Raw genomic sequence first — 576,716 nt, 5'->3', positions numbered from 1 at the left:
ATGGGGTATTGTGTGTAGATTGATGAGGGGGGAAAAAACAGTTGAATCCATTTTGGAATAAGTCTGGAAAATGTGGAAAAAGTCAAGGGGTCTGAATACTTTCCGAATGCTCTCTAAATAGGTAATTAGCCAGCTAAATAACTGGGTAGGTATCCAACGTCATACGTTTTTGGACCTAGATGTGTTTACTGACAGGAAAAACTATTTTTGGTAATGTCAGCTAACAGGATAGCCTCTTCGCTCCGGGAGCTAGCTAGCTGTCAACATTCAAACGCCGTTATCTAACCTAGTTAGCTGTCTAGCTAATGTAGCTAACTAGGTGGCTAGCTAGTATCTACTGTATGTTCGACGTCTAACGTTGTTAGACACAGACAGAAGGATGCATAGAATGATCTGCAGAAAAATGCACAAAATGAAACTTTTAACTAAGGTCCCCTTTGGTCTGTTTTATCTAACATTAGTTAACAAGATAATGCTAACAACGTCACTGCCCAGTGACAGTTTCAACAAACAAAGCAACAACGTTTACCACAAATAATTCCAACCTAACATAGTTAGCTTTTTCCGTTTGGACATTCAACACTGGTACAATAATCCAATCTCTTACGACAATGTCCCGAAGCAAAAGTTCTCACGGTCCTCTTCTATGGTATTATGGCGGTCCCCAAATAAACATTAGAGGTGCATGCCACAACCTACTGTACTGGAGCGTGTAGATAATCACAGCATACAGACTAAATAAAGAAAGAAACAAACCCTCCTACCTAATCCTGAACTAAGTAAATAAAAAAGAGCCTTACTAACTACTAACAAACCCTCCCCAAAATCACCCCCCATCCCTGACCAACCTCAATAACCATACACATCAATATTTTCCTCTTTTCCACATCCTGGTACTTACAACACATCAATACATTCTTCAGTGTTTCATCAACCATACACTTGCTTGCCAACCAGATGTAATGACGAGTTAAATGTACAATGTACTAGGCACAACCGAGCAAACACCACTTCTTCCTTCCTTATCTGACCTTAGAATCTTTCTTTGGAGGGCATATAAATGCCGGCCCTTGGGCTCTCTGTCCCACCTCTTTTGCCACACATCTATCATAATGGCGCTAATCTTAAATTTGGCCTCACCTAACTTGACTGTTTATCAGGGTTCCCCAACTAGCGTTGACACGTGGGTGGTTTTATTTGCCCCCCCCAAGTTTTCTGAGCAAAGACATAAAATACACATAAGACTGTAAAGGCATATGTGATCGTTTCCCAATGTAATCAAGATTCTAAATTATGCTTTTGTGAAATACTGTTTGTTTGGGCTCCTTGCGGTCAATTTGCAATGAATAAATTATTTATAATTATAAACCGGGTTGTTTGGATCATGGATGCTGATTGGCCAAGCATGGTTTGTATTGGCCGTCACAGGCACACTATGCCTGATTACAGTTCCATCTGAATTATCAGTGAGCCTTCATAAGAATATTATCATATTCATGTTGCTGTCCAAATCATCTCCTGTATTTATCTCATCTCCCACATTATTTCCCCTTGCTTCTAGCCTAGCATTTGGTCTGGTACAGCATCGGTTAATATACGCCTGTCCGACCTCTGAAAATGTTTCACTTTAGAATTTCGATCTCTCTACCATACATAGAGAGTGAACAGTGCCCAGACGAGATGTCATTATCATGGATATATATATATATATATATTATATATATAAGCAAGTGGAGGAAACTTGAAAATTAAAGGGGAAGACGTTACGTGGGAGGTGGTGGACGGAGATGCAGAGAGGGAATCTCTGAAAAAGATAATTGAAGATTATATACTGCTCAAAAAAATAAAGGGAACACTTAAATAACACATCCTAGATCTGAATGAATGAAATAATCTTATTAAATACTTTTTTCTTTACATAGTTGAATGTGCTGACAACAAAATCAAACAAAAATAATCAATGGAAATCCAATTTATCAACCCATGGAGGTCTGGATTTGGAGTCACACTCAAAATTAAAGTGGAAAACCACACTACAGGCTGATCCAACTTTGATGTAATGTACTTAAAACAAGTGAAAATGAGGCTCAGTAGTGTGTGTGGCCTCCACGTGCCTGTATGACCTCCCTACAACGCCTGGGCATGCTCCTGATGAGGTGGCGGATGGATTATTTTTATTTTTATTTTTTATTTTTATATATTATATATTTTATATATTATTTTTACAGTTGGTCAAGTGTCTGTATCTTAAACTGTTAAAGAGCTGTACCATTTTGAAAACCAACCACTTTACGATGCCATTGACAGTCATGTTGTTTAATAAGATTTGAAATATTTATAATGCACAGTAATAACGTTTGGAGGCAGGACTTGTGCTATTAATTCAGAAAACTCCGTTTTAAAACCTCTTGAGGACCCCTTCGAGATAAAATCCCGTTAACGGGATTGGTTGGACAACAACCAGTGAGATAGCACGGCACGAAAGTATTATACGGCATTTTAAATATAATCTTCTCGTTAATCCAACCACATTGTCCGATTTCAAAAAGGCTTTACGGTGAAAGCAAAACATTAGATTATTTTAGGATAACACCTTAGCAAGAAAAAAAAACAGCCATTTTCCAAGCACGGATAGCTGTCACAAAACCAGATATACAGCTAAAACTAAGCACTAACCTTTGACAATCTTCACCAGATGACACTCCTAGGACATCATGTTAGACAATACATGCATTTTTTGTTCGATCAAGTTCATATTTATATCCAAAAACCCCATTTTACATTGGCGCGTTACGTTCAGAAAATGTTTTCTCCCCATAACATCCGGTGAATGGGCACATCAATTTACAAAAATACTCATCATAAACATTGACAAAATTTATAACAATTATTTAAAGAATTATAGATAATCTACTCCTTTATGCAACCGCTTTGTCAGATTTCAAAATAACTTTACGGAGAAAGCACATGGTTCAATATTCTGAGTACAGAACTTAGCCTTCAACGCTAAGCTATACAGTTAGCCTACAACCACGGCTTTGACAAATCTCTAAAATATGTTCAAAATATTTTCTTACCTTTGCTGATCTTCGGCGGAATGCACTCGGAAGGACTCCCACTTCCACAAGAAATGTTCATTTGTTCTGCAAAGTCCATCATTTATGTCCAAATACCTCCGTTTTGTTGGCCCATCCAGAACACTATTACAATGCCATGAGGCGTGGGCGCAAATCCATAGACGAAAAGTTCAAAAGTTCCATTACCGTTTGTAGAAACATGTCAAACGATGTTTACAATCAATCTTTAGGGTATTTTTTTACGTAAAATTGCGCTAATTTTCCAACCGGTATTCATCCCAGAAGAAAAAGAACGAACAGCGAGCACACGAGACACCTGTCCTCAGACTGGCCACTGATTGACTGAGCCACAATTTTCTGCCCGGTAACAGGAGATGGATGAAACCAGTTTCTAAATATTGTTGACAGCCAAGCCTTAGGAAGTGCAACGTAAACCCTATGTCACTGTAGTTTTTCAAGGGATTCAAAAGAAGAACTACATTTCTCATTTCTTCCACTTCCTGGTTCAATTTTTCTCGGGTTTTTGCCTGCTATATGAGTTCTGTTATATTCACAGACACCGTTCAAACAGTTTTAGAAACTTCAGAGTGTTTTCTATCCAAATCTACTAATAATATGCATATTCTATTTTCTGGGCCAGAGTAGTAAGCTGTTTAAATTGGGTACGTTTTTCATCCAGCCGTGAAAATACTGCCCCCTAGCCCTAAAAGGTTTTAAACCAATTCTTGAGTTTAAATTAATATAAACAGAAAATAATAATAACAACACATCATGTTCAAGGCACAAAGCAACACAATACAAAAAACTGTTCGATAACAACATTAACCTGTTGGGGCTAGGGGGCAGTATTTTCACGGCTGGATAAAAAAACGTACCCGATTTAATCTGGTTACTAATCCTACCCAGTAACTAGAATATGCATATACTTATTATATATGGATAGAAAACACCCTAAAGTTTCTAAAACTGTTTGAATGGTGTCTGTGAGTATAACAGAACTCATTTGGCAGGCAAAACCCTGAGACATTTTCTGACAGGAAGTGGATACCTGATGTGTTGAATTACCTTTAAGCCTATGCCATTGAAACACACAGGGGTTGATTAATGTTTTGGCACTTCCTATTGCTTCCACTAGATGTCACCAGCCTTTACAAAGTGTTTTGAGTCTTTTACTGTGAGATCTGACCGAACAAGAGCCATGGAACGGTGATGGCCGATTAGACTCTGGCGCGCGAGTTCATGTTGGGTACCCTCGTTCCAATACGTTATAAAAGAGAATGCATTCGTCCACCTTGAATATTATTCATGTTCTGGTTAAAAAAGGCACTAATGATTTATGCTATACAACGTTTGACATGTTTGAACGAACGTAAATATATTTTTTCCCCTCGTTCATGACGAGAAGTCCGGCTGGCTTAGATCATGTGCTAACAACACGGAGCTTTTTGGATATAAATGATGAGCTTTTTTGAACAAAACTACATTCGTTATGGACCTGGGATTCCTGGAAGTGACATCTGATGAAGAGAATCAAAGGTAATGGATTATTTACATAGTATTTTCGATTTTAGATCTCTCCAACATGGCCGTTTGTCTGTATAGCAAAGCATATTTTTCTGGGCGCAGTGCTCAGATTATTGCAAAGTGTGATTTCCCAGTAAGGTTATTTTTAAATCTGGCAAGTTGATTGCGTTCAAGAGATGTAAATCTATAATTCTTTAAATGACAATATAGTATTTTACCAATGTTTTCTAATTTTAATTATTTAATTTGTGGTGCTGACTTGACTGCCGGTTATTGGAGGGAAACGATTTCCTCAACATCAATGCCATAGTAAAACGCTGTTTTTGGATATAAATATGAACTTGATAGAACTAAAAATGCATGCATTGTCTAACATAATGTCCTAGGAGTGTCATCTGATGGAGATTGTAAAAGGTTAGTGCATCATTTTAGCTGGTTTTATGGTTTTGGTGACGCCTGTCTTTGAATTGACAAAACATTACACACAGCTATTGTCAATGTACTCTCCTAACATAATCTAACTTTATGCTTTCGCCGTAAAACCTTTTTGAAATCGGACAACGTGGTTAGATTAAGGAGATGTTTATCTTTCAAAGGGTGTAAGATAGTTGTATGTTTGAAAAATTTGAATTTTGACATTTATTTGGTTTCAAATTTGCCGCTCTTGAAATGCACCTGCTGTTGATAGGGTGCACCACGGGTGGCACGCTAGCGTCCCACATAGCCCCAAGAAGTTAAAAGGTAGTGACACGTCTATTAATAAAAAAAACTATCTTTAAGTGTTGCTTTGTTTAAGTGACTATACTACCGATCCTTGACTTTGGCGATGTCATTTACAAAATAGCCTCCAACACTTTACTCAGCAAACTGGATGCAGTCTATCACAGTGCAATCCGTTTTGTCACCAAAGCCCCATATACAGTGAGGGAAAAAAGTATTTGATCCCTGCTGATTTTGTACATTTGCCCACTGACAAAGAAATGATCAGTCTATAATTTTAATGGTAGGTTTATCTGAACAGTGAGAGACAGAATAACAACAAAAGAATCCAGAAAAACACATGTAAAAAATGTTATAAATTGATTTGCATTTTAATGAGGGAAATAAGTATTTGACCCCCTCTCAATCAGAAAGATTTCTGGCTCCCAGGTGTCTTTTATACAGGTAACCAGCTGAGATTAGGAGCACACTCATAACCTGTTGGGGCTAAGGGGCGGTATTTTCACGGCCGGATAAAAAAATGTACCCGATTTAAACTGGTTACTACTCTTGCCCAGAAACGAGAATATGCATATAATTAGTATATTTGGATAGAAAACACTCTAAAGTTTCTAAAACTGTTTGAATGGTGTCTGTGAGTATAACAGAACTCATATGGCAGGCCAAAACCTGAGAAGATTCCATACAGGATGTTCCCTGTCTGACAATTTGTTGTCTTTCTGTTGCATCTCTATCGAAAATACAGCATCTGTGCAGTAACATGACACTTTCTAAGGCTTCCATTGGCTCTCTAAAGCCGCCAGAAAGTGGAATGGGGTGTCTGCTGTCTCTGGGCAAAGTACAGCAGCAGAGTTTGTAAGTGGTCAGCCTGGGGACAGTGAGACTGAGATGCGCGTTCACGAGACTTCTCCATTTTTTTCTTTCAGCCTTTGAATGAATACAACGTTGCCCGGTTGGAATATCAGCGCTATTTTACGAGAAAAATAGCATAAAAATTGATTTTAAACAGCGTTTGACATGCTTGTAAGTACAGTAATGGAATATTTTGACATTTTTTGTCACGAAATGCACTCCCGCGTTACCCTTCGGATAGTGACCTGAACGCACGAACAAAATGGAGGTATTTGGATATAACTATGGATTATTTGGAACCAAAACGACATTTGTTGTTGAAGTAGAAGTCCTGGGAGTGCATTCTGACGAAGAACAGCAAAGGTAATCAAATTTTTCTAATAGTAATTCTGAGTTTAGTGAGCCCCAAACTTGGTGGGTGTCAAAATAGCTAGCCTGTGATGGCCGAGCTATGTTCTCAGAATATTGCAAAATGTGCTTTTGCCGAAAAGCTATTTTCAAATCTAACATAGCGTTTGCATAAAGGAGTTCTGTATCTATAATTCTTAAAATAATTGTTATGTATTTTGTGAACGTTTATCATGAGTAATTTAGTAAATTCACCGGAAGTTTTCGGTGGGTATGCTAGTTCTGAACATCACATGCTAATGTAAAAAGCTGGTTTTTGATATAAATATGAACTTGATTGAACAATACATGCATGTATTGTATAACATAATGTCCTAGGCGTGTCATCTGATAAAGATCATCAAAGGTTAGTGCTGCATTTAGCTGTGGTTTTGTTTTCTGTGACATTATATGCTAGCTTGAAAAATGGGTGTCTGATTATTTCTGGCTGGGTACTCTGCTGACATAATCTAATGTTTTGCTTTCGCTGTAAAGCCTTTTTGAAATCGGACAGTGTGGTTAGATAAAGGAGAGTCTTGTCTTTAACCTGTTAGGGCTAGGGGGCAGTATTGACACGGCCGGATAAAAAACGTACCCGATTTAATCTGGTTACTACTCCTGCCCAGTAACTAGAATATGCATATAATTATTGGCTTTGGATAGAAAACACCCTAAAGTTTCTAAAACTGTTTGAATGGTGTCTGTGAGTATAACAGAACTCATATGGCAGGCAAAAACCTGAGAAGATTCCAAACAGGAAGCGCCCTCTCTGACAAGTTGTTGTTCATCTTGGCTCTTTTTATTGAAGACTGAGGATCTTTGCTATAACGTGACACTTCCTACGGCTCCCATAGGCTCTCAGAACCCGGGAAAAAGCTGAATGATATCGAGGCAGCCTCTGGCTGAAACACATTATCGCGTTTGGATAGTGGCTGGTCAGAGTAAAATGTGATCGATACATGTGGATGATCTTGTTTCTGTAGTGTTTGTAAACACCCTGGTAGGTTGATTAATATCCTTATTTTAATAGGCTAATTGCATATTTTTATCCTGAGTCGCATGTGAGGTAAATATAATATGGATACAGTGCCTTCAGTATTCATACTCTTGATTTATTCCACATTTTGTTGTGTTATAGCCTGAATTCAAAAAAGATTAAATTATTATTTTTCTCACCCATCTACACACAGTCATTACCAAATGATCCAATCATTCCTGACTCCATTGTATTTTATATGCATCTTATAACAAGCCTATGTAATAACAAACGCACATGCACACACACAAACACACAAACACACACCTTCTGGCCCTATAATGGAAAATCCAATAAATCATGTTCCATGTAAACACAAGCCAAGCACTTTATCTCACTGCCCTTTACTTTTCACAGGAGTCCAGCTTCGCTGCCTGACACCACCTGGAGAACATCATGAATCCGTACATCTTGAATATTTCCACAGCAATACGGCTGTGCAGCAAAGCATTGTGTCAGGCGAATGGCCACTGCGTAAGAAAGCACTGGAACAGAGACTAGTATTTACACCTCGACCCATACACTTTCCAGATCAAGAGATACAGAACAGGCAAACTAGAAGTGAAGGGTAAAATGTCCCAATATGAGATTGACTGGTTTGCTGACAGATGTGACTGTTTGTGCTACTTTAAGGAACCATTACTCTGAACTCCATCCCCAACTTTGTCCAAAGCAGTGGAACACCCAAATACTTCCAACCGCTTCTCATTCTGGCTTCTATTGGGTTCAGTATGCAAGGTATTTCACAGGAGGCTGGTGAGGGGAGGATGGCTAATAATGGCTGGAATGGAGTGAGTGGATTAGTATCAAACATATGGAAACCATGTGTTTGATACCATTTCATTAATTCCGTTCCAGCCATTACTATAAGACTTTCCTCCCCAATTAAGGTGCCACCAGCAACCTGTGATGTACATGTATTGTGGACAAAAGGAGGTGCTATGATGTTGTAACGGCTGTCGTAATGAGGGGACCAAGATGCAGCGTGGCACGTGTTCATGATCTTTTATTTGAATCAAACAAACACTCGAACAAAAATAACAAAGGGAAAACAAAAGCACACAGTTCTGTCAGGTACAGAAAACTAAACAGAAAACAACTACCCACAAACACAGGTGGGAAAAGGCTGCCTCAGTATGATTCCTAATCAGAGACAACGATAAACAGCTGCCTCTGATTAGGAACCATACTCCGCCCAAAACAAATAAATACAAAACATAGAATGCCCACCCCACCCCACACCCTGACCTAACAAAATAGAGAAATAAACCGTCTCTCTCAGGTCAGGGCGTGACAGATGTGCTGTCACTTGGATTTTCCAGGGCTTCTTCGGTTTATGTTTGGGTTGCTACTCTTGGTATGTGTCAATATTTTGGAATATACCAAAGGGCTATGTAAATGATATGAACACACTGTACTTCAAGCTGGTGAAAATGCAAAAACATAAATGAAACTGCAGTGAATATATTTGATGGTGATGTAAAAGTACAGGTGATGTTGAAAGACCATTTCAAAATGAAGAAAAGAGCACAACAAGTGTGAATGGATATATGGACTAATAACTTAAGGTTACTTGCATATGCCCGGTTATCGGATAATATGATTGAGATGTATCACTATAGGGATTCGCTTGATGGATCTTCTACAAAGAGTCCAATCACACAATGTTTGTCGGAGACCGACAGGTTCGAGTGGCGAATAAGGTGAGCTCCTTCCTCATTATAAGGCGCCACTCGCCCGCCCTCTGGTCATTATCAAGCATGGCTCTATTCCTTGCGCTCTTACGAGCAGGGAAATGCGGTGATACATGTCACTCATATTATCAGAGAACAGAGGTTACACAAGTAATCTTAAGTTCTCTTTCAAATACTTGTTTCGATGTATCACTATGGGGATATGGCCAACTCCTGTATCGTATACATGCTCCCCGAAGCCAGGGTAGTCCCAACAGCATCACCCCTCAGAGGCCCCGACACAGAGGACAGTATGCACCAACCAAGGTTCAGTGGCGTCTAGTCGCTAAAACCTCAAACGTATGAGGGATGGCCCAACATGCCACATTGCAAATCTCTTTTGTATTTTGGTATTTTATTAGGATCCCCATTACCTGTTGTGAAAGCAGCAGCTGCTCTTCCTGGGGTCCACACAAAACATGAAACATGGCATAATACAGAACATTAATAGACAAAAACAGCTCAAGGACAGAACTACATCAATTTAAAAATGGCACACGTAGCCTACATATTAATACATACACACACATTTTCTAGGTCAAATAGGGGAATAGGGGAGAGGCATGCCGTGAGGTGTTGCTTTATCTGTTTTTTGAAACCAGCTTTGTTGTTCATTTGAGCAATATGTGATGGAAGGGAGTTCCATGCAATAATGGCTCTATATAATACTTCTACGCTTTCATGAATTTGTTATGGATTTGGTGACTGAAAAGACCCCTGGTGGTATATCTAGTGGGGTAAGTGTGTAAGTCAGAGCTGTGTGTAAGTTGACTATTCAAACAATTTGGAATTTTCAACACTGTCATGCCCTGACCTGAGAGAGCCTTTTTATGTCTCTATTTAGGTTTGGTCAGGGTGTGATTTGGGTGGGCATTCTATGTCTGTATTTCTATGTTGGCGATTGCTTTGTTTCGGGCCGGGTATGGCTCCCAATCAGGAACAGCTGTACATCGTTGTTGCTGATTGGGAGTCATACTTAGGCAGCATGTTTTTTCTTTGTGTTTTGTGGGTAGATGTTTTCTGTTTACTGTGTTAGGATACCTGACAGGACTGTTTGGCTGTCGTCTGTGGTTCTTTGTGAAGTGCCTTTTTCAATCTAAAATAAAAGATTAACAAATTCCACGCTGCACCTTGGTCTACTACTTCAGACAGCCGTTACAAACACATTGTTTCTTATAAAAAGATGAAGGGATGCAGTCAGTCTCTCCTTAGCTCTTAGCCAAGAGAGACTGGCATGCATAGTATTTATATTAGCCGTTTGATTACAATGAAGAGCAAGACATACCGCACTGTTCTGGGCCAGCTGAAACTTAACTAGGTATGGTCTTTCCTTGCAGCACTCGACCACACGACTGGACAATAATCAAGATAAGGCAAAAGTAGTGCCTGCAGGGCTTTTTGGAATGCGGCGTCATAAAAGCAGAGCAACTCTTTATTACGGGCAGACCTCTCCCCATCTTTACAACCATGACAGTTTACAATCTAAGGAATCACCAAGTAATTTAGTCTCCTCAACTTGTTCAACAACCACACCATTCATTACCAGATTCAGGTCTAGAACCTAGGGAATGATTTGTACCAAATACAATGCTCTTAGTTTTTAGAGATGTTCAGGACCAGTTTATTACTGGCCACCCATTACAAAACAGACTGCAACTCTTTGTTAAGGGTTTCAATGACTTCATTAGCTGTGGTTGTTGATGCATATATGGTTGAATCATCAAAATACATGGACACACATGCTTTGTTTAATGCCAGTGGCAGGTCATTGGTAAAAATAAAAAAGAGAAGCGGGCCTAGAGAGCTGCCCTACTGTACACCACACTTTACATGTTTGACATTAGAGAAGCTTCATTAAAGAAAACCCTCTGAGTTCTATTAGATGAATAGCTCTGAAACGGATGAAAAGGTTGAAAAGCCATAACACAAGTTCTCAACAACCTGTTACAGTCAATAATGTCAAAGGCTGAACTGAAATCTAAGAGTACAGTTCCCACAATCTTCTTATTATCAATTTACCTTTCAACCAGTCATCAGACATTTGTGTCAATGCAGTGCATGTTGAGTGCCCTTCTCTAGAAGCATGCTGAAAGTCTGTTGTCAATTTGTTTACATGGAAATAGCATTGTATTTGGTCAAACATAATTTTTTCCAACTGTTTGCTAAGAGCTGGCATCAAGCTGATTAATTGAAGATATGACAGGAGTCATCTACTATCCTCATTAGCTTTCCATCTAAGTTGTCAATGCCAGGGGGTTTGTCGTTAATTGATTGTTAATAATAATTTCACTTCTCCCATACTAACTTTACAAAATTCAAATTTTTAATGCTTTTCTTTCATAATTTTTTTTTTGTATGCATGAGTATGATGGCTCACTGTTGGCACTTTGACAATTAAGTAATCATGAAAATAATTGGCAACATCAAATGGTTTTGTGATGAATAAGCCATCTGATTTGATGAAAGATGGAGTTGAATGTCTTTCTGCCCATAATATCATTTAAAGTACTCTTTTTTTAACAGCATTCTTTATATTATTGATATCCATGAAGCCTTAACAGTTCTAACCGTTTCATTTTTGTCAATAATTAATAATGTGTCACGTCCTGACCAGCAGAGGGAGTAAGTGTATAAGTTTTGGTCAGGGCGTGGCAGAGGGAGTTATGTTTTGGTATGTGTGTCTATGTTCAGTCTAGGTTGGGTTGTTCTATGTAGAGTTAATTGGGGTGGACTCCCAATTGAAGGCAGGTGTGTTGTGTTGCCTTTGATTGGGAGTCCTATATTAGTAGGGTGTGTTTGTTTGTGTGTTTGTGGGTAATTGTTTGTGAGCACTGCGTTTATTGAGCCTGCTACACTGTCTAGTCGTGAGTACTGTTTATTGTTTTGTTTTTGTTCTGTGGATGCTTTACGTATTTTCATTAAAAGAATGAGTATCTACATTCCCGCTGCATGTTGGTCCTCCCTTCAACACCACAACGAAATCTGTGACATAATGAAAGAAAGCAATTTCATAAATTAATTGTCACGCCTACTCCCGCTCCCTCTCTCCAGCGTTCGACTTCACCGGTCTACTAACCACCGGCCTTGGCAACCATTATTGCGCACACCTGCTCCCCATCATTACGCACACCTGGACTTCATCATCAGCTTGATTGCCTTCCCTTTATTTAACCCTCAGTAGCCTTAGTCATCGGACAGTATTGGTTTGTTTTCAGGTTCAGTACACATCGCCTGTTTTGTTCATTTGCCTTCCGTCATTGTTATTAAACTCTCCTTCTGCAGCTACTTCCTGACTCCCTGCGTAAATGTGACAGAATACTGCCTCGCATTATGGAAACAGCAGAGGACAAAAACCAACTTCCAGAAGGTCAAGGAACAGGGTCATCTATTCCACCAACACCAAGACTAGCTGGCACAACTGGGTACGGCCATGGAGAAGGTCCTCCGCGTTCTCCACCGCCTCGACACCACCAGCGAGGTTCTCCATACCCCTATCAGAGGGCCTCCTACCACAGTGAGCCAATCCCCCAGCCTACCCAGCTGTCCGTCCAGGTCAGCGAATCCCTACTGTCCCTTCCGGAGAAGAATGACGGTACTCCATCAAAATGCTGTCGCTTCCTACTCCAGTGCTCCCTCTATTTCGCCCATCAGAGGAGCGAGAAGTCCAAGGTTACCACGGTCATTTCCCTGCTGACCGGGCAGGCACTGGAGTGGGCTATGGCCATCTGGGAGAGAGGAGCGGAGGAGCTCGGTTCCTATGAGAGGTTCATGGCTCTGTTCAGGGCGGTCTTCGACCATCCTCCAGAGGGCAGAGAAGGAGGTGAGCGACTTCTCCAGCAGGGTGCCCAGACGGCTCACCCTTTGGACCAACCTCCAGTGGATAGAATGAGCTGGTGATCTGCACTCTTTTCTGGAGTGGACTGCGCAAAGAGGTCCAGACGGAGTTGGCGAGTTGGGATGACAACCTATCCTTGGATGCACTCATCGCAATGGCCATCCGTTTGGATAACCTTCTTTGGAAGCGCCGGTGCCCACCTCGCCACTCGCCTCCCTCCTTTGGCTGTCCTGAGGCAGAGCCTGAACCCATGGAGGTAGGGGCCACACACCTCTCCCATGCAGAGCGGCATTGCCGGAGACTGCTGGGGCTCTGTCCCTAATGTGGCCTAGAGGGGCACCAGCTTCAGAGGTGTCTGGTGCGTCCCTACCCGGAGTCCACTAGGGCAGAGGGTGGCCTTATGTTCTTCCGTCTCCCAGGGTAGGCGTGAGATTTCCATCATCATCGTTTTCCGCTAAACTCTTTCTGGTTCAGATTTCATTGGCTGGCTGTCCCTCAAGTGTTGTCTCTACAGCTCTAGTGGACTCCAGTGCTGCAGGGAATTTTATCCACCAGGCCATCGTCTCATCCCTGAACATAACTCTATACCCACTCTCCTCTCCATTTCCAGTCCAAGCCCTGGATAAGCGACTATTGGGATCCGGCACAATTACACACATCACAGCACCACTCACGCTCACAATGGGACCCATGCATCAGGAAAGCCTTCTCTTCCTCATCATGACCGCACCCGTACACAAAGTAATTCTCGGCCTCCCGTGGCTCCAACGTCATATACCCACCATCTCCTGGTTGAGGATGAGAATCACCTCCTGGGGACCAGGATACCGGAAGACCTGCTTTCTCGTACCCTGTGGTTCCATGCCAGTTGAGAGTCCTGTATGTACCCTCCAGCCCATCAATCGGTCCTCCCGTATCGTTGTCCCCACGTTTTGGGACGTAGATGTGGACATCCGCCAGTCTCTTGAGAGGGAACCCGCTCCTGCTACCTGCCCTGCAGAACACATCTACATCCCCACGGGGGTAAGAGATTGGCTGTTGACCTGGGCACACGTATCCCTCACCGCTGGACAACCCGGTATCACCCGCGCTATCCAATCCCACTCCGGTAAGTACTGGTGGCCCACCTTGGCGCAGGACGTCACCCGCTATGTCAACTCCTGCTCCATATGTGGCCACACCATCTCCCCGGCACACTCCATCAGGAAAACGACTTCCCCTTCCCTTGCCTCAGCGGCTTTGGTCCCATCTGTCCATAGACTTTGTTACTGATCTCACCCATCTGATGGTTTTACCACTCTTATGGTTCTCCAAATCCTACCATTTTATCCCTCTGTCTGGTCTCCCTATCACTCTCCAGGTCACTGAGGCACTGTTCCAGCAGGCTTTTGAGCATTATGGCCTTCCGGAGTACATAGTCTCTGACCGTGGCCCCCAATTCCCGTTGCGGGTATGGAGAGCCCCCATGGAGAATCTGGGGGCCACGGCCAGCCTCACACCTGGTATCAGCCACAGTCCAATGGGCAGGTGCAGAGGACCAACTAGGAACTGCAGAGGTTCCTAAAGAGTCACTGCCAGGATCAACAGGGGGAGTGGGCACGGTTCCTTCCCTGGACGAAGTATGCCCAGAACTCACTTTGTCATTCCTCCACTGGGCTGACTCCTTTCCAGTACGTACTGGGATATCAGCAGTCCCTGGCTCTGTGGACTCCGAGCCAGACCAAGGCCCCTGCAGTGGACGAGTGGTTCTGGCGGGCAGAGGTGTGGAACGCCGGCCATGTGAGGTTCCAGTTCGCCATCCGCCGTAATTGTCTATGTAGATACTCCCAATCGCCTGACTGTGTTGCTAGACCCACTTCCACACACTTGCTGAATGTCAAGGGAGCTAGTGCTAGCCCGACGGGGACAGCGAGGTATTCTTAGGCTGTGCCTTTTGAAAGGCAAAGCTGAGAAAGCTCCTGTGGGATGACAGAATACTTATGTGAAAATAAGCGTCCTGTAGGTCAACTGAAGTGAACCTGCCACCTTGACAAATAGAGCGAGACAGCATGTTGAGCGTAGATAGCTGTTGAGTACCCCGTAGGTCAGAATGGGGCGCATCCCCTCCCCATTTTGGGAATCAGGATGTACAGGGAGTAGAAGCCGGATTGGCTGTCTACTGCTGGTATAGCTCTGATCGCTTCCTTTCTCAATAGAGAGGAGATTTCCTGCTCTAGTATGCAAGCTGAGTCACCACTTACTATTGAAGCTTTCCCATTGAAAACGGGTGGCTTCAAACTGCAGTCTGTATCCCTTTGTAACTGTGGACAAGACCCAGGGATGGTCTGCGTATGTGTGTCAGTTCTCTGCTCTTGTGGCTAGTCATCCACATGTTGGATGACTCTCGCTCACCAGTGATTCCGAAGTGCCTTCTGGTGGCGTTTAAGGTGAGTCACCAATTGTTATTAAACTGCTATACAGTTTACATACACTTATGTTGGAGTCATTAAAAGTCATTTTTCAACCACTCCACACATTTCTTGTTAACAAACTATAGTTTTGGCAAGTCGGTTAGGACATCTACTTTGTGCATGACACACGTCATTTTTCCAACTGTTTTTTACAGACAGATTATTTCACTTATAATTCACTCTATCACAATTCCAGTGGGTCAGAAGATTACATACACTAAGCTTTAAAACAGCTTGGAAAATTCCAGAAAATGATGTTATGGCTTTAGAAGCTTTTGATAAATGATGTCAATTAGCCTAAGTCAATTGAAGGTGTACCTGTGGATGTATTTCATGGCTTACCTTCAAACTCAGTGCCTCTTTGCTTGGCATGGGAAAAAAATTGTGCCTCAGAAAAGAAATTGTAGACCTCCACAAGTCTGGTTCATCCTTGGGAGCAATTTCCAAACACTTGAAGGTACCACGTTCATCTGTACAAACAATAGTACGCAAGTATAAACACCATGGGACCACGCAGCCATCATACCGCTCAGGAATGAGACACATTCTGTCTGCTAGAGATGAATGTACTTTGTTGCAAAAAGTGCAAATCAATCCCAGAACAACAGCAAAGGATCTTGTGATGATGCTGGAGGAAACAGGTACACAAGTATCTAAATCCACAGTAAAACGAGCCCTATATCGACATAACCTGAAAGGCCACTCAGCAAAGAAGAAGCCACCAAATAACCGCCAAATAAAAGCCAGACTACGGTTTGCAACTGCACATGGGGAAAAAGATCATAGTTTTTGGAGAAATGTCCTCTGGTCTGATGAAACAAAAATAGAACTGTTTGGCCATAATGACCATCGTTATGTTTAGAGGAAAAAGGGGGAGGCTTGCCAGCCGAAGAACACTATCCCAACCGTGAAGCAGCATCATGTTGTGGGGGTGCTTTGCTGCAGGAGGGACTGGTGCACTTCAAAATATAGATGGCATCATGAGGTAGGAATATTATGTGGATATATTGAAGCAACATCTCAAGACATCAGTCAGTAAGTTAAAGCTTGGTCGCAAATGGGTCTTCCAAACGGACAGTGGCAAAATGGCTTAAGGACAACAAAGTCAAGGTATTGGAGTGGCCATTACAAAGCCCTGACCTCAATCCTATAGAACATGTGTGGGCAGAACTGAAAAAGCGTGTGCGAGCAAGGAGGCCTACAAACCTTACTCAGTTACGCTAGCTCTATCAGGAGGAATGGGCCAAAATTCACCCAACTTATTGTGGGAAGCTTGTTGAAGGCTACCCAAAACATTTGACCCAAGTTATACAATTTAAAGGTAATGCTACCAAATATTAATTGAGTGTATGTAAACTTCTGACCCAGTGGGAATGTGATGAAAGAAATAAAAGCTGAAATAAATCCTTCTCGCTTGTATTACTCTGACATTTCACATTCTTAAAATAAAGTGGTGATCCTAACTGACCTAAAACAGGGAATCCATCAAATTTTCTCACAGTAAAGTGCAACCTGTGTGTTTGCTTGTTTACGTCTCTGTCTCCTAACTTTTTTCCTTTTAACTCTGCTCCTGTTCTCCAGGAGCTAGGGTTTCTGCCCAACACCCAGTCGTGGATCCATCTGATGTCCTCCATTACCAACCACCCTCCAACTTTTCATTACATCATCCACAGCTACTGTTGTTTTCATGTTGTCATTATCTGTTAAGAAAGTTTTCTTGTTCTGTCATACTGGGCACATAATATGTGAGATACACAGATTAACTAAAAACACTAGCACTGCAAACACTCAGGACAAAGAGAGCAGCAGTGCCTGGACTTTGTAGTCTCACCTCTTCAACTCCACCTTCTGAGACTGGCTTTATGTTGGGAACAAGTGACAGGCAAAATTCCACACACCAGAATTCAGTATTTTGGAATATATTTGCCATGTGAGTGCACCAAAAACTCTGTGAAAATAAATGTTTGACACAACTCTACCAAAAACTATCAACGTTTATGTATTACAGTCTTAAATATTGCCAGGTTTGTTTTCACAGCTGTTTCACAAGGTGTTCATTATTGTAAGTTGTAAGGTATCCTTTGATGGTATTTATTTATTCCACATTATTCATTGTTGTATCCTAGGACCTACAATAGATACATATATATTCAACCATGAGGGTGCACTAATGAGCTATGCGAGATAGAAAAAAGAAATCATAATGGAAGACTACTGAAAATATATTATTTCAGTGTAGATAAGGGAAAGGCAGTTTAAAATAAAAACATGATAGCCAGACAAGACAGTGTATGAATCAAATGGATTTGCATATGAATGGAGTGGAAATTAGCTGACTTTGTGATCAGCAGGGTAAGTACTTTAATGTGTCAAGCAGATTACACGTTTTCTTTGCCATTTCCGAAATGTAGCAGTGTTAACAAGGTACCAAAAAGTAGTTTTAATTTTATTAGCTAAACAAAAGTTAAATTGTCGCGGATATCAGCCTTGTTTGCATAGCGATGATGAAAAGAACGTAATTTAGGCTGTAATCCTCTCCAAAATTCTAATCATTAGGTCATCACACCGTTGAAATAGCAATGGACGCTAATAGTTTATCGAATCCAATTGTGACGTAGAGGGGGACACTACTTGGCCGGGCGACATTATTTGGCATGACAGGCCCCCCAATCAAATCTAGAAACAGCCATGTGATCACTGCATGGTGGGAGAAGCTGTAGAGATGGGCTCATTGTAATTGCTGAAATGGAATAAATAGAACATAGTCAAAAATATGGTTTCCATATGTTTGATGTCCTCGATACCGTTCCATAGATTCCATTCCAGCCATTATAATGAGCCCGTCCTCCTATAGCTCCTCCCACCAGCCTCTTCTGGTGGGACTGATTTGGTTATTAGGAACAAAGCAACTTAATGCTAGATGAACTAAATACGAGTGTTAAGCTAGCAATGCTAGACTGTGGTTAGCTAGCTAGCATTCGCCGTGAGGGCTAGTAGCTAGCATAGCCTAAGCTAGCATGGGCCGGTACCTGGTAAAACCTTGCAGGACTCGTTCGAGAACTGCCTGAGCATGTTTGTTTTCCATGTGGAGCGGGGCCCATAATAACACTGAGATAAAAGTGTTGCTGAACCCCGCCCTGTGAAACTGGGTCCTGGACTTACTGACGGGCCGCCCCCGGGTGGTGAAGATGTGTTCCTTGGCGTAGACATCAATGACAAACTGAAATGGACCACCCACACAGACAGTGTGGTGAAGAAGGCGCAACAGAGTAACTTCAACTTCAGGAGGCTTAAGAAATTTGTCTCGTCACCTAAAACCTTCACAAACTTTTACAGATGCAATATTGAAAGCATCCTGTCGGGCTATATCACCGCCTGGTACGGCAACTGCAACGCCCGCAACCGCAAGGCTCTCCAGAGGGTGGTGCGGTCTGCCCAATGCATTACTGGGGGCAAACTGCCCGCTCTCCAGGACACCTACAGCACCCGATGTCACAGGAAGGCCAAAAAGCTCATCAAGGACATCAACCACCTGAGCCACTGCCTGTTCACCCCGCTATAATCCAGAAGGCAAGGTCAGTACAGGTGCATCAAAGCTGGGACCGAGAGACTGAAAAAAAGCTTCTATTTCAAGGCCATCAGACTGTTAAACAGCCATCACTAGCACATTAGAGGCTGCTGCCTATAGGCATAGACTAGATATCACTGGCTACTTTAATGGAATGGAACACTAGTCACTTTAACAATGTTTACATATCTGGTATTTCTCATCTCATATGGATATACTGTATTCTATACTATTCTATCGTATCTTAGTCACAATGTTTACATATCTGGCATTACTCAACTCATATGTATATACTGTTTTCTATACTATTCTACTGTATCTTAGTCCGTTGTGCTCTGACATCGCTCGTCCATATGTAAAACTCAGCAAAAAAAGAAACGTCCTCTCACTGTCAACTGATTTTATTTTCAGCAAATTTAACATGTGTAAATATTTGAATGAACATAACACGATTCAACAACTGAGGGCTTGCAGGCCTGTTGTAAGGCAGGTCCTCACCAGACATCACCAGCAACAATGTCGCCTATGGGCACAAACCCACCGTCGCTGGACCAGACAGGACTAGCAAAAAGTGCTCTTCACTGACAAGTCACGGTTTTGTCTCACCAGGGGTGATGGTCGGATTCACGTTTATCGTCGAAGGAATGAGCGTTACACCGAGGCCTGTACTCTAGAGTGGGATCGATTTGGAGGTGGAGGGTCCGTCATGGTCTGGGGCGGTGTGTCACAGCATCATCGGACTGAGCTTGTTGTCATTGCAGGCAATCTCAACACTGTGTGTTACAGAGAAGACATCCTCCTCCCTCATGTGGTACCCTTCCTGCAGGCTCATCCTGACATGACCCTCCAGCATGACAATGCCACCAGCCATACTGCCTGTTCTGTGCGTGATTTCAATCCCATTTCAATCCCGGATCTCAATCCCATTGAGCACGTCTGGGACCTGTTGGATCTAAGGGTGAGGGCTGGGGTCATTCCCCCCAGAAATGCCTGGGAACTTGCAGGTGTCTTGGTGGAAGAGTGGGGTGACATCTCACAGCAAGAACTGGCAAATCTGGTGCAGTCCATGAGGAGGAGATGCACTGCAGTACTTAATGCAGCTGGTGGCCACACCAGAAACGGACTAACTTTTGATTTTGACCCCCCCTTGTTCAGGGAGACATTATTCCATTTCTGTTAGTCACATGTCTATGGAACCTGTTCAGTTTATGTCTCAGTTATTCAATTTTGTTGTGTTCATACAACTATTTGCACATGTTAAAACCTCTTACATCTAGACGTTCCGCTAGCGGAACACCTGCTCCAATATCCAATGATGGGCGTGGCGCGAAATACAAACTCCTCTAAAATCCGAAAACTTCCATTTTTCAAACATATGACTATTTTACAGCATTTTAAAGACAAGACTCTCATTAATCTAACCACACTGTCCGATTTCAAAAAGGCTTTACAACGAAAGCAAAACATTAGATTATGTCAGCAGAGTTCCCAGCCAGAAATAATCAGACACCCATTTTTCAAGCTAGCATATAATGTCACAAAAAACAAAACCACAGCTAAATGCAGCACTAACCTTTGATGATCTTTATCAGATGACAACCCTAGGACATTATGTTATACAATGCATGCATGTTTTGTTCAATCAAGTTCATATTTATATCAAAAAACAGCTTTTTTACATTAGCATGTGACGTTCAGAACTAGCATACCCCCGCAAACATCCGGTGAATTTACTAAATTACTCACGATAAACGTTCACAAAAAACATAATTATTTTAAGAATTATAGATACAGAACTCCTCTATGCACTCGATATGTCCGATTTTAAAATAGCTTTTCGGTGATTTTAAACAGCGGTTGACATGCTTCGAAGTACGGTAATGGAATATTTCGATTTTTTTTGTCACGAATTGCGCCATGCGCACGACCCTGATTTACCATTTCGGATAGTGTCTGGGACGCACGAACAAAACGCCGCTATTCGGATATAACGATGGATTATTTTGGACCAAACCAACATTTGTTATTGAAGTAGCAGTCCTGGGAGTGCATTCTGACGAAGACAACAAAAGGTAATCAAACTTTTATAATAGTAAATCTGATATTGGTGAGTGCTAAACTTGCCGGGTGTCTAAATAGCTAGCCCGTGATGGCTGGGCTATGTACTTAGAATATTGCAAAATGTGCTTTCACCAAAAAGCTATTTTAAAATCGGACATATCGAGTGCATAGAGGAGTTCTGTATCTATAATTCTTAAAATAATTGTTATGCTTTTTGTGAATGTTTATCGTGATTAATTTAGTAAATTGTTAGCAAATTCCTCCGGAAGTTTGCGGGGGGTATGCTAGTTCTGAACGTCACATGCTAATGTAAAAAGCTGTTTTTTTATATAAATATGAACTTGATTGAACAAAACATGCATGTATTGTATAACATAATGTCCTAGGTGTGTCATCTGATGAAGATCATCAAAGGTTAGTGCTGCATTTAGCTGTCTTCTGGGTTTTTGTGACATTATATGCTAGCTTGAAAAATGGGTGTCTGATTATTTCTGGCTTGGTACTCTGCTGACATAATCTAATGTTTTGCTTTCGCTGTAAAGCCTTTTTGAAATCGGACAGTGTGGTTAGATAAAGGAGAGTCTTGTCTTTAAAATGCTGTGAAATAGTCATATGTTTGAAAAGTTTTTGTATTTTTGAGGAATTTGTCATTCGCGCCACGCCTATCATTGGATATTGGAGCAGGTGTTCCGCTAGCGGAACGTCTAGATGTAAGAGGTTAAGTTAGGTTTTGAGAGTTTTCAAAAAAAGTAATATATATACACATTTTGTGGGACACGCTGTATACAAAAAGTGAGATATTATTTGGTTACAACATTGAAGAAGATGTTGGTGAAGAACCATTTTTAAGAGTCTACAGGAGGGTGCACCAGGCTATGCAATGAAAAGTTGACAGGCAAGTCTTTTATTTTTATTGGAAGGCTAGCTAACTAGTCAACTATCTAGTAAACACTTAAGATACAAGTTTGGTGTCCTTTTGTATGAACAAAATGAAACAGATAGATCTTGTAATTGAACAAAATAGTAAGGTGGCCAATAACTGGGGACAGTATTTATTTTCTTATTTTTTACCTTTATTTAACTAGGCAAGTCAGTTAACAACAAATTCTTATTTACAATGACGGCCTAGGAACAGTGGGTTAACTGCCTTGTTCAGGGGCAGAACGACGACGCTCTAACCGCTAGGCTACCTGCCGCCCGTATGCCGATAATACAGGACGTATTATTTTTGCGAAACCGCTTATCAAAAAGCTGATAGTAGTAGTATTTCCACTGAAATGTCAAACGTGGTAATTGCTGACCTTTTTTACGACACCAATAATCACAAAACATTGATGGCTAGATCACAAATAGCACTGTTGAATGTAATATATTTCTTAAACGGTGTTGAATATGCTGATAATACGGGGTGCTATGCTAGGTTTTTTAGCCCATACATTTTGTTGTAATGTTTGAGTCTCTCAAATATCACATGCATACACATTAGACATGGCAAAATGTATAGAATTGCAAGAAAATTTGCTTTAAAATGCCAAAATGTTCTCTGCACCCCATGGCAAAATGTGCAGAATTGAAGGAAATAAGCTTTAAACCTGCAAAATTGTCTCTCCAACAAGAGTGTTGTGAACAGTTTGTGTCATGAACAGTGCTTGTGCCCATAGAAATAGGCATGGCGCACGCAGGATGTTCCTCAATGCTGGAAGAGTGGCCTGAGTGAAAACATTTGGGGAACCCTGAATTAAGAGAAAGGAATGCACTGGGGAATACAATAGTTTGAAATAATGTAGTCTCAGAACCGCACCTTAAAGCTACTGTACTCAGCAGTGGTTATTATTTTTCATGAGTGTGAGAATGTTAAATAATTCTACTGATTTATCTATTTTGTATCTGAAGAGTTCGAGACGGTGCTCGATAGGATTTAGGCATGCTGATTTGGGGATATTGAATCCCTTTGGAATCCCTTTGAATTAATGTTTTGCATATGATTATGGTGGAAATGATAAGACAGCGAATATGTAAGGTGTCCCTGGTGTGTGTCCGTCTGCGTGTGTGCAATTTCAAATCAAATCAAAGCTTATTTGTCATGTGCGCCAAATACAACAGGTGTAGACCTTACAGTGAATTGCTTACTTACAGGCTCTAACTAATAGTGCAAAAAATATATTAGGTGAACAATAGGTAAGTAAAGAAATAAAAACAACAGTAAAAAGACAGTGAAAAACAGTAGCGAGGCTATATACAGTAGCGAGGCTACAAACAGACACTGGTTAGTCAGGCTGATTGAGGTCTTTGTCTATTTGTCTATTTAAGCACTGTGTGTAGGGGTGGGGCTTGGGGTTGCATACTTGTCTTTTTGTCAACTTATGTATGTTTGTGTGTGGGGGGGGGGGGGGGGGGGGTTCTCTGTAGCAAAATGTAAAGTAGCACACATGCCTGCTGGCTTTGCCTTACTGCATGAAACTTATCTTTGATTTCTCTATGACTGTCAGATCCAAGAGAAGACTGCTTCAAAAACAGAGAGCTGGGGCCATGAAGTTCCAACCCAGGGTGGGATACACAGAGAAACAAGAAAGAATCATAAAGTCTCTTTAATCCACTGCAGCAAACCTCTCTCTCCTAAAACTAGCCATCTACTGAGAGACAGAGCATTGATAACACTCTGCTTAAAAATCTATTGTCATTCATATGATTTCCCTGTTGAAATAAAGGTAAATAAATTCTCATTTAATCTCCTTCAAAAACAAAACTTCTTATGGACATATTGGAGTATCATCATGTTAATCCTGACAACTATAATCCACATTGTTTCCCTCTAGAAAGCTTTATCTGGGAACCACAAATGAAGTTGTCTTATACAAGCCAGTTTTGCCATGTTTTCTTCAAAAGGTCAAGGATAGGTTTGAAGTTGCTCACATCTCACTACTTCCTGAATGTAATGTAAGAGAAGTAGAGCAAGCATAGGCCCCTTCCCAGCAATAGGATTCAGCTTACTGTATGGCTACATCCTTCCAGAGGGTTCACATACTAAGGCATCCAGAAAATACATCTGTATAGGTGTCTATGAAACGTGTGTCTATGTTCGTGTGTCTATCAGGGAGTGTTGGGAGGGGGAAGTTGGAGGGACTTTTTTCTATCATCCTCTGGATCTAGGTATTATAGCAGAAGGGGATCAAGGGACTCAGTGACATACATCCTTAACCCCCCACTTTACTGCTCTGTCCATCTGCTGGGGAGCCTCTGTGGTTCTAAAGCTCTCTCACTCACTTACGAACGCATACACACATGCACGTACAAAACCAAATTAATTTACAGCTGGAAAGTGTCTTCAACAAACACAACCACAAGTGAATGTTGATAGATCTCTGCCTGTTCAGTGAAAGCTCACATGCCAGAATTCCTTTTTTACACAAGGCTAATTGTGTACTGTGTGTTTAATGACAAAGTGATAACAATAGTAAGTTATAGCTGAATCTGATCCTTAATCGTATCGTTATAAATCCTAATATGATGATTTTTTTATGACCCGATTAAGAATCATATTATGATTTGTCATATCCTTTGTATAAACTGTTGTTTGCAAGATAAGGGTTTCATGTGCTTAGGCTTGGTGCCACTTATTAGTTAGCCATTTGTGTTAATAAAGTTGCCTGTCATTATACCTCCCCATGGCCCAAATCTGTAACTGAGTGACTACATTTAATTCAACTAAATTAAAATAAACTGATTTCAACTGATCTGAATTGAGTTGTAGAGTCAAAGTGACTTAACATGAAGTGAACTGATTGTCTACTGACCCACTTTAGCGTCATGAATCACTTTCATGCAATAATAGTTCTGTCACTGTGACAGAGAATGAATATGCTCATTAAATATCTGCAAATGCCTTCACTTTTAGCTTTGATGCAAACACAAGCATTCACTAGCCTTATTGGTTTAGACGACTTGGTTACCTAACCTACATGACCAAAAGTATGTGGACACCTGTTCGTCGAAACATCTCATTCCAAAATCATTTACATTACTATGGAGTTGGTCCCCCCTTTGCTGTTATAACAGCCTCCACTCTTCTGGGAAGGCTTTCCACTAGATGTTGGAACATTGCTGCGGGGACTTGCTTCCATTCAGCCTCAAGAGCATTAGTGAGGCTTAACACTGATGTTGGGTGATTAGGCCTGGCTTGCAGTCTGCGTTCCAATTCCTCCCAAAGGTGTTCGATGGGGTTGAGGTCAGGGCTCTGTGGAGGCCAGTCAAGTTCTTCAACACCGATTTCGACAAACCATTTCTGTATGGACCTCACTTTGTGCATGGGGGCATTGTCATGCTGAAACAGGAAAGGGCCTTTCCCAAACTATTGCTACAAAATTGGAAGCACAGAATTGTCTAGAATGTCATGAAAAACAGCCCCAGACCATTATTCCTCCTTCACCAAACTTTACAGTTGGTACTATGCATTGGGGCAGGTAGCATTCTCCTGGCATCTGCCAAACACAGATTTGTCCGTCGGACTGCCAGATGGTGAAGCGTGATTCATCACTCCAGAGAACGCGTTTCCACTACTAGTGTGTCATGCCGGATGCTGGAGTGAGTAGTCGTGCTGTTCTTCGCTCCGCCGGTAATATTACATTTCATTACATTACAACGGAACGATTTGAATAGTGTAATGTTGCTAGCTACATAGTTGTCTTTGCTGGCTTTGTATCAAGGATAAAGGTGTAGCTAACAAGGTTAGCTAGCCAGCTGTATTCGTTCGCAGCGACGCCGTTTCCCAAACAAAGTCAACACCACAGCCATTGCTAGCTAGCCAACTTTACCAACTAGCAGTACTATAGAAACTAAATACATTACAACGGAACAATTTGATTAGTGTGATGTTAGCTAGCTACATAGTTGTCTTTGTATCAAAGATAAAGGTGTAGTACAGAGTAACTATCGAGGTTAGCTAGCCAGCTACATTTTCAAACAAAGTCAACAACGCAGCCACTGCTAGCTAGCCAACTCTACCAGCTAGCAGTACTGTAGCATTTTAGTCAATAAGATTTTTGCAACGTAAGCTTAACTTTCTGAATATTTGAGATGTGTATCCCACTTGTGTAGCTAGCAGGACTGACTTTGTGTTAGCTAGCCAAAGTTTAATTACTTCTGCGTTATGAAAGGAACTAGACACGGACACGAATGATCCATTCGTAGTTTGTTGTAACCAAGTATTGGTGCTAACCGTGTGTTATTGGATGCTAGCATGCTAGTTAGCTACGGCGTCATAGGATACGGTGCACTGGGTGGGTTTCACGGAAGAATACTGTACCAAGTTATCTAGCTGAATAAACTAAGTTTGAGCCTATTCCTGGAAACATTGAACCACTGTAGTTTACATCAATTATAATTTCTAAAGTGGAAGTTGGAAAAGTTATATTTGAGTGTTTCAGTGAATGGTTAGTGAGGGAGGCCCTGCTCTCTCGCTTCCCCAGCTGTTTAGTTAAACTCTCTAGGGTAGGGGGCAGTATTTTCACATCCGGAAAAAAACTTACCCGATTTAATCTGGTTATTACTCCTGCCCAGAAACTAGAATATGCATATCATTGTTTGATTTGGATAGAAAACACCCTAAAGTTTCTAAAACTGTTTGAATGGTGTCTGTGAGTATAACAGAACTCATATGGCAGGCCAAAACCTGAGAAGATTCTATACAGCAGTGCCCTCTCTGACCATTTCTTGGCCTTCTATAGCATCTTTATCGAAAACAGAGGATCACTGCTGTAACATGACATTTTCTAAGGCTCCCATAGGCTCTCAGAAGGGGCCAGAACGGGGAATAATGACTCTGCAGTCCCTGGCTGAAAAACAGTAGCGCATTTGTAAAGTGGTCGATCTGAGAACAATGAAACGGGGGCGCACATGCACTTGAAGAGTCCATTTTCTTCTTTGAGTCTTTGAACGAAAACAACGTCTCCCGGTCGGAATATTATCGCTATTTTACGAGAAAAATCGCATAAAAATTGATTATAAACAGCATTTGACATGCTTCGAAGTACGGTAATGGAATATTTAGACATTTTTCGCATAGGGACCTGAACGCACGGACAAAACAGAGGATATTTGAACATAATGGATTATTTTGAACCAAAACAACATTTGTGGTTTAAGTAGAAGTCCTGGGAGTGCATTCTGACGAAGAACAGCAAAGGTAATCCAATTTTTCTTTTAGTAATTCTGAGTTTAGTGAATGCCAAACTTTGTGGGTGTCAAATTAGCTAGCCCGTGAACGTCACATGCTAATGTAAAAAGCTGGTTTTTGATATAAATATGAACTTGATTGAACAAAACATGCATGTATTGTATAACATAATGCCCTAGGAGTGTCATCTGATGAAGATCATCAAAGGTTAGTGCTGCATTTAGCTGTGGTTTTGGTTTTTGTGACATTATATGCTAGCTTGAAAAATGGGTGTGTGATTATTTCTGGCTGGGTACTCTCCTGACATAATGTAATGTTTTGCATTCGTTGTAAAGCCTTTTTGAAATCGGACAATGTGGTTAGATTAACGAGAGTCTTGTCTTTAAAATGGTGTAAAATAGTCATATGTTTGAGAAATTGAAGTCATAGCATTTTTAACCTGTTGGGGATAGGGGGCAGTATTGACACGGCTGGATAAAAAACGTACCCGATTTAATCTGGTTCCTACTCCTGCCCAGTAACTAGAATATGCATATAATTATTGGCATTGGATAGAAAACACCATAAAGTTTCTAAAACTGTTTGAATGGTGTCTGTGAGTATAACAGAACTCCTATGGGAGGCCAAAACCTGAGAAGATTTCAAGCAGGAGGTGGAATGTCTGAGAAGTAGTGTTTCATCTTGGCTCTTTTTATTGAAGACTCAGGATCTGTGCAATAACGTGACACTTCCTACGTCTTCCATAGGGTCTCAGAGCCCGCGAAAACGTTGAACGATATCGAGGCAGGCTCTGGCTGAAACACTTTATCGCTTTTGGCAAGTGGCCACTCAGAGTACTATGGGCTTAGGCGCGTGCCCGCTTCGACCGAATGCTTTGTTTTCCTTTGTCTGTTTATCTAAACGCAGATTCCCGGTCGGAATATTATCGCTTTTTTATGAGAAAAATGGCATAAAAATTGATTTTAAACAGCGGTTGACATGCTTCGAAGTACGGTAATGGAATATTTAGATTTTTTTTGTCACGAATTGTGCCATGCGCGCGACCCTGATTTACCATTTCAGATAGTGTCTGGGACGCACGAACAAAACGCCGCTATTCGGATATAACGATGGATTATTTTGGACCAAACCAACATTTTTTATTGAAGTAGCAGTCCTGGGAGTGCATTCTGACGAAGACAACAAAAGGTAATCAAACTTTTATAATAGTAAATCTGATATTGGTGAGTGCTAAACTTGCCGGGTGTCTAAATAGCTAGCCCGTGATGCCTGGGCTATGTACTTAGAATATTGCAAAATGTGCTTTCAACAAAAAGCTATTTTAAAATCGGACATATCGAGTGCATAGAGGAGTTCTGTATCTATAATTCTTAAAATAATTGTTATGCTTTTTGTGAACGTTTATCGTGAGTAATTTAGTAAATTGTTAGCGAATTCCCCGGAAGATTGCGGGGGGGTATGCTAGTTCTGAACGTCACATGCTAATGTAAAAAGCTGGTTTTTGATATAAATATGAACTTGATTGAACAAAACATGCATGTATTGTATAACATAATGTCCTAGGGTTGTCATCTGATGAAGATCATCAAAGGTTAGTGCTGCATTTAGCTGTCTTCTGGGTTTTTGTGACATTATATGCTAGCTTGAAAAATGGGTGTCTGATTATTTCTGGCTTGGTACTCTGCTGACATAATCTAATGTTTTGCTTTCGTTGTAAAGCCTTTTTGAAATCGGACAGTGTGGTTAGATTAACGAGAGTCTTGTCTTTAAATAGCTGTAAAATAGTCATATGTTTGAGAAATTGAAGTAATAGCATTTCAAAGGTTTTGAAAATCGCGCCACAGGATTCAACTGGCTGTTACGTAGGTGGGACGAATTCGTCCCGCCTTGCCCAGAGAGGTGAACATCCTTATCATTTATCGCCCTCCAGGTTCCCTTGGAGAGTTAATCAATGAGCTTGATGCCTTGATAAGTTCCTTTCCTGAGGATGGCTCACCCCTCACAGTTCTGGGTGACTTTAACCTCCCTACGTCTACCTTTGACTCATTTCTCTCTGCCTCCTTCTTTCCACTCCTCTCCTCTTTTGACCTCACCCTCTCACCATCCCCCCCCCCCCTACTCACAAGGCAGGCAATACGCTTGACCTCATCTTTACTAGATGCTGTTCTTCTACTAATCTCACTGCAACTCCCCTCCAAGTCTCCGACCACTACCTTGTATCCTTTTCCCTCTCGCTCTCCTCCAACACTTCTCACTCTGCCCCTACTCAGATGGTATTGCGCCGTCGCAACCTTCACTCTCTCTCTCCTGCTACTCTCTCCTCTTCCATCCTATCATTTCTTCCCTCTGGTTGGAGAAGGATTGAGCAATCTCCTGATTCTGCATCCTCAACCCTCCTCTCCTCCCTTTCTGCATCCTTTGACTCTCTATGTCCCCTATCCTCCTGGCCAACTTGGTCCTCCCCTGCGAGCTCACAGAACAGGGCTCCGGGCAGCCGAGCGGAAATGGAGGAAAACTAGCCTCCCTGCGGACCTGGCATCTTTTCACTCCCTCCTCTCTACAGTTTCTTCCTCTGTTTCTGCTGCTAAAGTGACTTTCTACCACTCTAAATTCCAAGCATCTGCCTCTAACCATAGGAAGCTCTTTGCCGCCTTATCCTCCCTCCTGAATCCTCCTCCCCCTCCCCCCTCCTCCCTCTCTGCGGATGACTTCGTCAACCATTTTGAAAAGAAGGTTGACGACATCCGATCCTCGTTTGTTAAGCCAAACGACACCGCTGGTCCTGCTCACATTGCCCTACCCTATGCTTTGACCTCTTTCTCCCCTCTCTCTCCAGATGAAATCTTGCGACTTGTGATGGCCAGCCGCCCAACAACCTGCCCGCTTGACCCTATCCCCTCCTCTCTTCTCCAGACCATTTCCGGAGACCTTCTCCCTTACCTCACCTTGCTCATCAACTCATCCTTGACCGCAGGCTACGTCCCTTCCGTCTTCACCCTTCTCAAAAAACCTACACTCGATCCCTCCGATGTCAACAACTACAGACCAGTGTCCCTTCTTTCTTTTCTCTCCAAAACTCTTGAGCGTGCCGTCCTTGGCCAGCTCTCTTGCTATCTCTCTCAGAACGACCTTTTTGATCCAAATCAGTCAGGTTTCAAGACTGGTCATTCAACTGAGTCTGCTCTTCTCTGTGTCACGGAGGCTCTCCGCACTGCTAAAGCTAACTCTCTCTCCTCTGCTCTCATCCTTCTAGACCTATCTGCTGCCTTTGATACTGTGAGCCATCAGATCCTCCTCTCCACCCTCTCCGAGTTGGGCATCTCCGGCGCGGCTCACTCTTGGATTGCGTCCTACCTGACAGGTCGCTCCTACCAGGTGGCGTGGCGAGAATCCATCTCCGCACCACTTGCTCTCACCACTGGTGTCCCCCATGGCTCAGTTCTAGGCCCTCTCCTATTCTCACTATACACCAAGTCACTTGGCTCTGTCATATCCTCACATGGTCTCTCCTATCATTGCTACGCAGACAACACACAATTCATCTTCTCCTTTCCCTCTTCTGATAACCAGGTGGCGAATCGCATCTCTGCATGTCTGGCAGACATATCAGTGTGGATGACGGATCACCACCTCAAGCCGAACCTCGGCAAGACGGAGCTGCTCTTCCACCCGGGGAAGGATTGCCCGTTCCATGATCTCGCCATCACGGTTGACAACTCCATTGTGTCCTCCTCCCAGATTGCTAAGAGCCTTGGCGTGACCCTGGACGACACCCTGTCGTTCTCCGCTAACATCAAGGCGGTGACCCGATCCTGTAGGTTCATGCTCTACAACAATCGCAGAGTACTACCCTGCCTTACACAGGAAGCGGCGCAGGTCCTAATCCAGGCACTTGTCATCTCCCATTTGGATTACTGCAACTCGCTGTTGGCTGGGCTCCCTGCCTGTGCCATTAAACCCCTACAACTCATCCAGAACGCCGCAGCCCGTCTGGTGTTCAACCTTCCCAAGTTCTCTCACGTCACCCCGCTCCTCCGCACACTCCACTGGCTTCCAGTCGAAGCTCGCATCTGCTACAAGACCATGGTGCTTGCCTACGGAGCTGTGAGGGGAACGGCACCTCCGTACCTTCAGGCTCTGATCAGTCCCTACACCCAAACAAGGGCACTGCATTCATCCACCTCTGGCCTGCTGGCCCCCCTACCTCTGCGGAAGCACAGTTCCCGCTCAGCCCAATCAAAACTGTTCGCTGCTCTGGCACCCCAATGGAGGAACAAGCTCCCTCATGACGCCAGGACAGCGGAGTCAATCACCACCTTCCGGAGACACCTGAAACCCCACCTCTTTAAGGAATACCTGGGATAGGATAAAGTAATCCTTCTACCCCCCCCCCCCCCCCCCCCCCCGCGAAAAAAAAACTAAAAAAAAGATATAGATGTACTATTGTAAAGTGGTTGTTCCACTGAATATCATAAGGTGAATGCACCAATTTGTAAGTCGCTCTGGATAAGAGCGTCTGCTAAATGACGTAAATGTAACCTCTTGAAGCGTTCGTCCCGCAGGCGGGATCAACATCCAGCGAAAAATCATATAGCCATATTCATAACCGAACCATAACAAAAACATTTTTTTTTTTCTTTTTCAAACATAGGACTATTTTATACCGTTTTATAGATACACCTCTCCGGAATTGAACCACGTTGTCCGATTTCAAAAAGGCTTTACAGCAAAAGCAAAACATTAGATTATGTTAGAGGAGTGTATCGTCAAAGTAGCCACATAGCCATTTTCCGACCAACCACATGCGTCACAAATAACCAAAACACAGCTAAATGCAGCACTAACCTTTGACAATCTTCATCAGATGACACTCCTAGGACATCATGTTACACAATACATGCATTCTTTTGTTTGATAAAGTTCATATTTATATATAAAAACAGCATTTTACATCGGCGCGTGACGTTGAGAAACTATTTTCCCTCAAATGCATCCGGTGAATCAGCGCTACACTTTACTAAATTACTATTCGAAAACATTTTTAAAATGTAATATTGTCATTCAAAGAATTACAGATTAGCATCTTGTGAATGCACCCGCATTGCCAGATTTAAAAATAACTTTACTGGGAAATCACACTTTGCAATAAAAGGGGATGCTAATGCTCAGAAAAATAGGCTAGGCGACAGGTTGGCGCCATATTGGAACAATCTAATATCAAATCTACTCTTGTATACTATTGTAAATATTCCCTTACCTTTGATTATCTTCATCAGATGGCACTTCCAGGATTCCCAGGTCCACAACAAATGTAGTTTTGTTCGAAAAAGTTAAGAATTTATTTCCCAATATCTTCTTCCTGTTAGCGCGTTCCGAAGACTAATCATAATGTACGAGGCGCGCTGGACTTGTCGTCACGAATGTGCAAAAAAAAAATATTTAAGTTCGTTCAAACATGTCAAACGTTGTATAACATAAATCTTTAGGGATAACTCTCAGAAGACCACACTATAGATATGTTAGCTACACTCATTGTCACGTCCTGACCAGTAAAGGGGTTATTTGTTATTATAGTTTGGTCAGGACGTGGCAGGGGGTATTTGTTTTATATGGTTCGGGTGTGTGTGTATGTAGAGGGGTGTTTGATTTATGTATTCCGGGGTTTTGGTCATTGTTCTATGTTTGTATATTTCTATGTCTGTTCTAGGGTGTTTAGATCTGTGTTTAGGTAATTGGGATTGGGGCCTTCAATTGGAGCCAGCTGTCTATCGTTGCCTCTGATTGAAGGTCCTATAATTAGGGATGTGTTTGTCATGGGAATTGTGGGAGGTTGTTCTTTGTACTGCTGTGTGAGCCTACAAGACTGTTTGCCGGCTGGTCATTGTTTTCGTGTTTTCTTTTGTAAAATAAACATGAGCACCCGCTGCGCCTTGGTCCAATTACTACGACGGCCATTACACTCATTTGTTTTTTTTTGTCAGACAAACAACATGAAGTCTTGAAGGCCTAAGCAAAACATATTTCACTTGCCTAAGTATCAACAGGGATGGGCAAAACAGCAACACTATTCTCAGTAACGGTTACAGAAACGTTTTACTTGCTTTGACTGTGATATGTGGTTTTTAGTTGAATGCACAGACTGTAATTCACTCTTGATAAGAGTGCCTGCTAAACGACCAAAATGAACTGCAAAGCACACAGATCAGTTGAAAATAAACATACCAAAATGAACTGCAAAGCACACTGGGTATTGACCTTATTTAGGGGCAAGATCATTAGAATAATACACAGAATGCTTTTGCTTTTGATAATTTTTTGTGCCTTCGGGAAAGTATTCAGACCCCTTGACATTTTCCACATTTTGTTACGTTACAGCCTTATTATAAAATGGATCACATTATTTTTTCCCCTCAGTAATCTACACACAATACCCCATAATGACAAAACAGGTTTTTAGACATTTTGGACATAATAACGACTTGGTCTTTCACCAAATAGGGCTATCTTCTGTATACCACCCCTACTTTGTCACAACAAGACTGATTGTCTCAAACGGATTAAGAAGGAAAGAAATTCTACAAATTAACTTTTAACAAAGCACACCTGTGAATTGAAATGCATTCCAGGTGACTAGGTCATGAAGCTGGTTTAGAGAATGCCAAGAGTGTGCAAAGCTGTCAAGGCAAAGGGTGGCTATTTGATTTGTCTAACACTTTTTTGGTTACTACATGATTCCATATGTGTTATTTCATAGTTTTGATGTCTTCACTATTATCCTACAATGTAGAAAATAGTACAAATAAAGAAAAACCCTTGAATGAGTAGGTGTGTCCAAACTTTTGAAGGGTACTGTATATTTAGATAATTTAGCAGACACTCGTATCACACCATAGTGCCATCAGTACTCTGATACCATTGCAGGTTGAAAGGGGACCACAAAATTGTGAACCGCAATAAAAAATGGTATACAAAAGTATTTAGTATTTTGAAAATACAAATAACAGCTCTCGAAAGTATCTTGTTACAAAATAAATTGGAGTGTAGTTCAGCCCAGTGTAATATAAATTACAAAATATTCTCAAATACAGTTGAAGTCAGAAGTTTAAATACACCTTAGCCAAATACATTTAAACTTCGTTTTTCACAATTCCTGACATTTAATCCTAGCAAAAATTCCCTATCTTAGGTCAGTTAGGATCACCACTTTATTTTAAGAATGTGAAAAGTCAGAATAATTGTAGAGAGAATGATTTATTTCAGCTTTTATTTCTTTTATCACATTTCCAGTGGGTCAGAAGATTACATACACTCAATTAGTATTTGGTAGAATTGCCTTTAAATTGTTTAACTTGGGTCAAACGTTACGGGAAGGCTTCCACAAGCTTCCCACAATAAGTTGGGTGAATTGTGGCCTATTCCTCCTGACAGAGCTGGTGTAACTGAGTCAGGTTTGTAGGCCTCCTTGCTCACACTCACTTTTTTCAGTTCTGCCCACACATTTTCTACACTCATTGAGGTCAGGGCTTTGTGATGGCCACTCCAATACCTTGGCTTTGTTGTCCTTAAAACGTCTTCAGGCTAGGGTCTATTTTTCTCCACTTCCTGTCTGAATGATGTGCCCAAAGTAAACTACCTGTTACTCAGGCCCAGAAGCCAGGATATGCATATAATTGTTACCATTGGGTAGAAATGTTAAAATAATGTATGAGACTATAACACAATTTGTATGGTAGCCGAAAAACCAAAGAAAAATCAACCGGAATGTATTTTCTTTTTTGAGAGCCAATGCTCTTTCAATGGAAGCTATGGGTCCTATGCAATTCCAGCTCCCAGATTGCAACTCATATGGCTTCCACTAGATGTCAACAGTCTTTGTTCAAGGTTTCAGGCTTGTTTCTTCCCAAACAATGAAGAATTTTGAGTTTTGGTACAGGGAGTCAAGAGTTGGAAATCAGTCTGTGCGTTTGCAAATTTAGCTTTTCTATTGATATTCTTTCCGTATGAAAAATTATTGTTTAATTACATTTTAGGGTACCTAAGGATTAAATAAAAAGTATTTTGAATTGTTTTAACAAAGTTAAGCGGTAGCTTTTTGGATTCCTTTCTCTGCATGTTGAACAAGTGGATTACTCAAATCGATGGCGCCAACTAAACTGACTTTTTGGGATATAAAGAAGGATTTTATGTAACAAAACGACAATGCATGTTGTAGCTGGGACCCTTGGGATTGCAAATCAGAGGAAGATTTTCCAAAAGTAAGGGAACATTTATTCGCCATTTGTGACTTTACGAAGCCTGTGCTGGTTGAAAAATATGTGGGGCGCCGTCCTCAAACAATCGCATGGCATGCTTTCACTGTAAACCCTACTGTAAATCGGACAATGCAGTTAGATTAACAATAATTAAAGCTTTTAACCAATATAAGACAGTTGTATGTACCTAGATGTTTAATATCCATAATTTTTATGATTATTTATTTGAATTGCGCGCACTCCAATTTCACCGGAAGTTGTTGACAGGTGTCCCGCTGACGGGATGCCTAGCCCTAAGCCATTTTGCCACAACTTTGGAAGTATGCTTGGGGTCATTGTCCATTTGGAAGACCCATTTGCGACCACGCTTTAACTTCCTGACTGACGTCTTAAGATGTTGCTTCAATATATCCACATAATTTCCCTCCTCATGTTGCCATCTATTTTGTGAAGTGCACCAGTCCCTCCTGCAGCAAAGCACCCCTACAACATGATGCTGCCACCCCCGTGCTTCAGGGTTGGGATGGTGTTCTTCGGCTTGCAAGCCTCCCCCTTTTCCTCCAAACATAACAATGGTCATTATGGCCAAACAGTTCTATTTTTGTTTCATCAGACCAGAGGACATTTCTCCAAAAAGTACGATCTTTGTCCCCATGTGCAGTTGCAAACCTTAGTCTGGCTTTTTCATGGCGGTTTTGGAGCAGTGGCTTCTTCCTTGTTGAGCGGCCTTTCAGGTTACAGTGGGGGAAAAAAGTATTTGATCCCCTGCTGATTTTGTACGTTTGCCCACTTACAAAGAAATGATCAGTCTATAATTTTAATGATAGGTTTATTTGAACGGTGAGAGACAGAATAACAACAAAAAAAAAAACAGAAAAACACGTCAAAAATGTTATAAAATGATTTGCATTTTAATGAGGGAAATAAGTATTTGACCCCTCTGCAAAACATGACTTAGTACTTGGTGGCAAAACCCTTGTTGGCAATCACAGAGGTCAGACGTTTCTTGTAGTTGGCCACCAGGTTTGCACACATCTCAGGAGGGATTTTGTCCCGCTGCTCTTTGCGGATCCTCTCCAAGTCATTAAGGTTTCGAGGCTGACGTTTGGCAACTCGAACCTTCAGCTCCCTTCACAGATTGTCTATGGGATTAACCTCTAGTGGACCCCTTCCCGCTCTGATCCCGCTAACGGGATTTATTGACAAGATACCATGGCGGGAAATTCAAAACTGCAAGAATCTAATAATTTCAATTTCTCAAACAATCAATTATTTTTCACCATTTGAAAGATAAACATCTCCTAAATCCAACCACATTGTCCGATTTCAAAGAGGCTTTACGGCGAAAGCATAAAGTTAGGTTATGTTAGGAGAGTACATTGAAAATAGCTGTGTGTAATGTTTTGTCAATTCAAAGACAGGCGTCACCAAAAGCAGAAAACCAGCTAAAATTATGCACTAACCTTTGACAATCTTCATCAGATGACACTCCTAGGACATTATGTTATACAATACATGCATTTTTTGTTCAATGCATGGAGTAGTCTTGTGGACGCGCATCTCAGTGTCACTGTCCCCAGGCTGACCACTCACAAATTCTGCTGCTGTTCTTTGCCCAGAGACAGCAGACACCCCATTCCACTTTCTGGCGCCTTCTGAGAGCCAATGGAAGCCTTAGAAAATGTCACGTTACAGCAGAGATGCTGTATTTTTGATAGAGATGCCCTAGAAGGAGAACAAATTGTCAGACAGGGCACATCCTGTATGGAATATTCTCAGGTTTTGGCCTGCCATATGAGTTCTGTTAAACTCAGAGACACCATTCAAACAGTTTTAGAAACTTTAGAGTGTTTTCTATCCAACTCTACTAATTATATGCATATTCTAGTTTCTGGGCAGGAGTAGTAACCAGATTAAATCGGGTACGTTTTTTATCCGGCCGTGAAAATACTGTCCCTTATCCCAAAGAAGTTAAAAGTGTGCTCCTAATCTAAGCTCGTTATCTGTATAAAAGACACCTGGGAGCCAGAAATCTTTCTGATTGAGAGGGGGTCAAATACTTATTTCCCTCATTAAAATGCAAATCAATTTATAACATTTTTGACATGCGTTTTTCTGGATATTTTTGTTGTTGTTCCGTCTCTCACTGTTCAAATAAACCTACCATTAAAATTATAAACTGATCCTTTCTTTATCAGTGGGCAAACGTACAAAATCAGCAGGGGATCAAATACTTTTTTCCCCCACTGTATGTCGATACAGGACTCGTTTTACTGTGGATATAGATACTTTTGTTCCTGTTTCCTCCAGCATCTTCACAAGGTCCTTTGCTGTTGTTCTGGGATTGATTTGCACTTTTCGCACAAAAGTACGTTCATCTCTAGGAGACAGAACGCGTCTCCTTCCTGAGCGGTATGGCAGCTGTGTGGTCCCATGGTGTTTATACTTGTTTACTATTGTTTTTACAGATGAACGTGGTACCTTCAGGTGTTTGGAAATTGCTCCTAAGGATGAACCAGACTTGCGGAGGTCTACAATATATATTTTTTAAGTCCTGGTTGATTTCTTTTGATTTTCCCATGATGTCAAGCAAAGAGGCACTGAGTTTGAAGGTAGGTCTTGAAATACATCCACAGGTACACCTCCAATTGACTCAAATGATGTCAATTAGCATCAGAAGCTTCTAAAGCAATGACATAATTTTCTGGAATTTTCCAAGCTGTTTAAAGGCACAGTCAACTTAGTGTATGTAAACTTCTGACCCACTGGAATTGTGATATAGTGAATTATAAGTGAAATAATCTGTCTGTAAACAATTGTTGGAAAAATTACTTGTGTCATGCACAAAGTAGATGTCCTAACCGACTTGCCAAAACTATAGTTTGTTAACAAGAAATTTGTGGAGTGGTTGAAAAACGAGTTTTAATGACTCCAACCTAAGTGTATGTAAACTTCCGACTTCAACTGTACATTTAGTTCATTTAGCAGATGCTCTTATCAGACTTTTAATACTAATGTAGGGTGAAAGGGGGCAACAGAATTTTGAACCGCTATAAAGAAATGGTATAGGAATGTATTTTGAGTTAAGTTCAGCACAATACATATTTAAAATATATTAAACAGAAATACTGCCCAACTCTGGCCACGATGAGGTTCATTTTGAGAAGTCAACTAACTTCTTGTAAGCTACCTATGTAAACTCAGCAATAAAAGAAACGTCCTCTCACTGTCATCTGAGTTTATTTTCAGCAAACTTAACATGTGTAAATATTTGTATGAGCATAACAAGATTCAACAACTGAGACATAAATTGAACAAGTTCCACAGACATGTGACTAACAGAAATGGAATAATGTGTCCCTGAACAAAGAAATACTGCCCATCTCTGAGCATCAACATTAGTAAAGCTAGCTATTTATCTTAACATTTCAGTGGTTATAGCTTTTCAAGGCCCAACGTTTCATAAAGACAATGAAAATATTTCTGCCCCTAGAGCAAATCTGCCCTGGGAACAGTAAAACTGCAATCATCCAACCTGTTCATCGCCTTGTACATGAGGAAATTATAAACTGTGTGGTAAATTAAATCACCACACAGTTTTCAAGTCAAGCCCAGAGTTTTCTCAAATATCATGTAGCTACACACGTGACTATTGCTATAAGTGTTTGGATACAGGCAGTGCGCTGGGTGCCATGGTGATTTTCCATTAATCACAGCTGCATGTGGAGATGGGTAATTTCACAAGGTCACTGCAGGTTACCAGAGGCCTCTATGACACAGTAGCCTGCCAATATAATAAAGGGGCCATATGGAGGATGATTATACTAGACTGTAGAAAAACATGATGCTGTCCAGAATGGCTGAGATAAAAGCCTTATGTTCATTGATCTCAGTACACATAGTGCAAGTAGGTAGGCTATAGCAGTTATAACTTGATATTTCATAATGTACAATGATGTCATATTGCTTTAAATTAAAGCTTTTAATTCCTGAATTAACAAAGTTGATTGGTGATTGACCTGTAGATTGTGTGCATTGCACCTGTGGTATGGAATTGTGGAGAATTGATAGACCAAGAATGTTTCCGTAAACACCGGTAAATTCTCACACGTGTGCACTGTGAAGATACTTTTTTCCTCAATGGGCATTGCTGTTTCCCCCCTTTTATTCAAGTTTCCAACATTTGTAACTTTCAAAATACAGAAATCATCCTGTATGATGCATTTTGCATCATATGATACAAAATGTATCATACGGGAATATTTCTGTATTTTGAAAGTTACAAATGTTGGAAACTTGATTGATGACAAACAAAAAATGTTGGGACTATCTCAACAATGGTCTAATGAAACAAATACCAAAAGATAGCTTTTTGGGTGGAGTTTTCTTTTAAGGCTACTGACATCATCAGAACTAGTGAGATGTGAATCGATCGTCAAAGAAATAATCTGATGCTACTATGGTAATTGAAAGACTGTGGGTTTTAGTTCTCAGAAAATCTGTTTTAGACATTTGTGTTTGGGAACAATGAATAAGTCAAGTTTTATGCCAGTGCTTTGATGTGCCTCAAGATACTGTCACGTTGGTAACAATGATTCGGGAGACAGGCGCAGGAATGCGTAATCATTTAAAAAAATTATACCCCAAATTACGGCGTGCCGTGTAAGGGCACGGGGACGAAGACCAAACAAACACGTAACAAAAACACAGGGTTTTTGGGATCCGTGACAGATACATAGGATACATTGGTTTGGAACTATTCATTACATGAATATTTTGACAAAATTATACTTGAATAAAGCCTTCTTGAAATCCCCCCTGAAAATGACACAATTGCATACATACTTTTGGTAACATTACTTTAACAGTGCCTTCTGAAATCAAGCGCATAGGTCTGCAAGAGCGGTGCTGCTTTATAGCTGAAGCAGCACACACACACACACACACACCAGCACACACTAACCTCAAGATTCTCCATTCACTCATTGAGAGATGGTCTAAATTAGCAGCTGGCACTGGAGCCAGGTGTACAGCTAAAGTTGGTTAAACACACATAAAGAAAAACAGACGCCCCATGGATCCCTGGGGTTGCATCACATGGTAGAAGCTGCTAAACCAATGTGGCTGGAAGCCAACTGTTACTGTGCTACAAGCTGCGTACCTTCTAATTAACAAAGATGAAAGGTACAGGACAACTGCTGCCATTGTGGACTTCCCCTGGGAAAAGACAGGAGGAGACTCCAGGCAGGGTCGTGTATGTGTGTGTGTGTGTGTCTCTGTAACGTAATGCTACCTACCTATCTGAATGTATGACTGAATTACTAACATGACTGCTAGGCAGCACCATGATTAAATGCTAAAAATAGGTCAGAAATACGTCTTCTCTCTGACCTGATACTAAGTATTATTGCTAAACAACAGAATAATTAGGAGCTGTCATGCATGAGACAGAGTTGGCTTGGGGCTTTGGAAATGCTAGCTCGTTAGCAAGGAGGAGAGGAGGGGCCTTGCATGATCACTTCATTAATAATCAAACAGCACGTAGGCCAAGCACAGGAACATAAGCAATGTCTCAAAAGCCATTTTCTATTCCTGGTAAGTGCTGGGTTAGCCTTCATCAGCCATTTGGTTACTGGCCAGAGAGGGAGAAGAAGGGAGGGCTGCATTCTGTACCTCCATGCTTTAGCTTATGTAAGGAGGGACAGAATCTGAAACAACTTAAAGTAGACAGTGACTGATTGATGATAGTTCCCCATCAGAGTAAATCTAGATATCATACACAAGGAGTGACAGTGTCTGAAAAATTCTATATAATCTGAAGCATGATTTCATTATGTTGTGACTTTTCGTAATGAAAACAAGACCAAAGGCTGAAGAGGCCAAATAAGTTCTGTATGAAGGTTGATGTTTTTCTCATATTGGCCAGTTGCAGAAGTTGTTTTCACCTATTGTATTGTATTTTTCACATGCTTAAGTACAGCGAAATGCTAAACTTTCAAGCCTTAACGAACAGTGCTGTATTCAATATAAAAAAGTATAACTAATAAGAAAATAAGAAATAAGAGAGAAAGCTATATACAGTGTAAATGTACAATGTGCAGAGATAAGGGAGCATTTGAGGTAGATATGTACATGTAAGGAGGGATTAGGAGAAAGTGACTGGTAGCAGGATAAATATTAATAATAATAATTATAATAATAAACAGTATGGCAGCAGCATAAGTGGTGGGTGGGTGGGTGTGCATGGTGGAGGGTGTGCATGTAAGTGTAAGTGTGTGGGTGTTTGTGTGTCTGCAATAGTGTCATGTAAACAGCGTTGAAAAGTGACTGGTAACAGGAATATATAGTAAATACTTGGTAATATACTAATGGTAATATATACATGGAAACAGGAGTAATAGTGACCAGTAGCAGGATAAATAGATAGACACTAATGGTAATGGCAATCAATAATTAATGAACAGCAGAGGAGTGGTACTAATAAATCTAATCAATAATCATTTTAGCGGCAGCATTGGTGTGAGGGAGAGCAGTAGTTGTTAGCCATTTTACAGTCTTATGGCCAGGGGATAGAAGCTGTTTAGGAGTCTGTTGGTATGAGCCTTGATGCACCTGTACTGCCTGCCGGACAGGAGCATGGAGAACAATCCATGTCTCGGGTGGCTGGAGTCTTTGGCAATTTTTCGGCATGTACTGCCTGGATGGCTGGGAGCTCACCCCCAGTGATGTGCTGGGCCCGTCTGCACCACCCTCTGTAGGGCCTTCCTCACGTTGCTGTGTGCTGTGGCCCCTTGGATCCATGGGGACAAAGCCTTTAATAGAGCCTGATTCATTGTAACACTGCTTAGGTGAACTGACACATTAAGAAGGTGCCCTACTGCTATTTGTTTCACAGTAGAGATTTATTCCTTGCTACACTTTTCACTTTGGATTCTCCTCAGCAAACAGCTAACCAAACAGACTAACATGATATGGGATGGTGTTGGTAAGATTACTGACATCCTCTTCTGACTCTTCTGTACCACAGTCAGCTGAGGCTAGAGAAGCATTCTCAAGGATTCACACTTTGTGCTAACGCTGTGCCGTCTGGTTTGTGTCAGTGCCCGAATCATGTCGAGTCAAATTGTGTCTCAGGTCACCAGAGTGCCGCTCCAAGTGCACTCACTCTTTGTGATTCCAACATTAAATGGACAAGTACGTTGCTTTATTTAAAGTGCAATGTTGTTTCACTAAAGCAGTTCTGTGCTAGGCCTCACACCTGGGGCCAGTTTGGCATATGCCTGGTCGTAAATCTACGCTCGAAAGAATGCGCTAACAAAAACAATAACAGTGGAGTGAATCTGATCAATTAAGTTGGATTGTCTTAAATTTGTCTTAAACTGCATTTCACCAGGGGGAAGGAAGAGTGGTTGGGAAAAAAGGTTCATTTGAATGTTCTGCTTGATAGCCACAGTCACAGCACTTCAATTGCTGCTGTAAATGGTATGTAATTGCTGTGACTGATTGATTCAAGGCACAATGTGCTATGCAGAAGACTTATGGAACTTCATGGTTAGATTCACTTCCTCTGTGTTTGGGCACACCAAAAAAGCTAACAGAGGACAACCGTCGGCCAGCACTGGCCGAATTCACAACTATTCCCTTCATCTCTTAAGAGGGGACTCCAAATCTCTTTGCAAAGCTCCTTTAAAGGCTCAAACCAGTCTTGTCAGGATTGATGGTCTGAGTGCAAAAACCCTCCTGTTCATGGATTTTGTTTTTGCTGAATTCAAGATACAAGCCAAAATTCTTTGTTGTTGATTCAAATCATCCTTCTTGTTGATTCAAATCATCCTTCTTGCACTACTATGGATGAATCATAATTGTTTTGGTAAATTTACAGCAGTGCTATCGGAGTGTATATCACAAAGGACGAAGCAGACCCTTAGTGCTTTAATGGATGTCTAGCATCAATACCAAACTGTCAATGCCAGGTGTGAGCACTAATATGTGCTTAACACTACTATGACTACAAATCAGGGTCAGAGGTCAGTAATAATGATGTTGAGGAGAGTGAATGGGACAAAACGAGAGCCCCAATGGCAGAGAAGGCAGTGGAAGAGATCTGAACATCCTACAGAACACCAATTATCACCATAATTAAGCCTTTGACGAAAGTTCAAGCAAACATCAACAAAGATTTTTCGTGAAGAGAAAATGAATCTATCATTTGGCAGCTCACATAGCTATGCCATTTTAGATTCTCATTCCAGTAGAGGAGGTGAAGGGGGGACAACTCATTGTACCCTAAAGGAGGGAAGGGGGGGTGGATTCTCAGCGCGCAAAATAATAATTTATGCATTCAAGCGTTCAATCACAGGCGGTGACCTAGAAATGAAGAAACAATCCAACAAAGAGCTGAGGCGAGACAATAAAGCCCTTATCCTCCCAGGAGGGCCATCCGCTCCATCAGATGGATCCGATTATACAACAACAGGGCTGAGCCGAGCCGACAGCCCCGTCTGTGCCCGCACTCACAGGGCACTGCCCACAGGATGGTGTGACATGACATGTCAGCCATACTGTACTATGCTGTGTATTCCTCCAAGGGCCTTTGGGATGTACATGCAAACACACATTAGAGTAGACTTTTGAGGAACATCCAACTGGTCATGCGGACAGAGTGCTAGTGTTAGAGCTCATAGTAGATGTCTGTGTGCACATATATAGGGGGATTTGACAGAGACCGGGGGACAGCCCTACTGATCATGGACACATTGTAACATTGGTGGATGAGCATGTTGACACAGCAGCCATAATCCAGATATAGAACTGTTTATGTATATGAGAGAGCACCATGATCCATATACAGGTGAATACAAAGTACACATCACATTTAAAAACACAGACTATATCCATGTGGACCATCCATGTTGCCCTGAAGTGTCAGGTCATCTCAGAAACAATGAGAGTTTACAAGTATTAAATATGCATAAGGCACTCCCCTTACAACAGCATGGCTGTTCACTTGTACAGTTCAATTATAAATCCTAAAATGTGTGGATTTGGACACATATGACAATCTTCTGACTGGGAAGACTTAATGAAAATGCATGAGAGTCTTCGAACAATGCCAAATGCACATTTCATCAATGAAATACCACATAGTGAGAAGCTCATCTAAACATAATGTTATGTGAGAATGTGTTTAAACGATTGGCAGACAAGTCAAGAACATAAAAAAAAAGTAGAAGCTGTATTTCTGCATGTTTACATCCACAGTTACTGTTTTCTAATTTCACACTGTAGTTTGCATGTGGCAGTATATTATCCCAAATGAGGTTTTGGTTGCCATTGCACCCTGGGTCCTTGCCAAACATGAGGGATACTGATCACATCTCTCTTTGGGCTTGTACAGAATGTCCTGCCCATCCCATGTAACCTTGAAAGGAGTTAGGCTAAGGTCACTGAGCAACTTGTTAAGTGGTAATGCATCAATGTACCATCTAGCTATTGTTTCCAAATGAATAGAGGAACCTCTCATTGCAACTAGGGAGCAGGGATGTCCAACCCTGCCTCTCACAGGTTTTCATGGAGAAGAATTACTGCGATTATACTGGCCATTTGGCAAATTGTAAATCCTTCTTGTTTTTGATCATCATTGTGAAAAGAATGAAAAGTGTGGAAGGATTTTTTTTAGGTACGCTCAGTTGAAGATGTACACACACTATGGTAACTCTGTGGATCCAACGCCCGACCGACAGATGCCCATCATTTTAGCATCAAAATCACATCCAGCTGCCATGTGCCATTTACATTCCGGAACTCCAATTTGAGCAGCAGCAGCTGAAAAATGAGCTCCTACAAATATTGAAATTTACATGGTTTTTAGAGTGAAGTACATCGGAAAAAAGCAAAAGAAAACTGCAAGACTGAATAGGAGAAAAAACAAGCAACAAACAAAGAAGATAGGCTTTTGGAAAAAAACTATTTTTCATAAATATGTAGTTATCTTAGCTAGCTGAATTGTTTACCAGTTGCTAAGCAGTTGCTAGGGACTCTTTTGGAAGAAGCTAGCTAGCTAACGAAGAACAACAAAGAATATCTAGTTAACAGAAGAAAAGAAAGAGAAAATCAGGACAGAAGAAAAAGGATATCAAAGTGAAACAGTTCTCTAAAGACACAAGAGACAATAATACAAGAAACAACACTTCTGTAGCTTGTCAACTATGTGTCTGTCTATCCCTGTTCTCTCCTCTCTGCACAGGCCATACAAACGCTTCACACCACGTGGCCGCTGCCACTCTAACCTGGTGGTCCCAGCGCGCACGACCCACGTGGAGTTCCAGGTCTCCGGCAGCCTCTGGAACTGCCGGCCTGCAGCCAACAAGGCTGAGTTCATCTCAGCCTATGCTACCCTCCAGTCCCTAGACTTCCTGGCGCTGACGGAAACATGGATTACCACAGATAACACTGCTACTCCTACTGCTCTCTCTTCGTCTGCCCACGTGTTCTCGCATACCCCTAGAGCATCGAGCCAACGGGGTGGTGGCACTGGAATCCTCATCTCTCCCAAGTGGACATTCTCTCTTTCTCCCCTGACCCATCTGTCTATCTCCTCATTTGAATTCCATGCTGTCACAGTTACCAGCCCTTTCAAGCTTAACATCCTTATCATTTATCGCCCTCCAGGTTCCCTTGGAGAGTTCATCAATGAGCTTGACGCCTTGATAAGTTCCTTTCCTGAGGATGGCTCACCTCTCACAGTTCTGGGTGACTTTAACCTCCCCACGTCTACCTTTGACTCATTCCTCTCTGCCTCCTTCTTTCCACTCCTCTCCTCTTTTGACCTCACCCTCTCACCTTCCCCCCTACTCACAAGGCAGGCAATACGCTTGACCTCATTTTTACTAGATGCTGTTCTTCCACTAATCTCATTGCAACTCCCTTCCAAATCTCCGACCACTACCTTGTATCCTTTTCCCTCTCGCTCTCATCCAACACTTCTCACTCTGTCCCTACTCGGATGGTATTGCGCCGTCCCAACCTTCGCTCTCTCTCTCCCGCTACTCTCTCCTCTTCCATCCTATCATCTCTTCCCTCTGCTCAAACCTTCTCCAACCTATCTCCTGATTCTGCCTCCTCAACCCTCCTCTCCTCCCTTTCTGCATCCTTTGATTTTCTCTGTCCCCTATCCTCCAGGCCGGCTCGGTCCTCCCCTCTTGCTCCGTGGCTCGACGACTCACTACGAGCTCACAGAACAGGGCTCCGGGCAGCCGAGCGGAAATGGAGGAAAACTCGCCTCCCTGCGGACCTGGCATCCTTTCACTCCCTCCTCTCTACATTCTCCTCTTCTGTCTCTGCTGCTAAAGCCACTTTCTACCACTCTAAATTCCAAGCATCTGCCTCTAACCCTAGGAAGCTCTTTGCTACCTTCTCCTCCCTCCTGAATGCTCCTCCCCCCCCCCCTCCTCCCTCTCTGCAGATGACTTCGTCAACCATTTTGAAAAGAAGGTTGACGATATCCGATCCTCGTTTGCTAAGTCAAACGACATCGCTGGTCCTGCTCACACTGCCCTACCCTGTGCTTTGACCTCTTTCTCCCCTCTCTCTCCAGATGAAATCTCGCGTCTTGTGACGGCCGGCCGCCCAACAACCTGCCCACTTGACCCTATCCCCTCCTCTCTTCTCCAGACCATTTCCGGAGACCTTCTCCCCTTCCTCACCTCGCTCATCAACTCATCCTTGACCGCTGGCTACGTCCCTTCCGTCTTCAAGAGAGCGAGAGTTGCACCCCTTCTGAAAAAACCTACACTCGATCCCTCCGATGTCAACAACTACAGACCAGTATCCCTTCTTTCTTTTCTCTCCAAAACTCTTGAACGTGCCGTCCTTGGCCAGCTCTCCTGCTATCTCTCTCAGAATGACCTTCTTGATCCTAATCAGTCAGGTTTCAAGACTGGGCATTCAACTGAGACTGCTCTTCTCTGTGTCACGGAGGCTCTCCGCACTGCTAAAGCTAACTCTCTCTCCTCTGCTCTCATCCTTCTAGACCTTTCTGCTGCCTTTGATACTGTGAACCATCAGATCCTCCTCTCCACCCTCTCCGAGTTGGGCATCTCCGGCGCGGCCCACGCTTGGATTGCGTCCTACCTGACAGGTCGCTCCTACCAGGTGGCGTGGCGAGAATCTGTCTCCGCACCATGCGCTCTCACCACTGGTGTCCCCCAGGGCTCTGTTCTAGGCCCTCTCCTATTCTCGCTATACACCAAGTCACTTGGCTCTGTCATATCCTCACATGGTCTCTCCTATCATTGCTATGCAGACGACACACAATTAATCTTCTCCTTTCCCCCTTCTGATAACCAGGCGGCGAATCGCATCTCTGCATGTCTGTCAGACATATCAGTGTGGATGACGGATCACCAGCTCAAGCTGAACCTCGGCAAGACGGAGCTGCTCTTCCTCCCGGGGAAGGACTGCCCGTTCCATGATCTCGCCATCACGGTTGACAACTCCCTTGTCCCCTCCTCCCAGAGTGCTAAGAACCTTGGCGTGATCCTGGACAACACCCTGTCGTTCTCCACTAACATCAAGGCGGTGGCCCGATCCTGTAGGTTCATGCTCTACAACATTCGCAGAGTACGACCCTGCCTCACACAGGAAGCGGCGCAGGTCCTAATCCAGGCACTTGTCATCTCCCGTCTGGATTACTGCAACTCGCTGTTGGCTGGGCTCCCTGCCTGTGCCATTAAACCCCTACAACTCATCCAGAACGCCGCAGCCCGTCTGGTGTTCAACCTTCCCAAGTTCTCTCACGTCACCCCGCTCCTCCGCTCTCTCCACTGGCTTCCAGTTGAAGCTCGCATCCGCTACAAGACCATGGTGATTGCCTACGGAGCTGTGAAGGGAACGGCACCTCCATACCTTCAGGCTCTGATCAGGCCCTACACCCAAACAAGGGCACTGCGTTCATCCACCTCTGGCCTGCTGACCCCCCTACCTCTGAGGAAGCACAGTTCCCGCTCAGCCCAGTCAAAACTGTTCGCTGCTCTGGCACCCCAATGGTGGAACATGCTCGCTCACGACGCCAGGACAGCGGAGTCAATCACCACCTTCCGGAGACACCTGAAACCCCACCTCTTTAAGGAATACCTAGGATAGGATAAAGTAATCCTTCTAACACCCCCCCCCCCCCCCCTTAAAAGATTTAGATTCACTATTGTAAAGTGGTTGTTCCACTGGATATCATAAGGTGAATGCACCAATTTGTAAGTCGCTCTGGTTAAGAGCGTCTGCTAAATGACTTAAATGTAAATGTAAATGTTCAGTTATAATAAATGCCTCAGGGAAAATGCAGAATCAAACAAATTTGTTTTGCCTGTAGATTTAAATAAATCATCCCATTACATGGGCACATAACATAAAGAAGTGAATCTCTATAAACTACATTCCTTACCAACATCAATGCACTGCACGGACACAATGACCCCACTCTAAGACTGAAAACGGGAGGGTGAAAGCTCTAGGGAGCATTTTCTTTTCAGCTTTTGATCCGATTTTGCTTCTCTGACGGCTGGACTCAGGAGTCATGCCGTTCTATTGAAAACACCAGTTCTATCTGCAGCTCACCTTTAGCCAAGACGAACAATACCACCAAAAAGCAAAATGTTGAGCAATGATGGCTAATTTCTGGCAATGTGTTGCCCTGTACAAAAACAAAGAAAGAAAGTTACACACTCTCCATATACTCCCAACAATTTAACGGGAAAACCTAAACAATGTTTCAGCAATGCAGTGCCTTCTTCAGGGTTGTCTTAACCTGTAAAATGGGTTGTTGTTCAATGCCTCCTCAGCTACCGTGAACTATGTGCAGCCAGTCACTATGCATATTACCATCAAGAACAGAGGGAGTGATTGAAAATGAAAGACCGTCTCAGATGCACTGTGGGATGACCGTTTTGTGAGGAGAATAAGGTTTTATGTTATGTTACATAACAAGACCAGATCTGACAGCCAAATGATTTGGGGCCATCATGACTCTACACATGGTGGATGAATTATATGCATTGAGTATACCAAACATTAGGAACACCTTCCTAATATTGCGTTGCACCCCCAGGTGTTCTTAATGTTTTGTATACTCAGTGTATTTAACTCATCCACCATTTTTTTGCACTGTATATGGAAGTGATAGCTACCTTATTGTAGGCTGTTTTGATACTGTAGTATTGCAAGCAGGCAATATCTTGCTAATGTATTACAAATCAGTATTACAAAAAGACCAGGGAGTAACACTGTAAAACATGTATAATCCTGTTAGAGACAATCCAGTTTAGCCTAAAATATTATTTTGTCCATCTATGCCATTCCTATCAGCGCAGATGTTTCTTGACCATAATTTTTTAAAAGCTTGACATTCAAGTCGAGCATGTTCCAGAAATGTTCAATCTTCACATGATCCAAGGACACTGTTTTCGAAGGAAACATTTTTCCACTGCCTCAGAAACTGGATAAATATACAAGGAAGGCTGAATTGAACTAGACAGAAACATTCTGGTTAGCAGTTAGCGAGGCTTATGTCTGAAATAAGCTCAAGGGAGCCAACAACCGACCATAACAGACCATCTTCATGTTAATGCATGTGTCACACCATACCCTAGTTAAGTCCAATCCCGTGAACCCTTCTCTCCATCCATCCTACCATCTGACCTGACTCCCTGCCACTCGGCCGACCATGAAGTCACAGAGACATCTGAGAAGCAGATTCCTGAGGTTGCCTTGGTGACGGGTAGGGAACAAGGCCTGCTGTGTTTACTCTGGGGAGTGGATAGTGATGATGACACGGTGGCCAGATGAGCAGCTCCCCCTCTATGACAGCTAACTGGCCATTATCAGGAAACCACTCTCCTCTGGAGAATATAATCACATATGTTTAGTTCCCAAGACAAACGATAAAGTAATGGTTAGCAGTTTTGATAGGGTATATTAATCCCTAAATAGTAAATGGGTTGTTAGTTCCTTATATGAAGATATGGAATAATTTACATTTTGTCAAAGAAACATTCAGTCAAACTCTTTTTATATTTATTTATTAAAGTGAGATATAAAAAAAACACCACTCCAGTAAGTTTACTGACTGACTGAAGTTTATCGCACCGTTTTTTGCTATCAAATACAGACTGAATAATATACTTACATAGCAAGGGAGCTAGGAATAACTTTGAACTGATTCACAAGAATCACCATTTTCAGCAAAACACAATACACTACAACCAGCCATTTCAATATATTGCTTTCCATTTGAGACACTCTGGAAGCAGAAAGAGACAACAAAATAAAAAAAACAACAAACAAAATAAAGATGGTACATTTCAGTGCAAATTCAAAAAGAGAAAATACTGGTGAGTTAATAAATTCAAAATGTTTAATTGAACTATTCACATTCCTTTCCGTATGGTGTCTGTAAACAAATGGACAATTTATCATACAGTTTAAGTCGGAAGTTTACATACACCTTAGCCAACTATATTTAAACTCAGTTTTTCACAATTCCTGACATGTAATCCAAGTAAAAATTCCCTGTTTTAGGTAAGTTAGGATCACCACTTTATTTTAAGAATGTGAAATGTCAGAATAATAGTAGAGAGAATGATTTATTTCAGCTTTTATTTCTTTCATCACATTCCCACTGGGTCAGAAGTTTACATACACTCAATAAGTATTTGGTAGCATTGCCTGTAAATTGTTTAACTTGGGTCAAACATTTCGGGTAGCCTTACACAAGTTTCCCACAATAAGTTGGGTGAATTCTGGCCCATTCCTCCTGACAGAGCTGGTGTAACTGACTCAGGTTTGTAGGCCTCCTTGCTCGCACATGCTTTTTCAGTTCTGCCCACAAAGTTTCTTTAGGCTTGAGGTCAGGGCTTTATGATGGCCACTCCAATACCTTGACTTTGTTGTCCTTTTTTTGCTGTCCATTTTGCCACAACTTTGGAAGTATGCTTGGGGTCATTGCCAATTTGGAAGACCCATTTGCGACCAAGCTTTAACTTCCTGACTGATGTCTTGAGATGTTGCTTCAATATATCCACGTAATTTCCCTACCTCATGATGCCATCTATTTTGTGAAGTGCACCAGTCCCCCCTGCAGCAAAGCATCCCCACAACATGATGCTGCCACCCCCGTGCTTCACGGTTGGGATGGTGTTCTTCGGCTTGCAAGCCTGCCCCTTTTTCCTCCAAACATAACAATGGTCATTATGGTCAAACAGTTCTATTTTTGTTTCATCAGACCAGAGGACATTTCTCCAAAAAGTATGATCGTTGTCCCCATGTGCAGTTGCAAACCGTAGTCTGGCTTTTTCATGGCGGTTTTTGAGCAGTGGCTTCTTCCTTACTGAGCGGCCTTTCAGGTTATGATGATATAGGACTCGTTTTACTGTGGATATAGATACTTTTGTACCCGTTTCCTCCAGCATCTTCACAAGGTCCTTTGCTGTTGTTCTGGGATTGATTTTCACTTTTCACACCAAAGTATGTTCATCTCTAGGAGACAGAACGCGTCTCCTTCCTGAGCGGTATGACGGCTGCGTGGTCCCATGGTGTTTATACTTGCGTACTATTGTTTGTAGAAGATGAACGTGGTACCTTCAGGCTTTTGGAAATTGCTCCAAGGATGAATTTGGGGTCTACAAATTCTTTTTATCTGAGGTCTTGGCTGATTTCTTTTGATTTTCCCATGATGTCAAGCAAAGAGGCACTGAGTTTGAAGGTAGGCCTTGAAATACATCCACAGGTACACCTCCAATTGACTCAAATGGTGTCAATTAGTCTATCAGAAGCTTCTGAAGCCATCATATATTTTTCAGGAATTTTCCAAGCTGTTAAAAAAGGCACAGTCAATTTAGTGTATGTAAACTTCTGACCCACTGGAATTGTTTACATAGAAATTATTTCACTTATAATTCACTATGTAAACAATTGTTGGAAAAATTACTTGTGTCATGCACAAAGTAGATGTCCTAACCGACTTGCCAAAACTATAGTTTGTTAACAAGAAATTTGTGGAGTGGTTGAAAAACAAGATTTAATGACTCCAACCTAAGTGTATGTAAACTTCCGACTTCAACTGTATATACACACAACTTGAGTAAACCGAGACATATGTTCACCAGAGTTTACGTCAATTAAATTCAAAATCAATTCAGGAAATTAAGTGAACATTTAGATTAGGGCGTGTCCTCTAAACTCCTAAATTGTTGGGAATAAAACATTTACTAATCCTAACTGTAAGGGTCTCCCAGACTCAGCCTATCCCCAGACTAGCAAGCATTCTCAATGGAGTAAATTTAATCCGAGTGCAGGAAACCAGCCCAATAGGTTTACAGTCCGATCTCTTTACTTCTTCACAGGGAAGTTGTAACACCTGATGGAGGTCATGACCTTTTGACCCTTCTTAGCAGTGGGTCGCCGCAGTGGTGTAGGAGGAGGATGCCTCCCTGTGGATGGTGCTGAAGGGCGACAGCTCCAGGTCGGTGGTGGTGCACTCGTGCTCGTTCTCCTCGCTGGTGGTGGCGGTGGTGGAAGATCTGGGCGGGCCACACTCGTCACAGCAGCAGCAGCAGCAGTCCAGGAAGGCCCGGCTGAAGGGCTGGCACAGGCAGAACAGCAGGACAGGTGTCACTGCCGACTTACAGAACATCAGCAGCTGGCTGACCAGATGGAGAATGTCCAGGGTCCGTCTGGGAATTCCCGCCGCCATGTAGACAGTGACGATGTTGCAGATGTTCTCAGGGATGATGCAGAAGCCATAGAGGATGGCCAAAGCCACAACCGTGCAGTTCATCTGGCTCTCCTGATGGATCTGTTTCTTGTTGCCACGCACACAGGCCCGCTCGGCCTGCCGGATCTTACAGGCGGTCACCAGGGAGCTGCCGATGGTGAACAGCGTGGGCAGGCAGAAGTAGCAGCCAAAGTACCACCAGAGGCGAGCACCATCATATGTCAGGCCCAGCACATAGAGCGTGTCCGGGAGCTCGGTGGAGATACGAACCACGCAGCGCTGGCAGGGCGTCACATCCGGAGGCTCGCCATCTTCAGTGACCAGCTGGCGGATCAGGAGCTCTGGCAGGGCCAATAGGAGAGCCCCGATCCAGATAACGGCCAGCTTGGCGGCCGTGGAGGCACAGTTCTCAATCATCTCATAGTACATCTGGACGTTGTTGGCAGCGCGGAAGCGGTCGATGCACAAGGCGCACAGGGTAAAGGTGGTAACCCCTAGGGAGGCGACCTGGAAGGACAAAGAGAAGGGAGGAGAAGGTAAGATACTATCCAGTTAATGTTTTATTACTGCACATTAACAATACAGTGAGAGTTATTTTGTTTTTGATTGAGAAACAAGTAGAGAAAATGTATCCAGTCTCCAGATACTTCTCCTTATTGTATAGCATCTTGGGAAGTCTGGATAAAATACCAAGGCCCCAGAGCCATGTTGCTCTCTGAAAAGACCAAAAGAATGTGTCCACTGTAAACAATCCATGTTTTAAAGACCGCTTGGAGCAATTTTCAAATGACAATGGTACAGCACAGAATACTAGACGTCAACAGGTTTAGAGAGAGGGAGAGACATCTTCCGTAAAGAGGTTCTGTTTTGACAGCTCTCTTACTGGAGAACTCAAATGTCCACACTTGTTTTAATAAAAGACAAACAGATTTTTCCGTCCTTCATCACACACTAGATCCTCATTTCCCATACTGAGATGTTTGAAAGTAGCCATGCGTAATGTGTTATGAGTGATATTGTTTTAAAGAGTGGGGAGACTACAGTTGGATACCAAAGGGTAAACTTTAGACTTACATTTATTTTTAGAGCAACAGCTTATAATATAGATGACTTTGTAACGTGATAAAGAAGGAGCACAGTATACCGTGCTGTGTGCAAGGGAGACCAATTGTAGTCCTCGATGGTTACAGTATGCAGTTCTCATTTCTTAGCCTAATCGAGTTATGGACTTGGCAAGAGAGCCAGCTCATATTCATGATTAAATAACATGAAAACAAACTGCAGACCATGAGGCATGGAGATTAATATCTCAATGCAATATCTCTATCCCTACACCCAGATATTCACTATGCTCCAATTTTTTGCTATCACAATACAGCCACAAAAATGTTGCAAATGTGGTTGCTTTTCACCCATATCTTACACGCTAATACACATAGAACTCAGAGACAGCAGATATGCAGTTTACATTGAGTGTTAAGTTCAGTGTTGTCTTCTAGACTGTGTAGTAGTGCTATGTTCTTTTGTTGCTAGGCTTGATCATTGTGACTACCTCCTTATGGGCCTTGGCAGAGGAAGGTGTAAACACAGGAGCCAGTGCCTGAGCCAGAGAAGCCATGAGTACTGTCAGACGTACAGGGGCAGGCTTTGATCTGTCTGGTCCTTATGGCCCCAGAGAGTGAGAGAGAGATCTGTTGCACTTCACAAACAGCACCATTTGTATGTAGCCCTTTATACTCCTACCCGTATACGGGTTGAAAATGGAAGATTTGGGCATTGATAAGCGTTTAAATTGGAACGCAGTGGCTGTACAGCAACATGCTATAAATGATGTCAGCAATTCACAGCGCTGTATGGGTTTTGACTGACAGCTGTTCTTAACTTTGAGCACCCCTTCGCGACAAGAAGTTGACCCCATCCCTCCCTCTAATTGGTCAACTTTTGCAAGAAAAAAAATGGTTGTCTGGGTGAGGGAAATGCTGTAAATTAAGAGGATTCTATGTATTTTGAAATCTGAGACGTTGAGGATTATAATAAACACCGCTTTGATGTCATACAAGCAAGCCAGACACCCTAAATTCAAATGTGCACTTCACATTTCCATGTCATATCATGTCATGTCACGTCAATGTTTATGATCACTATGTTAAATGTACAGTTACAAGATGACATGGCGTCATACCCTGGATTGTACTGAACAAAATGAGCCTTTGTTTGAATCAGGAGTATTTTGGTAAGATTTGTCAAATGGATGGCGGGGGAGAGCTTTGTATGCATCTCTGTGTGTTGGGTAAAGGTGGTCTAGAGTTCTTTTTTTATCTGGTTGCACTTGTGACATGTTGGTAAAAATTAGGTAAAACTGATTTAAGTTCGCCCGCATTAAAGTCCCCGACCACTAGGAGCGTCGATTCTGGGTGAGCATTTTCTTGTTTGCTTATGGCCTTATAGAGTTGGTTGAGTGCGGTCTTGGTGCCAGCATCGCTCTGTGGTGGTAAATAGACGGCTACAAATAATATAGATAATGTGGTCTACAGTTTATCATAAGGTACTCTACCTCAGGCGAGCAATACCTCGAGACTTCTTTAATATTAGACACCGCGCACCAGCTGTTAGTGGCGGGCAGGCCTTGTGTAACTAACCTCTGTCACCTTTGTGTCCATAATGACACATTTTCATGTGACAGAGTACTTCAGTTGCCACAGGAACTATTAAAATTAATGTCCCCACTGTTTCTGTAATTACGCTCCATTAAATGCTTGATTACCGAGTCACTTAACATAACGACGATGCCGCTGCCGCTATGCATTTAATGTTCTTACCATGGAGGTAGGCGACTCAAAGAGACTTAAAGTGCTAGGTCTGGGACTGTGGTTTTAAAATGGCCTACAGGGCAGCAGGTAGCCTAGTGTTTAAGACCATTGGGCCAGTAACCGAAAGGTTGCTGGTTTGAATACCTGAGCCGACTAGGTGAAAAATCTGTCTGTGCCCTTTGGTAAGGCACTCAATTGCTCTGCATTAGAGTGTATGTCAAATGTAAATGTTGGACTTACAAACCCTGTCACTAAGCAGCTTACAGACATATTTTGATTGTTTGGGTCTTTGTGTGGTGGTTTATCTGTCTTGTAGGGAAAATTGCACCTAGCCTATCAAGGACAAGGTGGGTCCGTCAATGTGTTGATTATACTCATTCAATCTCTTCACATCTGCGTTTATTCCAATCAAAGCTACTTTCACCAAGAAAGTGCATAGTTGTTGAGGTGCATAGTTTTAACGCTGTGACTTTAATCACAGTGTATTTTGCAAACTGTATAAGGTGTTCCAAGTTCTTGGAATGCATAAAATCTAGGGCAGGGATCATCAACTAGATTCAGCCACAGGCTGATTTTTTTCTTGAGCGGATGGTCGAGGGGCCAGAACATAATTATAAATAATTTATAGACTGCAAATTGACTGCAAGAAGCCCAAACATATATCATGTTTGAATAAAACATAATAATTTTAAACCTTGCTTACATTTGTATACCACATTTGTATACCATCTCTATATGTGTGAGAATACTTGGGAACATATTTCTTAAATTAAAATCACTTGGAGCTGATTTCCTGGTGTTTTTACAGTCTTTAATGTCCCAATTATTTTTTTATATAAAAATGTTTTGCTCAGAAAGCTTGGGGGGGGGGTAGTTGGTAACAAGTGTGCTAATACTAATACAGACCCTTAAGTTACCTATGCTATGGCCACAATATATAGACACTTTACTGTGTGTTTAGATTTGTGTAACTCTGTAAAACATGTTATTTTAGAGGCTCTGCACAATGTCTATGTGATCCCTCAACACCTAATTTGACCATAGTACATTTTACAAGATGGCTGACAAAAGAGCTGCCTTACTGCTGAAATAGACATGGTAAACTGATGCAATATTAGGTGTGGGTCTGTGCAGTAATTACTGAGGCCCACTGTCTCATTGTCTAGACTAGAGAGAAAGTAGGACTGTAACCCTATCTCTGACCATACAGGGGCATTTACTCCTGTATCTGGCCAGTGACAGGTCACCTAAGAGTTTGAAATAACAGGTTGAGGTGACATTGGAGAACAAGTAATCTAAACCTGGTACACTGCACACCAACCTGGTCTCAGAGCATTTTGTATTGTTCTGTACGTACATCTGTGACACTCCATTTGGTATGATATGTTACGTTTGGTATATGGTATGTATTAATTTGTGGATGTCCATCATCCATTTTCATGATATGTTACGAATTACAATTGATATATGTTATGAATTTGCAAAATGTACAATATGTTAAGAATTTACAAAACATATTATATGCTAAGAATTCTAATTTGTTGTGGCTAATGTTAGCTAGCTGGCTAACGTTAGCTAGGCTAGGGGTTAGGGTTAAGAGTTAGGTTAAGCTAAAATAGTTTTTTTGTCATTTAGTAGACGCTCTAATGCAGAGCGACTTACATGAGCAATTAGCGTTAAGTGCCTTGCTCAAGGGCTCTTTGGCAGGTGATTCACCTAGTCGGCTCATGGATTCAAACCAGCAACCTTTCAGTTACTGCCCCAACGCTCTTAACCGCTAGGCTACCTGTGTTAACCTGTTATGGCTAGGGGGCAGTATTTTCACAGCCGGATAAAAAACGTACCCGATTTAATCTGATTATTACTCCTGCCCAGAAACTAGAATATGCATATAATTATTAGCTTTGGATAGAAAACACTCCAAAGTTTCTAAAACTGTTTGAATGGTGTCTGTGAGTATAACAGAACTCATTTGGCAGGCCAAAACCTGAGAAGATTTCATGCAGGAAGTGGCCTGTCTGACAAGGTGTCGTTCTTCTTACCTCTGTTTATTGAAGACTGAGGATCTCTGCTATAACGTGACACTTCCTACGGCTCCAATAGGCTCTCAGAAGGCGGCAAAAAGCTGAATCGTGGCTTTGCAGGCTCTGGTTGAAAAAAAGTAGCGCGTTTGGGTAGTGGCTGGTTACAGTACTGTGAGACTCAGGCGCGTGCCCGCGTCGACCGAATGCTTTGTTTTCTTTCCTCTGTTTACCTAAACGCAGATTCCCGGTCGGAATATTATCGCTTTTTTACGTGAAAAATTGCATAAAAATGGATTTTAAACAGCGGTTGACATGCTTCGAAGTACGGTAATGGAATATTTAGAAATCTTTTGTCACGAATTGCGCCATGCTCGTGACCCTTATTTACACTTGGGATAGTGTCTTGAACGCACGAACAAAACGCCGCTATTTGGATATAACGATGGATTATTTTGGACCAAACCAACATTTGTTATTGAAGTAGCAGTCCTGGGAGTGCATTCTGACGAAGACAACAAAGGTAATCAAACTTTTGTAATAGTAAATCGGAGTTTGGTCAGGGCTAAACTTGGTCGGTGTCTAAATGGCTAGCCGTGATGGCTGGGCTATCTAGTGAGAATATTGCAAAATGTGCTTTCACCGAAAAGCTATTTTAAAATCGGAAATATCGAGTGCATAGAGGAGTTCTGTATCTATAATTCTTAAAATAATTGTTATGTTTTTTGTGAACGTTTATCGTGAGTAATTTAGTAAATTCACCGGATGTTTGCGGGGGTATGCTAGTTCTGAACGTCACATGCTAATGTGAAAAAGCTGGTTTTTGATATAAATATTAACTTGATTGAACAAAACATGCATGCATTGTATAACATAATATCCTAGGGTTGTCATCTGATGAAGATCAAAGGTTAGTGCTGCATTTAGCTGTGGTTTTGTTTTTTGTGACATTATATGCTAGCTTGAAAAATGGGTGTCTGATTATTTCTGGCTGGGTACTCTGCTGACATAATCTAATGTTTTGCTTTCGCTCTAAAGCCTTTTTGAAATCGGACAGTGTGGTTAGATTAACGAGAGTCTTGTCTTTAAAATGCTGTAAAATAGTCATATGTTTGAAAAATGGAAGTTTTGGGATTTTAGAGGAGTTTGTATTTCGCGCCATGCCCATCATTGGATATTGGAGCAGGTGTTCCGCTAGCGGAACGTCTAGATGTAAGAGGTTAAGTGTTAAGGTTAGGGGAAGGGTTAGCTTACATTCTAGTTGCAAAGTAGCTAAAAATGTGTAAGTGGTTAAAAGTTTCTTATTAGTTAAAATGCTAAAGTTGTCCATGGTAAGATTTGAGCACGCAACCTTTGGGTTGCTAGACATTCGCGTTATATGCCCGACCAACCACCCTCCTTTATTTTTTGCCTTAAGTAACCTTCTGTTTTATGTAACCATAACAAACGTAACATATCCTACTAAATTCAGTGGCCCAGATTTACTATGCTACGTCTAGTTTATGAGACCAGGCTGTGCACATAATTGAGCACAGATCATTGCATGTCACATGAAGTACCTACCATGCAGAATAGAATGTAGATATGACAAGTGACAGGGAAGAGAGTTATTGACAGCAGACCCCACTTCAACACCCAATCATAACACACTCGAGTAACACAATAGCTAGTGGGAATTACCTCAATATAGGGGATGATTTTACAGGAGAACTCCCCCAACAACCAGTTCTTGGTTAGTTCATGGAATATCACCAGCGGCAGGCAGAAAAAGATGACAACAAAATCCCAAAGGGCAAGATTGGCAAGAAGAGAATTTGAAATACTTCTCATGTAATAGTTGTGGCACACAATGCACATGATTGCCATATTCCCAATTATTCCAACAGTGAAAATGATGACTGAAATTATCATGATGGCATATGATTCTGCTGTTATGGGGTAAAAGTTAGTTTTTACATATTTTCTCTTTGTTTGAGGATTGAGAGGAATCAGTGTGGTATAGTCCTGGAGGTCTGGCAAAGTGAACTGTTCATAATCACTGGCATCAAATGGCAAGTCTGTTGACTGGTTCTGGGCCATAGGTTTAGGCAGCGGTTTCCACATGGCCAACGGTACATCCAAAGACGCATCTGACAGCATGGTTGGCTCACTTATTTTGTTCTCTTTTTTACTGCCATCCTTCACATTTCTTCTCCGACGGCTTACAGTCCCTCTTTTGTGTCTGCAGATCCGTTTGTGCTCGTTACTGTGGTGTCCTCCTCGCGTGTGTCTCATGGATGGGTTTAAATGACCATATACAAAATCCCGCGTTTCCATGGTTGCATGCTTCTCGGTGTCCAACTTTTCTACCTTGAGGCTCTCTGACTTTCCATCCTCGAGTAACGTAACATAATCGGTTCCATTTGATGAATAGCTTTTGCGCACTATTGCTCTTTCATTCATAACTCTTTTCATATTAACAGTCCCATTCATGTTATCCACCCATGTCCTAACCACATCCCAAGACGATGCACTTGAGGTATGCACCCTTTTACTGTCCATTTCGTTGACAACTCTGCCATACGCCGAGTGCCAGCTCTGCCTACTATTGGTTTTGTTTACGTTCGCGTTAGTGACGGCATACTCATGTCTAGGAGTAACATTTGTCTTTGTCTTCTCCCGGTGTATGCGAGTGAAAACAACCTCGCTACAAAGTGAAAAGCACAGTAATCTCAATAGTAGTACTAGCATTGTGTATCTTAAAACACGCGACAATAGGGGCTTGTATTCCAAATTGATGTATCCATTGATGTTTAGGCTACCAAATCGGAGACGACAGAACCAACGCCAAACCTCAATTCACAAGTTTGAAACATTGTTCTTTGACAGCGTCATTCAATAGTTGTCAAACCCTCGTCCAATTAGATAAAGTGCACTAGGCAATTGTCAGGTGCTGCTCAGAATTCAACGTGGTCTCAGAGCATTTCGTATTATTGCAGAATTGCGCCAAAGGGAAGTTCAGCAACGTTTCTTTCCTAACCCTGTGAAGGAAGTATCCTTGAATCTCGGCACTGCCTCTCTGAAGATTGTAAAAGATTTAAGTGGCCAGAAGATCGCATTTCCAAATCATACCCCGTCTAAAGTCTGCAGTTTCCTGGTGAGGTAGCATGTCCGAATAGCACCCTGGGTACTGGTACCCTCAGGTCCGAGGCGCCGAGTCCGAGATGGAGTGCGTTATTGTCGGGGACGTGCCAAGCTCAGACTGGAGCTGCACACCGCTTGTGATATGAACATCGCGGAGAGAACTGATAAGAGAAGGGCTCCCCTGGAGGCCTCCCATATCTGTCACATTACTAAATCAGTCAGCATCACCACCTCAGACAAGTACAAACATATAATACATTTTTCTTTTTTTGGAGGTTGATCTCCGTTGCTAACCTGAGAGGACTCACAAATGAAAATAATTTGCCAATGACATGATGTCATGTTATATCACTGTACACATCAAGGGATAGGGCCTGGAGATGACAGGCCTCAGAATCATTGACTTTAAAAGGCATTTCACGGTTGCGAGTATTGGGGCGCTCGGTTAATGAATGCACTCATTGTCTCTTTTTTTGTTGTTGAACTAAACAGGTGCCCCTGGTATCAGCGATTTAAAAAATACCCGCGTACTATTCGACACTTCTATATTCATGTGGATGATACCATGATTGTGGATAATTATGAATTAATCATAAATATTGATGAATGAGAGAGTTACAGAGGCATAAATATCACACCCCCAAAAATGCTAGCCTCGCCTCTTATTGGTAATGGTGAGAGGTAGGGTCAGCATGTTTTGGGGGTATGATCTTTGTGGCTCTGTAACTTCTCTCTCGTCATTATTTACAATGAATTCAGGATTATTCGTAATCATGGAAGCATCCACATGAATCTAGATTTGTTCAGAAACATATTCTATTTTTATTTACAATAAAAGTGACTCCATGATGACACAATGCATTATTTACCATTGATTTCTATTGGGCACAAAATAATCTGACACACAACCAAAACAAACTGCAAATGCATTCAACAAGTTTGTCGAGTCACAAGCTTGATGTAGTCATTGCTTGAAAGGAATATGGGACCAAATACTAAACCTTTGACTACTTTAATACAAATACTTTTGGTTCCCTAAAATGGAGGAACTATGTACAAAAAGTGCTGTAATTTCTAAACGGTTCACTGACATGGGTGAAAATATTAAAAGCAACAAAAAATGTGTCACTGTCCAAATACTTTTGGACCTCACTGTATATAATTAAGCAATTACCATCCCGTCATTTATAAGGCCATGCATAAAAATGATGGGCAGGCCATTATTTTGGCTATACCCCCACGGGATGACAATGCCCTCATCCACAGGGCACGAGTGGTCACTGAATGGTTTGATGAGAGTTTTCCACCACCATCAATAAAACACCAAATTATGGAATTTCTCATGGAAGAATGGTGTCACATCCCTCCAATAGAGTTCCAGACACTTGTAGAATGCATGCCATGGTGCATTGAAGCTGTTCTGGCTCGTGGTGGCCTGAAGCCCTATTTACACAGTTTATGTTGGTGTTACCTTTATTTTGGCATCTATCCATCTATCTATCTATACTGAACAAAAATATAAACACACAACATGCAACAATTTCAAAGATTTTACTTAGTTACAGTTCATATAAGGTAATCAGTCAATAATTAAAAAAAAATTGGGCACTTATCTATGGATTTCACATGACTGGGAATACAAATATGCATCTGTTTATCACAGATACATAAAAAAGGTAAAACGGTAGGGGGGTGGATCAGAAAACCAGTCAGTATCTGGTGTGACCACCATTTGCCTCATGCAGTGTGGCACATATCCTTCGCATAGAGTTGATCAGGCTGTTGATTGTGTATTCACACCCCTGAGTCAATACTTTGTAGAAGCACCTTTGGCAGTGAATACAGCTGTGAGTAAATCTAGGTAAGAGCTTTTCACACCTGGATTGTGCAATATTTGCCCATTATTCTATAAAAAAATATTCAAGCTGTCAAATTGGTTGTTGATCATTGATAGACAAACACTTTCAGGTCTTGCCATAGATTTTCAAGTAGATTTAAGTCGAAACTGTAACTCAGCAACTCAGGAACATATGGGCTAGGTGGGACGCTAGCGTGCCACCCGTGGTGCACTCCATCAACAGCAGGTGCATTTCAAGAGCGGCAAATTTGAATCCAAATAAATGTCAAAATTCCAATTTTTCAAACATACAACTATTTTACACCCTTTGAAAGATAAACATCTCCTTAATCTAACCACGTTTTACGATTTCAAAAAGGTTTTACGGCGAAAGCATAAATTTAGAGTAATTTAGGACAGTACATTTACAATAGTTGTGTGTAATGTTTTGTCAATTCAAAGACAGGGTCACCAAAACCATAAAACCAGCTAAAATGATGCACTAACCTTTTACAATCTCCATCAGATGACACTCCTAGGACATTATGTTAGACAATGCATTCATTTTTAGTTCTATCAAGTTCATATTTATATCCAAAAACAGCGTTTTACTATGGCATTGATGTTGAGGAAATCGTTTCCCTCCAATAACCGGCAGTCAAGTCAGCGTCACAAATTAAATAATTAAAATTAGAAAACATTGGTAAAATATTATATTGTCATTTAAAGAATTATAGATTTACATCTCTTGAACGCAATCAACTTGCCAGATTTAAAAATAACCTTACTGGGAAATCACACTTTGCAATAATCTGAGCACTGCGCCCAGAAAAATACGCGTTGCGATACAGACTAGACGTCATGTTGGGGAGATCTAAAATCGAAAATACTATGTAAATAATCCATTACCTTTGATTCTCTTCATCAGATGTCACTTCCAGGTATCACAGGTCCATAACGAATGTAGTTTTGTTCAAAAAAGCTCATCATTTATGTCCAAAAATCTCCGTCTTGTTAGCACATGATCTAAGCCAGCCGGACTTCTCGTCATGAACGAGGGGAAAAAATATATTTACGTTCGTTCAAACATGTCAAACGTTGTATAGCATAAATCATTAGGGCCTTTTTTAACCAGAACATGAATAATATTCAAGGTGGACGAATGCATACTCTTTTATAACGTATTGGAACGAGGGTACCCAACATGAACTCGCGCGCCAGGTGTCTAATGGGCCATCATCGTTCCATGGCTCTTGTTCGGTCAGATCTCCCTCCAGAAGACTCAAAACACTTTGTAAAGGCTGGTGACATCTAGTGGAAGCAATAGGAAGTGCCAAAATATTCCTCAGCCCCTGTGTTTTTCAATGGGATAGGTTTAAAGGTAATACAACACATCAGGTATCCACTTCGTGTCAGAAAATGTCTCAGGGTTTTGCCTGCCAAATGAGTTCTGTTATACTCACAGACACCATTCAAACAGTTTTAGAAAATTTAGGGTGTTTTCTATCCATATGTAATAAGTATATGCATATTCTAGTTACTGGGTAGGAGTGGTAACCAGATTAAATCGGGTATGTTTTTTTATCCAGCCGTGTCAATACTGCCCCCTAGCCCTAACAGGCTAACTGACTTCTCCAGTGTAGATTTGTCCTTGTGTTTTAGGGTATTGTCATGCTGAAAAGTAAATTCATCTCCCAATGTCTTGTGGAGAGCAGACTGAACAACGTTTTACTCTATGATTTTGTCTGTGCTTAGCTAAATTCCATTTATTTTTTATCCTGAAAAACTCCCCAGTCCTTAAGGATTCCGACCATACCAATAACATGATGTAGCCACCACTATGCTTGAAAATATGGAGAGTGGTACTCAGTAATGTGTTGTATTGGATTTGCCCCAAACATAACACTTTGTATTCAGGACAAAAAGTTAATTGCTTTGCCACGTTTTTTGCAGTATTACATTTTGCAAACTGGATGCATGTTTTGGAATATTTGTTATTCTGTACAGACTTCCTTCTTTTAACAGTCAATTAGGTTAGTATTGTGGAGTAACTACAACGTTGTTGATCCATCCTCAGTTTACTCCTATCACAGCCATATATATACTGTACATACTGAGTATTGAGTATAAAAAACATTAAGGACACTGTACAACACTGTACATGTCACGCCCTGATCTGTTTAACCTGTCATTGTGCTTGTCTCCACCCCCCTCCAGGTGTCGCCCATCTTCCCCACTTATCCCCTGGGTATTTATACCTGTGTTTTCTGTCTGCCTGTGCCAGTTTGTCTTGTTTGTTCCAAGTCTACCAGCGGTTTGTGTCTCAGCTCCTGCTTTTTCCAGTGTCTCTTTTCTCGCCCTTCTGGTTTTGACCCCTGCCAATCCTGACTCCGAGCCCGCCTGCCTGACCACTCTGGCTGACCCTGACCCTGCCTGATGTCCTGTACCTTTGTCCCTACTCTGGATTACCGACCTCTGCCTGACCTGACCCTGCCTGCCATCCTGTACCTTTGCCCCACTTCTCTGGATTATCGACCCCTGCCTGCCTTGACCTGTCGTTTGACCTCCCCTGTTGTTACAATAAACATTGCTACTTCTACAAGTCTGCACTTGGGTCTTACTGGAAACCTGATAGAAGGTTACACCTTCTCCTTGAAAGGTTACCCTCTGGGTGGACAACATCCACTGGCAATTAAGAATAGCCTTCTATGGAGCCTCACGAAACACATGTTGGCATAAGTGAAAGACTAATTTCTCTCCGTATCCCCCTAGCCAAGATACGTTATGCTACTCTAATCAGTGCATACACACCAACGTTACCATCTGAAAATGAGGCAAAGGACTGCTTCTACCAGTCACTAGATGAGGCCCTTCACCGCATCGCCAGGAATGACAAGATCTTTCTGCTGGGTGACTTCAACGCTAGGGTGGGACAGAACAACAGGATAAGGAGTGGAGTGTGTGTTGGCCAGTTCGATGAGAACGGCATGAGACTGCTAACTCTGTGTCGAGCACTATCTCATTGTCACTAACACCTTGTTCCAGCAGACTATTTCATAGTGAGACATGCTGACACTAATGGCGTCCTGCTGACACATGCCATGAGGGGTGCAGAATGCTGGACAGAACACTGTATGATACTGGCTAAACTCCCGATGGGAATATGTTCCCCCCAACGCCTGCAGAAGTCAAGTAAGAGGCCTCTGCACCGTATCTGGCTTGAGAAAGCTGCAGTAAGGGACGAGTTCCGTCGCTCTCTCGCTGGAAGGCTGAGGGAGACTGAGCCTTTTCTGAGTGCAGAGGACCCCGTGGACCAGAAGTGGGTGTCTATTAGCTCAGTGCTCTATCAGGCAGCGGCCCACTCAATTGGCTATAGAGGTAGGAAACATCAGGACTGGTTCGATGAGAACACTGACACCATCACAGCCTTACTGGACAATATACACAAAGCGCACAGGGCTACTCTCAACAGCCCCACATCTGCTACCCCTCACAAGCAATGGCGTGCATCGAGCAAGGAAGTGCAATCAACCTTGCGTGCTCTGCAGAACGAATGGTGGACAAATAAGGCACAGGAAATCCACACTTATGCCGACAAAAATGACATGCACAATTTCTACAACTCAACTAAAGCTATCTATGGCCTTAGAAGTCGCTCCATCACCCCCATGAAAACAACTGATGGTCTGACTCTTTTGAAGGACCAAAACCAGATCCTGATGAGGTGGGCTGACCACTTTGAAGCACTACTCAATCAGCATTCTCCTACAGACTACTCCATCCTGGCAGAACTACCTGTCCGTCCACCCATTCAAGACCTCACCCTTTCGCCAACCTTCCAAGAGGTGTTATCAGCTATTCGTTCCCTCAAGAACAGCAAGACTCCTGCTGCTGACAGCATCCCGGCAGAGCTACTTAAGAAGGGAGGTTACTTCTGCACAAGAACACTCCACCAGTACATCACTGAGGTTTGGACCGGGAGATCGTCCCCCAACAGTGGTGGGATCCAAACATTGTCACCATCTATAAGAATAAGGGTGACAAGTCCATCTGCGGCAACAGCCAGGGATATCCCTTCTGGCTGTTGCCGGCAAGGTCCTGGCCAAGGTGATGCTACACAGGCTGGTGAACAACATCACAGAGGAAATGCTGCCAGAGTCACAATGCGGCTTCAGAAAGAACAGGAATACGATCGACATGATATTTACGGCACGGCAACTCCAGGAGAAGTGCCGTGAACAACATCAGCACCTTTTCGTGGCCTTTGTCGTCCTCTCCAAGGCCTTCGACACTGAACAGGGAACTACTATGGGGCTTTCTACAAAAATGTGGCTATCCAGACAAATTTGTCAACATCCTTTGCCAGTTCCATGATGGGATGATGGCTCGGGTGGCCATAGGGGGGCAGGAGTCAGTGCCCTTTGGAGTAAGCATCGGTGTGAGGCAGGGGAACAGAACAGAAAACTGGAAAATAACAAAAATAATTGAGGAACAGAATCAAAGCCAGGAACGAAAGTGATCTACAGTGGGGGAAAAAAGTATTTGATCCCCCGCTGATTTTGTACGTTTGCCCACTTACAAAGAAATGATCAGTATATCATTTTAATAGTAGGTTTATTTGAACAGTGAGAGACAGAATAACAACAAAAAAATCCAGAAAAACGCATGTCAAAAATGATTTACATTTTAATGAGGGAAATAAGTATTTGACCCCTCTGCAAAACATGACTTAGTACTTGGTGGCAAAACCCTTGTTGGCAATCACAGAGGTCAGACGTTTCTTGTAAAACAAAATCAGCAGGGGATCAAATACTTTTCCCCCCCCACTGTATAATGTTCCGGAACAGAACCATTATTTTAAAAGCATGCGAGCCGGTAAATAACGTTGTTTTATGTGACGGAGAAGTCCATCACTGGCCGCAGGCAGCATTTGGTAAACTAACACACCCACCCACACACACACACTCATCTCACCCTCCCTGCTCCGTTAGCAATGTGGATTCACACACAAGTTAATTTAGCAACTTTCATTCATACATTACACATTATTCTTACCTCCCGTCAGCAACAGTTTGGTATGGAATAAGGAATACACAGACAAGCTTTCATGTTTAATTTAAGTGACATTTATTGTACTTATCAATGTTATGAATGAGCGCTCTGTTTGTTTGTTTCTGTTCCTCTCTCTCTGTCTCTGTAGCTTCTGTGTATGCTGGAATTAGGACCCGAGCTGCGACAATCTGGCAGGCTTTGTAGTGCCTGTCCCGAATGGTGCGTTCATGTGAATGGGCGTATTGGAAGACACCATGTCAGTAGTGATGGGATTCTGTAAATGTGTTATACTGTGTTATATTATATTATGATAAACCAATTGCAAAGGTTCAATGAATATAATTCATGATATGTTTAGCTGAGTGGAAAATGGCTTTGATGTTGGTAATTTCCAAATTAATTAAAGAGTTTGGTATGTTCTGATTGCAGGGGCTTCCCCTACAAAAAGAGCCTCACTTTCGGTTCGGGGGGTGGGGGGCGTTTTGATTGAGCTGTTGATGAGGCAGCACTGTTTTAGCTGTCCCGTAATGTATACTTTTGGTGGCAGTATTGTTATTCTTCCAGAAGAACTTTAAATAAACACCCTTGCACAGAAGTACTTTTGCGGCACCGCCATCGTTTTATTTGATAGAGGTTTTATTTTTCAGTTTAGCCTTCTGGCCTACTCTAGGCAACCAGCCCCTCCCCTTATGAAGCATAGTCTACTAGCCTACTACTGATGCTACAAGTGTGATTCAGAAATTAGGGAGAATTAGAATGATTAGTGTTATGTTAGCTAGCTAGCTACAAAGTTGCTTTGTATCATGACAAGATGTAGTACTGAAACTATCGAGGTTACCTAGCCAGCTACACGTTCATAGTCAACAACGCAGCCACTGCTAGCTAGCCTACTCCACCAGCCAGCAGTACTGTATCATTTTAGTCAATAAGATTTTTGCAACGAAAGCTTAACTTCCTGAACATTCGAGACGTGTAGTCCACTTGTCATTCCAATCTCCTTTGCATTAGCGTAGCCTCTTCTGTAGCTTGTCTACTATGTGTCTGTCTATCCCTGTTCTCTCTCCTCTGCACAGGCCATACAAACGCTCCACACCGCGTGGCCGCTGCCACTCTAACCTGGTGGTCCCAGCGCGCACAACCCACGTGGAGTTCCAGGTCTCCGGCAGCCTCTGGAACTGCCGGTCTGCGGCCAACAAGGCTGAGTTCATCTCAGCCTATGCTACCCTCCAGTCCCTAGACTTCCTGGCGCTGACGGAAACATGGATTACCACAGATAACACTGCTACTCCTACTGCTCTCTCCTCGTCTGACTACGTGTTCTCGCATACCCCTAGAGCATCGAGCCAGCGGGGTGGTGGCACTGGAATCCTCATCTCTCCCAAGTGGACATTCTCTCTTTCTCCCCTGACCCATCTGTCTATCTCCTCATTTGAATTCCATGCTGTCACAGTTACCAGCCCTTTCAAGCTTAACATCCTTATCATTTATCGCCCTCCAGGTTCCCTTGGAGAGTTCATCAATGAGCTTGACGCCTTGATAAGTTCCTTTCCTGAGGATGGCTCACCTCTCACAGTTCTGGGTGACTTTAACCTCCCCACGTCTACCTTCGACTCATTCCTCTCTGCCTCCTTCTTTCCACTCCTCTCCTCTTTTGACCTCACCCTCTCACCTTCCCCCCCTACTCACAAGGCAGGCAATACGCTTGACCTCATCTTTACTAGATGCTGTTCTTCCACTAATCTCATTGCAACTCCCCTCCAAGTCTCCGACCACTACCTTGTATCCTTTTCCCTCTCGCTCTCATCCAACACTTCTCACTCTGCCCCTACTCGGATGGTATTGCGCCGTCCCAACCTTCGCTCTCTCTCTCCCGCTACTCTCTCCTCTTCCATCCTATCATCTCTTCCCTCTGCTCAAACCTTCTCCAACCTATCTCCTGATTCTGCCTCCTCAACCCTCCTCTCCTCCCTCTCTGCATCCTTTGATTTCCTCTGTCCCCTATCCTCCAGGCCGGCTCGGTCCTCCCCTCCTGCTCCGTGGCTCGACGACTCACTGCGAGCTCACAGAACAGGGCTCCGGGCAGCCGAGCGGAAATGGAGGAAAACTCGCCTCCCTGCGGACCTGGCATCCTTTCACTCCCTCCTCTCTACATTTTCCTCTTCTGTCTCTGCTGCTAAAGCCACTTTCTACCACTCTAAACTCCAAGCATCTGCCTCTAACCCTAGGAAGCTCTTTGCTACCTTCTCCTCCCTCCTGAATCCTCCTCCCCCTCCCCCCCCCCCCTCCTCCCTCTCTGCGGATGACTTCGTCAACCATTTTGAAAAGAAGGTTGACGACATCCGATCCTCGTTTGCTAAGTCAAACGACACTGCTGGTCCTGCTCACACTGCCCTACCCTGTGCTTTGACCTCTTTCTCCCCTCTCTCTCCAGATGAAATCTCGCGTCTTGTGACGGCCGGCCGCCCAACAACCTGCCCACTTGACCCTATCCCCTCCTCTCTTCTCCAGACTATTTCCGGAGACCTTCTCCCCTACCTCACCTCGCTCATCAACTCATCCTTGACCGCTGGCTACGTCCCTTCCGTCTTCAAGAGAGCGAGAGTTGCACCCCTTCTGAAAAAACCTACACTCGATCCCTCCGATGTCAACAACTACAGACCAGTATCCCTTCTTTCCTTTCTCTCCAAAACTCTTGAACGTGCCGTCCTTGGCCAGCTCTCTTGCTATCTCTCTCAGAATGACCTTCTTGATCCTAATCAGTCAGGTTTCAAGACTGGGCATTCAACTGAGACTGCTCTTCTCTGTGTCACGGAGGCTCTCCGCACTGCTAAAGCTAACTCTCTCTCCTCTGCTCTCATCCTTCTAGACCTATCTGCTGCCTTTGATACCGTGAACCATCAGATCCTCCTCTCCACCCTCTCCGAGCTGGGCATCTCCAGCGCCGCCCACGCTTGGATTGCGTCCTACCTGACAGGTCGCTCCTACCAGGTGGCGTGGCGAGAATCTGTCTCCGCACCACGTGCTCTCACCACTGGTGTCCCCCAGGGCTCTGTTCTTGGCCCACTCCTATTCTCGCTATACACCAAGTCACTTGCCTCTGTCATATCCTCACATGGTCTCTCATATCATTGCTATGCAGATGACACACAATTAATCTTCTCCTTTCCCCCTTCTGACAACCAGGTGGCGAATCGCATCTCTGCATGTCTGGCAGACATATCAGTGTGGATGACGGATCACCACCTCAAGCTGAACCTCGGCAAGACGGAGCTGCTCTTCCTCCCGGGGAAGGACTGCCCGTTCCATGATCTCGCCATCACGGTTGACAACTCCCTTGTGTCCTCCTCCCAGAGTGCTAAGAGCCTTGGCGTGACCCTGGACAACACCCTGTCGTTCTCCACCAACATCAAGGCGGTGACCCGATCCTGTAGGTTCATGCTCTACAACATTCGCAGAGTACGACCCTGCCTCACACAGGAAGCGGCGCAGGTCCTAATCCAGGCACTTGTCATCTCCCGTCTGGATTATTGCAACTCGCTATTGGCTGGGCTCCCTGCCTGTGCCATTAAACCCCTACAACTCATCCAGAACGCCGCAGCCCGTCTGGTGTTCAACCTTCCCAAGTTCTCTCACGTCACCCCGCTCCTCCGCTCTCTCCACTGGCTTCCAGTCGAAGCTCCCATCCGCTACAAGACCATGGTGCTTGCCTACGGAGCTGTGAGGGGAACGGCACCTCCGTACCTTCAGGCTCTGATCAGGCCCTACACCCAAACAAGGGCACTCCGTTCATCCACCTCTGGCCTGCTCGCCTCCCTACCTCTGAGGAAGCACAGTTCCCGCTCAGCCCAGTCAAAACTGTTCGCTGCTCTGGCACCCCAATGGTGGAACAAGCTCCCTCACGACGCCAGGACAGCGGAGTCAATCACCACCTTCCGGAGACACCTGAAACCCCACCTCTTCAAGGAATACCTGGGATAGGATAAAGTAATCCTTCTAACCCCCCCCTTAAAGATTTAGATGCACTATTGTAAAGTGGTTGTTCCACTGGATATTATAAGGTGAATGCACCAATTTGTATGTCGCTCTGGATAAGAGCGTCTGCTAAATGACTTAAATGTAAATGTAATTAAAGAACAATGGATTAACTTTTTCAATGCTAGTTAAGGATACTATAGTTACTATAGTATCTTAGTTGCTATAGTATCCATAACTAGCATTGAAAAAGTTAATCCGTTGTTCTTTAATAAAAAATCCATCCCCTTCATTTCTGAATCACGCTTGTAACATTTCACATTGGATTTATTAACTTTTATTTGAATTCTGGTGCCGCTCTGCACACATGAGCTTGTTAGCTAGCTAATTAGTTTTGGTACAACGTTAAATCTACTCTCTGAAGTTCAAAGACATTCAAATTTCCTTCATAGAAGCTAGTCCTCCGTAGGTATAATTCTGTGGACCTAATTCAGATAATGCATGTCATAACAAGAAGGTGCCCAGTGCTTCAAAGCAAGCCTCCTCCCTCCACCCTCTCTCGCTCTATCCCCACCTGCAACATTTCAGTTGTATCTCGCACCCTATACTTGCATGTAAACAACTATAACTTTTGCCCGCTCCATAGCAAGCTGCTCTATCCATAGTGGTTAGTGAAGTAATTTAATGTCAAGCTAAATTAAGCAAAAAAACGGTGCAGAACTTTATTTTTCTGGTTGGAACAGTAAAAAAAATAATAGTTCTGTTCAGAACGAAACGATTCAAAAATTATTTCTTTTCCAACCCCTGATTTGCATATTTCCAATATGGACCGCATACGCTGAAGTGGGCGTGTGCCAGCGGCGGCTTGCTAATAAGGGCATTAGGGGCGGCGCCCCACTTTAAGTGCTCATAAAAGTGCTGGAAATGTGTACATTTTCCAGTTTAAAAAATATATTGTTCAAAACGAGCTGTTCAATTACTCACTACTCTGCCCCTCAGTGACAGCCAGCTCTGCCTCCGTGGGCGCATAGGTCATGTGAATATTGCTTCAACTGTTTTGCCAGCTATTTTCTATAAAGGAGAACTGACAAAATGAAATCGCAGGATTTCATAGCATAAAATAATAACAACACAAAGTAAATGGACCGTCCTGTGGTGCTCATATGTGCGTTCGTTCAGTCAGAACTTCTGGGTCTGCTCTAGTCTCCTCCTCCGAATGAGTCTCTTGCACCAGACGTGAGACTAGATGTGCTCCATCAGGTACAGATGTTGCTAAACCAAAAAGCTAATTGTAATTAACTTGTAAATAAATAATCATAACAGTCATGGGAGCCTGGGACCTGACAAACCGGACAACTACATCCAATAAGAGTCGAAGGACAGAGAGATACACTAGCTCGAACCTTCTCATCCTGGATCTTGAAGGACAAAAAGCATGTCCAATTTTATTGTTTCCCTCTGATGTTTATAAGGTTCAACTGTCGGTCACAGGGTGACATGTTGTGTGGACTAAAACAGCATAAAACAGGCTTATCACAAAGCATGATCAAATGTTTTAGCCAACTACAGAAACATTGAGAAGTTGTTAGGTTTATTTTTTTGTAAAATTATCCAGCTAGCTATCCACCTTCGATTAGCAGCTAGCTAGCTATAGGAAGCAGGTAGCTTGGTAGCCAGTTCATCTTTCTAAACTAATATCTGACCAACTCAGAAATATGAAGTTATTTCAGAATGAAAATTAACTGGCTAGTGCATCATGCTTTGTCACATTACGTTAGCTAGCTTTCCTGGTACACTAGTTTTTTCGTGAGCTGGCTGCTTGTTTTAAATAGTATAATGCAGCAGTGGTCATTTGTTTTTTGACATTCAAAAGTGAATGCAGTTGTTAAAAATGCAAATATCGCACTACAGTTGAAGTCGGAAGTTTACATACACCTTAGCCAAATATATTTAAACTCAGTTTTTCACAATTCCTGACATTTAATCCAAGTAAAAAGTCCCTGTTTTTGGTCAGTTAGGATCACCACTTTATTTTAAGAATGTGAAATGTCAGAATAATAGTAGAGAGAATGATTTCTTTCAGCTTTAATTTCTTTCATCACATTCCCAGTGGGTCAGAAGTTTACATACACTCAATTAGTATTTTTTAGCATTGCCTTTACATTGTTTAACTTGGGTCAAACGTTTTGGGTAGCCTTCCACAACCTTCCCACAATAAGTTGGGTGAATTTTGGTCCATTCCTCCTGACAGAGCTGGTGTAACTGAGTCAGGTTTGTAGGCCTCCTTGCTCGCACATGCTTTTTCAGTTCTGCCCACAAATTTTCTATAGGATTGAGGTCAGGGCTTTGTGATGGCCACTCCAATACCTTGACTTTGTTGTCCTTAAGCCATTTTGCCACAAATTTGGAAGTATGCTTGGGGTCATTGTCCATTTGGAAGACCCATTTGCGACCAAGCTTAAACATCCTGACTGATGTCTTGAGATGTTGCTTCAATATATCCACATAATTTCCCTACCTCATGATGCCATCTATTTTGTGAAGTGCACCAGTCCCTCCTGCAGCAAAGCATCCCCACAACATGATGCTGCCACCCCGTGCTTCATGGTTGGGATGGTGTTCTTCGGCTTGCAAGTGTCCCCCTTTTTCCTCCAAACATAACAATGGTCATTATGGCCAAACAGTTCTATTTTTGTTTCATCAGACCAGAGGACATTTCTCCAAAAAGCACGATCTTTGTCCCCATGTGCATTTGCAAACCATAGTCTTTTTTATGGTGGTTTTGGAGCAGTGGCTTCTTCCTTGCTGAGCAGCCTTTCAGGTTATATCGGAATGGTTTAACGGGGATATAGATAATTTTGTCCCCGTTTCCTCCTGCATCTTCACAAGGTCCTTTGTTGTTGTTCTGGGATTGATTTGCACTTTTCGCACCATAGTACGTTCATCTCTAGGAGACAGAAAGCGTCTCCTTCCTGAGCGGTATGACGGCTGCGTCATGTTGTTTATACTTGCGTACTATTGTTTTTACAGATGAACGTGGTACCTTCAGGCGTTTGGAAATTGCTCCCAATGATGAACCAGACTTGTGGAGGTCTACAAATTATTTTTTTCTGAGGTCTTGGCAGATTTCTTTTGATTTTTCCATGATGTCAAGCAAAGAGGCACTGAGTTTGAAGGTAGGCCTTGAAATACATCCACAGGTACACCTCCAATTGACTCAAATTATGTCAATTAGCCTATCAGAAGCATTTTCTGGACTTTTCCAAGCTGTTTCAAGGCACAGTGAACTTATTGTATGTAAACTTCTGACCCATTGGAATTGTGATACAGTGAATTATAAGTGAAATAATCCGTCTGTAAACAATTGTTGGAAAAATTACTTGCGTCATGCACAAAGTAGATGTCCTAACCGACTTGCCAAAACTATAGTTTGTTAACAAGACATTTTTGGAGTGGTTAAAAACGAGTTTTAATTACTTCAACCTAAGTGTAGTAAACTTCTGACTTGAACTGTATATATCGCCTCAAAGAAACTACCGGTAGTTTGAAAACTTGGCATCATATTTCTGTCATGCTGCTTTGTTGACAACTCCAACCAAGACATGTACTCAGCAAATCAATGGCCAACGCTAGCATGTGCAATAGCTTATTTTGTGAATAAAGGAAAAACCTGCACTCACAGAATTATTCTTTAAGTTCACAGTTTTTTTTGCGGAGGTCAGAACACACTGCATTTTTACCAAAACATGTTCTGACTTCTTTTGCTCAAAAAATTCTTTAAAACTTGAAGAATATTTTAGTTAGTGGCGGATTTTCTTTTAGTCAGGTATATGCCTTTTGAACCCAGAACCCAAATACTTTTTGTTACTACAAACATTTGAGCTGAGCACACCACTTTCTCTTTCTACAAGAACAAAATTCGCCCTCCTTATGAACAATGCCATTTTTAGAAAATTTTAGAAATGGTCAAGTTTACAAAACTGCACTCTCTTCGTAACAACATTTTGTTTTGGGAAGAGAAAACTGTATTGAGATTAAAGGCTTTACAGATGAGAAAATTATCAGAATGTCAGCCAACTTTCATCGTGCTCCATCTTCTGCCACTTCCCGCCACTGGACTTCCTCTCATCATCATATTTTGTGGCAAGAACAAGTTCTAAATGGATGCTTCAGGTTTATACCGCATGTGAGAGATGTGGCACCTTCTATCTGTGGCGCCACTGTCCACCCCACCCCACCGCCATTGTTATTGTTTCACTTTTGTTGACAAAGCGGAGGTGAGGAGTATTGCATTACATAACCCTGATTCTGCTAGTGGCTTGCGGGTATCAAGAATGATGCGGTGACCAAAGATTTTCAGGCTGAATTGATGGAGAATCCATTTCTAAGCTGAGAAGTGATGCGATAGCATCGATTGTTTTTTGTTCACAACTAAATGGAATATTCTCAATTAGAGGTAACCTAAAGTTAGCTAGCTTGCTAGGCTTGTTGGACCAGCTGGGTAAATTAGCTTGCTAGCTAAAGTTACAGTCCTGTATTGAACTCTTTAAGGCATCAGCTAAATCATATACTGTAGCTATCTTTTGGTATACTGTACACACTGTCAATCGATTTCGCTAATGCCATTGTTGTATTCACTGCTAGACCTTCAGCAGAGTGAACATGTATGTTTATTTGTTCTATCTTTGACTGACATTAGCTAACATAAGCTGGCTAATGTTACTCTTATTTGGCATCTCAATTCAGTAGCCATCCTTTCCAGCCTTGTCTGGAAAACACTCCACTTCACAAAAATAGAATTGTCGATAAAGCTAACTTATTCTGTTTGTGTGTTGGTAGCAATGATGAATGTGTGTGTATACATTGTCTATGGTTGGTTAAATGGTTCTCAGCCAGTCTCAGCTGGCTAGCAATCTTGCTGCCAATTCAGTGATACTATTTAGTGAACAGCAAGCTGACAATATTGAAATGACCATGTTAGGTATGCTTGCCAAGCCAGTCTAATAGATACCAATACAATTAGTGAGGTGGTTACTTTGTGTATTGTTCTGTATTCTGTTGGCGGTGATACATAATCTGATTCCACCAACATGCGCTTTCAACCCCTAGCTTTGCATAAGGTGAAGGTAAATTGGCCAACATTTTTACAAGCTGACGGCTAAGACAACAACACTTACTGTAAGCATGGTAAAAACATAAATTGGGTAGTGTTTGTATTGGTTGTGATTATGTTATGGAGATATAGGTGGTTAGAGGAGCCTGAGGACCACAGATTACCTTTCAGACCGTGTAATCAATTTATCCTACCCCTCTTCTCTTTTTACCTTTTCTTTTTGAAAAACTCAGCTTATCTGGAGTCATTCCGCAGTGCCCTGCTGAAAAATACCCCAAAGCGATGTATGGCTTCGGGACAAGTCTCTGAATGTCCATCTCTGCAGCACTCCACCAATCAGGCCTTTATTGTCATGTGGCCAGATGTAAGCCGCTCCTCAGTAAAAGGCACATGACAGCCCGCTTGGAGTTTGCCAAAACGCACCTAAAGGACTCTCAGACCATGAGAAACAAGATTCTGTGGTCTGATGAAACCAAGATTTAATTCTTTGTCCTGAATGCCAAGCCTCACGCCTGGAAGAAACCTGGCACCATCCCTACGGTGAAGCATGGTGGTGGCAGCATCATGCTGTGGGGATGTTTTTCAGCAGCAGGGATTGGGAGACTAGTCAGGATTGAGGGAAAGATGAACGGTGAAAAGTAGAGAGATCCTTGATGAAATCCTGCTCCAGAATGCTCAGGACCTTAGACAGGGGCAAAGGTTCACCTTCCAACAGGACAACAATCCTATGCACACAGCTAAGACAACTCAGGAGTGGCTTCGGGACAAGTCTCTGAATGTCCTTGAGTGGCCAAGCCAGAGCCTGAACTTGATCCCGATCAAACATCTCTGGAGAGACCTGAAAATAATCTGTGCAGCAAAGCTCCCCGTCCAACCTGACAGAGCTTGAGAGGATCTGCAGAGAAGAATGGGAGAAACTCCCCAAATACAGGTGTGCCAAGCTTGTAGCGTCATACCCAAGAAGACTCCAGGCTGGTATCGCTGGCAAAGGTACTTCAACAAAGTACTGAGTAAAGGGTCTGAATACTTATGCAAATGTGTTATTTCATTTTTTTAAATATATTTGCAAACATTTCTAAAAACCTGTTTTTGCTTTGCCATTATGGGGTACTGTGTGTAGTTTGATGAAAACTTTTTTTCTTTAAACCATTTTAGAATAAGGCTGTAAGATAACAACAATGTGGAAAAAGGGAAGGAGTCTGAATACTTTCCGAATGCACTGTACAACCCACAAGGGGTCCACATGGCCATTGCATTCCAAACACATTTCACTGATACACCACATGATGGAGCCCTAGTGATACATGTGGAATGTAGAACAGTGGGAAGATAGTGATGGGTCATTCATGTTCCCAGGGAGCTATAACCATTTCAGCCACATTGCCTTGGCCATAAACCTATCATAAAAATAAAAGAAATTACACACAGACTAACTACATTGAGATTGATATGAATGTGCTTTTAGAACCCATTTCAGGTGCCAGTGAAGTGGAAGACGAGGAAGAACAAGGCTTTTTGACCACTGTGAGCGGTATTGACCTGTTGAAAACACTGAACCATCCGCTCAAACAAAATATTGGGTAGAAAAATCTCCCATACCTACAAGGTACCAAACTGTACCATGTGAATTTATGTGTGTACCTGTGAAGTGTACCTTTGACATTGTTGTACCCCAGGGTAAAACATTGTATCTTAACCATGCTCTTATTTTTTTGTGTTAATACAGTACATGTTCCAAGCAATCAGTATGTACCTATTGGCACTGCAGAAACCTCAGTGCACTCACAACCAAATGTTAAAATCCCCAAATGTATACTCTACATCAAGTGTCCTTGAGCACTGCTAGTTTTACATTTTATCAAAAGTGCAGATATACATTCTTGCCAGTTAGTGTGTGGCCATATATATTTTATGCTCACAGATCTGGTGGTGTAGCTGCACTGTAGCAGGCTATTTCAGGTTGCTAGTGACCAAGAGGTTATAAGTTAAAGTTTCATTTAAGGCTGTGCCAATTGTGTTCACAGTACAAAATTATACAAGATTTGACAAGTAATTTAAATCAGAATACAGTAGCATTCTTTCATTTTATAGAATAAATACCTTCAAGCTGTTGTATATATTTACTTCTTTTTGTCAATAAATATATAACCAATCTCCAATATGTCCATAGACCTTATAGCTCAGCAGGAACTTCAGGTAACTAGCAACCAAGAGGTTGTCAGTTCATAATCCCAAGTGAGGTTGAGTTCCAAGTAATCAGCATACAGCAGCATACTGACCATTAACACCCTAATTTATCTGTAAAAATACAGTAACTTGCTGTAGATTTTCCGTATTTTCACCTCAACTAGACAGAAATCTCCAGGGGTCTATGACACAGCGTTCTGAGAACGTCCTAAAAACATTCTTAGGGAAGTCTCTGGAATAAACCGAGAACTAGACAAAACCTGCAGCGGACCATGACTGTTTCATGGTTTCACGTGTTGAAACTTTGCATCCCCATGTTGTCACATTTATTTTCCACTAATTTCACAAGATCATGTTCTCACATGTGCTCAAATGTTGTCACGTGGAGTTTTATGGTATCAGCTACTTCACGTTGTCACGTTAATTCACATGTTGTCACATGTTATCACGTTAACTTCACATTAATTCACATGAGAGCCCACGAGATCATGTGTTCACCTGTGAAATTCATGTGTTTTTTCCATAAGGGTGCCCTTCCAGTCTCCAAAGTGCCCTTTCGGTGGTGGTATAATTTCACAAAAATTATATATATTTTTTACACATGTTTTGTCATTGTTGTTCTGAACCCACTGCCCACAAGTCGTAGTTCAATTCTCATCTATGATTTGGAATCAAAAAGTTGTGCATCTTGATTGTTGGCCAATGACCAGTCATCAGACTTGGCGCACAAAGGCGAGTGTGCATATCCAGATTAGTGAACAGTTTTGCCTGGCAAAAACAGAGTAGGCCTACATTTATCATCCATATAAAATACAGTTTAGCAATCTACTACTGACAATTTTTTTTCAGAACAATAGGTTATACAAATGTTGGGTGAAAAACAACCCATTGTTTTCTTTGAGTTGGGTTGTTGATGCTGTGTTATTGGGCTATAATCCACCAGGTCAGATCAGAAGACTGGAGGTGTGGCTTAGTAAAGGTGCAGCGTTCAGATATTTATTTTGGGCCCCCGTGAGAATAAATATAATTCCAGTTAATCTGTGCTGTTGTATTGTCAACAGAAGTTAAGGTAGAGCACTAACACTTTTGTAGCTTTAATAAGGCTTACACTAGATTACGAGTTCCTTAAGTGCATATGCATATCCCAATGTTAGTATAGTTACCATTCCTGTAAATGTTATGTTTGTACAGTATAAATAATATTTTTGCACATTACATATTTTAATATACAGTTAACAGTTTTATTTAAATATCATAACAAAGTGTTAACTAGTGATGTTACATTTGATACCGGAGCTCCGATGCATGTGTCAAAATCGCTAAGCAGTTTACTTCGAAGCAGTGTGCTTGTATCACTTTATCAGAAGTACGTGATCAATGACGTCCGAAGTTTTGTTTTGTCTAACAACCACCTGATTGGTTTGGCACTGGTTTCGTTAGAAGACAAAAAGGCAACCCTGCGCACGTGCTACAGTGTGGCGACGTCTTCTATAAAGTTTGGTTGATCTAAATTCTATTAACCAGCCGCTGCCACTAATGTACAGCCTGTTGATCAAGACCTTGCGTAGTTAAAACTGTTGGGGCTACAGGTTAGCAATGAACCCCGAGTCGGGATTGCTAACAAGGCTGGAAATTCAAAACATCAAAAATCTAATCATTTCAATTTCTCAAACAATCAACTATTTTACACAATTTAAAAGATAAACATCTCCTTAATCTAACCACATTGTTCGATTTTCAAAGAGGCTTTACGGCAAAAGCATAAAGTTAGATTATGTTAGGACAGTACATAGCCACAAAAGTACAAACATCCATTTTCAATTCAAGGTCAGGCGTCACAAAAAGCAGAAACCAGCTAGAATTATGTACTAACCTTTGTCAATCTCCATCAGATGACACTCCTAGGACATTATGTTATACAATACATGCATTTTTTGTTCCATCAAGTTCATATTTATATCCAAAAACAGCATTTTACAGTAGCGTTTAATTCAGATTTTTTTCTTCTCTGAAATGCTTCCGGTGAACATAACAAAATTACTATTCGAAAACATTGGTAAATTATAATATTGTCATTCAAAGAATAATATATTATCATCTCGTAATTGCTACCGAATGGCCAGATCTCAAAATAACTTTACTGGGAAATCACATTTTGCAATAAACGGGGTGTTATGCTAAGAACACTAAGCTATGCTATACAGTTAGCATCATCTAAAATCGATAATAACATTGTAAATATCCCCTTACCTTTGATTATCTCCATCAGAAGGCAGGCATCCCAGGTCCGGAAGGCATCCCAGGTCCGGAACAAATGTGGTTTCTTTTGACAAAGTTCATAATTTATGTCCAAATAACACCAAGTACTTAGCGTTCATTATGCTCCCACAAAACGTGGTGGGGGGAGTGTAAAATCACGCCGAAAAGCTAAAAAAACCTAGTAAATAATCTATTTATGTTCGTTCAAACATGTCAAATGTTGTTTAGTATTAATCTTTTGGTCCATTTTTAACGTTAAACATCAGTAATATTTTCACACAACCTATCCTATGTCTAGATAAACAATGATGACAAACTCACGCTTCTCACATTTATGTGCAGGCGCAAAAAAATGAAGTGATGACATGTCAACTTCCTTGGATTCTAATTTGCTCTCTGTTTATCATAGACGCATCAAACAACTTTATAAAGATCGTTGACATCTAGTGGAAGCCGTAGGTGTTGCGAAATGAATCCTTTCTCACTATGGTATCTATAAAACAATGACACTAAATAGTACAGTCACAAAATTCACATTTTTTTTGGATCTATTTTTCACAGGTTTTTGCCTGCAATATGAGTTTTGTTATACTTACAGACACCATTCAAACTGTTTTAGAAAATTCAGAGTGTTTTCTATCCGAATGTGTTAATAATATGCATATCCTAGCTTCTGAGTTGGTGTAGGAGGCAGTTAAAAATGGGCACATATTTTTTTCAAAATGTCTCAATACTGCCCCCGAGCCCCAACAGGTTTTAACCTATTTTCGACAATTGGCTGGAAATGCTCAATGCTTCAGGAAGCTTCATACTGCCTTCAATGTTATGGGATGAAGATGTAATATATTCTGGCGAGTTATTACGATATTTGTGAGGAAGCACAGGGCTACTCCGCTGGCAACGAGAGCACTCTACAGACAGGCTGCCCTCCAAAGTGAAGGTGGGTGCAGACAAAACATGCTTTCTGATCCTGCAACCTCCACTACAAGTAGGCCGTATGATTTTGCTTGCTCTGAACATGATAGGCCTATATCCCTAGTTAATATTGACTGCTAACGTGAATGACTTTTAGCTCCAAATGCAGATGTAAAACGTAGTTTATGTCTGTAGCCTATCTTGCCTTTTGAAAATACGTCACCGTTTATGGCTGTAATGACAGGCTACTTTTGCGCAGCGATTGTGCATGCATGTGCGCATTTGCGTGGGTCGCAAGTTTGGTACAACTCCTTTTTGGGGGTCGTGGGTCAAAAAATTAAGAAGCTTTGGATCCATGATAGTGGCAATACATGGAGTTGGGTATTGAATGCCTTACCCATGCTACTCCCTGGTGGACAGAGTCTGTCCATGGTTTCCTGGACTCTGTCCTGTGCCTTCTGGTTGGCTGCTGCATCTTCAGCTGATACGTGGTTGGCTGCTGTGTCTTCAGCTGATACGTGGAATAAGAATTCCTGCCTTAGGGTTAATGGAGTTAGCAGTTTGACAACAGGAGGACACAACACTTAGAGCCACCAGTCCCACGCAGATCTGTAGGTTCCTCTCCCTTACTGCATCTCTCCAGAGTAAGGGTTCCAGTGAGCCGGTCCCATCCTGCAGCTCCAGCTTCATCAGTAGGCCATACTGCAGCAGCTGCACCCCCAGAGTTGGGTGAGGGAAGAGAGCCGAGAGGAGAGCCATAACACTAAAACTACATGATTTAAGAGAGAGACATGTAACTTTACAACATGAGATGCTGCTGAATAAGGGGGAGAGCCATAACATAAAACTGAGGATTGGTGGAGTGAAGAGACACAGCAGATGGAGCATTAAAAGAGTGAGTGCAAAAGGAGAGGAGACATAACATCAGAACAACTGAGGGTTCAAGAAAGGGGCAGGAGCCTAATAACCACAAATGACAGGGTGAGAGAGAAGATGATACAGTACAAGGAAAACCTCACTAGCTGCGGCAGGGAGAAGGGCAATAATAGCCACTGCATTTAAAAGCAAAGAGAGATGAAGGTAGTCCCAACATGATCAAAACGGATACTACAACCGTAACATTAACATCTTGAGAAATCACAGACCGATACAACAGAGCAATGAAATAGAAAACACAGCAAAGCCAGAATATCAACATGAAGAGAAAGCACAGTCAGAACACAAACAGCAACAACATAAACAAAAGCCCAGGTCACAGAGGTCACAGTGAGAGATTTGTCTCGGTCTATAGTAGCTCATGTTCTGCAAAGGCCAGGTGTTAATGCCACTCAAGCGCTTAAACCGTTAATTTCATTACTAACTACACTGCTAATGAAGCTGATTCATCTGACTGATGTCATTAAATGAAACCCTGTGTCTATGAAGTCCAGGGTCATATTCAGTAAGCACAAAACGTTTAAATGTTTCAACTAATCAAGGGCTTGGTAAATAGTTGATGATCTGAATCAGGTATGTTAGTGCTGGACTAGAGGATTGTGCACTCCCTGGGGGTCCCAATTGATTGAGAGAGACAACAAAAAAATGTCATCTCCTTGGAGAAATAATGTGCAAGTATGTATATAAAGAAGCATGGGTAATAGATTACATAAAAATTGGAGCCATGTAGCTTATACAGTCATGTGAATGTTGTGTCTTAAGTGTTTGTGTTTGGTTGTCAGCAGTGGTGGAAAAAGTTCCCAATTATCATACATGAGTACAAGTAAAGATACCTTAACAGAAAAGGACTCAAGTAAAAGTGAAAGTCACCCAGTAAAATACTAGTTGATTTAAAGTCTAAACGTTTTTGGTTTAAATATACTTAAGTATCAAAAGTAAATGTAATTGCCAAAATATCCTTAATGTATCGAAACTAAAAGTAAAAGTATAAATCATTTCACATTCCTTATATTAAGCAAACCAGACGGCACGATATTCTTGTTTTTTATTTATTTACGGATAGCCAGAAACACACTCCAACACCCAGACATAATTTACAAACTAAGCATTTCTGTTTAGGGTGTCCGCCAGATCAGAGGTAGTAGGGATGACCAGGGATGTTCTCTTGATACTGTAAGTGCGTGGAGTGGACCATTTTCCTGTCCTGCTAAGCATTCAAAATATAACGAGAACTTTTGGGTGTCAGGTAAAATGTATGGAGAAAAAGTACATTATTTTCTTTAGGGATGTAGTGAAGTAAAAGTTGTCAAAAATATCAATAGTAATGTAAAGTAAAGTACAGATACCACAAAAACGACTTAAGTAGTACTTATTTGTATTTTTAATAAAGTACTTTACACCACTGATTTAAAGTCAGAGTAGATTTAATTTCTTCCCAGTATGGGACCTCCTGTGTGCACACGCTTAAACATATAATTATATATACAATAGAATCCCTATTAATTCAATAGGATCTTTTTTTTATTTTACCTTTATTTAACTAGGCAAGTCAGTTAAGAACAAATTCTTATTTTCAAATACAGCCTAGGAACAATGGGTTAACTGCCTTGTTCAGAGGGAGAACGACAGATTTTTACCTTGTCAGCTCTGGGATTTGATCTAGCAACCTTTCGGTTACTAGTCCAAAGCTCTAACCACTAGGATACCTGCCGCCCGAAAATTTCTGTGGGCCTAGTAGTAAAGACTTTGAAAATGTATTACCTTTTATTAGTGCATAGACTCAACCAAACAGGATGTTTTCATCTGATTGTCAAACAATCACTTCAAAAGGCTCCTTTACTAGACTACCCACACATGCTCATTCACTCGCAACATATTTACAGCCTCCAAACAGTAGTGAATGGAAAGATACATCCACTACACAACACACCACAAAGCGTCTCAGTGTCAGCCATTCATCTCTGCCTTGGCAAAATTTCTGTCTTCTCATCGAACCACATCACATTTTGGAGCGTATACCATACTGCTCGTTTTCAAGTCCATTCGCTCATTTTTCATGTCTCTGACATGTGGTAACCTAATGATAAATAATGGTGTAATAGCCTACAGTTTTCTTGACATTTTGTTTTAATTATTGTGATAGGGTCATGTTTTACCGGTATGGCTTACCCACACTATTTATTTTGCCGGGATGCCGGAACGGACCATACGGCCTTACTTTCACCCGTGCCTCAAGTCGAAAAAACTGTTTGTAAATCCTTTAGGTTTGACAAACTGTCATTTTCTGTCATTTTCAGTCTTGCATCCAACATCAGTTGACTGAAGAATATTTAATGAATTCCAAAATAAAATGTCTCAAGACATCGCACTATTTTACATTAGTGTCTTGAGATATGTCTTGAAGACACATAAAATGTCTTGAGTGTCTTGAGAGAAAGTCTCAATTGCATGTCTCAAGACATCTCAAGACATCGCAAACCCTCATGACTGAAAGCAATATTAACAGACAAAAAAAATTTGATATTGTGCAAGTGAAAAATATTTGGTATATTTACCAAGACTCCACACCTCCAATATGGACAAATCATTAATGTCAGAATGTGAGATTGTCTCCAAGATCCTGAAACAATGAAAGCAATCAAATAAAAGATTTGGCATGTCAAGCGATAGTTTCCTATTATTTAGGCCTTTTCATGTTACCACAGGCACAAAGTCATAAACCCAACCTATTTCTAAAATGCATCTTATAAAAATGTGATTTTAAACCTATCCCTAACCCTAACCTTAATCATATTGCTAACCATATGCCTAACCTTAAATTACGACCATAAAGCAATTTTTTGATTCCGTTAACTTTTTTCAACTTAGCTAACTTTGACTTTGTGGCTGTGGTAACTAGTGGAAATGGCAGACAGCCCCCTCTTACTTTTTGAGGTCCTGTATATCTGGGCAGTAGTCATGCAGCGGGTGCAATCCCCCACCGTATGAGGTGCCCCCATCCGACTGGCCAGAGTCGTTGCCAGGTAACCGACTGGTCCCAGGAACTTCATGTAGGTTGTATATCCGAAGTTCTGTTCCGGGCTAACAGGATAGAGAGGGGTCAAAGACGTATTCGAAAACATGTCTCACTCCAACTCCTCTCATCTACTGATGTATGTCGAATGCTTTGGTTCAAAATAACATCTGTACATTGGACATGGATGGGCTGAGGCTTGAATAAGATATGAAATGTTTTCCTTTTTGCAATGCCTGATTGTTAAAAATAAAATGCAGTTGCAGCCTTTGCATCAGACAGAAATCAGCACCAGACATCTGTGACAGGGACCATTGCTCCCATGGTGGTCATTTAATTATTTCACTGATGCTGAATAACAAGTAACAGGATGCAACAACTTAACTTCACACTTCCAGCCAGAAGAGGGCGATATGGTACCTAATCTTTCCTGTAATGTAAACAACTATAGCTCATCGAGGGTAAACCAATCAGCTAAACTGAATGTTTTTTAACAGATGAGCTTTACTGTCACGACCAGCTTCAGGGTGACAGAAACCTAACTTCACCTCTCATGCTTCGTTTGTGAGATCACATGAGTACATGGTAGTTGGGTAGTAGTAGGGCACTGTTTAACACTACTGCTGATCAGGGGCTTTGTTCAGCTTCCAGCCACAACATGGGCTAGTATCTTGTACCTATCTAGTACCCCTGGCCATGTTTAAATATGTCACTCAAATATCTTTCATATGTTGTTCTTGTTCTTTTAGTAAAGTGACAAAGCAAGCATTCCAAGTAACATTTATGGATTTGTGTGAAACTATGGATTGTATTCTTCACAAGGAGAAAAAAGCTAACCCAGCAGGCATGGGTAAGCAGCAGAGGGAATGGTCCAATTCATTATTTATCGTGAACTTCACCGTCTACAGCCCAAAGACATTCCTTAATGTGCAGACAGAGGTAAGCAAGGTTTGCCTGATGATCTCCCAAAACCTTAGTTTCTTGTGCAACACTCAGAACACAAGGGGGGGTAGGGGGGTGTCAGTTCTGAGGATTCCAACAGTCAGGGCTGTCTTGAGCACAGGGTGTCGATTATGTGGCACAGGGGGTGACAAAGAGACAGGAATAACACATCCATCTGTACCAAGACTGTCTTAAAGCAGGGGTGTAAAACCTTCAGCCCTCAAAGGACACCAATATGTCAGCACATTAAAAACATTTCACAGAAACATTATCAGAATATCATAAGATTCCTAAAATGAAAAGTGATCAGCAACTCCTCTTACAAAGATTGGGGCAATGTTTAGTAAGACACCGGCACTACATTTATTTGAGAGGCACAACAGTTCTGTGAGTTGGCCAGAGTTTTGTTTGTGTTTAAATGCCAACGATTGAAACAGGTGTTGGAGCTGGTCAGTAAATTATTAATGTTCTGAGACTGGTGAGGGAACACAAGATATCCTCAGTGAAACGGTAGAGAAACGGTGGTGATGCTGCATGGCTCTGGTTCAAAGCCAGCCAAGCCCAGCACTGCTGCTAACCCCAAAGCTGTTCCTGCCTTGCTACGGTTATTAAATCTGCCATCCTCTTCCCAAAGTGGCCAGGTGTGCTTGTAATGAGAACACATACCCGAGTGGTGCAGCAGTCTATGACTGCATCTCAGTGCTAGAGGCGTCACAACAGACCCTGGTTTGATTCCAGGCTGTATCACAACCGGACGTGATTGGGAGTCCCACAGGGCGGCGCACAATTGGCCCGGCGTTGTTAGGGTTTGGCCGGGCTAGGCCGTCATTGTAAATAAGAATTTGTTCTTAAAATAACTGACTTGCCTAGTTAAATAAAGGTTAAAAAAATAAATAATACTGAGCCAAAGATGGGGGCTCTCTTTTGGACAGTGTCAGCCCTGGTTCGTTATGTATATTTGTTGAAGATTTAGGGTGACGTTTTCTATCCGCTTAAAAGTCATCGTCAAAAAATACATGTTCAAGTGGGTCTGTGTGACCAAACATCATGAGCCCACCGACTAACATTTGAGATGCTGCTGCATTGTCTCATTCTCTGAGTGATGCAAGGATTGCTCAGTAATATATTCTCCAAATTCGGAAGATTGCTTTGGGGGTAAAAGACCAATCCATTCTTTATAATAGAAGGAAATAAGCTTGGAAGAAAGCAGGCTATTGCATTACCCGGTCTGCAGGATTCAGTGTTGTGGGTGGGGAGTAAGGAGACTCAAAAGGAGAGGGTCAAAAAGTAGCAGAATAAGTGTGGCTAACTGAGATGAAGCACCTCGATTAAAGTACAATATTTGGGCTTTTGGCAAACATTTGTTAATACTTTTCTAGATGGTGAACAAAGTCAGTGCAGGTGTTCCATAAGCTACAGGCAAACGAGGAAACAAAACAACACTTTTTTAAATAAGAGCCTCTATAGTAATAAAGGTGGTTTCAGACCACGCTCATGTGACAAGTGACCTTTGTTTTTGTAAAAAATGTATTTTGTTTATATTGATAGAAGGGTACAAAGAAAACAAGAGTCACATTAACCCACCCTCCCCCCGCCCACACTCAGTCATGAAATTAACCAAACAAAAGAGAAAAGAGCAGGATGCTCATGGGACCGCACATGTGTTCAGACAGCACAGGTGCTCTTTCACTCGCTCATATTTCTTTCTCTCTCTCTTTATGAATAATTGAGTATATCTAGCCATAAGGCCACAGTGGTACCACATGGAAGTTGGTCCCCACCATCAGCAGACAGAAAGTTCTCTCTCTGATCAACATACACATTTATGGGTAAAAATGAAGTATTTTACTATAATAGAATAGCTTGAGGAGTTTACCACATCAGTCACCTGCTTCATTAATAAGTGCATCAATGATGTCATCCCAACAGTAACCGTCCTCACATATCTCAACCAGAAGACATGGATTACAGGCAATATCTGCACTGAGCTAAAGGCAATAGCTGCCGCTTTCAAGGAGCGGGACACTAATCCGATGAACCATCAAACAGACAAAGCGTCAATACAGGACTAGGATTGAAACCTACTACACCAGCTCTGACGATTGTCACATGTGAAAGTGCTTGCAAACTATCACGGATTGCAAAGAAAAATCCATACACGAGCTGCCCAGTGACGTGAGCCTATGAGAAGAGCTAAATGCCTTCTATGCTCACTTTGAGGCAAGCAAGACTGAACCATGTATGAGAGCACCAGCTGTTCTGGATGACTGTGATCTCGCTCTCCATAGGTGATGTGAATAAGACCAACTTCTTCGGGATTGGTGTCCCATCCATGGGATGGTTAAGCTAACATAGGCTAATGCGATTAGCATGTGGTTGTAAGTAACAACATTTCCCAGGACATAGACATATCTGATATTGGCAGAAAGCTACAATTCTTGTTAATCTAACTGCACTGTCCAATTTACGGTAGCTATTACAGTGAAGTAATACCATTCTTTTGTTTGAGGAGAGTGCACAATTTTGAACATGAAAAGTTATTAATAAACAAAGTAGGCACATTTGGGCAGTCTTGATACAACATTTTGAACAGAAATACAATGGTTCATTGGATCAGTCTAAAACTTTGCACATACACTAGTCTCCTACGTTCCTTTCACATTTCCACAAATTTCAAAGTGTTTCCTTTCAAATTGTACCAAGAATATGCATATCCTTGCTTCAGGGCCTGAGCTACAGGCAGTTAGATTTGGGTATGTCATTTTAGGCGAAAAATTGAAAAAAAGTGGCAGATCTTTGAGGTTTTAAACAGGTTAACATTCGCAAGGCTGCAGGATTACCAGGACGTGTGCTCAGAGCATGCGCTAACCAGCTGGCACGTGTCTTCACTGACATTTTTAACCTACTTGCATGTTTCAAGCAGACCACCATAGTCCCTGTGCCCAAGAATGCCAAGGTAACCCGCCTAAATGGCTGTCGCCCCGTACCACTCACATCTATAGCCATGAAATGCTGGTCATGGCTCACATTAACACCCTCATTCCAAATACCCTGGACCCAATCCAATTCACATACCTCCCCAACAGATCCACAGATGATACAATCTCTATTGCACTCCACACTGCCTTTTCCATCTGGACATTTACATTTTAGTCATTGAGTGGACACTCTTATCCAGAGCAACTAAGGTTAAGTGACTTGCCAACGGGCACGTCGGCAGATTTCTTACCTAGTTGGCTCGTGGATTCAAACCAGCGACCTTTCAGTTACTGGCCCAACGCTCTTAACCTGTTAGGGCTAGGGGGCAGCATTTGCACGTCTGGATAAAAAAATGTACCCGATTTAATCTGGTTACTAATCCTACCCAGTAACTAGAATATGCATATACTTATTATATATGGATAGAAAACACTCTAAAGTTTCTAAAACTGTTTGAATGGTGTCTGTGAGTATAACAGAACTCATTTGGCAGGCAAAACCCTGAGACATTTTCTGACAGGAAGTGGATACCTGATGTGTTGTATTACCTTTAAACCTATCCCATTGAAAAACACAGGGGTTTAGGAATATTTTGGCACTTCCTATTGCTTCCACTAGATGTCACCAGCCTTTACAAAGTGTTTTGAGTCTTCTGGAGGGAGATCTGACCGAACAAGAGCCATGGAACGATGATGGCCCATTAGACACCTGGCGCGCGAGTTCATGTTGGGTACCCTCGTTCCAATACGTTATAAAAGAGTATGCATTCGTCCACCTTGAATATTATTCATGTTCTGGTTAAAAAAGGCCCTAATGATTTATGCTATACAACGTTTGACATGTTTGAACGAACGTAAATATATTTTTCCCCTCGTTCATGACGAGAAGTCCGGCTGGCTTAGATCATGTGCTAACAAGACGGAGATTTTTGGACATAAATGATGAGCTTTTTTGAACAAAACTACATTCGTTATGGACCTGTGATACCTGGAAGTGACATCTGATGAAGAGAATCAAAGGTAATGGATTATTTACATAGTATTTTTGATTTTAGATCTCCCCAACATGACGTCTAGTCTGTATCGCAACGCGTATTTTTCTGGGCGCAGTGCTCAGATTATTGCAAAGTGTGATTTCCCAGTAAGGTTATTTTTAAATCTGGCAAGTTGATTGCGTTCAAGAGATGTAAATCTATAATTCTTTAAATGACAATATAATATTTTACCAATGTTTTCTAATTTTAATTATTTAATTTGTGACGCTGACTTGACTGCCGGTTATTGGAGGGAAACGATTTCCTCAACATCAATGCCATAGTAAAACGCTGTTTTTGGATATAAATATGAACTTGATAGAACTAAAAATGCATGCATTGTCTAACATAATGTCCTAGGAGTGTCATCTGATGGAGATTGTAAAAGGTTAGTGCATCATTTTAGCTGGTTTTATGGTTTTGGTGACCCTGTCTTTGGCTTGACAAAACATTACACACAACTCTTGTAAATGTACTGTCCTAACATACTCTAAATTTATGCTTTCGCCGTAAAACCTTTTTGAAATCGTAAAACGTGGTTAGATTAAGGAGATGTTTATCTTTCAAAGGGTGTAAAATAGTTGTATGTTTGAAAAATTTGAATTTTGACATTTATTTGGATTCAAATTTGCCGCTCTTGAAATGCACCTGCTGTTGATGGAGTGCACCACGGGTGGCACGCTAGCGTCCCACCTAGCCCATAGAGGTTAAACGCTAAGCTACCTCCAGGCTAACTGCTGAACAACAGGAACACCTACCTGAGAATGCTGTTCGTTGACTACAGCTCAGCGTTCAACACCATAGTGCCCTCCAAGCTCATCACTAAGCTAAGGACCCTGGGACTGAACACCTCCCTCTGCAACTGGATCCTGGACTTCCTGACAGGTGCTGAGGGTAGGCAACAACAGATCCACAATGCTGACCCTCAACACGAGTTCCCCTCAGGGGTGGGTGCTTAGTCCCCACTTGTACTCCCTGTTCACCCAAGACTGTGTGGCTGCACACGACTCCTACACCATCAAGTTAGCTGATGACACAACGGTGGTAGGCCTGATCACCAACAACGAGAAGACAACGTATAGGGAGGAAGTCAGCAACCTGGCAATGTGGTTCCAGGACAACAACCTGTCCCTCAACATCAGCAAGACAAAAGAGCTGATCGTGGATAACAGGAAAGAGAGGGCCGAGCACAATCCCATTCACAACGACAGGGCTGTAGTGGAGTGGGTCGATAACTTAAAGTTCCTCGCTGTCCACATCACTAAGGACCTATCATGGCCCGAGCACACCAACATAGTTGTGAATAGGGCACGACAACGCCTCTTCCCCCTCAGGAGGCTGAAAAGATTTGGCATGTGTCCTCAGATCCTCAAAAAGTTATTCAGCTGCACCATTGAGAGCATCTTGACTGGCTGCATCACCAATTGGCAACTGCTTGGCATCCGACCGTAAGGTGCTACAGGGGGTAGTGCGTACGGCCCAGTACATCAATGGGGCTGAGATCCCTGCCATCTAGGACCTCTATACCAGGCGGTGTCAGAGGAAGGCCCTGAAAATTAGCAAAGACTACCCCCCCCCCCCCCCCCCCCCCGTTTTTACTGGGGACAAACAATTCAGTCCCATTCAAAATCCTATTTTCCCTAATCCTAAACCTAACCATAACCCTAACCCGTACCCTAAACTTTACCTGAAAACCTAACCTCATGTAAGGGCTGTCTTCAGGAATGAACCAAGGTGCAGCGGAGTTAGTGTTCATCATCATTTAATAAAGAGCGAACACTATACAATTTACAAAACAAGAAACAACCGACAGCCAAACAGTACTGACAGCATAACACACTGAACAGAAACAATTACCCACAACCCCAAGGAAAAACACACACTACTATATAGGACTCCCAATCAAAGGCAACTCAACACACCTGCCTTCAATTGGGAGTCCAACCCCAATTAACTAACACATAACACAAAACTTCTGCCACGTCCTGACCAAAACTAATACAATTACGCCCTCTGCTGGTCAGGACATGACAGTACCCCCCCTCAAGGTGCAGACCCCGGAATGCACCTTAACCTGTTGGGGCTAGGGGGCAGTATTTTCACGGCTGGATAAAAAAACGTACCCGATTTAATCTGGTTACTAATCCTAGCAGTAACTAGAATATGCATATACTTATTATATATGGATAGAAAACACCCTAAAGTTTCTAAAACTGTTTGAATGGTGTCTGTGAGTATAACAGAACTCATTTGGCAGGCAAAACCCTGAGACATTTTCTGACAGGAAGTGGATACCTGATGTGTTGAATGACCTTTAAGCCTATGCCATTGAAACACACAGGGGTTGATTAATGTTTTGGCACTTCCTATTGCTTCCACTAGATGTCACCAGCCTTTACAAAGTGTTTTGAGTCTTTTACTGTGAGATCTGACCGAACAAGAGCCATGGAACGGTGATGGCCGATTAGACTCTGGCGCGCGAGTTCATGTTGGGTACCCTCGTTCCAATACGTTATAAAAGAGAATGCATTCGTCCACCTTGAATATTATTCATGTTCTGGTTAAAAAAGGCACTAATGATTTATGCTATACAACGTTTGACATGTTTGAACGAACGTAAATATATTTTTTCCCCTCGTTCATGACGAGAAGTCCGGCTGGCTTAGATCATGTGCTAACAACACGGAACTTTTTGGATATAAATGATGAGCTTTTTTGAACAAAACTACATTCGTTATGGACCTGGGATTCCTGGAAGTGACATCTGATGAAGAGAATCAAAGGTAATGGATTATTTACATAGTATTTTCGATTTTAGATCTCTCCAACATGGCAGTTTGTCTGTATAGCAAAGCATATTTTTCTGGGCGCAGTGCTCAGATTATTGCAAAGTGTGATTTCCCAGTAAGGTTATTTTTAAATCTGGCAAGTTGATTGCGTTCAAGAGATGTAAATCTATAATTCTTTAAATGACAATATAATATTTTACCAATGTTTTCTAATTTTAATTATTTAATTTGTGGTGCTGACTTGACTGCCGGTTATTGGAGGGAAACGATTTCCTCAACATCAATGCCATAGTAAAACGCTGTTTTTGGATATAAATATGAACTTGATAGAACTAAAAATGCATGCATTGTCTAACATAATGTCCTAGGAGTGTCATCTGATGGAGATTGTAAAAGGTTAGTGCATCATTTTAGCTGGTTTTATGGTTTGGTGACGCCTGTATTTGAATTGACAAAACATTACACACAGCTATTGTCAATGTACTCTCCTAACATAATCTAACTTTATGCTTTCGCCGTAAAACCTTTTTGAAATCGGACAACGTGGTTAGATTAAGGAGATGTTTATCTTTCAAAGGGTGTAAGATAGTTGTATGTTTGAAAAATTTGAATTTTGACATTTATTTGGTTTCAAATTTGCCGCTCTTGAAATGCACCTGCTGTTGATAGGGTGCACCACGGGTGGCACGCTAGCGTCCCACATATCCCCAAGAAGTTAATAAAAGAAAACACAAAAATCCCCAATACCCCAACAAAACCAATAAACAATACCCCCTAAACAATAAGGGAGGGAAGGGAGGGTGGCTGCCGTCAACGATGGCACTGTGCTACACCCTCCCTCCCCCAACCCACCTATGCAGGAGGTGGCTCAGGTGCGGGATGTGAACCTCGCTCCACCTTCGGCATCGTCCACTTGGGTGGCGCCGATAGCTGCGCCGGGCAGACGGGCCACTCGAGCTGACCCTGGCAGATGGGCCACTCGAGCAGATCCGGACAGGCGGGCCACTCGGGCTGGGCCGGAGGACAGGCGGGCTCACTCGGGCTGGGCCGGAGGACAGGCGGGCTCACTCGGGCTGGGCCGGAGGACAGGCGGGCTCACTCGGGCTGGGCCGGAGGACAGGCGGGCTCACTCGGGCTGGGCCGGAGGACAGGCGGGCTCACTCGGGCTGGGCCGGAGGACAGGCGGTCTCACTCGGGCTGGGCCGGAGGACAGGCGGGCTCACTCGGGCTGGGCCGGAGGACAGGCGGGCTCACTCGGGCTGGGCCGGAGGACAGGCGGGCTCACTCTGGCGACTCATGACTGGCGGGCGGCTCTGGCGACTCATGACTGGCGGGCGGCTCTGGCGACTCATGACTGGCGGGCGGCTCTGGCGACTCCTGACTGGCGGGCGGCTCTGGCGACTCCTGACTGGCGGGCGGCTCTGGCGACTCCTGACTGGCGGGCGGCTCTGGCGACTCCTGACTGGCGGGCGGCTCTGGCGACTCCTGACTGGCGGGCGGCTCTGGCGACTCTTGACTGGCGAGGCTGGGCTGATGCACTAGACGCCTGATGCGTGGGGCTGGTACTGGACGTGCTAGCCTGGAGACACGCATCTCCATGCTAGTGCGTATAGCGGGAACCACCGGACCGTAGAGGCGCACTGGCGGTCTTGAGCGCAGGGTTGGCATCACCCCTTCAGGCTCGATGCTCACTTCGCCCTGGCACATGCGGGGCGCTGGTACAGGGCGGACTGGGCTGTGCGTGCGTATTGTCGCGATGCGTGCGCACCTCAGCGAAACATGGCGCCCTCCACCTCATACGCTCCTCCATGTAATCACGGGTAGCTGGCTTACGGCTCTTCCTTGGCCTAGCCAAACTACCCGTGTGCCCCCCCCAAAATAATTATTGGGGGTGCCTCTCGGGCTTCCTACCCAGCCGTGTTCCCTCATACCGCTGCCGTTACTCTTCTGAGTGCCACTACCTGTTCCAATGGGAGGCGATCCCTTCCGACCAGGATCTCCTCCCAAGTGTAGGAACCCTTGCCGTCCAGGATGTCCTCCCATGTCCAGTCCATCACGCTGTTCCCCTGTGGCTCCTTCCTCCTCCACTGCTTGGTCCTTTTGTTGTGGGTAATTCTGTAAGGGCTGTCTTCAGGAATGAATCAAGGTGCAGCGGAGTTAGTGTTCATCATCATTTAATAAAGAGCGAACACTATACAATTTACAAAACAACCGACAGCCAAACAGTACTGACAGCATAACACACTGAACAGAAACAATTACTCACAACCCCAAGGAAAAACACACACTACTATATAGGACTCCCAATCAAAGGCAACTCAACACACCTGCCTTCAATTGGGAGTCCAACCCCAATTAACTAACACATACCACAAAACTTCTGCCACGTCCTGACCAAAACTAATACAATTACGCCCTCTGCTGGTCAGGACGTGACACCTCAACCCTAAACCTAACCGTAACCTTTAAACTAACCCTAGCTTCAAACCCTAAACCTAATTCTAACCCTAACACTAATTCTAACCTTAACTCTAAACCCCATAGAAATAGCATTTGACCTTGTGGGGACGCCATTTTTTTGTTTGTTTACTGTTCTTGTAGGGACTTCTGGTGCCCAAAACTATAGTTAAACACATCCACACCCACACAGACATGAATATTGACTTCACACACTCACACAGACACTCTTTCACACTCTTCACATACGCTGCTGCTACTCTGTTTTTTATTGATCCTGATTGCTTAGTCAGTTTTATCCCTACCTACATGTACATATTTGACCAACCGGCTCAATTCTTATGTAGCAACATTTTAAATTGTGTTTTTTACATTGGATAAAAGTAGAGACGCAGAGCTAGAAAATGGTATATCATACACTACAGTTGAGTAACAATGGGAAAGTAATTCTGCTTTGAAAGTTGATCAACTTGTAACCCCACTTTTGAGAAAATGGTCCTTGAATATTTTGTCCCACAAACTGGAGAGCACTTCTTAGTCTACACCCATTCAGCATAGTTCACACCCTCTTAAGCCTTAGCCCCACCCATCTCTTTAAGTATTCACATGCATGACATAAGCAGCCTGGTGGTCCAAAATAGCATAACTAGTGTGTTTTACCGCCAATAAACCCATCCGTTTAAAAATTAATTTAGTATATGTCAATCTAGCAAATCAGGCAATGAAAAGTAACTTTCTAAACAATGTTTTGGTTAGTTTCTAGCTTGTTAGCTAGCTAGCTAACGTTAAGTTAGCTGGCTATACAGTTCAAATAAAGGACACATCATAGAGCTGACAACGTCTTAACTGTATCTAATTTGTATTAATTATTGTAGAAAAATAAACTCACAACATGATCATTATTTACAAGTTACTGGCAAGCTAATTACAGAAAACAGCTTATGGTTATGAGTGTGACAAAAGAGAAGCAGGGCATTCTACCGAAGAATTTTAGAACTTGGACACTGTCTTGTTGGCCTAGCGTTATATACTAATTTGACTTTGGTGCAGGTCATGTTGTTCTTCACATTACCGTCTCTGGTAAATACACATATCAAATCAAATCAAAGTTTCTTTGTCACATGCACAGGATACAGAAGGTGTAAATTGTACAGTGAGAAGTTACCTTGCATAGTGGAGTTTTTTGTTTAGACATGTAGCTAGCTAGCTACTAAATAATTAACCATAATCCCAATTTAGAATGTTACTACCCTACATGAATCTGCAGGTAGCTAACCAACTATAGTAGATTCAATGTTAGTTAGCTAGCTAACATTAGGCTATAACTAGCAATGCAAATGGCTCTGAGATATGACTAATATTACTACACAGATCATACATGTAATGTTAGCTAGCAAGCCAGCCAGCTAAGATTAGCTAGCTAGCTAGCTAGCTAACAGTATGCTTTAACTTGCAATGAAAACAACTTTCTGACAAAATTAGAACCGTATAATATCTGAAAATGTAGCTAGCTAGTCTCTCTTACTCGTATACATGGATGAACACTTCTCCCTCTCTGTCATGGATGCCATGGTTGCCCTTAGTGTGAAGATGTAATCTGGAGACAGGTCTTTTATACAACAGCCTTCTGTGTGTTTTCTTTTCGACTTCCTCTGCATATTTGCAAACAAACGCCAGAATTTTCTCCATCTCCTTAGCTATCATACTTTGCTTCCACCGGGCATTCTACTGATGTCAAAACTCTGTCCTCCAGAAAGTGGAGAGCAACACTTATGCAGTTATTGGTGATATTCTTCAAAAAAAGCCACTTTAGAAAGGATTACATACACATACTGAGCAGCCCTTTGTTATAGACAGAAGCGTGCTTCATGGCAGATCAATCCGAACTCATCTCTCTGCATGTCCAGCCTAGCTAGCGGGAAGGTTCCCTCTTTTTCCATGGCTAAACCAACTAGGCTTGTACTTTAACAATTGTATTCGTATTTACATATGGTATACACGTTTTTTAATTAAGGCACATGAAAGTTAACATGTTCCAGAAGGCATTTCTTCCAAAAGCCAATGTTTGTTTAAATGCCTCTCCTGTAAAGTAGTGGCATGCGACATACTCTTAGTTTCCTGAAACGAATCACATTATCTCAAGTACCTCGTACCCCTCCACTTTGACTCGGTACTGGTGCTCCTTGTATATAGCCTCGTAACTTTTTTTTGTGTTACTCTTTCCTTATTTTTATTTAGCAAATGTTTATTACTTTTAACTCTGCATTATTGGGAAAGGGTTCATAAGTAAGGATTTCACAGTAAAGTTTACACCTGTTGTATTCGGTGCATGTGACATAAAATGTGATTTGAATCTCGGTGCTTCAATGACACTGTGACCTTTCCTAGTCCAGACACCAGGGTTCACTTCCTATGAAGCGCTGGGCAAAAAAACAAGATTAAAAAAACAATGGAAATCATGAAGGTGGTAAAAAGCTTGTACTTTGGGAGCTCCCGAGTGGCGCAGCCGTCTAATGCACTGCATCTCAGTGCTAGAGGCGTCACTACAGACTCTGGTTCGAATCCAGGCCGTGACTGGGAGTCCCATAGGGCAGCTCACAATCGGCCCAGCGTTGTCCGGGTTTGGCCGGGCTAGGCCGTCATTGTAAATAAGAATTTGTTCTTAACTGACTTGCCTAGTGAGATAAAGGATAAATAAATTGTCTGCCCTGAAAGACACAGTATACTGTACATCCTTTACAAATGGAGTATCTAAACGAACACATCGACCCACTTAAAGTATCAATTATAATTTTTTCCCCCTTTAAAGAACTCTCAAAAAATAGTATTGGGATAAAAATTACTAAACTCACAGAAGGCAAGCATGGCAGATCATGGTGTTTTCGGAGGGAGACAGCAGAGAAATGAAGCAGAAGTGTGAACGTTATTCTTTCTCAGTAAGCTCGCGCCATGCACAATTGCTTTTTAAAGCATGAGGAGAAATGGTGTTTGACACTAATGTACTTTTAGAGCGCACTCGCCCACAGCGTTAATCTCATTTTCTTCATCATACACTGTGTTTAATCAAAATGAAGCAAGGACAAGGGCGGAACTGCATCCAGTTAGTGCAGGGTCATAGCTGTAAATACTCATCATGGGTTCGCCTCTGTATGTGCATGCGTGTGTGCCTAAACATGGAAAGTCACTAGCTATTAATGGAAAAATCCACTCAAAAAATATATATTTAGAATGTTTTCATTAGTCCACTATTTTCAAGATATAGGAATTTCAAGAAGCAAAATGTCACTTGCCACATCATCATGATGATGTGGCAAGTGATACTTTGTTTCTTGAAAGTCCAACATCTTGAAAACTTGAATGCTGACATGCAAAGCATATTGGGTAAAAAATATATGTTTCCTTTATGGAACTGTGCATATTTTTTTTTAACTAAAAACAACTGAACATAATCAAGACCTTTACATTAACTTTCTGAAGTTTATTTAGAATAAATTGAATCCAGAAGTAGTTTTCGCTCAGTGGAAAAAGCATGTAGAAATTACTAAAACAATAACTAGGATATTCTATCTAGGTTTTGCATGTGGCAAGTGGAGGAATTGGACCAAGACAGTTGCAGTTTCAGCAGAAAGGGAAATTGGGAGATTGAGAACAGAGCACTAGTACAGTGTTTGGATAAACATCTGTGTGAGTTTTTGCTGAGAAAGAGAGACAGGGACAAGAGGAGATGACAAAAAAAATTGAGATTAATGGAAAAAGGGGGATTCAGGAGAAAACAAAAGAAAAGACAAAGTGATAGATGGAAAGGGACAGAAGGAATGGTAGAGATGAAGAGAGACAGAAATAACAGATGCAAAATTATGGGACGAGTGCCCCTGGTGCTGTGAGATAGAGAAAAAAAGTTAGGCGGAAAGAGAGGAACACAAAATCCTGGATAATACTTTCTGGTCTAAAGAGGTTAAAAAGATACAGCATGAACTTGAAGAGCCCTCACTGTATCATGACTTTGTGGTCAATGTCATTGGGGCAAGGTCACACAGAAAAAAGTGGTCACAATCCTACTCTAAAAACAGCCATACAAGTATTCAGACCCCTTGATTTTTTCCTAATTTTGTAACATTACACACTTATTCTAAAATGGATTCAATTGTTTTATTCCCCCTCATCAAATCTACACACAATACTCCACAATGACAAAGCAAAAACAGGTTTTTAGACATTTTCCAAATGTATAAAATATTCAGTTCTGTCCAGAGATGTTCGATCCTGATTAGTCTAACAGTCCCTGCCACTGTAGGGATGGTGCCAGGTTTCCTCCAGACGTGACGCTTGGCATTCAGGCTAGTCCTTTAGGTGCCTTTTGGCAAACTCCAAGCGGGCTGTCATGTGCCTTTTACTGAGGAGTGGCTTCGGCCTGGCCACTCTTCCATAACGGCCTGATTGGTGAAGTGCTGCAGAGATGGTTGTCCTTCTGGAAGGTTCCATAGACGAACTCTGGAGCTCTGTCAGAGTGACCATCGGGTTCTTGGTCACCTCTCTAACCAAGGCCCTTCTCCCCGATTGCTCAGTTTAGCCGGGTAGCCAGCTAAAGGAAGTGGTTCCAAACTTCTTCCATTTAAGAACGATGGAGGCCACTGTGTTCTTGGAGACCTTCAATGCTGCAGAAATGTTTTGGCACCCTTCCCCAGATCTGTGCCTCGACACAATCCTGTCTCGGAGCTCTACATACAATTCCATTGACCTCATGGCTTGATTTTTGCTTTGACATGCACTGTCAACTATGGGACCATATACAGACAGGTGTGTGCCTTTCCAAATCATGTCCAATCTATTGAATTTACCACAAGAGATAGCACTATTTGATAAAAGACCAAGTCCATATTCTGGCAAGAACAGCTCAAATAAGCAAAGAGAAACAACAGTCCATCATTACTTTAAGACATGAAGGTCAGTCAATCCGGAATATTTCAAAAACGTTGAAAGTTTCTTCAAGTGCTGTTGCAAAAAACATAAAGCGCTATGATGAAACTGGCTCTCATGAGGACAGCTACAGGAATGGAAGACCCAGGATTACCTCTGCTGCAGAGGATAAGTTCATCAGAGTTACCAGCCTAAGAAATTGCAGCCCAAATTCTCCACAGAGTTCAGGTAACAGACACATCTCAACATCAACTGTTCAGAGGAGACTGTGTGAATCAGGCCTTCATGGTCGAATTGCTGCAAAGAACCACTGCTAAAGGACACCAATAATAAGAAGAGACTTGTTTGGGCCAAGAAACACGAACAATGGACATTAGACTGGTGGGAATTTTTGGTTCCAACCTCCGTGTCTCTGTGAGATGCGGTGTGGGTCAACAGATGATCTACGCATGTGAATTTCCCACTGTAAAGCATGGAGGGAGGTGTTATGTTGTGGGCGTGCTTTGCTGGTGACACTGTCTGTGATTTATTTAGAATTCAAGGCACACTTAACCAGCATAGCTACCACAGCATTCTGCAGCTCTACGCCATCCCATCTGGTTTGGGCTTAGTGGAATATAATTTGTTTTTCAACAGGACAATGACCCAACACACCTCCAGGCTGAGTAAGGGCTATTTTACCAAGAAGGAGAGTGATGGAGTGATGCATCAGATGACCTGGCCTCCACAATCCCCCGACCTCAACCAAATTGAGATGGTTTGGGATAAGTCGGACCGCAGAGTGAAGGAAAAGCAGCCAACAAGTGCTCAGCATATGTGGGAACTCCTTCAAGACTGTTGGAAAAGCATTCCAGGTGAAGCTGGTTGAGAGAATGCCAAGTGTGTGCAAAGCTTACATCAAGGCAAAGGGTGGCTATTTGGAAAATATAAAATATATTTTAATTTGTTTAACACTTTTTTTGTTACTATATCATTCCATGTGTGTTATTTCATAGTGTTGATGTTTTCACTATTGTTCTACAATGTAGAAAACAGTACAAATTAAGAAAAACCCTTGAAAGAGTAGGTGTTCTAAAACCTTTGACCGATTGTGTACGTAAATGTGATAGTTACATTTTTATTTTTAACATTTGCAAAAATGTCTAAAAACCTGTATCAAGTATTGTGTGTAGATTGATGAGGAAGAAAAACAATGTAATCCATTTTAGAATAAGGCTGAAATGTAACAAAATGTGGACAAAGTCAAGGGGTCTGAATACTTTCTGAATGCACTACTAAGTATAGCATTACGATTTGGCCCTGACTATAAAAAAAGATATGCCAGTTACCGCATGACGTCCCATCATTGATTTGAAGTGATGTGACAACTGTGAGGAAGGAGTGAGGAAACAAAACATTAGGAACACCTGCTCTTTCCATCACATAGACCGGCTATTCCCAAAATGGGGTATGCATCGGGGGTACGCCAAATAAAAATGGGATTCAAACAGTCCATTTAAATTTTACACATTAGGGTGAGGGTTTTTTTCTTGCCTGAGTAGCCTCGTTTCACTGCCAATAACAATACAGGCAGGAGATGTTTTGAAACAATTACGGCTTTGCATACAAGCCAGTGAATTCTATGCGTTACAGTTGGATGAGTCAACAGACGTGGTAGGCCTGGCACAGCTCCTGGTATATGTCCGTTACGTTTAAGGGGGGGGGGGGGGGGGGGGTCTGCAAAACACTGGAAACCAGGACAACAGGAGAGGATATTTTTTAACTACTGGACAGCTTTGTGACATCAAATGGACTTTGGTGGTCAAGATGTGTTGGTATCTGTATTGATGGCGCTAAAGCCATGACAGGGAGACATAGCAGTTGCTCCCGACGCCACTTGGGTACACTAAAGAAGTCACCATGCCTGACAGCTTGAAAGACATTTTGGACACTACAGTGAAAATGGTTAACTTCATGTATTTTCTGCATTATGCAATGATATGGGCAGCAACCATGAAACACCTTTACAACATACAGAAGTGTGCTGGTTCTCAATGGGTAAAGTATTGACACGTTTTTTTTAATTGAGAGACTAGCTTAAAATTTCTTTAATGACCATAATTTTCACTTGTCTGACCACTTGCATGATGATGAGTTTCTCACACGACTGGCCTATCAGGGTGATGTTTTTTCCTCGCCTGAATGATCTGAATCTAGGATTACAGGAACTCTCCGCAATTATATTCAATGTGCGAGACAAAATTGAGGCTATGGTTAAGAAGTTGGAGCTCTTCTCTGTCTGCATTAACAAGGACAACACACAGGTCTTTCCATCATCGTATGATTTTTTGTGTGCAAATGAACTCAAGCTTACGGACAATGTCAAATGTGATATAGTGAAGCACCTGAGTGAGCTGGGTGCGCAATTACGCAGGTACTTTCCCGAAAACGACGACACAAACAACTGGATTCGTTATCCCTTCTTTCATTCTTTGCCTCCAGTCCACTTACCGATATCTGAACAAGAGAGCCTCATCGAAATTGCAACAAGCGGTTCTGTGAAAATTGAATTTAATCAGAAGCCACTGCCAGATTTCTGGATAGGGCTGTGCTCACAGCATCCTGCCTTGGCAAATCGTGCTGTTAAGACACTGATGCCCTTGCAACCACGTACCTACAGTTGAAGTCGGAAGTTTACATACACCTTAGCCAAATACATTTAAACTAAGTTTTTCACAATTCCTGACATTTAATCCCTGTAAAAAAATCCCTGTTTTAGGTCAGTTAGGATCACCACTTTATTTTAAGAATGTGAAATGTCAGAATAATAGTAGAGAGAATTATTTATTTCAGCTTTTATTTATTTTATCACATTCCCAGTGGGTCAGAAGTTTACATATACTCAATTAGCATTTGGTGCATTGCCTTTAAATTGTTTAACTTGGGTCAAACATTTCAGGTAGCCTTCCACAAGCTTCCCACAGTAAGTTGGGTGAATTTTGGCCCATTCCTCCTGACAGAGCTGGTGTAACTGAGTCAAGTTTGTAGGCCTCCTTGCTCGCACATGCTTTTTCAGTTCTGCCCACAAATTTTCTATAGGATTGAGGTAAGGGCTTTGTGATGACCACTCCAATACCTTGACTTTGTTGTCTTTAAGCCTTGAGAGAATTGAGACATGGATTGTATGTGTGCCATTCAGAGGGTGAATGGGCAAGACAAAATATTAAAGTGCCTTTGAATCGGGTACGCTAGCATGTGCACCGGTTTCAGTGTGTCAAAAACTCCATCGCTGCTGGGTTTTTCACACGCAACAGGTTCCCGTGTGTATCAAGAATGGTCCACCACCCATGAGAACATCCAGCCAACTAGACACAACTGTGGGAGGTATTCGAGTCAACATGGGCCAACATCCCTGTGGAACACTTTCGACAACTTTTAGAGGGCATGCCCCAACGAATTGAGGCTGTTCTGAGGGCAAAAGGGGGTGCAACTCAATATTAGGAAGATGTTCCTGAAGTATTATTACTCTAAAATTGAAGAACATAACAAAGGAGTTCATATTGCAAGATGAGAAAAAAATGGGAGGACAAGTTGAGAGAAATACAAAGACAGTAGGAAAAGAAGAGAAAGGAAGATATAAAGAAATGGGAAAAACAGGTTGAAGAGATAAAGAGAGAGGAGGAAAATGAAAAAAAAAAAAACCCACAGCTGGGGTGTTGAATGACCTGAATAGTGATGAAGAATGGTCAGACCCTGTCTACAGTGAGAGTGAGGAAATCAGGGAAAGATAAAACGGGATACCTAGTCAGTTGCACAAATGAATGCATTCAACCGAAATGTGTCTTCCACATTTAATCAAAGCCCTCTGAATAAGATAAGATAGTGATGATGGTGCAAGTATCAAAACAAAACAAAAAGTAAAGGAGGAAAATGGTTCCAAGCAGAGGAAAAATTGGGTGAAGGAATGCACAGATAGTGTATATGACATGAATAAGAAAATTAACCAAAGGGATGACGAGAAGAGGGGAATTAAGAAAAAAGCTGACTGGGAGACGGATGAGAATGGTGAAGAACAGAAAGACCCAAGTGAAAGTATATGTAAATATACTAAGAATTCAAATCATATATTTCAAATACGAGATGTATTTTCTACTATATCTTAACACGGGTGGCACGCTAGCGTCCCACCTAGCCCCAAGAGGTTAAGTATACTATCAATATAATATCATCACACTTCAATACACTTATTAAAACTGTAATTTAAATTAATAGTTTAAGTCTTTTTTCAATTTTAATTTAAATTAATAGTTTAATACTCTTTTTTTTCAATTTTCACCTAAAATGACATACCCAAATCTAACTGCCTGTAACTCAGTACCTGAAGCAAGGATATGCAAAGTTTCAGACTGATCCAGTGAAGCATTGCAATACTGCACAATATTTTCAATCAAGTTTGCCCAAATGTGCTGAATTGGTCAATTGATACATTTGAGTGCATTTATTTTTATTTAACTAGGCAGTCAGTCAAGAACAAATTCTTATTTACATTGATGGCCTACCCCGGCCAAACCCGGACGGCGATGGGCCAATTGTGTGCCGCCCTATCGGACTCCCTATCACAGCCAGATGTGATACAGCCTGGATTTAAACCACGGACTGCAGTGATGCCTCTTGCACTGAGATGCAGTGCCTTAGACTTCTGGGTCACTCGAGAGGCCAAGTTTTTGGAGGAATGTCGTACATGATTACATAATTAGCTTCCCTACAGAAAAAACACTAACCTTCACACATCTAGATGGCCTAGCGGGGTGGGGGTGAGGCCAGAGACAGCAGGGGTTCAAACTGTAGAACCCAGTTCCTACATTTTAATATAAAAATTCATTCTATCAAACAAAACTATGCTACATTTTATCTCTGGGACCATCATGATGACAAATCAGAGCAAGATTACTGAATGTACAGTCGTCGCCAAAAGTTTTGAGAATGACACAAAAATAAATTTTCACAAAGTCTGCTGCCTCAGTTTGTATGATGGCAATTTGCATATACTCCAGAATGTTATGAAGAGTGATCAGATGAATTGCAATTAATTGCAAAGTCCCTCTTTGCCATGCAAATGAACTGAATCGCCAAAAAAACATTTCCACTGCATTTCAGCCCTGCCACAAAAGGACCAGCTGACATCATGTCAGTGATTCTCTCGTTAACACAGGTGTGAGTGTTGACGAGGACAAGGCTGGAGATCACTCTGTCATGCTGATTGAGTTTGAATAACAGACTGGAAACTTCAAAAGGAGGGTGGTGCTTGGAATCATTGTTCTTCCTCTGTCAACCATGGTTACCTGCAAGGAAACACGTGCCGCCATCATTGCTTTACACAAAAAGGGCTTCAGAGGCAAAGATATTGCTGCCATTAAGATTGCACCTAAATCAACCATTTATCGGATCATCAAGAACTTCATGGAGAGCGGTTCAATCGTTGTGAAGAAGGCTTCAGGGTGCCCAAGAAAGTTCAGCAAGTGCCAGGACCGTCTCCTAAAGTGGATTCAGCTGCGGGATCGGGCACCACCAGTACAGAGCTTGCTCAGGAATGGCAGCAGGCAGGTGTGAGTGCATCTGCACGCACAGTGAGGCGAAGACTTTTGGAGGATGCCCTGGTGTCAAGAAGGGCAGCAAACAAGCCACTTCTCTCCAGGAAAAACATCAGGGACAAACTGATATTTTGCAAAAGGTACATGGATTGGACTGCTGAGGACTGTGGTAGAGTCATTTTCTCTGATGAATCCCCTTTCCGATTGTTTGGGGCATGCGGAAAAAAGCTTGTCCGGAGAAGACAAGGTGAGTGCTACCATCAGTCCTGTGTCATGCCAACAGTAAAGCATCCTGAGACCATTCATGTGTGGGGTTGCTTCTCAGCCACGGGAGTGGGCTCACTCACAATTTTGCCTAAGAACACAGCCATGAATAAAGAATGGTACCAACACATCCTCTGAGAGCAACTTCTACCAACCATCCAGGTTGGGAGAACTTCTCCCAACCAACCAACAGTTTGGTGATGAACAATGCCTTTTCCAGCATGATGGAGCACCTTTCCATAAGGCAAAAGTGATAACTAAGTGGCTCGGGGAACAAAACATCGATATTTTGGGTCCATGGCCAGGAAACTCCCCAGACCTTAATCCCATTGAGAACTTGTGGTCAATCCTCAAGAGGCGGGTGGACAAACAAAAACCCACAAATTCTGACAAACTCCAAGCATTGATTATGCAAGAATAGGCTGCCATCAGTCAGGATGTGGCCCAGAAGTTAATTGACAGCATGCCAAGGCGGATTGCAGAGGTCTTGAAAAAGAAGGGTCAACACTGCAAATATTGACTCTTTGCATCAAAGTCATGTAATTGTCAATAAAAGCCTTTGACACTTATGAAATGCTTGTAATTATACTTCAGTATTCCATACTAACATCTGACAAAAATATCTAAAGACACTGAAGCAGCAAACTTTGTGGAAATTAATGTTTGTGTCATTCTCAAAACTTTTGGCCACTACTGTAAGAACATTATTTACCTTCAGAGGTGAATGTATCAAACCAGTTGCCCTGATAAAAGTTTTTTGTTGTTGTGCACTCTCATCAAACAATAGCATGGTATTTTGTCACTGTAATTGCTACTGTAAATTGGACAGTGCAGTTAGATTAATAAGGATTTCACTTTTTATGGATAGCGGGCAGTATTTTCACGGCCGGATAAAAAACGTACCCGATTTAATCTGATTATTACTCCTGCCCAGAAACTAGAATATGCATCTAATTATTAGCTTTGGATAGAAAACACCCTAAAGTTTCTAAAACTGTTTGAATGGTGTCTGTGAGTATAACAGAACTCATTTGTCAGGCCAAAACCTGAGAAGATTCCAAACAGGAAGCGCCCTCTCTGACCATTTCTTGGCCTTCTTGATCATCTCTATCCAAAACAGGGGATCTCTGCTGTAACGTGACATTTTGTAACGCTCCCATAGAATGATGACTCTGCAGGCCTTGGCTATTTTATGACTATTTTACACCATTTTAAAGACAAGACTCTCGTTAATCTAACCACACTGTCCGATTTCAAAAAGGCTTTACAATGAAAGCAAAACATTAGATTATGTCAGCAGAGTACCCAGCCAGAAATAATCAGACACCCATTTTTCAAGCTAGCATATAATGTCACATAAACCCAAACCACAGCTAAATGCAACACTAACCTTTGATGATCTTCATCAGATGACAACCCTAGGACATTATGTTATACAATACATGCATGTTTTGTTCAATCAAGTTCATATTTATATCAAAAACCAGCTTTTTACATTAGCATGTGACGTTCAGAACTAGCATACCCCCCGCAAACTTCCGGTGAATTTACTAAATTACTCACGATAAACGTTCACAAAAAACATAACAATTATTTTAAGAATTATAGATACAGAACTCCTCTATGCACTCGATATGTCCGATTTTAAAATAGCTTTTCGGTGAAAGCACATTTTGCAATATTGTTAGTAGATAGCCCGGCATCACAGGGCTAGCTATTTAGACACCCACCAAGTTTAGCACTCACCAAAATCAGATTTACTATAAGAAAAATGTTATTCAATAACAAATGTTGGTTTGGTTCAAAATAATCCATAGTTATGTTCAAATATCCTCTGTTTTGTTCGTGCGTTCAAGACACTATCCGAATGGTAAAGAAGGGTGACGCGCACGACGCATTTCGTGACAAAAAAATTCTAAATATTCCATTACCGTACTTCGAAGCATGTCAACCGCTGTTTAAAATCAATTTTTATGCAATTTTTCTCATAAAAAAGCGATAATATTCCGACCGGGAATCTGTGTTTAGGTTCAAAGACGATAGAAAATAAAAACATGGGGTTGAGTCGTTCACGCGCCTCAGCCCATTGTCCTCTGATAGAGCACTTGCCAAAAACGCTAATGTGTTTCAGCCTGGGGCTGGAATTACATCATTCAGCTTTTTCCCGCCTTCTGAGAGCCTATGGGAGCCGTAGGAAGTGTCAGGTTACAGCAAAGATCCTCAGTCTTCAATAAACAGAGTCAAGAAGTTCAAGGAATGGTCAGAGAGGGCACTTCCTGTAAGGAATCTTCAGGTTTTTGCCTGCCATATGAGTTCTGTTATACTCACAGACACCATTCAAACAGTTTTAGAAACTTTAGGGTGTTTTCTATCCAAAGCCAATAATTATATGCATATTCTAGTTTCTGGGTAGTAGTAATAACCAGATTAAATCAGGTACGTTTTTTATCCGGCCGTGTAAATACTGCCCCCTACCCCCAACAGGTTAAGTTTTCTGCCCATATAAGACATGTCTATGTCCTGGAAAATATGCTGTTACTTACAACATCATTCTTGTCACATTTGCACAAATTAGCAACAACTGTCCCGGTATAGGGACACCGATCCCGTAGATCCTTAATAAGAGATTAACCTGTTGGGGCTCGGGGGCAGTATTGAGACATTTTGAAAAAAATATGTGCCCATTTTTAACTGCCTCCTACACCAACTCAGAAGCTAGGATATGCATATTATTAACACATTCGGATAGAAAACACTCTGAATTTTCTAAAACAGTTTGAATGGTGTCTAAGTATAACAAAACTCATATTGCAGGCAAAAACCTGTGAAAAATAGATTTAAAAAAATTTGAATTTTGTGACTGTACTATTTAGTGTCATTGTTTTATAGATACCATAGTGAGAAAGGATTCATTTCGCAACACCTACGGCTTCCACTAGATGTCAACGATCTTTATAAAGTTGTTTGAAGCGTCTATGATAAACAGAGAGCAAATTAGAATCCAAGGAAGTTGACATGTCATCACTTCATTTTTTTGCGCCTGCGCATAAATCTGAAAAACGTGAGTTTTGTCTTCATTGTTTATCTCGACATAGGATAGGTTGTGTGAAAATATTACTGATGTTTAACGTTAAAAATGGACCAAAAGATTAATGCTAAACAACATTTGACATGTTTGAACGAACATAAATAGATTATTTACTAGGTTTTTTTAGCTTTTCGGCGTGATTTTACAGTCCCCCACCATGTTTTGTGGGAGCATAATGAACGCTAAGTACTTGGTGTTATTTGGACATAAATTATGAACTTTGTCAAAAGAAACCACATTTGTTCCGGACCTGGGATGCCTTCCGGACCTGGGATGCCTGTCTTCTGATGGAGATAATCAAAGGTAAGGGGATATTTACAATGTTATTACCGATTTTAGATGATGCTAACTGTATAGCATAGCCTGTTGTTCTTAGCATAGCACCCCGTTTATTGCAAAATGTGATTTCCCAGTAAAGTTATTTTGAGATCTGGCCATTCGGTAGCAATTACGAGATGATAATATATTATTCTTTGAATGACAATATTATAATTTACCAATGTTTTCGAATAGTAATTTTGTTATGTTCACCGGAAGCATTTCAGAGAAGAAAAAAATCTGAATTTCACGCTACTGTAAAATGCTGTTTTTGGATATAAATATGAACTTGATGGAACAAAAAATGCATGTATTGTATAACATAATGTCCTAGGAGTGTCATCTGATGGAGATTGACAAAAGTTAGTGCATAATTCAAGCTGGTTTCTGCTTTTGGTGACGCCTGACCTTGAATTGAAAATGGATGTTTGTACTTTTGTGGCTATGTACTGTCCTAACATAATCTAACTTTATGCTTTTGCCGTAAAGCCTCTTTGAAAATCGAACAATGTGGTTAGATTAAGGAGATGTTTATCATTTAAATTGTGTAAAATAGTTGATTGTTTGAGAAATTGAAATTATTAGATTTTTTATGTTTTGAATTTCCAGCCTTGTTAGCAATCCCGGCTCGGGGTTCATTGCTAACCTGTAGCCCCAATTAAATAGATTTTTATTTGGATTTCATGTAATGGACATACACAAAATAGTTCAAATTGGTGAAGTGAAATAAAAATAAACTTGTTTCAAAAACTTCTAAAAATAAAAAACTGAAATGTTGTGCATGCATATGTATTCACCCCCTTTGCTATGAAGCCCCTAAATAAGATCTGATGCAACCAATTACCTTCAGAAGTCCACCTGTGTGCAATCTAAGTGTCACATGATCTGTCACATGATCTCAGTATATATATGCCTGTTCTGAAAGGCCCCAGAGTCTGCAAAATCACTAAGCAAGGGGCACCACCAAGCAAGTGGGACTATGAAGACCAAGGACCTCTCCAAACAGGTCAGGGACAAAGTTGTGGAGAAGTACAGATCAGGGTTGGGTTATAAAAAGATATCAGAAACTTTGAAAATCCATTATTACAAAATGGAAAGAATATGGCACCACAACAAACCTGTCAAGAGAGGGCCGCCCACCAAAACTCATGGACCAGGCAAGGAGGGCATTAATCAGAGAGACCAAAGATAACCGCGAAGGAGCTGCAAAGCTCCACAGTGGAGATTGGAGTATCTGTCCATATGACCATTTTAAGCAGTACACTCCCCAGACCAATGTAGAAAATAGTAAAAATAAAGAAAAACCATTGAATGAGTAGGTGTGTCCAAACTTTTGACTAGTACTGTATATATCTGTATATATTTATTTTTATACTTTGACAATACAGAGTATTTTGAGTTTGACAACAAATGACAATTGAATAAATTTTAACACAGTAAAATGTGAAGAAATCCAAGGGGTAAGAATAATTTATCAAGGCACTGTATATTTATCTTAAATTACAGATTGTAATGCAACGAATTAGGAAAAATGCCAGGGGGTGAATACTTTTGCAAGGCACTGTACATGCACACAGACATACTTTCTGTATTTGATGCAAGGAGAATAACCACTGCTGAGCGCATTGCGCATCCAAACCGCAAGACATGCTGAGACACTGAAAACACCACAAAAGAGTCTCTTTTAGAATGTTTAATTTACAATGGCAAGATATGACAGGAAAGTGATGAGACTTTAAAGGCAAGTTCAATAAAAAAAATGTAAAAAAGGAATGATGCACCCATATACTCTGCGTACTTGTACTAGGGCTGGGCGATATATCCAATTAATTTGATTAATTTGAATGAATGTTTAAGCACCATGCTCCAAATACTTTATTACAATAATCCATTTTTTTTAGATTCAATTAAAGATTGGATATGAACCAGGGTCTTGGAATGTTACTGAGTAAGGGAAAGTCAATCACATGGTTGCGGTCACTGATGGAGAACTGTGGATTTGTGAGGAATGGGGGCCCAGGTCAGGTCACATTAAGGGAGCGGGAACAGTTTTTTACCTGCACTTTACTTCCTGCCTAGCAATAAAGATGTAATGTTGAGAGAGGAGGAGGAGACTTCACCCAAATTGGAGTATATATACTTGTGCTGGTGGAAAAATGTCTTTGTCTGTTTAGCTGTCTGACCCATTGGGTGAATAAACTTGGTTTGAGCTTTTCATTGTTGTCCGCCAGTTTTTACCCTGTTATTTAGAACCTAACAACACCTAAACCCATTGAGACATTATTTTACTCTAATACAGGAGAACCTAACCTTTCTAACGATACTCTTTTAATGTCTCAACTCCCAAAATGTAGAACAGACCCTACAAAAACGGGAGTATCAATGGACATGATTGTGGAAAATGTATGCTCAGTTTATCGTGTGCGGCACTTTGGTACCACAAACCACTAGCAGCATTTTAGCCATAGACTGTTATGTGCTAGCGGTCTAGTTTGTGTTTAATAAATGTGCAATGAGCATAAAAATACACATTTATATAAGGAATTGGCAACACATTCTCATTCTGATAAATGAGCATTTTCTTATCCAGATAGGCCACTTGATTTCAACTTCTAAACAAAGTAAAAAGGCTATGTTGTTCAAACAATTGCAGATGGACAGGAGGGTGTATTAATAACAGTTCAACTGTTCTACCTTGTTAGCAAGCAAATAGATCCAAGTTTGCTAGACATTAAATATAAATATTATCTGGCTACTCACTAACATGTGTGCTTGAGAGATTGTTTATGATACCTGTGTTTTCTATAATGCCTGCTACCAGAAGTTGGTCATTAATAGTGGATGTGCGTTCTGCATGGTTCTGGTAAAAAAAAAAAATTGAATGACATTTTCATAGACAGACTTGAATGCCAGATCAGTGATTATTGCAAGTGGGTCTTATGGTTATGGAAGGCTTGTATTTAGCGTACGTATAACTTCACAAGCCCTGAATTCATTTGATTATTCCTTAGATTATTCCTGACTGTTTTGAAATGCAGTATATTGACCGTTAATTGTGCAACAAAGCTTATATAGAGAACTTTTAAAAAATCTAGATATACAGTATATCGTGAATCGCCTATAAATTTGAAAGAAATCAAGATATTACTTTTAGGCCATATCGCCCAGCCCTAACTTGTGCTTGTCAAAATGTCCAGTTTGCACAGTTTGAGAAAAGCAGAATATTGTTTTCCTTTGTGACAGAGGTGTTTTGTCTCATCATCATTATGAATAACAGCACAGTTATAAAATAGCACAATGTAAAACTGATTATTCTTAATCAAGAGAGCACTGAATGTAGCTACACATGGCACCACATTACTCATTGTATTCATGTAGGGGCTGTTGATGGTGTTAACCCTAATGTGTCCTACAGGCCAGATAACAACCTGGTTTAACTTTTAAGAATCCTTTCAGAGTGGGTTAACAAATTATACATTTACACAACGATATGCTAATAGTGCTTATGTCCACTGATAAGGATGATCGCTAAGGCAGAGGATCAAAGCTTTGCTGCTTCTGTGAAGCAGAAAGCCAGAATTATAAATTCGAAGGAAGGGTGGAGAATGAAAATAAGTAAATATTACCTACTATTATGTCAGCGGCGAAATGAGGGGTACAAAGTATAACAGATTTGCCTGAGGCGCAGCACAGAACTCAAGTGTTTGAAGGAGAACACAGTGAGCTATTAGAAGACGAGAGAGAGGGAAGAGGGGAGAGAGAGCGAGCTATGTCAAACTGCATTGTTGCCTCGTTCCCTCTCTCTGAGTAATCTCACAGCCATGTAGCCTACCGTCACTGACTGATAGGCCTATATTTCAAAGCAAAACCATTTTGTCAATAAGTCATATTACTGAAGCGGAAAAGGAAAACTGATGTGTAATTCCATCTCACATTTTGGAGCAACAGTGTGTCTGTGACCTCTCACCTTCAACTGTTGAGCAACCTCCACGTGGTTGTTGTAGACTAAGATGTTGGCTGTGAGGTTTTCCCTGTCCTTGGACAATGTGGGACTTCCTTCAAGAATGTTGGGCTCAACAAACATATCCAGTACAGGGTGAGTGCATGTTGTTCCACCCCAAACCTGGAGAAATGTTCTTTAACTTACTAGCACAGACAGACGGACAGACGGAAAGACGGAAAGACAGACAACAAGATGGAAAGACAAAACTAAAGGAAGGCAAGACACAGCAACCACAAAGAAGTCAACAACTCAAGTTGTCAACAGCAATACAAATCTCCATGTGTAAAAGTAGAAAGAATGAGAGAGAGAGGGCTGTACTGCCCTTCCTGTTCAACTGGGTCCTGGACTTGCTGACGGGACCCCAGGTGGTGAAGGTAGGCAACAACACCACCGCCATGCTGGTCCTTAATACGGGGGTCCCAGAAGGGTGCGTGCTCAGCCACCTCCCGTACTCCCTGTTCACCGATGACAGTGTGACCAACTCAATCATCAAGTTTGCTGACAACACAGCAGTGTCACAACGTGGCCCTTTGGGGTGTATATGATGCCCCCCCCCCCCCTCTCACTCTCCCACCACAAGTTTTTTGACTTTACGACAGGTCATACATTCCTGGCAGAGACTCTCTCCCCATGGTCATGCATAAAGAGAGGGGAAATAAACCTATGGAACAAAGAGCTTTTTTTGTTCAACTCCTATTCCCCAAATTGGAGGATTAAACAATATTTCTATTTTTGAGAATGTGGGAATGGTCCGTGGGTATTTAAAGAACAATCCTGTCAAAGTTGTTTTATTTTGTGACATCAGGAGGACGGTAGCACAGAATAACGGTTGCTTTGGAAGTGTACATTTCTCAGTTTTCTACCTGAATGTTGCGTAAAATATATGATTGAATATGAAAGATGTAATGTCATGTTGGCCTTCTAAACGAGATAAATCAAATCAAATTTATTTATATAGCCCTTCGTACATCAGCTGATATCTCAAAGTGCTGTACAGAAACACAGCCTAAAACCCCCAACAGCAAGCAATGCATGTGAAAGAAGCACGGTGGCTAGGAAAACTCCCTAGGAAAAACTCCCTAGAAAGGCCAAAAACCTAGGGAGGAACCAGGCTATGAGGGGTGGCCAGTCCTCATCTGGCTGTGCAGGGTGGATATTATAACAGAACATGGTCAAGATGTTAAAATGTTCATAAATGACCAGCATGGTCAAATAATAATAATCATAGTAGTTGTCGAGGGTGCAACAAGCACGTCCGGTGAACAGGTCAGGGTTCCATAGCCGCAGGCAGAACAGTTGAAACTGGAGCAGCAGCACGGCCAGGTGGACTGGGGACAGCAAGGAGTCATCATACCAGGTAGTCCTGAGGCATGGTCCTAGGGCTCAGGTCCTCCGAGAGAAAGACAGAAAGAGAGAAAGAGAGAGCATATTTCAATTCACACAGGACACCGGATAAGACAAGAGAAATACTCCAGATGTAACAGACTGACCCTAGCCCCCCGACACATAAACTACTGCAGCATAAATACTGGAGGCTGAGACAGGAGGGATCAGAAGACACTGTGGCCCCATCCGATGATACCCCCGGACAGGGCCAAACAGGCAGGATATAACCCCACCCACTTTGCCAAAGCACAGCCCCCACACCACTAGAGGGATGTCTCCAACCACCAACTTACCGTCCTAAGACAAGGCCGAGTATAGCCCACAACGATCTCCACCATGGCACAACCCAAGGGGGGGGCGCCAACCCAGACAGGAAGACCACGTCAGTGACTCAACCCACTCAAGTGACCCACCCCTCCCATGGACGGCATGGAAGAACACCAGTAAGCCAGTGACTCAGCCCCTGTAATAGGGTTAGAGGCAGAGAATCCCAGTGGAAAGAGGGGAACCGGCAAGGCAGAGACAGCAAGGGCGGTTCGTTGCTCCAGCCTTTCCGTTCACCTTCACACTCCTGGGCCAGACTATACTTAATCATAGGACCTACTGAAGAGATAAGTCTTCAGTAAAGACTTAAAGGTTGAGACTGAGTCTGCGTCTCTCACATTGGTAGGCAGACCATTCGATAAAAATGGAGCTCTATAGGAGAAAGCCCTACCTCCAGCCGTTTGCTTAGAAATTCTAGGGACAATTAGAAGGCCTGCGTCTTGTGACCGTAGCGTACGTGTAGGTATGTACGGCAGGACCAAATCGGAAAGATAGGTAGGAGCAAGCCCATGTAATGCTTTGTAGGTTAGCAGTAAAACCTTGAAATCAGCCCTTGCCTTAACAGGAAGCCAGTGTAGGGAGGCTAGCACTGGAGTAATATGATCACATGTTTTGGTTCTAGTCAGGATTCTAGCAGCCGTATTTAGCCGTATTTAGTTTGTTTAGTGCTTTATCCGGGTAGCCGGAAAGTATAGCATTGCAGTAGTCTAGAAGTAACAAAAGCATGGATTAATTTTTCTGCGTAATTTTTGGACAGAAAGTTTCTGATTTTTGCAATGTTACATAGATGGAAAAAAGCTGTCCTTGAAACAGTCTTGATATGTTCTTCAAAAGAGAGATCAGGGTCCAGAGTAATGCCGAGGTCCTTCACAGTTTTATTTGAGACGACTGTACAACCATCCAGATTAATTGTCAGATTCAACAGAAGATCTCTTTGTTTCTTGGGACCTAGATCAAGCATCTCTGTTTTGTCTGAGTTTAACCTGTTAGGGCTAGGGGGCAGCATTTGCACGTCTGGATAAAAAAAATGTACCCGATTTAATCTGGTTACTAATCCTACCCAGTAACTAGAATATGCATATACTTATTATATATGAATAGAAAACACTCTAAAGTTTCTAAAACTGTTTGAATGGTGTCTGTGAGTATAACAGAACTCATTTGGCAGGCAAAACCCTGAGACATTTTCTGACAGGAAGTGGATACCTGATGTGTTGTATTGACTTTAAACCTATCCCATTGAAAAACACAGGGGCTGAGGAATATTTTGGCACTTCCTATTGCTTCCACTAGATGTCACCAGCCTTTACAAAGTGTTTTGAGTCTTCTGGAGGGAGATCTGACCGAACAAGAGCCATGGAACGATGATGTCCCATTAGACACCTGGCGCGCGAGTTCATGTTGGGTACCCTCGTTCCAATACGTTATAAAAGAGTATGCATTCATCCACCTTGAATATTATTCATGTTCTGGTTAAAAAAGGCCCTAATGATTTATGCTATACAACGTTTGACATGTTTGAACGAACGTAAATATATTTTTTCCCCTCGTTCATGACGAGAAGTCCGGCTGGCTTAGATCATGTGCTAACAAGACGGAGATTTTTGGACATAAATGATGAGCTTTTTTGAACAAAACTACATTCGTTATGGACCTGTGATACCTGGAAGTGACATCTGATGAAGAGAATCAAAGGTAATGGATTATTTACATAGTATTTTCGATTTTAGATCTCCCCAACATGACGTCTAGTCTGTATCGCAACGCGTATTTTTCTGGGCGCAGTGCTCAGATTATTGCAAAGTGTGATTTCCCAGTAAGGTTATTTTTAAATCTGGCAAGTTGATTGCGTTCAAGAGATGTAAATCTATAATTCTTTAAATGACAATATAATATTTTACCAATGTTTTCTAATTTTAATTATTTAATTTGTGACGCTGACTTGACTGCCGGTTATTGGAGGGAAACGATTTCCTCAACATCAATGCCATAGTAAAACGCTGTTTTTGGATATAAATATGAACTTGATAGAACTAAAAATGCATGCATTGTCTAACATAATGTCCTAGGAGTGTCATCTGATGGAGATTGTAAAAGGTTAGTGCATAATTTTAGCTGGTTTTATGGTTTTGGTGACCCTGTCTTTGAATCGACAAAACATTACACACAACTCTTGTAAATGTACTGTCCTAACATACTCTAAATTTATGCTTTCGCCGTAAAATCTTTTTGAAATCGTAAAACGTGGTTAGATTAAGGAGATGTTTATCTTTCAAAGGGTGTAAAATAGTTGTATGTTTGAAAAATTTGAATTTTGACATTTATTTGGATTCAAATTTGCCGCTCTTGAAATGCACCTGCTGTTGATGGAGTGCACCACGGGTGGCACGCTAGCGTCCCACCTAGCCCATAGAGGTTAAAAGTAGAAAGTTTGCAGCCATCCACTTCTTTATGTCTGAAACACAGGCTTCTAGCGAGGGCAATTTTGGGGCTTCACCATGTTTCATTGAAATGTACAGCTGTGTGTCGTCCGCATAGCAGTGAAATTTAACATTATGTTTTCGAATGACATCCCCAAGAGGTAAAATATATAGTGAAAACAATAGTGGTCCTAAAACGGAACCTTGAGGAACACCGAAATGTACAATTGATTTGTCAGAGGACAAACCATTCACAGAGACAAACTGATATCTTTCCGACAGATAAGATCTAAACCAGGCCAGAACTTGTCCATGTAGACCAATTTGGGTTTCCAATCTCTCCAAAAGAATGTGGTGATCGATGGTATCAAAAGCAGCACTAAGATCTAGGAGCACGAGGACAGATGCAGAGCCTCGGTCTGACGTCATTAAAAGGTAATTTACCACCTTCACAAGTGCAGTCTCAGTGCTATGATGGGGTCTAAAACCAGACTGAAGCGTTTCGTATACATTGTTTGTCTTCAGGAAGGCAGTGAGTTGCTGTGCAACAGCTTTTTCAAAAATTTTGAGAGGAATGGATCTAACATTAAGTAACCCAATTTTGAGATGTGAGGTATCACAATCTCTTTCAATAATGGCAGGAATGGAGGAGGTCTTTATACTAGTGAGATTGCCAAAGCGAACACTGCCATTTTTAATTTTGCCCAACCTAGATCGAGGCACAGACACGGTCTCAATGGGGAAAGCTGAGCTGACTACGCTGACTGTGCTAGTGGCAGACTCCACTAAGCTGGCAGGCTGGCTAACAGCCTGCTGCCTGGCCTGCACCCTATTTCATTGTGGAGCTAGAGGAGTTAGAGCCCTGTCTATGTTCGTAGATAAGATGAGAGCACCCCTCCAGCTAGGATGGAGTCCGTCACTCCTCAACAGGCCAGGCTTGGTCCTGTTTGTGGGTGAGTCCCAGAAAGAGGGCCAATTATCTACAAATTCTATCTTTTGGGAGGGGCAGAACACAGTTTTCAACCAGCGATTGAGTTGTGAGACTCTGCTGTAGAGCTCATCACTCCCCCTAACTGGGAGGGGGCCAGAGACAATTAATCGATGTCGACAGATCTTTCTAGCTGATTTACACGCTGAAGCTATGTTGCGCTTGGTGACCTCTGACTGTTTCATCCTAACATCGTTGGTGCCGACGTGGATAACAATATCTCTATACTCTCTACACTCGCCAGTTTTAGCTTTAGCCAGCACCGTCTTTAGATTAGCCTTAATGTCGGTAGCTCTGCCCCCTGGTAAACAGTGTATGATCGCTGGATGATTAGTTTTAAGTCTAATACTGCGGGTAATGGAGTCGCCAATGACTAGGGTTTTCAATTTGTCAGAGCTAATGGTGGGAGCCGTCGGCGTCTCAGACCCCACAACGGGAGGAGTAGAGACCAGAGAAGTCTCGGCCTCTGACTCCGACTCGCTTAATGGGGAGAACCGGTTGAAAGTTTCTGTCGGCTGAATAAGCGACACCGGTTGAGCATTCCTACAGCGTTTCCCTCCAGAAGCCATGAGAAAGTTGTCCGGCTGCGGGGACCGTGCGAGGGGGTTTATACTAACGTTACTATCTGTACTTACTGGTGGCACAGACGCTGTTTCATCCTTTCCTACACTGAGATACTTGTTTAGTTATAAAGTTTTAACTAGTCAGTGGCCACACCCCGTGAGCCCAGACATTACATCAGCCATCATAGAACCACGCTTTGTCCGCAGGGTATAAAACCCACTTCCTACAAAATATACATTAAGTCAGAGAACACCGGGACAGAGTCCCCACGTTGGAATGGCTACAATTCTATAGGCCACGGAGACCATACAGCTGTAGTTTTGGCTACACGGCTGGAAATGGTTAAAATCTAAGACTATCGATCCACTACAGAAGGAGCAAATTCTAGACGGCACGAATTACTTGTCTGCAGCTAGAAATTACGTAAACCTAGAACGAGAATACCGACAACCGCCGAAGCACCTATTCTATGACAAATTTCTGAATGGTACTCTGAAGTGTCCATTCTAACCACCTACAACCATGAAAGACATTGTGACTTCTAGGAAAGTTAACCAGAGACTGCGATGAACTCTACAGGATGCTCAAGTGTTTTCAACGGAGAGACAACAACGACATACAACCGTAAATATGTACAGTGCAATTTCTTTCAGAATGAGTGGCCGTTCATTTGCAAAGTATTAGCATGTCCATGAGTACAATTATCAACTGTGTGTGTAATCCATTTTGTCTTCCCGCTCTTTATCTGCCCCACCTCTTTCCTTTGTGTACCAAGCCATCTTATTGGCTTAGCCCGCTAGGACATTTTCTATCATTGTTAGTAACCAATATCTACTGTTTGTTTGTGATGTATTTATGTGATTATTTAGTTAGTTAGTAAACAAATAATTAAGCCAATTTGTATATTGCTGATTCATTATGGAATCTAGGGTTTGTGCAGATAACCAAGAATTTTACGACATTTGCAATGAGACTAACAAAGGTAACAATTAATAATCATTAATGGAAGACTGTAATTGGTAAGATATTAAAATATCTGAAGAGTTATATTCGGTAAATTATAACTCTGTAACTCTAAACATTTTCCCATGGTCCCCCGACTTCCTAGTTAAGTCATGTTTACATGATTAGTTTAATCACGTAATAATTAAACCTAGAGAACTGATTTAATAAAAATAAGTCTTCACATTTAATGATAGTCCAGACACGACAACAGTGGTAGGCCTGATTACCAACAACGACGAGATGGCCTACAGGGAGGAGGTGAGTGCATTGGCGGAGTGTTGCCAAGAAAATAACCTCCCCCTCAACGTCAACAAAATGAAGGAGCTGATTGTGGACTACAGGAGACAGCAGAGAGAGCACGCCCTTATCTACATCGACGGGGCCACAGTAGAGAGGGCCTTTTTTTCTCCACACATGGTGTTGTATGTTCCTTCGTAGTTTCATCTGTCCACAGAATATTTTGCCAGTAGCGCTCTGGAACATTCATGTGCACTTTTGCAAACTTCAGACGTGCAGCAATGTTTTTTTTGGATAGCAGTGGCTTCTTCCGTGGTGTCCTCCCATGAACACCATTCTTTTTTAGTGTTTTACGTATCGTAGACTCGTCAACAGAGATATTATCATGTTCCAGAGATTTCTGTAAGTCTTTAGCTGACACTCTAGGATTCTTCTTAATCACATTGAGCATTCTGTGCTGTGCTCTTGCAGTCATCTTTCCACGACGGCCACTCCTAGGGAGAGTAGCAACAGTGCTGAACATTTATAGACAATTTGTCTTACCATAGACTGATGAACATCAAGGCTTTTAGAGATACTTTTGTAACGCTTTCCAGCTTTATGCAAGTCAACAATCCTTAATCTTAGGTCTTCTGAGATCTATTTTGTTCGAGGCATGGTTCACATCAGGAAATGCTTCTTGTGAATAGCAAATTCAAATTTTGTGAGTTTTTTTATAGGGCAAGGCAGCTCTAACCAACATCTCTAATCTAGTCTCATTGATTGGACTCCAGGTTAGCTGACCCCTCACTCCAATTAGCTTTTGGAGATGTCATTAGACTAGGGGTTCACATACTTTTTCCAACCTACACTGTGAATGTTTAAATTATGTATTCAATATAGACAAGAAAAATACAATAATGTGTGTGTTATTAGTTTAAGCACACTATATTTGTCTATTGTTGTGACTTAGATGATGATCTGATCAAATTTGATGACCAATTTATGCAGAAATCCAGGTATTTCCAAAGGGTTCACATACTTTTTCTTGCCATTGGTTGATGGATGTAGACTCTAAGATCTTCCATAGGCTGATGAAGAAGTTGTGCTATAATCAGTACCACTAGTTGTGATTAGAATAGGGCTAAGGTGTGCCTTGTTATTTGTTGGGACCAGCTACAATTCAGCATTCTGTCACATGCAAGCAAATCAACGCTTTTCATTAGCTGATACGCATTTTGATCTGGAGAACCCATTTCACTTTAAATGGTTGCTTATGTTTGAAAGTATGGCCACAAAATGTTTGTGTTTACTTTATTTTTGCAGCTACCCAAAGGGGCTTGATAGGGCTTTGGGCCACCACCATCCAGAACAGCTTCAATGAACCTTGGCATAGAATCTACAAGTGTCTGGATCTCTATTGGAGGGATGCAACACCACCATAAGAAATTCCATAATTTGGTGTATTGTTGATGGTGGTGGAAAACACTGTCTCAGGCACCAATCCAGAATCTCCCATAAGGGTTCAACTGGGTTGAGATCTGGTGACTGAGATGTCCATGGCACATGGTTTACATAATTGTCATGCTCATCAAACCATTCAGTGACCACTTGTGCCCTGTGGATGGGGGCATTATCATCCTATGCGGGCATAGCAATGGTAGCCAAAATAATAACCTGCCCAGCGTTTTTATACATGACTCTAAGCATGATTGGATGTTAATGGCCTAATAAACTCAAACACACCTGTGTGGAAGCACCTGCTTTAACCTGTTGGGGATAGGGGGCATACACGGCCGGATAAAAAAACGTACCCGATTTAATCTGGTTACTACTCCTGCCCAGTAACTAGAATATGCATATAATTATTGGCTTTGGATAGAAAACACCCTAAAGTTTCTAAAAAACTGTTTGAATGGTGTCTGTGAGTATAACAGAACTCATATGGCAAGCAAAAACCTGAGAAGATTCTGAACAGGAAGTGGCCTGTCTGACAAGTTGTTGTTCATCTTGGCTCTTTTTATTGAAGACTGAGGATCTTTGCTGTAACGTGACACTTCCTACGGCTCCCATAGGCTCTCAGAACCCGGGAAAAAGCTGAATGATATCGAGGCAGCCCCAGGCTGAAACCATTATCGTGTTTGGATAGTGGCCGGTCAGAGGACTCTGAGACTCAGGCTCGTGCACGAGGGCATGAGATGTTTTTATTTTCTCTCTTTGTACGTATACACGCTTTCCCGGTCGGAATATTATAGTTTTTTTACGAAAAAATTGCATAAAAATTGATTTTAAACAGCGGCTGACATGCTTCGAAGTACGGTAATGGAATATTTAGAATTTTTTTATCACGAAATGCGCCGCGCTCGTCACCCTTATTTACCCTTTCGGATAGTGTCTTGAACGCACAAACAAAACGCCGCTATTTGGATATAACAATGGATTATTTGGGACCAAACCAACATTTGTTATTGAAGTAGAAGTCCTGGGAGTGCATTCTGACGAAGAACAGCAAAGGTAATAACATTTTTCTTATAGTAAATCTGATTTTGGTGAGTGCTAAACTTGCTGAGTGTCTAAATAGCTAGCCCTGTGATGCCGGGCTATCTACTGAGAATATTGCAAAATGTGCTTTCACCGAAAAGCTGTTTTAAAATCGGACATAGCGAGTGCATAGAGGAGTTCTGTATCTATAATTCTTAAAATAATTATGTTTTTTGTGAACGTTTATCGTGAGTATTTTAGTAAATTCACCGGCAGTGTTCGGTGGGAATGCTAGTCACATGCTAGTCACATGCTAATGTAAAAAGCTGGTTTTTGATATAAATATGAACTTCATTGAACAAAACATGCATGTATTGTATAACATAATGTCCTAGGGGTGTCATCTGGTGAAGATCATCAACCGTTAGTGCTGCATTTAGCTGTGGTTTGGGTTTATGTGACATTATATGCTAGCTTGAAAAATGGGTGTCTGATTATTTCTGGCTGGGTACTCGGCTGATATAATCTAATGTTTTGCTTTTGTTGTAAAGCCTTTTTGAAATCGGACAGTGTGGTTAGATTAACGAGAGTCTTGTCTTCAAAATGGTGTAAAATAGTCATATGTTTGAAAAATTGAAGTTTTTGCATTTTTGAGGCATTTGAATATCGCGCCACGGGATTACACTGCCTGTTGAGTAGGTGGGACGCAAGCGTCCCACCTAGCCCAGAGAGGTTAATAAATATACTGTGTATCCCTTATTTACACACGTTTCCATTATTTTGGCAGTTACCTGTACATTGGCAGTTAAACTGAGTGCAGTAACATCCCATTGAGGACACATTCCCTGAGGGAGGACACAGCTCCTACCTCATAAAGAAGATGATGGCGCCAACGGAGATGACTAGCTCTTAGAAAACTTTGCAGTATTTTGTTTTTTTTCTGTACTATTTTTTCATTATTAGCTCAAGAAATGTTTTGTGTCATTACATACAGCCGGGAAGAACTATTGGATATTAGAGTGGCGGTAACTCACCAGAACTACCAGCATTACGAGCAGGAATATGACTTCCCTGGAGTAGATCCTTTGTTCACTCTACCCAGAGCAATTTAACTTATTCCAGAGGCCGAACGAAAACATCGTCGGTGGAGGAGAGGCACTCGAGGAGGCCTGCTGGTTCGACTTAGAAGGCGCGCACAATATCCGAGTATATTACTTGACACAGGGGTCCCACAAGGGTGCATGCTCAGCCACCTCGTGTACTCCCTGTTTACCCATGACTGCGTGGCCAAGCACGCCTAAAACTCAATCATAAAGTTTGCAGACGACACAACAGTAGTAGGCTTGATTACCAACAATGATAAGACAGCCTACTGGGAGGAGGTAGGGGCTCTGGGAGTGTGGTGCCTGGAAAACAACCTCTCACTCAACGTCAACAAAACAAAGGAGATGATCGTGGACTTCAGGAAACAGCAGAGGGTGCAGCCCCCTATGTACATCTATGGGACCGAAGTGGAGAAGGTGGAAAGCTTCAAGTTCCTTGGCATACACATCACAGGCAAACTGAAATGTTCCACCCACACAGACAGTGTGGTGAAGAAGGCGCAACAGAGCCTCTTCAAACTCAGGAGGCTAAAGAAATTTGGCTTATCACCTAAAACCCTCAACTTTTTACAGATGCACAATTGAAAGCATCCTGTCGGGCTGTATCACTGCCTGGTACGGCAACTGCACAGCCCGCAACAGCAAGGCTCTCCAGTGGGTGGTGCGGTCTGCCAAACGCATTACCGGGGGCAAACTACCCACCCTCCAGGACACCTACAGCACCCGCCACTGCCTGTTCACCCCGCTATCATCCAGAAGGCGAGGTCAGTACAGGTGCATTAAAGCTGGGACCGAGAGACTGAAAAACTGCTTCTATCTCAAGGCCATCAGACTGTTAACCTGTTAGGGCTAGGGGGCAGTATTGACACGGCTGGATAAAAAACGTACCCGATTTAATCTGGTTACTACTCCTGCCCAGTAACTAGAATATGCATATAATTATTGGCTTTGGATAGAAAACACTCCAAAGTTTCTAAAACTGTTTGAATGGTGTCTGTGAGTATAACAGAACTCAAATGGCAGGTCAAAACCTGAGAAGATTCTGTACAGGAAGTACCCTGTCTGACCATTTCTTGGCCTTCTTTGTCATCTCTATCCAAAACAAAGGATCTCTGCTGTTACGTGACACTTCCTACGGCTCCAATGGGCTCTCAGAAGGCGGCAAAAAGCTGAATCGTGGCTTTGCAGGCTCTGGCTGAAAAAAAGTAGCTCGTTTGGGTAGTGGCTGGTTACAGTACTGTGAGACTCAGGCGCATGCCCGCGTCGACCGAATGCTCACAAAGACACGGCAGTTAGAACAAAACATCTCAAATTTGGAATCATCAGACTGAAGGACAGATTTCAACTGGTCTAATGTCCATTGCTCGTGTTTCTTGACCCAAGCAAGTCTCTTCTTCTTGTCATTGGTGTCCTTTAGTGGTGGTTTCTTTGCAGCAATTCAACCAAGAAGGCCTGATTCACACAGCCTCCTCTGAACAGTTCATGTTGAGATGTGTCTGTTACTTGAACTCCGTGAAGCATTTATTTGGGCTTGAACTCCGTGAAGCATTTATTTGGGCTGCATTTATTTGGGCTGCGAATCCGCGGTCGAACCTGACCTAATATTTGAACGGCAACAGTTTGTTGTGAACATATTCCGCCCAGACGAGGAACTTGCTCCAGTTGATGGCCTGAGTGGAGACAAAACAGCAGAGGAAGAGGAACTTTTTTTCACTTATTTTATAAGATACTAACACATAAAATGGTAAACTTTGCAAGTTTGATCACACAAAAATGGAGACATCGTGTTGGCGGGACAGGGCATCTGCTTTCTGATTCTTGGATCCCGGGCGATAGGCTAGTGTGATGTTGAACCTGTTAAAAAACAGAGGCCTCCGAGCCTGGCAAGCATTCAACTTCTTGGCTTCCTGAATGGCGAACAAGTTCTTATGGTCCGTCAAGATCACGAAAGGATGAGGTGCCCCCTCCAACTAGTGTCTCCACCCCTCAGGGGCCCACCTAACTGCCAAGAGCTCCCGGTTGCCTACATCATAGTTGCGTTCCGCTGGCAAGAACCGCTTGGAGAGAAAGGCACATGGGTGCAGTTTCTTGTTCCGATGTGAAAGGACCACCCCTGCTCCGGTGTCCGAGGCGTCCACCTCTATCACAAAGGTATGAGTAGGATCAGAATAAACGAGGATGGGTCCGGAGGTGAAATGTCGCTAGAGCTCCACGAATGCCGTGTCAGCCTCGGGGTTCCAGCAAAAACAGGTCTGGGACTAGCGGGTTAGGATCGTGAGAGGCGCTGCCACCGCACCAAAGTTGCATATAAAACACCTGTAAAAATGGGTAAACCCGAGGAACCTCTGGACTTGTTTGAGTGAGGCGAGAAGGGGCCAGTCGACGACAGCCTTAAGCTGTTGAGGACAGACGTTCTACTAGCGGAACCCATAGCCAACAGCCAATGGCATCGCACGGCGCAAAATACAAAACTAACTAAAATACCACAATTACATTTTCTCAAACAATCAACTATTTTACATAATTTTAAAGATAAGACTCTCGTTAATCTAACCACATTGTCCGATTTAAAAAAGGCTTTACAGCGAAAGCAAAACATTAGATTATGTTAGGAGAGTACATAGACACAAATAATCACACAGACATTTTCCAAGCAAGCATATATGTCACATAAACCCAAACCACAGCTAAATGCAACACTAACCTTTGATGATCTTCATCAGATGACAACCATAGGACATTATGTTATACAATACATGCATGTTTTGTTCAATCAAGTTCATATTTATATCAAAAAACAGCTTTTTACATTAGCATGTGATGTTCAGAACTAGCATACCCACCGAAAACTTCCAGTGAATTTACTAAATTACTCATGATAAACGTTGACAAAATACATAACAATTATTTTAAGAATTATAGATACAGAACTCCTTTATGCAATCGCTATGTCCGATTTTAAAATAGCTTTTCGGCGAAAGCACATTTTGCAATAGTATGAGTACATAGCTCGGCCATCACGGCTAGCTATTTTGACATTCGGGGTCATCTAAACTCAGAATTACTATTAGAAAAATTGGATTACCTTTGCTGTTCTTCGTCAGAATGCACTCCCAGGACTTCTACTTCAACAACAAATGTTGTTTTGGTTCCAAATAATCCATAGTTATATTCAAATAGCTCCGTTTTATTTGTGCGTTCAGGTCTCTCTCCGAAGGGTAACACGCGAGCGCATTTCGTGACAAAAGATTTCAAAATATTCCATTACCGTACATAGAAACATGTCAAATGCTGTTTAAAATCAATTTTTATGCTATTCTCGTAAAATAGCGATAATATTCCAACCGGGCAATGTTGTATTCATTCAAAGGCTGAAAGAAAAAAAATGGAGAAGTCTCGTGAATGCGCATCTCCAGTCTCACTGTCCCCAGGCTGACCACTTACAAACTCTGCTGCTGTACTTTGCCCAGAGACAGCAGACACCCCATTCCACTTTCTGGCATCTTTAGAGAGCCAATGGAAGCCTTAGAAAGTGTCACGTCACCACAGCACAGATGCTGTAAATGTAATGTTGATAGAGATGCAACAGAAGGACAACAAATTGTCAGACAGGGCACTTCCTGTATGGAATCTTCTCAGGTTTTGGCCTGCCATATGAGTTCTGTTATACTCACAGACACCATTCAAACAGTTTTAGAAACTTCAGAGTGTTTTCTATGCAAATCTACTAATTATATGCATATTCTCGTTTCTGGGCAGGAGTAGTAACCAGATTAAATCGGGTACATTTTTTATCCGGCCGTGAAAATACTGCCCCCTATCCCAAAGAAGTTAACCTCTACGGGGTACATTTGGATGCTGGTGGTAGAGATAATGTGGCCCAGGCAAGAGACTTGGGAAACATGGAACTCACATTTCTATATCTTGATGTATATTTGACTCAGCAGGAGGCGTCTCAGGACTTGGCAGACGGGCAGGATTTGTTCCGGAAGGGTCTTGGAGAAGATTAGGATGTCATCGAGGTAAACAAAGACGAACAGATTCAACATATCACTAAGAGTGTCATTGATCAATAATTGAAAAACTGCCGGTGAGTTCGATTAACCGAATGGCATGACTAAGTACTCATAGTGGCCACCAGAACGGAGATGGCCGAGACCTCCGCAGTAGAGGCAGCAGCCTTCGCACATGCGCCTGTCACGTTCCTGTGTGCTCAGACATGTGCGTCCAAGATGCATGGGCTAGTCAATGCTGCGCTCGGGGGGCTTGGGGTGCTTCGGAAACCTGGATACTGGGGTGGTGTCAAAAAGGCTCTGTCTCACACATTCTCAGATGCGGTTGTCAAGCCTGATTGCCAGTGTTGTCAGGGACTCGAGGTCATCTCCCAGTTCCTGAGCAGCCAGTTCATCCTTGATGGATGGTGAAGTCAGCCACTGGTCTAGCCCCTTGGCGGAGGTTGAACAGTCCGGTTGTCGCTCCTCGTCCGCCGACTGGGTGGTCGAAGTGTCATCGCAACTCGGGCAGTGAAGGCTAATACGGAGCTGCAGGATGGTGGCTACTAATCCCACACCACCGTTGCCCATGTCAGGGCCCTGCCCGAGAGTAAGGCCCTGATGTAGGCGATCATGGCCCGATCGGTGTGGAATGAGGACAGTATCTCAAACACCAGAGAGCACTGAGTGAGGAACCCCTTCAATTCTCCCAGGAGGCCATCATTCCGCTCGGGGGCTGTGATTTTGGGTTCCCGGTGCAGTTTCCCTGGAGGAATTACGGCGACGCTTGTAGCACTGGGCGATGAGACTTGTGCATTGGTTCGTCCTGGGTTGGGGTTGGGCCGTGGTTGGAGGGAATCGGTAAGCGCCCAGAGGGTCTCTGATATTTGGGAGAGTTGTTCTTGCTGCCGCCCCAGCAGTGCTCCTTGGTGGGTTATAACATTCTTAATCCGGTTGATCTCTGCTGGGTCCATGTTGGTGGCAGAAGCTTGCTGTGACACGAGGTTGGACCCAGGAGCAGAGAAGAGACCAGATGAGGAATCAGTGGTTTAGGATAAATGTAAATACTTTACTGAGAAACGGTAACAGAAGGATCACAGTAACACTGGGAAAACAACAAACACTAGGACGAGAGATCGTACTCAGGAGACAAACGCACACAGCAAACTAATCAAGCTTCTGCAAATGGAAAAAGACAACACACCTCTCTTAAAAGAAAAATCATAATTAGTGAAAGAAGACACCTGGGTGTCATTTGTCTCTAGGACGGTCTCTGCTGCCCAGTGGAACCATGACACACGTTGCTCCTCGAAGAGGAGTCTGTTGTGGTTGCCATGTAAACACATGAAAGTAAGCAGAGAAAATTCCTTACCACATGAACATTTTATAAGATACTTCCACATAAAATGGTAAACTTTGCAAGTTGGATCATACATAAACAGATTATAGCCTTGCAAAACATAAACAAATGCTTTTCTCAGGCCCCATTTTACCATCTTAAGATTGGGAGTCAAATATATTTGCTGGTTTGTCATTTGTATCCCAGCGTTTGCATTCAAAATTGATCTCTCATGCCGAGTTTGCCCTCCGGACACAATAAAGTACCAACTTCTCCAGTCTGGCCTACTGATTAAATTGGATGAGATGGCCTAGCAGAGTGTACATCAAAATCAAGTCAGATATCTACATGGTTGGTTGAGTGAGATCAAGATTGATTTTTCTCCACTTTACTTACTGACTTCATTGTCCCCATGGGGAAATATTCTTGCAGAGTCATGTACACATTTAAAGTGGCGTTTAAAAACAAAACAAAATTGACAATACAACTTTCATAACAGTTACATACCAATAAAAACATTTTTTTTTTAAGACTAGCCTGCTGGCCTTACTGAGTCGATAGGAACATTAGCCCGAGCTATTTAGGAGGGATACCACACCTGGCACAAATGATTGTCTAGTTCTGTTTTTCCTGCTGAGGGGTGCCCTATACCTGCGTCCAGAGGGGAGTAGTTCAAAGTCCGGGTACAGGGGGTGGCTTGGGTCTAAAATTATTTTGTAAGGTTGGCGGAGGGCCATGACCTTAAAGATCTCATCCAGGCCTGTCTGTTTGACTCCAAGTACCTTGCTTGCTGTGGTGACAATCCTTCTCAGCATATTTATCTGGCTGACAGTGGCATTGCCAAACCAACAAACAATACAAAAGGTAAAAAAATACTCTCAATGAAAGATTTGTAAACAGAGTCAGTATAGTACATTCTACATTAAAAAAAAATCCCATCTTTTTGAGAATGTACAGTCTCTGTTGGCTCTTTTTGTAGATCAGGTCTGTACATTCACTCCACTGACGCTTATTGTCCAAGAGGACACCCAGGTATTTGTATTCCTCTGCCATCTCTATATTCTGACCTCTGATAGATGTTGCAGAGGTAGGTGTTGTACACTTCCTGAAGTCTATGCACATCTCTTTGGTCTTGTTGGTATTGAGGACCAAGTGTGATTCCTCACACCTCTCTACAAAGTCATCTAGGACCGGGCCATGATGTTCCTCATCATCATGCAACAGGCTGATCAACGCAGTGTCATCAGTGAACTTAACGAGGTGTCTGTCTGTCAGGATGGGAACTAGTACAACTATTAGTGTACAAGATGTACAGGAGTGGGGACAAAACACATCCCTGAGGAGAGCCTGTGTTGGTATGTCTGACACGTGGGGACCTATTTTGACTCGCTGTGAGCGTTGGCTCAGGAAGTCCAACAGCCACAAAACCAGCACCCCATCTAAGGAGAAGTCCCGAATGAGTCTCTGTGCCAGAATGTAGGGCTGGATTGTGTTGAAGGCAGAAGAAAAGTCAAAACAGAACCCTAACATGGAATTTGGCACCCTCTAAATGTCTATAGACCATGTTAAGGAGGGTAAGAATGGCATCCTCAACTCCTCTGCTAGGCTGATAGGCAAACTGAAATGGGTCGAGTAGCTTCTGGGTGACGCTGAGAATATGACTTTTCACAAGTTTCTCAAGGCATTTAATTGCTAAGGATGTCAAGGCAACTGGGTGGTAGTCATTCAGCACAGAGGGATTAGATGCTTTAGGAATTGGTATAATTATTGAGTTTTTCCACAATACTGGCATGTGTTGCTGGTTGAGTGAGGATTGGAAAATGTCTGTAAAAACACCAGCCAATTGTTCAGCACAATGCTTTAACACATGTCCACTTATTTTGTCTGTGCCTGGATTTTTGTATGTGTTACATCCCCTGAACAACTTTAAAACATCCGACTGTTTAACAACTCTCTCAAACATTTGTAATGATGCATCCAATGCAAAACAGATATCTGTAGCTTAAACTAAAGGATTTTGATGGGGATTTTTTTGTTATGTAACTTAGATTGACGCAACGGTGCATCAATCGACTATAAAGGGTTAAATATATTACAATGATGAATGTCTTGACAGAGGACAAGGGTCATAAGTAGAGGCTAGATATGAAACATATGGTCCCTAAATACATTTATTGGCCTGAGTAGAAACAGAGGAAAACTATTTTCGGCGTGAGTAAGAGTGATTTAAATTGCCAGGCCAAAGGCCAGCTAGCCTACACGTATTCAGTGCCACAAAGATCCTGCATAACATGACAAACGCAGGGTCACATTGGAATAAACATCTTATGACATGAGATGTTGTGACAGGCACAATATGGCCTCTGAAAGCCTCCATAAAACAAACATCTTTGAGCTAATGAGGTCGCAGACTGACCTCAGTGCCGGGTGGAGATACTTTTTCTGTGTACGGATGCTCTCGGGCTTAGAGTAGATGATGGGCACACCTAGAACACAGAGATTGCACTTCAGAAAACTAGGGGTCACATTATATTAAACCCTTTATATCAAACCTTTCCCTAAGTAACAAACCATGTAGGAACCCCTCCCTGGCTAGGTACTCACATACACCCAGACATTTTCTCCAGCCAGCTGCAGGTTACAGGCATTGAGCTTGTCTTTGTGAGCAGTGGGAGACTTGCCCACAGTGAAACCAGCCCCCAGCAGCACAATCTGGGGAAACAAACAGATGCAACAGAGACAGAGAGAGGGATGTAGTGTGGTGAGAAAGTGTAAAGGAGAGATAAACGCCCCGAAAAAGACACCAAAGTGTAAAATGTCTTTAATATACCAGATGTTGTGGTAAGAAATACCAGCTTGTGAGTAATATGCTACACTTAAAATAGAGACGATAAGCCAGTTCTATTTTCTTAGGGTAGCAGATGGCCTCCAAATGATTTAACAGTGTTCTCTGACACGACGTGTACTGCAGGAAAAGGGAAGGCAGAGATAAAGTAATCATGTTACAGTGGATTACACAAACCACTGTTTGACAGAGTACTCTACAGCAGGGTTCCCCAACAAAACTTAAAAACACTAGGAAATGATCTCCAAGTGATTTTAATTTAAGAAATATGTTCCCACGCATAATCGAGAGACACGTGATCACATACAAATGTAAGCAAGGTTTAAAATGAGTATGTTTTAGTCAAACATTATATCTGTTTGGGCTTCTTGCAGTCTATAAATTATGAGTAATTATAAACTGGCTGGAGCTCTGAATGCTGATTGGCTGACAGCTGTAGTATATCAGAACCTTTACCATGGGTATTGCAAAACATGCATTTTTATGGCTCTAATTATGTTGGTTACCAGTCTATAAGGTACCTCAGGGGGTTGTGGTATATGGCCAATATACAACGGCTAAGGGCTGTATCCAGGCATTCCGCGTTGCATAATTGGCCATATCCCACACCCCCTCCGACCTTATTGCTTAATTATGTTCTGGCCCCCTGACCATCCTTTCAAGAAACAACATTGGCCAGCAGCTGAATGTAGTTGTGATCCCTGCTCTACAGCCATGATAGCAAATACATTTTCCCTCTACATCTGCTCAGACTGTGATGATTCTTATCTTCTCAGGGTTGTTCTGCCTGTTTGTATTCCACTGACACTAAAGTATACAGTGCCTTGCGAAAGTATTCGGCCCCCTTGAACTTTTCGACCTTTTGCCACATTTCAGGCTTCAAACATAAAGATATAACACTATTTTTTTGTGAAGAATCAACAACAAGTGGGACACAATTATGAAGTGGAACAAAATTTATTGGATATTTCAAACTTTTTTAACAAATTAAAAAATAAAAAATTGGCCGTGCAAAATTATTCAGCCCCTTTACTTTCAGTGCAGCAAACTCTCTCCAGAAGTTCAGTGAGGATCTCTGAATGATCCAATGTTGACCTAAATGACTAATGATGATAAATAGAATCCACCTGTGTGTAATCAAGTCTCCGTATAAATGCACCTGCTCTGTGATAGTCTCAGAGGTCCGTTTAAAGCGCAGAGAGCATCATGAAGAACAAGGAACACACCAGGCAGGTCCGAGATACTGTTGTGGAGAAGTTTAAAGCCGGATTTGGATAAAAAAAGATTCCCCAAGCTTTAAACATCCCAAGGAGCACTGTGCAAGCGATAATATTGAAATGGAAGGAGTATCAGTCCACTGCAAATCTACGAAGACCCGGCCGTCCCTCTAAACTTTCAGCTCATACAAGGAGAAGACTGATCAGAGATGCAGCCAAGAGGACCATGATCACTCTGGATGAACTGCAGAGATCTACAGCTGAGGTGGGAGACTCTGTCCATAGGACAACAATCAGTCGTATACTGCACAAATCTGGCCTTTATGGAAGAGTGGCAAGAAGAAAGCCATTTCTTAAAGATATCCATAAAAAGTGTCATTTAAAGTTTGCCACTAGCCACCTGGGAGACACACCAAACATGTGGAAGAAGGTGCTCTGGTCAGATGAAACCAAAATCAAACTTTTTGGCAACAATGCAAAACGTTATGTTTGGCGTAAAAGCAACACAGCTCATCACCCTGAACACACCATCCCCACTGTCAAACATGGTGGTGGCAGCATCATGGTTTGGGCCTGCTTTTCTTCAGCAGGGGCAGGGAAGATGGTTAAAATTGATGGGAAGATGGATGGAGCCAAGTACAGGACCATTCTGGAAGAAAACCTGATGGAGTCTGCAAAAGACCTGAGACTGGGACGGAGATTTGTCTTCCAACAAGACAATGATCCAAAACATAAAGCAAAATCTACAATGGAATGGTTCACAAATAAACATATCCAGGTGTTAGAATGGCCAAGTCAATATCCAGACCTGAATCCAATCGAGAATCTGTGGAAAGAACTGAAAACTGCTGTTCACAAACGCTCTCCATCCAACCTCACTGAGCTCGAGCTGTTTTGCAAGGAGGAATGGGCAAAAATTTCAGTCTCTCGATGTGCAAAACTGATAGAGACATACGCCAAGCGACTTACAGCTGTAATCACAGCAAAAGGTGGCGCTCAAAGTATTAACTTAAGGGGGCTGAATAATTTTGCACGCCCAATTTCAGTTTTTTTATTTGTTAAATAGTTTGAAATATCCAATAAATTTCGTTCCACTTCATGATTGTGTCCCACTTGTTGTTGATTCTTCACAAAAAATTACAGTTTTATATCTTTATGTTTAAAGCCTGAAATGTGGCAAAAGGTCGAAAAGTTCAAGGGGGCCGAATACTTTCGCAAGGCACTGTATGTAACCCTCTCACCAGGCTCGAATTTGACTCTCACGATATTACCTTAAGTAGAATATCTCAACAGCATGGGATGTTAGGTGAGAAGGACATCTCTAATAAGAATCCCTATTCTAAACTATCAAGGGTGATGACAACTAGGGTATTAACTTCAGATAGAATGATTATAGATTTTTGTTATTGTATATGGATATGCTTTCCCATTCATTAACCTGTTGGGGGTAGGGGGCAGTATTTGCACGGCCGGATAAAAAAACGTACCCGATTTAATCTGGTTATTACTACTGCCCAGAAACTAGAATATGCATATAATTATTGGCTTTGGATAGAAAACACCCTAAAGTTTCTAAAACTGTTTGAATGGTGTCTGAGTATAACAGAACTCGTATGGCAGGCAAAAACCTGAGAAGATTCCTTACAGGAAGTGACCTGTCTGACAAGTTCTTGTTCTTCTTGGCTCTGTTTATTGAAAACTGAGGATCTTTGCTGTAACGTGACACTTCCTACGGCTCCCATAGGCTCTCAGAAGGCGGGAAAAAGCTGAATGATGTAATTCCAGCCACTGGCTGAAAAACATTAGCGCTTTTGGTAAGTGCTCTATCAGAGGACAATGGGACGGAGGCGCGTGCACGAGTCGACCCCATGTTTTATTTTCTCTCTTTGAACGTAAACACGCTTTCCCGGTTGGAATATTATCGCTTTTTTACGAGAAAAATTGCATAAAAATTGATTTTAAACAGTGGTTGACATGCTTCGAAGTACGGTAATGGAATATTTAGAAATTCTTTGTCACGAAATGCGTCGTGCGTGTCACCCTTCTTTACCATTCGGATAGTGTCTTGAATGCACGAACAAAACAGAGGATATTTGAACATAACTATGGATTATTTTGAACCAAACCAACATTTGTTATTGAAGTAGAAGTCCTGGGAGTGCATTCTGACGAAGAACAGCAAAGGTAATAACATTTTTCTTATAGTAAATCTGACTTTGGTCAGAGCTAAACTTGGTGGGTGTCTAAATAGCTAGCCCTGTGATGCCGGGCTATCTACTCAGAATATTGCAAAATGTGCTTTCAACGAAAAGCTGTTTTAAAAATCGGACATAGCGAGTGCATAGAGGAGTTCTGTATCTATAATTGTTATGTTTTCTGTGAACGTTTATCGTGAGTAATTCAGTAAATTCACCAGAAGTTTGCGGGGGTATGCTAGTTCTGAACGTCACATGCTAATGTAAAGCTGTTTTTTGATATAAATATGAACTTGATTGAACAAAACATGCATGTATTGTATAACATAATGTCCTAGGGTTGTCATCTGATGAAGATCATCAAAGGTTAGTGCTGCATTTAGCTGTGGTTTGGGTTTATGTGACATTATATGCTAGCTTGAAAAATGGGTGTCTGATTATTTCTGGCTGGGTACTCTGCTGACATAATCTAATGTTTTGCTTTCGTTGTAAAGCCTTTTTCAAATCGGACAGTGTGGTTAGATTAACGAGAGTCTTGTCTTTAAAATGGTGTAAAATAGTCATATGTTTGAGAAATTGAAATAATAGCATTTCTAAGGTATTTGAATAACGCGCCACGGGATTCAACTGGCTGTTGAGTAGGTGGGACGATTTCGTCCCGCCGACCCTAGAGAGGTTAAATTAAATTGAAACCATAAATGACTCCACCAAGGCAACATACATAAGGTTCAAGATGTGTATTATTACATTTTCAATGCACCACATCAAAATAAAAATAAAATAATAAACACCAATAAGTCGTGCACAACCCATGTCCAAATTATTTCAAGCCCATTGATGCGCGTTGGAGCTCAAAAAAATTACGACACACATAAAGTCCCGAAGCACCCCACCGTTGTGGTTTCTCACTACTTGTAGATATTCCTTCAGCGAAGTATGGCAATTCCGTGCAGGTTTCCTCACAAGATCCACAGCAAGCACAGCTATCAATGCAGACAGTACTCCTTAGCAGTAACCGATATCCCATGGAAACAAGAACTCATTAATCTTCCCCAAGCTATTTTCTCTCTGTGTCGAATGATGCTAGGCTAACCTCAAGGCTGTCCAATACCTCCACGATGAGACGGTAGCTTCAGTCTTTACTAAGTCTTTCTTAACCAAATGATAACTCTCTTATAAAATAAAATCAGTATTTCCCTTCAAAACTCGGTAGGTATGGGTTTTGTCCCATTTTTATTGTCTTCTTTTATCATTCTTCTTCACCAACGGTCATAATGTATCTCCCTCCTTTTCCCAACGTCTCTCTCCCTCTCTTTTTTTCCCCAGGCCTTCCCTTAACCAGGTCAACTTTCCTATTGGACACAGCTTAACAAGCGACCTTATTTGTCAAAACTTAAAAGTAAACCAATCTATTCACTTATACATTAAATTAATATTTCTTCAAAAGAAATGCATGAACAACATTACAATTCGGGAGCAATTCAATCACCTTTTAAATCTAATACCAATTAATTATAACAAACTCAATACTTGGTTCTACCAAGGGTATTACATATAGAAAAGAGACAACAGGTCAGCCATGTCTAACACTTGTGCCTCACTCTGCTCATTCAGGTTCCTGTTTGTGCATTGGTTGTTTATGTCACGTCTATCCCCGCTCCCCCACTCCGGCACTCGACGTCGCCGGTCTACTAACACCGGTCCTGGAATCCCATCATTAAGCACACCTGGCAAACATCCTTATCCACAGCTTAGTCTCGTCAGGCACACCTGGACTTCATCACCTCCTTATTACTTCCCCTTTATATAGCACTTATTGTATCACCAATCAGGCAGTATTTTTTGTGTTCATGTTCAGACGCTGCTCTTGTATTATCTCTACGTTTGTTCATATGTAACTCACCGACTGCATCTGCTTCCTGTCTCCCTGCATCTTCATTACAGAATACTGCCTCACAAAATGGAAGCAGCAGCCAACCGAGACATCTTCCAGATGGTCCAATAACAGGAAGATCTACTTCGCCAAGACCACGACCAGCTGGGGCAACTGGAGACGGCTATGGATGAGGTCCTCCGTGTTCTTCAACATCTAGATCTTCATCAAGAGGACTCACCTCCAACGAGTCGGAGGATCCTATACCATGAGTCGACCCAGAAAGCCAGCACTTCAGCCCATTCAACAATTCGCCCAGGTCAGCGATGTCCGCTTGTCAAATATGATGGGACTCCATCTAAATGCTGTGGCTTCCTCCTCCAGTGCTCCCTCTATTTCACTCATCAGATGGGAGCCCCCCACCAACGAGAGGTCCAAGGTTGCAATGGTTATTTCCCTGCTGACCGGGCGGGCATTGGAGTGTGCTACAGCCATCTGGGAGAGAGAAGATGAGGAGCTGGGTTCCTATGACAGGTTCAAGGCTCTGTTCAGAGGAATCTTTGATCATCCACCGGAGGGCAGAGTGGGGGGTGAGAGCCTACTCCAACTACGGCAGGAATCCAGACCGCTGCGCAGTACGCCCTCACCTTCCGTACAGTGGCAGAATACAGCGGATGGAATGAGGCGGCGCTCCGTACCTTATTTAGAAGACAATTGCGCAAAGAGGTCCAGACGGAGTTGCCATGCAGAGACAACACCCTCTCGTTGGATGCCATCCATCTAGAGCCTGAACCCATGGAGGTAGGGGCCACATGCCTCCCCGCGGCTGAGCGTGGCCATCGGAGACGGCTTGGGCTCTGTCCCTTTTGTGGTCTGGAGGGGCACCAGCTTCAACGGTGTCCACTACGTCCCAACCCGGGATCCACTAGAGCAGGGGGACGGCCCTGTGATCATCCTTCTCCTGGTGTAGGCGTGAGAATTCTATCATCACTTTCCGTCAAACCCTTTTTAGTACCGATTTCACTAGCTGGCTGTCCCTCATGTGTTGTTTCTACAGTTCTAGTGGATTCCGGTGCCGCGGGGACATTTTATTGACCAGGCCCTTGCTTCCCTCCCTTAACATAACTTTATACCCGCTCTCCTCTCCGTGGCAAGCGCTGGATAATTGACCACTGGGATCTGGGACAATCACACACATCACAGAACCACTCACTATCACAGTGGGACTCCTGCACCAGGAGAGCCCTTACTCATCATCAAGGCACCCATACACAGCAGGTAGCCTAGTGGTTAGAGCGTTGGGCCAGTAACCGAAATTCGAACTCCCGAGCTGACAAGGTAAAACTTTGTCGTTCTGCCCCTGAACAAGGCAGTTAACCCACTGTTCTCTGGTAGGCTGTCATTGTAAATAAAAATGTGTTCTTAACTGACTTGCCAAGTTAAATAAAAAAATAAATACACAAAGGCTCCCATGGCTACAACCCCACCATCTCCTGGTCGAGGATAGAAATTACTGCCTAGGCACCCGGATGTCGGAAGACCTGCTTTCCCTTACTCTGTGGTTCCACGTCGGTTGAGACTCCTGTGGTTGCCCTTCAGGCGGACTTCCTGGAGGTTTACCAGATCTGTGCCACCTGTCTCTCTCCTCATTGTGTCTACCCCCTGTTGGTGGCTGAAACCAAGGCTATGGAGGAGTACACCCAGGAGGCTCTCCAACAGGGTTTCATCCACCTCCGCTGCATCGGCAGGCTTCTTCTTCGTGCCCAAGAAGGATGGTGGTCTACGTCCGTGCATCGACTACAGAGGTCTCAATTCCATCACCACCAAGTTCCTCTACCCTCTCCCGTAGGTGTCGGCTGCCATCGAACAGCTCCGCGGGGCCTGTTTTTTTTACTAAACTGGACCTGCAGAGTGCCTACAATTTGATCTGCATCCGAGAGGGGATGAATGGAAGATCGCCTTCAGCACGATGTCTGTGCACTACGAGTACTTGGTAATACGTTATGAAATAGCCAATGCTCTGTCAGTGTTCTGGGACATGCCTGGGCGTCAGGTGGTCGTGTATATCGACAACATCCTGATATACTCTGCCACCTTGAAGGATCACATCGCCCACGTCCGGGTAGTCCTGGAACGCCTCCTGGAGAACCACCTGTTCGCCAAGCCGGAGAAGTGCCAGTTCCATCAGGCCACTGTCTCCTTCATGGGATACCGGATGAAAGGAAGGTCGAGGTAGTCAGGTCATGACCAGTCCCAACCACCATAAAGGGACTACAATGGTTTTTGGGGTTTGCAAACTTCTACCGCCGCTTCATTAAGAACTTCAGGTCCATCGCCTCTCCTCTCACATATCTCCTCAAAGGTGACCCCCGTAAGTTGGTGTGGAGTCCTACAGCCGATGAAGCCTTCCGCCTACTGAAACACCCACCCTCCGCCCTGTTGCTGAAACACCCAGATCATACGCTGCCCTTCGTAGTGGAGGTGGATGCCTCAGAATAGGGCATGGGGCTGTTCTGTCACAACGCCAAGAAAATCCACAAATTGTATCTATGTGTATATTACTCAAACTGTCTCCAGCAGAGAGGTACTATGACGTTTGCGGCCGGGAGCTCCTGGCGGTGAAGTTGACACTAGCGGAGTGGAGACACTGGTTGAAGGGCGCCAAGGACCCATTTCTCATCCTCACCGACCATCGGAACCTGGAGTACATACGGACAGCAAGGCGGCTGAACCCACGGCAAGCAAAGTGGGGCACTTTTTTTTCTCCTTTCTTTTTATTTAACCTTTTTAACTAGGCAAGTCAGTTAAGAACAAATGTATATTTACAATGACGGCCTAGCAAAAGGCCTCCTGTGGGGACGGGGGCTGGGATTAAACATTCAAAATTAAATAAAAATATAGGACAAAACACAGGCAAGATGCAGTAGATGGTATAGAGTACAGTATATACATATGAGATGAGTAATATGGGGTATGTAAATATTATATAAACTGGCATTGTTTAAAGTGACTAGTGATACATTTATTACATCCAATTTTTTACTATTAAAGTGGCTAGAGATTGAGTCAGTATGTTGGCAGCAGCCACTCAATGTTAGTGATGGCCGTTTAACAGTCTGATGGCCTTGAGATAAACAGCTTCTATCAGTCTCTCGGTCCCAGCTTTGATGCACCTGTACTGACCTCGCCTTCTGGATGATAGCGGGGTGAACAAGCAGTGGTGGTTGTTGTCCTTGATGTAGTCACCTCATATAAGTAATTGTATGAGGTGACTACATCAAGCTCTAAACCCTCAGAGATAGTAATCACACCTGTGAGGAGAAGGGCATTCTTCTTACCAAACCACATGACCTTTGTTTTGGAGTTGTTCAGAACAAGGTTAAGGGCAGAGAAGGCTTGTTGTACACTAAGAAAGCTTTGTTGTAGAGCGTTTAAAACCTCTTACAGCTCCTTAAGTGTAGGGGGCAGTATTGACAATTTTGGAAAAAATGTGCCCATATTAAACTGCCTCCTACTCAAACTCAGAAGCTAGGATATGCATATTATTAGTAGATTTTTATAGAAAACACTCTGAAGTTTCTAAAACCGTTTGAATGGTGTCTGTGTGTATAACAGAACTCATATGGCAAGCAAAAACCTGAGAGAAATCCTACCAGGAAGTGGAAATCTGGATGCATGGGCTCTATTCAAGTCGTTTCCTATTGAATACACAGTGACGTAGTAATAATTGTGCACTTCCTACGGCTTCCACTAGATGTCGACAGTCTTTACAAAGTTGTTTGAAGCGTCTATGATGAACAGAGACCAAATGAGAAGGAGTGGAAGTTGTTGAGGCAGGGGGTGACATCACTTCTTGGCGCGCATTCATGAGAGTGGATCCTCCGTTCCAAAACCTTTTTCAAGACACAGGAACCGTCCGGTTAAAATATTACTGAATCTTCACGTTCTGAAGGCCCTAAACATTGATGTTTTACAACGTTTGACATGTTTGAACGAACGTAAATACAGAAGGCGGCAGAATGTTGAATGATGACTTTGCAGCCCATTGCTGAAAAACAGTAGCGCATTTGGATAGTGGTCGATCAGAGAACAATGAGACTGGGGGCGTGTGCACGAGCCGACACCATGTTTTTATTTTTTCGTCTTTGAACGAAAACAGGGTTTCCCGGTCGGAATATTATCGCTTTTTTTACGAGAAAAATCGCATAAAAATGGATTTTAAACAGTGGTTGGGTGGGTATGCTAGTTCTGAACGTCACATGCTAATGTAAAAAGCTGGTTTTTGATATAAATATGAACTTGATTGAACAAAACATGCATGTATTGTATAACATAATGTCCTAGGAGTGTCATCTGATGAAGATCATCAAAGGTTAGTGCTGCATTTAGCTGTGGTTTGGGTTTATGTGACATTATATGCTAGCTTGAAAAATGGGTGTCTGATTATTTCTGGCTGGGTACTCTGCTGACATAATCTAATGCTTTGCTTTCGTTGTAAAGCCTTTTTGAAATCGGACAGTGTGGTTAGATTAACGAGAGTCTTGTCTTTAAAATGGTGTAAAATAGTCATATGTTTGAGAAATTGAAGTAATAGCATTTCTAAGGTATTTGAATATCGCGCCACGGGATTCCACTGGCTGTTGAGTAGGTGGGATGATTTCGTCCCACATACCCTAGAGAGGGTAAGCCATGTTTCAGTCAGGCCAATCACATTAATATTATGATCAGTGATTAGTTCATTGACTATAACTGCTTTGGAAGTCAGGGATCTAACATTAAGTAGCCCAATTTTGAGATGTGAGATATCACAATCTCTTTCAATAATGACAGGAATGGAGGAGGTCTTTATTCCAGTGAGATTGCTAAAGTGAACACCGCCATGTTTAGTTTTGCCCAATCTAGATCGGGGCACAGACATTGTCTCAATGGGGATAGCTGAGCTGACTACACTGAGTGTGCTAGTGGCAGACTCCACTAAGATGGCAGGCTGGCTAACAGCCTGGCCTGCACCATATCTCATTGTGGAGCTAGGGGAGTTAGAACCCTGTCTATGTTCGTAGATAAGATGAGAGCACCACTCCAGCTAGGATGGCGTCCGTCACTCCTCAGCAGGTCAGGTTTGGTCCTGTTTGTAGGTGAATCCCAGAAATAGGGACAATTATCTACAAATTCATTCTTTTAGGAGGGGCAGAAAACAGTTTTCAACCAGCGATGGAGTTGTGAGACTGCTGTAGAGCTCATCACTCCCCCTAACTGGGAGGGGTGCAGAGACAATGTTTCCAGCTGATTTACACGCTGGAGCTATGTTGCGCTTGGTGACCTCTGCTGTTTCATCCTAACATCGTTGGTGCCGACATGGATAACAAAATCCCTATACTCTCTACACTCGCTAGTTTCAGCCTGAGCCAGCACCATCTTCAGATTAGCCTTAACATCGGTAGCCCTGCCCCCTGGTAAACAGTGTATGATTGCTGGATGATTTGTTTTAAGTGTAATACTGCAGGTAATGGAGTCGCCAATGACTAGGGTTTTCAATTTGGCAGAGCTAATGGTGGGAGTGTTCTGCGTCTCAGACCCCGTAACGGGAGGAGGAGAGATCAGAGAAGGCTCGGCCTCTGACTCCGACCCATTGCTCAACCGGCTGAATGACTGACACCGGTTGAGCATTCCTACAGCATTTCCTTCCAGAAGCCATGAGAAAATTGTTCAGCTGCAGGGACTGTGCGAGGGGATTTATACTACTGTTTGTACTTATTAGTGGCAACCATCGGCCCTATTAGCCAACGTACAATCAATCGATAATAAAATATACAATCTACGATCATGTATATCCTAAAAACGGGACATTAAAAACTGTAATATCTTATGTTTCACCGAGTCATGGCTGAACGACGTCATGAATATCATACACTTGGCACGTTTTAAGCTTTTTCAGCAGGATAGAACAGCAGCCTCTGGTAAGACAAGGGGTAGCAGTCTATGTATATTTGTGAACAACAGCTGCTGCACGAAATCTAAGGAAGTCTCGAGGTTTTGCTTGCCTGAGGTAGAGTATCTCATGATAAGCTGTAGACCACACTATTTACCAAGAGACGTATCTGTATTTTTCATACCTACCACCACACACCGATGCTGGCGCTAAGACCGCTCTCAACTAACTTTTATTTAATTTCTACCAGCAATAATAAAGTGGTCAGATGAAGCAGATGCTAAGCTACAGGACTGTTTTGCTAGCACAGACTGGAATATGTTCTGGGATTCTTCCAATGCATTGAGGAGTACACCACATCAGTCACTGGCTTCATCAATAAGTGCAACGATGACGTCATCCCCACAGTGACCGTACGTACATACCCCAACCATAAGCCACGGATTACAGGCAACATCAACACTGAGCTAAAGGGTGGAAGCTGGAAACTGATAAGAAATCTCACTATGCCCTACGACGAACCATCAAACAGGCAAAGCATCAATTCAGGACTAAGAATGAATCGTCCTACCTTACCCGCCCGCGACGCTCGTCGGATGTGGCAGGTCTTGCAAACTATAACAGACTACAAAGGGAAGCACAGCTGTGAGCTGCCCAATGACATGAGCCTACCAATCGAGCTAAATTAATTCTATGCTCGCTTTGAGGCAAGTAACGCTGAAGCATGCATGACAGCATAATCTGTTCCTGATGACTGTGTGATCACACTCTCCGTAGCTGATGTGAGTAAGACCTTAAAACAGGTCAACATTCACAAGGCCTCAGGGCCAGACGGATTACCAGGACGTGTACTCCTAGAAAGAGCTGACCAACTGGCAAGTGTCTTCATTGACATTTTCAAACTGTCCCTGACTGAGTCTGTAATACCAATATGTTTCAAGCAGACCATGATAGTCCCTGTGCAAAAGAACACTAAAGTAACCTGCCTAAATGACTACCGACCCGTAGCATTCACGTCTGTAGCCATGAAGTGCTTTGAAAGGCTGGCCATGGCTCACATCAACACCATTATTCCAGAAAGCCTAGACCCACTCCAATTTGTATACCACCCCAACAGATCCACAGATGATGAAATCTCTATGGCACTCAACACTGCCCTTTCCCATCTGGACAAAAGGAACACCTATGTGAGAATGCTATTCATTGACTACAGCTCAGCGTTCAACACCAAAACTCATCACTAAGCTATGGACCCTGGGACTAAACACCTCCCTCTGCAACTGGATCCTGGACTTCCTGACATGCCACCCCAGGTGGTAAGAGTAGGTAACAACACATCTGCCACGCTAATCCTCAACATGGGGGCCCCTCAGAGGTGCGTGCTCATTCCCGTCCTGTACTCCTTGTTCACTCATGACTGTATGGGCAGGCACGACTCCAACACCATCATCAAGTTTACCGATGACACAACAGTGGTGATCACCAACAACGACGAGACAGCCTATAGGAAGGAGGTCAGAGACCTGGCCGTGTGGTGCCAGGACAACAACCTCTCCCTCAATGTGATCAAGACAAAGGAGATGATTGTGGACTACAGGAAAAGGAGGACCGAGCAAGCCCCCATTCTCATCGACGGGGTTGCAGTGGAGCAGGTTGAGAGCTTCAAGTTCCGTGGTGACCACATCACCAGCAAACTATTATGGTCCAAACACACTAAGACAGTTGTGAAGAGGGCACAACAAAGCCTATACCCTTCAGGAGACTGAAAAGACATTGGCATGGTTCCTCAGATCCTCAAAAGTTTCGAGAGTAAGCAGTACCGGAGCGCCAAGTCTATTTCCAAAAGTCTTCTTAACAGCTTCTACCTCCAAGCCATAAGTCTCCTGAACAGCTAATCAAAGGGCTACCCACACCAATCTTTTACGCTGCTACTACTCTCTGTTTATTATCTATGCATACACACTTTAACTCTACCTACATGTACACTATCGTTAAAAAGTATGGCGTCACTTAGAAATGTCCTTGTTTTCATGAAAACATACATGAAATTAAGTGCAAAAAGAATACGAAATATAGTCAAGACGTTGACAATGTTATAAATAATGATTTTAAATTGAAATAATAATTGTGTCCTTCAAACTTTGCTTTCGTCAAAGAATCCTCCATTTGCAGCAATTACAGCATTGCAGACATTTGGCATTCTAAGTGTTAATTTGTTGAGGTAATCTGAAGAGGGTTAATTTGGATTGGCTTGATGGGCACTTCTTACATACCATACGGTCAAGCTGCTCCCACAACAGCTCAATAGGGTTGAGATCCAGTGACTGTGCTGGCCACTCCATTATAGACAGAATGCCAGCTGACTGCTTCTTCCCTAAACAGTTTTTGCATAGTTTGGAGCTGTGCTTTGGGTCATAGTCCTGTTTTAGGAGGATATTGGCTCCAATTAAGCACCGTCTACAGGGTATGGCATGGCGTTGCAAAATTGAGATATAAATAGCCTTCCTTCTTCAAGGTTCCTTTTACCCTGTACAAATCTCCCACTTTACCACCACCACAGTACCCCAAGACCATCACATTGCCTCCACCATGCTTGACAGATGGCATCAAGCACTCCTCCAGCATCTTTTCATTTTTCTGCATCTCACGAATGTTCTTCTTTGTGATCCGAACACCTTAGTGTCTAGTTTGAGAAACAGATGTCTCACAAGTCCTCACCTGGCAGCTTCATTAAATAGTACTCACAAAACACCAGTCTCAACGTGAACAGTGAAGAGGCGACTCCGAGATGCTGACCTTCTAGGCAGAGTGCCTCTGTCCACTGTCTGTGTTCATTTGCCCATCTTAATCTTTTATTTTTGTTGGCCAGTCTGTGACATGGCTTTTTCTTTGCAACTCTGCCTAGAAGGCCAGCATCCCAGAGTCGCCTCTTCACTGTTGATGTTGAGACTGGTGTTCTGCGGGTACTATTTAATGAAGCTGCCAGTTGAGGACTTGTGAGGCATCTATTTCTCAAACTAGACACTAATGTAATTGCCCTGTTGCTCAGTTGTGCACCGGAGCCTCCCACTCCTCTTTCTATTCTGGTTAGAGACAGTTTGCACTGTTCTGTGAAGGGAGTAGTACACAGCTTTGTAACAGATCTTCAGTTACTTGGCAATTTCTCGCATTGAATAGCCTTCATTTCTCAGAACAAGAATAGACTGACGAATTTCAGAAGAAAGGTCTTTGTTTCCGGCCATTTTGAGCCTGTAATCGAACCCACAAATGTTGATGCTCCAGATACTCAACTAGTCTAAAGAAAACCAGTTTTATTGCTTCTTTAACCTGTTAGGGCTAGGGGGCAGTATTGACACGGCTGGATAAAAAAAACGTACCCGATTTAATCTGGTTACTACTCCTGCCCAGTAACTAGAATATGCATATAATTATTGGCTTTGGATAGAAAACACTCCAAAGTTTCTAAAACTGTTTGAATGGTGTCTGTGTATAACAGAACTCAAATGGCAGGTCAAAACCTGAGAAGATTCTGTACAGGAAGTACCCTGTCTGACCATTTCTTGGCCTTCTTTGTCATCTCTATCCAAAACAAAGGATCCCTGCTGTTACGTGACACTTCCTACGGCTCCAATGGGCTCTCAGAAAGCGGCAAAAAGATGAATCGTGGCTTTGCAGGCTCTGGCTGAAAGAAAATAGCGCGTTTGGATAGTTGCTGGTTACAGTACTGTGAGACTGAGGCGCGTGCCCGCGTCGACCCGAATGCTTTGTTTTCTTTCCTCTGTTTACCTAAACACAGATTCCCGGTCGGAATATTATCGCTTTTTTACGAGAAAAATGGCATAAAAATGGATTTTAAACAGCGCTTGACATGCTTCGAAGTACGGTAATGGAATATTTAGAATTTTGTCACGAATTGCGCCATGCTCGTGACCCTTATTTCCACTTCGGATAGTGTCTTGGAACGCACGAACAAAACGCCGCTATTTGGATATAACGATGGATTATTTTGAACCAAACCAACATTTGTTATTGAAGTAGCAGTCCTGGGAGTGCATTCTGACGAAGAACACCAAAGGTAATCAAACTTTTGTAATAGTAAATCGGAGTTTGGTCAGGGCTAAACTTGGTCGGTGTCTAAATGGCTAGCCGTGATGGCTGGGCTATCTACTGAGAATATTACAAAATGTGCTTTCACCGAAAGCTATTTTAAAATCGGACACCTCGATTGCACAAAGGAGTTCTGTATCTATAATTCTTAAAATAATTGTTATGTTTTTTGTGAACGTTTATCATGAGTAATTTAGTAAATTCACCGGAAGTGTTCGGTGGGAATGCTAGTTCTGAACGTCACATGCTAATGTAAAAAGCTGGTTTTTGATATAAATATGAACTTGATTGAACAAAACATGCATGTATTGTATAACATAATGTCCTAGGTGTGTCATCTGATGAAGATCATCAAAGGTTAGTGCTGCATTTAGCTGTCTAATGGGTTTTTGTGACATTATATGCTAGCTTGAAAAATGGGTGTCTGATTATTTCTGGCTGGGTACTCTGCTGACATAATCTAATGTTTTGCTTTCGTTGTAAAGCCTTTTTGAAATCGGACAGTGTGGTTAGATTAACGAGAGTCTTCTCTTTAAATAGCTGTAAAATAGTCATATGTTTGAGAAATTGAAGTAATAGCATTTCTAAGGTATTTGAAAATCGCGCCACTGGATTAGACTGGCTGTTGCGTAGGTGGGACGAATTTGTCCCGCCTAGCCCAGAGAGGCTAAATTATGTTACGAGAGTACATAGCCAAAAAAATACACACATCCATTTTCAAGTCAAGGACAAGCGTCACCAAAAGCAGAAAACCAGCAAAAATTATGCACTAACCTTTGACAATCTTCATCAGATGACACTCCTAGGACATTGTTAGAACAAAAATGCATGTATTGTCTATCAAGTTCATATTTATATCCAAAAACAGCATTTTACATCGGCGCGTGTCATTGAGAAAATGTGTCTCCCCCAAAACTGCCAGTGAATTTACAAAAAAATACTCATTATAAAACGTGGTTAAAGTATTAAACTGTTATTCAAAGAATAACGGTTGCATTCTGAATGCAACCGCATTGACAGATTTCAAAATAACTTTACTGGGAAAGCATACTTTGCAATAATCTGAGTACTCTGGTCAGAAAAATACACTAGGCTATACAGCTAGCCGCTATGTTGGAATCATCTAATACCATAAATAACATTAGCAATATTCCCTTACCTTTAATAATCTTCATCAGAAGGCACTTCCAGGAATCTCAGGTCCACAACAAATGTTTTTTTTTTAATGAAGTTCATAATTTATGTCAAAATAACTCCATGCTGTTCCGTGTTGTTAGCGCTTTCGGTAGGCTACTCAAAATGGGAGGGAAAAGTCACGACGAAAAGTTTTAAAAAAATCTATTTACGTTCGTTCAAACATGTCAAACGTTGTTTAGCATCAATCTTTTGGTCCATTTTTGATGTGAAACATTAGTAATATTTCAACCCGACCTCTCCTATGTCTTGAAACAAGTTTTGAAAAATGTCTTGCCTCACATGAATGCACGTGTGCGCGCAATAATGAAGTGACGACCTCCCAGGGACGTCAACTTCCCTTCCTTCTCATCCGGTCTCTGTTCATCATAGACGCTTCAAACAACTTTATAAAGATCGTTTACATCTAGTGGAAGCCATAGGAAGTCCAAAATGAATCCTTTGTCACTGTGTGTTTTATTGGCAATGACTTGAAAATAGTACAGCCAAACAATATTCATTTCCTGCTTGTATTTTTTCCTCAGGTTTTTGTGTTTTCTATCCAAATCTACTAATAATATGCATATTCTATTTTCTGGGCCGGAGTAGTAACCTGTTTAAATTGGGTACGTTTTTCATCCGGCCGTGAAAATACTGCCCCCTAGCCCCTAGAGGATAAAGCCTTGCTATCGTTATTTTACTGCTGCTGTTTAATTATTTGTTACTTTTACTTTCTATATTTTACTTAACCTCTTACATCTAGACATTCCGCTAGCGGAACACCTGCTCCAATATCCAATGATAGGCGTGGCGCGAATTACAAAAAATTCCTCAAACATATGACTATTTTACAGCATTTTAAAGACAAGACTCTCCTTTATCTAACCACACTGTCCGATTTCAAAAAGGCTTTACAGCGAAAGCAAAACATTAGATTATGTCAGCAGAGTACCCAGCCAGAAATAAATCAGACAACCATTTTTCAAGCTAGCATATAATGTCACAAAAAACAAAACCACAGCTAAATGCAGCACTAACCTTTGATGATCTTCATCAGATGACAACCCTAGGACATTATGTTATACAATACATGCATGTTTTGTTCAATCAAGTTCATATTTATATCAAAAACCAGCTTTTTACATTAGTATGTGACGTTCAGAACTAGCATACCCCCCGCAAACCTCCGGGGAATTTACTAACAATTTACTAAATTACTCACGATAAACGTTCACAAAAAACAGAACAATTATTTTAAGAATTATAGATACAGAACTCCTTTGTGCAATCGAGGTGTCCGATTTTAAAATAGCTTTTCGGTGAAAGCACATTTTGCAATATTCTGAGTAGATAGCCCAGCCATCGCGGCTATCTATTTAGACACCCACCAAGTTTAGCCCTGACCAAACTCCGATTTACTATTAGAAAAGTTTGATTACCTTTGGTGTTCTTCGTCAGAATGCACTCCCAGGACTGCTACTTCATAACAAATGTTGGTTTGTTTCAATATAATCCATTGTTATATCCAAATAGCGGCGTTTTGTTCGTGCGTTCAAGACACTATCCGAAGTGTAAATAAGGGTCACGAGCACGACGCATTTCGTGACAAAAGAATTCTAAATATTCCATTACCGTACTTCGAAGCATGTCAACCGCTGGTTAAAATCAATTTTTATGCCATTTTTCTCGTAAAAAAGCGATAATATTCCGACCGGGAAAGCGTGTATACGTACAAAGAGAGCGAAAATAAAAGCATGGGATACCCTCGTGCACGAGCCTGAGTTTCACAGTACTGTGACCAGCCACTATCCAAACGCGCTACTTTTTTTCAGCCAGAGCCTGCAAAGCCACGATTCAGCTTTTTGCCGCCTTCTGAGAGCCCATGGGAGCCGTATGAAGTGTCACGTAACAGCAGAGATCCCCTGTATTGGATAGAGATAATCAAGAAGGGCAAGAGATCGTCAGACAGGGCACTTCCTGTAAGGAATCTTCTCAGGTTTTGGTCTGCCAAATGAGTTCTGTTATACTCACAGACACCATTCAAACAGTTTTAGAAACTTTGGAGTGTTTTCTATCCAAAGCTAATACTTATATGCATATTCTAGTTTCTGGGCAGGAGTAATAATCAGATTAAATCGGGTACGCTTTTTATCCGGCCGTGAAAATACTGCCCCCTAGCCATAACAGGTTAACACTTTTTTCTTAAAACTTCTTAAAGCATTGTTGGTTAAAGGGCTTGTAAGTAAGCATTTCACTGTAAGTTCTACACCTGTTGTATTCGGCGCATGTGACAAATAACATTTTATTTGATTTAGTTACATTTTCTATTAGTTCTGTAAAACAATGCTGATGGCATAAAACGAGTATTAGCTTGCATTGCCCCATTGTGGAGCCCTTCAGATATGTTAATTCATTGTAATATTGTTTTACTGCTATATCCTGATATTTTATTCTAATCACTAATAATTCCTCTTCATTCTGTAGTTTCAGAAAGCACACACACACACACACACAGTACTGAAGATAACTTGCCAACATCATAACTGGAACTGGACATCTGTCTTGTTGAAGATTGAGGACAGCTTTGTATGCTAGCAACATACTGTTTGGAGAGATAGTAGGGAGGACGAGGGAGTGGAGAGGATGATGAGGGAGTGGGGTGGTGAGTGAGTTAGTTAATATAATATAATAGCATAATGGAATTGTATTTGATTTGTATGTGAACTGTTTGTCCAATTACAGTGAACCTTGTTCAGTAATCATCTCACTTGTTAGCTGGCGGTGAACTATATGGCCATTGAGGACAGCAGTGTCGATCAGATGGGAAAATATCTTCTTATACCAGTTGGTGTTTTTCCGAGCACATGCCACAAAGCTGTTAATAATGTCTGCCTTATCCACTGACCCCATTTAGCGGTTATAGTCCAGCACACAGTTTGGTTTGATCTTTCTCTCTCCCATCAGGCGGTCCACCTTCCTTGTGGCTCTCTCTTCTCCTGTATCTCCAAGGCATAGCCATTGGTCTCCTCCACTGTCTCCCAACAGCTCCTCTGTTAAAAACAACTTGAAGGACTCTGCCTCAGAGGGAGATGGCAAGGGGCTTTGCACTCCAGACTGGGACTCATCAAAGCCAACAGCAAGGGCAGGAGGGGTGAAATGTCTGGCAGCCTTCCAGATACCACAGACCTCCTGTACTTCATTCACTGTTGGTCTGCCTCCATCAACACCAGCATCTTCAGAGGGATCTGGAACTTTGTCGGTGGGCAAGGGGTCCTCAGATTCCTTCAGATTCAGAGTTCTCAATGGCCACAAGGTTGGGGGGCAGCTCCTCACTGTCACATTCGGTCAGAATTTATAAAACTCTCCAGAATTTCCACATGTGCAGCTTAGCTCACTAGCTACATACATAAACAACAACACTGAAGGGCTCCAAGTGAGTGTCAGGGGTGACGAGATTGGCTGCTGGTGTAGCGATACTGATGATTTATCTCCACAGATGGTTTGTTACATAGCAGGTTAGGATAATTAACATGGCAGGTTAGGTGAATTAACATAGTTAAGTAAATGAGGTTAAGGTTATGAAAAGGATTAGCTTCAATGCTACAGTTGTCAACAACTGTTGTCCCTGATGCGACCACTAGATAGAGCTGTTGTAAGCATAGCTACTCCATCTAGCCATGGTAGAAATTTTAACAAACCATCTAAGCTGACAAATATCAATACATCACTATCAGAAATAGTTTGTGTTAATCGTTTCTTTATTGTTTTATTCACGTTTTCAACTACTGGTGACAAATCATGCATTAGGATTATTGCATAGATTGTAATGGAGAAATGATGTGTGCAAAATACTTTATTCAAGGTTGTACTGACTATGAGCTAATGTTAAGCTATTTTCTGGCAAAGTGTGGAGCCTAATTGTTGACATCCTTCAAGGCATTCTGGGTGTCATGTAAATGTCTGTCGGACCAAACATGTTAGCAAAGCGAGGTGAAGGGAGGATTCACTCGTCTTTCGAGTAAACTTCTGTAAGTGAATGATGGTAGACGATGCACCCCCTTCGCCTTCAACATGCATACTGCAAAGTCCCAACTCATCTTGTTACCTCTTCTCATCTCATCGTATTTTACTCAGTTAAATCACAGGTAAGCTTTCCCATGATGTGATGAATTATATATAGTAATTGCTATTAGTTAATTCATATTGTGCGTTCTGTCAGCGAAGAGTTAGCTAAATAAGACTGCTTGTGTTAACTCAAACTTTCCTCAGTTACCACTAGGACTAATTTAGCCTAAATTTTACGATTTGGATGATAATTATGCTCTTGAACTTCTGTGAAAGTTTGAACATTGCATCCAAAAAGGAACTGCTCATATTGAGAACATAACGTTGTAAAAACTGTTTGTGCAAAATATTTCTGTGAAAAAAACTGTGGCCAGCTCAAACATTGACTGTTGCGTCAATCGTAACTAAATGTTCTAACGAAGTGTTCTAATCCCACCAGTTTGAGCATATGCTGCAGGGACCACTGTAGAATCATCACACCCATGTGTTTGAACTCGTCAAAGTTAACCTCTATGGACTAGGCGGGACGTAATCGTCCCACCTACGTAACAGCCAGTGTAATCCAATGGCGCGATTTTCAAATACCTTAAAAATCCTATTACTTCAATTTCTCAAACATATGACTATTTTACAGCTATTTAAAGACAAGACTCTCGTTAATCTAACCACACTGTCCGATTTCAAAAAGGCTTTACAACAAAAGCAAAATATTAGATTATGTCAGCAGAGTACCCAGCCAGAAATAATCAGACACCCATTTTTCAAGCTAGCATATAATGTCACAAAAACCCAGAAGACAGCTAAATGCAGCACTAACCTTTGATGATCTTCATCAGATGACAACCCTAGGACATTATGTTATACAATACATGCATGTTTTGTTCAATCAAGTTCATATTTATATCAAAAAACAGCTTTTTACATTAGCATGTGACGTTCAGAACTAGCATACCCCCCGCAAACTTCCGGGGAATTTACTAACAATTTACTAAATTACTCACGATAAACGTTCACAAAAAGCATAACAATTATAGATACAGAACTTCTCTATGCACTCGATATGTCCGATTTTAAAATAGCTTTTTGGTGAAAAGACATTTTGCAATATTCTAAGTACATAGCCCAGCCATCACGGGCTAGCTATTTAGACAACCGGCAAGATTAGCCTTCATCAAAATCAGATTTACTATTACAAAAGTTTGATTACCTTTTGTCTTCGTCAGAATGCACTCCCAGGACTGCTACTTCAATAACAAATGTTGGTTTGGTCCAAAATAATCCATCGTTATATCCGAATAGCGGCGTTTTGTTCGTGCGTCCCAGACACTATCCGAAATGGTAAATCAGGGTCGCGCGCATGGCGCAATTCGTGACAAAATATTTCTAAATATTCCATTACCGTACTTCGAAGCATGTCAACCGCTGTTTAAAATCAATTTTTATGCAATTTATCTCGTAAAAAAGCGATAATATTCCGACCGGGAATCTCCTTTTCGGCAAACAGAGGAAAAAACACAAAGACGGGGGCGGCCACTGCACGCGCCTAAGCCCACAGTCCCTTGATCGGCCACTTGACAAAGGCGATAATGTGTTTCAGCCTGGGGCTGAAATGACGACATTCAGGTTTTTCCCGGGCTCTGAGAGCCTATTGGAGCCGTGGGAAGTGTCACGTTACCGCAGAGATCCTTTGTAATTGAATGAGATGTCAAAGAAAGACAATAAATGGTCAGACAGGCCACTTCCTGTAAAGGAATCTCTCAGGTTTTGACCTGCCATTTGAGTTCTGTTATACTCACAGACACCATTCAAACAGTTTTAGAAACTTTGGAGTGTTTTCTATCCAAAGCCAATAATTATATGCATATTCTAGTTACTGGGCAGGAGTAGTAACCAGATTAAATCGGGTACGTTTTTTATCCAGCCGTGTCAATACTGCCCCCTATCCCCAACAGGTTAAGGAGGGAGGAGAAGGTGGAAAAGTTTCCTAGGATCAGAAGTTTAGAGTGGAAACAATGTAGTGATCAGAGACCTGGAGGGGGGGTTGCAGTGAGATTAGTAGGCAAACAGCCTCTAGTAAAGACGAGGTCAAGCGTGTTGCCTGCCTTGTGAGCAGGAGAGGACTCGAAAGAGTGAGTTCAAAAGAGGCAAACGAAAGAGTTGGAAAGAAATGAATTGAAGGCAGACGTCACCAAGTACAAAGAGTGGTGAGCCATCAGGAAATTAGCTTATCAAGGTGTTTAGCTCATTGAGGAACTCTAAGAGCACCTGGTGTGTAATAGATGACAATGTTAAGCTTTAGTGGACAAGTGACAGCGACAGCATGGAATCCAAATGAGTTCATGGACAGGTGAGTGAGGGAGAAAATAGAAATTCTCCATTTAGGAGAAATTAGTAGCCCTGTGCCACCACAGCGACGACCAGATGCTCTCGGACTACGAGAGAAAATGTAGTGAAATGAGAGCATCTGGAGTAGCAATTGTCTCTGTGGTGATCCATGTCTCTATCAGGGCCAAAAAGTAAAGTGACTGAAGGGCAGCATAGGCTGAGATAAACTTGGCGTTCTTGACCGCAGATCGTCAGTTCCAAATGCTGCCAGAGACCAGGAATTCCACATGGGTTGTGCGCGCAGAATGTGGAGCATCTGTAGAACATACACGGAGAGAATTGGGTATAGAAACATAAATAGTTGCCAGAGCTACAAGATCAAAATGAGACCAGACAATAACTAGGTAAGATACTCAATTAAGAGAGTGGTACCATGTTGGAATAACACTTCAGAACAACTCGGCGTAACTATCTTAGTTTTGCGACGAGACCACCGCTGACACAGCTGCTGCTGAGAAAACAGGGGAAACTGAAGTACTAACACTAATTGCTAATTGACTTGCAGAGGTGAAGAGCACACCTCCCGGTACCAATTGCAGATTGTCTAGGAGAGGAGAAACCACTCCCCCTCCAATACAGCCACTGATTACGAAAAACAACAGGCACAAATTGCCCTGCAACTTAATCCTGGTTGATATGTCAACAATCATCTCCAGGTTATGAGCAGTCAGCAGTTCACACACCAAGTAGGCTTCTGGGAAGACAGACAGACAGACTTAAATTAGATTGCCCTAGCTAGTGAAAGACAGTACTAGGCAAGAGATTAAGACAAAAATAATTATAATTCCTGGAGATATCAGGAGTCCTCTAGCACAATGAAGTACACTTAGCACTTCCAACAATTAGCACTTCCCTATTAATTGACCACTCTGGGTTGTGGAAATGTCAGCAAAATAACTTATAAAAATGTATTAAACTACTAACAATTGTTTTGGTAATACAAAAATATTTCACACTTGCCGCCGAGAAAGAGGAGAGTATTTCAGTGTTGCTGTATGCATGTTAATCATAATGCAGAGAGAACTATAGCATGGATGAAACAAAGAAAAAAGTTGCCTTTTTTTTGACAATCCTATTAAAATCCATTCCAGCTCAACGGCTTACAGTGGGAGTGAGACAATCAAGCCAGCTGAAATCGAACACAGCCGGCTACACGCCCTCCAAAGAAACTCAACCAATGTTTTGGGCAGTCGCTAAATCATTGTATAGGCCTACATGTTTTCCAATGTAATACCTTGAATCACAGTCTTCAGGGCATAGTCATCTTCTCCCATGGATACCAACGACCTTTTGTGAACTACTCTCCCCTGGCAGAATAGCAAAAAAATACATGACTTTGGATGAGTATCAAAACATTTCATCATTGTGTGTTTTAAATGATGCCGCTATAGCCATATCCTCAAGTCCTGGAATCATAAAAATCTGTTCACAAGCCAAAAAGCACATAACTCTCAGATGGAAAATGGAGGAGGTAGAGTGAATTTGTTGTTAATTGCTTTGGCTGCTTTGCATCTTATAGAATCCTCTGCCATTAGTGTCAGGCTTAGGAGAAGACCCAGATGTAGACAGAGTCAAAGTTACAAAAGTTTATTACAAAAACAAGGGCAGGCAGAGGTCAGTAATCCAGAGCAGAGTCCGAAAGGTACAGAACAGCAGGCAGAACGGTCAAAACTGGGAAAATTAGAAAACAGGAACTAGAGAAAGACAGGAGCACAGGAAAACCGCTGGTAGGCCTGATGAAACAAAATGAACAGAGGTATAAATGCACTGGGGATAATGGGGAAGATGGGCGACACCTGGAGGGGGGTGGAGACAAGCACAAAGACAGGTGAAACAGATCAGGGTGTGACAAATAGTGTATTTGGAAGAAAGATAAGGTGTTTGAAAAAAAGCACTGGAGAAATTAAAGAGAAGGACATAAATAGACACCAGAGAGAAAGGAGAGTGAAAAAGAGAAAGCAGGCCCTGGATGATAACAGCAAGAATGCAAAAAAAAGGAGGAGCCATGGAGCTATAAGACAGGAAAGGATGATGGATGGCAGGGTTTTGACCTGGCCGAGATCGAGACACACCTTCACAGTCTTGCTAGTGCAGTCTGAGGTAGGGCTGAGGAGTGAAATGAGGATCCTCTGTAGTTGAGCGGGCACTTGGGTGCCGGGACCGGCCACGTCTTGACCACGTTGACAGGCATGAATTATGGTATATCACAAAAGCCTATGAAACAGATGGGATGCTGAAGGGGTGTTTTGGATGCAGTGCCATCTGCTGCTAGATCATTTCATGTCGGTGTTTGTTTTGTTTTTTTTTGGGGGGGGGGGGCGATTTGACTGGTGCGTCAGACTACCACAGTGCTACATTGTGTGGAATAATAAGAAACCTTGGAGGTACGTCAGTCAAACATTCAGTCAGGTTAAATTCAAAAGGTATTTTCTTCCAAATTTGGGGGTGTTAGAGTTGGAGGCTCATTGTACTCAGAACTATCAATTTTTTACATTTGAAAAAAAATGGGTTTGACTTGAAGGATAGGTAGCATAAATATAACCACATGTAGCATATCGATTTGCATTAGTATATGCATAAAAAGTCCCAATGCAAAGTTAAGTCCCTTTTCTGTTTTTTCTAGATATCACATAACACGAATCAGAATTCAGAAGAATGCCGAAGTCGTGTCAGAAAGTGTTTTTTGCGGGTGTGACGTAATAAAGTAAACCAATGTTTTGGAAATACAAAACGCCATTAACCAGTTATCAAAAATGTTAGCTATATGCAGTTGTCTTAGCCATCAAGCTAGCCAGCCAGCTAACGTTAGCTATTTAACAAAGTAGCTATTACCCTAGCCAACCACCACCGTTATGGTCGGCAAGCCAGAGCCCAACAAGTGCAGACCAGCTAGAACACAATTAACATAAGCGCAGATCAAAAGCAAAGAGAGAGTAGAGACTTACAGATTGAAAGCAAGGTCCCATCCCAAGAGTGCAGGCTGAGTTAGCCACCAAAGTGAAGGGGAGGCGGGCACTTCACTGGGCCGAGGGAGAGTCAGTAAGGGAAATCCAACAGCTATATAGTGAGAAAAATCCAAAATAGATACACTACCGTTCAAAAGTTTGGGGTCACTTAGAAATGTTCTTGTTTTTGAAAGAAAAGTAAAACATATTGTCAATTTAAAATAACATCAAATTGATCTGAAATACAGTGTAGACAATGCTGTCTACTACTCCATTCACAGAACAGCACAAACTGTCTCTAAACAGAATATAAAGAGGAGTGGGAGGCCCCGGTGCACAACTGAGCAAGAGGGCAATTACATTAGTGTCTAGTTTGAGAAACAGACGCCTCACAAGTCCTCAACTGGCAGCTTCATTAAATAATACCCGCAGAACACCAGTCTCAACGTTAACAGTGAAGAGGCGACTCTGGGATGCTGGCCTTCTAGGCAGAGTTGCAAAGAAAAAGACGTACCTCAGACTTGCCAATAAAAATAAATGATTAAGATGGGCAAAAGAACACAGACACTGGACAGAGGCACTCTACCTAGAAGGCCATCATCCCGGAATCAACCTTTTCACTGTTGACGTTGACACTGGTGTTTTGCGGGTACTCTAGAAAAGGTCCGTTTTTTATTGCTTCTTTAATCAGGACAACCATTTTCAGCTGTGCTAACATAATTGCAAAATGGTTTTCTAATGATCAATTAGCCTTTTAAAATGCTAAACTTGGATTAGCTAACACAATGTGCCATTGGAACACAGGAGTGATGGTTGCTGATAATGGGCCTCTGTACTCCTATGAAAAAAATCTGCCGTTTCCAGCTACAATAGTCTTTTACAACATTAACAATGTCTACGTTGTATTTCTGATCAATTTTATGTGATGTTAATAGACAAATAATGTGCTTTTCTTTCAAAAACAAGGACATTTCTAAGTGATCCCAAACTTTTGAATGGTAGTGTATATTCCAAATGTCAGTTAGCTAGTGCGCTAGCACTAAGCCAAGGTGGAAAAAGTTCCAAAACCTCTGTAGCCTATTTCACAGAGAACTTGCCGAAAGTTAACAAAACAAAAATTTGAACAGACAAGGTGCTACGTAATTGGAGCAAGCAGGTATAATTTTCTATTTCGTTTTGAGTCCACGGCAAGAAGACACCAGAGACTGCCATGCTAACGGATTCCCACTAGATAACACAGCCACAAAGTCTGAAGAGCATGAGGATGCTGCATGGATGCACGTACCCCATCTATTCCTTTTTTACATCACACTTCCTCGTGATTGGTGGATTATAATTCACCACCGCCAACACTTGGTGTTGACTGAAATTACATGCAAGCATGGCTAGTTGTTAACGTTTGCCAGCTTGAGCTAGCATACGAACTCGGTAGCACAGAGTAGATTCTCCATATGACGTTGAGAAATAGTTTATTGCTGGAAATATGTTAATACATATGTAATAACACTAAAACATAACTATGTTTGTAGTTATAGGTGACCAGATTGTTACTACAACTAAGTTACTAACTCTTTAATCACTCTGTGTTGTTACTTTGGTGAGTAAAAACTCAGGCTTCCTACCCTTTAACCAAGAACATCTCATCTACAATCCTTCACTGTCACAACTCTCTCTAAGTGTCATTCTCTCTCAGCTCCATGTAGAACTAAAAGAAGACTGTCTGGATCCTGGTTCTCCCCATGTGCATTGTACCCTCAGAACAGCGGGGTTAAAGACGGGTGGAGGGGCACCAGCTGTAAATATCACCCACAGCCCTGGTGCTTGCTGCCAGCCTGTACCCAGTGATGCGCTAGCCTAGACCCCGTGATGGAGAGACAGCTGCCTTACCCGTTTCTCAGTACCCAACACCCAGCCCTGCATGGCTCCTTCAAACCATGAGGCACTCATTAAGAGGCTACTTCAGCAAAATAAATTATTAATGGAGGGGTTTAAATGTCTGAATAATGTTGGAAAATTGTGAAAATATGGGCTACTATGGGTTTGTAGGTTACCACATTCCAATGTTCTGTAGTGGTTGACCAACTGAGTGGTATTGAGGACCAAATTATGCATAAGCTACAATGCATTACATCATGCTCTAATGATAGATTGTAGCAATCTCTAAGCTTTACTTTAAAAGGGATAGTTTGGGATATTGGCATGGAGGCGCTTTATCTACTTTCCCTAGAGTCAGATGAACTTGTAGATACAATTTGTATGTGTCTGCATCCAGTATGATGGAAGTTAGAGGTAGTTTCGCAAGCCAATGCTTACCAGCGTTAGCGCAATGACTGGAAGTCTGTTCCCATATACTTCCAGTCATTGCGCTAACACCAGTTAGCAATTGTACTAACGCTAGTTAGCAACTTCCTTCAAACTACATGCAGAGACATAAAAATGGTTCATCTGACTCTGGGGAAAAAGACAAAATGGTCTCATTGCCAAAATCCCGAACTGTCTCTTTAAATTGCCTTGATATTAGCCTGTAAAAGCTTGGACACACCAATAGTGTTTACCGGCCGAGAGTACTTAGCACCTCTGAAGAGAGTGCCGGCTGTAATTTGCGAACCAAGTGCAAACCGATCCACATGTAGAATTTGCTAAAACGTTAATGTTAAAACTTTTAAACGAAATTGGGATCTTGAACGTTAAGAAAGAAATGTTAATTCGTTTTTTTCCTCACAAAATTTAAACCACAGTGCAGGTATCACAAAACATTATTTTCCATTGTGAGATACAGCTTTTGATTGCCAGTAGATAGGCTTAGTGCATGGTTCTGACTGCCTGGTGGCCGACCTGTCTATACTGTGCCCCTCCCTTTTCTCTCTGTCCCTCACGAGCTCGCTATGAAAGATGTGTGTTTGTGTTCTTGGAAATACGGCAACTAATCAGTGTCCTCTGTTCCAAAAATACTGAATCTTAGGAGTCGTACTGGAATCGAATTGAGACACAGAAATGGGAGTCGACATCGGGAGTCGACGTGCAAGGAGTCGAGGAATCAATTATTTTGGAGTTGGCTCTCCACAACTACTGTTAAAACTTTTAAACGAAATTGGGTTCTTGAACGTTAAGAAAGAAATGGTAATTCGTTTTTTCCTTCATAGTATTTAAATCACAGTGCAGGTATCACAAAACATTATTTTCCATTGCGAGATACAGATTTTGATTGCCAATAGATAGGTGACACTGGGAGTTACATCATCAACGTTAATAGTTGTACAAATGGCAGAGAAAGGTAAGCAACAGCAGCAATGTCCTGTATGGCAATACTTTGAAAAGTTAAATGAAATCCAAACTTTGTGAGGTGGAATTGAGGAACAGTAATGCTAGTACAGGTGCAATGCTTAACCATCTGAAAGGGACCCAAACTGTTGCTTCATTGTGAATTCACATGAAATTCTATGCATTTTTCTTATCGTTTCAAAACATTAACAAAAATGTTACATTTGTCACATCTCTATCCTGGATATAAAAACGCCAGCTGCTTCAGTTTTATACTTTTGCAGTTGTATGAAAATGCAACCTTTGGCTGAGTAAAAACCCAATTGGAGATAAAACAGTTCAGCAGGTGTTTGCCATTGCTATTTTATCGGCTGGGGAACAGCTTGCCAGTGTGAGCGTGAGTACATGCAAGAGCCTAGTTATGCGCCGTCGGAGCCGAGGGCACTCTCTCACTGACCCAATTTGTCATTCTGCTCCTGAGTCAGACTCTGCAGACGAGTGGTGAGAGAGATGACTAACCGCCCAGTCTGACAGACCCTGCCACAGACACTTGTCTTTGGGTTGTCTCCCCTCTGGGGACAGACATGAGGGAGCAATGATGATTCGGTTTGCTCACTGCTCCTTGTGCATGACAGCACAAGGAAGGGTTTCTTATGTAGTCAATGTCCTTAGAGGGAGAGTGTCACAGAGGATACTTTAGGACATGCCATGGCTTTAATTTACAAAGCTCCACACTACTGCTGCATGATAGAAAAGCAGAGAACAAGACACTTCCTTGACACCAAATCTATTGCTACAAACATTTGAGTGTGAATGGGTACCAATCAAATCTTGACGGATTAATTCAACCAAAGGAAAATGTTTCAATACCAAAATGTATAAATCAATCTTGCAGGTTATAAGTGAAGTGGTGTGAGAAGTTAGCACTAACAGCAATCTGGAGGAGGATTCCTTCACGGGCTTGATTCTCCAAATCTTTGACAACCCAATGGTTTCTGTTTTATCCTTGAAACACATTGCATACGCTACCTCTGCCACACATGGACCCGTTCTTTGCCTCTGGCCATTTCAATATTTGAACAGTGTAGAATATAGCCTAGTAATGGCTCAGGGAAGACAATTGTACACTCTGGTAACTCTGAGAAAAAAAATACAGATACTGACCAAAACCGTTATGCCATAGACTGTATTGAAAACCGAGATAGGCTTTATATTCTCCAAGCCTTAGGCATGAATTAAAGTGTTGACTGTGAATATTTCCCTTTCCTTTTTCACTTCACATGTGCCATTCTAATTGCTCCACAAATTCCAAGTGGCACGTGTCTCTTTGCTGTCTGACTTAAATCCCCAGCTAAGCGAGTCTGGAATTCTAAGGTGACAGGCCTCACAGAGAAACTCCCATCGGGTTGTGCTTGAGATGGGCACAACTCACACAAATGCTAAACGAAGATTAAATCTTGAAGACAATTTCACAATAAAAAGGTTTAAACTGTATAATGTCCTCAAATCTAGGTCAAGGTACCTTTTTTCCATACAAAAAAAAATCTATAAAAAACGAACCACAATAATAAGAGTCTTTGTTAAAGAATCGGATGTGAGGTGTCACTCTAACACCTTTGAACAGGGATTTATGGATTAGGCCTAGGCTACACCTTTCAGAGAGACTGGTAATGAAATCAGTATGAAAGCAATGCGATAGTTTTGTTTATTCAACTGAATTAACCACACAAATATTTCAACATTTGTGCTGAATAGCCAGTTGATTTTCTGTTTGTTTCAATTGTTTCATCCACCAAGGCCTTTGCAAATCGGCTTGATGTCACGAATCTTGCCAGTGAGGGCTTAAGAATCACGACACAATGAACATGTAAATAATATGCTGTACCAAATCTCTTGCTGCAGCAGAGTGTAAATGTGGGATTGAGGGAAAGCATGGAGAAAATAAACATGTTGGACAAAGAGCACAACAGTACTCAGCGATGCCTAAGAGTCACTACGTGTCTAACACAAACTGTTGCGGATGAACAGAGCACCCTCCCTTGCTCCAAATTTCCATCTAGGTTTGAGAAAGGCTTACAGAAAGGGTCACCCCAAATCGGTCTTCAAAGGGCTTGTCCAAATGTAACAATACCCATTGCCAAGGGAAGCTTTGTGTTCCTGTAACTCTAAAGTGCATGGGGAATTATGACTCTGACAGAGGTGCTGCTGCTGTTTATGTAAGAAGTGTGCTGGGACAGTGTTCTTCCATAATGTTGTCTTCTCCATCTTTCTCTCCTTATCTGTAGTCTTCTGTTAAGGTTTCACAGCATTTGTCTCTCTGCCCTTGGTCCATAGATTGGAGATTGTTCCTCTTCTGTGCACCTACGGTGACTAAGGCTACTATCTTAGCACAAACACCTGTCTTTAAGGCCCCCATATTGGTTCCTTGGCCAATCCCTTTCAATGCACCCAAAGGAAGAATTGGTAGCAGCCAGATGAAACTGCAATGAAAAAAAAGCTTCACACCTTTGCCCGGGGGCGGGAATACCAAGGTCTTAAATTGCGTGATACACAGCATGCAGTTTGCCCTTCAAAAGGGAGGAGCACCGAACAAACTTTCACAGGCAAGAGGATGAATATGCTAACCTCACTGGTGCTGAGGTTTATATTCTCAGACTCTTTCACTGGGCACTCCAGCACGAAATTGCAGCCTCTGGAGCATATCGGAGAGGAAAATACACATGGTGAATTAATTGCCCAGTGATGCAGGAAGATTTGAACAACAAAAGGGGCAAAAAAATGTGACAAAGAAAGCGAGAGGAAAATGTAAGAACCTAATTAATTCTATGTGGGGCCACTGGACACAGTGATCATTTAATATATCATTACATTCCCCTGGACCCAAACCATTACTCTCAAAAATGTATGCTGTGATTCTAGCCACCGCTTTTCCAAAATTATCTTGGATTCTGAAAATAATGGCACTGGGAAATTTAGCCAAACAAATCTATTAAATGACTGAGTAGATTAAAGTAAACAGGGATTTTGAAAGAAAATAAGTTAAAATGACACAGAGACAATTTTAACATGTAATGCACTTCTCTTGACAAATATGGCACTACCTTAAAAACCCTTGGTGATAGGCTCAGCACATGAATAACTTCTATAATTTAAAGTGTAGCCTCACTACACTTCAGCTAACATTTACTTGGGCTACTTTGGCTTAAACCCTGTTTATGCCTGAATGAGCATAAGGTCAGAGAGACACTTTGACCTCATACTAGCTAACCTGTTCACCTGAACAAGGGCTTGATAATTAGTTTACATTTTAAAATCAGCTGTAGATTAGTTCAAATACATGGAATGGCTGGGGGACAACATTAAATAACAAATTGGGAGAGAGAGAGACAAAGAGAGACAAAGAGAGAGAGAGAGAGAGAGAGAGTGAGAGAGAGAGAGATGGTTAACATTGAGATAGGGTACAATTCTAGATCTATGATCAGAGGTCAACTATTTGTGGCAAGGGGGTTCAGAGGTGGTGAAACACAACGGGACAGTTTGAGCAGCGCAGCATCAGGTGTCAGGGCAGCATCAGGTGTTCCTCATAGCGCTCTGCAACAATCCTCCTCACTTCTGATTTGTCAGCTCTTCTTACCCTTAGGACACTATGGGTAAAAAGACAGGCGGCATCAAGCTGGTGTGTGTGTACTTACTTCACAAAACATTCATTCAAACTCAATGAGCTCTTGGCAGAATGGAGCAATGTGGGGGTTCAGAACAGCTGGCTTCCTCTCATGCACTAAGTCCCATTTTCATGGTTCATCATCTTGGGTTGATTCGAACAAGGCATCTGTACAGCCATATATCTAAAATAGTTTATGAAATCAATTGACGCATTGAGCAAATACAAATAAGACAACTAGATAAACCTACTTCAAATCCTAGCTAGCTAATAGAACATTACTTGCTATAGCCTACACAATACCACAGATTATTTTACCAGACTTTCCTTTCTTTCTGTTCCACCAAAGGTTTGCATTCTACTAGTAAAGTGAACATGTTTAGCTAATACTGTATCATTATGGAACAATGTTCTTTAAATTAAACAAATGTTTAGCGGGGACAGGCTATGCGGACACTGCTGGCCTAGAAAACAATGAAGTATGTCACGCAGCTGTGCGCCAAGTGAATCACACATGGTTGTGACAGATAAGGAAGACACTGTGTCCTTGTGTTGCATTTCATACTCTCCCCACTGAGTAGATTGTGACATCTATAAAAAATTGGTCACGTTACTAGCTACCGCCTGCGACACATTGTTACAGCTGCCCAGTGGCAAGCATCTTAGGTGTTCAGGCACCTCGTTACAACACAAGTGCACTGGTCATTTGCACCAGTTTTAGCGGTTTGCGAGTAGTTTAAGAGTGTGCACTGGAATTGTGATACAGTGCATGATAAGTGAAATAATCTGTCTGTAAACAATTGTTGGAAAAATTACTTGTGTCATGCACAAAGTAGATGTCCTAACCGACTTGCTAAAACTATAGTTTGTTAACAAGAAATTTGTGGAGTGGTTGAAAAATTAGTTCCAACCTAAGTGTATGTAAACTTCCGACTTCAACTGTACATATCGTATCGTCACCTAAGTTTTGTAATAATATTGTTAGTCCCTGGCAATTCCATCCCTATTCGTTTGTGTATAATAATTATATTTCCATGATTCCAACAGTTCACCCAGGTGTTTTGATCGAAATCACAAGTCAATTGCAATATTTTGTTAAAAATAATGCCTAGATTTGTAGTCCATATTGTGAAGTCCTACGTGCCCGTGTGGAAATTATCCCAAATGATATCAACTTTTGTTTGAAGTTTGATTGAACAGCATAAAACAATCAGAATGGAGAAAGCCCCATTGAAATCACTTAGCATTTATGTGTTGGCACCCTAGAGTCATGCACAACTCATTAAGCAAATTTTGAATTATTTTTATTCAAAACATCAAATACCATCATAAATGTGAAAAATATTGTCATAATTATTTGAAACCTTGTGAAAACCTAGAAAAATGCATTCCATCATTATCATGCTCCATTTCTGGTGCACTCAACCTAACAGAGTGGACCAAAACAAAGGCCTCATCTGTTGCCTTCCTATAGGCCTATTGGTCCATGGTATTTGTCGTCCCTTTCCGTGCAAGCTTTACTCCGGGCCCAGTGTATCTGATCTAACAAAATTCATGTGATTACACAAGGCTAAAAACAAACACAGGAGCAGAAATAAGAAAACACTTGAGGGTGTGAACACAGCACTGGTAACACAGTGATGACGCAAACCTCTAAATGAATAGACCAGACCTGATGTTGGCCTACATCTCCCATATTTCGCATGAGTGAGTGTTACTGTTTAATTGCGGAGAAGTTTTTAAACTGCATTCATTAGAAACAACAACATTATTGCAATAAACTAGTCATGTACGGTCCCTCCGGCCTTGATACTAGTAAGGAAGCTTTTGCACCAGCCTGATTCTAGTAGCCTTACCAAAGTGTTAATGAGTAGGTAGGCCTAATTAGAATGTGTTTGTGCAGGGCCAATAACAAAAACCGGCACACCCTGTAGGTATCCAGGACCAGGGCTACAGGGTTTGATCTTGAGTTGCCCTTTTAAAAGTAAAACTTAAGCATGAAAAAAGGTACTTATAATACAGGACAGAAAATCACAGCTGTTAGGACCATATAATGATTTCTGATTAACAATAGCTCTCAAGAATTTAGAACTTAAATCTTATTATGGCTACCTGCTGTCTGGGTCACAAGAATTTATCTGCTATGTAATATTCTTAATTCCTCATTTTTCTCTTTACCTCCAGATCGGATGTCCTAGCTGTGTCTGAATCTTGGCTTAGGAAGTCCACCAAAAACTCTGAAATCTTCATCCCTAACTACAACGTTTTCAGACAAGATAGAACGACCAAAGGGGGCGGTGTTGCAATCCATTGCTGAGATAGCCTGCAGAGTTCTGTCCTGCTATCCAGGTCTGTACCCAAACAATTTGAACTTCTACTTTTAAAAATCCACCTCTCCAAAAACAAGTCTCTCACCGTTGCCACCTGCTATAGACCCCCCTCGGCCCCTAGCTGTGCTCTGGACACCATATGTGAACTGATTGCCCCCCATCTATCTTCAGAGCTCGTGCTACTAGGTGACCTAAACTGGGACATGCTTAACACCCCAGCCATCCTACAATCCAAGCTTGATGCCCTCAATCTCACACAAATTATTAATGAACCCACCAGGTACAACCCCAAAGCCGCAAACACTGGCACCCTCATAGATATCATCCTAACCAACGTGCCCTCTAAATACACCTCTGCTGTTTTCAACCAAGATCTCAGCGATCACTGCCTCATTGCCTGCACCCGGAATGGGTCAGCGGTCAAACGACCTCCACTCATCACTGTCAAACGCTCCCTGAAACATTTCAACGAGCAAGCCTTTCTAATCGACCTGGCTCTGGTATCCTGGAAGGATATTAACCTCATCCCGTCATTAGAGGATGCCTGGTTATTTTTTTTAAATGCCTTCCTCACCATCTTAAATAAGCATGCCCCATTCAAGAAATTTAGAACCAGGAACAGATATAGCCTTTGGTTCTCCCAGACCTGACTGCCCTTAACCAACACAAAAATATCCTGTGGCGTTCTGCATTAGCATCGAACTGCCCCCGCGATATGAAACTTTTCAGGGAAGTTAGAAACCAATACACACAGGCAGTTAGAAACGCCAAGGCTAGCTTTTTCAAACAGAAATTTGCTTCCTGCAACTCAAACTCTAAAAAGTTCTGGGACATTGTAAAGTCCATGGAGAATAAGAACACCTCCTCCCAACTGCCCACTGCACTGAGGATAGGAAACTCTGTCAACTCCGATAAGCCCACTATAATTGAGAATTTCAATAAGCATTTTTCTACGGCTGGCCATGCTTTCCACCTAACTACCCCTACTGCATTCAACAGCACTGCACCCCCCACAGCTACTCGCCCAAGCCTCCCCATTTCTCCTTCTCCCAAATCCATTCAGCTGATGTTCTGAAAGAGCTGCAAAATCTGGACCCCTACAAATCAGCTGGGCTAGACAATCTGGACCCTTTCTTTCTAAAATTATCTGCCGAAATTATTGCAACCCCTATTACTAGCCTGTTCAACCTCTCTTTTGTGTCGTCTGAGATTCCCATAGATTGGAAAGCAGCTGCTGTCATCCCCCTCTTCAAAGGAGGTGACACTCTTGACCCAAATTGCTACAGACCTATATCCATCCTACCCTGCCTTTCTAAGGTCTTCGAAAGCCAAGTCAACAAACAGATTACCGACCATTTCGAATCCCACCGCACCCTCTCCGCTATGCAATCTAGTTTCAGAGCTGGTCATGGGTGCACCTCAGCCACGCTCAAGGTCCTAAACGACATCGGAACCGCCATCGATAAGAAACAATACTGTGCTGCCGTATTCATTGACCTGGCCAAAGCTTTTGACTCTGTTAATCACCACATCCTCATCGGCAGACTCAGTAGCCTTGGTTTCTCAAATGATTGCGTCGCCTGGTTCAACAACTACTTCTCTGATAGAGTTCAGTGTGTCAAATCGGAGGGCCTGCTGTCCTGACCTCTGGCTGTCTCTGTGGGGGTACCACAGGTTTCAATTCTTGGGCCAACTCTTTTCTCTGTATACATCAATGATGTCGCTCTTGCTGCTGGTGAATCTCTGATCCACCTCTACGCAGACGACACCATTCTGTATACTTCTGGCCCTTCTTTGGACACTGTGTTAACAACCCTCCAGACGAGCTTCAATGCCATACAACTCTCCTTCCGTGGTCTCCAACTGCTCCTAAATACAACGAAAACTAAATGCATGCTCTTCAACCGATCGCTGCCTGCACCTGCCCGCCTGTCCAGCATCACTTCTCTGGACGGTTCTGACTTAGAATTTGTGGACAACTACAAATACCTAGGTGTCTGGTTAGACTGTAAACTCTCCTTCCAGACTCACATCAATCATCTCCAATCCAAAGTTAAATCTAGAATTGGCTTCCTATTTCGCAACAAAGCATCCTTCACTCATGCTGCCAAACATACCCTCGTAAAACTGACCATCCTACCAATCCTCGACTTCGGCGATGTCATTTACAAAATAGCCTCCAATACCCTACTCAACAAGCTGGATGCAGTCTATCACAGTGCCATCCGTTTTGTCACCAAAGCCCCATATACTACCCACCACTGCGACCTGTACGCTCTCGTTGGCTGGCCTTCGCTTCATAATCGTCGCCAAACACATTGGCTCCAGGTCATCTACAAGACCCTGCTAGGTAAAGTCCCCCCTTATCTCTGCTCACTGGTCACCATAGCAGCACCCACCTGTAGCACGCGCTCCAGCAGGTATATCTCTCTGGTCACCTCTAAAGCCAACTCCTCCTTTGGTCGTCTCTCCTTCCAGTTCTCTGCTGCCAATGACTGGAACGAACTACAAAAATCTCTGAAACTGGAAACACTTATCTCCCTCACTAGCTTTAAGCACCAGCTATCAGAGCAGCTCCCAGATCACTGCACCTGTACATAGCCCATCTATAATTTAGCCCAAACTACTACCTCTTCCCCTACTGTATTTATTTATTTTGCTCCTTTGCACCATATTATTTATATTTTAACTTTGAACTTTCTTCAAATTACAAATCTACCATTCCAGTGTTTTACTTGCTTTACTTTGCCACCATGGCCTTTTTTGCCTTTACCTCCCTTATCTCACATCATTTGCTCACATTGTATATAGTCTTATTTTTTTTCTACTGTATCATTGATTGTATGTTGTTTTACTCCATGTGTAACTCTGTTTTTTTGTATATTGTCGAACTGCTTTGCTTTATCTTGGACAGGTCGCAATTGAAAATGAGAACTTTTTCTCAACTTGCCTACCTGGTTAAATAAAGGTGAAATAAAATAAAATAAATAAAAATTGCCACCCAATGGGGGCCAATTACACAGTGGAATTACAGTGCCCTTATAATGACCATTATGTGTGCTCTGGGGCCTACAGTGTAGCACTACAAACAGTGCATTCGAAAAGTATTCAGACCCCTTCACTTGTTACAGCCTTACTCTAAAATTGATTAAATAAAACATTTTCCTCATCAATCTACACACAATACCCCATAATGGCAAAGTAAAAACAGGCTTTTAGAAATGTTTGCAAATGTATAAATATTAAAAAAGGAAATATCTTATTATTATAAGTATTCTACAATATGCCTAAACCTGATTAATTGTCTAATTTACATCTTAAGTAGAAAACTACACTAAAAGTATGTGGACACCTGCTCGTCGAACATCTCATTCCAAAATCATGGGCGTTAATATGGAGTTGGTCCCCCCTTTGCTGCTATAATTGCCTCGACTCTTCTGGAGAGGCGTTCCACTATACGTTGGAACATTGCTGCGGGGGCTTGCTTCCATTAAGCCACAAGAGCATTAGTGAGGACGGGCACTGATGTTGGGCGATTAGGCCTGGCTTGCAGTCAGCATTCCAATTCATCCCAAAGGTGTTTGATGGGGTTGAAGTCAGGGCTCTGTGCAGGCCAGTCTAGTTCTTCCACACTGATCTCAACAAACCATTTCTGAATGGACCTTGCTTTGTGCACGGGGGCATTGTTATGCTGAAACTTGAAAGGGCCTTCCCCAAAATGTTGCCACAACGTTGGAAGCACAGAATCGTCTAGAATGTCATTGTAAGCATTAATCATGAAAAACAGCAGGTAGCATTCTCCTGGCCAAACCCAGATTTGTCCGTCGAACTGCAAGATGATGACGCGTGATTCATCACTCCAGAGAACGTGTTGCCACTGCTCCAGAGTCCAATGGCAGAGAGTTTTGCACCACTCCAGCAGACGCTTGGCATTGCGCGTGGTGATCTTAGGCTTGTGTGCGGCTGCTCGGCCATGGAAAGCCATTTCATGAAGCTCCCGACGAACAGTTCTTGTGCTGACGTTTACATGCAAGATAGCTAGATCTCATCACCATATTTGGTGGCGAGTGGAAATGCCAACCAGACGCTTCAGATTTATACATACAGTGAAACATCTGACTCATTGTTCTATATTGTTCTATCTGTGGGTGTACTTCAAAGCAGAATCAATGAGTTAGCCAACTAACTTTGATAAGCAACCAGAAATAACTATTGCATTTCCTGATTAAAAAGTAAAAATGTTGATATATGTTGTTGATCATTGAATAAATGTATTTATACTACTGTTAATTAAATGTTTTCATTAAAAACATTATTTTAATGAGTACATTCATTTTTGCATTCTGAAGTTTCTACCCAAGCGGACTGGTCATTATTGATTTTTCTCATATTTTGAAACAGTCGTGGAATTATGACATTAACACGGCATGGTATTTTGTGGGAGTTGTTGTTCCGCATATCAATCAATCAGTCCCCAGGATCGGAACAACCGGTTTTATAATAAATCCCATTAAGGTGGATGTTAGGTTCTGACAAACAGGGTGAAAAACTAACGGACAACTAGTCACTGCTCAAACCAAGTTTATTCACCCACTGGGTGAAACAGCTGAAAAGACAAAGCCATGTTTCCAGCAGCACAATTATTTATACCCTCCTTTAGGCAGAGTCTCCTGCTTGCACCTCTAAACACTACATCTTTGTTGCTAGGCAGGAAGTTAAGTGGTGTGTCTTATAAAACTGTTCCTTCTCCATTCATCTGACCTGACCTCGGCCCATATTCCTCAATAATCCACAGCTATCCAACCTTATCAGTGACCGCAACCAAGTGACTGCCTTTTCCCTCACTTAGTAATTTTCCAGACCCATACTTCTTATCCAACCTCCATTGACCCCAGCATATACAGTTGAAGTCGGAAGTTTACATACACCTTAGCCAAATACATTTAAACTCAGTTTTTCACAATTCCTGACATTTAATCCTAGTAAAAATTCCCTGTCTTAGGTCAGTTAGGATCACCACTTTATTTTAAGAATGTGAAATGTCAGAATAATAGTAGAGAGAATTATTTATTTCAGCTTTTATTTCTTTCATCACATTCCCAGTGGGTCAGAAGTTTACATACACTCAATTAGTATTTGGTAGCATTGTCTTTAAATTGTTTAACTTGGGTCAAACGTTTTGGGTAGCCTTCCACAAGCTTCCCACAACAATTTGGGTGAATGTTGGCTCATTCCTCCTGCCAGAGCTGGTGTAACTGAGTCAGGTTTGTAGGCCTCCTTGCTAGCACATGCTTTTTCAGTTCTGCCCACAAATTTTCAATGAGATTGAGGTCAGGGCTTTGCGATGGCCTCTCCAATACCTTGACTTTGTTGTCCTTAAGCCATTTTGCCACAACTTTGGAAGTATGCTTGAGATCATTGTCCATTTGGAAGACCCATTTGCGACCAAGCTTTAACTTCCTGACTGATGTCTTGGGATGTTGCTTCAATATATCCAGATAATTTTCCCTCCTTATGATGCCATCTATTTTGTGAAGTGACCTTCTTGATCCTAATCAGTCAGGTTTCAAGACTGGGCATTCAACTGAGTCTGCTCTTCTCTGTGTCACGGAGGCTCTCCGCACTGCTAAAGCTAACTCTCTCTCCTCTGCTCTCATCCTTCTAGACCTATCTGCTGCCTTTGATACTGTGAACCATCAGATCCTCCTCTCCACCCTCTCCGAGCTGGGCATCTCCGGCACGGCCCACGCTTGGATTGCGTCCTACCTGACAGGTCGCTCCTACCAGGTGGCGTGGCGAGAATCTGTCTCCGCACCACGTGCTCTCACCACTGGTGTCCCCCAGGGCTCTGTTCTAGGCCCTCTCCTATTCTCGCTATACACCAAGTCACTTGGCTCTGTCATATCCTCACATGGTCTCTCATATCATTGCTATGCAGATGACACACAATTAATCTTCTCCTTTCCCCCTTCTGACAACCAGGTGGCGAATCGCATCTCTGCATGTCTGGCAGACATATCAGTGTGGATGACGGATCACCACCTCAAGCTGAACCTCGGCAAGACGGAGCTGCTCTTCCTCCCGGGGAAGGACTGCCCGTTCCATGATCTCGCCATCACGGTTGACAACTCCCTTGTGTCCTCCTCCCAGAGTGCTAAGAGCCTCGGCGTGACCCTGGACAACACCCTGTCGTTCTCCACTAACATCAAGGCGGTGACCCGATCCTGTAGGTTCATGCTCTACAACATTCGCAGAGTACGACCCTGCCTCACACAGGAAGCGGCGCAGGTCCTAATCCAGGCACTTGTCATCTCCCGTCTGGATTATTGCAACTCGCTGTTGGCTGGGCTCCCTGCCTGTGCCATTAAACCCCTACAACTCATCCAGAACGCCGCAGCCCGTCTGGTGTTCAACCTTCCCAAGTTCTCTCACGTCACCCCGCTCCTCCGCTCTCTCCACTGGCTTCCAGTCGAAGCTCGCATCCGCTACAAGACCATGGTGCTTGCCTACGGAGCTGTGAGGGGAACGGCACCTCCGTACCTTCAGGCTCTGATCAGGCCCTACACCCAAACAAGGGCACTGCGTTCATCCACCTCTGGCCTGCTCGCCTCCCTACCTCTGAGGAAGCACAGTTCCCGCTCAGCCCAGTCAAAACTGTTCGCTGCTCTGGCACCCCAATGGTGGAACAAGCTCCCTCACGACGCCAGGACAGCAGAGTCAATCACCACCTTCCGGAGACACCTGAAACCCCACCTCTTTAAGGAATACCTGGGATAGGATAAAGTAATCCTTCTACCCCCCCCCCCCTTAAAAGATTTAGATGCACTATTGTAAAGTGGTTGTTCCACTGGATATTATAAGGTGAATGCACCAATTTGTAAGTCGCTCTGGATAAGAGCGTCTGCTAAATGACTTAAATGTAAATGTAAATGCACCAGTCCCTCCTGCAGCAAAGCACCACCACAACATGATGTTGCCACCCCTGTGCTTCATTGTTGGGATGGTGACCTTTGGCTTGCAAGCCTCCCCCTTTTCCTCGAAACCTAACGATGGTCATCATGGCCAAACAGTTCTATTATTGTTTCATCAGACCAGAGGACATTTCTCCAAAAAGTATGATCTTTGTCCCCTTGTGCAGTTGCAAACTGTAGTCTGGCTCTTTTATGGCGGGTTTGGAGCAGTGGCTTCTTCCTTTCTGAGCGGCCTTCAGGTTATGCCGATATAGGACTTATTTTACTGTGGATATAGATACTTTGTACCTGTTTCCTCCAGCATCTTCACAAGGTTCTTTGCTGTTGTTCTGGGATTGATTTGCACTTTTCGCACCAAAGTACATTTATCTCTAGGAGACAGAACGCGTCTCCCTCCTGAGCAGTATGACGGATGCGTGGTCCCATGGTATTTATACATGCGTACTATTGCTTGTACAGATGAACGTGGTACCTTCAGGCATTTGGAAATTGCTCCCATGGTTGAACCAGACTTGTGGAGGTCTACAATTTATTTTCTGAGGTCTTGGCTGATTTTTCTTTTGATTTTTCCCATGATGTCAAGCAAAGAGGCACTGAGTTTGAAGGTAGGCCTTGAAATACAGGTACACCTCCAATTGACTCAAATGATGTCAATTAGCCTATCAGAAGCTTCTAAAGTCATGACATAATTTTCTGGAATTTTTCAAGCTGTTTAAAGTTACAGTCAACTTAGTGTATGTAAACTTCTGACGCACCGGCATTATGATACAGTGAATTATAAGTGAAGTAATCTGTCTGTAAACAATTGTTGGAAAAGTTACTTGTCATGCACGAAGTAGATGTCCTAACCGACTTGCCAAAACTATAGTTTGTTAACAAGAAATGTGTGGAGTGGTGGAAAAACGAGTTTTAGTGAGTCCAACCTAAGAGTATGTGAACTTCTGACTTCAACTGTACATTTCTCATACATGTACCCATTAACTTCTAGTATTGCAAGTATTTGAAATTACAACCCAACAATGTAATTAAAGTTTAGAAAAGTTTAATAGTTTAAATTGTTGGGAAAGTGGTCAAAGTAGCTGATATCTGTCAAAAGCTGCATTGTTCACTGTGAATGGAATGTTGAAAGTCATGTAACTTTCAAACAATTGGGAGCTTTAGAATGTTGAAAAAAGATCCATTAAAGTGAATGAAGATAGACAAAAAAGGAGAAAAAAGCTTCAGCGTTTGTAGAGTGTTAAACAAAAACACTTTGTTTGTCATAGGCAGACAATATTAATATGAGATGAAGCTAAGCTAGAGATCTGTGAGACATTCGCAGCGATGGGGGCAGATGTTTTGATCAAGAGACCTTTAGAAAATATGCACATTTTCTCTAACACTAAATATACAAATATGTATTTTAAAGTTATAAGGAAGGTGAAATCTTAAACTTAGTCATTTTATAAACGTATTATACTATATTTTGAAAAATGTAAAGTCATTTCAAGCCTTATTCATACCGTTTTGTTGAATAGGAAATATATCATATAAAATATTTTATATTTCTATTATATTTGTACTGTGAACTCTAGTTTGTGTCCTCAAACATGACTACACCTCAGTGATTTATAACTCTTTTTTTTCAGAAAGGTGAGATTTGAACATTTCTTGAAGTATGCAGCATTGCTAGTTATTGTTTATGGTCCTCTCATGATAAATCATTACTTTTGGGGATCACATAGATTACCTTTAAGAGGTGGTACATTATACTTATACCGCTGGTATATTATACTTATGCCGCTATAAGAGACTTTGTTTATATTGACAATTTGGCAAACTATTATATTCTGTATGGCAGCAACACAGTACACTGTATCTGAAAAAACTGTGTCAGTGCAGTAGAGTAGGCCAGTCAGTGTGAGACTGACAGGCACTGGTAGAGCTCAGCTGCTGAAGTCATGCTGTGTAACCTTCCAGCCTGAGGAGCCTCTGAGCATTGGAAGTGACAGGAAAGAAGTGACTTTGCAGTCAATACCTCAACTGAGGGTCTGTTAGTGTGTTCGAGGCATTTCACCACCATTTCATGTGAAGAGTCAAAATAATGTCACTCCTTGAAATCTATCGGCCCTGAAGCACCAATAAGAACGGTCTGAAAAATCTTATGAGTCTGAAAAATGTCTGAAACCTTAACTCTTTAAAGAGTATCTTCTTGTCTTTTCCTACTAGCACTGACTTTTTGCTGATAGCTATTTTGTTGGGGGGTAATGTACTTGCTGTGATTGTGATATGTTGTTGTCTCACCTAGCTATCTTAAGTTGAATGCACCAATGTAGGATGCTCAGGGCCCGGTTTCCCGATAGCGATGGAATTTAGGCTTATGAGAGTTTTAACAATGCATACAATGGTCTAAGATGTAACATGCATATCCCAAAACACCACGCAGAAAGTATGGTCGCTAAGTGCGTATCAAGAATGGTCCACCACCCAAAGGACATCCAGCCAACTTGACAGAACTGTGGGAAGCATTGGAGTCAACATAAGCCAGCATCCCTGTGGACGGCTTGACACCTTGTAATGCCCCGACAAATTGAGGCTGTTCTGAGGGCAAAAGGTAGGTGTAGCCAATAAATAGAACTCAATTGACTGAACATGACATTTATTTCAGTATAAGCCTATACTGTATTTTTTTATGCAGTCATCTCGGTTTTAATTTTAAGCATATTTTTATCTTTCGCTTGTTCAATTGCAAAGACATTGTCATCTTTGTATTAGTAGTCAACTCTTTTCCCAAGTTATCATTGGTTAGAGGCAGATAAACATCTTGATTATATGTTTAGCAGAGATCTTATGTATAAAGTGATGCAGAAGGGCAAAAAAGCATCTAACGACGCACTTATGTTTTATGAGTGGTGTGAGGCATTTGGTAAATAATACGCGTTTTCAAGCGCAACTTTAACAATGCTCCTACAAAGGTTCTAATGATGAACTTAGCCTTAACCCTTTGACAAGTACGAACACACAGGTGTGATCATTCTACAGTGGTTCCTGCAGCGTACACTCAAACCGGTGTGATTAGAACACTTATTTAGAACATCCAGTTATTGACGCTACAGTCAGCGTTTGAGCTGGCCACACTATTTTTTTACAGAAAGAAATGGCACAAACACAGTCTTTACAATGTTACATCCTCAATGTGAGCAGTTTATTTTTGGATGCAATGCTCTGACATTCACAGTAGTAGTGACATCATAACACAATTCTCATCCAAACTGGAAAATGTAAGCTACATTAGTCGTATCACTTAATGAGGAAAGAGTGACCTAACACAAGCGGCCATATTTAGCTAACTCTTGGCTGACAGAAACCATAATATTATTTAGCTAGTAGCATTACTATTTACAATTCATCACATCATGGGTGAGCTCACCAGTGATCTAAATAATTGAGTAAAACACTTTCTAAAAATGTAAAGTAATCTGACGATGGGTAGTTTGATAAGATAAGATAAGAGGTTACAAGATGAGTTGGGTCTGTTTGCAGTATGCATGTTGAAGGGGGTGTGTCATCAACCATTATACACTTCCGGAAGTTTACTCGAAAGATGAGTGAACCATCCCTTCACCTCATTTTGTTATAACATTTTGGTCTGACAGACGTTTACGTGACATCCAGAATGCATTGTACACACATAGCTGGCAATCAGCTTAGCATAATCAGTACAATCTTCAAAAAAGTATTTTACACACATCATATGTGTCCATTACAATCTATCCAAGAATTGGAATGCGTGATTTGTCACCAGTACCTGGAAATCTGAAGAAACAGTAAATAGATTATGGTCCTGCAGGAAAATCTGCCGGGGAGGGATACTTCTGTTCTGGCTAGAGATGCGCAAATGTTTGCATACTTGATCTGGGGAAACAGTGGGGAAGTGCTTGGGCTCTCGTTGAAGAGAGAAGTTTGCCTCAAACTTAAATTGTATTCAACAGTGGAATGGGCTACTTCTATGTGAATTAATGAGGTGACAGAACACCTCAATTCACACTGTTAGAAAATAAAACTTGTGAGGAAATAATACTGGCTAGTCATTGTATCTTCTCAGTCATCCAAAAAGTGGAAAAAAATTGAATGCACTTCTATCTTATCAAACAAATATCATAACTTTATGCTTACATATGCCTATTCTAATTAGCGTCCATGTTTCTGTGATGTCATTCATATTCTATTATGCATGTGAAGCTTCTGAGCTTTAGAACCAGATTAGTGAATGTTTAATTTTGTCATAGAATAAGTCGTACTCATCCTTAAAAATGTCATACTGGAGAGAAGAGGACCAAAACGCAGCAGGTATGTGCAGGCTCATCTTGACTTTTATTAACTATCAAAAATGAACACCCAAAATAACAAAGAACTCACGAGAATGCACGAACAACCAACAGTCTGGCAAAGCATAGGCTCAACACAGAACAATTCCCCACAACCCCAAAGACAAACACACACACCTATATAGGACTTCCAATCAAAGGCAACTATACACACCTGCCTTCAATTGGAAGTCCCAATCATCAACCCAACATTTAACAAACACAAACCCCCTGCCACATTCTGACCTAGACTTAGCAATACGCCCTCTGCTGGTCAGGACGTGACAAATTTAATTGAAAAATAACAAACACTCACAAAGTCTGTGATAGAAACCGTAATTCTTGATGTGCTTTATCTCCCTCCCCCTTGGTATTAGTAGGATACTCATTACTCCGCTCTAATACGTTTTCCAGTTGTCTTGGGGCCATAGTAATTTGCAGTAAATAGTATCAAGAGAGACATCACAAGGAAGCCTTCAGTGTATTGTGTTTCTGCCTCTCATTGACCATGATGGTCAGTCAGGTACATAACGGACACAAAACATACAAGCACATGTGCCTCTCGAAGTGGAAGTGGAAGGCTCCGATTTCACCCAATGGAAAAAGAGGTGTTGAGTGTATTAAATATGACATTGTTATAAAGGTGCAGTTCTGAGAAAGAATAGGTTACTGGTACATTTAAATACAGTATAACACCAAACAATGTATAGCATGAACACAAAATTATGAGATCAGAAATCTGATTACCTTTTGCAGCAGATATGTCATTCCCTTTGCCCACTTTGAGGCCTATGGGCAAAATTGTGAAGTTACTGTTAGTTATGACAGGACGATGGTTGATATGCTTACAGTTAGAAATAACACCACACCAGACAATGGTAAAATCCGAGGGGGAGAGAGTCGGAGAATGGCACACAGGAGCTACAGTGCCAGGGAACGTACATCCATTAATTACCACAATAAGAAGAGGGTGACAGAGTACAAGTTTGCCTCCTAACAAAAATTAAACAAAGGTGATCGTAAATCCTGTGGCTGATGCCAGCATCTCCAGGGCAGGGAAGGAGAGGCACAGTGATTTACTCTTCCTGTTCAGCCTCCGGACGTCTTCCATCAACACTGTGAGAAACGGAGCCCGGCACAGGGCTGTCCCATGAAGTACCGAAAGGATGTGGTGTTATCCCACAGAGTTCTGGGGCCAACTATGATAGATACCGGAGCACACCCAACATTACTGCCCTGTCTAAGTGCCATGTGTTAATTTGACAGGGCCTGTTTTGCCCACCTTCTAAAAACTATAGCCGGTTTCTCCAACTCAAATCTGTGTCCGTATTGATTGGACAACCAGGTAGTACCTCCACATTTCAAAATCTTTTCTCCCTACTAAACATTACCCAGCGGTGACCAACCTCCCTCCTGGAGGGTAATCCGCTGTAGGATTTTGTTCCAGCCTTAATCTCACACAGCTAATGTGCTAATCAAATCAGCAGCTTCTCATCAGGGCCTTGATTAGTTGTATCAGGTGTGTTTGTGTAGGGCTGGAGCAAAGGTCTGCATACCATGGTGTTCTCTTCTACAATCACTCAAATTCAATTAAGTGTAGAGGGACCACTTTACTGAAATATAAATTAGCTGGAAACCATTTCCCCCTGAAACAATGTGGAAAGTGTTAACTGTTTATTACTACCAGTTAAATGAAATTGATCGTGTCAGAATAATTGTGATGATCAATAAAAATATTAACAATCATAATCAGGCTTTGTCTGATTTGGTTAATTAAAAGCAATTTCAATGCTGTCACTAAAATAACAAAGCCCAATCAAGATGACTGAGATTACAGATTCACATTGATTCTGAAAGATTTGCCTACGGCACGTCCTACACCAGGGTTGGCTGGCCTTCTCTAGTCACTCGTAGGCTCAGTCACTGGTATACTTTTATTTACAAAGCCATTTTGGGTTTACTACCATATTATTTGGACATTTTTATTCTTCAGAAATGAGGTAGTTACTCTCTCCGTTCACTAGACTTTATCCTGCTAGCTGTTCCCAATGTCCGAAATTAATTTGGATAAAGGGCTTTTATATACTCTGCACCATCGACTTGGAACGCTTTACAAAATAGTTTTAAACTGAAAGAATTGTCCCGATTGGTGTTTTTAAATCATTGATGAAGGATTTTGAGGCTGATTCCTTGACCTGTCAATGTTTTTAATTTGCAGTTTTATAATTTTGTTGTACTCCGATGATTTCTATGTTTTTTTTACTAGATTACTTGCAGTTTTTCATGTTGTCTGTGTAATTGTGTAATGACTTGGTGCTGCCTATCTTGTCCAGGATGCTCTTGAAAAAGAGATTTCAAATGTCAATGAGCCCTTCCTGTGTCACGGCTGTCGAAAGGAGCAGACCAAAGTGCAGCGTGGTTGTAGTTCCACATTTTATTTAATCCGTGAAACTTTGCAATACATAAATAACTGAATTTGACAAAACAACAAACTGTGACGCAGAGAGAAACAAACACTACTCAAAATATACTGCTCAAAAAAATAAAGGGAACACTTAAACAACACATCCTAGATCTGAATGAAAGAAATAATCTTATTAAATACTTTTTGCTTTACATAGTTGAATGTGCTGACAACAAAATCACACAAAAATAATCAATGGAAATCTAATTTATCAACCCATGGAGGTCTGGATTTGGAGTCACACTCAAAATTAAAGTGGAAAACCACACTACAGGCTGATCCAACTTTGATGTAATGTCCTTAAAACAAGTCAAAATGAGGCTCAATAGTGTGTGTGGCCTCCACGTGCCTGTATGACCTCCCTACAACACCTGGGCATGCTCCTGATGAGGTGGCGGATGGTCTCTTGATGGATCTCCTCCCAGACCTGGACTAAAGCATCCGCCAACTCCTGGACAGTCTGTGGTGCAACGTGTTGTTGGTGGATGGAGCGAGACATGATGTCCCAGATGTGCTCAATTCGATTCAGGTCTGGGGAACGGGTGGGCCAGTCCATAGCATCAATGCCTTCATCTTGCAGGAACTGCTGACACACTCCAGCCACATGAGGTCTAGCATTGTCTTGCATTAGGAGGAACCCAGGGCCAACCGCACCAGCATATGATCTCACAAGGGGTCTGAGGATCTCATCTCGGTACCTAATGGCAGTCAGGCTACCTCTGGCGAGCACATGGAGGGCTGTGCGGCCCCCCAAAGAAATGCCACATCACACCATGACTGACCCACCGCCAAACCGGTCATGGTGGAGGATGTTGCAGGCAGCAGAACGTTCTCCACGGCGTCTCCAGACTCTGTCACGTGCTCAGTGTGAACCTGCTTTCATCTGTGAAGAGCACAGGGCGCCAGTGGCAAATTTGCCAATCTTGGTGTTCTCTGGCAAATGCCAAACGTCCTGCATGGTGTTGGGCTGTAAGCACAACCCCCACCTGTGGACGTCGGGCCCTCATACCACCCTCCTGGAGTCTGTTTCTGAGCGTTTGAGCAAACACATGCACATTTGTGGCCTGCTGGAGGTAATTTTGCAGGGCTCTGTCAGTGCTTCTCCTGCTCCTCCTTGCACAAAGGCGGAGGTAGCGGTCCTGCTGCTGGGTTGTTGCCCTCCTACGGCCTCCTCCACGTCTCCTGATGTACTGGCCTGTCTCCTGGTAGCGCCTCCATGCTCTGGACACTATGCTGACAGACACAGCAAACCTTCTTGCCACAGCTCGCATTGATGTGCCATCCTGGATGAGCTGCACTACCTGAGCCACTTGTGTGGGTTGTAGACTCCATCTCATGCTACCACTAAATCAAATCAAATCAAATGTATTTATATAGCCCTTCGTACATCAGCTGATATCTCAAAGTGCTGTACAGAAACCCGGCCTAAAACCCCAAACAGCAAGCAATGCATGTGAAAGAAGCACGGTGGCTAGGAAAAACTCCCTAGGAAAAACTCCCTAGAAAGGCCAAAAACCTAGGAAGAAACCAAGAGAGGAACCAGGCTATGAGGGGTGGCCAGTCCTCTTCTGGCTGTGCAGGGTGGATATTATAACAGAACATGGTCAAAATGTTCATAAATGACCAGCATGGTCAAATAATAATAATCATAGTAGTTGTCGAGGGTGCAACAAGCACGTCCGGTGAACAGGTCAGGGTTCCATAGCCGCAGGCAGAACAGTTGAAACTGGAGCAGCAGCACGGCCAGGTGGACTGGGGACAGCAAGGAGTCATCATGCCAGGTAGTCCTGAGGCATGGTCCTAGGGCTCAGGTCCTCCGAGAGAAAGACAGAAAGAGAGAAAGAGAGAATTAGAGAGAGCATATTTAAATTCACACAGGACACCGGATAAGACAAGAGAAATACTCCAGATGTAACAGACTGACCCTAGCCCCCCGACACATAAACTACTGCAGCATAAATACTGGAGGCTGGGACAGGAGGGATCAGAAGACACTGTGGCCCCATCCGATGATACCCCCGGACAGGGCCAAACAGGCAGGATATAACCCCACCCACTTTGCCAAAGCACAGCCCCCACACCACTAGAGGGATGTCTCCAACCACCAACTTACCGTCCTAAGACAAGGCCGAGTATAGCCCACAACGATCTCCGCCATGGCACAACCAAAGGGGGGGGGGCGCCAACCCAGACAGGAAGACCACGTCAGTGACTCAACCCACTCAAGTGACGCACCCCTCCCATGGACGGCATGGAAGAACACCAGTAAGCCAGTGACTCAGCCCCTGAATAGGGTTAGAGGCAGAGAATCCCATTGGAAAGAGGGGAACCAGCAAGGCAGAGACAGCAAGGGCGGTTCGTTGCTCCAGCCTTTCCGTTCACCTTCACACTCCTGGGCCAGACTATACTTAATCATAGGACCTACTGAAGAGATAAGTCTTCAGTAAAGACTTAAAGGTTGAGACTGAGTCTGCGTCTCTCACATTGGTAGGCAGACCATTCCATAAAATTGGAGCTCTATAGGAGAAAGCCCTACCTCCAGCCGTTTGCTTAGAAATTCTAGGGACAATTAGGAGGCCTGCGTCTTGTGACCGTAGCGTACGTGTAGGTATGTACGGCAGGACCAAATCGGAAAGATAGGTAGGAGCAAGCCCATGTAATGCTTTGTAGGTTAGCAGTAAAACCTTGAAATCAGCCCTTGCCTTAACAGGAAGCCAGTGTAGGGAGGCTAGCACTGGAGTAATATGATCAAATGTTTTGGTTCTAGTCAGGATTCTAGCAGCCGTATTTAGCACTAACTGAAGTTTGTTTAGTGCTTTATCCGGGTAGCCGGAAAGTAGAGCATTGCAGTAGTCCAGCCTAGAAGTAACAAAAGCATGGATTCATTTTTCTGCGTCATTTTTGGACAGAAAGTTTCTGATTTTTGCAATGTTACGTAGATGGAAAAAAGCTGTCCTTGAAACAGTCTTGATATGTTCTTCAAAAGAGAGATCAGGGTCCAGAGTAACGCCGAGGTCCTTCACAGTTTTATTTGAGACGACTGTACAACCATCCAGATTAATTGTCAGATTCAACAGAAGATCTCTTTGTTTCTTGGGACCTAGAACAAGCATCTCTGTTTTGTCCGAGTTTAAAAGTAGAAAGTTTGCAGCCATCCACTTCTTTATGTCTGAAACACAGGCTTCTAGCGAGGGCAATTTTGGGGCTTCACCATGTTTCATTGAAATGTACAGCTGTGTGTCGTCCGCATAGCAGTGAAATTTAACATTATGTTTTCGAATGACATCCCCAAGAGGTAAAATATATAGTGAAAACAATAGTGGTCCTAAAACGGAACCTTGAGGAACACCGAAATTTACAATTGATTTGTCAGTGGACAAACCATTCTCAGAGACAAACTGATATCGTTCCGAGAGATAAGATCTAAACCAGGCCAGAACTTGTCCATGTAGACCAATTTGGGTTTCCAATCTCTCCAAAAGAATGTTGTGATCGATGGTATCACTAGAGTGAAAGCACCGCCAGCATTCAAAAGTGACCAAAACATCAGCCAGGAAGCATAGGAACTGAGAAGTGGTCTGTGGTCCCCACCTGCAGAACCACTCCTTTATTGGGGGTGTCTTGCTAATTGCCTATAATTTCCACCTGTTGTCTATTCCATTTGCACAACAGCATGTGAAATTTATTGTCAATCAGTGTTGCTTCCTAAGTGGACAGTTTGATTTCACAGAAGTGTGATTGACTTGGAGTTACAAGTGTTCCCTTTATTTTTTGGAGCAGTGTATAATAACCCACAAACCCCAGGAAGAAACCCCCCCCCCCTACTTAAATATGATCTCCAATGAGAGACAACGAGAACCAGCTGCCTCCAATTGGAGACAACAACATAGAAATAGAAAACTACAACTAAACATAGATATAAAAAACATTTTAAAAAAAACACAAAACACCCCCTGTCACGCCCTGACCTACACTACCATGGAAAATAACATCTTACTATGGTCAGGACGTGACTGTAACGCCCTGGCCATAGAGAGGGGTTTTTAGGTCTCTATTTTGGTTAGGCCAGGGTTTTACATGGGTGGGCGTTCTATGTTTATTTTTCTATGATGGTTTGTTTCTTTGGTTGGCCGTGTGTGGCTCTCAATCAGGAACAGCTGTAGTTCGTTGTTGCTGATTGGGAGTCATACATAGGCAGCCTGTTTTTCCTTTGGTGTTTGTGGGTGATTGTTTTGTGTTTAGTGTGTAACCGGACAGAACTGTTGCTGGTCGTTTTGTTTATTTTGTAGTGTTCATGCGATTCATTAACCTCTTGGGGCTAGGTGGGACGCTAGCGTGCCACCCGTGGTGCACTCCATCAACAGCAGGTGCATTTCAAGAGCGGCAAATTTGAATCCAAATAAATGTCAAAATTCAAATTTTTCAAAAATACAACTATGTTACACCATTTGAAAGATAAACATCTCCTTAATCTAACCACGTTTTACGATTTCAAAAAGGTTTTACGGCGAAAGCATAAATTTAGAGTATGTTAGGACAGTACATTTACAAGAGTTGTGTGTAATGTTTTGTCAAGTCAAAGACAGGGTCACCAAAACCATAAAACCAGCTAAAATGATGCACTAACCTTTTACAATCTCCATCAGATGACACTCCTAGGACATTATGTTAGACAATGCATGCATTTTTAGTTCTATCAAGTTCATATTTATATCCAAAAACAGCGTTTTACTATGGCATTGATGTTGAGGAAATCGTTTCCCTCCAATAACCGGCAGTCAAGTCAGCGTCACAAATTAAATAATTAAAATTAGAAAACATTGGTAAAATATTATATTGTCATTTAAAGAATTATAGATTTACATCTCTTGAACGCAATCAACTTGCCAGATTTAAAAATAACCTTACTGGGAAATCACACTTTGCAATAATCTGAGCACTGCGCCCAGAAAAATACGCGTTGCGATACAGACTAGACGTCATGTTGGGGAGATCTAAAATCGAAAATACTATGTAAATAATCCATTACCTTTGATTCTCTTCATCAGATGTCACTTCCAGGTATCACAGGTCCATAACGAATGTAGTTTTGTTCAAAAAAGCTCATCATTTATGTCCAAAAATCTCCGTCTCGTTAGCACATGATGTAAGCCAGCCGGACTTCTCGTCATGAACGAGGGGAAAAAATATATTTCCGTTCGTTCAAACATGTCAAACGTTGTATAGCATAAATCATTAGGGCCTTTTTTAACCAGAACATGAATAATATTCAAGGTGGACGAATGCATACTCTTTTATAACGTATTGGAACGAGGGTACCCAACATGAACTAGCGCGCCAGGTGTCTAATGGGACATCACCGTTCCATGGCTCTTGTTCGGTCAGATCTCCCTCCAGAAGACTCAAAACACTTTGTAAAGGCTGGTGACATCTAGTGGAAGCAATAGGAAGTGCCAAAATATTCCTAAACCCCTGTGTTTTTCAATGGGATAGGTTTAAAGTCAATACAACACATCAGGTATCCACTTCCTGTCAGAAAATGTCTCAGGGTTTTGCCTGCCAAATGAGTTCTGTTATACTCACAGACACCATTCAAACAGTTTTGGAAACTTTAGAGTGTTTTCTATCCATATATAATAAGTATATGCATATTCTAGTTACTGGGTAGGATTAGTAACCAGATTAAATCGGGTACATTTTTTTTATCCAGACGTGCAAATGCTGCCCCCTAGACCCAACAGGTTAAATCCTTTATGATGAACACATCCTCCGCTGCACCTTGGTCTCTTTCTGACGACGGCCGTTACAGAATCACCCACCAACAACGGAACAAGCAGCGGAGGAAGGAGCAGCACCAGGAGAGGAGCATTCAGGATTCCTGGAAGTGGGAGGAATTACTGGACGGAAAAGGACCATGGGCTCAAGCTGGGTAGTATAGCCGCCCGCAGTGGGAGATCGAGGCAGTGATAGCAGAGAGGCGCTGGTATGAGGCAAGGGAGCGCAACAGGCACGAGAGGCAGCCCCCCACAAAATGTGCCAGGATGGAATTCTGGGCCAACTCCCCGTGCTTACCAGAAGCAGCGTGGTACTGGTCAGGCACCGTGTTATGCTGTGAAGCGCACGGTGTCTCCAGTGCGCGTTCATAGCCCGGTGCGCTATAGGCCAGCCCCCCACAAGTGACATGCGAGAGTGGGCATCGAGCCAGGTCGGAGTGTTCCAGCTCAGCGAATCTGGTCTCCGGTGGGCTGTCTCGGTCCAGGCTATCCTGCACCGGCGCTGCACACTGTGTCTCCAGGGCGCTGGGAGGGCTCAGTTCGGCCTATGCCTGCGCTCCGCCCGTGCCGGGCAAAAGTGGGCATTCAGCCTGGAGTTTGGGTGGCAAGCCTACGTACCAGAACTCCAGTGCTCCCCCACAGCCCGGTTTATCCTGTGCCTCCTCCTCGGACCAGGCCTCCAGTGGGTCTCTCCAGCCTGGTCTATCCTATGCCTACTCCAAGGACCAGGCCTCCAGGGGGTCTCTCCAGCCTGGTCTATCTTGTGCCTCCTCCCAGGACCAGGCCTCCAGGGGGTCTCTCCAGCCTGGTCTATCCTGTGCCTCCTCCCAGGACCAGGCCTCCAGGGGGTCTCTCCAGCCTGGTACATCTTGTGCCTCCTCCTCGGACCAGGCCTCCTGTGGGTCTCCCCAGCCTGGTGAGTACTGTGCCTGCGCCCAGAGCCAGGCCTCCTGCATGTACATTTACATTACATTTAAGTCATTTAGCAGACGCTCTTATCCAGAGCGACTTACAAATTGGTGCATTCACCTTATGATATCCAGTGGAACAACCACTTTACAATAGTGCATCTAAATCTTTTAAGGGGGGGGGGGGTTAGAAGGATTACTTTATCCTATCCTAGGTATTCCTTAAAGAGGTGGGGTTTCAGGTGTCTCCGGAAGGTGGTGACTGACTCCGCTGTCCTGGCGTCGTGAGGGAGCTTGTTCCACCATTGGGGTGCCAGAGCAGCGAACAGTTTTGACTGGGCTGAGCGGGAACTGTGCTTCCTCAGAGGTAGGGGGGCCAGCAGGCCAGAGGTGAATGAACGCAGTGCCCTTGTTTGGGTGTAGGGCCTGATCAGAGCCTGAAGGTATGGAGGTGCCGTTCCCTTCACAGCTCCGTAGGCAATCACCATGGTCTTGTAGCGGATGCGAGCTTCAACTGGAAGCCAGTGGAGAAAGCGGAGGAGCGGGGTGACGTGAGAGAACTTGGGAAGGTTGAACACCAGACGGGCTGCGGCGTTCTGGATGAGTTGTAGGGGTTTAATGGCACAGGCAGGGAGCCCAGCCAACAGCGAGTTGCAGTAATCCAGACGGGAGATGACAAGTGCCTGGATTAGGACCTGCGCCGCTTCCTGTGTGAGGCAGGGTCGTACTCTGCGAATGTCTCCCCAGCCTGGTGAATCCTGGGCCAGAGCCGCCCGCCAGTCCGGAGGTGCAAGAGCCGCCCGCCTGTCCGGAGCCGCCAGAGCCGCCCGCCTGTCCGGAGCCACCAGAGCCGCCCGCCTGTCCGGAGCCGCCAGAGCCGCCCGCCTGTCCGGAGCCGCCAGAGCCGCCCGCCTGTCCGGAGCCACCAGGGCCGGGCGCAGCCAGGGCCCGCCCGCCAGCCGCGGGCGCAGCCAGGGTCGCCCGCCAGCCGGGCGCAGCCAGGGTCGGCCGCCAGCCGGGCGCAGCCAGAGTCGGCCGCCAGCCGGGCGCAGCCAGGGGCGCCCGCCAGTCCTCCGGCACAGCCAGGGGCGCCACCTAAGTGGGCTAAGCCGAGGGTGGAGCGGGGTCCACGGCCTGCACCAGAGCCGCCGCCGTAGGAAGGCCCACCCGGACCCTCCCCTTTAGTGTCAGGTTTTGCGGCCGGAGTCCGCACCTTTGGGGGGGGGTACTGTAACACCCTGGCAATAGAGAGGGGTTTTTAGTTCTCTATTTTGGTTAGGCCAGGGTGTTACATGGGTGGGCGTTCTATGTTAATTTTTCTATGTTGGTTTGTTTCTTTGGTTGGCCGTGTGTGGCTCTCAATCAGGAACAGCTGTAGTTTGTTGTTGCTGATTGGAAGTCATACATATGCAGCCTGTTTTTCCTTTGGGGTTTGTGGGTGATTGTTTTCTGTTTAGTGTGTAACCGGACAGAACTGTTGCTGGTCGTTTTATTTATTTTGTAGTGTTCATGCGATTCATTAAATCCTTTATGATGAACACATCCTCCGCTGCACCTCGGTCTCTTTCTGACGACGGCCGTTACAGTGACATCCTGGTTACCTAAAGGTTAAATAAAATGACTTGTAGGATGAACTCAACTATATGTAGATTAACCTCTATGGGCTACTCAACAGCCAGTTGAATCCTGTGGCGCGTTATTCAAATACCTTAGATATGATATTACTTCAATTTTTCAAAAATATGACTATTTTACACCATTTTAAAGATAAGACTCTCGTTAATCTAACCACACTGTCCGATTTCAAAAAGGCTTTACAACGAAAGCAAAACATTAGATTATGTCAGCAGAGTACCGAGCCAGAAATAATCAGACACCCATTTTTCAAGCTAGCATATAATGTCACATAAACCCAAACCACAGCTAAATGTAGCACTAACCTTTGATGATCTTCATCAGATGACAACCCTAGGACATTATGTTATACAATACATGCATGTTTTGTTCAATCAAGTTCATATTTATATAAAAAACCAGCTTTTTACATTGCATGTGACTAGCATTCCCACCGAACATTGCCGGTGAATTTACTAAATTACTCACGATAAACGTTCACAAAAAGCATAACAATTATTTTAAGAATTATAGATACAGAACTCCTCTATGCACTCGATATGTCCGATTTTAAAATAGCTTTTCGGTGAAAGCACATTTTGCAATATTCTCAGTAGATAGCCCGGCATCACAGGGCTAGCTATTTAGACACCCAGCAGGTTTAGCACTCATCAAAGTCAGATTTACTATAAGAAAAATGTTATTACCTTTGTTGTCTTCGTCAGAATGCACTCCCAGGACTTCTACTTCAATAACAAATGTTGGTTTGGTCCAAAATAATCCATCGTTATATCCAAACAGCGGCGTTTTGTTCGTGCGTTCTAGACACTATCCTAAAGGCCAAATAAGGGTGACGAGCATGGCGCAATTCGTGACAAAAGAATTCTAAATATTCCATTACCGTACTTCGAAGCATGTCAACCGCTGTTTAAAATCCATTTTTATGCCATTTTTCTCATAAAAAAGCGATAATATTCCGACCGGGAATCTGCGTTTAGATAAACAGACAAAGGAAAAGAAACCATTCGGTCGAAGCGGGCACGCACCTAAGCCCATAGTACTCTGAGTGGCCACTTGCCAAAAGCGATAAAGTGTTTCAGCCAGAGCCTGCCTCGATATCGTTCAACGTTTTCCCGGGCTCTGAGACCCTATGGAAGACGTAGGAAGTGTCACGTTATTGCACAGATCCTGAGTCTTCAATAAAAAGAGCCAAGATGAAACACTACTTCTCAGACAGGCCACTTTTAAAAGGTGTTTGAAAATAGCTACATTCTGCAACATAACACCCACCCCTACATCATCATGTACTTCATGCCCCCTAAAAAATGGGGCATGATGCCCCTGCTTTGAGCTATGCCTTCCACAGCAAATCAAAAGACCACCGTGGCCAATAAGTTGTTTGAAGTTAGAAACATGACTTCCGATTTATGAACATTTGTTTTTGATAGCAATACATTAATATCCATGTGTCCTAGCACAGTGTAGACAGATGTGATCAACATATTAATATAAATCAGGAAGAAAAGGATATTATTGGTCATGGAGGTTGATGTATGCAGATTTTCCTGATTAATGAGGAAAAAAACACTTTTCTGATGAGTAAAGGAAAGGTGAGGCACATGAACTGACCAGGGCCAAGGCCAGATGGCTGGAGAAATATGAGAACACTGGCCGTAAACCACTAAAGAGGGAATAAGTGGCATTAGTGCTATACGTCTGCGCTTGTTCCCATACCCATTCATCACTTCGCCCTCTACTCTATCCTTCTCCCCTACCTCCTCCCCCCTGAATACCACCACCATTCCACTCTACCTGTGATGGAGCTAAGTGCACCTGTTAGGCAGCCATCTGTTCAGAGTGAGACGGTGAGTACCTTGTGACGGCGATGAGAAGTGGCAAGGTGGAGAGAAGTAGTCCCCTGACCCACTCCTGACCCCACCCTTTACCACTGGTTCACCTCCCATTTTAGAAGACACAGGGGACATGTAAGGGGAAGGAGGATTACACTCGAGACCCTCCTTCCAGCCTGGTCTTATAGACTAGAAAACCAATCAGTATCTGGTGTGACAACAATTTGCCTCATGCAGCATGGCACATCTCCTCCGTGTAGAGTTGGTCTGGCTGTTGATTGTGGCCTGTGGAATGTTGTCCCACTCCTTTTCAATGGCTGTGCAAAGTTTCTGGATATTGGCGGGAACTGGAACATGCAGTCATACACGTCAATCCAGAGCATCCCAAACGTGCTCAATGAGTGACATGTATGGTGAGTATGCAGGCCATGGAAGAACTGGGACATGAGGCCGTGCATTATCATGCTGAAACATGAGGTGAGGGCGGCGGATAAATGGCAAGACACCGTGATGAGATTCTGAGGCCCACTATCTCTGTGCATTCAAATTGCAATCAATGAAATGCAATTGTGTTCATTGCCCTTAGCTTATGCCTGCCCATACCATAACCTCACCGCCACCATGGGGCATTCTGTTCACAACGTTGATAACAGCAAACCCCTTGCCCACATGACTGCATACACACTACACTGTCTGCCATCTGTCCAATACAGTTGAAACCGGGATTCATCCATGAAGAGCACACTTCTCCAGCATGCCAGTGGCCATCGAAGATAAGCATTTGTCCACTGTAGTCGGATACAACAGCGAATTGCAGTCATGTCAAGATCCTGGTGAGGACGCACACAGGTGAGCTTCCCTGAGACAATTTCTGGCAGTTTGTGCAGAAATTATTTGGTTGTGCAAACCTACAGTTTCATCAACTGTCCGGGTGGCTTGTCTCAGACGATCCAGCAGAAGAAGCCGGATGTGGAGGTCATGGGTGGGTGTAGTGGCACATAGTCTGCATTGTGAGGCCGGTTGGACGTCCCTCTAAAACGATGTTGGAAGTGGCTTATGGTAGAGAAATTAACATTCAATTCTCTGGTAAAAGCTCTGATGGACATTCTTGCAGTCAGCATACCAATTGCACACTCCCTCAAAACTGTAATTTTTAGAGTGACCTTTTATAGTCCCCAGCACAAGCTTCACCGGTGTAATGACCATGCTGTTTAATCAGCTTCTTGATATGCCATACCTCTCAGGTGGTTGGATTGTCTTGGCAAAGGAGAAATACTCAGTAACAGGGATTTCAACAAATTTGTACACAATTTGAGAGAAATAAGCGTTTTTGTGCATATGGAAAATGTCTGGGATCTGGGACCAACACTTTACATGTTGCGTTTATGTTTTTGTTCAGTGTAGTATGATACGTTGAATTTGGTATTGCTACATGAGACAGATGGTTACTTAACGCAAAAACAAAGGCAAAAAATGAAAATAGGGTGGTTGGTCGGGCTGGGTGGGCATATAACATGAACGTCTAGCAACCCAAAGGTTGTGAGTTCAAAACTCATCATGGACAATTATAGCTAATTAGCAACTTTTCAACTACTTACTACTTTTTAGCTACTTTGCAACTACTTAGCATGTTAGCTAACCCTTCCCCCCCTAACCCTTTAACCCAACTCCTAAACTTAACCCCTAAACCCTAGTGTAGCTAATGTTAGCCACCTAGCTAGAATTCATAACAAACACTATATATACAAAAGAGTGTGGACCCCTTCAAATGAGAGGATTTGGCTATTTCAGACAGTCGTTGCTGTCAAGTGTATAAAATTGAGCACAAAACCATGGTCTTACTGAAGAGCTCAGTGACTTTCAACATGGCACCGTCATAGGATGCCACCTTTTCAATAAGTCAGTTCGTCAAATTTCAGCCCTGCTAGAACCTCCCCGGTCAACTGTAACTGCTGTTATTGCAACACTCACTACCGAGTTCCAAAATGCATCTGGAAGCAACGTCAGCACAATAACTGTTCATCGGGAGCTTCATGAAATGGGTTTTCTTGGCCGAGCAGCCGCACACAAGCCTAAACTCACCATGTGCAATGCCAAGTGTCTGCTGGAGATCTCTGGAGTGATGATTCACGCTTCACCATCTGACAGTCCGACAGACCAATCTGGGTTTGGCGGAACCCAGGAGAACGCTACTTGCCCCAATGCTTAGTGCCAACTGTAAAGTTTGGTGGAGGAGGAATAATGGTCTGTTGCTGTTCAGGCTAGGCCCCTTAGTTCTAGTGAAGGGAAATCTTAATGCTACAGCATACAATGACATTCTAGACGATTTTGTGCTTCCAACGTTGTGGCAACATTTTGGGGAAGGCCCTTTCTTGTTTCAGCATGACAATGCCCCCGTGCACAAAGCGAGTTCTATGCACAAATGGTTTGTTGAGATTGGTGTGGAAGAACTTGAATGGCCTGCACAGAGCCCTGACCTCCACCCAATCAAACACCTTTAGGATGAATTGGAACCTCGACTGAAAACCAGTCCTAATTGTCCAACATTAGTGCCCAACCTCACTAATGCTCTTATGGCTGAATGGAAGCAAGTCCCTGCAGCAACGTTCCAACATCTAGTGTAAAACTTTCCCAGAAGAGTGGAGGCTGTTATAGCAGCAAAGGGAGACCAACTCCATAGTCATGCTCATGATTTTGGAATGAAATGTCCACATAATTGTGGTCATGTACAGTATCATACTTTTTTGCAAATTTGTAACATATTGTACATTTTGCTAATTCAGAACATACAGTATAATACGAATTGTAATTCATAACATATCATACGAAATGAGTGATGGACATCCGCAAATGAATACATACAATACGAATTGTAACATATCATACTAAATGGAGTGTCTTGGATTTACAAAAACAATAATGCTCTGAGACCAGGCTGCTCCTTCAAGTGAATGATCCATGTATTGTGCTAGATTATTTGTTAGATTTCCTTCTGTCACCTTTTGTCTCCTTCCAGGTATGCTAGTGGGAATTTACAGGTTGTTTCTTTTCTACAGGTTGGGAATTGAAACAGTGCTGTTGCCCTTGGGAACAAGTGTTTTGTAATGTAAAAATTATGTAGTGTGTGTGCATGTGATGTTGTTATTGGCCAACCTTGATATATATTGATATATATTTCCCCAGGCGCTCTCTTTTGATGACTTATGTAACCGTAAACGCCTTGGTTTCATGCATGTTAACATTAGAAGCCTTCTCCCTAAGTTTGTTTTATTCACTGCTTTAGCACACTCTGCCAACCCGGATGTCCTAGCCGTGTCTGAATCCTGGCTTAGGAAGTCCACCAAAAACTCTGATATCTTCATCCCTAACTACAACATTTTCACACAAGATAGAACGTCCAAAGGGGGCGGTGTTGCAATCTACTACAGAGATAGCCTGCAGAGTTCTGTCCTACTATCCAGGTCTGTACCCAAACAATTTGAACTTCTACTTTTAAAAATCCATCTCTCTAAAAACAAGTCTCTCACTGTTGCCGCCTGCTATAGACCACCCTCTGCCCCTAGCTGTGCTCTGGACACCATATGTGAACTGATTGCCCCCCATCTATCTTCAGAGCTCGTGCTGCTAGGTGACCTAAACTGGGACATGCTTAACACCCCATCTATCCTACAATCTAAGCTTGATGCCCTCAATCTCACACAAATTATCAATGAACCTACCAGGTACCACCCCAAAGCTGTAAACACGGGCACCCTCATAGATATCATCCTAACCAACTTGCCCTCTAAATACACCTCTGCTGTTTTCAACCAAGATCACTGCCTCATTGCCTGCATCCGTAATGGGTCAGCGGTCAAACGACCTCCACTCATCACTCTCAAACGCTCCCTGAAACATTTCAGCGAGCAAGCCTTTCTAATCGACCTGGCCCGGGTATCCTGGAAGGATATTGACCTCATCCCGTCAGTAAAGGAAGCCTGGTTATTTAAAAAAATGCCTTCCTCACCATCTTAAATAAGCATGCCCCATTCAATAAATTTAAAACCAGGAACAGATATAGCCCTTGGTTCTCTCCAGACCTGACTGCCCTTAACCAACACAAAAACATCCTGTGGCGTTCTGCATTAGCATCGAACAGCCCCTGTGATATGAAACCAATATACACAGGCAGTTAGAAAAGCCAAGGCTAGCTTTTTCAAGCAGAAATTTGCTTCCTGCAACTCAAACTCAAAAATGTTCTGGGACACTGTAAAGTCCATGGAGAATAAGAACACCTCCAAGCTGCCCACTGCACTGACGATAGGAAACTCTGTCACCTCCGATAAATCCACTATAATTGATAATTTCAATAAGCATTTTGCTACGGCTGGCCATGCTTTCCATCTGGCTACCCCTACCGCGGTTAACAGCACTGCACCCCGCACAGCTACTCGCCCAAGCCTTCCCCATTTCTCCTTCTCCCAAATCCAGTCAGCTGATGTTCTGAAAGAGCTGCAAAATCTGGACCCCTACAAATCAGCCGGGCCAAACAATCTGGACCCTTTCTTTCTAAAATTATCTGCCGAAATTGTTGCAACCCCTATTACTAGCCTGTTCATCTTCTCGTGTCGTCTGAGATTCCAAAAGATTGGAAAGCAGCTGCTGTCATCCCCCTCTTCAAAGGAGGGGACACTCTTGACCCAAACTGCTACAGACCTATATCTATCCTACCCTGCCTTCCTAAGGTCTTCGAAAGATAAGTCAACAAACAGATTACCAACCATTTCGAATCCCACCGCACCTTCTCCGCTATGCAATCTGGTTTCAGAGCTGGTCATGGGTGCACTTCAGCCACGCTCAAGGTCCTAAACGATATCGTAACCGCCATCGATAAGAAACAATACTGTGCTGCCGTATTCATTGACCTGGCCAAGGCTTTCGACTCTGTCAATCACCACATCCTCATCGGCAGACTCAATAGCTTTGGTTTCTCAAATGATTGCCTCGCCTGGTTCACCAACTACTTCTCTGACAGAGTTCAATGTGTCAAATCGGATGGCCTGTTGTCAGGGCCTCTGGTAGTCTCTATGGGGGTGCCACAGGCTTCAATTCTTGGGCCAACTCTTTTCTCTGTATACATCAACGATGTCGCTCTTGCTGCTGGTGAGTCTCTGATCCACCTCTACGCAGACGACACCATTCTGTATACTTCTGGCCCTTCTTTGGACACTGTGTTAACAACCCTCCAGACGAGCTTCAATGCCATACAACTCTCCTTCCGTGGCCTCCAACTGCTCTTAAATACAAGTAAAACTAAATGTATGCTCTTCAACCGATCGCTGCCCGCACCTGCCCGCCCGTCCAACATCACTACTCTGGACGGTTCTGATTTAGAATATGTGGACAACTACAAATACCTAGGTGTCTGGTTAGACTGTAAGCTCTTCTTCCAGACTCACATCAAACATCTCCAATCCAAAGTTAAATCTAGAATTGGCCTCCTATTTCGCAACAAAGCATGCTTCACTCATGCTGCCAAACATACCCTCGTAAAACTGACGATCCTACCGATCCTCGACTTCGGCGATGTCATTTACAAAATAGCCTCAAATACCCTACTCAATAAACTGGATGCAGTCTATCACAGTGCCATCTGTTTTTTTACCAAAGCCCCATATACTACCCACCACTGTGACCTGTACGCTCTCGTTGACTCGCCCTCGCTTCATACTCGTCGCCAAACCCACTGGCTCCAGGTCATCTACAAGACCCTGCTAGGTAAAGTCCCCCCTTATCTCAGCTAACTGGTCACCATAGCAGCACCCACCTGTAGCTCGTGCTCCAGCAGGTATATCTCTTTGGTCACCCCCAAAGCCAATTCCTCCTTTGGCCGTTTCTCCTTTCAGTTCTCTGCTGCCAATGACTGGAATGAACTACAAAAATCTCTGGAACTCGAAACACTTATCTCCCTCACTAGCTTTAAGCACCAGCTGTCAGAGCAGCTCACAGATCACTGCACTTGTACATAGCCCATCTATAATTTAGCCCAAACAACTACCTCTTCCCCTACTGTATTTATTTATTTTGCTCCTTTGCACCCCATTATTTCTATTTCTACTTTGCACTTTCTTCCACTACAAATCTACCATTCCAGTGTTTTACTTGCTATATTGTATTTACTTTGCCACCATGGCCTTTTTTGCCTTTACCTCCCTTATCTCACCTCATTTTCTCACATTGTATATAGACTTATTTTTCTACTGTATTATTGACTGTATGTTTATTGTTGTATGTGTCGAACTGCTTTGCTTTATTTTGGCCAGGTCGCAATTGTAAATGAGAACTTGTTCTCAACTTGCCTACCTGGTTAAATAAAGGTGAAATAAAAATAAAATAAATAAAGTAAAATATACCATCCTTAGCAATATGTTTAGTTACCAGAAGACTATACCTTTAATCAGTATGACTCTGTTTGACACGAATGTACAGTATATTACCTGTATATCTATAGCAATGTCTGTAGAGGCTTCAGTTATGCGTCTCAGGCTGCTGTCTCTACTGTATCCTCACAGGGCTGATGCTGCATTCTGTTTCCTCTCCACCAGCTTTGTGTATGAAATATACAACAAACTGTGGGAAAAAATACAATCAGCGGGAATTTGTGTGGATGTTGTCAGTCCCAGTCCGCCAGCGTATACGGAGCTTATACTCATGTGTGCCTGGGTGTTAGGAAGCAGCCTCTTTAATGGAATACTGAGTGTGGACATACTCTGACATGCAATTTGAACTATAATATATCCCTTGGTGCTGACACTTGACTGCTGATTCTTGAGAAGTACAAGGAAAGGGATCCAAAGAATGGGAATTTTGCAACAGTAAATTTGAAAAACTCAAGAGCAACTTCAAACACAGAGAATGTTTACTTTTCATATTATTTTCCTGGGCAGGAGAGAAGCAGGTAGAGAGTTAAAGAGATAAGAGGTTTTACCGGCAATCTTTTTTTTAGCTAATCAAACTTGCACGTTTAGGGGCATGGTCAGAAAATTATTATATGAAATATGGATTAAGCCTCTAAATGGCCTCTCAAAACCTCTCAATGGTTACTGCTGGACAATACATGAATATCAGCGTTTTATTTTCATATGACAGTATAGTGTCACACTTTGTTGAAAAGACAGTTCTTGCATACATTGTCTTTTTACTGTCTTGACAACCTTTAGTTCATCTTATTAAACACAATATTTACTAAAAGGCACTCAGAAGTGATGTTAGTGTCACACCCTGATCTGTTTCACCTGTCTTGTGCTTGTCTCCACCCCCCACCAGGTGATCCCATTTGTCCCCATTATCTCCTGTGTATTTATAGCTGCGTTTTCTGTTTGTCTGTTGTCAGTTTGTCTTGTCAAGCCTACCAGCGTGTTTTTCCGTATGCCTGGTTTTCCTAGTCCTCCTGGTTCTGACCATTCTGCCTGCCATTCTGTACCTATTTGACTCTGACCCGGTTTACGAACTTCTGCCTGTCCTCGACCGGTCTCTTGCCTGCCCCTTGTCTATTAATAAATATCAGGAACTCGAACCATCTGCCTCCTGTGTCTGCATCTGGGTCTCATCCTGTGTCGTTAGAGTTTTGGAAGCAGCAGGCTCACCAGCGGTCCTTAAAGGTCCCCCCTGTCAGGGGCCATGACCATAAACACTCTGCCTGCTCACTGCACTCCTCAGTGATGTAATTATGAGGGTTTTGGAGGGTCGTTAACTCTGAGCCCTGGGCAGACTCAACCAAAACCTCCAGGCAGATGACTCCAGATGAAAGGCTCTCCACGTTAACAGATGTAATTCAGACGAGGATACAGATATAACAAGATCAACAATAGGAGGACAATGACTGTTTTAAGGGACTGTTTGACTGTCCAGACTGACATATTTAACCAATGTTCCATGAATGTCCCAGCTCGGGGCTGGAGTAAAGGTTCTGCCAGGGCCACAGAGACTGTAGGCTCTGACTGAGGTTTATAGGTCCTAATTGTGCCCAGTATGTTTTGTGTGTTGCTGCAGTAATAGGTGCTTTGTGGATTGCCTGAATGGTCATCAGTTTTGTAATGGACAACTCCTGAAATGATATAGATACCAAGAGAAATTACGTTTTTTACAGAATATTGCACACGGTACAGGGCATTATCGTGGCTATGTTAAGATACAATATACTTTATTGTCCATTTATATGGAAATTAATTTTGTGAGGTCAGCATACAAATATACATACACAAATACACAAGCAGTACAGAAAAACGGGAAAGTTAGGACATTTCATTTCAATATCTTTAAAATGATCACTGGTCATTGAACTTTTAAACACACTTTTTATTCACAAAATTGCTCTTAGTTTGAAAACATTCAACTTCCTTTGCTTGTCTGCCCCAAGTAGTTGTATATTCAAAGCAATAGACAGAACTTGTTTGGGCATTTCCATCACTGCCATCATTGGCCCATTTACAGCAGCAGCGATATTTGTTTAACCTTTATGGCGTACCGTGGACATGCCACCAGGGGGAGACTCGTCGATGCCTGGTGACAGAGAGTCGGTGGATCCCTCTGCTTTACGTGACAGGTCTCAATGGGTCCCCCGGCCAGGACTAATTGGGGCTTATTGAGGCTGGTGAGTAATCAAGGGGCTGATTGCTCACCAGCTGTACGGGGCCCATAAAGCTGCCAGTAGGGCAGCACACAGAGGGGTTGTAGGTAGTGAGAGGTTGCTACCGGATAGTCGTCGTCACAGTCTGCTAGAACCAAGGGGCTCGGTGTTCTACCCCAGAGGAGACAGCCTTCCCTGGAGCCCAGAAGGCGGTAACACGGAAGAGGTCTCCAACCTTTTCTTTATTGTTTTAAATAAACATCCTTGAAACTGAGGTATCACACTTAGTTCTGTGTCTGATCGGTATAAACGTCTTGATCAAATCTCCTGGTCTGCCACAAGTGGTGGAGAATGCGAGCAAGTCTGACAACGTGATCAGTCCAGGGTTGACGTTTATGCAGTATCAGCATGGACGAGTTGAAAGCTCAGTTCGTTTGGGCCCAACAGGACATTCAGGAACAAACGCTGGAAGAACAGCGTCTACAAAATGTCCACCTGCTTGAGGAAGTCAGTAAGCTTCAAGGAGAAACGCAGACAGAATTGCATCCCAATCAGTTTTTAATCGTGCTAATGGAGGAAGATGACATCGAGACCTACCACAAGCGCTCTGGGACCTCATCAATCGGAACGCGGTTATGTTTTCCAAGAAGCCGGGCTGAACAACCCTCATTGAACACCACGTCCGCACCTGGCCCATCGTGTTGGTGCCTAAACCGGAAGGTAGTCTGTTTCTGCATTGATTTCCAGGGGGTGAATGACATCAGTTTGTTCGACGTCTACCCCATGCCAAGGGTGGATGAGCTCATCGACCGGTTGGGAAAGGCCTGGTACGTCAGTACGCTGGACCTGACCCAGGGATATTGGCCGGTACCCTTGGCAGCTTCTTCCCGGGAGAAGACGGCATTCACCAATACCGGGTCCTCCAATTCGGTCTCCATGGAGCCCTGCCCACGTTCCAGCGGCTGATAGACTGAGTCATCCAACCCCACCAACAGTACGCAGCGGCCTATTTAGATGACATCAACATCCACAGCCAAGTTTGGGAAGAGCACCTGACGCGCCTCCAGGTGGTTCTGGATGCGCTCAGGCGAGCCGAGTTGACCGCAAATCCCAAGAAATGTAAGCTGTTGTTCGAGGATGTGGAGTACCTGGGATATTTGATCAGATGGGGGAACATCAAGTCCCAGGAGCGGTAGGTCCAGGTGGTTCATGACTGGGCCGTTCCCCTCACCAAGACACAGGTGAAGTCCTTCCTGGGGCTGGCGGGATACTAAAGCCGGTTTCCCATCTGATTCGTATGACGCCCAATATCCAGGTACCGATGCTGGTGCAGACGGCTGCCTGTGACACTGGACTAGGGGCCATCCTGTCCCAGGTACACAACGGGGAGGAACACCCCCATGTACTTAAGCAGGAAGTTGATACCCTGAGAAAATAAGTACTTGATTGTCGAGAAAGAGTGTCTAGCGGTGAAGTGGGTGTAAGTATTACCTGTTGGGCACAGACTTCACCCTTGTCACAGACCATGCTCCCCTGGTCTGGATGACCAGGGGAAAGGACACAAACAATTGAGTTACCAGGTGGTTCTTGTCCTTTCAACACTTCGCTGTTTCTGTTGTGCACAGTTCAGGGCTGACGCATGGGAACGCGGATGCCCTATCGAGAAGGGAGACATGCATCGCACTCATGACCGCCCCCTCCCCGACAGGGCTGGGGTGGGGGGTGTACTGCGGACAAGCCACCAGGGGGAGACTCGTTGAGGCCTGGTGACAGATGGAGTCTACATCACGTGGCGGTAGCTCCTTCTACTGGACGTGCCAGGTCTTGATGGGTCCTCCTTCCCGGACTAACTGGGGCTGAGGTATTACACTTGGGTCTGTGTCTGATCTGTGTAAATGTCTTGATCAAACCCCTGGCTGCCACATCTTTAATTAAAATCCACTGACTGGACTGCTCTTCTCCATCTGATAGGCATTTGATGAGATGCATATTTTTAAGGTGAGGAATGAGCTTATGGAAAGATGAGACATATTCACCTGAAATGACTCTCTCTATTCAAAATTATGAAAGAGATTAATTAAGATGGGCAGTTATTAATCAATAACCATAATCTGGTCATAATCAATTATCCCAGCAGCAATGATGTTTGATTGTGATGATAACATGGAGACAGAATATTTAATCACATACAGTATACTACATCTGAATGGTGTACAGTATGTTGTACTATGTCTCAAACTATCCCCTTTTGCTTCATGTATAAATGTCTAGCATTAAAATTAGACAGCGAATCATGCATCTACATTTTTATGATATTAAAAATGGGAGCATCATTTTGCTGAAGCTATGGGGAATTTCCAGAAATGTATTATGTCAAAACTTAAAGATGGCACAATTAATATTTCAGTTAATAAAAACATTTTAATGGAAGTGGTATGCCAATTTTCAATTCAGAGCATTTGAATAATTCATGCTGTTCAATTCTGAAACAGATGACGCTTTAGAGGATGGCGTGGGGGCAGTTCTGTCTCAACAACAAGGTAATCCACAGAAATTGTATCCGTGTGCATATTATTCTAAGAAACTGTCCCCTGCAGAGAGGAATTACGATGTCGGTGATCAAGAGCTCCTGGTGGTGAAGTTGGCATTAGAGGAGTAGAGGAGACACTGTCTGGAGGGCGCCAAGGACCCATTCATCATCACTGACCATCCGGACCTGGAGTACATACGGACAGCGAGGAGGCTGAATCCGCGCCAAGCAAGGTGTGCCCTTTTCATCACAAGATTTGACCTCACGCTGACTTATCGCCCAGGTTAAAAAAACACTATAATCCCTTTCTCTCGAGTCGTAGCCCCTGTGGTCTGGGATGTAGATGTGGACATCCGCCAGGATCTGACGAGGGAGCCCGCACCCACTACCACTAACTGTCCTGAGCGCATCTACGTTCCCACGGGAATAAGGGATCGGCTGCTGACCTGGGGGCACACAGCTGTCGTTGCTGGACATCCAGGTATTTCTTGCACTACCGAAGAGAAGTATTGGTGGCCTACCTTGGCACCGTTTGTTAGTCACTATGTCATTTCCTGTTCCGTATGTGCTCAAACCAAATCCCTCCTGCACACTCCAGCAGGGAAACCCCTTTCCCGTGCCTCAGCGTCCCTGATCTCATTTATCTATTGACTTTGTCGCTGATCTTCCCTCTTCTGACAGTTTTACGACCATTTTGGTGGTTGTGGATAGATTTTTCTAAAACCTGTCGTTTTATTCCTCTCTCTGGTCTCCCTACTGCTCTCCAGGTTGCAGAGGCACTACTCCAGCAGATCTTCTGGCATTATGGCCTTCTGGAGGACATTGTCTCTGACCGTGGGCCCCAATTCACATCACGGGTATGGAGAGCCTTTATGGAGAAGTTGGGATCACTGTCAGCCTCCCTTCTGAGTATAGGCCTCAGTCCAACGGGAAGGTGGCGAGGATGAACCAGGAGCTGGGGAGGTTCCTGAGGAGTCGCTGCCAGGACCGGAAGGGAGAGTGGGCCCTGTTCCTTCCATGGGCGGAGTAAGCCCAGAATTCATTACGTCACTCCTCCACCAGGCTGACTCCCTTGCAGTGTGTTCTGGGTTTTCATCCGACTGTCTCCGTGGACCCCTGGCCAGACCGAAGCTCCTGCGGTTAATGAGTGATTCAGGCATGCAGAAGAGGTGTGGAGCGAGGCTCACGTGAGACTCCAGTGTGCCGTCCACCGTCAGAAGGAGCAGGCAGACCGCCACCGCAGTGAGACCCCCGTGTTCCATCCAGGGGATCGTGTCTGGCTCTCTACCAGGAACCTCCCACTCCACCTGCCTTGCAAGAAGCTGATCCCCTGGTTTGTAGGGCTGTTTAAGGTTCTCCGGAGGGTCAATGAGTTGACGTATAGGTTACAGCTTCCCAGTGGTATCTCACCTTCTTTTCATGCCTCCCTTCTCAGGCAGGTGGTTCCTGGTCCCCTGGCTAATGCTGTCCCCCACGACACCTCTCCGCTCCCCCTGGACGTTGAGGGAGCTCCCGCCTATGCCGTAAGATCCCTTCTGGATTCCCAACGTCGTGGGGGTTGGCTCCAGTACCTGGTTGACTGGGAGGGGTACGGCCCAGAGGAGCGGTGTTGGGTTCCGGTGGAGAACATTCTGGATCCCAACATCATCCGTGATTTCCATCTTCGCCGACCAGCCCGCTCCTCATCCTCGGGGCCGTCAATGTCCTGCGGCTGGAGCCACAATGTCGGGGGGGGGGGGGGTTGTACTGTCACATCTACACCCGCTCCTCCCATCCAGCGTTCAATGTCGCCGGTTTACTAACCACCGGTCCTGGGAACCATCATCACATACACCTGGCATTCATCATTAGGCACACCTGGACTCCATTACCTCCCCTTTATCTGGCATTCCCTCAGGTTCTTTCCCCAGGCAGTATTGTATTAATTTGTTCATGTCTAGACGTGACTCCTGCGTTATATCGTTCAATGTTTCTTGTTATCTTAAACTTACCTCTTGCTTTCACTCCCAGCGTCTATGTTACATCAGGTCACAACCAAAATGTCGCTATTTTCACAATCTGACCATTGATTTACTCCCTGCTTTATTTCCATTTTTTTCACTCCCAAGCCCATGAGGCATTTTATAAGATTGATTCTTAAATAATCTATGGGAATATATCATTAATGTACAGTACCAGTGAAATGTTTGGACACACCTACTCATTCAAGGGGTTTTCTTTATTTTTACTATTTTCTACATTGTAGAATAATAGTGAAGACATCAAAACTATGAAATGTATGGATTCATGTAGTAACCAAAAAAAGTATTAAAATCGAAATATATTTTATTTGAGATTCTTCAAATAGACACCCTTTGCCTTGACAGCTTTGCACACGCTTGGCATTACCTCAACCAGCTTCGTGAGGTAGTCACCTGGAATGCATTTCAATTAACAAGTGTGTCTTGTTAATTTGTGGACTTTCTTTCCTTAATGCGTTTGAGCCAATCCATTGTGTTGTGACAAGGTAGGGGTGGTATACAGAAGATGCCCCTATTTGGTAAAAGATTAAGTCCATATTATTGCAAGAACAGCTCAAATAAGCAAAGAGAAACAACAGGACATCATTAGTTTAAGACATGAAGGTCAGTCAAAACTTGAAAATATTCTTCAAGTGCAGTCGCAAAAACCATCAAGCGCTATGATGAAACTGGCTCTCACGAGGACTGCCACAGGAATGGAAGACCAAGAGTTACCTCTGCTGCAGAGAATAAGTTCATTAGAGTTTCTAGCCTCAGAAATTGCAGCCAAATAAATGCTTCAGAGTTACATTTACATTTACATTTAAGTCATTTAGCAGACGCTCTTATCCAGAGCGACTTACAACATGGTGCATTCACCTTATGATATCCAGTGGAACAACCACTTTACAATAGTGCATCTAAATATTTTAAGGGGGGGGGGGGGGTTAGAAGGATTACTTTATCCTATCCTAGGTATTCCTTAAAGAGGTGGGGTTTCAGGTGTCTCCGGAAGGTGGTGATTGACTCCGCTGTCCTGGCATCGTGAGGGAGCTTGTTCCACCATTGGGGTGCCAGAGCAGCGAACAGTTTTGACTGGGCTGAGCGTTTTGACTGAGTTCAAGTATCAGACACATCTCAACATCAACTGTTCAGAGAAGACTGTGAATCAGGCCTTCATGGTTGAATTTCTGCAAAGAAACAACTACTAAAGGTTACCAATATGAAGAAGAGACTAGCTTTGGTCAAGAAACATGAGAAATGTTAGACCGGTGGAAATGTGTCCTTTGGTCAGGAGTCCAAATTGGATTCAGTGTCTTTGTGAGATGCGGTGTGGGTGAACGGATGATCTCCGCATGTATATTTTCCACCGTAAAGCATGTAGGAGGAGGTCTTATGGTGTGGGGATGCTTTGCTGGTGACATTGTGATTTATTTAGAATTGAAGTCACACTTAACCAGCATGGCTACCACAGCATTCCACAGCATCCCATGTGGTTTGGGCTTAGTGGGACTATCATTTGTTTTTCAACAGGACAATGACTCAACACACCTCCAGGATGTGTACGGGCTATTTTACCAAGAAGGAGAGCGATGGAGTGCTGCTTCAGATGACCTAGCCTCCACAATCCCCTGACCTCAACCAAATTAAGATGGTTTGGGATGAGTTGGACCACGGAGTAAAGGAAAAGTAGCCAACAAGTGCTCAGCATATGTGGGAACTCCTTCAAGACTGTTGGAAAAGCATTCCAGGTGAAGCTGGTTGAAAGAATGCCAAGAGTGTGCAAAGAGTGTGCAAAGCTGTCATAGAGGTAAAGGGTGGCTATTTGAAGAATCTCAAATATAAAATATATTTAGGTTTGTTTTTTTTGGTTACTACATGATTCCATATGTGTTATTTCATAGTTTCGATGTCTTCACTATTATTCTACAATGTAGAAAATAGTAAAAATAAAGAAAAACCCTTGAATGAGTAGGTGTTTTAAAACTTTTGACCGGTAGTGTATATTGTTTGCTGCCTCCACCCATGTGGGATGCACTGTTTCAATAACTCAATATTTTGAACAAAAACGGACGACTGTAACTAAGACTTGGAATGTTAATACAGTCAAACTAGCAAGGGATAACAATTCAGTCATAACGTGGCTAATAGGCTATAGTGCACATGTCTAACACAGGGCCCGCAGGTCAAATGGGACATGCAAGTGAGTATGAGTCAACAGGTAAGTCATCTACTTTATAAAATTACTGCCTGGTGCACTTGCATCAGTGAATTAAACTTAAATTGTCCTGCTTTCGTGTGTCCCGAAAATGGCCAGTTTGTGTCTACTTTGCCATTTTTTGGTAAAAACAAATTGACTATGTCTGGCCCATGAATTTGTTGTGTTTTGTCATTGGGTTTGTTGTATCTATTGATACAGCTTGCTATTTCTTTAGCAAGCTAAAAACATGGAGCCCAATGTTAGCTAGCTCAATCAATCAAATCAATAAATGTATTTATGAAGCCCTTCTACATCAGCTGATGTCACAAAGTACTATACAGAAACCCAGCAACAACAAAAAAAACGCAAGCATTGCAGGTGTAGAAGCACGGTAGTTAGCTTCTGGTAGGATATCATGTCACTGGAGGAGTGGTTGAGTGACCGACTTTTTCCCCTCATATTGTTTTTCAGTGGCTACAGCTAGAGAAGCAGGTGTCATTTGGTTAGCTTGCAGGTAATGTCAATCGCTTTGCTAACTAGCTATGCTGAACTTGAATATTATCAACAGTTGGAATATCTTAGTTGTCTATCAAATGTATTTGGCATTGATCAAATGGGTGGGCAGGCAGGTAAGTTCCCATTCAATTGTCAAAAAGTGGGTTGGGAGAAGCATGCATTGGCAGGCAAGCTGCAGAAGGACGAGCAGGCCACTATTCCCCATCGTTTCAGTATCATTTTGACGGCCAACTAGCATAAGCTTTGAGAGGGTTTATCTCATGTTCCCTCGTTAGATTTTAGCTTATCGCACTCTGGCTAGCATTAGTTGTTGATCTTGTTGTTGATGTGCATTCTCAACTGAGGGAGAGAGAGCCTACCTTTTTCATGGTTGTTTGATCAGAAGGACTGTGAAGTTCCCAAATGTAAGAGGACTCCCATGGTATTTACATATTTGCAGAAATCCATTCAGGTGTATTCTAAAGCTCTAAAGTCGCGCTGTTGCTACTGCCTGTAAACGCACAGTCCAGTTGAAAGTGAATGATGGAAGGCCTGTGTGGCAAATGGCTTATTTGCATATGCCTATTTCAGCTCTGATTGGCTATGGAGCATTGGTCTGCTTAGACTGCTTTGATTTGGTTTTATTTACTGCAGTGTCTATTAATTGTTCAAACGCATGGCTGCTATCCCACTCTATATTGCTATAGAATTTGTCGCAAATGCCTTACTGTACATCATTTCCAAACATTCTATGAATTTATGAAAATGTGTAAATTACCATATCTAAGTGCTCGCTTGTCATAAAATGTGAAAAAAAATGCTATATTCTTCCTGGGGGTGTATAGTTGCTAAAATGCTGTCAGTTCCACTTTAAAGCTTACATGTAACAGCTGGGATAGTATCTTACTAATTTGATACCTCATAACTGGCATTATAATTAAATGGTAATGTGGTAGAGGATGAACATAGCACTTTTCTTCTAAGAGTGTATCTAGATCCTTAATATGTTCTTTGGCTGTCCCCATAGGAGAACCCTTTGAAGAACACTTTTTTGTTCCAGGTAGAACCCTATTGGATTCCATGTAAAACCCATTCTCCAGAGGGTTTTACATAGGACCCCAAAAAGTTCTACCTGGAACCAAAAAGGGTTATCCTATGGTGACAGCCGTAGGATAATGTTTCAAAGTATTTGGTCCTATGGACTGAATCCTTAGAGACACAAAAATGACCTCATAATCAGGTTTTCCTCTGAAGCAGTGGCATAGTAAAGGCATTGCCATGGTAGGCTGAAAATGTTGACTTGAGACGTTTGATTCAGCAGTTTTGACTTGTTACAGGTTGTTGCTTACTTCGACAAATGTCAGACTTGTGTACATTATACAGAAAAAGTTGTTTTATTGATTGACTAATGTTCTGTTAATTGAATTCCATGTAGAGAAGAGGCCCATGACTATTCCATTTACCCTTTATCTGTGAATGGCTTTCCCATGGTTGTGGTTTTCATATAAGCCCTTGGCTTCCAACCACACCTGCACACCGTTGAATTTTTTTATCTGTATTGTTGTCTATCACTTGTTTTCTTTGGCGCAAATAAATAAATAAAACAAAACTGTACCATTTATTGTTATTGACATTCAAGTGCCAATTTTCGTAAATAATATGACCCTGAGTGATTGGGCTGTCTTGAGCTGTTATTCTAGTGAGACAATCAGCAGCTGCCAGCTGACAATTATTCCAGCAGAGTTGCAACAATATGCATGCATTTAACCCCCAAGACGCCATCCCGGGGTTCTCAATAGCTGCAATTAGCAGCCCATTGTGATGTGATCATAAAGTCCCATCATCCATCCATGACTCTGTGGTGTACTGTATGTAGGTATCTCTTTTCAGCAACACTCTTCTAAGTCACCTTTACCTCTCTCTCTCACGCACGCACACACTAATTGTGTAGTTCTTTATTGGAAGCCACAGGGGTGCAGAATTACCATTAATTTATATTCTATACCAAGGGTGTATATTACAAAAGGGAGATGCCTGAGGAAAGCAACAGCCAAATGGGCTATTACTTGAAGAAAAAGAGACATTTTGAGGCTGTTTTGATAGTTTCTCTACATAGCTTATCATTCCATGTCCTTCTTTGAGAAATTACTTACAAAGAGACATCCAATAGACTATATATTGTATGTGTCAGAAAAAGATAATTGAGCCTAAATGGCACATTTTCTAATCAATAAGTGAACAGTGCTTGGTCTTGACATGGATAAATCCACTCATATCGTCCTGAATTACGTGTTAAGAGGCTCTGACTGAAATCTATGTAACAGGATGCCAGACATAAATAGGTGACCAAGTCTGCTGTCTTCTGCAATGTTTGGTCAAATCTGCGGCTATTCATGACCTGTCACGCTCTGACCTATGAGAGCTGTTTTTTCTCTGGTTAGGTAGGTCAGGGTGTGATATGGGTGGGCAGTCTATGTTTTTTGTTTACATTTTTACATTTACATTTTAGTCATTTAGCAGACGCTCTTATCCAGAGCGACTTACAGTAGTGAATGCATACATTTCATACAATTTCATACATTTTTTTTCTGTGCTGGCCCCCCGTGGGAATCGAACCCACAACCCTGGCGTTGCAAACACCATGCTCTACCAACTGAGCTACAGGGAAGGCTGTTTCTATGTTTTGTTCTTGTTTTTCTATTTCTAGGTTGAGTTTTGGGATGATCTCCAATTAGAGGCAGCTGGTTCGTGTTGTCTCTAATTGGAGATCATATTTAAGTTGTGGTTTGTCTATGGTGTTTTGTGGGTAGTTGTTTTCCGTTTTGTAAGTAGTACCTGACGGAACTGTTGGCTGTCGTTTTGTTGTTTTCTGTTTAAGTGTCATCGTTAAAGTAATTATGAGCACTCAACACGCTGCGCCTTGGTCCCCTTTATACGACCCGTGTTACAGAACTACCCAGGTTGGATCAAGTGGCGTGCCCGGGCAGAAATGGACACCTGGTCAAGTGAGGAGTTGATAGAAAGGAGAAACTGGACTTGGGGGCAAGTAATAGAGCGATATCGGAGCCTACCGGGGAAGAACGGGAGGTATCCCCAAACATTTTTTTGGGGGGGCACACAGGTAGTTTGGCTGGGCCAGGACTGAGACCTGAGCCAACTCCCCGTGCTTATTGTGGTGAGCATGTGCCTGCCTCTCGCGCTCTCTCTCCAGTGTGCCTCCGTAGCCCAGTACGTCCTGTGCCTGCTCCTCGCGCTCTCCCTCCAGTGCGCCTCCGTAATCCAGTACGTCCTGTGCCTGCTCCTCGCACTCTCCCTCCAGTTCGCCTCCATAGCCCAGTACGGCCGGTGTCTGCTTTGAGCACTCGGTCCTCAGTGCGTCTTCCTAGTCCGGTGAGACCTGTTTCAGCTCCACGATCTAAGCCTCCAGTGATAAGCGATGGTCTGAAGCTTATAGAGATGATCCATGGCACGAAGCCTCTAGTGATGATCCATGGCCCGGAGCCTGTAGGGATGTTCCATGGCACGAAGCCTCTAGAGGTAATCCATGGCCCGGAGCCTGTAGAAATAATCCTTGGCAAAAAGCCTGAAGGGATTATAAATGGTCCGGAGCCTGTAGGGATAAACCCTGGCACGAAGCCTGTAGGAATAATCCATGGCCCGGCACCTGTAGAGATCATCCATGGTATGAAGCCTCCTGTGATGATCCATGGCGCAGAACCTGTAGAGATCATCCGTGGCATGGAGCGGGCAGCAACGGTCACTAGTCCGGAACCAATAATGACGCTTCCCAGTCCGGAGCCTCCGGCCATGCTCCTCCGTCCAGAGCCTCCGGCGACGCTCACCAGTACGGAGGCTCCAGCGACGCTCACCAGTCCAGAGCCTCCAGCGACGCTCCTCAGTCCGGAGCCTCCAGCGACGCTCCTCAGTCCGGAGCCTCCAGCGACGCTCCTCAGTCCGGAGCCTCCAGCGACGCTCACCAGTCCGGAGCCTCCAGCGACGCTCACCAGTCCGGAGCCTCCAGCGACGCTCACCAGTCCGGAGCCTCCAGCGACGCTCACCAGTCCGGAGCCTCCAGCGACGCTCACCAGTCCGGAGCCTCCAGCGACGCTCACCAGTCCGGAGCCTCCAGCGACGCTCACCAGTCCGGAGCCTCCAGCGACGCTCCCCAGTCCGGAGCCTTCAGCCGTGGTCCGCAGCCCGGAGCCGTCAGCGGCGGTCCGCAGCCCGGAGCCATCAGCGGCGGCCTTTAGCCTAGAGTCTTTAGCGGCGGTTGGCGGTACAAAGCTTCCGGCGATGATCCACGGTCTGGTTCCTCTGGACATACAGAAGCGGGGGGATCAGTGGGCAGTGGGGGTGCTACGCCCCGAACCAGAGCCGCCGCCGAATACAGATGCCCACCCGGACCCTCCCCTATAGGTTCAGGTTTGCAGCCAGGAGTCCGCACCTTTGGGGGGTACTGTCACGCTCTGACCTATGAGAGCTGTTTTTTCTCAGGTTAGGTAGGTCAGGGTGTGATCTCGGTGGGCAGTCTGTTTTTTGTTTCTATGTTTTGTTCTTGTTTTTCTATTTCTAGGTTGAGTTTTGGGATGATCTCCAATTGGAGGAAGCTGGTTCGTGTTGCCTCTAATTGGAGATCATATTTAAGTTGGGGTTTGTCTATGGTGTTTTGTGGGTAGTTGTTTTCCGTTTTGTAAGTAGTACCTGACGGAACTGTTGGCTGTGGTTTTGTTGTTTTCTGTTTAAGTGTCATCATTAAAGTAATTATGAGCACTCTACACGCTGCGCCTTGGTTCCCTTTATACGACCCACGTTACATGACCAAGATTTAGCACCTCTGCTCAAGTGGATAGATCAGTATATAGAAAGAGGCTGCTGCAGAGGGTTGCAGCATGTCTGCATTACAAAAGGCTGGACCATGGCCAATTGTAGTTTCAAAAACACAATTGTAATCCTACGGCCAGAAGGTATTTTACAACTTTTTACAGTAAATTCCAACCCCCGGGAGTACAATATCCCCAAGCATCACATTATGAAGGACTTATCTAGTCAGGCATACACAACACTAAATTAACAGAGCTGGCATCCTGGCATCAGACATTGTTACCAATGGTGGTCCTTTACAAGTGATTCACTCTGAGACGCCTTGCTTGTTTTATTATTAATTTACCTGTATTTAATCAGGGAGTCACCATTGAGACCAGTGTATCTTTTACGAGGGAGGCCTGCATATACAATTTCATAAAGTACATAAAAAATAAAACACAATATAAAACACATAAAAACACAGTCAACTTAAATGAACACATTATTCATTACAAAAATCCTCTGTCCATTGTCTGAAATACTGTAGGGACACTAACGCATCTATTCAAAATGTATTTGAGATCATTCCAAATATGTGGAGCAAGAAAACTAACAGACACGTACAGCCCGCTGCTCATAGGCTTTTCCTTCTCCCTGTTTTTAGCCATACAACGGATAGCAACACACTGCCCTGTCTGTCTGATGCAGAGGCTCCCCTGAACAAATTGTCTTGTGATGACTATGCAGGGAATATATTAGCAGAATAACAGCCTCTGAGAGAACTTTGTGTCTTCATAGGCCAGAGTTACAGTAATCAAACCACTGTATTTTTGATTCACCGATATATTTAGTGTGTAAAGGCTAGCCAAACCATTTTTGTTATTAATAAATAATTTCCTAACCCTAAATAATATGCAAGATCAGAGTATTTTTTTATCTACCAATTGGTGCTGAAAAGGAGACGAATATCTGTGTATTTATATGGCTTTCTTTAATTTATCCCTAATATTCTGAACCGTTCTCTTCATAGAATGCTTCAGAAGGGATTCACACGCTTGACTTTTTTTCTCCAAATTGTATTGTGTTACAGCCTGAATTTAAAATGGATTAAATTGAGACTTTTGGCGACTGGCCTACACACAATACCACAATGTCAAAGTAGAATGATGTTTGTCTACATTTTTTATGAATAAAAAATGAAATGCTGAAATGTCAACCTCTTTGCTATGGCAAGCCTAAATAAGTTCAGGAGTGCTTAAAAAATCATAATAAGTTGCATGGACTTACTCTGTGTGCAATAAAAGTGTTTAACATCATTTTTCATGAATATCTCATTGCTGTACCCCTAACTTAGTGATAATTGTAAGGTCCCTCAGTCAAGCAATGAATTTCAAACACAGATTCAACCACAAAGACCAGGGAGTTATTCCAGTGCCTCGCAAAGAAGGGCACCTATTGGTAGATGGGTAAAAAAGCTAACATTGAATATCCCTTTGAGCATGGTGAAGTTATTAATTACCCTTTGGATGGTGTATCAATACACCCAATCACTACAAAGATACAGGCGTCCTTCCTAACTCAGTTGCCGGAGAGGAAGGAAAACGCTCAGGGATTTCACCACGAGGCCAATGGGGACTTTAAAACAGTTTAATGCTGTGATAGGAGAAAACTAAGGATGGATCAACAACATTGCAGTTACTCCACAATACTAACCTAATTGACAGAGTGAAAAAAGGAAACCTGTACAAAATAAAATTATTCCAATATATGCATTCTGTTTGCAACAAAGCACTAAAGTAATACTGCAACAACAAAATGGCAAAGCAATTCACTTTTTGTGCTGAATACAAAGTGTTACATTTGGGGCAAATCCAATAGAACACATTACTGGGTATGCTTGTAATCTTTAAGGACTGGGGAGTTTTTCAGAATAAAAAGATAAGGAATGGAGCTAAGGCCAGGCAAAATCCTAACGTAAGACCTAGTTGTCTGGTTGTTTGCTTTCCACCAGTCTCTGGGAGATGAATTCAGCAGGACAATAACCTAAAACACAAAGCCAAATCTACACTGGAGTTGCTTACCAAGAAGACAGTGAATGTTCCTGAGTGGCCTAGCTACAGTTTTGACTTAAATATGCTTGAAAATCTATGGCAAGACCTGAAAATTGTAGTTTAGCAATGATCAGGTGTGCAAAGCTCTTAGAGACTTAACCAGAAAGAGTCACAGCTGTAATCACAGCCAAAGGGGAGTCTAACATGTATTGACTCAGGGGTGTGAATACTTATGTAAAATAAATATTTCATTTTCAATACATTTGCAAACATTTCTAAAAACTTGTTTTCCCTTTGTCATTATAGGGTATTGTGTGTACTGTAGATGGGTGGGATTTTTAATTTTCTTTAATACATTTTGTATTCAGGCTGTAACACAACAAAATGTGGAATAAATTAACGGGTATGAATACTTTCTGAAGGCACTGTATATTCTAGTGAGTAGGTTGAGAACATTTAAATAAAAAATATGCACCAAATTTAAAGGGATGGCTTTAGATAATGGTACTGAAAACACCATTGAATGAAATCTCCACAAGATAGTCTGTTGACCAGCAAGTGGGAGAGTTTTCAGTGGTTGAATTAAATGTACTCAGGGCAACAAGGGAACCACGCCTGCAAAGCCCGTTACGCACCTACATAAGGTAAGTCTGAATACTAACAACTGAGAAGTTTGTAGGAAAGGCGTCTGGCACTGGCTTAATTTACTTGAGACATCAATAGGCCCATACTTTTTGCAAGATGGGCCCAATTCAGATGTAATAAATGTACGCTTTTCCTTTGCACTTCTCAGTAGGTGGTATTCAGACTGACCTTATGCAGGTGTATTACGTGCTTCGCAGGAGTGGTTACCATGTGCGCACTGAATACATTTAATTCAACCTCTGAAAACCCTCCCAGTTGCTGGCCAAAATATCTTCTCGTGGAGTTTTCATTCGAAAGGGTTTTTCATACATTAATCTAAAGCAATCCCTTTAAATACCAGTTGGTGCGATTATTCGCAAATGGAAGAAACACAAAAGAACTGTCAATCTCCCTCGGCCTGGGGCTCAATGCAAGATCTCACCTCGTGGAGTTGCAATGATCATGAGAATGGTGAGGAATCAGCCCAGAACTACACGGGAGGATCTTGTCAATGATCTCAAGGCAGCTGGGACCATAGTCACCAAGAAAACAATTGGTAACACACTACGCCGTGAAGGACTGAAATCCTGCAGTGCCCGCAAGGTCCCCCTGCTCAAGAAAGCACATATACATGCCCGTCTGAAGTTTGCCAATGAACATCTGAATGATTCAGAGGACAACTGGGTGAAAGTGTTGTGGTCAGATGAGACCAAAATGGAGCTCTTTGACATCAACTCAACTCACCGTGTTTGGAGGAAGAGGAATGCTGCCTATGACCCCAAGAATACCATCCCCACCGTTAAACATGGAGGTGGAAACATTATGCTGTCTCTCACTGTTCAAATAAAACTACCATTAAAATTATAGACTGATCATTTCTTTGTCAGTGGGCAAACGTACAAAATCAGCAGGGGATCAAATACTTTTTTCCCTCACTGTATATGTACAGTACCAGTCAAAAGTTTGGCCATACCTACTAATTCAAGGGTTTTTCTTTATTTGTACTGTTTTCTACATTGTAGAATAATAGTGAAGACATCAAAACTATAAAATAACAAATATGGAATCATGTGGTAACAAAAAAGTTTTCAAAGTAGCTACCTTTTGCCTTGTTGGCAGCTTTGCACACTCTTGGCATTCTCTCAACCAGCTTCATGAGGTAGTCACCTGGAATGCGTCCCTCATAACAAGGCAAAAATAAAGAAAAACCCTTGAATGAAACTTTTGACTGGTACTGTATATTAAAGTTGTGGAAAGTTTAGTATTTGGTCACATATTCCTAGCACACAATGATTACATTAAGTTTGTGACAACAAACTTGTTGGATGTATTTGCTGTTTGTTTAGATTGGGTTTCAGATGATTTTGTGCCTAATAGAAATGAATAGTAAATAATGTACTGTCATTTTGGAGTCACTTTTATTGTAAATAACAATATAATATATTTCCAAATACTTCTACATTAATGTGGATGCTGCCATGATTATGGATAATCCTGAATTAATCATGAATAACAATGAGTGAGAAAGTTAGACACAAAAATATCCTACCCCCAAGACATGCTAACCTCTCACCATTACAATAACAGAGGAGGTTAGCATTTTTTTGGGGGGGGGTATGATATTTATACCTCATTTCACTCTAAAAAAAAGGGTAGAATGTGAAGGTACATTTCTGTTTCCCAGGGTACAAACTAATTCTGTGTACCCTTAATACTCACCATAAAGATACAATGATTAATTTTTTCCTCATAAAATGAACTAACAGCTATGTCACTAGGGTGGTACCCTAAAAAACACATGTACCATACTTATCATAATCATAATCATATAGCATGCTTTATTGCAGGTACATTTCTTTCCCAATTTATATCTTTGCTTTTGCAAGTACATTGATTGATTCATTTATCTTTGTGTAGCATAAGATAACATACATTTTTGTAAATTATTCCAATCAGTCAATTAGATTTTTGCACCCAGGACTGAAATGGCAGTTCCATTTTAAATGGCTTCGGTAGTCTCCTTACAATTTTCCTGACCCTGACAGTCATTATGAATTAAAATTCCAACTCTTGGAGATCCTAACTCTGGCTGCATTCCAATAGGAATAACAAATCACTTTGCAAACCAACATAATGTGACTTAAAGGTAGGGTTGGAAAATTCTGGTACCTTTCCCAAACTTCCAAGGTTTTTTTTTTTTTAAATCTGGGAATTTAATTTGCAGGCCTGATGCAGGCCACTGTATTAAGGTAAAACTAGCCTTATGAGATATGTCATGTATTGTCATAAAGAATTTCATTTTAATGATAATATATGCCTAGAAACTCACCTGGTGAAGGCCACAGGACTGAAAATGTCTCTGTCACTAACAAATACAGTCATGAGTGGTAACTCTACAATTCATTCAAAAAGGCAAGGCACATTGAAAAACTATAGTGGAGTTGTGGCTTGGTGGGGGGGTGACTTTCAGATCATTATTTTTGGCCACCCGTGCGAGTTAGTGTTGCACCAGTTTAAGTGGTCTATGGTAGAAGTACATTTTTGACACTCATAAGGAACAAATGGCTTTGCCTCTGTGGCGGTACTATATAAAAAGGCAAAAACATGCTTTTGTACCTCTGGATTAAAGTACTATCAGAGGTATGAACTGGGGTACAATTATGTACCTATAAGTACAACTACAAAGGAGGACCTTATAGGGTACCACAGTGACAATCAGTTGTACCCCTTTAGGAGCAAATCTAAACCATTTCTGAGAGTGTAGTGACCCTCAGGAACAACCACACGGACGTGACCGAGAAAAGAAAGGAAAACTAACGATGTAATAGAGTGATGCAAAATGTAGGCTACAAATTGAAAGAAACTAACAGTCACTGCACCAAAGTGACAGTTATTATGTATGTGGGAATTACTGACGGTGGCTAACAACAGTGGCTAATATCTTACATCATAGAAAAAAAATTCTGGGCATATAATTCAAACATTCCAGAGCCCATAAAAACAACTTGGTAGTATCAGTGAGCACAGGTTTCCATAGGCTACAATCTCGGCTTGGTGCTCCAAATTTCACCCCAACAAATTCTGAAGCCATAGGCCTTTAATAAATAAAAATCTGAATAACAACATCTAGTTTCACTTCACTGTGGAAAAGAGGCCGAAACACCTGTCATGTTGACATGCTTTTCAGTTTGCTGAAATATGACTGGTTTATGCTTTTCAGTTGCTGAAATATGACTGGTTTATGCTTTTCAGTTGCTGAAATATGACTGGTTTCACGTTTGTCTCCAACGATCATAAGGTGACATTATTTTGATTTACAATTCCCTTACCCAAACAGATTACTAATTTACTTAGCTCTCATCAATTTGTAAATTATAATGCATGTAGAATGGTGTTATTTCTATTGGGGGAAAAAAGGAGATGTTGTTCCATTTGGACCCGACAGGTTGCTCAACCTTATTCATTGTTTCGTCGCGTATAAAGGTGGTGGAATAATGAAGGAATTAAGTCAAGGTCAGAATACGGCATACCTGTTGACACACCTCTGCCACACCTTCATTTCTTTGATCTCCACCCCAAATGAATAGCGGGGGTATAGCATGCTATTCTCATGCTTAAAACCTTTCACTGCAGTGGGCTAAATCAGGGTCACAGAGTGTTTCAACTACGTTGAAACAAAAGTATACACTTCACACACATGGTTATGGGCTTAAAAAAGAAGACACCTGTACCATGTCAGATATAGTTGAAATGTATTCAATTTTGATTTGGCATCCCACTATTATATACATCACAGAAGACTGAAATAACAAAACTGTTTGACAGAGACACCGGATTTGATAGGTTTGTTGAAATAATGTTGATTAATATGAAATTGTGAAAAATATTCCACCCATGATGCCTCTAGGTCATTTGACTGCAGGAAAGGGCAATGTTCAAGGTCAGAATAAACATAGAGAAAAGTGCATACAAATGGATGCTTGGGATTGGGATAACTTAAGTTAGGGAAAGCATTATTTTAAATACATTAAAGCCATATTTGGTTGAGTAGTTGAGGGAATGAAACTCCCTTTAGTAAACTGACTATGCATTTCGGACAGTGCCATAGTGCTGAAATGGTTTGAGCCCTGTAGAGACTGGCCAGCACTTGAGGACTGCGGCATGGTGCTGAAATTGGACAAAGCATTGGGTACTAGGAAAAGGTAGGAAAGGTTGAATATAGAACCCCATATTACTTCATACACTCTTGGCTCATTGACATTGCCCATTTCTACTCAGTTTAGTCTACATGCTTTGGTTTCTCTCACAGACATAATTGAGGGATATACAGGTTTCCACAATTTTGTTTGGGAGCAAACCAATCCAGGAGCTGTACCGGTTCCAGTTTGGACTGTTCTACTACAATCATGAGATACTGACCCTCATCCCAGTCCAGCTGGAAAGCAGAGAGAGTGGAACTAATGGAGATTGTTATTGCAGGGTAACTAATTTCTCTCATGGCCGAGGGCCTGTCTTGGTTGTGAAGTAATTGTACCAAATATGAAAATGTTGATACACTTGGTTCGCCAATGAAACAGCCCCAGTCTCCAGAGCGTCTAATTGAGGCGACATTATACAGAGGACCTGGGGTTTGCACCACCGTGGAAGCCAGTATGGGGGTGAGGATGGGGAGGCTGAGATACCAGATAGCCTATTTGTATATCCTAGATAAAAGTGCTAAATTCTGTAAGCCTATGTATCTTTCCCCAATTCATATAAGGGTAGGACCTTTGATTTGATTTCTGAAGACAGAAAATCCACCTCACTCCTTTATCTCAGCATTTAAAAAGTCCAAAGAGAACATCTTAGATGACAGGAGAATATAACTGATGACTTATCACAAAGATACAAGATGCAAAATGTGCAAAATACACATGACAACATGACGTATTGAGGACAAAGAATCTGATCTGAAAATTCTGAATCAACAAAGTACTTTTGATAATATGAAAGACACATCTTTCACACTATTTTGTCTAGGCTAGGTTTCCACAAGTGCATAAGGGCTAGGGGTTGGTTTGTGATTGGAAACGTAATCTAATTTATTACTACTTTGACACAACTATGCTGTCAAAGCCTTTGAAGAATTGACTTAGTAATCATCACTTTGCAGTTGCTCTTATTTTCTCAGAAGAAAAAGTTCATTTCTAAATCCATTGTTTGACATGGAATTTCAAAGACTATAGACAAATACAGTACATGTAGGCTATATATAGAAATACTTGATTGAATTCAAATTCTCCTCTCTTAACAGCTTATTCTTCTCCCTTGTTTGTTGGCAAGGTAGCAAAATAGGAAATTGCTTTCACAAAAACATTTGTGTATTGAGTATGTATCCGTCATGAAACAAACGGAAGCCACCAGAAACATTAGACCAGAGAATAAACATTCTGGTTCTTACTTCTAGTCAGTCAACTATAGGGATTTCTCACTCTTGGATGATGGGAAGCTCAGTTTCTTTTTGGATTTATTTCACTTCTTAATGCCACATGTCGACATTCTGCAAAGCCAGGCTAAGAGGTCTAATATTGACGCCATATCAGGGGATAATCTAAAACTGGGTGTATAACATGCAACAGGTCAGCAACTCACTCATCTTTTCTCCCAACGATGGCCTGACCAGCAGTGGTACCAAAGGATAGCTGTTGTGGGGTCATGTGACTATATTTGCTCATGCCAAATAACCTTTCTCTCTCTAAATAATCACAACAAAGACAATGCTTTCCTGATGAACCCACTGGCATTGAGCAAGGCACTTAACCCCTAACCTGCTCCAGGGGCGCTGCTCTGCGGCTGACGATGTGCTGCTCCCAGCCTGCCATCTTCAACAGACAGCAGATTTTAAGAATCTTCAGGAGGGAACTTCTCACAATCTTCAACTAAATCAATAAGCCCATGGTTAGTATTGTTAAGCAAATTCATTCCGCAAGAGTATTATGGATAAGGTTATCTTAATCAAGAATCACCCAACTCTGCATGATAGAATTGTCTCCCACAGGTCATTTCAGCCTATGAAGTCTTAGCCTAACTGGCTTGGCTTTCAGGCTACACTACAAAACAATGCCATTGTATCAAACAATCTCAGGAAAGCGAGCACTAAAAAAATAAAGGAAAGATACCTCAATGGATTATATTGTATTGTGAGACATTTGCTGTGTTCCAAAATGTGCACTTGTGTTCTGTGTTCTTTGAACTTATCCTCTGCGGAGAGGTAACTCTGGGTCTTCCTTTCCTGTGTCGGTCCTCATGAGAGCCAGTTTCATCATAGCGCTTGATGGTTTTTGCGACTGCACTTGAAGAGTTCTTAAAATGTTCCTGATTGACTGACCCTCATATCTTAAACTAATGCTGGACTGTAGTTTCCCTTAGATTTTTGGAGCTGTTCTTTCCATAATATGGACTTGGTATTTTACCAAATAGAGCTATCTTCTGTATATCACCCCTACCTTGTCACAACACAACTGAAACGCAATAGGAAGGAAAGAAATTCCACAAATTAACTTTTAACAAGGCATACCTGTTAATTCCAGGTGACTACGTCATGAAGCTGTTTGAGAGAATGCCAAGAGTGTGCAAAAATGTCATCAAGGCAAAGGGTGGCTAATTTGAAGAATCTCAAATTTTGATTTGTTTAACACCTTTTTGGTTATTACAGTTGAAGTCGGAAGTTTATACACTTTAGCCAAATACATTTAAACTCAGTTTTTCACAATTCCTGACATTTAATCCTAGTAAAAAGTCCCTGTCTTAGGTCAGTTAGGATCACCACTTTATTTAAAGAATGTGAAATGTCAGAATAATAGTAGAGAGTGATTTCTTTCATCATTTTCCCAGGGTCAGAAGTTTACATACACTCAATTAGTATTCGGTAGCATTGCCTTTAAATTATTTAACTTGGGTCAAACATTTCGGGTAGCCTTCCGCAAGCTTCCCACAATAAGTTGGGTCAATTTTGTCCCATTCCTCCTGACAGAGCTGGTGTAACTGAGTCAGGTTTGTAGGCCTCCTTGCTTGCACACCCTTTTTCAGTTCTGCCCACAAATCTTCGATAGGATGGGGGTCAGGGCTTTGTGATGGCCACTCCAATACCTGACTTTGTTGTCCTTAAGCCATTTTGCCAAAACTTTGGAAGTATGCTTAGGGTCATTGTCCATTTGGAAGACCCATTTGCAACCAAGCTTTAACTTCCTGACTGATGTCTTGAGATGTTGCTTCAATATATCCACATCATTTCCCCCATCTATTTTGTGAAGTGCACCAGTCCCTCCTGCAGCAAAGCACCCCCACAACATGATGCTGCCACCCCCGTGCTTCACGGCTGGGATGGATTTGCACTTTTCGCACCAAAGTATGTTAATCTCTAGGAGACAGAACGTGTCTCCTTCCTGAGCGGTATGATGGCTGCGTGGTCCCATGGTGTTTATACTTGCATACTATTGTTTGTACAGATGAATGTGGTACCTTCAGGCATTTGGAAATTGCTCCCAAGGATGAACCACACTTGTGGAGTTCTTGGCTGATTTCTTTTGATTTTCCCATGATGTCAAGCAAGGAGGCACTGAGTTTGAAGGTAGGCCTTGAAATACATCCACAGGTACACCTCCAATTGACTCAAATGATGTCAATTAGCCTATCAGAAGCTTCTAAAGCCATGACATAATTTTCTGGAATTTTCCAAGCTTTTTAAAGGCACAGTCAACTTAGTGTATGTAAACTCCTGACCCACTGGAATTGTGATACAGTGAATTATAAGTTAAATAATTTGTCTGTAAACCATTGTTGGAAAAATACTTGTGTCATGCACAAAGTAGATGTCCTAACCGACTTGCCAAAACTATAGTTTGTTAAGAAGAAATTTGTGGAGTGGTTGAAAAACGAGTTTTAATGACTCCAACCTAAGTGTATGTAAACTTCCAACTTCAACTGTACATGATTCCATATGTGTTATTTCATAGTTTTTATGTCTTCACAATTATTCTACAATGCAGAAAATAGTGAAAATAAAGAAAAACCTTTGAGTGAGTAGGTGCGTCAAAACTTTTGACTGATACTGTGAGGTAATCTTTCATACATTGTACAGAGGCTTGAGCTAAAAAATTTAATGAAAAAGCCAAATACGCTACTTTGCTTACTGTTTAAGAATGATAAATAGCCAGAATAGTGGTGTTTAATTGTGAAGCTACAATAATATTGCATTGCGTTGTGATTGCTGATGTTTTATTTCCAATGGGCAAGCTTGCATTGTGATAAAATTCATACAACTATAATACTCATGCATATTATTAAATTAAACTGATGCTCAAGATAGCTTGGTTTGAATATGCTATGATAATATTATTAATGCCTTTCTCTCTCCTTGCAGGGGATTAGATTGGTGAACTCTAGCTCCCAGATGCACAGGCCTCAAATCCAGAACTGTGGGGAGACGTCAACACTTGTCATTTTTTATAAATATTAACCCTTTTATTGGTTTTCCTGTATCTGTGCATGAATCCTTACAACACAGTCAATGCAACAACAATAACAAAATAAAAGATAATATGACCATAAAGTAAATGGCTCAGTAGAATAAACTTTTTAGCATCCCCAAGTGTGGGACAACAAGGAGATTAACATTGAAAAGTTTGTTCAGTACATGAGGGAAAATTGTGTCATGACAGCCACAGGTTTTTTTTATACACAGGACAGGAGTTCACAGGTTTTTGATCCAGCCTTTCACGAACACCTCATTAAACTAATTGTGGTCTAAATTGAAGATGATGAATAGTTGAACATAGGGTTTGTTGGTCAGGTATAAAAAACTTGCAGAGTGCAGTAACCTGGGGCAGAAATCACTGACGTCTATATTTTAGAATGAGCTTCATATGTTACAATGAGCTGACAATTCTGCATGATAGAGAATAATGTGGGGATCTACTTCTAACATAGTGATGTTTCACACTGCTGAATAAACTCCTGGGATAGGGTGATTTTTCTGGTGGACTGGAGGTTCCCAAGTTTTTTGCCTCTGTCTGGGTAATGGGGTGGGATGTGCTTCAACCTGAGGAGAACAGAGCATAAACATAAGGCCAAGGGAGGAGAAATGAACCTCATTGATCAAAAAGGAACCTCAACTACCTTTGTTAATGTGCAATGGTTTTGTATTTTTGTTTGCATATTTATAGGCTTGATCAAGTTGTCACCTATTTATTTTTAATTGATAATTTCATGATTCAAATGTGTTTCTTTACATGCAATGGTGAAACACGGGGAGAGGAAAGGGACAAGAAGAAAGTGAGCTAATGTTAGGTAAACAATCACGTCCGACGAGCTTAGCCTGGCTAGCAGGCTGATAAACAGCAGTGACTCAACATTTTAATTCAAAATTCATATGAAAAGTAATTTGAACATCTTAACATCATTTGGAGAATAAATACACCTAACACTTACCAAAATGATTCCTTATTCCTCTAGAACATTTTCTCCCAAGCGGGTACTTCAGTCTCATTATTTCTGAGGTTTTGGGAATTTTCGATGTGTCGCAAGGTGTCATGGGATAGCCTCCCTGTCACGTCCTGACCATAGAGTGCTCTTATTTTCTATGGTAGAGTAGGTCAGGGCGTGACTGGGGGGTTTATCTAGTTTATTTTTTCTATGTTGGGGTTATTGTATGATTCCCAATTAGAGGCAGCTGGTCATTGTTGTCTCTAATTGGGGATCATATTTAAGTTGTTGTTTTTCTCACCTGTGTTTGTGGGAGATTATTTTTGAGTTAGTGCATGTTGCACCGCTGTCATCGTGGTTTGCTTATTGTTTATAGTTTGTCTTGCAAAGTTTCACATTCAAATAAAAGATGTGGAACGATACTCACGCTGCGCCTTGGTCCGTTCCTCCACACATTCGTGACACTCCCTTGCGAAGGGAATGAAGAAGTTTGCTCCCATGCTTGCCATTTCGCGTTCTTATGTTTGGAATCGCATTTGAAAAATGACAGTTGACTTCCGTACTTGCTATACGCTCTACATAGAACACACGTAAGCATTTTGGAACACAGCCATGGTTGAATCTTTAATTTTTGAACATACTGTACATGTTTATTTTTCAAACAGTGAGGCTTCTTTGATCACCACTCCTCAAATTATTTAGCAACTGCAATCTGTCCCTGGGATGGGGTTTTTCTTTTATCATTGCAGACAAGCACACATGATGTAGTGTTTTTAGACACGAACAGACAAGTGTGAAGTGTTGGTCAGAATATAATAGAAATGTTCAAGAATCAGTTGAATTAATGAAATTAATCTTTACAAAACACAGTTGTGTATGATTACTTTGGAGAATGTTCACATGGTGCGTTGCACTGTCATACATCATCTTGCTGTGCTGACTTAAATACTTATTTTTAGTTTCATTCATTTGCAAATGACAGTGTTGTAGCCAACACCACATGGAGATGTCACAGTGAATACACATGGCAAGACTCACTGTGTACACTATACACTGCACATTTCTCTTAAGCAGGCCTTGGTGGCTAGTGATGTTTTATCAAACCTTTGGGGTGCATATGGCTGCTAATAGTGACGCTGTAATTTAGGGAAAGCATACTGTAATTGGTGACCCATTAATAAGAGGGAGGGGTTAGTTACTCTTTCAATAGTAGCCAAATTGAGTAAAACAGTCCAATTTGATTTTTTTAATGCAGGACAAAACACTGTGGATCATTAAATTCAGGCACAGGCCATCCAGCGCTGGTTGTCTTCGCCAGGATTCCTCTTGGGAATTACAGAGCTAATTATAGAGAGTAATGGAGAGGGAGTGTAGTGTGTGTGTAACAAACCAAGCTTCTTTTGTGGGATTGGTCAGCAGTCGGTGGCAACAGCAAGTTGTGTGTGAGAGAGAGAGATCAACACAAGTTGGTATTCCTCTACAGAGAAATACTGGGCTGATTTCAGTGTTATTCAACATAATATAATTTATTATATACATAAATTATGTAGAACAGACATGCTTCTAGAATCTAATATCATATACCGTAGAAGTCTGCTACCCAGCATTCCTACCTGCAATGTACAAAATGTTGCACCCTCCTGAACATAACCCTGGTCTGCTCTGCTACAGATATCTGCACATCTGAGTGTTCCTGCAACAGCCTCAATCTCAGGGGAGAAAAGGTCTGTGGCTCTAAGCCACAGATATTGAGATTCATGGTGTGCTGTACCCTGTGACTTAAGCATTCCTAACCCTTACCAGAGATGAATTCACACACACCCATCAATAAGGAGACCATACAATTTATAGAAAATTGAAGATCCTGCTCATTCCATACAAACTGGGAGGAGTTGTTACTCTCATCAGTTGGTTCACTCATCCTACCCTTAACCCATAAACAGCTAGGAAATACAAAACCGACTGCCCTATTGGGCTTGTCACACATGTTTAAAATTATACGCTGTCAATCCTGGTTTCCATAGCTTTGTATGAATTTGAGAGCGGTTACATATTCCCAAGCCCATCCGTCAGTTTACCAAACAAAGTGGCAAGGTCAGCTGTTGAAATGGCAGATTGTGGTCTTAACGCTTTGAAAATGTCAAGTATAACTTGCCAACAAAAGTAACAGATGCCAGTGAACTTGTGGTGACAACCTGTGGTGGAGCATAAATAAGCAAGCTGTGACTTTCTGGCAAAAGTGTCCTTCTAATTTGAGCAAAATCATCCTTAATTTTGAGACATGGCATACTTGTGAGAATGTGAGAGTTCACCCCAAACTGAGCTTTCCTTCTTTGCTTTAAACTACTGAATGTGAAATCATTGGATGTGGCATTTTTGGTTAAGATTTAAACTACAAATGAGGACAAAAATGTTCAGTAATACACACTTGAAGTCGGAAGTTTACATACACCTTAGCCAAATACATTTAAACTCAGTTTTTCACAAATCCTGACATTTAATCCTAGTAAAAATTCCCTGTCTTACGTCAGTTTGGATCCCCAATTTATTTTAAGAATGTGAAATGTCAGAATAATAGTAGAGAATTGATTTCAGCTTTTATTTATTTTAATCAAATTCCCAGTGGGTCAGAAGTTTACATACACTCAATTAGTATTTGGAATAATTTCCTTTAAATCGCTTAACTTGGGTCAAACGTTTCAGGTAGCGTTCCACAAGCTCCCCACAATAAGTTAGGTGAATTTTGTCCTATTTGTCCTGACAGAGCTGGTGTAACTGAGTCAGGTTTGTAGGCCTCCTTGCTCGCACACGCTTTTTCAGTTCTGCCCGCAAATTTCCTATAGAATTGAGGTCCGGGCTTTGTGATGGCCACTCCAACACCTTGACTTTGTTGTCCATTTGGAAGACCCATTTGCGACCAAGCTTTAACTTCGTGACTGATGTCTTGAGATGTTGCTTCAATATATCCACATCATTTTCCTCCCTCATGTTGCCATCTATTTTGTGAAGTGCCCAAGTCCCTCCTGCAGCAAAGCACCCCCACAACATGATGCTCCCATCCCCGTGCTTCACGGTTGGGTGGGTGTTCTTCGGCTTGCAAGCATCCCCCTTTTTCCTCCAAACATAACAATGGTCATTATGGCCAAACAGTTCTATTTTTGTTTCATCAGACCAGAAGACATTTCTCCCAAAAGTACGATCTTTGTCCCCATGTGCAGATGCAAACAGTAGTTTTTTTATGGCGGTTTTGGAGCTTCTTCCTTGCTGAGCGGCCTTTCAGGTTATGTCGATATAGGACTCGTTTTACTGTGGATATAGATACTTTTGTACCTGTTTCCTTCATAGTACAAATGTACTATTGTTTGTACAGATGAACGTGGTACCTTCAGGCGTTTGGAAATTGCTCCCAAGGATGAACCAGACTTGTGGAGGTCTACCATTTTTTCCTGAGGTCTTTGCTGATTTCTTTTGATTTTCCCATGATGTCAAGCAAAGAGGCACTGAGTTTGAAGGTAGGCCTTGAAATACATCTACAGGTACACCTCCAATTGACTCAAATGAGAAGCTTCTAAAGCCATGACACCATTTTCTGGAATTTTCCAAGCTGTTTAAAGGCACAGTCAACTTAGTGCATGTAAACTCCTGACCCACTGGAATTGTAATACAGTGAATTATAAGTGAAATAATCTGTCTGTAAACAATTGAAAAATTACTGGTGTCATGCACAAAGTAGATGTCCTGACTGACTTGCCAAAACTATAGTTTGTTAACAAGAAATTTGTGGAGTGGTTGAAAAACAAGTTTTAATGACTCCAACCTAAGTGTATGTAAACTTCCATCTTCAACTGTATAATCCTTTGTTGCAGTGAATATGACAGATGCTTCCATCATGGCATAAGCAATTAGGTTTTGTCCTTATGGCGTCAACTAGTGAATAATCTAATCATTCCTTCCCAGTTGTGAGACTGAGCAAGATCTGCTGAGTAGGGATTCATATTTTCTGAAAATCTTCCAAGTTTCAGAATCAGGAATAATTCATATTTAATCGGAAATATAGCAATAATCAGAAGTGCCCATTTAAAGCGTTTATAACCAAGATATGGTCACTATGCCATGGTCATACCCAAATAAGGGTGCTGCGCCACATTGTCAGCGCCACTATGTAGGCTAAAGATTTCACAGCAAATTAAACTGATATTAATTAATGATAGAGTAACTATCTTTGATTGTTAACATTTCTAAACAGGCCATTCATAAATTCAGAGTTATCATGTTCCTCAATTATTCAGTGCATTTCAGCAGTAGGACTATCTCGACAGAGAGCGCGCACAGGACACACAGAATGCACCCCAAGTAATCTATAGCATTGTCCAATCATACATTGTAATGGCAGTCAAACAAAATATAAAGTGACCAAAGTTTGCTAGATAACTTCCAACAAAATGACAGATTCTCCTATTTGGCTAAATCAAGTTGATTATAACAGATAGCAGATCAGCTCATTAATAACTGGGAGATGGAGAGAACATTTTTCAAATAACAAGGTATCTTAACAGGGACCAACTCTACTTTGAAACCATTTGTTGATTCCACATTCTCTATAAAAGCTCTCATATGGGCAGCAATACGAGACAGCACAGAGAAGCAGGCGAAATGTTATAGAGGTATTTTGACATGCAGTGTTACATTCCCCAGCTAGAAAACCACAAATGTCACTCAACCAGAAGGGTGAACGAACAGAGAGTCACTGACCAACAACCAAAATGAAACAGGTGGGGTCTTATGAGGAGTTCTGAAAGACACTCAGGTGGGTGTCCAATGAACTCTGACTAGCAACAACACCTGGAATCTAAAAGACACCCACACCATGAGCACCCACAAAATTTGCCCAAGAAGAAGTAAAAAATAAAAAAATAAAAACACACACACCAAACTTAGACAGGAAGCAAACCAAAAAGGTGGAGAACAACAAATCAGATCACAGATTGTTTTTCTAGCAATCAAAATGAGGCATGCCAACTAAAGGTGTTGACTCTCCACATCACTCAAGACAACTGGAGTACTGAGCCAGCCACGCTTAAATAGCAACTGGGCCAGCACAGGTGAAACCCCTTCCCACTAACGAGATGGCACAGGTCTAACAAATACTGACTAACAAGGTGACACCAATCGCTGCTTTCTATGTCCGCTGAAGTCCAACCCCAAAACGTAAATGGAAAAACCAAAGCCTGTAACAATAGACAGCACAGAGAAACTGGATAAATGTTATAGTGGTATTTTGACATATGCAGGAAAGACTTGCTTTGATAATGCAACCTATGGGTTAAAGAAGGAAGTTAAGAATTTTCATGCGAGACAGGAGTGAGAATTTTGGGTTTCAGTGGGATTGGGACGATAGGAAAATAGCCTAGGCTCTATATAAGGCAATATCAGGCTTCGATGTGAGTCCATAGATAAATAATACACTTGATTTAGGCTACATTGTTGTATGATAAATGTTTGTGATCAGTGATAGATGAGCAAACGAATAGATGAGCTACCACTTCCACTTATCCAGCCAGAGATCAATTAACCAAATACACAGACAGAGATTCAGTGAAACAAAATCACGTTGATTGATTATCAGACAAATCATAGGCTTTGGTCGGCAGTAGGACAGGCTATTATGTGAGTGCAATGCAAAATCTAATTATATAACATGCTTGCAAAATGTTCTGATAATGTCACGACTTCTACCGAAGTTGATGCCCCTCCTTGTTCGGGTGGTGTTCGGCGATCGACGTCACCGGCCTTCTAGCCACCATTGATCAGTTTTTCATTTTCCATTGGTTTTGTCTGGTCTCTTTACACACCTGTTTCATATCCCAGTAATTATATGTTGTGTATTTAACCCTCTGCTTCCCCTCATTTCTCTGTCGATGATTGTTTGTTTGTTATGTACGTGTTGTTTCTGTATTGGTGTGCGACGGGTTATTGGTTTACCCGGATTATTTTTCTATGTTGGTTTTGGAAATAAATACTCAATTTTTAACCACTCTGTTTTCTCCTGCGCCTGACTTCCCTGCCACCTACATACACGGACTATGACAGAATCACCGACCTATTTTTTTTAAGTCAGCAGGAGAAGATATCCCGGACAGGGAGGTGGAGGAGCGCATCCAGAAAAATGCAGAGAGACTATCACATCTATGCGCTGCTATGGATCGCGCTGTTCAGCTGATGGACCGCTTAGAGAGACGGGAGATTCAGCCAGCGCCTCCACCACCCCAACCGGGGTTGATCCAAAACGCCCCTTGTCAACCTGAACCGGGTGAAGTACTGCCAACTGCCGGGGTTTCCTGCACCAATTAGAACTTTTTCTGGCCACGGTCCACCCAGTCCCATCAGACCGTGAGAAGATTTTCGCCCTCGTCTCGTGCCTCACCGGGAGAGCCCTGGAATGGGCCAGCGCTATGGTTGAAGGAGGAGATACGGCGTTGGACCGATATGAGGAGTTCATCCGCCGTTTCCGGGCAGTCTTCGACCACCCACCCGAGGGCAGAGTGGCGGGTGAGCGCCTCTACCATCTGAGGCAGGAGACGAGGAGCACCCAGGATTTCGCATTGGAGTTCAGGACCCTGGCAGCCGGTGCAGGATGGAATCACCGGGCCCTGATAGATCATTATCGCTGCAGTCTGCGGGAGGACGTCCGTCGGGAGCTGGCCTGTAGAGACACCACCCTAACCTTCGACCAGCTGGTGGATCTGTCCATCCGGTTGGACAACTGGCTGGCTGCTCATGGACGTCCAGATCAGGGTCTGGTGGTTTCATCCTCCTGCACCCCCTCTCCTATAACCATGGAGCCAGGAGAGAGGGTGCACAGGGAAACCGGAGGGAGTTCCCGCTCGTGTACCGTCAGTGACCGCAGATGACACACTGCTGGTCGGTGCCGGGTCGGTTCTTCTGGGAATCGAGGTAACAGGCAGGGCGCTCTGGCGCCACCCCAGGTGAGTAGGCACCATTCTCATCCAGAGCCCTCTGTTGCTCATATATTTGTGTCTGTTACTTTTTCAGATTTTTCCCCTCATTCCCAGCATAAGGCACTAGTAGATTTAGGCGCGGTTGGGAACTTTATTGATCAAACGTTGGCTCATAGTTTAGGGATCCCTATTGTACCGGTGAAAGTACCTTTTCCCATTCACACCTTAGATAGTCGACCATTAGGGTCAGGGTTGATTAGGGAGGCCACGGCTCCATTGACTATGGTGACGCAGGGGGGTCACAAGGAGAAAATTCGTATTTTTCTTATCGACACTCCTGCATATCCGGTGGTGCTGGGTCTTCCCTGGTTAACTAGTCATAACCCCACTTTTTCTTGGCCACAGAGGGCTCTTACGGGGTGGTCGCGAGAGTGCTCAGGTAGGTGTGTAGGGGTTTCCGTTGGTGCTACTACGGTGGAAAGTCCAGACCAGGTCTCCACCGTGCACATTCCCCCTGAATATGCCGATTTGGCTCTCGACCTTCTGTAAAAAGAAGGCGACTCAATTACCACCTCATCGACAGGGGGATTGTGCGATAAATCTCATGGCAGACGCTACACTTCCCAAGAGTCACGTGTATCCCCTGTCGCAAGCGGAGACGGTGGCTATGGAGACATATGTTTCCGAATCCCTACGTCAGGGATACATTAGGCCCTCCATCTCACCCGTCTCCTCGAGTTTCTTTTTTGTGAAGAAGAAGGATGGGGGTCTGTGACCGTGCATTGATTATCGAGGTCTTAATAAAATTACAGTGGGGTACAGTTACCCGCTACCTCTGATCGCCCCGGTGATTGAATTAATGCACGGCGCGCGCTTCTTCACAAAACTGGATCTCAGGTGTGCGTACAACCTGGTGCGTATCCGAGATGGAGACGAGTGGAAGACATTTAGTACCACATCAGGGCATTATGAGTACCTTGTCATGCCGTATGGGTTAAAAAATGCTCCATCAGTCTTCCAATCTTTTGTCGATGAGATTTTCAGGGACCTGCACGGGCAGGGTGTAGTGGTGTATATCGATGACATTCTGATTTACTCCGCTACACGTGCCGAGCATGTGTCCCTGGTGCGCAAAGTGCTTGGTCGCCTGTTGGAGCATGACCTGTATGTCAAGGCTGAGGAATGCTTGTTCTTTAAACAGTCCGTCTCTTTCTTAGGATATCGCCTATCTACGTCAGGAGTGGAGATGGAGAGTGACCATATTACAGCCGTGCGTAATTGGCCGACTCCCACCACGGTAAAGGAAGTGCAGCGATTTTTAGGGTTTGCCAATTACTACCGGAGATTTATCCGGGGTTTTGGTCAGATAGCTGCTCCCATTACCTCACTGCTGAAGGGAGGTCCGGTGCGCTTGCAGTGGTCGGCTGGGGCGGATAGGGCGTTTAGGAAACCGAAGGCTCTGTTTACCTCGGTTCCTGTGTTGGCTCATCCGGATCCGTCTCTGCAATTCATAGTGGAGGTGGATGCATCTGAGGCTGGGATAGGAGCTGTGCTCTCTCAGCGTTCAGGTACGCCACCTAAGCTCCGCCCCTGTGCCTTCTTCTCTAAGAAGCTCAGCCCAGCGGAGCAAAACTATGATGTGGGGGACAGGGAGCTGTTGGCTATCGTCAAGGCTCTGAAGGTGTGGAGACACTGGCTTGAGGGGCTAAACACCCTTTTCTCATCTGGACTGACCACCGCAATCTGGAGTACATCCGGGAGGCGAGGAGACTGAATCCTCACCAGGCAAGGTGGGCCATGTTTTTCACCCATTTTGTGTTTACCCTCTCTTATAGACCAGGTTCCCAGAACGTCAAGGCAGACGCAGTGTCCCGGCTGTATGACACAGAGGAGCGGTCCATGGATCCCACTCCCATCAGCCCAGCCTCTTGTTTGGTGGCACCGGTAGTCTGGGAGCTGGACGCGGACATTGAGCGGGCGTCCCGTGCAGAGCCCGTTCCCCCTCAGTGTCCAGCTGGGCGTCTGTACGTTCTGTCCGCTGTCCGCGACCGATTGATCTACTGGGCTCACACGTCACCCTCCTCTGGTCATCCTGGGATTGGTCGGACAATGCGCTGTCTCAGTGGGAGGTACTGGTGGCCCACCTTAGCTAAGGACGTGAGGGTTTATGTTTCCTCCTGCTCAGTGTGCACCCAGTGCAAGGCTCCTAGACACCTACCCAGGGGTAAGTTACAACCCTTACCCGTTCCACAGCGGCCGTGGTCGCACTTGTCGGTGGATTTCATAACCGATCTTCCACCATCACAAGGTAACACCACGATCCTGGTCGTTGTGGATCGCTTTTCTAAGTCCTGTCGTCTCCTCCCTTTGCCCGGTCTCCCTACGGCCCTACAGACGGCGGAGGCTCTGTTTACACACGTCTTTCGGCACTACGGGGTGCCTGAGGATATAGTGTCTGATCGAGGGCCCCAGTTCACGTCAAGGGTTTGGAAGGCGTTCATGGAACGTCTGGGGGTCTCGGTTAGCCTTACCTCAGGTTTTCACCCCGAAAGTAACGGGCAGGTGGAGAGAGTTAATCAGGATGTGGGTAGGTTTCTGAGGTCTTATTGCCAGGATCGGCTGGGGGAGTGGGCGGTGTTTGTGCCCTGGGCAGAGATGGCTCAGAACTCGCTCCGTCACTCCTCCACTAACCTCACTCCGTTTCAGTGTGTGTTGGGTTATCAGCCGGTTCTGGCCCATTGGTATCAGAGCCAGACCGAGGCTCCTGCGGTGGACCGCTGGTTCCGGCGCGCGGAGGAGACGTGGGACGCAGCTCACGTCCGCCTTCAGTGCGCCGTATGACGTCAAAAAGCTGGTGCAGCCCGTCGCCGCAGTGAGGCCCCGGTGTTTGCACCGGGGGACAGGGTCTGGCTCTCGACCCAAAACCTGCCCCACCGCCTCCCCTGCCGGAAGCTGAGTCCGCGGTTTGTGGGGCCATTTAACCTGTTAGGGCTAGGGGGCAGTATTGACACGGCTGGATAAAAAACGTACCCGATTTAATCTGGTTACTACTCCTGCCCAGTAACTAGAATATGCATATAATTATTGGCTTTGGATAGAAAACACCCTAAAGTTTCTAAAACTGTTTGAATGGTGTCTGTGAGTATAACAGAACTCATATGGCAGGCCAAAACCTGAGAAGATTTCAAGCAGGAAGTGGCCTGTCTGAGAAGTAGTGTTTCATCTTGGCTCTTTTTATTGAAGACTCAGGATCTGTGCAATAACGTGACACTTCCTACGGCTTCCATAGGGTCTCAGAGCCCGGGAAAAAGCTGAACGATATCGAAGCAGGCTCTGGCTGAAACACTTTATCGCTTTTGGCAAGTGGCCACTCAGAGTACTATGGGCTTAGGCGCGTGCCCGCTTCGACCGAATGCTTTCTTTTCCTTTGTCTGTTTACCTAAAAGCAGATTCCCGGTCGGAATATTATCGCTTTTTTATGAGAAAAATGGCATAAAAATGGATTTTAAACAGCGGTTGACATGCTTCGAAGTACGGTAATGGAATATTTAGATTTTTTTTTGTCACGAATTGCGCCATGCTCGCCACCCTTATTTACCCTTTAGGATAGTGTCTAGAACGCACGAACAAAACGCCGCTGTTTGGATATAACGATGGATTATTTTGGACCAAACCAACATTTGTTATTGAAGTAGAAGTCCTGGGAGTGCATTCTGACGAAGACAACAAAGGTAATAACATTTTTCTTATAGTAAATCTGACTTTGATGAGTGCTAAACTTGCTGGGTGTCTAAATAGCTAGCCCTGTGATGCCGGGCTATCTACTGAGAATATTGCAAAATGTGCTTTCACCGAAAAGCTATTTTAAAATCGGACATATCGAGTGCATAGAGGAGTTCTGTATCTATAATTCTTAAAACAATTGTTATGCTTTTTGTGAACGTTTATCGTGAGTAATTTAGTAAATTCACCGGCAGTGTTCGGTGGGAATGCTAGTCACATGCTAGTCACATGCTAATGTAAAAAGCTGGTTTTTGATATAAATATGAACTTGATTGAACAAAACATGCATGTATTGTATAACATAATGTCCTAGGGTTGTCATCTGATGAAGATCATCAAAGGTTAGTGCTACATTTAGCTGTGGTTTGGGTTTATGTGACATTATATGCTAGCTTGAAAAATGGGTGTCTGATTATTTCTGGCTGGGTACTCTGCTGACATAATCTAATGTTTTGCTTTCATTGTAAAGCCTTTTTGAAATCGGACAGTGTGGTTAGATTAACGAGAGTCTTATCTTTAAAATGGTGTAAAATAGTCATATTTTAGAAAAATTTAAGTAATAGCATATCTAAGGTATTTGAATAACGCGCCACAGGATTCAACTGGCTGTTGAGTAAGCGTCCCACCTAGCCCATAGAGGTTAAAGTCCTGAGGAGATTGAATGAGGTATGTTATAGGTTATGTGTTATAGGTTCCATGTGTCTCTCCTCAGGCCGGTGGTGGCTGGCCCACTACACGAGGCCGAGGTGCGGGAGGTTCCTCCGCTCCCTCTGGACATTGAGGGGGCCCCGGCGTACTCTGTTCGATCCATCCTGGATTCGAGACGTCGGGCGAGGGGTCTTCAGTACCTTGTGGACTGGGAGGGGTACGGTCCGGAGGAGAGATGCTGGGTTCTGGTTGAGGACGTGCTAGATCCTTCCATGCTGAGCGAGTTCCATCGTCTCCATCCGGATCGCCCTGCGCCTCGTCCTCCGGGTCGTCCCCGAGGCCGGTGTCGACGCACTGCTGGAGCCGCGTGTCAGGGGGGGGGGGGGTACTGTCACGGCTTCTACCGAAGTTGATGCCCCTCCTTGTTCGGGTGGTGTTCGGCGATCGACGTCACCGGCCTTCTAGCCACCATTGATCAGTTTTTCATTTTCCATTGGTTTTGTCTGGTCTCTTTCCACACCTGTTTCATATCCCAGTAATTATATGTTGTGTATTTAACCCTCTGCTTCCCCTCATTTCTCTGTCGGTGATTGTTTGTTTGTTATGTACGTGTTGTTTCTGTATCGGTGTGCGACGGGTTATTGTTTTACCCGGATTATTTTTCTCCGTTGGTTTTGGAAATAAATACTCAATTTTTAACCACTCTGTTTTCTCCTGCGCCTGACTTCCCTGCCACCTACATACACGGTGTCACGCCCTGACCAGGTGAACTCTTCTATTTTGGTCAGGGTGTGGCATTTCTATAGTTTATTTTCTATGTTTTTGGTATAGCCTTGCTTTGGGGCGTATTTCTATGTTGGGTTCTGTCGATTCCCAATCAGAGACAGCTGTCACTAGTTGCCTCTGATTGGGGAATCATATTTAAGTTCCTTTCCCCCCCACGATGTTTGTGGGTTGTTGTCTCTTTTTGTTGGAGCAGTATTCTCTGTTTTGACCGTGTTATTTCAGTCTGTAATAAATAACATGAGTTCGCTCCCAGCTGCGCCTTGGTCCACTTCTTCCTTCCTGCACGACGATCGTTACACACGGACTATGACAGATAAGCTAATATATGAGCAAACTAGAATAAAGATGATCATCACCACTCACCTCAAGTTAGCTAACATTTTCCCAGCCTAAGTTTGACAAAACATATTCAAACGGAGATTCAGTGAGAACAAAAATCTGACATTGATTGATTTATCTGTAGAAGTCCCCCACACTTGTCTCAAAGCAGACTAATGGCTATTTCCTCCTCTCCTCACTCCGCTGGCGTCTGCCTTTTTGTTCTCAACACCAGTTTAAATGAATATGACCTACTGTTTTCTAGAAATCTGTCTTTTTTTTTCAGGTTTGGGCTCATTTATTTTCTGTGATGTTGGACCAGGCCTGGGCTCAGGCTTCATTCAGCTCACCGTGCTTGGGTCGGACCGGGATCGAGTTTTCAGTTCTGATGAGAACTCTAAACTGCATTCGGGTCTCCTATGCAGTCCAGCAGTGTCAATTATGCGTGTGCTTTGAATTTATGGCAACTTTGTGTGAAATAAATACACTAGGCTAAAGGCTTCCATGTGACAACCTGCTTGAATAATATGATATTACATTTTTTGCCAATCTGCTACTGCACATGTGTATTTGTGGAATTGCATTACTGTAACATTGGTGGAAAATGTAATTTCCGGGGTCTTGTAAGTTTCATTGGGGGGGGGGGTGAAGAGTTCTCACAGAACAATCCCGGGATCCCAGTTACTGGTGTTAATCCCTACTGCAGAGGCATTGTTAGTCATTGTGCATATCATTGTGAATTATCCCAATGCATCATAGCCATCCTGAGGTTTAACCCCATTAAACTCAAATTTCAACCCATCAATTCAGACCCATCAAAAATGCCTCTTTGCATTCACATGTTCAGGAGAAAAAAGTAAAGGTCTGAAGCTAAGTAATAATGTACCATTAAGAGAGGGCAATGTTTGGTGTTTGAGATAAAACTGAGAATGCCCAACCTTTTCCAGCCAAGCACCACACTATCAGTCACAGCGCAGCAAAGAGGCCAACTGGGATTTTCTTGGCCTGATGGCTGCTCAATTGATCCATTGGCAATTCAAAGTGAGGCTATGACCCTTCCCCAGCCTCCCTTCTCAATCTGGGCTCAGACATGAAAGAGGTGTGCTCCAAAGGACTGTGGCCAGAGTCCACCATAAATCGATAACTCAGAATATCGGCAGAACTTCAAAAATAAACTTCCATTGTGTTAAAATCAATCATGGTTGGCATGACGAAACGTATGTTTCTAATGACGGCATAGAAAGACCTGGGGTTCTTCTTATAAGACTTGGAAAGCTAATGTTGACCTATTAGAATTATACAACAGTTGACAGGGGTGGTTTTACTGGATAAAATGCAGGTGTGGCTTGAATATTGTTTTATAATTAAGTTGACGGTAGAGAACTTGATAGACAGCCTGGGGCTACAATGTTTAGTGAATGCTTAGAACATCCATTCAATTTCTTATTTATTGGCATTGGAACTGAAGGCTACAGTGTCAGGAGATTTCGCATCATTTCATTTATGTAAAGTTCTTTTTGATGTTTATTTAAAAATCATCTCTATTCAACAACCCCGGACTCACAAGATGCCCCTTTACCAGGAACTGCTCGTTTTCTCAGTAGGTTTTATGTTACAAAATGGATGCTATTTATGAAATATCTAAGGGAGGAAATGCCCGTTTTTAGGAAAGGTTGAAAAAAGTTGGAATGCCAAAGCATATTGCATGTCTAATTGATCTCTATTCTCCCAGATCTCCAAACTCCCAAGAGTGACACACAGGGTCATTAGAGTAGTGTAAGCTCTCAGTGTTTAATTGGCTGAGTGGACACCCATGCAGGAGCATGGAGGAAGTGCTTAGTAGCAGAAACCTCCAGTATGTCTGTCAAAGAGCCAATTAAGCTTATGGTGCAGGATCCTCTGTCTTCCTCACTAAAAGAGCTCACTAAAGGTAAAGAGAGGGACAAGAAGATTAACCCAAACACTGCACTTGTTAAGTGGCCCCCTATCTTACTGAAGGCATAACTACTTATTTGTTGTTGTCACTGGTATAAAATATCACTACAGGTAAGACAAATATGGGGGTAGTCTGTACGTGGAGTTGGTTCCGCAAACACTACACGACCAAAAGTATGTGGACACCTGCTCGTCGAATATCTCATTCCAAAATCATGGGCATTAATATGGAGTTGGTCCACCCTTTGCTGCTATAACACCCTCCACTCTTCTGGGAAGGCTTTCCACTAGATGTTGGAACATTGCTGTGGGGACCTTCTTCCATTCAGCCACAAGAGCATTAGTGTGGTCGGGGACTGATGTAGGCCGATTAGGCCTGGCTCGCAGTCGGCATTCCAATTCATCCCAATTCATCCCAAAGGTGTTAGATGGGATTGAGGTCAGGGCTCTGTGCAGGCCAGTCAAATTCTTCCAATGCGATCTCGACAAACCATTTCTGTATGGATCTCGCTTTGTGCACGGGGGCATTGTCATGCTGAAATAGGAAAGGGCCTTCCCCAAACTGTTGCACAGAATTGTCTAGAATGTCATTGTATGCTGTAGAGTTAAGATTTCCCTTCACTGGAACTAAGGGGCCTAGCCTGAACCATGAAAAACAGTCCCAGACCATTAATCCTCCTCCACCAATTTTTACAGTTGGCACTATGCATTCGGGCAGGTAGCGCCCTCCTGGCATCTGCCAATCCCAGATTCATATGTTGGACTCCTAGATGGTGAAGCATGATTCATCACTCTAGAGAACGCATTTACACTGCTCCACAGTCCAATGGCGCAAGCTTTACACCACACTAGCCGACACTTCGCATTGCGTGTGGTGATCTTAGGCTTGTTTGTGGTTGCTCGGCCATGCTCTAGCAGGGCAGAAATTTGACAAACTGACTTGGTGTCACGTCCTGACCAGTAGAGGGTGTAGTTGGGTCAGGACGTGGCAGAAGGGAGTAAGTGTTTTATTGTTTCATTTAATTTTGGCCGTGTGACTTCCAATCAAGCACAGCTGTAGAGGGTTGTGGTTGATTGGGAGTCACACATAAGTTGCCTATGTTTCCGTTGTGTGGTGTGGGTAATTGTGCTTGTCACTGTTGTTGCACCTGACAGGACTGTGTTGGCTGTCAGTTTTGTTGTTTTGTTAATTGCATAGTGTTCGTAACATTAAAAATGACGAACCCTAACTCCGCCGCATTTTGGTCCACTTCTTCCGTAGACAGCCGTTACAGAATTACCCACCAAACCAGGACCAAGCGGCGGAAGAGGAAGGAGCAGCAGGACTACTGCGTTATGGACAAATGGACATGGGAACAGATCCTGGACGGAGAGGGACCATGGACTCAGGCTGGGGATTATCGCCTCCCGCAGTGGGAGATTGAAGCGGCGAGAGCGGAGAGGCGATACTATGAGGAGAGAGAGCGCAACGAGCGCGAGAGGCAGCCCCAATATTTTTTGGGGGGGGGGCACACGGGACAGTCGGTGGAGCTGAGGTCGGAACCAGAGCCAGTCGGGATGACATTGGAGGTGAGCGAGGGCTATGAGACAGAGACTGTGACGGGGTTAATGGGAAAATTAGGAGAGAGAGAGATGAGAGAGCTGCTAGTGTGGTGCATAAAGTACGGCATTCGCCCTAATGAGCGTGTCGTGGGTATGATGTCACCTGAGGCAGCTCTCCATACTCGTCCTGAGGTGCGTGCTGGTTGTCTGGTAAAGACTGTGCCTGCGCCCAGAAACAGGCCTCCTCCATGTCTTCCCAGCCCTGCACATCCTGTACCTACGCCCAGAACCAAGCCTCCTGCATGTCTTCCTATCCTGGTCAAGCCCGTGCCTCCTCCACGGACCAGTACTCCAGTGGGTCTCTCTATCCTGGTCAAGCCCGTGTCTCCTCCACGGACCAGTCCTCCAGTGGATCTCCCTATCCTGGTCAAGCCCGTGTCTCCTCCACGGACCGGTCCTCCAGTGGGTCTCTCCACCCTGGTCTCTCCTGTGCCACCTCCTCAAGCCAGGCCTCCGTTATGTCTCCCCAGCCTGGTGAATCCTGAGTCGGAGCTGCCCGCCAGTCAACAGTCGTCGGAGCTGCCCGCCAGTCAACAGTCGTCGGAGCTGCCCGCCAGTCAACAGTCGTCGGAGCTGCCCGCCAGTCAACAGTCGTCAGAGCTGCCCGCCAGTCAACAGTCGTCAGAGCTGCCCGCCAGTCAACAGTCGTCAGAGAGGTCAGACTGCCCTGAACTGCCGGAGTGGCCAGACTGCCCTGAACTGCCGGAGTGGCCGGACTGCCCTGAACTGCCGGAGTGGCCGGACTGCCCTGAACTGCCGGAGTGGCCGGACTGCCCTGAACTGCCGGAGTGGCCGGACTGCCCTGAACTGCCGGAGTGGCCGGACTGCCCTGTTCTGCCGGAGTGGCCGGACTGCCCTGTTCTGCCGGAGTGGCCGGACTGCCCTGTTCTGCCGGAGTGGCCGGACTGCCCTGTTCTGCCGGAGTGGCCGGACTGCCCTGTTCTGCCGGAGTGGCCGGACTGCCCTGTTCTGCCGGAGTGGCCGGACTGCCCTGTTCTGCCGGAGTGGCCGGACTGCCCTGTTCTGCCGGAGTGGCCGGACTGCCCGGTTCTGCCAGAGGTGCCCGCCTGCCCTGATCTGCCAGGGTGCCCGGCCTGTCAGGATCAGCCCGAGTGGTCCTCCTGCCCTCCGGTCCAGCCCGAGTGGTCCTCCTGCCCTCCGGTCCAGCCCGAGTGGCCCGCATGCCCTCCGGCCCAGCCCGAGTGGCCCGCATGCCTTCCGGCCCAGCCCGAGTGGCCCGCATGCCTTCCGGCCCAGCCCGAGTGGCCCGCATGCCTTCCGGCCCAGCCCGAGTGGCCCGCATGCCTTCCGGCCCAGCCCGAGTGGCCCGCATGCCTTCCGGCCCAGCCCGAGTGGCCCGCATGCCTTCCGACCCAGCCCGAGTGGTCCGTCTGTCAGGGTCAGCCCGAGTGGCCCGTCTGCCCGGCGCAGCGATCGGCGCCAACAGAGTGGGCGACGCCGAAGGTGGAGCGAGGTCCACGTCCTGCACCTGAGCCACCTCCAGGATAGGTGGGTTGGGGAGGGAGGGTGTAGCACAGTGCCGTCGGTGACGGCAGCCACCCTCCCTTCCCTCCCTTATTGTTTAGGTGTTCCTTTTTGTTGGGGATTTTTTTTGTGTTTTCCTTTTTTTAGGTGCATCCCGGGGTCTGCACCTTGAGGGGGGGGTACTGTCACGTCCTGACCAGTAGAGGGTGTAGTTGGGTCAGGACGTGGCAGAAGGGAGTAAGTGTTTTATTGTTTCATTTAATTTTGGCCGTGTGACTTCCAATCAAGCACAGCTGTAGAGGGTTGTGGTTGATTGGGAGTCACACATAAGTTGCCTACGTTTCCGTTGTGTGGTGTGGGTAATTGTGCTTGTCACTGTTGTTGCACCTGACAGGACTGTGTTGGCTGTCAGTTTTGTTGTTTTGTTAATTGCATAGTGTTCGTAACATTAAAAATGACGAACCCTAACTCCGCCGCATTTTGGTCCACTTCTTCCGTAGACAGCCGTTACACTTGGAAAGGTCGCATCCTATGACGGTGCCATGTTGAAAGTCACTGAGCTCTTCAGTAAGACCATTCTACTGCCAATGTTTGTCTATGGAGATCGCATGGCTGTGTGCTGGATTTTATACACCTGTCAGCAATGGGTGTGGCTGAAATAGCCAAATCCACTAATTTGAAGGGGAGTACACATACTTTTGTATATATAGTGCAGTTCCCTGAGGAATAGTGTGCAAAAACAACAATATGCCGGGACTATTTTTACAAGCAGTGATACTGTCGTAAGTCAGCCAAAACTCGAATAAATCTGAAATGCATAAAATAGTATAGCAATTATTGAGCTGAAGAACAGTGTGCATCCAAGGACAACCATCATCATAACCTGTAAACTTTACAGTGTGCGACATGTCCTTTGCTGTCAGTATCAAAACTCTTTGAAAGAAAAAAGTGCGACAGAAATTGACATGTTTAGTTAATGTGATATTCCAATATACAGGTATCTGCCAAAATAAAGGAAACACCAATATAAAGTATTTTAATAGGGCGTTGTGCCACCACGAGACAGAACAGCTTCAATGTACCTTGGCGTAGATTCTACAAGTGTCTGGAACTCTATTGGAGGGAAGCAAAGTCATTCTTCCATGAGAAATTCCATAATTTGGTGTTTTGTTGATGGTGGTAGTAAACGCTGTCTCAGGCGCCGCTCCAGAATCTCCACAAATTATTCAATTGGGTTGCAATCTGGTGACCGAGATGGCTATGGCATATGGTTTACATCATTTTCATGCTCATCAAACCATTCATTGACCACTCGTGCCCTGTATATGGGGGCATTGTAATCCTATGGGGGCAAAGCCATGGTTGCCAAAATAATGGCCAAAGTAATGGCCTGCCCAGCATTTTTTTTATACATGACCCTAAGCATGATGGGAATGTTAATCGATTAATTAACACAGGAACCACACCTGTGTTGAAACACCTGCTTTCAATACGTACGTTGTATCCCTCATTTACTCAAGTGTTTCCATTATTTTGGTGGTTACCTGTATCTCCTGTGACCACCGTCAATATACTGTACATCACCATTTATGATCATTTACTCATATGGAACGACTGTAGAGAGATAATTTGTGGTTAATGCAAACAGTTAGCAGCAAAATAATAGCGATAATATTTTAATAATACCCACAATATGTGGGTATATGATAAAGATACGTTAAAGATACTGAGGATTTACAGTGCATTTGGAAAGTTTTCAGACCCCTTTAATTTTTCTACATTCTGTCACGTTGCAGCATAAAATGTATTTTTTTTTAAATGTCTCTCCTCAATCTGAAAAAAATACCCCATAATGACAAAGCATAAACATCAGATTTAAATAAGTATTTATACCCTTTACTCAGTACTTTGTTGAAGCTCCTTTGGCAGCGATTACAGCCTTGAGTCTTTTTGGGTATGACGCTACATTTTATTTGTCACATGCGCCGAATACAGTGAAATGCTTACTTAGAAGCCCTTAACCAACAATGCAGTTTTAAGAAAAATAAGTGTTGAGTAAAAAATAAAAGTAACAAATAGTAAAATAACAATAGCGAGGCTATATACAGGGGGTACCGGTACAAAGTCAATGTGCGGGTACACCGGTTAGTCGAGGTAATATGTACATGTAGGTAGAGTTAAAGTGACTATTAATAGATAATAAACAGAGAGTAGCTGTTCAGGAGTATTATGGCTTTGGGGTAGAAGCTGTTAAGAAGTATTTTGGACCTAGACTTGGCGCACCGGTACCACTTGCAATGCGGTAGCAGAGAGAACAGTCTATGACTAGGGTGGCTGGAGTCTTGAAATTCTTTTAGGGCCTTCCTCTGACACTGCCTGGTATAGAGTTCCTGGATGGCAGGAAGCTTGGCCCCAGTGATGTACTGTGCCGTCCACACTACCCTCTGTAGTGCCTTGCTGTCGAAGGCCGAGTAGTTGCCATTCCAGGCAGTGATGCAACCAGACAAGATAATCTCATTGGTGAAATTGTATAACTTTTTGAGGATCTGAAGACCCATGCCAAATCTATTCAGTCTCCTGAGGTGAAATAGGCTTTGTTGTGCCCTCTTCACAACTGTCTTGGTGTGTTTGGACCGTGATAGTTTGTTATTGTTGTGGACACCAAGGAACTTGAAGCTCTCAACCTGCTCCACTACAGCCCCGTCGATGAGAATGGGGGCGTGCTCAGTCCTCTTTTTCCTGTAGTCCACAATCATCTTCTTTGTCTTGATCACGTTGAGGTAGAGGTTGTTGTCCTTGCACCACAAGGCCAGGTCTCTGACCTCCTCCCTATAGGCTCTCTCATCGTTGTCGGTGATCAGGCCTACCACTGTTGTGTCATCGGCAAACGTAATGATGGTGTTGCAGTTGTGCCTGGCCATGAAGTCATGAGTGAACAGGGAGTACTGGAGGGGACTGAGCGCGCACTCCCGAGGGACCAAAATATACAAGATGGCACACCTGAATTTAGGGAGTTTCCCCCATTATCCACTGCATATCCTCTCAAGCTCTGTCAGGTTGGATGGGGAGTATTGCTGCAAAGCTATTTTCAAGTTTCTCCAGAGATGTTCAATTGGATTAAAGTCTGGGCTCTGGCTGGGCCACTCAACGACATTTAGAGACTTGTCCCCTTGCCACTCCTGCATTGTTTTAGCTGTATTCTTTGGGTTGTTGTCCTGTTGCAAGGTGAACCTTCACCCCAGTCTGAGGTCCTGAGCACTTTGGAGCAGGTTTTCATCAAGGATCTCTCTGTACTTTGCTCCGTTCATCTTTGCCTCGATCCTGACTAGTATCCCAGTCCATGCCGCTGAAAAACATCCCCACAGTATGATGCTGCCACAACCATGCTTCACCGTAGGGATGTGCCAGGTTTTCTCCAGATGTAACACTTGGCATTCAGGCAAAATAGTTCAATCTTGGTTTCATCAGACCAGAGAATCTTGTTTAGCAAACTCCAAGCTGGCTGTCGTGTGCCTGTCAAGTGACTTCTGTCTGGCAACTATACCATAAAGGCCTACTTGGAGTGCTGCAGAAATGTGTGTCCTTCTGGAAGGTTCTCCCATCTCTTCTAGATCTTTGTCAGAGTGACCATCGGGTTCTTCATCACCTCCCTGACCAAGTCCCTTCTCCCCCGATTGCTCAGATTGGCCGGGTGGCCAGTTCTAGGAAGAGTGTTGGTGGTTCCAAACTTCTTCCATTTACGAATGATGGAGGTCACTGTGTTCTTGGGGACCTTCAATGCTGCAGAAATGCTTTTGTACTTTTCCCCATATCTGTGCCTTGACACGATCCTGTCTCGGAGCTCAACAGACAATTCCTTCGACCTCATGACTTGGTTATTGCTCTGAAATGCACTGTCAACTGTGGGACCTTTTATAGACAGATGTGTGCCTTTCCAAATCATGTCCAATCAATTCAAGTTGTAGAAACATTTCAAGGATGATCAATGGAAACAGGATCCACCTGAGCTCAATTTCGAGTCTCATAGCAAAGGGTCTGAAAATGTATGTAAATTAGGTATTTCTGTTTTTTTATGTTTAATTAATTAGCAAACATTTCTAAAAGCCTGTTTTCGCTTTGACATTATGGCGTATTGTGTGTAGATTGCTGGGGAAATGTTTTTATTTAATCAATTTTAGAATAAGACTGTAACATCACAAAATTAGGAAAAAGTCAAGGGGTATGAATACTTTCCAAAAGCACTGTATGTTTGCATCTGTTTCTGAGGACAAGCGCTCATGTTCTCTCAGCTTCATCTAGTGAAATTAGATCATCAACCAGGGAAAAGTATGCATCGAATGCCTACGGGATTCATCACTCAAACTTTATACCTAGCTTCCTTTGTTCAGTAGAAAATGCAGAAATATTCATTACATGGTTCAGGAGTTTTCACTTGTAGCTTTTATTGATCCTGCTACGCCTGTACCAATTACTGTATTGATTCCCTTAACTGTTTTTCAAAATTCTGGCACATACAGCGCCTTGGAAAAGTACTCATCCCCCTTGGCGTTTTTCCTATTTTTCCTGCATTACAACCTGTAATTTAAATTGATTTTTATTTGGATTTCATGCAATGGACATACACAAAATAGTCCAAATTGGTGAAGTGAAATGACTTGTTTCAAAAAATTCTAAAAAGAAAAACGTAAAGTGGTGTGTGCATATGTATTCACCCCCTTTGCTATGAAGCCCCTAAATAAGATCTGGTGCAACCAATTCAGAAGTCACATAATTAGCTAAAAAAAGTCCACCTGTGTGCAGTCTAAGTGTCACCTGATCTGTCACATGATCTCAGTATATATACAGCTGTTCTGAAAGCCCCCAGAGTCTGCAACACCACTAAGCAAGGGGCATCACCAAGCAACCGGCACCATGAAGACCAAGGAGCTCTCCAAATAGGTCAGGTACAAAGTAGTGGAGAAGTACAGATCAGGGTTGGGTTATAAAAAAATAAACGAAAATTTGAACAACCCACGGAGCACCATTAAATCCATTATAAAAAATGTCACCACAACAAACCTGAAAGAATATGGTGCCACCCACCAAAACTCATGGACCAGGCAAGGAGGCCAAATATAACCCTGAAGGAGCTGCAAAGCTCCACAGCGGTGATTGGAGTATCTGTCCATAGGACAACTTTAAGCTATCAACTCCACAGAGCTGGGCTTTACAGAAGAGTGGCCAGAGAAAAGCCATTGCTTAAATAAAAAATAAGCAAAAACATTTGGTGTTCGCCAAAAGGCATGTGGGAGACTCCCCAAAGACATGGTAGAAGGTACTCTGGTCAGATGAGACAAAAATGTAGCTTTTTGTCCAGCAAGGAAAACGCTATGTCTGGCGCAAACCCAACTCCTCTCATCACCCGAGAACGCCATCCCCACAGTGAAGCATGGTGGTGGCAGCATCATGCTGTGGGGATGTTTTTCATTGGCAGGGACTGGGAAACTGGTCAGAATTGAAGGATGGCACTAAATACAGGGAAATACTTGAGGGAAACCTGTTTCAGTCTTCCAGAGATTTGAGACTGGGACGAAGGCTCACCTTCCAGCAGGACAATGACCCTAAGCATACTGCTAAAGCAACACTCGAGTGGTTTAAGGGGAAATATTTAAATGTCTTGGAATGGCCTAGTCAAAGCCCAGACCTCAATCCAATTGAGAATATGTGGTATGACTTAACGATTGCTGTACACCATCGGAACCCATCCAACTTGAAGGAGCTGAAGCTTTAACTTTGGGGGGGGTGAATAGTTATCCACACTCAAGTTTTCAGTTTTTTTTGTCTTATTTGTTGTTTGTTTACATTCCTGTTAGTGATAATTTCTCCTTCGCCAAGATAATCCATCAACCTGACAGGTGTGGCATATCAAGAAGCTGATTAAACAGCATGATCATTACACAGGTGCACCTTGTGCTGGGGACAATAAAAGGCCACTCTAAAATGTGCAGTTTTGTCACACAACACAATGTCACAGGTGTCTTAAGTTTGGAATTGAATGCTGTAGCCAGAGAATTGAATGTTAATTTCTCTACTATAAACTGAGGTAGTTTACGGTAGAGAAATTAATATTAAATTCTCTCGCAGTCCAAAAGTCAGTCCATCACCATTTTTTTCTCAGGTTTAAGTAAAATGTTAAAACTAAACATCTGCATTATGTTCACAGTAATACTCAAATTATTTTGCCACGACTGTATATAGTTTGCTTCAGGGGAAATCCTACCACAATATTGTTTGTTTTCCTTTGAGACCATGGAGTTTTTGGGTGCTCTAGATATTTTTCATAGTTTGCTTTAAGGCTTCATACATTCTTAATATAATTTGCCTACTTACCATCCTGGTATATATTGGGTGTGTGCTCAATTCAATTCAAGGCAATCACATAACTGTTATGCCTTATGGATGATGCATTGGCTATCATTTCCATCTAAATTGAGGTAAACAACATACATCATATCCCACTCTCATATTTAACCTCATCCAACAATCCTAAACATTTCCAAAACATTCCTTTATTATAAATAAAGTATTTGTATAAAAATGTGCATGCTTAAACCATGGCATTTACAGATTTCACAACTCAAGACTACAATTCAGTTAGCTGATACAGAGAAACTCATCTCGTAATGTAGTTCAGACGACATAAGACACGAATGAGAAATCTTCACAACCACAAAATACATAAAATTAGAATAACAAACTAACTAACATGGTTGATCGCAACAATTTCTATTTAAATTCTCTTTTGTTTTCCTCTTCTGTTCACCACCCTCATTTTGTCAAGTCTCTTGAATGGTTTGTTTAGTGTTTTGTCTGCGTCCAGCAGGCCCATTAGCTCTGTCTGTGAACATGAAAGCGCAGACATATTTATATTGACTGCCACGCTCTCAGTTGTTATTTGGACTCTGAGCAATATCAATGTCTCATGCTTGTTGTAACGCCCTGTCATGTGTGAATCTGACACATCCACGTCTGCATGTGGAATTCCTCAGTAATTCTCTATTCAGTGCTTCTCTCTTCAGATGGCATGATTGGTGTAGCTGACATACTTTGTTTTGGTTGATGGCACTATAAAGGCAAGAATAGAGAAGATGTTAGTTTCCTGGAGTGTAGTCCCTCTGTACTCAATTTACTGTTTCAGTCCTTCCCTTAATGCATTACCCCATAATCGAACAGTCTTGATGGAATGTTGAGGATACTATGGCTTTCCACCATCAACGTAAACTAGAACAGCTGGCAATGTGGACTAATCACTCACAATGAACTTACATTTTGAGATGTATTCATTTGTGAAATTCTCCATGGTTAGGCAAAAAGGCAACAAATTAGAAAGCAAAGCAACTCAAATCTTATTGGTCAAATACACATGGTTAGCAGATGTTAATGCAAGTGCAGAGAAATGCTTGTTCTTCTAGTTCCAACAGTGCAGTAATATCTAACAAGTAATCTAACAATTCCCCAACAACTACCTAATACACACAAATCTAAAGGGTTGAATGAGAATATGTACATAAGTAAATGGATGAGCGATGGCCGAGCGGCATAGGCAAGTTGCAGTAGATGGTATAAAATACAGTATATACATGTGATATGAGTAATGTAAGATATGTAAACACTATTAAAGTGGAATTATTTTATGTGGCATTGTATAAAGTGACTAGTGATTTATTTATTCAAGTGTCCAGTGATTGGGTCTCAATACAGTATATACATGTGATATGAGTAATGTAAGATATGTAACATTATTAAAGTGATCCATTTATTAAAGTGTCCAGTGATTGGGTCTCAGTGTAGGCAGCAGCCTCAATGAGTTAGTGATGGCTATTTAACAGTCTGATGGCCTTGAGATTGAAAAACAGCTTCTATCTCTCGGTCCCAGCTTTGATGCACCTGTACTGACCTCGCCTTCTGGATGATAGCAGTGTGAACAGGCAGTGGCTCGGGTGGTTGTTGTCCTTGAGGATCTTTTTGACATTCCTGTGACATCGGGTGCTGTAGGTGTCATGGAGGGCAGGTTGTTTGCCCCCGGTGATGTGTTGTGCAGACCGCACCACCTTCTGGAGAACCTTGCGGTTGATGTCGGTGCAGTTGCCGTACCAGGCTGTGATACAGCCCGACAGGATGCTCTCAATTGTGCATTTGTAAAAGTTTGTCAGGGTTTTGGGTGACAGGCCACATTTCTTCAGCCTCCTGAGGTTGAAGAGGCACTGTTGCGCCTTCTTCACCACACTGTGAATTTGTCTCTGATGTGTAAGCCCAGGAACTTAAAAGCTTTCCACCTTCTCCACTGCTGTCCCTTCAATGTGGATAGGGGGGTGCTCAATCTGCTGTTTCCTGAAGTCCACGATCATCTCCTTTGTTTTGTTGACTTGTTAACAAGTTTAAATATTCTACTCACGTCAGCCACTGAGAAGGAGAGGAGGGGGCCGCAGTCTTTGTTGGCGATCCGGAAATAAAAAAATAAAATAAAAAGCGGGCACAGAAGGTGTTTAGTTTTTCTGGAAGCGTAAGGTCGGTATCCATGAGGTGGCTGTTTTTGTTTTAGTCCGTGATTTCCTGTAGACCCTGCCACATACGTCTCGTGTCTGAGCCGTTGAATTGCGACTCCACCTTGTCCCTGTACCAGCATTTCACTTGTTTGATTGCCTTGCGGAGCGAATAACTACACTGTTTATATTCAGCCATTTCTCCAGACCTCTTTCCATTGTTAAATGCGGTGGATCGCGCTTTCAGTTTTACGCGAATGCCGCCACCCATCCACAGTTTCTGGTTAGGGTAGGTTTTAATGGTCACAGTGGGTACGATTTCTCCAATGCACTGATTAATAAACGCGCTCACCGAGGCAGCGTATAGGTCAATATTGTCCTCTGAGGCTGATCGGTACATATTCCAGTCCGCGTGATCAAAACAATCTTGGAGCATGGCTTCCGATTGGTCAGACCAGCGTTGAATGGTTCTTGTCACTGGTACAACCTGTTTTAATTTCTGCCTATAAGCTGAGACGAGCAAGATGGCGTCGTGGTCGGATTTGCCGAAGGGAGGGCGGGGAAGGGCTTTGTATGCATCGCGGAAGTTAGAGTAGCAGTGGTCGAGAGTATTAGCCCTACGTGTTGTGCAATCAATATGCTGATAAAATATAGGTAGCATTGTTCTCAAATTTGCTTTGTTAAAATCCCCAGCTACTATAAATACAACCTCCGGATATATAGTTTACATTTTACATAGAGTCGAGTTAAGTTCCTTGAGGGCCGTCTTGGTGTTCGCTTTAGGGGGGATGTACACAGCTGTGGCTATAACTGACAAGAATTCTCTTGGTAGGTAGAATGGCTGACATTTGATTGTAAGGAAGTCTAGGTCGGGTGAGCAGACTTGAGTTCTTGTATGTTGTTATGATTACACTAAGAGTTGTTAATCATAAAGCATACAACCCCTCCCTTCCTCGTCCCAGAGAGGTGTTTATCTCTGTCGGCGCAATGCACGGAGAAGCCCGGTGGCTAAACCGATTCCGACAAGATATCCCGAGAGAGCCATGTTTCCGTGAAACAGAGAATGTTACAATCTCTGATGTCTCTCTGGAAGGCAACCCAAGCTCGAATTTTGTCTACCTTGTTGTCAAGAGACTGGACCATTGGCGAGTAGTATACTCAGGAGCGGAGATCGATGTGCCCATTTTCAAAACCTGACCAGAAGACCGCTCCATCTGCCCCTTCTGTGTTGCCGTTGTTTTCGGTCAGCTGCTGGGATTAGATCCATTGTCCTGGGTGGTGGTCTGAAGAGAGGATCGCTTCAGAAAAGTCGTATTCCTGGTCGTAATGTTGGTAAGTTGATGTTGCTCTTATATCCAATAGTTCATCCCGGCTGTATGTAATAAGACTTAAGATTTCCTGGGGTAACAATGTAAGAAATAATACATAAAAAAAAAAAATACTGCATAGTTTCCTAAGAACGCGAAGCGAGGCAACCATCTCTGTCGGCGCCATCTCACCTCAGCGGTTCAGTGAAATGAGAACCTGACGAGATATGAATTTAAGCAAAGTTTTAGATATCAAACTGTGCAGTCAGCACAATCATGATAAGTAAACAACAGGATGTTTGCCTGTATGAAACTTCTGCTAATGGAATCTTGAAATGGCTTTGAAGTCTAAATCTGATCGATGAACAGTTATGCCTAATCTGTTCTCAGGTGTCTTTTTAAACTATCTTAGATGAGAGCATAAAAATTATTTTCTACAAGCTGATTTCAACAACGATATTTCAGATACTATAAATAGCTGAGGAACTGTGGTTGATTTTATTGTATGTAGAAAGCCTGTTGTCTGTTGTCTGTGGTTGTACCTAACATAAGCTATACCCCCCACAAAAATAAAATTATAGGTGAAAAAAATGGGGGCAGTGGTATAATATGTTACGAAGTGAGGGATCACGTCTTTAAACTCACTACTGGCATCCATGCCCTCGCAGATTTCGGTCTTCACCTCTCCATTGGGTCGCTCGGAGGCCAGCTGGGACAGCTTGCTGGACATGGTGGCGACGGTGACGATGGCCTTGAAGGTGCGCTTGCGCTTGGGAACATTCTGCTCCGGGTGGAAGATGATGATGTAGACCTTGGGCATGTAGAGCATCCCCAGAGAGACGGAGGCGCTCAGGCTGAGGGAGATGGTCAGCGTGGCTGTCTGGATGTACATCTGACGAGAGACAGATTGAGAGAGAAAGAGATAGAGAGAAAGAAGGAGAGATCAGTCAATGAGTCTGAGGTGCTTCAAAGAGAATCCTGGGGAGAGAAACATTTGTGATCCCTGACACAACAGACTCTTATAAAAAAAAAGGTTCCAAAAGGGTTATTTGGCTGTCCCCGTATACCTCTTTTTGGATCCAGGTACAACCCTTTTGGGTTCCATGTAGAATCCTCTTTGGAAAGGGCTCTAAACGGAACCTCAAAAGGTTCTACCTGGAACCAAAAATAGTTCTTCAAAGGGTTCTCCTATGGGGACAGCCAAAGAACCCTTTTAGGTTCTAGATAACACCTTTTTTTTCAAAGAGCAGCTTGAATTAATCCAATCACATTGTAACACATTACTAATTTTATTTGTATTTGGCACTTGCTTTTTTATGAGGACATAATAGTGAGGTCTTGAGCATACTGGAATCAAACTCAAAACACCAGTACACAACCTAGTTGCTGTTCACTTGTAATGCACATTGTGTTCCAACCTAGTATCACAGATTGTGAAATAAATATAATTGTGCTTATTGGAAATTCGTGACAGGCAAACAAACATTTTTTTTTTGTGTGCAGTACACGACTTTGTATTCTGTGCATTTCAATCCCAGATAAAAAGAGTAGGTTACTTAAGCCCTTATGCCAGAGGTTGGTCGGGAAGAAATGGGTGGGAATATAATGCAACCTTCTATCAACCCAAACATTGCGTATTTGAATCACGTCATGGACAACTTTAGCATTTTAGCTAATTAGCAACAACTTGCTGCTTTTTAACTACTTACCTAGCTAACCCTCACCCTAACCTAACCATTTTAATACTTAGATGTATGTTACCTAACCCTAACCGTAAAACCTAACCATAACCCCTAGTTTAGCTAACAGTAGCCACCTAGCTAGCCTAGCCTGTTGGGTCTAGGGGGCAGCATTTGCACGTCTGGATAAAAAAAATGTACCCGATTTAATCTGGTTACTAATCCTACCCAGTAACTAGAATATGCATATACTTATTATATATGGATAGAAAACACTCTAAAGTTTCCAAAACTGTTTGAATGGTGTCTGTGAGTATAACAGAACTCATTTGGCAGGCAAAACCCTGAGACATTTTCTGACAGGAAGTGGATACCTGATGTGTTGTATTGACTTTAAACCTATCCCATTGAAAAACACAGGGGTTTAGGAATATTTTGGCACTTCCTATTGCTTCCACTAGATGTCACCAGCCTTTACAAAGTGTTTTGAGTCTTCTGGAGGGAGATCTGACCGAACAAGAGCCATGGAACGGTGATGTCCCATTAGACACCTGGCGCGCTAGTTCATGTTGGGTACCCTCGTTCCAATACGTTATAAAAGAGTATGCATTCGTCCACCTTGAATATTATTCATGTTCTGGTTAAAAAAGGCCCTAATGATTTATGCTATACAACGTTTGACATGTTTGAACGAACGGAAATATATTTTTTCCCCTCGTTCATGACGAGAAGTCCGGCTGGCTTACATCATGTGCTAACGAGACGGAGATTTTTGGACATAAATGATGAGCTTTTTTGAACAAAACTACATTCGTTATGGACCTGTGATACCTGGAAGTGACATCTGATGAAGAGAATCAAAGGTAATGGATTATTTACATAGTATTTTCGATTTTAGATCTCCCCAACATGACGTCTAGTCTGTATCGCAACGCGTATTTTTCTGGGCGCAGTGCTCAGATTATTGCAAAGTGTGATTTCCCAGTAAGGTTATTTTTAAATCTGGCAAGTTGATTGCGTTCAAGAGATGTAAATCTATAATTCTTTAAATGACAATATAATATTTTACCAATGTTTTCTAATTTTAATTATTTAATTTGTGACGCTGACTTGACTGCCGGTTATTGGAGGGAAACGATTTCCTCAACATCAATGCCATAGTAAAACGCTGTTTTTGGATATAAAAATGAACTTGATAGAACTAAAAATGCATGCATTGTCTAACATAATGTCCTAGGAGTGTCATCTGATGGAGATTGTAAAAGCTTAGTGCATCATTTTAGCTGGTTTTATGGTTTTGGTGACCCTGTCTTTGACTTGACAAAACATTACACACAACTCTTGTAAATGTACTGTCCTAACATACTCTAAATTTATGCTTTCGCCGTAAAACCTTTTTGAAATCGTAAAACGTGGTTAGATTAAGGAGATGTTTATCTTTCAAATGGTGTAACATAGTTGTATTTTTGAAAAATTTGAATTTTGACATTTATTTGGATTCAAATTTGCCGCTCTTGAAATGCACCTGCTGTTGATGGAGTGCACCACGGGTGGCACGCTAGCGTCCCACCTAGCCCCAAGAGGCTAGCTAACATTAGCCACTTAGCTAACATATCTAAAATTAGCTACAACAAATTGGAATTTGTGAAATGTACATGAATACGTTATGAAGAATGAAAATCGTGTAATACATACGAAGTGCATTTTGAAGAAAATAGTGTAATACACACAAAAAAGTGTGCCTGTCACAAATTTCCAATAAGTAATTTCTGTCTATTTCACAATAATCTGTGATAGTGTGTTCACATGGAACATTCAAACTTGCAGTACACTATTCAGGTTTCTTATAACCACTTAAATCAAACCCATCCAACCACTGACAACCCAGGTGAGGTACCCCGACCGCATGTACACAATTCTACTCTTCTCCCACCTGTTGAACTTAACCAGGCATTACAAGCTCATGTTTCATTTACTTATTTCCAATGTTACAGTACACCCCCAAGAGGCTGAGAGAAAATAACCGCTGATGCGAGCACATCTGCACACATGCCAAACACTCCGGCTCCTGCTTAGACACCACCTGAGTAGTCATAGCAACAGCATTTAGAAAATTCAACACAACTAATGGCACTCTCATTGTGCAGTAAACTGACAGTGAGAATTCTCAGAGGGTATTTGCTCAGCCATATCTGTACATTTAGTGTGGTAGAGAATGAAGAGGAACTGGCAACAGGTGGCACATCTCGCTTGAGTCTGAACATCTCCACAGTGGAAGCCATTCCATCACACATCAAGGTATCATTCTGAAAATGTATGGTAGACATTCAAGCATAAAGTCATTGAGAGGGCCTCTAGACAAACATCTAGGAATTATTTATATTGTGAGAACAAAGCTTATATTACACTCTCTGTCGGGCGTAGATTTTAAGATCAGCCATATTGGTGCACAAACATGAAGCCACTTACATAGGTGATATTATTATCCTGTGGCTAAAACCCCTTAAGGTTATCTTAAAGGCCCAGTGCAGTCAAAAACACAATTTACCTCTGTTGTATTTATCTTTCCACACTATGAGGTTGGAATAACACTGAAATTGTGAAAATGATAATGCCCTTTTAGTGTAAGAGTTGTTTGAAAAGACTGCCTGAAATGTCAGGCTTTTCTTTGTGGGATGTAGTTTCTAAATTAGTTAAAGAGAGTTTCAATAAGACCAATAAGAAAGAGAGTTCCAAACCTCTCTGCCAATAACAGCTAGATTTCAGTTTCCCCCACCTCACTCAGAACATTTCAATTGAAATAATCAAAGTAAGGTACTTCATTGTTACCCAGAAATGATTTGATATTGAGATAGATACAACTGCATTGGACCTTTAAGTTAATATTTTGACTGCAGAGTGTTTTCCAGTGGGTCTCCAGTTGGGGCTGGTGGCAAGTCCTTGTTAAAACCTGTTCAGCAGCTTGTTTAGATCTATAATAAGAGTGATGGGGTCGGCTTCAAAAGGCAAGAACTGAGGAACAATCACCTTCAGTTTTAGGTCAGCCAGAATTCTGGGGCATGAAACTCAGTGACATTTATCACCTGAACGATTCCCGAAATGTTCCATACACACATAAAGCTTATTTCTCTAAAAGTTTGTGCACAAATTTGTTTACATCCCTCTTTGTGAGCATTTATCCTTTTCCAAGATAATTAATCTACTTGAAAGGTGTGGCATATCAAGATTAAGTAACGTCCACCACAGCTGTTGAATATTCATTTCTCTACCATAAGCCGCCTTCAATGACATTTCAGAGAATTTGGCAGTACGTCCAACCAGTTTCACAACCACAGACCACGTGTACCCACTCCAGCCCAGGACCTCAACATTCTGCTTTTTCACCTGCAGGATCGTCTGATACCAGCCACCCGGACAGCTGATGAAACTCTGGGTTTGCACCACTGAAGAATTTCAGAAACAGTCTCAGGGAAGCTCATCTGCGTGCTCGTCTTCCTGACCAGGGTCTTGGCCTGACTGCAGTTCGGCGTCATAACCGTTTTTATTGGGCAAATGTTCACCTTCAATGGCACACTGGAGAAGTGTGCTCTTCACGGATGAATCCGGGTTTCAACTGTACCAGGCAGATGGCAGACAGCATGTACGGCATCATGTGGGTGAGCAGTTTGCTGATGTTAACATTGTGAACAGAGTGCCCAATGGTGATGGTGGGGTTATGGTATGGGCAGGCATAAGCTAGGGACAATGAACAAAATTGTATTTTATCGATGGCAATTTTAATGCACAGAGATACCATGACGAGCTCCTGAAGCCCACTGTCGTGCCATTCATCCGCTGGCATCACCACATGTTTCAGCATGATAATGCACAGCCCCATATTGCAAGGATCTGTAGACAATTCCTGGAAGCTGAAAATGTTCCATTTCTTCCCTGGCCTGCATACTCATCAGACATGTCACACATTGAGCATGTTTGGGATGCTCTGGATCGACGTGTACGACAGCATGTTCCAGGTCCTGACAATATCCAGCAACTTCGCACAGCCATTGAAGAGGAGTGGGACAACATTCCACAGGCCACAATCAACAGCTGATTCAACTCTATGGAAAGGAGATGTGTTTTGCTGCATGAGGTAAATGGTGGTCACACCAGATACTGACAGGTTTTCTGACCCACGCTTCTTCCTTTTATTTAGGTATCTGTGACCAACAGATGCATATTTGTATTCCAAGTCATGTGAAATCCATAGATAAGGGCCTAGTTTATTTATTTCAAATGGCTGATTTACTTATGAACTGTAACTAAGTAAAATCTTTGAAATTGTTGAATGTTGCGTTTATATTTATGTTCAGTTTGGTATGAGGATGAGATTTGCTTTGTCATTACACTAGACATAAGTTTTCTGCTCTAAAAAAACATTATGTTTTATAACTTCCCTATCGTAATCTATCTATACCTCTTAAATTCCAAAGACCAGTTAAAAAAAACACGAAAAACCACAACCATCTTTAACTCCATGCCAACTCATATGAAAAAAAGTACATTTAAAATATATTTTTAGATAATTAAGATGTGAAATATTTAAAAAATATATATATTTTATTTTATACATTTTAAATACATTCTAACATATATTACGGAATATATTGAAATTGTATTATAAAATAGATATAAAATATATATGACTAAATATGTACATTTCCTCAGAAAATATATTTAATTCATTTTGAACAAAATAAATCAATATATTTGGTGATTATATTTATAATATGTATTTTGAAATGTTTTGTAAAATATACTGCTCAAAAAAATAAAGGGAACACTTAAACAACACATCCTAGATCTGAATGAAAGAAATCATCTTATTAAATACTTTTTTCTTTACATAGTTGAATGTGCTGACAACAAAATCACACAAAAATAATCAATGGAAATCCAATTTATCAACCCATGGAGGTCTGGATTTGGAGTCACACTCAAAATTAAAGTGGAAAACCACACTACAGGCTGATCCAACTTTGATGTAATGTCCTTAAAACAAGTCAAAATGTTGCTCAGTAGTGTGTGTGGCCTCCACGTGCCTGTATGACCTCCCTACAACGCCTGGGCATGCTCCTGATGAGGTGGCAGATGGTCTCCTGAGGGATCTCCTCCCAGACCTGGACTAAAGCATCCGCCAACTCCTGGACAGTCTGTGGTGCAACGTGGCGTTGGTGGATGGAGCGAGACATGATGTCCCAGATGTGCTCAATTGGATTCAGGTCTGGGGAACGGGCGGGCCAGTCCATAGCATCAATGCCTTCCTCTTGCAGGAACTGCTGACACACTCCAGCCACATGAGGTCTAGCATTGTCTTGCATTAGGAGGAACCCAGGGCCAACCGCACCAGCATGTGGTCTCACAAGGGGTCTGAGGATCTCATCTCGGTACCTAATGGCAGTCAGGCTACCTCTGGCGAGCACATGGAGGGCTGTGTGGCCCCCCAAAGAAATGCCACCCCACACCATGACTGACCCACCGCCAAACCGGTCATGCTGGAGGATGTTGCAGGCAGCAGAATGTTCTCCACGGCGTCTCCAGACTCTGTCACGTCTGTCACATGTGCTCAATGTGAACCTGCTTTCATCTGTGAAGAGCACAGGGCGCCAGTGGCGAATTTGCCAATCTTGGTGTTCTCTGGCAAATGCCAAACGTCCTGCACGGTGTTGGGCTGTAAGCACAACCCCCAACTGTGGACGTCGGGCCCTCATACCACCCTCATGGAGTCTGTTTCTGACCATTTGAGCAGACACATGCACATTTGTGGCCTGCTGGAGGTCATTTTGCAGGGCTCTGGCAGTGCTTCTCCTGCTCCTCCTTGCACAAAGGCGGAGGTAGCGGTCCTGCTGCTGGGTTGTTGCCCTCCTACGGCCTCCTCCACGTCTCCTGATGTACTGGCCTGTCTCCTGGTAGCGCCTCCGTGCTCTGGACACAACGCTGACAGACACAGCAAACCTTCTTGCCACAGCTCGCATTGATGTGCCATCCTGGATGAGCTGCACTACCTGAGCCACTTGTGTCGGTTGTAGACTCCGTCTCATGCTACCACTAGAGTGAAAGCACCGCCAGCATTCAAAAGTGACCAAAACATCAGCCAGGAAGCATAGGAACTGAGAAGTGGTCTGTGGTCCCCACCTGCAGAACCACTCCTTTATTGGGGGTGTCTTGCTAATTGCCTATAATTTCCACCTGTTCTGCAGGTGGTGACCACAGACCACTTCTCAGTTCCTATGCTTCCTGGCTGATGTTTTGGTCACTTTTGAATGCTGGCGGTGCTTTCACTCTAGTGGTAGCATGAGACGGAGTCTACAACCCACACAAGTGGCTCAGGTAGTGCAGCTCATCCAGGATGGCACATCAGTGCGAGCTGTGGCAAGAAGGTTTGCTGTGTCTGTCAGCGTTGTGTCCAGAGCACGGAGGCGATACCAGGAGACAGGCCAGTACATCAGGAGACGTTGGGGAGGCCGTAGGAGGGCAACAACCCAGCAGCAGGACCGCTACCTCCGCCTTTGTGCAAGGAGGAGCAGGAGAAGCACTGCCAGAGCCCTGCAAAATGACCTCCAGCAGGCCACAAATGTGCATGTGTCTGCTCAAACGGTCAGAAACAGACTCCATGAGGGTGGTATGAGGGCCCGACGTCCACAGGTGGGGGTTGTGCTTACAGCCCAACACCGTGCAGGACGTTTGGCATTTGCCAGAGAACACCAAGATTGGCAAATTCGCCACTGGCGCCCTGTGCTCTTCACAGATGAAAGCAGGTTCATACTGAGCACATGTGACAGACGTGACAGAGTCTGGAGACGCCGTGGAGAACATTCTGCTGCCTGCAACATCCTCCAGCATGACCGGTTTGGCGGTGGGTCAGTCATGGTGTGGGGTGGCATTTCTTTGGGAGGCCGCACAGCCCTCCATGTGCTCGCCAGAGGTAGCCTGACTGCCATTAGGTACCGAGATGAGATCCTCAGACCCCTTGTGAGACCATATGCTGGTGCGGTTGGCCCTGGGTTCCTCCTAATGCAAGACAATGATAGACCTCATGTGGCTGGAGTGTGTCAGCAGTTCCTGCAAGAGGAAGGCATTGATGCTATGGACTGGCCCGCCCGTTCCCCAGACCTGAATCTAATTGAGCACATCTGGGACATCATGTCTCGCTCCATCCACCAACGCCACGTTGCACCACAGACTGTCCAGGAGTTGGCGGATGCTTTAGTCCAGGTCTGGGAGGAGATCCCTCAGGAGACCATCTGCCACCTCATCAGGAGCATGCCCAGGTGTTGTAGGGAGGTTATACAGGCACGTGGAGGCCACACACACTACTGAGCCTCATTTTCACTTGTTTTAAGTACATTACATCAAAGTTGGATCAGCCTGTAGTGTGGTTTTCCACTTTAATTTTGAGTGTGACTCCAAATCCAGACCTCCATGGGTTGATAAATTGGATTTCCATTGATTATTTTTGTGTGATTTTGTTGTCAGCACATTCAACTATGTAAAGAAAAAAGTGTTTAATAAGATTATTTCATTCATTCAGATCTAGGATGTGTTATTTTAGTGTTCCCTTTATTTTTTTGAGCAGTGCATGTTCCTTATTTAACCCTCTGTTTCCCCCATGGTTTTGTGCGTGTTTGTTCGTTGTAAGTTGGTCTGTATTTATGAGCTTGTGTCACGTCCTGACCCTAGTAAGATGTCATTTTCTATAGTAGAGTAGGTCAGGGCGTGACAGGTGGTGTTTTGGGTGGTTCTATGTTTTCTATTTCTATGTTTTAGTTCTAGTTTTTTTCTCCAATTGGATGCAGCTGGTCCTCGTTGTCTCTAATTGGAGATCATATTTAAGTAGGGGTTTTCTTCCTGGATTTTGTGGGTTAATATATTTTGAGTAGTGTTTGTTTCTCACTGTGTCACGGTTTGTTGTTTTGTCATATTCAGTTATTTGTGTATTGCAAAGTTTCACGGATTTAATAAAATGTGGAACTACAACCACGCTGCACTTTGGTCCAATCCTTTCGACAGCCGTGACAGCTTGATTATTTTCCTTCTTGGAATATTTGTTTTGAGTAAAGTTACGTGAATTACTCATCTCTGTGTCCTTCGCCTGACTCTGCCTTACCTGCTACACCTAGACGCCTTACAAAAGTATGACCACTCTATGGAAAGGTTAGACTCTCACACCTCAATGGTGTCCTTCATTTTGCTCAATGATCCCCCACGAGTGTCACGGTAACCAGGTCCGTATGTAAAAAATGAACAGAAGTGTAGAGCTAATTTGTGCCAACAAAAAAATGGGTTAAATATGTGTAAAAAACAATTTCTTCAGCTTTCTTATATCTCCTAGATATAGGAAAGAGACTTCAAAACCTTATTCCTTATGATTTATCTTTTAACTGTCTGTTTTGCCGTTTATGAATGCGTTCTATGCGCTAAATTCAATATTTGTATTTCATCAAATAATGTTTAAATATGTTTTTTGATACCTACAGGGGTCCTAAAAAATCAAATAGCTAAATGATCTTTGGTATGACCATCTTAAAACAATTCCATATGTTAGGTTAGTAGATCCCCCCATTATGTAGCAAAATGTTAAATTGTGTTTTTTAGATTGGATAAAAGTAGAGACTTAGAGCTAGAAAATGGTATATCATACACTGCAGTTGGGGAACAATGGGAAAGTAATTCTGCTTTGAAAGTTGATAAACTTGTAACCTCACTTTTGAGAAAATGGCCTTTGAATGTTTTGGTACACCTACTAGAGAGCTCTTTTTTGTCTACACCCATTCAGCATCATTCACACCCTCTTAAGCTTTAGCCCCACCCATCTCTTCGCATGTGAGGCCATGTACTAAACATCCAAAGATTTCAAGACCAAAAGGCTGGTTTATACTACGGGTGTGTTCGTAAATTTAATCTGGAGTGCCAGAGTATGGTCTGTGCGTTCGTAAACTCAGAGCATTGTTACATTGTCCGTTTATAATTTCATAGCGCTTTTTAATTTCATAGCGTTTCGCTCACGGAGCATTCAGAGTGCACACTGGACGCTCTGGATGAGGAATAGGGTTCATCCGAGCGTTCTGACCTAACAACAGCAGTCAAGCACCCAAGCTAACTGGCTAACATTGGCTAACTTGCTAGCTACTTCCAGACACAAATGAGAGAACAGCTCACTGTGACCATTTTATACGCCCTAGCAGAGCTGGTTAGGATGTTATGTTATCCAGAGCATTGGTGACTGCAACTGTGCTGCTGGCAACAACTTAATTACTTTTTTTGGCAGCGTTTACTGAGACTGGCCGTATTCAACGGGTGTTGAACGTTGAAACTTTACTTTCAGCCCCCAAAAAGTTTCAACTTTACTTTCAGCCAATGTGCTCTTTCTAACAAGTTTGAGGACAAAATGCAAGGAATAATAATGCCAATCATGATAGTTTATGATTAAATTATCATATTTTGGCATTGCTAAACTTCATGAAGAATTTCCCAGCGCATTGTCAATTCAATAATAATGGGTTTGTTGGTTCAGTATCATGCTTAACCAAACCCAGTAGCTTGGTGGTTAGAGTGCCTGCCCTGAGACTGGGTGTTCGAACGGTCGAGTCGTACCAAAGATTCTAAAACTGGGACTCGATGCCTTTCTGCCTGGCACTAAGCATTAAGAAGATGGATTGGGTGTAAGGCCCTGCGACAGATTAGCGTTCTGTCCAGGGTGTGTACTTGTACATCAAGCTGCATCATGCTACAGAATCAGGGGATAGGCTCTTGCCCTATGGACCCTTCTGGCTCGGACAAGGCTTACTTGTCCAAAGCTTATTTACTCATGTAAATGCCATTCTGCATACTGGTGACATATATAACAACTTACTTCTGATTAAAAACAACAACTCATAATTTTATGGAAATTGGGATGAGGAAACTAAGGAACTGAGAAAAATCATGCTGTCTGAAAGACCATGTTTATTAAATGTTAAATGGAAAGGAATTAGCCTTTTGGGGGCCCTAAGCTAGATTTGGTTGGGAGTGGGGCCCCCCTCTCGTCAGCGGATAAAAAAAATGTATGTTTTAAAGTTTATTTCCAGCAATTCTACACATTTTGCCATGGGGCGAAGAGAACATTTTGCAATTTTAGAATACCTTTCATGCAATTCTACTCATTTTGCTTTGGGGCAGAGAGACATTTTGCAGTTTTAAAGCACGTTTTCTGCAGTTCTACAAATTTTGTCACGTTCTGACCTGTAAAGGTGTTATTTGTTAGTGTTTAGTTTGGTCAGGACGTGGCAGGGGGTATTTGTTTTATGTGGTTCAGGGTGGTTTTGTGTATGTGTCCAGTTAGAGGGGTATTTGATTTATTAGTCCAGGGTTTTGGTTATTGTTCTATGTTAGTTTATTTCTATGTTCAGTCTAGTTGTTTGTATTTCTATGTTTAGCTAATTGGTGTTGGGGCCTTCAGTTCGAGGCAGCTGTCTATCGTTGCCTCTGATTGAAGGTCCTATAATTAGGGGTGTGTTTGTATTGTGGGTAGTTGTATTCTGTTTTGTGCTTGTCACCTTACATAACTGTTAGTGTTGTTTCTGTTAATTGTATACGTGTTTATTTTGTTTCTCCTTCTTATATATTAAAAAGAGAAGATGAGTATACACTTTCCTGTTGCGTCTTGGTCCTCCACACACGACACTCGTTACATGCAGAGAAAATGTTGCAATTTATAACACATTACATGCAATTCTACTCATTTTGCCATGGGGCAGAGATCATTTTAGAAGTTTTAAAGTGAATTTCCTGCAATTCTACCCATTTTTTCCACGGGGTGGAGAGTTTTTGTTGGCTGTTTTAAAGCAAATTTTCTGCGATTCTACACATTCTTCCATGACTTATACCATGTTAATGATATCAGAGTGAGAGCGACTAACAAAATCTATAGGGGCCCCTAGGAGGTCAGGTCCCCTGGGCTCGTGCCCATTGTGCCCGGTCTGTATTTGGCAGTGATTACTACAAGTTTAGATAACTGGCTAGACTAACTTACCAATCTAAAAATTGTTAGCTGGCATAGCTAATCGAGTGACAAGAGAAACTGCACAACCAAATTTTGAACTTGCACCTTGTGTATTCTACTATTCAAACTCTCAATATTAAGTTGAGACCGTGACTGAGACCGTGACTGAGTTCCCCCCCTCTTCGGAGAGCCCTAGCAGCCGGGAGCCCTAAGCGACCGCTTATGTCGCTTATGCCTGGAGTCAAGTCAAGGTTTCCCAAACTCGGTCCTCGAGCCTCCCATGGGTGCAGGTTTTGGTTTTTGCCCTAGCACTACACAGCTGATTCAAATCATCAATTCATCATCAAGCTTTGATTATTTGAATCAACTGTGTAGTGCTAGGGCAAAAACTAAAACGTGCATCCCTGGGGAGCCCCAAGGACAGAGTTTGGGAAACCCTGGCCTAAGTCATACATGTAATGCATAAATTATGTGTATTAAAATAATGCTAGTGTGACAAATGCACCCCTTACAACATGTGAATATGGAAATTGAGGCTTCAGTATAAACTCAAACCAAAATGATCATATGAGGGATTAACAACCAATAGGGTGCAACCATAAAACCATTAGTGTGTGCAAAAATGACAAATACTAGACAGTTGGCAATCTCAGCAAGGGAATGTGCACACGCCCCACACAAGTGTATTACCTTTGTGATAAGAGTGGAAATAAGAAGCATCGGTTTCTAAAATGACAGAGCTGGGGCATTTATCCAGCTATTAAACAGCTTGCTCAGATCAATGGGGAAGACTGTTAAATAGTGGAGTGATGGTCATGTGCTATATCAGAACGATTTTATATTTTCTCCAGGGACACCATTCACACATGTGTTCTTCCTATGAACATTAAGCCATGTGTGACAGTAAATAACAATTTCAATAGGATTTATTTGATATAATTGCTCCCTCGGGACAGTGCAATCCATGTGGCATTGATTAAGCATTTTCTGAAATATGAATAGGCTACAATGCATTGAGCCCCCTTTTTTACTATTCCACAAATAAAGGGTTTGATGTGTGTGGTGTTTTCAGTCCTCTAAGAAAGTGATGCCGGTGGAGTTGATTTTTCAAGGACCAGTTAGGCAAGTCATTCTCTAAAGATTAATAACGTACAGTATGATGGATTTTGGGTTCTGACTCCTAAACTTGGAATAGTGTTAATTATCAGGTATCCTATTGAAATCTTGAGTGCTATGGTCTAGAGCAGGGGTGGACAACTCCTCGAAGGCCTGATTGGTGTCACACTTTTATTCTATCCCTAGCAAACACAGCTGATTCATCAAATTGCATTCTAAACTGAAGATCTTGATTAGGTGATTATTGGAGTCAGGTGTGTTAGCTGGAGCTGGGGCAAATCTGTGACACCAATCAGGCCCTCGAGGACTGGAATTGCCCACTCCTGATCTAGAGGGTCTACACCAGAAGTTAATGGTTATCTGTAGGAGGAATGTATATGGTAGAGGCAATTAAGCTTGGAATGTACTGAGTGCAGGGAAGACAATCACATGTTGTCAGGCACTGATAAGGGTGGAGAGCTGTGGATTAGTGAGGGAGTCGAGGTCAGGTCACCTTAATACATTTTAAGGGAGAAGGAACAGTTTGTGGCCAGTATCACTTAACTTCCTGCCTAGTAATAAAGATGCAATGTTTAGAGCAGGGCTGCCCAACCCTCTTCCTGGAGATCTACAGTCCTGTGGATTTTCAGTCCAACTCTAATTTAACACACCTGATTCTACTAATTATCTGCTCAACAAAACCTTAACTAGCTGAATCAGATATGCTAAATTAGGGTTGGACTGAACCTACAGGACAGTAGATCTCCAGGAAGAGGGTTGGGTAGCCTTGGTTTAGAGAGGAGACCACCCAAAGTGGGGAATATACACTGCTCAAAAAAATAAAGGGAACACTTAAACAACACAATGTAACTCCAAGTCAATCACACTTCTGTGAAATCAAACTGTCCACTTAGGAAGCAACACTGATTGACAATAAATTTCACATGCTGTTGTGAAAATGGAATAGACAACAGGTGGAAATTATAGGTAATTAGCAAGACACCCTCAATAAAGTAGTGATTCTGCAGGTGGTGACCACAGACCACTTCTCAGTTCCTATGCTTCCTGGCTGATGTTTTGGTCACTTTTGAATGCTGGCGGGGCTTTCACTCTAGTGGTAGCATGAGACGGAGTCTAAAACCCACACAAGTGGCTCAGGTAGTGCAGCTCATCCAGGATGGCACATCAATGCGAGCTGTGGCAAGAAGGTTTGCTCTGTCTGTCAGCGTAGTGTCCAGAGCATGGAGGCGCTACCAGGAGACAGGCCAGTACATCAGGAGACGTGGAGGAGGCCGTAGGAGGGCAACAACCCAGCAGCAGGACCGCTACCTCCGCCTTTGTGCAAAGAGGAGCAGGAGGAGCACTGCCAGAGCCCTGCAAAATGACCTCCAGCAGGCCACAAATGTGCATGTGTCTGCTCAAATGGTCAGAAACAGACTCCATGAGGGTGGTATGAGGGCCCGACGTCCACAGGTGGGGGTTGTGCTTACAGCCCAACACCGTGCAGGACGTTTGGCATTTGCCAGAGAACACCAAGATTGGCAAATTCGCCACTGGTGCCCTGTGCTCTTCACAGATGAAAGCAGGTTCATACTGAGCACATGTGACAGACGTGACAGAGTCTGGAGACGCCGTGGAGAACGTTCTGCTGCCTGCAACATCCTCCAGCATGACCGGTTTGGCGGTGGGTCAGTCATGGTGTGGGGTGGCATTTCTTTGGGGGGGCCGCACAGCCTTCAATGTGTTTGCCAGAGGTAGCCTGACTGCCATTAGGTACCAAGATGAGATCCTCAGACCCCTTGTGAGACCATATGCTGGTGCGGTTGGCCCTGGGTTCCTCCTAATGCAAGACAATGCTAGACCTCATGTGGCTGGAGTGTGTCAGCAGTTCCTGCAAGAGGAAGGCATTGATGGTATGGACTGGCCCGCCCGTTCCCCAGACCTGAATCCAATTGAGCACATCTGGGACTTCATGTCTCGCTCCATCCACCAACGCCACGTTGCACCACAGACTGTCCAGGAGTTGGCGGATGCTTTAGTCCAGGTCTGGGAGGAGATCCCTCAGGAGACCATCCGTCAGCACATTCAACTATGTAAAGAAAAAAGTATTTAATAAGATTATTTCATTCATTCAGATCTAGGATGTGTTATTTTAGTGTTCCCTTTATTTTTTTGAGCAGTGTATATATATATATATATATATACACTACTACTGGTGTGAATATGTATTTTGTCTCATGCAGCTGTTTTAATCCAATGGGTGAATAAACTTGGTTTAAGCTTTAGTAGGTTCATTTAGAATCTAAAACGTAAAACCGTAGACTGTAAGACCTGGACATCTATTCTTGAGGTAAAATCCTCAACTAGCAATCTATTGGTAAGTGGTGACTTTCATACATCCTGTCCAGAGCGAGGATGTGCAAGATGCTTGTAATGGAAACAAAGTTTCAGAACGGTGATATTTCATTCATAAGTAGACTTACAATTGAATTCTGAATTATACCTGGGCATACAACAGAATTCCAGTCATTCATTTATTTTATATATTCGTTGCCAAACCCACTGGCTCCAGGTCATCTATGTATTTGCTAGGTAACGCTCCTCCTTATCTCAGCTCACTGGTCACCATAGCAACACCCACACGTGCACACGCTCCAGCAGGTATATTTCACTGGTCATCCCCAAAGCCAACACCTTTGGCCACCTTTCCTTCCAGTTCTCTGCTGCCAATGACTGGAACAAATTGCAAAAACAAAATCACTGAAGTTGGAGACTTATATCTCCCTCATTAACTTCAAGCATCGCCTGTCAGAGCAGCTTACCGATCGCTGCAGTGTACACAGCCCATCTGTAAATAGCCCATTCAACCAACTACCTACCGCATCCTCATATTTGTTTTTTTCTGCTCTTTTGCACACCAGTATTTCTACTTGCACATCCTCATCTGCACATCTATCACTTCAGTGTTAATTGCTAAATTGTAATTACTTCGCCACTGTGGCCTATTTATTGCCTTAGCCTCCTTACTTCATTTGCACACACTGTATACAGATTTTCTATTGTGTTATTGACTGTACGTTGGTTTATCCCATGTGTAACTGTGTTGTTGTTTTCGTCGCACTGCTTTGCTTTATCTTGGCCAGGTCGCAGTTGTAAATGAGAACTTGTTCTCAACTGGCCTACCTGGTTAAATAAAGGTGAAATAAAATAAATAAAACATGTGCACCCCTATAAGTTTATGCACTGTATCATGCTATTAGCATACGTTTACACTACATATAGGTGGGATTGGTGCATCAATTCCTAAATGGGTGACAAAAAAGTAAATACCTTTAGCCATAGCTGTGTTTCTTATTTCAGAGCTAAGCAGACACAACATATCACTCTGAATAATAAGCAAGATCAACGTGTTTGTCAGGTTTCTCATAGTCTCAGTAAACAACCCAGTCTTTGTTCACCACAGATTAGAAACAATTCCCTCTAGCTTGAAAAAACAACAACATTGACATATAATAGTGGGTCAATATTAGAGACTAGCATCATATTTTAGACTACAGACTGCAACCAGCTTTACCAATAAAGAGAACAAAAATTATGAGGTATAATCACCATCTGGCAAAACAGTTATTATTACGCTTACAGATCTAAGACTTAAAAAAATGATAACTAGTTTTAATTATTTGGTCCCCAGTGAGTTGCTCTCATGGGGTATAGTCTATAAAATAAGCTTACCATTGAACAGTAAGGATTGTAAACCATTTGTATCTTACATTAAATTGGAACAATATTACACAAATTGATTAGGACTACGTATGGCTTGGCTAGTAAGGACTTTCTATAACGCAATCATAGTTTGCAATATTTGTGACCTATGTAAGCCAATGTTCAGCTATCAAACACCTTGCCACATCTACTCAAAGCCAAGCTGTCATTTACTATATTTGTTTCACGCCATCCAAAAACTGTAACGAAGTGAGAAGAAATTCCTTACGCACCAGAACTGTACTAATGAGATCTGGTCCAAAAATTGTGGGGGAAGAAAACAGAGCCTTTCTTCGGTGAACCAGATGCTCAACTCAGGGTCTCAATTTAATAGACTGAAGCAGCTTCCAGTAGAAAACTTAAATGGAAAAAAAAATCACTCTTTGAATTCATCCAGACTATATACCGCAGCCTGTGAAATAATTTGAAATTGTCCAGTATGCTGCAGTACTTGGACCAATTGAACGTTTTGTACTGCTATGGGATTTGCTAGATCATTATGTGTGGTATGACACTGACTGAAAATGTGCATTGCAATCCCATGGGAAGATAAAATAGGCAATATGAAGATTGAGGTAGAGGTTCCTCAGCTTATTCACAGATACCATGCTTTCCAAGTGTGACTCATGACCTATGTACTTCCCGGAAAATCATATGCAGCATTCTAAAGGTGAAAATAGTTGAGAACAACCATATTATTAGCAATTTAATTCCACATGGTCAACATTCAGTGCAGAGAACTGAAGTGATGGTACTTAACTAAGTTGATTGGCTAGTAAACAGCAGGGGTCAAAATAATTACTGACCTTAAAGGGTGATAAAACACAACACCGACCACAGACTCTGTCCATTGCCTACCACCTCTATCACCAAAGAGCCTCTGAGGTTCACAACATATTAGCCAAATGAGGGATGAATTCTGCACAATGGATTACTGACATTTACACTGTAGACAACACATGTTTGTGTTCCCATTAGTCATAGAAGTGATGAGGATTACAACTGTCTGATGACAAGCCAAACCTCACACCTGAGCCAGCACGTAATATTATAGACCACATCTACGCGTGAATAAGCCTTTATTTTCTGTCCAATCAAGAGCTAAGCACCCTGACCAGCTCCTGGCTCAACAGCAACTAGTCTCACTACAGCAAGGATCTCTAGGTTAAAGAGTTGAAAATAATAATATTCAGCTTTACATTTGATCAGATTGCATCTTATTCACCTGTGTAAGAGGTGGAGGCGCCAGTCAATGCATACAGAATAAGATGAATAGCATATCTGACTGTGTTACATAGCCTTGACATGTAGGCCTACAGTTGATGTAGGTGTATCAAATACAATCACACAATCAAAACACACTCACCCTTTCTGCTGACTGTGCCGTCCCAAAGAAGATAGGTATAAAAGCTAACCAAATTATACAGGTAGTATACATAGTAAATCCAATAGGCTTAGCCTCGTTGAAGGTCTCTGGCACTCCCCTGGTCTTGATGGCATAAACAGTGCATGTGACCATTAAGAGAATACTGTATCCAAGCGAGCAGATGAGTGAGAGGTCCGAGATGTCACACTTGAGCACCCCACGGGCGTTCTCAGGGTCCTGCGTGCGCTGCTCGCCATAGTCCACCACCATGTGTGGCGGGTCGGTGGCAAACCACACAAAAACACCTAGTAACTGAACTAAGATCAGGCTGAAGGTAATGACCAGCTGGGAGGCCGGGGAGATGAACCGCGGTGCAGTCACAGCCTTCTTGCCCTGCTCGAAGATGCGGTGGATGCGGTTTGTTTTGGTAAGCAAAGCTGCGTAGCTGAAGCACATACCCAGGCCCAGGAAGATGCGCCTGATGGAGCAAACGGCAACGTCAGGGGCTGCGATCATGGGGAAGGTGATAGCATAGCACAGAAAGATACCCGTAAGCAAAACATAGCTCATCTCCCGGCCCGAGGCTCGGACAATGGGCGTGTCGTGGTAGCGCACAAAGGTGACAATGACGAAGGTGGTAACCAGAATGCCCAGGACAGAGATGAAGACTGGCACCACTGCCCAGGGTGAGTGCCATTCCAGCTTGATGATGGGGATAGGTTGGCACCCAGTGTGGTTCTGGTCGGGTCGTTGCTCATATGGGCACAGCTCGCAAATTAACTCACTGGCCTGGAAGTGGTAGCCCTCACAGCGCTCGCAGTGCCAGCAACATGGTACTCCCTTCACCACCTTCTTTCTCTCACCCATCTTGCAGGGCAGGCTGCACACAGAGGTGGGCACAGAGGGGTCTCCACTGGTCCACTGCATGGCATCCTTCTGAGTAGGGCAGAACATGTGTTACATTGATCTTAAAGGTGGGCAAGAACTAAAAGAAGATGACTCATTAACATCAACTTAATTTATCAACATCATCATCATCAGTTGGTAGTGCAACGCCAGGGTTGTCGGTTCGACTCCCACGGGGAACCAGTATGACAAAAATGTAAAAGTACGTAAATGTGTGCATGGATGCTGGATAAGAGCGTCTGCTAAATAACTTATTTTTTACATTTCAAATCTTATTTTTTCAACGTTGGCAAATAAGTTAAATTGATTGTTTGACAGTTATTTGATAGGTATCGTGGAAAATGAGTCCCATGGATGTTAACGTGATTTATTAACAAGTAACATTATTAAGACTTGCATACAATAACAAGACAAAGCAGTTACGCATTCGTCCTTACATTTAGGTGTAGCTGGTCGGTCCAGTGGCCGATGACCTTGTACTCTGCTGTTGACCTGTTGTTGATCTGGTACTGAAAGATATCGTAGCGTCCTGGAGCATCACCATTCTCATTAAATGTGACAGGAGTCCCAGCACTTCCTGTAAAACAGGAAACAGTTAACATTACTGAAAAATATACATACATTTAGAGAAAATATTACTGAAACAATGAACTTAGCTGGTGGTGCTATCACAACATAAAGTATCTTCAGTGTTTACCCATGGGTATGGTATCTAAAAAATGAAATAATATGATGACAAAATGTTTTTTGACAAAACAGATGAAGAATGCACTGCCATTGTAATATGTAAGTATCTCTCGAGGTTGTTTATCAGTGTACTTGTCAAAGATACAGCCAACCAAATGTATTATCTGTCATTATTGACTACAATCTACACTGCCAAGTTCCAAATTCCTTTCAAGTAGCTATCTTGTCTCTCAGATGACCTTCTACAGTAACATTGCTCACATACCACCTTGGGTCCTTAAAACCTGCAAAATCCAACACAGTTGGGAAGGAAGAGGAGAGCATTATTAAAAATATGCATCTCGGGAAAGCCATGTATTGTTACATTTGCTGGAGAGAAGTTGAGAGTATTGGGCCTGAAGTAAAGAGATTTGACTCATCTCCAAAACAGCACCCACAGCTCTGTGCAGATGTTTCGCTTCCTGTGTCTGTCTATGATAAATTAATCCATTCACACACTTTGCCGCTGCACACACCTATCACCCACTTTCCTTTGTGCAGCGGCTTGGCAGAGAGAAGCAAATTAAACAGGAAAAATATCTCTGATTGTTTGGCCATGCACAGCACATCTAGCTGCCTTTCACTGCAGACCACAAATCTCAGACTGGCCAATAAAAAGAAAAGATTAAGATGGGCAAAAAAACACAGACACTGGACAGAGGAACTCTGCCTAGAAGGCCAGCATCCCGGGTTCGCCTCCTCATTGTTGATGTTGAGACTGGTGTTTTACTTGTACTATTTAATGAAGCTGCCAGTTGAGGACTTGTGAGGTGTCCATTTCTCAAACTAGACACTGACATACTTGTCCTCTTGCTCAGTTGTTCACCGGGGCCTCCCACTCCTCTTTCTATTCTGGCTAGAGCCAATTTGTGCTGTTCTGTGAAGGGAGTAGTACACAGCGTTGTACGAGATCTTCAGTTTCTTGGCAATTTCTCGCATGGAATAGCCTTCATTTCTCAGAACAAGAATAGACTGACAAGTTTCAGAAGAAAGTTCTTTCTTTCTGGCCATTTTTAGCCTGAAATCGAACCCACAAATGCTGATGCTCCAGATACTCAACTAGTCTAAAGAAGGGCAGTTTTATTGCTTCTTTAATCAGGACAACAGTTTTCAACAGTGATAACATAATTGCAAAAGGGCTTTCTAATTCTTTTAAAATTATAAACTTGGATTAGCTAATGCAACGTGCCAGTGGAACACAGGAGTGATGGTTGCTGATAATGGGCCTCTGTAAGCCTATGTAGATATTCCATAAATAAATCTGCCGTTTCTAGCTACAATAGTCATTTACAACATTAACAATGTCTACACTGTATTTCTGATCAATTTGATGCTATTTTAATGGACAAAAAATTTGCTTTTCTTTCAAAAACAAGGACATTTCTAAGTGACATGTACGTTGACTTGTAAACATTTAGCTGACTGATTAACCAGCAACAATTAGCTTGCCTTGAGTATCACTGCATTTAACATGATATACATTCATATATGAAGTTAATAAATATCTCGCACTAATAAGATATGGCTGTGCATTGTCCCATGGGTTCAAGTGGTGTTGCAGAACGGAACCACCCGTGACTTAAACAATGACTCATAATGTCTGTAAAAATAAACCCAGGCATCCTCATTCCTAACTGTTCTGCACTCCAATCAGCCCCTTGACTGTAACTTGAACAAATGTGACAAAATGTCTTTATAGTGGGACTCTCGGGCGCTTTACATCGATGATTAGGTGGTTGGGCGATGCGTTGATTGAACCAACCCCAGACATAATCACAGGTTGACCCACACTCAAGCCTCCAATTACCCACGCAGCCTCCAAAGTAGATTCCTTTAGAAACTAAATCCAGAGCAACAGCATATTACAAATACCTAGGTGTCTGGTTAGACTGTAAACTCTCCTTCCAGACTCACATCAAACATCTCCAATCCAAAGTTAAATCTAGAATTGGCTTCCTATTTCGCAACAAAACATCCTTCACTCATGCTGCCAAACATGACCTCGTAAAACTGACCATCCTACCGATCCTCGACTTCGGTGATGTCATTTACAAAATAGCCTCCAACACCCTACTCAACAAATTGGATGCAGTCTATCACAGTGCCATCCGTTTTGTCACCAAAGCCCCATATACTACCCACCACTGCGACCTGTACGCTCTCGTTGGCTGGCCCTCGCTTCATACTCGTCGCCAAACCCCCTTGTTCCAGGTCATCTACAAGACCCTGCTAGGTAAAGTCCCGCCTTATCTCAGCTCACTGGTCACCATAGCAGCACCCACCTGTAGCACGCGCTCCAGCAGGTATATCTGACTGGTCACAGCAGGGCCAATTCCTCCTTTGGCTGCCTCTCCTTCCCGTTCTCTGCTGCCAATGACTGGAACGAACTACAAAAATCTCTGAAACTGGAAACACTTATCTCCCTCACCAGCTTTAAGCACCAGCTGTCAGAGCAGCTCACAGATCACTGCACCTGTACATAGCCCATCTATAAATAGCCCAAACAATTACCTCATCCCCTACCGTATTTATTTATTTATTTTGCTCCCTTGCACCCCAGTATTTCTACTTTGCACATTCACCTACTGCAAATCTACAATTCCAGTGTTTTTTAATTGCTATATTGTATTTACTTCGCCACCGTGGCCTTTTTTATTGCCTTTACCTCCCTTATCTCACCTCATTTGCTCACATTGTATATAGACTTATTTGTGTACTGTATTATTGACTGTATGTTTGTTTTACTCCACGTGTAACTCTGTGTTGTTGTGTGTCGAACTGCTTTGCTTTATCTTGGCCAGGTCGCAGTTGTAAATGAGAACTTGTTCTCAACTGGCCTACCTGGTTAAATAAAGGTGAAATAAATCAATAAAATATTGTAATAAAAGAGCAGACACCCTCTGTAATTTATGATTAGTGGGTGGGCTCACGTTTTGATTATATCCAAGCCCTACTTTCTACAACATGAATAAATGCATGGGAAATCGCATCTGCACAGTAATGAATCACCGCACCATCCTCGGGATCCAGATCCCCCAAGCAAAATCTGGTTGATATTCCCAAAATATTTCTCAATATGATGATGGCACGGGCAACCTGGTACTATATTTGAGTATTTAGTATTTATTAGGATCCCTATTAGCTGCTGCCAAGGCAGCCCCTACTCTTCCTGGGGTCCAAACAGGAACAAAACATCACAACAAAACAATAGTCAACATCATAAATAAAACAAGACATTGTGCACTATAAAAATGTACACTGCTCTACCATTACAAATGTACGATATAAAATGTACAATATTACAATACAATTATACAATATTACAATGTCAGTGTTATTTTATGTTGCTTTTTTATTAGATTTTACAGCTAGCTTGAGTTACCTGATGTGGAAGAGAGTTCCATGTGGCCATGGCTCTATGTAGTACTGTGCATTTTCCCAGCCTCTGTTCTGGACTTAGGGACTGTGAAGAGACCCCTGGTGGCATGTCTTGTGGGATACGTATTGGTGTCTGAGCTGTGTGTTAGCTGTTTGAACAGACAGCTCTGTGCTTTCAACATTCAGTGTTGCAGTCAATCTCTCCTCTACTTTGAGCCAGGAGAGATTGACATGCATGTTCTTGATATTAGCCCTCTGTGTACATTTAAGGGCCAGCCATGCAGCTCTGTTCTGGGCCAACCGTAAAATGCTTTTGTTCTTCTTTGCAGCACTTGACCATATAACTGGGCAGTAGTCCAGGTATGATAAAACTACACTCTTAGAAAAAAGGGTTCTTTGGGGTTCTATATAGAACCTTTCGGTACTTTGGATGAGATTAAATAACATTTTACTAAAAAAGGTTATATATACAGTACCTAAAGAACCTTGAGAGTTCTATCCCTACCCCAGAGTACAATGGGGAACCGGATTTTAAAAAACAACAGCTAACAAAGCTAACCCAGTCACATCAAACTCTGAAATGACAGCTAACATTCCCTTTTAATTTGTTACAGCTGTTTTAAATGTATATTAATTTAATTATATAAATAACACCATTAGCTCTCTATGGCAGGGGGAAGATCAAATTCCTATTTTGCAACATTGTTGCCACGGTCTGAATGGCAAACAGCAAGGTTCATACAAACCTGTGCTGTTGCAAAGTAAATGTTTGCTAGAAGCAAGAGGAAATGTGTTTAATAAAAGCATACACTCTTAGGGTGCATTTGTAAATTCACTCTGGCTATCTACTCCGATTTCAGTGCACTCTCGTCTGAGTGTGCCAGAGTGCAGAAAAACTGATGAATTTACCAAGGCTCAACCCCAGTTGAGCCTTCCCTGTAGCTCAGTTGGTAGAGCATGGTGTTTGCAACACCAGGATTGTGGGTTCGTTTCCCACGGGGGGCCAGCACAGATAAAAAATGTATGAAATGTATGAAATTGTATGAAATGTATGCATTCACTACTGTAAGTCGCTCTGGATAAGAGCGTCTGCTAAATGACGTAAAATGTAAAATGTAAATGACCGGTGTCAGTAAACGTTGACAAAAAAACGTAATTAAATTGTTGCCAGCAGCAGTTATAGTCACCGACGCTCTAGATAACATAAAACAGCCTATCCAGCTCTGGTAGGGTGAGTAAAATGGTCAGAGTGAGGTGTTCTCTCATTTGTGTCTGGAAGTAGCTAGCAAGCTAGCCAACATTAGCCAGTTAGCTTGGGTGCTTGACTGCCATTGTGAAGCCAGACCAACCCTACTCCTTCAGCCAGAGAACGCTCCGAGAGCGAAACGCTCTGAATTTAAGAACTGACAATCTGACAACGCTCTGAATTTACAAATGCCCAGAGGGCACTCTGAGCGCACTCTGGCACTCCAGATTGAATTTGACGAATGCACCCTAAGATATAAAAGGGGTTCTTTATAGAACCTTTTGTTCAATTCCAAAAGTTACTGCCATTCCGAGTCAAAATCAAAAACCAACTGCCATTCCAGCATAAAGATGCAATAGGATGGTGGTTGAACCAACTTGCAAGTAGCCTACCAATAAGCACATGTATTAAGGTAAGGAAAGTTGATGAATTAATTCAAATATATGAAGCCAAAGTCATATGATAAAGTGCAGGCTAGATAAATAAAATGTAAACATAATTCGAATTTGAGCACGTTTGTAAGCTAGCTAAGCTAAAGCTAGGCTACTTTAATTTGCCACTTTACAAGCTAGCCAGTCAACTCTTTCAAATACAATTTTTTTTAATTATGGGATATGCCAAGTAGAGCTACAGTATTTCAGTATTTCAGTGTGTATTCAATTGAGGGGACTATGTTTAATGAAGCCATAGAAGACTGTTGCTGACTGAGAGGAGGTATGTATTAATTATTTAGAATAAATTATGTATAATAAGTCTTGGTGATTCAATAGCTTAGTTAATCATTACATTACTTTTAACACACTATCTCTATGATTTGCTCAGTCTGGCTGTAACCCAGAAGTATTAGAGGCAGAGGATCTCTCTTTTGGCTGCTGCTGACAGCAACTACCTGTAAGTTATTTACATTTTTTCATTTAACCTTTATTTAACCAGATCTTCTACATCATAATAAGTATGTCTGCATAATATTTTGTTTTAATTTTGGCAGATTAACTCTTGCTTATTTCTAAAGATGAACTCATGGTTTTGCTCCTTTTTTTGTTCTTCTCTGGAACCAGTCAGGCAACAACCCATACTGTACTGGTGGTAGGTAGCCCAGCGGCTAAGGAGTTGGACCTGAGGCAGGAGCAGTACCTGTGGCCGAAAGGTGGCCGGTTTAAATCCCGGGCCAGGCGCTGGAAAAAACGTAGTAATTGATCTGACAAATGGAGGGCTGCTGGATTTACATCCTCAAAACATTCCCCTACCATTGGGCCCTTGAGCAAGACCCTTATACCCACAACATGCTCTCCATCCAGGAGTGCTGCACTGCAACTTGAACCTGTGCTCGTCTCAACTGTATGTGTGAGGTCTGCTGTTTGGGTGGGTTGAGAACGGAGCAGTAGCCACATCTTTGTTGTTCGCTGTAACTAATGTATTGTATTGTATTGTATTGTAAAGAAGTCAGCAAGAGTAGACGTGCGTCATCATTCAAACGAACAGATGCCTCCCTGGCCACCAGTGCACATTTCCAATGACAGAAGATTAAACAAACTGTGCTGGTATTATTTTGTCCATTATCTATTTGTTTATTATGTTATATTCTTAACAAAAAATATTACTATTCAATAGTGGTGGCCATAATTCATAAATGGCACCATGCAAGGTTCTACATGGAACCATTTTGGTTCAATGAAGAAGAACCTCTAGGGTTCTGATTAAAGAACCCTAAGAAAGGGTTCAATATATAACTTTTAGGGGTTCCACATATGAAGCAAGCGATAGAACCCTTTTTGGTTCTATAAGGAATCTTTTTTTCTAAGAATGTCGGACGTGTCTGGTTGATTGTGATGTCAAGAAAGCAGAGCAGCGCTTTATCACGGACAGACCTCTCCCCAACTTAGCAACCGTATCAATATGTTTCTTGACATGTTTCTTGATATCAGTCTTGATGATTAGAAACAAGCCCCAGTCACACTGAGATAACAAATATACAGGCGATTGAATGTCAGACACTTTTTCATGGAACCAGAATAGTGCTCTCAAGTCCTCCAGGTCCTTAGGTCCTCCATGTAATGCCTGATCCCTGTTGACAGACTGAACCTTGACATTGTAAAAAAAACACAAAAACTGTGTTCTAAGCGCTGGTATGAGAATGATAGGCCTATGGATGACAGTGGATGACAAAAGAGTGAGGGATCCGCACATTGCTCTAATTCTTCTAAATAGTTGTTTTATTGCTAATGTAAAAAATGTTGGTATACATTGCATACAGTATCTTTGCATTTAGCATGGGTGAAAATGTGTGCACCTCTCTTTCAGTGAGTTTGAAGGAAAACTAGCCAATGCATAAATCTCAAGGTAGACCTACTGGGGTGGCAACAGCAGTGTTGGAGAATGAGGGGATATGAATAGAGAAGCATGTGGAGGCGGCACAGAAATAATGTGAAATACTGCAAGGACTCTTTGTCTCGCATGTATGCACGCACACACACTTTACCTATCTCTTGAAATTGCTGTCACAGCCATAGGTATTTGTTAAGCTAAGACTGGTGATAAGTGATTTACAGGCCACATACAAGGGTTTTATGTTCAAGATCAACCTTGGTGTGGACCTTGAATTCAGCAACTCATCACAATCCAGAATGCTAAAAGCATGACTTTATGCAATGGTGGAAGGTAGCCTAGAGGCGAGGCAGCAACCAAAGGTTTGCCAGTTTGAATACTGGGTCAGACAGGAAATATTTGGTGGGAATTGAGCTGGCAACCGGAAGGCTGCTGGTATCAAATCCTAGGTGCCATTTCCTGCTGTTGTGCCCTTGAGCAAGGAACTTAACCCCCCCATAACAACTGGGATGAAGTGCAAGTCAAATTTCAGTTGGACCTTACCTGAATAAAGTGATTTTAATCTTAATCTAAGGCTAAAAAGAAGAGCTTTTGTAAAAGGAATGCGTTGACAGATGACACTGAACTGTCGGTTGGCTTGATGATCTGTAAAAAAATAAAATAACACGTACATACTGTGAGTGGTATACTGTGTTGCTTCATAAATGGGTTATTGTATACAAGGACTTTCAAAACCATGGTAATCTGATTTGTGCAATCACGAGGGTACGGCAGATATACTCTTACGGATAATACTGTATGAAAACAATATTTTTTGTTTGGTGGAAGGAGCGCTACAGCCACATTGTCAATAAAAATGATGGAAGAGTGTTATTGTACAGTAGGTCATGTAGACACTAGTAACTCTCTGACTCTGGGGACATGTCCACATTTCATGTACCTCAATGGAGGTGAATGTCCACACATATTTCATTTAATCTATTGGCAGTGCAAACAAGCCATTGCACTGCCAACATGCAATATACAATATATCCAAAATAATGGGGGAAAAATTGTTTTCAAGTGTTCCCAAAATATTGGAAACACTTGAGAAAATGAGGGATGCAAAGTATATTGAAAGCAGATGTGGTTCCTGAGTTAATTAAGCAATTAAAATCCCATCATGCTTAGGGTCTTGTATAAAAATGTTGGGCAGGCCATTATTTTGGCTACCATGGCTATGCCCCCATAGGATGACAATGCCCCCATCCACATGGCACGACTGGTCACTGAATGGTTTGATGACCATGAAAATTATGTAAACCATATGCCATGGCCACCTCATTCACCAAATCTCAACCCAACTGAACACTTCTGGGACATTCTGGAGCGGCACCTGAGACAGCTTTTCCATCTACAAAAAAAACAAATGATGAAATTACTTGTGGAAGAATGGCGTTGCATCCCTCTGATAGCGTTTCAGACACTTGTAGAATCTATGCCAAGGTGCATTGAAGTTGTTTCTAGCTCGTGGGGGCCCAATGCCATATTAAGACACTTTATGTTGTTGTTTCCTTAATTTTGGCAGATACCTGTATGTTATCAGCCACAATTTCCCTATTAAAGTGCCAACAGTGTCATGTATCTAATGCCAGCCCTGCTGTCAGCAAATAAGGTGAGAGTAGTCATTGCCAAGAGGCTTAATGTTCTATTAATTCACAGATTGTGATTTAATAGATCCCAGACTGAAGCAACATTCTTTAGGACACTGACAGGCAGCGGGCATTAGGCATGAGAAAAAGCAGTGGGAGATTTCTAGCTTATTGAATGAATCTCCCACTATTGATTATGCCTTGGCTACACAGAGGGCTCAGGGGTGGGAGAGGAAATGTGTTGTTCATTCTGCAACATGCTCCATAGGGTTAGCAATTTGTTTGTTTGTTCGTTTTTCCAAAGGAAAGCGTGAATAATGTGATAAAGCAAAATGCACCAAAACTGCAAATTGACTTTTATCACCCTTTAGTTCAAATTCATGTAAACTAATGCAATAAATCACCCTGATGGCTATTCTGTTTTTATTTTCTCTAGTAGTCATGTTCAAAACAAGGAACAAAAGCCTTTATATTCCGTTTGTCTTATAATAGTAAATGTTAGCATTAGAAACAAATAGTCCTGTATGCTCATTCTCTATTAGCCTCTCAATGGTAATCTAAAAATAAGCGTATTCAAAAGGAAAGTTGTTGGGTTAGCAATTAGCCTCTGGCTATAGTCAAAGTCACTGTCAAAGTGTTGCTTGGAAGTCTGATTTGGTACATTTCAAACTCTGATTATGGGTAACCTTATGCTCTGCTCAGTGTTGAAAAAAACCTCTGACGCTCATATGTGATGTGTGTGTGTGTTCATATGGCACTCATACAGGCTAAATTAAGCATGGAATACACAGGCAGGAACAGATAGACAGATACAGACTATAAAATACCCAAAGGCTTCCTCCTGAAATATTTTATGTATTTCATACACTTAGGCACCCTGCAGGCTCAATCAAGTGTAGCACACACAAACACACACTGTATTCCCACATCCCTTTCCCCTCTTCTCTTGAATTTACCAATCTGCATTATTTATTAAAAGATTATCCGGCAAAACATTCATCCTACACGTAGAATTGAAAAATGCAAGCAAACATCACTTTTTCCTCTTTTTGTTTCCCTACTTCTCATTTAATTGAATGATCAAGGCACACACAAAAGATAGTGTTTCATCATACAACGCAGCAGTAACGTGGGTTTGACTGAACACAGACTTGCAATTTCAGCCCTGCGGTTATATTCATTGCTAATGTAATGTTTTTTTCCCCTAAAATAACACAGTACAGTTCCACATTCATCAAGCTTGGCAGAGATATGAATCCCTTCAAGGTTTGAAGATTGTTAAAAAATCGACTGAAGCTTTACCAGTTCTGCATGTTTGCCATGAAAAGCTAGTGAGCATGCCTATTTCCCCGCCCCATATCATTCCCTAGCCCATTGCCTGAGAAGAAGATAACAGAATTATTCAAATCTGCCTTTCCCTCTCAGGTAGGGAGCTGGAAGGAGAGCCACTTGGAGATATATAAAAACTTTCCCGGCTGAGTTATTACAATTTTGAGGCAGATCAAGACAAAGCGTGCCTAACAGGATACAACACAGTCTGGTGTTAGTTTAAGGACTGAGAAATATTCCCAAATTGGAGGTAGAGCCTTTGTGCTGAAAGGATGGGCTACATTCTTGAATATTTTTTTGTCTTTCTACCTTTGTATGTGTGTCTACAGTAAAATACAGACAGTTGGCTAGGGTTGAATAGTGCACATAGATGAAATAACTGACTCATTCAGCACTATGAGTATAAAGAAATCCATTTCAAAACCTTCCAGAGTCAGAGCATGGGGAGATATGCGGAGTGTGTATTATTTCTTTCTACCTTTATCTAAGCAGGTCCATCTCACCACATGCTTGGAAAAGGATATCAACCTTGGAAATCTATGCAGAAATAATAGGCAAGAGATGAAGGTGTACCGGCTTTATCTAGCCTCTCATCAAACCCATTTAATACGTACTTTGGTGTAGAATTACAAAAGTACTGGGCCAACATTAAATTAATCACACTGTTAACTCACACCACTGAACACGCGCTGTCTTCAGCTCTGCATGTGTTCCAAGCTGGAGAGATAAGAGAGACATATAGACGACTGTATCTGAGTTGTACCTGTGAATCAACAATCTAGCACACGTGACAAAAACACAATAGCAGGAGAAAGCCACTCCTACCTGCCCAATAGTTACTGTATAATCCAGTAACTATGTAGTATTAAGTAATGGCATCAGAGTGTGTTCTTAGCTTACAAACACTAAGTACCTTGTAAATAATACAGTTTCCATAGAGGAGTCTAATAATGGAACACCCAATACTGTCCATGGTAGGGATTGAAATAAAATACATTAAAATACAACAATTGATAATGACAAACTACAGGGGCCTCCCGAGTGGCACAGCGGTCTAAGGCATGACTCAACCTTCGCCTCCCGAGCCCATTGGGGAGTTGCAGCGATGAGACAAGATTGAAATTGGGAAGAAAAATAACAAAATAAATAAATAAACTAAAACTACACTATACCATTCAAGATACGGAATGTTGTAAAATAATTTGTATTTTACTTTCTATTCATAGTATTCATAAATGTATGAAAGACAGCATTAGAAGAAAGGATAATTATTGAAATGATGCATCTTCAAATATAAGGAACTGGAACACAGAAGTACTTCAAACTGGAAATTAGGTAGTAATCAACATAGTAGGGTTAAAAACACAGTAAACAGAGGACATAGAAGGCACAGTATGTGGGTATGTGATGGTGTATTATGATGGAAGTTGGGGTGTGCGTTTCTGTGTTTGGAAAAGTGTGGAGTTAAGTGAATGAAAAAGAAAAATGATTTCAAATGTCATAGATATGTGATATACATTTTTAAATGAATTATAAATATGATTTATTTATTTATTGTCCTATCATGATGGAACGGTCCCCAACCGTATACCCTAGACACCCACCTGAGTGACCCACACCCTAATGATAAGTCTTTATCTGTTTTATAGGCCTACTGCAAGTAGCCCAAACACAGACAAGACAGAAAGATAAACGCGGTCAGAGACCCACTAAAGCAGCACTGCCCGCTCAAGAGTCTGAGCCTGCCTGGCAGGGTTGGTCCAACAAAGCCAAAGCCCCCAGATGGGTGATACAAGGAGTTTCTCGAAGCTGCTAATGAGAACCTTGTACCTAGCCGGTGGGAATTTCCGTGGGGTGCCCCCACTCAGGTAGTGGCAGTGCTGGCAACACTAGCTGCAGTGACCCATGGGAATAGGGCTCACACTCGGGACAGTGCCTGGTGGCACAAAATAATCAAAAGGTCTGACTGCACAGAGATGCTTGGGAAAATGTTCACAATGGGGGACCAGAGTGTGTATGTTTCAGTGTGGGGGTGGGTTGTAACGGGAGCTCCATCAGCTAGGACTTGACATTGGTTTATAAAATCTCCCCATTCTTGCTCAATTTTGCATGCCTTTTCAAACAGCTAAAACTGTATATGCATTCGCACATCAAGTCTTCTCTTGAGTTGGGCTTGGGGAATTCAAGGCACACTTAACCAGCATGGCTACCACAGCATTCTGCAGTGATACGCCATCCCATCTGGTTTGCGCTTAGTAGGAATATCATTTGTTTTTCAACAGGACAATGACCCAACACACCTCCAGGCTGTGTAAGGGCTATTTGACCAATAAGGAGAGTGATGGAGTGCTGCATCAGATGACCTGGCCTCCACAATCACCCAACCTCAACCCAATTGAGATGGTTTTGGATGAGTTGGACCGCAGAGTGAAGGAAAAGCAGCCAACAAGTGCTCAGCATGTGTGGGAACTCCTTCAAGACTGTTGGAAAGCATTCCAGGTGAAGCTGGTTGAAAGAATGCCAAGAATGTGCAAAGCTGTCATAAAGGCAAAGGGTGGCTACTTTGAAAAATATAAAATATATTTTGATTTGTTAAACACTTTTTTGGTTACTACATGAGTCCATATGTGTTAAATCATGAATATCCTGGATATATTGGAACTTGGATATATGGATGATTAAATATCCTGACCTAGTGAGATATACATGGCGGAGGTTCAATCAATCTAATCGTCTTGACTACTTTCTTCTGTCATTCTCTCTGGCACCAAAAGTTTAAAAAACTGTTGATGGGGACAGAAAGTGGTCAGACCATCAAATAATTGGCATATACATTACTCTTACAGAATTTCCACGTTGGCAAGGATATTAGAAATTTAATCAAAGCCTATTGGATGACAACTTGTTTTTAACCAGGACAGAAAAATTCACAACTGACTTTTTCCCTGACATAATATAGGTACAGCAGATCTCCTTATTGTATGGGACATGTGCCTTTATAGGCCATGCAATTCAATAATCATCTTCAGCAATTCAGGTCAAAATAATTAATATTAACAAAGGAAATAGAGGGACTAAGTACAGATAGATAAAAATAAAAACCATACCACAGAGGCACAGAATACGTTAAAGGAAAAACAAACTTAGTCAAGAAAGATCAAGCGTTAGATCGTGTCTGGACACAGCCCTTAGCCGTGGTATATTGGCCATATATCACAAACCCCAGAGGTGCCTTATTGCTATCATAAACTGGTTAACAATGTAATTAGAGCACTAAGAATAAACGTTTTGTCATACCCGTCGTATACAGTCTGATATACCATGGCTGTCAACCAATCAGCATTCAGGGCTTGAACCAGCCAGTTAATATAAAAATAAAGTGAACTGGATGGAACATGGGGAAAAAGGCAGCATTTTTTTTTTTTTATCTTTAACATAGAAACTTCTTAGAAATGACAGTCACCAAATTATATTTTGAAAGAGGAAGCAAAGTACTTTCAGCGTTTGTTTTTGTTTCAGTGTAACGATGTGCGCTGAGAGTCAGGAAGCAAGTTCAGGGAGTGAGCGTTTTCATAAATAAACGGAACATAATACAAAACAAGAAACTCAAACAGCAAACAGATATGAAACTGAAACAGAAGCAATGATGCTTGGGGAAATAACCAAAGGGAGTACCATTTTTTTTTCACCTTTATTTAACCAGGTAGGCTAGTTGAGAACAGGTTCTCATTTGCAACTGCGACCTGGCCAAGATAAAGCATAGCAATTCGACAACATACAACAACACAGAGTTACACATGGAGTAAAACAAATATACAGTCAATAATACAGTAGAACTAAAGAAAACAAAAAGTCTATATACAGTGAGTGCAAATGAGGTAAGTTAAGGCAATAAAAAGACAATGGTGGCGAAGTAATTACAATATAGCAATTAAACACTTTAATGGTAGATATGCAGAAGATGAATGTGCAAGTAGAGATACTGGGGTGCAAAGGAGCAAGATAAATAAATAAATACAGTATGGGGATGAGGTAGGTAGATAGATGGGCTGTTTACACATGGGCTATGTACGGGTGCAGTGATCTGTGAGCTGCTCTGACAGCTGGTGCTTTAAGCTAGTGAGGGAGATATGAGTCTCCAGCTTCAGAGATTTTTGCAGTTCGTTCCAGTCATTGGCAGCAGAGAACTGGAAGGAAAGACGACCAAAGGAGGAATTGGCTTTGGGGGTGACCAGTGAGATATACCTGCTGGAGCACGTGCTACGAGTGGGTGCTGCTATGATGACCAGTGAGCTGAGATAAGGTGGGGCTTTACCTAGACTTGTAGATAACCTAGCAGGGTCTTGGAGATGACCTGGAACCAGTGGGTTTGGCGACGAGTATGAGCGAGGGCCAACCAACGAGAGCGTACAGGTTGCAATGGTGGGTAGTGTATGGGGCTTTGGTGACAAAACAGATGGCACTGTGATAACAAACTGGATGCAGTCTGAGTAGAGTGTTGGAGGTTATTTTATAGATGATATCACCAAAGTCAAGGATCAGTAGGATGGTCAGTTTTACAAGGGTATGTTTGGCAGCATGAGTGAAGGATGCTTTGTTGCGCTATAGGAAGCCGATTCTAGATTTAATTTTGGATTGGAGATGCTTAATGTGAGTCTGGAAGGAGAGCTTACAGTCTAACCAGACACCCAGGTATTTGTAGTTGTCCACGTATACTAAGTCAGAGCCGTCCAGAGTAGTGATGCTGGACGGGCAAGCAGGTGCGGGCAGCGATCGAATAGCATGCATTTATTTTTACTTGCATTTAAGAGCAGTTGGAGGCCACGGAAGGAGAGTTGTATGGCATTGAAGCTCGTCTGGAGGTTAGTTAACACAGTGTCCAAAGAGGGGCCAGAAGTATACAGAATGGTGTCGTCTGCGTAGAGGTGGATCAGATAATCACCAGCAGCAAGAGCAACATCATTGATGTATACAGAGAAGAGAGTCGGCCCGAGAATTGAACCCTGTGGCACACCCATAGAGACTGCCAGAGGTCCGGACAACAGGCCCTCCGGTTTGACACACTGAACTCTATCAGAGAAGTAGTTGGTAAACCAGGCAAGGCAATCATTTGAGAAATCAAGGCTGTCGAGTCTGCCAATAAGAATGTGGTGATTGACAGAGTCAAAAGCCTTGGCCAGGTTGATAAATACGGCTGCACAGTAATGTCTCTTATGGATGGCGGTTATGATGTCGTTTAGGACCTTGAGCGTGGCTGAGGTGCACCCATGACCAGCTCTGAAACCAGATTGCATAGCGGAGAAGGTACGGTGGGATTCGAAATGGTCGGTAATCTGTTTGTTAACTTGGCTTTCGAAGACCTTAGAAAGACAGGGTAGGATAGATATAGGTCTGTAGCAGTTTGGGTCTAGAGTGTCACCCCCTTTGAAGAGGGGGATGACCGCGGCAGCTTTCCAATCTTTGGGAATCTCAGTCGATACGAAAGAAAGGTTGAACAGGCTAGAAATAGGGGTTGCAACAATTTCGGCAGATCATTTTAGAAAGAGAGGGTCCAGATTGTCTAACCCGGCTGAATTGTATGGCTCCAGATTTTGCAGCTCTTTCAGAACATCAGCTATCTGGATTTGGGTGAAGGAGAAATGGTGGGGGCATTGGCGGGTTGCTGTGGAGGGTGCCGGGCAGTTGACCGGGGTAGCGGTAGCCAGGTGGAAAGCATGGCCAGCCGTAGAGTAATGCTTATTGAAATTCTCATTTGTTGTGGATTTATCGATGGTAAAAGTGTTTCCTAGCCTCAGAGCAGTGGGCAGCTGGGAGGAGGTGCTCTTATTCTCCAAGGACTTTACAGTGTCCCAGAACTTTGAGTTAGTACTACAGGATGCAAATTTCTAACTGCCTGTGTATATTTGTTCCTAACTTCCCTGAAAAGTTGCATATCACGGGGGTTATTCGATGCTAATGCAGAACGCCACAGGATGTTTTTGTGCTGGTCAAGTGCAGACAGGTCTGGAGTGAACCAAGGACTATACCTATTCCTAGTTCTACATTTTTTGAGTGGGGCATGCTTATTTAAGATGGTGAGGAAGACACTTTAAAGAATAGCCAGGCATCATCTACTGACGGGATGAGGTCAACGTCATTCCAGGATACCCCGGCCAGGTCGATTAGAAAGGCCTACTCGCAGAAGTGTTTTAGGGAGCGTTTGACAGTGATGAGGGGTGATTGTTTGGTCGCAGACCCATTACAGATGCAGGCAATGAGGCAGTGATCGCTGAGATCTTGATTGAAAACAGCAGAGGTGTATTTGGAGGGCGAGTTAGTTAGGATGACATCTATGAGGGTGCCCGTGTTTACAGATTTGGGGTTGTACCTGGTAGTTTCATTGATAATTTGTGTGAGATTGAGGGCATCAAGCTTAGATTGTTCGATGGCCAGGGAATTAAGCATGTCCCAGTTTAGGTCACCTAGTAGCACGAGCTCAGAAGATAGATGGGGGCAATCAATTCACATATGGTATCGAGGGCACAGCTGGGGGCAGAGGGAGGTCTATAGCAAGCGGCAACAGTGAGAGACTTGTTTCTGGAAAGGTGAATTTTTAGAAGTAGAAGCTCGAATTGTTTGGGTACAGACTTGGATAGTAATACAGAACTCTGCAGGCTATCTTTGCAGTAGATTGCAACACCGCCCCCTTTGGCAGTTCTATCTTGGCAGAAAATGTTATATTTAGCGATGGAGATTTCAGGGTTTTTGGTGGTTTTCCTAAGCCAGGATTCAGACACAGCTAAGACATCCGGGTTGGCAGAGTGTGCTAAAGCAGTGAGTAAAACAAACTTAGGGAGTAGGCTTCTAATGTTAACATGCATGAAACCAAGGTTTTTACGGTTACAGAAGTCAACAAATGAGAGCACCTGGGGAGAGAGAGTGGAGCTAGGCACTGCAGGACCTGCATTATCCTCCACATCACCAGAGGAGAAGTAGGATTAGGGTACGGCTAAAGGCTATACGAACTGGCCGTCTAGCACTTTCGGAACAGAGAGTAAAAGGAGCAGGTTTCTGGGCACGATAGCATAGATTCAAGGCATAGTGTACAGACAAAGGTAAGGTAGGATGTGAGTACATTGGAGATAAACCTAGGCATTGAGTAATGATGAGAGAGATATAGTCTCTAGAGATGTTTAAACCAGGTGATGTCATCGCATATTTAGGAGGTGGAACAACATGGTTGGTTAAGGCATATTGAGCAGGGCTAGAGGCTCTACAGTGAAATAAGACAGTAATCACTAATCAGGACAGTAATGAACGATATTAGAGAGAGGCATGCGTAGCCAAGTGAACATATGGGTCCATTGAGTGGTTGGGCTGACTGGGGACATGGAGATTCAGACAGTTAGCAGGCCGATGCTAACAAGCTAACATTTAGTAGGCCGGGGCTAAACAAGCTAGCAGTTAGCAGACTGGGGCTGGCAAGCTAGCAGACCGGGTTAGCAAGCAAGCAGTTGGCAGACCGGGGCTAGCAGTTCGCAGATCGGGCATGCAAGCTAGCAGTTAGCAGACCGGGGCAAGCAAGCTAGCAGTTAACAGACCGATGCTAGCAAGTTAGCCTTTGGGGGACATTGCAATGGGGGTAAGTCTGTTTTTGCCTCTTCGTGCGGTGACTTCGATAGACCAGTCGTGGAACTAGTAGGGTTCCAAGTAGCTAGTAGGCCGCGGTTAGCAGAATGGGCCTTCAGCGGACATCGCACCTGAGGGGCCTGTTGGAATCCTCGGGCAGATTATGTCGGTATTCCAGTCGTAGAGGATCGGCGGGGTTCCGTGCCCCGTACCGGCAGTAGAAGGGGTCCGGATATTGTAACCTAGGAGTGGGCTTCGGTGGTAGCACAGGAGCCCTGGCCAGGCTAGCTTCAGGCTAATTGGTGCTTGCTCCGGGATGGAAACGCTAGCCAGGAGTAGTCACCCGGGATTGCGGTTAGCTAGTTGCGAAGATCCAGATGAAAATTTTAAGAGTTTGCAGTAGGAATCCGGGGATATGGGGAAATAATAATAATAATAATAGGTCCGTTATGCTCTGGTTTGAGTCACGTTGTTCGAACTGGCGAGAGCTTTCCCGAGCTAAAGGTTAGCTGATGACCGCTAGCAATGGTTTGCTGACTGATAGCTGGTAGGTAGTTAGCTGGCTAGCTTCAGTTGAGGGATTCCAGATTCGAAGTAAATAGAAATACTTTAGAAAACAAAAAACAGATCCACGCCACATTGGGTGAGGCGGGTTGCAGGAGAGTATTTAGAAGTTGAGGTTTAGGAAAATATTTTGAAAAGATATGCGAAGAAAAAGATGTAAAAAGATATATACAAGGGACACGACAGGACAAAGACGTCTGACTGTTACGCCATCTTGGATTATATATAGGGAAGGTAATCAAGGAGGTGATGGAGTCCAGGTAAGTCTGATGATGCGCAGGTGCGCGTAATGATGGTGACAGGCGTGCGCCATTAACCAAAGTTAATTGTAAGGATTTTTCAAATCAAATCAACGTTTGTCACGTGCGTCGAATACAACAGGTGTAGACCTTACAGTGAAATGCTTACTTACAGGCTCTAACCAACAGTGCAATTTCCCCAAAAAAGGTATTAGGTGAACAATAGGTAAGTAAAGAAATAAAAGTGACTATGCATATATGATAAACAGAGAGTAGCAGCACCATATTTTTATTTTAATAATGTAAAATTAACAGCTGTACAGAAAGACTCATGTGAAGTGCAAATTACAGATGATTAACTTCTTGATGCAATTGAAGCATTTATGTCTGGGAAAACTCCAGGGCTGGATGGCATACCAGTGGAGGTATACCAAACCTTTTTTGGTGTACTCAGAGGACCGTTATTAGCATGTTTTAACCACTCATATAAAATGGTAGATTATCAGATACTCAACAAGGTCTGATTTCATTATTACTGAAACAGGACCAAAGTGGTGAATATAAAGCTCCAGTCCATAAAAAAAATTGGAGGCCCCTTAAGCTTCAGTGTTGTGATGCAAAAATTCTAGCAAAATGCATAGCGCATAGAATTAAAGCGGTATTGTCAGATATTATTCATCCTAATCAGACAGGCTTTTTAAATGGACAAAACATTGTAGATAATATAAGTACTGGAATCAATATAACACTATGAAAAATCTTGGAAACCTACCTGACATTGAAAAGGTTTTTGATCAAGTATGACTGGAATTTATATATACAATGCATTCGGAAAGTATTGTTACATGGCAGCCTTATTTTAAAATTGATTTTAAAAAACATCCCTCATCAATCTATACCCAAGATGAGAGTAGAAAGTAAAGGAGCAAACGCATCAGTCAGTAATAGAAGATACTGTATGGAGAGTAAGGAGTGAGGAAGAGGAGGATGAAAGGGGTAGAAAAAGATGAATTGATCGGGGGGTGGGTTAAAAGAGTGATGGCCAGAAAAAGAGAGGAAAGGGGAAGGTGGAGGGTGAACGGAGAAGAACAGAGGAGGAAAGTGTATGTTGTTACAGAAATGAAGAGGTCAAGGCTAAGAAATAAATTCATGAATGGGTGCTTAAGGAAGAGGAATTGCAGTAATATCGAAGAAGTGGCTATGGAGGTACTGCATAACAACGATGAAGTGGAAACAAAGGAGGACAATAATGGAAATGTGGAGAGAGTTACATAATAATCATAGTGTGATGAGGAAGAATGAAAACGTTTTTAAAAAGTTGAAAAACTGAAATTAAATAGGTGAACAAGTGTATGACATGCAAATGGCTGAGGAGGTATTATGATGATGTTGAAAAGAGTCCTTACCATTGAAGTTTACTGCCCGAATGAAGGTCAGTAGTTCCTTGCCGTCAATGTTGTGCATGCGTGGGCACAGGCCTGTGTTCCCTGAGCAGAGCTCACGGTGCATGCGGTGTAGGGCGTGGGCCATGGCATAAACCGCGTCCATCACAAACTGTACCTTCCCCTCCTGTTCATAGGTTGAGTCACGACCCACCTTCTCCAGTCCTGGACAAGAGGAGAAAAACACCAACATAAATTCCACTGGTCAATAGACAGTCATGTTGTTGACTGTCAATTCCCAAGTATTCGCACTTGTACCTAGTAGGTGTAAATTGAAGAGTAAGGCAGTCAATACTTAAGACTCTCACGCACGTGATCTACTCAATATGAATATCCCTGACTTTTTCACACAGTCCTCGTGTAAATGATTACATCTCACAATGGAAAACAACATCTCACAATATATACAGTACATCTCACCATGGCCACAACACCAACCTCTGTAATTTGTTCTAATTAGAACAATCGTATAAATAACTTGTTTTGTACACAATAAGAAAATTAAATACATCTAAATATTGCTCCAGCATTGATCAAAGTTCAGAATGCTTATATTCTTGACCTGACTGAGTTCTAATAGCACCTGCCTCTTTGCCAATGAGTGGAATCATGAACAGTGATTTGTTATGTTCACTTGCTTCCTCCAGATTTGCCGCACAACTTTGCCTTTTAGCAGCACATTCACCACTTTCTCGAATGGCTAACTCCGCCCTCTAGCGGCACAGGCTGGTGGCCTGAGATGTGAAACGAACTAAACCAAACTCGTTTCTCACAAGAGAAAAAGGCAAAACTAGACACACTGCTGACAGTGTGGTTGCAAGATGCAGGACAAAAAGCAAGTTTAAAACTGTCCCCCGACACCTGCCGTGTATACAGACATTCCACAAACAAACAAAAAGCGACTTGGAAAATGAGTGCACAACTGGTAGTCGCTTATACAGTTGAAGTTGGAAGTTTACATACACCTTAGCCAAATACATTTAAACTCAGTTTCACAATTCCTGACATTTAATCATAGTAAAAATTCCCTGTTTTAGGTCAGTTAGGATCACCACTTTATTTTAAGAATGTGAAATGTCAGAATAATAGTAGAGAGAATGTTTATTTCAGCTTTTGTTTCTTTCATCACATTCACAGTGGGTCAGAGGTTTCCATACACTCAATTAGTATTTGGTAGCATTGCCTTTAAATTGCTGAACTTGGGTCAAATGTTTTGAGTAGCCTTCCACAAGCTTCCCACAATAAGTTGGGTGAATTTTGGCCCATTCCTCCTGACACAGCTGGTGTAACTGAGTCAGGTTTGTAGGCCTCCTTGCACGTACATGCTTTTTTAGTTCTGTCCACAAATGTTCTATAGGATTGAGGTCAGGGCTTTGTGATGGGCACTCCAATACCTTGACTTTGTTGTCCTTAAGCCAGTTTGCCACAACTTTGGAAATATGCTTGGGGTCATTGTCCATTTGGAAGACCCATTTGCGACCAAGCTTTAACTTCCTGACTGATGTCATGAGATGTTGCATCAAAATATCCACAACATAGATGGCACAAAATTCCATTTATTTTGTGAAGTGCACCAGTCCCTCCTGCAGCAAAGCACCCCCACAACATGATGCTGCCACCCCCGTACTTCATGGTTGGGATGGTGTTCTTCGGCTTGCAAAGCTCCCCCTTTTTCTCCAAACATAACGATGGTCATTATGACCAAACAGTTATATTTTTGTTTCATCAGACCAGAGGACATTTCTCCAAAAAGTACAATGTTTGTCCCCATGTGCAGTTGCAAACCGTAGTCTGGCTTTTTTATGGCGGTTTTGGATCAGTGGCTTCTTCCTTGCTGAGCAGCCTTTCAGGTTATGTCAATATAGGACTCGTTTTACTGTGGATATAGATACTTTTGTACCTGTTTCCTCCAGCATCTTCACAAGGTTCTTTGCTGTTGTTCTGGGATTGATTTGCAATTCTCGCACCAAAGTACGTTCATCTCTAGGGGACAGAACGTGTCTCCTTCCTGAGCGGTATGATGGCTGCGTGGTCCATTGGTGTTTATACTTGCATACTATTGTTTGTACAGATGAACGTGGTACCTTCAGGCATTTGGAAATTGCTCCCAAGGATGAACCAGACTTGTGGAGGTCTACAATTTCTTTTTTTATGCCTTTGCTGATTTCTTTTGATTTTCCCATGATGCCAAGCAGAGGCACTGAGTTTGAAGGTAGGCCTTGAAATAAATCCGCAGGTACACCTCCAATTGACTCAAATGATGTCAATTAGCCTATCAGAAGCTTCTAAAGCCATGACATCATTTTCTAGAATATTCCAAGCTGTTTAAAGGCACAGTCAACTTAGAATATGTAAACAACTGACCCACTGGAATTGTGATACAGTGAATTATAAGTGAAATAATCTTGCTGGTAACAATTGTTGGAAAAATGACTTGTGTCATGCACAAAGTAGATGTCCTAACCGACTTGCCAAAACTATAGTTTGTTAAGATTATTTTTTTGGCGTGGTTGAAAAACAAGTTTTAATGACTCCAACCTAACTACATGTAAACTTCCGACTTCAACTGAAGATAAATATCTTTGCTTTACAGAGAGTAGGATACTGGGATAGACAGTGATGTGGAGCTCAGTGGTGAGGCTGAGGCAGGCTGCAATGCATGCAGTAGAAAGCAGAGGAGACAGAGAGGTTAGTACAGTTTTTCCCAAACTTGGGGTAGAGGACCCATGTGGGTCCCCTGAGAAAATCTAAATCAAGTTGTCAATCAAGTTTTGAACTTCAAAAAATAATATGTTTCAATATGAACATCTCGACATGGCTTACAGTTCCTACAGAGTATTCACACCCCTTGAATTAGTCCACATTTTGTTGTTACAAAGTGGGATTTAAATTGATTTGTCTTTTTTTTGTCAACGATGTACACAAAATACTCTAATGTCAAAGTGGAAGAAAAATTCATATTTATTTTAACAATTAACAGAAAATAAAACACTAATACATCTTGATTAGGTAAGTATTCAACCCCCTGAGTCTGTAATGGTCGATGCTGGAGACAAGAAGCAAGTACAGGGAGTGAACATTTAATTAGCACGGACATAGGACAGGACAGCGTCTGGACATAAACACATTCTTTTTATTTAACTAGGCAAGTCCGTTAAGAACAAATTCTTATTTTCAATGACAGCCTAGGAACAGTGGGTTAACTGCCTTGTTCAGGGGCCGAACGACAGATTTGTACCTTGTCAGCACAGTGATTTGAACTTGCAACTTTTCGGTTACTTGCCCAACACTCTAACCACTAGGCTACCCTGCTGCCCCATTAATGCAGACACAGGGAACAAACCGGAGAGCAGACAGTTATAGACGGGCAATCAATAAAGGGAAGGAGTCCAGGTGAGTCCAATGAGCGCTGCTGCGCGTAATGATGGTGACAGGTGTGCGTAATGAAGGGCAGCCTGGTGCCCTTGAGTGCCAGAGAGGGAGAGCGGGAGCAGGCGTGACAGAGTCAATACATGTTAGAATCACATTTGGCAGTGATTACAGCTATGAGTCTTTCTGGGTAAGTCTCTAAAAGCTTTGCACACCTGGAGTGTAAAATATTTGGCAATTACGCTTATAAAAATTATCAAGCTCTGTTGAGTTGGTTGTGGATCATTACTAAACAGTGATTTTCAAGTCTTGCCATATTTTCAAGCCGATTCAAGTCAAAACTGTAACTAGGCTACTAAGGAACATTCAATGTCATGTTTTAGGTAATTGTCCTGCTGAAAGATGAATTTGTCTCCCAGTGTCGGTTGGAAAGCAGGTTGAACCAAGTTTTCCTCTAGGATTTTGCCTGTGCTTAGCAATATTCCATCCCCCCCCCCCAAAAAAAAACATACTGATGACAAGCATGCCCATAACATGATGCAGCCACCTCCATGTTTGAAAATATATAGAGTGGTACTCAGTTATTTGTTGTGTTGGATTTACCCCAAACATCACGTTTTTTTTTTGCTGTATTACTTTAGTGCCTTTTTGCAAACAGGATCTGTGTTTTTGGAATATGTTTATTCTGTACAGGCTTCCTTTTCACTTTGTAATTTATGTTAGTATTGTGAAGTACTTACAATGTTGTTGGGTAATTATCTCCTGTCACAGCCATTAAACTCTGTTTTAAAATCCCTATTAGCCTCATGGTAAAATCCCTGAGTGGTTTCCTTCCTCTCCGGCAACGGAGTTATCAAGGGCGCCTGTATCTTTGTAGTGGCTTGTAACGTAGATGCTGGGAGTCAAGAAGCAGGTGTTAAGTTTAATATAACAACGAACATGGCTCTACACACGTAGCATCCAGGCATGAACAAACAGAAACAATACTGCCTGGGGAAGGAACCTAAGGGAGTGCCAGATAAAGGGGAGGTAATGGAGAACAGGTGTGCGTGATGATGAAGCGCAGGTGTGCGTAATGATGAAAGCCAGGTGCACATAATGATGATTCCCAGGAACGGTGGTTAGGTAAACCGGTGAAGTCGAATGCTGGAGAGGAGGAGCGGGAGTAGATGTGACATGACTGAGTGTATTGATACACCATCCAAAGTGTAATTAATAACTGCACCACGCTCCAACGGATATTCAATGTCTGCTTTTTCCTCCCCCCATCTACCAATAGGTGCCCTTTGCGAACCATTGGAAAACCTCCCCGGTCTTTGAATCTGTGCTTGAAATTCACTGCTCGACTGAGGGACCTTGAAGATCATTTTATGTGTGAGGTACAGAGATTTGGTAGTCATTTTAAAATCATGTTAAACACCAATGCACACATACAAATCCAGAGTCCATACAAATTATTGTGAGTTTTTACTGCTGAACTTATTTAGGCTTGCCATGACAAAATAGTTAAATACTTCTTGACTCAAAACATTGCAGATTTTCATTTTTAATTTGCAAACATTTCTAAAAACATAATTCCACAACATTTCAATTTAATCCATATTAAATTCAGGCTGTAACAATAAAATGTGTGAATACTTTCTTAAGGCACCTTACATGAATCTACACAAAAAATGGCCTGGGACATTGACTTATGTTAAAAGTATAATTAATAACAATAATTACCACAGAGTGTTAAATCAACACTGATAGACACTGGAAAAGCGTTAAATTAACACACTACTTAGCGTAAAGCCTTATTCAAATATTACTGTATCTTCCCTATAGGCCTACATAAAAATGTAATCACAATGCAAACAAAATAGTTACAACAAATTCATACGTTTATGTTGTTCGTCTTATTCATTACCAACCTTTTTTACCACTACATCAATAATATTAATACAGAATCGTATGTAATATTCTAATAATTCATGTGATAATATGATAATCTATGTGCTCCATTGATGTCTGTTTGTGCGGAGCTTGATTAGAAATGCCTAGGAATACAAATGTGAATGCTATGTAATTTGAGAAAAGAGTTTGTTTATGCAATTCATCATTACAACTGACTGAACAGTTGCTGATGCTACGTGTCAGTGTGAATCATTTCTCATATTTCCCTCCTTTCAGAGGTATAACATTACAATTGTATAGTTAATAGGCTATAGCCAAGCTGATTTTTGCTTGTTTTTGCTGTTCTCCAAAAAGTATTTAAGTTTTTAAATATATAGAAATGCATACTTTCTTATTCATAACTGGTTTGGTGTGCTATAACTTATTTTTATAGGAATCAGTATGCGCATACTGTACTTGCACTGGCCAAGTTTGCTAATCATTAGTTTGCCTTGAGGATATTACACCTAAATAATTTGTACTAATCTACAAGTATGAGGAATTCAAAGCATTTGCAAATTACACTGGAAAATGAAAAAAGCCTGCATTATATAAGATGGGTTTCTCATCAAAAACCAATGAAAGATGATTTCTCATTACTCGAGGGGTTAACTTACTTGCGTCCTCTGATAATAGAGTGAGGTTATCTCACTATGGGATATACCCATTTCTGGGGGAGATCACTAAACGCTCAAATCACACAACGTCTGTCGTAGACAGACAGGAAGTGTGGCGACTGGTGGGGGACCCCACTCTATAAAAGTTGCCACCATCCCGCCCTCTGACTTGTTCTCAAGCATATCTTTCTTCCTTGTGCTCTTGCGAACAGGGAAATGCGATGATATACCTAACTCTATTATCAGAGAACCGGAGTTGCGCTATTAACCTTAAAACCTGTTGAGGACAGACTTTGCAAGCGGGACCCCTAGCCAAAAGCCAATGGGATAGCAGGTCACGAAATACAAAACATCAAAAATCTCAGAATTAAATTTTCTCAAACATATGACTATTTTACACCATTTTAAAGATACACTTCTCCTTAATGCAACCACATTGTCCGATTTCAAAAAGGCTTTACAGCGAAAGCAAAACATTAGATTATGTTAGCACAACACCTAAACAAGAAAAGCCACACAGCCATTTTCCTAGCAAGGAGAGGCGTCACAAAAACCAGAAATACAGCTAACATTAAGCACTAACCTTTGACGATCTTCATCAGATGACACTCATAGGACATCATGTTACACAATACATGTATGTTTTGTTCGATCAAGTTCATATTTATATCCAAAAACAGCATTTTACATTGGCGTGTGATGTTCAGAAAATGTTTGCCTCCCAAAACTTCCGGTGAATGTGCACATTAATTTACAGAAATACTCATCATAAACGCTGACAAAATATATAACAATTTTTTAAAGAATTATAGATATACTACTCCTTAATGCAACCGCTGTGTCAGATTTTAAAATAGCTTTTCGGTGAAAGCACATTGTTCAATATTCTGAGTACAGAACTCAGCCATCAATGCAAGCTATACAGCTACCCGCCAAGTCATGGCATCAATAAAACTCTAAATTAGTGTTATAAATCTTTCCTTACCTTTGCTGATCTTCAGCGGAATGCACTCGCAGAACTCCCACTTCCACAAGAAATGTTCATTTGTTTGATAAAGTCCATAATTTATGTCCAAATACCTCCGTTTTGTTGGCACGTCCAGAACACTATTCCAAAGGCACGATGCGGGAGCGCAAATCAATAGACAAAAAGCTCAAAAGTTCCATTACCGTTTGTAGAAACATGTCAAACGATGTTTACAATCAATCCTTAGGGTGCTTTTAACATAAATAATCGATAATATTCCAACCGGACAATAGCGTATTCATTATAGAAGAAAAAAAAAAATGCTAGCCTCAAAAATACATGACCTCAGACAGTCCACTGCTTGAACCGGCTGTTATTCCCTGAAAATTCACCATAGAAGCCTCAAACAACTTTCTAAAGACTGTTGACATCTAGTGGAAGCCATAGGAAGTGCACAATGACCCCACAGACACTGTAGTTTCAATAGGCAATGGTTTGAAAGACTACAAGTGTCAGATCTCCCACTTCCTGGTTGGATTTTTCTCAGGTTTTTGCCTGCCATATGAGTTCTGCTATACTCACAGACCTCATTCAAACAATTTTAGAAATTTCAGAGTGTTTTCTATCCAAATCTACTAATAATATGCAAATATTTGACTCTGGGCCCGAGTATTAGGCAGTTTACTCTAGGCACGCTTTTCATCCAAAAGTGAAAATACTGCCCCCTATACCTGAACAGATTTTAAGATCTCTTTCAAATATTTGTTTTGGTATCTCACTATGGGATATAGCCCACTCCCGTATCACCGATATGCTCTCTGAAGCCAGGAAGTCCTGACGGACTTTTCCCTCGAGCTGAGGACTGTATGCGCCAAGCAGATGCAGTGATGTCCATTTTGTAAAAACCTCAAATGTATGAGGGGTAGCCAACGTACCACATAACAAATCTCTTGCACAGAGATGCCTAAAAGGAACAATCTTTTTTTCATCAGTCCACTGTTGGTACAGTCCCAAATGTGTGAATGTGGGACCTTTGTCTGTGAAAACTGTAAGCTCTTTTTTTTACACAGCACTTTCCCAGTCTACAGAACCCCTCTAGAAATTGTTGGCTGTGTTACATGAAAGATAGAAAGGGGAACAGGACCTGGTTTGTTTGTGTGGCAGCTGAATGCTAGGGCAAATGATTTTGCATCATAGATGAACAAACATTTTTAGGTTATTGCACTCCAGTGAGTGTGACTCATTGCAGAAATAGGCACTAGCAAAGGGACTCAGATGTAGCTCAGACGTTCAGTTGTAATTTTGCCTCTCTTGCATGTTTCCCTTTCCTGCATGTTCCCTCTCCCTTGCATGTTTTCCCTTTTTTATCAAAGACATCCTGCGTGCCAGCCTCCTTTTATGTTTAATTACTGACTCTGATGTCATTGGGGATGTTAATGACTTGTAAATTGTAATAACTGTAAAAAAAAAGAAATGCTTTTGGAAATATTCCCGTTCCTGACTCTTTGTGTAATAGACCTTATGTCAAGCCTGCTCTCGCTCCTCCTCTCTTGAGCTCGAGGGCACCAGGCGACCCATCATTACGCACACCTGTCACCATCGTTACGCGCACCAGCGCTTCTTTGGACTCACCTGGACTCCATTTCTTTGTTGACTGTCCTTCCTATATCTGTCTGTTCCTCGATTTGATCCCTGTGTCACCATTGATGTCCTTATGTTTTCCCATGTCCAGACCCTGTCCTTGTTTGTTTCTTGTCTGTTATCCATTAACCTGTTGGGGCTAGGGGGCAGTATTTTCACGGCTGGATAAAAAAACGTACCCGATTTAATCTGGTTACTAATCCTACCCAGTAACTAGAATATGCATATACTTATTATATATGGATAGAAAACACCCTAAAGTTTCTAAAACTGTTTGAATGGTGTCTGTGAGTATAACAGAACTCAAATGGCAGGTCAAAACCTGAGAGATTCCTTTACAGGAAGTGGCCTGTCTGACCATTTCTTGAACTTCTTTTCCATCTCTATCTTTTACTAAGGATCTCTGCTCTAACGTGACACTTCCTACGTCGTCCATAGGCGCTCAGAGCCCGGGAAAAAACAGATTGTCGTCATCCCAGCCCCAGGCTGAAACACATTATCGCCTTTCTCAAGTGGCCAATCAAGGGACACTGGGCTTAGGCGCGTGACCCGACCGCCCCCGCCTTTGTGATTTTTTCCTCTGTTTGCCGAAAAGGAGATTCCCTGTCGGAATATTATCGCTTTTCTACGAGAAAAATGGCGTAAAAATTGATTTTAAACAGCGGTTGACATGCTTCGAAGTACGGTAATGGAATATTTCGATTTTTTTTGTCACGAATTGCGCCATGCGCGCGACCCTTCTTTACCATTTCGGATAGTGTCTGGAACGCACGAACAAAACGCCGCTATTCGGATATAACGATGGATTATTTTGGACCAAACCAACATTTGTTATTGAAGTAGCAGTCCTGGGAGTGCATTCTGACGAAGACAACAAAAGGTAATCAAACTTTTATAATAGTAAATATGATTATGGTGAGTGCTAAACTTGCCGGGTGTCTAAATAGCTAGCCCGTGATGCCTGGTCTATGTACTTAGAATATTGCAAAATGTGCTTTCACCAAAAAGCTATTTTAAAATCGGACATATCGAGTGCATAGAGGAGGTCTGTATCTATAATTCTTAAAATAATTGTTATGCTTTTTGTGAACGTTTATCGTGAGTAATTTAGTAAAATGTTAGCGAATTCCCCGGAAGTTTGCGGGGGGTATGCTAGTTCTGAACGTCACATGCTAATGTAAAAAGCTGGTTTTTGATATAAATATGAACTTGATTGAACAAAACATGCATGTATTGTATAACATAATGTCCTAGGGTTGTCATCTGATGAAGATCATCAAAGGTGAGTGCTGCATTTAGCTGTCTTCTGGGTTTTGGTGACATTATATGCTGGCTTTAAAAATGGGTGTCTGATTATTTCTGGCTTGGTACTCTGCTGACATAATCTAATGTTTTGCTTTCGTTGTAAAGCCTTTTTGAAATCGGACAGTGTGGTTAGATTAACGAGAGTCTTGTCTTTAAATGGCTGTAAAATAGTCATATGTTTGAGAAATTGAAGTAATAGGATTTTTAAGGTTTTGAAAATCGCGCCACAGGCTTAAAGTGGCTGTTACGTAGGTGGGACGAATTCGTCCCGCCTAGCCCAGAGAGGTTTTAATATACTATCCAGATGAAGTTTCTCATCACAGAACTTTCCATAGAATTTGACAAAAATACCATCGGTCCCTAAAACGTCAGTAACCCATTCACAGTAAAATATATTTCTCTTCTGATTTCAGATGATCAAACCTTACAAAATAAAGGAGACTCAATATGCTCCAAGTTGTTCTCTGTCGTCATTAGACATTTTTGTAAATGGCAGTTGTTTGGGAGAAAAGCATTGATTTTCATATAAGATACACATTTTCACAGGTGTTTTTCTTGGCTGATTACAATTTGATGTGGTGTATGCCATATCATTTAAAAGAGCTGTTTCTCAGCTTTTATGTATCATGTTTTCATGTAAGGTTTGACACCAGCTAGTTATTCTCATTTATGCACGCCGATGTCATGGTCCAGTAAAATAATTTAACCCTTTCCAAGCAGGAAAGGGTTAAATCGTTCAGTATTAGCAATAGTAAATAAGAGTCTGGTTGCAGCAGTTGTGAATCATGTGTAGCATGAATGTACGTGTGTATATGTTTGTGTGGTTGTTTGCGTGAGTGAGTGCATGTGTGCTAAGGTGCGGAGAGTCAGTGCAGTTGGTCAGTTCAGTTCAAGTGTTCAGCCTGAGCCTGTTGGTATCAGACATCTTGCTCTGATACCGTCTGCCCCTCAGACACCGTTTCAAATAGTAGTCCTGGATGGGTGGTAACACAACCCCAGTGATGTACTGGGCCGTCTTCACCATCGGCTGGATGGCCTTGCGGTCGTGGATGGAGCAATTCCCATACCAGGCCATGATGTACCTGTTCAGAACGCTCTTGATATTGCATTGTGGCATGAATTTCTTCAGCTGCCTTAGGAAGTAGAGGTGCTGTTATGCCCTCTGGACAATATCGGTGGTGTTGTTGGTCCATGTCAAGTCAACAGTGATGTGGACGCTGAGGAACTTAACTGCTGACTCTTTCTACTTCAGTCCTGTTGATGTGAATCGGGGTGTGTTCCCTCTGCTGATTGAAGTCAACAATCAACTTCTTTGTTTTACTGACCATGAGCGAGACGTTGTCCTGTCAACACAATGCCAGGTCACTTACCTCCTCCCTATAGGCTGGCTCGTCATTATCAGGCCTTCAACTGTGGTTATCAGGCCTTCAACCGTGGCATCGTCAGCAAATGTGATGATGGAGTTTGTGTCGTGAAAAGTGCAAAGCCACACAGTTGTGGGTGAACAGGGAGTACAGCAGAGGGCGAGTACACACCCCTGGGGGGCCCCAGAGTCAGCGTGGAGGAGGTGCTTTTGCCAATCCTCAAAGCCTGTGGTCTTACTGTCAGGACGTCCAGGATCCAGTTGCAGAGGGTAGTGTCCAGACCCAGGGCTCTGAGCTTGGAGGGAACAATAGTGTTGGATACTGAACTGTAGTCAATGACCAGCATTCTCACATAGGTGTTCCCCTTGTCCAGATGTGTTATGGCCATGTGAATAGTGATGAAATGGCATCTTCTGTGGATCTGTTGGAGCAGTAGGCAAATTAGTGGGTCCAGTGTGCCTGGCATGCTGGCCTTGATGTGGGCCAGCTTCTTGTATTACTTAATGACAGGGTGAGTGTGATGGGGCGATAATCATCTGGGTGACATCAAAAAGGGATCATAGCTTTCACCTGGTCAGTCTATGTCATGTAAAGCACAGGGGTTCCTAATGTTTTGTACACTCTGTATATATACACACCTTCAAATTTGTGGATTTGGCTATTTAAGCCACACCCGTTACTGACAAGTGTAAAAAATCAAGCACGGAGCAATTCAATCTCCATAGACAAACATTGGCAGTAGAATGGCCTTACTGAAGAGTTCAGTGACTTTCAACATGGCACCGGCATTTTATTCATTTTATTTAACTAGGCAAGTCAGTTAAGAACAAATTCTTATTTTACAATGACGGCCTAATCATGTCATCCTTCCAACAATTAAGTTAATCAAATTTCTGCCCTGCTAGAGCTGCCCCAGTCAACTGTAAGCACTGTTATTATGAAGTGGAAACATCTAAGAACAACAACGGCTCAGCCACGAAGTGGTAGGCCACACAAGCTCTGAGCATGGGACTGCCGAGTGTCGAAGCGCGTAGAGCGTAAAATCCGTCTGTCCTCGGTTGCAACACTCACTACCGAGTTCCAAACTGCCTCTGGAAGCAACGTCAGCACAATAACTGGTCGTCAGGAGCTTCATGAAATGGGTTTCCATGGTCAAGCAGCTGCACACAAGTCTAACATCAACATGCACAATGCCAAGCGTCGGCTGCAGAGGTGTAAAGCTCACCCCCATTGGGCTCTGGAGCACTGGAAAAACGCATTCTCTGTAGCAATGAATCATGCTTCACCATCTGGCAGTCCGACAGACGAATCTGGGTTTGGCGGATGCCAGGTGATTGCTACATGCCCAAATGCATAATGCCAACTGCAACGTTTGGTGGAGGAGCAATAATGGTCTGGGGCTGTTTTTCATGGTTCGGGCTAGGCCCCTTAGTTCCAGTGAAGGAAAATCTTAATGCTACAGTATACAATGACCTTCTAGACTATTCTTTTTGAGGAAGGCCCTTTCCTGTTTCAGCATGACCTGTGCACAAAGCGAGGTCCATATGGAAATGGTTTGCCGAGTTCAATGTGGAAGAACTTAACTGGCCTGTACAGAGCCCTGACCTCAACCACATCGAAAACCTTTGGGATGAATTGGAACGCAGACTGTGAACCAGGACTAATCGCCCAACATCAGTCCCCGACCACACTAATGCTCTTATGGCTGAATGGAAGCAAGTCCCTGCAGCAATGTTCTAACATCTAGTGGAAAGCCTTCCCAAAAGAGTGGAGGCTGTTATATCACCAAAGGGGGATCAACTCCATATTAATGCCCATGATTTTGGAATGTTATCTTCGACGAGTGCAAGTTGACACAATAACTGTTAGCAAAGGTGTTAGCTAGAGAAGACGTGCTGGATGTGGCAGGGATTTGTAGTTTTGCATGATGTCTACTTCGATGCTAATTATCATTTTTGAATCTGTGAGTAAATAGAGCTAAATATATTGATTAAAGTCACCTTGTCCAAGAGAGATTTAAATGGTTATAAAAATGTCACGCCAATGTAAGGCTACACAAAACATAGCCCTTATTTTAAGTGTTTCTAAAATCCCCTATGGGAAAAATGATTGGTGGAAAACCGATTGGAACCATTTCCCTGTTTGAACGCTAGGTTTTATGAGTATTATGACACCTCCACGTTGAGGCTCTATACACTTGACAGACAACTTAATCACGGGTCCTGGTATTTCAATTAAACATCACTTACCAGGGCAAATGTATTACCTCTGTACAGGACAGACTAGTTTCTGTTTTCCATTTTCTGTCATGCCCTGGGGTTCAATTAGATTAGAAAATTATATAAATGAAAAACTATTTACAGAGAGTCTTGTGTGATGAGAAGTAAAAAAAAAAATTCTGAGCATAGAAGGCTCTGACAAGCCTGAATATATTTACATTAATAGCTTATTGTTATACTCCCCATTCCTATTTACTAACGTCAAAAATGTGTCAGATTCTATCAACGTAGCAATAATAATGACATGCTTCTAGGTCTAGCATTGTTTTGCAAGATTTCAATTTTTTATAGAATACATAGAAATACTAAGCAGACAAAATTGAATGGATTGAGTAGGTACTGACATTACAGGTTAAATATGTCTCCTTCAATCCGTCTAGTCTTCAGTAGTATGCTTCAATAGTATGCATTGAACTCAACTCAAAAGTAAACTACATGACCAAAAGTATGTCGACACCTGCTCATTGAACATCTAATTCCAAAATCATGGGCATTAATATTGAGTTGGTCCCCTCTTTGCTGCTATAAAAGCCACCACTCTTCTGGGAAGGATTTCCACTAGATGTTGGAACATTGCTGGGAGACTTGCTTCTATTCTGCCATGAGCATTAGTGAGGTTGGGCACTGATGTTGGGCAATTAGGCCTGACTTGCATTCGGCGTTCCAATTCATCCCAAAGGTTTTTGTTGGGGTTGAGGTCAGGACTCTGTGCAAACCAGTACATTTCTTTCACACCGATCTCGACAAACCATTTCTGTATGGACCTCGCTTTGTGCATTGTCATGCTGAAACAGGAAAGGGCCTTCCCCAAACTGTTGCCACAAAGTTGGAAGCACAGAATCATCTAGAACAGCGGTCGCCAACTGTTCGATCGCGATCTTCAAGGCATTCCTAGTCGATCACCAAATATTTCTGTAGAAAAGCCAACGAATGTTAAAGGCTTGCGCTCCTTTTTTAAAATCGTATTGAGCTGTTGCCGGTAGGTGCACTTGATTCATAAGTCCTGCGCAGCGGGTAAGCAAAGTGTTCCCATAAGACAAACTCCGCATACGCTGCGGACCGGCAAAGCTGTGACTGAATTGAGGGCTCCTACTGCGCTGCCCAATCGGATAGCTCAAATCACCTACATGACCCTGGCCACAGCCAAGTTTAATAGGCTACTAGCCTATGTAAGATTTAGCAACTTTTAAAACCATGACCACAGAGAGACTGTCAATGAATACAGCAAAGAGCTGCCGTTTTTATGAGTGAGTTCATGTTTAAGTTTATATTCAGCACTGTCACTGTTTTTATTCAACACTATAACAAAACACACTTCTCCGTACTTCCACTCGGGCTGCAGCTGCAATGAATGAGTAGCCAAGTATCTATAGCCCTGCATTGTATTATTATTAGCAGCTCATCGTGTTGATTTTAATATTAAGGAATATATAACTTTCCCTGTCATAGGAACAACATGAATTTGTGCATGAGGCAGATGCGGTGCGACTCGAGTTTCACCATCAGGTGGAAGAAGTATCCCCTCTCTCTGGTCAGTCTCACCGGAGGAAAGGAAGGAGTGAGCAGGAACCGTGAGAGGCGGTTGGGGAAAAAAAAATGTTCAACGGTCATCCAACTCGGAATTCCAAGTCGGAAACTTGGGCATCTTTCTAGAGCTCCAACCTTTCATCCTGAAGATCACTGATCTCGTGATTTGACCTCATTAACCATCAGATGCAGGTACCATCAGTCCAGTAAAATAAAAAAGCTAATTCATGCTCCACAGTGCCTCACAAGTGCTAAACCAACTGATCTATTTTGTTATCAAAGCTCGAGTTTTGAAATATAAATGGTCTGATTAACAATATTGGCAGGCCAATCATATAGCCAATATGCTGTGATAATGTATTAGGCCTACTGCCCAAACCTCATTCCTACAAAACCGTTTGTGTGAGGTTAATGTAAAAAAAATCTGAGCAGTAGATCTCAGCTTGCTTTTTGACTGAGAAAGTGATCTTGGCTCAGAAAAGGTTGGTGACCACTGGTCTAGAACTTCATTGTACGCTGTAGCGTTAAGATTTCCCTTCACTGGAACTAAGGGGCCTAGCCCGAACAATGAAAAACAGCCCCAGACCATTATTCCTCCTCTACCAAACTGTACAGTTGGCACTAGGCATTGGGCAGGTAGCGTTCTCCTGGCATCCACCAAAACCAGATTAATCAGTCGGACTACCAGATGGTGAAGTGTGATTCATCACTCCAGAGAACGCGTTTTTACTGTTCCAGAGTCCAATGGTGGCAAGCTTTACACTTCTCCAGCCAACGCTTGGCATTGCGCATGGTGATGTTAGGCTTGTGTGCAGCTGCTCGACAATGGAAACCCATTTCATGAAGCTCCCGACGAACAGTTCTTGTGCTGGCGTTGCTTCCAGGCAGATTGGAACTCGGTAGTGAGTGTTGCAACCAAGAACAGATTATTTTTACGTCCTACGCGCTTCACCACTTGGCGGTCCTATTCTCAGAGCTTTTGTGTCCTCAAGTGCCGATTTTAGCATGTAAATCTTGGTGGGGCAAACACATAAAAATGAGGGATGCATGCCAGCAAAGCCATTACACAACACAACACAACACTAAACAATACATTAATTGCACTATAAAAGTGACAATTGGTACCCACAAACTGTTAAGGCCTACACAAAGCTGTCCCAATAGAAGAGCTTTCTTTTCAGCACCATGGAGTGAATCCTTGTTACCGCTAAACATGGCTTTCAGCAGAGCCTTGTCTAGCAGCGAAACAGCTTAATTTACTGCCTTTAAGAAACTGCTGATATGGCTGATTTGCTTTAACAAATGTGGTTTCAACAACAATTGAGATGTACAAACTATGGCATAAGGGAACAACAAGAGGATAAGGGACAATCCAAAATGTTGATTAAGACATTCATCAGCGAGCTAGGACAGACAGCAACAGAATTCAGAACATGGGCCATTCTTACAGTATTCTCTCTGTACACAAAGTCAGAGCTGTAGGATAAATAGAGGGGGCATTTAAGCAGACAATGAACGCTCTTACAATATTCAATGATTACATTTCTCTAAAACAGGCTATAGGCTACATATGCACCACCAAGTCAGAACAGTAGGCTGAATTATGAGGGGGAAATTGACCAAATTATTAAGGTGAGGCACATGGGCTACTAACAGTTTACTTAATTAGCTACAGTATAAATATCTCCCTGGCATATTACATAATTTATGCAGCAGCATACAATACATTTTTGGAGTCACCTTGTTCTGCTGTGCTCACTTGAACAGGAAGGTGGCGCGGCAGTCCGTCTTGTGGGTAAATTTTGTCATCAAACTTTGTCATCAAAGTCTGGCATTCTCTGGATTTATGGTACTTTCAAGACAACTGGGAACTCTGAAAAAAAACAAGGTTGAATCAGGTCGGAAAGTGATCTTCAGGTCAGAGCTCTAGAAAGAGGCCCGAGTTCCCGACTTGGAATTCCGAGTTGGATTACGTATTTTCCCAGTTGGAGCTCGTTTTTTATGTTCCCACTGAAGTCTGAGATATCCCTGTTCCGAGTTTCCAGTTGTTTTGAACATGGCAGAGGTTATGCTGGATTGACAGCATCGCTAATGTATTCAACCTTTTCCGGCCCATGGTGTTGCATGTGAATGTTTATCCTTTTAAGCTTGGAAAAGAGACCCTTAAACCCAGACTAGGACCACACACCCACTCCACTGAATAGCAGGCTAGTGATTGCTTTGCAAAGCTTGCAGTTAGCCACTGATTCCTTCCAAACCACTCATTGTTAAATTAGCGATTTCCAACTTGTTGTGTAATGTTTATTTCCAATGGCTAATGAGCACCGATATGTTTTATGTACAATTTCTCATCATCATTGAAAATAATTTGCCAGTTTATTGACTTCATTCATGATGATGACCGCCTGTCTAGCTTGCTAGCTAAGATTTTGAAAGTATGAAATTGACGTTATCAGTCCAATCAAAGCTTCGGTAGATAGTGCATTCTGAAAGTATTCAGACCTCTTGACCTTTTCCACATTGTTATGTTAGACTTATTCTAAAATGGAATACATTTGTTTTTGTCTTCATCAATCTACAAACAAAACCCCATAATGACAAAGCAAAAACTGTTTTCTAGAGATTTTTGCAAATGTATTAACAATAAAAAACTGAAATATAACATTTACATAAGTATTCAGACCCTTTGTCAGTAGTTTGTTAAAGCACCTTTGACAGCGATTACAGCCTTTAAGTCTTCTTGGGTATGACGCTACAAGCTTGGCACACCTGTATTTGGGGAATTTCTCCCATTCTTCTCTGCAGATCCTCTCAAGCTCTGTCAGGTTGGATGGGGGTGGGGGGGGGGGGGCGTCGCTACACAGATATTTGCAGGTCTCTTCAGACATGTTAGATCAGCTTCAAGTCTGGGCTTTGGATGGGCCACTCAAGGACATTCAGAGACACTCGTACGTTGTCTTGGCTGTGTGCTTTGGGCCGTTGTCCCGTTGAAAGGTGAACCTTCGCACCAGTCTGAGGTCCATAGTGTTCTGAAACAGGTTTTCATCAAAGATCTCTCTGTACTTTGCTCTGTTTATCATTCCCTCGATCCTGATTAGTCTCCCAGTCCCTGCCGCTGAAAAACATCCCCACAGCATGATGCTGCCACCTACATGCTTCACCGTAGGGATGGTGCCAGCTTTCCTCCAGACATGACACTTGGCATTCATCAGTCTTGGTTATATCAGACCAGAGAATCTTGTTTCTCATGGTCTGAGAGTCTAGGTGCCTTTTTGCAAACTCCAAGCGAGCTGTCATGTGCCTTTTACTAAGGATTGGCTTCCGTCTGGCCACTCTACCATAAAGGCCTGATTGTTGGAGAGCTACAGAGATGGTTATCCTTCTGGAAGTTTCTCCCATCTCCAAAAAGGAACTATGGAGCTCTGTCAGAGTGACCATCGGGTTCTTGTTCACCTCCCTGACCAAGTCACTTCCTTCCATGATTGCTCAAGAATGATCAATGGAAACAGGATGCACCTGAGCTCAATTTCAAGTCTCATAGCAAAGGGTCTGAATACTTGTGTAAATAAGGTATTCTGTTTTTGTTTTTTAATAACTTTGCAAAAATGTCTAAAAACCTGTTTTTGCTTCGTCATTATAGGGTATTATAGGGTATTATAGGGTAGATTGCTGAGGAAATGGTTTTATGTAATCCATTTTAGAATAAGGCTGTAACTTAACAAAATGTGGAAAAAGTCAAGCAGTGTGAATACTTTCCAAAGGCACTGTATATCATTCCATTCACAGGGGCTCTGCTAATGACTTTCTGTTTTGCTCATTAAGATATTAAATATTTAGAAAGCTTTTAAACTAGCAAATGTGCGATTACACACTGGCCCAGTGTATTTTGTTGCCATGCACATTTCTCTATTTGAATTACAGCAGCCTGCTACGAAAGCCGTGAAGGGAGGTGGGAGTTGATGTGTGTTTTTGTATTATGTTCTACATAGAACATGTATACGTTAGCAATTAACCTGTTAGTGTCCCCTTAACACGCGAATCCCGTTAGCGGGATCGATTTGACAACAGCCAGTGAAATAGCACAGCGCCAAATTAAAAAAACAAAGATCTCATAATTCAAATTTCTCACACATACAAGTATTATACATCATTTTAAAGATAAGATTCTCGTTAATCTAACCACAGTGTCCGATTTCAAAAAGGCTTTACGGAGAAAGCAAAACATTAGATTATGTTTGCACATCACCTAAACAAGAAAAACAACACAGCCATTTTGCAAGTAAGGAGAGGCGTCACAAAAACCACAAATACAGCTAAAATGAATTACTAACCTGTTAGGGCTAGGGGGCAGTATTGACACGGCTGGATAAAAAACGTACCCGATTTAGTCTGGTTACTACTCCTGCCCAGTAACTAGAATATGCATATAATTATTGGCTTTGGATAGAAAACACCCTAAAGTTTCTAAAACTGTTTGAATGGTGTCTGTGAGTATAACAGAACTCATATGGCAGGCCAAAACCTGAGAAGATTCCATGCAGGAAGTGGCCTGTCTGACAGTTTCTTGCCCTTCTTGATTATCTCTATCCATTACGGCTCCCATGGGCTCTCAGAAGGCGGCAAAAAGCTGAATCGTGGCTTTGCAGGCTCTGGCTGAAAAAAAGTAGCGGGTTTGGGTAGTGGCTGGTTACAGTACTGTGAGACTCAGGCTCGTGCCCGCGTCGACCCCATGCCTTGTTTTCTTTCGTCTGTTTACCTAAACGCAGATTCCCGGTCGGAATATTATCGCTTTTTTACGAGAAAAATGGCGTAAAAATGGATTTTAAACAGCGGTTGACATGCTTCGAAGTACGGTAATGGAATATTTAGACATTTTTTGTCACGAATTGCGCCATGCTCGTGACCCTTATTTACACTTCGGATAGTGTCTTGAACGCACAAACAAAACGCCGCTATTTGGATATAACGATGGATTATTTTGGACCAAACCAACATTTGTTATTGAAGTAGCAGTCCTGGGAGTGCATTCTGACGAAGAACATCAAAGGTAATCAAACTTTTGTAATAGTAAATCGGAGTTTGGTCAGGGCTAAACTTGGTGGGTGTCTAAATAGCTAGCCGTGATGGCTGGGCTATGTACTCAGAATATTGCAAAATGTGCTTTCACCGAAAAGCTATTTTAAAATCGGACACCTCGATTGCACAAAGGAGTTCTGTATCTATAATTCTTAAAATAATTGTTATGTTTTTTGTGAACGTTTATCGTGAGTAATTTAGTAAATTCACCGGAGGTTTGCGGGGGGGGTATGCTAGTTCTGAACATCACATGCTAATGTAAAAAGCTGGTTTTTGATATAAATATGAACTTGATTGAACAAAACATGCATGTATTGTATAACATAATGTCCTAGGTGTGTCATCTGATGAAGATCATCAAAGGTTAGTGCTGCATTTAGCTGTCTTCTGGGTTTTTGTGACATTATATGCTAGCTTGAAAAATGGGTGTCTGATTATTTCTGGCTGGGTACTCTGCTGACATAATCTAATGTTTTGCTTTCGTTGTAAAGCCTTTTTGAAATCGGACAGTGTGGTTAGATTAACGAGAGTCTTGTCTTTAAAATGCTGTAAAATAGTCATATGTTTGAGAAATTTAAGTAATAGCATTTCTAAGGTATTTGAAAATCGCGCCACGGGATTACACTGGCTGTTGCGTAGGTGGGACGATTTCGTCCCACCTAGCCCAGAGAGGCTAACCTTTGACGATTTTCATCAGATGACACTCCCAGGACTCAATGTTAGACAATACATGTATGTTTTGCTAGATAAAGTTCATATTTATATCCAAAAAAAAAACATTTTACATTGGCATGTGATGTTCAGAAAATGTATTGCCACCCAAAACTTCCGGTGAATGAGCACATCAATTTACAAAAATACTCATCATAAACGTTGATAAACTTTACAACAGTTATTGAAAGAATTATAGATATACTACTCCTTAATGCAACCGCTGTGTCAGATGTTACAATAACTTTTCGGCGAATGCACATTTTTCAATATTCTGAGTACAGAGCTCACCATCAAAGCAAGCTATACAGATACCAGCAAAGTTCCGGAGTCAACTAAACTCAGAATTAGTATTATAAATATTCACTTACCTTTGCTGATCTTCGTCAGAATGCACTCCCAGGACTCCTACTTCCACAAAAAATGTTTGTTTTGTTTGAAATACTCCATATTTATGTCCAAATACCTCTGTTTTGTTCATGCGTTCAGATCACTATCCAAAGGCATAACGCGTGAGCATAAATCCAGACACGAAAAGTCAATGTTCCATTACCGTTCGTAGAAACATGTCAAACGTTGTTTACAATCAAGCCTTAGGGTCTTTTAAACATAAAACGTCGATAATATTCCAACTGGACAATAGCGTATTCATTACAGAATAAAAAGAATGAACGGTGTGCTCGTGGGCTCGCGCATAACCAAGTCCTTTGTCCTTAGGCAGTCCACTGATTGACTGAGCTCCTATTTTCTGCCCAGTAACAGGAGAAGGATTAAACAAGTTTCTAAAGGCTGTTGACAGCCAATGGAAGCCTTAGGAAGTGCAACGTGACCCCATAGACACTGTAGTTTCGATAGGGATTCAAAATAAGAACTACAATTCTCAGATTTCCCACTTCCTGGTTGTATTTTTCTCTGGTTTTTGCCTGCCATATGAGTTCTGTTATACTCACAGACATCATTCAAACAGTTTTAGAAACTTCAGAGTGTTTGCTATACAAATCTACTAATAATATGCATATCCTACCTTCTGAGTCTGAGTAGGAGGCAGTTTTAATTTGGGCATGTTTTTCATCTGAACGTGAAAATACTGCCCCCTATCCTTAACAGGTTTTAACGAGATATACAAATCAGGCATGGTATTTGCATATCCTTGTCAACTCTCCTGTTTCTTGGCAAGGAGGAAGTAGCCCTAAGGAATTTGGCAGGATACTGGCAGGACACTTCTGGCCGCTAAAAAAAGTCATCTGTGCCACTTATTTTTCGCTCTTATCTGGGTTCATTGTTTTTTGACTGTATTTTGTCCAAGATGTTGAGATCTATTTCCTACAACCGTTTGACTTTACTGAGTGCCTGTACAAGGCCTGTAAAAAAATATAAATGTAAGGCTATTCATTTCAAAGCCCTATCATCCTGTCTAATCCAGTAAATGTAGACCAGTGCTCTCCAACCCTGGATAACTACTCTCCTGTAGGTTTTTACTCCAACCCCAGTTATAACTAATCTGATTCAGTTTATCAACCAGCTAATTATTAGAATCAGGTGCACTAGATTAGTGTTGGGCTGAAAATCTACAGGTAGAATGTTAATGGCCAGTGAACTGTACAGTAAGTCAGACCTATATACTGTCCGACCCACACTATCTCTCCTAAGATATTGGCTGGTGTTAGAACCCCTTCGCATCAATACACTTCAGCTTCGCCATTACTTTCAAAGGGGAATGACAAGAGCAGGCCTTTGATACTTTAACAAGCTTGGTAAGAAGTCTGGCGGAAGATGTAACATATTACCCTATAAGAGTCTTTGAAGAAAATCCCTAATCAAAAGTGTACTTTCCAAAATGTTCCTGAGCGCTGTGCACTTAGCTTCCATCTCCAACCTCCAATAGAAGGTGACTCCTCCCCTGACTGTCACTCTGCTTTCAAATCAAGAAGCCAAGTTATTAGAGGGAAGAGAACCAGTAGACAAAAATGGAGGGAAAGGGCGACAGACTGGGTTTTTGTCAAGATTGTGTTTGATCTGGATATGTTTGGAATCAAGCACACAAGAGTGCAAAGATGTGGCATCAAATGGGCAGGACAAAATGTCTGCCAAGAGTAAGCTTTCATGTGACTCCGACCTCTTTCAGTGAATTTGTTCAGTATTTTGTATCTTTGCATGCTTGAAGGGGGCTCCCGAGTGGCACAGCGGTCTAAGGCATTGCATCTCAGTGCTAGAGGCGTCATTATAGACCCTAGTTCAATACCAGGCTGTATCACAACTGGCCGTGATTGGGAGTCCCACAGGGCGGTGCGCAATTGACCCAGTGTCATCTGGGTTTGGATGGGGTAGGCCGACAATTGTAAATAAGAATTTGTTCTTAACTGACTTGCCTGGTTAAATAAAGGATACATTTAAAAAGGGAAGAGAACAGTAGCAACCTTTATTCGAAAGAGGATCCAAATTGGTCGCTTTGCTCGGCTGAGTTAAAGTGCATCAAAGCAGAAATCTGTAATAAAATATTGATAATTAAGTCCAATTGACATCAGCCTGCTTTCTTTGTCTCAGGGCAGTTTGCACTGATTCTTATCCACATTGTTGGTTAAAGCTGCAATTGTACCAATCTTGTTCAGGTTTAGTTTTCTATTCTTACTGCCATTGTTCAAGGTTAGAATACGCTATGAGTAGTACACATCAGAAAGTCATAACTGGAGGCATGAAGTGATTGTGCCGTAAACATTGAAAGCTCAGGGCATCTGTGGACAAGTGTGTCTGTTGAATAGTACGAAAGCGAAATTGAAATATGTGATAAAGCTGTGGCCAAAAACAAGGGAAAATAGTCCATCGCATTGCTGTGTTACTGTATGTAACCCTTGATGAGCAAAACATTTTTTATCAAAAAAATAATACAAATACTAAGCTATATTGTATGCAAAAAAAATGTTAAATTATATTTTATACTAACAAATCGCTCACAGGAAGATATTTTGTTTAAAAAGTCATCTTTTTTTCTCAAAAATATATGTATCTAAATGATTGGCACCACTAAAATGAAGCCTCATGCATGCAAAATCCATTTGTCATCCATTACCACAGGGAAAGGCAAAAAACTCTCAAACGGAAAAAGACAAATGGTTTTGACCATGGACAAAACAATAGCGAAACAACTAAATATACCACTAACCACTATTAGCTCAATAATTACGAAGTTCAAAACCACTGGAACAGTGGTAAACTTGCCTGTTAGAGGACACATGCGTAACTTGTCCCCACGCACAGTGAGGAAGATGGTTCTGGAGGCAAAGAAGGGCCACAGTTGGAGAATTACAGAAATTGGTTGAATCTTTGGGTCACCAGGTCTCTTAATCTACAATTACTGTTGACGCCACCTGCATGCCAATAGACTCTTTGGAAAGGTTGCGAGAATTTTTTTTTTAATGACAGTAACAAATGTAAACGCCCGGAGCTTGCTAACGGCATTAGCACTTGGATTGGATTGCTCATATGAGAAACAATCACATCAAAATCCACAAATACATTTTTAATTGCCCAAAAATCTGCATTTTGCAATGGCCATCTCAGACCCTGTACTTGAACCCCATTGAAAACCTGTGGTTTTAATTGAAGAGGGCAGTCCATAAGTGCAGAACGAAGGATATTAAGGATCTGGAAAGATTCTGTATAGAGGAATGATCTAAGAGACTTCCCAATGTGTTCTCCAATCTCATAAAACATTATAGAAAAAGGTTCAGTGCCGTTATCCTTGCAAGGGGAGGGTGCACAAAGTAACACAAACTATTTTGACACTTATCTTTTTGAGAAAAAATTATATTACTTGTTCAACAAAATTTGTATAATAAAACTTTTTTTTTTTTTTTTGAGCTTAGCTCAGTATTTGTATTATTCATTTTACACTGTCTTTTTTGTTCATCTTTATAAAAGGGTGCCAATAATTTTGGATGTGACTGTAGTAGGTATACCAGTATCTATACCAATATTTAATTGAAACATTAGTTATTTTGTTCTTCAATTGTTCATTTTGACTAAGTGCCTATGTGCTTAGTTCTATTGAAATCACATTACTATACCGGGGAAAATATGATGACATTAACAGTAAGGACAAAGGGGAGGGGAAAAAAACAATCTGCAGTCATTGCATGGATTTCCTCATTCAGTTAAATTTTCTTGGATGGGTGGTAGGAGGGCATAATTAAGTTATTGTACTGCTTTAAAAAACAATGGACACACTCATTTGGGGGCGGCAAGTAGCCTAGTGGTTAGAGCGTTGGACTAGTAACCGAAAGGTTGCAAGATCGAATCCCTGAGCTGACAAAGTAAAAATATGTTGTTCTGCCCCTGAACAAGGCAGTTAACCCACTGTTCCTAGGCCATCATTGAAAATAAGAATTTGTTCTTAAATGACTTGATGGGAAATGAGGTGCTTAGAGCTACTGTGCAGACTGTGAACATGTCTACAGCTCATCATCAGAGACAAATGCTGACAATATCACCAGCGGCACATGGACAGCATGATGGAATGTAGACACCGTGCCCGCTGACTATTGTGTCAATAAAGATATTTAATTATCCTGATTAATTACCATCAATGATCAAGGCCCTTCAAGACCACCCCCACAAAGCCATAGAGCATCTTCTCATTTTTCCCTCAAGTGTCTCTTCCCTCCTCTCTCTTTCTCTCCCCTCTCTCTCTATCCATCCCCCTCTCTCACTCTCTCTTTCAGACTAATACATGGAAATCAATAGGACCACAAAAGGGTGTTTACCCCTTATTTACTGTGATTTATGGACCAAAATGCCCACATAGCCTGAAGACATACAATGTAACAAAACACTGGAAAGAATAAGGAACACAGGCAATACAGTAAGGGTTCATTGGAAATCATTATCACTGTATACAATTCACTACCATTTTGGCTTTAACATTGACGAGGATGAGATTGATGCTGGCCCCGGAGTTCTGTCAAGAAATAACAAAAAATGACAGTTTGTAATATGAAGTGACAGCTATTTAATTGCGTGAAAACCTCCATTTAATATATGACATGTCAAAACCAGAGAGCATTTGCACCATAGAGCTGAAGTATATCCCTTTCGATATTGAGTTCCTTTTGATTCCCTCTCCTCCACTACTAAAGATAAGTGCTCATATAGTATTCAATGTTATCATCACCGCAAGAAACTGAAAAACTGAGTAAAAGAGAACTAAATGAGGAGTTTGCGACGCAGAGCAATTATAATTTAACAGAGCACTTAACACGCCTGACCTACTTGACACACAGACACACTTTCAAAGAACAAAACAATTTATTTTAGTTGTTGAAGTGACCCACTAGTTCTGCATTATATCACATTGTAGTGGGTCGTGTACCACTGCTTAGTGCATAAGTGTCTGTTGATCCTATGACTCTTTCCATTTCCCAGTGGAGAACAGCTTTTGTACCATGACTTCTATGGCTTCAGTTCTGTATTTGTTGCTTTAAGGTAGGAGAAACTATAGTGCTGTTCCACCAGTGATGTTGAGTGTGTGTCTGTGACTGAACATTCTGCCTTGGGGTATCTGGACAAGCCTTTGTTTCCTGGTGGGCAATTGGCTGGAAGTGGGTGGCGGCCAGGCGGGTTGCCCAACTTAATAGTGAAGAGGAAACACTGCAGGGTAAGAACTACATAAGAAGCAAGTGGATACATCTGTGATTGTACTGCAGTACTGCAGTATGACTAAACCTTAGCCTCACATAGGATGTAATGAGAGAAGAGAGCATTGCTGTGACGCAACGCTAAATCAAACATCATTGACATTTCACAGGATACAGTATCTGATGTTAATGTCTGAGAGCACTTACTGCATGCCAACGAAGGTGCATCCATTTCACAGTTTCCTGTTTACTCCGTCTATGTGCTGACACACAAGTCTGTACACACATTTGCTTACATAGACAGATACACACACATACTGTAAGTACACACGCCAATGTTCATATACAGTACCAGTCAAAATGTTTGGACACACCTTCTCAATCCAGGGCTTTTCTTTATTTTTACTATTTTCTACATTGTAGAATAATAGTGAAGACATCAAAACTATGAAATAACACATATGGAATCATGTAGTAACCAAAAAAGTGTTAAACAAATCTGTCACACCCTGATCTGTTTCAGCTGTCCTTGTGATTGTCTTCACTCCCCTCCAGGTGTCACCCGTCTTCCCTATTACCCTCAGTGTATTTATACCTGTGTTCTGTTTGTCTGTTGACAGTTTGTCCTGTCTTGCCAAGTCAACCAGCGTTTTTCCAAGCTCCTGTTTTTCCTAGTCTCTCTTTTCTAGTCCTCAAGGTTCTGACCTTTTGCCTGCCCTGACACTGAGCCCGCCTGCCTGACCATTCTGCCTAGGCCTGACCTCGAGCCTGCCTGCCGCCCTGTACTGTTCGGACTCTGACCTGGTTATGAACTCTTGCCTGTCTTCGACCTGCCTCTTGCCTGCCCCTCGTTGTTCAATAAATATCAGAGACTCGAACCATCTGCCTCCTGTGTCTGCATCTGGTTCTCGCCTTGTGTCGTTATAAAATCAAAATATATATATATTGAATATATTGATATATTGAGATTCTTTAAAGTAGCCACCCTTTGCCTTGATGACAGCTTGGCACACTCTTGGAATCTTTTGACTGGTACTGTATGTCAGCACCAAACATCTGGTTCTAAACACAAAATGCATTCTTTAGCATGTCAGCACTTTTCTTTATAGGTTTAAGAGAGGGATGGGGATATTGTGTGATATTGCAATGGCCACAAACAAAAAAAATAATCACACACACGCGCACACACACACACACACACACACACACACACACACACACACACACACACATATGGACAATGATCAGAGGTGGTGCTGATTCAGCCGTTTGTCTTGTTGCATGATTACTCTGCAGACAGCGACAGCTCTAGATAAAAGATGCCCATGCAGCTCCTCTCCTCACGGCACTAAAACTCAATCTCGAGTTGCTAATAAAATTTACTCAAGCTGCTCCCCTCGCTCCCACACCAGGGAAAGAATAGAGTGAAAAACCCCGAAGTGCTTTTGACAGGGGCAAACAGATTTCAAACCGTCTACCTTGCTCAGGCAAAATTACATGAGTTTTATAATGGAGGGAGATACGAACATGGGGGTATTTTTGGAAAGCTGAGATTGGTGTTTATTTTTTCTTCTCCCCTCGGTCCTGCTGCTGCCTGGCTACTCTCACCGTGCGTTTACCAAATCCTGTTTGGTGTGTCTGCCATGTCTCCAAAGGATTTGTCCCAAAAGTGCCTGTTCTCCAGAAAAACTCCTCAAAATCATCAAGGATTACATTTCTTTCGCCCACACAGTGGGGACATTGTCGTCAGCACAATGCAACTCTCAGTAGACAAGCGCTGTATATGCGAAGCTTAGTGATGTGGAATTCATTTTGGAACACCCTCGGGCTGATCTGGCTGTCTCCCTCAGTCGGCTTAAGTGCAAGACCTTTTTATAATTTTCTGCACACAATAGTTAGTATGTGCCACTTGCTTTCGCTGGATCATGGCGCATCCGCTTTGTTAATGACAGAATGCACTGCATTTTTTGTCACGCTGTCGTGATTTGATGCCTTCCCTACTGACTTTAAAAAAATATAATAATCAGGCGATCTGGCTGTGTTGTTAACAGACGAATCTATCAGCACTGCAGCGTTGTGTGCATCCTATTGCAGATAAGGAGCGGAGAGGGGGAGGAGGGAGCGAGTGAGTGAGAGAGAGAGCACGGCGACAATAGCTCCATAATTATTCTCATTACTTCCAGTCACCGTGTCAGAACAATAAGTGTTGTCTGGGATATGGGCAACGGACAGCCGTCTGCCTCTGCATATCCCCAGACACAAATAGAGTTTTGGGGGCAAAAAAAGCTCAAACACAGCCACATTAATACACTCACATCCTGCATTTTTTTTATGAATAAAATTGTTATTATAAAAATATCATGAATTCCAACACAACGTACGTACATAAAGTTTCCCTGCACACACACACTCAAAGAAACACATTTACACAGAATGTGTGGATCTGATGCCTTTGTCTCCAGAGGTCTTCAACACAAACACATGCATCCACATCTTCAGACATACAGCATGTCTCTGCAAAATGGTTGTTTGTGTCTCAGAGAGTTACATTCGAAGAGTGCTACATACGGATGTTTTCCATTTCAAGCTAGAGCAAACCCTTTCCCCTACATATTCCCAGAGATATTGAAAGTGAAATTCCGGTGGAATGAAATTACAGTGCTATAACTGGAGCTATGAGTTATAATAATGTCTGGAACAGAGCTTATGGAATGGCATCAAACACATGGAAACCATGTGTTTGATGTGACCATGGTGCTTGCGTACGGAGCTGTGAGGGGAACGGCACCTCCGTACCTTCAGGCTCTAATCAGGCCCTACACCCAAACAAGGGCACTGCGTTCATCCACCTCTGGCCTGCTGGCCCCCCTACCTCTGCGGAAACACAGTTCCCGCTCAGCCCAGTCAAAACTGTTCGCTGCTCTGGCATCCCAATGGTGGAACAAGCTCCCTCACGATGCCAGGACAGCGGAGTCAATCACCACCTTCCGTAGACACCTGAAACCCCACCTCTTTAAGGAATACCTGGGATAGGATAAAGTAATCCTTCTAACCCCCCCCCCAAAAAAAAAAGATATAGATGTACTATTGTAAAGTGGTTGTTCCACTGGATATCATAAGGTGAATGCACCAATTTGTAAGTCGCTCTGGATAAGAGCGTCCGCTAAATGAAGTAAATGTAAATGTAATGTGTTTGATACCATTCCACCTATTCCACTCTGGCCATTACCATGAGCCCGTCCTTCCCAATTAAGGTACCACCAACCTCCTGTACCATCCACCCATCACCTCTTGACTACCAAAAGCATGGCATTGATTGGATGGGGTGTGTGATAGTCCAGACTATTATGGTTAGGGTCTGTATAGCATTGGGATGAAGATACACCCCAGCAACAGACTATTGTCTCTCTGTTGTTCACTGCCTATCTCTGCAGTGCACTGTTTAAACAGTCAGGTTTGCACTGAGGGAACGCACAGACCTCTGCCGGAAGGTACTTCCTCGTCCCCAGATAATGCTCTTCCCTCAGTGCTTAAGAAAGAACATGCTGTACCTGTGCATTTCTTGGGGCTCCCAGGTCGCTTGCCATGCATCCCTAACTTGCACGCAAAGTTTTCTTCCCAAAATTCCGCGAACCATACATTCCTTCTATTGTTGGAGAGGGAGCGACTCCGGAAGTAACGGTCGAAGGCTGAGATAAGGATGAAAATTGAGAAGAGGAATAAAAACAGAGACAAAATAAACTTATTTCAGCCTGAAGCCACATTCTATAACACAAAAGTGTTGTACATCTCACAGTGCTTCAAACACATGCATTATTAACCATTGTTTGCTGAGTAGGGTCAATAAGGCTCAGTGTCTCTTGCTCTCTCACCGTCCACGGAAGCTCTCTTGGGGAGGATGGTGATGGCCCCCTCTGCCACTCTCTCCTGCTGGACCACAGGGGAGATCTTGGACCCCCAGCTGTCTGAGCCAACCCAAAGGAAGTGACCAGTCTGGTTGTTGCGTTTGGCTGCGTCCAGGATACGCCTGTGAGAAGAAAACACAGTTGTTACATTCTGATTCACTGAATTTCGATTCACTGAATTTCAATTAACTTAATTCCGATTCACTTCTTGTATATATTCGACCCCAACCGCAACATCATCCAATAGCATACCACCCTGCATCCCACCACTGGCTTGCCACTGATGCTAAGTAGGGTCGGTCCTGGATGGAAGACCAGATGCTGCTGGAAGTGGTGTGGAGAGCCAGTAGGAGGCACTCTTTCCTCTCGTCTAAAAAAAGATCCCAATGCCCCAGGGCAGTGATTGGGGATATTTCCCTGTGTAGGGTACTGTCTTTTTGATGAGAATTAAACGGGTGTCCTGACTCTCTGTGGTCACAAAAAAAATCCCATGCCACTTAGCATAAGAGTAGGCGTGTTAACCCCGTTGTCCTGGCTAAATTCCCAATCTGGCCCTCATACCGTACCATCATGGCCACCTAATCGTCCCCAGCTTCCAATTGGCTCATTCATCCCCCCTCCTCTCCCCTATAACTATTCCCCAGGTCATTGCTGTAAATGAAAATGTGTTCTCAATCAAAATAAGGGTTAAATTAAATAAATATACAACTATAAAGAGAGAGAGAAAGATATTCAACTGTCATTGTCCAATCTGAGATACGTATCCAATATCTCCAATGATCCATCTAAGCTTTGCTAACCTGATGGCTTCCATATAGCTATTTAAAGAAATTGGTAAATGTGGAAGGAAACCATATTACAGTTTTGATTCCTGCAAAGCCACCCTCCCCAGACGTTCTCAACTCCTCCTCAGTTCAACCTCAGGGAGAACCGGTCTAATATAACCATTTTAGGAAAGATCTGTGGCTCTACCCAGTCCTCAGGAGTTTGGGAAACTGAGTTTACTTATTACCCTCAGGTGCTGAGCTTTCGGTTGAGGAGCATTAGAAATTTAGTTTTTTTTCCCTCTCTCGAGTTGCAGGTGTTCAGTTGAGAGAGCTTTCATTCGAGTTCTAATATTCAAATGTGCAGATGATCATTGCCGCTTAATTCAATCTTATTCAGATCAAGGCGAGATAACCAGAGTTCTTTATGTGCTGAAAGGAACTGCAATACAATGCACTCCACCGCATAGACAGGCCGTCTTACCTATAGTGTCCCGGAGTTAATCGGAACATCGTTATCGCAATCCACAGTGAAGGGTTTGTGGATTAACTGATGGAGGATAAACACTGTTTTTAAGTTGATGGCGACTAGAGTGCACTGACTGAAGGAGGACGTGTGTGTGTGTGTGAGACAGAGATACACACCGAATGTCGTCCTCATTGGTAAACATGATGACGGCTCGGGCATTGGAGGTCTCAAGCAATCGCAGAATGAGCTTGTCAAACTCCCCCGGCTTGGGCTCCCTGGGGATCTTCAGAGACTGGGCAATGCACACACCACCTGTGGGGAGAGGAGGAGGGAGGGAAAGAGAGAGAGGAGGGATTGACAAAGGGAAAATATGGAGAGAAGGAAGTGGAATGGTGGACGGGGTGGGGTAAAAGAGAGAGCAGTAGAGGTATGGAGGGAGGGGGTGAGAGAAGGGGTTGTAGGCGTAGAAAGATGGTGAGAAAGAGAGAGGGGGAAGATAGAGGGTTGGAAAGAAAGAGAAGTGGAGGGGTTGCAAGAGAGGTAGTGAGGAGGGAGATGTGAGGGAAGAGTGTGAAAGAGAGGAATGGAGGGGTGGAGATACGTAGGAGCAAGAGAGAGATAGGAGTGAAGATGTGGAGATGGGAATGTGTTGAGGAGAGCAAGACAGAGAGCCAAAAAGAGTGGATAAGAGAGAGAGGTGAGGTAGATAAGAGAAGAAGGTGGGAATGAGAGAGCAAGTAGAGGGGGAGAGGAAATGAAAGAGAAAGTGAAGATGAGGACGTACAAGATGAAGGAGAGATGAGGGATGGATTTGAGGAGGAGAGAGGACAGAGTGGATAAGAAGAAAATGGAGAGGAAAGAAAATAGACAGGGAAAGACAGTGAAGGGTCATGACAGAGAGAACAGGTATAGAGAGAGATGGAGGAAGGGAGGGAGAGAGTGGGAGAGAGAAACAGACCATCACTATCTGATTCATTCATGTGGACAGTAGCAGAATACAGATGAGGGAGCCAGAGAAATCCTTCCATCCATCCAGTCACTCCATCCACTCTTGAGTGTGAGAACTGCATTACATTTCAGATTATATCAAATTGTATCACTTGGTTTTAGGTGTTTAAAAAACATTAGGTGGCGCCTGACAGACTGTATTATCGACTTATGTGCTTAGCTTGATTTGTTTGCACTCAAAAACCTCTGCCAGATGTGACGAATCCATCACAGGGAATATAAATAAACAGCACTTGATAAGGCCCGTCGGTGCATCAACAGGAGAAGTCTTCCATCTTTAATTGGGTCCATAATAACCTTCCATAATTTTCAGACTTCTCTATTATATCATTAGGCTCTCTGCTCTGACTTAAGCGATGATCTCCCCTTGGAATCCAATCTCTCGTTACAGTCCGTCTGCAACAGTTCCATCTCTTTGTGTCTCTTCCAGCTCCATCAGGGGAGCCATCTCGCCACATTACTGTCCCAAACACAACTAGTTATTAACTCTAAATTGATACCTTTTTAAGGGTAATGGCCAATCTGCTTCCCCTGGTGTTCCCAACCTCCAAATTGTTATGCTTAGTTGTTGTCATCTAAATCATTGTTGGGTGTAATTAAGGGAGTTTGGGGAATGTTCGTGTGCGTCACTTCTCTGAGGGGCGCCATGATGGGATGTTGTCTGAAGGAAATCGCTGATAAAACTTAAAAATGAATGCGACATAATCTAGTAAACACTTCTGAAAGTTTAGTTAAATGTATGACTAAATGTTGTCTCGGAGGGTACAGTAAACAAGGTTTAGAGCTAGCTGTTTCATCACTTGCTGTGACCTTCCACCCTCAGCCACCTGCCACCACGCCATGCAGAGGGCACATTGTACACACATTAATCTATCGCTATCGCCTAGAAGGCTTGTTTTTCTTTGGAGGCCAGGAAGGAGCTGGTACGATGTACATTACTGGCAGTTTTAGATTTTAGTGATGTTATATATATGCAGGCCTCAACCACTACCCTGAGAGCACTTGATTCAGTGTATCATGCAGCCCTCAGGTTCATTACAAATCAAAAACGTCTAACACATCCTTGTGATCTCTACAGCGCTGTTGGCTGGTCGTCATTGACCTTGCGTAGGCGTTAACACTGGTATACACTGATTTATAAGGCCATATTGGGTAAAATGCCATTTTATCTCTGTTCTTTTTTAGTCAGGTCGGTAAATAAATATCAATTACGGTCCCATTCTCATTTGCTTCTAACAGTACCAAAAATTAGAACAGGTCATGGTAGAAATAATTTTAGTTACTTAGCTCCGTGGTCCTGGAATTCTCTCCTGAACATTTAAAAATTTGATGATCTCGTTTTGTTGGTGGAGTTTTAACACTTGATCGATGTACATATCCTAGAAGAGTGTAATTGTCTTTAGGACAGCTGTTTTTAGTCAAGACTTTCGTGTTTTTAACATAATATGTAATTGTTGTACTGTATGTGTGTTTATAGTTTTGTTTAATGTTGTGTTGGTGTAAGTTAGTTGTTTTGTCTGAAACGTTGTTCCCCCTGCTGCTATTGGACCAGGTCTCTCTTGGAAAAGAGATGTTATCTCAATGAGAGAAACCTGTATAAATAAAGGTAAAATAAAAAATACAAAAAAGGGCTGACAGAAAATCAGCAGCCTTACACCATGGATTTATGAAACCTCTCACCAAATCTGTTCTGCTATGTTGCCATTTCCACTATATAGCCCTTCAAGTTGAAATGCCATAGGACTCCCCAGTTAGAGTGCTCAAAGTAGATTTCCATCAAATCCAGTTCAAGTGCTGTGTACCTGTTAATGAAATGACACTCCTTTTAGCTTCAAATTTCCATTTTATCTGTACCCTGTATTCAATCTTCCATGTACGTATTATGTCAATGTCTTCAAGTATCTATCTTGCAGGGTGGGAGTAGCATCTGTGTGTGAACACCCAATAAATCAGAAATCTAGTCCAATTCCCAATTTGATTAATTGTTATCTAATGAATGGGCAGATTCTCCATGTCACTACATAGTAATTAAACCACTACATGATCGTGCCTCGCTCAGCGCTGCAAACTGCGGAAAGGTCTTTGCCTGATTAATAGAAAAAATTGATTACAATTTGTATTAAATAATTGGTCATTCATTACTTACATCACCTATTACGGCCTTCTGAAAACCACACGGCGAGGGGGCATATAGGTGGTTGCCTCTAATGATGGCATGAAAATATAGGAGTAGTAGTGTACTGGCTCTGTGTTAAGGACAGTCTGATTCTCACAGTGTAATGTGTTCCTTTTGTAGGCTACCTATCCTTATAAAATATTAACGAAGGCTGCCGAGCTCGGCTAGTAGCAGTGGCTATCAGGGGATATCGCAGTACCCAGGCACTGCAGCAATCAGGACTCATTGCAGCCAGTTGGGACTTGATGTGGAATATCAAATTATAGGGGGGAGGTGACAATATCAAGCCAGGCAGGTATTTCATGTGTTAATATCCTGTGTTCAGCTAACAAGTCTGTTCTGTATGGAATACGGCACGCACCACCCATGTTACGGTGATGTATAATTTTGATAAAGGTTGGAAAATCAAGAAATTTCCACACTGTTGTTGCTCATTAGGGGTAAAGGGGTTTGCAGCACTACAGGGAACATTATTACTCTGGTGGTATGAAATTGACATTCCTTCATGTAACAATACTATTTATATGTTGCTTGTAGATATTTCCTCAAGAAACAACACTGGTGTGTTGTTTTTCACTGGGATCAAATTAATTCAGGCAGTATTATATGTTAAAGTGAAAAGGTGTTGTGCTGATACTGCTAATAACACCACTACAAATAAATATAATCAGAAAACCTCCCGTTTTCACTTTGTCAAGTGACAATAAAACCATGTAACCTATTGAAATTATAGTAGTTATACGATGTACAGTTCAAGTCGGAAGTTAACATACACTTAGGTTGGAGTCAATTAAACTCATTTTTCAACCACTCCACAAATGTCTTGTTAACAAACTATAGTTTTGGCAAGTCGGTTAGGACATCTACTTTGTGCATGACACAAGTACTTTTTCCAACAATTGTTTACAGACAGATTATTTCACTTATAATTCACTGTATCACAATTCCAGTGGGTCAGAAGTTTACATATTCTAAGTTGACTGTGCCTTTAAACAGCTTAGAAATTTCCTGAAAATGATGTCATGGCTTTAGAAGCTTCTGATAGGCTAATTGACATCATTTGAGTCAATTGCAGGTGTACCTTTGGATGTATTTCAAGGTCTACCTTCAAACTCAGTGCCTCTTTGCTTGACATCATGGGAAAAACAAAAGAAATCAGCCAAGACCTCCACAAGTCTGGTTCATCTTTTGGAGCAATTTCCAAATGCCTGAAGGTACCACGTTCATCTGTACAAACAATAGTACACAAGTATAAACACCATGGAACCACGCAGCCGTCATACCGCTCAGGAAGGAGATGAGTTCTGTCTCCTAGAGATGAACATACTTTGGTGTGAAAAGTGCAAATCAATCCCAGAACAACAGCAAAGGACCTTGTGAAAATGCTGGAGGAAACAGGTATAAAAGTATCTATATCCACAGTAAAACTAGTCTTATATCAACATAACCTGAAAGGCCACTCAGCAAGGAAGAAGCCACTGCTCCGAAACCGCCATAAAAAAGCCAGACTACGATTTGCAACTGCACATGGGGACAAAGATTGTACTTTTGGAGAAATGTCCTCTGGTCTGATGAAACAAAAATAGAACTGCATGGCTATAATGACCATCGTTATGTTTGGAGGAAAAAGGGGGAGGCTTGCAAGCTGAAGAACACCATCCCAACCGTGAAGCATGGTGGTGGCAGCATCATGTTGTGGGGGTGCTTTGCTGCAGGAGGGACTGGTGCACTTCACAAAATAGATGGCATCATGAGGTGGGAAAATTATGTGGATATATTGAAGCAACATCTCAAGACATCCGTCAGGAAGTTAAAGCTTGGTCGCAAATGAGTCTTCCAAATGGACAATGACCCAAAGCATACTTCCAAAGTTTTGGCAAAATGGCTTAAGGACAACAAAGTCAAGGTATTGGAGTGGCCATCACAAAGCCCTGACCTCAATCCTATAAAAAAATTGTGGGCAGAACTGAAAACCGTGTGCGGGCAAGGTAGCCTACAAACCTGAGTCAGTTACACCAGCTCTGTCAGGAGGAATGGGCCAAAATTCACCCAACTTATTGTGGGAAGCTTGTGGAAGGCTACGCAAAACATTTGACCCAAGTTAAACAATTTAAAGGCAATGCTACCAAATACTAATTGAGTGTATGCAAACTTCTGACCAACTAGGAATGTGAAAGGAAAGGAGTAAAAGCAGAAATAAATCACTCTCTACTATTATTCGGACGTTTCACGTTCTTAAAATAAAATGGTGATCTAACTGACCAAAGACAGGGACTTTTTATAAGGATTAAATGTCAGGAATTGTGAAAAACTGAGTTTTTAAATGTATTTGGCTAAGGTGTATGTAAACTTCCAACTTCAACTGTAGTTACAGATAGGTTGGTGCAATAGCAGTGTACGTAGTTATGTATTCTCTGTACACCACAGGAGGTTGGTGGCACCTTAATTGGGGAGGACGGGCTCGTGGTAATGGCTGGAGCCGAATCAGTGGAATGGTATACAGTGAGGGAAAAAAGTATTTGATCCCCTGCTGATTTTGTACGTTTGCCCACTGACAAAGAAATTATCAGTCTATAATTTTAATGTTAGGTTCATTTGAACTGTGAGAGACAGAATAACAACAAAAAATCCAGAAAAACGCATGTCAAAAATGTTAGAAATTGATTTGCATTTTAATGGAGGAAATAAGTATTTGACCCCCTCTCAATCAGAAAGATTTCTGGCTCCCAGGTGTCTTTTATACAGGTAACGAGCTGAGATTAGGAGCACACTCTTAAAGGGAGTGCTCCTAACCGCAGCTTGTTACCTGTAAAAAGACACCTGTCCACAGAAGCAATCAATCAATCAGATTCCAAACTCTCCACCATGGCCAAGACCAAAGAGCTCTCCAAGGATGTCAGGGACAAGATTGTAGACCTACACAAGGCTGGAATGGGCAACAAGACCATCGCCAAGCAGCTTGGTGAGAAGGTGACAACAGTTGTGCGATTATTCGCAAATGGAAGAAACAAAAGAACTGTCAATATCCCTCGGCCTGGGGCTCCATGCAAGATCTCACCTCGTGGAGTTGCAATGATCATGAGAACGGTGAGGAATCAGCCCATAATTACACGGGAGGATCTTGTCAATGATCTCAAGGCAGCTCGGACTATAGTCACCAAGAAAACAATTGGTAACACACTACGCCGTGAAGGACCGAAATCCTGCAGCGCCCACAAGGTCCCCCTGCTCAATAAAGCACATATACATGCCCGTCTGAAGTTTGCCAATGAACATCTGAATGATTCAGAGGACAACGGTGAAAGTGTTGTGGACAGATGAGACCAAAATGGAGCTCTTTGGCATCAACTCAACTCGCCGTGTTTGGAGAAGGCGGAATGCTGCCTATGACCCCAAGAACACCATCCCCACCGTCAAACATGGAGGTGGAAACATGCTTTGGGGGTGTTTTTCTGCTAAGGGAACAGGACAACTTCACCACCTCAAAGGGACGATGGACGGGGTCATGTACTGTCAAATCTTGGGTGAAAACCTCCTTCCCTCAGCCAGGGCATTGAAAATGGGTCGTGGATGGGTATTCCAGCACAACAATGACCCAAAACACACGGCCAAGGCAACAAAGGAGTGGCTCAAGAAGAAGCACATTAAGGTCCTGGAGTGGCCTAGCCAGTCTCCAGACCTTAATCCCATAGAAAATCTGTGGAGGGAGCTGAAGGTTCGAGTTGCCAAACGTCAGCCTCAAAACCGGAATGACTTGGAGAAGATCTGCAAAGAGGAGTGGGACAAAATCCCTCCTGAGATGTGTGCAAACCTGGTGGCCAACTACAAGAAACGTCTGACCTCTGTGATTGCCAACAAGGGTTTTGCCACTAAGTACTAAGTCATGTTTTGCAGAGGGGTGAAATACTTATTTCCCTCATTAAAATGCAAATCATTTTATAACATTTTTGACATGCGTTTTTATGGATTTTTTTGTTGTTATTCTGTCTCTCACTGTTCAAATAAACCTACCATCAAATACTTTTTTCCCTCACTGTACTGTACTGTATGGTTTTCATGTGTTTGATGACATTTAATTAGCTCCGTTCCTGCCATTATTATGAGCGTGCTCCCCTCAGCAGCCACCTGTGCCGTAAACCTTTACACTAGCATCACAGTATATCAGACTTTTTCCTGCAAAAAAACACAAAGCAACATGGGTACTTAACCAACCTCTGCACAATTGACACTTCCTCTTCATACTTTACAGAAAGAGCATTATACAACCCAGCAGCGTACTGTTAAGTCCTGCTCCTTTTCTCTTAACCCACATAAGAGTTCCATGTTTGCCTCTAAAACAAGTTTACCGTTGTCATACCACTACTTCCAGTACTGCCCCTGGGATAAGCACATTCCTTTGAAGTTTTTCTGTGAGTTTTTGCCTCAGACAAGGAAGTTACAGTACAGCAGTTGTCACCAACTGGTCATTTGTGATCGACTGGTCGATCTCCAAGGCATTTCTAGTCGATCACCAAACATTTCTGTAAAAAACCTAATGATAAAGGCTTGTGTTCCTATTTTAATGTTTTTATTTGTCTCGCGTTGTTGGCGGTAGGTGCACCTGATTCAGCTGCTCTGCAGGTTCTTCCTACTTCTACTCGCCTTACAACCAACACTGCAGCTGTAATGAATGAGTAGGAAAGTGTATCGATAGACTTGTATTGTTATTATTAGAAGCTTGGGTCTTTTTTAATATCAAGGAATAATTAACTTTCTCTCTTCACAGGAGTAACATTAATTTGTGCATGAGGTAGAAATAATGATGTGCAACTCAAGTTTCGCCATCAGTTGGAAGACGGTGTCCCTTTTTGGTCAGTGTCAGTGGAGGTAAGGGAGAGAGGAAGGAAGTTGAGAGGCGGACCCTCAGTCTGCTGGTCTCTCCCTCCGGTGAGACTGACCATCAGATGCAGTATATCAGATGTATGGTCACTCAACTGTGCCTCACAAGTAATACAACAATTGATCTATTACCAGTGTTGAAATATATATATATATTTAAATGGTCAAAACAAAAATGCATTGGCAGGGCATTTCAAGCAAAGCTAATATGTGGTGATAATGTATTGGGCCTAAAGCCTACTGCACAACTCTCATTGCTGCAGTACTGTTTTTAATAGGTTAATGTTGCATAGGCTTATGTTTGCTTGCATTTTGACTCAAAGTGATCTTGACTCAGAAAAGGTTGATGACCACTGCAGTACAGCATCACAAGCTCTATGAGAGCAACTGTTCACATTTAATCTCCACAGAAAGACTTGTCTGGCACGGAAAAGCTGGCACATTGAAAGACTCACAAATAATTGATGCACTTGCATTTGTGGTAGGTATTCAAATCTATTTATTGTGCAAATAACTTTTTGTCCAATTGATTTTCTACAGGCCAGATGGGTATGAAGCTAGCTGAAAGCAAATAAACCCTTCTTGCTCATGAGTATGTGATGAGACAATAGCCCTCTGTGGATGTGTTTAGCTGAGGTGGGCTAAAAGAGGCCTCTTGAAAAACATAGCCTGCAGATATAGGGGAACTTTTACGTCTGGCGTTTCTCTCTTTTTAAGAGGATGGTTACATCAGCCCCAAGAATATGCCATTTAAAGCGCTCTCTGTGCAGACTGCGTGGTGAGAGATGCAGAATGCTGCAGTGATATCGAACCCCTCGAAACTCCTTCAGCCCAAACATTCTCAGATGTCGTGTCTGAGAGCGAGATGGCCCTCTAAACCCACTCTCTCAAACCCTGCCACAAGGCTGCCAGCACAGGCATTGCATTATGTAAAATGAAAAACTTCTAGCCTGCAGATTTACATGTAGTGGAAACCTGGAAATATCCACAAAGACTATGCTCTTGGGTACCAAAACAACTTTGAAATTGAAAGGCGTTGTTCACATTGCAACAAAATGGTATCAAATGCTTTTATGGCACTAACACTAAGATGATAAATGGCAAGACTATTAACTTATTTCTTTGTATCCTTATTTCTTGGTATCAAAAAGAAGGTGACTATGACTATGTTAGTGGTGCAGTTATAGCCTCTTTACCTATTTTACCCCAGTCTGTCATTTGCTTGTTTTGTGATTTCTCTTATTGGCACGTGTACAGTATTCATCATAATATGGCAGATTAAAATGTTTACATTTCATACTGTACGCTATTTCCTACTCTGCTTCTGTGACTTCATTTGCATACAAATTACATTGCTTTACCTTGTGAGGCGCATAGATTTATACAATCCGGGAATGGATGCCAAAAAGGGGGGTGGTCATATTGCCGAGATACTTTCAATTCAAAACCTCAATTCTGGAGCACTTATCAGGTGCTATGGAATACAGAGAGGGAATACAGAAAGCGTTGCATAAACACTCAGGCTTGACAAGGTCAGTGATGAGTCAGTAAAAGCAGGTTTGCACTGAATGAAATATCAGCCGTTCGCACCGTGCGCCTAGCTCTCTGCATCCACTGACAAATTGGAGATGGCAACAACTGTTGTATCCCAATTGAGTAAGGAGATAGGTCATTATTTCTTAAAGCTTCCATTTCGCTCTGAAAAAGGGATGAATGAAGAGAGAGAGAGAGAGGAGTCAGGATCAATGGGTACTTATCAACAAAACATGTTATATTACTTGCACATTAAGCTAGGGATAACTATTGTTTCACTTGTTCCATTGGGAATGGCCTGTGTATATGTTAATCAATGAATTGGAGCGATGATACACTAACTGCTGCAAAGAGTTAAATGTTTCAGAGCTATGCTAGGTCTTGATCAAGTCTCTGATCAGATTATTGGAATCTAGCTCCATCCCTTCAGTCTATGCTGATCTAAACATGCCAGCTAGAGGTCTTCACAGGTCCATCTTGGATCTGGGTCGGGTCTGATATACATAATTGCTACAGGTTTCAGGTATGTGCAATTACAATTAATTTATCGTTTGACCCGTCCTCTGTTAATTTTAGGTGTGAGGTGATAACTGTGCGAGTGTGTTACCAATTGAAACTCAATAAAACTCAATAAAACATAGGCCTATATGTTAGGCCGGGCCAGGTACAGCTGAAACTGGTTCCGGAAGCTCACCTTTACGTGCGCCTGCTGCTGAGGAGAGAGAGGGTGAGAGAGGCAAACTGACGGCCACAATCAACCACTGTGAGGTGGACCGTTATTGTTTTAGAAATGTTCAAACCTAATAGGCTATACAGTTTAGCATATGCTACACATCGATTCAAGGAATATTTTTGGGGTAATTTGTTATAAGCTGTTTTATAAACGTTTGGCCAATATCCCTAGTTTTTTATGGCGCTGGCTTTCTTTCGCTCTCTTTCGTTCTACCCTCAGATCTGAACGGGTTTATCAAATCCGAAACAAGCACGGTTCTTTTTGAGTCTGTTTTTTCACAACCCGTTTCGGAAAGGGGTCCGACTGTCCTCGGGTCCATTTGAAACAGTTCTCTATTTTTTGAAAATGTATTTATGCATATTGGGTTCGGGTGGGAAAGCCATCGATCCATTTGAGAACGGGTCCAACGTTTTGGACCCATGAAGACCTTTACTGCCAGCACCTCCAGTTGCTTCAAAGCAAATATTACGTGAGAAACAACTTCCATCTGATTTCTCTATTCCACTGACATAGCAAAATCCTTCAGACGTTCCATTATTTTGAGGTCAAGTTGAGTCAATTCTAGGGCTGGGAATTGACAGGGACTTATAGGTGCCAATGTGATATGTATTGCAATTCTATATGTATCACACGATTCTATATGTATTGCGATTCAACACTGTAATTTTATTGCAATCAATGTTTCAAACATACTGTGCATTCGGAAAGTATTCAGACCCCTTGACTTTTTCCACATTTTGTTACCTTACACCCTTATTCTAACATGGATGAAATTGTTTTTTCCCTCCTCAATTTACACACAATACCCCATAATGACAAAGCAAAAACAGGTTTTTAAACTGAGACATCACATTTACATAAGTATTCAGAACCTTAACTCAGTACTTTGTTGAAGCACCTTTGGTAGTGATTACAGCCTCGAATCTTCTTGGGTATAACGCTACAAGCTTGTCACACCTGTATTTGGAGAGTTTCTCCCATTCTTCTCTGCAGATCCTCTCAAGCTCTGTCTGGTTGGATGGGAGGCGTCTATTTTCAGATCTCTCCAGACATGTTAGATTGGGTTCAAGTCCGGGCTCTGGCTGGGCTCCTCAAGGACATTCAGAGACTTGTCCCGAAGCAACTCCTGCATTGTCTTGGCTGTGTGCTTAGGGTCATTGTCCTGTTGGAAGGTGAACCTTTGCCCCAGTCTAAGGTCCTGAGTGTTCTGGAGCAGGTTTTCGTATATCTCTGTACTTTACTGCGTTCATCTTTCCCTCGATCCTGACTAATCTCCCTGTCCCTGCTGCTGAAAAACATCCCCACAGCATGATTCTGCCACCACCATGCTTCACCTTAGGGATGGTTCCAGGTTTCCTCCAAACGTGACATTTGGCATTCAGGCCAAATAGTTCAATCTTGGTTTCATCAGACCAGAGAATCTTGTTTCTCACGGTCTGAGAGTCCTTTAGGTGCTTTTTGGAAAACTCCAAGCGGGCTGTCGTGCCTTTTACTGAGGAGTGGCTTCCATCTGGCCACTCTACCATAAAGGCCTGATTGGTTGAGTGCTGCAGAAATTGTTGTCCTTCTGAAAGGTTCTCCCATCTCCACAGAGGAACTCTGGAGCTCTGTCAAAGTGATCATCAGGTTCTTGGTCACCTCCATGACCAAGGCCCTTCTCCCCCGATTGCTCAGTTTGGCCGGGTTGTTCCAAACTACTTCCATTTAAGAATGATGGAGCCCACTGTGCTCTTGGGGACCTTCAATGCTGCAGAAATGTTTTGGTACCCTTCCCCAGATCTGTGCCTCGGCACAATGCTGTCTCGGAGCTATACGGAGAATTCCTTTGACCTCATGGCTTGGAAGGCCCAAAATCAGAGGAAGGCCCAAAAAATTGTCAAAGACTCCAGCCACCCAAGTCATAGACTGTTCTCTATTTTACCGCATGGCAAGCGGTACCGGAGCGCCAAGTCTAGACCAAAAGGCTCCTGAACAACTTCTACCCTGAAGCCTAAGACTGCTGAACAGCTAATCAAATGGCTACCCGGACAATTTACTATTTACATTGATCCCCTTTACTATTTATTTCTTTACCGTAATTTTTTTGCACTGACTCTCTTGAACTGTCTTTATGCACACTCACTTGACTCTACCCACACACTCACACTGTCACATCCTGACCAGCAGAGGAAGCAATTGGATTAGTTTTGGTCAGGATGTGGCAGGGTTTTTGTGTGTGTGAATGGTTGTGTTGGTGATTAGGACTCCCAATTGAAGGCAGGTGTGTTGAGTTGCCTTTGATTGGGAGTCCTATATAGGAGTGTGTGTTTTTCTTTGGGGTTGTGGGTAATTGTTTCTTGTTTAGTGTGGTTGCACCTGACAGGACTGTTGGCTGTCAGTTTTCTCAGTTTGTTTTTGTTATAGTGTTCTTTCTATTAAATTCAAGATGATGAACACTAACTCTGCTGCATTTTGGTCCTTTCCTGAAGACAGCTGTGACACACACAAACTACACTCACACACACACACACACACACACACACACACACACACACACACACACACACACACACACACACACACACACACACACACACACACACACACACACACACACACACACACACACACACACACACTACATCAACTTACACACTAAAAACACACACATATTGACGCCACACACTTATTTGTATTTGTAGTTGTATCTACTATGGATTTTCATTAGCTCCTCTTCCTGGGTGCCAGCAAAATTAAGGCAGTTATAGAATTTTTTAAACATTACAATACATTCATAGATTTCACAACACACGGTGGCCTATCATTTGTCTTGTATTGTGTGCTGTTGTGCACTGAATGTGTTGAAGGCTCCGGGATGCAGACCGCCGCTGAAGGCTCCGGACTGCAAATCGCCGCTGGAGGCTCCAGACTGGGGAGCGTCGCTGGAGGCTCCGGGCTGGGGAGCATCGCTGGAGGCTCCGGGCTGGGGAGCTTCACTGGAGGCTCCGGGCTGAGGAGCGTCGCTGGAGGCTCCGGGCTGAGGAGCGTCGCTGGAGGCTCCGGGCTGGGGAGCATCGCTGGAGGCTCCGGGCTGGGGAGCTTCACTGGAGGCTCCGGGCTGAGGAGCGTCGCTGGAGGCTCCGGACTGGGGAGCATCGCTGGAGGCTCCGGACTGGGGAGCTTCACTGGAGGCTCCGGGCTGAGGAGCGTCGCTGGAGGCTCCGGGCTGAGGAGCGTCGCTGGAGGCTCCGGGCTGAGGAGCGTCGCTGGAGGCTCCGGACTGGAGAGCGTCTCTGTAGGTTCCGGACTGGGGACCTTCGCTGCAGGCTCCATGCCATGGATCATCCCTACAGGCTCCGGGCCATGGATCATCACTGGAGGCTTTGTGCCATGGATTATCACTGGAGGCTCCAGGCCATGGATCATCACTGGAGGCTTCGTGCCATGGATTATCACTGGAGGTTTCGGACCATTGATCATCACTGGAGGCTTCCTACGGGGAGCTGGAACCGGTCTCACCAGACTGGGGAGACGCACTGAGGACCGAGTGCTCAAAGCAGGCACCGGCCTTACTGGGCTATTGAGGCGAACTGGATGGAGAGTGTGGGAAGCAGGCACAGGACTTCTTGGATTCTGGAGGCGCACTGGAGGAAGAGCGCGAGGAGCAGGCACTGGACGTACTGGATTATGGAGGCGTACCGGAGAGAGAGTGCGAGAGGCAGGCACATGCTCACCACAATAAGCATGGGGAGTTGGCTCAGGGCTCACCCCTGGCCCAGCCAAACTACCCGTGTGCCCCCCCCAACATTTTTTTGGGGGGGGCTGCCTCTCGTTCTTCCCCGTTAGGCTCCGATATCTGTCAATGACTTGCCCCCAAGTCCAGTTTCTCCTCTCCATTCATTCCATGTGTGACCAGGTGTCCATCTCTGCCTGGGCACGCCGCTTGATTCAGTCATGGTGGGTAGTTCTGTAACAAGGGTCGTACAAAGGGGACCAAGGCGCAGCATGGAAAGTGCTCATATTTTACTTTAATGAAAACACTAAATCAAAAACAACAAAAAAGACTGTCAACAGTTCCGTCAGGTTACAAGGAACAAAACAGAAAACAACTACCCACAAAACCCAAAGGAAAAACAGGCTGCCTAAGTATGGTTCCTAATCAGAGACAACGATAGACAGCTGCCTCTGGTTAGGAACCATACTCGGCCCAACACAAAGAAATACAACACATAGAATGCCCACCCCACCCCACACCCTGGCCTAACCACATAGAGAAACAAACCCTCTCTCTCAGGTCAGGGCGTGACATAGGCAGCCTTTTTCCCACTTGGTTTTCGTGGGTAGTTGTTTTCTGTTTCGTGTATGTCACCTGACAGAACTGTTGGCTGTCGTTTTGTTTTTTTGTCAAAGTGTTTTGTTTTCATTAAAAATTACTTATGAGCACTCAACACTCTGCACCTTGGTCCCCTCTATACGACGCCCGTTACAGACTACCGGAGCTGTGCATGTGGATGAGGTGCACGATCTGCACATGCGCACTTGTTGATGGTTCGCTATAAGTGAATATATACTGTAAATATTGAAGGTGAATGTAGCGTATTAACTAGATAAGGGAATTTGTATTTATTTGTATGTTTTGGAGGAATTTGTTCATTGCAATTTTTGGGTATTTGAATGGCGGTTGGTGGGTACACCAGGTTCTTCTATCCGGTGTGATGACAGCAACTTCCTGCATCTCCTATCAAATCTGGAGAGATGGAGAGGAGACTCCATCCCAGATAAAGTGGGCACCATTAAGTTGGAGAGAGCAGTAACGCTCCAACCCATGAGTGAGCATCTGGTGTTGGGCCGCCTACCCCCAAAGACAAAACTCTCTGTGGGCAGTACTGTTGTTGTTGAGCCCAGCACATCTCGTTGTGTGAATCAACAAATATTAGTAGGGAGAGTAGTTACGCCTCTGTGGGGGGATGGATGGCTCCCTGTGAAGATTGTGAATCCAACAACATCGCCAGTTACCCTGAGACAAAATTCTAAAGTGGTTGGATGTGTACCCTTGCATTGCATTGGAGGATCTTGATGATGTCAAGCAGCAAGCAGCTTACCAGAACGTGGCAAAAGTGACAGCTCACACGGCAGTCTGACAGCTAAGAGTTCAGTTGGTGGCAGTGTAGTTAATGGCAACAGTACACTGAGCAATCTTGGACTTCAAGGCTTGTCTCTTGAGGAGTGTCCAGTTTCACAGTTCTGGAAAGACAAACTTGTCAGGATAATTGAGAAGTATGACACAGTGTTCTCTAGACATAGCCTAGATTGTGGCGAGGCAAAAGAGTTCTGCCATCGCATATAGCTGACTGATGACCACCCATTTTGATTACCTTATCGTAGGCTTTCCCCAGCTCATTACCAAAAACTCAGGGAAACACTGGATGATTTGAAGGAAAAGGAAATCGTCAGAAAATCCAGCAGCGAGTATGCCTCACCATTGGTGCTGGTATGGGAAAAGAATGGGGACTTGCATCTATGTACTGACTTTAGGTGGTTAAATGCCCGCACAGTAAAGGATGCTCATCCCCTGCCTCCTCAGGCTGATGTACTGACTGTGCTGGGAGGTAATGCCTTCTTCAGCACAATGGATTTGACATCGGGGTACTACAATGTGCCACTGCATGAAGAGGATAAGAAATACACGGCCTTTTCCTCTCCTTTAGGTCTGCAGGAGTACAATCGTTTACTTCAGGGCCTTCAACAGGCCAGCTACTTTTATGAGAATGATGCTGACCATCTTTGGTGACCAAAACTTTCTAAGTCTCCTTTGCTATTTGGATGATTTTATGTTTTTTGCTAAGACAGAGGAAGAGAGTTTGCAGAGACTTGATATGGTTTTTCAGCGGTTGCAGGAGCACAATCTTAAACTGTCTCTGTCTAAGTGCAAGTTTTTGAGAAGGTCTGTTAAGTTTTTGGGCCACATCATTTCTCAGGAGGGTGTAGCCACTGACCCTGCTAAGTTTCAAACCATTTTAAATGTGACTGAGAGTGAGATGATGGAAGCTGATGGTGTTACTCCGTCTCCTAGCAAAATCTGTTCTTTCCTTGGTATGGTAGTATACTATCAACACTACTTGGTAGTAGTATACTATCAACACTACAACCTTGTTCCATGGTTGCAAGGCCATTGTTTCAGCTAACTACAGATCAGAAGAAGCCTAGGAGAGGCAAGGGTAGAAAGAGACCTGGTCCCTCTCGCAAGATCACTGCTACAGACTGGACTGTCGAATGTCAACTCGCTTTTGAAGCTTTGAAAGCAGCACTAGTTGATCTGGCACTGCTGGTTCATCCAGATTTTTCTCAGCCATTTTTACTTTCTGTTGATGCGTCTACTAATGGTTTGGGAGCTGTACTATCCCAAGTGCAAGATGGGGAGGCCATAGCCAGGCCAATAGCTTTTGCTAGTAAATCTCTTAATCATGCAGAATCCAAGTATCCTGCTCACCGACTGGAATTTCTTGCCATGAAATGGGCCATTCATGATAAATTCAGCCATTGGCTGCGAGGGCATAAGTTTACTGTGTGGACCGACAACAATCCACTGAAGTATATTCTTACAAAGCCGAGACTTGATGCATGCGAGCAGAGATGGGTTGCAAACTAGCACCCTTTGATTTTGATATCCAGTACATACCAGGGCCCAAGAATGTTGTTGCTGATGCTTTGAGCAGAGAGCCATTTGTCCGCTCCACAGTTCTGCACCGACTGACAAGAATGCCATATGATGTTCAGCTGGAGGAAGCCAGAGGTCTTAGAGTGGATGATGTTCAAGACATGTTCCGCCTCATCTGTGAGCAGCCCGAGGCTGGATGTAGAACATCTATGGCTCCTGGGAGTGAGGTGAGTAGAGCTGGAGACGATGTCAGTGGGTTGGTTTCCTGTGAAGAGGTGTCTGCTGCCCTCCATGCCCACCACCGATGGGATGATGGTGCCACAGTGAGAGCCGTTTCACATGTGCAGAACCTTGAGAAATTGATGTCCATGGGTCAGAGCCCATTACCTGTCCTTACACACAAGGAGCTGTATGATAACCAGTCACTGGATCCAGTCATCAGCAGAGTCATGTTCATTGTAGATAGAGTCCGACGCCCATCTAGGAGAGAGGAGGTCCTTGAAGCTAAAGAAACAGTTAACACTCTAAGACAGTGGGGAAAACTCACCACACTGTTAGGGATTCTGTATCGTGTCTCAAAACACCCAGTGAGCAAGAAGAAAATATTCCAGTATGTCGTACCTGTGTCTTTGAGAGGCCTCGTGTTGAAGGGAGTTCATGATGATGCTGGTCATCAGGGTCAGGAGCACACATTGTGGCTCACGAGACAGCGGTTTTACTGGGAATCTGTGGAAAAGGATGTCAAGGAATACGTGGCCCACTGTAAGAGATGTGTGTTGAGTAAAGCACCTGAGCCTGAAGCAAGAGCTCGACTCGTCTCCATTGTGACAACAGCACCTTTAGAACTCATGTGTATTGATTTCTGGACTGCAGAAGATTCAAACAACAAGTCTATTGATGTGTTAGTAGTGACTGATCACTTTACTAAGCTGGCCTGTGCGTATCCATGTCCAAACCAGTCTGCTAAGACTGTTGCTCGTGTTCTCTGGAATAATTTATTCTGCATTTATGGGTTCGCTGATTGTATCCATTCTGACAGGGGTGCTAACTTTGAGAGTTCACTTATTGGAGAATTACTTAACCTCTATGGGAACACTTCCGGTGAATTTACTAAATTACTCACGATAAACGTTCACAAAAAACATAACAATTATTTTAAGAATTATAGATACAGAACTCCTTTATGCAATCGCTATGTCCGATTTTAAAATAGCTTTTCGGTGAAAGCACATTTTGCAATATTCTGAGTAGATAGCCCGGCCATCACAGGCTAGCTATTTTGACACCCACCAAGTGTGGTACTCACCAAACTCAGATTTACTATAAGAAAAATTGGATTACCTTTGCTGTTCTTCGTCAGAATGCACTCCCAGGACTTCTACTTCAATAACAAATGTTGGTTTGGTTCCAAATAATCCATAGTTTTATCCAAATAGCGACGTTTTGTTCGTGCGTTCAAGACACTATCCGAAGGGTAAAGAAGGGTGACGCGCCCGGCGCGTTTCGTGACAAAAAAATTCAAAATATTCCATTACTATACTTCGAGGCATGTCAAACGCTGTTTAAAATCAATTTTTATGCGATTTTTCTCGTAAAAAAGCGATAATATTCCGACCGGGAGTCGTTGTTTTCGTTCAAAGAGAGAGAAAGTAAAGATGGTGGAGTCTCGTGCACGATCGCCCCAGTCTCATTGTTCTCAGATCGACCACTATCCAAATGCGCTACTGTTTTTCAGCCATGGCCTGCAATTTCATCATTCAACGTTCTGGCGCCTTCTGAGAGCCTATGGGAGCGTTAGAAAATGTCACGTTATGCCAGAGATCCCCTGTTTTGGATAGAGATGATCAAGAAGGCCAAGGAATAGTCAGAGAGAGCGCTTCCTGTTTGGAATCTTCTCAGGTTTTGGCCTGCCAAATGAGTTCCGTTATACTCACAGACACCATTCAAACAGTTTTAGAAACTTTAGGGTGTTTTCTATCCAAATCAAACAATTATATGCATATTCTAGTTACTGGGCAGGAGTAGTAACCAGATTAAATCGGGTACGTTTTTTATCCGGCCGTGCAAATACTGTCCCCTATGCCCAACAGGTTAAGTTATCTGGTGTTGAAAAGTCTCACACCACACCTTACCATCCCATGGGTAACTGTCAAGCAGAACGTCTGCATCGCACACTGGGTGGTATGATTAGAGCTCTGCCAGCTAGGTCCAAGGCTAAATGGCCTCAGATGTTGAACACATTGACTTTCTCCTATAACTGCACTGTTCACGAGACTACTGGGTTTCCGCCCTTCTTCTTGATGTTTGGTCGCACCCCTAGGTTGCCGGTAGATGTTATGTTTGAAAGTGTGCTGTTAGATGGGGACACAGTAGATGTGGATAAGTATGTCCAGTCTCTGGGAGAGGATCTGAGAGAGGCCATGACATTGGCCCAGCAGCATGCCAAAAAGCAACAAACGAGACACGCCGAGGTCTACAACAGACGGTCTAAGGGTCATTCGGTAGAGAAGGGAGACAGAGTTCTACTTGCTAACAAGGGAGAGAGGGGCAAGAAGAAACTGGCTGATCGCTGGGACAGCGTGGTGTACATAGCTGTTGCGAAGAACAGCTCACTGAACACATATCGTATCCAACACCCTATGACTGGTGCATCAAAACTGTGCATAGGAACCTGATTATGCCAGTCAACTTTCTGCCTTTGCCTACTTGGGAGGAACCTAATGGTCACAGATCTCTATCGAGTGGTGATGTGACCTCTGAGATGTCTGCAGAGACCAGCCAAATGGATGGGAGTGACGCCAGGACTGTCCATTGGGTAGCAGGCCTTCCTGAGTCTTCTGGGAGGATACTCCAAGAGGATGGTGAAGTTCCAGCTGATGTAAGTGAAGTGGAACAACCGTCCTCTTGAGTGAGGTGTGCTCAGCAGAAGTGGACCAGAGAGATATCCCTAAAGCCTACAAGAGTTTTGACAGCAAAACTCCACTCAGTGTGGATGATGCTGTGACAGAAGATGTTAACTTGGTTGAAGATGCTTCGTCAGTGTGGTCTATAACCTGTTGGGGCTACAGGTTAGCAATGAACCCCGAGCCGGGATTGCTAACAAGGCTGGAAATTCAAAACATAAAAAATCTAATAATTTCAATTTCTCAAACAATCAACTATTTTACACAATTTAAATGATAAACATCTCCTTAATCTAACCACATTGTTCGATTTTCAAAGAGGCTTTACGGCAAAAGCATAAAGTTAGATTATGTTAGGACAGTACATAGCCACAAAAGTACAAACATCCATTTTCAATTCAAGGTCAGGCGTCACCAAAAGCAGAAACCAGCTTGAATTATGCACTAACTTTTGTCAATCTCCATCAGATGACACTCCTAGGACATTATGTTATACAATACATGCATTTTTTGTTCCATCAAGTTCATATTTATATCCAAAAACAGCATTTTACAGTAGCGTGAAATTCAGATTTTTTTCTTCTCTGAAATGCTTCCGGTGAACATAACAAAATTACTATTCGAAAACATTGGTAAATTATAATATTGTCATTCAAAGAATAATATATTATCATCTCGTAATTGCTACCGAATGGCCAGATCTCAAAATAACTTTACTGGGAAATCACATTTTGCAATAAACGGGGTGCTATGCTAAGAACAACAGGCTATGCTATACAGTTAGCATCATCTAAAATCGATAATAACATTGTAAATATCCCCTTACCTTTGATTATCTCCATCAGAAGACAGGCATCCCAGGTCCGGAAGGCATCCCAGGTCCGGAACAAATGTGGTTTCTTTTGACAAAGTTCATAATTTATGTCCAAATAACACCAAGTACTTAGCGTTCATTATGCTCCCACAAAACATGGTGGGGGACTGTAAAATCACGCCGAAAAGCTAAAAAAAACTAGTAAATAATCTATTTATGTTCGTTCAAACATGTCAAATGTTGTTTAGCATTAATCTTTTGGTCCATTTTTAACGTTAAACATCAGTAATATTTTCACACAACCTATCCTATGTCGAGATAAACAATGAAGACAAAACTCACGTTTCTCAGATTTATGCGCAGGCGCAAAAAAATGAAGTGATGACATGTCAACTTCCTTGGATTCTAATTTGCTCTCTGTTTATCATAGACGCTTCAAACAACTTTATAAAGATCGTTGACATCTAGTGGAAGCCGTAGGTGTTGCGAAATGAATCCTTTCTCACTATGGTATCTATAAAACAATGACACTAAATAGTACAGTCACAAAATTCACATTTTTTTTAATCTATTTTTCACAGGTTTTTGCCTGCAATATGAGTTTTGTTATACTTAGACACCATTCAAACTGTTTTAGAAAATTCAGAGTGTTTTCTATCCGAATGTGTTAATAATATGCATATCCTAGCTTCTGAGTTGGTGTAGGAGGCAGTTAAAAATGGGCACATATTTTTTTCAAAATGTCTCAATACTGCCCCCGAGCCCCAACTGGGCAGGAGTAGTAACCAGATTAAATCGGGTACGTTTTTTATCCGGCCGTGCAAATACTGCCCCCTATGCCCAACAGGTTAAGTTATCTGGTGTTGAAAAGTCTCACACCACACCTTACCATCCCATGGATAACTGTCAAGCAGAACGTCTGCATCGCACACTGGGTGGTATGATTAGAGCTCTGCCAGCTAGGTCCAAGGCTAAATGGCCTCAGATGTTGAACACATTGACTTTCTCCTATAACTGCACTGTTCACGAGACTACTGGGTTTCCGCCCTTCTTCTTGATTTTGGTCGCACCCCTAGGTTGCCGGTAGATGTTATGTTTGAAAGTGTGCTGTTAGATGGGGACACAGTAGATGTGGATAAGTATGTCCAGTCTCTGGGTGAGGATCTGAGAGAGGCCATGACATTGGCCCAGCAGCATGCCAAAAAGCAACAAACGAGACACGCCGAGGTCTACAACAGACGGTCTAAGGGTCATTCGGTAGAGAAGGGAGACAGAGTTCTACTTGCTAACAAGGGAGAGAGGGGCAAGAAGAAACTGGCTGATCGCTGGGACAGCGTGGTGTACATAGCTGTTGCGAAGAACAGCTCACTGAACACATATCGTATCCAACACCCTATGACTGGTGCATCAAAACTGTGCATAGGAACCTGATTATGCCAGTCAACTTTCTGCCTTTGCCTTCTTGGGAGGAACCTAATGGTCACAGATCTCTATCGAGTGGTGATGTGACCTCTGAGATGTCTGCAGAGACCAGCCAAATGGATGGGAGTGACGCCAGGACTGTCCATTGGGTAGCAGGCCTTCCTGAGTCTTCTGGGAGGATACTCCAAGAGGATGGTGAAGTTCCAGCTGATGTAAGTGAAGTGGAACAACCGTCCTCTTGAGTGAGGTGTGCTCAGCAGAAGTGGACCAGAGAGATATCCCTAAAGCCTACAAGAGTTTTGACAGCAAAACTCCACTCAGTGTGGATGATGCTGTGACAGAAGATGTTAACTTGGTTGAAGATGCTTCGTCAGTGTGGTCTATAACAACCAACCAGGATTCTGATCAGTCGTTTGACACTACTAGTGTTGAATCGTAACTGAAAGTGTGCTGGCTCCAGATATGTCGATCTGTAATACTCCCCATCCTGAGGTTAGACCTCTGAGCACGGTTGGTACTGTCCGTGACATTTCTGCCAGGATTTTGGGTGAGGGTGTCCGGACTAGACTAGCTAGACTTATTAAGCCAGTGAATAGGCTAATCCAAACTATGTCTACACAGAAAAGGAAAAAGTTAATGGTTTCTCAGTGACGGTAGGACATTGCCTACCTTTTTTTATATATATATATATATATATATATATATATATATATATATATATATATATATATATATATATGTAGTAATCTAAGTATGTCTTAGAATAATCTGTGGGTTTGTCTAATATGTATATTCGACAATTCATGTAACTTTGTTTATCCACATATGGCATTTTGTGTATATGGTTGAATAAGGGATTAGCTACACCTTATTTTTCCTAATCCTTCACAGGATAGCTTTTCAGCTGGTCGACCATTTGTGGTTCTAGAATTAAGGGACTACACTGGGTTACTCTGTTGCCCTGTGGGTGTTAAATGTTTTTTTTCTTTCTGTGCTTTGTTACCATCGAGGTAATGTGTTTTGTTTTGTGCCTATAATCTAGTGTAAAACAGTGGGGGTGAATGTAACAGTGTGATGTTGTTCCCCTAGATTATGCACCAAGTTGCACACAAGGATGTTTGTGCGTTGTCTTTTCGTGCGCAGGTATGTCTTTTATTTTGTCCGAATTATGTTGTCTATCATTTTTCTTGTATTGTGTGCTGTTGTGCACTGAATATGTGCACGCAGCACCTGTTATTTATTTTTGGGCTCTCTTGCCTGACCTTCAGCTAGCGAGGTGCCTGAGAGCTGTGACTGTGCCAAGGGCTAACATATTGTGTGGTGTCTCTTTGTGTGCAGGGCAAATTAAAACAAGCAGACCTCCAGTTGTGGCAGTGTCCTCATTAAATACAATGCAGAACGAACCACGCTACACTGGTATGTCATACCTAAATTTGTTAATCTTGCCAATTAAAAAATAATTAAAGTAGTTGGCAATATCAGTCGGTTTTGTGATGAATGAGCCATGTGATTCAATGAATGACGGAGCTGAGTTTGCCTTTTTTCCCAAAATGTGATTTAAGGTGCTCCAAAAGCTTTTTACTACTGTATCATTCTTTATGTCATTTATCTTTGTTTCATAGTGCAGTTTCCTCTTCTTTTTATTCAGTTTATTCACACGATTTCTCTATTTTGCAACACAATTTCTCAATTCTCAATTTGCAGTCAGACTTATTTGCAATTCCTTTTGCCTCATCCCTCTCAACCATACAATTTTTCAATTCCTCATCAATCCACAGGGATTTTTTAAAGTAATTTTCTTAATGGGTGCATACTTATTAGTAACTGGAATTTCATAAATCAATTTCATAAATGTGTCAAGTGCAGCGGCTGGTTGCTCCTCATTACACACCACCGACCAATAAATATTCTTTACATTAACATAGGAATCACTACAAAACGTATTGTATGACCTCTTATACACCATATTAGGACTTTCCTAGATATGGCTACTATATTGTGATCACTACATCCAATGTATCTGGATACTGCTTTCAAGCTAATTTTTGCAGCATTAGTAAAGATGTGATCACTATATGCTGATGATTTAATTTATGTGCTGTTTGTAACTACCCTAGTACAGTAGGTTGACTGACAACCTGAACAAGGTTGCAGGCACTGGTTACATTTCAAAGATAGTCAGAATTTGAATATGATTTGTTACTAGCAAATTATTGATTTCATGAACCTTGCTTCTTAAGCTACAGATGTTAACGTGGGCTGTTTTGTGCACTTTTCTTCTGGGATGTTTACTTGTTTTCATTGCTTTACTGGGAAGCTTAGCAGAAGTAGATATTCTCATGTTATTTATGTTAGTGCAGGGTGAGCTGCACACAATGGACATCCTACTAGGGCACACTGCCTCAGTGCTAACATTATAAATCTGGTTCATAGGCACATGGTTACTACGTACAATAGCTGTAGGATCAGCAGAGGCATTCAGGGCAGTTAGAGGGACATAAATTAGGTTACTTACATTGTGTCTACCAACTCCCCTGGTATAATGTACATTTGCTGAAGAATTATGACAACTCAGAGTCACAATGGTAGGGATTAACTGAGCTGGGCTTGTGCAGGGGTACATGTTAGTCGAGGTAATTTGTACATGGAGGTAGGGGTAAAGTGACTATGCGTTGATGACAAACAGTGAGTAGCAGCAGTGTAAAAACAAAGGGAGGGGGGGTGTCAATGTAGATAGTCCGGGTGGCCATTTTTGATTAATTGTTTAGCAGTCTTATGGCTTGAGGGTAGAAGTTGTTAAGGAGCCTTTTGGACCTAGACTTGGGACTCTGTGCGGTAGCAGAGTGTACAGTCTATGATTTGGATGACTGGAGCCTTTGCCAATTTTTGGGGCCTTCCTCTGACACCGCCTAGTATATAGGTCTTGGGTGGCAGGTGCATTGATGACTGTTGAGAATAAGTTGAGTGTAGAGGGAAGCAGTGTGGAAAGGAAGGTTGGCGTTAAGTGCAAAAAGAGGGATACGTGTTCCAGTAGCTCAGAGATGGAACCTGACGAGAGTGTGGATGAAGTTCCTGCAATGAGGACCGCCTCGTTTGGCTTTGGTCTGAGGATGCAAAGGATTGTTCTGGCCCAGCGGGAGTAAGAGTTGTGGTAGGAATGGATCCTTGCATTTTGGCTGATCCATATGGTGGTAGGTTGGGTGGAGAAGAGGTTAGGGACTGTTGAGTTGGTGAAAATAACTAGGAGTGGACTAGTGATGATTTATTGTGTTTCTTCAGCTCAGAGGGAGCGGGCGCACCGGATCCCGCGATTTGGGACAAGAAATGCTTGCTCTGCTCTCTGGAGCAGGGCACCATTGAAAGGTGTGATAACAGGGTAGCATTAAATGATGAGGAAGATCAGTTGAAAGTGAAGATTATCGGTGTCTGTGACACTCGCCGTTTGGTGTGATGCAGATCCGGTGGAGAGCGCTGGAAAACGGAAAAGACGTTAATTCTATTGAGTTTGATGTTTTGAGTCTTTGTCAGATAAGGTTAAGCTAGGAAGTGTAAGTTATCCCGTGAGAGCGTTTGTTCCCAAAATACTGGTGTTTTAGGTGTCAAGTTTATGGGCATGTTGCAGCAGTATGTAGGAGGGAGAGTCCTAGATGTGAGAAGTGTGCAGGAGGGCATGAGGGCATGAGACAAAGGAATGTGTAGTTTTGGTGGAGAAATGTGTGTGTGGTAGTTGTGGGGGTGCCCATGGGGCTGGAGCTCGGAGGTTATTTATTTATTTATTTAACCCTTATTTAACCCTCTCCCCTTATACCAGGTAAGTTGACTGAGAACACATTCTCATTTACAGCACCAACCCGGGGATAGGAGGAGGATGAATGAGCCAATTGTAACTGGGGATGATTAGGTGACTGTGATGGTATGAGGGCCAGATTGGGAATTTAGGTGTCCAGTGAGAGAAAGGCAGGTTGAGGTTGCTATGGTCAGAGTAGCTGTATGCTGAAGCAGAGAAGAGAGAAGAGAGTGGTAGAGGAAGATGGGTACAGGGTGAGGGATCCTGAGAGGATTCCTGTGAGTAGGAAGAGACTAATAGAGAGTGATGGGAAGAATATGTGCTTCAGTAAGTTAGGTTCCTTGGCATTCATAGCTATGGATGTTCATTGTACTGCAGAAATGGAAAGTCACAGAAAATAGAGGTTGTGGTGGCAGCGGCAGATTAATACTTGAGTTTGTGAGGTTTTACTGCAGAACATTTGCAGGGGGTGTTGAGTGGTAGTGTTCTGTCCTCCCAGACCATTGGTCTGGAGTAGGATTAGATAGGTTAAGTAGTGGAATGGGGTGGTGTGTTTGTTGTTGTTTTTCTTAAACGTTTTTTGTTGTTGAGAGGGATAATAGATGGCACGGTAATTTTTCCTTTCCCCCAATTTTATAGTACTGTACCACAAATAATCTTATGTAGGTAGGCCGTGAATGGCTACACACTCCAGTACTCTAGTTAGCAGTGTATGCACCTTAAATTGGATGTGATCCGCCAACACAATCCCAAAGAAGAAGAAAAAGAAGAAGTGGTTTGACTCAAGTCATGTTTGTGCCTGTGAGATGGAGTCTGACTAGAAGAAACGTTGTCTTCTCTTACCAGTTTAAACTCAAATATAGAAAACCAACCTAGCCTGTGCGCAGCGCTTCTAAAAATGAATCTTTCACTCAGCTCTTCGCATGAGTACAGCCCCACAGTGAAATGCTCGCTCTGTGGCACCCTGACCACCCACCAACATGGCTGGTGAAATATATATCTTACCCACCAATGGGGCGCCAGGTAGCCTGGCGGATAGGAGCGTTGGGCCAGTAACCGAAAGGTTGCGGTTGCTGGATGAATCCCGGAGTTGACAAGGTACAAATCTGTTGTTCTGCCCCTAAGCAAAGCAGTTAACCCACTGTTGCCTGGGCGCTGATGATGTGGATGTCAATTAAGGCAGCCTCCCGCACGTCTCTGATTCAGAGGGGTTGTGTTAAATGCGGGAGACATATCAGTTGAATGCATTCAGTTGTACAAAAGACTAGGTATTCCCCAATGCCGAAATCTACCCGCAGGTGGTAGGTGTTAATTTTAGGTCCTGCATTTGAACAATAAAATAAGATCTGATTAAAATCAATTGTTAATTTAGGTTTTCCCAAACTAGGTTCTGGGGCCCCCCCTGGGTCCATGTTTTGGTTTTTGTCCTAGCACTACACACATCTGATTCAAATAATCAACGCTTGATGATAAGTAGGTTATTTGAATCAGCTGTGACCATATTATCAAGTTGCATCTTGCTTAGTAGAGATGGCATCTTGTTTAGTAAAGATGGCATCTTGCTTAGTAGAGATGGCATCTTGTTTAGTAGGGATGGCATTCTGTGCTGTACACATCGTGTCACTCTCAAAGAAGTATAACCTACGGTGGTAATACCTGCAATAGCCTGCTGCTGTGTCAAGTCCCTGCCACTTGTGAGGTGTTGCGTGAGTGTTGTTATTTCAGCTTTTACCCTCAAGCAGAGTGTTCCTTTTTCAAATTCAGCAGCCCATGACAAACACTGCATTTACACTACCACCATTCCCCATAAGACTCAATGCTGTTAAGATGACTGAAATCGTTAAAAAAATGTAATCAAAAACTGTGCAATGACAGAAGTTGACATACAGTACACACACACTTACAGACTGTTCGATGCTCTCAGGCCATGAGTGGATTTCAACAGTAGTTTTCATTGTTCAGTGGTATTCAAATCAGTCTTTAGGTCTGAAGGAACATGTCCACATCATACTTTTCATGAACTCTTCAAAGCCCAACAGCTGTGATGGAAACTGGATGTTTCGGTACAATTTTATAAATGCCAACAGATAAATGTTTTCTTAGAGATGGTGGGATCTTTTTGTGTCTGTAAAATGTATTATGAAACTAAACTAGGGCCTGTAGGATCTGCCTTATTGATAGTGCTGTTAAGAAGGTAGAGCAACACTTTATTATGGACAGACTTCTCGCCATCTTAGCTACTGATGCATCAATATGTTTTGTCCATGACAGTTTACAATACATGGTTACTCTAAGCAGTTTAGTCACCTCAAGTTGCTTAATTTCTACATTATATATTACAAGATTCAGTTAAGGTTTAGGGTTTAGTGAATGATTTGTCCCAAAAACAATGCTTTTAGTTATAGAAATATTTAGGACTAACTCAATCCTTGCTACATTCTGAGACAAACTGCAGCTCTTTGTTAAGTTTTGCAGTCATTTCAGTCGCTGTAGTAGCTGACGTATATAGTGTTGAGACATCTGCATACATAGACACACTGGCTTTACTCAATGACAGTGGCATGTCGTTAGTAAAGATAAAAGTAAGGGACCTAGAGAGCTGCCCTGGGGAATTCCTGATTCTACCTGGATTATGTTAAAGTCCATGGATTAAAGTCCATGGAGAATAAGAACACCTCCTCCCAGCTGCCCACTGCACTGAGGATAGGAAACTCTGTCACCTCCGATAAATCCACTATAATTGAGAATTTCAATAAGCATTTTTCTATGGCTGGCCATGCTGTCCACCTGGCTACCCCTCCCGCGGTCAACAGCACTGCACCCACCATAGCTACTCGCCCAAGCCTTCCCCATTTCTCCTTCTCCCAAATCCAGTCAGCTGATGTTCTGAAATTGCTGCAAAATCTGGACCCCTACAAATCAGCCGGGCTAGACAATCTGGACCCTGTCTTTCAAAAATTATCTGCCGAAATTGTTGCAACCTCTATTACTAGCCTGTTCAACCTCTCTTTCGTGTCGTCTGAGATTCCCAAAGATTGGAAAGCAGCTGCTGTCATCCCCCTCTTCAAAGGGGACACTCTTGACCCAAACTGTTACAGATTTATATCTATCCTACCCTGCCTTTCTAAGGTCTTCGAAAGCCAAGTCAACAAACAGATTACCGACCATTTCGAATCCCACCACACCTTCTCCGCTATGCAATCTGGTTTCAGAGTTGGTCGTGGGTGCACCTCAGCCACGCTCAACGTCCTAAACAATATCGTAACTGCCATCGATAAGAAACAATACTGTGCTGCCGTATTCATTGACCTGGCCAAGGCTTTCGACTCTATCAATCACCACATCCTTATCGGCAGACTCAATAGCCTTGGTTTCTCAAATGATTGCCTCGCCTGGTTCACCAACTACTTCTCTGATAGAGTTCAATGTATCAAATCGGATGGCCTGTTGTCCGGGCCTCTGGTAGTCTCTATGGGGGTGCCACAGGCTTCAATTCTTGGGCCAACTCTTTTCTCTGTATACATCAATGATGTCGCTCTTTCTGCTGGTGAGTCTCTGATCCACCTCTACGCAGACGACACCATTCTGTATACTTCTGGCCCTTCTTTGGACACTGTGTTAACTACCCTCCAGACGAGCTTCAATGCCATACAACTCTCCTTCCGTGGCCTCCAACTGCTCTTAAATACAAGTAAAACTAAATGCATGCTCTTCAACCGATCGCTGCCTGCACCTGCCTGCCCGTCCAGCATCACTACTCTTGACGGTTATGACTTAGAATATGTGGACAAGTACAAATACCTAGGTGTCTGGTTAGACTGTAAGCTCTCCTTCCAGACTCACATCAAACATCTCCAATCCAAAGTTAAATCTAGATTTGGCTTCCTATTTCGCAACAAAGCATCCTTCACTCATGCTGCCAAACATACCCTCGTAAAACTGACCATCCTACCGATCCTCGACTTCGGCGATGTCATTTACAAAATAGCCTCCAATACCCTACTCAATAAACAGGATGCAGTCTATCACAGTGCCATCCGTTTTGTCACCAAAGCCCCATTTACTACCCACCACTGCGACCTGTACGCTCTCGTTGGCTGGCCCTCGCTTCATACTCGTCGCCAAACCCACTGGCTCCAGGTCATCTACAAGACCCTGCTAGTTAAAGTCCCCCCTTATCTCCGCTCACTGGTCACCATAGCAGCACCCACCTGTTGCACGCGCTCCAGCAGGTATATCTCTCTGGTCACCCCCAAAGCCAATTCCTCCTTCGGCCGCCTCTCCTTCCAGTTCTCTGCTGCCAATGACTGGAACGAACTACAAAAATCTCTGAAACTGGAAACACTTATCTCCCTCACTAGCTTTAAGCACCAGCTGTCAGAGCAGCTCACAGATCACTGCACCTGTACATAGCTCATCTATAATTTAGCCCAAAAAACTACCCCTTCCCCCTACCGTATTTATTTATTTATTTTGCTCCTTTGCACCCCATTATTTCTATTTCTACTTTGCACTTTCTTCCACTACAAATCTACCATTCCATTGTTTTACTTGCTATATTGTATTTACTTTGCCACCATGGCCTTTTTTGCCTTTACCTCCCTTATCTCACCTCATTTGCTCACATTGTATATAGACTTATTTTTCTACTGTATTATTGACCTTATGTTTGTTTTACTCCATGTGTAACTCTGTGTTGTTGTATGTGTCGAACTGCTTTGCTTTGACTTGGCCAGCTCGCAATTGTAAATGAGAACTTGTTCTCAACTTGCCTACCTGGTTAAATAAAGGTGAAATAAAAAATAAATAAACAAAAAAATGTTTGAGAGCCTTCCATTAAAGAACACCCTTTGTGTTCTGTTAGACAGGTAACTCTTTTTCCAAAATATAGCAGGGGTTGTAAAGCCATAACACATACGTTTTTCCAGCAGCAGAATGTAAAAAGCTGCACTAAAGTCTAACAAAAGAGATCGCACAATCTTTATATCTCAGCCAATCATCAGTAATTTGTGTAAGTGCTGTGCTTGTTGAATGTCCTCTCTTGTCAATTTGTTTACTGAAAATAGCATTGTATCTGGTCAAATCCCTTTTTTCCCAAAAGTTTACTAATGGTTGGTAACAGGCTGATTGGTCAGCTATTTGAATCAGGAAAGGGGGCTTTACTATTTATAGGTAGCAGAATAACCTTTGCTTCCCTCCAGGCCTGAGGGCACACATTTTCTTGTAGGCTTAAATAGAAAATATGGCAAATAGGAATGGCAATATCGTCCGCTATTATCCTCAGTAATTTTCCATCCAAGTTATCAGACCCCGGTGGCTTGTCATTGTTGATAGACAACAATAATTTTTTCACCTCTTCCACACTCACTTTACGGAATAAAAAATGACAATGCTTGTCTTTCATTATTTGGTCAGATATACTTGGATGTGTAGTGTCAGCGTTTGTTGCTGGCATGTCATGCCTAAGTTTGCTAAGCTTGCCAATGAAAAAAATCATTAAAGTAGTTGGCAATATGAGTTGGTTTTGTGATGAATGAGCCACCTGATTCAATGGATGGAGCTGAGTTTGCCTTTTTTCCCAAAATGTCATTTAAGATGCTCCAAAAGCTTTTCACTATCATTCTTTATGTAATTTATCTTTATTTCATAGTGTAGTTTCTTATTCTTATTCCATTTAGTCAAATTATTTCTGAACTTGCAATAACATTGCCAATCGGTTGTGCAGCCAGACTTATTTGACATTCCTTTTGCCTCATCCCTCTCAACCATACAATTTTTTAATTCCTTATCAATCGACAGGGATGGAACAGTTTTTGCAGTCAGTTTCTAAAGGGGTGCATGCTTATGTCACGTCCTGACCAGTATAGGGGTCATTTGTCATTGTAGTATGGTCAGGGCGTGGCAGGGGGTGTTGTTTCTGTGTGTTTTGGGGTTTGTTTGTTTCCAGGGGATATGTTTTTGTTTTCTTTTTCTATGTTCATTTTTTATGTGTGGCCGAGTATGGTTTCCAATCAGAGGCAGGTGTCTTTCGTTGTCTCTGATTGGAAGCCATACTTAGGCAGCCTGTTTTTTCCATTGGGTTTGTGGGTGGTTGTTTTTTTCGTATAGTCTTAGTACCTTACGTAACTGTCGTTTTGTCGTTTGTTAGTTTTTGTTTAAGTGTTCACTTTACTCATTAATAAAAGAAGATGAGCACTATACCCGCTGCGCCTTGGTCTGTCCCTTACGACGCCTATGACAGCTTATTAGTAACTGGAATAACTAATTTCATGAATGTGTCAAGTGCAGCGTCTGTTTGCTTCTCATTACACACCACGGACCAACAAATATTATTTACATCAACAACATAGGAATCACTACAAAACTTGTTGTATGACCTCTTATACACTATATTAGGCCAAGCCTTTGGAAATGTGGTTTTCCATGATATGGCTACGATATTGTGATCTCTACATCCGATGGATCTGGATACTGCTTTCAAGCACATTTCTACACTATTATTGAACGTGTGATCAATACATGTTGATGATTTCATTCCTGTGCTGTTTGTAACTACCCTGGTAGGTTGACTGCTAATCTGAACCAGGTTTCATGCACTGGTTACAGTTTGAAGCTTTTTCTTGAGTGGGCAGCTTGATGAAATCCAGTCAGTATTTAAATCACCCAGAAAATGTACCTCCTTGTTGATATCACATACATTATCAAGCAATTTACACATGTTATCCAGATACTGACTTCTTGCACTTGTGGGTCTATAGTAGCTTCCCACAAGAATGGGCTTCAGGTGAGTTAGATGAACCTGTAGCCATATTACTTCAACAGTATTTAACATGAAATCCTCTTTAAGCTTTACAGGAATGTGGTTCTGAACAAAGCAGCAACACCTCCACCATTGGCATTTGTATGTATAATACATTTGATGATACAGTGGTAGCAATACAAGGTAATAACATTTACAGAAAAGACAAATGCTAATGGTGGAGGTGTTGCTGTTTCAGAGATAGTCAGAATATGAATATCATCTGTTTCTAGAAAATTATTGATTTCATGAACCTTGCTCCTTAAGATACATATGTTAATGTGGGCTATTTTGAGCACTTTTCTTCTGGGATGTTTACTTGTTTTCATTGCTTTACTAGGAAGCTTAGCAGAAGTAGATATGCTCATGTTATTTAAGTTTGTGCAGGGTGAGCTGCACACAGTGGACTTCCTACTAGGGCACACCGCCTCAGCACTAACAGTATACATCTGGTTAATAAGCACATGATTACTGCATACAATATCTGTAGGGGCAGTAAGAAGTACATTGTGTCTACCAACACCTCTGGTATAATGTACATTTGCTGAAGCATTATGACAACTCAATGTCACAATGGTAGTGATTAACTGAGCTGGGCTTGGGTCATTGATAAGTCTCTCCCATCTCTCCTCCTCATTTAGTTTATTGGTTTTCCCCCTCTTTTTTCCATGTTAAAACTGATTTGGTGTCTATGATGGAATTGTGAGGCTACCTCTCTCATCTCGTAACGTCTACATGTTCTTGATAATCATGTACAGTATATTGTAATAACTATTTGATCCCTTTTACAAGGCCATCAGCCTTTTCAAATGGACCTTTTTCTTCTTAATTACCCCCTATTTTAAAGGATATCTGCACTGCCTGCAATGCCATACAGAACCGACTGGTGAATAGACCTTATCATATAATTTTTTAAGCCGAGGAAAATGTTAAATCTACGAGGTACAGAACTAGAGATATTAGGCTTGCTCTCCCCACCTTTGACTGTCATGAATTCAATTTACTCAACAAAAACCATTCTGATCATATCTTTTGCTTAACATTTCTCAGGCCCGTCTTCAAATCGCCACTCCCAAGACCTCTGGGTAATTTTCCAAGGCAGTGACCATAAAGAATACACACATGGAGGATGTGCCAATGAAACACATAGGAATATGCTCTCAGCTCCTATGAATAAGATTAGGATATTACCAGTGCCTCTCCTTGGCTGGGGATATCCATAGGCTACAGTACATTTCCATCTGTAGCCTATATCCATAGGTATGTCTCCATAGGCCACAGCTGGAAATGTAGTAGCCTTACATCAAAAGCCAGCAATTTGTCTCTCTTCAAACACACAGCAAATTGGCCAGTGTGGATTTTTCAGTGTAATATTTCTAGTATTGATTCAGGAGTTAAATTCACTCTGTTAGAGTGATATTTACACTCAGCAGTGTAAAATCTCCCCAGTGTTGGTGTTTGGGGCTCACGAGTGGCGCAGCGGTCTAAGGCACTGCATCTCAGTGATAGAGGCACACTACAGACCCAGGTTCAATTCCAGGCTGTATCACAACCGGCCGTGATTGGGAGTCCCATGGGGCGGCGCACAATTGGCCCAGCGTCGTCCCAGTTACGGTTTGGCCAGGGTAGGCTGTCATTGTAAACAAGAATTTGTTCTTAACTGACTTGCCTAGAAGGTTAATAAAAAAAGGTTAAATAAAAAAATAATTACCAGAGTTATTGTTTTACACCAGGGCTCTCCAACCCTGTTCCTTGAGAGCTGACTTCCTGTAGGTTTTCACTCCAACCCCAGTTGTACCAAACCTGATTCAGTTTATCAACCAGCTAACTATTAGAATCAGGTGCACTACATTAGGGTTAGAGCAAAAATGTACTGGCTCTCATGGAACCGGGTTGGAGAGCCCTGTTTCCACTGTGGCGAGTAAAACACCACACCCATCATTATCATATTTCCCAGCATGTTATGCAGGTTGATTTTTTTGAGGGATTTAAAAAATATATATTTGTGTTTTTGCATGTACACTGATTGATAAATTAATCGGATGCTACACAAAGACAAATAACATAGAACTAATACATATCAGTTAGATTTATTGGCACCCAATACTGAAAAAGTTGTTCCGGTTTAAATGCTTTAAGTAGTCTCCTTTACCCTTCGGAATGCAGGTTGTGGGTGAATAAAAATCAAACTGTTTAATATCTGAACTCTGGCTGTATTCCAAAAGGAATTACACATCACCTAGCCAGCCATCATGTGATTTACAGGCCTAATGTGGCCTGTAATATGTAAACAAGGATTTTGGTGCCAAGGTGCCATTTACTGAGGTGAAACATGAGAGAAGCCAACCACCTAACAAAGCTGTCAAGACTTAAATGGATGTATGAGAAAAAGCAACGACACTGAACACTAATATGAACGCAACATGAAAAGTATTGGTCCCATGTTTCATTAGCTGAAATAAAAGATCAAAGAAATGTTCCGTACACACACAAAAAAAGCGTATTTCTCTTAAATGTGTTTACATCACAGTTAGTGAGCATTTCTCCTTTGCCAAGATAATCCATCCACCTGACAGGTGTGGCATATCAACAAGCTGATTAAACAGCATGATCATTACACAGATGCACCTTGTGCTGGGGACAATAAAACGCCTCTAAAATGTGCCGTTTTGTAACACAACACAATGCCATAAATGTCTCAAGTTTTGAGAGAGCGTGCAATTGGCATGCTGACTGCAGGAATGTCCACCAGAGAACATTCCTGCAGTCATCATATTGTCGGGAGCTGGAACAACACTTTACATGTTGCGTTTCTATTTTTGTTCAGTATAATTATGGGCAATAATGGAAATCATCAACGTGTCTTCATCTAAGCATGTAAATTACCTTTTCATTCATTTACTTTTGTCATGGCAACAGCAAATAAATAATTAATCTCTATTTATCTTTTGTCCAAGGGAAATATTGCATCTGAAAAAGTGTCAATGGGAAGCACAAGCCCAATCATTTCTTTATTCCCCAAGCTTTGAGGCATGAAACTCAATGCTCTTTAGTGATATAAAGTAAAGGCCCCTAAAAAGAATAGTACAAAAGCATAAAGTAACATTCTCAATTTGACACACCATCACCTGCTGCACATTCCTGTTCTAATCAACTTCTGCACGTGATGGGCCTACATGTCAATAGGGAATAGTAGGAACATATCCCCTTTTGCATTTCCCTTCATTTCAGATGCATTCTGGAGAGATTTTTCAAAAGAGCATGTTGATCACAGTCTGTTTTACATATGTTGATGTCAACAAATTGAAATGTGACAGGAAATAGGATTCTTTTGCACTTATACATTCCTAGTATGAATCTTTCGAACATGATAGATAAAAAAAAAAGTGGAACTGCGTTTTAATAGTGCCCTCACATCACTTGGGGAGACAAGAAGGGGAGAAAATGTATGATTGTCTGTCTTGCTGTCCAGTGCTTCTGAAGATGGATTTACCCCTTAGTCAATGACTCAGAGCCCCAGATATGGTATTAGCCAGTTTTGAATAGATTTTAATAGATGTGATCGATTCAACCGGCATTTGTTGCTAACTAACAAATTGTTGCTGCTCTATCTGACGTGAGAAAATGTCGCAAATGTTGGTTATGGGTAATGACAGTTAATTTAGCGCTTCTACTTTCTGCTTTTCTAGCAGGTCTTGTAAAAGAACCAGTCCCTTTCAGAGCATATTAATGGCTGCTTATCACATTGCTCAATATGCTAATGATAATCTCTGCTTGATTTACACACTAATAATTACCTCAAGATAAGACAGAACACTGTTTAAAATAAATTATGAGATAAAATGAAATACACTAGCATAATGAACATCATAGTGCTTTTTGGAGTGTCTTGGGAGACGATCAAGGTCATTCTACAGACCTGGGTTCAAATACTGTTTCAAATATCTCAATTACTTTCACATACATTTCAAAGTAATAATTCAGATATTATTTTGATTTTAAAACACTAATTGAATATTGGAATGTATTTGGAAATACAGTGCCTTCGAAAATGATTTTTTTCCAATTTTTTTTAATGTTACAGCCTTATTCTAAAATTGAAGAACTTTTTTCCCCCTCATCAATCTTACACAAAATACCCCATAATGACAAAGCAAAAACAGGTTTTTAGAAATTTTTACTAATTTGTAAATAAAACCCCCCTGAAATATCACATTTACATAAGCATTCAGACCCTTTACTCAGCACTTTGCTGAAGCATCTTTGGCAGCAATTACAGCAGAGTCTTCTTGGGTATGGCGCTACAAGCTTGGCACACCTGTATTTGGGGAGTTTCTCTCATTCTCCCACTCTGCAGATCCTCTCAAGCTCTGTCAGTTTGGATGGGGAGAGTAGCTGCACAGCTATTTTCAGGTCTCTCCAGAGAGATTCGATTGGGTTCAAGTCCAGACTCTGGCTGGGCTACTCCAGGACATTCAGACTTGTCCCAAAGCCACTCCTGCGTTGTCTTGGCTGTGTGCTTAGGGTCATTGTCATGTTGGAAGGTGAACCTTCACTCCAGTCTGAGGTCCTGAGCGCTCTGGTGCAGGTTTTCATCAAGAAGTCATGGGGTTTTGTGTGTAGATTGCTAAGGAAACATTTTTATTGAATACATTTTAGAATAAGGCTGTAATGTGGAAAATGTAAAGGGGTCTGAATACTTTCCGAATGCACTGCATACTGGGGCGGCAGGTAGCCTAGTGGTTAGAGCATTGGGCCAGTAACCGAAAAGTTGCTAGATCAAATCCCAGAGCTGACAAGGTATAAATCTGTTGTTTTGCCCCTGAACAAGGCAGTTAACCCACTGAAGCATGGAGGAGGAGGTGTGATGGTGTGGGGGTGCTTTGATGGTGATTGTAAAATAAGTACTTGAAAATACTTTCAAATAGTAGACTATTTATAGGAAATTATTATAAAATACTTTCAAATACTTCCAATAGAAGTAGTTGATTAGGGACACATGATTTGAAAATTCTCAAATACACAGAAAATAATTATTTAAAATAACAAATAATCAAATTCATATGTATTTGAACCCAGGTCTGGTCTACAGTTATAAACGTGAAATATTCTGTTTTTAATTGATAATGGATAACATTATCATATGTTTTGAAGATAATATTAGTCAAGTCAAAATTGGCCAGAATCTCTATCGTATTTGAATGATTTATTCGGTGAGAATTTTACAGAGCATTCTTATGACACAGAGGCTACTCTACACTGTAAAACCATGAAACATGTGACACATTTATAACCTAAATGTTAGTGTTTGAAACTTAAAAACTAGGCATTTTGTTTTGCCATTAAGTGTTCTCTTCTTAAACACAGGCATTTAGAATGCAAGATTAAACATGATAGTCTCCTTTTTCCAGACAGTTTCCAACCAGTGCCAGTCAAAAGTTTGGACACACCTACTCATTCAAGGGTTTTTCTTTATTTTTACTATTTTCTACACTGTAGAACAATAGTGAAGACATCAACACTATGAAATAACACACATGGAATTATATAGTAACCCAAAAAGTGTTAAACAAATCAAAATCTATTATATATTTGAGATTCTTCAAAGTAGCCACCCTTTGCCTTGATGACAGCTTTGCACACTCTTGGCATTCTCTCAACCAGCTTCAGGAGGAATGCTTTTCCAACAGACTTGAAGGAGTTCCCACATATGCTGAGCACTTTTTGGCTGCTTTTCCTTCACTCTGCGGTTGAACTCATCCCAAACCATCTCAATTGGGTTGAGGTCGGGTGATTGTGGAGGCCATCTGATGCAGCACTCAATCACTTTGCTTGTTCAAATAGCCCTTACACAGCCTGGAGGTGTATTTGGGGTCATTGCCCTGTTGAAAAATAAATTATAGTCCCACTAAGCGCAAACCAGATGGAGTGGTGTATCGCTGCAGAATGCTGTGGTAGTCATGCATGTTAAGTGTGCCTTGAATTCTAAATAAATCACTGACAGTGTCACCATCAAAGCACCCCCACACCATCACACCTCCTCCTCCATGCTTCACGGTGGGAACCACACATGCAGAGATCACGTTCACCTACTCCGCGTTTCACAAAGAAACGGCGGTTGGAACCAAAATCTCAAATTTGGACTCATCAGACCAAAGGACAGATTTTCACCCGTCTAATGCCCATTGCTTGTGTTTCTTGGCACAAGCAAGTCTCTTCTTCTTATTGGTGACCTTTAGTAGTGGTTTCTTTGCAGCAATTCGACCATGATGGCCTGATTCAGGAAGGGTCATCTGAACAGTTGATGTTGAAATGTGTCTGAACAGTTGATGTTGAGATGTGTCTTTTACTTAAATTCTGTGAAGCACTTATTTGGCCTGCAATTTCTGAGGCTGGAAACTCTAATGAACTTATCCTCTGCAGCAGAGGTAACTCTGGGTCTTCCTTTACTGTGGTGGTCCTCATGCGTGCCAGTTTCATCATAGCAAATTATGGTTTTTGTGACTGCACTTCTAGAAAGTTATTGAAATTTTCCGGATTGACTGACCTTCATGTCTTAAAGTAATGATGGACTGTCGTTTCTTTTTGCTTATTTGAGCTGTTCTTGCCATAATATGGACTTGGTCTTTTATTAATTAGGGCTGTCTTCTGTATACCACCACTACCATGTCACAACACAACTGATTGGCTAAGATGCATTAAGAAGTAAAGAAAGTACACAAATGAAGGTGCTGAAAATCATGAGGGCAGTGGCAGGATATGATTGGGGATCGATAGAAAAACACTGTTGAATACATTACATGACCAAAAGTATGTGGACACATGCTCGTCAAACATCTCATTCCAATATCATGGGCATTAATATGGAGTTGGTCCCGCCTTTGCTGCTATAACAGCCTCCATTCTTCTGGGAAGGCTTTCCACAAGATGTTGGAACATTTCTGCGGGGACTTGCTTCCATTCAGCCACAAGAGCACAAGTGAGTTTGGGCACTGACGTTGGAAGATTAGGCCAATTCATCCCAAAGGTGTTCGATGGGGTTGAGGTCAGGGCTCTGTGCAGGCCAGTCAAGTTCTTCCACAACGATCTTGACAAACCATTTCTGTATGGTCCTTGTTTTTTGCACAGGGAAATTGTCATGCTGAAACAGGAAAGGGCCTTAGCCAAACTGTTGCCACAAAGTTGGAAGCACAGAATCGTCTAGAATGTCATTGTATGCTGTAAAGTTAAGATTTCCCTTCATTGGAACTAAGGGGCCTAGCCCGAACCATGAAAAACATCCTCAGACCATTATTCCTCCTCCACCAAACTTTACAGTTGGCACTATGCATTGGGGCAGGTAGCATTCTCCTGGCATCCACCAAACCCAGATTCGTCCACCAGATTGCCAGATGGTGAAGCATGATTTATCACTCCAGAGAATGTGTTTCCACTGCTCCAATTTCAGCAAGCTTTACATCACTCCAGCTGAAGCTTGGCATTTCGCATTGTGATCTAAGGCTTGTGTGCAGCTGTTCGGCCATGGAAACCCATTTCATGAAGCTCTAAATGCACAGTTATTGTGCTGACGTTGCTTACAGAGGCAGTTTGGAACTCGGTAGGGAGTGTTGCAACCGAGGACAGACAATTTGGATGCACAACACACTTCAGCACTTGGCGGTCCCATTCTGTGAGCTTGTGTGGCCTACCACTTCTCTGCATGGCTGTGTGCTCGATTTTATACACCTGTCAGTAACGGTTGTGGCTGAAATAGCCGAATCCAATAGATTGAAGGGGTGTCCAAATATTTTTGTATATATAGTGTATATCTTCTGTTTACTTATTTCACTCACCTCGGCATTATGACTTTTTTGCAACAGAAGATGGCACAGGAGGGTAGAGCTGCCGTCTTATCAGCTCTTAAGCAATCTTGCTATTTTGTTAGCTTTTTCGCGTTGTTCGTCACTTGTTTTGTACATAATGTTGCTGCTACCGTCTCTTATGACCGAAAAGAGCTTCTGGACATCAGAACTGGGATAACTCACCTCAAATTGGACAAGGAGTTCTTCTTCAATAGGTTGGACATGAGGGATATACTACGGACACCACACCAGGCCCAGATCCCCGTGATTAGCTGGAAAATAAAACGTAGGTTTCGCGGAAAGAGATCAGGATACCTTGTGAGGATCAGGCGACGAGTGACTAATCTGCCCTTTCCTTCTGTTCTGCTAGCTAACGTTCTATCGCTGGAAAATAAATTGGACGAACTGAAAACATGCATAGTCTACCAACCGGACATTAAAAACTGTAATATCTTATGTTTCACAGAGTCGTGGCTGAACGACGACATTAAGAACATACAGCTGGTAGGTTATACACTCTATCGGCAGGACAGAACAGCAGCCTCTGGTAAGACACACAGAGATGCGTACAAAGCTCTCCCTCGCCCTCCATTTGGCAAATCTGACCATAACTCTATCCTCCTGATTCCTGCTTACAAGCAAATATTTAGCAGGAAGCACCAGTGACTCTGTCTATAAAAAAGTGGCCAGATGAAGCAGATGCTAAACTACAGGACTGTTTTGCTAGCACAGACTGTGACATGCTCAATACCGAAGTGGTCTGATGAAATGGATGCTAAGCTACAGTTTCGTTAGCACAGACTGGAAGATATTCCGGGATTCTTCCGATGGCATTGAGGAGTACACCACATCAGTCACTGGCTTTATCAATAAGTGCATTGAGGATGGCGTCCCCACAGTGTCTGTACATACATACCCCAACCAGAAGCCATGGATTACAGGCAACATTCGCACTGAGCTAAAGGGTAGAGCTTCCGCTTTCAAGGTACCGGACTCTAACCCAGAAGCTTATAAGAAATCCCGCTATGCCCTCCGATGAACCATCAAACAGGCAAAGCATCAATACAGGACTAAGATCGAATCGTACTACACCGGCTCCAAAGCTCGTCAGATGTGGCTGGGTTTGCAAGCTATTACAGAATACAAAGGGAAGCACAGCCGTGAGCTGCGCTTCCCTATGCATATTCAAGGCCGCTGGGCCAGATGGATTGCCAGGACGTGTACTCCAAGCATGCACCGACATTTTCAACCTCTCCCTGTCTGAGTCTGTAATACCAACATGTTTCAAGCAGACCATCATAGTCCCTGTGCCCAAGAACACTAAGTTAACCTGCTTAAATGACTACCAACCCGTAGCACTCACGTCTGTAGCCATGAAATGCTTTGAAAGGCTGGTCATGGCTCACATCAACACCATTATCCCAGAAACCCTAGACCCACTCCAATTTGCATAACGCACCAACAGATCCATAGATGATGATCCACAGATCATGCATGATGCATGATCTCCATTGCACTCCACACTGCCCTTTCCCACCTGAACAAAAGGCACACCTATGTGAGAATGCTATTAATTGACTACAGCTCAGCATTCAACACCATAGTGCCCTCTAAGCTCATCACTAAGCTAAGGACACTGGGACTAAACACCTCACCTCTGCAACTGGATCCTGGACTTCCTGACGGGCCTCCCCCAGGTGGTAAGGGTAGGTAACAACACATCCACCACGCTGATCCTCAACACAGGGGCCCCTCAGGGGTGTGTGCTCAGTCCCCTCCTGTACTCCCTGTTCATTCATGGCTGCACGGCCAGGCACGACTCCAACACCATCATTAAGTTTGCTGATGACACAACAGTGGTAGGCCTGATCACCGACAACAATGAGACAGCCTAGAGGGAGGAGGTCAGAGACCTGACCGTGTGGTGCAAGGACAACATCCTCTCCCTCAACGTGATCAAGACAAAGGAGATGATTGTGGACTACAGGAAAAGGAGGACCGAGCACGCGCCCATTTTCATCAACGGGGCTGTTGTGGAGCAGGTTGAGAGCTTTAACTTCCTTGGTGTCCACATCACCAACAAACATGGTCCAAGCACGCCAAAACAGTCGTGAAGAGGGAAGGACAAAACCTATTCCCCCACAGGAGACTGAAAAGATTTGGCATGGGTCCTCAGATCCTCAAAAGGTTTTACAGCTGCACCATCGAGAGCATCCTGACGGGTTGCATCACCGACTGGTATGGCAACTGCTCGGCCTCCGACCGCAAGGCACTACAGATGTACCCTCTGCATATAGCCCCGCTATTGTTATTCGCTGCTGCTCTTTAATTATTTGTTATTCTTATCTCTTACTTTTTGGGGGATTTTCTTAAAACTGCATTGTTGGTTAAGGGCTTGTAAGTAAGCATTTCATGTGTTGTATTCGGTGCATGTGACAAATAAAATTTGATTTGAAATTTTGATTTGATTTTCAAATTACAAGGGCGTATGGGAATCCACCAACCAACATAGATAAAGCCTCTTTTACAGTGAAAAGTCGTGTCTGCTTCAGTGCTGTAATTTTGGGGTAATAACATTTTTTTTAAAGTCAAATGACAATACACACACACAGCCATTTTGTCACAGATATTATTGTTAGAAAAATAAGGCCGTTCACGACCGCTATAGTAATTTAAAGAAAAGCCGTTGACAGCCGCTATGGGTTCTAAAGGGTTTTAAAATGTTAAAAAATATTCAGATTTTTCAGAGGGTGCTACAGCACCCACAGCACCCATACTTCCCACAGCTATCTACACAAAAAGCTTCAAGTGACCTACATGATTCTTCATCGAGCTTTGTTGTTTTTCACTTTTCAGTGCCTTGTTTAGGAGAAGATCTGAATAAAATGTCACTGTGTGGTTGGATTAAATCTGCTTTCTATGAAAGATTTTTTGATCCTCCAATCTTATGAATGAGTGTCCGGGACTGCCAGATAGTTTTGTAGTATCAACTTTACTGTAATTTGAAGATACTATTTTCCTTTCACATACTCGTCCTCCCCTCAATGTTCCTTATCTCCCTCCTAGACCAGCATTGCTTCTGCAATGTATTTTAAACATGGTATTTTCACCCTATTTTAACAACACTTTACAGTAAAACCAAAAACCATTGAAGCAAAACATCGCCTCCAGAGAGGTACTCTCAGAGTACACTGCTGAAATTGACTGCTGAAATCCGTTGACTGGATTACTCCAATTTACCAAATGTACCGTGTTTTTAATCATTAGTGCACTGTTCCATATGCTCAACATCAACTACACTAAAAAGCTACTTTAGATTTTTTGATCACTCATTCATGCATTAATTTCATCATCCATTCAGCTATAAACTCAGGTATTCAGCAAACAATAACACAGCCTCAACTGCCGGTACATATAGTATACACGGATAGTCAAGAGAAATGTTGTGTGTTTATAGGTGATACGGGAATTAAGTTATCAATGTTCTTAAACCGAACTTCAATTTAACTACTCAGTTTGTATACCAGAAGGTGTAAGGTTCCGGTTGAAGGAAACAGACTGAGACCCAACCTACAATAATCAGGATGTTTATTTACGAGAGCTCTCCCGTTATACAATGTACACAGCCTTTTATACCTAACATTTGGTCATATGAATGCCCCTCCTCTTCTCTAACACTGACGATGCGGTTTACAAACTTTTCTACAACACATACATTGTTTCTCATATCTTGCACCTGGTACCCAATCCACTGTAAGCCTAAAGGTTTCTCCCCTCCCTGGGTGGGGAGACATTCTTCCTGTTATCAGTTCCTCCGTGGTCCCAAGTTGTCTGCTGTCTGTTAACAGTTCCCCTTTTCCTTGAACGTCTCACTTACATTGCTAACTTCTTGGGGCTATGTGGGATGCTAGCGTGCCACCCGTGGTGCACCCTATCAACAGCAGGTGCATTTCAAGAGCGGCAAATTTGAAACCAAATAAATGTCAAAATTCTAATTTTTCAAACATACAACTATCTTACACCCTTTGAAAGATAAACATCTCCTTAATCTAACCACGTTGTCCGATTTCAAAAAGGTTTTACGGCGAAAGCATAAAGTTAGATTATGTTAGGAGAGTACATTGACAATAGCTGTGTGTAATGTTTTGTCAATTCAAATACAGGCGTCACCAAACCATAAAACCAGCTAAAATGATGCACTAACCTTTTACAATCTCCATCAGATGACACTCCTAGGACATTATGTTAGACAATGCATGCATTTTTAGTTCTATCAAGTTCATATTTATATCCAAAAACAGCGTTTTACTATGGCATTGATGTTGAGGAAATCGTTTCCCTCCAATAACCGGCAGTCAAGTCAGCACCACAAATTAAATAATTAAAATTAGAAAACATTGGTAAAATATTATATTGTCATTTAAAGAATTATAGATTTACATCTCTTGAACGCAATCAACTTGCCAGATTTAAAAATAACCTTACTGGGAAATCACACTTTGCAATAATCTGAGCACTGCGCCCAGAAAAATATGCTTTGCTATACAGACAAACTGCCATGTTGGAGAGATCTAAAATCGAAAATACTATGTAAATAATCCATTACCTTTGATTCTCTTCATCAGATGTCACTTCCAGGAATCCCAGGTCCATAACGAATGTAGTTTTGTTCAAAAAAGCTCATCATTTATATCCAAAAAGTTCCGTGTTGTTAGCACATGATCTAAGCCAGCCGGACTTCTCGTCATGAACGAGGGGAAAAAATATATTTACGTTCGTTCAAACATGTCAAACGTTGTATAGCATAAATCATTAGTGCCTTTTTTAACCAGAACATGAATAATATTCAAGGTGGACGAATGCATTCTCTTTTATAACGTATTGGAACGAGGGTACCCAACATGAACTCGCGCGCCAGAGTCTAATCGGCCATCACCGTTCCATGGCTCTTGTTCGGTCAGATCTCACAGTAAAAGACTCAAAACACTTTGTAAAGGCTGGTGACATCTAGTGGAAGCAATAGGAAGTGCCAAAACATTAATCAACCCCTGTGTGTTTCAATGGCATAGGCTTAAAGGTCATTCAACACATCAGGTATCCACTTCCTGTCAGAAAATGTCTCAGGGTTTTGCCTGCCAAATGAGTTCTGTTATACTCACAGACACCATTCAAACAGTTTTAGAAACTTTAGGGTGTTTTCTATCCATATATAATAAGTATATGCATATTCTAGTTACTGGGTAGGATTAGTAACCAGATTAAATCGGGTACGTTTTTTTATCCAGCCGTGAAAATACTGCCCCCTAGCCCCAACAGGCTAAATATTAAAGTCTCAACTTGTCCCATGCACACACATTAGTACATTAACCTTATAATCACTCGGTTATACATTTTCAGGGTGAAATCATTTAGTCAAACCTTTAATCATATAATTTCCATTACAATAGGGGAAAACAATCTACTGGTAAATGGCTCTTTGGATGAATAAAATACACATACTGTCACGACTGTCTAGGACCAGTGGAGAGGTGGAATCAGGAGCAGGAGACAGAGGGCCGGAGCAACGGTGTTTTAATAATATTATTGACACGCAATAGCCGTAGGGCACCAGGCGCGTGGCGAAGTCTGCCAGGGGAAAAACACCTTCCCAAAATAAGCGCACTGGAAACGAAAAGCGCACGGGGCGCAGCCCGGCAATAATAATCTACAATAACAATTTATAATCACAACTGTCCTGAGTGGACAATAAACAATCCCGCACGAGAACCCCAACTGAAAATACACACTAAATAACCCCCCACTAATGACAAACACAAAACAGGTGCGAGATAGACAGACAGACAAAACCAAAAGACACAGAAACAACGATCGGTGGCAGCTAATAGGCCGGCGACGACGACCGCCGAGCGCCGCCCGACCGAGGAGGGGCGCCACCTTCGTTAGATACTGTGACACATACACATCAATCACAGTGTTTATAGAAGAAGGACACTCACCTTGAGAACAGAACTGCTCTGTTAACAGGTAAGGAATGCTGCGTTTAATGTACTTTTGTTTCACCATACAGTATACGTTGCAAGGGAGTTGATGAATGGCAGCCATCAACAGCATTGACTGTGGGAATTGAATAACTGTGCTCAAGGGTAATCTCTTGTGGATAGACTACGTAAGCATAAATGGTAAATTATGCTAGACTTTAGTTCTGGGTTAACCAAGATCAGTTCTAGGGAAAGGTATGGCTCTAAAGAACCCACAAGCCAAAATGAAAAGCTTATAGCAAAACTTGAAAGAATCAAAACAAAGAACTAGACAGTTGAAAACAAATCCCCAGGTGGTCTTCATTCATATAGCTTTCACTTCTCCTGTCTAAATGGATCAGTGCAGATGAGAGAGATGTGACAGAGAGAGGAGGAAAGGATGGAAACCACTTTAGACTATTTAGATGCACCTGGGACCTACTGAACTCTGATTGACCTCACACTTCCACTACCACAAGCACTATTGCCAACCCCAGGTGGGCAAAGTGTAAGCACAGGGTAGGAGTAGGAGCTAATGGCAAACATACATTTCAAACTTCAAATGTAAACCAGGAGAAAATATATTTAATCTAACCCTAATAGGATTACCAGGCTTTAGACATTTTTATTTAAAGACATTTTGATATTTTTACATGGGTGTTAGCGATTCTGCAGTTTAAAAATGAATGGTAATTCAAACGAGGTATTCCTGGGCAAGAGACTAAATTCCATTTTCCATGATATTATGTAAATGTATTCCTAGTCCATGACAATTTATCCATGCCAATGAGGTCAGAAACGCTGTGCCTTGTGAAAGTTTTCCGTAATTAGCCTAGCAGCGAGACACATTTACGGTTACTCGGGTAGCAGTTGGCATCTTTATTTATCCTCTGGGAGGTTATTTTCCTCTGTGTAATAGTGATGGAGTCATTGCCGACTTTTAACATGAGGAGATACGCTTTTCCTCCGAGGCCCTCAGGTCTGGAGAGAAGCCTATGGAGTCTTGCAGTTATGTTACAAGTGTAGATAATTGATTCTGAGCCCAATTCATTAGAGACAGCTAGCTCAGCAATGCTAACATGCTCACCTCTCACCATTACCAATAACAGGGGAGGTTATCATGTCTTGGGCGTATGATCTTTGACCCTCTGTTACTTTCTCACTCATCATTAGTCACGATTCATTCAGGATTATCCATAATCATGGTAGCATCCACATTAATATGGAAGTGTTTAGAAACATATTATATTCTTATTTATGATAAAAGTGACTCCAAAATGACACAATACATTATTTATCATTATTTACTATTGGGCACAAAACAATCTGAAACACAACCAAAACGAACTGAAAATACATCCAACAAGTTTGGAGAGTCACAAGCTTGATGTAATCATTGCGTGCTTGGAATATGGGACCAAAAACTACATTTTAGATGTGTCAATGATTTTTGACCCCTACCTTTTTGAGGAAAAGAAGTATTACCTGTTAAACACAATCTCTTTCTCTGAGCCATTGTATTAGTATACTGTAAAATAATATAATTTCCCACTTTTGTGGAGCATACAATATAGCTCAGTATTTTAATTATTTATTTTATACAGTCATTATTGCTCATCTTTATCAAGAGTGTCAATAATTTCAGGCCCCACTGTGCATGTTACAGCTGATTCATTTTAATTCAGCAATGACAATATAATGAATATGTGGCCTTATGTCCACACTGGCCGCAAGCTGCAATAATAATTTAATCAGAGGGCTCAGAGAGAACCGAGTTGTACTATGAGAGAGCCCCTAGAAAAAAATACAGCTGTGTACTTACTTGCGATATGGAGAATCAATTACACTGACTATTGCTATTAGGTTTGGGTGATCGCAACCTTCTCCTATCGTGATTATGTACCCATAACACATTGTGGTATACATCGCCTTCAGAAAGTATTCATACCCTTTGACTTGTTGCTAATTTTGATTAATTTAAAATTGATTACATGTGTTTTTCCCACCCATATACACATAATACCCCATAATGACAAAGTGAAAAGTGAAACTGTAGCGTATTTATAAAATACTGAAATATCTCAGTCAATACATTGTAAAAGCACCTTTTATCATGATTATAGCTTTGAGTCCTCTTTGGTATGTCTGTATCAGCTTTGCACATCTGGATATGGGGATTTTACCTCATTTTTCCTTGCAGATTCATCTCAAACTCTGTTAACTTAGATGGGGAGCAGCGGGTTTAACAGAAATCTTCAAGTCTTTCCACAGATTTTCAATGGGATTCAAGTCTGGGCATTGGCTGGGCCACTCAAGGACTTTCACATTCTTGTTCAAAAGCCATTCCAGCGTTGTTTTGGCTGTAGTATGCTTGGGGTCATTGTAAATCTTCACCCCATCTCTAAGGTCGTTTGCACTCTGAAGCAAGTTCTCATTAAGGATTTGACTGTATTTAGGCCTCATTCATTGTTCCCTCTATTCCTACCAGTCTCCCAGTATGTGCCACTGAAAAGCATCCCCATAGCATGATGCTGCCACCACCATGCTTCACAGTAGGGAGGGTGTTAGACAGGTGATGACCTGTGCCTGGTTTTCTCCAGACATAGCACTTTTCATTCAGGCTATAGAGTAACATTTTTGTCTCATCAGACCACAGAATCTTTTGCATTATGATCTTAGTCTTTCACGTGCATTTTTGCGAACTCTAGGTGTGCTGTCATATGCCTTTTTCTCAGGAGTGGCTTCCATGTGGCCACTGTCCAATAAAGCCCAGATTGGTGAAGTGCTGAATTAACGTTTTTCTGGCAAGTTCTCACATCTCAGTCAAGGAACCCTGTAGTTCTGTCAGAGTGGTCATTGGGTTCTGGGTCACCACCCTGACCAAGGTCCTTCTTGCCGGTTGCTCAGATTGGTCAGATGGCCAGCTCTAGGCAAATCTGGGTAGTTCCATAATTTTTCAATTTCCCAATGATGGAGATCACTGTGCTCTTGGAAAGTTAACACATAAATTATTTTATATCCTTCCCCGGATACACTACAAGACCAAAAATATGTAGACACCTGCTCGTCAAACATCCCATTCCAAAATCATGCTATTACAGTTAAATAAAGGTTAAATAAAAATACAAAAGTAAAAAAATAAAAACAGCCTCCACACTTCTGGGAAGGCTTTCCACTAGATGTTGGAACATTGCTGCGGGGACTTGCTTCCATTCAGCCACAAGAGCATTAGTGAGGTCGGACACTGATGTTGGGCGATTAGGCCTTGCTCGCAGTCAGTGTTCCAATTCATCCAAACGTTCTTTGTTGGAGTTGATGTCAGGACTCTGTGCAGGCCAGTCAGGTTCTTCCACACTGATCTCAACAAACCATATCTGTATGGACCTCGCTTTGTGCACGGGGGTATTGTCATGCTGAAACAGGAAAGGGCTTTTCCCAAACTGTTGCACAAAGTTGGAAACACAGAATCGTCTAGAATGTTATTGTATGCTGTAGTGTTAAGATTTCCCTTCACTGGAACTAAGGGGCCTATGAAAAACAGCCCCAGACAATTATTCCTCCTCCACCAAGCTTTGCAGTGGGCACTATGTATTGGGGCAGGGAGCGCTCTCCTGGCATCCGACAAACCCAAATTCGCCCGTCGGACTGCCAGATGCAGAAGCGTGATTTATCACTCCAGAGAACGTGTTTCTACTTGCTCCAGAGTCCAATGGCGGTGAGCCTCACACCACTCCAGTCGAGGATTGGCATTGTACATTGTGATTTTAGGTTTGTGTGCAGCTGCTCGGCCATGGAAACCCATTTCATGAAGCTCCCAACAAACAGTTATTGTACTGACGTTGCTTCCAGAGGCAGTTTGGAACTCAGTAGTGAGTGTTGCAACCAAGGACAGATGATTTTTACGCGCTACGTGCTTCAGCACTCAGCGGCCCCGTTCTGTGAGCTTGTGTGGCCTACCACTTCGCGGCTGAGCCGTTGTTGCTCCTAGACGTTTCCACTTCACAATAACAGCACTTACTCTTGACTGGGGCAGCTCTTGCAGGGCAGAAATTTGACAAACTGACTTGTTGGAAAGGTGGCATCCTATGAAGGTGTCATCCTATGACGGTGCCACGTTGAAAGTCACTGAGCTCTTCAGTAAGGCTATTCTACTGCCACTGTTTGTTTATGGAGATTCCGTGGCTGTGTGCTCGGTTTTATACACCTGTCAGCAACGGGTGTGGTTGAAATAGCCTAATCCACTAATTTGAGGGGATATCCACATACTTTTGGATATATAGTGTACATGCCTCATCACAATACCATCTCAGAAATCTATGGATAGTTCCTTGGACTTCATAGTATTGTTTCTGCTCTGAATTGACCACAGGTGGACTCCAATCAAGTTGTAGCAACATCTCAAGGATGATCAAAGAAAATTGGATGCACCTGAGCTCCATTTGGAGTGTCATAGCAATGGGGTGTGAATACTTATGTACATTTGATATTTATGTATTTTATTTTCAATATATTTGCAAACATTTAAAAAAACATGTTTCTACTTTGACATTGTGGGGTGTTGTGTGTAGATGGGCTCCCAAATGTTTAACCTGTTGGGGGTAGGGTGCAGTATTGACACGGCCGGATAAAAAACGTACCCGATTTAATCTGGTTACTACTCCTGCCCAGTAACTAGAATATGCATATAATTATTGGCTTTGAATAGAAAACACCCTAAAGTTTCTAAAACTGTTTGAATTCTGTCTGTGAGTATAACAGAACTCATATGGCAGGCAAAAACAAGAGAAGATTCCTTGTTTTTGTTTATTGTCTCTGTTTATTGAAGACTGAGGATCTTTGCTGTAACGTGACACTTCCTACGGCTCCCATAGGCTCTCAGAGCCCGGGAAAAAGCTGAATGATATCGAGGCAGCCCCAGGCTGAAACACATTTGCGCTTTTGGCAAGTGGCCGATCAGAGGACAATGGGCTTAGGCGCGTGCACGAGTCGACCCCATGCTTTATTTTCTTTCGTCTTTTTATCTAAACGCAGATTCCCGGTCGGAATATTATCGCTTTTTTACAAGAAAAATGGCATAAAAATTGATTTTAAACAGCGGTTGACATGCTTCGAAGTACGGTAATGGAATATTTAGAATTCTTTTGTCACGAAATGCGTCGTGCTCGTCACCCTTCTTTACCCTTTCGGATAGTGTCTTGAACGCACGAACAAAACGCCGCTGTTTGGATATAACTATGGATTATTTGGGACCAAACCAACATTTGTTATTGAAGTAGAAGTCCTGGGAGTGCATTCTGACGAAGAACACCAAAGGTAATAACATTTTTCTTATAGTAAATCTGACTTTGGTGAGTGCTAAACTTGCTGGGTGTCTAAATAGCTAGCCCTGTGATGCCGGGCTATCTACTTAGAATATTGCAAAATGTGCTTTCACCGAAAAGCCATTTTAAAATCGGATATATCGAGTGCATAGAGGAGTTCTGTATCTATAATTCTTAAAATAATTGTTATGCTTTTTTGTGAACGTTTATCGTGAGTAATTTAGTAAATTCACCGGAAGTTTGCTAGTTCTGAACGTCACATGCTAATGTAAAAATCTGGTTTTTGATATAAATATGAACTTGATTGAACAAAACATGCATGTATTGTATAACATAATGTCTTAGGTGTGTCATCCGATGAAGATCATCAAAGGTTAGTGCTGCATTTAGCTGTGGTTTGGGTTTATGTGACATTATATGCTAGCTTGAAAAATGGGTGTCTGATTATTTCTGGCTGGGTACTCTGCTGACATAATCTAATGTTTTGCTTTCGTTGTAAAGCCTTTTTGAAATCGGACAGTGTGGTTAGATTAACGAGAGTCTTGTCTTTAAAATGGTGTAAAATAGTCATATGTTTGAGAAATTGAAGTAATAGCATTTCTAAGGTATTTGAATAACGCGCTACAGGATTCCACTGGCTGTTACGTAGGTGGGACGATTACGTCCCACTGGCCCTAGAGAAGTTAATTCAGGCTGTAACACAAAACATAAGTCAAGGGGTATGACTATGAATACTTACTGAAGGCATAGTATAGCCCACTATTGCCCCCCCCCCCCCTCAAAAAAAGAGTAACCTTCGGTAGTCGCTAAATATGGTTGTAATAAACAAAGTGTTTTCTGTTTTCTTCCTAGACATTTAGCTCTAACTTTTTAACAGTTTAAGGTAGAAAATATTATTACTGTCACGTCCTGACCAGAAAAGGGGTCATTTTGTTCTTGTAGTTGGTCAGGACATGGCAGGGGTGTGTTTGTTTTGTGTGTTTGGGGGTTATGTTCTATGTTAATATATTTCTATGTTTGTTCTAGTTCTTATATTTCAATGTTTAGTTTATTGGGCTGACCTTCAATTGGAGGCAGCTGTTCCTCGTTGCCTCTAATTGAAGGTCCTATTTAGTTGGGGTGTTTTTCCATGGGTTTTGTGGGTAGTTGTTCCGTGTATAGCTGTGAGCCTTACAGGACTGTTTTTCGTCGATGTTTTTGTATAAGTGTTTTGTTTTGTTTTTTTCTTCTAATAAAAGAAGATACGTATTCATATACCCGCTGCGTTTTGGTCCACCTTTTACGACGAACCTGACAATTACCCCTTCACTGAAAGCTAAGATTCTCAGGAACACATATGTGTCTTCCTTTTCCTTCAAAACCTTTAGAACAGAGTGGACAGGACCAGGCAGTAAATCAGACTGGTGGAAAAAGAACATCAATAATGATGATATTTTTTCTACACAGAAGATCATACACAATTATTGCCTGATGTTTTCATTCATGTTTTCTAATACCTTTCTGATACATATTATTACAATATTATTACAAATCAGTCTAAAAAAAAAATCCTGACTGCCATAGCGCCAATTAAAAAAGTAAACATTGGTCATTGATTCCACCCCTTTTTTACTTGTTGGGATCGCCAAAAATGTTTTACATCAAAATGGAGCCATGGGCCAAAAATGTTTGATAACCCCTGATGTAGTGAGTTATGTTATACATCATGGGACGGATAGAATTGCAGTCTACTATATTCAGAACTGAATAATAATGTCTTTATTTGCCTCAAAAAATAGTAAACAGATAATATTGTCTCTCTTAAAGCTGTGATTGAGAATAGCATATGCCTATACTTCAGGACAACACGTTTTTAGGCTAGAATATTTGAGAAATAAGATACTGTTCATAACTTTAACTTGTCTTAAAGCTTATATGATATTTATTGAAATAGGCTATAGCAAATAGGAATAGGTAATTACTCTGAATGTCACTTGTGTGCTGCCCTGCTGTACGCTGCAAGACTCTGGACTCTGTTCTTTGCTGCGTGGCACCAGTCAAGTTCAAATATGCTAAACCTTCGTCTGTCACACCACAATGTCGCCACCCTCGATGGCTGTCAATAATCGTTGATAGACGATGCTATCATAATATCACCCAACCCTAATTGCTATATTCATTTATCAATAAAATACATATTTCACAGACCACTTTTAAATGTTACACACCCCTCCCGTCCGATGCATGTGTAAAGGACGTCACGCTGCTTGCTAAGCGAGTACCACTTCCTCCCGATTCGTTCCATACCTGGCTCAAACTTGGGACCTCTGCCACACGTGACCACCTTCCTCTGAGCCGATCGGACCACCTCAAAAAGCTAGCTAATGAGGTGACGCAAGCTGGACACTTAAGGCTGCGGAGTAAGTTTCAGACATCCCCCTGTGATACACATCCTTAATTGATCATCTGTGATGGTAATTCTGGGCAGCAGTTGTCTCGTTAAAATTGTGGAGTAATCAATTATTGTGGTGCATAATGTAACAACGTTTTAATAAACACTGTTACCTTAGCAGTCTTTCTAAGCAAATAGGCAGCAGACTAATCCCAGGTGTACACGACTTTCAAAGTCCAAACATCACTGAGCCTCTCACATTAAACAACCGTCTTTTGTGTAGCCTATTTTATTTGTTTTGCCAACGTAGTGGTGCAAACGATGTGGCACAGAAGGGGAGTCACAAGATTTTTCACTTGGTTGTGAGGATTCTCGATACCACGCTGTCTTACGAAAACAATGATGTGATGTGATTAGATTGTCAAAGTAGCTAGAACGAGCTGTGGCTCAAACTTTTTCAGTCAGACCTTCACGCTTGCCATAAAGAACTGAAATATCTAGCTAATATGTTTTGAATTAAATAACATTGCTTGTGAAATTCTGAGCTGTAACGATTTGACACTTCGGCAAGTATAAACGCATACTAGCAGTAGTCCTGCTCAAGTCTACACATTCAGGGTGATGTGATACGATTTCATCATCTCACTGGCATCTTCTCTGCTGAGCTCTCATTGCCTATTTCTGATCATTGTCAAAATTTGTCTTTGCACATCTCACACTACAAGAGCACTGCAGATTTTGTGCCGATAAAATCAAACATGTTTGAAAATATCTGGAAGTCTAGAACATCTCAAAGATGGTATAGGTAGACCTCCATGAGCCTGAGTAGGCAACGACGTGGGGATTTTGACTCCGATCTCTGTCTGGGACAGCTAAATCGGTGCCGAAATCATGTGGTGTACACCCGGCTTAAGAGAGCAAGAAGAAATGCTCTTAGTGTTTTTTGTCTTAGACTGTCCCGAATTCTAGCATACAGCGACTTGACGCGTGAACTTTCAAGGTGTCCCCTGCTGTTGAGACACTAATTTTCGTGCCTGACAGACACGCACCCCAATGTGAGTGTGTTGTTGACGAAACATGTTTTACGAGCCTGAGTTACAATACTCTACACCTCCATTCATTTTTCACATCGTGAATTTTATAAAAATTTGATTAATTGTGTGTTTTCTTGGCCTGATGTTTTTGATAGCCGTGTATTTCTCTCTCGGACAAATTGAGAATTTCCTGTCAAGAAGAGAGACACAGAAGCCTTGCTAGATTAGCTAGCCTAGCTAGCCTGTAGCCTCAAATGGAGGATGCTAACAAACGTTTTCAACGCTGCAAGAGCTGTGTTTATTTTGCTTTATTCCAGGAAAATGTGGACCACCCAGACTTTCAATATAGCAACTGTTTGCTTGCAGAGGACTACAGGGGCGAAGTGGCTACTCTTAGCAAATAAGTAGCAAACTTACACAAGCTACTGGGGAATCTACGCCCGCCTAGTTTTTCTTTCTCTTCTACTCCAGTAGCCGGACGCTGCTTTGGCCTGGTGGAAGTGTTGCCGCTGAGTCGTTCAACTGGTCGGTACGCTGCAGGGATTCCTCCCCAAAGGGATCTCCCCTTCCCTGGAGAATGAAGTTAGTAGATTTTTCCTGGATGACTTGGTGGATGTTCTTGTTCTCGATCCTACCAATCAGCCATGGAGATATATCACTCGCCGTGGAAGTCTAAAACAGTGACCTCTGGCAACAGGGGCCTCCTTGGCGAAAGTAAGCCCGAACTGGACACAGACTAGAAACAGCTTCGCAACCCTGGATCCAGAGGTTCCGGCACCTTCTTTCCTGTGGGCTTCCGATTATAGATCAGATACAGATGTACCTGTGCCTTCATCTTCTGTTTTGTCTCCAGTGGCTTTTTACCTCAGGTTTACCTCAGGTTCAGATCCTCAGAGCTCCCCCTATCATCGGACCATGAGGCAGTCTAAGACTCTGCCCATTCATCATCCACGATGGATACTACAGCATGCTCGGGTCCATCGGGCCATCAAGGGGTTTTCGAAGGAACAGCCGGACCTCCTCAACCATTGCACCAGCTGCCATCATTGGCAGCTCTATGGTTAGAAGCATCCCGGTGCAAAAACCCTGTGCTATCCTGGAGCATAAGTATGGGACATTAAAAGGCTTCTTACGGCTGTTCTATGACAGCTGCTGGGAGCTGAACCTGTCGTAGTCCATGTGAGGTCAAACAGCATTAGGAGGGCAAGCTCGAACTGCTGAAAATGTATTTTAAAGAACTGATCCTAGCTCTGAAAGATTACAAAAAGCAGCCAATTATGTCAGATCCGGTACCATCATTGGGCAGCGTGTGTGAAAGATTCGTCATGCTACTGGCATTACACACCTGGCTAAAACATTACAGTAGCTCTGTTGGAATAACTTTTATAGATAAGTTTGACATCTTCCGGAAACAGAAGATGCTCTACAAGAATGATCAGTCCATCCAAATCATCTTGGCTTCTGGACTCACATTTCAAGGCTGCATTGAGACAATGACTTATCAATGACCCAAGCCCACCTTAGATAATCCCTACCATTGTGTCGCTGAGTTGCCATAATGCTGCAGCAAATGTACATTATCCCAGGGACGTTGGAAGTCAAAAACTACACTACCAGTTAAAAGGTTTTTCTTTATTTTCACTATTTTCTACATTGTAGAATAATAGTGAAGACATCAAAACTATGAAATAACACATATGGAATCATGTAGTAACCAAAAAAGTGTTACACAAATCAAAATAGATTTTATATTTCAGATTCTTCAAATAGCCACCCTTTTCCTTGGTTAAAAAAACAACAGATTTTGAGGTCCCAGGCTCTTATAATGGAAAGCTATTGTTCCTATGTAATTCCATCACCCAAATTGCAATTCCTATGGCTTCCCCAGATCTCAACAGTCTTTATTCAAGGTTTCAGGCTTGTTTTTTGAAAAACAAGCAAGAATTTTGAGTTTTGGTTAGGAGAGCACCAGAAAAATATCAGTCTTTCGGCGCACGAGGGAGAGGGCGCACGCATACTAATTTTGCTTTACTATTGAACATACTACTTTCCCTATGAAATATTATAGTATATTTACATTTTAGAGTACCTGCGGATTAAATAGAAACGTCGTTTGACTTGTTTCGACGGAGTTTAGTGGTAGTTTTTGTGACTCCTTTGTCTGCATGTTGAACGAGTGGATTACTGAAATCGATGGCGCCAACTAAACTGACTTTTTGGGATATAAAGAAGGATTTTATCTAACAAAACGACCATTCATGTTGTAGCTGGGACCCTTGAACTGCAAACAGAGGAAGAGCTTCAAAAGTAAGTGATTTATTTAATCTCTATTTGTGATTTTATGAAGCCTCTGCTGGTTGAAAAATATGTTGATGTGGGGCGCCGTCCTCAGACAATCGCATGGTATGCTTTCGCCATAACCTATTGTAATTCGGACAACGCAGTTAGATTAACAATAATATAAGCTTTTAAATTATATATATGTTCATCAATGTTTAACATTCCGATTATTTATTTGAATTGCGCGCCCTCCAATTTCACCGGATGTTGTCGCCTGGTGTCCCGCTAGTGGGACACCTATCCCTAAGAATAAAAGCCTTGCTGGCCCCCCTACCTCTGAGGAAGCACAGTTCCCGCTCAGCCCAGTCAAAACTGTTCGCTGTTCTGGCACCCCTATGGTGGAACAAGCTCCCTCACGACGCCAGGACAGCGGAGTCAATCACCACCTTCCGGAGACACCAGAAACCCCACCTCTTTAAGGAATACCTAGGATAGGATAAAGTAATCCTTCTAATCCCCCCCCCTAAAAGATTTAGATGCACTATTGTAAAGTGGTTGTTCCACTGGATATTATAAGGTGAATGCACCAATTTGTAAGTCGCTCTGGATAAGAGCGTCTGCTAAATGACTTAAATGTAAAATGTTAAATGTTAGGAGAGAAAGACACTTTTGGATTCAATCACATTTCTTTATCCTACATCATGGCATCACAAAGACAGCTCACATTTAGTAGCCATATCTATAAAAATCTTCATCAGAGTTTCAGTAAAAACCTCATTGAGCAGCCATTTTGTGCCAGTAAAAAGAGCACCATCCCACTTACCAGACTCTCTGGAGATCTGGACGAAAGCCTCCACGCCACTTTCACCGTAATTCCCCTCCGAGGCCAGGGTCGACACATAGTTCCAGCCCATCGCCGTTACGATGTCTAGCATGGCCTGAGCTTGGTAGGAGTCCGGTGGCACCACACGGGAGAAGAAGTCGTAGCGTGTGTTGTCACTCAGCTCGGGCGCCGTGGATGCATAGCTGATCTGAGGGATCTGTGCAGACAAGGAAGACAGTGTAAGTATTTACTGAAAAACTAGTAATTGTTCAATTCCACAATGGAAACTACTCCCCAGACATCTACTATATGTTACACATGAGAATCGCAATGGAAAGACAAATCCCTGCGACGTCGTCAGAACTTTTAAGAACTACCTGACTTAAAACTTAATTTCATCCTGTTTAAGGAGCACATTCACCCAAAAAGAACTTCAAAACCAAAGGGAACCACAATTTCACAATTCTCAGCTGGACACAGCGTAATGGAGAAGAGAGGGGAAACTGTAATGTGGAATTAGACAGACAGACGGACAGACACACAGACAGATAGGGAGAACTGGCATAGCCAGAGAAGGTTGGAGAGTGATTGAAGGACTGATTGATTTCACTTCAGTCAAAGGCCAGGGTGCGCGGGCAGGCCCTACAGGCTAGACTCATTGGCATTCAAAGAGAGGGGGAATGGATGAAAGAAAGACAGACAGGCAAAGGGCTGCCAGCAATACAAATGCCACGCATTGGCTGGCAGCTTGAGCCGATCTCAGCTCATTCACAGACTGCAACAAATTAAACCGGCTGTAAATACAAATGCATCTGGTGGCTTTGACATTATTGAAATCACCTGTAAAATGCCAACGTTCTGTCAGTCCCAGAAGGTTAACCCTTGAAGTGGGATTTCAGAGCATAGGATAACAATAGCTAAATGAATACCAGAGGCAATAAGTGATTTACTCTCAACATTAATGAATTTATGCCATTAAGTGATTAAGATCTGGGTTGAAACAAATACAATTTGTATTGCCTTTAGTCCCTATATGAACAACTTAATTTCCATGGACCAAAGAGCCTGCTTGTGGTTGTCCTTATCTTTCCATTAGCACATAATTGAAAAAGAGGGGCATTTGTACCCCCTAAAGTTAATCAATAGCTTTAATTTATCAGTTATGGAGAGACAACCAGAATGTACTTTGGCTTCAAAGAACTAACTCTGTCCGTACACTCTAAAAAATGTTGGGTCGTTCGGATGACCCTCATCACTGTCAAACGCTCCCCTAAACACTTCAGCGAGCAGGCCTTTCAAATCAACCTGGCCCGGGTATCCTGGAAGGATACTGACCTCATCCCGTCAGTAGAGGATGCCTGGTTGCTCTTTAAAAGTGGTTTCCTCACCATCTTAAATGAGCATGCCCCATTCAAAAAATGTAGAACTAAGGACAGATATAGCCCTTGGTTCACCCCAGAATTGACTGCCCTTGACAAGCACAAAACCATCCTGTGGTGTACTGCATTAGCATCGAATAGCCCCCACGATATGCAACTTTTCAGGGAAGTCAGGAACCAATATACACAATCAGTTAGGAAAGCTAAGGCTAGCTTTTTCAAACAGACATTTGCATCCTGTAGCACTAATTCCAAAACGTTTTGGGACACTGTAAATTCCATGGAGAATAAGACCACCTCCTCCCAGCTGCTCACTGCACTGAGGCTAGGAAACACTGTCACTTGTCACGTCCTGGCCAGTATAAGGGTTAATTGTCATTGTAGTTTGGTCAGGACGTGGCAGAGGGTATTCGGTTTATGTGGTTCGGGGTGGTGTGTTTGTTGAAGGGGCATTTGATTTAAGTATTCCGGGGTTTTGGGCACTGTTTGATTTTCATGTATTCTATGTTTAGTCTAGTGTGTCTGTTTCTATGTTTGGTTAATTGGGGTTGGGACTCTCAGTTGAAGGCAGGTGTTGTCTATTTGCCTTTGATTGAGAGTCCCATATATTAGGGTGTGTTTGTGTTTGTCATTTGTGGGAGATTGTTCTGTGTTTAGCCTTGTGCCTTGCCAGACTGTTTTGTTGATCGTTCGTTCTTTTGTTATTTTGGTGTTCATTTTGAATTTATTAAACGTCAAGATGAGCATACACATAGCTGCTGCGTTTTGGTCTCATCAATACGACATCTGTGACAGAATCTCCCACGAAACTTGGACCAAGCAGCAGAGGAACAAGGAGGAAGGATGGACATGGACAGAAATAAGGTTGAGCGTTTCCAGGGCTATGGAGGAGTTTGGGAAACTCGAGAGGCAGCCCCAATAATTATTTTGGGGGGGCAAAAGGGCAGTTTTGCAGGGCAAGAATGGAGCCCCAGGCCAGCTCCCCGCACTAGCCCAAAGGTACGTGTTCCCAGTCTGGTACGTCCAGTACCAGCACCACGCACCAGGCGTCAAGTGCGTCATCCCAGTCTGACGTCGCCAGGGCTGCCCGTCAGTCAAGAGTCGCCAGAGCTGCCCGTCTGTCAAGAGTCGCCAGAGCTGCCAGTCAGTCAAGAGTCGCCAGAGCTGCCCGTCAGTCAAGAGTCGCCAGAGCTGCCCGTCAGTCAAGAGTCGCCAGAGCCGCCCGTCAGTCAAGAGTCGCCAGAGCCGCCCGTCAGTCAGGAGTCGCCAGAGCCGCCCGCCAGTCAGGAGTCGCCAGAGCCGCCCGCCAGTCAGGAGCCGCCAGAGCCGCCCGCTAGTCAGGAGCCGCCAGAGCCGCCCGCCAGTCAGGAGCCGCCAGAGCCGCCCGCTAGTCAGGAGCCGCCAGAGTGGCCAGACTGCCCGGAGATGCCAGAGTGGCCAGACTGCCCGGAGATGCCAGAGTGGCCAGACTGCCCGGCCCTGCCGGAGTGGCCAGACTGCCCGGCGCTGCCGGAGTGGCCAGACTGCCGGGCGCTGCCGGAGTGGCCAGACTGCCCGGAGCTGCCGGAGTGGCCAGACTGCCCGGAGCTGCCGGAGTGGCCAGACTGCCCGGAGCTGCCGGAGTGGCCAGACTGCCCGGAGCTGCCGGAGTGGCCAGACTGCCCAGAGTGGCCAGACTGCCCGGAGTGGCCAGACTGCCAGGAGCTGCCAGAGTGGCCAGACTGCCCGGAGCTGCCAGAGTGGCCAGACTGCCCGGAGCTGCCAGAGTGGCCAGACTGCCCGGAGATGCCAGAGTGGCCAGACTGCCCGGAGCTGCCAGAGTGTCCAGACTGCCCGGAGCTGCCAGAGTGGCCCATCGGCCCAGAGCTGCCAGAGTGGCCCATCGGCCCAGAGTCTAGCAACAACCTTGAACTGAGTAAGCCTGACAATTCAGAACTTAAAGAGATGAACTGTTTAATTGCTGAGTTTGCATACAGGGTGGAGAGGTGGAGGTCTGCCCATGATCCGGAGCAGGGGGAGTCTGCCTACGGTCCGAGGCTGATCGGGTCGGTCGGCACTCTGGAGGACAATAGGCCGGAGCCTGAACCACCACGTGCATAGGTGGGTTGGGGAGGGGGGATGTAGCACAAGTGCCGTCGGTGACGGCAGCCACCCTCCCTTCCCTCCCTTTTGTTGTTGTTTGGGGTTTTTGTTATTCTTGAGGTGCTTCCGGGGTTAGCACCTTTAGGGGGGGGGGGGGGGGGGGGGGGTACTGTCATGTCCTGGCCAGTATAAGGGTTAATTGTCATTGTAGTTTGGTCAGGACGTGGCAGAGGGTATTCGGTTTATGTGGTTCGGGGTGGTGTGTTTGTTGAAGGGGCATTTGATTTAAGTATTCCGGGGTTTTTGGGCACTGTTTGATTTTCATGTATTCTATGTTTAGTCTAGTGTGTCTGTTTCTATGTTTGGTTAATTGGGGTTGGGACTCTCAGTTGAAGGCAGGTGTTGTCTATTTGCCTTTGATTGAGAGTCCCATATATTAGGGTGTGTTTGTGTTTGTCATTTGTGGGAGATTGTTCTGTGTTTAGCCTTGTGCCTTGCCAGACTGTTTTGTTGATCGTTCGTTCTTTTGTTATTTTGGTGTTCATTTTGAATTTATTAAACGTCAAGATGAGCATACACATACCTGCTGCGTTTTGGTCTCATCAATACGACATCTGTGACAGAATCTCCCACCAAACTTGGACCAAGCAGCAGAGGAACAAGGAGGAAGGATGGACATGGACAGAAATAAGGTTGAGCGTTTCCAGGGCTATGGAGGAGTTTAGGAAACTCGAGAGGCAGCCCCAATAATTATTTTGGGGGGGCACAAGGGCAGTTTTGCGGGGCAAGAATGGAACCCCAGGCCAGCTCCCCGCACTAGCCCGAAGGTACGTGTTCCCAGTCTGGTATGTCCAGTACCAGCACCACGCACCAGGCTTCAAGTGCGTCATCCCAGTTTGACGACGCCAGGGCTGCCCGTCAGTCAAGAGTCGCCAGAGCTGCCCGTCAGTCAAGAGTCGCCAGAGCTGCCCGTCAGTCAAGAGTCGCCAGAGCTGCCCGTCAGTCAAGAGTCGCCAGAGCCGCCCGCCAGTCAGGAGCCGCCAGAGCTGCCCGCTAGTCAGGAGCCGCCAGAGTGGCCAGACTGCCCGGAGATGCCAGAGTGGCCAGACTGCCCGGCGATGCCAGAGTGGCCAGACTGCCCGGCGCTGCCAGAGTGGCCAGACTGCCCGGAGCTGCCGGAGTGGCCAGACTGCCCGGCGCTGCCGGAGTGGCCAGACTGCCCGGAGCTGCCGGGTAGTCTGGCCCGGCAGACTGCCATTTTTATGTGTATGAAATGATGTGTAAAAATATATGAGCTGTTTTAAAGGAAATGTAACAATAAAACTTAAATTTAAAAAATAAAAATAATAATAAATAAAATCGACCAAGGGCCCCCTGATCTCCCCGTGTCTGCCAGCAGGGGAGGACCTAATGCCCCAGCTCGTGCTGTACGGGGTGGGCCGAAGGCCTATTCCACTGAAGGCCTTCACAAAGCTCTGGCCCACCTTCACGTGTCTGAAGGAACCACTGTGGTCCTCCCGCAATCTGCTGGTAGCGAAATGAGTAGAGACCACCCCCCAGGCAATGGCCATGGTAGCCACGGAAGCCCTGGGATGGTACAAAAGAAAGGGGGCCTCGACCCTAGGCGAAGGGTCCCCACAACACCCAAGGTCCCGGCGGCCATGACCTGACAGCGCAGCGGCGCCTAGGGCGATGCGCCTAGGGGAGGGATCTCCTCTGGGCCCCGACGGACAAGATGGAAATTGATTCGGAGGAGCAGGAGGAGGCAAGTTTGATAAGGACTCACCCCGTTCCTGTACAAAGGACTAAAGGGACTTTTTAACATATTTTTCATGTCTTAAAAATGTTTTACTTTTGTTAAATAATTTATACACATTTTAAATGGCTTTTACAGAATTGGATGTTTTACATAAAAAAGTACTTTTATTTATGGCTGTTTTTATTGGTTTTAACAACATGTACTTTTTAACAAACTTAATTGTAATATTCAAATGCTGTGTTTTATGCTTTAATGCCATTTTTATGTGTATAAAAGGATGTTCAAAAATATATGAGCTGTTTTAACCTGTTTAGGATAGGGGGCAGTATTTTCACGGCCGGATAAAAAAACGTACCCGATTTAATCTGGTTATTACTCCTGCCCAGAAACTAGAATATGCATGTAATTGTTTGATTTGGATAGAAAACACCCTAAAGTTTCGAAAACTGTTTGAATGGTGTCTGTGAGTATAACAGAACTCATATGGCAGGCCAAAACCTGAGAAGATTCTAAACAGGAAGTGCCCTCTCTGACCATTTCTTGGCCTTCTATAGCCTCTTTATCGAAAACAGAGGATCTCTGCTGTAACGTGACATTTTCTAAGACTCCCATAGGCTCTCAGAAGGCGCCAGAACGGGGAATGATGACTCTGCAGTCCCTGGCTGAAAAACAGTAGCGCATTTGGATAGTGGTCGATCTGAGAACAATGAAACGGGTGCGCGCGTGCACATGAAGAGTCCATTTTACATTTTCAGTCTTTGAACGAAAACAACGTTGCCCGGTCGGAATATTATCGCTATTTTACGAGAAAAATCACATAAAAATTGATTTTAAACAGCGTTTGACATGCTTCGAAGTACGGTAATGGAATATTTTGACATTTTTTGTCACGATATGCTCCGCTGCGTCACCCTTCGGATAGTGTCTTGAACGCAAGAACAAACGCAGCTATTTGTATATAACTATGGATTATTTGGAACCAAACCAACATTTATTGTTGAAGTAGAAGTCCTGGGAGTGCATTCTGACGAAGAACAGCAAAGGTAATCCAATTTTTCTTATAGTAAATCTGAGTTTGGTGAGTGCCAAACTTGGTGGGTGTCAAAATAGCTAGCCATGATGGCCGGGCTATCTACTCAGAATATTGCAAAATGTGCTTTCACCGAAAAGCCATTTTAAAATCGGACACCGCGATTGCATTAAGGAGTTCTGTATCTATAATTCTTAAAATAATTGTTATGTTTTTTGTGAACGTTTATCGTGAGTAATTTAGTAAATTCACCGGAAGTTTCGGTGGGTATGCTAGTTCTGAACGTCACATGCTAATGTAAAAAGCTGGTTTTTGATATAAATATGAACTTGATTGAACAAAACATGCATGTATTGTATAACATAATGTCCGAGGAGTGTCATCTGATGAAGATCATCAAAGGTTAGGGCTGCATTTAGCTGTGGTTTTGGTTTTTGTGACATTATATGCTAGCTTGAAAAATGGGTGTCTGATTATTTCTGGCTGGGTACTCTCCTGACATAATCTAATGTTTTGCTTTTGTTGTAAAGCCTTTTTGAAATCGGACAATGTGGTTAGATAAAGGAGAGTCTTGTCTTTAAAATGGTGTAAAATAGTCATATGTTTGAAAAATTGACGTTTTAGGATTTTTGAGGAGTTTGTAATTCGCGCCACGCCCTATCATTGGATATTGGAGCGGTGTTCCGCTAGCGAAACATCTAGATGTAAGAGGTTTTAAAGGAAATGCAACAATAAAACTTTTCCAAAAGAAAAAATTTCTTCCATATTTAACCCAACCCCTCTGAATCAGAGAGGTGTGGGGGGCTCTGTTATTGAAGTCATCGTGGACTTCAATCGGTGCCCACGTCATTTTAGGTAGTTTGATAAATCCTTCAGTCATTCTGGTTGCAGGTTGTGGGTGATTATCCTCACTCTGGCTGGATTCTGATAGGAATTGCTAGCCACTTCACAAACCAGCATATTGTGATTTGCAGGTCTGATGTGGCCCATCATACAGGATTTTCAGCTGACACTGTTGAGGATAACTGGGCCATAATATGATATGTGTTCGTAAAGGGTTTACTTTTAATTGAAGCACATTCACGTAGGCAGGCTTCAAGAATAAATATATTTTTTTAATGCAACAACCATCTCTCACTAACAAACTCAGTCATGTGTGAGCATCTCATTTTCAAGCAGAAATTTGCTTCCTGCAACACAAACTCAAAAAAGTTCTGGGACACTGTAAAGTCCATGGAGAATAAGAGCACCTCCTCCCAGCTGCCCACTGCACTGAGGTTAGGAAACTCTGTCACTACCAATAAATCCACTATAATTGAGATTTCAATAAGCATTTTTCTCCGGCTGGCCATGCTTTCCACCTGGCTACCCCTACCCCGGTCAACAGCACTGCACCCCCCACAGCAACTCGCCCAAGCCTTCCCCATTTCTCCTTCTCCCAAATCCAGTCAGCTGATGTTCTGAAAGAGCTGCAAAATCTGGACCCCTACAAATCAGCCAGGCTAGACAATCTGGACCCTTTCTTTCTAAAATTATCTGCCGAAATTGTTGCAACCCCTATTACTAGCCTGTTCAACCTCTCTTTCGTGTCGTCTGAGATTCCCAAAGATTGGAAAGCAGCTGCGGTCATCCCCCTCTTCAAAGGGGGGGATACTCTTGACTCAAACTGCTACAGACCTATATCTATCCTACCCTGCCTTCCTAAGGTCTTCGAAAGATAAGTCAACAAACAGATTACCAACCATTTCGAATCCCACCGCACCTTCTCCGCTATGCAATCTGGTTTCAGAGCTGGTCATGGGTGCACCTCAGCCACGCTCAAGGTCGTAAACGATATCGTAACCGCCATCGATAAGAAACAATACTATGCAGCTGTATTCATTGACCTGGCCAAGGCTTTCGACTCTGTCAATCACCACATCCTCATCGGCAGACTCAATAGCCTTGGTTTCTCAAATGATTGCCTCGCCTGGTTCACCAACTACTTCTCTGATAGAGTTCAGTGTGTCAAATCGGAGGGCCTATTGTCCGGGCCTCTGGCAGTCTCTATGGGGGTGCCACAGGGTTCAATTCTTGGGCCAACTCTCTCCTCTGTATACATCAATGATATCGCTCTTGCTGCTGGTGAGTCTCTGATCCACCTCTACGCAGACGACACCATTCTGAATACTTCTGGCCCTTCTTTGGACACTGTGTTAACAACCCTCCAGGTGAGCTTCAATGCCATACAACTCTCCTTCCGTGGCCTCCAACTGCTCTTAAATACAAGTAAAACTAAATGCATACTCTTCAACCGATCGCTGCCTGCACCTGCCTGCCCGTCCAGCATCACTACTTTGGACGGGTCTGACTTAGAATATGTGGACAAGTACAAATACCTAGGTGTCTGGTTAGACTGTAAGCTCTCCTTCCAGACTCACATCAAACATCTCCAATCCAAAGTTAAATCTAGAATTGGCTTCCTATTTGACAACAAATCATCCTTCACTCATGCTGCCAAACATACCCTCGTAAAACTGACCATCCTACCGATCCTCGACTTCGGCGATGTCATTTACAAAATAGCCTCCAATACCCTACTCAATAAATTGGATGCAGTCTTTCACAGTGCCATCCGTTTTGTCACCAAAGCCCCATATACTACCCACCACTGCGACTTGTACGCTCTCGTTGGCTGGTCCTTGCTTCATACTCGCCGCCAAACCCACTGGCTCCAGGTCATCTACAAGACCCTGCTAGGTAAAGTCCCCCCTTAGCTCAGCTTGCTGGTCACCATAGCAGCACCCACCTGTAGCACGCGCTCCAGCAGATATATGTCTCTGGTCACCCCCAAAGCCAATTCCTCCTTCGGCCGCCTCTCCTTCCAGTTCTCTGCTGCCAATGACGGGAACGAACTACAAAAACTCTGAAACTGGAAACACTTATCTCCCTCACTAGCTTTAAGCACCAGCTGTCAGAGCAGCTCACAGATTACTGAACCTGTACATAGCCCATCCATAATTTAGCCCAAACAACTACCTCTTCCCCTACTGTATTTATTTATTTATTTTGCTCCTGTGCACCCCAGCACTTTCTTCCACTGCAAACCTACCATTCCAGTGTTTTACTTACTATATTGTATGTACTTCGCCACCATGGCCTTTTTTTGCCTTTACCTCCCTTATCTCACCTCATTTGCTCACATTGTATATAGACTTATTTTTCTACTGTATTAATTTTTCATTTGGAAGAGTCAGCTTTTTAAACCAACATGTTTGTTTTACTCCATGTGTAACTCTGTGTTGTTGTATGTGTCAAACTGCTTTGCTTTATCTTGGCCAGGTCACAATTGTAAATGAGAACTTGTTCTCAACTTGCCTACCTGGTTAAATAATGGTGAAATAAATACAAAATAAAATAAATGTGTGGGCATCTCTCACATTCACTCAAAAGGCATGCTGAGAAATATGCAAACACAGCTTTACGCCCTCCAGTTTTAAAACAACACCCCCAGTGTTTAGTGTTTAAAACCTAAACAATGTGTGCTGAATAAACATTTTCACAGCGATTAAATATTTTCTAGTGTTTACAATCTAAACACCGTGATGCATTTTCATTTACATTTTAAATGCCTTGATGCGCTTTAAAAGTGTTAGAGAAAAGGGTTTAGTTACTGTACAGTATGTGTTTAGATCCTGAACACCTGGTTTTACAGTGTATTTAGAAGCTCATTTATAGCCATAATTCGTAGGCTAAATATAAGGCCTGCACTGAATGTACCACTCGTGCTTTGCAAGACAGAACAAATCTGTTTCGGTTTCCAGAGTTTACGCACTCTAATGAAAATGTCGTGTCAGCATTGACCACCACCTGCTTCACTAAAATTGATCACCGGTTAATCATTATGTAGGTGACAGGTTGCATGTAATTTCTGTTTTCCTAATGGTTGTCAATTTCATCAGCATCACACTAGCCGTAGGTCTACTTTTCTCCTTTAAACTCTCCCATCAATGTATTTAATACATTGTGTTTTTCCATTATCCTACACACACAATTACAGTTATTTTTGATATTTTGCATGGAGTTTTTAAAGCAGTACATAGCTGTGCCAGCAAATTTCACTGTGCAAGAAACAAATATCAGATGTTGGAATGACAGGGGCTGTTATGATATTTTCATCTCAAAACACACCAACGCCTTCATTTTGATCATCATTATTTTGTAGAGTCCTAATACAACAACAGCAAGCTCGTCATAAGTCTCAGACCTCTTGGCATAATGCCCAAAACAATGATGGTTAGAGTACTTCCAGGGGATATGTGTTTTTTTGTTAATTATTGTTTTATTTTGTAATATATACTGCTCAAAAAAATAAAGGGAACACTTAAACAACACATCCTAGATCTGAATGAAATAAATAATCTTATTAAATACTTTTTTCTTTACATAGTTGAATGTGCTGACAACAAAATCACACAAAAATAATCAATGGAAATCCAATTTATCAACCCATGGAGGTCTGGATTTGGAGTCCCACTCAAAATTAAAGTGGAAAACCACACTACAGGCTGATCCAACTTTGATGTAATGTCCTTAAAACAAGTCAAAATGAGGCTCAGGAGTGTGTGTGGCCTCCACGTGCCTGTATGACCTCCCTACAACGCCTGGGCATGCTCCTGATGAGGTGGCGGATGGTCTCCAGAGGGATCTCCTCCCAGACCTGGACTAAAGCATCCGCCAACTCCTGAACAGTTTGTGGTGCAACGTGGCGTTGGTGGATGGAGCGAGACATGATGTCCCAGATGTGCTCAATTGGATTCAGGTCTGGGGAACGGGCGGGCCAGTCCATAGCATCAATGCCTTCCTCTTGCAGGAACTGCTGACACACTCCAGCCACATGAGGTCTAGCATTGTCTTGCATTAGGAGGAACCCAGGGCCAACCGCACCAGCATATGATCTCACAAGGGGTCTGAGGATCTCATCTCGGTACCTAATGGCAGTCAGGTTACCTCTGGCGAGCACATGGAGGGCTGTGCGGCCCCCCAAAGAAATGCCACCCCACACCATGACTGACCCACCACCAAACCGGTCATGCTGGAGGATGTTGCAGGCAGCAGAACGTTCTCCACGGCATCTCCAGACTCTGTCACGTCTGTTACGTGCTCAGTGTGAACCTGCTTTCATCTGTGAAGAGCACAGGGCGCCAGTGGCGAATTTGCCAATCTTGGTGTTCTCTGGCAAATGCCAAACGTCCTGCACGGTGTTGGGCTGTAAGCACAACCCCCACCTGTGGACGTCGGGCCCTCATACCACCCTCATGGAGTCTGTTTCTGACCGTTTGAGCAGACACATGCACATTTGTGGCCTGCTGGAGGTCATTTTGCAGGGCTCTGGCAGTGCTTCTCCTGCTCCTCCTTGCACAAAGGCGGAGGTAGCGGTCCTGCTGCTGGGTTGTTGCCCTCCTACGGCCTCCTCCACGTCTCCTGATGTACTGGCCTGTCTCCTGGTAGCGCCTCCATGCTCTGGACACTACGCTGACAGACACAGCAAACCTTCTTGCCACAGCTCGCATTGATGTGCCATCCTGGATGAGCTGCACTACCTGAGCCACTTGTGTGGGTTGTAGACTCCGTCTCATGCTACCACTAGAGTGAAAGCACCGCCAGCATTCAAAAGTGACCAAAACATCAGCCAGGAAGCATAGGAACTGAGAAGTGGTCTGTGGTCCCCACCTGCATAACCACTCCTTTATTGGGGGTGTCTTGCTAATTGCCTATAATTTCCACCTGTTGTCTATTCCATTTGCACAACAGCATGTGAAATGTATTGTCAATCAGTGTTGCTTCCTAAGTGGACAGTTTGATTTCACAGAAGTGTGATCGACTTGGAGTTACATTGTGTTGTTTAAGTGTTCCCTTTATTTTTTTGAGCAGTGTATATATTTTTTTATTATTTAATTAATGGAATATGTTTTAAATACCCATAAAAGTGTGGTTAATTTTAGTACATTTTACTGTTTCAAAAACAAGCTGTTCAGCCCCAACTAGGCTTCAAGCAGCAGTTCTTGGCATTCGGCCTGCCACCCAGTGTTTGGATTGCATTGCCAGTTATTATTACATTGCTTGCTTATGGGCGGGACTGTATCAATGAGATTGCAGGATTTTATCACATGATTTTAACAGCACAAAGTAAATGGCAGCTAAATTGAGAACCCAGGCCTTCTGCAACTGCTCTTTCGGGTACTAAACAGATTGTGCTAAAGAGCAAATTGTAAGGCACCTGTAAATAAATAATCATGACCATCATTGGGAGACTGGGACCTGATAAACTGGATATACACATCCATCAACAGTCGAAGGACAGACGGATACACTAGCCAGAACCTTCATGCGGATCTGGTAGGACCAAAGAATGGCCCTGTGCCCAATTCGCCACACTGTTTTTTGTTTCCCCTGCCATTCATCAGACGCTAGCTAGTGGGTAAGCTAGCCACCGGTAGCTTGCTAGCTCGCATGCAAATTTCAAGTCTACATTTTTTACTTTTTTTTTTTTGTCATTTAGCAGACGCTCTTATCCAGAGCGACTTACAGTAGTGAATGCATACAGTCTAACTAGAGTTAACTGGGAAGCTCATCATGCGTGCGTGTGATCAAATTAATCACACGCACAAACACAAAATCCCCACCGTTTGCACCATTCACTTCCATACTGATAGTAGCCCCACTCCTGGCTGACCAGTGATGATAATTGATTGAAAAAAGACTGAGGGAGAAAAGCTAATTTGGCATGACATGACAGCCAGGTCTCTTCTTTCTATGTTTTTTTTTTAAATGTAGCTCTCATGTACTTTCCCTGGCTCTCTCCTCCTACTTCCTCTCTCTCTCATTTTCTCCACTATTAGTGTGTTGGAGTTTTGGGAGCTTTCTGACAAAGTCTCTTCCTAACCAGATGCTGGCCACAGGAACATCCATAGGTGACATGATCTGATGTGACTTCATTATTCCTACCCTTCTACAGTAGATGATAGTGGCATCCTGGGACCAATCTGACTTCCATTATTTGACCGCTTGACTGCACTGTAAGGTTACTGTCCCTCCTTGTTATGTTTTTAAGATATTGTTTGTTATGTAAAACTATTCCGCATTGCAACCCAAATACAGTGAGCAAAATGTTTTACATGTTATCACGTAGTTGAAAGGAGGTAATTGTAAAGGAAACATGTCAAGCATACAGAATATTGGAAGCCAAACTTTCCATTGGGCTTTATATCTCTTCACATTGTTTGGTCATTGTGCTTACATGTGGAAATCCCCTGAGGTTACATATACAGTGCCTTCAGAAAGTATTCATACCCCTTGACTTAATCCAAGTTTTGTTGTGTTACAGCCTGAAACCAAAATGGATGAAACAGATTTTGTTTCTCACCCATCGACATGCAATGCCCCATAACGACGAAGTGAAAACATGTTTTCCTCTGTCCAGTATCTGTGTTATTTTGTGTTATTCTGTGTTATCTTAATCTTTTTTTTTATTGGCCAGTCTGAGATATGGCTTTTTCATTGCAACTCTGCCTAGAAGGCCAGCATCCCGGAGTCGTCTCTTCACTGTTGACGTTGAGACTGGTGTTTTGCGGGTACTATTTAATGAAGCTGCCAGTTGAGGACTTGTGAGGCGTCTGTTTCTCAAACTAGGCTCTCTAACCTGTTTAGGATAGGGGGCAGTATTTTCACGGCCGGATAAAAAAACGTACCCGATTTAATCTGGTTATTACTCCTGGCCAGAAACTAGAATATGCATATAATTGTTTGATTTGGATAGAAAACACCCTAAAGTTTCTAAAACTGTTTGAATGGTGTCTGTGAGTATAACAGAACTCATATGGCAGGCCAAAACCTGAGAAGATTTTAAACAGGAAGTGCCCTCTCTGACCATTTCTTGGCCTTCTATACCCTCTTTATCGAAAACAGAGAATCTCTGCTGTAACGTGACATTTTCTAAGACTCCCATAGGCTCTCAGAAGGCGCCAGAACGGGGAATGATGACTCTGCAGTCCCTGGGCGAAAAACAGTAGCGCATTTGGATAGTGGTCGATCTGAGAACAATGAAACAGGCGCGCGCGTGCACATGAAGAGTCCATTTTACATTTTCAGTCTTTGAACGAAAACAACGTCGCCCGGTCGGAATATTATCGCTATTTTACGAGAAAAATCGCATAAAAATTTATTTTAAACAGCGTTTGACATGCTTCGAAGTACGGTAATGGAATATTTTGAATTTTTTTGTCACGATATGCGCCGCTGCGTCACCCTTCGGATAGTGTCTTGAACGCAAGAACAAATGCAGCTATTTGTATATAACTATGGATTATTTGGAACCAAACCAACATTTGTTGTTGAAGTAGAAGTCCTGGGAGTGCATTCTGACAAAGAACAGCAAAGGTAATCAAATTTTTCTTATAGTAAATCTGAGTTTGGTGAGTGCCAAACTTGGTGGGTGTCAAAATAGCTAGCCATGATGGCCGGGCTATCTACTCAGAATATTGCAAAATGTGCTTTCACCGAAAAGCTATTTTAAAATCGGACACCGCGATTCCATTAATGAGTTCTGTATCTATAATTCTTAAAATAATTGTTATGTTTTTTGTGAACGTTTATCGTGAGTAATTTAGTAAATTCACCGGAAGTTTCGGTGGGTATGCTAGTTCTGAACGTCACATGCTAATGTAAAAAGCTGGTTTTTGATATAAATACGAACTTGATTGAACAAAACATGCGTGTATTGTATAACATAATGTCCTAGGAGTGTCATCTGATGAAGATCATCAAAGGTTAGTGCTGCATTTAGCTGTGGTTTTGGTTTTTGTGACATTATATGCTAGCTTGAAAAATGGGTGTGTGATTATTTCTGGCTCGGTACTCTCCTGACATAATCTAATGTTTTGCTTTTGTTGTAAAGCCTTTTTGAAATCGGACAATGTGGTTAGATAAAGGAGTGTCTTGTCTTTAAAATGGTGTAAAATAGTCATATGTTTGAAAAATTGAAGTTTTGGGATTTTTGAGGAATTTGTAATTCGCGCCACACCCTATCATTGGATATTGGAGTGGTGTTCCGCTAGCGGAACATCTAGATGTAAGAGGCTAATGTACTTGTCCTCTTGCTCACTTGTGCACCGGGGCCTGCCACTCCTCTTTCTATTCTGGTTAGTGCCAGTTGTCGCTGTTATGTGAAGGGAGTAGTACACAGCGTTGTACGAGATCTTCAGTTTCTTGGCAATTTCTCGCATGGAATTTTCAGAAAAATAATAGACTGACATGTTTCAGAAGAAAGTTGTTTGCTTCTGGCCATTTTGAGCATGTAATTAAACCCAGAAATGCTGATGCGCCAGATACTCAACTAGTCTAAAGAAGGCCAGTTTTATTGCTTCTTTAATCAGGACAACAGTTTCCAGCTGTGCTAACATAATTGCAAAAGGGTTTTCTAATGATCAATTAGCATTTTAAAATGATAAACTTGGATTAGCTACCACAACGTGCCATTGGAACACAGGAGTGATCGTTGCTGATAATGGGCCTCTGTATGCCTATGTAGATATTCCATAGAAAATCTGCCGTTTGGATGATAGCGGGGTGAACAGGCAGTGGCTCAGGTGGTTGTTGTCCTTGTTGGCCTTCCTGTGACATCGGGTGGTGTAGGTGTCCTGGAGGCGTCTTATGTATGTTTGTATCAGCTTAGCACATATGGATTTGTGGATTTTCTCCCACTTTTCCTTGCGATATTCTCAAGCTATCTTAAATTAGATGGGGAGCGGAGGTAAACAGCAATCTTCAAGTCTTTCCACAAATTTTCAATGGTATTCAAGTCTGGGCGGTGGCTGGGCCACTCCAGGATTTTCCAATTCTTGTTCTGAAGCCATTCCAAATTTGCTTTGGCTGTATACTTGGGGTCATTGTCCTGTTGGAATGTAAATTTTTGCCCCAGTCTAAGGTGCACTCTGAAGCAGGTTCTCATCAAGGATTTGCCTGTATTTGGCTCCATTAATTGTTACCTCTATCCTTACCAGTCTTCTCGTCCCTGCTCCTGAAAAACATCCCCATATCATGATACTGCCACCACTATTCTTCATGGTATGGATGATGTTAGACGACTGATAAGCTGTGCCTAGTTCTCTCCAGCCATAGCGCATTCTATTCTGACCAAAGAGTTGATTTTTGTCTCATCAGACCACCGAATCATTTGCCTTATGCTCTGAGTGTTTCACGTGCCTTTTTGCAAACTCCAGGTGTGCTGTCATGTGTCTTTTTCTCAGGAGTGGCTTCCGTCTGGCCACTGTCCCATAAAGCCCAGATTTGCTGTTGTCCTTCTGGCCCAATGTTTTATACCCTTCCCCAGATATTTGTCTCATCAAAATCTCTGAGATCTATGTGCAGTTCATTGGACTTCATGGTATAGTTTCTGCTCTGACATGCACTGTCAACTGTGGGATCTTATACACTGAGTGTATAAAACATTAAGAACACATTCATATTGAGTTGCACCCCCCCTTTAGCACTCAAACAGCCTCAATTCGTCAGGACTGGATGTCCTTTTGGTGATGGAAATCCAGCAGTGTTGCAGTTGTTGACACAAACCGGTGCGCCTGGCACCTACTAAAATACCTCATTCAAAGGCAATTCAATATTTTGTCTTGCCCATTCACCCTCTGAATGGCAGACAATCCATATCTCAAGCCTTAAAAATCCTTCTTTAACCCATCTCCTCCCCTTCATCTACACAGATTGAAGTGAATTTAATAATTAATAAGTGACATCAATAAGGGATCATAGCTTTCACCTGGATTCACCTGGTCAGTCTATGTCGTGGAGAGAGCAGGAGCAGGTGGTCTTAACGTTTTGTACACTCAGTGTATAGATGTGTGTTTCTTTCTAAATCGTGTCCAGACAATTGAATTGGCCACAGGTGGACTCCAATCCAGTTGTACTGACATCTCAAGGATAATCAAAGGAAATTGGATGCACCTGAGCTCAATTTGGAGTATCATAGCAAAGGGGTGAGAAAATGTATGTAAATTAGATATTTATGGGTTTCTTTTCAATAAATTTGCTAACATTTCTAAAAACATGTTTTCACGTTTTCATTATGGACAATTTAATACATTTTGAATTGATGTTGTAACACAAAATGTGGAAAAGCCAAAGGGTATGAATACTTTATGAAGGCTCTGTATAAATGAATCTATTGCCGATGTGACCTGGTTCTATCTGCGATACTCCTCTCAGATGTGAATTTTCCCTCGCTTCTCTATGTGAATTTCAGTGTGACGGAACACATGTACTCTGTTTTTCTGCTTCAATCCAAACCTATTTTCTGATGTTGACAGTATTTCAGAGGTATGTAGACTATACAACATAAAAACAGGATTATGTCCTGGAACAAACTCCTATTCATTTTCTTTATTCTAATGAAGAAATATACGCTATTACAATATTCTTTGACGATATCAATTCAAATCAAATTTTATTAGTCACATGCGCCGAAAAGTAATATATATATATATATAATATAAATGTGCTCTCCACATTGAATTGTAAAAATAGACAAGATCCTGCAACCATGGAGATACTTGTCCATTTACGGAAAATTACACTGATTATCTCCTTAGTCATATATCAGTTTACTCACTTACTTATGGCGCTGCCTACTCCTGATGATTCGTTTTTCAAATCATATGAGCAAAAAATATTTTGCTTTATCTGGGAAGCTAAACCAGACAAGTTAAAGGGTGCCTATTTATATAATGAATATGAACTGGGTGGGCTGAGATTATTAAATATAAAAGCACCAAACCTCTCTCTAAAAGCTTCAGTTTTACTCAGGTTTTACTTTAACCCAAAATGGTTTTGAAGTAGATTGCTACGAAAGCTCATCCTTGTTTACAAATGGCCTTTTTGCCCTTGTGCAGATTGCCATTTCTCATTTTCGATTAATTGAAATGAAACCTTGTTCAAAGTATCTATCAGTGCAGAGCTGGTTACAATATAAATTTCATCCCCAGAAAAGATAGAACACATTTTTTTCAGGGGGGACTGTGGGGAGAGGGGGGGTTGCATGGTTGAGGGGCAGCTCTTGAGAGGAACTGTGGGGGGGGATCTTGGATGGTTGGTTGCCTGGCGGTTGGGAGCATGGGCCGGTGGCCGAGAGGTCGCTGGTTCAGGTCCCTGATTTGACTGGGTGGGGGACCTGTCCTTGTGCATTTGGGCGGGGCGCTTGACCCTGGTTGCTGCTGTGGGTCTCTCTGGATGGGGGTGTCTGCTGGATGACTGAATCTAATGTTAATGTTGAGCGGCTTCACCGCTGGTAAACTAATGTTTAAAAAAATTTAATAAATTAAACTGACACAAAAAAGGAACATTGTTACATCCAATGCTTGTTTGCCTGAGGCTGATGCCACGCATGCATACACACACACACACACACACACTCACATTCAAACGCACACACGGACACACACACACAGAAATATTGCCACAAATGCATGCATTTGGCCTTGTTGTTTAGATTTTTCTTGTACTTGATGTTTTTTGTTTTTACATTGTTTTCTGTTGTTTTCCTTTGCTTTTCTCTTCATTCTCTTTTGTTCTTTTTGTTGGTTTTTGGCACATTGGTTGGGTGGTGGTTTAAGTGAGGTTGGAGGGGGATGGTGGCTTGGGAGGGGTGGAGATGGGGGGGAGGTACGTTGGGGGTGGGGAGTGGAGGGGAGGTGGTAGCCTACACACTTCAATGCAAAACATCAACTGTCAACCTGTTAAATTCTACCGCGCTCCGTGTCGGATGCATATAGGCTAGAGCAAAAACTTGAAATTATATTAGGCTAATATATAACACTCCGACTGGGCACACACTGGTTGAATCAATGTTGTTACACGTAATTTGTCAACATATTGTGACCTGGAATTGTGACCATTGGATTCGAAAAAAAATCATCCACCAGTAGTATTTTCATCTAATTTCAACCAGTGTTGTTAACACTGAAATTAGGCTAAAACTTAAACTTAAATACATTAACTTGAATAACATGTAGTTACATCAATGTAATTCCAACATAATCATCAGAACTGTGTATAAGTTGAAACTGCGTTGGAAATTCCACGTATAAACATACAAATATTTCAGCCTATATTCAATATATTTTCGGTAGTTAAAATTATGTCGAATTTCATATTTGATTAGACATATTTTATTTGACCTTATTTCAATGTTGATAGTAAAATGGAATGTTTGAGCTAACGTCATTGTTTCAACGTAATGCAATGACTCTAAATAAAGAGGTTCAGTTTATTGAAATAAAATGCAAAGCCACAGTCCATTGATTTCTGCCTGAACAGTGACTCCTACTGCTATTTGAGGGGTAATGCACTTCAGTGAAAACTCTACCGTCTTGATGCTTATCTTTATGTACCCTGTTTAGCTTAGGAAACAAGCAGTGTTCGATTCAGCTGAGCTATCATGTCAATACAGACATTGATCAGCTTCTATAGTCATTTACTACCTAAACGACCTTAATATCATTGCATCATTGAAAGTAACTTCTGAAATGAGGTTGGGTTTATGTAGACTACATTGACATCTGATTTTCCCAAAGGACACTGTCATTTCAACATGTAGCTAGGTATACTATCATTCGTCCATAATTGATTGGGTCTTTGGAAGTTTAGAAGTAGTTACCATTAGCCTTATAAATAGGATGCCAAATTCATGATATTAATAATACACATATCACCCTCACCTCTGACAAAGAACCCCTCAATAACCTTTTTCTGTAAGTGTATTACATGTATCTACACGTTGGGTGTGTGCAGTCTTGCATTATAGTTGCATGTTAGTGTTTCTCAAGGCTAACACTATGTTTAGCATTGCCCTTTAGGATGAGAATATCATGTATTGGGTCAACGAGAGAGAGAGAGAGAGAGAGAGAGATGGTGGTTTAGATGTGAAAATGCTGTTTTTATCTGAATGAGCTGTAGCCAACAGTATTTTCTAATTTGATACATCAGTGGTTAATTACAGTAGCCTGAGTTGGACACAGTGACAGGTGATTTTTCTCTGCACCGTCTTGGCAGGGGCAAAGAAAGTGATGCATGTTGTTTTAATTAGTGACTAGCCAACAGTCACAAATTGGTGCTTGTGTTCCCTGTCTCTCCTCTCACCCACACGTTCCCCCACTGCGTCTCTTTCTCTCTCTGAATGTGACGACTCTCTAAGGTAAACCAGTTCACCAATGGCAAAAGCCTGTGTAGCCCAGAAAAGAAAATACAAAACTGGGGGGGGTGTAAATAAAGACAATGCGGTGTCTTTATTTACACCGCATTTATTCTGGACTTCCTACATAACTGCATTTAAAATACATGCAGCGACCCACTTGCTGGACACAGCTGGATTATATACTTTGCTGTCCACTTTCAGTTAGTCTTGTATGTACAGTATTGCCCCAAAGAGGCTCTTTGCGGCAACTCCAAAATTTCCCAGGTATGAGGTCTTTCTCTTTGGTATCTACACATCCGTCATTTACTTAATCATTCCAAAGGTTTATCAAAATGTAATCCTTATTCTCAGGGGATTAGTTCCACAACAGTATGGTGATCACATTTAACAATGTCATGCTTTCAAACTGTCCATCCAGCTGTGCTCAGGGCTGCCGTGGTATCTGAATCTGTCCTGAGCATAAACCTCCACTGCCCACAGCATGGAGTTACAAGACCTTCTGAAAACACCTCCATCACAAGGTTGGATTGAAAGACAGAGCTTCTGCTTCTTCAACCCTCCCTGAACCCTCAGTTGTTATGTCTACGGTACTCCGTCAAAAACATAAACAACACATGGCAGTAATAATGATCAATGTCACGTTGGGAAAAATGATCCTAAACCGGCTTACTAGTTTCTAACACACAAAAATACGCCCAGGCGAAGTGGCACTGTGTGCTGACGCAAAAAGTGATGTCAGTGGTGTCTGCTGATGGGCTAAGAGTGTTTCATCAAATATTTTTTGCTCACATGTGATACATACCCCTGTATAGTATAGCAACCCAGCGGGTATTCTGTCATCATTTTTCACACACCGTGACAGAGAAAACAAGTCAAGCGTGTGCAGGATGAAATGCAAACATTAGTGAAGTAATCAGGGCAAGCTTTAACGCTACAGTATACTCTATGTCACTGAACATAATGGCTATGACCCAAGCACACACTGTTCTGAACACTGTTCTGTTCAGTAGTTACTGCAGCCAAGGGTCACTTCACAGCATATTTAACTGGAAATAATAAGGGCGTCTATAATATCTATTCTCCACTCAGTCATCTCAGTTATGATCTCAGTCATCCTTTAATGTGTCTTTTTTTCCGGCATATTTGTTTATCCTTTGCATCATGCTTTTTTTGTTACATACTCTTCATTTTCTTTTTGAATTCAAAAAGGCTCTTCATTCCTCTGAAACTTGTTTTTAACCAAAGCTCATACTCTCCCTTGCTTTAATCCCCTCAATCTTTGCTTATTCCCCCTGGCGCCAAGGAAGGCCTCCCCAGAAGCTGATGACAATTCCTTCTACAACCCTTCCCATCACCCTCGTTCCCTCTAATGGCCTTAATATCCTTTTTCAGGGGGATTTCTGTCCCTGCTCACCTCCCAATTGCTTTAGCTCAGTGCTCTGGAACAGCATAACTGCCTTTGCAAGCAGGTCACTAGCTAGGTTTAGATTCAATTGGCGACAGATATTCATGTGAATATTCTAAAATATGCATGAAGAAAAATACTAATTTTCATCAAACAGACTTGTTGCAGATAAAAATCAGTACGTGATTACGTAGCGCACATAAAATGTACTTTTTTGCTTAGGTTTTCATGTAACAAATAAAAATCTCAAGTTCAATGTGTTTCCATTGTGTTTTGGTTTTGTCACAAAAACTGTTGCGTTAAATAGCAAATGTGCCTACTATGCTCAACATCTCACAGTTACAGTGTGGGTAGGCTGTGCGGGGTAGGATAGTCTACGTGATGAGATTATTATGGATAAGAGTGAGAATATGTTTAGCATCAATCATCATGTCACCAGAATAAGACCATCAATATTTATTGGAAAGTAGCATCAAGATCACTGTGTACTTTCATCGCCCTGTGAAATTCATCATCATTTATATCATCTGTATCCTAATAAACTGCATGGTTTCCCGAGTCGTAGTGGGAGGACCACACCATATCATCATGAGCCTCCAAGTTTACTTAGATGTGGTGGTTATTATATCAATATTTGTGCATGAAGGCATTTCCACTGCCATTTCTCGCATAATTAATTTTACAGACACAAAAAGATCCCACCATGTCGAACAAACAAATGATCTGTCGGCATTTATAACATTTACCGAAACTTCCTGTTTCCATTACATTTCCACTTATTTTATAGTATGGCTTTACTCGCATAAAAACTGTGGATGGAAACGTGGTTACTGTCACATTCATCTCCACCTCCTGCTGGCTGTCATTTAAACATGGCCACCTCCTCCACCCCCTCAATCATCTCAATGTGATTCCACCAATAAAGCAAGTTCCTCCGGTTAAGCCCACCTGTGGAGAAACGCAATGAAAGCGAGATTAAAAATGATATCTGTATGGTGACTCCATTCCTTAACATGTTGACAATAAAAATATGAGTAATTGTATTAATCATCGCTGATTAAAATCATTCACACATCTTAACCTCTCATGAGATCCTCCAGAGATGAATCACCAAAAATTGGCCCATCATAACTTTGTTTCAATATCCCAAAATCAACAACCACTACAATGACACAGATTCATTCTCTCTTTATAACAATGACTTTCAGTTGGAATCTCTACCTGGACAGTTTATGTTGGATTGAATATTGATTAGAGCTGCAGTGAGAACTCAAATTATGGAAATGTGGGAAATCAGTGGATAGCCTGGAGAGGGGAGGATTACATTGAGCAAACAGGATTTATTCTGTTGAAGGCAAGACTGACGATTCAGAGACGTAATTAGCATAAGACACCCTGTGGGTACACTGGGAAAGAACTACTTAGCTGCATTTGTCAAAGTTTATTTAACTGACAGAAACAAACACATGAAGTGTGTGTGTGGTTTCCAGAGATTGAGGCATATACACAAGCAACCTTCAGCTCCTCAAGGTCCTTGATGCGGAAAGCCACAGTGTAGCAACACAACCTTATTAGAGGGATTCGCAATCAAACTGATCTAAACATTAACAGAATGTCGAAAGAATATCTTGTGAGAACAATCTATTCATATTTCATGATCAACAAGTTACTGTACTGTAACTGTGTAGCAGATTTTGAACTTTATAAAAATCCCTGAATGTGAACTTTATAAAAATCCCTGAATGTGAGAGATATTGCTTTTCTTGAAAATATTCCATGTGAATGCTGTTATCAACAAAAATACATAAATGTTTATGCACCCTGCATTTTCTCTGCCAGCTTTCATTAAATAATTGCGGAGTATTGTGTGTACTGGTGTTTATTTTTTTCTAGAGTTGAACATGATTTCCCAGAAACCCCAACTCTCATTGATTGTCGCCGCCAGAGATATGGGGCAGATTCGATTATGGTGGCCCGTGACGTGAATGGGCAAAAGCAGTGAGGGAGGAGGGACCTTCTCAAACCGAACAGTGAGCTGCGCTGCTCGGTCATGCTGTCAACAAGACAGCATGGTGCATCGTCCAGAAACATACATAATCTCTTTTCCATAAAATATATGTTTGAAGTTTCTGTGGCGAGCTGTCAAGCTCGCGCCTATTACTCTCTTTGAATTGGTAGATGCACCACGTTATTTTAATATTTTTTTATATATATTCTATGAGGGGGGTTGATGTCAATCGCCTGTATTCAGTGGAGAGAGATGCTACGCTAGCCTCATGAATATGCATAGACCGTCTTGAATTTCAACAGGGACAATGACGATATAAAGTGTTTTTTCTCAAAGTTGCCGGGATGTCAAGTGCATCACAGTTATATCAGTACACTCCAATAACCTAAGCATTACGGGACTTCTGTTAGATCAAAAAAGCCTCAGATATCAAAATAACAATTCATGTTTATCTTCACTAAATTCAACACTCTCATTGCCCCCCATACAAAAACTCCTCACCTGCTTAATAATTAAGGATCTGCTTAATACCGTGTACAGATTTTGGGCAGTCGCTCTTACTTCGCATCTCTGTCACTGCTAGGATGATGTATCATCAACATTCACTCTGGCTGTGGGAGATTTGAGACTGTGAAAGTGGATTCGATAGATAAAAGCTGCGGACACGATTTGAAAATAAGATAAATCGATTCTATTTTACAATGTCTTCAGAAAAGGTAAATGTGATACACTGGGTATAATTCTTTTTTTTTTTAGCAACGTTAGATGCACTGAACAAAAATATAAACAGTTCATATATGGAAATTAGTCAATTTAAATAAATTCATTAGGCCCTAATCTATGGATTTCACATGACTGGGCATAGGCCCACCCACTGGGGAGCCAGGCCCAGCCAATCAGAATGAGTTTTTCCCTACAAAAAGGCTTTATTACATACAGAAATACTCCTCAGCATTCTCCCCCCTCCCCCCGTCGATCCGGCAGCTGAAGAAGCCAGATGTGGAGGTCCTGGGTTGACAAGTAGTCTGCGGTTGTGAGGCCGGTTGGACATACTACCAAATTCTCTAAAACAACATTGAAGGCGGCTTATGGTAGTGAAATGAACAATCAATTCTCTGGCAACAGCTCTGGTGGACATTCCTGCAGTCAGCATGCTAATTGCACGCTCCTTCAAAACTTGAGACATTTGTGGCATTGTGTTGTGTCACAAAACTGCACATTTTAGAGTGGCTTGTTATTGTCACAAGCACAAGGTGCACCTGTGTAATGATCATGCTATTTAATCAGCTTCTTGATTTGCCACACCTGTCAGGTGGATGGATTATCTTGACAAAGGATAAAATGCTCACTAACAGGGATGTAAACAAATTTGTGCACACAATTTGAGAGAAATAAGCTTTTTGTGCACAAATTTCTGGGATCTTTTATTTCAGCTCATGAAACATCGGACCAGCACTTTACATTTTGCATTTATATTTTTGTTCACTTTGTCAACTGCTTCCATCTTATTGTTGTACTCCAAGACACAGTCTGGCTTCTTTTTATTCTCTCCGGTGACATAGTCCAGTTTTCCTGTGTTTGACATTTTGGAGGTGTGCACAGTGGGTAGAACATGGAATTTTTGTTGTGCCATTTCACTGCCATTATCTCCCCGTTATTTTGGAACTCCACCTCCCTCTTGCTCATTTTTTTTTAAAATATTGGCATCCCCGTCCTGTTGGATCTCACTGAGCCACGGGCCCCTGTGTTCTCCCTCAGAAGGTACAGGACAGTGTGGGGCTACTGTACCAGTTGTCCACAAATACAGTGTGCCCCTTTCTGAGGTAAGGCTGCAGCATGGCAATCACCACTGATCCAGATATGCCAAGACCCTCAAAATGCCTTATATCTGTGGTGGTGTCGGTGTAAATGATCAGGTCCTGTACATATCCTGTCAGACAGTCACATAAAACAAAGACCATGACTCCAAATCTGTGGCGCTTTGATGGATGCAATCCTCCCTTTCCAAGCTGTGAGGCACAAACAATTTTCCAAATGCCCTGGTCAAGCTACCTAGGACATTCCTCATTTTGTAAAAGGGGTCAGCGAGGTTGGCAGTGGCGTTGTTCCCAAAGTGAAGCACTCTCAGCAAGACAAGGAAGCGTTCCTGGGAGAAAAGGGTTGGGACAAAAGGGGTCTGCAGCATGGGGTCAGTGGTCCAGTAGTCCCTCACAGAGCCCTTCTTCACTAGCCCCATCCGCACCACCATAACCAGGAGGTATACCATTCACTGATGGTAGTGTTCAACCATTCCCTTTTACACCAGAGCCAGTCTTCTCTTTCAGTTCATGAGAATACCTGCAAACAAATATGCATGTTTAGTAGACTAAAGGCTTTCTTAATTTTGATACATTTGAAGAGAGGCTTGGGTTTTTCTGTAATATGATAATGGACATACTGTACCTGTTGCCTTCCTGCACCACACTCTCCACCAATTCATCATCAAGGAACAGTTTAAAACACTGCCTACGAGGTGGTAGGCAGGGTGCTTTGTACGCCAGACAGGGTGAAGTTGAAGTCTATCTCGGATGCAGTGTGGACCATCCTCCTTAACATCAACTTTTTCTCAATCACAGCCTACAAGGTTGGCAGCAGCACCAGCATCTTGGGAAAGTGAGGGATCCTCATTACCTGCAACGTTGGGGTGGGCATCATTGTCCACAGACATCTCACGCTCACAGTCCAGAAGGTTGGGAGGCAGATATTCCTTGTCACTGTCTGATTGATCCGACTCACTCCCATACACAGATTATTCATCAGAACTATTTATTGTTTCTCCTCATCAGTGAGACGTTTCCTTTTGAATCCGGACATATACTCAATGGCTATCAGTGTCTGTCAAGAGTTAAGTTTTTCTGTCAGGACTGACTTAGATTGTAACTGTGGGTTATGTAACTCAGGGTTGCCAGCTCAGACCCCCCTTTCCAGAGGTTGTATTCTTATTCATTTTATAAACATCTTCTGTGTTTGCCCCCTATGTATTGATAAATCCCCCATCATAGTAATATTTCCTCCATCATATCCCACCACGATACCTTCCCCCATTTCTACCCCCATGGACTTGAAAACCCCCCACAAATTAAATGAACCCCCCCACACAAACCCCCTAAAATGGATTCACCCAAATCTGGCGCTATGACTGGGCTAGGCAGTAGGCTTATATTTGAGGCGATAATCTGTGAGATGATAACATTTGCTTTGTGATTTGTTAAAAACTGTAAACGACTTGTCAAGTCACGTGCTCTAGTTCTTGTATACAAGCACATCAAAAATGTGTAATATACTGAAAAGTGGCCAAACCAAGTTAATCTTATTCAGGCAATTGGCGCAGCCATCTTTGACTTTGATTATTTCCGTCTTATAATGAAAAGGGAGTTTTCGCTTGTCAAACATAAACAAACATGGCTGCCATCATAAAGAATTTGGCTGCTGTTAGCTTAGCTGACACGTATCTCTTTTCTAAACAATATTACATTTCTCCATTGTGCTAAACAGAGAGGTGGTACATTGTAAACAAGTCTCACTGTTAGGTAGTTTGTTTTGATAATATTCTGATGAGTGAGAAAGTTAGAGGCATAAATATCATACACCCCACCCCCCCCACCCCCCCACACACACACACACACACACAAATGCTAATTTCCCCTGTTATTGTAACGGTTAGAGGTTAGCATGTCTTTGGGGTATGTTATTATTCACGATTCATTCAGGATAATCCATAATCATGGGGGCATCCACATTAATGTAGAAGTGTTTAGAAACATATTTTATTCATATTTACAATAAAAGTGACTCCCCAATGACACAATACATTATTTACCATTAATTTATATTGGGCACAAAACTATCTAAAACATAACCAAAATAAACAGCAAATGCATTCATCAAGTTTGTAGCCTAGTAAGGTTGATGTGATCATTGCATGCTAGGAATATGGGACCAAATATTTTAATTTTGACTACTGTAATACACATATAAGTGAATTAGAATGTCTGCCTCTCACTAGCTCTAGTGTGGACTATATTAAAATGCACCGAAAACTTGTTCTTGTCATTACATTCACTAGAATATGAGTGCCAGGGCAACAATCTTAAACACACTTTTCTTTGACAAAACCAAAGGCTCTTTTAAGAGCCAAATCATTAATAATAAAGGACTAATGTACATTGTATGTGTGTGTGTTACATTTGAGATATTACACAGATACAGAAATAGTGTTTAAAGTATTTTAACATATTAATATAATGATGATTCGTGTTTATTATTACTGGTTTTGAAACTATCCTTGATTACTATTTCAATAATGATTGTCAATAATCCTGAACATTAATTAAGTCACCTCTGGTCAAGAAAAAGTATTTTCCTAGTTAATACATTCACTGTCAGATTCATCAACCAGGTACTGCTATTCTCAATTATACCAAAAGGTGGCAACATGACCACCAATTACATTTTCTGATGTTTCCTTGAGATTGACTTTGTGGCTTGCTACTGACAATAGAGTGCTGATCTATCCATTTACATATTTCACTTTTTATGTCAATAACATTGAAATGGCGTGCTATTGCTTGAAAAATCTAATATAAAAGGCTTACAAAATGTAAAAGCAATCTTGCAAGATTCAAATTTGTGATGTAAGTGTGCAAATTTGCTATGCTACAATATTATCTCTGCACTAATGTTCAGGCCACTCATATTACTGACACTTTTAAGAGGGTATGCTCTGCCTTCTCGCACAAGTAGCCAACTCAAGTAGCCACGCCACAAGCTTGTGCTGCCAGCAGTGAGCACTCTGCCTTCTAGTTCAAGTGAAGGGCTTGTGTAATCTATTGGCGGACTGAAAGATGCACTCTCTTGAGTCGTTTCTACTTTCCTACTCTGAGGAAAATCTACAGCTAGACCCATTCATGTGGTTTGTAACTAAGTCAACCTACGCAGCATATGCTCAATTCGATACCTACAATGTCGAAGCACATCGAATTAACCAGCAGCCATTTAGAGCCAACAAAATTGTCAAAATAAGGTTATTTCTTCGCAGTTTAAATTGTCCACATCTTGAGAAAAAAAAACAGGGACATGCGTTTTGATGAAGTTACACACCTTTTTCTGAAAGAAAAACACTGTTAACCATGACCTGGAAACTTTTCACTTTTGATGGATACGTGCCAGCCACTTTGAAACTATGGGTCACCACAATGTCTAACCAGGTGAACAGTGATATAGTGTATAAATTAGCTGTAACTGTGTTAATGAGAAGTTACCTGAGGAATACCTAAAAATTGAAAGCAGGTAGATCCCATTGCTATCAACAGTGGAGCTAGCATTGTGATACAACCCTTACAAAAATTATTTTTTTTGTGGTAAATGTCTTGCAAATTTGCTGCAAACTAAATAATGTGCCACAAAATGTTGCCAGAAGTTTGCAAATGTTTTCCACTAGTGGTTAATCTGCAGCAAACCTTTGGCAACAATAATATTTATTGCCACTAGTGGCAAACAGTTTGCCAGAGTTTTTTCCTGGTAGACAATTCTCTCAAGATTCTATTTGAATCTGTGGCAACAGCATTTATTGCCACTAGTAGCAAACAGTTGACCAGAAGCCGTTTCTGGTGAACACATGAGTTACAAAACCAGTAACCGTTGATGACCAATCTGGGGGATTAGAAAGATATATTTGAAAATGGAAACCAAGCTATCTAGCTAGTTACCTACCTAATAAACTAAAATGTTTATAGCTAAATGATGCCTCGTTAGCAGTGCCATGCTTTATGGGCTAGAGTGAAACACATTTTGTTGATAGCAGTTTCAATCTGTTAACGCCACTGACTGGCTAGCGTTTAGCTAGCTAACATTAGCCATCATCATATTTTTTTTTTTAAATACAGATTGAGGCCTACAAGGTTACTGAGGACAGAGAAATGTGTGTACCAGATAGGTCAAGTCTTCTTGCATGCATGACTTTGAGATGTAAATTACTGTCACGACTACTGCCGAGGGCGGTTCCTCTCCCTGTTCGGGTGGCACTCGGCGGTCGTCGTCACCGGCCTACTAGCTGCAATCAATCCCTTTTTCGTTTTCCTGTTAGTTATGTCTTTATGAGTTACACCTGTTTCCCATTAGTAATTAGTTTAATTATTTAAGCCCACCTCTCCACCTGTTCTGTGTGCAGGCTTGTTACGTGTTGTCACTTTGTATGTTTTGTGGTACATGTATTTTGGACTTCGGGGTTATTGTTTGGCCCTGTTGTGTTTGGACATATTTCCTCGGTTTTCAATACTTATTAAATTACATATTGTACAAAACATTTTCCTGCTTCCTGCGCCTGACTCCACACCCACAAAGCCCAAAGTGTTACAGAAGCCCACACCATAGAAATGGAGTCGGCAGAAGCAGCCACCACCCCTCTACCATCGATGGAGGAACGGGTCTTCCATCACACCACCGTTCTCCATCGGATTGGGTCAGCCATGGACCAGATGATGGAGAGAATGGAGAATGCTCGACCCGAAACCTGCCCCTCCGCTTGCCCTGCCGGAAGCTGGGTCCGCAGCATGTAGGGCCCTTCAAAGTCCTGAGGAGAATAAACGAGGTGTGTTATAGATTAAAACTCCCTTCTTATTATCGTATTAACCCCTCGTTTCATGTGTCTCTCTTCAGGCCGGTGGTAGCTGGTCCCCTACAAGACGGTGAGGTGCCAGAGGTCCCTCCGCCCCCTCTGGACATCGAGGGGGGTCCGGCGTATACAGTACGCTCCATTCTGGACTCAAGACGCCGGGTGGGGGGCCTGCAGTACCTCGTGGACTGGGAGGGGTACGGTCCGGAGGAGAGGTGCTGGGTCCCGGTGGGGGACATTCTGGATCCATCATTGTTAGTTGATTTCCATCGCCTCCATCCAGATCGCTCTGCGCCTCATCCTCCGGGTCGACCTCGAGGCCGGTGTGTTGGGGGGGGGGGGTACTGTCACGACTACTACTATTATTTAAGCCCGCCTCTCCACCTGTTCTGTATGCGGGCTTGTTACGTGTTGTCACTTTGTATGTTTTGTGGTACATGTATTTTGGACTTCGGGGTTATTGTTTCGCCCTGTTGTATTTGGACATATTTCCTCGGTTTTCAGTACTTATTGTACCAAACATTTTCCTGCTTCCTGCGCCTGACTCCACACCCACAAAGCCCAAAGTGTTACAATTACACTATTTTCTATAAAAACAGCAAGGTTGAAGTCTACCAAAATGTGAGCAAGTGTCGAGACGTGCAACTTGCATATCTTCTAGTTCTAGAGTGACTGACTGAGTGGAAAACAGCTAATGTTATTTAGACAGAAGGGTGTTTTGGCTGACTGAAAATTGTGAAAACGGTAAGTAACAAATGTTACAAATGATGAATTTGATTGTCATTCAGGTTAAATGTGTTGTCATATCATAATTAGGTAGTTAGCTAACGTTATCATGAGCGTTCACTAATGACCGTAGCTGGCTAGCCATTTTCTGTGCTAATATCTGGCTGTGGTAGTGTTAGCTAGCTAATGCTAGCATCGCGACCATGCTCACAACGCTGGCTTAATATAGCTAAATGTACGTTTTTTGTCGACGTTTGGCCAGCTAGCTAGCTAACTATGTCAGTGAATGTTATGGTAGTTAGCTAGCTAGCTACCTTAGCTAACTAAGTCGGACACTTCTTCTGGACTGTCTTGGACATGGTTTCCCTCATTAACTAACATTAGTTGGCTAGCTAAATTAGCATAGCTAGATTTTATTCCCCATCTGGTTTAATTTAACTAAACTATTTGGCAGGATTATCTCATATTTGCATGGTGATTGATTGAATTAGCTAGCGTTACTGTACTTACTGGTTTTCAATGGTTTCTGACAGTGGCAGCTTTAGTTGGAAGTTCAGGAAGATGGATGCAAATTCGGTTAGCTAGCTCAAGTTAGAGTTTACTTTAAATGTGATGTAGCCAAGTAAGTTTGTAACATTTCTGTAGTTCAATGCTGAGGTCCTGGCCAATGGTTAGCTTTGTAAAGGATGCTGAATGAGTGGAACTTGGCCTCTTTGATTCCAAAGTTCGAGGGTAAGTAAAACTAAGAAATTCATTTTTGAGAGTGGGGACAGAGCTTTGGGGGAAAAAACACAGATATTCATTGATCCTGTGTAAAACAGCCTCTACGTCTTCCACATTGTCATTGATAATGTTGGGTTATATTTTCTTAAACTAGTTGTGGTGCATAGCTTATGAATACATTAATGTTAAACATAACAGGTTTGTGCTGTGCTGACATAGATTGAGCAACATAATAAAATGTGACTAATGGGGGAGGGTTACTAGGGTGTAGGCTGAGTAGACTCGTGACACACACAATGCCTGGTTGTGAAGCCGCTAAAGGTCAGGTGTACGTGAGGAACTGATAGAGGGAAGAATAACTAGCATAAAAACAGGCACTGTCCTTGGGTGTCTGACTCTCGGGTACACACACGAAGATAAGCTGGAAGACAACTATGCCTGGCAACAGTGATGCGCCAAGAGGCTGGAACCAGCCTGTGCGCCTGCGATAGGCTGAGCAAGTCTAAACCACGCTCAGCCTCTACTCTGACAGGCCAACTCTGAGCGGGAACTATCTCTGTCAGAGTATTAAAAAAGAACTTTGTGCATAAACAATCAGTTCTCTGTTTGCCCTGCGAGGTGTTACAGTGAACCCGTATATACGAAGATTGCATTTACCATTTATCGCTTGACTAATTATATTGAATAAAAAAGCTTAGAATATATTCAGTGTTAAATTCTGTCCTGATACCAGATTTGATTGACGCAACCTAACAATAACCAATACTACAACCTTAATGGATACTTGAAAAACATAACTTCACCAGAGGCTCCGAGAAGCATGCAGCCACTTTGGGACTAGATGCATCACATGCAAAGCTACCATAGATAGTCTGGCCTTCATTTGACCATACTTGCTTTATTGGTTATTTGCACAGCTATTGCCACAGTGACCAACCGGTCACACAACACACACATTACAGGCTGGGGTTGGGTTAAATTTGGAAGACACATTTCGGGTGAATGCATTCAGTTGTGCAACTGACTAGGTATACCTTTCCCCTTCATATTCCAATGTTAATATGCTCTTAAGGCACTATTTATAGCCCGGTTAATTTGACTTGTTGTTTGTTTTAATTAATTTTGGCCTGCTGTATGTTTTTGTTTGCCTTTAGTTCAACTACAAAAAATACTTTAAAGTACTACTTATGTGTTTTTTGGGGGTATCTGTACTTTACTTTACAATTTAAATTTTCGCCAACTTCTACTTCAATACATTCCTAAAGAAATAATGTGATTTTTACTCCATACATTTCCCTGGAAGTACTTGTTATATTTTGACAGGAAAATGGTCCAATTCATGCACTTATAAAGAGAACATCCCTGGTCATCTCTACTGCCTCTGATCTGTTCGGACTTACTAAACACAAATGCTTCGTTTGTAAATTGTGTTGGAAAGTGCCCCTGGCTATCTGTAAATAAATAAAAAAATACAAAATAAAAATTGTGCCATCTGGTTTGCTTAATATAAGAAATTTGAAATGACTTATACTTTTACTTTTAATACTTAAGTATATTTAAAACAAAATACTTAAACTTTTACTCAAGTAGTATTTTACTGGGTAACTTTTACTTGAGTCATTTCTATTAAGGTATCTGTACTTTTACTCAAGTATGACAATTGTGGACTTTTTCCACCACTGCTTAATAGTAGAGTGAACTTCTAATGTAATATTTTACACTTCTCTGTGTAACAATGTTTTGACTCAACCCAAATGTAGACCATTATTGTATAGCAAAACAGCATGATGTGAGTGTGCTGTTGCCTAAAATAGCTGAAGTGTGGCAGTGAATGTGCTAATCTATTGATTAGCTCTGGCACTGTCTGATAGAGAGATCTGTGTTAATATCACTTAAGACACTGTCTCACACACGCATTTCTTTGTTGTTCTCAGATTACAATCTGAGTGTGCACATCAAGTTCAGCTGAGGATTTAGTCAGATTTTTGAACTGTTTGGTTCATTAAATAATATATAAATCAATTTGAATAATCAATCCTATCTTATGAATTAACACATACTTAGACAATAGGGCTTTGTTTCAATTTGCTATTTAAAACATCTATATATTATTGTACATTGTGGACAATTGTCTGACTTGCTCTAATTTATGTTCTGAAATGCAGGCAATACAGATTAATTAGTAGACATTCAACATTGTATCTTGATTGTGTGTAGAAAAAAAGGGGAGGTGGTAAAGAAGGCAAACATATAATTAGGATTACACAGAAAATAACCCAAGGATTAGATAAATGTGCCAGCTGCTGGGTCAATCCCACAGCCCAATGTGCTGGGTTTATGTCATAACCCAACACACTGGGTTGAGTTATGACATAAACTAAATAGTCTAATTTATCCAGCAGCTGGGTCAAATGCTCAACCCAAGGCGCTGCATTAGAAGCACTATCCCAATGCTCTGTTTGTTTTCATTTTGTTTTAATCTTGTCTGTGAGTATAACAGAACTCATATGGCAGGCAAAAACCTGAGAAAATTCCAAGCAGGAAGTGGAAAGTCTGAGAATTGTAGTTCTTCTTTTGATTCTCTATCGAAACTACAGTGTCTGTGGGGGACGTTGTACTTCCTAAGGCTTCCATTGGCTGTCTAAAGCCTTCAGAAAGTGGTTTGAGCATTTTCCTGTCACTGGGCAGATAATAGGAGCTCAGTTACTGAGTGGTCTAACTGGCAACAAAGGGATTGGATATGCTCGGTCCCGCGAGCGCGCCCCTCCTTCTTTTTCTTCTTGAATGAATATGCTATTGTCCGTTTGGAATATTATCGCAATTTTACGTTAAAAATACCATAAAGATTGATTTTAAACAGCGTTTGACATGCTTCTAAGTACGGTAATGGAACATTTTGACTTTTCGTCTCTCGTTCCGCACGCGCGCATTATGCCTTTGGATAAGTGATCTGTACGCACAAACAAAACGGAGGTATTTGTACATAAATATGGATTATTTAGAACAAAAACAACATTTCTTGTGGAAGTAGCAGTCCTGGGAGTGCATTCTGACGAAGATCAGCAAAGGTAAGAGAATATTTCTAATACTAATTCTGAGTTTAGGTTGCGCCGAACTTGGCGGGTGTCTGAATAGCTCACCGTGATGGCTGAGCTATGTACTCAGAATACTGAAAAATATGCTTTCTCCGTAAAGCTATTTTAAAATCTGACACAGCGGTTGCATCCAGGGGTAGTCTATCTATAATTCTTTAAATAATTGTTATATATTTTGTCAACGTTTATGATGAGTATTTTTGTAAATTGATGTGCACATTCACCGAACGTTTTGGTGGGAATACATTTTCTGAACATCACACGCCAATGTAAAATGCTGTTTTTGGATATAAATATGAACTTTATCGAACAAAACATACATGTATTGTGTAACATAATGTCCTAGGAGTGTCATCTGATGAAGATCGTCAAAGGTTAGAGCTTCATTTAGCTGTGTTTTGGGTTTTATTGACACGTCCTTGATTGGAAAATGGCTGTGTGATTATTTTTGTCTATGTACTCTCCTAACATAATCTAATGTTTTGCTTTTGCTGTAAAGCCTTTTTGAAATTGGACAATGTGGTTAGATTAACGAGAAGTTTATCTTTAAATGGTGTAAAATAGTTGTATGTTTGAGAAAGTTGAATTATGACATTTTGTTGTTTTTGAATTTTCCGCCCTGATATTTCACTGGCTGTGTAGAAGTTAAACTACTATTGGTTGAAATCTATTGCTCAGTTATCACTTGACTGATGTAAAAATGTATGTAGGTCCCCCTTTAAAGATATAAATGTCAACATCCCCATCGTGTTCACATCTCTCATGCAAATGTTGTAGTTACATTTATTTGGGAAATATACAGTCTTTGCTCTTTTCGTCATTATCATGCTGATGATTTTAATTTGTATTGCATTTATTAATATATGTTAAGACATTGAATACATGTTTAGTATATTTACTACATTTAGTATGGCAAGAGGTTTGCCACAACTGTTAGAGAGAAGCCTGTTTTTTCAGTAAGGGAGAACAATGGGCTGGGAATAGAACGTTCAGAAGGTGAGTTGGTGTCACGGTGCTCAATAGAACTAATACAAGCTGGCAGAGTGAAAAATGCCCTAAAGTAAAGCATGTTTTTCCACGATTATTTCAAAACTATGGCAAGCATTTGGGACATAAGGTAGTAGTATGAAACTGGACTCCATGGTAGATGCAATGTACACATTTTCATCAGAAAAAAAACATTGTTAAAAATGTAATGTGTCCTGCCTACTACCGTAAGAGCTAGCCACATTCTGCTGTCAGACAGGACACAACTCAAAATGCTGAGAAACCAAATTGCTAGCTATTGTTAACAGCGCCTATAGCTCTGTTGTGCACTGACTACAGTGTGCTTGCTAGCATCACAAAACCTCACCAGTTTCTAACCTCCATAATACATTCCAGTATGCTCCTTCTCCTGTCTTATTGACATTTTAATCCAAATGTGTGCAGATCAACAGTGCCAAACTAACAACTCTGCCATGTGTTGGATATTTTCAACAACTCTGCTGTGCACAACTGTATGAAGCTAACCAGAATAAGTATTAACCACAATAGTGAAATTTGCGGTTCACCTTCGAAATAAAATACCTCCATTGGAAATGATTCAAACGGATACAAATAGTGGAATCATGCCATATGTGACTTGTTTCAGGAAACTACAGCGCATTCGGAAAGTATTCAGACCCCTTGACTTTTTCCAGATTTTTACGTTACAGCCTTATTCTAAAATGGATTAAATACATTTTTTTCCCTCATCAATCTACACACAATACCCCATAATGACGAAGCAAAAACAGGTTTAGAAATAAAATATCACAATTGCATAAGTATTCAGACCCTTTACTCAGTACTTTGTTGAAGTACCTTTGGCAGCGATTACAGCATTGAGTCTTCTTGGGTATGACACTACAAGCTTGGCACACCTGTATTTGGTGAGTTTCTCCCATTCTTCTCTAAAGATCCTCTCAAGCTCTGTCAGGTTGGATGGAGAGCGTTGCTGCACAGCTATTTTCAGGTCTCTCCAGAGATGTTCGATCGGGCTCTGGCTGGGCCACTCAAGGACATTCGAAGCCACTCCTGCTTTGTCTTGGCTATGTGCTTAGGGTCATTGTCCTGTTGGAAGGTGAATATTCATCCCAGTCTGAGGTCCTGAGCAGGTTTTCATCAAGGATCTCTCTGTACTTTACTCTGTTCATCTTTCCCTTAATTCTGACTAGTCTCCCAGTCCCTGCCACTGAAAAACATCCCCAGAGGCAAGGCCCTTCTCCCTATTACTCAGTTTGGAATTGCGGCCAGCTCTAGGAAGAGTCTTGGTGGTTTCAAACTTTTTCCATTTAAGAATGGAGGCCACTGTGTTCTTGGGGACCTTCAATGCTGCAGAAATATTTTGGTACCCTTCCCCAGAGCTGTGCCTCGAAACAATCGAAATTGAGCTCAGGTGCATCCGGTTTCCATTGATCATCCTTGACATGATTCTTCAACTTGATTGGAGTCCACTTGTGGTAAATTCAATTGATTGGACATGATTTGGAAAGGCACACACATGTCTATATAAGGTCCCACAGTTGACAGTGCAAGAGCACCGAGACAGGATTGTTTCAATGCACAGATCTGGGGAAGGGTACCAAAACATTATTATTTGGACTATATAATGCTAAACAAGGTCGGGATGTTATATAAATTCAACGAAAGACAATTCAAATCAGTTGAAATCGCACTGTGGATGTAATAGACTTCAGAATTGCATTGGGGACATACTTTATATTGTACAGCCTAACCTATGGATTGTGCGCCCATGAAATGGGGTATCAGCCTACTCAATGACACTCACAGAACACAACTGTGTAGAGTTTACACAAACATTAGCGTCTTAGCTCTTATTGTACCCCTCAGCCCAATTCGCTTCACGTCATTGAATGGGGCTCCGTTGTTTCATCACCCCCAATGCATTCAAAAGATCACGGCTGTTTGTGACTGAAAAGCTCTATATGTATTGATCAACTATGGTTTGCATGCCCTGCCGAAAGACCCTATCATGCAGAATATATGGTTGGAGTTTGTTGGTCCGCAGTGGTGGTGATTTATACTGGTAGCAAGACCATAGACTGCTGGATATGTAACTGGTTATGTATAGTATATTTGAAAAGTTGTATAAAAGAAATCCACAGCTTATTAAATAAACATCTGCATTTTGAATGTCTTTTTTCTCGTTATTTTATTAATGAAAGCATAAAGATGTTGATGAAGAACTGTTAGGGCCAAATAGGGGGATTTTCACACCTACAATAGCCGGGCTATGAAGAGTTGCGTGTCAATTGATAAACCATGTGCCATGTAATCCCTTCCCCACTATTTTGCAATCTATATGGCTCTCCGACATTTTGCGGTTGCATGAGGTGTGAAAAACAAGTCTTTGAAAACCTGTTTTCAAAATGACTCCAGCTGTCCATCACTACTGTAAATAAAAAAGCAGCATCTTGTTTACATGTCAAAAATAATTTGTATCTCCCTTTCCAATACTTTTAGAGTTTGGGATTTACAAATGTGCGCTTTTCATGTCATTTTTCATTAAATCCAGTTTGGATTTAAGTATAACTTTTGTATGACTGACGCTTTCAGTGAAAGGTCTAATGCTTTCATATTCTGCCCTCCGAATTCATACAGTATCTAAGGGGCATTTTTCGTTAGGGCAAATCTGCTCTGTGAGAATATCTAATAATCATTTTGTAAATACGGATGCACTATGAAAGGAAAATGACATGCGCAAGAGACGGTGGTAATATTTTTCCTTTTAGAGACTAATACATGGCATCCAGGTCATTTTCGTTTCTCTTAGAATAAAAACCTTAGTGTAACAACAGTTTTAGTAAGTAATATGCTACAGTTCAGTTACAGCTTGATCTGACCAAGTAGAAACAAAAAAATAAGTCTTTTTTTTTTGGGTGTGCGTGCAGGACAGAGGAATTGCAATTCTTACACTATTGTTCTAAATTCAATCACCTTCTTCATCCTCATCATTCAGTGAATTGAAATTCAACTTTGAAGTCGTGCACAATTATCAGTTTCTATTTGGTCTATATCGCCCATTCATTTTCAGGTAGACACACATTTAGCACCTTGGGAGCCACAAGCATAATCAGTGCTCTAACTCCCCCTTGCAGTGGTCTGGAGCAATGAAGCAGTGACGCAGGGTAACGTATTGAACCACAAATTACCTCTAACTGAGGAACCACTGCCATCGGTAATAGAACAAATCAAACTTTATTTGCCACATGCGCCGAATACAACAGGTGTAGACCTTAATGTGAAATGCTTACTTACAAGCCCTTAACCAACATTGCAGTTCAAGAAAGAGTTAAGAAAATATTTACCAAATAAACTAAAGATTTTAAAAAAAAATAAAAATAAAACACAATAAAATAGCAATAACGAGGCTATATACAAAGGGGTACCGGTACCAAGTCAGTGTGCGGGAGTACAGTTTTAGTCGAGGTAATTTGTACGTATAGGTAGGGGTAAAGTGACTATGCATTGATAGATAAACAGCGAGCAGCAGCAGGGTAAAAACAAATGTTGGAGTGTCAATGCAAATAGTCTGGGTGGCCATTTGATTAATTGTTCAGCAGTCTTAAAGTATGGATTGGGGGTAGAAGCTGTTAAGGAGCCTTTTGGTCCTAGACTTGACGCTCCGGTACCGCTTGCCGTGCGGTAGCAGAGAGAACAGTCTATGACTTGGGTAACTGGAGTCTTTGACAATTTTTTGGGTCTTTCCTCTGACACCGCCTAGTATATAGGTCCTGGATGGCAGGAATTTTGGCCCCAGTGATGTACTGGGCTGTACGCACTACCCTCTGTAGAGTCTCACGGTCAGATGCCGAGCAGTTGCCATACCAGGCGGTGATGCAACCGGTCAGGATGCTCTCGATGATGCAGCTGTATAACTTTTTGAGGATCTGGGGACCCATGCCAAATCATTTCAGTCTCCTGAGGGGGGAAAGGTGTTGTTGTGCCCTCTTCACGACTGTCTTGGTGTGTTTGGACCATTATAGTTCTTTGGTGATGTGGACACCAAGGAACCTGAAACTCTCGTCCCGCTCCACTAAAGCCCCGTCAATGTTAATGGGGGCCTGTTCAGCCCACCTTTTCCTGTAGTCCACGATCAGCTCCTTTATCTTTCTCACATTGAGGGAGAGGTTGCTGTCCTGGCACCACACTGCCAGGTCTCTGACCTCCCTATAGGCTGTCTCATCGTTGTCGGTAATCAGGCCTACTACTGTTGTGTCGTCAGAAAACGTAATGATGGTGTTGGAGTCGTGTTTGGCCACCAGTCGTGGGGGAATAGTGAGGACAGGAGGTACCTGTTTGTGTGTCAGATATGACCTATCCTAACTGCCATTGGTAATAGAACAGTGACTGTGGATGTGTAAACAGAAACATGTATGAAGCTACTGTAGCACACGGAGACTTGCAAGATGATGTGATTAAGTCCAGACTGACAAACGGGCTTGGTACAAATGTCTCTGAAAATGTTACTGGACACAACTTTTACTTGTATTGTCTTTTTTTATTATATAATTGAATGGTATCAGTCAATATGGGGAGGGAGAAACCCTGTGTATTCTGCACCAGGATCAGGGAACTCCTGTTGTTTATGGGACACCACACAGGAAGGTATGACCACTCTGACGTTTCCAAGGTAGCCACATTACCACCAAACAAAATGCAGATAGTCACAGTATCTGTATCGGCTGGGAATGAGAATGAAAGTTACACATTGTTATATTAGCATAACACTGCTTCTATGGTATTATGGAAAGTGTTGACTATTCTACATGGACCTGTTTCTACATTTGAAAGTTATCAGAACACTTAGTTTACAATATCTACATAAGTTCAGCAATTGCATTCTTCTCATATTACTCTGTAGGCAACTGACCGATTCAAAGCTTCCTCCGGCATCTCACCATACATCTGCCTGTATTTATTGAACTCAACCTGCAAGAGGTTTGTTTGTTGTGATTGAGTTGGGGGAAACTGCTGCTGTTTGAGAAGGTCTGAATCCTAAGCAACCTGCATACACATTGTTTGAAGTACAATAGACCGACATAGCTACTGTAGTAGGTCAAAGCTGTGTGCTGGAAAACCTTGGTAGAGCATGGGTGGAGTAGACATTGTGGTGCTCATGTGAATTTCCATTATTTTTCAGCTTCAGACCAATGCCTACTTCCCACTTAAAACAGTTTTCTGATTTTAATTAGACAGTAATCAATCTGATGTTACCGAGCAAGCTAACTTGGTAACGTTCCATTAGCTATCATACTTGTGTAAAAAGCGTAGAAAACAATGCATTTTGACTGTAACAGCTCGGCATTTACAGAACTGTCCTTTTGCTTTGGCATGCATTGATAGTCCTTTGTCCTTCTGACAGAACCCAAGGGGGCATGTTTCTGTCAACAGACCTTTGTGAAACAGACAACGTAACCTAATGTAGCCTATCAATTTTATTGTATCTATACAAGCGGTGATTTAGCTACATTTGTTATCAAGATGTTGTGTATTGATTTGTGAAAGTGTAATACTCGAGCCTTCTGCATGAAAATCATTGACAGTTAGGTCTACAGCTACAAAATACCATGTTGGCCTACTGAACACATTCCTAACAGTTTTGTTGTAAATAGATTTTTTTCTATAGGATTCCAGTTTTGAATAGGCACAGTCTTCATCTGCCGTGAAAATAATTGGAGAGGAAGACCTCTCTAGTTGGGGCTGGCCAAGCAGAAGGTTAGTGAAAGTCCTTCACCTGTGGTTCTGTTACCCATTTCACAACATTCAAATCATACTACATAATATTTAACTGCATTCTGTAATTTCCTGTTGCTTTGTTCTTATCATTACAGACTAAATGGAATGTTCTGTCCTTTGAGGAAAGGGGAGAGGTACTAGAGCAGGTGTTGTACCGTCACCTAATGTTTGGCATCATGGAATTGAGTAAAGCTATCCAGGAACTCCAGATATCCCAGACTGAGGAGTGCACCTGCCAAGTGCACCTGCCTGAATTGCCGGGAGACCAATTGGCCACTGACCTTGAGAGGCAGTGCTGCGGTCAGGGCCAGGACAGATGAGGATGAAAGGAGGCGTTGTCACAAGAAAGTCAAATAAAATTTTATTTGTCACATGCGCTGAATACAACACCTTAGAGAAATGCTTACTTACAAGCCCTTAACCAAAAATGCAGTTTTAAGAAAAATAAGTGTTAAGTAATAAAAAATTAAAGAGCAGCAGTAAAATAACAGTAGCGAGGCTATATACAGGGGGTACTGGTACAGAATCAATGTGCGGGGGCACAGGTTAGTCAAGGTAATTGAGCTACAGTAATACGTACATGTATGTAGAGTTAAAGTGACTATGCAGAGATAATAAACAGAGAGAAGTAGCAGAGTAAAAGAGGGGGTGGGGGGGACAATGCAAATAGTCTGGGTAGTCATTTGATTAGCTGTTCAGGAGTATTATGGCTTGGGGGCAGAAGCTGTTAGAAGCCTTTTGGACCTAGACTTGGCGCTCTGGTACCGCTTGCCGTGTGGCAGCAGAGAGAACAGTCTATGACTAGGGTGGCTGTGGTCTTTGACAATTTTTAAGGACTTCTTCTGACACCGCCTGGTATAGAGGTCCTGGATGGCAGGAAGCTTGGCCCCAGTGATGTACTGGGTCGTACGCACTACCCTCTGTAGTGTCTTACGGTCGGAGGCCGAGCAGTTGTCATACCAGGCGGTGATGCAACCGGTTAGGATGCTCTTGATGGTGCAGCTGTAGAACCTTTTGAGGATCTGAGGACCCATGCCAAATCTTTTCAGTCTCCTGAGGGGAATAGGCTTTGTCGTGCCCTCTTCACGACTGTCTTGGTGTGTTTTGACCATGTTTGTTGGTGATGTGGACACCAAGGAACTTGAACCTCTCAACCTCCCCTGTCCTCCTTTCCTGTAGTCCACAATCATCTCCTTTGTCTTGATCACATTGAGGGAGAGGTTGTTGTCCTGGCACCACACGGCCAGGTCTCTGACCTCCCTATAGGCTGTCTCATCGTTGGCGTGATCAGGCCTACCACTGTTGTGTCGTCTGCAAACTTAATGATGGTGTTGAGTCGTGCCTGGCCATGCAGTCGTGGGTGAACAGGGAGTACAGGAGGGGACTGAGCAGCACCCCTGAGGGGCCCCTGTGTTGATGATCAGCGTGGCAGCCCTTCAGAAAGTCCAGGATCAAGTTGCAGAGGGAGGTGTTTAGTCCCAGGGTCCTTAGCTTAGTGATGAGCTTTGAGGGCACTATAGTGTTGAACACTGAGTTGTAGTCAATGAATAGCATTCTTACGTAGATGTTCATTTTGTCCAGATGGGAAAGGGCATTGTGGAGTGCAATAGAGATTGCACCATCTGTTGGGGCGTTATGCAAATTGGAGTGGGTCTAGGGTTTCTGGGATAATGGTCTTGATGTGAGCCATGACCAGCCTTTCAAAGCACTTCATGGCTACAGATGTGAGTTCTACAGGTCGGTAGTCATTTAGGCAGGTTACCTTAGTGTTCTTGGGCACAGGGACTATGGTGGCCTGCTTGAAACATGTTGGTATTACAGACTCTGTCAGGGACAGGTTGAAAATGTCAGTTGCTCAGCACATGCTCTGAGTACACGTCCTGGTAATCCGTCTGGCCCTGAATGTTGACCTGTTTAAAGGTCTTATTCACGTCGGCTACGGAGTATGTGATCACAAGGTCGTCCGGAACAGCTGATGCTCTCATGCATGCTTCAGTGTTGCTAGCCTCGAAGTGAGCATAGAAGAAATTTAGCTCTTCAGTTAGGCTCGTGTCACTGGGCAGCTCTCAGCTGTGCTTCCCTTTGTAGTCTGTAAAAGTTTGCAAGCCCTGCCACATCTGACGAGCGTCGGAGCCGGTGTAGTACGATTCAATCTTAGTCCTGTATTGACCATTTGCCTGTTTGATGGTTCGTCAGAGGGCATAGCGGGATTTCTTATAAGCTTCCGGGCTGGAGTCCCGCTCCTTGAAAGCGGCAGCTCTACCCTTTAGCTCAGTGCGGATGTAATCCATGGCTTCTGGTTGGGGTATGTATGTACGATCACTGTGGGGACGACGTCATCGATGCACTTATTGATGAAGCCAGTGACTGATGTGGTGTACTCCTCAATGCCATCGGAAGAATCCCGGAACATATTCCAGTCTGTGCTAGCAAAACAGTCCTGTAGCTTAGCATCTGCGTCATCTGACCACTTCTTTATTGACCGAGTCACTGGTTCTTCCTGCTTTAGTTTTTGCATGTAACCAGGAATCAGGAGGATATAATTATGGTCTGATTGGCCAAATGGAGGGCGAGGGAGAGCTTTGTACGTGTCTCTGTGTGTGGAGTAAAGGTGGTCTAGAGATTTGTTCCTCTGGTTGCATTTAACATGCTGGTAAAGATGAGGTGAAACAGATTTAAGTTTCTCTGCATTAAAGTTCCTTGCCACTAGGAGCACCGCCTCTGGATGAGCGTTTTCCTGTTTGCTTATGGCCTTAGACAGCTCATTGAGTGCGGTCTTAGTGCCAGCATCAGTTTATGGTGGTAAATAGACAGCTATGAAAAATATAGATACATTCTCTTGGTTAATAGTGCGGTCTACAGCTTATCATGAGATACTCTACCTCAGGCGAGGAAAAAGCTTGAGACTTCCTTAATATTACATTTCATGAACCAGCTGTTTTTTACAAATATACACAGACCGCCACCCCTTGTCTTACCGGAGGCAGATGTTCTATCTTGCCGATGCAACGTAAAACCCGCCAGCTGAATTTTATCCATGTCATCGTTCAGCCACGACTCGGTGAAACATCAGATATTACAGTTTTTAATGTCCTGTTGGTTGGATATTCATGATTGTTGCTTGTCTATTTTGTTATCCAATAAATGTACATTGGCTAACAGGACTGATGGTAGATGCAGATTACCCACTTGCCGTCGGATTCTTACAGGGCACCCCGACCTACGTCCCCGATATCTCCGTCTCTTTCTCATGCGAATGACAGGGATTTGGGCCTTGTCGGGTGTCTGAAGGAAATCCTTTGTGTCCGACTCGTTGCCCACACAAACTTCCCTTATTTACAAATGATTTATATGTTTGGTTGTAGACCCCTCTCTTTCAACAACATTTCTGAGTACTCTGTCGGTTCACAGTTCCCGTGAGCCACAAAGACTGACAATAATAAGGAAAGCTCAGGTCCTTCCTTGCGCAAAGGTTTGCTAACTGCATCCTGTGTTGCGTGGCGACTCCTCAAAGTTGTAGCAGCTCAGTCGTTGTTGGTGACACTTCAGGGAGTCATCTTACGTAGATTTCTTATGTAGAGTCTCCTTTAGCTGAAAGAGAATAATATTTGGTGAATATTTTGACTATAGAATTTCATTGATAGCAGTGCAGAACTCTAGTGTTGACATCTGTTGAAAATATAACCGCAACAACATTTATTATATCGTAATGAGATCTCATAATGGACATTTTTTTCATTTAACATCATACAAATAGTTGACTTGCATTTTGTTATCCTCCGTGTTCTCCAAGGCTGGACGATAGTTACGAGGGTTATATTAAATTGCTGCTGTAGACCGAGATGGACAACAAATCAAACATGCTCCATCCATCCCAATCCGGAATACGGTTTTACCATTTGGCAACTATGAAAGAATTGCCTTTCACGAATATCAGTCATAGATTTCCAGGCTAAATACATTTAATTTAGGATTAAGGGAGTTAGTATTTTTTGCACTCTTAAAAATAAGGGTACAGTATTGTTCCCCGGGGTACAGAAAGATCAAATTACACATGTACCTTCAGAAGTGCAAATAATGATCTCATATGGTACTGTTTGGGACTTTTAGGGTAGATGTGTGAATGAGTATTTACATTTTTGTACCCCATATTTTGAATATAAAGGTACAATCACCACACTCACTCAAAAAAAATGGTTACATTTGTTTCCCAGGGTACAAACATATTTGTGTATACACAATAACTTTGGCAGTGAAGCCCTTTAACTACTTCCCCAAAGTCAGATGAGATTGTGGATACCATTTTTATGTCTGTGTCTAGTATGAAGGAAGTTATAGGTAGTTTTGCGAGCCAATATTAACTAGCGTTAGCACATTGCTAGTAGATACCCATAGACTTCCAGTCATTGCGCTAATTTTTATCTTACAAATGGCTTTGCATCTGTACTGGCAGTGTGCCAGTGCCTGTATCACCATATCAGAAGCAGGTGATCAATGACATCCAAAGCTTTGTTTCGTTGAACAACCACCTGATTGATTTAGTATCAACCATCACGGTTGACAACTCCCTTGTGTCTTCCTCCCAGAGTGCTAAGAACCTTGGCGTAATCCTGGACAACACCCTGTCGTTCTCCACTAACATCAAGGCGGTGACCCGATCCTGTAGGTCCATGCTCTACAACATTCGCAGAGTACGACCCTGCCTCACACAGGAAGCGGCGCAGGTCCTAATCCAGGCACTTGTCATCTCCCGTCTGGATTACTGCAACTCGCTGTTGGCTGGGCTCCCTGCCTGTGCCATTAAACCCCTACAACTCATCCAGAACGCCGCAGCCCGTCTGGTGTTCAACCTTCCCAAGTTCTCTCACGTCACCCCGCTCCTCCGCTCTCTCCACTGGCTTCCAGTTGAAGCTCGCATCCGCTACAAGACCATGGTGATTGCCTACGGAGCTGTGAAGGGAACGGCACCTCCATACCTTCAGGCTCTGATCAGGCCCTACACCCAAACAAGGGCACTGCGTTCATCCACCACTGGCCTGCTGGCCCCCCTACCTCTGAGGAAGCACTGTTCCCGCTCAGCCCAGTCAAAACTGTTCGCTGCTCTGGCACCCCAATGGTGGAACAAGCTCCCTCACGACGCCAGGACAGCGGAGTCAATCACCACATTCCGGAGACACCTGAAACCCCACCTCTTTAAGGAATACCTAGGATAGGATAAAGTAATCCTTCTAACCCCCCCCCCCCCCCCCCCCCCCCCCCCCCCCCTAAAAGATTTAGATGCACTATTGTAAAGTGGTTGTTCCACTGGATATCATAAGGTGAATGCACCATTTTGTACGTCGCTCTGGATAAGAGCGTCTGCTAAATGACTTAAATGTAAATGTAAATGTATTGGTTTAGTAGAAGACAAAAAGGCTATGCTGCACATGTGCTACAGAGTGTGGGACCTCATCTATAATAATTTGGAAACTCTAAATTCTTCAGACCAGCAGGTGCCACTAGTGTACACTGTGTTAATTAAAACTTTTGAGTAATTAACCTGTTTTTGACACAATTGTCTGGAAAACATCAATGCTTCATTAAGCTTTGTTTCCCCATCACTAGCGACAAGCGGCTGTACCCCTTTAGGAACAAATCTAAACCTTTATTTCTGAGAGTGTTTCCAGTCATTCAATATAATGTCATGTTACGGTTTTATTGTTATTGATCTAGGACTGTCTACATCTTGACCAGACAGCTCAAGTGGGGGAAAACATAGTAATATATCTGTGTAGTAGGCTAATCGATTGGGATAGTATGTCATCAATACTCAAAGTAAATCCTGGGTAGTTAATTTTCCTAAACGGCTTGGGTACATAAATGCCTAGCATTAGGAGATGTCTATTTTATTATTAGGTAAATTCTTGGCCAGCTAGGGGAAATACAATGATGGAACCGACTGTTGTCCTTGGTAACGTTTGTGCTTACCGATCTGATCCTTCACAAACGTCCCAACTGCCTCATGTTTTGCGTGGCTACGTTTCCTCAAATATGTAGCAGTTGTTGCAGCACTGAAAAATAAGCAATGTATTGTTCAAATATATTTTCTAGCTAGAGCTTTGTCGTCAAATAAGACCATGGCTATTCTGTGCCAGAAGTGTGAAGTAGTTAGCTAGCTAGCTAATCAGATGTGACTTTCAGACCACATATACATACATACACTCAGTGGCCACTTTATTAGGTACACTTAGTATAGTACCGGGTCGGACACCCCTTTGTCTCGAGAACAGCCTGAATTCTTTGGGGGCATGGAAACGTGGCTTAATTGGTATCAAGGGACCTAAGCTATGCCAGGAAAACATTCCCCACACCATTACACCACCTCCACCAGCATGTACCGTTGACACAAGGCAGGATCGGGTCATGGACTCATGCTGCATATGCCAAATCCTGACTCTGCCGTCAGCATGACGTTATTTGCCTGTTTGTGGCCCACCTGTTAGCTTGCACGATTCTTGCCATTTTCTTTCGATCTCTCATCAACAAGCTGTTTTTTCCCACAGGACACTGACTGGATGTTCTTTGTTTGTTGCACCATTCTCTGTAAACCCTAGACACTGTCGTGTGTGTGTGAAAAGCCCAGGAAGATGGCTGTTTCTGAGCGCCTGGCACCGACAATCATACCACGCTCAAAGTCGCTTAGTTCACTCATTTCTCCCATTCTAACATTCAATTGAAAAGTCACTGCATGACTTGATGCCTGTCTTCCTGCTTTATATAGGAAGCCACGACCACGTGACTCACTGTCTGTAGGAGCGAACCATTTGTGAACGGGGTAGTGTACCCAATAAACTGGCCAGTAAGTGTATATAGTCATAGCATGTTACAAATAACTGCCAGAGGCAACATTTTACATTCAGATGAAACAAACTTATGGCGCAGTCAAGTCAGCTCAATGCAGCTATATATGTAGCAAGATATATTAGCTATGTCTTACCTTTTCAGCAGAACAAAAAGGCCAAATCTTGGTTGGTTTTGAATCCCTAAGCTAGCTAACACAAATCGGAGGTTGGCCCATGCTCTATCGTTTCTCTTTTCGCCTGTTTTTTTCTTCATAGTTCCCTGTTTCTTTGGTTTTGATGTAGATGCTGCTGGTATCTGGCATAACTGTAATAGCTAAAGTGAAGATGTCTCTGGTCCCAGTCGTATCAATTAGAACAGTCAGCCACTCAGCTCATGGTGGCAGTGGCGGTTCTAGACCATTTCAACTGGGGGGGGGGGCAAGCTGGGGCCAGTTGTACTGTTACATTAGACGTTATTGTTGTCATATCGTTTTCTTCACTGCATTGCAGGCATTAGCAGGCAAAAGACCATGTTCATAATCATCATCGTTGCCACTGTCTAATAATGGATGTAAAAAAAGAACGATAGCAAAAATTACTTATGCAAAAATTATTTCATACTCCACATTCAGGGGGGGCACAAGGGGGTCCAAAATTGTCACAGAGGCACTGACCCCCCCCCACCCCCAAATATGGCGCTATATTGTCACTGATGGATCGCATTGGATGACCACGAGCGACTGGTTAGATCTTTTGGATCTAACCAACAAGTTAAACATTAACGTCATATGAGGTTGGAATAATACTGTGAAATTATGATAATGCCCTTTTAAAGTAAGAGCTGTTTGAAAAGGCAGCCTGAAATTTCAGCCTGTTTTGGTGGGATGCAGCTTTGATATTGCGCTAAAAACGGCTTTATTGAACCTTTAAAAGTGGTTTCAGCAGAAATGTATTTGATTATTATTTCTAAAATGAATAAAAATCTATGGAGTTGCAATTTTGCAGTGGTGGGATGTCTCTGCTAAATGAATATAGGGGAAACACTGGGTAAAAAAAAAACTTCCTTGTCAAGATTTGTGGATTCCAGACAACCATTCCTTCTAACCATCATAGTCTTTAACGGCAGACTTTCTTGTTCAGCTCAATACCTTGAACTGCTAATATCAGGGTCCCCGAAGGAACATTGTGGTTCTTTAGAGAGTTTAGGCATTTGCTAATTTGCTAATTACTGACTATCCTTTATATAAAAGCAAACAGTAACTGCAGTAATGTAACTGTTGGGTTAGGGGGAACAAAATATTTAACGCTAACCGACAGACTCATTAACCCTCCTGCTATGTTCCGGTCGAATTGGACCAATTTTTTTTATTTGACCTTTATTTAACTAGGCAAGTCAGTTAAGAACAAATTCTTATTTACAATGACGGCCTAGGAACAGCGGGTTAACTGCCTTGTTCAGGGGCAGAGCGACAGATTTCTACCTTGTCAGCTCGGGGATTCGATCTACTAACTGAAAGGTTGCTAGATCGAATCCCCGAGGTGACAAGGTAACGCTCTAACCACCTTTCGGTTACTGGTACAACACTCTAACCACTAGGCTACCTGCCGCCCCACAAGTTTTCTCTCTGAAAAATGGAGTTAATTTAATCTGATTGTCATAAGGTTCCATGACTTTGTCCACATCTGAACACACAAAATACATTCTGATGATTTTCATAACATTTTGGGTGTTTTATTTAACTTTTGTACACCTGTGGTGTTCCCGGTCAGAAATGACCAGTCATTAGAAATTAATGGGTGAGGCTGCAATTAGTGTATAAAATTGAGTTCAGGCACATGCCAATTCATCAGCATGTGTGTTTGAGCGTGCGCACACACACACCTCACTGTCCTTCTTGGCTGCCATGGCAACCTCCACGGGAACCTTTCCCCAATAGAATCTTTCCTCCACGGGAACCACACCTGTTTGCATTCTCACAAACAATTGCAACATTGTTTCAATAATATATATAACTTTTCTTGCAGCTCTAGTATATAAAGCTTTTTTGAGGCCTTGCTCACAATTCATTCTCTGGCAGCATAATGACAAAACGATATACTGTATGTGAGGCTCTTGATCTTATCTTTGATCATGACACTGGTGAGGAGGATAGAGTCCTTGTTAAACTTTGACACAAAGTAGTCTGATAAATAGCCCGACATATGTTTCATCTGAGTATTTGTTATAGTCAAAATAATCCATACATTATGCTTTTTTTACTCAAAAACAAGTTGTATGAGCTCAGGTCAATGAGGCCTACAGGCCAAAAATGGCAAATAGAAGTTCAAAACTTGTAATGTTCATAAGAACTTAAGTTAAGTTGCTAAAAAGATCTAACACAACATTAGGTGATAATATATGTATTATTATGGATTTATAATCAGCTATAATGGGGCGGTCATTTTGGACCGGGAACACAGCGTTAATTAACACGAAACGAACACAACAGGAGGGTTAAGGGCAGATCAAACTGCTGTGTGGGTGAGATGGAGGATGATGACGATCTTACTTGAACTATCCTATCAGATTTCAGAGGTCTAAGGCCAAGTCACTCTGCCCTCTGAAAACCCGGTACAGCGCTTACACAGATGGTAAATATTTGTTTGTTTGTTGGTGATGTATTGAATTTAGATAAAGCACTGTGTCTCTCTAGTGCCATTCTCAATGTAATGTTATGCCCCCTATTGCTTTAAGGGAAGTAATGTAGCAGGATTTATGTGAGCCTCTGTTCCATCCTAATATTTGTGGTGTGCTCAATGGCTGACTAAACTCTGGCCTCTTAGCGGAAAATTTATATGGCAGCACATTTGGAAAATATTATCCCTCTATGCTCTCAATCACTTTCCAATTATCATTGTAGTGGTCTGTGCTACTACCTGGGTGGAGAGTGAAAACTGCTTGCGCTCAATGTAACATACAGGGAGAGAGAAAACACTGGAATCGAGGGAGAGGGGATGTCAAGGTATCTGTGAGCTGGAGCTCATTTGTGAGTGAGATGAAAAATACAAATGTTTGAAAGATGGTCACAGGCAATAATTGCAAGCAAAACACCGGGGCGTACATACTTAGGATACTGGTGTTACGGCCAAAGTGTCTAAAGGCCTGTCTGCTAAAAACCAATCAATATTGGATCACAGCATAATGTAATGTATACGATTAGCCTTATCAGGAGCAAGTTGTTTCAAGGTCCTTGTCTTGTGCAACCCTGCAGTTACCTGTGCAAGCACAAGACACTGTCCTTGTTTTTACACAGTAACTGACAGGTATTGGGCTCTCGTCGTTTGAACCTTGCCTGGGTTACAGTCTGTGTTTACAGCATCCTCATGTTTGAAGTGATTCTGTTTTTTCAAAAGAGTCAGCTGGGTGCTGGGGTTAGCATACAAACAAGATATGGATACAGGTGCCGTTAGAGAAAGAGAGAGATCTGTTTTTCACCAGAATGGCGACACACCCAGGATCAAGAGTCCAGAATAAAGGACACGTTTGTCACAACAAAATGGGAGCCAGACCAAAATGTTCTGGGATTGCGCTTGTTACGCTCACTGGATTGACACTTCAACTTGTTAATTAAAGAAAAGACGTAGAGGTCTACAGATGTAGTGATGCGTAGATGTAAAACACTGCATACTTTTAAATATCAAATGAGGAGCTATGGTCTATTGACTGGGTTGTACGATGGTCCACTGAGTGCCAGATTGTTATGAAAGTTCAGCTAGATGGACACCTGTGGCATTTCACTGGCATTTACCATTTCTCCCTTAAGGGAGCAGAAACACATTCACTTGTGTCATGAAGCAGAACTACTTCTCTCCATATTGCCTCAATTAGAACAGGGAATGAGACTCACTCGCCAAAAAATGTGAACAATTTGAGGTTGGATCTGTTATAGTGACATGTTGGGTAATATTGCTGGATATTGACAGGCCTCCGACAGAGTTTGCCTCCGTCACTCACAGTGTAATTGGAGCATATCAGACTGCTGCATGGTTTGCTGATTCTGGATCAGTGGGTTTCTCACTCACACTGAGACACTTAGGGGTATGGGTCGTCACTTACACAGACAACCTCTTCTGCAGCTTGAAAATCTTTGCTGTTCATTTTCCTTGTTGTAGTCACACAGCTCACACAGAGATATACTCACACGTATAGCCACTCACACACAGCGAACACACCTACTTACAAGACAAGATATCATTAAAAGTTGACAAATAGACTCTCAGGCACACTTGCTCTTGCACACACACTATACAGCACAATCACCCACGGAAGCACACACGCACACCCCCCCCTCCGATCACTCACACAATTATCACACAGTGGGATGACAGGAAGCAGGTCCTCAACTGATTTAATTTAGTTTATTATCGATCCCCATTATCTGTTGGATATACCGCAGCTATTTTTCATGGGGTCCACAAACATAACAAAAAAACTAAAGCACAACATAATACATTACAGAAGAAAAATTATAGAATTGAATATAACAATCAATTACATATACTACATACTGTACAAATCCAAGTACGCCCGGGTGAACCAGGGCCCAAGGGGTTGGCCAATCAACCTCAGAGGTGTCAGGACACATGAGTACATTGGGATGAGTGGAAAGTAAAATCGTCAGAGGAATGGAACAAGATGAAAAACGCTGTCACCAATCACTGTGTGTGACAACAGTGCTTGTGTGGGTGTGAGTGGGTAGACCCTGGAGATATTATCTAAGCTAAAAACATGGAGCATATGGAAGATGTCAAAGTATGAAACAAACTGTAATAGTACAATAACATGAGTAAAGGGAGCAATCCCAAAATTTAGGAACACCTTCCTAGTATTGAGTTGCAACCGTTTTGCCCTAAGAGCAACCTCATCTTGACGAGGCATGGACTCTACAAGATGTCAAACGCATTCCACAGGGATACAGGCCATGTTAACTCCAATGCTTCCCAGAATTGTGTCAAGTTGGCTGGATGTCCTTTGGGTGGTTGACCATTCTTGATATACACAGAAAACTGTTAAGCATGAAAAACCCAGCAGCGTTGCAGTTCTTGACACAAACTGATGCGCCTGGCACCTACTACAATACTCCGTTCAAAGGCACTTAAATATTTTATCCTGCCCATTCACCCACACATACACAATACGTCTCAATTGTCTCGAGGCCTACAAATCCTTATTTAACCTGCTCCTCCCCTTCATCTACACTGATTTAAGTGACATCAACAAGGGATCATAGCTTGCTCCTGGATTCACCTGATCAGTTTATGTCATGGAAAGAATAGGTCAAATCAAATCAAACTTTGTCACATGCGCTGAATACAACATGTAGACCTTACCGTAAAATGCTTACTTACAAGCCCTTAACCAACAGTGCAGTTCAAGACGAAGAAAATATTTACTAAGTAGACTAAAATAAAAAGTAATAATAAAAGTAACACAATAAGAATAACGAGGCTATATACAGGTGGCACCAGTACCGAGTCAGTGTGCGGGGGTACAGGTTGGTTGAGGTAATCTGTACATGTAGGTGGGGGCGAAGTGACTATGCATAGGTATCAAACAAAGAGCGAGTGTACAAAAGGGGGGGGGGGGGTCTGTGTTCATTTCTATTGATTTTTAAGGGCTTTGCATTGAGTCTCTTCATCCACCACCAATGTGTGGTATTCTTCAGACCACAGCAGAATGACTGAACTAACCCATCCGATCACACTAGGGTTGCAAAGGGAGGGTATATTACTGGAAACTACCTGTATTTGGGTAACTTTCCATTTTATTACATTTTTTTTAATTAAATGAAGTCATCTAGTGGCTGTGTGTGGTCTTATCACATGTAAAATATATTAAACAATAATCATTAGCTAATTTAAAAAATAAAACAGTGTAAAAAAAAAATCCTAAATATAAACCATTAACTTAGTGAATACCAATGGAGTTTAATATGAGAGTTTCAGCATGAAATATACTTTATATTAATACGCTTATTAATTGACTATGTCCATGTGTCTTTGTTGTATATGTTTTGGCGCAAAACTGGTGGCAGTTCTGAAAAAAGCCAATAGTTGAAATAGTTGCAGAGTTAATTGAAAATAACGCCATTGATAATTAGATTTTTTTTTTTAATTAATTAGGCTATTTTCTTTTCAACCATCTGGTCAATCCACTAGAAACTCATGGAGAATATGGACACAGATATAAAAAAAATATATATGAATACATTTTTACAAGTTATTCAAGTATAAATTATTGAAGTTATCATAGATTACCTGTAGCTTTGCAACCCGAGACCACACCCAAGACAGCACAGTTTCCCTATTATAACCGTATTACCCAAAAACAAACTGCAGCCTTTTTTATCGGCAAGTACAGTGGCTTGCAAAAGTATTCATCCCCCTTGAAATTTTTCAAATTTTTTTTGCCTTACAACCTGGAATTAAAATATAATTTCGGGAGATTTGTATCATTTGATTTACACAACACGCCTACCACTTTGAAGATGCAAAATATTTTTTGTGAAACAAACAAGAAATAAGACAAACAGAAAACTTGTGCGTGAATAACTCTTCACCCCCCCCCCAAAGCCAATACTTTGTAGAGCCACCTTTTGTCTCTATAAGCTTGGCACATCTAGCCACTGGGATTTTTGCCCATTCTTCAAGGCAAAACTGCTCTAGCTCCTTCAAGTTGGATGGGTTCCGCTGGTGTACAGCAATCTTTAAGTCACCACAGATTCTCAATTGGATTGAAGTCTGGGCTTTGACTCGGCCATTCCAAGACATTTAAATGTTTCCCCTTAAACCACTCAAGTGTTGCTTTAGCAGTATACTTAGGGTCATTGTCCTACTGGAAGGTGAACCTCCATCCCAGTCTCATATCTGGAAGACTGAAACAGGTTTCCCTCAAGAATTTCCCTGTATTTAGCACCATCCATCATTCCTTCAATTCTGACCAGTTTCCAAGTCCCTGCCGATGAAAAACATCCCCACAGCTTGATGCTGCCACAACCATGCTTCACTGTGGAAATGAGGTTCTCGGGGTGATGAGAGGTGTTGGGTTTGCACCAGACAGCGTTTTCCTTGACGGCCAAAAAGCTCAATTTTATTCTCTTCTTCCATATGTTTGGAGAGTCTCCCACATGCCTTTTGGCGAACACCAAATATGTTTGCTTATTTTTTTCTTTAAACAATAGCTTTTTTTCTGGCCACTCTTCCGTAAAGCCCAGCTCTGTGGAGTGTACGGCTTAAAGTGGTCCTATGGACAGATACTCCAATCTCCGCTGTGGAGCTTTGCTGCTCCTTCAGGGGTCTCTTTGTTGCCTCTCTGATTAATGCCCTCCTTGCCTGGCCCGTGAGTTTTGGTGGGCGGCCCTCTCTTGGCAGGTTTGTTGTAGTGCCATATTTTTTACATTTTTTAAATAATGGATTTAAATGGTACTCCGTGTGATGTTCAAAGTTTCAGATATTTTTTTATAACCCAACCCTGATCTGTACTTCTCCAGAACTTTATCCCTGACCTGTTTTGAGAGCTTCTTGGTCTTCATGGTGCCGCTTGTTTGGTGGTGCCCCTTGCTTAGCGGTGTATATATATACTGAGATCATGTGACAGATCATGTGACACTTAGACTGCACACAGGTGGACTTTATTTAACTAATTATGTGACTTCTGAAGGTAATTGGTTGCACAAGATCTTATTTAGGGGCTTCATAGCAAAGGGGGTGAATACATATGCACGCACCACTTTTCTGTTTCAATTTTTGAAAATGTTCTCAAACAAGTTATTTATTTTATTTCACTTCACAAATTTGGACTATTTTGTGTATGTCCATTACATGAAATCCCCCCAAAAATCTATTTCAATTACAGGTTGTAATGCAACAAAATAGGAAAAACTTTAAGGGGGATGAATACTTTTGCCTTGCACTGTATTCTCTTATCCATGTCTAGGGACTTTTCCAATCCCTTAGTCTTAATAATTTCCCAACAAAGAGGTGCAGGGTGGTAAGGCTGCTTGCTTATCTAGATTTCTGATTAGGACAAACAAGTGAAACAGTATTTTTCTTTGGAGGAATGCTAACATCATAGGGTTAGTTGTGGTAATCACTAGGAGGGCTACTTCTGGGTGTCAAAGAACCTGTCAGCACCTATTACCCTGTGTGTGCATCGAGTGCAACACTCCCTCAGGTAGCTCTAAAATGTCAAACGGCACATGGTTACTTCAGAGAAACGTTAGCTAAAACAGCTCCAAGAGGGGTCTAAAATATTTAAAGGAAACGACAAAAGGAAGTCCTTTATTCAAACTGGTCTCAGAGCATTCCGTATTATCCTGTATGTAAATCCAAGACACTCCATTTAGTATGATATGTCACGTTTCATATGGTATGTATTAATTCGTGCATGTCCATCACCATTTCGTATGATATGTTACAGATTACAATTCGTGTTATATGTAACGAATTTTGAAAACATACAATATGTTATGAATTTGCAAAATGTATGATATGCTATGAATTCTAGCTAGTTAGGGTTAAGTTCAGCAGTTAGGTTGGGGAAGGGTTAGCTAAAAGGGTGAGGGTTAGGGTTAGCTAACATGCTAAGTAGTTGCAAAATAGCAACAAACAAAAAATAATAAGTAGTTAAAGTTGGATATTAGCTAAAATGCAACAGTTGTCCGTGATGAGATTCGAACTTGCAACCTTTGGTTTGTAGACGTTTGCATTATACACCCACACATCTACTCTGACCAACCACACTACTTTAGTTTTTGCCTTAAGTAACCATCTCTCTTATGTAACCATACCAAACGTAACATATCATACTCATTTGAGTGTCCAGGATTTACATTTACTATGTTACATTTAGTCTGAGACCAGGCTGCTTTACTAGACAACAGATGTGGCCACATATTTTTGATCTGTACTAAATCACCTCTCTGAATTAAGAGGTTGTTTCAGAGACAGCAGTGCAAAACAAAGAATGTACCTATTGTATGTACATTTTAGTCATTTAGCAGACTCTTATCCAGGCACATCGACAGATTTTTCACTTAGCTGGCTCAGGGATTCAAACCAGCAGCCTTTTGTTTACTGCTCCATTGCTTTTAACCAATAAGCTACCTGCCACCACACAACAAGCCCAATGACAAACCTTTACCAACAGAACCTGGAACAATAGTGAAAGTTATAGGCTGTGTTTACACAGGCAGCCCAATTCTGATGCCCTTTTCACCAACTGGTATTCTGACCAATCAGACCAGCTCTGAAAAAGACTGGTTAAAAAGACCAACTAGTGGAAAAAATATCGGAATTGGGGTGCCTGTGCAAACACAGCCGTATATTAATGGACATAGAATAGGATAGGTGACCATAGACTTCCACCACCTCCAGACTCACAAATGTATCTGATATGGGAACATGACTTGAACACTAAACTATTTAGAACGGTGTGTTTCTGTGACCTGGTACATTCACAGACAAATACAGAGACAAAGAAAGCTTATAACTATTGATGAAATGGAATGCTGCTTGGGAACAACTACAGTATGTCTTGGCATTAAAAGGACTAACAGCCCTTTTAGTCATGCATTACACCTGTATAACCACTTATTTACAAAATACAGAGGAATTGGATACCCTACATGTCACAAAAACTAAACCGCAAAAATATTTGATCGTTTTAAAAAATGAAACAAAAAAAAGGACCAGAGGGTCTTCTAAAGGCTATCACATGAAACATCTCGCTAGAGGGATGACCGTTCGTTCATTCGTATCTCCCATCAGCTCACTGGTGACCTGCTACTCTCTGTTTATTATCTATGCATAGTCACTTAGTCACTGCCCCCACACATTGACCCTGTACCGGTACCCCCTGTATATAGCCTTGCTATTGTTATTTTACTGCTGCTCTTTAATTATTTGTTACTTTTCTTTTTTTTAAATGTACTTATCTATTTTTTACTTTATTTTTCTTAAAACTGCATTGTTGGTTAAGGGCTTGTAAGTAAGCATTTCACTGTAGATTCTACACCTGTTGTTTTCATAGGTTTCCTTTTGTTGTTGAATTATATAGCCTTGAGGTATTTCTTTAGTCAAATAAAACTGTCTTTGCAGAGACTGCACAGAACTGAGATAAATACATTTCTTCATCCAACACGAACACACAGACAAATTAACCAAGAAGGCCTTTTGATTGTTTAGGTCTCTAAAGTGTTCTGTGGGAACGACTTGTGCCTCTTCTTCTGTCCATGCATTCCTGTCCCCTGTGATCTACAGAAAAATGTTGACTTAATGTCATACAGGGCACCTTGACTGTGGCAAAACTATAATAGGACAAATCACACTCAGCTGCTAAGAGGACATAACACCATAGTGATCCAACCGGTTGTCTTCACTCACAGAAACCTGTCCATTACACAAATAGTTTATCAGTGCTTAGAGGGCCAAAAATGTGAGAAGCATATACAGTACTTGGTCCTGAGATCCATGCATAGGTGTATTCTGGTGAGGGTGAAAACAGTTTCCATTTGTACAGATGTAGGGTCTTAATTGTATCACCCTGTTGCAGGAGAACTTTCCTGCAATGTAGGAAAAAAAATGTGTAGTGTATTTGAGGTTTAAAAAGGCTTCTGAAGTTTGTATTTTTCACTTAGAAATTTCAGACTTGATTTTCCCTTACATAAAATGTATCACCCCCTACAAAAATGTCCATTATTACGGGATCAGCGTCCCTATACCGGGACGGTTGATACTAATGTGCGCTAACGTGGCTAATGTGACTAGATTGACATTGTAAGTAATAGCAAACTTTCCCGGACTTAGACATGTCTTATATGGGCAGAAAGCTTAAATTCTTGTTAATCTAACTGCACTGTCCAATTTACAGTAGTTATTACAGTGAAAAAATATCATGCTATTGTTTGAGGAGAGTGCACAACAACAAAAAACTAACACGGCAACTGGTTTGATACAGTCGCCTCTGAAGGAAAATAATGTGCTTCATTCAGTAATCTTGCTCTGATTTGTCATCCTGAGGGTCCCAGAGATAAAATGTAGCATAGTTTTGTTTGATACAATCCTTTTTTATATTCAAATGTAGGAACTACAGTTTGAACCTCTGCTGTCTCTGGCTTCACACCCACCCCACCTGGCCATCTAGATGTGTGAAAGTGTATAAGCTAATGATCCATAATGTATGACATTCCTGTGAGTGTGTAAACTTAAATTTTGGATTACCATTTCTCTATAGTTTTGTACTTGAAAATGTATCAGTTGACCAATTCAGCACATTTGGGCAGACTTGATACAAACTATTGTGCCGTATTGCAATGCTTCACTGGTTCAATCTGAAACTTTGCACACACTGCTAAACTGCAATATTATATTATGACCTTTCTATTGCATTTAAAAAATTATAGAAAATAAACAAATTGAAAACCCATGTTTTTTTGTTTATATGATCTTTTACCAGATCTAAAGTGTTATATTCTCCCACATGAACTTCACATTTCCACAAACTTGTGTTTCCATTCAAATGGTGTCAATAATATGCATATCCTTGCTCCAGGTCCTGTGCTACAGACAGTTAGATTTGGGTATGTCATTTTAGGCAATTTCTGTTCGTTTTCTTTTTTAAGGGTCCAATCCTTATTAATAATAATGCACATCATTTTCTGTTGCTGCAGGAATATATTCCTGCTATAGCAAACTGGCTCAAATCCTACATCTGTACCATATCTGTTCCAGGTCTATGGTCCATCATGACCCCTCATGATAATATTTCAGTTCTCGAGAGCTCAGTCCAAGAAAGAAACCCTATAACTTACCGTGTGTAACCGGTCCGGGGTTTGATGTAATTGACAGCAATGGCTTTGTAACATCTCTAATGCCAGCAAATGGACTCCAAAACACACACTACAGATCTATATAATGGGTGAGATGGCCTGTAATGGATTTGCTCGTGGCTATGATGAATGAGTTGCAGCCTGGACAGACTTTCCCAAGGGTGTTGAGTCAAAACACGCTGTAGCTCAGATTACAGGAGATGGTTATCTCCATATTCCCCTGTGTGGCTCAGCTGGTAGAGCATGATGCTTGCAATGCCAGAGTTGTGGGTTCAACTCCCAAGGAGAACCTGTATGAAAACGTATGTAAGACGCTCTGGATAAGAGTGTCTGCAAAAGTAATTAAAGAGAGGCAAAGAACCTGACTGCAATACGATGCTATTCAAAGCGGCAGTGCCGGGTGAGTAAATTGATGGTGACCACAGAGCCAGTATCCATCAGGAAATGTGCTGGGCTTTAACTATTTGCCAGGTTAAACATCTCTCGGTGAGTAACCAGCTGTTTCCACAGATCCTTTAAATTAAACTAAATCCATGGGGACAGCTAAGCGAGGTCAAAAGGTGAATAACTCATGGAGATGGTGTTTTTTTACGCTGATTGTAACATTCTTTTGTACATAATGTCTCAGCCAGTAACCTCGATTTGGAAGAACATTTCTACTTCAACAGGTTGGCAGCTTTGGAAGTTCTGCTTACTCTGGACCAAGCCTAATCCCCGGGTCTTGAAAAAGGAAGCAGCGAGGCAGGCGAGGCAGCATCCGGACAAGAATACGTCAGTGAGCAAATAGACAGCCATTGACCTCTGTTCTGATGGCGAATGTGCAGTCCCTGGAGAACAAACTGGATGAGCTCCGTTCAAGACTATCCTATTAACGGGACCTGAAAAACTGTAATATCCTATGTTTCTCAGTCGTGACTGGATGAGGATATGCATCTTGCTGGTTTTTCTATGCATCGTCAACACCGAACGGCCGACTCGGGTAAGATAAAGGTAGAATGGGGGTTTCTCTTTGTTAAAAACAGCTGGTGCGCGATCTCTAATGTTAAGGAAGTCTGGAGTTTTTGCTTACCTGAGTTAGAATACCTCATGATAAGCTGTAGACCATACTATTTACCAAGATAATTTTCATCAGTATTTTCGTAGCTGTCTATTTACCACCACAAAGTGATGCTGGAACTAAAACCACACACAACGAGCTGTATAGGGCCATAAGCAAACAAGAAAAATGCACATCCAGAGGCAGCGTTTCTCTTGGACGGTGATTTTTATGCAGGGAAACAAATGTTTTACCTGATTTTTACCAGAATGTCACCTGTGCATCTAGAGGAGACAAAACTCTACACCTTTACTCCACACACAGAAACGCATACAAGGCCCTCCCTCGCCCTCCCTTCGGCAAATCAGACCATAACTTTGTCCTCCTGCTTACAAGCAAAACACAAACAGGAAGTTGCCGTGACATGCTCAATACCGAAGTGGTCTGATGAAATGGATGCTAAGCTACAGTTTCGTTAGCACAGACTGGAATATGTTCGGGGATTCATCCAATAACATTGAGGAGTTTACCACATCAGTCACCGGCTTCATTAATAAGTGCATCGACGACGTCATCCCCACAGTGACCGTACGTACATACCCAAACCAGAAGCTATGGATTACAGGCAACATTCGCACTGAACTAAAGGCTAGAGCTAATTCGGACACTTATAAGAAATCCCGCTATGACCTCCGACGTGCCAACAAACAAGCAAAGTGCCAATAGAGGACGAAGATCGAATCCCACTACGCCGGCTCTGACACTCAATGGATGTCGCACGGCTTGTAAACTATCACAGATTACAAAGGTAAACCCAGCTGTGAGGTGCCCATTGACACAAGCCTACCAGACAAGTGAAAGGCTTTCTATGCTCGCTTCGATGCAAGCCACACTGAACCATGCATTAGTGCACCAGCTGTTTCGGACAACTGGGATCTCTCTCTCCGTAGCAGATATGAGTAAGACCTTTAACCCATCAGAGTCTAAACCGGGGGAGCGGGGTTTCTGAGCTACAGTACCAGTCAAAAGTTTGGACACACCTAATCCCCCACTTTGCACACTCTTGGCATTCTCTCAACCAGCTTCAACTGGAATGCTTTTCCAACAGTCTTGAAGGAGTTCCTACATATGCTGAGCACTTGTTGGTTGCTTTTCCTTCACTCTGCGGTCCAACTCATCCCGAACCATCTCAATTGGGTTGAGGTCGGGTGATTGTGGAGGCCAGGTCATCTGATGCAGCACTCCATCACTCTCCTTCTTGGGCAAATAGCCCTTACACAGCCTGGTAGTGTGTTGGGTCATTGTCCTGTTGAAAAACAATTCATAGTCCCACTAAGTGCAAACCAGATGGGATGGCGTATTGCTGCATAATGCTGTGGTAGCCATGCTGGTTAAGTGTGCCTTGAATTCTAAATACATCACTGACAGTGTCACCAGCAAAGCACCCCCACACCATCACACCTCCTCCATGCTTCACGGTGGGAACCACACATGTGGAGATCATCCGTTCACCTACACTGCGTCTCACAAAGACATGGTGGTTGGAACCAAAAATCTCAAATTTGGACTCACACAACCAAAGGACAGATTTCCACTGCTCGTGTTTCTTGGCCCAAGCCAGTCTCTTCTTCTTAATGGTGTCCTTTAGTAGTGGTTTCTTTGCAGCAATTCGACCATGAAGGCCTGATTCACGCAGTCTCCTCTGAACAGTTGATGTTGAGATGTATCTGTTACAAGAACTCTGTTGGGCTGCAATCTCTGAGGCTGGTAACTCTAATGAACTTATCCTCTGCAGCAGAGGTAACTATGGGTCTTCCTTTCCCGTGGCGGTCGTCTTTGCTTATTTGAGCTGTTCATGCCATAATATGGACTTGCTCTATCACGAAATAGGGCTATCTTCTGTATACCACCCCTACCTTGTCACAAAACAACTGATTGGCTCAAACGCATTACGAAGGAAAGACATTACACAAATGAACTTTTAACAAGGCACACCTGTTAATTGAAATGCATTCCAGGTGACTACCTCATAAAGCTGGTTGAGAGAATACCAAGAGTGTGCAAAGCTGTCATCAAGGCAAAGGGTGGCTACTTTGAAGAATCTCAAATATATTTTGATTTGTTTAACACTTTTTTGGTTACGACATGATTCCATGTGTGTTATTTCATAGTTTTCACTATTATTCTACAATGTAGAAAATAGTAAAAATAAATAAAAACCCTTGAATGAGTAGGTGTGTCCAAACTTTTGACTGGTATTATATGGAAATGTGATAAAGCAAAAACAGGTTTTTTGATATGTCATTATGGGATATTGTGTGTAGATTGAAAAAGTCAATTGGAAAAAGTAAATGCACTGTATATGTACATAGCTACTTTACCTCGTAACCCTACCCATCGACTTTGTACTTGTACTCCCTGTATATAGCCATGTTATTTTTACTCGTTATTGTTATAAGTTATTCACTGTGTATTTATTCCTTGTGTCACTTTATTTTTAACTCTGCATTGTTGGAAAAGGACAAGTAAGTAAGCATTTAATTGTTAGTCTACAACTATTGTTTACGAATCATGTGACAAATAAAATGTGATTTGATTCACTGTGGGGAGTTTCGCCAAAGCATGACCTAGTGAAATACGACTGTACAGTGATGGTGAGGAGAGGGGTCAAAACGCAGTTACACAACCCCCATGCCTCCGGGTGGTGGCTAGCCCTCTGCTACTCCAAAAGAGTAACTAAAGAGCTCCCAACATTAATGCCGGTATGCAGACAGCAGCCCATCATGCTTAACATCTATGAGCTGGTACTGTACCACCAGTGCCCTACGGGAGGTTTGGACTGGAGTTACCAGGGGCAGGAGCATTCAACCAGCTGTATGGCCCTTGTAATGCTTCCTCTGAAGCTGCTCTAGGTTACAGCAGGGTTATTGGACTGTGAGAAATATCCCAGACTGAGGGAGGACTGGGAAATACTTAGCCATCTCGAAGGTTAAATATCACTTCTGGCCAAATGTCACAATAAAAGACTCCTCGGAGAGACTTATTATAGCTCTTCTTAAAATGGACTCCTCAGTGATTAAATTACTATGTTAGCACATGAAACCAAAGGTGGTATTCTGACATGAGATCTGCATGCATGCAAGTCTCACAAAATCAATGAATGATTATGCGAAAAATCACACCCACAAACTTTTCTCAACTCTCAAGCCAAAAGCATATGAAGGCTATAAAATGTAAACTGCAAGAAATTGCACCTATAACAGCTAACACACTATTTTTTTTACTTAAAACACTCTGCTGGTGGATTCTAACTGCTTCATCCTTGACCAGTGTTTTCCTTCTCAGCAAGTCTTGGGGATAAAAGAAGAAAGAAGAAAGAGAGCATGTGTACCATTCATTGAAGCCGTCTTTGAATAAAGGATGTTATATTCACAACTCATGAAATGAGATATCCGAACACTTATCTAAAAGCTATCTGATGAGAAGATGAGATAGACAGGAAAGGGGGGGAAAGAAAGATAGCGGGAGAAACATCTCCATGTCAAGCCGGGTTACTAAGTGGTGATGACAACCTTTTACAAGGTATGATTCAGACCCCATTTTGTGTCCACTCAGTGAATTGGGTTTGATGGCTCTTTAGTAGCTGGTTATTTATTATAGGCCTGCCGCCCAAGAGGCCTGTCCATGTGGATGGTCATAATCAAATCAATCTGAACCCAGAGGAAGATCACTGCATTGAGGGGTATAAACCTCTGGGAAAATGTTTTACTTGAACGCACTGTGGGGGCTTGATGAAAAGGTGGGTCCACAGTCAAATACCTGCAAGCATACATTATACCAGATATCACTCAAACATAAACACCATATTTATTGTTCAGAAACACATACGGGTATAGAATCGTCTCTCTCTCTCATTCTCCCCACCCCTCTATCTCTCAAACATCAACACAAGTGTAAACAGACAGGTAAATCCATGTATCTTTTGGAATTCAATGATTGACATCACAATTTCCTTGTTCTAATAAGCCTTTCACCTTGGCACCTTGGAATTGTACACATGAAATTACCCATCTGTCTTGTGCAAGAACATCAGCCTGACTGGTGCACTAATCAACACTTGCGTCAAAGCCTCTTTTCCACCCCTTCTGAACATGTAGCTGCAACAGTAAGGTGACAGGCCATGAGTGAATCTGAGAGGACCTGAACCATGATGTCATGCCAAATGCAGCTTCACTCCTCAGCTGAACCAAATTTCATATTCTCCAGTTCAGACTCTTCTGAAATGTGAATGTTCTAATGCCAAGAGGGAATGATGAGGGTAAGTCTTCAGGCAACATTTCATGAAATACTGTTAAATTATTTACTTGGGCTACCGAGTGGCGCAGCGGTCTAAGGCACTGCATCTCAGTGCAAGAGGTGATACTACCAGTCCTTGGTTTGAATCCAGGCTGAATCACATCCGGCTGTGATTGGGCGGCACACAATTGGCCCAGCATTGGCCGGGGTAGGTTGTCATTGTAAATAAGAATTTGTTCTTAACGGACTTGCCTAGTTAAATTAATACATTTAAAATAAAAAAATTATAATCTACTATGAGGTCGAAATGACACTCTGAAACGGTCAAAATTATGATTATGCCCTTTTTGTGTAAGAGCAGTTTCTTCCCTCCTAGTTTTGGTGCTAGTCCCGCCCAAAAGCATGAGGGATTGTGCAGTATGGCTAACTTGCACTGTATTCAATCCAAACAATCGCTTCATCTTATTTGGCTGCGATTTATTTTTCAGAATCAACTGTCAGAGAAACCTCAGATATGAACCTCCTGCACTGCACACTTTGCATCGGACTACATTGCAAATCAGGCTAAGTACACATGGATTTCCCAGCATGTTGAAATAGGCAGCAGCAGCAACCATTCATGAAGTGTCTAGACACTTATTTTTCTATTATAAGTAGAGGACATGCTATTCATGGGCTGCGTGCTTCGTCATAATATTATTTTGAACGTTCTCGAGGACGATGCCCGAAACCTTTTGTCGCCAGATTGATTTTAGATGGAGCATAACTTTAACTACAGTAGGTACAAGATTGAGGTACAAAACAGGATTTTAGCTAGCTAATGCCAGCATTGCTAGCTAGCTATTTTTGACAAACTTTTCTAGCTATGGAAAAGTTGGTTCCTACTAATTACTTTCCTACTTTAGCAATGTCATCATATTTCCAGGCCACTATAGTGTCTCCTCAGATAATTGTTAGCTAGATTGCTAGCTACCAAAGACTGAGCTAACTTATGGTAGCTAGCCTGTTGACTGTTGTTCAAGCTGCAGTCAGATTCAGTCACCCAAAACAGACCAATGTAGCCTACTTGATTTAGCTTGTGTCTTTCTTTTTTTGTTCCCTTTGATGACTGTACAAAATAAAATGCTCAAATTGACAATTTGTTATTAAGTATTAGAGCTAAAACGAACTGGCTTGTGATTGGATTTGTAGCTACTAGCCTACCAGCCAAAAGAGAGGGTAGCAATTATTATTATTATTATTATTATTATTATTATTATTATTATTATTATTATTATTATTATTATTATTATTAGCTAGCTAGATATCTCATTAGGTGTATGTTTAACTGTGATATGATTCCTGAAAAAATAGTAAGCCTTTTGAAATGCAACGAAAGATCATACAGTGCCTTGCAAAAATATTCACCCCCTTGGCATTTTTCAGATTTTGTTTCATTACAACCTGTAATTTAAATTGATTTTTATTTGGATTTCATGTAATCGACAAATTCAAAATAGTCCAAATTTGTAAAGTGAAATGAAGAAAAAAGAATGACTTGGAAAAGTGTTGCGTGCATATGTATTCACCCCCTTTGCTATGAAGCCCCTAAATAAGATCTGGTGCAACCAATTACCTTCAGAAGTCACATAATTAGTTAAATAAAGTCCACCTGTGTGCAATCTAAGTGTCACATGATCTGTCACATGATCTCAGTATCTATATACACCTGTTCTGAAAGGCCCCAGAGTCTGCAACACCACTAAGCAAGGGGCACCACCAAGCAAGTGGCACCATGAAGACCAAGGAGCTCTCCAAACAGGTCAGGGACAAAGTTGTGGAGAAGTACAGATCAGGGTTATAAAAAAATATCTGAAACTTTGAACATCCCACAGGGCACCATTAAATCCCTTATTTAAAAAGGAAAGAATATGGCACCACAACAAACCTGCCAAGAGAGGGCCACCCACCAAAACTCACGAACCAGGCAAGGAGGACAATAATCAGAGGCAACAAAGAGACCAAAGATAACCCTGAAGGAGCTGCAAAGCTCCACAGCGGAGATTGGAGTATCAGTCCATAGGACCACTTTAAGGCATACAATCCACAGAGCTGGGCTTTACGGAAGAGTGGCCAGAAAAAAGCAATTGCTTAAAGAAAAAAATAAGCAAACACGTTTGGTGTTCGCCAAAAGGCATGTGGGAGACACCCCAAACATATGGAAGAAGGCACTCTGGTTAGATGAGACTAAAATTGAGCTTTTTGGCCATTAAGGAAAACGCTATGTCTGGCGCAAACCCAACACCTCTCATCTCGGGGTGAACACCATCCCAAAGCATAGTGGTGGCAGCATCATGCTGTGGGGATGTTTTTCATCGGCAGGGACTGGGAAACTGGTAATAATTGAAGGAATGAGGAATGAAGAATGGGCAAAAATCCCAGTGGCTAGATGTGCCAAGCTTATAGAGACATACCCCAAGAGACTTGCAGCTGTAATTCCTGCAAAAGGTGACTCTACAAAGTATTGACTTTGGAGGGGTGAATAGTTATGCACGCACAAGTTTTACGTTTTTTTTGTCTTATTTCTCGTTTGTTTCACAATTTAAAAAAATGTAATCTTCAAAGTGGTAGGCATGTTGTGTAAATCAAAGGTTGTATGGCAACAAAATGGGAAAAATGCCAAGGGGGTGAATAATTTCCCAAGCCACTGTTTGACCTCAGGGTGGAAGTCTAGCTGTTTGACTTTGCTACAGGCATACATGATCCTATTATTTCAGTTATGGACTATCAGATATGAAATTATGTTACGTTTTCTCAAATGTGAGAGTGAAAACCTTAGGATGATAAAATGTTACTTTGTCACCTTGTCAACAATTTGTTAACTTGTAGCTTCACGATTCCCTTCCATGCATGATCCCCTTTCTTATGTGCTAAAAGGTAATTGCTGAGGAAAGCCTGCAGGATGGGGAAGACCATGAGGTCATGGAATTCTTGGAGGAAGATGCTTTTGATGAGGAGCAACTTGGTGAATGCTAAGACAAAGAATATGACACACACACACACACAGAGAGAGACAGACAGACAGGACCGACAGGTGAACATTGACTGGCAGAGAAGTACTCACTTGTCATACTTGAGTAAAAGTAAAGATACTTGGGTCATTTTTTATTAAGGTAAAAGTCACCCAGTAAAATACTACTTGAGTAAAAGTTGTTTTTTTAAAGTTTTATTTGTATTTAAGTACAGCAGTGGAAAAAGTACAACATTTTCATACTTGAGTAAAGGTACAAAGTCAAAGTAAATGCTATGCATCAAAATCCTCATATTAAGCGAACCAGTAAAATGAAGAACAGAGTAGCTGCAGCACAAGAGTGTGTGTGTGTGTTTTGTGTTGGTATGCGTGTTATGTGTGTGGGTGCGTATGTGAATGTGTGTGGGTTTAATCAGTGTATGTGTGTGTGAGTGAGTGTGTATACAGTATAGTGTGCATATACACTGAGTATACAAAACATTAAGGACAACTGCTCTTTCCATAACAGACTGACCAGGTAAATAAATACAGGTGAAAGCTATGATCCCTTATTAATGTCACTTGTTAAATCCACTTCAATCAGTGTAGATGCGGGGAGGAGACAGGTTAAAGAAGGATTTGTAAGCCTTGTGACAACTAAGACATGTATTGTGTATGTGTGCCATTCAAAGGGTGAATGGACAAGACACAATATTTAAGTGCCTTTGGTAGTAGGTGCCAGGCGCAACAGTTTGTGTCAAGAATTGCAACGCTGCTGGGTTTTTCACACTCAACAGTTTCCTGTGTGTATCAAGAATGGTTCACCACCCAAAGGACATCCAGCCAACTTGACACAATTGTGGGAAGCATTGGAGTTAACATGGGCCAGCATCCCTGTGTAATGCTTTTGACACCTTGTAGAGTCCATGCCCCAACGAATTGAGGGTGTATAGTCTTGTGAGTGTGTATAAAGTCAGTGCAAGTGAGGATCAGTGCATGCAGTCCGGTAGCATAGTGAAAAGTCTATGGCTTGGGTGGCTGGAATCTTTGGCAACCGCCATTCCAAGCAGTGATGCAACCAGTCAAGATGCTCTTGATGGTGCAGCTGTAGAACTTTCTGAGGATCCAAGGGCCCATGACAAATTTCAGCCTCCTGAGGGGGATGAGATGTTGTCGTGCCCTTTCCGTGACTGTGCGGGTGTGTGTGGAACATGTTAAGTCCTTAGTGATGTGGATGCCAAGGAACTGGAAGCTCTCGACCCGTTACACTACAGCCCGTCGATGTGGATGGGGGCATGCTCTCCCCTGTTTCCCCTGTAGTCCACAATCAGCTCCTTGGTCTTACTAATGTTGAGGGAGGGGTTGTTGTCCTGGAACCACACTGCCAAGTCTAGTGTTAGAGTCGTGCTGAACAGGGAGTACAGGAGACCAAGCACACACCTCTGAGGGAATCCGTGTTGACGGTCAGCCTACCCTCACCATCTGGGGCTGTCCAGGATCCAGTTGCAGAGGGAGGTGTTCAGTCCCAGGATCCCCAGCTTGGTTATGAGCTTGAAGGTGACTATGGTGCTGAACATTGAGCTGTAGTCTTTGAACAGCATTCTCACATAGTTATTTCCCCTTTTGTCCAGGTGGGAGAGGGTAGTGTGAAGTGCAATTGAGATTGCGCCATCTGTGGATCGGTTGGGTTGGTATTCAGGGATGATGGTGTTGATGTGTGTCTTGACCAGCCCGTGACTCATGTGGTAAATTCCTCAATGCTACTGGATGAATCCTGGAATGTATCCCAGTATGTACCAGCAAAACAGTCATGTAGCCTCGCGTCTGCTTCATCGGACCACTTCCGTATTAAGCGAGTACTGGTATTTCTTGTTTGAGCTTTTGTTTGTAAAAAGGAAGCAGGATAATAGAATCATGGTTAGATTTGCCGAAGGGAGGCCCGAGGGAGGGCCTTATATGTGCTTCTGTGGGTAGAATAAAAGTGGTCTAGAGTTTCAGCGCCCCCTAGTGGCGCATGAGAAGTGTTGGTAGAAGTGAGGAAAAACAGATTTAAGTCTCCGAACACCAGAAATGCTGCCACTGGGTGAGCGGTTTCTTGTTTTTTTTTTTATGGCCCCATACAGTTTGTTGAGTGCCAACATGGTGCTGGCTTGTGGAGGGATGTATACCACCGTGGTAACTCTCTTGGTAGATAAAAGGGTCTGCAGCAACGCACCAGTTGTTGTTTATGAAGAGGCACACCCCTCCCCCTTTGGACTTGTCTGAGGTCGCCTTCGTCCGATCGTGCCGCTGCATGGAGAAACACTGAGTTCTACGTACATAGAGTCATCCAGCCACGTCTCTGCAAGGCATATAATATTGCAGCTTTTCATCTCTCTGATAGGAGACTCTCGAATCAAGCTCATCCATCTTATTCTGGAGTGACTGGACATTTCCCAATAGAACGAAAGGGAGTGCCAGTAAGGGCTGTTATTACCGCCACACCGGCGGTTACGATTAATGACCGTAGTCAAATTCCACATAAACCATTTAGTCATGGTAACTAGGCTTCTCCAAGCTCTGATGCTGCTGGTGATCATTAGTAGCCTACCAAACTTGCTAATTGCCTGGTACTCAGCACTCCATTGTCCCTCTAATCACTCTGAAATCAATGCAAATGTCATCGAAAATCAAAATCAAACACTTCATGACAGCCCATGGGCTCATGTTGCGCAACATTTCTATAGGCTATGCAATTGCGTGAGAAAAGCAGAGTTTGATGTCCTCTATTAAAAAGAGGAGAATCCCATCAGCTTTCTATGGGCTTACTATGTTAATTTCTCAACTTTCCTAATATTAAGCACTTTGCTTCGCTTTACAACAGGAGTATAGCCTACCAGGCTGGCAAGAAAATTAACTATGGGAAAAACGTCCCACATTCGCAATGTAAGTGCATAGATGACATGCATTTTTTCCCCATGATAATGGTCCATTCTAAATCAAAACTAATTTTACGCATATATATTATTTAGTATATGTAAGATTAAATTAAGAATAGTCCAATTGGTGACAATATTAGCCTATGACTTGTGAATGATGTATTATCACTTGTGAATGATGCCCAGCGTGTGCAGTAAGGCAAGAAACAGCGCAAGCGTTTTTTTTTTTTTTACTCGCACACCTCATGTAGCCTAGCCCAAGGTTTGTATCACAATTAAAGTGGCCAAATAACTTCTTAAAATTAACCACATTAAATCAGCTTTACAGTCGGTTTAGAGTCCTACTGTCATACATAGGCGGCGTGTGAGTTTCAAATTGTGGAATAGGATGGAATAGGTCAACTTTTATACTATGGGGGATGGTAGATTGACACAGGTTAGTGATTTTACTGTTCGTTAGGCCTACTCATCTTGTTGGCTGACAAAGTAAATGTGGACAGTTCTTATAACCTTTCCAATATGCGCTCGGAATTCGATAAGAAGGACACGTGCAGTTGAGTCCCCGATGTGTCTGTCTTCACTTGTAGCCTCCTTCGGAGCTGAGAAGCCTGTGATAAGGACCTGATCATGTGACAGGCATTGGCTAATAAGAATTGAGATATCTGAGAGAGCCATGTGAGTGAGAGGTGCTGTAAAGAAAGCGATTGGCAGCCGGGAGAAGAGAATCATAATTATTATATTCTGCCCAAGGGCACAACGGCCACTTAAACCGTAAAAGGTTTTTAGGGGGCATTACGGCCACACAAGGGGGATGCTGCCGGGAAATTTGAGGCCTGGTGAGAATATTATCAAGTACATGTCAAATTGTGAATGAGAGACGTGTGAAGTGATGAAGTGTGTGCAGCCTGCACAAGAAACAAAGCAGAGCTCATGACTTTCATGCAACTTTTTTCAAATCATCATTAGAGTTGCATCATGCAGCCTTACACAATGTATTAAAAATCAAAACATATACCCCAACGTTTGTATCACAACTAAAGTTGCATAAATAAGTCAAAATTAAGCATTTAGGAGGACCTGTTTCTTTGCTAACTGCGCACCACAGAATAGTCGCATGTGCGCACTCCCTAAGGAAATCATTTGGAGAAAATATCCTTTATTTTTTTATTCAGCTATGTTCAATTGTATTCTTCATACTATAAAATACTATCAAATAATGCTATGGAATTCTAAGCAAATATATAAATATTCTCTGTCTTAATCTCACCAGGATGCCGCCTTGTCTACCACGTCTACACCTGCTGCATTTTGGTAGCCCGTGAAATAAAGGAATGAACAAGGGAACAGCTGAGTTGAAGTCGAAAGTCGAGGTTAGTAAGTGTCGATCCGATGTCCAGAAGTACTTGGCGGTCATATGTGATAATAGTATGAACTTTCTGTACAAAAAAAGTTTATATATGGCAAAGTCGGGTTGGAACTCGTAAGATGTCGCCGTTCTTCGTCGGCCCCATCTCAGAACCTTTTAATCAGAATATTTTCCTTAGAGAATCCAACCCAATCAAAGGCTAAATGTCTCAGAACAGCCGTACATGAGAGCGGTGGCGGGTGCATACATAATGGAATATGAATGTATAATAACACCTCTAAAATCTGTAATTGGCCCTGACTTACAGACTAGGGGTCCAGCACAGTGTCATTCCATTGACTAGCTGGGTTCAGAGACCCTGACAGCATTCCTCCCACATTTCTCCACCGCCCTCTTCCCAGGCTGGAACCAGCACTTAATATGGACTTGGCAATGAGGTGATGATATACCAGAGAATGTAATACTGTCTTTAGACAGATTTCGCTAGAGTGGTTGGGTCAGCCTCTAATAATATGTTGCTGTCTGCGATCTCCTCATCTACTGCACCTGTCACACCTACTCTGCGGAGGGCGGTAGGTAGCCTAGCGGTTCAGAACATTGGGCCGGTAACTGAAGGTTCGCTGGTTTGAATTCTCAATGTGGAAAAATCTGCCGTTCTGATCATGGCAGTTAACCCCCAACAACAACTGCTCTGAGGATGTTGATTAAAGCAGCCCCCTGTACCTCTCTGATTCAGAGGGGTTGGGTTAAATGGGGGAAGACATATTTTGGCTGAATGCATTCAGTTGCATTCAGCAACTGACTAGGTATCCCCTTTCTTTTGAACTGTGACACCTTCTCTGTTTACCTGTAGCATTTATTAAATGTACTTGTGACATCCAGTTACTTTAATTACTTTAGGTGTGGCATCTACTATCATTTACTTGTGACATCAACTTTTGCTGTGTCCTCTACTGCAGTATGCATCTGCTGACATAGTCATGTTACATCTACTACTATAGTTACTTGTGATATCCCCTATCCCCTCTTCTGAGATAATTATCTCCAAAGGGCTTTCTATAATGGTGCTGATACAGTATAAAATCTATTACAGGATGAGAGTGCTCAATCTAGAACTATTGTCCTAACAAAACTGTATTGCTGTTGGAACAGAATCCTAATTCCAAAAAAAGTAGGGAAGAGAAAAGTTCCTTTTTTGTTCAATTGATTTTCAAACTTAATTTATGGTTAGCAAATCCCTCATTCGCAGCCCATCACCCCTTTGCAAACACATAATATAATTCTGTCTGTGATTTAAGATATTGCGGTCTCAGTGTCGAGGAGATTGCAAAAAATGTGCAGCAGCATGGGATCTCTCCGTCTCCATCATCACTTGTAGGTGATGATTATACAGATACTGCATATTGTTTTTATAATCTGGTTTCTAATGCCCTTCATTTTGACACAAAACAGAGTTGTCACACAAGTAAAATAGACTTCTCCCCTTATATGTGTATCTTTTGGGTAGCCCAGGCCAGTTACTTTGATGAACAGAAATGCTCTATAACTTTTTTCCCAAATAAAGAAAATAGACTTTGGAAAAGGAATGCATGTGATACATATACAGTAAGGTGTCGTTTTATCAGAACTTAATCTTCCATTCAATCTAATTATCCACCAACAATCTCCCACTTTCATTCAACAATTAAACAAAATATTTTATCCAACAGTGAAATAATTTTGACTGAATTAACACAAAAGATGTGCATGGAGCTCATCCTTGGAAAGCAGAGACTTCTTTTTAAGAACAAAAATTTAGGGAGCATAGTATTCACATTCGGATAAATGGCACAGCATAAGCCTGCTCTCCACATTGTTAGCTTTAACTACATGACTGGCTCAAGTGTCTGCCCCATCTTCTTCTTTATAAATACAGTGCATTCGGAAAGTATTCAGACCCCTTGACTTTTTCCACATTTTGTTACGTTACAGGTTTATTCTAAAACTGATTCAATTAATGTTTTTCCTCATCAATCTACACACAATACCCCATAATGACAAAGGGAAAACAGGTTTTAAGAAATGTTTGTTTATGCATTAAAAATATATATTTTTTAATATTACATTTACATAAGTATTCAGACCCTTTGCTATGAGACTCGAGCTCAGGTGCAATTGAGCTCAGGTGCATCCTGTTTCCATTGATCATCCTTGAGATGTTTCTACAACTTGATTGGAGTCCACCTTTTGGTAAATTAAATTGATTAGACCTTATTTGGAAAGGCACACACCTGTCTAGATAAAGGTCCCACAGTTGACAGTGCATGTCAGAGCAAAAACCAAGACATGAGGTCGAAGGAATTGTCCATAGAGCTCAGAGACAGGATTTTGTCAAGACAGATCTGGGGAAGTGTAACAAAAATATTCTGCAGCACTGAAGGTCCCCAAGAACACAGTGGCCTCCATAAATGACACCCCGCTTGGAGTTTGCCAAAAGGCACCTAAAGGACTCAGACCATGAGAAACAAGATTCTCTGGTCTGGTGACACCAAAATTGAACTCTTTGGCCTGAATGCCAAGGGTCACGTCTGGAGGAAACCTGGCACCATCCGTACAGTGATGCATGGTGTGGGCAGCATCATGCTGTGGGGATGTTTTTCAGTGGCAGGGACTGGGAGACTAGACAGGACTGAGGGAAAGTTTAACGGCGCAAGGCACAGAGAGATCCTTGATGAAAACCTGCTCCAGAGCGCTCAGGACCTCAAAATGGGGCGAATGTTCACCTTCCAACAGGACAACGACCCTAAGAACAAAGCCAAGACAATGCAGGAGTGGCTTCGGGACAAGTCTCTGAATGTTTGTGAGTGGCCCAGCCAGAGCCCGGACTTGAACCCGATCTAACAAATCTGGAGAGATCTGAAAATAGCAGTGCAGCAATGCTCCACATCCAACCTGACAGAGCTTGAGAGGATCTGCAGAGAAGAATGGGATAAACTAATACAGGTGTGCGCCAAGCTTGAAGTGTCATACCCAATAACACTCAAGGCTGTAATCGCTGCCAAAGGTGCTTCAACAGAGTACTGAGTAAAGGGTCTGAATACTTAAGTAAATGTGATATTTCTTTTTTTTTTTTACCTGTTTTTGCTTCGTCATTATGGGGTATTGTGTGTAGATTGATGAGGAAAAAAACGAACAATTTAATCAATTTTAGAATATGGCTATAACGTAACAAAATGTGGAAAAAGTCAAGGGATCTGAATATTTTCCAAATGCACTGTATGCATATGGTATGCTTGTTGGTAATGTGTTTATAGTGTTGTTATGTGTTGTCTGCCTGCCAGTTTCACCACCAGCAATAATTGCCCCTTGGGGATTAATTCATTTAATCCAATGTCTTATTGTGTGTGTTTCAGTTATCTGAAAACCTGAGGTAGGGTTTGAGTATAAGGCCCTCACCGCTCGCACAGATTATTACATGGTCTTCCAAAATTCTGCACAATAAAATAAAAAGGGCTACAATGTCTTTTGTTTAGCTGACAGAGGATAGGTAAGGCTGCACAATTGTTGTGTACATTGACAGGTTCTAAAGACAAGCGTAAGATTTGCACAAGATCGCATTGGCAGGGTGCATTCCAACATGGAGTTATCTGCAACATTGCATTTCCATATCTCCCGTACACCCGCTGCTGCGTGGGAGAGAGCGAGTGACAGAGCTTATGTTTATGTACTTTCTGCCGCCTAGGCAAAAAAGATGGAAAATACCACATAGAAAAGCAGAAAGAATCATTGTTTGTCATTTCACATAAACTGTCATTCTAAGGCTAGAATTCAATAAGGGGACGAAGCCCTATATCTGCCACCACCCCATCATAGGCCCCTTCTACGCTAAGTTCCACACAGCTGTGGATCTGTGTTTGGCGCACTTGACCTTAGCTCCTTATACGGCCTCTAGAGGGGGTTAACCTGAAAGCGGTTGTCCTATGGAGGATCATTTATTCACCATGCTAATCCAGACATTAGAACTGTTCAAAACATTTAAAAAATGCATACGTCGTCCGGGTTAGGGGAAGATTTGGCAGGGGTATGCTGTCATTGTAAAATAAGAATTTGTTCTCAACTGACTAGTTAAATAAAGGATAAAAATATACAGTAAATGTTACAATAATGCTTATTTTGGAGAATTAAAACCATTTACTTGTGTTACAAAAGTTTAATAAAAGAAAAAGTGTTGCTCCTTGACAGACCGTGTCGAGTGTGTGTTTTTTTTAAACATTTTTTTTACATCCTTTGGCTATGCCACAGGATATGTCTTTGTTACATGTGCTGTTAGATAAAAGTGGTGTTAGGAGTTGCAGAGCTTTAAAGCAAATTGTATCATGGTCTCTAGATTAAGATGCTATTTCTATATAACAGCACATACAGCAGGTCCATAATTATTGGCACCCTTGATAAAGATGAGCAAAAAAGACTGTATAAAATGAATAATACAAATACTGAGCTACTGTATATTGCTATAAAACCTTTTGAGTATCTGAGGACCCATGCCAAATCTTTTCAGTCTCCTGAGGGGGAATAGGTTTTGTCGTGCCCTCTTCACGACTCTCTTGATGTGCTTGGACCATGTTAATTTGTTGGTGATGTGGACGCCAAGGAACTTGAAGCTCTCAACCTGCTCCACTACAGCCCCGTCGATGAGAATAGGGGTGTGCTTGGTCCTCCTTTCCCTGTAGTCCACAATCATCTCCTTTGTCTTGATCACGTTGAGGGAGAGGTTGTTGTCCTTGCACCACACGGTCAGGTCTCTGACCTCCTCCCTATAGGCTGTCTCATCGTTGTCGGTGATCAGGCCTACCACTGTTGTGTCATCATCTAACTTAATGATGGTGTTGGAGTTGTGCCTGGCCATGCAGTCATGAGTGAACAGGGAGTACAGGAGGGGACTGAGCACAAACCCGGGGGCCCCCGTGTTGAGGATCAGCGTGGCGGATGTGTTGTTACCTACCCTTACCACCTGGGGGCGGATCTAGGATCCAGTTGCAGAGGGATGTGTTTAGTCCCAGGGTCCTTAGCTTAGTGATGAGCTTTGAGGGCACTATGGTGTTGAACACAGAGCTGTAGTCAATGAATAGCATTCTCACATAGGTGTTCCTTTTGTCCAGGTGGGAAAGGGCAGTGTGGAGGGCAATAGAGATTGCATCATCTGTTGATCTGTTGGTGCAGTATGCAAATTGGAGTGGGTCTAGGGTTTCCTGTGGGATTGGCGTTGAAGAACAGAAGAATGTGCAGAAAAGTACCTCATACCGATGGTAAAATATGGTGGTGGATCTTTGATGTTATTTGGCTATTTTGCTTCCACTGGTCCTGGAGCCCTTTACACTCGTACCCATATACGGGCTGAAAATGGCAGATTTGAACACTGATAAGCGCCTAACTTGGAATGCAGTGCCTGTACAGTAACTTAAGGCTCCAAAGTGGCGCAGCGGTCAAAGGCACCGCATCTCAGTGCTAAAGGAGTCACTATAGACCCTGGTACGATCCCAGGCTGTATCACAACCGGCCGTGATCGGGAGTCCCATAGGCCGGCGCTCAATTGGCCCAGCGTCTTTCGGATTAGGGGAGGGTTTGGCCGGGGTAGGCCGTCATTGTAAAATAAGAATTTGTTCTTAACTGACTTGCCTAGTTAAATAAAGATACAATTAAAAACTTGCTATACACTACGTCAGAGCTCAGGGTCTGCTTCACAGCTCTGTATGGGTTTTCACTGACAGCCGTTCTAATCTTGAGTACCACGTGTGACAAGAAGTTGCCCCCATAATTTTACAACTTTTGCAAATGTTTTATTGTCTGAGTGTTGGAAATTCTGTAATTTACAAGGACGCAATGTATTTTGAAAGATGAGACGTTGAGGATTAAAATAAATACCGCTTTCCAAATGTGGACTTGATATTTTCATATCATAAAACTAAATGTAATATACAGTGTCAATGTTTATGATCACTATGTTTAATTTACAGTTACAGGATGAAATGCTGGTATACCCTCTGTTGTCCTGAATAGAATGAGCATATGTTTCTTCAATTGTGAAGAATATCTGTTGCGGACCACGCATCTCAGTGCCCTCATGACTCCCATCTATGCGCACCAAAATTACAATCTGCTTTTCTGAATTGCGTTGTGAAAGCCTAACACTGTAAGATCATATCTTATAATTTAGCTAGCCATGTTGGCAATAGAACAAGCTTTCAAATTCTGCCCACCTGACCGAGAATGCGATTTATAATGGACCGTTTTTGGATTGCTTAAACAACAGTATTTGTGTAAAAGCGTGGATGCAGGGCAGTGTTCCAAAAAAATAACAATGTGTGCTTGCTCTAGTTCCTCAACAACACAGCTAGGAAAGCTCACAAAAGCACCTTATATGTGACTCATTTAGGAAACTAGGCGTATGTCGCAAGTCGACTTCACAGGAGAGCTGATTGAACGTAAAAAATCTATTTTTAGCTAAATGCGTTTTTTTGGCAGAAATGCCTTCCCAAACTTGTGAACTCATTTAGGAAACTAGGCGTATGTCGCAAGTCGACTTCACAGGAGAGCTGTTTGAACGTAAAAAAAATCTATTTTTAGCAAAATGCGTTTTTTTGGCAGAAATGCCTTCCCAAACTTGTGAACTGTGCCGTAATATCAAACTTGTATGTCATCTGTAAATACAAATAAAATGATTAAATTACGAACCTACTTGGTTTAGCCACAGAGAAAGACAGCAACCTTCCCGCTGGCCATGATTGGCTGATATAATGAGTGGGCTGGACATGCCGAGAGATGAGTTTGGATTGGTCTGCTTTGTTGCATCTTGTGTCTATAAAATGAGCTGCTCATAATGCCTAGATGAAAAAAAAAACTGCAGTAGAAAGGATTAAGATATAACGTTAGCCATGGAGAACTGCAAATATGTTGCTACTGCTCTCAATAACATTGCTGCCCTGAATTTATCAGGCGCTATCGGCAAAGGTGAGTGGGAAAAAGTTTGACTACTTTCTGGATGACAAACTCTGAAAATAACACTTTTAAAATTAGTGGAACACAATGGACCAAACAAGCTGTGTAAATTAAATGGAAACAACACAAGATAAAAGGGGTTGCAGTCTGCTGTGAAGCTTTCATCCATGTATACAGGTAAGAATCTAGCTACAGATTTATATGGTTCTAATTTTGTCAGAAAGTTGTTTTCATTACAAGCTAAAGCTTGCTGTTAGCTAGCCAGCTGGAGGTCAATGGCTGGCTTACTAACTAACATTAAACCAAACTTTAGCTTGCTATGACAATTGGTTTGTGTTGCTAGTAAAATTATTCTATGGATTGGGATTATAGTTAATTTTTTAGCTAGCTAACGTTAACGTGACGTCTAAGCAAAATATCCCAAGTTAAAGCTTGCTGTTAGCTAGCTAACATTAGCTGAGGTTAGGTGGCTGGCTTGCTAGCTAACATTAACTTGTGTATGATGTGTGTGTAACTTTAGTGATGTTTTCTCAGAATGCCATTTCGCATTGCTAGTTATAGCCTAATGTTAGGTAGCTAACATTGAACCTATAGATTAACTTTAGCTAGCTATGACAAATCGGTTTGTATTGCTAGTTAAAGCTTGCTGTTAGCTATCCAGCTGACGTTAGGTGGCTGCCTAGCAACAGTAACTAACATTACCTGTATGAACTGTGTAGTGATATCTCAGAATGCCATTTCACATCTATTGTAAAATAATGCAAAAATATTTGTATCTGGAATTTGTCTTTCAGCATCAATCAGTAGAACACGCCTGACTCTAATCCACCAGTCATACAGTCATCAAAAAGAGAGCTGGCACAAGCAAGCAAAGGCAGCAGCACAGTCATCAACTACATGCACCATTTCTTCACCAACTATGGAGTTTGGAAAACACGTGTGGACCTGAATTGTGATAACTGCAGTGGCCAAAACAAGAACAAGTTTGTGCTCTGGTATTGCGCCTGGTGGACCATGCACAAGCTCCACCACAATCTGGACCTTCACTTCCTGATCACAGGCCACACCAAGTTTGCCCCGACTGGTGCTTCGGCCTCATCAAGCAGCGCTTCAGAAAGACCAGAGTGAACACTTTGTCTGAGATTGCTGGTGTTGTGAAGGACAGCACTGTGACAGGGGTCAACATCCCACAGCTGGTTGGACAGAAGGATGGTACGGTGCTGGTGGAAAGCTATGGCTGGCAACAACACCTGACTCCGTACTTCAGGCCGCTGCCACAGATCAAGCAGTACCAGCATTTGAGGTAAAAAATTATTTTCATTGTATGAGGTTATTCTTATCTAAACTTGGGAGGCGAATTGATATTGTGCAGGGTTGTAATGTCTTCAGATTTTTTTGGTATTATTCCCTGTTTTACAGCTTCGATGCTCTGGGGCCTGGTGTTGTCGACAAGGAGCGTTCGGACTGTCGGGACCAGGTTGCAGCTGCTGCGCAACACTGACATCCTTCCTCCCATAGATGGTCTACCTGTACAAGCACCACCTGGACTGGACACAGCTAGACAAACAATCTTTTTGACAAAATCAGGGTGTTTTGCAACAAAGAGGCTATGGACATCACATGCCCTGCACCAAAGTCAAGGGCAGGACAGAAACAGGCTCTCCGAATATAGATTCCCTTGTTCATGCGTGGTTTGGACGGACCAGTCATCAGCACTATCTGCAGTGCCTCTATTCACAACTCTCTCTAACACACACGCCATACATTGCTGCTACTATATCTTTTTTATCCTGCTGCTCAGCCACTTTACCCCTGATTGTATGCATATAACTACCTCGTCTATCACTGATATCGTTATTGTTCTTGTACATACTGTATATTTTATTTATTATGACACCATTTCTGATATTGCTACTATTAAAGTAACCATTTGGCTGTACCGTTTACACCTTCTGTAGAGACCATCCACTTAGCAAAATATTGATATATAAAATGAATATTGGTGTGTGGCCGTAACATGATTTTGTGACATACCACAACAATATCATGTGACTGTATCAAGTGTCCATCACAAAATATATGGCGAATGCATCTGTTCATGTACAACAACAAAAAAACTCACTCAGGTTGCATGGCCTTAACTTATGTATGGAATACTATGTGATAAGTGCATGTGTAACAGTATATAAAGTATGCTATTGTACGTGTGAAGGCATTTTGGTAGTGGTGTAAAGTACTTAAGTAAAAATACTTTAAAGTAATAGTTAAGTAGTTTTGTGGTATCTGTACATTACTATTTAACATTTTTGGCAACTTTTACTTCACTACATTCGTAAAAAAAAGAATGTACTTTTTACTCCATACATTTTCCATGACACCCAAAAGTACGTTACATTTTGACAGGAAAATTGTCCAATTCACACACTTATGAAGAGAACATCCCTGGTCATCCCTACCGCCTCTGACCTGGCAGAATCACTAAAGACAAATGCTTCGTTTGTAAATTATGTCTGAGATTTGGAGTGTGCCGCTGGCTCTACGTCCATAAAAATAATAATATTGTGCCGTCTGGTTTGCTTAAAAAGGAATTTGAAATGGTTTACATTTTTACTTTCGATTCTTAAGTACATTGTGCCCCTGGCTCTACGTCAAATAAATATTAATACAATTGTGCTGCCTGGTTTGCTTAATGTAAGGAATTTCAAATGATTTATACTTTTACTCAAGCATGACAATTTACTACTTTTTCCACCATTGGATGTGGTTGGGGATTAAAGCATTTCTTTCACGTGACCCATCATTTTAGACAAGTGTGTCTGGATAAACGTCATCTAATATAAAATATTTTTATCTGGATACTTTCTGTTTAACTGGAATTCTTCTTTACTGTAGGCTACTACCACTTTTAGCTTTAAACTTTACTACACTACTCACTGTTTAGCACATGTGAATATTTAAAGAGATGGGTGGGGCTGGTTTAATAAGGTGTGAACAATGCTGAATGGGTGTAGAGAAGGGAGAGCTCTAGTAGATACCAAAACATTCAAAGGCCCTTTTCTCAAAAGTGAGTTTACAAGTGTATCAACTTTCAAAGTAGAAATTCCTTCCCAATGTTCCTCAAAAATGCCATGTATAATATTCCATTTTGTATCTCTGAGTCTCTACCTTTATCCAATGTAAAAAAAAAAAACTATTTCAAATTTTGCTACATAAGACCGAATCGAGGTGGTGAGTCATATTTGAAGACTCTTCGAGTCAAAAGTTCATTTAAATTACTTAGGAATTACCTACATTTTGGAGAGGTAGGTGGCAACTTAACACCAGTTAGACCTCTCACTCAAACCCATGTAATTTGGCGAAAAGTAAATGTAAAATGCATATAAAATCAGTGTAATAATTGGATTAAATCTTATCAGGTGAACTCAGATTTCCCATAATCTCCAAACTGTTCCCTTTTAATTGCTACCATGGTTATGCATATGTTTTCCATATTCCTTCTGTAAGAAACATTTCAATTTAGACTTAACCATATAGGCCAATTATCACGAGTGTAAGGCGTTAAAGTCAATGGCATCATGAACGTTAATCAAATCAAATTACATTTGTCACATGCTTCTTAAACAACAGGTATAGACTAATAGTGAAATGCTTACTTACGGGCCCTTCCCAACAATGCAGACAGAAAAATATAATAACATAAGGAATAAATACACAATGAGCAACGATAACTTGGCTATTGTAACGATGTGCGCTGAGAGTCAGGAAGCAAGTTCAGGGAGTGAGTGTTTTAATAAATAAACACACCATAATACAAAACAAGTAACACGAACAGCGCACAGACATGTAACAGAAACAATAACGCCTGGGGAAGGAACCAAAGGGAGTGACATATATAGGGAAGGCAATCAGGGAAGTGATGGAGTCCAGGTGAGTCTGATTGCGCTCAGGTGCACGTAACGATGGTGACAGGTGTGCGCCATAACGAGCAGCTTGGTGACCTAGAGGCCGGAGAGGGAGCACACGTGACAGTACCCCCTCCCCAACGCATGGCTCCAGCCGCAGGACGCCGACCCAAATGACGATCCCGGGGATCAGGAGCGGGCCGGTCACCTCTGCTGAGGCGCGGAAAACCTGTCAGTCCGGCAGTGACGCGGGAGCTTGGCAACCTAGAGCACCGGAGAGAGCATTCGTGACAGTACCCCCTCCCCGGCGCGTTCGGCTCCAGCCGCAGGACGCCAACCAAAGGGACGATCCCGGGGATCAGCAGTGGACCGGTCACACCTGCTGACGCACGGGAACCTGTCGCCGGCTGGGGCGCGGGAGCCTGACAGAATGGCTGAGGCAGGGGAGCCTGACGAGCCGGTGGAAGTAGGAGAGCCTGGCGATCCGGTGAAGGCATGAAAGCCCGACGAGCCGGCTGTAGCAGGGGAGCCTGGCAATCCAGCTAAGGCATGAGAACCTGACGAACCGGCAGAGGCAGGGGAGCCTGACGAGCCGGTGGAAGTAGGGGAGCCTAGCAATACGGTGAAGGCATGAAAGCCGGACGAGACGGCTGTAGCAGGGGAGCCTGGCATTCCGGCTAAGGCATGAGAGCCAGACGAACCGGCGGAGGCAGGGGAGCCTGGCAATCTGTCTGAGGCATGAGAGCCTGTAGCGGTTCCCAGACGCAAAGTAATTCCCATCGAAACAAAAAACACTCCCCGATGCTTCCCTTAGGTGAGGCGTTATTCTGTAACGATGTGCACTGAGAGTCAGGAAGCAAGTTCAGGGAGTGAGTGTTTTAATAAAAAAACGCAACATAAAACAAAACAAGAAACACAAACAACGCACAGACATGAAACAGAAACAACGACACCTGGAGAAGGAACCAAAGGGAGTGACATATATAGGGAAGGTAATCAGGGAAGTGATGCAGTCCAGGTGAGTCTGATGACACACAGGTGGACGTAACATGCCTGGTTCCCTGTGGCTCAGTTGGTAGAGCATGGTGTTTGCAACGTCAGCATGGTGGCAACGCCAGGGTTGTGGGTTTGATTCCCACGAGGGGCCAGTACAAAAAAAAAAAAAAAAAAATAACAAAAATTATAATGAAATGTATGCATTCACTATTGTAAGTCGCTCTGGATAAGAGTGTCTGCTAAATGACTCAAATGTAAATGTAACGAAGGTAACAGGTGTGCACATTATGAGCAGCCTGGTGACCTAGAGGCCAGAGAGGGCGCACACGTGACAGCTATATACACGCGGTACCGAGTCGGAGTACAAGGTAATTTAGGTAGATACAGCATGTACATATACAGTTGAAGTCGGAAGTTTACATACACCTTAGCATAATACATTTATGTTTCTCACAATTCCTGACATTTAATCCTAGTAAAAATTCACTGTCTTAGGTCAGTTAGGATCACCACTTTATTTTAAGAATGTGAAATGTTAGAATAAGAGTAGAGAATTATTTATTTCAGCTTGTATTTCTTTCATCACATTCCTAGTGGGTCAGAAGTTTACATACACTCAATTAGTATTTGGTAGCATTGCCTTTAAATTGTTTAAATTGGGTCAAACGTTTTGGGTAGCCTTCCACAAGCTTCCCACAATAAGTTGGGTGAATTTTGGCCCATTCCTCCTGACAGAGCTGGTGTAACCGACTCAGGTTTGTAGGCCTCCTTGCTCGCAAACGCTATTTCAGTTCTGCCCACAAATGTTCTACAGGATTGAGGTTAGGGCTTTGTGATGGCCTCTCCAGACTTTGTTGTCCTTAAACCATTTTGCCACAACTTTGGAAGTATGCTTGGGGTCATTGTCCATTTGGAAGACCCATTTGCAACCAAGCTTTAAGTTCCTGACTGATATCTTGAGATGTTGCTCCAATTTTTACATTTTTTTTACATTTTAGTCATTTAGCAGACGCTCTTATCCAGAGCAACTTATAGTAGTGAATGCATACATTTCATACATTTTTTTTTCTCCGTTCAATATAGCCACATACGTTTCCTCCCTCATGATGCCATCTATTTCGTGAAGTGTACCAGTCCCTCCTGCAGCAAAGCACCCCCACAACACGATGCTGCCACCCCCGTGCTTCACGGTTGGGATGGTGTTCTTCGGCTTGCAAGTCTCCCCCTTTTTCCTCCAAACATAACGATGGTCATTATGGCTAAACAGTTCAATTTTTGTTTCATCAGACCAGAGGACATTTCTCCAAAAAGTACGATCTTTCTCCCCATGTGCAGTTGCAAACCGTAGTCTGGCTTTTTTATGGCGGTTTTGGAACAATGGCTTCTTCCTTGCTGAGCGGCCTTTCAGGTTATGTCGATATAGGACTCGTTTTACTGTGGATATAGATACTTTTGTATCCGTTTCCTCCAGCATCTTCACAAGGTCATTTGCTGTTGTTCTGGGATTGATTTGCACTTTTTGCACCAAAGTACATTCATCTCTGTCTCCTAGAGATGAATGTACTTTGGTGCAAAAAGTGCAAATCAATCCCAGAACAACAGCAAAGGACCTTGTGAAGATGCTGGAGGAAACGGGTCTCCGTCCTGAGCGTTATGACGGCTACGTGGTCCCATGGTGTACAACAACAGAAAAATCCATGAAATGAAATGTATGTATTCACTACTGTAAGTCGCTCTGGATAAGAGCGTCTGCTAAATGACTAAAATGTAAATGGTGTTTATACTTGCGTACTATTGTTTGGACAGATGAACATGGTACCTTCAGGCGTTTAGAAATTGCTCCCAAGGATGAATGAGACTTGTGGAGGTCGACAATTGTTTTGAGGTCTTGGCGGATTTCTTTGGATTTTCCCATGATGTCAAGCAAAGAGGCACTGAGTTTGAAGGTAGGCCTTGAAATACATCCACAGGTACACGTCCAATTGACTCAAATGATGTCAGTTATCCTATCAGAAGCTTCTAAAGCCATGACATCATTTTCTGGAATTTTCCAAGCTGTTTAAAGGCACAGTCAACTTAGTGTATGTAAACCTCTGACCCACTGGAATTGTGATACAGTGAATTATAAGTGAAATAATCTGTCTGTAAACAATTGTTGGAAAAATTACTTGTGTCATGCACAAAGTAGATGTCCTAACCGACTTGCCAAAACTACAGTTTGTTCACAAGAAATTTGTGGAGTGGTTGAAAAACGAGATTTAATGACTCCAACCTAAGTGTATGTAAACTTACGACTTCAACTGTAGGTTTGGTAAAGTGACTTGGCAACAGGATAGATAATGAACAGTAGTAGCAGGATATGTGATGAGTCAAAGGAGTTTAAAAAAAAAACACAAAGAAATGGATAATTGACCACAAAATCTAAATTTTGCAATGTTCATTTCAGCCTCCGGACTTGATCCCCATTGAAAACCTGTGGTTTGAATTGAAAAGGGCAGTCCATAAGAGCAGACGAAGGATATCAAGCATTTGGAAAGATTTTATACAAACGAATGGTCTAAGATTCCTCCAAAGGTGTTCTCCAATCTCATATAATATTTTAGGAAAAGGCTGTGTCGTTATCCTCGCAAAGGGGTGCCAATCATTTTGACCCCTATCTTTTTTCGATTTATTTTTATTACTTTCTTATTATTATCTGAGCAATTGTATTAGTATAAGGTAATCTAAATTCTCCATTCTTTTGAGCGTACAATATACCTTACTATTTGTATTATATTTTAGACAGTCTTTTTTGCTCATCTTTATCAAGTGTGCCAATAATGATGGACCTGACTGTACCTTTCCTTGGTTTATTGGCGAGGGAAGAGAAACTCCAGAGGAACCCTCTCTGTGTTGTTGGGTGCAGTCTTGACAAATACAGTTTTGACCTTAGGAATTGCTTAGTCAAGTGCAAACCAAACCCTCATCAGAATCATTTTATTTGCCTAGTACACTTAAACATACCCGGAATGTTACTTAGTGAATAGGTGCTGCCAGCAATAGACAATGTACAAACAGAATAGAAACACAAAGTCAACATAGAAAATATACAATATTCTGAGTTTCTCCCACAGAAAATAAGAACCTTAGGCAGAAAACCAAACCTACACATAATAAACCCATTTGCTACCATCCATTCAGAGATGGATAAGTAAAGGAGACATCTGCACAGTATGCTATTTGAACTTGGAGATCTCTTAATTAAACAGGCACCATGCAACCTATTTCAACACTCACCCAAAATGAGAAGGGAGAGCCATTTACATTCAGAAATGTCTCCCCTTTTGAGATCGGATAGTGAATTAGGAGGGTATGGCACAACCTCAAATAGAAGACCCCCCGCCCCCCCACACACACACACGCTGGAGGCTCTGGGAGGGTGTATTGATTAAGACTGCAGTGCGACACCTCTGGCAATTTAATTCTATAATGGAAATCAAGGGGTGGCCGTCACACATTATGCTACAGGATTAGTTATGCGGCACATCCATACACACACAGGCATGCGCACGCACACATAAGCACACACACGTACAAGCGAACGCGCACACACACACACACACACTCATAGTACATGAACAAAGACTTACTCAAGTACATACACAAAATAACACAGGTTTTAACAAAATCCTCTATACACTTTGCCATCATTATTTGTGTGTACCAAAGTTTCCCCACTTTGTATCCAGGCCCAAGTCTTCTGCACTGTTACAGTAGCTCAAAGGACAACCAGGGTGAAAGGAGGAAGCGCTAATAAAGGTGGCAACCCTGCAGAGAGCCGTTTTGCTGCAGTAACCACCAGAAACATTCATTAGCTAAAACGATTCACATCTAATCTTTTCCCCCATGGTCATGAATGAATCAATAAAGTTATTACTGCTTTCCCAAAAGGATATGTTCTTTCAAAAATCACAAGGGCACACAATGACACAGTAATGATGAAGCATCTCTATTGCTCAGTTATATCTCTTCAATACAGGGTTTCATTTGTGGGAGTCTACTACTATCATTTCCTGTGAGGATATGCATTCAGCAAAACAGAATATCATCAGAGGTGAAGTATAATTATGACGAGGAGAGCAAGATTTCATTAACATTTTATTACTGAGGCAGATAAATTCATGCAGAGAAGAACAATGCAACAATTCTATGCACCAGCACTCCACTGATCCTCTTATAATTAATTTTATATGTCCTTAATTTAGCACTAAATCTACTCCAGTCTCTGTATAGCTAATACTGCGACCACAGAGCCATATGCTGAGAGAGCTTGGTCATTGTGATTTCAACTAAAAGGCATTGTGATGCTCTTAAATGATATCACATGATTCACTGGCCACCATGTTGACATCTGAATGTCAATATTTGCCCATAAATTCAGTCCTGACGCACCAACGAACAAAGGAGAATGTACCGTAAATATGAAGCTTACACTACAGGTGACATACAGTGCATTTGGAAAGTATTCAGACCCCTTCACTTTTTCCCCATTTTGTTACATTACAGTCTAATTCTAAAATGTATTGAATAAAGCATTTTCCTTATCGATCTACACACAATACCCCATGTTGACAAAACGAAAACAGTCCACTTGTGGTAAATTGAATTGATTGGACCTGATTTGGAAAGGCACAGACCTGTCTATATACAGTCCCACAGTTGACGGTGCATGTCAGAGCAAAAACCAAGCCATGAGGAATTGTATATAGAGCTCCGAGACAGGATTGTGTCGAGGCACAGATCTTGGGAAAGGTACCAAAACATTCTGCAGCATTGAAGGTACCCAAGAACACAGTGTCTTCCATAATTCTTAAATGGAAGAAGTTTGTAACCACCAAGACCCTTCCTAGAGCTTGCTGCCTGGCCAAACTGAGCAATCGGGGAGAAGGGCCTTGGTCAGGGAGGTGACCAAGAATCCAATGGTCACTCTGACAGAGTTCCAGAGTTACTCTGTGGAGATTAGAAAACCTTTGAGAAGGACAACCATCTCTGCAGCACTCCACCAATCAGGCCTTTATGGCAGAGTGGCAAGATGGAAGCCACTACACTGTAAAAGGCACATCCAAAAGGCACCTAAAAGGACTCTCAAACCATGATTTGGCCTGAATGCCAAGTGTCACATCTGGAGGAAACCTGGCACCATCCCTACAGTGTAGCATGATGGTGGCAGCATCATGTTGTGGGGATGTTTTTCAGTGGACAGAGACTGGGAGATTAGTCCGGATTAAGGGAAAGATGAACAGAGTAAAGTACAGAGAGATCCTTGATGTAAACCTGCTCCAGAGCGCTCAGGACCTCAGACTGGGGTGAAGGTTCACCTTCCAACAGGACAACGACCCTAAGCACACAGCCTTGACAGCACAGGAGTGGCTTTGGGACGTCTCTGAATGTCCTTGAATGGCCCAGCCAGAGCCCGGACTTGAACCTGATCAAACATCTCTGGAAAGACCTGAAAATAGCTGTGCAGCGACGCTCCCCATATAACCTGACAGATCTTGAGGATCTGCAGAGAAGACAGGGAGAAACTCCCCAAATACAGGTGTGCCAAGCTTGTAGCATCATACACAAGAAGATTCAAGGCTGTAATCACTGCCAAAAGGTGCTTTAACAAAGTATTGATTAAAGAGTCTGAATACTTATGTAAAGGTGATATTATTTTTTATACATTTGTAAAAATGTATAAAACCTGTTTTTGATTTGTTATTATGGGGTATTGTGTGTTGATTGAGGAGGGAAAAAAACTATTTAATCAATTTTAGAATAAGGCTGTAACTTCACAAAATGTGGAAAAAGTCAAGGTGTCTGAACACTTTCCGAATGCACTGTACATTTTGGGGTGTTGCTATCGTTGGCATTAATTTCCTTGCTCCCTCTCACTGACAGAAAAATCAGGTTAAAAATATTGTATGGTGAATACTCATGAGAGATCTAACACAGTGAAATATGTTTGCGCACCAGAAATACAGTGCCTCACACTTCCACTGTTAAATACTGTGACAGCGTCGGTAGGTGGATGAGAAAACTCAGCATCGGCACATTCTAACTCACTCCTCCCCGGAGTCATTTAGAGCTAATTTTAGATAACTCATGTTGGTAACCCCTTCTCTCCTCATTAGCCATGTATGACTTCAACAAACATGGGCTCGGAGGCTTTTCAGTTAAACTCATTACAGATTTAATGCAAGATATGAAGAAAAATATACATTTTTAAATACTTTTTATGTTCCCTTGGGTGTTAAAGGGAAAGGGGGATACCTAGTCAGTTGTTACTTGTGCACATTCAAGACTTGTTGCAATAAATTGTTTAAAATGTGACTTTTATATGATTATTATATTTACCTCCAAAATAAATAATTCAGTGCTACCATGAATGTTTTGGAAATAATTTATTTTCTGAGCATTATTTGTAGAAAATAATATCCCATATTCTAGAATGTTAACACTATATGATGATCAATGAGAATGTATGAACTGCTTTGGTTTTGAAAAGTGCCATATTTACTGAATTAATTGTATTTGTTGACTATAGGGCAGATAAAAAAAATCCTACAAAATATATGTTAAAAAACTAAAAGGAAACACTGGTTGTACTGAATGATCATGGCTGGTTCTGCTGAATGAATATTCTATTACATCATGGTGTCATTTTTTGGGGGCCGATCTCTTCTTCCCTCTTACTCAGACACACACACACACACACACACACACACACACACACACACACACACACAGAGTAAGGGCTCTATTAAATCAGTTCCGCTTTAGCCGACATCCAGATAGCTGTTGTTTTGGCGGTGTCAGAGGTGGAACTGCGTTAGAGCTGTCAAATCCACAAGCAGCTCCTGGCATTATACCTAAAGTGGACATTGCCATTGGCTGGACGGAGTCACATTAAGAGAAATACCAAGCAGCCTTGTTTACAAGTTCAAACACTGTAATGAGAGATGTAATCTACATGTCAATTAGACTGATAGAAATCCTCATTATTTTGTTGATTGATTTTCAATTTGAGCGTCATTATTTCTATACAGTCTACACTTTTTAGCTCTGAACTTCTAACACAAGTGGGATGGGTGTGGCTTCGTGACAATGATGAAGAGCAGCTCACCAATTTGACAACTCCAACACTGTTACAACCTTTGACACTGCCAAAGCAACAGCTATGCGGGTGTCGGCAATCACCAGTTAACGCTTGATCTGATTGAATCCAAGGCTTAGTATGGTGACTCATTTAACAACAATTATACTTAACAAAATAAGGGAAAGTAGAGTATAGTTCAGTACAGTAGAGTAGAATGTGCTGTATTCTACTGCACTGTACTGTGCTGTGCTCTATTGCTGTCCAAACTGTAGATTTTTTCAGATTTGAGGCCCGTTTCAGAAAGCTAGATATATGTCACACATCACTACTTCACAGGAGAGTCATTTGGATCTCATTTTTTTTTCATCAAAATGTGATATTTGCAAAAAGTGCTTATGGAACATGTGAATTTTCATGTGCCTTCATAACAAACTTGTATGCCACCTGTAAATATGAATAAAACATTGAAATTACGAGCCTAGTTGGTTTAGCCATGGAAAAAGCCAGAAACCTTCCAGCAAGCCATGACTGGCTGAATAATGGATGGGTTGGACATGTCAAGAGATGAGTTCAGATTGGTCTGCCATGTAGTATACTTCTGTCTATAACATGAGCTGCTCAGTATGTGTAGATAATCCTTGCTACCCCGGCTTTTTTGAAACATAACATTAGCCATGGACAACTACAAAAGTGTTTCTACTGCACTCAACAACATTGCTGCCCTGCATTTAGCAGACACTATCGACGAAGATCAGTGGGAAAAAGTTGGACTACTTTCTGCACACGGTTAGTGTGAACTGGAGTGACTTGACACAACGGGCCAAACAAGCTGTAGCTACAAACAAAACAGAAACGATAGAGGTCGTCTTACCCTAGCTAAAGGGTTCCAGTCTGCCGTGAAGGGTTCATCCATGTATATGGGTAAGAGTCTAGCTACATTTTCAGATATTATACGTTTCTAATTTTGTCAGAAAGTCTTTTCATTGCAAGTTAAAGCGAACTGTTCGCTACCTAGCGAACGTTAGCTTGGTAGCTTGCTAGCTAATGTTACGTGTATAATCTGTGTAGCAATATTATTTGTATCTCAGAAATCCATTTGCATTGCTTGTTATAGTCTAATGTTAGCTAGCTAGCTAACATTGAATGTAGTTGGTTAGCTTTAGCTACCTACAGAGTCATACTACAGCATTTCATGCATGGTGGCTAGCTATGACAAAATCTGTTTGTACTGTATGGGTGGGATGATGGTTCATTGTTTAGCTAGCTAGATGTCTAAACAACAGACTCCACTTTGACCGGATGATTACATGACCTATCAAGTTAGCCAGGTATATCTGGGGTGATTACTGTCATCTATTGCATTCCATGTCTGAAATATGTATAAATTGTCATGACGTGACTGTCATTAACATGATGACTGTTATTTATCGAATAATTACCTGCTATGTTTAATTGTTGCCTGATTAAATGAATCATGTAACAAATAACTCATTAGGAATTTGGTGCACCACGAAAGAAGTTGTTGTTTAACGAGTTACCATCTCCCGAATTAAACTCTCGAATATATAAATTTTATATCGATAACAGTCACTTATTAATCATTACCTCATATCAGTCTCATTCTGATCGGTCGCAACCTTCTTGGATCCGCAAGAACCCCTGCCTAGCTCAGTATTCTACACAAATGTATTTAATTATTTATTCACTAGCTAACTAAATAACACAGAATAACATACACACTTACATGAGACAAAGGTCCCTAGTGGACTGACGATTTGACGGCTTGTTACAACATAAAGTTAGATGGAGAGGGGGAAAGATAGATAGAAAGGAAAAGGACACTTACCATGGACACATTCCTGGACTGCTCTCACATTAATCACATACCTTGCACACGAACCACCGCCCGTTCGGGATAAGAAATCATTAATTATTTACGTGTAGATGTCTTTGTTTGTCGTTTCTCTCTGTTGAAACCAATTAATCCTTCTATGGGGAAGTTGTAATGTCCCACTACTTCGGTGGAAGGCTCTGATTGTCCACCAGAGGCCACAATGTCCTTCTTCTTAGTTGTCTGTGGCTTCACTGACTCACCAGTGATTGTCTGAGGTGAGCTTCTCCTCTCTTCCTTGGGTAGATAGTTAAAAGTTCCAAACACATTTTACACTCGTAGCTGCAGACTGGCGTGGTCCTGGTCTGATCGGTTCATTTTCTTCACCTCGTGTTGAGAGTTACAGAGTTTCTAACCCTTCAACATGTGGACCTCGGTCTCACATCTTTTGGTCTCGTATGTTAATTCTTAGCGAGTCTCTGGTCGGAAAGGGTGGTTCCATCACACTGATACGCTCTTCGGGGTGTGGCTACTTAATGTGCAAAGGATATGATTAGTAGTTATCTCTTATGACTCCTAAAATCACATTCTTATGTTAACAAAAATAGTTTAACAATGTGTAATGGAAATTATATGAATAAAGGTTTGACTAAATGATTTCACTCAGAAACCTTATAACCTGTTGAAATGTATTCGAAATAAGGCTATAATAATGGGTTAAAAACTATGTGAGAAAGACACTGTAACCACTTCAAAAAATGAGCAGGGCAGAGTTGATAAGACGACCTTGGGAAAGGAACAGGAGAAGAGGCCTCCTTAAGTTAGGGAGAGAAACAACGGCCTGGGAACAGTTAGGCAGGCAAAAGATAAGGAGACAGGTGGTCTGGGTACTGTGGAAAAATACAGCCGCCTAAAGCTGGGTGGAGTTCTCTACTGGTGTGTGTGTGTGCGCGTGTGTGTGTGTGTGTGTGTGTGTGTGTGTGTGTGTGTGTGTGTGTGTGTGTGTGTGTGTGTGTGTGTGTGTCAATATAAATGGCTTTGTACATTGTAAGGATTTTCAGAGCTCTCATAAATAAACGTTTTGACCCTTTTAGGCTGGCTATCCGTCTGCTTCATTCAACCAGAATCTTACACACTCTGGTGGGGTACCTGAGTAGTTTAATTGAAGTTCGGTTTAAGAACATTGATAACTTAATTCACGTAACACAATGACATGACATTAACGTCAAAAGTTGTATAATATATATCCATGTTCATATATTTATTTAATCCCACTATATATATATATATACACCCCTTTTGAGGACTCAAACCTCTTCTAGAACACATTGTTTCTGTAGAGCCTGGCTGCCCATAACTTATGTTCACTCAAAGCTTGTTGAATGCTTACAAGGCTTACATTAACCACACGTGTAAAAATTGCTGCTTCACTAGCAACTCACTTCTGTGCAAAAAGGTTTCACCCCCCAAAAAATTGCTTCTCAACTAAGAACTCAGGTTTCACAAAAACAGAGGCCTCAAATCTTTTAATAGAGTAAGGACTAAACTCTGCAATAAAACAAAGGACTTGAACACATACATCACAGATACATATCACTCACTGCATGTACTATTTAAACCTGATTTGGTTCTTTTAAAATGATATTGGTCTAGACTCACCCAGCAATTTTGCAATCAATCAGGAGATTAAAAGTTGACTCCCCAAAGTGGGTTGCGCTCTCTTTCCTCTGGATCAACACACAGTTGATAAGTTCTCTTGTTGTTGTTGTTCAGACCAATTCATCTGGGTCACGGCACCAAGTTTTAGCAATTTATGTTATTCTTCAATAACACAAACTCCAAAGCATATCAGGGGGAGAAAAATAGGTTTATTCAGAGCGGACAAATCAAGATGCTATGCTGGGAGGTAGATGTTTAATGTTCAATCTCCCCTGTCCTCAGCTTTTCCCCACTGAAGAAAGGAACAGGATGCCATGTATAACCCCCCCCCCACCCTAGCCTGGGGTTGACCAATCAGAAGTCCTTGCAATACAACTTGGCCAATGGCCAAATAACAAGTATCCTGCCCCTGACTCAATGTACAGAACGTTCGCACATGTAGCACACGTAGCTCTGAGTTCAGGAGTGACATTCCACAGATTCTAAACAGCTGTTGAACAGAAACCCAACTCCTATTTACATTGACAATTCCCGAGTGATCGTTAATTCTAGTTCTCTCGTCCTCTCAAACTCTGCGTTGTGTATTTATCTTCGACATATTCTTACAATAACCACTCAGTCAGTGCATCGTTAGGAAAGCCCAACGAACAGTTCTCTCTTCTCTTACAGAAAAAGTACAAACTATTTGTGAACCGTTTCAGGAAACTAGGCGTATGTCGCTGCTCACTACTTCACAGGAGAGCCGTTATATTACGAGCCTAGTAGGTGTAGCGACAGAAAAGGACAGCAACCTTCCCACTAGCCATGATTGGCTGAGATAATGAGTGGGCTAGACATGCCAAGAGATGAGTTTGGATTGGTCTACCATATAGCACGCTTCTGTCAGTTTGAGCTGGTCCGTATGTGTTGGTAATCCTGTCTAACGCAGCTTTTTTTAAATGTATTGTGTAGTGAAACTGCATAAGTATTGCTCTCCACTTTCTCGAGAACCGAGTTCATTGGAATTTGAGTATGATAGCTAAGGAGATGGAGAAAACACCTGTCTCCGGATTACATCTTCAAACTAATGGCAACCATGGCATCCGTCAGGAGACGCGTCCATCAATGATGTATACGGGTAAGAAAGTGGTTTCATTTCAAGTTAACCTCTATGGGCTAGGTGGGACGCTAGCGTGCCACCCGTGGTGCACTCCATCAACAGCAGGTGCATTTCAAGAGCGGCAAATTTGAATCCAAATAAATGTCAAAATTCACATTTTTCAAACATACAACTATTTTACACCCTTTGAAAGATAAACATCTCCTTAATCTAACCACGTTTTACGATTTCAAAAAGGTTTTACGGCGAAAGCATAAATTTAGAGTATGTTAGGACAGTACATTTACAAGAGTTGTGTGTAATGTTTTGTCAATTCAAAGACAGGGTAACCAAAACCATAAAACCAGCTAAAATGATGCACTAACCTTTTACAATCTCCATCAGATGACACTCCTAGGACATTATGTTAGACAATGCATGCATTTTTAGTTCTATCAAGTTCATATTTATATCAAAAACCAGCTTTTTACATTAGCATGTGACTAGCATTCCCACCGAACACTGCCGGTGAATTTACTAAATTACTCACGATAAACGTTCACAAAAAGCATAACAATTATTTTAAGAATTATAGATACAGAACTCCTCTATGCACTCGATATGTCCGATTTTAAAATAGCTTTTCGGTGAAAGCACATTTTGCAATATTCTCAGTAGATAGCCCGGCGTCACAGGGCTAGCTATTTAGACACCCAGCAGGTTTAGCACTCAGTCAGATTTACTATAAGAAAAATGTTCTTACCTTTGTTGTCTTCGTCAGAATGCACTCCCAGGACTTCTACTTCAATAACAAATGTTGGTTTGGTCCAAAATAATCCATCGTTATATCCAAACAGCGGCGTTTTGTTCGTGCGTTCTAGACACTATCCTAAAGGCTTAATAAGGGTGACGAGCATGGCGCAATTCGTGACAAAAGAATTCTAAATATTCCATTACCGTACTTCGAAGCATGTCAACCGCTGTTTAAAATCCATTTTTATGCCATTTTTCTCATAAAAAAGCGATAATATTCCGACCAGGAATCTGCGTTTAGATAAACAGACAAAGGAAAACAAAGCATTCGGTCGAAGCGGGCACGCGCCTAAGCCCATAGTACTCTGAGTGGCCACTAGTGTTTCAGCCAGAGCCTGCCTCAATATCGTTCAACGTTTTCCCGGGCTCTGAGACCCTATGGAAGACGTAGGAAGTGTCACGTTATTGCACAGATCCTGAGTCTTCAATAAAAAGAGCCAAGATGAAACACTACTTCTCAGACAGGCCACTTCCTGCTTGAAATCTTCTCAGGTTTTGGCCTGCCATAGGAGTTCTGTTATACTCACAGACACCATTCAAACAGTTTTAGAAACTTTAGGGTGTTTTCTATCCAAAGCCAATAATTATATGCATATTCTAGTTACTGGGCAGGAGTAGTAAACAGATTAAATCGGGTACGTTTTTTATCCAGCCGTGTCAATACTGCCCCCTAGCCCTAACAGGTTAACAGGCAGTGTTGTTATTAATTGCAAAAATTGCTGAAGCTGGAGACTTATTTCCCTCACCAACTTTAAACATCAGCTACCTGAGCAGCTAACCGATCGCTGCAACTGTACATAGTGCATCTGTAAATAGCCCACCCAATCTACCTACCTCATCCCCATACTCTTTTTATTTACTTTTCTGCTCTTTTGCACACCAGTATCTCTACTTGCACATCATCATCTGCTCATTTATCACTCCAGTGTTAATCTGCTAAATTGTAATTCTTCGCTACTATGGCCTATTTATTGCCTACCTCCTCATGCCTTTTGCACACACTGTATATAGACTTTATTTTTTTCTACTGTGTCATTGACTAATTTATTGTGTTATTGGCTTGTTTATTGTTTATTCCATGTGTAACTGTGTTGTTGTCTGTGTCACACTGCTTTGCTTTATCTTGGCCAGGTAAATGAGAACTTGTTCTCAACTAGCCTACCTGGTTAAATAAAGGTGAAATAAAATAAAAAATTACCGGTCCCCTGGGGCCTTTGGTAAATACGAACATTTGTTTCTTCACGTCTGCCTAGTTTATATGAAGAAGTGTATTGCTGTTGTTGTTTGTTAGTTTTTGTCTTGTTTGACAAATCTCACCAGATTGGGTCTGCTGTACAGTTGGGACTTCTCCCTAAGGGGTAACTCTGCGGGGAGTAAGAGCACATTTGCAAAAGTGTGTTGTTATACTCTTAGAAATTCTGGAATATAATTTGTCAAGTTAATAATTGGTCTGGATTTACAGAATCATAAATGTCGTCTGTGTGCTAAATTGACAGTCTTGAATTTGAGTGGTAGACTCAACGTGGAGCATTGAAGACTGTCATTCTAAATTTGGGTTGTATAACATTGATAGTAGGGGTTTTGTTTTACCATGTTATCACAATTTTTATGTTAAAGCGCATCAATACAATTGACTTAAGCATGTTTTCGTATGTTTAGAACTATGCATGTGTTTGAGCAGTAGTGACTAATGTGTTATGGGTTAGATTTATGTGCAAATGTATTTGTAGCCAGAGGCTAAGTACATACGGGGCACGTGTTTGAGACAGAATGTTTGCATAAGAGTGTGCCAAATTATAGGTGACCATTGCTGTACAATCATACCCCGGGGTGAGGGTAACTTGACTATTGTAGTGGAACATCAAAGAGCTCAGCGGTGATCTCGCAAACGAACACCAACCAGACAACGATTGGAATCCGTTTGGATGGGTTCAGTCATTATTTGGAGTTATGGGAGCTACAATATTTCATTGGTTGATTTATGGCTTAGTTATCTTTTTTACAATGATGCTTATTATAATTTGTGTTAAGAAATTGTGCAGCAAAGCCATAGAGACTATTCTTGCCATGGCATTACTGAGCCCTGAAGGAGACGCCTCAGAACCCTATTTACCTGATTTATTTCCTATGTCTGATTACATGTCTGATGAAGACGATAATCCATAACACCAAGGTAAAAACATTGAGTTAATAATGCGGCATGTCCATAGGCCATGCTCACAGCGGGGGTTAGGTGAATGGTGCTCCCAAGGTAGAGTTAAGGGCCTACCGCCATGATGACCATGTGGCAATATGGACAGTCTCAACGAAGCGATTGTCTTGTGTGTGTGTGGTGATAAAGTATGTACTGATGTTTAAATTCATATGTTCCTTTCCCCCTTCTGAGAATGAATTGCACTGTGTGGAGAGTTGAAACGCAATGACAATGGAGGTCATTTATGATTGTTATGTACTAAGTGTAAGACGGTCTTCCATTTTTCCTCATGTTAATGCTTGTTTGATGAAAATGCTTGTCAGTAATTTCCTATTAGCTTGAGATTAATCTCAAAAGGGAGGAGATGTGGTGGAAATGAAATATTAATGACATACTATACTGTTTAATTAGATATACTATGCTGTTTTTACTTAAGAGAATTGTCTATCGTTATAGTATTTTTACTGATACAGGCTTGTCTTGTGTGACTTCGTCATCAGTCTGGGTGTACAGATAAGAGTCATTTGGGGGCGACCTCAGTATGTGAAATCCTGTTTTCACAATCTACAGGAACTTAGATGTGTGGAAACAAGCAGGAAGGAACAGACAATTGTGGCAACATCAGCTATTTAAATCTGAACAGACAAGCCATATCAGCTTTTGCACACCATTTCCCGGTCCTGTTTCCACCCATCTGCTAAACTGCTGAGTAGACAAAATAGGTTGTACTTTTTCGATAAGAGGAGAGACAACTCAGTTTTTTGGCCTTTCCTAACAATGCACTGATTTAGTTATTGATTGCTTCATTTTTGCAAATCTTATAATAAAGTTGTTTTGAAGATGTCATAAAATAAGTTGTACTCATCCTTAAAAATGTCGTACTGGAGAGAAGAGGACCAAAACACAGCAGGTATGTGCAGGCTCATCTTGACTTTTATTAACTATCAAAATGAATGCCAAAATAACAAACCATGAGACTGAACCAACAAACAGTCTGGCAAAGCATAGGCTCAACACAGAACAATTCCCCACCAACCCCAGTGACAAACAACTCCTACATATGTGACTCCCAATCAGGAACAACGATTCCCAGCTGTTCCTGATCAGGAGTCACAAGACACACCAGACTGCCACGTCCTGACCCCCAAACTACTACACCAGCTCCATCTGCTGGTCAGGACGTGACAGTACCCCCCCCCCCCTCAAGGTGCAGACCCCGGAATGCACCTAAAAAAGAAAAACAAGAAAAATCCCCAATACCCCAACAAAAACCCAACAAACAATAACCCCTAAACCATAAGGGAGGGAAGGGAGGGTGGCTGCGGTCAACGACGGCACTGTGCTACACCCTCCCTCCCCAACCCACCTATCCTGGAGGTGGCTCAGGTGCAGGCCGTTCCAGGCTGTCGGGGCAGTCTGGCCACTCGGGGCAGGTCGGGGCAGTCTGGCCACTCGGGGCAGGTCGGGGCAGTCTGGCCACTCGGGGCAGGTCGGGGCAGTCTGGCCACTCGGGGCAGGTCGGGGCAGTCTGGCCACTCGGGGCAGGTCGGGGCAGTCTGGCCACTCGGGGCAGTCTGGCCACTCGGGGCAGGTCGGGGCAGTCTGGCCACTCGGGGCAGTCTGGCCACTCGGGGCAGGTCGGGGCAGTCTGGCCACTCGGGGCAGTCTGGCCACTCGGGGCAGTCTGGCCACTCGGGGCAGTCTGGCCACTCGGGGCAGTCTGGCCACTCGGGGCAGGTCGGGGCACTCGGGGCAGTCTGGCCACTCGGGGCAGGTCGGGGCAGTCTGGCCACTCGGGGCAGTCTGGCCACTCGGGGCAGTCTGGCCACTCGGGGCAGTCTGGCCACTCGGGGCAGTCTGGCCACTCGGGGCAGGTCGGGGCAGTCTGGCCACTCGGGGCAGTCTGGCCACTCGGGGCAGGTCGGGGCAGTCTGGCCACTCGGGGCAGTCTGGCCACTCGGGGCAGTCTGGCCACTCGGGGCAGGTCGGGGCAGTCTGGCCACTCGGGGCAGTCTGGCCACTCGGGGCAGTCTGGCCACTCGGGGCAGGTCGGGGCAGTCTGGCCACTCGGGGCAGGTCTGGCCACTCGGGGCAGGTCGGGGGCAGGTCTGGCCACTCGGGGCAGGTCGGGGCAGTCTGGCCACTCGGGGCAGGTCGGGGCAGTCTGGCCACTCGGGGCAGGTCGGGGCAGTCTGGCCACTCGGGGCAGGTCGGGGCAGTCTGGCCACTCGGGGCAGTCTGGCCACTCGGGGCAGGTCGGGGCAGTCTGGCCACTCGGGGCAGTCTGGCCACTCGGGGCAGGTCGGGGCAGTCTGGCCACTCGGGGCAGTCTGGCCACTCGGGGCAGGTCGGGGCAGTCTGGCCACTCGGGGCAGTCTGGCCACTCGGGGCAGGTCGGGGCAGTCTGGCCACTCGGGGCAGGTCGGGGCAGTCTGGCCACTCGGGGCAGGTCGGGGCAGTCTGGCCACTCGGGGCAGGTCGGGGCAGTCTGGCCACTCGGGGCAGGTCGGGGCAGTCTGGCCACTCGGGGCAGGTCGGGGCAGTCTGGCCACTCGGGGCAGTCTGGCCACTCGGGGCAGGTCGGGGCAGTCTGGCCACTCGGGGCAGGTCGGGGCAGTCTGGCCACTCGGGGCAGGTCGGGGCAGTCTGGCCACTCGGGGCAGGTCGGCGCAGTCTGGCCACTCGGGGCAGGTCGGCGCAGTCTGGCCACTCGGGCAGGTCGGCGCAGTCTGGCCACTCGGGCAGGTCGGCGCAGTCTGGCCACTCCGGCAGTTCGGCGCAGTCTGGCCTCTCCGGCAGTTCGGCGCAGTCTGGCCTCTCTGGCGACTGTTGACTGGCGGGCAGCTCTGGTGACGACTGTTGACTGGCGGGCAGCTCTGGTGACGACTGTTGACTGGCGGGCAGCTCTGGTGACGACTGTTGACTGGCGGGCAGCTCTGGTGACGACTGTTGACTGGCGGGCAGCTCTGGTGACGACTGTTGACTGGCGGGCAGCTCTGGTGACGACTGTTGACTGGCGGGCAGCTCTGGTGACGACTGTTGACTGGCGGGCAGCTCTGGTGACGACTGTTGACTGGCGGGCAGCTCTGGCGACTGTTGACTGGCGGGCAGCTCTTGCCCCGTCAAACAGCCCTTGTGCCCCCCCCTAAAAAATTATTGGGGGTGCCTCTCGGTCTCCCTTACCTCGCCAGCCTTCTTCCGCTGCTTGGTCCTTTGTTGGTGGGGAATTCTGTCATAAAATAAGTTGTACTCATCCTTAAAAATGTCGTACTGGAGAGAAGAGGACCAAAACGCAGCAGGTATGTGCAGGCTCATCTTGACTTTTATTAACTATCAAAATGAATGCCAAAATAACAAACCATGAGACTGAACGAACAACCAACAAACAGTCTGGCAAAGCATAGGCTCAACACAGAACAATTCCCCACCAACCCCAGTGACAAACAACTCCTACATATGTGACTCCCAATCAGGAACAACGATTCCCAGCTGTTCCTGATCAGGAGTCACAAGACACACACCAGACTGCCACGTCCTGACCCCCAAACTACTACACCAGCTCCATCTGCTGGTCAGGACGTGACAGAAGAATACAGTCTCTCTCCTTTTGGTTAGAATTACCACCACACAGCGCACACCACAGGTCAGCCTGTGGGTCAGAGACCTCAGTGGAGGGCCAGATACACGTGGACCACACTACCTTAAGGCGTCAACACCACAAAGGCTCTCTGCCTAGTCACATGTGCTGATCACATCATGTTCCGTGTCCTTACCACATAACCTCGAAGCGGTACTGAATTGACACCTTTTATATTGTATCCTGGTACAAATTACAGTCGGAAGTGTCTGGTACAAATTCCAGTCGGACTCCGCAGAAAGCTCTAACTAGATTTATTAAACCACACTGGGTCATACAGCTACAAACACAGTACACTACCAGTCAACATTTTTAGAACACCACTCATTCAAGGGTTTCTTTATTTTTACTATTTACTACATTGTAGAATAATAGTGAAGACATCAATGAAATAACACATATGGAATCATGTAGTAACCCAAAAAGTGTTAAACAAATCAAAATCTATTTTATATTTGAGATTCTTCAAATAGCCACCCTTTGCCTTGATGACAGCTTTGCACACTCTTGGAATTCTCTCAACCAGCTTTTTTGGTTACTACATGATTCCACGTGTGTTATTTCATACAGTGGTTTCTCCACTAAAAGTTTTGTGATTATGCTGCGGGACTTAGAGGTAATTTGCGGTTTAGTATGGTACCCTGCGTCACTCCTTCATTGCTCCAGACCAGCGTTATAACGAGTTAGAGCACTGATTATGCTTTTGGGTCCCAAGGCGCTACTGTGTCTCTGACAATGAATGGGCGACATAAACCTAAATAGAAACTGATAATTGTGCACGACTTCAGTATTACTTACTAAAACTGTTGTTGCACTAAAGTTTTTATTATTTTATTAGGATTATTTTGCTCTTACTGTAGTACTGTAGCCCTCTCCCGACCAGTCACATTGTACAGCGCTTGAGTGGTGCAACGGTCTAAGACACTGCATAGCAGTGCAAGCTGTATTGCTACAGATGCTGGTTCAATACCTGGGCTGGCCTCAACAAGGAGACCCATGAGATGGTTTCTCTCCCTCTAAGAACAGAAATAAATAATTCTAAATAACAAACTGGCCTTATTTACAAATTAGTAACAATGTCTCACCCCATGTTCAAGAATGTCCTTTCTCTCGCTCATTTTACATTATTTGAAAATGAAATCATCTCCAAAATGTAATTTTTTAAACAAAGCGATTATTATGATTCATTTAGAATTATATAAAAGCCCCGTGGATATTCTCACAGATATATTATTAACCCTGTTATTAGCAGGACAATATATATTGGTCATATTGGTCATGGCTCCTGAGTGGCGCACAATGGGATTGCCTTGCAGTTCTCCAGCTGTATTCACTGAAACAGCGGTGGGCGCACAAGGTTCAAGGCAAGAGGGCAGGGGGCACGGGAGGGCCGAAGAGCAGAGCACAGAAGACCGACCTAGCCCATGGGGAACGGAGGATGAGGAAGGTGGGTGGACCCCCACCCCACCCCACTGGGTAGCACAGAGCAACACTTTAAGGGGCATTGCACTAACAATGGTGCTGACTAGAGAAACATTCCCGCTGTTCTGCACATTCAAACTAAAACAATGTAACGAAGTGTACAGTCGTGGCCAAAAGTTTTGAGAATGACACAAATATTAATTTTCACAAAGTCTGCTGCCTCAGTTTGTGTGATGGCAATTTGCATATACTCCAGAATGTTATGAAGAGTGATCAGATGAATTGCATTTAATTGCAAAGTCCCTCTTTGCCATGCAAATGAACTGAATCCCCCAAAAACATTTCCACTGCATTTCAGCCCTGCCACAAAAGGACCAGCTGACATCATGTCAGTGATTCTCTCGTTAACACAGGTGTGAGTGTTGACGAGGACAAGGCTGAAAATCACTCTGTCATGCTGTTTGAGGTCGAATAACAGACTGGAAGCTTCAAAAGGAGGGTGGTGCTTGGAATCATTGTTCTTCCTCTGTCAATCATGGTTACCTGCAAGGAAACACGTGCCGTCATCATTGATTTGCACAAAACGGGCTTCACAGGCAAGGATATTGATGCCAGTAAGTTTGTACCTAAATCAACCATTTATCGGATCATCAAGAACTTCAAGGAGAGTGGTTCAATTGTTGTGAAGAAGGCTTCAGGGTGCCCAAGAAAGTCCAGCAAGCGCCAGGACCGTCTCCTAAAGTTGATTCAGCTGCGGGATCGGGGCACCACCAGTACAAAGCTTGCTCAGGAATGGCAGCAGGCAGGTGTGAGTGCATTTGCACGCACAGTGAGGCGAAGACTTTTGGAGGATGGCCTGGTGTCAAGAAGGGCAACAAAGAAGCCACTTCTTTCCAGGAAAAACATCAGGGACAGACTGATATTCTGCAAAAGGTACAGGGATTGGACTGCTGAGGATTGGGGTAAAGTCATTTTCTCTGATGAATCCTCTTTCCGATTGTTTGGGGCATCCGTAAAAAAGCTTGTCCGGAGAAGACAAGGTGAGCGCTATCATCAGTCCTGTGTCATGCCAACAGTAAAGCATCCTGAGACCATTCATGTGTGGGGTTGCTTCTCAGCCAAGGGAGTGGGCTCACTCACAATTTTGCCTAAGAACACAGCCATGAATAAAGAATGGTACCAACACATTCTCCGAGAGCAACTTCTTGCAACCATCCAGGAACAGTTTGGTGACGAACGATGCCTTTTCCAGCATGATGGAGCACCTTGCCATAAGGCAAAAGTGATAACTAAGTGGCTTGGGGAACAAAACATCAATATTTTGTGTCCATGGCCAGGAAAATCCCGAGACCTTAATCCCATTGAGAACTTGTGGTCAATCCTCAAGAGGCGGGTGGACAAACAAAACCCCCAAAATTCTAACAGACTCATTGATTATGCAAGAATGGGCTGCAATCAGTCAGGATGTGGCCCAGAAGTTAATTGACAGCATGTATGGGTGGATTGCAGAGGTCTTGAAAAAGAAGGGTCAACACTGCAAATATTGACTCTTTGCATCAACTTCATGTAATTGTCAATAAAAGCCTTTGACACTTATGAAATGATTGTAATTATACTTCAGTATTCCATAGTAACATCTGACAAAAATATCTAAAGACACTGAAGCAGCAAACTTTGTGGAAATTAATATTTGTGTCATTCTCAAAACTTTTGGCCATGACTGTATGTAAACTTCCGAATTCAACTGTAGGTTGGAGTCATTAAAACTCATTTTTCAACCACTCCACAAATTTCTTGTTAACAAACGATCGTTTTGGCAAATCGGTTAGGACATCTACTTTGTGCATGACACAAGTCATTTTTCAAACAATTGTTTACAGATAGATTATTTCACTTATCATTCACTGTATCACAATTCCACTGGGTCAGAAGTTTACAAACACTAAATTGACTGTGCCTTTAAACAGCTTGGAAAATTCCAGAAAATGATGTCATGGATTTAGAAGCTTCTGATAGGCTAAGTGACAATTTTTGTCAATTGGAGGTGTACCTAAGTATGTATTTCAAGGCCTACATTCAAGCTCAGTGCCTCTTTGCTTGACATCATGGGAAAATCAAAAGAAATCAGCCAAGACCTCCACAATTGTAGACCTCCACAAGTCTGGTTCATCCTTGGGATCAATTTCCAAATGCCTGAAGGAACCATGTTCATCTGTACAAACAATAGTACGCAAATATAAACACCATGGGACCACGCAGCCGTCATACCGCTCAGGAAGGAGACGCGTTCTGTCTCCTAGAGATGAACGTACTTTGGTGCGAAAAGTGCAAATCAATCCCAGAACAACAGCAAAGGACCTTGTGAAGATGCTGGGGGAAACAAGTACAAAAATATCTATGTCCACAGTAAAACAAGTCCTATATCGACATAACCTGAAAGGCCGCTCAGCAAGTAGAAGCCACTACTCCAAAACCGGCATAAAAAAAGACAGACTACGGTTTGCAACAGCACATTCATCTGGTCTGATGAAACAATAATAGAACTGTTTGGCCATAATGACCATGGTTATGTTTGGAGGAAAAAGGGGGAGGCTTGCAAGCCGAAGAACACTATCCCAAGCGTGAAGCACGGGGGTGGCAGCATCATGTTGTGGGGGTGCTTTGCTGCAGGAGGGACTGGTGCACTTCACAAAATAGATGGCATCACGAGGAAAGAAAATTATGTGGATATATTGAAGCAACATCTCAAGACATCAGTCAGGAAGTTAAAGCTTGGTCTCAAATGGGTCTTCCAATTGGACAATGATCCCAAGCATACTTCCAAAGTTGTGGCAAAATGGCTTAAGGACAACAAAGTCAAGGTATTGGAGTGGCCATCACAAAGCCCTGACCTTAATCTTGTAGAAAATGTGTGGGCAGAACTGAAAAAGCGTGTGCGAGCAAGGAGGCCTACAAACCTGACTCAGTTACACCAGCTCTGTCAGGAGGAATGGGCCAAAATTCACCCAACTTATTGTGGGAAGCTTGTGGAAGGCGACCCAAAACGTTTGACCCAAGTTAAACAATTCAAAGGCAATGCTACCAAATACTAATTGAGTGTATGTAAACTTCTGACCCACTGGGAATATGATGAAAGAAATAAAAGCTGAAATAAATCATTCTCTCTGCTATTATTCTGACATTTCACATTCTTAAAATAAAGTGGTGATCGTAACTGACCTAAGACAGTGAATTTTTACTAGGATTAAATGTCAGGAATTGTGAAAAACAGTTTAAATGTATTTGGCTAAGGTGTATATAAACTTCCGACTTCAACTGTACATAAAGCTGACTCACTCATTCACAGCTTTGGATCAAAATAAATAAGTATCAACATTCTTTCTGATAGTCTTTAATAAAGATATGTTTTGGTTATACTGACCTGGACACCATGTACAGTATTATAATAGCCATTATGGGCAATTAGTAGGACAATTTACCTTTACCAACACCTCTCTGTATTTTGATACTTTGTGGAAGGGGACTCCCAATTGGATGGGGGCTCCTGCAGTGCAAAATGCGTTGCTACAGATGCAGGTTCGATACCCGTGCCGTCCGCCACCGGGAGACCCATGAGGCGGCTTTTGGTTTTAATTTGGAATCCTCCAATCCTCTATATGTAATTATTGGCGGAGAGTCAAGTCATATTTTTTGTAGGCCTACCGTAGGCCACATGAGTCTCACTACTGTTGAGTAATGTGCTGATAAAAGTGTTGTAGGTCTTATTTATTTAAAGAGCATATTGAAGTTAGAAGCAATAGGATTTGAAGCAATAGCCTACAACTATTGTTGCACCGTTTCGCGCTGCTCTGAGACAAGCATGGGGACTGGTCTTTAACCTCTATGGGCTAGGTGGGACGCTAGCGTGCTACCCGTGGTGCACTCCATCAACAGCAGGTGCATTTCAAGAGCGGCAAATTTGAATCCAAATAAATGTCAAAATTCAAATTTTTCAAACATACAACTATTTTACACCCTTTGAAAGATAAACATCTCCTTAATCTAACCACGTTTTACGATTTCAAAAAGGTTTTACGGCGAAAGCATAAATTTAGAGTATGTTAGGACAGTACATTTACAAGAGTTGTGTGTAATGTTTTGTCAAGTCAAAGACAGGGTCACCAAAACCATAAAACCAGCTAAAATGATGCACTAACCTTTTACAATCTCCATCAGATGACACTCCTAGGACATTATGTTAGACAATGCATGCATTTTTAGTTCTATCAAGTTCATATTTATATCCAAAAACAGCGTTTTACTATGGCATTGATGTTGAGGAAATCGTTTCCCTCCAATAACCGGCAGTCAAGTCAGCATCACAAATTAAATAATTAAAATTAGAAAACATTGGTAAAATATTATATTGTCATTTAAAGAATTATAGATTTACATCTCTTGAACGCAATCGACTTGCCAGATTTAAAAATAACCTTACTGGGAAATCACACTTTGCAATAATCTGAGCACTGCGCCCAGAAAAATACGCGTTGCGATACAGACTAGACGTCATGTTGGGGAGATCTAAAATCGAAAATACTATGTAAATAATCCATTACCTTTGATTCTCTTCATCAGATGTCACTTCCAGGTATCACAGGTCCATAACGAATGTAGTTTTGTTCAAAAAAGCTCATCATTTATGTCCAAAAATCTCCGTCTTGTTAGCACATGATCTAAGCCAGCCGGACTTCTCGTCATGAACGAGGGGAAAAAATATATTTACGTTCGTTCAAACATGTCAAACGTTGTATAGCATAAATCATTAGGGCCTTTTTTAACCAGAACATGAATAATATTCAAGGTGGACGAATGCATACTCTTTTATAACGTATTGGAACGAGGGTACCCAACATGAACTCGCGCGCCAGGTGTCTAATGGGACATCATCGTTCCATGGCTCTTGTTCGGTCAGATCTCCCTCCAGAAGACTCAAAACACTTTGTAAAGGCTGGTGACATCTAGTGGAAGCAATAGGAAGTGCCAAAATATTCCTCAGCCCCTGTGTTTTTCAATGGGATAGGTTTAAAGTCAATACAACACATCAGGTATCCACTTCCTGTCAGAAAATGTCTCAGGGTTTTGCCTGCCAAATGAGTTCTGTTATACTCACAGACACCATTCAAACAGTTTTAGAAACTTTAGAGTGTTTTCTATTCATATATAATAAGTATATGCATATTCTAGTTACTGGGTAGGATTAGTAACCAGATTAAATCGGGTACATTTTTTTTATCCAGACGTGCAAATGCTGCCCCCTAGCCCTAACAGGTTAAATCAACGCAATTTTTATTTTCACTGAATCTCCGTTTGGGTATTGGTTAGACTACAATTATACAATTAGGGTGTAGAAATGGTATGCTCTTAGTGTAACCTTTATTTAACTAGGCAAGTCAGTTAAGAACAAATTCTTGTTTACAAGGACAGCCTACTCCTTCCTCCCCGTCGGGAATTGAACCCCGTTCTCCTCACGTGCCCGCCCGACATGGGGATTCTTTAGCTAAATAGCCCAGTACTGTAGCCTACTCCCGACCGTCACGTTGTACAGCTCCATATTTTCCGTTCCATCCTAAAGGAAATCCAGAGGGTTTTTCGTTTTTCTTGGAATAGAAAGACCATAATATTAATCAATTTAATTAAGCAACATTTCTTAAAATCAGTCCCATATACTATGTTCTTACAAAAAAGGTTTTAAATTCTCTAGTACAGCAAATATTGAAGGCTATCACATGCTTCTCAAAGATCCCCTTTGGTGGTCAAACTAGCACTAACTAGCATTTATGGTACCAGTGGTTCACACTTAAATAACGTGCCATAGAATTCTGTGGCACCATGCAAGATGTGCTGCAGTACGCTGCAACTTTTAACCTGTTATGGCTAGGGGGCAGTATTTTCACAGCCGGATAAAAAACGTACCCGATTTAATCTGATTATTACTCCTGCCCAGAAACTAGAATATGCATATAATTATTAGCTTTGGATAGAAAACACTCCAAAGTTTCTAAAACTGTTTGAATGGTGTCTGTGAGTATAACAGAACTCATTTGGCAGGCCAAAACCTGAAAAGATTCCTTGCAGGAAGTGCCCTGTCTGACAATTTCTTGCCCTTCTTGATTATCTCTATCCATTACAGAGGATCTCTGCTGTTACGTGACACTTCCTACGGCTCCCATGGGCTCTCAGAAGGCGGCAAAAAGCTGAATTGTGGCTTTGCAGGCTCTGGCTGAAAAAAAGTAGCGCGTTTGGATAGTGGCTGGTCACAGTACTGTGAGACTCAGGCTCGTGCCCGCGTCGACCCCATGCTTTGTTTTCTTTCGTCTGTTTACCTAAACGCAGATTCCCGGTCGGAATATTATCGCTTTTTTACGAGAAAAAAATCGCATAAAAATTGATTTTAAACAGCGGTTGACATGCTTCGAAGTACGGTAATGGAATATTTAGATTTTTTTGGTCACGAATTGCGCCATGCGCGTGACCCTTATTTACACTTCGGATAGTGTCTAGAACGCACGAACAAAACGCCGCTATTCGGATATAACGATGGATTATTTTGGACAAACCAACATTTGTTATTGAAGTAGCAGTCCTGGGAGTGCATTCTGACGAAGACAACAAAAGGTAATCAAACTTTTATAATAGTAAATCTGATATTGGTGAGTGCTAAACTTGCCGGGTGTCTAAATAGCTAGCCCGTGATGGCTGGGCTATTGCAAAATGTGCTTTCACCAAAAAGCTATTTTAAAATCGGACATATCGAGTTCATAGAGGAGTTCTGTATCTATAATTCTTAAAATAATTGTTATGCTTTTTGTGAACGTTTTTCGTGAGTAATTTAGTAAATTGTTAGTGAATTCGCCGGAAGTTTGCAGGGGGTATGCTAGTTCTGAACGTCACATGCTAATGTAAAAAGCTGGTTTTTGATATAAATATGAACTTGATTGAACAAAACATGCATGTATTGTATAACATAATGTCCTAGGGTTGTCATCTGATGAAGATCAAAGGTTAGTGCTGCATTTAGCTGTCTTCTGGGTTTTTGTGACATTATATGCTAGCTTGAAAAATGGGTGTCTGATTATTTCTGGCTTGGTACTCTGCTGACATAATCTAATGTTTTGCTTTCGTTGTAAAGCCTTTTTGAAATCGGACAGTGTGGTTAGATTAACGAGAGTCTTGTCTTTAAATAGCTGTAAAATAGTCATATGTTTGAGAAATTGAAGTAATAGGATTTTTAAGCTATTTGAAAATCGCGCCACTGGATTAGACTGGCTGTTGCGTAGGTGGGACGAATTCGTCCCGCCTGCCCTAGAGAGGTTAAAGGACGAACCACTGTAGTTTTGATGTCTTCACCATTATTCTACAATGTAGAAAATAGTAAAAATAATTTTTAAAAACCTTTAATGAGTAGGTGTTCTAAAACCTTTGACCGGTAGTGTATGTTTATACACGCAAATATATTTATAACCTCCGTATGTACCCTCTTCCCAGACAAGCCCTTTCCCCTCCTAAGTCTAGGATGTACAATGAATCTCTGTGGCTAGGCAGGTAGTGTTATCGTCCCAGCCCGAGTCCGGAACCTTTGGTACTCCTCCACACATCTCCCGGTCTTCTAATCGGTCAGGAGAGGCTTTGAGACTAGGGAGTATACATTCTTGCAGCCTGCCTCAGTCCATTTTTAACCGGACTCATACACAAAGTGCTATTTGAGAATAAGCGACCCATTCATACTCAAGTGAATATATTGATGCAACAAATATTGAGAGAATAATGATATATAAGTGAAGCTATAACATACTGAGAGCATAATAATGATATAAAAACATTATATAAGACAACGTCATAGGGCAGTAGTTTACAATCTATTAAATCTAACACATGCCTCCAATCTCACCCTTATTAAAACCTTCTGTCTCAGAGACAGGCCCCCTTTGTTATATGATTATAAACATACTAAAACATGCTCAACTCCATAGCCTCGGGGAGTAGGGGTGCAGCACCCCCTGAATATTTCTTTCACAAAAGTAGTGCACTGGTACTTTATTACTATTAGCGGACCGATATAGATGTCTGTAGCGCATACAAAAACATAATTTCAGCATCTCCGCTTTGGCAAAAAAGATAGTTGTATAATCAACCTTTTCACGCGTGAGTTCCAAATATCTCTAACAGTCACCCCAGTGTGAGTTGTTTTATGCACGTGATGTCAGAATGCACTCACTGCTTCAAAACAGGATTGATACACAACAGGACAGTTAGCCTATAGATAATTAGCAGGCAGCGGGGTTATGTTTCAACTTGTCAATTTGAAATTATTTTCTAACAAGTTTTCTTTTCGCACAACAGTTTGAATTGAGGAGTGTTCCACCTCCTAATTAATTCACAGAAGTAGCCCATTTCACTGTTGCGGACAATTTATGTTTGAGGCTTTAATGAGCCAGACAAACTTCTCTTTTCGATCAAGTATGCAGACATTTCTGCAGTCTTGCACTAACTTTTTCCCCGTGGCATTTTTTCTGGCTGGCTCTTGCATTGCCTTCATTGTTGTTTTACTTTCAAATAATAACTTTGGACATGTGTGCGTTCCTATCAAAGTAAGTGCTTTATTTTCTGTATATCGTGTTGTCATTTCTATTCATATAGTATGTATGTATGGAGCATAATGTATTTACAGTTTTATTCACGTTTTTAAGTTCTGGTGACAAATAATGCATTCCGATATTTGCATAGATTTTAACGGACACCTATGAAGTGTGTAAAATATGTTTTTGAAGGTTGTACTGATTATGATGAGCTACATTTTAGTCATTTAGCAGATGCTCTTATCCAGAGCGACTTACAGTAGTGAATGCATATATATCATAAATGTTTTTCTCCGCACTGGTCCCCCGTGGGAATCGAACCCACAACCCTGGCGTTGCAAACACCATGCTCTACCAACTGAGCCACACGGGACCAAAGCTAAGCTTTTTGCCAGCTATGTCTGGTGCCATGTTTGTTGACATAATACAATGCATTCTGGGTGTCACATAAACGTCTGTCAGACCAAAGATGTCATAATGAGGTGACGGAATGGTTCACTCATCTTTTTCAAGCAAACTTCCATAAGTGAATGATTGTAGACAACATCCATACTGCAAACAGTCCTAACTCATCTTGCCTCCTCTTATTATCTTTGGTTGATGTGAAACAAACAAACATGGTGGCACGCACAAACTACCCATCGTCGGATTACTTTCGATTTTTAGAAAGTGTTTTACTCAATTAATTTAATCAATGGTGAGCTCACCTGTGATGTGATGAATTGTAAATAGTAATTGCTATAAGCTAAGTTATATTGTGGTTTCTGTCAGCCGAGAGTTAGCTAAATATGACCTCTTGTGTTACGTCAATCTTTCCTCAGCGTTAGAACTAATGTAGCTTACATTTTCAGGTTTGGATGATTGTGTTAGGCTGTCGCTACTTCTGTGAATGTCTGAACATTGCATCCAAAAATAAACTGGTCACATTCAAGATATAACTTTGTAAGGACTGTATTTGTGAAAAATGTTACTGTGAAAAAACTGTCGCCAGCTCAAATGCTGACTGTTGTGTCAATCGAAACTGGACGGTCTAAATAAGCGTTCTAATCACACAGGTTTGAGCGTACGTTGCAAGGACCACTGTAGAATGATCACACCAGTTTGTTGGTACGTGTCAAATCGTTAAGAAGTGTATCTTGCAGGATTCAATAGTTGGAATTGTGATTGTTATTCATTGGAATCCAGAAAGAACAAAACCCTGTCCTCAAAAATTAACATTAAAAGGTGCAGAGCTATGTGAAAGACACAAAACATTTGCATTATGTAAAACATTTTCCTTTATCAAATGACAGCCACTTTTTGTGCAGCATTAATTTACCACCCTTACAAACCACTTAATGTAAATGTACATTCCTGTATTGTACATAGGCTGGTCACCGCTAGCTGTCTAGAGCATATTGGACTGTTAGCTGAATAGATCCATCGGCCAATTTCTTGGGCAATGATACCTATTTTGCCAATTGGACTTGGACCCCTCTGCTACTCGGAACCCTACTAATCCATCACGACTGGTCTATCGACGTCACCGCACACGGAGGCTAAAACTGACTTTCCTCCATTGAGACGTCCCTCTAAGGCCCTTTTGCTAGCCCCGGCCTGCTAGCTGTCTGAATCGCCGTGTCTCCAGCCAGCCCAACCACTCACTGGACCCCTATGATCACCCAGCTACGCATGCCTCTCCCTAATATCAATATGCCTTGTCCATTACTGTCCTGGTTAATGATTAATGATGGTCCCGTGTGGCTCAGTTGGTAGAGCATGGTGTTTGCAACGCCAGGGTTGTGGGTTCGATTCCCACGGGGGACCAGTACGGGAACAAAAAAATAAAAAAAATGTATTAAATGAAATGTATGCATTCACTACTGTAAGTCGCTCTGGATAAGAGCGTCTGCTAAATGACTAAAATGTAAATGTAATTGTCTTATTTCACTGTAGAGCCTCAAGCCCTGCTCAATATACCTTAACCAACCATTTAGTTCCCCCTCCCACATATGCAGTGACATCACCTGGTTTAAACATCTCTAGAGACAATATCTCTCTCATCATTACTCAGTGCCTAGGTTTACCTCCAATGTACTCACATCCTACCATACCTTTGTCTGTACATTATGCCTTGAATCTATTCTATCGAGCCCAGAAACCTGCTCCTTTTACTCTCTGTTCCGAACGTACTAGACGACAAGTTCTGATAGCCTTTAGCCGTACCCTTATCCTACTCCTCCTCTGGTCCTCTGGTGATGTAGAGGTTAATCCAGGCCCTGCAGTGCCTAGCTCCACTCCTACTCCCCAGATGCTCTCATTTGTTGACTTCTGTAACCGTAAAAGCCTTGGTTTCATGCACGTTAACATTAGAAGCCTCCTCCCTAAGTTTGTTTTATTCACTGTTTTAGCACACCCTGCCAACCCAGATGTCCTTGCCATGTCTGAATCCTGGCTTAGGAAGACCACCAAAACCCCTGAAATTTCCATCCCTAACTATAACATTTTCCGACAAGATAGAGCTGCCAAAAGGGGGCGGTGTTGCAATCTACTGCAGAGATAGCCTTACTATCCAGGTCTTTACCCAAACAATTCGAGCATCTACTTTTAAAAATTCACCTTTCCAGAAACAAGTTTCTCACCGTTGCCGCTTGCTATAGACCACCCTCTGCCCCCAGCTGTGCCCTGGACACCATATGTGAATTGATTGCCCCCCATCTATTTTCAGAGCTCGTGCTGATAGGTGACCTAAACTGGGACATGCTTAACACCCCGGCCATCCTACAATCTCAGCTTGATGCCCTCAATCTCACACAAATTATCAAGGAACCCACCAGGTACAACCCGAAATCCGTAAACACGGGCACCCTCATAGATATCATCCTAACCAACTTGCCCTCCAAATACACCTCTGCTGTTTTCAACCAAGATCTCAGCGATCACTGCCTCATTGCCTGCATCTGTAATGGGTCTGCCGTCAAACGACCACCCTCATCACTGTCAAACACTCCATAAAACACATCAGCGAACAGGCCTTTCTAATTGACCTGGCCCGGGTATCGTGGAAGGATATTGACCTCATCCCGTCAGTAGAGGATGCCTAGTTATTCTTTAAAAGTGCCTTCCTCACCATCTTAAATAAGCATGCCCCACTCAAAAAATGTAGAACCAGGAACAGATATAGCCCTTGGTTCTCTCCAGACCTGACTGCCCATGACCAGCACAAAAACATCCTGTGGCGTTCTGCATTAGCATCTAATAGCCCCCGTGATATGGAACTTTTCAGGGAAGTTAGGAACCAATATACACAGGCAGTTAGGAAAGCTAAGGCTAGCTTTTTCAAGCAGAAATGTGCATCCTGTAGTACAAACTCAAAAAAGTTCTGTGACACTGTAAAGTCCATGGAGAATAAGAGAACCTCCTCCCAGCTGCCCACTGCACTGTCTCCACCGATAAATCCACTATAATTGAGAATTTCAATAAGTATTTTTCTACGGCTGGCCATGCATTCCACCTGGCTACCCCTACCCCGATCAACAGCCCTCCACACCAACTCGCCCAAGCCTCTGCCATTTCTCCTTCACTCAAATCCAGATAGCTTATGTTCTGAAAGAGCTGCAAAATCTGGACCCCTACAAATCAGCCACTACACAATACAGTAATTGAGTACATTGAGACATCAAGTGGTTTGTGATGATGTGGCTCAGTTGGTAGAGCATGAGGGTGTAGGTTTGATTCCCATGGGGGACCAGTATGAAAATGTATGCACTCACTACTGTAAGTTGCTCTGTATAAGAGGGTCTACTAAAATGGAAAAGGAATGAATAGACCATATCAGAATTGACATAGAAATAAGGAACCTGGAAAACAATCGCAGCACCCCCACCCCCAAACTACTTCACGTGGCTACAGTGGGGGAAAAAAGTATTTGATCTCCTGCTGATTTTGTACGTTTGCCCACTTACAAAGAATTGATCAGTCTATAATTTTAATGGTAGGTTTATTTGAACAGTGAGAGACAGAATAACAATAAAAAAATCCAGAAAAACGCATGTCAAAAATGTTATAAAATGATTTGGATTTTAATGAGGGAAATAAGTATTTGACCCCTCTGCAAAACATGACTTAGTACTTACTGGCAAAACCCTTGTTGGCAATCACAGAGGTCAGACGTTTCTTGTAGTTGGCCACCAGGTTTGCACATATCTCAGGAGGGATTTTGTCCCACTCCTCTTTGCAGATCTTCTCCAAGTCATTAAGGTTTCGAGGCTGACGTTTGGCAACTCGAACCTTCAGCTCCCTCCACAGATTTTCTATGGGATTAAGGTCTGGAGACTGGCTAGGCCACTGTGCTTCTTCTTGAGCCACTCCTTTGTTGCCTTGGCCGTGTGTTTTGGGTCATTGTCATGCTGGAATACCCATCCACGACCCATTTTCAATGCCCTGGCCGAGGGAAGGAGGTTCTCACCCAAGATTTGACAGTGCATGGCACCGTCAAACTCCCTTTAAAAGTGTGCTCCTAATCTCAGCTCGTTACCTGTATAAAAGACACCTGGGAGCCAGAAATCTTTCCGATTGAGAGGGGGTCAAATACTTATTTCCCTCATTAAAATGCAAATCAATTTATAAACTTTTTGACATGCGTTTTTCTGCATTTTTTTGTTGTTATTCTGTCTCTCACTGTTCAAATAAACCTACTATTAAAATTATAGACTGATCATTTCTTTGTCAGTGGGCAAACGTACAAAATCAGCAGGGGATCAAATACTTTTTTCCCCTACTGTATGCTCAAGGCAATTAGTCAGTTTCTAACACTGTTGTCCCAAAATCTAATTACACAAATATAGTGCACAGTAATACTGAATGTGTGTAAATTATGGATGATCAAATCCATTTGGTTTTGTACACTTTGGATGGGAATTAATGGATTTCTTAACTCTATAGGGAGGCATTTCGAACTTCAAACATGGTTTTATCCTGCACAGACTGGTTGTGACTTGGAACTTGATTAATTGAGGAATCCCAGTTTGGAATGACAGGTCAATGGGATCTCCCCGAGGTCTACATCCATTTAAACTGCAACTACATCACCACTAACCCCAATTGTTAAAGGTTGGGATTGGGTGAAAGAGAAAGCTGATCACGGAGCAGCACTTAGGGGAAAACAATTCAGAGTTCATCTTGTCATGAGGATGAAGCTATGCATATCCACTCCATTACTAAGACTGTAATTGGGCCAGCCCCTCAGCACATGGATCGATAGTGAAGAAAGCACAGTTAGTCTGTTTATGGGAGTCAATCACAGGTGACTGGTTGCTCCTTAATTGGGAAGGACGGGCTCATAGTAATGGCTGGAACGGAATAAATGGAATGGTATCAAACACATCTCTTCCACTCCATTCCAGCCATTCTTATGAGCCATCCTCCTCCCCTCAGAAGCCTTCTATGGAGTCAATGGAGTGTAAAATCAGAGCTTTAGTGTCCAGGATGTAACATATCCTTCACCAGACATTGATATGTTGTTTTTTCTGAGACTTGCATTGTCACCGGGAGGTGTCAAATGGAGGGGTGTGGGTGTGGGGAGGTCTGAAGTAAGAACTGGGTGAAAGAATTTAAACTTGTTCAAAACAATGGGTTGTGGTTCACATAATGTACTGCACCTAGCAGATAGTTTACATTATCCACTTTCTTAGGGCAGCACCTATCAGCCTGTCAGGCCCTTCTTCTCTCTTGTTCTGACCTCTGATGCTACCTGCTATTCCATCAGTATTTTAAATTACAGTCAACACATTGCTCATGCCACTGCTTTAGGCTGGAGATTCAAACTGTCGGGGTCATTCTCCACTTTCACCTTTTCTCCTCAAGCAGATCACTAAATATTTACACTCTCCTCCATGTTGGGTAAGTAATATCTGTGCTGACCATGAAAAGGATAATGGCTGTATTAGATTAATGCAACATATCAATGCAGGTCTATCACATTTCCCACATTGTATTTTTAGATCCAGAGCAGTTGCTTTCTGTATTACAAAGAAGGGAGACAGAAGATTAAGCTGTTTTGAGAGCAATATGCTGCAATATCACGATCAAATCAAATCACATTTATTTGTCACATACACATGGTTAGCAGGTGTTAATGCAAGTGTAGCGAAATGCTTGTGCTTCTAGTTCCGACCATGCAGTAATATCTAACAAGTAATCTACCAATTCCAATTATCACGATCAAGGTCAATTAAATCACAGAAACATTGGGCATAGTATATATGTTTCCTTTTGGACAGTTCACTTGATTAGCCCAGACAAAAGAATGGGACTAATACATAGCTATGGAGAACAATACACCTTGTCAGGCTGACAGTACATATTCCAACAACTATGTGCTAAAGTACATCTCATTCACTTCCCTCTGGGAACCAAGACTCCATATCGTAGTCAGTCGTTTCGCATCATTGGTTTGACCTTTTCGTGTGTCTACCACTGGTCAGCTGCTGACATTCAGACCTGATTGGCATGCAAGATCTGTTATAAGCTACCAATGATAGTTTCCAGCCTTCTGGAGCTAGAAGTAAAACATATTTTAATAACGCTGACTATATTCTAACGGGGTATCGGGTAATTGAGCTTTATCTGCTTCAATAGCGAACATGCCAAGCACACAGGCCAAACGTCTCAATGCCAGAGCAATATTGTCAACCTTACTAATACCCATTGGCAATGTGACAGGATGATGATGGTTGTGTCTAGAAAATCTCTTAATTTTTAACAAAACCCCAGCCACTAGCTTGGGAGAGGAAAATAGTTATCTAAATAAAAGCCGTTGCATAATGTTTTTATGATGACACCCCACCAAGCCAGAGCCTATCGAAGCCCCATCTGCATTCTAATGTCCAAGACAGCGGAACAAGCCTGCTACGCTAACCAACCGAACCTTGAAGGGATGACTCGTCATAAATCTTTGACCTTTTCACAGCCTTCAGAGTAGGCTAGATCATAGCCTGAGTCAAACCTAAGCTTAAATAATACTGAGAACAAGGACTTTGGAAAAATAAACACAATCCCATTTTCAAATAGCGGAAACAGAATCCTCACCTTGAAGAGCCGCAGGATGTTGGCCACCATGATGGACACCGAGCTAGCCGCTGCCCCTATGACCCCGACCACCTTATCCGGCTTGGCAAAGATGGGTGCGTCCCCGTTGGCGCAGCGCACGTCCGAGCCATCCCTCTCGATGAGTGCCTGGACGAAGGTCAGTGACTGTTCCAGGGCATAGGTGTCTCTGGAACACGTGTCCAGGATACGCGCCCCTAGGGTCACGTTCGGTAGCAGCTCTGGGTCCTTGTTGATCAGGTCAATGGCAAACAGCATGGCTTCCAGCCTATGAATGCCCTTCTCCTTCTTCAGCTCCCCGCAGGGCACTCCTCTCTCGCCACGGGAGTGCACAGGGAATAGGCCACCCAGCATGATGTCACCGTCCAGCCGGATAGAGTGGGCGTACTCCTGCAGAGGCAGCTGCGGGTCCGAGACCTTCTGAGTGGCAGAGACCAACAGCCAGTAGCATTTGGTAGTCAGTAGGATGAGGAAGCAGTAACGGGAGAGGGAGGGGTGTTTGGACTCCCTGGCCATGGTGGTAGCAGTGCGGGTGAGTGGGATAGTGGGTCAGGGGAGGGATGGTGTAGCACTGGAAGATCGGAGCAGCAGGCAGCTGGTGGGTGGTGGTGGGTGCACAGGGTGGGGCGTACCATGGGTGCCCCTCCTCTCTAAATCAGCGTAGGGTTAGGGATGATTACCTCTTGGCTTCAAAGAGCTGCTGATGCATGTCCCTGGCATCACTGGGAAGGGGGTGTAGTTTGAGTGATAAGGGAGCTGGAGAGAAGATAGGCTGAATTTCTCACACTGGCTGGACAGTGGTGATCTCTCTCTGCAATCCTTGGCATCACATGCTCAAAAGACCCTGTTTGTGATGTGAGACAGAGGGAAATACAATTAATCTGTTACACAATGTAGGGTTGAGCTCTCTATTAGACACAGGCACATAAGTCATTAAACATATACAGAGAGGTCCGGAATTACTGGATCCCTTGATAAAGAAGACTGTATAAAATAAATAAGTACAGAGGTATATTGTATGCAAAAACAAATGCAACAACTGTATTATCTTATGCTAATACAATTGCCCAGAGAAAGATTTTTCAATACTCCAGCACCCTCCCCTTGCAAGATAACGCCACTGAGCCTCTTTTTAAAATGTTTTATGAGATTGGAGAACACATTGGAAGGGTTTCTTAGACCATTCCTCCATACAAAATATTTCTCAATCCTTGATAACCTTAAACTGAGTTTATGGGCTGCCCTCTTTATTTCAAACCACATCTTTTTAATAAGGTTCAAGTCCGGAGACTGAGATGGCCATTGAAAAATTTAGATTTTTCTTTGAAGATTTAAATGTGTGCTTGGGGATATTATCTTGCTTGAAGATCCACTTGCGGCCAAGTTTCAGACTCCTGGCAGAGGCAACTAGGTTTTTGGCTAGAATATTCTGGTACTCGCTAAAGTTCATGATGCCATTGACCTTAACAAGGGCCCCAGGACCAGTGGAAGAAAAATACCGCATAATATCAAAGATCCACAACCATATTTTACAGTATGAATTAGTTATTTTCTGCATGAGCATTGTTCTTTCTAAGACCAAACCCACCATTGGTGAACGTGGCCAAAAACTCTATTTTCGTGTCATATGACCATAACACCGGTTCCAATCCAAGTGCCAATGCCATTTAGCAAACTCCAGGTGGTGCTATGGTCAGATGACATGAAAATAGAGCTATTTGGCCACGCATACCAATGGTGGATTACTTGTTAAACAAAATCTCTATCTCTGAGCAATTGTATTAGTATAAAACAATTTTAAAAATTGTAGCATAGCTCAGTATTTGTATTATTTATTTTATAGTGATTTTTTGCTCATCTGTATCAAGGGATCCAATAATTCCGGACCCCACTCTATAAGAAAGGCATACGACCACACACAAAGTCACATATGCTGTTTCTCCTCGCTCTTTCTCAAACACATACACTATATATACACAAAAGTATGTGGACACCCTTCAAATTAGTGGATTTGGCTATTTCAGCCACACCTATTGCTGACAGGTCTATAAAATTGAGCACACAGCCATGCAATCCCCATAGGAAAAGATTGGCAGTAGAATGGCCTTCCTGGAGAGCTCAGTGGCGTTCAACGTGGCACCGCCATAGCATGCCAGCTTTCCAACAAGTCCGTTCGTCAAATTTCTGCTCTGCTAGAGCTGCCCCGGTCAACTGTAAATACTGTTATTGTGAAGTGGAAAAGTCTAGGAGCAATAACAGCCCAACCACGAAGTGATAGGCCACATAAGCTCACAGAGCGGGACTGCCGAGTGCTGAAGCATGTAACAGGTAAAAATCGTCTGTCCTCAGTTGCAACACTCACTACAGAGTTCCAAACTGCCTCTGGAAGCAATGTCAGCACAATAACTGTTTTCAGGAGCTTCATGAAATGGGTTTCCATGGCCGAGCAGCCGCACACAAGCCTAAGATCACCATATGCAATGCCAAGTGTCGGCGGGAGTGGTGTAAAGCAGTGGAAATGCGTTCTCTGAAGTGATGAATCACACTTCACCATCTGGCATTCCGACAGACAAATCTGGGTTTGGTGGATGCCAGGAGAACACTACCTGCCCCAATGCATAGCACCAACTGTAAAGTTTGGTGGAGGAGGAATAATGGTCTAGGGCTGTTTTTCATGGTTTGGGCTAGGCCCCTTAGTTCCATTAAAGGGAAATCTTAACGCTACAGCATACAATGACATTCTAAATAATTCTGTGCTTCCAACTTAGTGGGAACAGTTTAGGGAAGGCCCTTTCCTGTTTCAGCATGACAATGCCCCCGTGCACAAAGCGAGGACCATACAGAAATGGTTTGTCGAGATCAGTGTAGAATAACTTGACTGGTCTACACAGAGCCCTGACCTCAACCCCATTTAACACCTTTGGGATGAATTGGAATGCCGACTGCGATCCAGGCCTAATAGCTCAACATCAGTGCCCGACCTCACTATTGCTCGTGGCTGAATGGAAGCAAGTTCCCGCAGCAATGTTCCAAACTCTAGTGGAACACCTTCCCAGAAGAGTGGAGGCTGTTATAGCAGCAAAGGAGGGACCAACACCATATTATTGCCCATGATTTTAGAATGAGATGTTAGATGAGCAGGGGTCCACAAACTTTTGGTCATGTAGTGTATGTGCACACGACACACTAAAGGCGTCAAATTCAAATCTGGACCTCGAAGTCAGTTCTAATGCTTTTTCATTCTTCCCCTCTAATCAGGGACTGTTTTAGACCTGGGACACCAAGTGGATACAATGAATTATTAGGTAGAAGAGAAAACCAGCAGTATGCCAGACCTCCAGGGAAGGATTTTAATACCTCTGCACTTAAGCATGCACCCATGCACAGGCACACACACACACACACACACACACACACACACACACACACACACACACACACACACACACACACACACACACACACAGCAAGGAATCTCCCTTTGAAAACTGTGAACTCTTCAAAACATACGCACATCTGCAAAAACTGTCTACAAAGCTGTGACTGTGCTTGATAAAAACATCAAAGAATTGTATTATCATGTAGTAAGCTATTGCATTTGCAATGACTCTTATCCTTACCCTGATGTGAATTTAAATTACTGTGATGTTTTCTACATAATCCATAGATATGTTTTTTTACATAATCCATAGATATACAGTAAACCACATAAGAATCGACACAGCAACGTACCCTACAGCCTTACAGATATATTGTCGCACAATAGCATCGACTACAATGACAGAAACAGTGTGTGTGTGTGTGTGTGTGTGTGTGTGTGCGCGCTGGCTGCTAGTCTGTAAAATGAAAACATGCCCGTCCTTTCTTCCGGAACTGAGAGATTGGCTTACTGTCTTTTCTTTCATTGTTGCCTACATAAAAACTCATTATCCACACTTATTTAAGACTCAGAATACTTTTTGGTACAAATGACAATTCTCTTTAGAGTGCCCCTCGTGATTACAGAATCATAAAAATGTTGCGCCTGATCAATCGAGGCTCCATGTGCACATTACAATTGTGTGACATAGCTGTCGGACAGTTCCGGCCCTTACTCTGATCGTTCTTACCTTTTAACCAGATACTGATTGCTACCTGGGAAAACAGTGTGTGCCCTCTCCAGCCAGTCACTCTCATCCCAAAGAGTAACATGGCAGTGAGAGAAAAATGTGCAAGATGTGCATTGTGCACTCCTACATTGGTCTAAATAGTTGTTGTTTTTTTTCGTTTTTTTTTTACTAAATACCAAATGTACAAAATACCAAACAATAATGTTTGTTACAGTTATAAAGCAAATGATCTATAACTCTTTAAAAGAAACTATCGCTGCACAAATGAAGCATGCCGTTTAACCATATCTAGCATAGCATGAGTAGGCCTAAGAATGCATGCACTTGTGCTGCACGTTCTCTTCTGTGGTGAACAGCGCAAAATCATTAACCACCTCCTAAACTCCAGATGTGAAATGCGAACATTTCTATCATAAATGGTAGAGTTGTTCTAGCCTCACAAAAGGTATAGTTCTATGCTAGTAGCCGACTAATTTATGATGGATATTCTGACTTAGTATTGAGAAAATGTGATACATTTCTTGACCTAGAACTTTTGAACGTAATGGGAAAATGTCGATTTTCACCTAAATAATACCCAAAAGTAATAATTTTTCATGAGATGGCCATCAACAATAACTAGTAATGCTGCATAGTTCTACTGTAAAAAAATAAGTTCATTGCTGTAAATTGCAGTAAAATGCTGACATGTACTCACTTTTGAGGACACAAGCTCAGGTACATCGTACAAATATTATTAAAATATTACATATGATTGTTTTCCTATTTAACAAAAGTGGGGTAAATGACTGAAATGCTTTCCAGGGTAAAGGACCAATGCTTTCTAAATATAGTGACAATCAAATTATAAACAACTTACTATAATATTTCACCTTCATTATAACTGTAAAATAAATATGATCATATTTAGTGACAGTACAAATTTGACCCCATTTCATATAACTGATGACAGAGCATTTTCTGCCAAGCCTCCTCTGAGTGACACAAAGAGAACATTTGAATGTCTGCAGACTCATTACAAGTTCAGCTTTACACATAAAGTGATTTTGTCCCCGTTTGACCGAGAGACAGTGGTCATGTTTCAATGCTACAACATTACATTTTTTCATGTTGAGAGCTTAAAATCTGGCAGAAAATATCACAACTGGTGGATTGGTTAGACTGTCCCCTTTAATATGCTATCTCCAAGGCTGGGCTCCGTCCTTCAGAGATGAAAATGGGAGATGAAATCTATTCTTTGTCTGGAAAGGGAGTGACGTGTCACATTTTCTGGCCTATGCAAATGTTGGGGGTAAAACCCTTCAAGTCAGCTCCACTGACAGAGTGGTAGCAGAAAGCAGACAGATGGGGCTTGCTGGCACTATAAGGCACTGCAATGTTTACAGAGCGCTTTGTACACCAAAAGGTCAGTCGGAACCGGTCCAGAACCACTCAAAGTCCTAAATAGGGGACTTAACATCTAAGAGGTTGGCACGGCAGGCTATATACCAGTGGTACTCATTGCTCGGCCAGCGGGCTGCATTTGTGGCTCACAGTGATTTTCTTTTTTTCCATTCATAATACATAACAATGATACAATTTCAATTCAATGTGTTTAATGCAGGCCTGAATCACTTCCTTTAATGTATCTATTGTTCCCTGGACGGCAGATAGATGGCAGTATTGCGCTGCTGTTGAACAGAAACGCCGAAATAGAACGTTTGCCGAAATAGAACGCAACTGCTCAGCTACAGCGACCAATACATATCAGTTTGCTACTAGCTAATTTTGCAGTCTGGTAGACATGGATTGATTTATTGTAAAAAATAAACTTAAATCTACAGACAATGAAAATGAGGGGGAAGAGCTCGAAAACAACTTGACAGCTATGAACGAACAACCACCGGAGAGAGAACCAGGAAAATCAGGAAGATGGTGGCTGGGAGATGCAGCTAGCTAACGTAGCTAACGTGGCTCCGGTGGTTAAGAGAAGGATACGGTCGATTCAAGAAGAACACAGAAAGTTCCAAGAGAAATGGACAGACAAGTAATTTTTAGAATGCATAATGGGACTGCCAGAAGGCAGTCAATTGTTTTAAACAAGCAAATTTAGAGCAACGTTTCCAGTCACACCATGCCCACTAGAGGTCGACCGATTATGATTTGTCAACGCTGATACCGATACCGATTATTGGAGGGCCAAAAAAGCCGATGCCGATTAATCGCCCGATTTTTTTCCCCCCATTTTTATTATTTATTTATTTGTAATAATGACAATTACAACAATACTGAATGAACACTTATTTTAACTTAATATAATACATCAATAACATCTATTTAGCCTCAAATAAATAATGAAACATGTTCAATTTGGTTTAAATAATGCAAAAACAAAGTGTTGGATAAGAAAGTAAAAGTGCAATATGTGCCATGTGAAGAAGCTAACGTTTAAGTTCCTTGCTCAGAACATGAGAACATATGAAAGCTGGTGGTTCCTTTTAACATGAGTCTTCAATATTCCCAGGTAAGATGTTTTAGGTTGTAGTTATTATAGGAATCATAGGACTATTTCTCTCTATACGATTTGTATTTCATATACCTTTGACTATTGAATGTCCTTAAAGGCACTTTATTATTGCCAGTGTAACAGTATAGCTTCCGTCCCTCTCCTCGCTCCTACCTGAGCTTGAACCAGGAACACATCGACAACAGCCACCCTCGAAGCAGCGTTACCCATGCAGAGTAAGGGAAACAACTACTCCAAGTCTCAGAGCGAGTGACGTTTGAAACGCTATTAGCGCGCACCTGGCTAACTAGCTAACCATTTCACATCGGTTACACCAGCCTAATCTCAGGAGTAGATAGGCTTGAAGTCATAAACAGCGCAATGCATTGCGAAGGGCTGCTGGCAAAACGCACAAAAGTGCTATTTTGAATGAATGCTTACGAGCCTGCTGCTACCTACCACTGCTCAGTCAGACTGCTCTATCAAATCATAGACTTAATTATAACATAATAACACACAGAAACACGAGCCTTAGGTCATTAATATGGTCGAATCCGGAAACTATCATCTCGAAAACAAAATGTTATTCCTGTTACATTGCACAATCTTCAATGTTATGTCATAATTACGTAAGATTCTGGCAAATTAGTTCGCAACGAGCCAGGCGGCCCAAACTGTTGCATATACCCTGACTGCGTGCAATGAATGCAAAATGACACAATTTCACCTGGTTAATATTGCCTGCTAACCTGGATTTCTTTTAGCTAAATATGCAGGTTTAAAAATATATACATCTGTGTACTGATTTTAAGAAAGGCATTGATGTTTATGGTTGGGTACTGTTGTTCAACGATTGTGCTTTTTTTCGCAAATGCGCTTTTGTTAAATCATCCCCGTTTGGCGAAGTCGGCTGTCTTTGTTAGGAAGAAATAGTCTTCACAGTTCGCAACGAACCAGGCGGCCCAAACTGCTGCATATACCCTGACTCTGTTTGCAAGAGAAGTGACACATTTTCCCTAGTTAAAAGAAATTGTTAGCAGGCAATATTAACTAAATATGCAGGTTTAAAAATATATACTTGTGTATTGATTTTAAGAAAGGCATTGATGTTTATGGTTGGAGCAACGTGTACCTAAGCGATTATATGCGACGCAGGACAGGCTAGATAAACTAGTAATATCATCAACCATGTGTCGTTAACTAGTGATTATGATTGATTGATTGTTTTTTATAAGATAAGTTTAATGCTAGTGTAACAGTATAGCTTCTGTCCCTCTCCTCACCCCAACCTGGGCTCGAGCCAGGGACCCTCTGCGCACATCAACAACTGACACCCCACGAAGCATTGTTAGCCATCGCGCCACAAAAGCGATAGCTTATGCAATTGTTTCTAGTCACCACCAGATGGCAGTATATTGCAGCGCAAGGGGAACAACTACTTAAGGTCGCAGAGCGAGTGACGTCACCGATTGAAACGCTATTAGCGCGCACCACCGCTAACTAGTTAGCCATTTCACATCGGTTACACTAGCTAGCAACTTACCTTGGCTTCTTACTGCATTCGCGTAACCTCGTGGAGTGCAATGTAAAGCAGGTGGTTAGAGCGTTGGACTAGTTAACCGTAAGGTTGCAAGATTGAATCCCTGAGCTGACAAGGTAAAAATCTGTCATTCTGCCCCTGAACAAGGCAGTTAACCCACCGTTCCTAGGCCGTCATTGAAAATAAGAATGTGTTCTTAACTGACTTGCCTAGTTAAGTAAAGGTCTAAAAAACTAAATAATAATTTTAAAAAATTAAAAAATAGGCCAAATCGGCATCCAAAAATAACGATTTCCGATTGTTATGAAAACTTGAAATCGGCCCTAATTAATCGTTCATTCCGATTAATCGGTCGACCTCTAATGCCCACTTTGACAAAACATATCCAACTCAAAGGACAGCTCAAAGGACAACAAGAAATGATGGAGAAATCTAACACTGTTGCAGAGAAAATTGCTTGGATCCTCGCAAGAAACAAGAAGGCCTTCACAGATGTGGAGATTGTCAAATAATGTTTTTTGGCCTCAGCGGAAATATTGTTTGCTGATTTCACAAACAAGGAAACTATTTTAAAGCAAATTAATTAAAGGACTGCAACTCTCAGACTCAACCATAACAAGACTCATAGAAGACATCGGCGAGGACATCGCTAAGCAACTGATTAATGACATATTGTGGCGCCGTGTTTTAGTATTGCGCTTGACGAAAGCACTGATGTAAGTGACATTGCCTAATTATGTGTTCCCTCAAAATGAGCTGTTCAGAGAGGAAATGTTATGTTTACTGCCCCTTCAGGGACAAACACGAGGAGAGGATATTCTGAAAGCCCTTGTTACATTTTTTGCTGATAATAATATTGACTGGTCAAATCTGGCAACTGTGTGCACTGACAGCGCCCCAAACATGCGAGGGAAGGAGAGGGGACTCAACAATGAACATTGTGAAACAAAAACAGAGAAACAGACATACCAATGCACACCTGGATTACCTCACAAGGATAGCAACAACAGATTATAAATTTTTAATGAATGAAATCAAGGAGCAAAAGAGACATTTTTGCTCATCCAACTACCGAGGTAACCCTAAATATGGGTCTTATACATGTGATGTAGCCTATTTGATGTGTGTATGTATATATTTGTGATATGCTGTACATCAAATCAATTGCATGTACTCTTTTGCTATGAATTTGCTCTCAATTGATAATTGATCATATTGGAAGAAAAAGTACAATAAATGAAAGATCTATGCGGCCTTCTGAATGATTGTCTCAACCCAAAGTGCCCTCCTTACAAAAAATGGTGAGTAACTGCTATATACCAACAGGCTTACTTGTAGACTACCGTAATGGCATGCAGCATCAACTCAACCCAGCGAGTCCATAACGTTTTCTTCAACCCAACAATTGGGACCCACTCATCAACTACAATATCTAAGCGCAGAGCATATATTATCTTTAAATGACTACACACATAAAGCAACAACTTTGCAACAGCTAGTCAAAAAGGCTTTGACTTGAAGATTTGACCCACAGGTGATGATTAAGCAGCCTCCCACTTTGATTCAACACACTGGTTGAATCAACAGCAACATTTTGTCTCAGCCTCATGACAAAATGTGTAGAATAGCATGAGATTAGCTATAAAAGTCAAATTGTTCTATTTTCTCCATGGAATTGTTTTTAGAATTGTAGGAAGTTATTTGAGTCATTGCTCAGACCTTGTGGGCTGTGAAACTGCAGTATGCCCCTGTTCATTCACCCATCACAGCAAAAAAAGCTATATCAATCAAATGTAGACATAATAGTTTTTGCACTTAATAGGCCTAAAGCTATCTAAATGAATGGATTTGATAAAGTTATCAAAATGAATGAATTTTATCGTCCAAGACTTGATTGCACAAGCGTGAGTGTGTCGAAAACTGATATTCTCAATTTCAAGTCTGTAGGCTATCGCTGAAGTAGAAGATAAAAACAAAAATCGAAACACATTAAATAAGGAACATGATTCATATCGCAGAATAAATAGTTATTAGAAATTCAACAATTAAGTAGGACTTACCTGCGGGTTACTGAGATCAGGTCCTTCGCGCTCTCACTGCCAAACCAATGCGGCGCAAGCTTGTGCTCATAGTGCTGAAAGAACACCACAGGAAGCGCGAGCGCATTTCTTGTCTCGTGGAATCACCCAGTACTCCCAACACCACGGTGATTGGTTTTCCAACTCTATGCTACCTAATGCTTCTCTGATGTTTGTTAGTTGTTGCGTACATACTGAGCAGTTTATTTCAATTGACTGTTTCAAATCACCATAACCCATGATCACACATGAAAACGTGTGCAGGGACTATTTAGGACGAATTAATATAATTCATGCTCAGAGTGTTTGCCTAGTCCAAAAGTGCATGGTGGCATGTTCCTTCCCTCAAGACATGCATAGCCAGGCTGGTCTCATACACTATACGTAACATAGTCAACATAAATAGGTAAATATTATTATGATATGTTATGTTTGGTTTAGTTACATAAGCCAGATGGTTACTTAAGGAAAAAATGAAAGTCGGATGGTTGGTTGGGTTGTATGAGTTGGCGTACACAAAGTCTAGCAACCCAGAGGATGAGAGTTTGAATCTCATCATGGACAACTTTAGCTTTTTAGCTACTTTGAAACTACTTAGCATTTTAGTTAACCCTTCCCCTAACCTTAACCCCTTTAGCTAACCCTAACTCTTTAACCTAACTCCTAAACTTAACCCCAAGCCTAGCTAACGTTAGCCAGCTAGCCACCTAGCTAGAATTTGTACATATCATACATTTTCAAATTCATAACATATTGCACAAAACTTTCAAATTTGTATCATATAAAACGAATTTTAATGCATAATATATCATAAGAAATGGGTGGTGGACATCCACAAATTAATACATACCATATGAAACGTAACAGAACTACAAATATAGATTGTCTCGGTTTACATACATAATAATACAAAATGCTCTGAGACCAGGTTGCAGCCAGCAGCAGATTTTATTTGGGGTGTTACAATTTCAAACTGGTAATTTTAAGGCATTGATAGCCTACTGTGGGTGGGACATGCCACAACATGACAGCCTACATAAAGACGACGTAGCCTAGCCTAGTCTTATCTGTAGTTTTCAAAGGACATTACTTTCAAAGTCTACAGGCTAGAATATTATAAACTATCTCAAAGATGTTTGCGAATTATAAATGAGAGGTGATTCAGATCATTCAACATTAGTTCGGAAATACTAAGAGGAAACAGAACCATATTTCTTACTCACACTCTTAGAGGCAAACGGAGGTGTATTTTTATAAGTAGGATAAAATGCCTACGGTTCTACATAAAGCAATATTCCCAGTGGGAAAACATTTGCACAGTGGATGTTGAAACGGGAGTTTTCGTTGACGACACCGTTAGGAATTGCAGTCCCATTGCGCCATCGTGTGCGTGCAAAATAGTCTAGTCAAGTGTAGCAGAGCTTGTCTGGGTAAAATATCAACGCAAACCCAACACCTGAAGTAGAAAATAAGGCCATATCATGATTCTTGTATGGTTATACAGTAGACCAAGGTCTGTAGTTATTATATAAGGAATACAATGTGTTGCACTGACAGTGAATGTAGCTGGCTTGCGCAGGTGCCTTGAGGAAACAGGCTTGGATGCAGGCAGACAATAATTCTACATTTTTTTCTGGACTGCCTGCTTCCTATTTCGAAAACTGTCTGTGTACATTTTACAAGAAATAATTACTGCCATTTGTATTTACTGTGCATTATAGGTCAAATAGGCCACATTGATGAAAGTAAAAACGTGAATAGTCTCAACCCACTGGGCAAAAACTGATTGAATTAATGTTGATTCCATGACATTTCAGCAAAAAAAGTATATATCCCAGCTAACAATGACCTGTCGGTCCGCCAGCGTTTTTTGGGTGGCACGCCGTCAGCGGCTTACCGTGGTCGGGCCTCCGGCGGCAGACTGGCAATCAGTCCACTAGCGTTTCTTGAGCGGCAAGCCGCTATGCTAGGTGGAGGTCTTATCTTCAGTGGAGGAACTTCAGCATGTCGATATGCGGACCAATGCGTGCGACCTGCTGTAACACCTTCTCATGAATTGAATAAGTACTGCTACTATTGCTGAAAACAATACATAATATATTTTAATATAAACCACACGGATTTGACAAGAATTGAACTGTACCATTCAGCTTTGTCTGGAAAATGCCCATTGAATGAAGTTCCACATTTTGTAATCACATAATGCAATTTTAATGTTATAGCAAGTTCCACTACTTTTATGTGTGTTCTTACAAGTAGATAGCTTGCATACATTCACTTTTAAGTAACCTATTCAATAATCTTGGGCATTGTGAAGGAGAGTTTTAGTGAATATAGAACACAAATGACAGGAAATGCATCTTTATTTTACAACAATACACAAATTAAGATATGGTATTAGGTATAGGTTAACAATACTACATTTAACATGGTCTTGTGTAAAAACCTTTAGCACTAAACTGTAACGTGATGTATTTACATAGATGTTACAGACTTACAAACAGTGCAGGCTTTAAACTTGTCACGTCCTGACCCTTGTAAGAGGTCATTTTCCATAGTAGAGTGGTCAGGGCGTGACAGGTGGGTGTTTTGGGTGGTTTTGGTTTTCTGTTTCTATGTGGGGTTTTTGTTTTCTATGTTTTGGCCAGGTATGGTTTCCAATCAAAGGCAGCTGTCTATCGTTGTCTCTGATTGGAAGCCATACTTAGGCAGCCTGTTTTTCATGTGTGGGTAGTTGGTTTCCGTTTTGTCAAGTGTACCTTACGGAACTGTTGTCGGTCGTTTGTTGAAGTGTTTTTTCATTAAAGAAAAGAATGAGCACTATACATGCTGTGCCTTGGTATCCTTTAGAAGACCCATGTGACAAAACTTGAGGCCCCGAGGCAATATTTTCTGTAAAGTCTTCCTTAGATTTCAGTTTCCATTAAGAAATGTTATGCTAACTTAATAAATAAGATAGATTTCTCTCAATCGTTGGTGGAATAACTTGATCAGAGATGATCATAAAATGTTCTAACTAAATAATCATTACCAACCATGAAGTGCATTTAAACTGAATGTGGGCACAAACCACCCTACGTGTCTATGGGGATATCATTGTGTGTGTGTTGCTTAAGGTATTGAAGATGGACAGGAGGGTTTCATACAGATGAAGTCGGAAGTTTACATACACTTAGGTTGGAGTCATTAACCTGTTGGGGGTAGGGGGCAGTATTTACACGGCCAGATAAAAAACGTACCCAATTTAATCTGGTTATTACTACTGCCCAGAAACTAGAATATGCATATAATTATTGGCTTTGGATAGAAATCACCCTAAAGTTTCTAAAACTGTTTGAATGGTGTCTGTGAGTATAACAGAACTCATATGGCAGGCAAAAACCTGAGAAGATTCCTTACAGGAAGTGCCCTCTCTGACCATTCCTTGAGCTTCTTGTCTCTGTTTATTGAAGACTGAGGATCTTTGCTGTAACGTGACACTTCCTACGGCTCCCATAGGCTCTCAGAACCCGGGAAAAAGCTGAATGATATCGAGGCAGCCCCAGGCTGAAACACATTATCGCCTTTGGCAAGTGGCCGATCAGAGGACAATGGGCTTAGGCGCGTGCACGAGTCGACCCCATGCTTTATTTTCTTTCGTCTTTTTACCTAAACGCAGATTCCCGGTCGGAATATTATCGCTTTTTTGCGAGAAAAATGGCATAAAAATTGATTTTAAACAGCGGTTGACATGCTTCGAAGTACGGTAATGGAATATTTAGGATTTTTTTGTCACGAAATGCGTCGTGCTCGTCACCCTTCTTTACCATTCGGATAGTGTCTTGAACGCACGAACAAAACGCCGCTATTTGGATATAACTATGGATTATTTTGAACCAAACCAACATTTGTTATTGAAGTAGAAGTCCTGGGAGTGCATTCTGACGAAGAACACCAAAGGTAATAACATTTTTCTTATAGTAAATCGGACTTTGGTGAGTGCTAAACTTGCTGGGTGTCTAAATAGCTAGCCCTGTGATGCCGGGCTATCTACTGACAATATTGCAAAATGTGCTTTCACCGAAAAGCTATTTTAAAATCGGACATATCGAGTGCATAGAGGAGTTCTGTATCTATAATTCTTAAAATAATTGTTATGCTTTTTGTGAACGTTTATCGTGAGTAATTTAGTACATTTTTTGTAAATTCACCGGAAGTTTGCGGGCGGTATGCTAGTTCTGAACGTCACATGCTAATGTAAAAAGCTGTTTTTTGATATAAATATGAACTTGATTGAACAAAACATGCATTTATTGTATAACATAATGCCCTAGGGTTGTCATCTGATGAAGATCATCAAAGGTTAGTGCTGCATTTAGCTGTCTTCTGGGTTTATGTGACATTATATGCTAGCTTGAAAAATGGGTGTATGATTATTTCTGTCTGGGTACTCTGCTGACATAATCTAATGTTTTGCTTTCGTTGTAAAGCCTTTTTGAAATCGGACAGTGTGGTTAGATTACCGAGAGTCTTGTCTTTAAAATGGTGTAAAATAGTCATATGTTTGAGAAATTGAAGTAATAGCATTTCTAAGGTATTTGAATAACGCGCCACAGGATTCCACTGGCTGTTACGTAGGTGGGACGAATTCGTCCCGCCGACCCTAGACAGGTTAAAACTCGTTTTTCAACCACTCCACACATTTCTTGTTAACAAACTATAGTTTTGGCAAGTCAGTTAGGACATCTACTTTGTGCATGATACAAGTAATGTTTCCAAAAATTGTTTACAGACAGATTATTTCACTGTATCACAATTCCAGTGGGTCAGAAGTTTACATACACTAACTAACTTGGAAAATTCCAGAAAATTATGTCATGGATTTAGAAGCTTCTGATAGGCTAATAGATATAATTTGAGTCAATTAGGGGTGTACATGTGGATGTATTTCAAAGCCTACCTTCAAATTCAGTGCCTCTTTGCTTGACATCATGGCGAAATCAAAAGAAATCAGCCAAGACCTCAGAAAAAAAATTGTAGACCTCCAGAAGTCTGGTTCATCCTTGGGAGCAATTTCCAAATGCCTGAAGGTAAAACGTTCATCTGTCCAAACAATAGTACGCAAGTATAAACACCATGGGACCACGGAGCCATACCGCTCAGGAAGGAGACGCTTTCTGTGTCCTAGAGATGAACGTATTCTGGACCTTGTGAAGATGCTGGAGGAAACAGGTTCAAAAGTATCTATATCCCCAGTAAAACAAGTCTTATATCGACATAACCTGAAAGGCCGCTCAGCAAGGAAGAAGCCACTGCCCCAAAACCGCCATAAAAAAGCCAGACTACGGTTTCCAACTGCACATGGGGACAAAGATCATACTTTTTGGAGAAATGTCCTCTGGTCTGAGGAAACAAAAATAGAACTCTTTGGCCATAATGACCATTGTTATGTTTGGAGGAAAAAGGGGGAGGCTTGCAAGCCGAAGAATACCATCCCAACCGTGAAGCAAAGGGGTGGCAGCATCATGTTGTGGAGGTGCTTTGCTGCAGGAGGGACTGGTGCACTTCATAAAATAGGTGGCATCATGAGGTAGGAAAATTTTGTGGATATATTGAAGCAACATTTCAAGACATCAGTCAGGAAGTTAAAGCTTGGTGGCAAATGGGTCTTCCAAATGGACAATGACTCCAAGCATACTTCCAAGGTTGTGGCAAAATTGCTTAAGGACAACAAAGTCAGGCTATTGGAGTGGCCATCACAAATCCCTGACCTCAATCCTATTAAAAATTGTAGGCAGAACTGAAAAAGTGTGTGCGAGCAAGGAGGCCTACAAACCTGACTCCGTTACACCAGCTCTGTCAAGAGGAATGGGCCAAAAGTCACCCAAATTATTGTGGGAAGCTTGTGAAAGGCTACCTGAAATGTTTGACCCAAGTTAAACAATTTAAAGACAATGCTACCAAATACTAATTGAGTGTATGTGAACTTCTGACCCACTGGGAATGTGGTGAAAGAAATACAAGCTGAAGTAAATACAAGCTGAAATAAATCATTTTCTCTACTATTATTCTGACATTTCACATTCTTAAAATAAAGTGGTGATCCTAACTGACCTAAAACAGGGAACTTTTACTAGGATTAATTGTCAGGAATTGTGAAAAACAGAGTTTAAATTTGTTTGGCTAAGGTGTATGTAAACTTCCGACTTCAACTGTATCTTATCATGTGGTGGCGCATGTGCTAGTGGAGCTTGAGGGTGAGTGATGTCATCAACATCTTTCAGGAAGCAGAGAGCAGAGAGAAGTCCTATTGACGAAAATGCCACAATTAACGATCCGTAGACTTTCGTCACAATTATTGTATTACGTATGAATTTCCCCATCATGATATTCTAAAAAATGTAAAGATGACAGGTAATGGTATACACAATATGTAGTGTTGATTTGACACTTACATACCAATTCAGTTTGTGATTTGTACTTATGGTTAGAAAAAAAAAAAAATGTAAAATGTAACCTGATTGGACAACAAAGCAACAGCTATCAATGACAAATCTTAATTTTTTTCCTGAGCTGTCCTCTCCTGCCCTCCCTCACTACAAGCTATCTATCTCTAAAATAATTATACCTGAGCTTTGAGCCTGAGGAACAAGGTGAAGAATCCACAAATTAAATCTAACACTACACCCGATCAAAACACCCAAGTAAATGGTCCATAAGGTTGTACCAAGCACGCCATGCATATGGGGATATGTGGTACCACACAGCAAGTAAGGGGGGCCTTTTAATGGTGATTCACAAACCACACAGAAGGTAAAGAGCGCCTATTAATGGTGATTCATAACCTTTTGAGAATTAGGGTGCAGGTCTGCAATGGAAGACCAATCTCGGAAATATGTATTGGAACGACTATAAGGCTTTACATTAATTTCTTATGAAGTCGTACGATGTTTACACTTCTATATTCATGGAATCAAGCAGCCAAGGTACTCATACCAACTGTATACAACACCATAATTCTCAAAAGGTTATGAATCACCATTAAAGGTGCTCTTACCCTCTGTGTGGTAGGCTAATCCCCATTAAAAGGCTTCGTTTACCTTCTGTGTGGTTTGCAAATCACCATTAAAAGGCGCCCCTTACCTGCTGTGTGATCCGTGTGGTACCACATTTAAAAGTTGTCCTGTGGAATCCTCTGGAGAGAACAGCTCATTATCTGGATCACCTTGCTCGCGCATCTGTCTCTATAAAAACCCAGTTGGCGTCTGTGTTCCCAGTAGAAAGCCAAGGTGAGTTGATGTTACCTAAAAATAAATGTAAGTTATATGAGAAATTAAAGTATGTTTAAGTTATGGTTATTGTTTGATATGTTATATCATGACAAACAGTATGGCTAAAGTTAATGTTAATAAGAACCCTAGGAACTGTCATGGGTCAATAAGTCAATAATGCCTTCAGGGTTAATGTTAGGGACTTCAAGTTAGTTGACGAATGCTCACGTTAGACTAGCTAACATAACGTTAGCTAAGTTGGCAGACAACTTTAGGTTTGGCCAATTAACATAACATGGATAAATAAAGTGCCCTACAGTTGTCCGATAACACGAACAATAAAGGGAGCCAGAAAGTTAACATTGTCAAGTTACAAACAGTAACCAGCTAAAAGTTTAAAAAAAATAGTAAAGCGATTTGCTTAGTTAGCTAGCTATGCTAGCTAGTCAATGGTCCTTCAGGGTCTTGAGATGTTCTTCAGAACAAACTAGCAAGCTGCATGGGTCTTGTGAGTGGCCGTTAGAACTGCCTTGTTGTAACGTTAGCTCGGCTAAATTGTAAAGAGAAACCTTACAGCTAGGTTACTTAAAATGATTGCTACAATTACCTGTTCGCTCTCCAAATGTACCTTAATTTATCTAATTTACCTCTAAGCTAGCTGTAGATCTCATCCAGCTGCACAGAGGGAATTCTGGCGTAACTCTCATCCAGCTGCACAGAGGCAATTCTGGCATAGCTCTTTGGTGTCGCCTTAACTTAGAGCTAAGAAACATATATTTAAATACTGAGTAAAAGGTCATGAGGTCAACAAAAATTAGCACCAATCATAATCACCATTTCACCGGTTTACGTACCAATAGAATTAACAGTAAATATTTGTAACACTGTTCCCGCGATCAGACACCTCATGTCCCAAAAAATCTTTGGGCTCCACAAAGCTGAGGGAACATCATATTCTGAGAAAACGCACTAAACAAGTGACATCGGGTCTAACCTACACACAGTATTTGACTAATTGATGTGCTACTATTGTCCACGAAATCAGCTGACACATTTTCATTTGTTTACAATTGACAAGTTTATACAACAAAGTGAATATACTGACTAAAGCAATTATGTCATTTTTTTAGGAAATACTCACCCCTCATGTGTCTTCAATTATATATTTAGTTATTAATTAGGACTACATCAGTCTAGTATTGGTGCTATATGTTCAGTGTAATATTATCTGCATGCACAGGGTAAAAATTGTCCACTATCCTTAGACACACACACACAAAGAAACATACCATGGAGATTGGTGTAAACTACACTGCTCAAAAAAATAAAGGGAACACTTAAACAACACAATGTAACCCCAAGTCAATCACACTTCTGTGAAATCAAACTGTCCACTTAGGAAGCAACACTGATTGACAATAAATTTCACATGCTGTTGTGCAAATGGAATAGACAACAGGTGGAAATTATAGGCAATTAGCAAGACACCCCCAATAAAGGAGTGGTTATGCAGGTGGTGACCACAGACCACTTCTCAGTTCCTATGCTTCCTGGCTGATGTTTTGGTCACTTTTGAATGCTGGCGGTGCTTTCACTCTAGTGGTAGCATGAGATGGAGTCTACAACCCACACAAGTGGCTCAGGTAGTGCAGCTCATCCAGGATGGCACATCAATGCGTGCTGTGGCAAGAAGGTTTGCTGTGTCTCTCCGCGTAGTGTCCAGAGCATGGAGGCGCTACCAGGAAACAGGCCAGTACATCAGGAGACGTGGAGGAGGCCGTAGGAGGGCAACAACCCAGCAGCAGGACCGCTACCTCCGCCTTTGTGCAAGGAGGAGCAGGAGAAGCACTGCCAGAGCCCTGCAAAATGACCTCCAGCAGGCCACAAATGTGCATGTGTCTGCTCAAACGGTCAGAAACAGACTCCATGAGGGTGGTATGAGGGCCCGACGTCCACAGGTGGGGGTTGTGCTTACAGCCCAACACCGTGCAGGACGTTTGGCATTTGCCAGAGAACACCAAGGCGCCCTGTGCTCTTCACAGATGAAAGCAGGTTCACACTGAGCACATGTGACAGACGTGACAGAGTCTGGAGACGCCGTGGTGAACGTTTTGCTGCCTGCAACATCCTCCAGCATGACCGGTTGGGTCAGTCATGGTGTAGGGTGGCATTTCTTTGGGGGGCCGCACAGCTCTCCATGTGCTCGCCAGAGGTAGCCTGACTGCCATTAGGTACCGAGATGAGATCCTCAGACCCCTTATGAGACCATATGCTGGTGCGTTTGGCCCTGGGTTCCTCCTAATGCAAGACAATGCTAGACCTCATGTGGCTGGAGTGTGTCAGCAGTTCCTGCAAGAGGAAGGCATTGATGCTATGGACTGGACCGCCCGTTCCCTAGACCTGAATCCAATTGAGCACATCTGGGACATCATGTCTCGCTCCATCCACCAACGCCACGTTGCACCACAGACTGTCCAGGAGTTGGCGGATGCTTTAGACCAGGTCTGGGAGGAGATCTCAGGAGACCATCCGCCACCTCATCAGGAGCATGCCCAGGCGTTGTAGGGAGGTTATACAGGCACGTGGAGGCCACACACACTACTGAGCCTCATTTTGACTTGTTTTAAGGACATTACATCAAAGTTGGATCAGCCTGTAATGTGGTTTTCCACTTTAATTTTGAGTGTGACTCCAAATCCAGACCTCCATGGGTTGATACATTGGATTTCCATTGATTATTTTGTGTGATTTTGTTGTCAGCACATTCAACTATGTAAAGAAAAAAGTATTTAATAAGATTATTTCATTCATTCAGAGCTTGGATGTGTTATTTTAGTGTTCCCTTTATTTTTTTGAGCAGTGTATATTAATTTACGTTTAATTTTCCTGTTGTTGCCCTTATATAATCAGTGACCAATCATGCAATTTTTGGTGTTGACTTAAAGTGATTTTGAACATTCCAGCATTGATTTTTCTTTTTAGATATCCAGTCTACATACCGAAAGTTTCTAGGTAAAATGTCCAGTTACGTAGAAAAATTCAGAGGGGGGTTGCACAAGATTTGCAAAAACTAAAGTAAGGATCTGTGGAAAGGGAAGAGAGGCATGACAGTTATGGCATAAGCAATTTTATGCAAGTGGCTCTTCCAAAGGTGTGGTCCAGACAAACAAGTCACCATTTGTCATTGGGATGTTTTTTGGGGAGAAGAATCCAACCAGTCTTGATTTCTTGCATGACTTTGTTGAGGAAATGCAGCAGCTGGAAACTTTTTTTTGGAGACAGAAATCTTAAAGTCCAAATCTCTGCCATTACATGTGACGCACCAGCAAGGGCCTTTGTCAGAAATGCAAAAGGTACATGGCTACTATGGCTGTGACAAATGCTGTCAAAAGGGAGCCTACTACCTGAATCATATTACCAACAGCTCCTCTGAGGTCCAACCACGACACTTTTGATGATTTGACTGATGACTCTCATTACATTGGGACAACACCTTTAGGATCATTGTCAATTGGTTTGGTGACACCGTTTCCTCTTGACTACATACACCTGGTATGTTTGGGAGTTACACAGAATCTGATAACTCTATGGCAGAAAGGGCCACTGAAAACAAGTTTAGGTCCAGCTGTTGTCAGAAATGTATCTTCACAGCTGACTGACCTAAGACCTCACACTCCATCAGAAATCAACAGAAAACCCAGATCACTGAATGAGTCTGACCGTTGGAAGGCTACGGAGTTTAGTACATTTCTCTTGTACACTGGGCCTGTCTGTTTAAAAGGGAATATTCCAAGGGTGATGTATGAAAACTTCATGTTGCTTGCAGTTCCCATGACCATCTTCCTAAGTGTATTCTTGTGTGCAGACCACACAGACTATGCTGGAAACCTCCTGGTTTTGTTTGTGGACCACTGCAGCTGCCTGTATGTGAAGGAAAACATAACATATAACATGCATTGCCTAACCCATCTCAGTCATGAAGCACAAGCATTTGGTGATCTTGACAATATCTCTTGCTTCCCCTTCAAGAATTTTCTTGGCCAGTTAAAAAGAATGATAACAAAACCAAACAAGCCTTTAGAGCAGGTTATATGGAGGCTGTTAGAAAGAGAGGCCATGAGAGCAACACAGTCAGATGCTGAGAAAACACTACAAAAGCAGCATGACAATGGCCCAGTCCCAAATGGTCTAAGTGAAAGAGCAGTATAAAAAAATGCAGCTCACTCACTTCTCTGTGCAGATGTCCATTGGGAATAACTATGTCCAGTTGAGGAACAAGGAAGTCGTCCTAGTGCAAAACCTGCTGGTGGAGGAACACTTTGATTGTGTACAAAACATTTAGGATCAAGACAGACCTTTTCACATAACCCCTGCTATCATCGTTGCTTGATATCTTCCATCTCTCTGGATTGAAGGATGAACTTCATTTCACTCGAGCCACAAATGTGCTACGGAAGTTTGTTCTACTCCCGTGCAAAGGAGGCTTTGCTGGGATGCCATTGCTCCATTTGTAGGATGCATAGCAGCAATATAATTTTCTTTATGTTTTCCCATTATCTCTTTTCAAGGTAAATTGTCAGTAAAAGACATTACAGAAAATGTATTATTTACTTGAAGGGATATTCTTAAACTCCTACAATTAGATGGTACAATTGTGAAATGTTTGAGTAAACTAATCTAATTGAGTGCCGTTATTTGCTTTTTTGTACGTAGTACCATGTTTGCTGTGGTTAATTTCCTGAATGAAGATGACAGTTTATCTGTCATCTCAAAAACCTGATGCACCAAGGACAAATGTTATTGGCCTCCATACAAGAGCCAAGAGAGGTTGATTATTCAGGCTAGGGTCTATTTCTCTCCATTTCCGCCTGACTGACGTGCCCAAAGTAAACTGCCTGTTGCTCAGGCCCTGAAGCCAGGATATGCATATAATTGGTACCATTGGAAAGAAAACTCTGAAGTTTGTAGAAATGTTAAAATAATGTAGGAAACTATACACAATAGATATGGTAGGAGAAAATCCAAAGAAAAACCAACCCGAATGTATTTTTTGAGAGCCCATGCTCTTCCATTAGAACGTAAAGGGATTTTTTTTAAATCCAGCTCCCAGTATGCAATTCCTATGGCTTCCACTGGATATCAGTAGTCTTTGTTCAAGGTTTCAGGCTTGTTTCTTCCCAAATGAGGAAGAATTGTGAGTTTTAGTACTGGGATACAGACTTGGAAATCAGTCTGTGCACACGCGACGAAGAGGACGCACACCTGCTAATATCGTTTTCCTATTGAACATACTTCTTTCCGTATGAAATATTATAGTTTAATTACATTTTAGGGTACCTGAGGATTCAATAGAAATGTATTTTGACTCGTTTTAATAAAGTTTAGCAGTAGCTTTTTGGATTCCTTTCTCTGCATGTTGAATGAGTGTATTACTCAAATCGATGGTGCCAACTAAACTGACTTTTCTTTTTTTTATCTAACAAAACAACACTACATGTTGTAGCTGGGACCCTTTGGATGACAAATCAGAAGAAGATTTTTGTAAAGTAAGTGAATATTTAATCACTATTTGTGAATTTATGAAACCTGTGCTGGTTGAAAAAATATTTTGATGTGGGGCACCGTCCTCAACAATCGCATGGCATGCTTTCGTTGTAAAGCCTATTTCAAATCGGACAGTGCTGTTTGATTAACAATAATTTATGCTTTCAACCGAAATAAGACATTTGTATGTTCCTAAATGTTTAATATCCATCATTTTTTTGAATTGCGTACCATCCAGTTTCACCGGAAGCTGTCCCGCCAGCAGGACGCCTAGCCCTAAGGCAGTGATGTCACACAAACTGCCGGACATTGATACATGGGAGGTGTATTCAATTTAATTACTGAAGACAGAATGTGTACTTTAACTGAATAGTAAGATATTAAATAAGATACTAACATTGCAGACATTTATAAATGAACTGATAAGCTCCTGTTTCGTGATGTTTTCAGATTCATATGAGAAAGCCCATGAGTGCCTGGTTTGGGCAGAATAAGGCTCAAGGCTGGAAACAGAGCCAGAGTCTCACCAAAGAAAGAGAAAGTAACATTTAGTGTTTGAAATTAAAGGAATCTAAACACTACACTACTACTCTGAAAACTTCATGCTTGTTATCATTCCCAGGCGAAATCCTAAATTTGATCAGACAGACTGAGGAGTCTGACGCTGATCATAACCAGCACCCACCAGTGCCAAAGACCCCCAAATTTGCCCAAAAAGGGTTGATTCCACACACAAAAAAAGTGTATGCAAGATTTTGTTTCTTGGCAATGTATTGTTCATACAAGTGTAAGTCTAATTTTCACAACCTGCATTTAATTTGCAACAGTATCTTCTAGACCCTCTTTGTCACTCTCTGCTGGGGGTAAGTGCCTCTTATGTACTGAATGTAATGAAGTATATCACATAACATTAGGCTTAAGAACAAATCATTTTACAATGTGTTTTTTGAAGGAATGCTGAAATAGTTTGGCTGTGAACTGAGATGTATAGGACAAATACCTATGCTTAACTTTGATCTGAACAGGTCCTCAGTCCTCTTCGTCAAAGGGGCCAGCTGCTCACCAGTCTGAAGGTACCTGATTTTGCCCATTATATTATCTGAGGTGTAAAGGGAGAGATGCTCTACAATGTTAATCTTTTTTTTTTAAAACACACACATCTTCTGTCAGCAAGTTACCATGGGTGTCTCACTATAATTATTGCTTTCATGCAACGTTTATCAACACAAACCGTTTGTTAGATTTAATTCAAAACATTTTACAAGTAGGATATAGATACAACGGTGAAATGTGACAGAAAATGTAACGTTAATGGAAAGTGTTCGTTACCTTTGCTAGCAAGTAGTTCAAAGTGAATCCTTGCAATCAAAACGTTGTCCAACTGGGAAAGTTCACCGCAAGCTAGCCATGAACAAACTTGTCTTGTTCACACCATGTGTTCACTTGTGAAACACGTCAGTTGACAGATTAAGATTGCATGTGCTTCATTCTTGCAGCAGTAGCTAACTTCCAAATCGCTATTTTAGCGCTAGTAATGCTACTACATATGGCCAGTTGCAGTTTGTGGGAAACATTGTTGCAAAAGTGGTTTCCCTTTGGGAATATCTAGCCAAGTCACTGTATCTGGATACTTTTCTGGATACTTTTCCCCAGTTGAGATGTGGGCGCTACTTACTTTAACCTGTTATGGCTAGGGGGCAGTATTTTCACAGCCGGATAAAAAACGTACCCGATTTAATCTGATTATTACTCCTGCCCAGAAACTAGAATATGCATATAATTATTAACTTTGGATAGAAAACACTCCAAAGTTTCTAAAACTGTTTGAATGGTGTCTGTGAGTATAACAGAACTCATTTGGCAGGCCAAAACCTGAGAAGATTCCATGCAGGAAGTGCCCTGTCTGACAATTTCTTGCCCTTCTTGATTATCTCTATCCATTACAGAGGATCTCTGCTGTTACGTGACACTTCCTACGGCTCCCATGGGCTCTCAGAAGGCGGCAAAAAGCTGAATCGTGGCTTTGCAGGCTCTGGCTGAAAAAAAGTAGCGCGTTTGGGTAGTGGCTGGTTACAGTACTGTGAGACTCAGGCTCGTGCCCGCGTCGACCTCATGCTTTGTTTTCTTTTGTCTGTTTACCTAAACGCAGATTCCCGGTCTGAATATTATCGCTTTTTTACGAGAAAAATGGCATAAAAATTGATTTTAAACAGCGGTTGACATGCTTCGAAGTACGGTAATGGAATATTTAGAAATCTTTTGTCACGAATTGCGCCATGCTCGTGACCCTTATTTACACTTCGGATAGTGTCTTGAACGCATGAACAAAACGCCGCTATTTGGATATAACGATGGATTATTTTGAACCAAACCAACATTTGTTATTGAAGTAGAAGTCCTGGGAGTGCATTCTGACGAAGACAGCAAAGGTAATAACATTTTTCTAATAATAAATCTGACTTTGGTGAAGGCTAAACTTGCTGGGTGTCTAAATAGCTAGGCCTGTGATGCCGGGCTATGTACTCAGAATATTGCAAAATGTGCTTTCACCGAAAAGCTATTTTAAAATCGAACACCTCGATTGCACAAAGGAGTTCTGTATCTATAATTCTTAAAATAATTGTTCTGTTTTTTGTGAACGTTTATCGTGAGTAATTTAGTAAATTCACCGGAAGTTTTCGGTGGGTATGCTAGTTCTGAACGTCACATGCTAATGTAAAAAGCTGGTTTTTGATATAAATATGAACTTGATTGAACAAAACATGCATGTATTGTATAACATAATGTCCTAGGTGTGTCATCTGATGAAGATCATCAAAGGTTAGTGCTGCATTTAGCTGTGGTTTTGTTTTTTGTGACATTATATGCTAGCTTGAAAAATGGGTGTCTGATTATTTCTGGCTGGGTACTCTGCTGACATAATCTAATGTTTTGCTTTCGCTGTAAAGCCTTTTTGAAATCGGACAGTGTGGTTAGATAAAGGAGAGTCTTGTCTTTAAAATGCTGTGAAATAGTCATATGTTTGAAAAATTGAAGTTTTCGGATTTTAGAGGAGTTTGTATTTCGCGCCACGCCCATCATTGGATATTGGAGCAGGTGTTCCGCTAGCGGAACGTCTAGATGTAAGAGGTTAACTGAAATTCTACATTTGTGTATTGTGCTGAATTTGCAACAGAATCATCAAGACCCTGTTCCCATGCCTCTTCGTCTGAAGATTTTCTGGCAGTAGTACATGGTAATTTAAAGTATTCCACTGTACACTTTTTAATGCATACAGTTTATTAGAAAAGTAAAGTCTGGCTACTACCAGCAGTAATTCTGTAAAGACACATTTAAATAAAAATAAGAAGTATTCTTATAAGCTGCATTCTTAGGTAGTTATTTTAAAAATTCTCATCTCAAACAGCTCAATCCTCCTCATCACTGGGCCCTGCTGCTTATCAGTCTAAAGGTAACTGCAATATGTGCTACTTAGTTGTAGTGTGAGGGGCTCCATAATTACATAAAGTGGAATGTTAAACAGTACAATGGCAAATTTGGCCCTTGCATTCCATAACTCAGAATCAAACCTATTTTCATAGAGCTTTTATCTTGTTATTCGAAAGGAATAGATTTCCAAAGTTCATAACTTGCCCACTGTCATATGTTAAGATTTCCACCACCTGATTCTTCAGCACCTGAGGGAATTGGCAGAGGATGTCAGAGAGTTGCAATACCAGACCACAGTAAACAGGAACCTCTTAATGAAACTGACCAATTAGTCTCATGGGGACATGGTTCTGCCAGAGGACATTGTGCTTCCTCTTAAGGAAAGGCTGATGTTGGAGAAGCTTGAACATCAGCTTGCTGGGAATGAGGAGCTTCAGAAGAAATTGGTAATTGGCAAGAACATGGTATCACACTACATACAGTTAACAGGTTTTTGGATGGCGACACTTTTTGTCATCGTTAGGGCTCTGTCTATGGGATTAAATAAAGTGCAGACTCTTGGGGTATTGTACATGTTAAGTAATTGGGTGCTTATGAAGTCTGTTACTCGGAAGAGCTCCCCACTGCTTTCCTTTGGAGGGACTTTAGACCTATAGTTTGTGTGGTTCACTGCTCTATAGACCACTAACTATGAAAATGTATTTTACAGGTGAGGTTTTTGGCTGCTAAAGGGGGCAAGTCCGTCAAAGACTCAGTGAGGAGGATGTTTGCCGGCCTTTTCTCCAACGACCTGTCCTGGCTTTGTAACTGGACCAGCTTGGGACATAAGAAAAAAAGCATTGTTCATGGTAAGTTTTTATTAGTCTATGAATTCACTTTCTGGTAATGTAGATATATTTGATTAAACCTGGAGACAGTTTTGAATCTGAAACATGATGTTTAAATAGTTCTTGACCTTGTTCGTTCATGAAGAACAAATACTGATGAGAATTGTTCTGTAGTTTCAGGTACAATAAAATCCATCCAGACAGTGTGGTGAAGAAGGTGCAACAGTGCCTCTTCAACCTTCAGTAGGCTGAAGAAAATTGGCTTGGCCCCTAAGACCCTCACAAACATTTACAGATGCGCCATTGAGAGCATCCTGTCAGGCAGTATCACCACCTGGTACGGCAACTGCATTGTCCGCAAGCGCAGGGTTCTCCAGAGGGTGATGGGGTCTGCCAAACGCATCACAAGGGGCACACTGCCTGCCATCCAGGACATCTACAGCACCCAGTGTCACAGAAAGGCCAAGAAGGTTATCAAGGATATCAGCCACCCAAGCCACTGCCTGTTAACCCCGCTATCATTCAGGGGCGAAGTCAGTAGAGGTGCATCAAAACTGGGACCGAGAGACTAAAACATAGCTTCTATCTCAAGGCCTTCAGACTGTTAAATAGCCATCATTAGCCGGCCTCCACCCAGTACCCTGCCCAGAACTTAGTCACTGTCACTAGCTGTCTACCACCCGCTACTCAACCCTGCACAATAGCTGCCCTATGTACATAGACATGGAACACTTGACACTTTAATAATGTTTACATACTGTTTTTGTCACGTCCTGACCAGCAGAGGGAGGTATCAGTTTTGGGTCAGGATGTGGCAGTTTTTTTTGTATGTTAAGGGGTTTGTGTTGGTGATTAGACTCCCAATTGAAGGCAGGTGTGTTGAGTTGCCTTTGATTGGGAGTTCTATATAGTGGTGTGTGTTTTTCTTTGGGGTTGTGGGTAGTTGTTTTTGCACTGCGTTTGTATAGCCTGTAAAACTGTTGCTGTTGTCATCTTTATTGTTTTGTCAGTGAATACTTTACTCTTTCGAAATTAAAACCATGAGTATCCACATACCCGCTGCGCCTTGGTCTTCTCTCCATGCCAACTTCTGTGACAGTTTTACCCACTTCATATGTATATACTGTATGATAGTCAAGGCCAGCTTATTCAACTATATATATATATAAAACATTATTTTTTTGGAGAAAAGTCAAAGGGTCTGAATATGTTCAGAATGGACTGTATATACACTGCTCAAAAAAATAAAGGGAACACTTAAACAACACAATGTAACTCCAAGTCAATCACACTTCTGTGAAATCAAACTGTCCACTTAGGAAGCAACACTGATTGACAATAAATTTCACATGCTGTTGTGCAAATGGAATAGACAACAGGTGGAAATTATAGGCAATTAGCAAGACACCCCCAATAAAGGAGTGGTTATGCAGGTGGTGACCACAGACCACTTCTCAGTTCCTATGCTTCCGGGCTGATGTTTTGGTCACTTTTGAATGCTGGCGCTGCTTTCACTCTAGTGGTAGCATGAGACGGAGTCTACAACCCACACAAGTGGCTCAGGTAGTGCAGCTCATCCAGGATGGCACATCAATGCGAGCTGTGGCAAGAAGGTTTGCTGTGTCTGTCAGCGTAGTGTCCAGAGCATGGAGGCGCTACCAGGAGACAGGCCAGTACATCAGGAGACGTGCAGGAGGCCGTAGGAGGGCAACAACCCAGCAGCAGGACCGCTACCTCCACCTTTGTGCAAGGAGGAGCAGGAGGAGCACTGCCAGAGCCCTGCAAAATGACCTCCAGCAGGCCTCCAGCAGGCCACAAATGTGCATGTGTCTGCTCAAACAGTCAGAAACAGACTCCATGAGGGTGGTATGAGGGCCCGACGTCCACAGATGGGGGTTGTGCTTACAGCCCAACACCGTGCAGGACGTTTGGCATTTGCCAGAGAACACCAAGATTGGCAAATTCGCCACTGGCGCCCTGTGTTCTTCACAGATGAAAGCAGGTTCACACTGAGCACGTGACAGAGTCTGGAGACGCCGTGGAGAACGTTCTGCTGCCTGCAACATCCTCCAGCATGACCGGTTTGGCGGTGGGTCAGTCATGATGTGGGGTGGCATTTCTTTGGGGGGCCGCACAGCCCTCCATGTGCTCGCCAGAGGTAGCCTGACTGCCATTAGGTACCGAGATGAGATCCTCAGACCCCTTGTGAGACCATATGCTGGTGCGGTTGGCCCTGGGTTCCTCCTAATGCAAGACAATGCTAGACCTCATGTGGCTGGAGTGTGTCAGCAGTTCCTGCAAGAGGAAGGCATTGATGCTATGGACTGGCCCGCCCGTTCCCCAGACCTGAATCCAATTGAGCACATCTGGGACATCATGTCTCGCTCCATCCACCAACGACGGTCTGGGAGGAGATCCCTCAGGAGACCATCCGCCACCTCATCAGGAGCATGCCCAGGCGTTGTAGGGAGGTCATACAGGCACGTGGAGGCCACACACACTACTGGGCCTCATTTTGACTTGTTTTAAGGACATTACATCAAAGTTGGATCAGCCTGTAGTGTGGTTTTCCACTTTAATTTTGAGAATGACTCCAATTGGATACATTGGATTACCATAGATTATTTTTGTGTGATTTTGTTGTCAGCACATTCAACTATGTAAAGACAAATGTATTTAATAAGATTATTTCATTCATTCAGATCTAGGATGTTTTATTTTAGTTTTCCCTTTATTTTTTGAGCAGTGTATATACACTACTGGTCAAAAGTTTTAGAACACCTACTTATTGAAGGATTTTATTTATTTTGACTATTTTCTACATTGTGAAGAAATCAGAACTATGAAATAACACATATGGAATCATGTAGTAACCAAAAAGGTGTTTAACAAATCAAAATATATTTATATTTGAGATTCTTCAAATTGCCATCCAAATACATCTAATAAGTATTTGGCTAAGCTGTATGTAAACTTCCGACTTCAACTGTACCTGTCTGAGCAGACCCCTATCAAACAATTTACAAGGCGGTAACCAGAGTTATATACAGTTGAAGTCGGAAGTTTACATACACCTTAGCCAAAAACATTTAAACTCGGTTTTTCACAATTCCTGACATTTAATCCTAGTAAAAAGTCCCTATCTTAGGTCAGTTAGGATCACCACCTTATTTTTAGAATGTGAAATGTCAGAATAATAGTAGAGTGAATGATTTATTTCAGCTTTAAATTCTTTCATCACATTCCCAGTGGGTTAGAAGTTTACATAAACTCAATTAGTATTTGATAGCATTGCCTTTAAATTGTTTAACTTGGGTCAAACGTTTTGGGTAGCCTTCCACAAGCTCCCCCACAATAAGTTGGGTGAATTTTGACCCATTCCTCCTGACAGAGCTGGTGTAACTGACTCAGGTTTGTAGGCCTCCTTGCTCACTCACGCTTTTTCAATAAAAGATGCCCAGGGTCCCTGCTCATCTGTGTGAACGTGCCTTAGGCATGCTGCAAGTAGGCATGAAGACTTAAGATGTGGCCAGGGCAATAAATTGCAATGTCCATACTATGAGACGCCTAAGACAGGGAGACAGGACGGACAGCTGATCATCCTCACAGTGGCAGACCACGTGTAACAACACCTGCACAGGATCGGTACATCTGAACACCACACCTGCGGGACAGGTACAGAATGGCAACAACAACTGCCCGAATTACACCAGGAATGCACAATCCCTCCATCAGTGCTCAGACTGTCCGCAATAGGCTGAGAGAGGCTGGACTGGGGGCTTGTAGGCCTGTTGAAAGGCAGGTCCTCACCAGACATCACCGGCAACAATGTCGCCTATGGGCACAAACCCACCGTCCCTGGACCAGACAGGACTGGCAAAAAGTGCTCTTCACTGACAAGTCGCGGTTTTGTCGCACCAGGGGTGATGGTCGGATTCGCGTTTATCGTCGAAAGAACGAGCATTACACCGAGGCCTGTACTCCGGAGCGGCATCGATTTAGAGGTGGAGGGTCTGTCATGGTCTGGAGCGGTGTGTCACAGCATTATCAGTCTGAGCTTGTTGTCATTGCAGGCAATCTCAATGCTGTGCGTTACAGGGAAGACATCCTCCTCCCTCATGTGGTACCCTCCCTGCAGGCTCATCCTGACATGACCCTCCAGCATGACAATGCCACCAGCCATACTGCTCGTTCTGTGCGTGATTTCCTGCAAGACAGGAATGTCAGTGTTCTGCCATGGCCAGCGAAGAGCCCGGATCTCAATCCCATTGAGCAGGTCTGGGACCTGTTGGATCGGAGGGTGAGGGCTAGGGCCATTCCCCCCAGAAATGTCCGGGAACTTGCAGGTGCCTTGGTGGAAGAGTGGGGTAACATCTCACAGCAAGAACTGGCAAATCTGGTGCAGTCCATGAGGAGGAGATGCACTGCAGAACTTAATGCAGCTGGTGGCCACACCAGATACTGACTGTTACTTTTGATTTTTACCCCACCTTTGTTCAGGGACACATTATTCCATTTCTGTTAGTCACATGTCTGTGGAACTTGTTCAGTTTATGTCTCAGTTGTTGAATCTTATGTTCAATATTTACACATGTTAATAAGTTTGCTGAAAATAAATGCAGTTGACAGTGAGAGGATGTTTCTTTTTTTGCTGAGTTTATTAAAATCCAGTAAAATTATCCTATAATTGTACTATTAACCTTCTTATCATGATTATAATATAGATCAGTATCTTAATGCATTCTAAATCAAAATTATTCTAATTTTAGACAAGTCTAAATCAATTTTGTGCACAGTTGACCCCCCCCGCTTCAGGCACTGATTCTTCTGGCATATTCTTCATCGTCTTCTTCAGATAGCTTTACAGTTCAAAGTGGATGGCCCATGATAATGTCTCAATTTCAAAGTCTCACCTGAGCTGCCATCACCTTTACCACCAATTATGTCTTGTCCATTCGTCAACCAGTATGCCAGCTACACAAGAGAAGTTTGGAACAGATCTCTCCCCATGCTCATTCCACGTGGACTCCTGAGAGAAAAGACATGAGAGAAAAGCAGTTGATGGCTCCGATCGGATGCTGCATACAGGTTGCTGGCTCAGGACTCAGGTGTCTCGGTAGAAGTGGTGAGGACAGGGCCGTATTGAATGCTTTTGTCGCTTTTCTCAGCCAGTTAGAGGGCGTTTTGAGGTACACACACTGTTCGGTCCAATTATCTCTTACATGCATTAAGACACCGACAGACGTCAACTTTCATAATAACCTTGAGAGGTCAGATCAGAACAACAGATTTGTTCAGTTAATTCTTTGATTCAGGAAATCCAGACAAGCATTAACTATATGATAAATTATTACTTTTACCAATTATTCTTAATACCAATGTCTAAACATATGTCAAAGAGAAAAACAACACATTCTATTGAAACTATTTTTTCAAATTGGCTTATACTCCCCATCACACTGTCAACTTCATCGCAGAGCCACAGGATCAGGAAGTTAGACCTATAACCCATTGGGAGAAATCCCAACAATCCAGCAGACCTAATCTGGTGAGATCTGTATCAAAACAGAGCAGAACAAACAACACACACCTTCACATTTCACTCAAGGCATGTCAGGTGCAAGTCAGGTGCAGGAGAGCAGAGTATAGTTAACAGGCGCACATTTATTTTCCGTTCCAAAACGAGAGCACTACAATAATCAAGCGCGTTCAAAACACGGAACATAAATAAAAGTCAAGCACGTAAATCAAACACCACATAACATGCAACAATTACACACAAAGACATGATGGGAAATAGAGGGTTAAATACAAGTAGATTGATTTAGGAAATGAAAACCAGGTGTGTATGAAACAAGACAAGACAAATGGACATATGAAAAATGGAGCGGCGATGGCTAGAAAGCCGGTGACGGCGATCGCCGAACACCACCCAAACAAGGAGAGGAGCCGACTTCGGCGGAAGTCGTGACAAGTGTTTCTTACTATATTAGACAAATGAATGAAAAACAGTCAAACATTTCATACATGTCGTATCCCAGGTTTCCAGTACATTTCTTTATCAAAAGAATTCACGTGTGTAATGAAATTTCGCCTTCGCAGAAGGCAGGAATCGTGGTCACAGGCAGGCAACGGTCATACATAGGTAGGAAAACAGGCACATGAATCACAACTAGGACTGAAGGCTATAACTGGTTCTTACAAACAAGCTAGGAAAAGGCTTAGTAGAGTCAAAATGAACAATACCTCACAAAGGCACAAACAGAATGAACTGAACTAAATAAGGAGCTGATGAGACCAGGTGAGTAACTAACACGGGTGAAATCAATGAACAAAAATGAAAGAGAGGGCTATGTTCAAGAACACAACACAAGGTTGACTAAGAAAATAAATACAGAACCTTACAAAGTGTTTAATTAAAACTCAGAAAATAAAAACTTCCGAAAAGTCCATGTATGTGTGTGCCCCTTTAAGATACCTTGGCACTAAGACAAATGGAAAACTCACTAAACCCAAATGAAATAGAACACACAAATCAAACATAGTATTTTAAAAACAACAACAAATAGTCATAACAAGTGTGTTGTGTGTGGGTACTTGCAAACCTTAAGGTAAAAACAAACAAAAATGGCCAGGCATTTTATCATTTGGTAGTTTACGGCCTTAATCTCACTCACTGCTCTTCCCAAGACCACAGCTCCGGGAAACATTTCAAAGAGAGACAATGAAACCCCCATTTTCTCGAGAAAAAAACTAAACATTTTGTCAGCATTCACTATACTACACCGATTCAGCAACCCAAACGTTTTAACTACAAACAAAACCCACTGTACTCCCTCAAATCATTCATCGTTTGTTGTAATCTACCCCAACATTTATGTGTGCTTAATTTAGCATGTGCTACCCTTAGACATGGCAACATGTATCTCGCCACCGAGTCTAACAATTCATTCCCATATTATATTATATGACTGGTCTCTCTTTTCCATAACCATATACAATTATCCTGGTATCGTTATTACACCAATGTCCAACAAAGTATGTAATAGCTGTTTCGCCTTAGATTGTTCCTGTTATCCCTCTAAATGTAATACTTTTTTCTGCCGCAAATGTCATACATTTCTCAGCGTAAGAAATCAGTGATACTTGATCCCAGGCATTTAATAAAAAGTTGTTTGAGACGTGATCTCCTACATCTCCCTTAACATACATACCCTAGGTGATTTCCATCAGTCCCGGAAGGAAGAATCCTACTCAAAACACATCAGATACTACAGTGTTTCTTTAAATGAAATCGACACCTAATATAAACAATAAGCAAACCCGTAACCCCTTTCTAGTAATCTAATCATTTCAACCTGTTGCATTAATTTAGTAAATATATAAACCTGTTGTTTAACAAATCTAGAACCTTTAAAAAGTTGGTGCTGTCTCATCAGCGTAATAGTCAAAACTAACTGTCGACCGCTCTTAGCTATGATGTGGGTGTGCCCCAAGGGTCAATACTGTTCAGCCTGTACACTGTCTGTACTGGGTCTGAAGTTCAAATGTATGTAGATGATACAGTGATATATGTGCATGCAAAGAGCAAACAACAAGCTACACAAGAACTCACTATTGTAATGGTCCAGGTCACAAAGTGGCTCAGTGACTCATGTTTGCATCTCGATGTAAAAAAAAACTGTCTTCATGTTCCTCACAAAGAGGACAACTGATGCCACTGAGCCAGTTGTCTGTGTCAGGGGAGAAGCTCCAGGTGGTATCCGATTTTAAGTACCATGGCATCATACTTGATTCCAACCTCTCTTTTAAAAAGCAGGTGAAAAAGGTAACTCAAATAACCTATTTCAACCTTGCTAATTTCCAATACATACGAAATTGAGTGACTACAGAGGTAGCAAAACTGTACAAATCTATGATACTCCCCCACTTAACATACTGCTTGACTAGCTGGGCCCAAGCTTGAAGTACAACATTAAAACCCATTCAGTCTGTCTGCAAACAGGCTCTCAAAGTGCTTGATAGGAAGCCCAATAGCCATCCTCACCGGTACATCCTCAGAAAGCATGTGCAATACACTGACGCATGTCTTGTATTCAATATCCTAAATGGCCTGGATCCCCTTCCACTCAGTACATTTGTTAAACAGAAAACCCAAACCTATGGCAGCAAATCCACAAGGTCTGCCATGAGAGGTCTCCCTCTTAAAACCTCTTGGGGATCCCTGCCCGGTAATGGGATTCATTGTCAAGAGACCATGGCGGGAAATTCAAAACTGCAAGAATCTAATAATTTCAATTTCTCAAACAATCAACTATTTCTCACAATTTGAAAGATAAACATCTAAATCCAACCACATTGTCCGATTTCAAAGAGGCTTTACGGCGAAAGCATAAAGTTAGGTTATGTTAGGAGAGTACATTGAAAATAACTGTGTGTAATGTTTTGTCAATTCAAAGACAGGCGTCACCAAAAGCTAAAACCAGCTAAAATTATGCACTAACCTTTGACAATCTTCCTCAGATGACACTCCTAGGACATTATGTTATACAATACATGCATTTTTTGTTCCATCAAGTTCATATTTATATCCAAAAACAGCATTTTACAGTAGCGGTGAAATTGAGATTTTTTTTTCTCTCAAATGCTTCCGGTGAACAACGTTAGAATTTACAAAATCACTATTCGAAAACATTGGTAAATTATAATATTGTCATTCAAATAATTATAGTTTAATATTTCGTAAATGCTACTGCATTGCCAGATTTCAAAATAACTTTACTGGGAAAAATCACAATTTGCAATAAACCGGGTGCTGTGCTAAGAACAATAGGCTAGGCTATACAAGTTAGCACCATCTTGTAACCATGTAATATCAAAATGACTATTGTCAATAATCCCTTACCTTTGATTATCTTCATCCATTGGCACTTCCAGGAATCCCAGGTCCACAACATATGTGGTTTCTTTCAACAAAGTTCATAATTGATGTCCAAACATGTCAAACGTTGTTTAGCATCAATCTTTAGAGCCATTTTTAACGTGAAACATCAGTAATGTTTCAACCCGACCTCTCCTGTGTCTTGAAAAACGTTTTTGAAAAATGTCTCGCATCACATGATTGCGCAGGTGCAGGCAATAATGAAGTGACGACATCCCAGGGAGGTCAACTTCTCTTCCTTGTCATCCGGTCTCTGTTCATCATAGACGCTTCAAACAACTTTATAAAGATCGTTGACATCTAGTGGAAGCCGTAGGAAGTGCGAAATGAATCCTTTCTCACTGTGTGATCTATTAACAATCACTCGAAAAAATAGTACAGCCACAAAATTATTTTGTTTTTCTCAGGTTTTTGCCTGCCATATGAGTTTTGTTATACTTACAGACACCATTCAAACAGTTTTCGAAATAATATGCATATCCTAGCTTCTGAGTTGGTGTAGGAGGCAGTTAAAAATGGGCACATATTTTTTTCAAAATTCTCAATACTGCCCCCTAGCCCCAACAGGTTAAAAGGATCGGACCCTTTTTTTAAATTTTCGCCTAAAATGACATACCCAAATCTAACTGCCTGTAGCTCAGGCCCTGAAGCAAGGATATGCATATTCTTGGTACCATTTGAAAGGAAACAATTTGAAGTTTGTGGAAATGTGAAAGGAATGTTGGAGAATACAACACAATAGATCTGGTAAAAGATAATACAAAGAAAAAAGCTACCGTTTTTTTTTGGTGCCATCATCTTTGAAATGCAAGAGAAAGTCCATAATGTATTATTCCAACCCAGGTTCGATTTAGATTTTGGCCACTAGATGGCAGCAGTGTATGTGCAAAGTTTTACGCTGATCCAATGAACCATTTCACTTCTGTTCAAAATGATGTATCAAGACTGTCCAAATGTGCCTAATTTGTTTATTAATAACATTTCATGTTCAAAACTGTGCACTCTCCTCAAACAATAGCATGGTATTCTTTTACTGTAATAGCTACTGTAAATTGGACAGTGCGTTAGATTAACAAGAATTTAAGCTTTCTGCCAATATCAGATATGTCTATGTCCTGGGAAATGTTGTTGTTACTTACAACCTCATGCTAATCGCATTAGTCTATGTTAGCTCAAAGCCAGGCTATGCATATAATTGGTATCATTGGATTTAAAACCCTTTGAAGTTTGTAGAAATGTTAAAATAATGTAGGAGACTATAACACAATAGATATGGTAGGAGAAAATCCAAAGAAAAACCAAGCAAAATTATTTTTTTGAGAGCCCACGCCCTTACAATGGAAAGTATAGGGAAATAATTCAATCTAGCTCCCAGTATGCAATTCCTATGGCTTCCACAGGGTGTCAGCACTCTATGTTCAAGGTTTCAGGCTTGTTTCTTCCAAAACAAAAAAGAATAATGAGTTTTAGTACTGGGACACACTATTGGAAATTCGTGTTTGGGCGCACAAGGAAGTTAAGACGCACCTGCTAATATTGTTTTCCTATTGAACATACTTCTTTCCGTATGAAATATTATAGTTTGATTACATTTTAGGGTATCTGAGGAGTCAATAGAAACATATTTTTACTTGTTTAACCTCTTACATCTAGACGTTACGCTAGCCGAACACCTGCTCCAATATCCAATGATGGGCGTGGCGCGAAATACAAACTCCTCTAAAATCCGAAAACTTCAATTTTTCAAACATATGACTATTTTACAGCATTTTAAAGACAAGACTCTCGTTAATCTAACCACACTGTCCGATTTCAAAAAGGCTTTACAGCGAAAGCAAAACATTAGATTATGTCAGCAGAGTACCCAGCCAGAAATAATCAGACACCCATTTTTCAAGCTAGCATATAATGGACACCTGCTCGTCAAACATCTTATTCCAAAATCCTGGGCATTGATATGGAGTTGGTTGCCCCTTTGTTGTTATAACAACCTCCACTCTTCTGGGAAGGCTTTCCACTAGATGTTGGAACACTGATGTGGGGACTTTCTATTCAGCCAAAAGAGCATTAGTGAGGTCACTGATGTTGGGCGATTAGGCCTTGCTCGCAGTCGGCAAAGGTGTTCGATGGCGGTCAGGGCTATGTGCAGGCCAGTCAAGTTCTTCCACACCGATCTCGACAAACCATTTCTGTATGGACCTCACTTTGTTCACGGCGGCATTGTCATGCTGAAACAGGAAAGGGCCTTCCCCAAACTGTTGCCACAAAGTTCAAAGCACAGAATCGTCTAGAACAGCCAAACTCAACTAGCGTACTGCGGTCCAGGTTCGGACCCAGAGAAGGGTCTATTCGGACCGGACAACATCGCATTGTTATATAAAAGTCAATACATTATTTTTAGACAGCTTTAAAAAATCAACCTGGTGCAGCGGCCTCATTACCTAAGCAACCACTCTTTCACTTAATTATAGTACTTCTAAGTAGAAGCCATATTAGCCAGGGAAACTAATTGTTCTTCTTTATGATAGAACATTCAGATTTGTCTGCCTGACTGTGGGGCTCTTTACCTGAATTATTAGGATTTTCTTGTGATCACAACAAAACTACTTATTTTGCTCAAATAGAGATATAATTAAATTGTGTTTTCTTTGACATGATGAGCCTGGTGGAGAATTTAACATTCTGCCTGAGTGTGGCGCTGTTAACCGCAATTTTCAGGATTATCTTGTGACCAGAACAAAACTATATTGAACAAAAATATAAATAACATGTAAAGATTTGTTCCCATGTTTCAGGAGCTGAAATAAAAGATCCCAGAAAATTTCCAGATGCATAAAAAGCTTATTTCTCTCAAATTTTGTACACAAATTTGTTTACATCCCGGATTTTTGTAAAATCACATTATATCTACCGTAGCTTTGATGGGACTGATCATGTCAACATCATTCTTTCAAAATCTTTGCTAGCAAGTTAGACAAGCAGTCATCATCATGAATCACTTCGACAATCTTCTGGCAAATCCTTTTCAATCCTTGTCATATGAAGACAAATTATAGATAAAAACGTAGCGGTGCTAATCGGCCATTGGACATACATAGACATTACACAACAAGTTGGAAATTGCAAATTCAACAATGAGTGGTTTGGAAGGAATCAGTGGCTAACTGCAAGCATTGCAAAGCAATCACTAGCCTGCTATTCAGTGGAGTGGATGTGTGGTCCAAATCAGGGTTTAATGAGCTCTTTTCCAAAGTTAAAATATAAAGATTCATGCTGTCAATTTGACTTCTGCCGCGTTCAAAACAACTGAAAAGTCGGAACTGCGAAATCTCAGACTTCAGTGAATTCAAGACAACTGGGACCGAGCCCCAGACTGGGAAAATACGTTTTGAATGCTCATCCAACTCGCAATTCCAAGTCGGGAACTCAGGCTTCTTTCTAGAGCTCTGATTCGACCTTGTTTTTTTCTGAGTTCACAGTTGTTTTGAAAGCACCATAAATCCTGAGGTGATGTCAACATTTGCCCACAAGGACTGTAGCGCCACATTCCTGTTAAGGTGAGCACAGCACAACAAGTTGAGTTCAAAAATGTATTATATGCTGCTGCATAAATTATGTAATATGCCAGGGAGATATTTATACTGTAGCTAAGAAAGTAATACTAAGTGTATGTTGTGTAGTAAGCTGTTAGTAGCCCATGTACCTCACCCTAATAATTTTCTCCCTTTTCACCTCATAATTTAGCCTTCTGTTCTGACTTGGTGGTGCACATTTAGTCTATAGCCTGTTTTAGAGAAATGTCCTCTATTGTCTGCTGATATGCCCTCTTTATTTATCCTACGGTTCTGAGTATACTGTAAAAATGGCCCATGTTCTGAATTCCACGTCCGTCCTAGCTTGCTCATTAATTTCTTAATCGAAATTACAGATTACCTCTTTTCTACTCGTCGTCCCCTTATGCCATAGTTTGTACATCACAATTGTCAGTAGAAACTACATTTGTTTAAGCAAGTCACCCATATCAGCTACGTTTTTTAAAAGGCAGTGAACGAGGCTGAATGAACTGTTTCGCTGCTAGACAAGGCTCCGCTGATGGCCAGGTGTACCAGTAGTAAGGATTCACTCTACGGTGCTGAAAAGAAAGCTCTGCTGTTTGGACAGCTTTATGTAGGCCCCAACAGTTTGTGGGCAACTGTGTGTCACTGTTATAGTGCAATTAATGTGTTGGTTAGTGTTGTGTTGTGTAGTGGCTTTACTGGCATGCATCCCCCCAAAACTTGGGGAGTTTGCCCCACCAAGATTTCGATGCTAAAATCGCCACTGACAATATGACTTCATGAAAAGCCATCTGTCCATATGGTCTTTAACTGCCAGTACTTTCTGTATAGTCATTATGGATATATTCTGAGCCTGCTGGCCATTAATACTGGTATTGCCCTTTCCTTATTGAAATAGTGAATAAAGGAAGACTGCTTCATTTTCAATTAAAACGCAATGAAGACATTGTGAGATTGAATGTATGCTTTTACACTGTATCTCTGTATTACAGCAAATAAAATAACATTTGTGCAAACTGGAAGTGTGACTTCTTTCCCCAATGATTTCCTAAGGCTGAGGTACTTTCTCAGTAATTTTAGAATTTTTGATTTATTAGGATCCCCATTAGCCGACTCCAATGGCGACAGCTAGTCTTACTGGGGTCTGACATATAACAAAAATACATTACAGACAAAAGACTTTACAATTTACATACATTTAAAAACATTAACATGTAGTGTGTGTGTACATATATCAGTTACACATATACGTCAGTACATACACTCAACAAGTAGGTCACATAGGGGAATGGCGTTGTGCCGTGTGGTGTTTATTTAAACCAGGTTTGCTGTTCACTTGCGCTATATAAGATGGAAGGGAGTTCTATGCACTCATGGTTCTGTATAATACTGTACGTTTCCATGAATTTGTTCTGGAACTGGGGACTGTGAATAGACCCCTGGTGGCATTTCTGGTGGGATGTGTGTAAGTTGACTATGCAAACAATTTGGATTTTTCAAACCAATGTTTCTTATATACATAAGAAGTGACGCAGTGTCTTTCCTCAACTCTTAGCCAAGAGGGACTGCCATGCAAGTATTAATATTTGCCCTCTGAATACAATGAAGAGCAAGACGTGCGACTCTGTTCTTGACCAGCTGCAGCTTAACTAGGTCTTTCTTTGCAGCACTTGACCATATGACTGGACAATAATCAAGATGAGATAAAACTAGAGCCTGCAGGACTTGCTTTGGGGAGTGTGGTGCAAAAGGCAGAGCATCTCTTTATTACAGATAAACCTCTCCACATCTTTACAACCATAGAATCTATATGTTTTGACTATTACAGTTTACAATCTAAGGTAACACCAAGTACTTTAGTCTCAACTTGTTCAACAGCCATACCGTCCAGGTGTCAGGCCAGGGTTTACTCAGTCGCAGTCCAATAGCATCAGGACACACCTGTTTGACCTCGCTGTGATACTGTAGGCCTACTTATGTTAATTTTCTGAGTCAATTCAGTTATCATTAAATGTCCAGCGTTTTCTTTAAGAAACACCATTTATTTAAATCTCTAGTTGAGTACAAGAAATGATTTTGTTCTGGTCACAAGATAATCCAGAGAACTGTAGTAAACAGCGCCACACTCAGGCAGAAAACTGAATGTTCAATTCTCAACCAGGCCATCTTTTCAAAGAAAACACAATTTATATCTCTATTTGAGCAAAATAAGTAGTTTTGTTGTGATCACAAGAACATCTTAATAATTCAGGTAAAGAGCCCCACAGTCAGGCAGACAAATCTGAAGGTTCTATTACAAAGTGAGAAGAATTAGTTTCACTGGCTGATATGGCTTCTCCTTATAAATGCTATAAAAGTAAATTAATAGATGACATTCGCTTCTATAATCCAGTCTCAAAAATAATCGCACAATTCACACAGACCCACCGCGGAACTTCGTGTGAAAATGCGTCCCATGGTCTCTTTTGTCAACGAGTTCAATGTATTCCAAACACTTGTGGTAACCAATTATTTAGGTAGCCTAGTAAACAATGCCCCCTCTGGTACGTTCTATTGCGAACTGTCTGGGACTCGTTGTTGGTTCCCTGTTTACTACTCAGATATATTTTACTTATTGAGTCAAAGACGAAATAAACTGCAATACACTGGTCTCAAATATATTAGCATAACTAGGCTACACAGAACCATAGCAGGAAGACCCACTGTAAAATATGAGGCTTTTTATCATATTTAAACGAGTCCCAAGCAGTGATGCCAATTTAACAATTTTGTTGCTAGATTTAGCAACTTTTCAGACAACCCTGGCAACTTTTTTTTCAAACAGCACCTAGCAACAAATTGAGCTACTTTAAAAAATATATTTTGAACTTTTAGCAACTTTTGAAAAGTGACTCAAACTCTAAAATGCACGCATTTTCCCTCTAAATGACACAAAAACTATTTTCTCTGTCACACACTCAGTCACAACACACATGCATGGCTGCAAGTGTGTTGTGAGTGACGTCAGCAGCAGGCGCTCAGCTCGTGCACAGGCAGCAGCAATTTCAGCAAATTGCAATTCATTGTTGGCTGACTGCAGCAGCAGTAGTACGGGTTCGACAAGCCAAACCCAATGAATATAGTTGGTCACGAATGTTTGATCTTGAACAGAACTTACAACATCAATAAAAAATGTACAGCCAGAAGTACAGAAAAGAGTGGGAGTCTGTACCTGAACAAATGTCATATCATATTTTTGGCCAAGATGGCCAGTCAATTTGAGTAACGTTATTGTGTATTCTACGTAATGACGCAGTTTTACGTTATCACGCAATGACATCACAATATCATTTAGCAACTTTTAGCAACAGATCAACCTGCCTCTAGCAACTTACCCTGAAAATTAGTTGGCAATACTGGTCCCAAGGCTAGCTCTGCCTACTGGGGCGTGGCTTACGGAGCGCTCTCTGAAATAAGCGCTCATATTGTCGTATTCCAACGGATCGAGTTATCTCATCACACCGGCTCAGCTCGAATAAAATATGCAGCAATTTGTAATTGACGTTATTGCTCTGTAGTGTTTATTGAGGATGTCTGTTTCTGGCTCATGAACCCCGAGTTCTCTGTAGCATGTTAGCCATCTTAATTAACATGAAGATGTCGACAAGTGCTGTCAGGACGCATACCATCACTGTTGCTGTATGCAGCCCGTTGCTGGTTGCTCAAGGGCAGATGGATGATGACGAATAGATTGATCCGTATAGAACTACGATCCAATCATAATGTCCATGAGAAAGCCGGCCGAGGTACAGTACAAGCAGCTGTGTAATGCATCTTTCTGTGCCATGACAGTGACATCACTTGAAATAATTATAATATTGCTTTGCTGTTGTTTTTCTTTGTCATGTTTCCTATTACAGTATATGAAACAAAATCATGAAGTGTGAAAATTCACCAAGCATGACGAATTCTGCCTTGTATCGTGATATTAATCTAATCGGAAAACTAAATTAAAATAATCTTCACAGGCAAGAAATTAACCTAATGTGCCCACCAAGAGAAGGGGAATACATGCAGGACTCAGATCAAGTGGACGTAACGGAGTGCAACAACAAAGTGGAAGGGTTACAAAGAGAGGTTAATGTTGAGTGTTGGAAACGGATTTTAAACGTCACACATCATTTTTTTTTCAAATGTATATTTATGAAACCGTGGCAAATAGATGGTGTGTGATCATCTGTAACTTTCCTTCATTTTTTTTTTTAAATTGAGGAGCATAAGAAGAAGATTACACTGGTTGCACAGCAGCCATCATGCAACGCAGTGTTCAAGGGATTCCTCACCAAACTTCTGAAAGAGAGAGAAAAAGTTAGCCTGGTATGGTTTAAATCTATGCACTGATTCTCTTTACACTTCCTCACTGTATCTTATCCACCTTGTAAATGTATGTTACCACTTTGGAATGTAGTATGCAGTCTGTATGCAAAGTGCATATACAGTTGAAGTCAGAAGTTTCCATACACTTAGGTTGGAGTCATTAAAACTTGTTTTTCAACCACGCCACACATTTCTTGTTAACAAACTATAGTTTTGGCAAGTCGGTTAGGACATCTACTTTATGCATGACACAAGTAATTTTTCGAACAACTGTTTACAGACAGATTATTTCACTTAGAATTCACTGTATCACAATTTCAGTGGGTCAGAAGTTTACATACACTATGTTGACTGTGCCTTTAAACAGCTTGGAAAATTCCAGAAATTGATGGCATGGCTTTAGAAGCTTCTGGTAGGCTAATTGATATCATTTGAGTCAATTGGAGGTGTACCTGTGGATGTATTTCAAGGCCTACCTTCAAACTCAGTGCCTCTTTCCTTGACATCATGGGAAAATCAAAAGAAATCAGCCAAGACCTCAGAAAATAAATTTTAGACCTCCACAAGTCTGGTTCATCCTTGGGAGGAATTTCCAAATGCCTGAAGGTACCACGTTCATCGGTACAAATAATAGTACGCAAGTATTAACACCATGGGACCACGCAGCCGTCATACCGCTCCGGAAGGAGACGTGTTCTGTTTCCTAGAGATTAATGTACTTTGGTGCGAAATGTGCAAATCAATCCCAGAACAATAGCAAAGGATCTTGTGAAGATGCTGGAGGAAACAGGTACAAAAGTATATATATCCACAGTAAAACAAGTCCTATATCGACATAACCTGAAAGGCCGCTCAGCGAGGAAGAAGCCACTGCTCCAAAACTGCCATAAAAAAGCCAGACTACGGTTTGCAACTGCACATGGAGACTTTTTGGAAAAATGTCCTCTGGCCTGATGAAACAAAAATAGAACTGTTTGGCCATAATGACCATTGTTATGTTTGGAGGAAAAAGGGGGAGGCTTGCAAGCAGAAGAACACCATCACAACCATGAAGCATGGGGGTGGCAGCATCATGTTGTGGAGGTGCTTTGCTGCAGGAGGGACTGGTGCACTTCACAAAATAGATGGCATCATGAGGGAGGAAAATTATGTGGATATATTGAAGCAACATCTCAAGACATCAGTCAGGAAGTTAAAGCTTGGTGGCAAATGGGTCTTCCAAAAGGATAATGACCCCAAGCATACTTCCAAAGTTGTGGCAAAATGGTTTAAGGACAACAAAGTCAAGGTATTGGAGTGGCCATCACAAAGCCCTGACCTCAATCCTATAGAAAATTTGTGGACAGAACTGTAAAAGCTTGTGTGATCAATGAGGCCTACAAACCTGACTCAGTTACACTAGCTCTGTCAGGAGGAATGGGCCAAAATTCACCCAACTTATTGTGGGAACCTTGTGGAAGGCTACCCGAAATGTTTGACCCAAGTTAAACATTTTTTAAAGGCAATGTGACCAAAACCTTATTGAGTGTATGTAAACTTCTGACCCACTGGGAATGTGATGAAAGAAATAAAAGCTGAAATAAATCTCTCTCTCTACTATTATTCTGACATTTCACATTCTTAAAATAAAGTGGTGATCCTAACTGACCTAAGACAGAGAATTTTTACTAGGAATAAATGTCAGGAGTTGTGAAAAACTGAGTTTAAATGTATTTGGCTAAGGTCTATGTAAACTTACGATTTCAACTGTACTTTGTTGTACTATTCTATACCTTTCCAACCACCAGCCCAGTGATCTCAAGAATGATATCCACTAAGTCTCACTTTGGCATCAATCTCGGCAAGCAGTGGCGGAGATCCAGAAGGTTCTGGAGGAAATGGACAGCTGGAGAACGGGGACTGAACGATGTCCTCAGCCAGATCCTGGTGGATCTCAAACCACATGACTACGAGGCCTGGAGATGCACTTTGAGGACACCTTTGGTGTGGAGATAGACACAGTCACAAAGGTCAGAATGCGTAGTTTATGTGGTTTGCCTAAGCATTTTATGATTACACGGTTTGTAAAGTAGGCTACTCTGGCAATGAGGATGAAATTCAAATAACTTTTCTTGTACAGGGAGGAAACGTCTTTTGTCATTCATACACAAGAACACATGGATCACACTAGCCTATACAAAAGCAACAGGACATAAAAACATTTTATTTTAAATACTTTCCTCCTTAAACGCATTAAGACGGAAAGAAATTCCACAAATGAACTTTTAACAAGGCACACCTGTTAATTGAAATGCATTCCAGGTGACTACCTCATGAAGCTGGTTGAGAGAATGCCAAGAGTGTACAAAGCTGTCATCAAGGCAAAGGGTCACTACTCTGAAGAATCTCAAATATAAAATATATTTTGATTTGTTTAACACTTTGTTTGGTTACTACATGAGTCCATATGTGTTATTTCATAGTTTTGATGTCTTCACTATTATTCTACAATGTAGAAAATAGTAAAAATAAAGAAAAACCCTAGAATGAGTAGGTGTGTCCAAACTATTGACTGGCACTGTAACTAAACCAATCTGATTCAGAGCACAGTCATTTACGCTCAAGACAAGACAAACAAGACAGAACTGAAACCACTCATTGGCATTACAGTGTCAGGAATATTTCTCATTGCCATTGCAATTATTTAAAGGACCTCTCTCTTCCAGGTGTCTGTGGTTGTCTTAATCACAGTGGTCATCATCTGCAATGAGCTGTGGTCTACAGTCTCCTGGTTTGTCCAGTTCAAGCAAATCTTTGCCATTGCTTTCTCATCAGTCTGGTCTGGAATTGGTTCTATCTCTACAAGGTAAATTGCCAATATTCACACTTCCATGTATTTTGTAAAATTTCCACATGCTAATTACCCCTTTCTGTCTGTCTGGTGCTCTATGTTTAGTAGTAAATTAATATAAATATCTGAAAGAAAAAGGTACAAAGTTCCTTCTTTACTGCCAGAGTGGCCATTCTGGATTGGTTTATGTTCTTCGAGGCAAAACACTACAACAATATTTCAGGTTTCTGCAAATAATGTTTTTGTGGGGGTTTATAAGCAGGTAAGGAAGTAGAACTAAGCTATTTAAGGTATTTCTAATATTCCATCTCTATTCTTCAAAACTCAAAGCCAACTACATTAAGGAACATCACCAAGGAATGTCTTGAGAAATATCTAAGTCTTACCAGGAGAGCTTGACTATGACAGGTTATTTTTTTGTGTGAGATTGGGAGAAAGATGAGGGATAAAAGCAGTGATAGTAATGGGGTTCTAACTGTGTGCGTGTGGTCCCGGGGATGGCAGCACTACCGCTCGACCAGCCTCCAGCACACGAAATACACAATGTTAATTCACCATATCTGTTATTGGATTTTCTCAACCTGTCAGATTGCCTTTGCCGAGCACCAAAACAAAATGGTGAAGATGGAGGCCATCGACGCAAAATGCACTGGGAGGAAGAAAATCGACTGGTGGGATAACTTGAAGGGTGAGATAATGGAAAAATAACACCTGAGCTTGGCATCACATATCTTTCCACAGGGGTATCAGATTTTCCTCATCTCAAAAATATATGTGAAAGTACATTTAATTGATGCGTCATTGTTTCATAATCATTGGTGCATGACGATACAATACTTGTCACTCCTCTTTTCTGGCTTTCACATTTTGACCGTTTTGTTGCAGTAAGTTTACTGTGGAAATGCACATTGGTTTATGTTGTCGTGAAGCCTTCTGTTTACTCCTCTCTGCCTGTACCCCAGATTGGTACAGAGGTGCCATGACTCTCCAAGACGATCCCTGTAGGATGCACTACGAAGTCCTCATGGTCAACCCCATCCTTCTTGTACCACCAACTAACCTATTTTTGGCGACCAGGGAAAGTCAAATTCCATTCAGTCAATTCAGGAAGTAAACTGACATTCCACTTCCAGTTTTCAGTCTACTTCTGGAAATGACAGCATTGAAATGGAATTGACCCTAACCTATTCCACAGGCCAGGACCGAAAGATAGTCACCCATACTTTACTCTTGCAACTTTAACACAACTATTTGAGTAAGCCCAAATGTAAATGTACATATTGCCATGTTTTTCACTTGTAACTAAAAAAATATACTGTCTTTTTAACAATGCAATATCAATCTAATCCAGTGTCTATGATTGCCATGTGAGCATTATGAAAAATTTGAAATGGAATTGACTAAACTGTGTAACATTTAGCCTTTTTCCTGGACCTGTAGGATGCAGTATGATAATGTATTATTTCTCTGTCTCTGAAGGCTATCACTATGACCATCACAACCTTCTTCACAAAGCCTCTGAAGCACTTTGGCCAGGGGATCAGCCAGTTCCTACGAGCCCTCCTCAAGGACATACCAGTCGCCCTGCAGATCCCTGTGCTCCTCACCATCGTGCTCTCCATCCTGGTAAGGACACACACAAAGAAAAACAGAATCAAAGAAACACACGGTCACAAGGTCTAGGGTCAATTCCATTTCAATTCTGTCAATTAAGGAAGCGAATTGGTGTTCAATTATTTCTGAAAATAAATGTCAATTTTCAATTCTTGAATGAGAATGTAGATTTACTTCCTGTACTGAAATGGAATTGACCCCAATCCTGACTCACACAGCAGTCATACTGTTTCCGTAGCCAGTTTCCTGCCTGTCCCTGAAGCAGTAAATGTATTCCTCATCTTCCTCAGGTCTTTGTGTACAGCAGCACCCAGGCCGCCATCCAGCACGGCATATCCAGACTGCTGCGTGTCGGTGTGCCCAGGGACATCCCAGACCTGTCTAATAGGTACAGACCACAACCCACTCGCAGGGGGGATGCCCCTCAACGCTCCCCTCTCCTGCTCAGACGCCGACTAGGACCAGCAGCCAACTAGCGGGCTCAGGACCTATGTCCACCGGAGGAGCCCCCACCATGTTGTACGTAGACACCCTGAGGAACGTCGACCGGCGGTACAGCAAGGACGAGATCATCTCGGAGTGGTGGGAGCGTTTCCCCGACGGTGTGCGGCCGGAGGGTTGCTCCAACAGAGAGCATATCGACCCTCTAACGGTAGAGGCTAATACCGACATCCAGGAAGAAGTACTGCAAGAGCCAGTTGTAGCTGGAGCCACAACTGAAGGCAATGACTCACAAGAAGCTTAACCCTCTCCAGCTAAAGTCAAATCAAATAAGGGGGACGTTGCATCTGAATCTAAGGGGGAAGCTGACAGCCAGGCTGTCCAGAAACTGAGTCACCTCCCCTAAAAAAAGGTGCTTACCACTATATATATATAGAGGACCGGAGTTGGGAACCACTGGCCTACAGTAGGATGGCATTAGCCTTATGGGCATTTGCAATGCACCCCTTGACATTGTGCATCTGAAGCAGAGAATAGCTTAACTCACACACTGTTTACATATTGTTCAGCTATATGTTCTCAATTTAAAAATTATACCAGTAGACAATGTATATGAGGCTAATCATTAAACTAGATTTTGTACATGCCTTGTGCTGATGTTTTTTTTTGTGCAAATCCAACCCTTGTAATCTAGGTGGCGAAGTGTCTGGAAGCAGGAAATGGGATCTTTATCTTACGCACGCACACACACACACACACACACACACACACACACACACACACACACACACACACACACACACACACACACACACACACACACACACACACACACACACACACACACACACACACACACACACACATACACACTACTACCAAGTCCAGATACTTTTCTCCAAGAAGGTGTGATAATGAAGATGGTTTTCCTAAGACTACCACAACAATTACATTGTCTATTCTAAATGTGTTTTAAATTGTAAAGAAAGGAAATAGTTGGGCTATAAGAAATATATTTTATTCAATGGGGCTAGGCAAAGCAGAGATCACAATACTTTTAATTTCACCCATAGAACAATATAGCCTATTATTAAAGTACAGTATGTTTACAATATCATATAGTATTACATTTTATATATTCATACTGTTTAAGGGGGCACTTTTGTCATGAGGACAAGGTGATGGTGCTCTACTCAAATGGCACAACAGAATTCAGATTGACCAAAGCATATAATAACCATCTCGTATAATTGAGGGATGCTGTAATTTCCATACATTTTCCCTCTTATGAATAAAGTTCTCAACAAATTATTATTGGGTTATGATATGAATATATGATAGCCACTGGAGTTGTTTTGGACAATAATGTCCTCCAAGCTATATCATTTGCGTCTCCCCTTTTCGTGGTCATGGCTTGAAGGGATCCAGCTTTTGTCAAATCAACGTCATATTTTACATTCCATAGCCGATTAGGAGAATTTATGCAGCAGGTTAGGAGAATAAGGTTACAGTTAGCTAAAATGCAAAAAATAAAAATAACATTTGACAAAAGCTGGATCGCTTTTGGCCAGGACCCCTTTCTCATAGGCCTAGATTACATGGTTGCATTGATCTGCTGTCAGTGTCAGTAGAGTAGACCTAAACTACCATCTTATTAAAAAAGATTCTGCTAATTTCTCCAGTCGTATTAAATTTAGTAGAATTCAGTGGTGGTCAGTGCCGTCTAAGATGCGGGAGGACGATTGTTTTTTTCATGAGCATAGCATTATTTCTATTACAGCATATTGGATAACTAATTTATATTCCATTCACCCAGTTCAATGTAGCAGCAATAGTTTAAGGCTACTACATGACACTAAAATGTTCCCTATACCCATCATGAGGTTGCTACAACCTTGCCTATGAATTAAAGTTTACAACGTAGGTGCACACAGGTCGAGAGACAAATTTGAGGTGACAGAGACATTCAGTACCGCCTTGCACACTCATCTGCATCTAGCACGTTTAAAACCTGTTGGGGATAGGGGGCAGTATTTGCACGGCCGGATAAAAAACGTACCCGATTTAAACTGTTTACTACTCTTGCCCAGAAATGAGAATATGCATATAATTAGTACATTTGGACAGAAAACACTCTAACGTTTCTAAAACTGTTTGAATGGTGTCTGTGAGTATAACGGAACTCATATGGCAGTCAAAACCCTGAGACAAATCCTAACAGGAAGTGGAAATCTGATGTGTGGAATCACTTCAAACCTTTGCCATTGAAACACACAGTGAGTTAGGATTCATTTTTCACTTCCCAAGGCTTCCACTAGATGTCAACAGTCTTTACAAAGTGGTGAACTGAACGAGAAGGCTGTAAACTAGGTCACAGGCGGATGGCCATGTCTACTATGACGCGCATGAGTGTGGGGACCCTTTCTTTCTGAAACGTTTTATAAGACAATGCAATCATCCGCCTTGAATATTATTGAAGTTCTGATTGAAAAAGGCCCTAAAGACTTATGCTATACAATGTTTGACATGTTTGAACGAACGTAAATATTTTTTTTTTGCTCTTTCGTGGCGCAAAGTCCCGCACGCTTCGGTACATTTTGAGTAGCCTACAGAACGCGCTAACAAGATGGAGCTATTGGGACATAAATTATTAACTTTTTCGAACAAAACTACATTTGTTGTGGACCTGGGATTCCTGGAAGTGCCTTCTGATGAAGATAATCAAAGGCAAGTGAATATTTACAATAGTATATTTGATTTTAGATGGTTCCAAGATGGTGCTAACCTGTATCGCCAAGCCTATTTTTCTGAGCATAGCACCTCGTTTATTGCAAAGTGTGATTTCCCAGAAAAGTTATTTTGAAATCTGGCAATGCGGTTGCATTCACGAGATGTTAATCTATAATTCTTTGAATGACAATATTATAATTTACCAATGTTTTCGAATAGTAATTTTGTAAATTGTAGCACTGATTCACAGGCAGCATTTGGGGAAATATATTTTCTGAATTTCTCCGCCACTGTAAAATGCTGTTTTTGGATATAAATATGAACTTGATAGAACAAAAAAGGCATGTATTGTCTAACATAATGTCCTAGGAGTGTCATCTGATGAAGATTGTCAAAGGTTAGTGCATAATTTTAGCTGGTTTTCTGCTTTTGGTGACGCCTGTCTTTGAATTGACAAAACATTACACACAGCTATTTTCAATGTACTGTCCTAACATAATCTAACTTTATGCTTTTGCCGTAAAGCCTTTTTGAAATCGGACAACGTGGTTAGATTAAGGAGATGTTTATCTTTCAAAGGGTGTAAAATAGTTGATTGTTTGAGAAATGTAAATTATTCAATTTATTCTGTTTTGAATTTCGCGCGTTGTATCTTGTAAAGCAATCCCGTTAACGGGATCCGAACGGGAAGGGGTATCCCCAACTTTTTCAACAGAATTGGCGGGATGAATACACCCCTGATCATGGATAAACAGAGTTCACTCTCATAACAACCATGTTGTATTCCTTATTTTCCCTTCGCTTGTGGATTTCAATGCACAACACATCAGCTGTATGCGATCAGGCGAAAAAAACTTTCCAAGCCAAACTGCCACACAACCTACATCCTTGTCACCATATTAGCTAAAGTAGCGCCATAGTCAGCATAGCTAATATAACTGATGCGTTAGTAAACCCGCTACAATCATGCAGTAACGTTAGTGTACAGTCAGTAAGCAGTTACACCGGTGGGCCCCGGTGGCAATAAACTAGTAATACCAAAACCTTACCTTGACTTGGAAGAGTTCCAGTGTTGTGTTGGAAAGTCCTAGCCAGCTAGCTAACATTGCATCCCTCTCTTTGAGCAGGGTGTTTCAGTATGCTAAACTAGGTAGCTGCATTTGCTAGCTAAGTAAGTAAAAGTGAGAAAAAAATGACTCTCTTTCTCTCTTGCTTCTCCTTCATTTTGGAAGAAATTAATTTGTTCAAAACTGTTCAACTATTGTCTCTTTCTTTGAGTCCACTACTCACCACATTTTATACACTGCAGTGCTAGCTAGCTGTAGCTTATGCTTTCAGCACTAGATGAATGATCTGATCCTTTGAATGGGTGGACAACATGTCAGTTCATGCTTTGATAGGCTGGAGGACGTCCTCCTGAAGTTGTCATAATTACTGTGTAAATCAATGGAAGAGGGTGAGAACCATGAGCCTCCTAGGTTTTGTATTGAAGTCAATGTACCCAGAGGAGGGTGGAAGCTAGCTGTCCTCCAACTACACCATGTTTCTACCCTACAGAGTGCTGTAGACCTTTGCAAAATAGTGTGTTTTAATCAGTTATTTGGTGACATGATTATATTTAGTATAGTTTTATCTAGAAAGTATAACTTTTTAAATGTTTTACAATTGAAATTTGTATGAAATTCACTGAGGAGGATGGTCCTCCCCTTCCTCCTCTGAGGAGCCTCCACTGGTAGAATTGCATGAAATGTTTATCAATGGTACATTTTTCCCGTGCAAAGGAAACGTCTCTGATATAGCCTATAAACCTATGCATCTACGCGTTTATTACTAGCACAAATAATCCAACCTATATCACATTAGGAATAGTAGGCTTACAATAGTAGGCTAACATTAGTCTGCTGGTGAAAAATATCTTCCCCAAAACTCACGCGACACATGCTAATTGATAGTTTGTAGTCTATGTTGAGGACCCCTTCCCGATCTGATCCCGGTATTGGGATTTATTGACAAGTGACCATGGCGGGTAATTCAAAACTGCAAGAATCTAATCATTTCAATTTCTCAAACAATCAACTATTTTTCACCATTTGAAAGATAAACATCTCCTAAATCCAACCACGTTGTCCGATTTCAAAGAGGCTTTACGGCGAAAGCATAAAGTTAGGTTATGTTAGGAGAGTACATTGAAAATAGCTGTGTGTAATGTTTTGTCAATTCAAAGACAGGCGTCACCAAAAGCAGATAACCAGCTAAAATTATGCACTAACCTTTGACAATCTTCATCAGATGACACTCCTAGGACATTATGTTATACAATACATGCATTTTTTGTTCCATCAAGTTCATATTTATATCCAAAAACAGCATTTTACAGTAGCGGTGAAATTCAGAATTTTTTCACCCTCAAATGCTTCCGGTGAATAAGCTTTACAATTTACAAAATTACTATTCGAAAACATTGGTAAATTATAATATTGTCATTCAAAGAATTCTAGATTAACATCTCGTAAATGCTACCGCATTGCCAGATTTCAAAATAACTTTACTGGGAAATCACACTTTGCAATAAACGAGGTGCTATGCTAAGAACAATAGGCTAGGATATACAGGTTAGCACCATCTAACATCAATAATACTATTGTAAATAATCCCTTACCTTTGATTATCTTCATCAGAAGGCACTTCCAGGAATCCCAGGTCCACAACAAATGTGGTTTCTTTCGACAAAGTTCATAATTTATGTCCAAATAACTCCAAGTTGTTCCATGTTGTTAGCGCGTTCAGTAGGCTCCTCAAAAGTAGGGCGGGGGGGGGAAGTCACGACGAAAAGTAAAAAGAAAATCTATTTACATTCGTTCAAACATGTCAAACGTTGTTTAGCATCAATCTTTAGGGCCATTTTTAACGTGAAACATCAGTAATATTTCAACCCGACCTCTCCTGTGTCTTGAAAAACGTTTTGAAAAATGTCTCGCCTCACATGCACGCGCAGGTGCGCGCAATAATGAAGTGACGACATCCCAGGGACGTCAACTTCCCTTCATTCTAATTCGGTCTCTGTTCATCATAGATGCTTCAAACAACTTTATAAAGATCGTTGACATCTAGTGGAAGCCGTAGGAAGTGCGAAATGAATCTTTTGTCACTGTGTGATCTATTAGCAATGACTCGAAAATAGTACAGCCACAAAATTCTCATTTCCTGGTTGTATTCTTCTCAGGTTTTTGCCTGCCATATGAGTTTTGTTATACTTACAGACACCATTCAAACAGTTTTAGAAAATTCAGAGTGTTTTCTATCCAAATCTGTTAATAATATACATATCCTAGCTTCTGAGTTGGTGTAGGAGGCAGTTAAAAATGGGCACATATTATTTTCAAAATTCTCAATACTGCCCCCTAGCCCCAACAGGATAATAGCTCATTTTGGCGAATTTAAGTGTTGTTGTTAACACCTGGTTAGCTTAACAGCTAAACTAAACTCGAAATCGATCAGACTTGATTTACCAGTGATGAAATGATCATAGCAGCCCCATTACCAACAGCTGTCTAGGTTCAGGTCTTGACGGCCAAAAAGGTTTCTTTGCTTTTCTGACAGTTCTTGAGTCTTAACTCATTGGTGTCACCAATGGTGTTTCATTGTTGCGAGGAATCTGTAAACATACCCGTGGTATATGGTCTGATATACCATGGCTTTCCGCCAATCAGCATTCAAGGCTGGAACCAGGTTTATAATTGTAAATAAATCCCCTTTGTGCTAGTGCATAACTGTAGTAAATCCGACAGGAGAGTTTGAGTGATAAAAGTTGGACAGAGGATCTCAATCTCTGAGCAAGAAACACTTGTGTAACCGATGTGAAATGGCTAGTTAGTTAGCGGTGGTGCGCGCTAATAGCATTTCAATCAGTGACGTCACTCGCTCTGAGACTTGAAGTAGGGTTTCCCCTTGCGTTGCAAGGGCCGCGGCTTTTGTGGCGCGATGGGTAACGATGCTTCGTGGGGTGTCAGTTGTTGATGTGTGCAAGGGTCCCTGGTTCGAGCCCGGGTTGGGGCAAAGAGAGGGACGGAACCTACACTGTTACATTGATGCTGTTGACCCGGATCATTGGTTGCTGCGGAAAAGGAGGAGGTCAAAAGGGGGGTGAGTGTAACCGATGTGAAATGGCTAGTTAGTTAGTGGTGGTGCGCGCTAATAGCGTTTCAATCGGTGACGTCACTCGCTCTGAGACTTGAAGTAGGGTTTCCCCTTGCGTTGCAAGGGCCGTGGCTTTTGTGGCGCGATGGGTAACGATGCTTCGTGGGGTGTCAGTTGTTGATGTGTGCAAGGGTCCCTGGTTCGAGCCCAGGTTGGGGCGAAGAGAGGGACGGAACCTACACTGTTACACTTGGACGAACAAAAAAACTAATGATAGGCTATTTTCTGGCAATTGTGATGTTATTTGACAATTGTTAAGACTATAAACATTTATAAATGGCACATTTGCGAGATTGACTTGTCATTTCAATAGGCATAGGCTACAGACTAAAATCTGGGTTAATGATTATAATTACATTTTTCCATGGTTTGCTTAGATAAAGGCAGATAGCCTATAGCCCCTGATAGATCAACATCTCATTTCAGATAGTCTACAGTAGCCTAGACAAGATGCAGGCAATATGTAAACTAACTATTTAGCAGGTTGCTTAGTTCAAATTAACAGACTAATTTATTCAACATGAATAGTGAGGCGATTTCAAGGTAAGAAGTGCTTGTTTTTCCCAAATGCCTGCTGGAATAGGTTACTGAGAATGGGGTCATAATTTTAATCACTGAATTAAATATTAATAATATATATATGAACTGAATATACTTCTCAATAACAGCCAGTGTTTATTTTTTTGAATTTGTTTTACCTGTAGCCTAAGCTGACTACTGTTACTGTCCATCAAATGCATTCTAACAACTGCTTGGCAATTGCAATAGAGCTTTGATCATTTCCAATTTAATTAACTACACGTGTAATTAATAATTACATAATAACACAAGGCTACAACAACTATAAACTGAAGTTATAGGTTATTTATTCAATTGGTTTGCCAGCTCCAGGTAGGCTACACAAGTGGCACAAATTGATTTGCAATGACTCCAGTGATATCATATTTTCAACATACACTACTGGTCAAAAAATGTATCACACCTACTCATTGGCGTATTGCTGCAGAATGCTGTGGTAGCCATGCTTGGTAAGTGTGCCTTGAATTCTAAATAAATCACAGACAGTGTCACCAGCAAAGCACCCCCACACCATAACACCTCCTCCTACATGCTTTACGGTGGGAAATACATCTGCCGGGTCATCCGTTCAGCCACACCATGTCTCACAAAGACATGGCGGTTGGAAATAAAAATCTCAATTTTGGACTCTAGACCAGCCTTTTTTAAAGCATGGGTCGCGATCCAAAGTGGGTCGCGGACTTGTTAATGGTGGGTCGCGATGTGTCACAGTAAATTTATAATTATTTCATTGATTACTGGAATTAATTTGGCCAAGTGCGCTCTCTGATTAGCAACGGTCTCTGCTCAGTTTGGCAGCTGCGTGAGTGTGAGAGGGAGATGCCCGTGTGTTTGAAGATTACTCCGCGACACACGCGATGCAGCGCTGTCGTTCATCAGCAGATGATGCACTGTCTACCACTTACTTGTCATTCCCACTCGCCATCACTCACTGCTGTCGTCAAATGGATTCATGCTAGCCACAAGTTCTGACTGAGCTCAATTGTCATGAAACGCATATACAGTGATGAGTTTCTCTTTCATACAAACTTATAACGAGGTGCGCCCACAATGTGTTTTGTGTGGGGAAGTTCTTAGTAATGAAACGACACGTCCTGACCAAACATCCACAGCATGATGGTAAACCCAGGGAGTTCTTTCAGAACAGGGTAGAATGCTTCAGGAAACAGTGCTTCGACATTGGAAAAGTTAGTCAGCTAGCAAAGCATTGTTGTCATTTGGCCTTGTACTTGGCCTTGTACACAGCTAATAGCTATCATTCGCCAAAGAAAGCTAGATACTGATAGTGCAACCCTAGTAACAGTATGAAGATGAAAAAATGATCAGGCCTACTGTACATCTTACTGTAGAAATTATTGTTGAAAACTAGTCTAGGTTGGAACTGTTGCTGTTAAAATACAATAATCATTTTGATTCTTAACTGGAATAAACTGATTGAAGCAAGATGTATTTTGAGGCAAACACACACAGTTCTGGGTTGCTCATCTACAAGTCAAAAGTTTGGACTCACCTACTCATTCCAGGGTTTTTCGTTATTTTTACTATTTTCTACATTGTAGAATAATAGTGAAGACCTCAAAACTATGAAATAACACACATGGAATAATGTAGTAACCAAAAAAGTGTTAGACAAATCAAAATATATTTTATATTTGAGATTCTTCAAATAGCCACCCTTTGCCTTGACAGCTTTGCACACTCTTGGCATTCTCTAAACCAGCTTCATGACCTAGCCACCTGGAATGCATTTCAATTAACAGGTTTGCATTCTTAAAAGTTCATTTGTAGAATTTCTTTCCTTCTTAATGTGTTTGAGCCAATCAGTTGTGTTGTGACAAAGTAGGGGGGTATACAGAAGATAGCCCTATTCGGTAAAAGACCAAGTCCACATTATGGCAAGAACAGCTCAAATAAGGAAAAAGAAATGGCAGTCCGTCATTACTTTAAGACATGAAGGTCAGTCAATTTGGAAAATTTCAAAAGGCTCTTAGCCGAGGCTCTTAGCACTCTGGGAGGAGGACACAAGGGAGTTGTCAACCATGATGGCGAGATCATGGAACGGGCAGTCCTTCCCCGGGAGGAAGAGCAGCTCCATCTTGCCGAGGTTCAGCTTGAGGTGGTGATCCGTCATCCACACTGATATATCTGCCAGACATGCAGAGATGCGATTCGCCACCTGGTTGTCAGAAGGGGAAAAGGAGAAGATTAATTGTGTGTCATCTGCATAGCAATGATATGAGAGACCATGTGAGGATATGACAGAGCCAAGTGACTTGGTGTATAGCGAGAATAGGAGTGGGCCTAGAACAGAGCCCTGGGGGACACCAGTGGTGAGAGCACGTGGTGCGGAGACAGATTCTTGCCACGCCACCTGGTAGGAGCGACCCGTCAGGTAGGACGCAATCCAAGCGTGGGCCGCGCCGGAGATGCCCAGCTCGGAGAGGAGGATCTGATGGTTCACGGTATCAAAGGCAGCAGATAGGTCTAGAAGGATGAGAGCAGAGGAGAGAGAGTTAGCTTTAGCAGTGCGGAGAGCCTCCGTGACACAGAGAAGAGCAGTCTCAGTTGAATGCCCAGTCTTGAAACCTAACTGATTAGGATCAAGAAGGTCATTCTGAGAGAGATAGCAAGAGAGCTGGCCAAGGACGGCACGTTCAAGAGTTTTGGAGAGAAAGGAGAGAAGGGATACTGGTCTGTAGTTGTTGACATCGGAGGGATCGAGTGTAGGTTTTTTCAGAAGGGGTGCAACTCTCGCTCTCTTGAAGACGGAAGGGACGTAGCCAGCGGTCAAGGATGAGTTGATGAGCGAGGTGAGGTAGGGGAGAAGGTCTCCGGAAATGGTCTGGAGAAGAGAGGAGGGGATAGGGTCAAGTGGGCAGGTTGTTGGGCGGCCGGCCGTCACAAGACGCGAGATTTCATCTGGAGAGAGAGGGGAGAAAGAGGTCAAAGCACAGGGTAGGGCAGTGTGAGCAGGACCAGCGGTGTCGTTTGACTTAGCAAACGAGGATCGGATGTCGTCAACCTTCTTTTCAAAATGGTTGACGAAGTCATCCGCAGAGAGGGAGGAGGGGGGGGGAGGAGGATTCAGGAGGGAGGAGAAGGTAGCAAAGAGCTTCCTAGGGTTAGAGGCAGATGCTTGGAGTTTAGAGTGGTAGAAAGTGGCTTTAGCAGCAGAGACAGAAGAGGAAAATGTAGAGAGGAGGGAGTGAAAGGATGCCAGGTCCGCAGGGAGGCGAGTTTTCCTCCATTTCCGCTCGGCTGCCCGGAGCCCTGTTCTGTGAGCTCGCAGTGAGTCGTCGAGCCACGGAGCAGGAGGGGAGGACCGAGCCGGCCTGGAGGATAGGGGACAGAGGAAATCAAAGGATGCAGAGAGGGAGGAGAGGAGGGTTGAGGAGGCAGAATCAGGAGATAGGTTGGAGAAAGTTTGAGCAGAGGGAAGAGATGATAGGATGGAAGAGGAGAGAGTAGCGGGAGAGAGAGCGAAGGTTGCGACGGCGCAATACCATCCGAGTAGGGGCAGAGTGAGAAGTGTTGGATGAGAGCGAGAGGGAAAAGGATACAAGGTAGTGGTCGGAGACTTGGAGGGGAGTTGCAATGAGATTAGTGGAAGAACAGCATCTAGTAAAGATGAGGTCAAGCGTATTGCCTGCCTTGTGAGTAGGGGGGGAAGGTGAGAGGGTGAGGTCGAAAGAGGAGAGGAGTGGAAAGAAGGAGGCAGAGAGGAATGAGTCAAAGGTAGACGTGGGGAGGTTAAAGTCACCCAGAACTGTGAGAGGTGAGCCATCCTCAGGAAAGGAACTTATCAAGGCGTCAAGCTCATTGATGAACTCTCCAAGGGAACCTGGAGGGCGATAAATGATAAGGATGTTAAGCTTGAAAGGGCTGGTAACTGTGACAGCATGGAATTCAAATGAGGAGATAGACAGATGGGTCAGGGGAGAAAGTGAGAATGTCCACTTGGGAGAGATGAGGATTCCAGTGCCACCACCCCGCTGGCTCGATGCTCTAGGGGTATGCGAGAACACGTAGTCAGACGAGGAGAGAGCAGTAGGAGTAGCAGTGTTATCTGTGGTAATCCATGTTTCCGTCAGCGCCAGGAAGTCTAGGGACTGGAGGGTAGCATAGGCTGAGATGAACTCAGCCTTGTTGTCCGCAGACCGGCAGTTCCAGAGGCTGCCGGAGACCTGGAACTCCACGTGGGTCGTGCGCGCTGGGACCACCAGGTTAGAGTGGCAGCGGCCACGCGGTGTGGAGCGTTTGTATGGCCTGTGCAGAGGGGAGAGAACAGGGATAGACAGACACATAGTAGACAAGCTACAGAAGAGGCTACGCTAATGCAAAGGAGATTGGAATGACAAGTGGACTACACGTCTCGAATGTTCAGAAAGTTAAGCTTACGTTGCAAAAATCTTATTGACTAAAATGATACAGTACTGCTGGCTGGTGGAGTAGGCTAGCTAGCAGTGGCTGCGTTGTTGACTTTGAACGTGTAGCTGGCTAGGTAACCTCGATAGTTTCAGTACTACACCTTGTCATGATACAAAGCAACTTTGTAGCTAGCTAGCTAGCTAACATAACACTAATCAAGACGTTCCTTGTAATGTATTTAGTTTCTACAATGCTGCTCGTCGGTAATAATTGGCTGGGTTAGGAAAAATGGAGCTATGATGGAGCTATGATGAAACTGGGTCTCATGAGGGCCGCCACAGGAAAGGAAGACCCAGAGTTACCTCTGCTGCAGAGGATAAGTTCATTAGAGATACCAGCCTCAGAAATTGCAGCCCAAATAAATGCTTCAGTTTAGAACAAATATTACAACAAATGTTGAGTGTATGTAAACTTCTGACCCACTGGGAATGTGATGAAAGAAATAAAAGCTGCAAGCTGACTTTGGTTACAAGCTGGACAGTGTTTTCTCTGACACATTGGTTTCAGTGTGTCAAGAAGCAGTGCGGCTTGGCAGTGTCGTGTTTCGGAGGATGCATGGCTCTCGACCTTTGCCTCTCCAAAGTCCGTAGGGGAGTTGTAGCGATGGGACAAGACACATTGCATCTTGCTTAAGAACAGCCCTTAGCCGTGGTATATTAGCCATATATAACCCCCCCCCCCCCCCCGGCCTTATTTCTTAAATAATGTACGCTCTAGAATGCCCTTCAAGCCAATCAGAACCCAGTATTCAACAATGCCATAGTATAAGCCCATTTTTAAACTGGGTGGTTCGAGCCCTGAATGCTGATTGGCCGACAGCCGTATACAACAGGTATGACAAAACATTTATTTTTACTGCTCTAATTACTTTGGTAACCAGTTTATAATAGCAATAAGGCACCTCTGGGGTTTGTGGTATATGGCCAATAATCCATGTCTTAATTGTCTCAAGGCTTAAAAATCCTACTTTAACCTGTCTCATTCCCTTCATCTACACTGATTGAAGTAGATCATAGCTTTCACCTTGGTCATGTCAGGGAAAGCGCAGGTGTCCTTAATGTTTTGTATACTTAGTGTATTTGTCCCTTATGTCACAACACTGTGTTAACATATGTTATGGGAGCATTATTTCAGTGATACTTGTAGTCATGGTAATAAAACATAAGATCAAACAAAAACATTTTAATTTTTTATTTGATCCTATTCATCTCGTTTTTTTCTCTCATCGCTTTTCAATTCAGCCATTTAACTGTTTTAAGCCGTCCCCACTTGTCCCTTTGTTGCATTCGGAAAAAGCTTCATGACAGCATATGTGGGGGGAAAGCAACAAATATAAAATAAAGAGCACATAGAACAGCTGGGGGTTGGGTTTGGGGTCATAAATAGAATAACTAAAGCTTATCAGATTCAGTTTAATAAGAAATCCTTGCAATGATTGATTTGTAAATTCAATTGATGGATAGTTAATTTTTTTACACCTTATGGTCAGTCAGATGGCTCCTTACCCTTAAAGTAGTCTATGGGTCAGGATAAATTGTAATCCATGATTCAGCGTTGTTTAAATAGCCACTATTAAATTGAGGGGATTTGGCCACAAACACTGAACTTTGTCTAATCGCCCCAATCACCCCCATAGTTTTTTGTTAGCCTTCTGACTATAAGGTGTCAAAAAGTGAGCTATCCTTTCAACATCTTCAATTTATTTAATTGACATTTTCCCCAACGCTGTAATGGGGTATTCATTTTTAAAAGGATACTGCGAGATTGATATTTCGGTAATTTTTCTACTATTTCAGTCTCTGCATGCAGTTTGGAGATTATTGAAGTTAGCATGACATGAGTAATTTATAAATCATATTCTTTTGAAAATATCATGTTGATACCCCCACAGTCAAATGCACATTTGTAATCGATTAACAAAACCTACTTAGCAGTTATTGTGGTCACTTTTTCAGGATCCAATCTGTCCTTTTTCTCACTATCTTCTCCCCTTTTACACTGAACAAAAATATAAACGCAACATGCAACAATTTCAAAGATTTTACTGAATTACAGTTCAAATAAGGAAATCAGTCAATTGAAATAAATTCATTAGGCCCTAATCTATGGATTTCACACTGGGAATACAGACATGCATCTGTTGGCCACAAATACCTTAAAAAAAAGTTACGGGCATGGATCAGAAAACCAGTCAGTATCTGGTGTGACTACCATTTGCCTCATTCAGGGTGACACATCTCCTTCGAATAGAGTTGATCCGGCTGTTGATTGTGACATGTTGTCCCACTCCTCTTCAATGGCTGTGCGAAGTTGCTAGACATTGGCGGGAACTGGGACACGCTATAACCCCACTGCCACAGGGGCGAAAATCTGATATCAACTTTGGAGGGGACAATTTGATGAAATTTTCTCAAGAGCAATTCCTGAGAGGGACACCAAAAGTAGTGCTGTAACACATAGCCTACATTGTAATATGGTAAATGTATATTGAGGAACCAAAGAAATAAGGTGTTTGCCGTACTCCTTACTACCGGTACCCAAAACTACACAACTAATCACAACAGCAATTAACAGCCTTTAACAAATCTTAGTTCAGTCACCAGTTTAAGTTGAGAGTGGGGGTATCCATGGCATTTTCCAATTATGTTCCTATTTTACAAGTAAAAAAAATGGAGAACCTTTCATAATGTTGCCAAACAAAGACTCAACAAACATACCTGAGACTCCCTGTTTCTGCCAGTCTGTCCCTGCATATCTGTCCCCAACTCTGCTGTCTGTGTGCCATCTGTTGCCTGCTCTGCCTAATGACATCATTGTGAAACATTTCCATTAGAATTTCATTTCTTTCTTATGAACATTTTATCAACTAGTCTTTGAGATATTAGGCTACTAGGGTTCTTACTTTGCGTTTTGGTGTACTGAAAAATACTCTGATGTCCGTCTTTTATTTTTCTGCCATTTTTCTACCTGGCTGGCTGGCTACACACACACAGTGTGTAGGTTATTTACAGTAGGAGATGGGCTTCTATCATCTTATCTTTTATCATTCTATTTGGGCTTCGATCTAAAAGGTAGCTAGCAAATGTGAAACGGATTAAAATGACAAGAGTTGACAGCTGTATGAGTTCACCATTTACACAACATATGCTGCAACCTTTTGTAATTTTAATAGTTTGTTTCATATTAGCTGGCTTCCAACAATAGCTGAATTTGCAAAGCTAGCGAGCACCAATTCCGTTTCAGTGGTGTTTGCTATAATCTTTGCTACCCGGGTTAAATAAAGGTGAAATAAAATAAATAAATAAAAGTTCCCTTGCGACAATTTAGCTTTTGCAACGAGACCATTAAATATATTTAAGACAATGGTAGAAGAGAGTGTAGTTCTGTTCAGTTTGGACTTCAGTTTATCGCTAACCTTATCACAGGGACTTTGAAGCACTAACTTACATCATCTGCATGCTGATCTTGGAATAAATTGACGATAGCAAAGATTCCATTTTTGACGAGGCCACATAAATGGAATAGGTACTAGCTAGCTTAATAGTTAATATTTGTGCGCTAGCTCTGCATATTCAGCTAGTGTGTGCGATTGACTGGATTAACCTCACGTCAGTTACGTTCATTGAGTGCCTTTCAGACAGTAGATACGACCCCTCTGTTACCTTGCCAACTAAGGAACTGGCAGTGGATCAAACCATTGTGAGGCAAAGGGTGGGGGGGTCGCAATCTTTTGAAACTTAAAAACGCGCTATTAAGTGTCTATAATCAGGACAATTGCTTTCAATGCGTATTATTAATATTATTTAAATTACATAGTTATGTTTCAGTGATATATTGGGGGGGGACAAATCATATTTTTCCCAGGATGGGGGGGTCGTGTCCCCCCCGTCCCCCCCGGGATTTCCGCCCCTGCACTGCCACCATGGGGCACTCTTCACAAAGTTGACATCAGCAAACCACTAGCCCACATGATGCCATATACACTGTTTGCCATCTGCCCGGTACAGTTGAAATCAGGATTCATCAGTGAAGAGCACACTTCTCCAGCGTGCCAATGGCCATCGAAGGTGAGCATTTGCCCACTGAAGTTGGTTACGACACCGAACTACAGTCAGGTTAAGACCCTGGTGAGGACGACGAGCACGCAGATGAGCTTCCGATATGATTCTGACAGTTTGTGCAGAAATCCTTTGGTTGTGCAACCCTACAGTTTCATCAGCTGTCCGGGTGGCTTGCCCCAGACGATCCCGCAGGTGAAGAAGCCGGATGTGGAGGTCCTGGGCTTGCGTGGTTACATGTGGTCTACGGTTGTGAGGCCGGTTGGATGAACTGCCAAATTCTCTAAAACGACGCTGGAGGCGGCTTATGGTAGAGAAAGAAACATTCAATTCTCTGGCATGGCAACAGCTCTGGTGGACATTCCTGCAGTTAGCATGCTCATTGCACTCTTCCTCAAAACTTGAGACCACTGTGGCATTGTGTTGTGTGAGAAAACTGCACATTTTAGAGGGGCCTTTTATTGTCCCCAGTACAAGGTATACCTGTGTAATTATCACACTGTTTAATCAGCTTCTTGATATGCCACACTTGTCAGGTGGATGGATTATCTTGGCAAAGGACAAATGCTCCCTAACAGGGATGTAAACTTATTTCCGCACAAAATTTTATACAAGTTTCTTGTGCGTATAGAACATTTCTGGGATATTTTATTTCAGCCCATGAAACATGAGACCAACACTTCACATGTTGCATTTATATTTTTGTTCAGTGTAGCTTTGCCACCTATCTGTCATAAATAATTCCCCCAAGTCATAATGACACAGCCAGATTTGAGTTAGGTCTGAAGATAATGACTTTGGCTTATCTGTACAACACTACAAATAATACTTACATATAATGTTGAAGTCGGAAGTTTACATACACTTAGGTTGGAGTCATTAAAACTTGTTTTTCAACCACTCCACACATTTCTTGTTAACAAACTATAGTTTTGGAAAGTTGGTTAGGACATCTATTTTGTGCATGACACAAATAATTTTTCCAACAATTGTTTACAGACATATTATTTAACTTATCATTCACTGTATAACAATTCCAGTGGGTCAGAAGTTTACATACACTAAGTTGACTGTGCCTTTAAACAGCTTGGAAAATTCCAGAAAATGATGTCACGGCTTTAGAAGCTTCTGATAGGCTAATTGACATCATTTGAGTCAATTGGAGGTGTACATGTGGATGTATTTCAAGGCCTACCTTCAAACTCAGTGCCTCTTTGCTTGACATCATGGGAAAATCAAAAGAAATCAGCCAAGACCTCGGAAAAAAAATTGTAGACCTCCACAAGTCTGGTTCATCCTTGGGAGCAATTTCCGAACGCCTGAAGATACCACATCCCTCTGTACAAACAATAGTACGCAAGTATAAACACCATGGGACCACGCAGCCGTCATACCGCTCAGGAAGGAGACGCGTTCTGTCTCCTAGAGATTAACGTACTTTGGTGCGAAAAGTGCAAATCAATCCCAGAACAACAGCAAAGGACCCTGTGAAGATGCTGGAGGAAACAAAATATCTATATCCACAGTAAAACGAGTCCTATATTGACATAACCTGAAAGGCCGCTCAGCAAGGAAGAAGCCACTGCTCCAAAACCGCCATAAAAAAGCCAGACTACGGTTTGCAACTGCACATGGGGACAAAGATCGTACTTTTTGGAGAAATGTCCTCTGGTCTGATTAAACAAAATAGAACTGTTTGGCCGTAATGACCATCATTAGCCAAAGAACACCATTCCAACCGTGAAGCACGGGGGTGGCAGCATCATGTTGTGGAGGTGCTTTGCTGCAGGAGGGGCTGGTGCACTTCACAAAATAGATGGCATCATGAGGGAGGACAATTATGTGGATATATTGAAGTAACATCTCAAGACATCAGTCAGGAAGTTAAAGCTTGGTGGCAAATGGGTCTTCCAAATGGACAATGACTCCAAGCATACTTCCAATGTTGTGGCAAAATGGTTTAAGGACAACAAAGTCAAGGTATTGGAGTGGCCATCACAAAGCCCTGACCTCAAACCTATAGAAAATGTGTGGACAGAACTGAAAAAGCGTGTGTGACCAATGAGGCCTACAAACCTGACTCAGTTACACCAGCTCTGTCAGGAGGAATGGGCCAAAATTCACCCAACTTATTGTGGGAAGCTTGTGGAATGCTACCCGAAATGTTTGACCCAAGTTAAACAATTTAAAGGCAATGCTACCAAATACTAATTGAGTGTATGTAAACTTCTGACCCACTGGGAATGTGATGAAAGAAATAAAAGCTGAAATAAATCATTCTCTCTACTATTATTCTGACATTTCACATTCTTAAAATAAAGTGGTGATCCTATCTGACGTAAGACAGGTAATTTATACTAGGATTAAATGTCAGGAATTGTGAAAAACTGAGTTTAAATGTATTTGGCTCAGGTGTATGTAAACTTCCGACTTTGACTGTACATACTGCACTACTGCCATTGTCGATATAATTGGAATGAGTAGAATGGATATTCCCATTTGAAACAGTGCTGGTCGGGGGGAACAGCAAGTAGCCTCTTTTCACAGCCAATGTATCTCCGACACTTCGTTTGTTATCCTTTGATGTGCATTCTAAGATGGGAACTCCCAAAATGACCAAATGTGATTGGATCTTCTTCGATTCTAATTCTATGGTCAATACAATCTCTGTACAAACAGAAGCTCTCATGTTGCTTTTTAGCAACATGTCAACATCTTAAAGCACCCAACAGCGCTCTTGCCATCGCAGTGGAACTGTTGCCTGGTTGCATGGCCGCTTTCTTGACGTTCTTTGGGACTGTAAAGTTAGAACCTGGGTAAATTTCGATCTGCAAAAAATGAATAATTTAGTCATATGCTGTAAAAGACTAGAAAGCACTGTAAGTTCAGTAACATAAGTCAAACGTTTACATCACAAATGATAAACCTACAATAGTTGTCTATGCCATCTCAAAGTGAGATGGCAAATATAATCTACAGTAGCTACAAGAAACAACAAAGTAGTGATAAGACACTGAATGCAATTAGAAAATAAATCATCCCTACTTGTGAGATTTATGTATGGTTTTTATATGTATTCCATTAAAAATGTATATACATTTCAAAGCAACAAATGCATTAAACAAAAAACGAATGTTCTGAGTACATTTTGCATAATTAAAATACATATCTTTATTATATTTTTTTGTATGGGGGTGTGAGATTTATATACACTACCGTTCAAAAGTTTTAGAACACATCATTCAACACTTTTTCTTAATTTGTACTATTAATTTGTACTAATAGTGAAGACATCAAAACTATGAAATAACACATATGGAATCATGTAGTAATCAAAAAAGTATTAAACAAATCAAAATATACACCCTTTGCCTTGATGACAATTTGCACACTCTTGGCATTCTCTCAACCAGCTTCATGAGGTAGTCTCCTGGAATGCATTTCATTTAACAGGTGTGCCTTCTCAAAAGTTAATTTGTGGAATTTCTTTGAAATGTCATTCAATTTAATTTGGTTATGAAATTACACTGTACAACTACAAAACAATATGCCGAAACTGTTAATATTTTTTAACCAAAAACCAATGTAATTCAGTGTTCCCCAGTTAGCATACTCTCAATTTCATGCCCAAATAATCTCAAAGTAACTTCAAACCAAGTAATTTCAAATTAAATTTGAAAAGAATCCTGAATACTAAACCTTTTTATTTCCCCCTTGTCATGGCCCTAAGCAATGTAAAAATATGTGGAATTGCAGGAAATTATCTTTTTTTTATGTCCTGGGGATGTTGTCTCAACTAGGGGTGGAGAAAACGACATTCACGATAGGAAATCTCAATCCAAGCTATATTCAAACATTAACAACCCTACCACAACCAGATTGTCCCATCATATTTGCGATTTGAACCACCAGCCCTCCGATTGCTACATGCAATTGCTGAATGCCTGCTTCTTCCCTAGGCCTCCGTGGGAAACGTTGTGCTACGAAACGTCAAATCTGACGTTAATTTTACAAAACCTTGATACCTTCTTGCTAAGACTCCCTGACCTCCTTGATGTTTGCATTTTCTTCATGCTCACAATTTCCTAATTTTCGCTGAGACGTAATTACGTCATGCCGTAACTGGGGAGCCGCACAACCGCATTGTTGTTGGCGAAAAGAAACCAGGGGCTGCTAGCTACTGATCGTTAACAAGTCGCAAAAGGACATTAGTATTTGGTGGCTCTTCAGAAATATTTATGTTTGTAATAGAATCGAATTTGGAATTTAGACCGTCGTCGTTTAAATTTATAATTCAAAGCTGCTCGAGCGGTGCCCGTTGGATGAGAGGATTGTGTGTGGATTTACTGCTGCTGCTCTGCAGGCCACATCGCCATTGCTTGCAAGCGCTGCTGTTTTCAAAAGCGGAATTACTGAAAATACAAAGGTAACGTTAGATGGCTATAGCCAAATTTTCTGTCTCTGCACATATGTATGCTTTTTAGAACAACCTAAATGCATTTATACAAATGGATTATACATTCTAGTGAAGAAAATGATAACTTAAACGTACCGAATCGACTCGGATTCTTGTTTAGTCGGACGCCATATTTCCTTCCTTAGTTTATTGTGAACGTTAGCTAACTAGTTAGCTCTTGACTTGAGGCCGCTGGCGCTACTTTTACGGGATCTTCCTCTCCTAGCTCAATATACATATTATTTATGCCTGACTCAACCTTCAACTAACGTTATTTTTAAAGCTATGTAGGTTATGCGCCTTACTAGCTAGCTACTAAGTTAACTACTACGTTAGGTGGCCACAATAAATTGGCTTTACGCTAGCAGTTAGCCAGCTAGCCTAATATAGCTATCTAGGCAACTCTACCATAACGATAGCTATCTAGATAGTTGTATTTTAAGTAGCACAATTTAGCATTGCCAGGATAGCTAATTGGTTAGATTTATTTTTTTTTGCTGACGTTTGACTAACGTTAGCTAGGCTAGCTAAATGGTTGCTTAGCAATTATGTCAACATAATAAGATGTTGCGCGCAAGGGACTTCCCATTTGTTTCTCCCGTCTCACACTCTTCGTTACAATGTGTTAGTTGAGGATACCTACATTTGTTGTCAGTGGAATTTCTAAAGAACAGTCGCCTGGTACCATTTGGAGTCATAAATCAGCTGCTGTGTTTGGCTTTCATTGTGTAATGTGTACATGCCCAGAGTCTGCCAAATATTTCAATGACTGTGTCTCTTCGAAAAAGAGATGACGGCTCAGGCAAACTGTCTATTTAGCTACTCCTCTAGTTAGCATGTATTTTGAATGAATGCTCAACAGCGAAATGAATGGTATCTGTTTACTTATTATGCAACAAACAGTTAGCAACACTAATATTTTACACCGTTTACCTTCCAAATAATTTAGAATAGTTACATATTTAGTTTCTGGTTTCACAGAACAACAAGAAAGGTATGCCTCTCCACACTTCAAGTAGGCTAGTTTGGGACTTTGGGTGAATATGAAAGTAAATTTAGGCATATCCTAGGTTACTAGCAAGCAAATTGGCACAAGTACTGTAATAATATAGGCCTATCCAGGTTGTGGAGACATTGCATTTATTACATACACCTACTTTAATTTATTTCCCATCTGCACACCATAAGGAAGTAAAAGTGATGACACATTGTCGTCATGCCAATGATAAGCCTTCTGTTATGTCCACTCAAAAGAATAATACGCAACTGAAACCAAGAAAGGGAAATTGTGACTAGTGATATATTACAATCTTGGTTGGTATTGGCCTAAGTTAAATCTCAATCAAAGTGGGTGTTTTTAGCATTTTTTTTAGGTCTTCATGATGAAGAAAAAAGTGCGGCATTATAATCGCATGTCCACGCCCCAGAGGCCCCCCTCTCCCATTAAACCTTCACCGAACAAGGAGACCCTGACATACGCCCAGGCCCAGCGCATGGTGGACCTAGAGATAGATGGCCGCGTGCACAGGATCAGCATCTATGACAAGCTGGATGTCATCGCCGACGATGACCCCACGGCCCAAGAGATCATGGAGTGCAACAGCAACAAGGAGAACAACGAGAAGCCCCAGCAAGTGCTGGTGCGCTCGGTGAGGCTCAAAAACAACCAGCAGAAGAAGAGCGCCGCCCTCACCACCACGCATGGGGCTGCCCCGCAAGGGAGCGCCCTCCTGGAACCCAAGTTCCGCGCAGTGGAGTACAACCTTCCCGCGGTGCCTCGGCGGCCCTCCATATATTATAAGTATTCTGAGAAGACTGCCGAAGAGCTGGATGAGGAAGTGGAATACGACATGGATGAGGAGGACTACGCTTGGCTGGATCTTCTCAATGAGAAGAGGAAAAGTGAGGGCGTCAGTCAGGTGTCCCAGAACCTCTTTGAGTTCCTTATGGACCGCTTTGAGAAGGAGTCCTTCTTTGCCAGCCAGGGTCGGAGCGACCCGCAGACCCTCATCGATGAGGACGCTGTGTGCTGCATCTGCATGGATGGAGACGGACAGGACAGTAACGTCATCCTCTTCTGTGACTCATGCAACATCGCCGTGCACCAGGAGTGCTACGGTGTTCCCTACATCCCTGAGGGCCAGTGGCTGTGTCGCCACTGCCTCCAGTGCCCCTCACGGCCCGCTGAGTGTGTCTTCTGTCCCAACAAAGGCGGTGCCCTGAAGAAGACTGATGATGACCGCTGGGGCCACGTGGTGTGTGCCCTGTGGGTGCCAGAAGTGGGCTTCTCCGACACAGTCTTTATCGAGCCCATCGACGGCGTCAGCAATATTCCGCCCGCCCGTTGGAAACTCACCTGCTACCTCTGCAAGGAGAAGGGCGCCGGGGCCTGCATCCAGTGTCACAAGGTTAACTGTTACACAGCCTTCCATGTCAGCTGTGCCCAAAAGGCCGGCCTCTACATGAAAATGGAGCCTGTCAAGGAAGTCACAGAGACGGGGTCACCCACTTTCTCTGTGAAGAAAACAGCCTTCTGCTGTGCTCACACTCCTAAAGGGTGCACCCGGAGACCCCTTGCTATCTACGAGGAAGGCCATGCTAAAAACGGTGTCTGTCACAAGAGGGGTGACAAAAGAGGGATGACGAGGTTAAAAGGGTGGCAGAAGAAGAAGAGCAAGAGAATAGTGGTGGTGCCTGAGGAAGAGGCTCCAGCTGTGCCTGGGCCTAGTATAACCCCCAGCAGGTTGGCATATTATTTTTACTTCTTTTGTCTACCAATAACTAAATATTTTCCTAAATAACAAACCTCCCAATGAATGTGTGAAATGTACATTAAATACAATAATCCTGTGTCTGACCAATGCTAACATATTCTCCCCTCTCAGTTTCGACACGATCCTCAATCAAGTGTCTGTCCAGAAGAAGAAGGCGTTTGTGGAGCGGGTCCTGAGCTACTGGATGCTGAAGAGACAGTCGAGGAACGGCGTGCCACTGATCAGGCGGCTACAGGCCAACCCTCAACCCCCCAAACCAGAGCAGCCGGTCAGTCTAGTGGTCAGTGTAATTGTTTAGTAGTTTTCATGGTATCCGAATCCTTGTGATAGACAATTGTCTGCTTTAAACATTACGTTGTTTTTAAACCGTTCTCCAGTGCTTGGAAATCAAAATAAAGCAGACTAATACTTGAATTGAGAAAAAGACAGTTTCCTGTGTCTAGGCCTTTTTTTCAAAAGTAGGTTTTTGGATGCTAGAGATATGGGCCATTTATCCATTTCAATATGGACTATAAAAAAAGAGAAGACATTTAATAGAAATTTGCCTAGTTTGTTGGTCAGTGGAGTCAAAAAAAAAAAAATGGATCACAGTCGATGTCCATTGAAGGTACAGTACATCAGCAAGTATTCATACCCCTTAACTTATTCAACATTTTGTTGTTACAACCTGTTTTCAATATTGATGAAGTATATATTTTTCCTCACCCATCTACACACAATACCCCATATTGACAAAGTGATAACATGTTTTTACAAATGTTTTCACATTTATTGAAAATGAAATACTGAAACATCTAATTTACATAAGTGTTCACACCCCGTAGGCAATACTTTGTAGAAGCACCTTTCTGAGTAAGT

General features: G+C 42.2%; 3 protein-coding genes and 1 pseudogene across 8 annotated transcripts in view; 2 read left to right on the top strand and 2 right to left on the bottom strand.

Annotated features, from left to right (window-relative positions):
• Positions 1–50,722: 50,722 nt before the first annotated feature.
• On the bottom strand, positions 50,723–61,615 carry LOC106561031 (prosaposin receptor GPR37). The gene is made up of 2 exons (XM_014124588.3): positions 59,943–61,615; positions 50,723–53,938 (listed from the first exon to the last, which is right to left on the bottom strand). The coding sequence occupies exons 1-2, from the start codon at positions 60,990–60,992 to the stop codon at positions 53,105–53,107; spliced, it is 1,884 nt and encodes a 627-aa protein (XP_013980063.2). The 5' UTR covers positions 60,993–61,615; the 3' UTR covers positions 50,723–53,104.
• A 187,962-nt stretch (positions 61,616–249,577) lies between these two features.
• Positions 249,578–514,184, bottom strand: LOC106561032 (metabotropic glutamate receptor 8). Its single transcript, XM_014124591.1, has 11 exons — positions 513,830–514,184; positions 503,618–504,479; positions 383,131–383,347; positions 324,930–325,065; positions 323,488–323,642; positions 323,167–323,304; positions 293,159–293,359; positions 273,144–273,283; positions 271,801–272,736; positions 253,524–253,770; positions 249,578–250,153 (listed from the first exon to the last, which is right to left on the bottom strand). Exons 2-11 carry the CDS (start codon positions 504,149–504,151, stop codon positions 250,104–250,106), a joined length of 2,754 nt encoding a protein of 917 aa, XP_013980066.1. The 5' UTR covers positions 504,152–504,479; positions 513,830–514,184; the 3' UTR covers positions 249,578–250,103.
• Positions 514,185–547,025: 32,841 nt separating this feature from the next.
• On the top strand, positions 547,026–551,564 carry LOC106561130 (chloride channel CLIC-like protein 1; annotated as a pseudogene).
• Positions 551,565–572,759: 21,195 nt separating this feature from the next.
• The window catches only part of LOC106561034 (bromodomain-containing protein 1), an 11,893-nt gene continuing 7,936 nt past the window's right edge, over positions 572,760–576,716 (top strand). For 2 of the 6 annotated variants that reach the window (XM_014124598.3, XM_082957185.1), the window contains exons 1-3: positions 572,760–573,054; positions 574,446–575,827; positions 575,970–576,126. In XM_014124598.3, the coding sequence (XP_013980073.1) occupies positions 574,464–575,827; positions 575,970–576,126 (1,521 nt within the window). In that variant the 5' untranslated portion in view covers positions 572,760–573,054; positions 574,446–574,463. The other 4 variants (XM_014124597.3, XM_082957184.1, XM_014124595.3 and 1 more) reach the window with 3 other exon arrangements.

This window comes from Salmo salar, chromosome 10 (genome assembly GCF_965601325.2).
Source record: "Salmo salar chromosome 10, fSalSal1, whole genome shotgun sequence".
NCBI lineage: Eukaryota > Metazoa > Chordata > Actinopteri > Salmoniformes > Salmonidae > Salmo > Salmo salar.
This window is presented reverse-complemented; position numbering and strand designations above follow the sequence as displayed.

Bases quoted from the DNA above. Each gene is read 5' to 3' on its own strand.
- LOC106561031 (XM_014124588.3), bottom strand. From the start codon at position 60,992: ATGCTAGTACTACTATTGAGATTACTGTGCTTTTCACTTTGTAGCGAG. The intron at 53,939-59,942 runs GTAATTCCCACT...TTGTCCTTCCAG, and splicing joins AAATCATCCCCTATATTGAG to GTCGCCTCCCTAGGGGTTAC.
- LOC106561032 (XM_014124591.1), bottom strand. From the start codon at position 504,151: ATGGCCAGGGAGTCCAAACACCCCTCCCTCTCCCGTTACTGCTTCCTC. The intron at 323,643-324,929 runs GTGTGTATCTCT...TTCTTCTCACAG, and splicing joins ACCAATGAGGACGACATTCG to GCGTATCCTGGACGCAGCCA. The intron at 253,771-271,800 runs GTGAGTGTGTTT...GTCTCTCGTCAG, and splicing joins CGGCACAGTCAGCAGAAAGG to ATGTACATCCAGACAGCCAC.